Source organism: Prionailurus bengalensis, chromosome D1 (assembly GCF_016509475.1).
Source record: "Prionailurus bengalensis isolate Pbe53 chromosome D1, Fcat_Pben_1.1_paternal_pri, whole genome shotgun sequence".
In the NCBI taxonomy this organism is placed as follows: Eukaryota; Metazoa; Chordata; class Mammalia; order Carnivora; family Felidae; genus Prionailurus; species Prionailurus bengalensis.
Genome location: NC_057346.1, coordinates 88,449,517 through 89,026,232, shown reverse-complemented (window position 1 = coordinate 89,026,232; position 576,716 = coordinate 88,449,517). Strand labels below are relative to the sequence as shown.

Here is a 576,716-nt window from a genome sequence, read left to right as displayed (position 1 = left end):
TCATTATAGACATAAGAAATCTAAGATTCGGATTGAATTCTTGCCACCAGCTCATCCAGCTGTCCTCCAAATTCCAACCAAGTTCTGCATGACTCCACCATCGGGCTTTTGTTTGTCCCTGTCACCCTTCCCAGAAGGGAGCCCACTTCGTCTCCAAATGATCACGGGGACAATTATATGCTGTTCTGGTTCTGGGGGCGCAGGGTGCACCCTAACCCTGTTCTCTGGAGGGTCTGGGTTTTCTTACTGCTTGCTCGCGAATGAGGTGCCAGTAGGGCTGCAAAGGGGGCAAGTGAATGGCATCCAATCCCCCTCCTAACCCACCCGGTGAGAGGAAGGGATCCTGGCGGGTGAGACTCCCAGTGGTCTCTTCATTGTCCTTCTCAATTTTTCCTAGGGGCTCTTGGAAGGCCTCCCCTGCACTTGGTTCAGAAGTTTCTGCTTTTGCCCCAAACCAGTAGGAACCAATCAGAAAACCTGCAGCAGCAGATGTCTGCATTCATCCATCCAGGGAGGCTTACGGGGAAGCAGCCCAACTGTTGTTCTTATCACAAATGTTTAAAAACTTAATAACATGAATGGGCAAGTGTGCAAGCACGGGCTGCTTGACATCTGGACGGTCTTGCATCATCTGAGCTGCCTTTTCCTTTTGTCTGATACATTGCTTTACATGTCTGGTCACCATTCTGTTGACACTGCTCTGTGGATCAGCCAGGCTAACAAAACTGCCAGACAGACACTGAGTGAGGCAGGGCAGGGGTGGGAGATTACCAGGTGATCATTTGAAGGGTGTACGGAAGGCTGCTAACCCATAAGGAAATGTCTAGTGCTCCCTCACATCCTCAGTGTTTTTCTTTTTCCCAACAGCTGTTGGAGCCCACCCTGTGCCGTTTAATTACACGTGCATGTCTCAGTAGGCATTTATCACATATGTCAGGCTTCCCCCGCGAGCTTTAGAAAGCAAAGGCCTGGGTTCAAATTCCAAGTCGATCACTCACTAGCTGTGTCTCCTCAGACATGTTAAATAACTTCTCTGAGCCTCAGTCCACTCATCAGCAAAACAGACGCATGTTAAACTTTCAGAACTGCTAGAGGAGAACGTTTTTTTAAATCGTTTTTTAGTGTTTATTTATTTTTGAAAGAGAGAGACGGGGAGGGGCAGGGAGAAAGGGAGACACAGAATCCAAAGCAGGTTCCAGGCTCTTGGCTGTCAGCACAGAGCCCAACATAGGGCTCGAACTCACCGCGAGATCATGATCTGAGCCGAAGTTGGATGATTAACTGGCTGAGCCACCCAGGAGCCCCCAGAGAAGAACGTGTTAAAAATTTTTATATAAATCAGTTATCACAGCACCTAGCTCAGTAAGCGCTTCTTGAGGGCCTTCTACGTGCCAGGTACTATTTAAGGACCTGGAGATAATTATAGTGGACAAAAAAAACATAGTCCCTTCTCCCATAAGGTTTATAAAATAGTGGTAGAGACAGACGATAAACACATACATTTACAACATGCTGTCAGGAAAAAGTGCCGTGGAGCAAAATAAAGCAGGGTGAGGGGATAGAGGATGGCAGAGGGGAGAGCAAATGCTGTTACTGATAAGGTGGTCAGAGGAGATCTCTCTGCAGAAGTGACCTTGGAAAAGAGGTGTGAATGAGGTGAGGGAATAATAAAACAGACGGATATCTGGGGCAAGAGCATTTCAGACAGAAGGAAGATCAAGGGCAAGGGGTCTGAGGCTGGCTCATGTTTTTTCATTCAGAGAATAGCACAGAGGCCCCTGTGGCTTAGTAGTAGTTGAGGTTAGGGAAGGAGCCAAAGGAAAAAGTAAGGGAGACATAGGTAAGCAGACGAGTAAATACGATGACATTCATTCATGTGTTCATAACATCTTCGTATCTTGAGTGAACTCCGCTAGATACTGTGACAAATACAAAGATAAACCAGAAGGAGAATTTCTCTTTGATGAACCTTGAACCATCAGTCTGGTAAGGATAAAAATATATAAATAATTAGATAAGAAAATAATAGATGTCACAAATGAAATGTGGCTCTCATAGCTACTCCCACTACCAGAAACTTGGAAAGATTAATAAAAGACACATATTTACATAAGGACTCTAAAACAACTGTGCTTACCATGCTCAAAGAGGTAAAAATTGAACTTAAAATATTTCAACAATCAACTGAAGTTAAATAATTATAAATTTGAGGGGCGCCTGGGTGGCTCAGTCGGTTAAGCGTCCGATTTCAGCTCAGGTCATGATCTCACAGCTCGTGAATTCGAGCCCCGCGTCGGGCTCTGTGCTGACAGCTCAGAGCCTGGAGCCTGTTTCAGATTCTGTGTCTCCCTCTCTCTCTCTCTGCCCCTCCCCTGTTCATGCTCTGTCTCTCTCTGTCTCAAAAGTAAATAAACGTTAAAAAAAAAATTAAAAAAAAATTATAAATTTGATACAAGAATCAAATAGACAGTCTAACATTTAAAAAATCCAATAATGAAAGTGAAAATTTCAACAGATGGGTTTAATAACAGATTCAACACAGAAAGAAAGAGAATTAGTGAACCGGCAGACAGGTCAGAAGAAATTACCCAGAATAAAACAGAGAGAAACAAAATGATGGAAAATACAAAGATGAGCAGAATACAGTGAGCAGACTTAACATATTTTTGTCAGGGATACTAGAAAGGGAAGTTAGAAAAAGAACAGCAAAATAATCTCCCAAATACATGGAAGGAAGGAAATAAAAGAGATAAGAGCAAAAATTAATGAAACAAAAACAAAATAGACAGTATTAAAAGGGCAAAATTTGAATCTTGGAAATGACCAATAAAATTGATAAACCTCTGTTGAGACAGATCCAGACAAAAAAGGGGAAGATGCAAAAAATTAATGTCAGTGTTGAAACAAAAGTCATTACAGATGTTGCAGACATTAGCAAGATAATAAGGGAATATTGTAAGCAACTCTGTCGATAAGTTTGAAAATTTAGATGAAATAGACAAATCCTTTGGAAAACATTACTTACTGAAACCAACAAAAAAGAAATTTAAAAATCTGAATAATCCTATAGCTATTAAAGGAATTACCTTTTTAATTAAAAATAAACTCATCAGGGCACCTGGGTGGCTCAGCGGTTGGGCGTCCGACTTTGGCTCTGGTCATGATCTCACGGTTGATGAGTTTGAGCCTCACGTTGGGCTCTGTGCTGACATCTTGGATCCTGGAGCCTCCTTTGGATTCTGTGTCTCCCTCTGTCTCTGCCCCTCCCCGCCTCACGCTCTGTCTGTCTCTCTCTCTCTCTCAAAAATGAATAAACATTTAAAAAATTTAAAAACATACAGAAATAAACCTCTCACAAATAAAATATCTTTGATGGCTTCAGGTAAATTTTAAAGATGTTTAAAGATATAATGCTAATCTTATACAAACTCTTCCAGAAAATAGAAAAAGTGAGAACACTCTCCATTTTATTGTGTGAGGCTAAAGTCATCTTCATATTGAAACCCAACAAGAACAGCATAGCAAAGAAAATTACAGGCCAATTTTACTCACGAACATGTGGAAAAATCCTAAACAGAATATTAACGAGTCAAAGCTAACAATATATAAAAAGGAAAACACAACATGTTCAAATTTGGCTTATTCCAGGATGCTGGTGTAAATGTTGCTTTATCGTGAGAAAATCAATGTAATTTGCCACCTGTTGAGATCAAAGGGGAGAAAATCATCTATTCATCTCAATACATACAGGAAAAAAAGCATTTGCTAAAATTCAATATCCATTGGTTATTCAAAATCTTAAAAACTAGAAAAAAGCAAACACTGAAGTAATCTGGTAAAGAATAGCTACAAAAGACCTATAACAACCAATACATTTAAAATCAAAACTTCAGGGGCGCCTGGGTGGCGCAGTCGGTTAAGCGTCCGACTTCAGCCAGGTCACGATCTCGCGGTCCGTGAGTTCGAGCCCCGCGTCAGGCTCTGGGCTGATGGCTCAGAGCCTGGAGCCTGTTTCCGATTCTGTGTCTCCCTCTCTCTCTGCCCCTCCCCCGTTCATGCTCTGTCTCTCTCTGTCCCAAAAATAAATAAACGTTGAAAAAAAAAGAATTTTAAAATCAAAACTTCGAAAATGTTCCCTTTGAGATTGTGGAGAGTACAAATATGGTTACTCTCACAACATCCATTCTGCAGTATTTTGGAGGTCCCCTACAGGCAAGGAAAGAAAATAAAAGAAAACACATAAGATCAAAAAGGAAGGAATGCAATTATCATTATCTGTGGATTACATTATTAACTACATAGAAAATCCATGGGAATCTGCAGATAGTTTTTAGAATTTAAGCAAGTTTCAGAAGGTTGCTAGATATAAGGTCAACACCAAAATATGAATTAAATTTTTATCTACCAACCACAAATTCTAAACTTCTTTTTTTAACTGTGTTTTTAGTGTTTTATTTATTTTTGAGAGAGAGAGAGAGAGAGAGCAGGTGCGAGCGGGGGAGAGGCAGATTGGCAGACACAGAATCTGAAACAGGCTTCAGGCTCTGAGCCCGACGTGGGGCTCGAACTAGTGAACTGCGAGATCATTGCCTGAGCCGAAGTTGGATGGTTAAAACCAACTGAGCCACCCAGGTGCCCCTATCAACCACAGATTTTATAAAATGGAAAAAACTTTGAAAATAACATTTACACTAGGATTTAAACATATCCAAATTTTAGGGGAAAATCTAACAAAAGGTGTATAAGACCTCTGTGCAAAACATTCTAAAACATTGGGGCACCCAGGTGGCTCAGTCCATTAAGTGTCCAACTTCAGCTCAAGTCATGATCCTGTGGTCTGTGATTTCAAGCCCTGCCTCTGGCTCTGTGCTGATGGCTCAGAGCCTGGACCCTGCTTCGGATTCTGTGTCTCCCCCTCTCTCTGCCCCTCCCCCACTCACACTCTGTCTCTGTCTCTCAAAAATGAATAAATGTTTAAAAAAATTTTTTTAAACATTATAAAACATTATTGAAAGAAACTAAAGAAGACCTGGATTAAAGGAGAGAAATTCTGTTACTGAATTAGAACACTTGATATTTTCAGTGTCGATTCTCCCTTGATTCAGCTGTGAATTCGGGATCTTTTTCAGAACTTCACAAACACTTTCTACAATTTGTATGGAATTGCCAAGGTCTAAGACTAGCCAAGGCCTTCTTGAAGTCGAAACACAGCATCGAAGGCTTTCGTCTGTTAGGTACGGAGTCTTACTATAAAAATGATTAAGACCAGCGCTTTCAGTCAATGATATAGATGAAGGTAGGCATAACTCGTGTTTTCCAATATCTGGGTAGCCTCCCCTTCCAGGCATATGGCGGACAGCACTTCACAGCCCTTTGCTCATGAGTCTCACTCTTACTGAGAGAGTCACTGGCAAATGGGTTGTAAGAGGAAGTGAATGATGAGTGACGTTTCCTGGGGAGCCTGTGAAAACCTCATGGGCACTTTCCAGTCTCTCTTCTTGGGATAGAGAGTGCTCCCGATGACGCAGAGACTTCATTCATGAAGGACAGTTGCCCTGACACATATTCTGTATCACCAGTGATCTGCTAGTAAAGAAAACAATAACTTTAGTATGTTAATCCAATGACATGTTGGGGTTATTCGTTACCCAAAACAAAGCATAGCCCACCCTGTCTTGTCCAACATACAGACAGTCCGATGGAACACAGGAGTGCCCAGAAAGAGAGCCACCGTGCGTGGACCATTGATTTTTCAACCAAAAGTGAAATTGCAGAGCAGTAGGGAAAGAATGGTCTCGATACACACCTGGATATCCATTTGGGGCGAAAAATAGAACTTGTCCCTACCTTATGCCATCCACAGATGTCAATCTAGGTAGATTGCTAACTTTATCTGAAAGGCAACAACTGTATAAAACTACAAATTATTAACATTTAGAAGAAAATATAGGAAAATTTTTCATACCGCAGGAAAAGATTTTCTAGGTAAGAAATAAAGAATGTTAAATATAAAGGAAAAGAGAGTTACATTGTATTCTATTAAATTTCATAGGAAAAAAAGTTTCATTAAGAAAGAAAATGGCAGAAGGGAATACCTAAATTTTAATAATCACTATCCCTGGGAAATTACATTATAGGCTGAATTTATTTCCTTAATTTTGCTTATCTCTTTTTGCAAATATTCTATGATGAATGTGGATCTCTTTTGTAATAAGAAGGAAAAAACAATAAGAAGTTACTCACTGTTGTTTGTCTTTATGATCTAGAAGAGAAAATCCAAAAGTTGAGGATGTAAAATAAGAATTTTCCAGACATTACTCTTACTTGTTTGTTAACTCAAAACTCAAAGGAAACCCAAAGGAAAAGAATCCTAATGGTAACATTTCAGGCAATGTGGTGGGTGGATGGAGGTGAGATATGATGGTCTTTGTGGCCGTCCTCATGGCTCCTTTCTATTTAGCTACTAGAACATCCTCAAGACAGACTGACACGACTTTTTTAAAGCCTTCCTGTTGTAGATTCATAGTCCCTAGTGTTGGAGTGAGGTGCCCTTGGGAGGTCTCCTCCCTGGCTCCCTCTTCCGTTTCTGGTCTTCTTCCACTGATAGGAAATATACTTTGGCCTGAATGTATTTCCTGGAGTTTATCAGACCTGGAGACGCAAGGCCACTGGCCCCGCCCTGGGTGGCTGTTCATCCGGCCAGTGATGGATATTGGAGCCTCCCCCTTCCTTTGGTGGTGCAACTCCAGACCCTTTGTAAAATCTTTATTGGATACAAGTTTGACTCCGAGCAGCCTGAATATAAAGACCTTTTAAGATCTAAAGTGCTTATAAGGATACTCATTTTTATTCTTGCTTTTACAGTTTTATTGGCTCTTATTTATTCATTGAACATTTATTGGGCACAGGTAGTAAACTCCTCATAGACCATAGCTCCTACAGCCCTGAGAATTCACTGCCTAAATGCTGGATTCTGGCAAACCATGGAATGGGAATGTGGAGGATGAGGGTCATCCCCAAGACAAATGAGCCATCAGCAGACAGAAATGGCGAGGCCCTCTGGATAAACGGGGTTTCGGTGGGTTCAGAGATTCTAAAGTCCCCAGCAGTGGTCACAAAGGATCTGGAATAAGGGTGGGCAGCTCGCTGGAAGGGCATTAACAGTAACCACCTTCATCGTCATCATTAGTATTTACTGAACACTTACGACGTTGCACAAAATACACCAGGCAGTTCACATACGTCATCTCATTGACTATCACTGTAACCCTGGGACGTATGCAGTATTGCCCCCTTTTAGAAAATGAGGAAACCGAGACTCCAAGAGGTTAGGTAATTTGCCCAAGGTCCCGTGGTTATTGAGCCGGGGAATCCAAATCTGTCAGGCTGGAAATCCTCGTCCCTTTTTCTCTAACAATAACTGCAGCTCCGGGATAACTGGTTGTTATCCCACAACTTAATAAAGCATTTCAATTTCGTGCCCTTTTGAGAGAACACGCAAACCTGGGTTTCTGAAGGCTGTCTGTATCTGGCATCAGTTTGTTGAGGAGAACTTCCTGTATTTGAGATATTGCCCCTGGTAAGGTGGGGACAAAGTGGTCCCTGGGGCAACACGCCGCCAGGAGTCCCAGGTGAGGTGATGCATACTAAAAGCCACACTCTGAGCCTAGCACGGAGGAGGACGGTCCCTAGAGCAGCCTCCGGTATCATGTGGCTGTTCCTCAGGCACCACACTGCCGACTATCCCTGCCTTCACAGGTAGTGGGAACACCTCCAGACAAACACAGATTCTCGCTGCTTCTGGGATCCTGGTGCCAACAGCCTCCTTTGGGAGCATCTCTCCTCATGTCGTGCGTTCGCGTTCTGAGTGTCCTGCAGATGTGACACTGATGTCACCAAGTCTCTAGGCCCTAAGCTGGCTTGCTACCACGGAGCCTTCATGTCACAACAGGAACATGATGAGATAGTGACTGGTCCTCCAGAAACTCCGGTAAGTTTCTGTATCAGATCCTAAAAATGGGGGACAGCGTCCTGAAGCACAATGTGGAGGCTAAAAGACCAAAGCTTGACTTAGGGAAATTAGGGTGTGACTATTGGCTCTGCTCCTTCCGGCTGTGTGACTTTAAGCTAGTTACTCAACCTTTCTGAACCTCTATAATAAATAGACAGCAGGGGCCCCTGGGTGGCTCAGTCGGTTAAGCGTCTGACTTCAGCTCAGGTCACGATCTCGCGGTCTGTGAGTTCGAGCCCCGCGTTGGGCTCTGTGCTGACCGCTCAGAGCCTGGAGCCTGCTTCCCAGTCTGTGTCTCCCTCTCTCTGCCCCTCCCCCACTCTCGCCTTCTCTCAAAAGTACATAAACATTAAAAAAAATTTTAAATAGATAGCGATAGTTGCCTCACAGATTTGCTGGCATTACTATAGGATAGATACAACGATGCTAAGTGCTTAGCACAGGGCCCAGTCCATAGGAACTGCTGAATAAAAGTTCGCTGAATAAAAGTTCGCTATTATTACCTTATTATTAAACGCAAATAAACAAGTGGACCCTACTATGAGATCTGTTCTACGGGTTAATAAGCAGCTGCTTTAAATGAGTTGTCTCCCCCACTGGATTGGTGTTCCGTTTGAGGTCTTGGAGCAAATCACCCCAACTCCTCCGGTGCAGTATGTCCTGATGTGCACGGTGCAAGGGCTCGGCGGGCGGGAGGCTCGCAGGCTTAATTAACTACTAGATGCGCTAGCTGCACGCTCAAGATGAGACAGTTGGCAAGTCTATTTGAAATGTGTAAAAGGACAAAGTAATTTGGCTGGGAGGTAGCATTAGGAGAACTGACCCGCTCTGGGCCTCAGCTTCCCCGTCTGCATGAGAAGGAGGCTGGGCTTCATGCTGCCCTCGTGCATCTCTGACCTTCATGAGCAAAGCAGTCTGATTCTGGGAGGACCGTCCTAGCCCCTGGTGGGAGCATCTGGCAATGCCTACTCCTGCGGAGCCCGGAAAAGTTGGCGTCCAGTGCGCTTCTCCGGGCAGAGTTTTGCAGGGCTCACGCGGGCCCAGAGCTCGTGCCTGCCGTCCACCGCCCCCTAACCTCCCTAGGACCCAGCAATTCCAACGTCTCCCAGCCCCCGCCTCTTCCCCTCCCCCCGCCGCCCCCACCCCTTGTGCAATCACTGAATGCAAAACTCTCGCCTGAGTTCCCACTCCCAGCAGAGAGGAGGAATCTCTAAACAGAGGCCCTGTCTGTTTCCAGCATAAACTGCCTGAGGTGTTCAGAAGGAAAGTTCCTTCTTTCGTCCCCAGCTTTGGAGAATCATTCTTATATTTTAAAAAAAAAGAGAGAGAGAGAGAGAGAGAGAGAAAACCATTCTTTCGCACTTTCACGGGAGAAAAAAAAAAAACTGGCTACGAAACTCGGCTTTTTTCCCAGAATGAAAACTTGCTTGGGGGTTAAGGAAACATCGCCACCTAGTGGAACGATGCTGAAATAAGTAGACTGAGTCTCCAAACGAGTGAAGTCAGAGTCCCAAAGAGAAAAGAGCTAGAAGAGCTGGGATCCAATTCCTTTCCTTCGACTAATGGAAATGTTGTAGAGAGACGGTTTGTGAATGTCACGGCTAGAACCCAGATCTCCTGACCCTTTATGTAATTCAGCCCTCACCCTCCCTACACCCCCTCCGCCAGGCTTATGCTCACCCCACACTTTAGCTTAAACTGACTCCGTAATTGAGGCCAGCACAGACAGGATCACCTTCACCCTGCATGCTGCCTCTTGCTTTTTATTGATTTCACAGAATTCAGAAGAGGAAGACCAGAGGCACTTTCAACCGGCAATCGGCTTAGAAAGGAGGCAGATTGGACACCAGAGGTAAGAGCATGGACAGATAGATGAGGGAGCTGAGAATTCTTCATATTTCCAACTCAGGAGTCAGTGATGGCAACAGGGCATGACTAGTAAGCTCATCTTCTTCTCTCTCTGAGCCCACAAGAAATATATGACATAATAGTGGAGAGTGCTTCCATGTCTAATTGGAATACTTGCGTGCTGAAGAAGGCCAGCTCCGGTGACCTGAGTATGGAAATCCTGTATTTATGCAAAGGGTGAGAATCTATTGTGTAAATTGAGCTATTTTCTTATAGGCACAGCCGCTTCTGCCTCGTATTTGTATATAACTTTGCAGTTCACTACAGGCTTCAATCTATTTAAAATTACTTAATCTTGGGGCGCCTGGGTGGCTCAGGCAGTTGAGCGTCCAACTTCGGCTCAGGTCATAATCTAGCAGTTCGTGGGTTTCACCTCCACATCAGGCTCTGTGCTGACAGCTCAGAGCCTGGAGCCTGCTACAGATTCTGTCTCTCTCTCTCTCTCTCTCTCTCTCTCTCTCTGCTTCTCCCCTGCTGTGCGCGCGCTCTCTCTCTCTCTTTCTCTCAAAAATAAATAAATATTTTAAAACAATAAAATAAAAAAATAAAATTATTCAATCTTTACAAACACCTTATGGGGGAATAGTCATTACCAATGAGGAAAGAGAGGCTCTGAGAAGTTAAGCAATTTTCCTGAGGTCACACAGCTACCAGTCAGCAGAGACTTGGAAGGAGAAAACGATATTTAACCCAGTGTGGGCCAGGCAAGGTACAAAGTGCTCCCAACACAGCTCTCCGTGGCTTCTCTACTTAGGGAGTAGCAAGACCGCATTCAACCACTCCTTGTTCTTCCAGCCTGACAACTTCAGAAGCACCCAGTCTTTTCGTGGCTACCACATCCCATTGTTATTTGCTCCACTGTAGAACACACTGGAAAGCCGTATGACGTGCCTTTTAATTTAAAACTGACTTCAAGAGAAAAATAAATCAATAAAATTGACTTCGAGAAATCTTGCCAGGTGTCACCATCTCTGAGAAAGTGGGGTGAAGCAGAGCTCCTCGCTATAGCTCAGGCCACCAGCCTGGGTCCAGGGGACTGTCAGGAGGACTTTTTATCCCCCCACCCCCTAGACCATTTCCAGGTAACCCTTGGGTAAATGCCCTGACAAAGAGGATTCTTCATGCCTTCTCATTTTAGAAATACAGGATCTCCTTTGCTGGGTCCTCACCTCTGAACATCAAGACCCAAAGCCCCATCCTCAGACCCGTTCTCTTCTGTATCGAATCTCCCTCGACACTTGGGTTAGTTAACCTAGCCTCGTGCCTTTAAATGATTCCTTGACTTATACCAACAGCACCGTCCTCTCCCTCTGTGTTCCAGATTCATAGATGCAGCCATCGACTCAACATCTGCACCTCATCCACTAAGCCATCAAAACTATCATGCCCACCCCCAAACTCCTGGTTCTCCCTAATCCCCACCCCGCCCTCCCTATGCCTTGCACCTCAGTAAATGGAAGTCCTATGCATCCACTTCCTCAGGCCAAAACCTTTGGAGTCTTTCCAGGATTCCTCTGCTTCTCTTCACAGCCCATGACCCATCGGTCCTCACCGCATGTCCAGAACTTGTGGATTCGCACCACCTCCTTGTGACCCAACCACCTGGACCTGGACTTTGCAGCAGCCTCTTACCTGGGCTTTCTGAAAAGCAATCAACTCAGAGTTGCCATTTTGACATACAAGTCAGAATGTAACACCCCCTGCTCAAAACCTTCCAAGGGATTCTTATCTCGCCCCCATGGTCGCTCCACAATCTCGCTCCTCGCCTGACCTCTCATCCTGTTCTTTTGCTGCTACCTTCTGCCATGTTTCTGTCCCACCCCACTAGAAATGTCAGCGACCTAGAACAGGGGCTTCGTTTTATTCCCTGGCGATAGTCCGGGGCCTCGACGAGCCCTGAAACATGGAAGATACTCAATAAATATGTGTTGACACACAAATGCCTTTTTCCTCCATCTGGTTTGTTTGTTAATGCCATCATTCCAGAGCCTGACCTAACTCCCTCCTCCTGCATTTTCACCCCACTTCTTATACTCTGTGCCGTGACTTCCCATGTCCTCCCACTCCAGCTTAAGGGCTGTATGGGAACGCCCCTCGCCCCCCATCTCCTAGCCTCACTCAAGCTCCTACTTCTCAATGGCTATGTTGTCTTCCCATTGGCAGTTCTACCCGTCACAACGCCCCAAGGTGCCAGACGGCAGAGCTGGCCGGAACAGAGAACACACTAATTCTGACAAAACACCACATATGTCAAGTATCAGCCAAGACCACACAAGGCAGGAGCCGGAGGTTCTAGATAAGCACAAACAGCTGTAGTCTTCTTGATCCTCTCCCCGCCTAGTCTATATAACACCTGCCTCACCTCAGCCACAACAGTGAGGTTTAAACAGGGGACAAGTGGGAGAGAGGGTAAGGGCTAAAGCCAAAAGAGAAGAGGAAAAGGTTGTCTAGAGAAATGAGAGCCATCAGGTGCACGTCTGGGCCAGTGCTGCCCTGTAGAGAAGATGATGACCTCCTGCCCGGGACTGAGAGATGTTGGCACCCCAGAATTCCAAAGATACTTCCTACACCTGCAGTGTGACCAGACATTCAGATTCTATAACCTTTGGGTCGACAAGGATCTTTTTTTTTAAATGCAGCCATTTCCAGGCCTATTGAAACAACCAACTTTTTAAATGTGTATTTATTTTGAGAGAGAGAGACAGTCAGAGTGCGAATGGGGGAGGGACAGAGAAAGAGACACACACAGAATCTGAAGCAGGCTCCAGGCTCCGAGCTGTCAGCACAGAGCCCGACACAGGGCTCCGACCCACGAACCGTGAGATCATGACCTGAGCTGAAGTCGGACGCTTAACCAGCTGAGCCACCCAGGCGCCCCAACCACCAAGATTTGATCAGCTATCCCTTGTTGTGAATTGCTGTCAGCTATCTGAGATCAGTTCTCCTCAAAGTATTGATGAATGCAGATGAGAGGGAATGGGGCGGTGTGAGAACAAGATGTCAAAGACAGGAAAAACGGGGGTCCCTGGACAGCCAGAGGGTCATTAAAAGGGCACAGGACACTTCAGGAGCCAGGTGTGCTGGGAAGACGGGGATGTCCCCCAGAGATGGGGGAGAAAAAGATGGCTGGGCACTACAGGAAAGCAATCGAACCAGCTCATGCCGAAGGATCGTTACAGGCTCCGAAACTTTGCGGACCACTTGTCGTTAAACACAACCATTACTAAAAATTCAAGGATATAAATCATAAGTAAATAGATTATATTTAGAAACAAAGATAAATACTCAAAGCTCTTCAGTTCTTCATTATTTTACCGTGACGGATGCTCTTGAAGTTATATACTATGTACTGTGGCTGTGCAGCTAGAGCCGCTGTTGGGTGTTCAATCTTCCCGACTCTGTGGCTGGCGATGGCGCCTTGCAAGAGTGAAATTAGCCACCGTGGGAGTAGTTATACCACAGAAATCAGCAAACAGCACCGGATCAAGGCCTGATTTGCTGTTTTATTGACTATCCAAACCTGGAGTCGGCAGACTCTTTTCGGTAAAGGGCCAGGGAGTAAATATTTTGGGCTTTGTGGCCAGTCTCTGCCTAACCTACTCACTTCTGCCACTGTAGGACAAAAACAGCCACGGACGATATGTCAAACCATGGGGCATGGCCGTGTTCCCATAAACTTTATTTACAGAGAGAGGTTGGGGGGATCGGATTTGGCCTGCAGGCCATAGTTTACTGGTCCCTGGTCAAGACTTTTAAGAAAGGGATGGAAAAAAATGTTAATAATGCTGATTAAATTTTCAAATGTGTTTATGGAGATCTACGGGTTCCTGCCCCCCTTTTCAAAATGAACTCCAGAGGTTCCACTGGAAACACATACAGTTGGCCCTTGAACTACAACGGGGGTTAGGGGTGCCGACCCCCTGCACAGTCAAAAATCCACATATAACTTTTGACTCCCCCAAAACATCGCTAAAAGCCTACTACTGACCAGAAGCCGTAATAACATAAACAGGCGATGAACACATATTTTGTATATGTATCCTATACTGTTCTTACAATAAAGCAAGCTAAACAAAAGAAAACATTAAGAAAATGATTAAGAAGAGAAGTGTATTTACAGTACTTTACTGTAAAAGTGAATACATTCAATACATTATGAATGGTGCAAAAAAACCTGAGGAAGTCTTCCTCCAATATTTGAAAACTATCATTTCGTTCAGCAAAGAACTTGCTCTTATCATTGACAAATGATTGAACACCCGACATACAGCTTTGTTGTTATATCAACCCACATTCATGTGGGTACTGAGTTTGTTCATCAAGTGAAATAATAGATTGGCTACACTCTGGATATAGGAGCCCAGAGCAAAAATCAGAACCATTCTGTGGGAATCCACTAGCTATAAGGAATTTACAATAAAGATTATTGTATCATTTGTGATCTATAAATTACATTTGCACATTCTTTAGGTCAATAAATATTTACCAGCTTGCCGCTGAACTTCATGTGTACTTTCTTCGTGTTCTTCAAACTATTTCATTAAGGCCTGGGCCAGGTAACACAGAGTTTTACAACCTTTGAAAATAAATCATGTTCCATAAACAATACTTTTTTTTTTTTCACTCAGCCCTGCCCCATCCATATGGCAGCTAGGAGAGGGTCCCCAAAGGGCACAACCTGAATTCTGCATCTGCAAGAGACTTCCTAGTCTAGGAACTTAGGTCCATGGGTTTCTGCCTCCCTTTTGAAACTGAACTCCAGAGTTTCCATTGGAAACACACACAGTTGACCCATGAACAACAATTAGGGGTGCTGACCTCCTGCACAGTCAAAAATTCACATATATAGCTTTGACTCCCCCCAAAACATTACTAAAAGCCTACTATTGACCAGAAGCCATAATAACATAAACAGCTGATGAACACATATTTTCTAGTTTATATGTATTACATACTGTGTTTGTTTGGTTTTTTTTTTTTTTAGTTTATTTATTTATTTGGAGAGGGAGAGAGAGACAGTGGGAGGGACAGAGAGAGAAGGAGAGAGACAATCCCAAGCAGGATCTGCACTGTCAGCATGGAGCCCTATGTGGGTCTCAATCCCACGATCATGACCTGAGCTGAAATCAAGAGCTGGGCGTTTAACCGACTGAGTCACCCAGGCATCCTTTATATGCTGTATTCTTATAATAAAGCAAGCTAGAGACAAGAAAATATTAAGAAGATTATTAAGAAGAGAAGTACATTCACAGTGCTTTACTGTATTTATCGGGAAAAAAATCCGCATATAAGCGGACCCATGCAGTTCAAACTCCTACTTTTCAAAGGTTAGCTGTACTCTTAAGTTCCTACACACTTTGCCTGGGAGGTGAATTCTATTTTCAAGCTTAAATTTGGTACATGTTCTAAAGATGGTTTTTATGTATGGAAACTAAGAATGTTGCAGGGAATTTAGGTCATATGGTTGGTTAAATTCTCAAACTTCACACCTACTGGTCCTGTGACCAAGAAGTTCATTAATGAGGTTTTTAAGCATTGATCAATAAATCCACGAAGATCAATTATTTAGGAGAATAGTGAGACTTAAAACATAATAAAATAATTTCAAAATATGTCACCATTGTTTCTGAGAAACACAATTTCTGGCCAGGATTGAGAATCAGGGTAAGGCCAAGAGTGATGTTATTTTAAGTCTGTTTAGGAGGATGTATGGTTCCAGGACCACAAAGATATTGCTGGGTGTTGTGTAGTCAAAGAGTCAAAACGTGTAGTGCTGGGACTGTGATCCTAAGGGCTGTGTGAGATTCTAGAGCTTCTACAACTCCCTCGTGTTTAGTATTGTTTGAGGACCCTGTTTACATTCCTATAGCCTTTATTAGGATGTGCACGCTCTTTTTTTTTTTTAATTTTTTTTTCAACGTTTTTTATTTATTTTTGGGACAGAGAGAGACAGAGCATGAACGGGGGAGGGGCAGAGAGAGAGGGAGACGCAGAATCGGAAACAGGCTCCAGGCTCCGAGCCATCAGCCCAGAGCCCGACGCGGGGCTCGAACTCCCGGACCGCGAGATCGTGACCTGAGCTGAAGTCGGACGCTTAACCGACTGCGCCACCCAGGCGCCCCAGGATGTGCACGCTCTTAAAAGCAGTGACTGTTTTCTTCTTCTATCCCAGATGACGGACATATTACACAGCCTAATTCAGGAGCTCTATCATTGCACAAGGAAGAGATTCTTCACGACTATTGGGTTATAACTTGGCATCCCCAACCAGTGCCCGGGGAGAGAAACTGCGTGTGTACCCTCTCACCCTTGCACAGAATAAGAAGCGGTTCTCATGTATCAGAAAGAGTGCTGGCCTTTCCACCACAAGGGCTGGGTTTAGCTCCCGACTCTGCTTCATGTGACCTTGAACAAGCCTCGTGCCACAGACGTCCTTGTCCTCATCTCCACCGGCACCCCCTTTAATGCAAGCAGCTGTCAGCACGGTTGTGACATCTGGAGCAGCCTTTCCTTGGCTCTCCCCATGTCCACTCTTGTCTCCTCCAATGTAGTGTCCCCATAACAACCACAAGGAGTTTTTATAGAATAAATCTCATCATTTCATGCCCGTTGATCAAAACTCTTCATTGCCTCCCTTTGTCCTCAGAGAGAGTGTTCAGGTCCCTCAGAGAGAGTGTTCAGGTCCCAGCACACAAACCCTTCACCATCTGCTCTTTGACGTGTCCCCACTGAGCTTTATGCCACATCATTCCGCTCGGTTCTGGTCACACTGGCCTGTTAGTTCCTCACTTCTGCAAACCCCTTCTCACCCCTGAGGCTTAGCTCCTGCTCTTCCCTCCCTCTCTCCCTTCCTGACATCTCATTTCATTTGGCCAACTCTCACTAATCTTACAGACCTACTATGCTGCCTCCAGAAAACAGCCCCCAATTCCCCAGATTAGGGGACACGGCACTTCATACTTCTGTCTCATGACACTTGTCTCGAATGTATTTAATAAACTATTTGTAAAATTATTTGCTTGATGTCTGTCTCCTTTGGCTCGCCTAGACTCTCCGAGAGGCCACAGACGTGTGGGCCTGCCCCTCACAGTATCCTCCTCACCCAGCACATAGTAGGTTCTCAGTAAATGTGGTGAATGACTAGCTGAAGAAGCTTTATTCTCTGAAACTGTTCCCTCACTTAGAATTGGCAATAATGCCCACTTCGCAGGATTGCCATGAGGACTAAATGTTAAAGCTCTATCATGGTGTCCTGTATATGGTAGACATTTAATAAACGTTTGTTAAGTGACTATCAGCACGACAGCTTCCGAAATGGCACCTCTTTAAATGGGCCTCATATGAAGACTAGACTAGTAATTAGCACTTGTGAAGGTTTCTTTATTAGGTGATTAATACAACTGAAACCTTGGGTGTTGAGGCTAAGGTATTATTAAGACAGGTGCTGTTGATTGGCACTTACTGGGCATGGGCAGTGGCCTCGTGCCAAACGAGGACACTCAACACTGTTGTCCTGGGGGATGGGTGCACGGCGAGCTGGGGACATAGAAGGGGGACTATCTACAGTGCCAGGGGAATCGTGGTGTAGCAATAAAGGCTTCCGGGCTGGCGACTTCAAAATTCAGTCCAGAATTCCAAAAACTTATCTTTCAGTCTCTCTTAGGAAGTTCGTAGGTGGTGAATTAGATCCAACAAAGGGAATAAACTCAAGAGACAGAAAAACATGGGATCCAGGACACAACTGATCGAACACAGGAACAGTGAGACCAGAATTCCTGGGATGATGGAGGCAAGGTCAGAAATCCCAGGAAGACAGTGGAGCAGCCAGTAGGAATGACCACCAAGTGGAGGGTTCTGGGAGAGACGTCTACAGGGAAAAAGGTGGAACTGGTAGGCTACCCGATGAGATAATCTTCTTGAGAGGGAAAAAAAAAAGGTTTTACTGAGATTTGGAGAAAGGAGTTGAGAGAAAAATTAGTGACAGGTGCTTAGAAGATCAAGCAAAGGAAAAATGTGATTGTGAATGCTGGGGGAGGTGGAGGGCGGGGGTAGAGGATGAGGACTGGTGAAAGAAATAATATCTCCTCCTAGTACATTAAGTGGCTCAGCTGTGAACATTCTGCGTAGTTATCGCATAAATAGTGACTCTTGACTACTCAACATGGTGATATTACTCCCTGGCAGACGGGCAGGGCCGTGAATACAGATGGGGAAAGTGGGCACAGCGAGAGGAAGGCGCCGTAAGTGATTGATCCAAGTCCTCATTTTGAATGGCAAGAAACTCAATCAATCAATAAGAAAAGTCATTTAAACATGTTGGGAACAATGGAGATAAGGACCAGAAGCAGCCCCCAAAAAAACTGGAGTGCTGAGCTAGGAAGGACTATGCTTGGCCGTTATAACCCTGGGGCACTATTTGAATGTTTAAGCTATAAATGTGTATTTGTTTGATTAAAAAACAAATAAAAATGAATTTTAAAGAAACAAAGGGGAAATGTGGCCAAGTGTTTGAGTGATTTATTTTTGCTTTTCTGTATTTCTCAATTAAAAGTAAGTCGCAGTCGGTTAAGCGTCCGACTTCAGCCGGGTCACGGTCTCGCGGTCCGTGAGTTCGAGCCCCGCGTCGGGCTCTGGGCTGACGGCTCAGAGCCTGGAGCCTGTTTCCGATTCTGCGTCTCCCTCTCTCTCTGCCCCTCCCCCGTTCATGCTCTGTCTCTCTCTGTCCCAAAAATAAATCAACGTTGAAAAAAAAAATTAAAATTAAAAAAAAAAAAAAGTAAGTCCACCTTTATATTTTATACAGGAGGAAAATGAAATCAACTCCTCGAAAAAGAACATCAGATTTGAACACAAAGAGAAACTGGAAAGTGGGTCTTGGAGGGAGCTTGTAGAAGGGGAAAAGGGAGTTCCATGGTGATGGATTAAGTGATGAGGGATAGGTTTGGCCCAGAAGAACAGCTTTCTTTCTCTCATGTCCCTGCCCACCAGTACCCCACCCCTGAATCGCATCCGGGTCCCCCAAATTACAGGCCCCCCCGGCGCTCTCTGCACCACCCCCTCACTGTGTTCCAGCACCGAGTCAATGGGCAATGGGTGTGCATTTCCATGATTTCTGACCTGTTACACTCAACAGGAGTCACGGTGCGCTGTGCCCACCGTGATTCACCTTTACAGCATTCAGCACAGGGCGCAGACAATTCGGCCCTAAGAGCACTTCGCGGAGATTCAGAGGACAAGGCCAGGTGGCAAAACTGCAATGGCGAGCACACAGGCCGAGGGGTCTCCTAGACCTGGTTTGAATCCTAGTTCCACACCTCCGGGCTGCCGGCCGCAGGGCCCTGGGCAAGTCACTTCCCTCCCTGGGTTTACTCATCTGGGAAAGAAGAGAGGAAAAGAGCCTCCTTCACAGGGTTCATGGAGACGGTGCGGAGAGGCTGGTATATTATAAATGTCCAGTAAATGCCACTCGTTTTTATCTGGGCTCATTCGGGGTGCGAATACAGGGAAGTCACCAAAACTGTCTAGTCTTGGCCTCCATCCATTGACACCCTCCACCATGGCAAATATTTTAAACTAGTTTTTATTTTCGACGGATACATGTTTTTAACATTTTCAACATTGTTGAAAACCTGGTCGACGGCACCAAAAGGGTCACGATAACAACAAGGAAACAGCAAGTTCCTGTTCCCTCTGCCATCACCTGCTAAGTTCTGTTTGCAGAGGCAAGCACTTTTGCCTCTCTTGGCTTTTCTTCTGGTATTTGCAACCCCATCTCGAAATAATGTCCCTGTGCTGCCACTATTCGACGTCAATTTTAGACATTATCACCAATGAAGGTTTAGATTTAGCTCTTTTATACCCCACTGTCCCTGCCCCTTCCTCCAAAATGTCACAACTTGGGGTCAAACCAAACTCAGTGACTATGCACATTATTATCCACCAATTAGTCAGGTGGTATACCATGATTGCATTTCCTTTCTTTTTTTTTTTTTAATGTTTATTTACTTATTTTGAGAAAGAGAGAGAGAGAGAGAGAGAGCATTAGCAGGGGAGGGGCAGAGAAAGGGAGAGAGAGACAATCCCAAGCAGGTTCTACACACCACACAGAGCCCAACGTGGAGCTCAATCCTGTGACCCCAGGATCATGACCTGAGCAGAAATCAAGAGTCAGACACGTAACTGATTGAGCCAACCAAGAAGCCTGCATTTCCTTTCTTGAAAGCTTTTTTATTTTTGTTTTTCCAGGAGTTAAGCATTGCCTTGTTTACTCTTCATTTGTCTGACTTTCTTTGTGTCTTCTGTTTTTACACAAATGTTGTGACATATCTGTTATACAGATTTTGAATATTATTTCCAAATGCTTAAGGTGGTCAAATATCCCTTTTGTTTCTTCCTCTGGTGCTGTCCATTCAAGAACCGTTCATCCTTGCCGTGTTCTTGGGAACCCACCCCCACACCCTGGCTGTGCCCTGTATTGTGTGGCATCCCTGGTTCCCAGATCCCACGTCTACTTTCTTGATACACATCCTTGTTTTGGCGAAGTAGATTTTCCAATACCTTCTGAGATCAGGTGCATAGGAGGTAAAATTTTAGACTCCTTCTATGTCTGATAATATTTTAATTCCTCCCTTACATCAGGATTTTGGTTGAACTGGATATAGAATTCCGGTTAAAAATCTTTTTTTTTTTTCTTGGAAATGTTAAGGCATTGCTTCTTTTCTTTTAGCATTCAGTATTGTCCAAGAGAAGTCTGATGCCATTCTGGGTCCATGTCCTTTGTATATGACCCACTTTACCCTCTGAAAAATTTTGGGTCTTCTTGTCCTAAACTTTCACAGGAATGGGTTTCAATGAAGTTTTTTTACTCCGTTTTTTTCTGAATACAAGGTGAATCTTTTCGATCTGGAAACCTCATGGCCTTCTGTTCCAGAAACTTTTCTTAGTTAAACATCCAACTCTTGACCTCAGCTCAGGTCTTAATCTCAGGGTTGTGAGTTCAAGCCCCATGTTGGGTTGAGTATGAAGCCTACTTTAAAAACAGATAGATAGATAGATAGACACATAGACGTGTAGACACATAGACACACAATAGATCCCTCCCTTTCCTCTAGTCTCCAGAAATTTCTTCTGGTTGCACACCACCTCCAAAGTTGATTCTGCATTGTTTTTGAAATCTGAAGTTTTATTCTTTCAACATTATCTTCCAATCTTCTGTCTAATTTTTCACTTTTATTTTGTTGTTCACTCTTTAAATTTCCAGGAGCTCTTTTCTCTCCTCTAATTTATCTGTTTCCATAGCAACTTTTACTTCTTTCAGGGATGCAATATTCTCTTTATGTCTCCAAAGTGTATTAATTATATAAAAGTTTCTGTTTTTTAACTTATTTTCTTTTCCTGCCAAGCTTCTTTTCTCTTTATATTACCAAGGTTTTTTTTTTTCCTCTTTATTTTATTCTCTCTTTCATATTAGAAGCTTCATCAAAAGTGAGCCTGTCTTTCCATAATTAAAACTAAAGTATCATACAACCAATTAGAAGGTCTGCGTTCATGGTGGACCCTGACCAGGAGCATCCCCAGGAGCTGATGTAGTGAGCTGCCTTTTTACTGAGGAAGTCCCCCAAATAAGGGTCTTATTAAGAAAATGGGTGTTTTCTTTTGGACTAGTCAGTTTCTTTGGAAAGGAATATTCCAGTCTTCTTCTTGGGGCAGGATAATCTAAGGGGCTGGTTCAATCCTGGCTGTGGGCATTCTAAAGACAGCTGGTGTCTCACCTGTCAACTTGAACTTCTCCCTTGTTTTAAGATGGGATCCCACCCTGTGCTTGACTGTCTCTAGGTCTTTCCAACTCAGAGAAAGGGGCAGGAAAGGATCTCCTGGCTGCTTGGCATAGGGGAAAAAAAAGACCTTAGCATCCAAATTCTCTATATCTTGAATTTCAAGAAATCTCCCTGTTTATTGCTACCTACTGTAGCACCTGGTATCTCCAAGCCTCAGCCTTTCTATGGTTCTGGCCAGTAATGTGGCTCATTTCTCATTGGTACCAACCCCCTATCCTCCTCCCTTAGTCACTTAGGTTCTTGCTTCCTCCACTCTGTCAAGTCAATTGCCACCTCTTCAAATGTTTTTCATATTCCAAAATTTGGGAAATGTCTGCAGCGAAGTCTCCTCTTGCCCCTTTACCCGTTTTTATCAAGGTAAAATGTACACGACATAAAATTCATTTTAACCATTTTAAATTATACAATTCAGTGGCAATTAGTGCATTCACAATGTTGTGCAACCATCACCTCTATCTAGTTCCAAACATTTTCATCACCCCAAGAGGAAACCCCATACCTATTAAGCAGTCACTCCCTGCCTCTCCTCGGTCCCATCCCCTGGAAACCACCAATCTGCTTTCTATTCCTATGGATTTGCCTATTTGGGGCTTTTCAAATAAACAGAATCGTACAATATGTGACCTTTTGTGACTGGTCTCTTTCACTTCGCGTAACATTTTCAGGATTCATCCATTCTGTAGACGTAGACTTCATGTCTTTTTATGGCTGGATAATATTCCATTGTGTGGATGTACCATATTTTGTGTATCTGTTCATCAGTGGATGGACATATTTCTTCTCTTTTATTCCTTTCCTATCATCAGGGGTTGGATTTGGAAAAGGGAGATGATACATGTGACTGGCAAGTCCGCCATGTTTAGCCCAAACAATGCTCCTAAGTATGGACGCAAGCTCCATCTCTCCAACCACACAGCAGCCTGGCTTTCATTTTCACCTCTGCTTGAGAAATCAGTCCCGTGACCAGTCCTTGTTCGAGTGACTATCCAAAGGATGCAGTCCACTTCATCAGAGTCACAAATAGAAATATATTTGTCTTCCCTGGGCTAGAGTCTCCCAGCCAAGGAAACTTCCAAAACCGTGGATGGGAAGGCAATCCCAAACTGTTTGGAATAGCATGACTGTTTGGTTATTAGATAAGTGTATTTTAACCCCAAGACTATTTAGAATTAAGTATAGAACTGATAAAGTATTTGAAATCATTAGAATATTTGTATTAAAGAGCAATTCCCCCCTAGCTAGTGTTTTAGGAGCACACAATCTCATTCTACAGAATCACATACTCCATACTCTAGTCATTTTGAGACACGAGCAACATCCCAGTTGAAGAATTAGTGTGAAGAGATAAACATATATTCTTAGGTGTCAGTACTCATTTTCAGAATATTAGAGGTAGATACCACATGGTCTATAGACAAAGATTAAAAATGGAAGGGTATGAGGTGCCACTCTATTTGGAATTCCCTAAAGAGATTAATTCCCAAGTCAATATCTAGAATGAAAGAGTTCAGGGTGCTTCCAATGAAATGTCAACCTCAGACCTTTGAATTTCTTAAACATTTAAAACCTGAACCACTCCTGGAGGGGGTGGGGCATATTTCCCAAAAGCCCAGCCAACGAGGTTCATGGGAAAAACACAAGCCCCCAGAAAAAGAGCCTAAGGCAAATTTTTATTGTAATTACCCTTACTTTTGGCACCACCGGGGACAACCCTAGCCTTCCTTTGTCCTGATTTTGGAAAGGAGAAAGTCCTTCCTCAAGAGCTTTCTTGAGATCTCATGCCAGTGGGGATCCAGCCCTTCTCAGGAGCCCTCTTCCCTCCCTTGGGAAGCAGAGGCACAGAGCTGGATGGCAGACTTCCTGAACAAGAGCATTCCAGGAACCTCTGCCTGATCAGGTTTGGGCATTTGCCCCAGATTTACATAAGCAGATGAGTTTACTTCCTACCACATCTGCCCTTTTTCATACCTGAAAAGACACAGACCATAAAGGCCATGTGGTCTTGCATAAGGCCATAAAGGGCCACACTTCATAGGTTCTAGCACTACCCATAGTCCTCAGGGGCTGATAGGCAGCTTCTTTGACATGAGAACCAAATAGCCACTGGCAAAGAAATGGCCCTGCACTGAACAGGGGCTGGTTCGTCTCCTGGACCTGTGTGTGGGCAAGCGGAGCAGCAGGCTCTACAGAGAGATGGAGACACGAGAGCACAAGAGGAGGGCAGAGCAGCACAACAGATCAACAGGGCAGAGAGGCCAGGAAGGGAGACAGCAAAACAAGTTAGTCAACATATTTGTCAGATGGGTAAATTCTTAGGAAAGACAAATGCAAACACTGATGATGTAGTTCCAGTAGGGAATGCAAAAGGGCTCCTGCTGCTGGTCATATTCACCACTCTCAATGTGACCGTCCCTGTAACCTTCATCATCATCAATGCAAATAAAACCGAGTGAGTGACGATACGTACGCTGTGTTTTTGATCATCAGTATGACCATCCCCGTAACTGTCATCACCCGCACCACCATCAGCACACCGAACACTGAAATAAGTGCCAATAAGTGTGCGCCAGGCACTCTGTACAAAGAGGAAGCCAAACCTTGGTCCAGCCCTCTAGGACTGCAGTATCATCGTCATCATTATTAGCTAAAATGTATTGAACGCTTACCACACAATGGGCACTGCGCAAGGATTAAACCTTACGATACCCTATAAGGCATGAATGCCTTCGTATTACAAATGAGAGGACAGATTGAGAGGAGCTAAGTGATGTGTACAAAATCACACAGCTAAGGAGCAGCGGCACCAGGATTCAAACCCAGGCAGTCCTGCTTGACAAGTGATACCTCGCTATCATGTATGTTGCCTCGCACTGCCTTCTCCAGTTGTCTTCAAATTGGGGCACGCACAAGAATATCCACTGAGGGCAGGAAGAAAATATTAGACCTGCTGTACCTATTAGACCTGCTGATAACCTATTTATCAGTTAATTCTTTAGTTTCTATTTTATATGTGGTTTACAATATACTTCACTTACCACCATAATAGAGTATACAGACGATTTCTAAATAAATAATTCATACTATGGATACACGCTTAATTCTTTACTGATAGAAGTATGCAGTCAAAAATGCTTGGAGACATCTAGACAAAGCTAACATGACTAACCCACAGTCACGCAAATGGAAAAGTAAATCAGTTGGACCTGAGCTTACCTCTGGTGAGATACATTCAACGTATATAATTCTGAACCAAGTGAATAATTGTGTTCTGCAGAATAAAGCCTTGATTTCAACAAGCGACTAAAAAATTACAACATATCCTTCTGAATGACTTCTCTTTAATTGTATCTATTCCCATCCCTATTCCTAATACGTCTGTCCTGGTAACAATTAATGTGGATTAGTTTAATCAATTTTTAATTAAAGAGAGAGAGTATCATCCTTTTCTAAATCCTCTCTGAAAATGTTCCACGTGTTTCTCCATTTAAAAAGTAGAGATAGACTTTTCAAGGGAATGTTTCTCTTCTAGAGCCACATAGTACAAAACTTAGGTGTGAAATGACAGGATGTCTAAGATATGCTCCAAAGGAATCTGGAGTCAGCGAGTGGATGGAGATCAGAAGAGGCAGAATTGGCCAAAGGTTGATCAACATGGAGCCTTGGAGGTAGCTATCTAGGGTATGTTGAGTTATTCCACTTCTGCATGCTTTGGTTCCGTAATAAAGATTTAAAAATAGTTAAAATGTAAAAAAGAAAATCACAACCTTATCTTTTTTGTACTGAGCACTGTCAGAACTCACCTCTCAGCTGAGAAAGGAGACGAACGATCAAATATGGATTTCACAGAAATTATCACAAGCCCTTTCCTGTCTTCATAAAATCATGACTTTGTCTGGGAAATGTGCGTCCATTGTTTGCTATTATGTTAGAATCGGCCTCACATAAGAAATAACAGGAATGACAGAAAAAAAGAGAATCTAATTTAAAAACAATCATTGCGGGGCGCCTGGGTGGCGCAGTCGGTTAAGCGTCCGACTTCAGCCAGGTCACGATCTCGAGGTCCGTGAGTTCGAGCCCCGCGTCAGGCTCTGGGCGGATGGCTCGGAGCCTGGAGCCTGTTTCCGATTCTGTGTCTCCCTCTCTCTCTCTGCCCCTCCCCCGTTCATGCTCTGTCTCTCTCTGTCCCAAAAATAAATTAAAAAAACGTTGAAAAAATAATAATAAAATAAAAACAATCATTGCATTAGCTGTGCAGGGAAAAACTCAGAAAAGAAACAGATGTCACAGATCATTGAAATGATGTCCCTTGAAAACACTCTTCAGCTGATATTGCTGGTGTGGGCAGCACCTGTAGGCCTTTGCACACACAGGCAGCTCTCAAGGCTGAGACCATTGATTTAGATCTGATTGGAATCTGGGTGGGCGTCACTCAGAGGGGCACGTTGCAGGTTAAAGGACCCCACACAACATCTCAAGGGAAGCACAGTGAGATGCAAACCAGCGTTCCCACTGGGACAAGAAAAACCAGCAAATGCTAACTGCTCTGCCATTGGAATTAAACCACAGGGCAGTCCACCTGCATTTTCATCAAATAATGCAGAGAAGGCCGGAAATGGCAGTGTTCCCCATGGCCCATAGCTACTGAGAAAGCAGAAAAAACAATTTCCTGGGCAACACCCACCTGTTGGCCACACCACCGCTCCGAGAAACCAGAGCCATCTCTGCCAAGAGGAGTCGGGCAAGAGTCCTTCCAGAGTTCAGCCTCCGAGTTCTCTTCAATCCTTTGTGTTCTGAGTAAGAATTTCCACACTGAGAGCTCAATTCCAATTACACCCGAGATAGTATCAGAATGATAGGTAAAAATAGGCCCCGCTTTCTGGCCAGGCAGCCAAAGCACACAGTGCCACAGGGAGAAAGCAGACTGATTGGGATCTTTTCGCGGTTGTGACGTCTTCTCGGAGGGCAGCTGAGGGCAGCGAGAGCAGTGTCATCCGACTGTGCTACCGAGAAAGCACTGGGGAGAAGCACAGGAGTGCTCATTGCAACACGGGCTTTCCTGGGAAGGGAGAGGGTGGGTCCACCTCTCTGTGACACTTGGGACAGAACCAAAGAGAGGTTTGGATGACCCACGCTGACATGAGAAAACTAAAGTGGATGAGTCCAGCCAGTGGACCTGCACAGTGGCAGAGCCCTGGAATCACAAAAACACAGAGATGGGAAAGATTTAAAAGGTCACTAGTGCCCATCCCACCGGCTGGAGGAGCCAAAGGTGGTTTAGGGTGGGAGAAGGCTCTAGACTCTCCATAACCGCCGTCAGCACACCTCCAGGCTGCCCCCGAAAAAGCACACGTTGAAAGGGAAAACAGGGCTTGTTTCACATGTTCTGCTTCCCCCCTAATGAAGACATCAGCATGTCTAACCCTCTCCCACAGAGGAATTTTGGAACTTTCCTTGCCCCTCCCACTACCACAGTCAGTGCTTGAATCAACCCTACAAGCGGTCACCGTCCTAAGAGACTAGGACCTCACAGCCCCGGAGGAAGCCCACCCAGCTGTCAATGACATCATCTGAAAATTTTTCCTAGCCATTCGGTAATGTAGATCACGAGCCTGAAAATGTTCTCATTCCCTTCAAGCCAGTCATTAAGTTCTTGAATCTGCCCTAAAGACCGTGAGCCTCAATACGACAAAAGCTCTACACAGAACTGTTTTCAACACATTCTTTAAAATAGCAAGCAGTTGGGGCGCCTGGGTGGCGCAGTCGGTTAAGCGTCCGACTTCAGCCAGGTCACGATCTCGCGGTCCGGGAGTTCGAGCCCTGCGTCGGGCTCTGGGCTGATGGCTCGGAGCCTGGAGCCTGTTTCCGATTCTGTGTCTCCCTCTCTCTCTGCCCCTCCCCCGTTCATGCTCTGTCTCTTTCTGTCCCAAAAATAAATAAAAAACGTTGAAAAAAAATTTAAAATAGCAAGCAGTTGAAACTATGGAGGAATAATAATGAATGATATATCCACTCAATGTGACAATGCCCAGCCTTTGCGGGTATGTTCACACAGAGGATGTAGCAATACAAAAAGATGCTTATAATATCTTATAAGATGTTTAAAATGTTAAGAAATCAGGATGCTGAATTACATATTCATTAGGCTAAGTTCGTATTTTTTAAGAAGACCCATTTATAAAAATGACTAGAAACGGTCCCATTTATATGAGGCATCTAGAATAGTCAGGTTCCTAGAGGCAGAAAATAGAATGGTGTTTATCAGGGACTGGGGAAGAGGAAAATAGGGCGTTATTAGTTAATGGGTAGAGAGCTTCATTTTGGCAAGGTGTAGAATTTAGTGATTTCATCACCTACATGTAACACCCAGTGCTTTTCACAAGTGCCCTTGTTAATATCCATCACCCATTCAACAAATCCTATTTTATCTTTTTTTTAAGTTTATTTATTTATTTGGTCGGGGGCGGGGGGGGAGTGTGCACATGTGGGGGAGTGGCGGAGAGAGAGGGAGAGAGGGACAAAGACAGAATCCCAAGCATGCTCAACACTGTCAGAGCACAGCCCTACACGGGGCTCAAACTCGTGAGCCATGAGATCATGACCCGAGCCGAAATCAAGAGTCAGACGCTTAACTGACTGAGCCACCCAGATGCCTCCACAAACCCTATTTTAAAAATAAATTTCAACGTGCAATTGAATAAAAATATTTTTAATGTCTTTCTACAGGTTTTTTTAGGGCAATAATAATCCACTTTCCTCACTTAGGTTAAATACTGCACCTTGCCTGATTATTCTGCCCATTTTACAGAGGAGGAAACTGAGGCCAACAGAGGCTAGGTGACCTGCCAGGATCCGTGTTTTGGCAGGGACAGTGTGGATGATTCTAACCATTGCAACCTCAGGCTATTTGTGCTGGAATGGCCAACACAGATCATCACAACTACACATTTTGCCCTCAGACATAAGCGCTCCAAGACTTCGAGAAAGAGCTCATCCATTAAATGAAATTCTAACCAGCCTCTACCTTCATTAACTTTACGGTTTTCATGAGAAAAAAAAAATGGCTTGAAAAAAAGGTCTTGGATTTAATACCACCAAAGACAATTTCTTAATAGATCCCGTAGCCAGCCAACAAACTTCAGCAAAATTTCCCCACTCTCTGCTTCTCAGGATTAGGACCCTGAGGCTTTGAAACTCTGAATCATTAAGGAGTCAGTTATGTTCAAGAGGTGGGACACCCTGAGGTAGGAAATTTAGCCTCATCTATGTTGGAACAGTTTTTTACAACGAGGGCTATTAGTGATTTAATATACTGATATCACTCATTTAGCTCACAGAATATTGAGCTACCTGGGGCACCTCCCACATTCTGGTTGTTTTTCACTTTAAATAAGGCAGCAGAGTGTCCAGGGAACGTGTATCAAAGGATCTGAATGCTTCAATGATAAAGGTGAATTTCATACTTGGTGATGCTCTAGGCGTCACTTTGCCTTGTCTCCCTTCAGTGACCTTTGCAGGCCGGAAATTAAAAAAAAAAAAAAATCAAGCAGTTCATGTCAAGCGCAAGAAATACTCATAAGCCTTTTCCTAAATTCACTGAAACAAAGGAAATCAATTCTCGTATCCAGCACCTAGTAATTAAGGAACCACTCCTCATTAGTAATAAAGAGAATATGGAGTAAGGAGAGGTCTCAGTCAGGACTCCTGCCGAGCCCAGAGAACCAGCTTGGTTGGGGGAAGAGACCAGTGAGTCAGTCAGCTTTGGCACACACCGAAGGTCATCGATTCAGAGGACATTCTGTGAATCAACACCAAATTGTGTTCGGACTTTCCAGGTTCTGCGAAAGACACAACAATAAGATGAGATACCTCAGGAAAAAGCTACCATAAAGAACTCACAGCAAAAGGCCTCTAAACAGGCACAAGGAAGGGACTTCATCTCAAAGGCCAACTATGATGGATGGAGCCTGCATGGAATGCTGATTTGAGAAGGGTCTGAAGACAATACATTTCATATATTAAAAAAAAAAAAAAAAATGAGAAGGGTCTGAAACTACCATCCCAGTGGCCAGAAGAAGGTGTGGGAAGAAGACAGATGACAGCAAATGTGCCAGACGTTTGTCACCCCTGGCCCAAACCATCACGAAAATCACTTTTGCAGAACTTACGCTGTCTAGGCAACACCCGTCTTAGGTAAAACGGAGAGGGAGGTGAAATTTGTTTTTAGGACACCGAGCTTCCCTCTACCTTTCCCCTTTTCCCAGTCTCCGGCACCAAATAACCTTCTGTCCTCTATTACTTTAGCCTCTCCATTTCTCCAGGGGGCTATCGAAAAACTGTGTCAAGTCTCAAGGGTTGTCGCCCCAAAGCAGCAGCCATGAGATCTCCGGCGGCCCAGTTCAGGTCTCAGAAGGTTGGCTCAGAAGCCACACACTGGTGCACCTGCAGGTGGGAGAAGGGACACCCAGCAGAAGAGGAGGGGATGACAACCAGAGGCCATCTTTCTTCCTTCAAGACAGAAGCTTGGACAAAAGGCAGAAGAACGTAGACGTGGCTGTCCTCCTTTCATGACGGGTAGCACAGAGTCTGGTCCAAAGGCAAGACTCATGCTGTTCGCTGAAAACTAGATCCAACCCTAGCAGAATGAGCTCCTCAGAGGAGAGCACCTTCTCCGTTCTCGCTGCACATGCTCACTTTATTCAGGAAACCTGTCCAAGGGCACCTGTCCTACTCCATTCTCAACCAGAAGAGTTTGGAGCTTACCCTTACAAACCTGGACCTACTTCTCTGCCAATATAACTAGGATATTTCATAAACGATAGATACATGCAAGAATCAATAGCTGCCTCTGGCCCTGCACGACAGCAAGGTCTACCCAGGGATGGACCTTTCTACATAAGTCCCCAGCTGATAAAAATAAAAAGGCCAGTCCCCCCACCCTTACTATGAAGGCAGCTGATGTTATCAAACCTTCCTATAGCTAAGTCAGCCCTCCCCAAGAGATTCTCTGTTACCGCTGAGCTGGTTCCAGTCTATCCAGTCAGGACACAGTACTGCTACTGGGCCAACCAACCCAGCTCTGCCTCTATGAGCCTGTCTACACCTTCATCTCTACACCCACCAGGGAGAGAATGGCACATTCGTGGCACAGGTGGATTGCAAGGTCTTTAGGTATAAATTGTGGCTCAGTCCTTTGGGGCTGAAAAACTCAGCAAGCTCCTTAGCCCTCTGTGTCTCAAACTGTAATAGGAGAATTTCTCCCACCTTGTTGGTATTCGATTACATCTGCTAGAATGAGAGCACCGCAGACAGGGGCCGCCAGGCTGCTCAATACACAAAGTAGCCCAGGCATCATACGGTGCCCCCTAGAGTGATGTGTTGTTAATTGCATGTGGTGGCCCTGCTGCTGGGACCGGGGTTTTGTCTGTCCTAGCCTTTGGTCTGCCCTAAGTGCCTAGGGTAGTGCCTGACTTAAGTAGAAACTCAATAAATACATGCTGGGTGAGTGAATTAGACCTTCGTCAGGACTTCAGTCGATAACTTCCATACTGCCTTTGGATTAAACACTTAAGAAATAGTAACAGTGATTATTGTTATTGATGATGTGGTTAAGTCTAATAGGAAAAACTTTTCCTTGAGCCTGGCTTTTATAAATTCATGGGGCGCTGGATTTGAATGTCGAGTGATACCCTCCTGACGAAAGTAACTTTTCTCACATCCTACCACCCAGGGGCTTTGCCCTTCTCTCTTGCTTGGCCTGGCCTGGCTTCTTTCTGCCCGCAGCCCAACTTTGACCCCATTCTGCCCCCAAGGCCGCTGCAGGACAACAGGACTGCCATCCAGCTACCACGGGGGGCGGCTGTCTCATCTTTGTGTGACAGTCGTGACTTTCTCTTCTCTGCCTCTTCTTGGCTCCTTCACTTGGCACTGGGGCTGCTATTCAGTAGCTCAGTCCTACTCAAAGGCCACAGCTCCTTCTTGGAAATGGCACAGACTTGAAAACAAGGGACCCAAACACCTCTGCCAACAGGGACATTGCATAATGACAGCACCATGTTCCAGGTGAAGAGAACCTGGTTGCAGAGGGGAGACAGGATCTCTTCACCACACTTGGGGAGGCTGTGTGAGTGTTTAAGCCACCTCTCATTCTAAGGGACAGATTTGTTTTTGAAAATCAGACCACCCTGGCTCCAGCCTGAATGTTCTTCTCTTTCCTCATCATCACCGCACCCATAGGGACAATCTCCTTTAGGGGGACAATAGGTGGCTGTCAACTTTATATAATATAAACAATGTCAGGAAGGAACCCACCCAAGAAATATGACCTCCCCAAATGCCTGGGATTCCACTATTAGTGATTCACTCTTTTGGTTCAGTACCACCCACTCTCTGGCTGTCCTGAGAAATACACATTCTCCTGGGAGGTATTATGCATTAAGTTCCTAACACCTGGAGTGAATAACTTCACCAGACATTTTATTTTCTCCTGATAGGAGAGATACATGGGTGCTTGGCCCACAGGGCTCAGGTGGGTCTCAGAGAGCCAGAGAGCAGGGGAGGCTTTGCAGTCAAACTTCCTAAGTGTCACCAGGTTTCTAAGAGCTAGGCTTGACTGTCCCCTCCAATGGTAGCTGGCCCTGGAGCTGTTGATTTCCACGAGTTAATCACCTAAGGATTCAAAGAGACAATATACATAAAGGGCCAACTCCGTATGCCATGTGTCATCAATGACAAATGTGAGTCTGCTCTACTCCTCCCATGAATAGAGAGACATTTGTCTTGGGGGAGAGTGCTGCTTCATACCTGCTCCTCATCTTCTGGGAAAGACAAGCCAAAGAAATCAGGTATCTCCTCTACTCCCTGTTATAGCGTGGGGACTCCTCTGCCCAACAGCCCACTTGGTCCATGGTTTCTTTACCACTGCTGTGGGAGAGAAAGAAAGAGAGGGTCAGCCCATGTTTGAGCAACTGCTGGGGGGAGGGGTGTCCTGGTTTCTTGGCTGTGAGAGTTTGAGGAGCCTCTTGCTTGGGGTTGATTCTGCTCTGCTCCCCAGCTCTGCAAATTCTCTTCTGTGGACCAGGCTGTACTATGGGCCTCGAGAAGTTGACCTCTATGGACTCCATTCCCAGCCTCCTTTACCCTCTGCCTTCTAGTGATGCTCAGCTGGTGGGAGATGTCAGGAGGAGATTGGGAGGCAAGAGAAGAGAGGGATGAGCAATTAATTGCCCTCACTCCCTTACTACTGGGCCAGGACTGTCTCGATAGCTGTGTCCCCTGAGCCATGATCATGGATCCCAAGAGACAGCCCATCTCCCGTGGCTCCAGTGTTCACTGGGTTCATCTGCCGAGGGCTAGGAAAGACTTCTCACTCTTGCTGGTCCCTGGGGACACTGCCATCTCTTACTGACCATCACCCCTTTGCTTCCCATCCACCAGGTTTGTTGAACAGACCAAATGGGATTCTACATTTGGTTTTATCACCAATGCTTGCTGAGGATCTTCTGATTCTCTGCTACGTGCCTAAAATGCATTTTCTCATTTAATCCTCACACCAGAGATGTAGAAATGTCATGTAGCTTGCTCAAGATCACACAGTTGTATTTGAAACGTGCCCAGGAGTGCCATTAAGTATTATTTAAAGTCAATTTTGGGGGGTGCTGAGGTGGCTCATAGGCTAAGCGACCAAATCTTGATTTCGGCCCAGGTCATGATCTTACAGTTCCTGAGTTTGAGCCCCATATGGGGCTCTTGCTAACAGTGCAGAGCCTGCTTGGTATTCTCTCTCTCTCTCTCTCTCTCTCTCTCTCTCTCTCTACCTCTCCTCTGCTTGTACTATATCTCTAAAATAAATAAACAAACAAACATTTTTAAAAAATAAATAAAGTCAACACTCAGACTCTGTCCAGAAGCTCAGGACTTGGGAGTCAAGTATTCCATTTCAGCCTCATTCTGCTCACCACAGTCTAGTTGGATAGATATTTCTGAATTTATCTTCTAAAAGCAGGCTCAGTTCAAAGAGACATTTATGACCTTACTGGATGCAGTTGGGGAAGGCTGCCCTAGAGGCCAAAATAAGTCAGGCCCTTGGCAAAGATGTGATGTGGAGACTCTGCCTAAAGCCCCCTTCTCCTCGTCCTTGGGGTCCCTTGCTTACTCCCTTCCAGCCCCCTGCTCTCCATCTTCAAGCCCCTCTTGCTGATCTATGGAATCCACTGACATCAGTCTACTTTTCTCATGCCTCAGTGCATGCCTCCTGTCCATTTCCCACACCCTGCTCCCTGCTCACTGAGCGTGTTCCAGTGCAATCCAAGATGACAAGTTGCCTTAACTTATTTAAGTATGCATATCTTTAAGGGAGTACACAAAAAGTAATGTCAATGGTGGAAGTTTTAAGTGCCAGTTTAGGCCAGTGAGAGAGATATTTATGGAGAAGGAAATCTTTTTGCTGATTCCTCAAGGATGCCATACAGATATCTAGATTATAGCTCCTTTAATATGTAAGGCAGGCACATCTGTATTTGAGGAGCCCTGGGATCTTTGTCTTCAGAGGCTTTCACAGAGGGAAAGGGAGACTCACAGCAGGATCAATCCACTTAGAACCCAAGTGCTCCCTTTTTTCCATGACTGAAAATAAGTATTCACCAAGTATTTTATGTACTCTCCTAATTTTCTAGCCTGCGTCCCAGCTTAGTTTGCAGCAATAGGGTTAGCTCTGGCCATAGACTGTGGACAGAAGTGACATGTGCCACTCCTGAGCTGAAGCAGCTAATAGCTGATGTGCCCCCTCTACCTTTCCCTTCCCCTGCCTTAATGTCTTGAAAGTCATTTGTTCTAGATGGTGCACCTTTGAGGAAGGTCAACCAGCCTGCAACAGATATTTGGTGAGTAAGAAATCCATGTTTATTGTTTTAGATCACTGAAATTTTAGGGTTGTTTATTACGGCAGCATAACAGAGCCTATCCTGACTAATACATCATGTAAGATGAAATCTGAACAAGTGTTCATGCTGAATAGGACTGTTGGCACTAATTTCCCATTCCCTGTAACTCGAGAGCTAGAAAGGAAAAACCAACATTTCCCAGACACTTTGAAGGTATGGTTCTAGAAATAAATTAGTTTCCCCAAATAATGCCCTTGTGTGAAGCAGCATTATAGTAGAAACATGAATGCTTAGAGCCATTTCGGCCACTGGACTCCTCATTCCAGAGTTTAGTCACGAGCTTCATGGGTGCCAGAGGCACTTGTGGTGAAAGCAGCCAGGGCAGCAGTTTCCTAATCTCTGGATCACAACTACAACGGGATCACTTTGAAATAGTGCTCCCCAGTGGAACTCTCTAGATTTCCACTTCTCCAGCTCTTACAACAGTTCTATAAGCTTGTAATTCCCTGGACTGAATTCCTTTCTTCTTGAAATACACGGAGTGGTGGCTATTTCCTTCACTGAACTCTGGATCTATGTTGCTTTAAAAAGTTTGAAAGCCTTTGAAAATAGATAGCATAGCAACAAAGACGATGTAGAGCACTCCAAAGACTCAAAACTGAGAGATGGCAGATTCTCTGAAACCTCAGAAGTTTGGAGGAAAAAAATGTGGTAGAAAGAATTGCCACACAACCATGAATTCATTTTTAAAATGTAGCATCAATGATTTAATGCAAATCTTTCCCATTACAATTGAAGATGAAAAGGAGGCCCAGTGAATCTAAGTCCCTTCTCCAAGGTGGCACAGGCAGTAAAGGCAGAGCTGTAGTTCAAACTGAGGTCTCCTGAATGTGGATTCTACTAACCATTTTGTAGACTCCATCAAGAAGCCTAACAACAAGCTGCTGGGACTGTCTCATCTGCATATTCCCCCAACTGTCCCAGAGGCACCCCCAATGTTCTACACACCCCACCTACACATACCCCCACCCAATGGCTGGCTTCCTATGAAGGAAGCAAGTGCAAGCCTTTGTAGACAGCTAGTGAGCATGCAGAGAAAGCCAGCCCAACTCTGCAGGATTGGGAGAAAGTTGAGATTAAGCACTGCCCTAGGGTAAGCAAATGGGAATCTGTCAGTGGTGGCCTGGCTTTGCAGGATTGAGAGAAGGCATGCAATTTTAAGAATCCCCCTACCACCAGGAGGGTGCAAGAAGTGTAAAGCAGGTCAGTCCGTAGAAAAGATCTGAGAAAGGCAAAGAATCCCTAGCAGGGTTGAGACAGAAGGTATTTCTCTCCCAAAGCCAGTCGGTAAAGACTGGAGGAGGTGACTGCTTCTTCAAATGTGAAGATGGTATATGTAAGATTTCAAGGAACATGAAAAACCAAGGCAATATAACACTACTAAAGGGACACAATAATTTTCCAGTAACTAACCACAAAGAAATGGAGATCCATGAATTGTTCAATAAATAATCCAAAGTTGTTATTTTAAGAAAGCTCAGTGAGCTACAAGAAAACACAGGACAATTCAATTGAAATCAAGAAAACAATACACAAGTAAAACAAAAACTTTAACAGAGAGATACAAATCATAAAAGAGAACCAAGCAGGAATTCTGAATCTGAAAAATACAATGAATGAAATGAAAAATGCAATGGAAAGCATCACCAGCAGACTTGATCAAGCAAAAGAAAGAATCTGTGCAAAGACAGGTCATTTTCAATTATCCATTTAGAGGAGAACAAATACAAAAGAATGAAAAAAAGTGAAGAAAGCCTATGTGAATTAATGGGATGCCATCAAGCAAAACAACCCATGCATTATTGGAGTCTCAGATGGAAAAGAAAGAAAAAGGTGGTAACCTTATTTAAAGAAATAATGGCTAAGAAATTTCCAAATCTGAGGAGAAATTTAGATATCCAAGTTCATGGTGCTCATAGGTCCCCCAAAAAATCCAACCCAAAAAGATCTTCTCCAGGACACATTTTAATGTAACCATCTAAAATCAAAGAGTCTTTTTAAAGCAGAAAGAGAGGGAAAAAAACTCGTCACAAACAAAGGAACTCCCATAAAATTATCAGTGGACTCCTTTTTATTTACTTATTTAAATCCAAGTTAGTTAACATATAGTGTAGCAATGGTTTCAGGAGTAGAATTTAGTGATTCATCACTTACATATAACACTCAGGGCTCATCCCAACAAGTGCCCTCCTTAATGCCCATCATCCATTTAGCCCATCCCCCCACCCAACTCCCTTCCAGCAACTCTCAGTTTGTTCTCTGTATTTAAGAGTCTCTGTATTTAAAGGGTTTGCCTCCCTCTGTGTTTTTATTTTATTTTTCCTTCCCTTCCCCTATGTCCATCTGTTTTGTTTCTTAAATTCCACATATGAGTGAAATCTGTGGGCTTCTGAGCAGAAATCTTGCAGGTCAGAAGAGAACAGGATGATGTATTTAAAATGCTGAAGGAAAAAAAAAAACTTCCAACCAAAAACACATTACCTGGCAAAGTTGTCCTCCAGAAATGAAGGAGAGATAAAGACTCTCCCAAACAAACAAAGCTGAGGTGGTTCATTGCTGGACCTGCCTTACAAGAAATGCTGCATGTTCTTCAGGCTGACATGAAAGGATGCCAATTAGTAACATGAAAACATAGGAAAGTATAAAGCACATCAGTAAAGGTAAGTGTATAGCCAATTCAGAATACTCTAATACTGTAATCTGGTGATGTGTATATCACTTAACTCTAGTATAAAGGTTAAATGACAAAAACATTAAAAATAACTATTGCTACAATAATTGTGAATGGATAGACAATATAAAAATATGTAAATCGTGATATCAAAAATAAAATGTGAGGGGGAGAGTAAAAGGGTATACTTTTTGTATGCAATCGAAGTTATCAGCCTAAAATAGACCACTATAACTAAAAGACATTTTATGTAAGCCTTCTGATAATCACAAAGCAAAATCTATGAAATACATAAAAGATAAAGAGAAGGGAATCAAAGCACACCACCACTAAAAGCCATCAATTAACAAAGGAAGACACAAAAGAGAAAGAAAGGAAAAAAGGAACCACAAAACAGTCAGAAAAAAGTCAGATGGAATTAGTAAATCCTTGTCTATCAATAATTACTTTCAATCTACATGGATTAAATTCTCAAATGAAAAGGCATAGAGAGGCTGAATATATATATATATATATATATATATATATATATATATATACAAGACCCAACTACATGCTGCCTAGAAAAGATTTACTTTAGTTTTAAAAGCATATATAGGTGCAAAGTGAAAGGTTGAGAAAAAAATATTCTATGAAAAATGGAAACCAAAAGAGAGCAGAGTAGCTATAATTATATTAGACAAACAGATTTTAAGTCAGAAACTGTAACAAGAGACAAAGAAGGTTAGTTTATAATGCTAAAGGGATCAATTCATCAAGAGGATATAACAACTATAAACATATATGCACCCAACATCAGATCACCTGTGTAAGCAAATACTAACAGATTTGAAAAATAGAATAATAGTAGGGGACTTCAATACTTCACTTTCAACAATGGATACATCATCTACGCAGAAAATCAATAAGGAAACGTTGGACTTGAACTATATTTTAGAACCAAATGGACTTATCAGACATACACAAAAATTTTTATCCAAAAGCAGCAGAATATGAATTCTGCTCAGGCACACATGGAACATTCTCCAGGACAGATTATATGTTAGGTCACAAACAGGTCTTAACAAATTTAAGGACATTAAAATCATACAGGTATCTTTCCTGGCCACAATGATATGAAACTAGAAATTAACAATAGGAGGGAAATTAGAAAATTCCCAAATATGTGGAAATTAAACAACACACTCCTTGGGGCGCCTGGGTGGCGCAGTGGGTTAAGCGTCCGACTTCAGCCAGGTCACGATCTCGCGGTCTGTGAGTTCGAGCCCCGCGTCGGGCTCTGGGCTGATGGCTCAGAGCCTGGAGCCTGTTTCCGATTCTGTGTCTCCCTCTCTCTCTGCCCCTCCCCTGTTCATGTTCTGCCTCTCTCTCTGTCCCAAAAATGAATAAACTTTGAAAAAAAAAAATTTAAAAAAAAAAAAAAAAACAAAAAAAAACACACTCCTGAACAAAGAATGGGTCACAAAAGAAACGAAAAGGGAAATCAAAAAAATATCCTGAAGCAAATGGAAATTGAAAGACAGCATACCAAACCTTACAGGATACAGCAAAACCAGTTTTAATAGGGAAATTTATAGCAATAAATGCCTACATTAAGAAAAAAGATTGATCTCAAATAAACAACCTAACTTTATACCTCAAGGAGATAGAAAAAGAGCAAACTAAGTCAACAAAAGGAAGGAAATTAAAAAAAAAAAAAAAGCAGAGGAGAAATCAATGAAATAGACAAGAAATACGCTAGAAAATATCAACAAAACTAAGAACTGGTGTTATAAAAAGATAAACAAAATTGACAAACCTTTAGCTAGACTAAATAATAAAAAAGAGTGAAGACTCTAATAAATGAAATCAGAAACGAAGGAGGAAATGTAACAAGAGATACCATATAAATACAAAGAATCATAAAAGACTACTATGAACAATTATAGGCCAACAAGTTGCATAACTTAAAAGAAGTCCAAGAATTCCTAGAAACATACAACCTACCAAAACTGAATCACAAAGAAATAAAAAATCTAAACAGACCAATAGTGAGTAAGGATATTGACTCAGTAATCAAAAACCTTCCAACAAACAGAAGCCCAGGACTGGATTTAGTGGTGAATTCTACCAAACATTTAAAGAAGAATTAATACCAATCCTTCTCAACCCCTTCTCAAAAGCTGAAGAGGAAGGAACACTTTCAAATTCACTTTTTGAGGTCAGCATCACCCTGATACCAAAGCCAGGCAACAATACTACAAGAATAAAAAATTATAGTCCAATATCCCCAGTGAATATAGATGCAAAAATCCTCAACAAAACACTAACAAACAGAATTCAACAACACATTAAAAGGATCATATATCGTGATCAAGTTGGATTCACCCCTGGGATACAAGGATGATTCAACATCTGCAAATCAATAAATGTAATACACCACATTCACAGAATGAAGAATAAAAATCATATTATCGTCTCAATAGAAGTTGAAAGGCATTTAACAAAATTCAACATTCTTTCATGACAAGAATTCTCAAGAAATTAGGTATAGAAGGAAGGTACTTCAGTATAATAAAGGCCACATATGAAAGCCCAACAGCTAACATCATACTCAACAGTGAAAAGCTGAAAGTTTTTCCTCTAAGATCAGGAACAAGATAAGAATGTCTACTTTTGCCACTTCTATTCAGTGTAGTACTAGAAATCCTAGGCAGAGCAAGTAAGCAAGAATAACAAAACAAAACAAAAGCTATCCAATCAGAAAGGAAGCAGTAAAATTGTCTCTGCTTGCAGATGGCATGATCCTACATATAGAAAACCCTAAAGATTCCACCCAAACACTGTTGGAACTAACAAATAATTTCAGTGAAGTTGCAGGATACAAAATTAATATACAAAAATCAGTTGCATTTCTATACACTGACAACAAAGCATCAGAAAGAGAAATTAGGAAAACAATCCCATTTATAATAGCATCAAAAACAATAAAATACTTAAGAATAAATTTAAGCAAGGAGCTGAAAGATCTGTATGCTGAAAACTGTAAAACACTGACGAAAGAAACTGAGAAATATATAAATATTCATGAATTGGAAGAATTAATTGTTGAAATGTCCATACCACCCAAAGCAATCTACAGATTCAATGTAATCCCTAACAAAATTCCATTGATGTTTTTCATGGAAATAGAATAAACAATTATAAAATTTGTATATATATATATATATATATATATATATAGGAACATTATTTCAGCCATGAGAAAGAAGGAAATTCTGCCATTTGCAACAACATGGATGAACCTAGAAGACATGCTAAGTAAAATTAGCCAGAGAAAAAAACAGTATGATCTCACTTATATATGGAATCTTAACCAAAAAAAAAGGGGGGGGGGCGCACCCGGGTGGCTCAGTTGGTTAAGTGTTTGACTTCGGCTCAGGTCATGATCTCACCGTTCGTGAGTTCAAGCCCCACATCAGGTTCTGTGCTAACAGCTTGGAGCCTGGAGCCTGCTTTGGATTCTGTGTCTCCCTCTCTCTCTCTCTCTCTGCCCCTTCCCCACTCTCACTCTCTCTCTCAAAAAATAAAAATTAAAAAAAAATTTTTTTTAAGTCAAACTTAGAGAAATGGAGCAGAATGATAGTTTTCAGGGGCTGAGATATTAAGGAGGCGGGAAGAAGCTGGGCAAAGGGTATAAGCCTTCAGTTACGAGACGAATAGTCTCTGGGGATCTAATGTACAACACGGTGACCATAGTTAATAATATTGTGTTGTGTATTTAAAATTTGCTAAGAAAAAAATAATAAAATAATGCTAAGAGAGTAGAACTTAAGCGTTCTCTCTCTCTCTACACACACACAGGCACACACACACATAAAGAAAAGAAAAAGAAAAAGAAAAAGAAAAAGAAAAAAAAAAAAAAAAAAAAAGAAAAAGAAAAAGAAAGGCAACTCTGTGAAGTGATGGATGTGTTAGTTAACAGAATTGGGGTAACCACTGCACAAAATAGAAGTTATGTCAAATCATCACGTTTTACGTTCTAAATATATACAATTTTATTTGTCAATTATACCTCCATAATGCTGGGGGAAAATGATAAATTGAGGCCCCCCTCCCTGAGACTTTGACCAATGTTCCTTCTGTCATACAATGCCAGCTTTGATTCTTGGTAGAGAGGGTTCACCTTCCTGAACCACTGGGGATCCACTGAGTATTACAAAGGACTATGTGTGGAACAGGCTGTTTGGAGCAGGGGACTATCTGCCACATGCTCACAGCATTTAAGATTGTGAAAGACATGCTTGAAATGAAATCTAATGATCGGTATTCAGTTTTATGGCATGGTTTATAAAAATATACCGTCCTCATAAAGAGCAGCCATTGCCAACCTAAAGCCTGTTAAGTGCCTACAGATTTTATTTCAGAGCTAACGACTTGAGTTCCTCACATGTCTCCACTAATGATGCCTCGCATGACCTTGAGCCTCTAGCTTAAACATCTTGTGCCTCATTTTCTCTGTCTGTAAAGGGAGATAATGACACTAGCTGCTGGATCATGTTGGCAACATGCTTAGAAATCCCCAGATCAAAGGTGATCTGTCTGGACCAAACAAGATGATGATGGTGCTTGCCATCATTAGTGTTGTTATTATTATTGTCGTTATTTGGGGCGGCCATCTTGCAGCCCAGGAAGTAGACATGACTCCCGTGGCTGATTCAGCACCAAAGCAGAATAAGGAAGCGTTTCAGCACTGCAGAAGCTATTGATATAGAGACCACCCATTTCATCGACATGACACGATGGCACATTCCTAGGCTGCCATGTGGAGTGAGGTATTCTCCTCTCTCAGTGTAGGACCATCCCTAGAGTGCCTCCAAATGGTAAATATTTGTCTTTGGAGGAAGGAGGCCAGGGAAGAAGATCCCATCATTTCTTTGGCTATACGGTTTCTATCATCACACAGCCAACTGAAAAGTCCTGGGATCATAGCCAGGAGGCTTTAGATTTGAGTCTCAGCTCCACCAACTAGAATCTTATGGCCTTGAACATAAGCCATAATTTCTCAAGATCATCATTTCCTGATTGTAAACTAGAATGTTTCACTAAAGTGATTGGCTGGTCTCCTAGTTTTGATTTTTACAGTTACCCCAAAACAAATCACAAGGGATTCTACCCAGGGAAAGTCTTGCCTGGCGTATTTCTCCATAGTTTAATGACAGTATGTTACTGCTCTTCAAAAAGACTGCTGGCCCCTCGCCCACACTTGAGCAGTAATGTTCTAAGTCTGGGACAAGGAAATGTACTGAACTTGTTTTGAAATTTAGCAGCAAACGGGGAACTCAAAATAGAAAGCCAGTTCTATGTACCGGTAAACACTTACGGTTGTTTTCAAAGTACGCTCACGCAGGACCATTAGCTGCCTTTATGGGGCCCGTGTAAGGTGCCCCATCTGGGTGGCTGAATTTGAGAAGAAATCTTCTCTGATACATGCTGTTCTATGGACACATGGCTTATAAGCAGACTACACTTTGTAAAAGGACAAAGGCAATGCTATCCCCAGGTAGGTACAGCCCTGTGCCAGAGGCTGAGTCTTGATGAGTGGTACACGAGCTGGATTTCAGCTCCCATGGAGCACTTTGGCCAACACTGGCATTCCATACATGGCAGCCTTGTATCTGTTGAGTCCCAAGGGTTCCATAGAGGCCCTTTATGAACCTCAGATGACTGAGAGGAAGCATCCTCCCTCCCCCAGATCTGATTTTTATTTGCTTAGATGATATTGGCCACCTATGAATGTTTTTGTTTGAACAAAATGCGATTTTAAAAAACCTCAATAATCACTGTGCACATAGGTAACACAGAAATAAATAAAAGGAGATTTTGCTTGGGAATATGCAAAGGCTTGAATCTAGAAAACATATTTTCTTAGACCATGGTAGTTTAGAGAAGTAAACTTGGTAAGGATTTTCAGTCAATGTGAACTCAAGACTACAAAAATTCCTCTCCCCGCCCCCCCCCCCCACCTGCCCCTTTCTCAAACAGTGTACTTTCTGCCTGGGATCCCTATTCTGCCCAATGTAGCATAAGTAATCTAGTTATTTGCAGGTAAACAAAGTCAAAAAGAGTGCTTTTTAATCACCATTTGGGCTCAATGTACATGTATGTGTATATACAGGTGTTGTGGGTGCGTGTTATGGGGATGTGACCCTGCATCTAGGCTGAGAAAGAAGTTACTGCACTGTCTGCATCTGTCTTGGTCCCATTCTGACCTCTGGCTTCAAATGTAACTCATCTGATCCTTACTTGTGTCTCATGCTGACAAATTATTTGAGAGGCAACCATGTTCTCCTCAGATGCCTGCAAGCATGACCCACCCTTCAACTTCTGCCATGGGGTCCACAACATTCAGGCAAGGAGCTCTTGTAGGCCTCTGAGCTTCATTTCTCATTTCCTCTCTCTTCCCTCCCCTCCTGCTTTCTCCCCTTCCCCTCCCCTCCTCCTTATATTTCCTCTCCTCTTTCCTCTTCTTCTGTACCCCAACTTGATGCCACTGGGACACTCAGATATCTGACCATCAGCACTCTAAGGCTCTGGGAAAATTGGAAGGCTGTCCCTACACTGTCCCCTCACCAGAGACGCCATACCACCATTTCCTCTCTATGGTAGCCTTTCCATGATGAATAGAGAACTGACCTGAAACTTGATGCCTCCCCAGATAACACCCTGGGAAGCCTGAAACAGGTTCTCTTGACTTCAAGGCAGATTTTATCATGCCCCTCCCTGGCCAAGATTCATTTTGTGGGGCGGAGGGATACATGAGATAGGGCCACTCCCACTCCTATCTCACCATCTTACTTCATCTCTACTTTTCTTCTCCCCTAAGGACCAGAGGTCAGCGGTGAGGGAAGGAAATGGCTGATCACATCTACTTCCGGAATCTTCCATCTGAACCCTCAGCAGTTGAACTTAAAACTGCTTGCCATCTCAGTTTGGAAGTCCCACCATGCCACGAATGGTAAAAGAGCCTCAGGATGCAAGCAAGTGGAATATGGAAGGTGTTATAGGGGCATTGATTTGTCACATATCATCCTGCCACAAGCTAGCACTAGTGGACAGAGAGAAGCAGAGGGGAGACTGAAGGGGTAATCCCTGTTAGTGAATGAGAAAACTCGAGGGGAATGAGAACCAAGCAATGGTCCTACAACTAGAAGCAAGATGGAAAGGATAAGTAAAGAAAGATATGCATCAAAAGCTCTTTTTAAAAAATGTGTGTCCCCTACAGCCCAGCAATTCCATTTCTAGGGGGTTAGTTTAAGATAACCAGACAAGTACCCAATGATTATCTACAAAGATGTTCCATGCAGAATTGTTTACAGTGGACAAAAATTGGAAACAATAGGGATCAGATATGTAAATAACTGTGCTCTTGCAATGGAACCTTATGTAACCATCAAAAAAGGATGATCTAAGCCACATTTATTTGAGTAAAAAGATATCAGGATATCTGGCTAAGTGAAAAAGCAGGTGACTAAGCAAAAAATGCAGTGTGATCACATTTTTATTACATGTGTGTGTGTGTGTATGTATATATGTGTATTATATATATATATATATAACTAGTATATATATAATACATATATATAACCTATATATATATAACCAGTATATATATATTAATTATATATGTACTATATATATTATATATATAGTACATAATATATATATATGATTATATATATATATATATATATATATATAGTACACTATATATATATATATGATTATATTGGGGCACCTGGCTGCTTCAGTCGGAAGAATATGCAACACTTGATCTTGGGGTCATGAGTTCAAGTCCCATATTGGGTGCAGAGATTATTAACATAATAAACTTTTTTTTTTAATTATGAAAAAGTTTTTGTTTGTGTTCAGAAGACAAGCTGTAGGGTTCGGAGAAAACAGAGGAAAACCACTCACACACAAGAGAACTACCAATTCTCAAAACGTATTGACAAGACCAGTGTTCCCACTCAAGGGGACAGCTCTCCTGTGGCCCCGTGCTTCTCAAAGGGAAGGGTTCTACACTGCAAACAACAGAGCCCCCTGTGGCCAGTTTCAGCAGAAAGACAGTTTAATAAAGGATGTTGGGACTTGCTCTCTGGGAACAAGGAGTAGATAATAGTTCTTTCTCTTCCTTCCACCAAGTACAACTAAAAACCATAGACATTATGTATAAAAAAAATCATCAGAAAATTCTAAAAGGTGGGGAGAGGAAGGCAGATGGGTGAGGGACTTCGGACCCAAGGAGTGACATGGAGGTGAGTTTTCTGGGTTTTCTCTTTGTCTCATATATCCCAGACTGGGAGCTGAAGAAACGTGTGGCCCAGAAATGCAAATGATCCCAAACATGAAAAAGCCCCAACAAAAGCCTCCTCTCTCTAGCCAGAAAAGGGTATGAAGACAGAAAACTCTCAGACAGTAACCACATCATGGGGAAAAAGTGCCTCTCCTTACCCAAGCCAGCAAAGACAGAGTGAAGAATCTAGACTCCTCCCTTGTGGAATGTCATGAGGCTCCCCAACCATCTTGCCAGTGTGGTGTCAGAGAAAGCCAAGTCAGGAGCTGGAAACTAACCCCCCCCCCCCCACTAAATGGGAACAACACCTATGCCCCCATGATGTCAGTGGAGCCCTCATGGGGAGTCTGGACTTCCACCCCTACCTAGAACTATGGAGGTGCTCTGTTCCCTCCCCTCTGGTGTTAGAGAAGGCTTAGGGAAGAGTCAGGACTTTCATCACCACCCAGAGGCAATGAGGCCACCTCTCTTTACTGTAATGTCCAGTGGAAGACAGGTGTGAGCAGTAACAAGGCACTCCTACCCCTCCCAGTCAGAGTGATGTCAGTGAAGGCCTAACAGAGAACCAAAACTCCCACCTCTGGCCTAGAATGAGGAATCCCTCCCCATAACAGAGGCCAAGTGAGGAGTATGCATTTCTTTTTTCTTTTTTTAATTTAAAAAAAAATTTTTTTTTTTTGGTGGGCGTCTGGTTGGCTCAGTCGGTAAGCGTCCGACTTCAGCTCAGGTCATGATGTTGCTGTTCCTGAGTTCGAGCCCCGCATCGGGCTCTGCGCTGACAGCTCAGAGCCTGGAACCAGCTTCAGATTCTGTGTCTCCCTCTCTCTCTCTGCTTCTCCCCCGCTCACACTCTGTCTCTCTCTCAAAAATAAATAAACATAAATTTTTTTTTAATTTTTAAAATGTTTTTATTGATTTTTTGAGAGAGAGACAGAGCATGAGCAGGGGAGGGTCAGAGAGAGAGGGAGACAGAGAATCCAAAGCAGGCTCCAGGCTCTGAGCTGTCAGCATAGAGCCCGACGTAGGGCTTGAACCTACGAACCGTGAGATCATGACCTGAAGTGAAGTCGGACGCTTAACCAACTGAGCCACCCAGGCACCCCCTTCTTTTTAAATTTTTTTAACGTTTATTTATTTTTGAGAGAGAAAGAGACAGAGCACAAGCAGGGGAGGGCAGAGAGAGAGGGAGGCACAGAATCCGAAGCAGGATCCAGATTCTGAGCTGTCAGCATGGAGCCCAACACAGGGCTTGAACTCACTAACCGCAAGATCATGACCTGAGCCTAAGTCGTATGCTTAACTGACTAAGCCACCCAGGTGTCCCTGAGGAGTCTGTATTTCTAACCTCACCTGGCAGTCACAGGGCAGCACCGACTCCTTCCCCTGCCCAGAGCAATGTCAAAAAAAAGTCAGCTGAAGCAGAAAATGTAAACAAGATTCAGAGTATCAGACATAATAACAAAAATGTCCAGTCTCAATAGAAAATAACTGTTCACACCAAGAACCAAGAAAAATTCAACTTGAATGTAACAGAGACAATCTATAGAGACCAATCTCAAAATGACAGAAACGTTATCATCATCCAATAAGGATTTTCAAGCAGGTATCGCACGAATGCTTCAACGTGCAATTATGGACATGCTTGAAATAATTGAAAAAAAAATAGAAAGCTTCATCAAAGAAATAGAACATTTGGTGAGTAGAAGATATAAAAGACAACCAAATGGAATTTTAGGACTGAAAAATACAATAACTGAAATAAAAAAACTCACGGGGTGGGCTCAACAGTAGAATGGAGGGAGGAAAGAAAAAAATCAATGAACTTGAAAGTAGATTGATAGAAATAACCCAGTGTGACCAATGGAGAGAAAACAGGCTGGAATGGAAAACTCAACAGAGCCTCGGGGGCCTGTGGAACAACATCTAACATTCACATCGTCAGAGTTCCAGAAGGAGAGGCGAAAGAGGGCAGGGCTGGAAAAGCATTCAAAGAAACTAAAGGCTGAAACTTCCCAAATTTGGCAAAAGACATAAGCCTTAGTTTCAAGGAGCTGAGCGGCAAGCCCCAAACAGGATAAGTGGGGAAAAAAAAAAAATCCATTCCAGGACACGTCATGGTCAAACTTCTGAAAACGAAAGGCAAATAAAATAAAAATATCTTTAAAGCAGCTGGAGAGAAACAACACCTTATCTATAAAGGAAAAACAATTAAATCATTGTGTATTTCTCATTAGAAACTGTGGAAGAGGGAAGGAAGTAGTACATTATTCAAATGCTGAGGAAAACAAAACAAAACAAAACAGCACAACACACACACACACACACACACACACACAACAAGCAAATAAATAAAGCAAACCCTGTCAGCTCAGAATCCGGCAGAAATACCCTTCAGAACAACAAATAAGAAATCAAGACATTCTCAGACAAGATTAAATGAGACAGATCGTCAGAGTGGATTTGAAAACATGGTCTCTCATTTCCAACGTAACGATACAGGCGGGTTGAAAGTTAAAAGGATGGGAGAAGATACGTCATGCCAACTTTGATCGAGAGGAAGCAGTTGGCTATATTAATATTTGATAAAGTAAATTTCAGAGCAAAGAAAATGATCAGAGACAGAGAAGGACATTACATAATGATTTTAAACCTTCAGTCCACAAGAATCCTGACCAAACAGTGGAGCTGCAAAATATGGAAAGCAATGTTATCACTAGACCTTGAAAGGGAAACGAGACAAATCCACAATTACAGGTAGAGGCTTCAACATCCCCTCTCAATAACTGATAGAACAACTAGACAGCACTCAACAAGAGCACAGAACCCCTCTCAATAACTGATAGAACAACTAGACAGCACTCAACAAGAGCACAGAACCCCTCTCAATAACTGATAGAACAACTAGACAGCACTCAACAAGAGCACAGAACTCAACGCCACCATCAACCAACAGAATCCAATCGACATTTAGAGAACACTTCGGCCAGCAACAGCAGAATAAATACTCAAGCATCCACGGACCATGTATGAAGATAGACCATATCCTGGGCCATTCAGCAAACCTCCACAAATTTACAGGACTTGGGGGTAGCTCACAAATCTCCTGGGGGGTCGGAGAGTCAGACACGGAAGCTCTGCCACCAAGAACAATTAAGAATCAAGCATTACCACAGGCCTGCTTCCTGCAAAGATGTCCCCGCCACCACCACCTGCCTGGACCACATGCTGCCTCCGCCAGGACCCCAACAATCTCTGGCCCTGAAAATGGGTCCTTTGCAATGCCACCTTCCTGAAGATCAAAGTCCGTTTCGGGGGAGTGGGGGAAGGGAGGCGGTGTCTCATCGAAGGAGCCTAAGTCACGACTCTCTACTCCATGCACAGGGGTGCTGAGAAGGCAGATGCCTAGCTCCTCCATTGGGGAATCAAGAGTCAGAAGGCAGAGACAAACTTAAGAAAATATCCCAGAAAGTCAGGTGCCACCCACATGGGAAATGCCCACTCACTAGCGAATGAAAGCCCCTGCCCCCCTCCCCAGGCCTGCATCAGTCACTGCACTCCACCCTCCACTCCGGGCCCAGGGTCCAGGCTCCTAAGCATTTGCAGTAGGAAGGTCCAGCTCCCCTGCAGAACTCAGGGGCTTTTCCAGCTTCCTCTGCATACCTTTCCCAGACCCGGACTCCCTTCTGACACATGAGAACTCTTAGGTAGAATAAGTCACCAGTTAAAACGAACTCATTGCATATTCCACATTATCTCTCCTTCCAATCTTGCTTGAGTGAATTCTTATCTTCAGGTCGGGTTGTTTTTCATTAGAAATGAATCAATTTCAGGCACAGGACCAGCTATCTGTCAGGAGGAGCAAGTAAGGGCGGAACACGTGCATGCACACGCATACTGGCACATGACAGAGCTGTTGCTGTCGAGCCGAGAAAGACAAGTGACACATTTACATTCTGCCCCAGACAAACGCTACAAGGTCTCCCTGGTCCCAGATTGAAGAAACCACAGGCACACCATGTGGGCAGGGAGAAAAGAGCCACTGGAACAGCTCCTCTTGTCACTCAAATAGTCCAGGTTCTCACCCATCCGTGCAACGTTTTGGACTTCCAGACGAAGGGAGGATGGGTAAGGAGAGAAATGGAAAGTGGTACAGACAGTGGTTAAGAGCTGTGGTGTCAGACTGACCTGGGCTCAAATCCCAGCTCGGCCACTGCTTACCGTGTGGCCTTGAGCAAATTAATCCCTCTGCACTCAGGTTGTTCAACCATAAAAACAAGATAACCAAGGCCTTCCCCTCAAAAATGTGAAGAGAATTAAGTGAGATGCTGTTTGTGGAATGTTTGGCACATAGTATGTGCTCAATAAATCACTGCTGCTCATTTCATTATTAAGGCAAAGTTTAGGGTTTTTTTATCTTTTGTTTTTTTAAGCGTACAGAATACAAAGGACAGAATGCAAGGACAGAATGCTACGGTATTCACACCCTCTTGAAAGCCAGGGGACTGAATTAAAACTTGCTGGGGAAAACCAGAATCTCCCTTCCCTGAAATATAAGCCCCAGGTGCATGGGTGTAGATACGACACGGCACCCAGCCCCAGGCTGGGATGCTGTGCCCACTGTGGCCAGGTTCCACAGGACCAGAGCTGGGCTGGTGGCCCCAGGTGGTCAGAGACTCGCGAGGGTTCTCCAGCCATCTACAACAGGGTTTGGGTCCAGCTCCTGGATCTGAGATCTGGGGACACAGAGGCAGCCTGCGGAGGAGAGTGTGGCCAGAGGACAAGGCAAGAGGCCACAGGAGCCTGACCTCCTGCAAAGGGAGCCTCCGCCTCATTAAAGGAGGGCCTGAGAGCCCAGCTGAGTGAGTATGTAGGGCCAAGTTAAACAAAGACCAATCCGAGGAAACCTACAGGAGGAAAGAGTAAGCACCCTCTCAACATCAGTGAAACTCCACATACCAGGAACAACCCCTTCCTCAAGACGAAGTGACAAGAGAGTCATTCCCCAGGGAACGTTCCCCCATGGAACACCTCTTGTGTCAGCTGCCAACCGGAAGCCAGGTCAGGAGGCACAAAGACCACATCTGCTTCCAGCAAGTTCTGCCAAGTAGCTTCCGGGTCCGACCGCATGGTTCAAATCCCAGGTCCACGGTGACTAGCTGTGTGACCTTAGGCAAGTTGCTGGACTGATCTGTGCCAGTTTCCCATCTACAGAAACAGGAAGAGTGATAATCCCAACTGTACAGGAGTGTTGTGCGGATTAAACTGAGGTAAGGTCTGTTGAGTTCTTGCAACTGTGTCTGGAACACATGGAGTGCTTGGGACACAGTGCTCAATGTGATAATTATTGCTATTATTATTATTATTATTATTAATTTTAGTATCACTGCCACTCTCCTCCCGACGTGGCTGCCAAGCAAACAGCCTAGGAAACCACCCTCTCTAATTGTTCAGGACCTAGGAAATGGAGACGAGATCCCTACAAAGTGAGAGAGTAAACTGAAGACACGGAGAAGACCTCATTTCTCAAGGTCAACAGGATACATTCAGCAAAAGCAAAGCAGCAGGTGCATCTCAGGCCAGACAGACTCTGGTTCAAAGTCAGGCTTCAACACTGACTCTGTGACATTGGGCGTGTTGCTTAACTTCCCTGAGCTTCTGAACCCTCCCCCCAACCCCAAATTAGGGATAAAAATCCCTACCACCTCCCTTGCAGATTTATTCCTGCACGTTAAATAATGTACAAGTGTCCCCAAAAAAGGGTTCGCGTGCTGCCTAGCACCTAGTCGGTCCCAGCAGAAACTGGCTCCTTTTCCTCTGTTCCCAGGATGAAACTCTGCAGCGTCTGGCTTAAGTATCATGGCTCTGAATACATCCTCCAAAGTAATAAGAAAATTCTTCCCCACTCCCCACACCTTCTCTCCTCCTGTCTGAATCCAAAGCAACATCCAGAAAATAGTAATAGCTAATCCACTCCTGCCCTCTTACTGTGGGAGGCCCGAGTTCAAAGTCCATCTCCTTTGATGACTGTGCAACATTGGACACGTTTCTTCCATTCCCTGGGCTTCAGTATCCTCATTTATAATTGAGGGATGACAAGCCACAACAGCTCGTTTGCTGCTTTAGTTCTTTGGGTTCAATTTTGCATTATATATCAAAGGGCCTTAATTTAGGACATGGCAGATAACTGTAGGTGCCCCACATTTTGCACGTATTATGTCATTTAATCCTCACGATAATCCTATTCCCCCATGTTTCGGCCTGAAACTCAGGCTCAGAGAGGTCACGCCAGTAACCCAAAGTCACACAGCTGCCCTTCCAGGCTTAAACGGTGATTGCCAGACTGATGCTTTTGGGGGTCCCACCGAGAAAAGGGCTTGGTTGCCCTTGTGGGGAGCAACTCCAGGGCTCCCCAGTGCGAGCTCGGAGACCTGCCCGCAGCGTCAGAGCAGTCTGTGGCTCTCAGCCCCACCCCCTACACAATGTGGGGCCCCTGTTTCTCCAAACGGCAGTGCTCACGGTTCATTTCCAGAAGCCGGGCGCACGGGGACGGGTTTCACAAGGACGTTGCTGGCAGGCCCTTGGTCTCTGTTACTAGAGATTTAGTTGCGAGTGAAAGAGGTCCATTGTGCGTCCTCTGAATGAATACCCCATTTAGACAAAGAATTCAACTGGTTTTTCACAGAGAAAGAAGACAGCCCTGGTGAAAAGAGAGAACAATGTAAATCATTCACCAGAGTTCTACTTAAACATCAAAGCTGGGTGGCCAGCCAGGTTAAGGGCCACAGCACAGATCAGGCCGAGGCCACACCGGTGTGCAAGACTCTTCCTTGGCTGAGGAGTGGAGTACAGGAGCTCTCAGCCCAGGCCCTTCATGGGCCACCTTGGCCAACTCAACTCCTGGCCCCTCAGGGATAAATTAAGGCAACTGGACTGAGTCAAGAGTCTGCCATTGGGGTTCCGTGGAAATACTTGGGTGCACTAGATTATCTACACTCAGCTGGTTCTCAGCTGTAGCTACACATTGAAATCATCTGCAGAGGTTTTTTTGTTTTATTTATTTTTTAATCTTTATTTATTTTTGAGAGAGAGAGAGAGAGTGAGAGTGAGAGCAGGGGAGGAACAGAAAGAGAGGGAGACACAGAATCCAAAGCAGGCTCCAGGCTCTGAGCTGTCAGCATCGAGCCCGACGCAGGACTCGAACTCATGAACCATGAGATCTGAGTCGAAGTCAGACGCTTAACCGACTGAGCCACCCAGGGACCCCCAAGTCTGCAGACTTTTTAAAGCTACTTCCACTTGGTCGCATTGCCAAGGATTTTTGAGCTCTCTGGTCTGAGGCACGGCCTAGGCATGGGGGAATTTTTCAATACTCCCCATATGATGCTAAGGTCCAGCCAAGATTGAGAACCAGTTAGCCCCAGGGGCAGAAACTGTTTTGGCCACAGCTCTATCCAGAGCTGAGCACAGGGACTGCCATATACTTGGTACCTAAGTAATATATGTGGGATGAATGTGCGTATGCTGCCCTAAGACATTAGAGAGAAGCCACCCAGCCCCAGCCTCAATGACAAGACCTCTGTTGATCACTCTATCATCTCTTGGGATTTGGAACAGGTTTCATTTTGTTCTAAAGGTTGTCATCTTGAAAACCTAACAAAAATACACACACACACACACACACACACACACATACACACACACACACACACCACTGGATCATCAAATCTCTGAGATTCAGCTCCAAAGCACACTGATTTCAAGATCACAAATCCCTTCTTGCCCTTTGAGAGCAATAATGCTTTTTGTTTACGTTATCAGGGCAGCCAAGGCCTGGGAAGGGCCCCACTGAAGGCTGCTGTGCATCCTACCTGCTCAAGCCAAGGACTTGGCTCACATGGGCAGCCCCTCCTGGTCTCTCGTGCCGAACCCTTCCTCAGCCCCACCCCCAGCCATCGATGACCTCACCATTCCATTCTTGTTCTTCTAACACTTCACACTTCTTCCCTGAGTGAACTCAACCACTCCCAAAGTTCTAACTCTCATTTATAAGTTCACAACTTGGGATCCGTATCTCTGGCCCTGCCCTTCCTAGCTGAGCTCCAGACCCGACTGCCTACTGGGTATCTCCGCCTCAACTTCCCTTAGGCACCTCAAATTCAGCCTGTCCCAGAAATGAACTCATTACCTCCCCCACCCAAACCTGCTCTTCCTCCTGCCTTCTCTATCTTGATGAACAGCATCATATCCACCCAGTTGCCCAAACCAGGAAACTCTGGAATCATCTTTGTCCTCTCCCGTGCCTCCCACCCCACCCTGGGTGCTTTTTCTCTGAAACAGCCACTGACTCTGTCCTTCTCCTCGCCTTCCAACTCTCTAACCTCCAGAGCACTTCCCAGAGTAGCTTTCTAAAACCCAGATCCAAAGACGCCAGTTGAAATTAGTTCCGGTTCGTGAGCGAGGCAGACGGATTGGGAGCCCACACAGGGCTCGAGCTACTTCCCCTTCTCCCCGCAGCTGTGTTCCGTCCCCTCCCTCTCACCTTGCACGCTGTCTGACCTGAGACACTGCTTAGTAATAACATATTTGCCACGTAGTGTTCCTCTCGTGTATGCGAGGTCCCGACCCAGGGCCCGAACGTGTGATCTTTCCCCCTCCTTCCCTTGCTCTTAGACTCAAATGCCCTGCCCCTCCCTACATTCTTCAAGGCTCAGAGAGCACTGGCTTTCAAAGCTTTGCCTCACCCCTTACGAGGCAGGCTTGATGAAGGGGCTACCTGAATAGCAAATAGCAAAATAGATTTCTTATATGCCAAGCATTTTTCTAAGCGCCTTACCTATTTTAACAAGTTTAATTCTCACAACAGCTCAGTGACACGGGGGCTATAATTATCCACATTTTACAAAGGAGTAAACCGAGGTATGGAGAGGTGAAGCCCAGACACCCAGACCTGAACTCATTCAGACGATGCTCATAATCACTGCCTCCTAAGAACTTATATCTGGAAGCATGCTCCTGTAAGAACATGCTTACTGCATGTTTTAGCTGAGGATGCTTTCCTTCAAACAAAATCCTACACCCAGCCTGTTGCATAGAAAATAGGAGGCTGATGATGACAAGAGAGGGAGGGAAGCACCTGTACTCCCCCATCTCAGCATCAATATTCAAAAGAATGCCAACAAGCCCCCAGGGCTCCATATGAGTTCAACAAGCCAGGTCCTAAAGACAGCTTTTACTTACCATTCTGTTGTGTATCGGCGAAAGTCGTTACGAGATTGCAGAACCGTCTCCAGACCCACAACATAGTTTCCGTCTTAAAATGTCCAAGTAGCATCCTAATGACTGAACAGTCCCATGCCGTTTCCCGGTGACTGAAACTTATTCCACGAAAAATTCAATCGGTTTTAGAGCTTTGTTTTCTTAAGCAGACTCTTCAAAGTATAATTTAAACCTTCAGTAACTCAGGCCATCCCTTTTGAATGTCAGTTGTTGGGCTGTGTAGGAATATTCTGTGAGGCTTAAAGCTGTTTCCCTGTGCTCAGGTGCCCAGTTGTGTGTTTTGTACTTTTTCTGTGCCTGTCACTATCAGAGGATCAGGTGTTTCAGGATCCTTGTCTCTAACACCTTACCTCCATCCCTTCTAGTCTGTTCTTTCTAACAGCTATGGACTTTCTAAAAATCAAAATTATTATAATTGTGCCCAAAGTAGGCACATATATCTGGAAAGAAACAGGAACAGAGAAGTGTTCCTCTTAGTAAAATGAATCTCCTTTAGTACAATGACTTTGCGACTTTTCTAGTGAGTTCTTAGGATTTCTTTTCCCATCCTCTTCATTCATTCGTATAACATTTACTAAGCACATATTAGATTCCAAAAAAAAGAAAAAAAGAAAGAAAGAAAGAAAGAAAAGAAAAAGGCTGGGTGCTGAGGATAAAAAGATAGATACAGCAAAGTTCCTGCCTTCAAGGACTTGCCAGTTTAAAAGAGAGACAAGTAAACAGAAATAATGGTACTGCCATGGTGTAAGCCCTGTGACAACAGTCTCTAAAAAGCACAACCGAAAAACCACTTAACTCTACCTTGGGGAGTGGCAGCAACCAGGGAAGTCTTCCTGGAGGAGGTGGCGTGTGAGCCAATTCCTGAAGCATCTACTCATAAGAGGTCAATCTGTCCCACCACTACCAAAGACAAAAAAAGATAGATTGGGGAAAGGGCGTGCTGGCCAGATACAGAGACAAGGAAAAATGAGAAAGTCTAGTGAGTCTTGGAACTCTAAATAGTTTTTTTTTTTTTAACGTTTATTTATTTTTGAGACAGAGAGAGACAGAGCACGAATGGGGGAGGGTCAGAGAGAGGGAGACACAGAATCTGAAACAGGCTCCAGGCTCCGAGCTGTCAGCACAGAGCCCAACGCGGGGCTTGAACTCACAGACTGTGAGATCGTGACCTAAGCCGAAGTAGGCCGCTTAACCGACTGAGCCACCCAGGCGCCCCAGAACTCCAAATAGTTTAATCAAGCTGAAGAATGTGCGTGTTTGCAGGAAGGAATGGGAACGGCAAGAGGCTGCATGAAAAAAGAAAGCTCAGCGAGTAGGTTACTCACACACTTTAATGCTCGAAGGAAAGAGAATGCAAACTTTCCAGGGCAGATTAATCATAGCACACCCATATGTATGCCATGAGCCAAGTCAACTTGCTGCAGGGAAAAGGGAAATCCTAACAAAGGAGGCTCAAGTCCCATTGACCAGACACTGCTGTAGTATTTCACACGTACAGTCTCACCGAACGGTCCCAACGACCCTTTGAGGTGGGAAGGACTATCACATTTTTAAATGAGGAAATTGAGCCAAGCAGAGCTTAAGGAACTTCCCAAGGACCCAGTTTGATGACAGGGCGGGGGGCGTTGGCGTTTTGGTTTCCTTGGAGTTGAAGAAGGTGAGGGGATGAGGCCCCCCAAGGATGGAGAAGGAGAGAGAGAACAGAGAAAGAGCAACAGCTTAAGAAAGTGAGGGAGGAGGAGAGAGGGGTGCAAGGGAGGACACGGAGGAGGAGGCGGTCGTGGCCGCCTTTTCCAGTGGGAGAACCTCAGAGCTAAGCTCCAAGGCTGGAGGCCCTCTGGCCTAAGCCAAGAGAGGGCGGACAGAGCCTGGATCCCATGCACGGGCCCCCAGGTCCCTGCCACACAAGTGAGGCCAGAGCAGTGGGCCTGGGATCCACACAAGGACATGCCTTCCACCTCCACAACCCAGGGGATCTAACGACTCAGCAGGGAGAGTTCTAGAGAGCAGCCAGTGTGGATCCTTCATTTTACAGTAAATGAAACAGAGGGGCTACGTGATTTGTCCACAGGCACCCAACGCAGAGCGTGTGATTTTTTCTTTTTTTTCTTTTTGTCTTTGCCTACAATCACCCATCCGGTAAGGGAAGAGGCGGGACTAAAACCCAGGTGTCCCAGAATCCAAAACTTTGTCACTGTCCTTCCTACACGGTCAACTGCTGAGCCAAATTCTAGAGACTTAGAAGACTACGAGGCTCACCTGGAAAAAAGGGTTAGGGCCTCAGCCGCAGGAGCCAGGTGGGTGGGAAGGCACTGCTTGCATAGGGAATCTTGCCAGGCTCCCGAGGAACACGCATTTGCCTGTGGGTTATGGGCATGAAATACAGGAGGCACTCCCATGTTCTTTCTCACTCTTTTCTTGAACAATCTGGTCTGGCATTGACTGAACAAAATGAAGAGAGACTTCTGGGGGGAAAAGTAGAGAAAGCCTGGAAGCCAGAGAACTTTTGTACAGATATTTCACAATATCTGGTCAACGGATGAATAGCTCCCGGGGTGTCCTGAAAACGTTCTGTATGCTGCACTCTACACAATAGTCACTCTGATGATATTCAGAAGCATCTTCTCATATTGCCTTGCTGGCTGTTAAAATTTGACACTGTCCCCTCCTATCACCTCACTCTCTGTCTCCTATTCCTGGGACCCTCTGGACTGTCCCATGAGCCAGCAACTAAAGGTTCCTGTGCCAGCAAGGGGGCCTCCAGACTCTCCAATAAGTTCTTACTGGTCAGAGCCTGTGCAATATTATTCGTTAAATATTTTTTCTAATGTTTATTTCTTTCTTTTTGAAAGAGAGCATAAGCGGGGGAGGCGCAGAGAGAGAAGGAAACACAGAATCAGAAGCAGGCTCCAGACTCCGAGCTGTGCAGCACAGAGCCAGCACAGGGCTCAAACCTGTGAGACATGAGATCATAACCTGAGTGGAAGTCAAGACACTTAATCGACCGAGCCGCCCAGGTGCCCCTATTTGTTAAATATTTTGAATATCACCCTTGCTTACAAAAAACTCTGCAATGCAATTTGACTAAGTTATGGAAAATTAATAGTGTACTATATGGCATTGCCATCATCCCAGCACAGTATCTATCGAGAACCCACTAAGGGTCAAGCCCTGTTCTAAGCACCAGAAAAAAACCATCAGAGACTAACACCTGACATGGGTCTGTGCAGCGTTCATGAAGCTTCACGTCTAGTGGGGAAAGTTCTGAACTCAATTCCGTGCGATCATTAAACAAGATGCTATGTGATCTAGTGGTTCTCAATGGGGGGGCGGCACAGTCCCCCTATGGGGCTTTTGGAAATGGGGGGAAACATTTTCAGTTGTAACAACTGGAGGCCGTTACTGACTTTTAGTGGGAATGCAATGGACACTCCAGCAAAAAAGAATAGTCATTCTACCTAAAACACCAACAGCATTCAGATTTGATAGAAAATTGTAAGCAATCAACATTGAACGACCGTCAGACCAATGGTCAGCACATTGAACCACAGCCTGCCAGAGTTCTCTGTTGTTATTGTTGCCGCTATTGTTGTTGTTTTATGCTGAACGTGGGGCTCAAACCCGTGACCCCAGGATCAAGAGTTGTATGCTCTACTGACTGAGACAGCCAGGTACCCCAGCCTGCCAGAGTTTTATAGGATACTTGCCATTAAATATTTGGGCAGAATCTAAGGGGCAGAAAAAATTCAAGGGGGGAAGTTCTGTTTACAGAATCCTACTCTATGGTCAAAGTATTACATATAACAAATGCCCCTCCATCTAAAGTCAGGCAAAGGGTGCTGAATTCTAAACATAATACATGCTAAATATATATACATATTTACTGAACACTATACTACAATAGCCAAAGACTAGATTACGAACATTGAACTTCACCCCAGTACATGTAGAGTTAAGTCCTTTGCCTGCTCCTGTTTTTTTTTTTTTTTAAGTGCAATGTGCCTCCTAATCCTTGTGGTTTCATTCCTTACCAGCCAGAAAGCATTGTCTGAACCCACACACTTTTCTCTGAAGCCTCCTTTACGGTTCCTCTGTTTCAGAAACAGCAGAAACAGGAGTATTATTTTCACCCTCGGCTTTCTCTTAAAGTAAGTAAAGATCTCTTGCCCCTGACCACAGGGCTGGGAGCTGGCAAAGCAAATTCTAGAGAAGAAAAATAAACAGTCTAGAATGCTAACCCATCGTTCGGCCAAAACTACAAAATATTTTCCCGGCCTCACTCCCGATTCCCACAACGCCACTATGGGAGCTGTGGCTCATATATGGTAGACGAGGAGCAGCCAGGTAGTGAACAGCTGCTGAGCGGATGAACACAGGCAACGGGTCACACACAGTAAGTTCTGGACACCACCTCGAGTCACCGAGAAGTCAATTCCACGCGAGGCCCAGAGCTGGAACCTAAAACTCTGCCCTGTCTTCTATTCGATATTCAATAGATTTTCATTGATGACGTTATAGGAGCCATGCCATTGCTGAGTTCTTACGTGCCCAGCACTCTGTGAAACTTAGCTGTCCCTGGATATTTTATTTACTCTTCATGACAATGCTGAGGAGTAGAGCTCATCGTGATCCCCATTGTCCAGATAAGAAAAGTGAGGTAATGAGAAGCGAGCTACCAAGGGACGGAACAGGTCTCTGGGCTCCAGGGTTTAGCCGCCCAGCTCTCCCGAAGGGAGGGAGGTGAGATCCTGACTTCCCATCGGCTGGAGCCCGCGGGGTTACAACACAGCCCGCTGGACAGTTTTAGACGCCGTCCGGGAAAGAGGGGAGTTGAAGAAGCTGTTCTGAATCCCGGCTCATCACCACCGAAGCACTGTACCAGACATTGTGCCAAAAAGTTCATTAACGACGCCCGTATAACGAGTCCCGGAAGCTCTAAGGCTGCAGAAGCTAGACAGGCCTGAGTGAAAAAGGAGGGCCCAGGATGGATTCCCAGATAAGGTGGCATCCGAGAGTCTTGAGGTTAGATGGAGATTTAGCGAGAGAGGAGCGGCACGTAGGGAAGAACACATCACCACCTCCTGCTAAAAGAAAGGACAGTGAACTGCCTCAGAGGAAGAATGTGACCCTCCTGGCAACTCATTCCTGCCGTGAAGAGCCAGGGGCCAGGGCTAACCTTACTAGGAGTAATCAGTGCAGCCCAGAACCACGGCTCTGGAGGAATTCTTTAGAAGACACTCCCAGGGTGATAGGAGACAGCCCGGGGCTGGCCTCCGTCATGACAGGAGCTCTGCGGGTGCCAAGGACCCAAGGGGCAAGAGTGGGTGTGCACAGGCGCTCCATCAAAAGAGGCTACTCCTATGCCCCTTTGCACTTACGGGATTATACAACAGAAGCATGTACATCTCTCCAGGGGTTCAGCTTTCACGGGATCCTTTAATCGCTCCAAATTGGCACTCAGTCCCGATTTACTCATTCATGTGTATTTTAGAGTTTCTCACACGGCTCCCCTGAGAGTCCCAGGCAAACCCAGGGTTCTGTTCAAGATGAATCATTCAGAATCTCCAAGGGGTTCGCTTGGGTCTCCGCAGGACATGCTGAGAACAGGTGTAGGTTATCTTGGAGTCAGGGTAGCCTGGGAAACTGCAGGGGTCACGGAGGGAAGAGGGCGGAAATACCTGACGAGGGTGCCCAGATCATCAAAGGGCCGGAATTTGGGATGTGCTCATTAATAGTAATTGATGGATATGGCTCCTCGAGGATATTCTTAGGGAAGGAGGAACAGCAATATCCTTGTTTTTTTATAGTGCTAAATAGTTTTCAAAAGCTACGTTTATAGACTCTGTGTTGCCAAGGATATTGGCATGAATTCATATTCATCATGAATCGTCTTTTTTTAAAAAGATTTTTTTGATGTTTATTTGTTTTTGGGGGGGGTGGGGGAGGGGCAGAGGGAGACACAGAATCCGAAGCAGGCTCCAGGCTCCAAGCTGTCAGCACAGAGCCCGACTTGGGGCTCAAACTCACAAACCGCGAGTTCATGACCTGAGCCGAAGTCAGATGCTTAACCGACCGAGCCACCCAGGCACCCCTCATCTGATGCAGGTGACACAAACCCAACTTGAAGTAGTTAAAAAAAAAAAAAAAAAAAGGAAGGGGATTATTGGCTTTTCTAACTGAAAACTCTAAGGGGACTTCAGGTATATCCGGATCATGCAGCTCAGACAATCATCAAGATTTGGTCTCTCCGTGTCAGCTCTGCTTCCCTACATATGGGTCTCACTCTTGAGCAGTTTGCTACCACATGAAGGACCCTCAGCAACTCCAGGCTTACACGTTCATAAGAAAGGGAAATTACTTTCCAAGAGCTCCAAGAAAGATCCTGAGATCAAGTCTCTTCACAGCATGATTTCCAAAAGTAGACGTTTCAAAAAGTCACACAGTGTCACTTCCTCTGGCCATGGTTCCACCCAGACTGGAAGGGAGAGAAAGAGACCCCATGTCTCAATGGGAGAAATGTCAACGTTACCATAAGAAGACCACGTGGGCTGGGATGTGCTGTCCAGCCATCTCTGGAAAGTACGGTCTGTAGGTGGCTAGTGTGCACATTCAGGTTTGAGAAGCCCTGCTCTACACTAATTTTAGGCTCACTTAATTATTTGATATTTTGCTTTCCAAAGCTCCTAATATGTACAACAGCCAAAGAGTCAATACATTATTTCTACTGCACACATAGCAAGCAGGAAAACATAGGATGTTTTCTAAGTGATGTCCGATTTTCCCTCATCTGTTCACCCAGGAAGTAGCCACAGAATGTCTGTCACGGGCAAGGCCGTCCCCGAGGGCAGCAACAGAGTGGTAAATAAGACGACACGGCCCCAGTTTTGTGAAGCCCAATCCAGCAGGGAAAAAGTTTCCATAAAACAACCGCAGTTATAAAGAGCGTAATGACAAAGGAAGCACACATGCTCTGGAAACCCGAAACAAGGAGGGTTCACGTATCTAGGGGTGCAGAGAGGGCCTGAAGGAGGTGTAGCAGTTAGTTGGCCAGCTGTCACTTTCTCTTTAAAATTTGCAACAACAGCCCCTACCCACAAAGACACAACTTCCTCTTTCCCAGCTTTATTTTTCTCTGCAGATCTTTTCTTCATCTGATATAATATATATGTACTGATTTTTCTTTATCGTCAGTCTCCCCCAGCTACGACACAAGCTCCATCGTCTTGTTCACTGTGGGAGCCCCAGTACCTGTACAAATGCCTACCTAACACATAATTAGCACTCAATAAATACTTGCTGGATGAGTGCACAGTGTTCTAGGCAGGGGGACTAGCATGTGCAAAGGGCCGGAGGGGTAAAAAAAAAAAAAAGTGCAGAGCATTCTGGGAACTAATAGGGGAAGTCCAACAGAGCTGGAACATGGAGAGAGAAGAGAAACAGTTTGCTACCGATACCAATTAAGGAATCCACCAGCTGCTTAATGAGGGCCTACACTGTGCTGGGCACTATTCTAACCATAAACAATGTATCTGGTTTGAGTAGACAATAAAAGGGCAGAACCCACTGATTGCCCTCAGTCAGTAACTAGGATTTTTATGAACATGTGGTCAAAACCAGTTTGTAAAGACACTATGGGTAGTCATTGCCATAAGCTTACAAATGTTCACTATGTGTTCCTGTGTCACCTGGCCTATGTCAGCTTTATAGTCTTAATTCTCCCAAGAAGTCTTGGAGCATAGCACTTTCAATGGGTGAAAAGCAGCCACGATGTACCCACCATTCCCTCAACCCTCCTGGCACAAAACTGATAGACATAAGTGTAACTCTACAATTTAGTACACATTATGTGTTCCCACGTTAACTAGTTACTGAAAAATAAAATTTTGAAAGTGTTCAATTCTATCAGGAACCTCGCATACTAACAACTCACCTTTAGACTAGAGGGCTAAATAGAAATATATATATTAAATTCTTAGCAGAAGACATTCAGAGATGATTGGTCTTTGGACAAACTCGAGTTCTATCTGCATACAAGTATTTGCACACGTGGTTGGGTGACGGGCGACCGTGTAAAATCTGGACCCCAGAGCTTCTTGTGATCCCTGTGGATGAGAAAAACAACTAAATCAGCACTGAGGTGCACACATGAGGAGGACTAGAAATTAAGCTTGAGTGGAAATGCCAAGAAGATCTAGCTCCTTGACACCTTAAGAGAAAAGGGATGCCTCTCCACACCCATTCCAATGGTCCTGAAGGTCTCCCAACTCACACTCTTGGAATTCTCCATTCGATGTGAGAAGTAAGGCTTCTGCCTTCTTAAAATCTCTGAAATTCTTTGCAGGACTAGCCTTACTCCCCACAGTGGATTTTGGTCAAAAGAGAAAGAAGCCAATACCTGTCAGTACACAGTGAGGACATTTGAGGGAAAGTCACAGACGGAAGCCAATCTTGATGTGAAATTGCACTGGAGGCCCGTCTTGGCCTCTGTGACCCACTAGGCTGTAACAGGCACCACTGTCACCACCATGACCACCTACATCACCCTCTTGAAAGTTCATACCCAGGAGCTGCTTGCTCTGGGGTAAGGCTGGTGCCCGAAGATAATGACGAGGTCAGGACTCTCCTGGATGCATGCAATCAACCCCAACACAAAGTAGTGTAAGGGGGGAAAAAAGTATTTGTTTTCATTACTCTAAGGTCCATGGACCTCTGGATTCAGGAATGCTGGCTCCTGGGCCTCAAACACTGTATCACTGCCTTCAGATCTCTTGCTCTCTCTCTCTCTCCATCCATCCATCCATCCATCCATCCGGCCAGCCAGCCAGCCAGCCATCAATCCATCCATCTCCATCACTTTCCAACTCTCAGATTTACTTCCATTTGCACATTAGCCTGCTTCCCTCATCCCAAAGATGGCTTCCTCGACACAGTCAGGGAAAATAGCCCCCAGAAGCACCAGGTTCATTGTCCTTACTGTTCCCCATGCGAGAGGAGCAGAGATCCTCCCTTTCTCACCATCCATATCTATCCTTAGTGAGAACTCTGATTGGCCCTGTTTGGGTTTGTGCCACCTCCTGGACTCTTCATGAGGCCCAGCAGGCTGGAGACCTCTCACTGGCCTGAGGAAGGACAGAGCCATGATTAGAGCAGGGGAGGGGTGACTTTTCCAAAGGAAGACTGAGTGGCTGTTATCAAAAGACAAGGAATGTAAAAATAACAGGAATCCTCCACATTCCCCAATGGTTACTTGCCCCTGGGCCAGACGGCAAGAACCTCAGGGCTCAGCCTAAGTCTTCTCTGGGGCCGAGATGTCACTGCAAATGACAATTCCATGAATCCCTCTTCCTACACCTTCTCAATGCCCACACCCTACCCAGCCTTCAAGCCTTAAGGCAAATGCCATCGCCCCTGTGAGGCGTTGTTCGATTGCCCCCACATCAAGGGTGTTCGTCCTACCCACAATCATCAAGCACTTACTATGTACCAAGAACTGTGCTAAGCCCTTTGCTTATATCTCATCTAATCCTCACATCTCCATGAGATAAGCACTATTACTGCCCCGAATTAGTTTCCTAGGGTTACCATAACACAGTACCACAAACTGGGTGACTTCAACAACAGAAATTTATTATCTTACAGTTCTGGAGGCCAGAAGTCCAAAATCAAGATGTTGAACAGATTAGTTCCTTCTGAGGGCTCAGAGGGAGAATCTGTTGTAACTTCTGGTAGCTCCAGGCATTCCTTGGCTTGTCGGTAACATTCTCTTTTGTCTTCGTATCGCCTTCCCTCTGTATGTGCCTGTGTCTGAGTCCAAACTTACCCTTTTTATAACTACACTGGTCATTTTGGATTAGGACCCAGCCCAATGACGTCACCTTAAGTTGATCATCAACAAAGACCTTATTTCCATATAAGGTCACACTGACAGGTACTGACAGGGGCTAGGACTTCAACCCTTGTGGGGGAACACAATTCAAAAAACAAACACTTTTTTTTTTTTTTTTTTTTTTTTTTTTTTACAGGAGAAAACTGAGCCTTAGGGGATTATGTAATTTGCCGGAGTCACACAGCTCATAAGCAGCCTGGATATAAACGCCTGGGATCTTAACAACTTCACTCTGTCTCCATTCTTGTCCTTCTCCAGAAATCCCATCTCTCTGCAGGACACTCAACACTGCTAACCTTGTGACCACTATTCTAAGGATTTGTGTGTAATTTTGCACCACCTTCTAGACTGTAAGCTTCTTAAAAGCAGGGGGTTATCATATTCATTTCTGCTTTCCCAGCCCACCCAGCAAGGGTTCAGTCAATATCTCTCAGATAAATAGAGTCGAACACCAAGGTCAGGGGCCAGAGCAGACCGCTGTTCTTCATAGATTGTTTTATTAATGGACCAGATCAGTCTTATGTTGAGGAGTTAATAAAAATCTTTCCTTGACCCCCTGGCTTACTTCATTCATTCTTTCAACATACATCTAATGGGCCCTTCCTAGGTATAGAGCACAGTGGTAGACACTAAAGAAACAGAAATCAGAGCTCACAAGCCCTTAGAGCCTATAACCTGGTAGACGAGACAGATGAGTCAAGAAATCTTTGTAATACAATGTCTCAGAGTAAAGGGTATTGGTATCAGGAATTCTCAGGTAAGTAATGAAGGCAGGCAAATTAGGACTTGCACAACTTCTGTAGAGAAAAGACCCTATAAAGATAGCCAGGGACCATCTTTAATCTAAGAGAACAACAGCAAACAATCTTCCCCTCTCCTGCTGCAGCAGACAGCTAGACTGAAAGGAGAATGGATGAGAAACTCTACCCTGGAGCATTGTCTAAGCCAGTAAGCCATAGAAAAACCTCACTTCAGTTCCAAATCCCAGAAGGTGTGGGTTCAAAGCCAGACTCCGCTACTCATTATCTGTACCGTTAGGCAAACCTCTTTTAACATCCAAGTTTTCAGTGTCTTTGTCTATAAGATGAGACAAAAATAACAAACTGACCCAGTTGTTACGTGAATTAAGTGAAACTAATGTGCAAAGCACATCCTATAGTGGTCAAGACTCCATAAATGTAATGAGAGTGAGTTCTGGACGTACCCGACCTGGGTTTGAATTCCAGCTCTGTTACAGTGCCCCCTTGGGAAGCTACTAGACCTCACTAATCCTCAGTTCCTGCGTCGGTAAAATAGGAAAATCATCACCTACTTCCTATACAATTCATGAGATGGGCATACAAAGCGCTTAGCATATCTCTGATGTGTAAATTAGGGTAGTTGTCCTATGACTCTGGTCTACAGGGTTTCTCTCCCTATTCCCCTCTGTTCTTTTTTTACCTTCTTGCCCAAGACTCCTAAAAATGCTCTTTTTTTTTTTTGTAACATACCGAACAAAATTTCCCATTTTGTCCACTTTTAGGTGTGCAGTTCAGCGGCATTAAACATATTCCCAATGGCGTATGACCATCACCACCAACCATCTCCAGACATTTTTCATCTTCCCCAAGTGAAATTCTTATTAATTAAGAACTACACACCCCACCTCTCTTACCATCCCTGGCAACCATTCTTCTCTCTGTCTCTATAAATGTGACTATTCGAAGGACCCCACACAAATGGAATCATACAGTATTTGTTGTTTCCTGACTTGATCATTTCACTTAGCATAATGTCTTCAGGGTTCATCTTAGGTCTCATGGTGGTAGCATAGGTCAAAATTTCAGTCTCTGACCACTTCTTTCTAAGCTCGTTTGTCATTTACACCTCCAATTTAGGTTGCTCTCTTCCCAAATGGAAATATGGAGACATGATAATACCCAAGACCGTGACCGCACACCAAAGAAACACAAAATGGTTTTTTTCCTGATTACAAAGGTAATGCAGTCTTCCGTACAGAACGTTCGGTGATAGCTCCAAATTCTTCTGAAGGCCACATGGCCACCCATTGCCCCTTCGGGGAGAGATATGTTTCATGCAGGAAATGGCTTTGTTAAGCTTTGCATCCCATGGGGTGAGGCAGAGCTGAAGCAACAGACAGCCTCTCACCAACATTTACTCCAAGCAACATCACTGCCTAGCCATAAATCTACATTCTACATAAAATCTACCTTCCTTTCTCTAAAAACAGAAGTTGAAAACACCCTTCTGTTCTTTTCACTTGGGTCATAAATCTTTTCTTAATCCTATTCATTAAAAAAAAAAGTATTGTTGTGGGTTTGAGGCGACTCCCTCATGCTAGTAATGTTGACCAGTCCTACACATCCTCCCCAACCCCCAACCCCGCCCAGGCTCTTGCCAGTTGCCCAATCCCTGGCTCAGCTTCAGGAAGCTCACGACAGCCCGGGCAGTGGAGAGGTGCCGACCCTGCCGTGGCCCCAATTGCTACCATCAAAAAGATCTGCACTGGTTTTGGCAATAGAAACAACCCAAACATCTAACATGAGGATTATCAGTTTAATCATAGCATGTGCATAAGACAGAATAGAGTGCAAGTCATTAAAATCATGCTAAAAGACAATAAGACGCGGAAAAGTGTTTAGAATAATCCCATAGTGTGTGTGTGTGTGTGTGTGTGTGTCCCTTAACCACAGAGTTACTTAAGTGTGGAATTACTGGGACCTTTCTTCTTTTTGGATTTGTCTGCATTTTCTACAGAGAGTACTATTATTTTGTATATTGGACTCCTAGGGCCGCCCTAACAAGTTGCCACAAACACGGTGGCTTACAACAACAGAGATCTATTCTCTCCCAGTTCTGGAGACCAGAAGCCTGCAATCAGGCATCAGTGGGGCCGTGCTCCCTCCAAAGGCTCTGCGGGGGGTTCCATCTGGAGGCTCTCCCAGCTTCGGGGGCTGCCAGTGTTCCTTGGCTTGAGACCACAACACCCCTGTCTCCTCCCGTCTCCACATCACCTTCTTCTCTTCTGTGCACCTGTCTCCAGGTGGCCTCTGCCTCTCTCTGATAAAGCGTCAGTGTGATCCTTGCACCTAAGACCCACCTGGACAATCCAGAACAGGTTCCTCCTCTCAAGATCCTTAACTTAGTCACGTCTTATTCCCTCCCAAACATACAATGTAACAGTCACAGATTCTGGGAACTGGAACATGGACATGTCTTTGCAGGGGCTACCTTTCCACCATTGTACTTCATAATCAACAAGAAGAAATCTAACGTTTTCCTTTTAGATACTCAATAGTCTGTGTGTTATCTTAGTCCAGTGCCCAGTGCCTGGCTCATGATGGACACAAAGTAAACATTTGTTGAGGGGATGAAGAAACTGCCCGGAGAAGGTACTTTGTTCGGGATAAGAAACTATAGATGACTTTTCTTCCTTTTTTATTTTTCTTCATTATTTTGTTTTAAGTTTATTTATTTTGAGAGAGTGAGAGCACGAGAAGGGAAGGGGCAGAGAGAGAGGGAGAGAGAGAATCCCAAGCAGGCTCCATGCTGTCAGTGCAGAGCCCAACATGGGACTCGATCCCAGGAGCCTTGAGATCCTGACCTGAGCTGAAACCAAGAGTCAGACACTTAACCTACCGAGCCGCCCAAGTGCCCCATTTCTTGATTATTTTTTTGTAATTACAGTTCTACAGTTTTCAGATGTCATCAAAAGGTATTCCCCTCTCTTTTGCCCTTACTCAGATAGTTGTCCATCTAAAGCTAGGATGTTAAAAGCTTCCCGTAGCCCAGCGTTACAGTTCAGGAAGGGAGGCCAGTTTTCCTGGCTTAGGCTCCATCCCGAGAGGCCGAGTGAGCAAAGGGTGTCCCGCAGCATTTTCTTTTCTGCATTCACCACAAGGCAAAGTGAAGCCAGAGACTGATACTTTTAAGAAGGGTGTCTCGGGGCGCCTGGGTGGCGCAGTCGGTTAAGCGTCCGACTTCAGCCAGGTCACGATCTCGCGGTCCGGGAGTTCGAGCCCCGCGTCGGGCTCTGGGCTGATGGCTCGGAGCCTGGACCCTGTTTCCGATTCTGTGTCTCCCTCTCTCTCTGCCCCTCCCCCGTTCATGCTCTGTCTCTCTCTGTCCCAAAAATAAATAAACGTTGAAAAAAAATTAAAAAAAAAAAAAGAAGGGTGTCTCCTCTCATTTTGCCCGTCTTTCCTCTGGCACGCAGAACATTCACAGGAAGCACACACAGAGGCTGAGCAACCCGAGAATCTTCCACAAGAGAATCCCTTCAGTCCTACGCTCACGGAAGCCCATGTGAGCTGATAACCCTGACCTTCTGCAAGGCCCAGTTCAGGAAATGCAAATAGGAGTGCCCGTGCTCTGCCTGCCACCCACACATACACACACACGTGGAAGGCACTGCTGACAGAGCGCGACCCTCCGTCCACACAGTATCAGGCCCCTTCCCACAGTCCCGCAGGTGGGAATAGCCATCGGTCCAATTTGGCGTGGGACATTAAAGTTGCTTCCCATGTCTCATCTAGCCTCTGTGGGAGAATATATTTTCATTAGCAGCAAACATTTATCGAGCCCCCAAGGTATACAAGGGTTTACAGTCTAGGTCTTGGGCCCAGGGAAGTATAAAAAGGAGATACAAGGTAATACCAGGTAGCCTCGTGCGGAGGGCCAAACGTGTGATGCATCAGCGTGTTGGGGGAGTTTAGAGGTCTCCAAGAATGTAGACTCCTGACTGCAGGGAGACACTGAAGGAAAAACAAGACTTAGAGAAGTGAAGGATAAAAGGGAGAAAAGCCCAAATTTAAAGGAGAGTGGCATCTCATGCTCAGAGATGGACAGCAGGTATATGAGGTCTTCAGGGAACCGAGAACAAACCAATTCACCTAACACTAAAGCCGTTCAGGTGACATTCAGTTCCACTGTCACTTCCTCCAAGAGGCCTTCCCTGACCAGCTAAAGCAGGGGTACGTTTTCCTTCCTAGTCCTCTAGACCGTGAGCTCTAGGATGGGGATCTCATTTGCTTTGTTCACTTCTGTGTTCCCAGCCACTGGAACAGGGCCTGGCACATTGTAGGTGCTCAGGAAACGTTTATTAGGGGCGTTTGGGTGGCTCAGCTGATCAAACGTCCAACTCTTTATTTTGGTTCAAGTCATGATCTCACAGTTCATGAGTTCAAATCCCACGTTTGTTTCTGTGCTGACCATGTGGAACCTGCTTGGGATTCTCTCTCTCTCTCTCTCTCTCTCTCCTCCCCTCCCTGCCCCCCTCTCTCTCAAAAAAACAAAAAACAAAACAAGAAAATAAAACCAAAAAAAAAAAACCCATTTATTAAATGAATGAATGGACCAAGGTTTCCTATAGGAGAACTTGGAGGAGTTCAGTATGAAAAATACGTGGGCTCAGTTGTGACTGCCTTTGAATATCAAATTAAGGATTTTGGCCTATTGAATATTCCAAGTTTCCTATCCAACTCCATTGGATGCAGTAGGTCAAAAACAGAAATTCCAGCAGTGCCTGGGTGGCTCAGTTCGTAAAGCGTCATACTTCCGCTCCATCGTGATCTCACGGTTTATGAGTTCAAGCCCCGCCTTGGTCTCTGTGCTGACAGCTTGGAGCCTGAGGCCTGCTTCAGATTCTGTGTCTCCCTCTCTCTCTGCCACTGCCCCACTCACGCTCTGTCTCTTACTCTCAAAAGTAAAAATAAACATTTAGAAAAAATTTTAATAAAAAACACAGAAATTCCAGGTTCATATGCATTTTTCGATCACTGAACTAAACAAAGTTCAGCAAGTTTCCTTCCTATAATTCTTCCTTTCATCTCTACCATATCACTGAGGGTACACAAGTGTTCCCAAATATGAACCCATAGCACCCTTGCTGTTTTTTTTTTTTTTAACACATCACACTGGATTCAGTGTTTCTTATATTTTTTAAGTAAGCTCTACACCCAGCATGGGGCTCGAACTCATCACCCAGAGATCAAGAGTCTCATGCTCTACCAACTGAGCCAGCCAGGTGCCGGGATTTGGTATTTCCTTGAAGACACTTTGAATGGAGCTTCAGTAGCTTTAAAGATGCATGTGGGAGGCTTATGCATATGCAGTGGAATTTTAGGAGAATTAATTGCGTAGGATGGATGAGAAGAGGGGAGGGACTTGAAGCAGGCAGTTTGGGGATGAGAGCAGGAGTCATTCTCTCAATCACTATTCCACAAATACGCTGTGCCACATACTGGGCTAGACAATGGAGATAAAGCAATAAACAAGCCTGCTCCACATGGACAGGGTGACCATCTGTTCTGATTTGCCCAGGACAGTCCCAGTTTTTGTCCGTTGTCCCCACATAATTATTAAATGGTGCCTTATTTACCTTCACATTTGCCCTTTTTTGGATAATAAAAAAAAATAAATGATCACCCAATTCGTGGGGCTTTTACATTCTGTAGAATAGACCGGGAGGCTACCCTACATGGCACCTTTGTGTAAATTAGACAAAGGGTCCCCTGCTGCGTGGACATAGCCCACAGGTACACAGTGGACAAATAGATATCCCTCTGTGCAAATGAATACAGGCACGCATAGGGGACGATGCAGCCCCTTTGCAGGACACTCGGCTGAGAAAGCAGAGCTCAGGCTGGACCTCCACCTGTTCTCCCTTACTGTATGCATGAGTTTGCCACCTTGATGTGGATCCAGGAAGGATACAAGGACACCAGACAATGCCTGGCCGAGTCCCCGAGGGCAAGAAGCAACCAGCAATTAGGTGATTTCCTGAGGATGATCGGTAAGTAAATCAATATGTAAGTAAATACATGTTAAGTAGATAAGGTACCGTAAGGAAAACTAATGTGAATAAGGCAAGGAGAATCAGAGGGACGCCCTGCTTCATAACTCCCATCAGGCACCGTTGGTGTTGTGGTCTCCGGGCAATGGCACCCCCTGGGGTTGAGCAACATGGCCAACCGGACAGGAGGTGCTATGGTTTAGAAAGGGTCAGGAAAAGCCTCTCTGTGGAGGTGGTAGGTCACCTGACACTGTAAGACGGATACATGTGAAAGAAATATCATGAGGGTGGCAAGGGGTGGGGGGGGAAGGGGGTAGAATCCACATGACATGGTGGCTGGCTTTATTCAGGGGCTCTGAGGAATGAATGTTGAATAGGACTTCAGGCTTCCGTGTCTGAGGAACTAGGTAGGGAAATGACAGTGCTACTCAGTTCTGCCCAATTTACTGAGCCTGCCATGAGGGGGTGGGGCAGGGAACACCCTGGGGAAGGGCACAGTCCCTTCTCTTGGGGAGGTGACCGTCTCCATTAGGATTTCCCAATGTGTGTCTGGTGGGACACTAGCTGGGGGCGGGGGGGGGTGCTAATGGGTGTTACTAGAAAAAGGTGCTCGAAGAAGTTTGGGAAACGCTGGGTTAAGAAAGATTAAACAGGTTTCTTTTCTGAAAGACCTCTCAGAGCTTTAATAGGCTGACATGCCTGTCCTAACTTAGCTGGCTGGGGACATTTTTGTTCACACAGTGTTTCAGGAGACTAACATTTCCCTGGAAAGGGGAACCATGTTCTAGAGAAATGCCAAATGGGCCACTATGTAAAGCAGGGTCAGATAAGAGCTATAGAGGAAGAAGACCTGGAGATAAGGGAACCTCTAAGAGAACAGAAGGCTGCAAAACTGGGGAGGCCCATAGCTGCCATGAGGCAGCCCTGCCTTTGGCTGTCCTCCCCCCCCCCCCAACAGGCCTGGCTTCACCCAAGCTCCCCTGGTAACCTCTGAGTCAGCCCCCCTCAGGGCCAAGTTTAGCCTCTGACTGACTGGCTGAAGTGGTTGCCTGACCTCCCTGGGCCTCCACTTACCCTTCTATAAAATGGGGATAAAATATTGCCCTCCCTCTGCTGGTGCTGGTGGCACGAGGCTCTAGTAATTACTATTTGGCAGGGTGCTGAGGTGCTGACAAACTCTGTCTGACACATTTCTCCTTGGCTCCTCTGGTCGCCACACCTCGCCTTCGCTGGAGACCACTGCAGCCACGCTTCACAAGGCTCAGCAAGCGAACAGGCATCACTCCTCAGGTGTCTGTCTCTCTCTTTTGGTAGCTCCTGTCAAAACCCGCCTACCCTTCTGCTAACCCCTGGGTTTCGCGGAGGTGGGAAGTCTACCTGCGGCCGCCATTCCCGGGACCCTGCTGCACCTGGGAGGCTGCGTGGGGCTGGGGCACCCAGAGGAGGCGGCTTCCGCCTGGAGGCAGCCATGCGGTGTCCCTCTCGCTGAGGAGGAGGGGCCCACCCAACCAGGGCCCTCTCTGGACAGGGTGATGACAACATCAGAGGACCTGAGCCCAGCCCAGCCCAGCGGAACAAGTGAGCTAAGGTGGGTGCTACGTGTCTGGGTGTGCAGGGAGAGGAAAGGGCCCCGGTGGGGGCGGGAAGGCCGGCGTCCGGCGGGCAGGACTCACCTTGCCCCAGTCCTTCCACCAGGGGAGACAGAGGAGCGACTCCTTTTCCAGGGAGGAAAAGTGAGTATCTGCTTTCAGGTGCCAAGGAAACTTCAAGGCTCCTATTCATACCTTCTAACCTCTGAGCCAGCCCCCCGTCACCACTCCTACGGGACAGGCCAAGTCTCCTTACGAAGCGCCACGGTCTTTTATAGCTAGGTTTTCCCTGCGCTCTCCCCCAGAAGACTCACTTTTAGCCGATTTCATCCAGATAGGGAATGCTGGGGAGTTGGCAAAGCAGCGTGTGACACCCTTGAGTCTAGGCTGGAGTCCTTTGGGACAGCCCTGCAGGTGACTAAAGTAATGGCTGGTCCCCAGTAGAAGGATGGGAAAGGAGCAGTGGTCAGGTGTCCCCGTGTGACTATGACACGCCAGTGTGCACCCCTGCAGAATGGGATCATAATGATGTTAAGCTCTTTCAGTTGGCTGCTCCCGGAACTCGTTCCTGTGTACTGGGCATTTTCCTGTTCATTTTGATGCACACCTTGCTTATTTGTACCGACATACCTCCTACTCAGCCCAAAGCATCCCCTCGATAGTGGCTTTGGCTTTCATCCTTGGCTGAATTCAGCTACTGTAAAATTCGTAAGAGAGAGATGAGCCCCCTGCAGGTGTCACTGCACGTGTCCAGGCCCAGGGCATTGAATGCCAGGTTCAAATCCAGATCTCCTCTCTCCTGGAAATTGAGGGATGGGAAGGTCATCCCAGGGGAAACACAAGATTGGGGAATGACGTCAGGGGCCTGTCTAGCTCAGTTTCCAGCCCCCGCCCTCTTTAAAAGCCATCGCTGTCTTTAGCCCTAGCGTGTTACCAAGTGACTTGTCAATGCCAGAGGAGCCGTGCAAGGAATCTTTGGCATGTTGTTAACCTCATTCCAACATGTAATTAGCCTAAAAGGCCTCCTCGCTGCCTCCATTCAGCGTTACATCACAAAGAATCAGATACTTTACTATTTGCAGGACACAGTGAAGACTTTAAAGAGTTAATTATGGTTCACCAGAGCCTGTCCCCAGGAGTCCAAGATCCAGGAATTAAACTGTTTATTTTCAAGTGTCAGGTCTTCCAGACAGCATTCAGGGCAACTTCCTCCACGGAGTCTGAGACTGACATTCCTTTGAAAGTAGACCCACCAGGGGTCTACACAGTGGTGAACTGGAGGCAGTAACTTGATTTGGGCCTTCCTCCCAGTCTTGGCCATGTGTTTTCAGAGATATCATCTGCACAGCGTCGGAAAGAAAAGAGAACCGAGGAGAGCTGGAATTCTACTTACCCTCCTAGTTCCATGGGGCGAATCCAGCTGAAGCCATTTCTAGCCTCTGAGCTGGAGAGACCAGCAGTGTGGCCAGAGTTCAAAGGGAGTTCAACCCTAATCTGGATGTTACAATCTGAGCCAATCTAACCGTGCAGGCTCTGAGGACATTATTATCAGCCAAGTGTAATTAAAGATAAAATAGTTTTATTAATCAGCTTCCTAAGGAGGCTGTGTTTATCTGATGGCTGTGGGTATAATGTGTGCATGGCGTGGGGTGGGGGGGAATCTGTGATGTGTGTGGTTGGTCTATGGGGAGGATGGGATATTAGGGGGCATGGTAGATATGGGGGGGGGGAGAGGGGCTGGGAGTGGTATCTAGGTTTATGTGGGCTCTGTGCATGAGGGAGAGACGGGAGTATATGTGGCAGCACTAATGGCCTGTGTGTGTGTGTGTGTGTGTGTGTGTGTGTGTGTTTGCTCAGGTTTACATAGCTGAACTTGAAATTGTGCCTGTTTCTCTACTTGCATTTGTCAGAACTCTGTCCCTGCAGAATACACTTTTTCCTGTGTGTACTTGGCTGCAGTCTAGAGAGTTCTCAACTGCAGATTCCACCTGCAGGTGCCCTCTTTAGCCACTAATTGTCAGCAATTTTCAGATCTCATCTCCAGGCCTATCTTGGCTTGCCTTTAATGTCCATCACCTTAAACCAGTTTGTCAGTTGCAAGCATTCCCGAAAGAGCAGCACTCCTCCTGAATATTGTTTGGCCTGAGCTGAAGTCAACTCCACCCACCTCTGGGCAGGAGAAATGAACTCCTTAGGGCCCAGACACTAAAGCTGTCCTGCACGAAGTCTCCGTTCTGGTTTAAACTTGGTTAAACAGTGAGTGGCCGGATGGGTGTCAGGTAACACTCCCAGGCCAGGATCCCTCCTCTGTGAGGGTGAGCAATCGCCCAGAGTAGAACAGGCACAGAGCCAGCCCGGCCATCTCCCCCCTTCCCCCCAGTCTACTTGCAACATTAGATACCAGGACCAGGGCCATGTCTGCTGGCCTATTGCACAACTTGCCGCTTGCTGTGGCTGGAATGCTTGACCCCAATTGGTAATTTCCTCCTTCAGAAGGCCTCACGCAAAATCTGCCCTCTGTCTTAAGGCAGAGGTGCCACCTAGACCTCGCCCAAAGTGACAGCTGTAGCCTTAGCCTGGGGTGGATACAACCAGAAAGCTAAAAGGCCCCAGTGACTGTTTCCCTCCCAAAGCGGAGGTGGCATCCATTCTCCCCTGCAGGAAGGTGCTACACGCACAGGGCTCGCATAGAAAGAGGTAACGTGGGCCAGCTGGCAGCTCCATGACCATGTGGCAGATCTGTTGGCCACCCAGTACAGCGAGCTGTGGGGATTCCTGGAGCTTCTTTTGTTCGCAGAAGGTCATATTGGAACCGAGGAAAACAAGTTTGGGTGGGGGAATAAATGTCTTATAAAAGTATCGCTGTATTTCAGATAATTAAGGACTATTGCCAAATACAATGGCCTTCTCCTAACTCCCAAGGTTGATAAACTTTTGATGGATACCACATAAGGGACTGAAAATGAATGGACGGAAGGATGGATGGATGGAGGGAGGGATGGATGGATGGATGGATGGATGAATATCTACCATGTGCCAGATGCATACACTTATATTATTTCAATTAGTCTAGTGAGTAGATAATATTATTCTAATTTTACTGATAGGAGACTAAGGCTTGGATAAGTTTAGTAGTAGTAGCAGTAATGAAAATAATAATAATAATAATGGGGCACCTAGGTGGCTTAGTTGGTTAAGCAACTGACTCTTGACTTTGGTTCAGGTCATACCGTGCACTGGGCTCCGCACTGACAGTGAAGAGTCTGCTTGGCATTCTCTCTCCCTCTCTCTCTCTCTCTCTCTGCCCCTCCCTGCCTCTCTCTCTCTCAAAATAAATAAACTTAAAAAACAGAAAAAATTGTAACAATAGTTTGTAGTAGTACAGCCATCATTTATTAAGTATTTAATACACGCCAGGCACTGAGCTAAGTATTTCTTATATTACATTATCTCATTTAATCCTCACCAAAATTCTAGGAAGTAACATTTATTTACTCAGGCTTTTGGATGAGGAAATTGTGGCTCAAGGAGATAAGTAAATGGCTATCAAGTGACAGCACTGAGAGTGGTAGCCACATCCACCCACTTCTTCTAGTACTGGTTTTTCCTTAGCTACCTTCTCATCTGGCTTTTGCTCCTTGGTTATCTGTTGAATCACCTGACAATGTTCAGCCAAGTCCCATATCTCGCTGGTTCTTTGGAACCAAAGGGACAGCTGTTGACTCAAAATGAAACTAAATCCTGCCCACCAGGCTTCACACACCGACAAGAAGTTAAAACATCATGTCATGAAAAGAGATGCAGGCAAGAACCAAAGAAGACACTTGTCTACTCCCATAGCTCAGCGACCCCAGACGTGCGCCCTGGGGAATGACAAGTTCCCACCGGGAACCTCCCCGGGTTTGCAAGTTCAAGGCGTAGAGGAGTGAGTGTTGGTGTGAGCCTTTGGTGAGGCCGGTCAGCTTTCCAAATTTGAGGCCTCTCCCCTCAGATTTATAAGTACCAGGAACCCCTGGATTTCAGTTAGGATATGATGACAAACTCTGCGATAAAGGGAGAAATCCGGAAAATTCAAAACAGTGATAGACCGAACTTTTGTAAAAAAGCACAATGCCTACATTCTTATGCCATTCTGTGTTTACAACCAAGACTCTTTCTCTACATGAGCTCCTGAACAAAACCAAACTCAGGAAATTTCAGTGTAATGTGGACCTTTGTCCTTTTTAATGGCGAATTAAACTGTGGGAAGTAGTAAGAGATTGCAAGGAAGCAGCTATTTGGAAACAGTATTAGTTGGCAATTGGTGGAAGAAGAAAACCCAGCAATAACCTCCCTAAGAAATAAGAGCGTGGCGCTGGCAAAATACGTGGACAACACACAAGGGAAAAATCAAAGTTTTTGACCAGGTCTCGTTGCTGACCTGCGCAAATTTTCCCCTGAAGAGCAGACAAGATCCAAGGCCTCCTCAAATTCAACTGGCCGGGGACTCTCCCCATCCATAACCAGGATCCAAAACTCCAGGGCCAACCCTCCATGAGCAGTGTCGGGGGATCCCCTACTCATTCTCTCCTACACATTTGCAGGTGTCCTCTTGTTTGAAAGAACCTCTCCTTCTGCTCATCCCAGACATCACAGAGCATAGTGGTCAGGCAATCCTAGGATTGAATCCTGGCTCTGCTACTTGTAGCTGTGTGACCTTGGGCAAATGACTGAAGCTCTTTGAGCCTCAGTTTCCGCTTCTGTAAAATGAGGATAATAACAGCCCCTACTCCTACAGTTGTTGTGCTTGGCACATAATAAGCAACCATTTTTAGCTGTTCATTCCAATTTTCATGGCCCAGCTCAAATGCCACGACCCACGGGAATTTTTTTTTTCGAACTGTTCCAGCCCTTACTGACCACTCTCTCTCTCTCTCTGAAGACCTACAGCCCCTAACTCAAAGTTTGGGTTGGAATTATATACTCCCTCTAAGAGTTTCCTCATGAATTCTCTGTTGGAGACGCAACTGGGTCTTATTTTTTTTTAATATTCCTGACAATACTGGTCGTGTGTGTGTGTGTGTGTGTGTGTGTGTGTGTATTTAATAACTATATATACCACATTCACATTTTAATATTTCTGAAATCAGGATAAGCTTTATAATCTACCTATCTGCACATTTAACATAATGCTTTCTCCCCACGATGATTATCTAAGTCAGTGATGTATATTATAATCAACAGCATCTTAGAAATAAGATTTGGTTGATTGATGAGGATAGGTCGGCATGGATCCAACCACAAAGTTCCCCTAGCAACCCTCCTCACCCTCCATCCTCTATCCTCACACCCTGTCCTGGCGAAAGACATGCCTTTGGATGACAACTGGCACAAGTGAGTTCAATCTGGAGGCGTGGAAGTCAGTCTGGTCACACACATTATCGGACTACATGTGTGATCATTCCCACTGATAGGCAAGGAAACTGAGGTTCAAATAGTTAAGTTTACCCAGGAAATCTGGTGTCAGCCTACCCGTAGGAAGAGTAAATCTTTAATGATGGAATGATTTTATTTTCTACTGAAAGCCTCACCTCCATTAGTGGGGTTCCTGGATTAACCAAGCTAATTAGCCATTGCTGGAGGGACTGGTCCATTTGACACCCAAGATTTCAATGGTGGCATCATAGCGCCATGCTGCCCCCCAACCAACAGCATGGACTGACCCTAGGAGTCAATGTCACCCATTCCTCAAATTGTCACCCCCAACAACTCTTTCAGAAATCAAGCCCTCATGTCTATGTTGTAGGGGACTGATGTTTGGTAGGAATACAACGGAAGAAAATTCTGTCTTCAAGAACCCTCCCTTTGAGAAGAAAGACATTCCTTGGCTGGGCCTCCCAGATCTAGGTCTTAAAAAGCCATTATTGCTTTAGATTCATTCAGGCGGACCCAAAGCATGGCAACTTTGCTTAGTTTGATTACTAGTGTCTTTACAGAAAAAAAGTGAGACGAGAAATACAGTCATGCAGTTGTGATAGCTCTTTCATAAACATTATCATATTTAACCTTATAACGACAAAATCAGGATTCTTGTCTTCATTTTCATTATGCGTCTGCCAATCGTGGACTTTGCCTCTGTTTAACCTCCATTGTGCCTTCAATGCCGGAAATCACACAAAGACCCATTGCCTCTGTGAGGCTCATGGCCAAGGTGGGATTATCAGGGGAGCTACCTCACTGTTGCTGTCTACTGAATTGGGGCTCCTGGTCAGGAGGGCACGAAGAGCTAAAGGGTGAGTTGGATATAGGGGACTGGGGAAAGAGACCCGAAAAGGAAGTAAGGCAAATACACAATCAATCAACGAGAATTTCTTGAGCACTTCCTTGTGCTTAAGTGCATGCTGGGTGTTTTAGGGGCCAATAGGTTTACAACTCTTGTCCTTACTTTCAAGGATCCTGCCAGCAACCTGGGATACCTAAGAAAACTGGTATCTCTTCAACTTAGATTCTGCCTCTTCCAGAGGTAACAAACCATAGCATGATGGTGAAGCTTGTAGACTCTGGAGCATCTGCCTAGGCTCAAATTCTGTTTTGTGTTCTACTGGCTGTGTGGTATTGGGCAAGTTACTTGAACACTCTATGCGTATTTCCTCATTAGAAAATTTTTGATAATAATAATGGTGCCTGTGTTGGAGGAATGATGTAAGAAATACGTGATTTAATACATGTAGCATGCCTAGACAGTTCTTGGCACCTAGAAAAGGCCTGATAAATGGTAGCGATTATGATTATTCATTGCAGAAGGGCAACATTATCCTACTTGATATGGTAATGCTCAAAGGTCAGCAATCTCGATCAACATCTGCATTTCTCTCCAGAGACCATTTGGCGAGAACTTACTCTGCACCAGAAATCATAGTAAGTACTTCCAGATGAGGAAACTGAGGCCCTGCAAAATTCGTGCCTCGTCTAATGTCTTCCAGGTGGCAGGTGTTTATGGTCATACACACTCACTGACAGAACACTTTTCATTCTTAAACGTTTGAGCCAATAGAGCATTAAAAAGTAGAATTTCTCCAAAAGACTCTTTTCTAAATATAGTACTGGGAGAATAGAGACAGGAATCCTGGTCCGAGACTCATCCATTTCACCGTCAGCCTGCAAATCTCTCTTGCTAACGGCATCATCCATGAATTTACCTAAATGTCGTTTCTTAGCTGCCATGCTTTCAGCTTACGCTGCCCGTTGGGGTGGGTGGTGAGAGCGGCAGATAGAGGGAGAGAAGATATGACTACAGAAACACTGGCCCAGGTTAAAGAGGGCAAGCTCGAGGAAGAGCACGGAATCTATTACATCTAGTAGAAAGAATTGGGTAGGAGCCTCCAGCCCTACGTCAAGTGGCTTGTCTTTGAATTTACTTCCATGGTACATGCATGTATTCAGGGCCTTCTCTGTCCCAAGAGCCATACTGAGTACCAGGAAGTCCATGAGGTACCAGAATTTCCACTCTACAGTGAGACACAGACTATGTCTGCAATGGCCATAAGACCCAGGGATCTTGAACCAAGAGAGAGGCCAGGGTCCCCTCAGAAGGCAGTGCTGAGGCCAGAGCAAAAGGAGAGAGGCTCAGGCCGACCTGAGCTCCTCTGTCTACAGCACGGTTTTAACCCTGGGCAGGCCCGAGTTTAACCCAGGCTTGGCCACCTCCCACCTAGGTGACACCCAGCAAGCCTGGGACCTCTGTTTCTTCATCCTGAGAAGAGGGTAGTGATAGCTAATTCCCAGGGTTATTATGAAAAATAACCATGGTAAGACAGGTAAGCATTCTAGCACAATGCCTGACACGTGATAGATATTCTATGCATATGATTCTTTCCTCTCTGACCCCACACAACCACCCCAGGGACACCCAGAGGCAGATCCCAGTAGTTAAGAGGACAGGTTCTGAAGGCAGGCAGCCTGGACTAAAATACTCGTTCTCCCATTTATTAGCTGTGTGACCATGGGCAAGTTACTTAACCTCTCTGTGCCTCAGTTCCCTCATCTGTAAAATGGACATAATAAGTAACCCCCTCATCAAAGAGTTGTGAGAATTTTAACAGAATGAATGTATTAAAAGGTAAGCTGAGGCATATGTAAAATTTTCTTTTTTTAAAAAAATTTTTTTAACGTTTATTTATTTTTGAGACAGAGACAGAGCATGAACAGGGGAGGGGCAGAGAGAGAGGGAGACACAGAATCTGAAACAGGCTCCAGGCTCTGAGAGGTCAGCACAGAGCCCAACACGGGGCTCGAACTCATGGACCGTGAGATCAGGACCTGAGCCGAAGTCGGACGCTTAACCGACGGAGCCACCCAGGCGCCCCAAAATTTTCAAGTGTCTATTTGAGCAAACATCAATTCCAATCAGGCATCACCAGATTGAAAGTAGTCAGCCGAGAAGAGCTAGGGGAAGGCCTTTTATAGAGCAGACGTGGAAGCAAAGTAAGGAAATTATTTGATAGGGTATAGCTTAAGCACTTGCCTCATTTGGGAAAGGCTACTTGGGCTGTTTGCGACTGATGGTTTTTAAAGCTCACTTTTTCAGATCCCAGTGCATTCACAGTTGAGTCTAGCTTAGGTTCCAGTTTGCTGACACGGGCTACCAGCCATTAGAGCCACTGGAGTCTAGTGCCCTCCTTGTTTAATTGCTTTGAGAAATCTAACAGCACATAGATAATAGAGCGCACACTTGCGTAGGGTTCCAGCCACTCCCCAGGTCGTAGTTCATTCAATTCACACAACCCTGTGAGCGATACATTCTTCTTTCCCATTTTCCAGATGAGGGAACTGGGAGGTCCGGATGTTAAAGAAGCTTCCCAGGCTCACCCAGCCAGCAGGTGGCCAAGCAGGGACTCAAACACAAGTAGTCCCCTTCCATAATCTGGTCTTGGTCACTAGGTTGCTCTTATGAGCCTAATTAGTGTTACCTGTTGTTACTGGGTGTTGAGACATCAGAAGGATAGGCTGGAAATTCTAAAATGTTCCATACTGTCTTCTGCCCTCCTCTTCCCCATCCCCAACCCCCGCCTCTTGTCTTCGACCGACATTCACAACACAGTTTTTATAAACTTAGGGTTTGATGTTATCTAAGATCTCCACTCTAATCAAATTTAGGTTCGATGTGATAGTTAGACTTAATTGGAGTCAAATTCCTCTTTTATTTTGGTTTTTATCTTAATCACCCCTTTTATCCACTGGTCCAGAAGCCTGTAATTTCACACATAGGCCCTCGGAGATGCCGTATTGTACACTCAGGACCATGAGACAAGCAGAGTTTGTTGTCACACGTATTCACTGCCAGAGAACTTTTCACTCTGAAACAGTTGAGCTGAGACAGCAGAGGAAAAAGAAATGTAATTCCTCCAAAAGACAACAGCGGAATACTATGCTTTCCGTGCAAAGCTCTCCACTGAGAAGAGTGCGTGTGTGCAGGTCCAAACGTGAGGAGCGTTTCAGAAACCAGCGACAAGGTGGGTCCCAGCAGTGTGGGACCATCTCAGTTCCCCAGACGCCAAGGAGCAAGAGGCAAACCACAGAATGTTAGAGCTTAGAGGATTCTCAAAGAGCATCTAATCCAGTTCTTTGCAAACTCTTTTAAAGTGCAGATTCTTTTGTTCAAGTGAAATCTTACCCTGGAGATTTATATAAAAGCTGAGGTGCCCTTACTGAATCAGGGAGGAGAGGTCTAGAGCCCTGACCCGCTGGGCTCCCATCCCCCCATCCCCAGCAGCACTTCTGGGGGCTCCCTGGAACCCCTGGGGTTTCCAGGAAACTGTCTGAATGATTTTGAAAATCGTTATTCCCATCGAAACTTCTCCTTTTACCATGGGAGGAAATGAAGCCCAGAGAAGCTGCCCGACCTGCCTGAGGTTACACAGCAAGTCGGTGGCCTTATCTTCCTTCAACAGTTTTTCCATGACATCCTGAGCCCTCCAATGAACGGCCTTTTGTTTCTCCACACTGTATGTGTGTGTGTATTTGTGTGTTTGTACCCGTGCCCAGAGTTCCCAAGAAAACCTAACGAACCAGTCTCTGCTTTCACTTCAAAGATTGGAGTCTGCAGTTTGGACACAGTGGCTTGGCTATGCAACAGAGCTAGAAGCACAGTGCAAAAAAGGCATAGCATTATAAATGTCATCCCATAGGCCACCGGGGACACTGTATTTCACAGCCCAAATTAGGTCGAGTTTCCGCTCCGGAGGGGAAGTACTACAAAGTGGGTAGTTCTCACTGCAACACCAGGGAGCTGGCAGGCGAGTCAGGCCCCCAGCCTAGTAGCAGCCGACACCTGACTGGGCCATTAAACCTCTTTCTCCATCTACCCGATTGGGCCACTAAACCTCTGTCTATAAGGGGGGGAGGGGAAAGGGAGAAAGCCACCACATGGCTCACTGCATTTGGAGACGGTAGAAGTTAAATAAGTTCATGTGTCTGATGGTTTTGAGAGAGAAGGTAGAAGGAAGTCCCCACATCGGTCTACAAGCTGGCTAATGCCTTCATCGTGTTGCAAGGCATAAGGTTGGAGCAAATGGTGGAGAGAAGGGGGGTTCTAATTGATGTGCTTTGTCAAGGAAAATAACTCACAAGGGGCTTACTCAGTGCTTCCCCTGCATTGCCTCATGTGACCCCCAGCCGCCCAGTGGGTAGGTATTGTTGTTTGCATTAGAGCCACTTATTATCTAGCTAGTTAAGTTATTCAAGGTGACACAGCTAGAAAACGATGAACCTAGAATTTGAATCCCAAACCATCTAGCTGCAAAGCCTGTGTTCTTAACCACTGCCCCATCCTGCCCTTGCTCTTTGCCACATGGGGGGGGGGGCGGGGAGGGGGCGCGTGGGGGTTAGGGAGAATGACGTGGTATACGTAAGTGCAGCACTCCGCCAGCCCAGAAGGGAGGCGGCAGAGACAGATACCGGGGCTGAGTTTCAGAGTTTCCCCTCCAGCTTGCATGAACGAGAATTCCCAGCAAATGCACTGCACGTTCCCCGCAAAGCTCCCAGCGGCAAGAATTCTCAGCTTGTTTACTGAGTCCCCTGGAAAGGGGGGGAGGGAGGGTGGGGGCGGGTAGTGAGCTGGGCACAAAAACAGGATAAAGGTAAACTTTCTGCATGTGAGAACCATTCCCCCCCTCCAAGGAGCCGTGTCACACTGTATGTCACCGTCATCAAAGGGGCTGTGCGTAAACCTGAAAAACCAAACGGACCTGTCTGTAGGTGTTACTTATATCACAAGGCTACAGGTGCCTTTATTTCCACTGTATGCTGGTGCTGGGAGCGCCTGCCTTCTCTTGCCTTGAAAGCCTCCTCTTTGGACCTAGTCACCGCTGTCCTCACGTAAGCACCTTTTCTTTGCTCTTTTGGAAGAATTATAAGGGGTGTCAGGGCTTAGAGGCTCGGGCCGGGGCCTGGGACCATTCATCTTGTCTCCAGCTCCACATTGCCAGCCCCCCTTGCCAGTTCCATCAGTCACAATGCCTCCTGGGAAACGTTTGACTGGGATTTAAATGCTTGCCCGAGAGAGTCGGTTTTGCCTCCTCAGGCTGTGTAACCACCCCCTTCCTAGGCACCCCCACGCGCTCCGGATCGCTTGACCAAACCAAGGGCAACTGGTAGAGAATATGTACAGGCACTCAATTCTCTACCCTTTCCTAAAGCTGTCTTTAGGAAGGGAAGCTAGATTTCGCACTGAAAAATATTCGGCTTCAAGGAGAGCCTACCATCCCCCTTACTAAACTTCTTTCGCCACTGGCCTGCTCGTGGCTCCCCCTTGATACAGAGAAGAGAGCTCCCTTATTACGGTTTGGGCATTTTTCAGGAATGTGTCTGTACATGATAGCTTAAAAGAAACCCGTTTTGCCCTCTCCTCCCACCTCAGTATATAGACCGCTTCCAGAAAAGCAATGCTTAGGGTTTTTCCACTGTATTCTCAGACCTTTTCAAAGACTCTGCCCTGTGTGTGGGGTTCGTGTGCATTTGCCCCCTGCTGGCAGCCACTGGTAGCACATGCCCCCTTCTCCACCTGAAGCCGGGGGCCCTGCGTTTGGACGAACTTATGAATTTTACAAACTGGAAAGGATGTCCGAGGTCATAAAGTACAACCTCTTCACTTTACAGATGAGGAAACTGAGGCCTAGAAAAATAAAGGGATTTAGGGAGACAGCTTCGTGTTTTAGACTAAAGGCCCAGGGAGAGGGGTTGTTTGCTCCTGAGTGAAAGCTTAATTCTTTGTCCTCATGTTGTCTCTAAGAATGTTTTTCATAACACAAGGTCTTCTAGGCAGGCCCTTTCACAGCTACCTCTCGGTTGCCTTTTTTTCTCAGAAGTCACCATAATAGCAAGCTTTTAGATATATTGGCAACAGATGATTTTTCCCCCCTCTGGAGCAGGAATAAGTGTATTATGCCCAGACCCCTGCATATGTTATCTGATTTTATTCAATTCTCGGGACATAATGAGGATTGCGTGTTAAAATTCCATTGAAAAAAAATTTTTAATGTTTGTTTATTTTTGAGAGAGAGAGCGCACACGCATGAGTGGGGGAGGAGCAGGGAGAGGGGGAGACACAGAATCTGAAGCAGGCTTCAGGCTCCGAGCTGTCAGCACAGAGCCCAAGCGAGGGACTCAAACTCACGAATCCCGAGATCATGACCTGAGCCAAAGTCAGACGCTTAAGCCATTGAGCCACGCAGACAACCCTAAAATCCCATTTTAAAGGTAAGGCGCTTTAAAGATGAGTTCAGAGAAGGGCATGGGTTTTTCTATAGTGCACCTTGTATGAGACAAAAATAAAGAATTTGGACAGGCTGGGTAGTAAGAAATGTGGCCTATGTTCCTCGTCCTTGTGGGTGGCAAAGAGAGAATTAACCCCCAGAGGATTCAATCCAAAGCCGATGAGCTTTGGATTGGAACCCACAGTAAACCGTGGGGCTTACGTTTTGCGGGTCTTTGCCACACCTTCGGGAAAACAACTAAGAACAAACCAGCAAGCAAGCTCCTTAAACAAGCTAGAGGAAAATGAGGAGTCACTTGTCAAGACAAGAGCAAGTCTGTTCTCGCAGTTGCTCTGCTTTCTCCTAAAACAACTAACTATTCAAGCACCCCAATTATTTCACAGCAAGTGTCAAAATAGCCCACTGAGTTTTCCTCCATGTGTTCCTTCTTAGAAAGGTCCAAAGTATCGGAAATTGACCATGCCTTAACCCCAGGGCTCAGGACCTGGTGGACACTTAGGTGTCGCCGAGGCTTTGAAGGAGGAAAAACATCTTCGTCCCAATGAGACTGCCCAGGTGGTAGGATCAGGGAAGGCCCTTCTTGCCCCCCGCCCCCCACCCTTTCCGTGGTTTCCACCTTCGTGGCCTTGTTCTGCCTGGTGATGTTTTGGTGCATAAACAGCCAATGTGTAGATGCTTAATTGGGTGGATTTTTGGTCACATGCCCAGAGTAAAGTTGATGATCTCTGCCAGGGTCAGGAAGGAATTTTCCTCCTCTGGCAAACTGGCCAAGCCTGGGTGGTTTGCTCCTTCCTCTCTCTCTGGAAGGCTGAGCAGAGGTGCCTGTTTGCTCAGGGCATGGGCACCACACCTGTGATTGCTGCCTCTGACTCCTGTGGGGGCAGGAAGCCCACAGGACTGTCCCTCTGACTGTGCGGACCGTCCCTGTGCATATTTGGTGAGTGAGCCGGCTCTCAGAAGGGTTAGAAAGCCAGTAGAGGCATCAAGGATCTGAGCTTCCCTGCTATCACTGTCTCATTCCAAAAGGTACCTGTGGCCAGCCTTTCTCGTGCATGGAAGGGAACCCACCTGATTCCCTCCCCTTGTGCGGATTGTGCTTGAGCCTTTCCTACTTACTAGGCAGCTACAAAGGTAGTCGTGGGGGAAACTGATTCCAAAAGCTGTGGGTGTGTTGATGGGCAGTGAGTGAGGGTACAAAGTGCTTAAGGGATCTGGCTAGCCCAGGCAAAGAATATCTAGAGCCCACTGCTAAAAGCGGACATAGGAGGGAAGGGAGAATAGGAAACTGGGGGAACTTGGCAGAGCTGAAAGTTTAATCTCCATTTGTATTGGTTGGATTTTACTCCAACTTAGCGAGCTTGCTTGACCACGGTATCCAGTATCACCAACATGTATGGGTACCTGTGTGTGCGGGCACATGTCTGGATGTGAAGGTCCGTTCAGATGGGTGCCTGCAGAAAATCATGGGGCCAGGGCACATCTCAGAGCCCCCCTCATCGGTGGGTTCATTTAGCGAATGAAGAATGGAGACACAAGAGGCAGAATCATGGCCCCCAGGCCCGTGTTCTTTCCATGATGACAAACCAGCCAGCACCTCAAAAAACAAAACTGTGTGGCTAGAACAGGAGGCCCAGGACCCTCCTTGGATCTCCCCTCTTGTTCTGTGGCTGACTCCAGGTCTAACCCAGGGCTTCTCAACCATGTTTTCATTGTCGTCCCCACTAAGGAGGCTTTATAGATAATGTTTTCATAGTCATTACCACTGCATTACCACCACCCCCCCATAGATACCGTTTATGTTTATGTGTATCATTTATGTACCGTGGCCCTTCAGAGGACCATGAGACATAATAATGTCTAAGATTTATTTTGACCCCCAAGAACCAATGTTTCCCCTCAGGGGTCAAGGTCACCCCCATTGGGAACACACCGTCAAACTTCAAGCCTGGGCCTACCTATTGCTGGAACTCAATGTACTGGTTGAGAAATGGGGCTTCAAATAGCAGTTCTTTCCCCCCCTACCCTCACCCTGTTCCACCTACGTGAAAGAAATCTTAAGAGCTAAAATGTTCGATTATTGCAAGGACTTTCGAGGGCCTAGGAAGCTAGGCCACTGGGTACCAACTAGTCATTATTCCTGAACTCTCACGCCTTAGCGTATGCTAAGTGGCCAGAGTCTTTTGTGGAAAGAGGGTTAATGATAACCCCTCCTACTGTAAGAGCAAAAAAATAGAAATTTTTTTTTTAATTTGACACTTTTATTAAAAAAAAACATTTTTCCAAGAAGCAAGAAATAATTACAGAAAAAAAAAAAAGAGCCCGTGGTACACCTGAGAGCCCTTTAAGAAAACTTAATGGATATAATTTGTCAGAGAAGGGATTACCAAAAGGAATCAGATCTGATGCTGTGTACAGCAGTAGAGAAATTGCAGGGCAAGTAAGTAGGTTGGTAGTAAATGGAAAAGAAACCCTCAAAGGGGGTAAATATCCTACTGATGTAAAATATTCCTGATTTTTTATGATCAAATTCAATTTACCAAATGACTTTTGAGGTGTAAGTGAAGAAGTGCTCACTCCTGCTGTTGTGGTTTTTAATCTGGAAAATTTCTAATTGATGGGGAAGACCTGGGACAGTTTTCTATTTTCTTCCATATAAAGGACACCTCTCCTTTCTCCAAACCTCCCCGTGAAGGTCATGTCAAAGGTCCGCCATCTTCTTCCTCGGTTTTCTGAGACTTTACCTTCAGCCGTCACTTAGGGGAGCTTTTCTGAGGTGGCGTCCAGAATGCAGAAGGGGCTTTGGGCTCCAGCGGCCCTTAGCTCCCTCATAGCTCCCACCCCCATCCCGTTTCATCCTACCCCCAGCTCAGGATATAAAAGCAGCCAATCCGTGGGAAAATCAGAATCCAAACTCAGGCAGCCTTGACCTCTGTTTGCTATGGCTCCCAGGGGGAGATCCATGAGCATGATAACCCACCAAGCAGATTAACCCTTTCTGGGCATCAGAAAAGAGGCTTCCCAGTGAGGTCTGGTGATTCTCTAATAATGGCCCATAAAGGGTGCCAGAGCGTGAGAATTTGTACTCGGCTATTTCTCTGTTCTCTGTTAATATCCAAATGTTCGTGCACATTTGATGACGATAATGACGGTAGATCTTCAAGAACCCCCAAAGAATCGGCCTTTGATTCTGGAATCACACAATCCCTGCCCTTCTTAGTATTGAGGTCCATTTGATAGGTAAGTGTGTTAGGGGTGTGTCTATAGGCAGATGTGACTGTGAGTGTTTCTAGAAAAGAAAGCAGATGGGCCAAAATTCGGAAACCTTAAGCACTCTCTACAACACAATGTTGACACCCATTGACCTTGAGCAAGATACACAAAGTCCCTGGGCCTTAATTGTCTCAACTGTACAATGATGGGGTAAAAGGAAAGATTGGACTAATTCTGGACTTTTCAACATGTGGCATTCACACCACTTATGATACGAGAGCTAGATCTGATCAGAGGTAGGAAAACTTGTACTTAAAGGGCCAGGTAGTTAGTATTTTAGGATATACAGGCCAAAAGGCAAAATCAATTGTATTAGGTAGGTACTTATATAACCATTTACTATGTAACTATTTACAACTGTAAAATCATTTTTAGCTGTGGACCATTCAAAAATAGGTGGTGGCCTGGAATGGGCCTTTAAGTTGTAGTTTGCTAACCTCTGATTCAGGTGTTGCATGGACCAACAGTTTTTATTTAAATGTCTTTGTTTTTATGCATGTTAAAAGGATACTGACTTTCCATTTATCATGGCGATACCAAGTTTTCCTTTTAAATGAGCTTATTTAAAAGGAAATAAACAAACCTATAAGTAAACAAAAAAGGAGTTGATTTTTTTAACGGATTAAGTAAATTATCGGGATGGTAGGCAAATGACTAAAGTTTGTGAAACACGGGGCTAGACGGTTAATAAGCTCCTGGCCATCTGAAAATTTAAATGCTCTGAAAATTATGCTCAATGTCCCAAGACCTGGCATCCAGTCTTTGTTCTGACGCTTACCTACCAGCTGTGTGATCTTGAGCTGCTGGGTCCCCTTTGCAAAGTGGGAACAGAAGCACCCTATCTCGTCAACATTATTGTGATAATTAGAAAAGAGAAGTCAGGCAAACAGATTTTTCTAACCCACCAAACATGAATTCTTGTTTTTTTTCCCCTAAAATGTGGGAATATGGGAAGCAGCAAACTTGAAAGATAAGACCAGCATGGGCAAGAATGCACACGAGTGAGGGCCCCCAGCCCATTCCCCCTTTCCAGCCTTGACCAGACGCCTTCTCCCAAATCTCCCTCCTCGCCAGTGTGGGCAGGAAGTACAGCCCTGTGATTAGGACCATGACCTCTTAAATGGGCAAACCCAAATTCCACCACCTGCCAAACAGGTGGTTTGGGGTATGTTACCTGAAATCTTAGAGCATCCGTCTGCATCACTCACACAGAACCACTACCAGAATCTGAATCTGTCTCAGAGTGTTTGTCCCGAGGAGACCCTGAATAATGAATATAAAGTAGCAAAATGCTCAGCACAGAGCCCAACAGGTAGTAAGTGTATGTTCCGATTACCACAGGTCCTCACTCCCTTAACCAAAACCCCGAGGCTAGATGTGCTGCAGAGTTCAGAATCCTTTAGGTATTAGGAAGGTTTTCCAGTGTATATACTGCAGAATACAGAATATTCCTTCTAGGAATCATAGGAACCATGTGTGTTGTATGTATCATATGAATATTCATCAAGTAGAATAAGTAAAACTATAACTATAGTTATATGTGTTTATACACGTATAATATGTCACTTACATACATATACATGTATACATATATTTAGTAGAAGTTTTCTATGCCTGTATACAGACGTATGGATATAATATATACATAGCCGTACATAAAACTATTTAACATTAATTTAGAACTGTTTGGCGGGGGGGAGCTTTTCTGCTGGAAAATAAGTTTGCACCAAACACACACATGTACTTTCAATTTCGGAGCTTTTGGATTTCAGGATTGTAGGTAAGGGTTTGCGGGTATGTTAACGTATAGCAATTCTTGCCCAACTTTCAGAAGCAGATCGTTACACAGTATAAGCCAGAGTTCAGGGGTCAGATGTGAGCCGGTAGGAAAAGTAAAGAAAGAAGCAGTATTACATCACAAGAGCCTCTATCTTAAAACCCGAACTTTGCCACTTACTGGCCATGTTACGTGGGCAACTGTTTTTCAACCCCTCTGCCTATGTTTTCTCATATACACACTGGGGATAGATGTACAAACCTCACGGGATGTGGCAAGAACTGAATAACGTCACTGTGGCAAGCACTTAGAGGGGTGCCTGGTTCCTAGGAGGCCACATGTTTGTTATTAAAAACCAAGCGTGGGGCCACCTGGGTGGCTCAGTCAGTTAAGCGTCCGACTTCAGCTCAGGTCATGATCTCACAGTTCTTGGGTTTGAGCCCCGTGTCGGGCTCTGTGCTGACAGCTCGGAGCTTGGAGCCTGCTTCGGATTCAGTCTCCAACTCTCTCTGCCCCTCCCCCATTTGCATTCTGTCTCTCTCTCTCTCTCTCTCTCTCAAAAATAAATAAGCACCAAAAAAAATTTTTTTTTAATTTTAAAAAACAAGGAGCTGGGGGCTCCTGCAGCGTGGCCCTTGTCTGCCTCCTCACAGTCCTCTCCTGCCGTTGCAGGGTGATGTTGGACTCAGTGACACACAGTACCTTCCTGCCCAACACGTCCTTCTGCGACCCCCTGATGTCGTGGACTGATCTGTTCAGCAATGAAGAGTATTATCCTGCCTTTGAGCATCAGACAGGTGCGTACATCCAGAGAAGCCCATCTGAGCTGGGAGAACTGGGGCAGGAGGTGGTGCTGGCCTCCAGGAGGCGGCAAGGCCATGCTGGGGGCCTGAAAATGCCAGCGCTCACCAGTGTGCAGGGCAGAGGACTGGAGGAGGTCTGGGCGGCAGGAAGGACAGCTTCTGCAGAGAGGAAAGCACTGGAATCTTCACCCAAACTCCTCCCAGCTCTGTGGCCTTGGGGGCTCCACTAACTTCTTCAAGCCTCATTTTTGCTAGCAGATGATAATGCCAATTTCTTGGAGTTATTGTATTTAAACAATGTAGTGGAAAGAAACTCTTAGCCCGGAGCCTAGTAGACTGTTATTGCTTGGTCATTATGGTTTTAGCTAATATTTGCTGAGTACTAGCATTGTTTCAGGCCCTGCACCAAGCACCCACCCCATCCTTATAGAAGACCTAAGAGAAACAAACAATTATGATTTCCATTTTATGGATGAAGAAACTGAGGCACAGAGAGGTGAAGTGAGTTGTATGAGGTCTTACGGTTGGTTAAGCTTCACACGAGTTGACTTGAGCACCTGTTCCCTTAACTCTCCTACATGGTCATCTTACAAATGATATTACCATGTGGTTATTGATATTAATATTGCTGGCTTTCTCTGAGCTTCTATTTCTTTATCCCTAAAGATGATGAGAAACTCTCTGAGAATTAAAGGAGCCAAACTGCGTAAAATTTGTAGCTTTGCACAAAGCAAATGTTCAGTAAACACGAATCCCTGCACTGACCCCCAGGCCTCCCTTCCCCGCCCCCCCATCCTCTCTTGGCTGGTCTTCTCCACCTAAAAAGGAAGCATGGGGCCTTATGCAAATCTGCCAAAGGGAAGCCAGCTGAGCTTTGCCCCAGAATCTTTCTGAGGGCCTCTGTCCCCAGGTGCTTGGGTGACTGCACATCACAGCAAACCTGGCAGACGGCTATCGCGGCAGGTGCACACCCTGAGGCTGGTGATGCGAGTCCCAATCAAGCTGTCAGTCCTCGCGGGGCCTTAACCCTGTTCATCCCAGCTTGGCATGGTCCACACTCAGGGGCAGGAAGCAGGTGGGTCCATCAGAGGCCATGCCTCTGAGGATTCTGCAAAATGTCCCCCACTGGAAGGAAGCCCCTGCCTCCAGGCCGGGGGCCAGGGCCACACAGACAGACTTGAGGCACTCACCTCCATAATCCAGTCCTGCACGGGCTCCCAACACCAACCCATGCATACACGCATGCACATGATGTCTCTCACTCTATCTGAAGGGTCCTGAGTCAGCCAGATACATATTGCAATTCTCCTTAAGGCCTGGAAGCACCTCGTTTCCTGAATTTGAAGGAAGAAAGTGAAGGCTTACCTGTCCGCCTCATCTCCCCATATGCCCCATGATGGAAGGACCCAGAGAGAAGGTCCTTCCCTCCACCCATGCATGACCCAGACCTGCCATCCTGGGAGCCCCCTCTCCCTGCCTTCTCTGCCAGGTGGCAGCTGGGTGGCGGCGGGAGGAGATGACCTCAGCTGCCTGCCCTGGGGAAGTGTTGCAGGCATTGGAACAGTTTCTGGGGTCATCAAGAGCTGAGGCTTTGGAGCCAGGCATCCTAACTGTGAAGTCTGGCTTTGATATTTAATAACTGTGCCGTCATAATTTCTCGTGCCTCAGTCTTCTCATCTGTAAGGTGGAGATAGCAATAACGCCTACCTCATAGAATTGTTGGGAGGGTAACTTGTTAATATATGTGAAGTGTTTGGGACACAGCCAGGCACAGGATAAGCACAGACATGCGTTTAAAAATGAAGGACTGGTGGGGCGCCTAGGTGGCTCAGTTGGTTGAGCATCCGACTTCAGCTCAGGTCATGATCTCGCGGTCTGTGAGTTCAAGCCCCACGTCGGGCTCTGTGCTGACAGCTCGGAGCCTGGAGCCTGTTTTGGATTCTGTGTCTCCCTCTCTCTGACCCTCCCCCATTCGTGCTCTGTCTCTCTCTGTTTCAAAAATAAAATAAACATTAAAAAAAATTTTTTTAAATAAAAATGAAGGACTGGGGCGCCTGGGCGGCCCAATCATTTAAGCACCCAACTCTTGATTTCGGCTCAGGTCATGATCCCAGGGTCGTGAGATCAAGCCCCACATTGGGCTCAGCACTCAGCGTGGAGCTTGCTTGGGATTCTCTCTTCCTCTCTCTCTCCCCCTCCCCCACTCAAGCTCTCTCTTCCTAAAAAATAAATAAATGAAAACGAAGGACTACTTTCAGTTTGGGAAGATGAGAAAGTGGTGTTTTCACCACAGGCAGTGGTGATGCACAATAATGTGAATGTACTTAATGCCACTCTATCTACACTTGAAAAGGGTTAAAATGGTAAATTTTAGGTCTATTTTACCACAGTAAAAACAAAACAAAACTGAAGGGTTAACAGAAGTGATCACCAATAAGACTGCCGATGGGGCTGAAATCCAACAGTCGTACATAAAAAGACTGAGGCCCCTGCATTTCCATCAGTGTAACAAGGGGATGGACCAAGTCTTTGCTAGAACCCTTTCCAGAAGCTTCTCTGATTCCTGCACCACAGATGCAGCCTTCTTCTCCCACCACCCGTTGAGAAAATATAAAGTCCCACCAAAGCACGCGGCCAGTGAAGACAAGGTACCCTCCGGGAGTGACCGAGCTCCCAAATACTCCCGGCTTTGGAGTTGCCACCTGCCCGCCCTGGATTCCAGAAGTTGCTGAATGTCTCTGACCTCCCAGAGGTGGTCAGAGAAGCTGGATGTGAAAGGGTGGCAGAGCGCTTCCCCAGGCGCTGCGTGGGCCCTGGAGGCCCTGGCTCTCCCGCCGGTGGGAGGAGTGACCAGCAGGGCCTCTCTCTGTCCTTTCTCACCCAGAGAGGTGACGCGTCCGTCTGAGTGTCTGCAGCCCTCTCTGAGAAGGATGCAGCACGGTCACCTCTGGACACGACCCTGCAAACTTCCTGTACTCCGTGGCCAGTGAGACCTCTCTGCAGCCTCCATCTTGAATTCGCAGTTGTCCGAATGGCAGCTCCCTGTTCGAGTCTGGCTGACGCTCTCACTGACCACCGGCACCGTGACCTTGGCCGGTTTTTTTCCTAACATCTCTGGGATATGCCTTCCCAGCTGGAACGGCCTTTGCCTCTTAGGGTTGGCAGGACGGACAGTCCACATAGAAAGCGTTTCGTCAACCGCCAGGCACTTGGGAGGTGCTCACCGTTGCCAGGAACACCTCACGGTCCTGCTCCTCTCTTCAGTTTCCGCAGTGAACAAAAGCAACAAAGGTCTCCTTCTCATCCGTTCCGATTCAGGGTTTGACAGCTTCGATACTTGGAGACCAAAGGGAAAGAAAAGGAGAAAGGAAGGGTGTGCCCGCCGGACGAACGATGTCTACAAGAGGGCAGAGAGGAATAATCAGCTCAGTCAGGAAAACCAGCTGTTTTCACAACCTTTTCAAATGGCTTTAGCAGACAGCAGCTGAATTTGTGCCCTCCCCGCGCTAACCACAAAGGGTCTGACCTGCTCTTCGAAGCGCGCCTTCTGTGTGGGGAGTGGATGGTCACAGATTGCAACATACCCTAGGGTTTCATTCACTCGCCCGGGCGTTCCCTCCTGCCCCCTTAAACTAAAGGACTGCAAATACTGGACAATTGTATCCAAGCGTGGCAGGCGTGCTGCATATATTTTACAAGCATACGAGACTTCGTGAAAGATTTCCCCGCTCAAGCGCTGACAAGCCACGGAGTATCCTGGCCCCGCGCTGAGCTTTGGCACTCCATCCTGAACCTCCACATGCCCACACGCCACCCTCCCGCCGTTTGGCGGGGTCGCCACACCACCAGGCGGTACCCCCTCTGCTCTGGATTCTGGTTTATACTTTGGCGGCACCAGCGGTTTCTAGATCGGGGCAGTTCTGGGGGTTCCTGACAGGTCCCTTGGGGACCTCAGGTGACAGTTGAGAAAGCCAGGCTCTGGCTCCCCCTCCCATCCCCATGCACCTTAAAGACAGTACAGCACGTTGGTCGCTAAGCCTCAGGTGTAGACGCGGAAGTACACGTACCCGACCTACTGCTGGCTCCGCTGCCTACTCACTATGTGACCTGACAAAGGGATTTCACCTCTCTGTGCCTTACTTTCTTGGTTTACTTTGTAAAATGGGCGATGTGATCTAGGACCTGGTGGCACAGTGTGGACGATACCACGGGCACAAAGAGTCCGGTATGCTAACTGGTACATCCTAGCACTCGTGCGTCAAACTATTGTTACACCGGGGGAAATTTTATTTACTTTTTCTTGATGTTTTTATTTATTTTTGACACAGAGAGAGGAGGAGCTGGGGAGGGGCGGGGAAAGATGGAGACAGAGACTGAGGCAGGCTCTGTGCTGACCGCAGAGGGCCCGACGCGGGGCTCAAACTCGTGAGCCATGAGATCATGACCTGAGCCGAAGTTGGATGCTGAGCTGACTTAGCCACCCAGGCGCCCCTGGGAAATTTTATTTAAAGAAAGAACTTTATCTGAAAAGGTGCAAAACCTTTTGAATATTAATACACGGAAGATCGGGGAGAGAGGCATGTGGGTCCCATGTGGGCTTTTCTAAGCAAGATTCATGTGCTGGGTATAGAAGTCTGAGAGCGCACGCAAAATAGAGTCTAAGAATTCCTAAGTCAAAACCAGATAAATAAACAAAATCCACTGAAAAGTGGGAGATGAGCCCGTGGCAGTGATCACAACCCCACGAGCACCCCCTAGAGACAGACCTCAGCACTCACCACCGCTACCCTATCTGGCACACACCTGAGCCTCCTAGGCAGCTGTGGCCTCAGGACCACTCAGGGCTCGCTGCTCCCTGTCCCTTCCTAGCCCCACATGCCCCAGGCCACAACTCTTTGTTGATAGCCACCAGCCCTTCCAGTGTTTTTCCCATCCAGTTTCTTATGCTGCTCCGGGCTTCCCTCCCATTCCACCATCTCATGGTCTAAATCATTCCACAGCCTTGGAAGGAATGCTAAGAAGGGCTCTTGGATGGAGTTAGACCATCTCTGGGAGGAAACCTGGAAACAATTTATCATTTCAGGCTTCCCCCCTCATAAAGTCCTTCCTTTCGGTGACAAAGCCACAATTGATGGTGCCCCCGTGCTACCCAGTCCACTCACCGGCTCTCTTCAGTGCAGCCCCAGGCAAAAAACTTTCCCAACTCCCTATGCTAATAAATCATGCTAATTATGGTCCAGGCTGTCTAACTCGGGCCTCCTCTGACCCAGACTGTCTGCCTCCCCACGCCGAGCCCTGGGCTTGCTTTGTTCTGCTTCTCCTCACCTAGACTGAAGCTCTGGTAAGGAAGACCTCATTTCCCTGAGAACAAACACAGTCCCAAAATAGTAACAAATTACAGGTGACTTCCATTGAAGGCTTACTGCCGTCCAGATAACTGGGCTAAGTTCTTTACAGGCATTTCTTTTCCTTTTCACAGCAAACCTTCTAAGAGGTAGGCACTATTATTATTCTTGTTTTACAGAAGGAAGCTGGGGGTCCAGAGAGGTTAGGAAGTTAGGACTGCACAGCTAATATGCTGAAGAGTCAGGACTGCAAATCAGGAAGGTCCATGCCGCAGCTCAAACTCAGCTAATCCACACAAATCCCTTCCAGGTCTTTTTCTTCAGGTCCCTTCCACATCAGGTTAGTTGACGGGACAGTTAGAATGGAGGATGGGAACAAGGGTCTGATTGAATCCAGGAGCTGGCAGGTTCGTTTAGCTTCACAAACCTTCTCATCGAAGTTCCCCGATCAGCAGAGGAGAAAGACCAAGTTCTCCTACAAAGGGTCTGGGAACATAACTCAAAGCTCGAAGTTCAAGCTATTTTTACAGTCTGCAGATTTCACATTGTGTTGCATAGCAAAGAAAAGTCAAAATCTCCCCCCACCTAGATTTTTGCCTTAAGTGAGGCTCCAAAATAATGAATAGTGTTGGCTCCAGAATTTCTGTGTAGGAAGGGCTTGGGGGCAGCAATTCATGTGGAAGAGATGGCAAAGGCACTCACCTAGATTTTTTTTTTTTTAAGAGCACTTGGCGTAAGATTGAGAAGACAGCAGGTGTCTGTAACAAAGAATGGAAGTAGTGGATTAATGGACCCACTCTCTGGCATTACCATCGGAGATGCCCAGACATTAATCATGTGGGTCCCCTTACCCTTGGCACCCTCTGTGGGGATTTAGCCCCTGCCCCTCCACCCCAGTGGGGAAGCATGGGTCTCATGTGCATCCTGAACATCAAGCATTTTACAAAACCACACAGTGTCCCCACATTTTGGACAGCATTGGTTGCTTAACTCCTGCTGGCAATTCAAGGACAAATTAGCTTGCTTTATAGTATAACTTCCTTTGTTTTCATAAAGAAAATAAACCCAAGTCTCTGGAAAGGAACAAAGCTGCCGACCTACACACACACAGAGACACACGCAGAGAACCTATTAGAAGTATTTGAGGAAATACAATCAAAGTAGTGCTATGGGTAGCCCCAGTACTAACAAGTATAAATGGATGGTATTTAATGAGCGCTTACTACATAAACGCCTGCCTCTCTTCTAAGTGCCTTCCATGGACATTCGCTGCTGACCATGTGGGCATGTGAGTGTGTCAGCCCAGCTCTACAAGGTTAAGTCTTCCCTCTGAGTTTATATATACCGCAGGTTATAGCATCACTTGTGAGAACTACCCCCCAACCACGACCAGAATTGCTGAAAACTCCCTTAGCTGCTCAGTTCTTCCTCCCAGCGTAGCTGGCCCTTGAACAAATGTCCTGACCCACTTCCAACTTCAAAGTTGCTGGCTGAGTCTGATGTTTAATAGTGGCCTGTGGACATTTAGATTAAGTCTTCCAGGCAGGAGATGTCATTTGCACACATAGGCAGAAGGGCTTATGCTCAGCTTCCCCAAAGAGTTTTGATTACTTTATAAATGCTAGATGCATTGAGAAAAACGCTTTGTATTTCCAGACAACACAACCTATTAAAGATAATATATTCTGTGGGTGCATTACCCTTTCCTTTCTTAAAATTTACTTTTAATTTATTTTTAAATTTTTTTAATGTTTATTTATTTTTGAGAAAGAGAGAGACAGAGAGACAAAGCATGAGCAGAGGAGGGGCAGAGAGAGAGGGAGACACAGAATCCGAAGCAGGCTCCAGGCTCTGAGCCATCAGCACAGACCCCAATGTGGGGCTCAAGCCTAAGAACTGTGAGATCATGACCTGAGCCGAAGTCAGACATTCAACTGACATTACGGTTTTTTTGTTTTCAGTTCACACCATTTAATGTTTATTTATTTTGGAGAGAGAGAGCACAGTTGGGGGAGGGACAGAGAGAGAGGGAGACACAGAATCCGAAGCAGGCTCCAGGCCCTGAGCTGTCAGCACAGAGCCCAACGCGGGGCTGGAACTCGTGAACCTCGAGATCATGACCTGGGGCAAAGTCAGACGCTTAACCGACTGAGCCATCCAGGGGCCCCACCCTTTCTTTTATTTGCCCTGAGTTCATGTCTTTCAGGTGGCAAAAGAGTCTTCTTCATGCCATTCTAAAGATTGTAAATCTGGTCATCATCAGTCTCTCATCCTCTTTCCGATTTTTTAAACCTTTTTAAACTGAATTTTATACATGTATGATATTATACATATATACGTAAATTTCACATTATCTTATATTTTACATATTACACGTTAGACATAAATTTTTTATGTATAGCATACCACACACACACACACACACACGTGTGTGTGTGTGTGTGTGTGTGTGTGTGTATAATTATCATGTGCGTTTATGCCTTCAGTATGCCTTCATCCAAATCTTTTTTAGTCAGTCTTTGAGATGTGTCCGACTGGGTCCTCCTCAACCGAGGACAGTGAGGCATGACATGATGCAAGATGGAAGAGTTGATGTGGACCTAACTCCTTTACTGACTACCCACATGGCCTTAGTAAAGTCACATAGCCTCCCAGAATCTCCTTTTTCTCAACTATAAAGTGGGGACAATAATCCTTGGTCATTCAGCCAGTCAGTTCCACTCACTGAGCACCCACAGCGGGGTAGGCCAGACCGCGTGCACTCCTGGCTCAGGGTGAGCAAAGCAGAGCTGGCCAGCCATGTGGAGTTCAACGTTTGGGGTGGGGTGGGGAGGCGGCGGTGGTTAGGCATGAATCCTTCTGAGAAGGACACCTGAGGGGGCTGTGCAGACGTGGGAAGGCTCCCTGAGATGGGGGAGTGAGCTGTGGTCTTGAGGATGAGCAAGAATTAGTTAGGAGACGGTAGATGGAGACCTTGTTCTGGCCCAGGAGCAATCCTGAGGGAGCCACAGGGGAGAGGGTGAGGAGGGGCCAGAGGAAACAGGCCTTCCTCACCCCTGTCAGCCTCATCGCTGCACCCCTCTAGTGAGGACAGGACCATGGAAACACACGGCAACCAGAAAGCGCCCCATGATGCTGACTCTCTTTGCCCTCTGTGTAGTGAGAACAGCCATTTTCCTCTCAGCTCCGGGGGCTGTGGGAAGGCCTTCCCTGAAGAGAGCCCGCCATGCTTGGCTCTGGCTCTGGCTTTCCTCCAGGGGGAGCCGCACACAAAGCCTGCTCTGTGGGTGAGCTTCAAAGGAGAGAGCTGAGGGGAACAGAGCCTGCCAGCAACACCTCCTCGTGTCAGTGCCCACCCCCACCCAAGCATTTCTCCGAATCCTCCAGGCCCTTTAGCGTCCAGAAACAACATGGCCCTCTTCACGTGCCAAAGAAAATAACAAGGGGGTGGAAGTGGAAAGAGGAGGGAATGGAGACTTGGCGAAACCTTTCCACGGAAAGAAATAAACTGTATCCTCCAACTGTTGCACACCGATAGCCATCTCCGTTGGGGACTCAGCTAGGGACCAAGGGTGGAAGAATTTCAAGGCTCATAAACATCCCTCATCAGAATACCAGGAATGTCAAAGGCCCCCGAGGTTTACTCAAGCCAGAAATCAGTAGATGAAAGCACAGACCAGACAGGGGAATGGCTGCCCTATTTTCCCAGTAGACCCTATTGGCCCCAAGGTGCCCCTCACAGGCTAGTGGGCGGGCCGCAGCCAGCAACCAGCAAGCAAGAAGTGAGGCGGCCTCCTGGTTCTCCTCACCCACCAGGTAGAGGCAACAACATTGATCTCGACCATCTTGACAGACTACCGACCCTTTATCCACATGCATATAAAATTCTGATTACAAACTTAAATGAAAACAAATCTATTGTTTAAGTTGACCACCCCTCAATCCACTCCATGGTAGGGAAAGAGATTTCTGGAAGGGCTCTGAGTTTTAGGGGGAGCCTCAGTTTCCCCCTCTGTGAAGTCGCCTGATCATTCCTATTTGGGAGGATTTGAGGCCCTTGAGAAGCTGACGCACCAGGGGTACTTGAGGAGCTCCTGAAGGAGCAAGACTCCTGACAGGCAGCGAACATCTCTCTTGCCTTGGATTGGAAGCTCTGTAGATTCACTGGGGACAGTGGCAGCAAATGCAGCATTTACCAGGGAGTCAGAATAGCCTCATTGACATTTGCTGTGGAGTCTAACTCTGAGTGACGCTTTCTGTCATCGACACAGCCCGAGCCAGTCACTGTGCCATCCTCTACGTTCTGCCTTTCTCCTCACTTTTTCCACACTCGTCTGCCACCCTTTCCTCCTGGCATTGGGACAGAGCTGTTGAGCACCCAGTCTCTGTTCCAAGCCAAGCATGGCCCCTTCCCAGCCTCCCAGACAAGATGGTGCCCACTTCTCTCTGGGTTTGTATGGGGCTCCTCTGACGGAGTGACGGGGCTCTGGCCTCAGGATAGAAAAGCATCATCAAAACCACAGAAGCAACAATACCATCAACGCCCCCACGTCTCTCTTCCCCAGAGGAGACCGCTAAGGTGATCCAAGCTCTGTCGGACTGCGGGCAATGTCTCACCAGCTCGAACCCTCGGCCCTAGATGACCAGAAACAGCGCACAAACCAACAGCTAGTGTTGGCAACTGTTGTAAGAGCAGAGGGAATCAAATCAGCTTCAGATTGTGTCAGCATTTAATAACCATTGAATTGTTGATAGTTTTCTAGGCGCTACACAGCCTATATACGTTAACTCCAAATTGCATCAGCATTTAATAACACAGTCAGCATTTAATAACCATTGAATTGTTGATAGTTTTCTAGGCGCTACACAGCCTATATACGTTAACTCCAAATTGCATCACAGCCCTGTGAGTTGGGCATATGATACCTATTTTACAGATGAGGAAACTGAGGCTTGAATGTCTATGGACCCTGCCCAAGTCGCAAGCAGCCAAACTAGGGTGGGAACCCGGGCTCGTCAGGCCCCAAAGAGTGTGCTCTTGATAACCTGTTGTCTGAAACCGAACCACTGAAGGGCCTTGTTCTCCCCTTCTCCGCTACGTCTCCTCTTTCTAAGCATCAAGACTGGGTCCAGGCACTCCCAAGCCATGACTGGGTTTCTCACCCGTCATCCTCTCTCCTGCCCTGACGTCCACCTGTAAGATCCAGTCTCTTCTGGGTTTTGCAGTGCAGTAGGTAACCTGGGCCCAGAGCACCCCAAAGCCAGAGGCTCTTTTAACTCACAGCAGAGGGGTGGGGGTGTTAACACAACCGAAGCCTCCTTCGGGGGCCCTCTAGAGGCTTCCCTGGGGGCGGCTGTCCCTCACTTCCCTCTCTTCTGCCGTAGCCTGCGACTCCTACTGGACGTCCGTCCACCCCGAGTACTGGACCAAGCGCCACGTCTGGGAATGGCTCCAGTTCTGCTGTGACCAGTACAAGCTGGATGCCAACTGCATTTCCTTCTGCCACTTCAACATCAGCGGCCCGCAGCTGTGCAGCATGACTCAGGAGGAGTTCACCGAGGCGGCCGGCCTCTGTGGGGAGTACCTCTACTTCATCCTCCAGAACATCCGCTCGCAAGGTCAGTGTCCAGAGGGCCGGGCCTCCAGGGGAGGGGCCCAGGACTGGGACCGAATGACCCCACGATGTGACTCACACGGCAAAATCTCATTCGCTGGAACTCTCTGTTCACTAACATCCCCATCACCAAAACCTCTCAATACCTGCAAGTTCTAGTTTGCTAGGATTAGAGATCGCAGGTCAGAGGGAGCAAGTTAAGGGGAAGCAAGTATGTTCATTAAGATTTGCAACCATAAACCATGGAAGAAGAGGTTTCTGCTTGACTTTTCATTAAGCAGAAGGAGGAGAAAGTTAACTAGACCCTTTCCCTTCCCATTTCCAGAGGAGTCCGACTCATTGACATTTCGTGATCACTTTCCTAACGGTCAAGGAGAAACAGCCAGAAGGTGGCGTCAGTGGCATTCTTTAACATTTCAACAGGCCCCGCAAGAGCGGAATGTTGAACAGGTGTTTTAAAACTGGATAGGTTTCTTTTCGAGAACGTATAATTCTGTATCCCCACGTCACAGATAAAGGAACTATGGTCCCAAGCTATTAAGTGACTTCTCCGATGTCATACAGCAAACAGGGTTAATTCATGGAAAACCAATAGAAAGCAAAGGCTTTGAGTTCAGAAAGACCTGTGTTCCAATCCTGACTCCAACACTTTGGAGCCATAGGTCCTCTGGCAAAGGGCTTGCCCTCTCTGGATTTCGATTGCCTCGTCTGTACCCTGGGATAATAATACACCTTCACAGGTGACAGGTTTCAGTGAAACATTGCCTGGAGCAGCATAAAAAAGTGTAAATGCAATAAATGGCAGCTGGTTGTTTTTTTTTTTTTTTGTCATTATGCATATAACCAAGGGGAAGAAATTTTTAAAAATAAAGGAAACATATTTCAGCTCAATTTTAAGAAAAGACATTAAGGTTAGCACCTTTTTTGGGGGAAGACTGCTTCAGAATATACTCAAGGTAGGAAGCTCCCCATCACTGGAGATAATCAAGCAGTCTAATAGCCCCCTGATCGATGGGGGTGCTGGGGCAGGGATTCCTGTCTGGGCAGAAAACCACAGAAATCCTTCCAACTCTAAGAATTCTTTTCTTTCCCCTTGCTCTCCCCAATCATGAGTGCCTGAGGGCGGGCAAGCTATAGATGTTGGCCCTGGGGCACTGCTCAGCTTCTGTCCTGGGAGCCACGACCCATCAGGGGCAGGGAAGGGACAAAGAGACCTGCTGTCCATTGTTGTCCAGTCCTGGCTTCTTTAGCCAGTGACAGTGCGCTGCCAGGAGCAGTGGTCTGGGCGTAGAGTGGGCCCTCCCTGAAAAGGGGAAAGTCTGAGTAAATCACAGCAGCTCAGAGTAGAGCTCCAGGCTCCAGCACCTTCTGAGGGAACCTCTTTGCATGAGAACCCCTGGGCCACAGAGAGGGAGGTGTCCCATCCTGGAAGAGGATGCAGCTTGGCATTGCCGGCCTTAGCCAAACATCATGTCCATCAAGTTTGTCTCCAGGCCCCCAGCAGCCACTGTGCTGGGGTCTCTTAGCATGGGGTACCTCCCTTCCCTGACACTCGTTACAACCCCAAATCCCTATTCCTGGTGCCATCGCCTCAGGGTCTGTGCAAAACAAGCCCAAAACAATTGTTTTTCAAACAGACCATATTTGGCTCCTTCTTATTCTGAGGAATCCCCGGAGTCACAAAGCCAACTCGAACGGGAGAATTTCAGGCCAGCAACGTTCTTCAAGCAGGAATGTGTGCTGTGTATTGTGAACTGAAGTACACGTATTGTGACCGGACTTCACAGTGGCCCAATTTGCCTGGGACACATCGTTTTCACCTATTATCCCAGAGTAGTTGTTACTAGCACTGTCTTTCATTCTCAAAAGTGCCTGCATTTGGATAATTAATTAATTATATGGTGATCTGGTTATTATCTAGTTTAGGTCTTCTGTTACTGCACAGATTAGGACTCTGGCAGAATAGGACACAGAAGGGCCGCCTGGGTGGTTCGGTCGGTTAAACGTCCAACTTCGGCTCAGGTCATGATCTCCTGGTTCGTAAGTTCAAGCCTCCCGTTGGGCTCTGTGCTGACAGCTCCGAGCCTGGAGCCTGCTTTGGATTCTGTGTCTCCCTCTCTCTTTCTGTCCCTCCCCTGCTCGCGCTCTGTCTCTCTCTCAAAAATAAACACTAAAAAAAATTTTTTTTGAGAAAAAAAAGAATAGGACACAAAACAAGTAAGTTTTGACAGCGGGAGGAGCTACAGGGCAGCGTAGGACCCAGCGTGCTGTCCGGTTCGGAGATATCTCAGTAAGATTTAAGGGCCTGGAAACCCGGGGACGCTGGCTGCTGGAAGAGGAGGTCAGCAAGGAGTGCGGGGGCCACAGTGGAGGTGGAGTGGGTCCCTCATCGGTTAATTCTCTATCCTGTGCTCTGGTGGCCCTGTGGGCAGAGCGGACCGAGGTGTCCCGGCCGAGCAGAACCCATCAGAAAATGGCACTAGGAAGAAACAGTCCCAAATGTGCCCTGTCCTGGCCTCCTGAGTCAGTGGAAGTTGGTGCTCACTGGCCACCAAGCTAGGACAGAGGTGTCCTTTTTCCTGTACTGCTACATGATAACTTGATTGGAAACTCCGAATTCACCCCCAACTCACCCCATGCTTCAGAGGAGCAAACCAAGGCCCCAACATGGCCCCCCAAATCCTTGTTAAAGCCTCTCAGCCGGCCTTGCACTTCTTTGGGCCTCCTGCGTCCATTTTCCCCTGTGACCAGCACGTAGCAGGCATTTAAATCCCCAGAGGATTAGAGGCTACATCAGAGACCACAGACCCTGAGAGCAGAAGGGGGACTCAGTGGTAGTTTTGTCACCTGTGGCCAGCGAGGAACACGAGCCTGGAGACTGAGTGACTGGCAAGGTCCCACTGGGGTCAGTGACAAGGTCCAGCTCAGAGTCCAGGCCCGCTTGGAAAATCCCAGAGGCTGCTGGAATGCATGGCCCTGGGGCCCTCTCCAGGAGGCCTTTAAAAACCAGGAGACTGTCATCTCCCAAGGATGGCTTCAGGGTGGCCCAATTAGCGCCAGGTGGTCTCCAAGTTTCTTTCTGAAATAAAACTACCCCACAGAGAGGACAGCTGTCCCCCCTTCTCCCTGCACCCCCTCTCCTGGCCAGGGAACCCAGGATCACGGTGCGGTTTGTGGACTTCTTTTTCTTTCCTAGGTTACTCCTTCTTTAATGACACAGAAGAGACCAAGGCTGCCATCAAAGACTGTAAGTAACCAAGTTCAAGCTGCCCAAGGCTGTGCTGAGGCTGCTGTTGGGCACGGGGGCTTGATGGGCCTTTTGTGACCACATTGAAAAGTTGATGACCTAGAAACGGTCACAGACCAGGAGAAGACAGCAGGGAGAAATGTGGTGGGCAGAGCACGGGGCTTGGATTTATGGATTCCTTGCCCTCCCCAGCCTCAGTGTCCCTATCTGTAAAATGGAGTGGCCCTCGCCAGGTCGTGGTGAGTTGGAGAAACAGTGCACATGAAGTGGCTGGCAGATGCCAGCGACGTGGATGCTCCAAACACTGGTATCCGTGAGCAATAATCATCATAATTACTAGCCACGGGGGCCTTGTAGCTGCAAATGTCTCTCAAGATCTGAGCTCACTAAGCAGTTTTCAATTACAAGGGGATGGAGGACCTACAAGAGCCCTATTGATTCTGAAAACTAACCCTCACAGTTTCACTTTTGCAGACAGAGGTTTAGGAAAGGGAACTTTGGAGCTTTCTTTTTAATTTTTTAATGTTTTATTTATTTTTAAGACAGAGAGAGACACAGCATGAGTGGGGATGGGGCAGAGAGAGAGGGAGACACAGAATCTGAAGCAGGCTCCAGGCTCCGAGCTGTCAGCACAGAGCCCGACGCGGGGCTCGAACTCACTGTGAGATCATGACCTGAGCCGAAGTTGGACGCTTCACCGACTGAGCCCCCCAGGCGCCCCTGGAGCTTTCATTTTCTTAAAGACGATGATGGTTATTACTTTTAGTTGCCAAGTCCCACACAACGGCCCTGGCTTGGGAACTAAGAGGAGATGTGGGTGCTGGGTCCTGGGCAGGCCCCTTCCCTCCATAGACCGCTCCTTCATCTACAGAGACGGGATAGAGCATATGGGTACTGCTGAGGCCTCTGAGGGGCAGACACAGACAGATGGGTTCTTATGACTTATTGTTTCTGTTCTGAAAGTCCCAAGCAATCAACTGAGGATTCAGGTTATCTGGTTAATGAAGGATTTTTTTTTAATTAATTTTTTAATGTTTATTTATTTGTGAGGAGAAAGAGAGAGAGAGACAGAATTCAAGCAGTGGAGGGGCAGAGAGAGAGGGAGACACAGAATCTGAAGAAGGCTGCAGGCTCTGAGCTGTCAGCACAGAGCCTGATGCAGGACTTGAACCCATGAACTGCGAGATCATAACCTGAGCCGAAGTCGGGCACTTAACCGACTGAGCCACCCAGGCGCCCCATGAAGGGTTTTTTCATTCAGAGTTTTAGTGCAGGAATAGCTGCATCCATGAACCACATTCTGTAGGCTTACAGAGGCCCGAGGTGCCCCATGGACCCCAGTGGACCTCACAAGAGCAGGTCTGCCTTCCATGAGGCATCCCGGCATTCAGGCCTCAGAGCATAGCCTCATCCCTGTCTGGGAACAAAGCTCCCATGGAGCTTCCCAGCTCCACTAGAATCCTTCTGCAGCAGTCTGCAGGGTGCAAACCCAGCTGTCTCCACCCAGCCCAGGCCAGGAGAAGCCCCTGGAAGAAATGAGCCCACTGAGGCCCAGGGGCAGGCACCTGCTGTATTCCTAAGCAGCATTGAGTCTTGACTTGCCTGACCCTTTCTCAGGGGTCAGTGTCTCTACCTATAAATGGGTGTATTTTTGCCAACCTGCCTTCCTCACAGCTAGGAAGAGACAGCGTGTGGTAAGTTCTTTAGAAGAAGTTGTTACATGAGTATACAACTAGCCCCAATTAGAGTCATTGCTATTATAATAATAACGGCAGCTAGCATTTACTGAGTGCTTACAAAGAGCTGGGCCCTGTGCTAGAATCTTTATAGACATTGTTTTAGGTAATCTTCTCAATAACTCTGTAAGACAAGACCTAGTACCACATAGGAACTAAAGCTTAGAGGTTAAAGGTTAGGAAGGTGAGCAGCCCAGGTGTGTCTAAATCTGAAGCCCTTAACCCCTACTCTCCTACCCATTCCTTTCTTTCCCTTTTTTTTTTAATTTTTAAGTTTTTTTAATTTAATCCCCCAGGCACCCCTTTTATTTCCCTTTTCATTCATTCATTCAACAAATATTTATTGAACACCTACTATGAGCCAGGCCCAGGCACTTACTATGTGCCATGGCTGCACTGATGAGGATAACTTTGGTCTTGCCTTCATCAAGCAAGAGAGGGAGAGAGACATTAAACAAATAATCCCCATAATAAATATGTGATGACTAAGTATGACGATATCGCAAAGGAAAAAGACAGGGTGCTGTGTGTGTGATGGAGGAAAGATTGCATTTAAATTAGGGACCAGGGAAGACTTCCTGGAAGAAGAGATATTTTAAATTAAACCTAAAGAGTGAAAGTTAGCCAGGAAAAGAAGGAGGAAAGGGTCCAGGGAATGAGTGGCCAGTGCAAAGGCCCTGGGGCAGGATCAATTTTGGAGCCCTTGAGAAAGAATCAAAAAAAGGCTAGAAACTCTCACACTAGGAGGCTCAATATGGTAACCACTAGCCACAGGTGGCTATTAAATTTAAATAAAATTAAGTAAAGTTAAAATTCAGCTGCTGAGTCACACTGGCCACATTCCAAGTGCTCCATAGCCACAGGTAGCTAGTGGCTACCACATAGGACTGCTCAGCTTCCTGTCACCATGATAAGTTCTCTTGGACAGCACCTTGGTAGATCATTGGCCACATCAGCAGAGGGAGGAGTGGGGGCCGAGGACAAGAGCAGGGCAGAGGCAGGTCATGTACAGCTCTTGAGTCTGGATGTCATTCTGAGCAGGCTGGAAAGCCACTAATGCAGGAAACAGTAAGATCCCATCTGCATTTTAAGAAGATCCCCCAGACTGCGGTGTCTAGGTCAGGAAGGAGGACAGCCAGGAGGCTACTGTCCAGGAGGAGAGTGATGGTGATGGTGGCCCAGACCAGGTGACGGGAGGGACAGAGAGAAGTTTCTGGAGGCAGAGGTGGTGATAAGACAAGGACTCTGAGCTGGCGTCTCTGGCACACGCACCCATGGAGACAAGCGCTCCCAGTGCATGCCCTGCCCAGCCTGCTGCAATCAGGGAGGCACAAGTTCTAGACTGAACTCAGGGTCATGTGGTCTGGTGAGTACAACCGAAAATGAGCACCACAGCTTTGCCGAGTCGCAGCCTCCACGGCTACAGCCAGGAAACCACAGCCTTCCCCCTGGGCCCCTGGCTCTCTCACAGATTTCCCCAACCAGAAACCCTAATGTACAGTTTAGTAGGAACAGATCATATAAGGAGCCTGTTCTAGAAAGTCCAGGACATATGATCATGATGCCCACGGCCCAGGTGATGTTTCACGATCTTAGACACCATCCACCCCAGAAATGAGCTGTGCCAGCCAGAGGCCAAGGCCTTGGCCAACCAAGACAACTGGCATCCCAGAGGCTTCAGGTAACGTTCCCATGAGTCTTCGGTGAAGATTAACATCACTCATTGGCATCCGTGAAACACGTGCCCAGAGCGGTGCCAGGAAGAGTATTGCACATACTTTTAGCCCATTTAATCTTCATTAAAACTCAAACAGGTGGTTTTGTTACTCCCATTCACACCTGAGGAAATCAGAAGAGCAATAACTTGCAAATAAGATGGGATTCCAATTCATTTTCTCAAAGTCTGTTCTTGTATACGCTATGCCATTCACCAAACACACACACACACACACACACACACACACACGCATATGTGCACAAGCGCCTAGACCCTTCTCTTCATTCTGTTGCCCCCTCAGCTGAGACCCAAGGCTCAAGAATCTTCTGGGTCTGGGCCCAGCTCTGCAGTGATCCAGAGAACGAGATGATTTTCAACTTAGTACCTGCTGAAGGGACCCAGGCCCAACAAGCTCTGAAACTGTTGGACTGGCCCAAGTGACATGCCCCAGCCCCTCCCACCCCCCACTGCAGAAACGCCAGAAAACAAAGCCTGAAGGCCTGGGTTCTAGGCTCAGAGCCTCTCCTCCTGACACGGAGACTGGGCTCTATGGCACCGCTCACATCGTGGGGATGTGATGAGCTGCTTTTGGAAACTCTGCCTCCCCTGCCCCATATTGGCTTCTGGACTTCAGTCAATGACTGAGAATATATCCTTTGGCCACATTTTAACAGTCTCCAGCCTCAAGGCAACTGAACCTTTCCAAATCCCAGAGACAGCAGAGAACCGAGGCCACGCCCCAGTCACCCCACACTGGCACAGCCTAGCTGCGGGGACACATTCGAGATAAAGATAGTTCTGAGACAGGGAGAAGTGTCCCCCAGAATACCACTGGCAAAGAAATGCAGTGGGTTCGTGGGGGTGCTGTGGCCTCCGGCTGGCATCAGTGGAGGCTTTGACTTGGAAACCTGCCTCTGCCTGGCCATCTCATTGATGGCCACAGCGCCTCTGCCCCCATGGCCCCCCACTGCCACCCTGCCAAGCCAGACCTCCAGTCTAGGGGACCCATGAGTGGCTTCAAAGCCACCAGTGAGGACTGGGGGCAGATAAAACAGAGTTATGTCTGGCAAGACCCACAAGGAGAGGCTCCCACAGTCCACATAACCCCGTTTCACACTGACCTATCCTGTGTTCACCCCAGCCAGCCAAATACCCCTCATCTGCAACACATGGAAGAAATCATAAAAATTAAAAGGGCGACTTTTCCCCTCCCTCTTCTTGCCGTTTTGGCATTTCAGCGAAAGCTTATTGTCTCTTCACGGGTTAGTAATTCACCTCCGTCTATTTTCACCACTCCAGTTGCTTTCTCTCTTCTTAAAAGATTACATTAACCCAACAACAGGTCTGCCCCGTGGGGGACGCTGTGCATGCAGCATGGCGTCCGAGGGGACAGAAGGGCAGCGGTCTTTCTTGTCGCAGTCGGCCAGCTGTCTGTCCTGCTCACCTGCTTTCACGTCTCTCCACCTGGCAGCTGTCCCCGTTCTCCGCTGACCTCGCCCGGGCATTCACTTGTGGTTTGCGCATACCTGCCCGTGTGCGTGGGCCTGTTTTTCCACATCAGTGCAATTCTAGGCTGTAGCATCTGAAAGGGTGAAGAGGCCCAGGGACCCTGAAGGCTGAAGGCATGCGTGCACCTCATTGTTTGCTCCAGTGGACATGCACTGGGGCTGCTGGAGCTTAGGGCTCTGAGGTCGGCCTGCTCCGGCGCTGGCCAGTCACGGGACCTGCCCCGTGCCCCCCCCACCCCCACCATCCGGGGCGCCGCTTTCCCTGCCCCCGCCCCGTTTCAATATTCCCAGCGTTTATCACCGGCCAAAATGGTCCATATTGGCTTGTTGGTGAGATGTTGCTACCCACTCGGAGGTCTCAGAGGAGAGACTTGGACCTCTTTTGGGCCGTGCCTCCAGCACCTCGTGGCGTGGGCGTGCGGTGGCTCACTACTCGCGAACAAACGAGCCAATGACCTGCAGTGTGCTCCCCGAGCCCCCTGCGCCGCCGTTTATTTCCGTGTCACGTGGGGATAGGAATCAGACGGTCACCACGAGGGTGGGTAAGGTGAGTACCCGGCCACAGCGCACGCTCAACAAGCTTAGCTCATAGTCGGGAAACGTCTGTCAAACACCTACAATGAAAGACAGGCTAGAGTAATAGCTCCGAACGTCAGCTTTGGAACGGAACTGCCCTGGGTTCAAGTCCTGCCTCCACCGCTCGGGATGAAATCCTTCAGCTCTCTGGGCTTCCATTTCTTCCTCCATAAAGTGGACATAGCAACCGTACCACACAAGGTGGTTGCAGGAATTAAATCAGATAGTTTGCGTGAAGCACTTAACAAGCACTTGGCTTTTAGCAAGCGTTCCACGGTAGAGCAGAAAAGAGACAAGATCAACCACTGCTGTGATACTAAGGCATGCACAGTCACTAGGAGACAGAGAGGGGACCTGACGCAGGGGTAAGTTCAGAGAAGACTTCCTGAAGAGGTCTGGAGAGCGAGAGTGGGTTTGGTGGAAGTGGGGAGCAGGGAGCTATGCAAAGGCCCTGAGGCAGGAGAAAGCCGATTTGCATTGGGACTATCTAACTCAAGAGCAGGGAAGAAGTTGGGAAGCAGCAAGACAGAAGGCTAGAGAGCTGGGTGGAGGTCGGTTTGTGAAAGGCCTGACTAACGTGGCAGGCTTCATCCTGGAGACAAGAGGAGGCTGCTGCAGGATGGTAAGCCAGGGAGAGACATGACCCAGTAGCACTGAGACAGATTGACCCGGTCAGCAGTGTGGTACACAGGACACCATTCCTTTCCTTGACAACATACTTACCCTTTCATCCAGTGATTATAGCGTAGTATACCTACTAGACTCACAGTACACATGCTAAGTACAGAATGGCATGTGGTATAGTGGTTGCTCAGTACTACCTACTGAGTATCTATCATACTCCAGGCCCTGGGCTGGGTGTCGGGGGGACAATACATCTGGAGACACAAATCCCTGACTTCTGATGGGAATAGAGCATGAACTAAATAAAAGATGTTCTAAATAAAAGATCTAAATAAAAGATCAGGTTCGATGGTGATAAATATTAAGGCAAAAAAAAAAAAAAGTAAAATAAAATAAGGGATTGTGGATACAGGATGCTGAGTAGGGGTGAGTGTGTATGATTCCACCGAGATGGCGACTTTGAGCAACAATGGAGAGGAGGGCCCGAACCACGGATATCCAAGGAAAGAGCACTCAGGGCAGAGGGAGGGCAAGTGCAAAGACCCTGGGGTAGAATGTGCACGTGAGTTTCAGAAAGAGCCAGGAAGCCGGTGTGGCTGGAGCAAAGTGACCAAGGGGAGAGGCGGGGGGTGGGTGGGTGAGATCTGGTACCACCTGTTTCGTTTTTCCATAAACCATATACTACTTTGAAACGATGCTGTGCGAGGGTCTCAAGCGGTTACTTACAGCGTGAGTTCTAATTGAGCTCTGTATTGAGTTCCTGCCTTGCTTTATGCTATTCATCAGCTCTGGTCTCTCTCTGCTCCTGCTAGTGTCCCTTCCAGTCCGTTCTGCACACCCGAGTCAGAGAAATTTTCTTAAAATGTGGATCTTGGGGCGCCTGGGTGGCTCAGTCGGTTAAGCGTCCGACTTCAGCTCAGGTCACGATCTCGCAGTCTGTGAGTTCGAGCCCCGCGTCGGGCTCTGGGCTGATGGCTCAGAGCCTGGAGCCTGCTTCCGATTCTGTGTCTCCCTCTCTCTCTGCCCCTCCCCCGTTCATGCTCTATCTCTCTCTGTCTCAAAAATAAACGTTAAAAAAAAATTATAAAAAAAACAATTTAAAATGTGGATCTTGTCAAACTCCAAAGTCTTCACTTTACTCTTTGAATAAAACCCCGAGTCCTTACTATGGCCCGTAAGGAAGGCCCTGTGGGCTCTGCCAGCAGCCGGCTTCCCCAGCATCCTTGTCTGCCCCTCCCCTGGGCACAGATGCCTGCCTCACTGGTTCTCTCTGCATGCTTGTCTCTGCACATGCTGCTCCCTCCCTCCGAAACACTCTCGCACCTCCTCACATCTGCACAGATCCCTCCTGCACAGGAGGCCCTCCCTGGCCACCCCACCTAAAGTGGGCACTCCCCCCCCCATTTGTTCTCTATCTGATGTCTTGCTTCCTTCCCAACACCTTAAATAGGTGGATTGTTCGTTTGACTCGTGTGTTGCCTTGCCTGTGGGTCCTTAAATTCCACCTGCACAGGGACCAGGTCTGTCTCGTTCTCTCCTGTTCCCAGCACAGAGCCCAGAACCTGGCACCCAGCGGGTCAGGGTACAAACGCTTCCTGCAGGCAAACACCTCGCACCTACTACGTACCCCCAAAGCACCTTGGCTGCCACAGAGGCGTCCAGTTAAGAGTTGCTCATTTTGGTGTGATTTAAGCTCTGAGTGACTTCTCCTGCTACAAATCATTCTATTTCAGATGCCGATTCCAACTGTTTGAAAACCAGTGGCACCAAAAGTCAAGACTGTCACAGTCATAGTCGAACGAGTAAGTGTAGAGATGCCATTTCTCATTTCTAATTTCCTATAACCACTCATGAGACAAGCACTCTAATACACTTTCAAATTGAAATGTTTGAATGGGACCAGTTGTTTCCCGAAGAAGGTACCAGAAAAGTTGACTTTTATGGCATCAAAATCACATTGCTTTTCACCTAGACATCGTGTTACAAGAATTAAAATGAGGAAGGAAAGAAATTTTCTAACCGTGTTGAATTTCTGAATAAGGGTCTATTTCTCCTGGTCTACTGGGGAGTTTTCTCTCTGTAGTACTCATGGACAATAGTAGAGAAAACACCAGGTGTTGGCAGTTCAGTTAGCCTTTCCCGGCCCTAAAATCTACCCAGTGCAGAACTAACTCTGTATTAAATCGTAATCTTCCAACGTCTGCTCGGAGGTAGGTACTCTTATCCCATTTCACAGATAACTAGAGAGATCACGATTACAGAGCTAGAAGAGGTGAATTCAGGACCCAAACCCAGGTGGTTGGACTCTCCAGACAGTCTTAACCACAATGGAAAAGAAAACACGAGAAATACCAGCTTTTCATGAAAAACAAAATTGTAGGATTGGTCTGCCCAGAGAGGTAGGGTTATGGGATTTGAGTACAACCATAATGCCTGTCGGCCCATTTGACTGTCATTTAATTAATTCCTAAGAATTAGTCCATAGCTCCACGAAGCGAGGACAGTGTGTGAGCCACGGTGTTTCTAGTCAGTATAAATTTGGCGTCCCCGTATGTGTGTTTTCTGATTGCTTTCATAGAAGACAGACATTTCACGGCTCAGTCAGGTTCCAAGTGGAGCACGGGGTCATAACGATGGAAAATAACCCCATAAAAGAAGCAGCTATTCTCATAAATTAATGAGAAGTTGTATACTTCTCTTAGAATTTAAAAAAAAAATTAAGTTTATTTATTTATCTTGAGAGAGAGAGAGGAAAAGAATGAGCGGGGCGGAGGGCCAGAGAGATAGAGAGGGAAATAGAGGCTCCAAGCAGGCCCCGCGCTGTCAGCATAGAGTCCGACGTGGGGCTCAATCCCACAACCCTGGGATCATGACCTGAGCTGAGATCAGGAGTTGGACACTCAACCAACGGAGCCACCACCTACGTGCCCCTTAAAAATTTTTTAAGTAACTTTTTTTTTTCCTTCTCAAAAGGCCTCCAAAGTTCTCATCTATGGGAATTTGTGCGAGACCTGCTTCTATCTCCTGAAGAAAACTGTGGCATTCTGGAATGGGAAGATAGGGAACAAGGTATTTTTCGGGTGGTAAAATCAGAAGCCCTGGCAAAGATGTGGGGACAAAGGAAGAAAAATGACAGAATGACGTATGAAAAGTTGAGCAGAGCCCTGAGGTAAGTTGAGAGCATGAAATGCCATGAGCCTTCGGGCTGAGTTATACAAAATGGCCAGCCACAGAGGATTAAACTGTGTTTGCAGCTCTTTCCTGGATAATCGAAAGGTCGTGAGACAACACTGTGGTTCTTAGTTACAGGTGGGATTATGGTTTGTAAGTGGACACGCCGTCCTTGGCATTCTTGGCAGTGGCCCCGGGGATCATGCTGAGTGCAGGCCATCCCACACATACACACACAAAACGCGCTTTGAACTGAGAGTGGGGAGGCTCAGTCTTCGAGATGTCTGGGAAAGGTTTAAGTGTAAGCTGATAGCAGGGTGTGAAAATACCAGGGTAACCAAAGACCAGCCTGCTCACCTAAGAGGAATGAAGGACAGGGTTTGTATTCTGTTGTTTTCCGGGGGGTGCGAACCTCCCCCACATTCCTCTTCTGCTTGCCTTTCTCAGGTACTACTACAAAACGGGAATTCTGGAGCGAGTCGACCGAAGGCTAGTGTACAAATTTGGCAAAAATGCACACGGGTGGCAGGAAGACAAGCTATGATCTGCTCGGTTTTACGGATCTCTGTCTTCCACAACAATCGGATCACCAGAGACGTTGCAAAGTCTTTTTGTTGTTGTCAACCTGCAAATGTGCTGATAAAATTTCTCCACCTGTCAGCTTACATTTGGATTCAGAGTTGTTGTCATCTGCGTGGGGACAGCGGCAGCAGCTCTTAAGAAATTCCTTTTTTTTTTTCTTACCCAAGGGGGAGGAGGGGGTGATCTTTCGCAGTACCTTGATGAAACATTACTTCCCGAATCAAGAGTTGCAGACACACAGTAGCCCATGCTATTGGTGCTGCTCGGAGGAAAGGATCCAGTTCTGCCACTGGCCCGTTCGAAAGGCTCAGAAGTTTTCACATTTTTAACCGTGGCAGCTCACAAAGGAAAAGCAGTTAGTATAGTGGGAGGGGGTGAGACGTGGGTGAGACAAACATACTGTAGATTTTAAGTCGTTCACGTCAAATGCCATAGAAAAGTTTCTTAATTAGTAAAGGAGCTCATCCATCAAGCTGGGACGTGACTGGATTTAGCATGTGTTAATAGTAAGTTTCTGGACCAGAGCATCTCTTGGGCCGCTCAGCAAAACTCCCATGGCCATCTTTCTAGAGCAACACCCTTAAAATTAGGCACATTATTTACTCCTGCTGAGTTTATTCCCCCTCTTCTCCTCCTGGCGGGGGGCAGCCAAGTTAATCAACAGATACTTGTACCGATTTCCAAATCACCGCTGTTTCTGATTCCAGCTGTCAGTGCCACTAAATTGTAACTCGTCGATTCCGTCAGTGGCCAAGGCGTTAAACCTTTATAGACCGGGCAGTGCCCTGACCACTCTGTAATGGCCGATTAAATGTATAAGCCTCTTTTGTTTTGTCTTCCTGGCATGTACTCAAGCTCTAAAACACATTTCCTTGACAAAAGTAGCGAGAGTGAATTTATACCAGTAAATGTTCACAGGTTTGAGTCTGCACTGACATCTTCTCATTACTCACGGGGCGAGGGGGGGGGGGCGGGGGGAGCTATTAGTGACCTACAATGAGGTGGCCTGCCCCTAGGACTGCTACTCCACCCGAGCAGGGATTTCCATGTGACAAGGCACTGAAACAGGATACAGGCTGAGGACCTCCGTGCGTAGAGTTTAACTTCAAAAGCAACGTGTTTTAAAAAAATGTGAATTACTGTAAAATAATCTATTTTTGGATTCACGTGTTTTCCAGGTGGATATAGTTTGTAAACAATGTGAATAAAATATTTAACGTGTTAAAGTGTCTCTGCGTCGTTAAATTCCACAAGGCAGACTCGGCAAAGCATTAGCGACCTGGGAAACCTTTGACGACACTTGCGTTTCTTAGCGTTTGGGACGTGTAAAGAGCCCCAGAAGATGCAAGAAATGTATGCAGTAACCCTACCCACCACCTCTACATCCTAAGGCAGAGGTTCCCCTAACAAAATGGAATACATAGGTGAGTGGGACCTACGGATATGTTTGTTTGGTATCCATCCACATGCGGGCATGCACACACACACATACACACACACACACACACTTTTTTTTTTTTGCTCGTTTTGAGGTTTGGTTTTGTCTCTCACTCTGAATTAGTTACCTTATCTAAAAATCAGGGGATTGACTGAAAAATCCAGATTCCCAGCTTCTTTTAAAAACTCAGATCCGGCCACACTAGTTTTCTCCATGCTTTGTGGCAATAATTTCCTGGGGCTAAGTAGAAACTGCCCCCTTTGGGCAGAGCATCTGGTCACCACTTCATACCTCCTTCCGGACATTCAGCTATGTTCTCGCCCTATTGTGGCGTTTGTTTCCATACACCCAGAATGCTTGTACGTTTTGAACTTGGGACCTCCGTCTTGGCCATCCGAAGAGGTAAGTGCCATGGCAGTGGACGGATCAAAGCCCACAGTCCCACTGAAAGAAGAGATTGTCCAGAAAATTGGAAATTTGCTGACGGGAGAGAACTGGGAACTTTCCAGCAGAGAGTTTGGCAGAGGCAGAACCAAGAAGTTGAGGCAGGGGGAGATGGCGGGGACTGAGGTGGGGGTCAGAGCTGGGGGGGGAGTGGGGGGGGGAGGAGTAACACGCTACCTAAGAGATGCTGCCCAGCCCTGGAAGGGGGCCTCAAGCAATTCACAGAACAAAAGAATTTATCCCTCTGCCACTCAAGAAGTTTTCCCTTTACAAAATCATTAAACCAGCATCCTCTTCGCATTAGTTTCCTAGAGCTGCCCATGACAAATGGCCACATTTGGTGGCTTACAACAGGAGGGGTGTATTGTCTCCCAGTTCTGGAGGCTGGAAGTCTGAAATCAAGGTGTTGGCTGAGCCATGCCCCCTCCCTAGACTCTAGGAAAGAATGCTTCCTGGCCTCATTCTGCTTCTGGTGGCTCCAGGCCTCCTTGGCTTAGGGCTCTAAGATTCCAACCTCTGCCTCCACCTGCGAGTGGCCTGCCCCTCCTTCTCCCCTTTCGTCTCTTAGAAGAATACTCATCTCTGGATTCAGGAACCATCTGGATAATCCAGGATGATCGTATCTTGAGACCCTTAACTTAATGACATCTGCAAAAACTCCTTTCAAATAAGGTCACCTTCACAGCTTCTGGAGTTGGGACACGGGCTATCCTTCTAGAGGACTTAATTCAACCCACTATACTCTTTAAAATGTGAACTTTACGGGGTGCCTGGGTGGCTCAGTCGGTTGAGCGTCTGACTTCGGCTCAGGTCATGATCTCACAGTTCATGGGTTCGAGCCCCGCATCCGGTTCTGTGCTGACTGCTTGCTCAGAGCCTGGAGCCTGCTTCAGATTCTGTCTCCTTCTCTCTCTGCCCCTCCCTTGCTCACGCTTTGTCTCACTCTATCTCTCAAAAAAAAAAAAATGTAAAAAAAAAAAAATTTTAATGTGAGCTTTACTTGAACGTAGAGCTCCGTGACACAAGTCACTAAAGAACGGAAAATGTGAAAAGCTGCTTAAAATACCACACTGCCAGCAAACGATACTAGAGCAAAAAAACAAAACCAAAACCAAACAAACAAAAAACCGTAAAAATGACAATGCAAAATTCAAAGAGTCAAATGAGGGAAAAGTGGTTGCTTTATTAAAAAAAAAAAAAAAAAAAAAAATCACAGTAGAGCTTTGGATAGAAAACTTTCAGTATATTCGTGACTGTTGAAAATTGTCCAAAATCTAAAAGTATACAGAACTTTTTGAGTTCACCTCTCCTCACCTTCCACGTTGTTAAAAGCTCTGATGAGGACTTTAAAGCCTTCAATTTGTCTCAGCAGCTCACTGAAAGTGGAATTCGGCCATCTGCTTTGTGGTGCCATGAACTAAGAGGCCAAGAAGTGGCCACAGAGCCTGCCCACTTTTCTCTCAGAAACGCACGTGCTAAGGTCTTAAAGCTCATTTCCTTCGTAGATAATTGGAGCGATGCTCATGCTCAGGGAAATACAAGATGAATGTGTTTTTGCATCAAAATTCTGACACTGGATTTCACAAGAACAAGGAGCTCCCTCCCAGAGCTTAAAAGCCCCGACCAAGTACTCCTCTCAGGAGAACAAATCATCGATTTTAAAATACCGGGAGTGGATCTTCAGGCAGCGGTGTGCCAGAGCTGAAGGGAAAATGCCCTTGAAGGTGAGGATGTGAGAACCGAAGAGGACGTGTCCGCACAAAAGCAGGCACACAAACGGTCCCCGCAGCATCATTCAGAGTAGCCGGCAAGTGGAGGCGCCCACATGTCTGTCAACTGACGAACGGGTAAATAAAACACAGCACATCCATACAGTGGCATATTATTTGGCAATAAAAGGAAATGAAGCACAGTACACGCTGCAACATGTAAGAACCTTGAAAACACGATGCTGAGGGAAAGAAGCCAGTCACAAAGACCGTGTGTCGTAGGCCTCCATTTAAATGAAACGTGTGGAACAGGCCCATCTCTTCACAGCAGGTAGACTGGTGATGGCAAGGGTTGGGGCAAGGTTCAGTTCGGGGCAGGGTGAGTGATTGCTAACGGTACAGGGTTTTGCGGGGGGGGGGGGGGCACAAAAATGTCCTAAAATCAATTATGATGACTATACAACTCCATATATATACTACAAGCCACTGAATTGTATACTTTAATTGCCTGAATCTCACGGTATGTAAATTATGTCTCAAAAAAGCTATTATCTTTTAAAAAAAAATTTTTTTTTACGTTTATTTATTTTTAAGAGAGAGAGAGAGACAGAGCATGAATGGGGGAGGGTCAGAGAGAGGGAGACACAGAATCTGAAACAGGTTCCAGGCTCTGAGCTGTCAGCACAGAGCCGACACCGGGCTTGAACTCACGGACCGTGAGATCATGACCTGAGCTGAAGTCGGCCGCTTAACCGACTGAGCCACCCAAGCGCCCCTATTATCTTTTTTTAAAAAGTTCCAATGATCCACTGTGTCAAACACGGCTAAGAGACCACGTGGGAGAAGGAAGGAGGATGGACCATGGGATTTTGTTTTTCATTGTGGTAAAATACGTAAACACAAAATGTAATAAGTTAATCATGGTAAGTGCCCAAGTCAGTGGCATTAAATATATTCACAGCGTTGGGCAACCATCACCAGCATCCATCTCCAGAACTTTTTCCTATTCCCAAACTGAAACTGTATGACCATTAAACACTAACTTCCCCCTTCCCCAGCCCTGGGAACCACCATTCCACTCTAGGTCTAGAGGGTCTGACTCCTCTAGGGACCTCATAAAAGTGGAATGATACCACGTTTGTCCTGTAGCTGGCTTATTTCTCTTGCATCATGCCTTCAAAGGTCATCCATGTTGCAGCATGTGTTGGAATTTCCTTCCTTTTTAAGCCTAATATTCCATTGTCTGGATATACCAACTTATGTTTATTCATTCATCCATCAATGGAAACTTGGGTTCTACCCATCTTTTGGACATTGTGAATAACGCTGCTATGAGCACAGGGTGTACACACAGCTCTTCAAGTCCGTGCTTTCACTTCTTTGGGGCATATACCCAGAAGTGGCATCGCTGAATGGGACCACTGGATTTTAGCAGCATGGAAGCCACTGGTGACCCTGGCAAGGGCAGGCTGATTGGAGTAGGTTCAAGGGAGGACAGAAGACAGAGGGGATAGCAAGGAAAGGCAATTCTTTTAAGATGTTTTTCCATAAAGGAGAACTGCCGACTGAAGGGGGCAATAACAGGAGAGCCCTCCGAGGGCAAGAGACGATTTGACTTAGAGCAGCAGGTTTTCATACTCACAGGGGTGATGGACGAGAGCACAGGGAGAACCCAGAGTAGGAGGGAGGGCATGCGGTCAGTGCACACGAGGGGTCTGGCCTTCAGTAGGAGCAGAGCTCACCTCTGTCAATAGAAAGGAAAGGGGAGCATGTGGATGTCGATGCTGGCAGTTTGGAAGATTCCGGTGGGGGAGAAACTAAGGAAGTTATTCTATCCTTGGTGAAACAAGTTGCTGAGAGGCAGAGGGAAAGGAAGAACCAAGTGGGAGAGTTTAGTGAGGAGGGAAAGACAGATTTCCAGGCAGTGCTGAAGGCCCACCTGAGGTTTGGGGTCAAATTTTAAAAAGTCCAGCCAACAGGGCTGTGTTTTGCTCCAGTCATGGTCATTTCCAGTGCAGGAACTGAGTCACTGAGAGGTGTCCCTTACGAAAGCTGGGTTCTGGAATAATTATGATTTAGAACTACATAAAATTTAAGCAGAGTAAGAAGGGAAGTGAGGACATGAACAGGGTGATGATCATTGAGAACTGATTGAATGTTCTAGTAGTGCTGAGGAACTTAATGGTGGGGGGGGGCGGAGTCTATGGTAAATTAATGTTCAGATACAGTCACACACACGCGCACACACTCCACCTCCAGGGGTGGAGTACAAATTCCTCACTCTTGGACTTTGGGCTTAGCCATGTGACTTGCTTCGGCCAATGAAATATCAGTGGGCATGGCACAAACAAAGGCTTCAAAACCCTTGTGCAATTGGGATTCTACTCTTGCAATCTCAATTTCCAGAGAAAGGAAAAAGAGGTTTCCTTTTCTTGCATTCTTACACTTCTGCCATCACTATGGGCTAGCCATCACCATGCATCCCAGAAGGCTGAGAGACATGTGACACAGAGTCACATCGCCAAGCTGCCCCAGCTGAGCCCAGCCTAGATCAGCCAATCCCTAGCTGACTTGGACACATAGGTGATATCTGACTTAAGTCACTGAATTTTAAAGTGGTTTGTTACAATGCAAAATCTGACCAAGACACAGTCCTAGGGGGCTGAACTGGAAAGCTGTGGTGGTCAAAGTCAAATATTGTGAATAACCACCATACAACCCTAGGGAGATAAGAACATTTATTGACTCCACTTCGAGATGAGGAAACTAGTGCTCAGAGAGGTAAAGCAACTTAGTCAAATATCCACAGGTGGATAACACACCATGTCTCACTAATTTTAGTCACCTTATAAATTTGGCTCAGAAACTCTAAGGATGTCTCTTAATGTCACTTAAAAGGAATACAACTAGATATTACTTCCCAGGAAGGAAAACCTAACTGGGGAAGTTAACCTCATCAGTATTTATCTTTGAAAATTACAGTAAGACGTCTCCAGAGCAAAACTGGAGACACTTCCAGGTGTCAGATTTTTATATACAGGAAACATGTTAAATACACGTGATTTTAACTACTGACTTATTTCTAGATGACAGAATAAACCAAAACGGGAAATTATCTCAAAAACTCCATCTCTGTGTTTATAACCAATATTCAAATCAACTCCTTCTCCACTGACAAATTATATTAATTTGTATGACTTTATCTTATATCATAAAGATACATATACTTATATTTATCTTTTAGGTACTGTAGAAAGACAACTGTAGTGAGGTCACCATATTGAAAGTATTCACCACTGGGTACATATGGATAATCTTACTTTCTATGTTGACAAATGTAATAGTTTCAAAAACACACACCAGAAGAATTTAGGGAGTAGGATTTGGCAGGGGGTGGGGGTGGTTAAAGAAGTTTGAACTAGAAGATTGGAAAGATCTCAGGGAGTTCCTGCGAGCAGAGTGCAAACTGGTTTTCAAGATCAGAGATGAAGGGAATAAGGGTTTTCAAAGAAAACAGGTTTTCACTGAGTACTTTAAAGCACTCTACTTGATTTTCGGTATGACAGGCAAAGACGAGTCAAAGAAAAAAAGAAAGAAAAGATAAGGAAGTGAGCTAATGGACAAGAGATCTCGGCAATTTTCAAATTTGAGGAAATTTGCTATTTTCCCTAGAGAAAAAAAAAGTCCTGGTCCCCAGTGTCTCAGAAGGCTACTGGTTTAAACAAATAACAATAGCATCCTTGTGACATTGGTTTATTTTCAATTTTAAGGGTAAGCATCTGATAACACATGATACTCGGATTAAGAGTCCAAATTCCAGAAAGAGCCTAAAGAAATCAAATACCATTCTTCTATTCTTATGTACAGATTATTTTATTGTAAAAATGTAACAATTACAAATCAGTCTGTCGTAAAATCAATGCTATATTAGCATAAGTGTAATCCCAAGTTTAAAAAAGGCTGAGCAGTTCCAAGCAGGAATAAGCACTAAGCTATGATGTCACTGAAGTTATTGTCAAAAAACATCAATGTATTAAATGTGTTTTTTCTATAGGGAACTGAGAAAAATTAAAATTTCTGAGCAGATTATCTTTTCTTCTTATATAATCACAGACATATTTTTATTTAATAAGGCCATGAGATGATATGTAAACATATTAACTTCAGCAAGATTTTTTTTTTTATCAAATAAAACCATCTTTCTGTTAGAAACTTTCATTCCAGTCATTTTAAGTGAATAATCCAAATGTCAAAGCAAATACATTTTCTTTAATATGACCGGTTAAGCCCTAACCCTCACTTCCTTCTAGGGGAACAGCATTAAAAGCCATTGCTGCATTACTTGCTATAGAAACCTGGATTATCATTTTAAAGGCATGAGCTTGCCTTTGCACACCTAGCACAGGAGAAGGCTCTATCCAGCAAAGAGTAGACACCGTGCTCTGCTTCACAGGTGGAGAGCAACCTGGGGCCGGACCAGGGCGCCGACTCTCACAGATTCGCTTTCTCCCTGGCAGCCAAGTGAGACCCATGCTGCATCAAGGTGTGAATGGCGTTCTGTTTGAAAAGAACAAGACCACCAGGTTAATTAACTCCCTCGGCAGCAACATGGTTTTCGTCTTTGCTTTAATGCGTGCTCACACTAAAATAATAACAATTGGGAATTCGTTTATCTAAACTGCCTTATATCGTCCAGAGCTAAAATGAAGAGTATGGGCTTTGCAAGTGAGTTCTTTACGTGGCAAATGAGGGTCCGGACAGCTTCGGAAATCTAATAGTTGGCCCTGAGAAGAATCACTGTAAAAGGAAACCAAACTACGCCTCGTCTAATCGTAGTTAGATACCCTTCCTCTACCTCCAGGCTGCACTGGGCTCACCTTTGGTTTCTCAGCATTGTATTTGTCCAAAAGAGCCTGGATGCGGGCGCCATAGTCAGAATGGACATCACTGAAGTTCTTGACCTGAAACCAAATGAAAATGATGTAAATATTACCCGAGCCCCTAACAGGCCAGACCCCGGTGTCCGGTTCACAGTGTTTACTCGTTGGGAAGGAAGGAAGGGTAGAACCACACAGGGTCTACCCACACAGGGTAAGATTGGGGCGGGGTCTGGGGAAAACCCTGGCCCATACTGGCTGAGCAACCTTGGATAAGTCATTCCTCTGAGCTTCAGTGTCCACTCCCCATAAAATGAGTGAGATAATTAAGCCTACCTCACAGAACATTATAAGAAAAACACATACGAGGTGAGCTGCGCTAACGACGTGATGAACTGACCTCAGAGTGGCTCAAGTCACAGTGATTCGTGTACAGAAATGGGCCCAGACGCTACCTGAATTTTAAGTGACGTGCACAAAGACACTGGCACCTGCTGGACAACTCCACATACTTCAAGCAGGAATTCCTCACCGGGGGCTGATCCTGAGCAGACAGCAGGAGGTGGGGCACCACATGAAGCCTCCCGGCTTCGGCACATGTGAGACAAGAAGGCCAAGGGTCCGAGCCCAGTTCTGCTACTTCTACACTGTCTCACTCGTTCTCATCAGTAAGAGGAGCTAAAACCTGTGCCCCCTTATCTCACAGAGCAACTGTCCAGCTCTCTGCTGCAGGCGGCAATAATTAAATAGTGCCTCAGGAATTTAAAGGGTTATTTTTCAGACACTCGCTTGTGAGAGACAGTTAAAGACACAGAACTTTGCCTACAGAGAAAGCGCCCAGCCTGCTGGTACCTGTCTCCAGGCCTTTGAACACATCCCAGAGAGCTGCCGGCCAGCTGCTCCTTTGAACAGAAAAGCAGCAACCACGAGACGAGGAAACTGGGGTTGCCTAAATTTACGTGAAGCTTAGCCCTGCGGCTGGCCAGAAAACTGCCAAGTGAAAAGGCTCCGTGTAGCACAGTGAACTGCCATCAGAAATACCACGGCACCTCCGCTCAGAAGTTCAGCCTGAGTTTTGGAAGCAGCTCAGTTTTCCCCAGAGAGCATGGAAGTTTCTAGTTGCTTCTGAAGGAGGGTCAAGTGTCATGACACCCAGACAGGCTTCACGATATAAAGTTGCAATCTGTATCTCTCACCTTCTTTTTTTTTTTAATTTTTTAAGTTTATTTTTTTATTTTGAGAGAGAGAGAGAGGGAGAGAGAACATGTGCACAAGCGGGGGAGGGGCAGAAAGACGGAGGGAGAGAGTTCCAAGCAGGCTCCACACCATCAGTGCAGAGCCCAATGCAGGGCTCGAACTCACAAAATATGAGAGATTGTGATCTGAGCCAAGATCAAGAGTCAGACACTCAACCAACTGCACCACCCAGGCACTCCTATATTTCTTATCTTCTAAAGTCTAAGAAAAATTGTGGCAGGACCCACATTTTTATACAGGACAGTACTCTCTTGAACAGAATTTGGCTGCAGTCAATAAAGAGCATGGGAGAGAATTCACCTGAACTCAACTAAATTATTACACGCTGGACAAGGAGCTAATGGATCAATGGATACACCATACTCACTGGAGATTAAACACAGAGAAAAGGATCAGAGGTTGGCTGGGGATTAGTATTGATTTTTTTTTAAGTCCAATTAGCTCAAGTACAATAAAAATGACACTTCCTTTTAAGGGTTCTTTCACACAGCTGCACTCTCTTCGGCCAGCAGATGTCACCCGTCGGCTTACAAAGCGTGACTCACCGCTTTCTTCTGGATGAAAAGTTGTGCATCTTTCAGATGGCCAGCAATGTTCTCACACAGGCGTTTCCTCTCCTCTTCATTCAGTACCTTCATATAGAAGGTCCGCACCTGCTCGGTGAAAATGCACAGTGCAGAGAATCAAATAACCAGTTTATCATGAACAAAACTCACCCGATGGGCCACTTTTGAAATGAAAAAGTAAGACTTCTTATTGGCATAAGAATGAAAACGATTTTAGAATTTAAGGATAATTTAAAGTTCTAGTTAAAATTGTCATTTGTGCGGAGTTCCTCACTTTTTTTTTGTTTTATTTTAAGCAAAGCAGAAAGAATTCAGTTGATCAGAGCCCACAACTGCTTCTTCATAACGTCCTTCTTCGTCAGTGTTTGTAAATCTCTTATGAACAGAAAACCATACAGTCTACAATTAAGAATCCCACCACACCTTAACACTGCCAAGTCCAAAGTGTGCAAGCTGTCGTCACATAGAAACTCAGCACCATACAACCTTTGTTCAATTCACCCAGAACCACAGAGGAAAAAAACTCTAATTCATTAATATATATCCTTAGTTTTTCAGAAGCCAAGCTTTCTTGGAGAAGACACAGGGTGCCTGGGTGGCTCAGTCAGCTGAGCGCCCAACTCTTGATTTCAGCTCAGGTTGTGATCTCAGGGTCATGGGATTGAGCCCCGCATTGGGTTCCACACTGAGTGTGTAGCCTGCTTGGGATTCTTTCTCTCTCTCTCTCTCTCTCTCTCTCTGCCCCTCCCTGCACTCCCTCTCTCTAAAATAAATAAAATGAAAAAAAAAATTTTTATGAAGATACATGTTGGTAATGATATTTTGTTCATATTATTGAGCTCACCTCTAAAATTAGTATCAATAGATTAAAATGGAAAATTGGAGCTTAGTATTGGTATAGGAGCCCTAATGGACTTTGTTCATTTCTGAAATCAACCATTTCAAGGTAATAGCTATGATTTTATTCTACTATGTCATTCATTCAATCAACCGATACTTATTTATTGAGTACCTATAATGTACCAGGCACTGTTCTATGCACTTTATATTAATGTTTATAAAGTTAAAAAAAATCCCATTATCCAAAATATCAAATTCATAAAATGTCAAAATGTTCATAGCTTTTCTAAATATGTTATCAAATATCAAGCCATAAAAACATTGTTTAAAAATTTGAGCAAAGTTTACGTTTGATACCAAAGTTTAAAAATCTGACTTTTGATAAGAAGACAATCCAATCACAGTACTGCATTATGGGGATTTTCTCAGATATCTCCCTCAATTCACTAATTCTCTCTTTAGCTATATCTAACATATTGCTTAATCATCCACTGAGTCCCCATATCCATTAAATTCTTATTTGAAAAATTGTACTTTTTGATTCTAAAAATATCTATTTGGATCTTTCTTAAATCTATTTGTTTTTGTTTCCTCACATCCTATTCTTATCTTGTAAATCATATTCCTTTCTGTATCTCCTTGAATACTGTATACATGCTTATTTTAAAGCCCTTTTAGATTATTCTATAATGTACAGGATTTTTCCATCTATTGCATGTGCAATTTCTCAGGGCGATGGATTTCCCTATAGGTACTGTAATTTTTCCCTGTGACTCGTGTCCAACAGGAGTTTTCTGCACAACCAACTGTATCCAAGTTATGAAGGTGTCTTGTGATATTTTCACCATCTCTGCAGAAGCCGAGCAGGGTTCACTGACCCACTGTCTCTCACTTCAGGGCTTCTTTATGGTTCTAAGTGGAACAAGAATACAGAGACCTCACCTGAGAGGAGAGGAGCAGAAGAGTGGGACCCCCAGTTTCTCAGGAAATCTAGGGCCCACATGCCACAAGCTGCAGCCTCAGTCTGGTGGATAGTTTGTTCCTGGCGGTTCCTGGCTCTCACCATGTCAAGAGCCCAATTCTAGCTCTCTGCAACGCAAGGAGCCTGAAGCCTAAACTCCTACCCCCTTAAGTCATACATAGGGTCTGGTTACACACCGTAATATATATACCTTCAATGTTCACACACTGTTGTTATTCCTAGAGATTTAATTTTGCTTGTCAGCTCAACTACTTTTTAAAAAAAATTGTAAATCTAGCATGTCTATGTGTGATGAGCAGAAGTAAGGCATCCTGTGTCCCATCAATCACCATCAAACTGAAAGGAATCTGGTCCTGCAATTTCAGTAGTGTGCTGGAGCCCGCTTGCTCATGAGGGCATATTGTCATCTTTTTACAAATTTTGTGACCTGTTCACCATAGCCGTTATTAAAAATTCAATTACATAAACTTACATTATAAACTTTATTTATAAAATAAATTATATTACAAACAAAGATAATAAACTCCTGGGTTCCTGGGTGGCTCAGTCGGTTGAGTGTCCGACTTCGGCTCAGGTCATGAGCCCACGGTTCGTGGGTTCAAGCCCCGCACTGGGCTCTGTGCTGACAGCTCAGAGCTGGGAGCCTGCTTCCAATTCTGTGTCTCCCTCTCTCTCTGCTCCTCCCTTCCTTGCACTCTGTCTCTCTCTCTCTTTCTCTCAAAAATAAACATTAAGAAAATTGTAAAAAAAATAATAAACTCCCAAAATGTATGATTTCCCAATTAATACATGTAACCTATGCTCCTGAGGTTATTTGTGTCTGCTGTATCTCTACAGTGGAAATACTGAACATCATATCCCAATGCCACAGATTCAGTGACACCATGTTGCTAGCTTAAAATCAGCTCCAGGGAATATCTTCATCAAGAAAATTGACAAGCACTATAAGCCAGGGTTTCCCCTGCCCGCCCCGCACACAACTGCTAATATTTATCAACACACCACTGAATAAAAGCCATACAAAAAACTTGTTTGCCTAGGATCTGGCTGGTCTAGCTCCAAGAAGTTTTTTAAAAAGTACATGTACAAACAGAGATGAACAGCACCCCTATCTCATCGTGTGGACAAGACGACTGCAATGTAAATAGTATGTAACCCTTACCATCTAAGCCTGGCTTCAGCATTCACACCACTCAGGTCAAAGGCAGGCTGGGACTTGGAAGTCAAACTGAAGAAGTCTCCAGGGTGCTGTGATCTGCATGTTCTTACACCTGGCTCGCAACCACCATCTACAGTTGCTCACTACAGGTGGCACGGACTCCACACATGGGACGGCTGTTCTAATTTATTAGCCAGATAAGGATTCTGAACAGCTTTATCAGCTCCAACACTTTAACCACAGACCTTTGACCAAATTCCCTTTAAACATTTTTTTTAACATTTTTTTTAATGATTATTCATCTTTGAGAGAGAAAGAGAGACATAGCATGAGCAGGGGAGGGGCAGAGGGAGAGAGAGACACAGAATCCAAAGCCGGCTCCAGGCTATGAGCTGTCAGCACAGAGCCCAACATGGGGCTCAAACTCGTGAACCACGAGATCATAACCTGAGCCAAAATCGGACGCTTAACCAACTGAGCCACCCAGGTGCCCCCAGAAAACTGGTATTTTCACTAGTCTATACAAAGTGAGAGAATGATTTTTTTCTTTAGTAAGCTTATTAATTGAAGCGTAATAGGCCTATAGTAGAGGGCACCAACCATAAGTGTGAGGTTCAATGATTTGTAAGTGAACGCACTATGTAACTACCACCCAGATCATTCACACTCAGAAATCTGCCCACTGTAGTCCCTTTCCCAGTCACTTTCTTTCCCCTCCAACTGCCTCCCGAAAGGCAGTTCTTTTGACTGCTAATATTTTATTTATATATTTTGAATTTTTTAATGTTTATTTTTGAGAGAGAAAGAGAGACAGAGTGCAAGCAGGAGAGGGGCAGAGAGAAAGGGAGACAGAATGTGAAGCAGGCTCCAGGCTCCGAGCTGTTAATACAGAGCTTGACACAGTGTTCGAACCCACGAACCGTGAGATCATGACCTGAGCCAAAGTCAGATGCTCAACTGACTGAGTCACCCGGGTGCCCCGCCTTCTAATATTTTAACTGTGTTTTGCCAAATGTGCTTATCCAAGCTCTTGTTGAACATTTGGTAACATGAACAGTCCTGTACGTTTCTTCAGGTGCTCATATGTACACATTTCTATTGGGTTCCCACACAAGAGCGTACTTTACTAGGTGAAAAGACCCACACGTGTTTAGCTTTAATGGATCCTGATACACAGTTCTCTGAAACAGCTGGACTAATTTACACTCACAGGAGAGTTAGAGTTGTTTCTCCTTCTCTCAACACTTGGAATGGGCAGTCGTTTTAATTCTAGACATCCTGGAGCATATGTAGTGCTATCTCTTTGTGGTTTCATTTTGCATATCCCTGATGACTACTGAGATAAACCACCTTTCGTATGTTTTTCAGTCATTTGGATATCCTCTTTTGTGAAGTACCTATTCAAGTCTTTGCCCATTTTCGATTCATTTGTCTTTTTCTCACTGCTCTGTAGAAGTTCTTTACATATTCTGGACATGAGTCTTTAGTTAGATGAAATGCAAATATATTCTCTCACTCTAGAAGCCACTTACTATCTAAATTAATTTTTGCAGACATTTATTAGCTAGTTTAACACTGGAATAGGCCTCACGCAGGCAAAATTCTTTGAGAGGCAGGGATTATATTATAATATACTAGGTAACACCTGCCTCACCAAGAATAATGCAGTTATCACAAAAGGCTTTTAGAAGGTGTTTAACTTCATCTAAATGTGGTTTATATCCTACTATAAAGTAATTTCTTTATTATATACACATATCTATGTATACACATATGTGCCTTTCAAATAAAGGTATCTCCACAGTGAATAAATTCATGTATTTCAATATCTTTTACTTGGAACCCACATTTACAAACTGAGAAACTAGATATAGGTCCTATTCTAAGTTTATACACTAAGTTTAACACCAGCGACCCAAACAGAGCTCTTAAGGCAACTAGACTCTTTAATTTCATTCTTCTCTTGTGTGAGGTATAAGTTGTACTGGGCCCGTTAATGAGGAGGCTGCTCTATAAAGTCAAAGGGTCTCTTGCAGTGCATCCACAGAGAGAACAGCTCTTAGGCAGCCACAGGGGATTGCAAAGAGGGTGGCTACTTGACCAAGGGCAGTCAACCGTAGGTTGGCCAAAGGCCAATGATGCAACCTGAAGTGAAAAGATCAGTCAAATCAATCAGACTTCCTCTCTCCAGAAACTGATATATAAATATTGAGAGACAGAGAGAGAGAGAGAGAGAGAGAGAGACAGAGACAGAGAGAGAGAAATGGTAAAAAAAAAAAAAAAGTGATACATGGAGAAAGAAGCCATAAAGAAGGTTAGGCCATGGTCAGAGCAATGTTAAAACAGAAGCTATGAGGTGGTGAGGAGAAACTCGGGAGGACATGGTAAGAATAAGAAATCAGTTCTAGAAAACAGAAGACGACAGGTGGAAAGCAGTGGAATAACATGAACAGGGTGCCCTATGGTGGAAACATGCATACTTTTGCTACCGAGGCTCCTAGAGCTATTGTGAATCAAGTTCCAGCCCCTGAAATCTAGGCTGTCCTGCCCATCTTCTTAGATGTGGTTGTACTTACTTGCCTTATTTGCCCATCTCTTACATTCTTATGTGTCACTGCTTCCCCAATGGCCCCCACCTATAACCCCTTCAATAAAATTTGGGGGAGCTGAAATGAGTCTCCATACCTTGTACTGAAAGAGCATAGCAACACAGCTCTCCAACTCCATCTAATAAAGGGACTGATTTATGATTACGGATGTCTTCCATGAATTCAGTTTAAGACATATTAGACACTTTAGGAGGGGGAAATATGCAGACACTAACAAGAAACTGATCTAATGCCTCTCACAGCTGACAAAGGAGTCATTACCTGAGTGACATTGTCTTCATTGGCACTGTTGAAGCGCTGCACATCCGGAGAACACCGGCTGCTATGTTCGATGGCACAGCGCTGTTCTTGGGGGGCACTAAAGCTATTGGGGTAATAATTTGGAGCACCACCTTCAAAAAAAAAAAAACCATACGGATTCACTTAGGGAGATGAAAACTGAAGTAAGTGTGAAAACAGTCAACGTGATAAGATATAATTCAAGTGGCAATTACATATACACATATGTACACACACATGCCTGCGTATATACACATACAATACACGTGCATGCCATGTACCTATTATTTTTAAGGTCTTCTGTTTAGCTACAGGCAGGACTCAGATTCTTAAAGAACAATGCCAGCTTCCAAATGCTCTCACATGGGCGGGCCCACTCTGGGTCTTGCTGAAGAGATCTCAAGGTTGCTTGAACACTTCAAGGGATCTGACCTTTAAAATCCTCTGGTGCTTACCAGTACGAATATATTCATACAGGTTTGATCTGGCCCCCACAGAAGAAGAGACCCAAAGACACATTTCAAATCTGAGAGTTGCATTTGGGCTTGAGCTCAATTCAAACACCAAATCACAGAATTCTTGGGAGCAACTGAAAGTTGCTCTGCTCCTTCAATCTACAGACACATAAATGGAGCCCTGAGCTGTTAACTGCCTGTCGCATGGTCACGTGGTAATTAGTGGCAGAGCTGGTGTCGGGGATCTTTTTTGTGCCTTCCACTGTAGCACACACCATCTTCCCATTTCCCATTCCAGAGCTCTCCTTCACCCTTCCTTTAAGGCTTTTCAGATTCTCGAAGTCTCTTTCCTTTATTGACTATGACTTTATTCAGCTCTAGCTTCACTTTCGCTTCCCTCCACAGATGAATAAAAAAGGGTTTTCAAAAAAATTTGGTATTTCAGGCATGTCAGCACTCATTTATCTAGACTTCTAGAAAAAATAAGGGTAAAATGCAATCAAAACCTATTTTACAACTTCTGGAATAAACGAAAAGGCTTTTCTTTTTCATTTTGGCATATTTACTTTCCTACCTGCTTTGACTGGTATTAGCCGAAGCTTGAGTTACCTGAGCACATGCTGCCTAAATAGGAGTGGCCGAGAAACATAGTAAGTGTTCTGAACAAACCAGTCTGAGCTTGGAACTTTAACCAGCTCACTGCCAGAACAGATTATCCAGAGTGAATAATCAAGATGCACCTGTACATGACACTGATCAAGGTACCAAGTGCACGTAGGAAGAAGGAAGGCACCATACTATTACGGAGCCCAATTACTAGCCCTTGGAAGTCATTCTAGGCGAGCTTCATCTATATCAAAGGTGTTGTGCTCCAACAACCAGCCACTACAGTGGTCTTCTGCATTTAGAATCAGCTTTTTGAAATGTGCCTGTTTGGGTAATTTTAAAATTCTATTTCCAAATGAGTTCCGACCTTTACTCAAAGTAGGAGTTGTCTTCAAGTCTTTGACTACTGGGAACAATTAAGCTCTTTCATCAAAACTCAAGAGCACAACCCAAATGCTTGGCTTTTAAAACTGGGCAAAGGGTGTGTCAAAATGTATCCTTAAGTAGTTTTTTCATACATGTGCCACTATAATAGTAAACAAGAATGAAAAACATGAAACAGGTACTAATTAATGAAGTTCTGAAATCTACATGAACCTCTCTGATACAGGTAGTCTCAATAACAGAAGGACTGAGGAATATGAAAGGAAAAAAAATCACTTTAGAATAAAAATACAGAAGACAGATACAAGGAAGTAACAATTACTTTGGGTAATAACACACCCCGTTAGCCCTATAAACCTCAGAAAGCAGAAGTATTGCAAACACCTAATATAATCAGTTAGTGAGTAAATAAACTTGTTAAATACACAGAAAAGGCTTAGTCATGATGATAACAAACGCAAGGCACAAAATCATATAAACAAAATAATCTTAAGTATATAAAAAATAGTCACAGAAAAAAATACAGCAAGAAATACAGCAAAATGCAACAGTTGTGGTCTCTGAGGGCTGGGGCTGTAAGTGGGTTTTCCTTCTCCCTTCTCTTCTTTCCCTTATGTTTTCTAAATTTTCTTTAGGGCACGTGTATTATTATTATCATAGAAAAGTCATCTTTGAATATAGACATCTATAGCCATAGATATAAATATAACTCATCAGTAAAATTTCTAAAGGGATCAATGTAAGCAGCCTATTACTAAAATAAATGTGTCCTAAACAGAAAACAAAAAGAAAATTAAAATCTATATTAAGCTAGAAAATATTAAAAGGAAAAAAACATTAATTAAACAGTCTCTAATTAGAACAAGTTATCACAAATAGAGGCTGCTGGTACATGGCACCAAAAACAGAAGTCAAAAGAAAAACATCATAAATTTGAAAAATGAGTTCCAAAAAACAAAATGAGGCACTACAGTCTCATCTCACCAGTTGATTTACATGAATTCAACTACATGCCCTTAGTGAAAAGGGAAGAATGCCTTGATTTACTCTGTCTCCCTTATCTCACCTGCCCCATCCCCTCTGAACTCTAGCTACACTTGCTCCTCCTCAGCCCCGGCAAAGTGCAAAGAGGAACAAGAAACAGGAACTCTTGGCTGTTGCACTTCTAAGAGTCTAAGTCCTAGCGATTTAATAAACTATCTACTTTGTGGAGTCCCTAAAACCTAACCCCTAAATTGAATGCTACTCGACAACGGCCAGTGTGTGAAGGATTTTCCTCCCTGCCTTTCACTATCAGATGGACAGCAAGTAAAAATGTGAGATGGGAACTGTCAATAAAACCTATCAGATAAAGTATACGGGTAAACTTTCCTTGCTTCATAGAGGAGAAGGTCCCCTGGGTCTTCTCCACAGAGCAGGACACGGCAAACCGCTGGCCTGGCATGGCGTCCCCTGCCCTCTCCCCGCTCAGCAGGGCCCTCTGCCCTCCCTGGGCGAGCCGAATGTCTTAGGCGTACCCTGATTGTCGACCATGCACATGGGGCCGTCACGCTGGTAGTTGGCCACTCGAGCACGGAAAGGACAGTTCACAGGTATCTGAAGATAGTTGGGTCCCAGGCGGTGGCGGTGGGTGTCAGGATAGGCAAAAAGGCGGCCCTACAGTTATAAATGAAACAGGCATTGGTGCTGTGCAGTAACAAACAAAACAGAAGGGTCTATAAACTTCATTCTCAACTTTGTAGCACAAAACACTCCGTACCGGGTTACCACAAAACGCTGCCTACTATCCCCTGAAGACAGCAAAGTTTCTTCCCTTATGAAATGAGTTCTCCCTAACTGAACAGCTCTTAATCTTCCACGTCACACAGCGAAACAACTCCAGATTTTCACACCTGTTCTAGGTAAGAACTCCTTTGTTTTCTCAAATAACAAGTTAGCGTCCTGTTTTATATTACTTCCTTCTCTCAGAGATGTATCACATCGTAGGCAACTAACTGGAATCTGTGTCCTTTTCACGGTGATCTGGCTTACCACTTTGGGTGACCCTTGAAAATTTATTAACGTGACCTTGCTGAAAGGTAACTGAACCCACTGTCCATTACCATACAACCACTACCAGCCTCGGACACTCCTCAGCTCCCGTTGGAGTAATTTCAAAGTTCTCACTGGCTCTCCGCTTCCCGCCCCTCCTCCGACAGTATCGTCCTACACACTCCCGCCACAAGAATGGGCCTAAGGCCCCACACCGATTACGTTACTTACCTACTTTAAACCTTTCCTCACTGGTCACCAAGTGGCTAAACGAGTATCATGGTTCTTCCCTACATGTGTCCTCACATGCTCCAAGGCATTAGAACTCACAGCCAATGACTTGAGAAGTTGTGGAAAAACCGGACTAGGGACTGATATCTTGACTGCGCCCACTCCATAAAGCCCTTCACTTTCTAAACACACTTTTTTTTTTTTAATTTTTTTTTTCAACGTTTATTTATTTTTGGGACAGAGAGAGACAGAGCATGAACGGGGTAGGGGCAGAGAGAGAGGGAGACACAGAATCGGAAACAGGCTCCAGGCTCTGAGCCATCAGCTCAGAGCCTGACGCGGGGCTCGAACTCACGGACCACAAGATCGTGACCTGGCTGAAGTTGGACGCTTAACCGACTGCGCCACCCAGGCGCCCCTAAACACACTTTTAAAAAACTGTAAAGACAGCACATTGAATATAAAATACATGTTTGCCACAACCACAATGCTGATAGAAATTGTATGATTCATTCATATAATTCAATTCACTCATATAATTGCATGGTTTGCATTTATCATCTTTTCTCAGGACTCTCTTCCCAACAGTTTCAATGAAATGGCTTAGACATTTATTTTTTCTTGTTGCAGATAACATGTGTTTGATCTGTGGTCCTTTCCCCTGGGCCTAGGCCTCCACCCAATGCTTCAGTGCTCTTCTAATTGTATGACTCGGTGTTGTTAACTGTCTCCATGTCTCACTGTGGTCCCAGAGACCCATGGTGACACAGATTGTGAAAAGAATTTTGATGACATTTGCTCCTCACCCTGTTTCCTCAATACCAAGGCTATGCAGTCTTGGCTCTACCCATGCCAAGTTCATGCCTTGACAAATCCCATTAACCTCCTTCACACGGTCCAGCCGCCTTCCAACTCCAGGCGGGGAGGTTGAGGGCCCAGGGTCATGCTGTCTTGGCTTCCTTTCCTTTCCATTTTCAACACAGGCACTTCTGCCTATCCTCTGCACTCTGCTTGGCCCTTCTTCTCTCCTCCCTAACCTTCACTTCTCTCTTGTTCTGTCACCAACTGGAGCGATGCTACTTGATCACAGATCACATTTCTCAAAACGGAAGAAACCTTCTTTTCCTAAAAGGTCTAACTGTACAAACTTCTACTTAAGCACTGAAGTCCCCTCTGACGTATGTTCCATGTACCCAATCCTACGTCTTCTACTTCAGGAAAAAGTGACTGCTTACAGTTTAAATACGGTCCACCATTGTATCTATACTCAGGTCTCTCTCCTGCCCCATTTCATCTCTGTTGAAAACTGAAATCCTATCCATTCTTCAAAAGCTATCTCAAATGACAGCTCATTCTCAAAACTCTGTCATCATCCTCCTAACAGACAAGATTTCTCCTGATTCACGGGGCCTTCTACTTTATATTATAGTTATTTTCAGTCTTTATATCTGTTATAGCAGCCAGGACAGTTTGCCACACACAGAGGTATTCAATTTATAGTAGTTAAATTGAACTGAAAACGAACAAAAACTTATTTTCTATAAAAGTCCCAAATGTTCCCAATGTCAAATCAAACAAGGTTCTATTAAAAAAAATACAGGGCACCTTAGCTTGTCTCCATGGACAGTGACTCCTGAACTGGACTTGGACACTTATATAAGAAGCATCCATCTGTCACTATGGTCTGATCTGGGGCAATGATCTTTAACCCCTGTATCATGGTCAGAGTCCAAAAACACAAGAGATTGATTTACTCACTAATTATTAAACCAATTATTTTCCTACTGATTTCTGGCCCCCCAAAAATATTTTTCCCTATTTCTACTCTTTTTTTTATGTTTATTTACTTTGGACGGGGGGATGGAAGAGGCATAGAGAGAGGGAGAGAGCGAATCCCAAGCAGGTTCTGAGCTGTCAGGGCAGAGCCTGACCTTGGGTTCAATCCCATGAACCTACACATAATGATAGGTGTCGAAATCAAGAGTCGGACGCTTAACCAAACGAGCCACCCAGGCTCCCCTACTCTTTCTACTCTTGAAAGAGCATAATGGAAAGTGATTTAAAAAACAATAGTGAATGAGTAGGAACATTACTGAGACAAATGGTTAAATTAACCCACTGCTTTCAATCAGTGGCAACAGACATTTAGTTCATAAAAACCATCTCCTGTCTCCTTTTACAGATGGAAAAATTCAAGCATCACCATGGAAGAGGAAATGAATCAAGTTATACTGACCAAGGTGTTATAATCAATTAATAATATTCCCTCCCATCAATTACAGACTGAACAAAGAGTGCTTTACTCTATGGATAGCTGAGGTTTTTCTAATGTAACTTCTTTTAAACTAAGAGACTAAATGTCAAAGTCTTAACATACTGAAAGACTTTACTATGAAATTTGCTTTATACTATAATACTATAATCTACGAATGCTTCAGTCAGACCCACAGAAACTGAGGAAACTAAGGACCTAGATGAAAATTTACAAAAGTCAGGCCAAATTACACAGTGTGTGTGTGTGTGTGTGTGTGTGTGTCTGTGTGTGTGTGTGTGGGTGGGTGGGTGGGTGTGCCCACGCACGCATATGTGTGTGCTCCTGCCTCTGAACATCTCAATCCACCAGGTTTACCTGAAGCATTTTGTCAGGGCTGGGCTCGATGCCAGGTGGCATGTTGCTTGGGTCAAATGCCATCTGTTCAACCTCAGCAAAGTAATTCACTGGATTCCGGTTTAAAACCAGTTTACCAACTGGGATAAGAGGGTAGTCGCTGTGAGGCCAAACCTAAAAATAAATGTCATATTCACAATTACCAGACAACCAACTACAGGAAACTAATATAATGAAGCCCACGATAATAAGTGAAAATAGTGATTTTTTTAATCCAATAAAATGAAAAGAACTTCAACTGAGTACATTGGTTGAATCTTTCACAACAGTTAATGGTAAATATTGACATCTTCCCTGGGCACAAGTACATCAGCTTTTCAAGATCTGTTCCCTGCGAACAACGATAGATCAAGCCACCCAGAAGAACTCAATGAACTCAGCAAACAGGAACTAGAAGTGTGATGCACAGATCAGCAAAATCCAAAGAGGCACCACTGCCATTTTGTACATGACTTCTCTATCATTATGAATGCTTGACTGGAATCTGTAAAATTAGATACAAAGAGACTTAAAAAAGAAAACAATTTGGTTGTCAACGGACTCACCTTGGTGACATCAAATGGATTAAATGGAAAGGTTTCTGCCTCACTGAACGTCATGACCTGGATGTAAAAAGTCCAGGAGGGGTAGTTGCCTGTGGCGATGGCATTGAAAAGGTCCCGGAGGCCATAGTCAGGATCTTCCTGGGAAAGTCGTGCTGCGTCTTCAACAGAAAGGTTTTTGATGCCCTGGTCAGTCTGCAGAATCAGAGAAAGAAGCTCACACTGAAATGTACTGGCAAAGTTACGGAACTTTAATCAGTTATGCACTGAGGAGGATGAGCAATGCTACACAAACACTGGACCTTCCTTGTGACAATTCCACTCTTCAACTCTGATCCAAATATGAATTTATCAACAAGAAATTCCACTTGGTTATCCTCATTCTTTTAAATGTGCAGGGATTCTGTAGGTGCATTTCATATTTAAAATTAGTCCTCTCTTTCCCTTTCTGTACCCTGAATTTTTTTAATTTAACTCTTAACATACAGTTGATTTTCAACATCTCACCCATAATCAGAATGCCATGACACTGTCTTCAGAAAAGCCAAAAACTTTTTGGTGTAACATATACATAACATAAAATGTACCACTTTAACCATTTTAAAGTGTCCAATTCAGTAGATTTTTTTGAGTACATATCTCAAAGTTTCCAGGTAATATGGTAATTCTATGTTTGATTTCTTGAGGAACATCAAAATTGTTTTCCAGGTGGCTATTATTTCAATTGTTATACTCCTATTACTTTTCAAATCAGAAAAAAGAGCAAAAAATATTTTTTAAATGAGCAAAAAATTAATAAAAGGACTATCTTTTTTCATGAAGTAATTTTTAACTCCCTGTTTTATAATAGCTCAAATAAATTACTGAGATTATGCTCAGCTAGCATCCCTCCACCTCTACTGTCTTCCTTTTTTTAAAAGAAATCATAGGGGCGCCTGGGTGGCACAGTCGGTTAAGCGTCCGACTTCAGCCAGGTCACGATCTCGCGGTCCGGGAGTTCGAGCCCCGCGTCAGGCTCTGGGCTGATGGCTCAGAGCCTGGAGCCTGTTTCCGATTCTGTGTCTCCCTCTCTCTCTGCCCCTCCCCCGTTCATGCTCTGTCTCTCTCTGTCCCCAAAAAAATAAATAAACGTTGAAAAAAAAAATCATAGAATCATAGTTCATACAGCTGAAAAGAACTTCAGTAGAGCCACTCTGAACCAATTCTGACTATGAGTAGGCAAAATTATATTCTGACTTCCCAAGCAAGCCATTAAAACCCAAATAAGTTAGTCACTGTCACCGGTGTTCCTATTATCATACCAAACTGCTCTTCAACAGATTTCCACCTATATCTTATTCTGAAGATCCCCACAAGCCAAGCTTCGAAAGATCTCCTCAGCAAAGTGAACTCTGAAACTCTTTCTATCACAGAAATCTCAAGTCTCGCTAACCAGTGGCAAGACCTGAACTCTTCTTACTATCAGACCAGAAGTACAATCACCTTCCAGATTTAAAACTGGAGGTCACCGTCTGCAGATCACCCAGAGAGCGAATCCATTAAATTGTGCAATAATATTGCAATACTTTTCTGATTTTAATTGAATTCCCTTGGGCTCAGAAACGACTAACCATAGGTCAGAATAATCCAGACTGATACATCCAAGTAGGTCTCAGGCTATCCCAGGGCCCTCTGCTGAAGAGACCCATAAGCAACCCAATCCTTGCAGGATCATGGACAGTTGCTATGATTATCCCAATTTTAGAGTGACAAAGCTGGAGCACAGAGAACTTTCAATAATAGTAGACCAAGTCACAGTTATCTAGAAGAGGGAAGAGTTGAATTCAGACTGGTCCAACTACAAAGCCACCACCATGCCGGTGCACCAGACACAATCACTTAGTCTGGCTCCCAGTGACACTACACCTCTCCTCTTGGCACTTACAAGCCCGCAGGGCAACTGTTTCTTAAAACTGTTCCTTGCCAAAGATTATAGATCCAAGTTATAAGTATAAAGAGGGGAGAGAGTTTTCCTGTTTGATATACATACGTAAGTTGTTCAGATAAAGATTAAAACAGGACAGAAGGAAAGAACAGGTCTTAGGACAGATACCATTAAGAGGGAGACTGCATTTGTCCTCAGTCCACTTCTGTTTGTGCTTATTTTAGCAGTAGTATTTGGAAACATGTTCTTAGGCAACCAGAGGTTCTTTAAATAACCTTCTAGAGTTCTCTGAGAATACTGCTTATTGCAACAAATGCCAAGATCATAGTAAGAAAGAAGAGCCCTTTAAAACACTTCAATTAATTCAAATGTTCTCAAAGCTTTCCCTGAAGGAAAGTTATTTGACATGATTGTGTGAAAGAAAAATGAAAAAAAAACCAGAATTTTTATTTTCTTACATTCGTAACTGATTTTACTTTTTTCCCTATTCAGAATATACCCTTGATACATGCTACATAAATGGATGGAGGAGTTAAAAATTTAGAAGAAATGTTTCTGGAAAGATAGCATCAGACATTGAGAGTAATGGTGAGATTGGTATTATAGACAGGAAGTCCCCATTTCTGCCACTGTCCCCTCCTGGACCACAAAAGGTATCTATGCTCAGATCGATGACTCTGGGCTAGGAAAGGCAAAGCAACATAATACTTCACTGTTTGCTAAGGCTTGACTCTAAACTCCAACAAAGAAGTCTAGAAAGCTAGGCTAAACATGGTAGAAATCTCCTTTCATATAGCATGAAGGCCTGTATTATCTCCTTACATTTGAGCCCAAAACAAAACCTTAGGTCTTCCCTCTCCAGGGAGAATGGATACGCACCTGCCAGCACCAGAAACATTAACCCAGAGAACCAGCATGAAATGAGTATTTTCCCAAATATTTACACATTTCTCCCAGGACCCCAGAAGGAGAAGAGAGCTTGACCGTTGCCAGCAGCTGTGTGTTCCTACCCTCCGGCCACATGGAAAGAGACCAAAGAGAGCCCACACGGTTCCCCTAACAGGGCAGCGCACACCTGTTCGTTTGGGCATAGCCAACAGAAGAGTCATGGTCCGGATCAACTGAGTCAATACTTCCCAGCCTTCGGAGTGGACATAAGGGAAAGGTGGAAAGGGCCTTGATCTCTGCCCAATCCTCAAGAGAAGTAAGGAGACATGGGTGATGAGAGCTTTGTCCCCTCTTCCCCAAAGGCAACACGTACCTTATAATGGAATTTGCAATAAACTACCTCTCCACTCGCATTAACCAGCTTGAAAGTATGCGATCCATATCCATTCATGTGCCTGTGTCCATCTGGAATCCCTCGATCACTGAACAAGAAAGAAACCTAAGAAACAGAAAAGTAAATAAAGCCTAAATTTTTTCAGTTTCAATCAAAACATCCTAGATTCTTAACACATTCCTAAGTTTCCCAAAAAATCTCTTAATGACATGGGACACACTAACCAAGTACCCACAGGAAAGGTTATCATTAGTATCATTTATACAAAATAACAAGAATTTTAAAGCAGAATGATATGTAAATCATTAGCCTCATGGCTCAAAATTCTATAAAGAAAAGCAAAAGCAAATCTGAAAACTAGCTAACTTGTTATTCAAAATCTATTTTAACAGTAAACGTGTTTGGTACCACTTTTCCCTTCTCTCCCTGATACAAAGAGCTTTACTTCATACTAGAGACTTTAATCCTTAGTATTGGGAAATATCAACTGATAATGTTTCTAGATCATTGAAGGCCTATGAATGAGGGAAGATGAACAAATGCAGATTATAAAACTCTTCAGGATCAAGCAACCTGAGGAAGCCTTCCAAAAAGAAAGTAGTCAGAAACCAAGTGCAGTGAGATAACCAGCACTGGAGAAATGGCACTACGGGGCATAATTAACAGTGACATGATCTGATACAGTGAAAAAGGAGAGCCCCCACCTGATGCAGAGACTCAGGGCGCAGGCTCCAGAAGTCCCAGACCATGTCCGGATCCTTCAGGTGCGTCTGAGGGTTTCTCTTTTGACTGTGGATAAAGGACGGAAACTAAACAGAAAAGGAGACAAAAATCCAAAAATCAAGTTTATCGGAGTGATGGTGTCTTACATTATACATTGCCTATTGTTAGGTAAGCAATATAATTGTTATAATTGTTGGATGATAATTCTGAATAGTATAATCCCAGAATTTCACACTGCCAAACCCTAAAACAAAATTTACCCTCTACATGTTCCCAGGACAAAGTGCCTCTTTTCATTCATGGCCTTAATGGGAATAGTCCCATTACATGGAAAACTGGACTATTCCCATTAAGTCAGTGAATCTTGAAATGCCAAACTGAGGACCAACAGTAATTGTTACTTGATCTCATAAAAAGATACTAAATACAGAAAAATGTGCTTTAAAAGGCAATCCAACCAACCCAAATTCTCTTCTTTCTGCTTTTCCCAAGGCCTCGCCTCAAAGGAGAGTCAAAACAGATTGTCTGAAACCAATTTAAATCAACAAACATTTGTAGAGTGCAAGATACTTTATCACCTACCAGTATGGCATCCCTGATGAAAAAAATGGGAGTGTTATTTCCAACAAGATCCCAATTACCATCCTCTGTGTAAAATTTCACTGCAAACCCACGAGGGTCCCGAACTGTGTCAGCTGAGCCCGACTCTCCAGCTAGAAGGTTCAAATGGGAAAAATGAGGCATAAGCCTAAGGTCATAAAAAAACATTAGGACCTATGCTTTCCAACCCACTTCCTAGAAGGAAATCAGTCACTTAAGTGCCTGAGCCATTATTTCTACCACCTGCCAGCCAATTCAGTCCCCAAATTAAACAAAATAATTGAGATTAAGAAGAGAGAGTTTTTGGGGCGCCTGGGTGGCTCAGTCGGTTGAGCGTCCGACTTCGGATCAGTTTGTGAGTTCGGGCCCGGTGTCAGGCTCTGTGCAGACAGCTCAGAGCCCAGAGCCTGCTTCAGATTCTGTGTTTCCCTCTCTCTCTGCCCCTCCCCTGCTCATGCTCTGTCTCTCTCTGTCTCAAAAATAAATAAAAAACATTTAAAAAAAAAAAAGGAGTTTTACATAACTGTAAAAGCTGAAAAGATTACCCACTTAACATAACATAGTTCAAACAGGTAATTAAATTTTAAATTAAAATAAAGGAAGAAAATAATTGTAAAGATTAAGGTAGTAAACAAAGAGAATAAGTGAGCTGTCAAAATTATGAGGTTAATATTAAGAAACTGAGTTAAAATATAGATTCTTATTCTTAGCGTCATTTATTTTTTGCATCCACAGTATTTTAAAAATGCACAAACACAGACTGAAACAGAAACGGAATTATTCATGCAGGTGGTGTATTAAGATGTTGTTGATAGATCTAATTCTTACTCGTGCTACTGAAAAAAATCACTTAACCACTGGAAATAGAAATAGCCCCACCCTGCAAAGCAGATCCTACAGATGAGATTACAGACAATGTCTGTAAAGTGCCCAATGATGAATGGCACGGAGTTACTTCCCAATAAAGGGTGGCTGTTGTGGTTACTGAATAAGCTTCCTACTCCACATTTCCATCTGAGGCAACCACTTGTGGGAAGGTTCTTTCCAAATGTCACAGAATTGCAGTGGTGGCCTCTGCATAAGTGTGATTTCCTAAGACCTCGACAAACAGAATTAAAAGTAACTTCCTGCATGGCTCGAAACAATTTTCCCCCTGTAAAAACCTGGTATAATTTGGAGAAGTGTTTTTTTTTTTTTTTCTACCTTCTAATATGCTTTTCTTGAAATGAAGTTATAAATGCCCAAAATAAGGTACAGGGTTGAGTTACGCAGTGCCAGTCACCCAAACAGATGGACTTACCGACAGTAGAGAATCGAACCGCAATGGGAGTCCTCTTTCCAATATGCTCAAACACCTTTGCTTTGCAGTATTTGGTAATGTCATGAGTGACCTCGAAGTAGCCAAAAGCTCCTAATGAGAAAGACACAGAAACCCTCATCGTGAGACCATCACAGACCACTGGGCCCCCAATAGGCAGCTAGGTGACAAGGGAAGCCGATGGTTCGGCACTGGCCTTCTGGGAGCTTCTGAGATGATGGGAGAAGGGGAGATAGATGGCCAAACACAAAATGAATGGGGACAAAATGCAAAGTCCCGTTACCACTCAGCGGTAACCCAAGAGCTACACAGCTGGAGCCAAGAAGAAAAAGAGACGAGTGGGGGTGGAAGTAGCAAGTCAAGGCTGACCCAAGGACACAGGGCCTGAGGAGGCCTTGAAGTACAGGTAGGACCTAGGAGATGAAGAGAAGAACAGGGAGAAGAGGAGAAAACACAGGGAAAGAAAGAATAGGATAAACACAAATAAGACACCACAGGCCAAACAACAAACTGAACAGCATACCAAAGTCGTGATGGAAAAGCCACACAGAAAAAGCTGGAGAGGGATGGAAGAAAAAAATAAAAAAACTAGAAAGTTCTAACCGGGAGTCCAAGCAAGCAGCTAGGAGAAAAATTTTTTCTTCCTTCCCATCAAGCTTGCTTGTCCAATTGAGTTTTTGGCTTTATTCTAAACAGCACCCTATCTTTTGTTTCTGTAATAAAAGCAAGATAAAAGTTTTCACAACTTTTGGACAAAAAGGAAAAATCACCAGAAATCTACCACCCTAACACAACTATCCTCAATTTTGCACCATTCTTCCCAGTATGTAGCCAATTAGGGCTCCATCTAAATCTAGCTACAATTCCAGAATGCCCATGTCTCTATTTTCATATTTTTATTTCTTCACTAAAGTGCATAATGGAAGAAAAGGAAGATTACTTTCGTTTTTAGTAAAATGAAGCATTTTACATATAACGTTCAATCCAGAGAAATAACCATCATTTTATTACGAGCTCCTCTCCTGATGGACATTTTTTTCCCTTTCTCCCAAGAATGGAGATTTGCTGCTTCTACTAAAGAAGCCCAAACCCTGTGAAAGGTAAATTTTTAACCCAGGTGTTATGAAACAATCCTTTCGCAACAAATAAACATAGCTCTCACCTGCGCCTTTAGCATGCACGACTCTCTCAGGAATTCTTTCCCGGTCAAAGTGAGCCATTTCATCAGTGAAAACCACATCCTGAACAAGAAGAGGTCCCCGGGGCCCTGCTGTGATAACATTAAGTTTGTCTCCGATTGGATTACCGGCCCCGGTGGTCAGGACGTCAGGTTTCTAAAGTGAACAAACACAAAAGAACACAAAAGTGTGCAGAGACTCAGTACAATCAAACCATTATTTACACTGCCAGAGGGCACACCGCTTTCCAATTTTTATACCTTCTGCTCCAGCTCTTTTTAAATTTCCTGTCTGAACTGCTGAAATACTACAAGATATGCCATTGCCTGAAATGTATAGGCCAGTCTTGGAAACCCTTGAAAAATCTCAACCCCAATCTGCTAAGAAATCCGCTCTGAAGAGTGGAAAGAAGGCTCACTAGCCTGCCACCTCGCTCGGCCCCTGCTCTAGATACAGCCACCGGTGGGCTGGAAACCCCCAGACGGGGACCCCCCCCAAAGAGATCATATGTGCTCAACACTGAATGTCCAAGTGATAGTGAGAAGATGGTCTCCGGAGAAGCCATGCTGGCTAATGCTTGCGGATGCTCTAAGACTGCTACAGATGTGAAACTGGGTCATCCTGTATGGTGCACTCATTTCTCTCAAGCAGCATACACCAGCTATCTCTTTTCAATTCCAAAACAAACAAACAAAAAAAAACCCCCAAAAATTCAATGGCTTTTATTGTCACTGAAAATAAACTGTTGATGGTCAAGATGGATTATAGTATTAACTTGCTAAAGATGTCAAAGGTCCCTGAAATGGGACAGGTTATTTCACTGTAATAAAGAATTCATTTTAGGGGCGCCTGGGTCGTTCAGTCGGTTGGGCGTCCAACTTCAGCTCAGGTCATAATCTCACGGTTCGTGGGTTCGAGCTCCGCGTCAGGCTCTGTGCTGACAGCTCGGAGCCTGGAACCTGCTTCAGATTCTGTCTCTGCCCCTAAGCCACTCACATTCTGTCTCTGTCTCTCTCAAAAAGAAACATTAAAAAAAAAAACATTTTTTTTTAAGAATTCATTTTAATCCACCCAATTCTTCAATATCAGTTACACTGGAAGCCCCTCAGCTGTCCCTTCTCTGGGACGGGACCAGCAGTATGTTTTAATTAGTGATCCTACACAGCTCTTAGCATCATCTTGCTTTATGGTCACACACTCTGCTCTTGACCAGAGACAAATGTCTCTCCAGTGTCTTCCCCTGGCCTCTGGGAAACCAGGGGAGATGTGTGGGTGAAGCAGAGCTAAGCCACCTCCATTCTAGGGGAACAACTCAAAAAGGTCCAGTGATGGAAGTCCACAATACCAGCTTCCTGTGCCCAGAAAAGCTCTATGCACAGAATTTTCGCAAACCTGAAATGGAGTGGATAACTTTTGCTCTCGAGACACACCCGCTCTGAGTAGTAAAATAAACTCAATACCTGTCTCTTCTCTACAAGGGGATATGAGGAGGAGAGGGGTCACTTAAAAAACTATAAAAATACCATGAGCTCTTTGGGAAAATGCACTGAATAAGAGAGATCTTGGAATCTGCAGAATTAATAAACAAGACTCATACACACACTAGGATACCCCCCCTGCCCACCGGAGTTCTATTCACATGGAAATAGGAAGAGGCCAACATGGAACCGTGGAGGAACTGTGAGCACTAGGTCCAACTTCCAGCTCTGTGTATGTACTAGCATATTACTTACTATTTCTGAGTCTCAACTTTTCACCTGTAAAATGGACAAGAAACAACTACCTCCCAGAGTTAATGCATGGATTAAAAATGCTAAGTTCATGCCAAATGAGGGCCCCACACAAGGCACACACATGCTAACGTTTTACTGGCTGTGTGAACGTGCTCTGATAACAAAAGCAAAGCATTTTAGGTATCTTTTTCTAACAACCATGGCACACGTGCAGCCATCCATTCAGATTCTCTTACCCTATCCCTTCCTCATCCAGCTGCAAACTCTCCCAAACATAAGAAAGTATAAGGGTCTAATCAGCAGATACCACCCAATCGTGCCACCCTCTCTTTTGAAGATACACATGTACTAACACATGGGATACTATATACTTTTTATTATTATTACTAATTTAAAGTAGAAACTGAGGGGCACCTGGGTGGCTCAGTCGGTTAAGCATCTGACTCTTGATCTGTGTTCAGGTCATGATCTCATCATTCATGGTACCGAGCCCCACTCTGCACTGACAGCACAGAGCCTGCTTGGGATTCTCTCTCTCCCTCTCTCTCTCTGTCCCTCCCCCCCATTCACGCATGCTCTCTCTCTCTCTCTCTCTCTCTCTCTCAAAATAAATAAGTAAACTTAAAAAAAAATAAAGTAGAAAATGAATCAGAAAAAGAAAGGAAGAAATTGCACAAGTTCACCTTTAGTTGAAACCTAAAACCTTGATTTTCAACTATGGCTGTCACTGGAATCACCTGCAAAGTTGTTGTTTTTGTTTTTGTCTTAGAGAGAGTGAGTGCGAGCAGAGAAGAGGGGCAGAGGGAGAGAATCTTAAGCCTTAAGCAGGCTCCATGCTTAGCACAGAGCCCGATGCAGAGCTCCATCCCACAACCCTGGGATCATGGGATCATGACCTGAGCTAAAACCAAGAGTCAGACACTCAACCGACTAAGTCACCCAGGCGCTCCACCTGGGGAGCTTTTTAATGCATACTGACAGTTGGGTCATCCACCTAGAAATTTCTGATATAATTAGCCCGGATGAGGCCTGGGCATCAGGATTGCTTTGAGCTCCCCAGGTGATTCCTAAGTGAAGCCAGGATTAAGAACCACTGACTTAAAGCTTTGGGGTGAACTACAATTAAAATAATAAGAATCTGAGCAAATAATTTGTCCACACCTTCCTGTGCTCTTTTCAACATATAAACATGGCACTAAAGGAAATCTAAAACTATAAATAAATAGAGGGGACATCGCATAAAGGAGGAAAGCATGACAGGAGATACAAAGAAGCTCAGGAAAAGGAAAGGTAAACAGGTCAGTGTCACGTACATCCCTCCATCACTCATGGAAGGGATAAAACCACATCACATGTCCCCTCCTGTGGACCAGGTCAGAGTGATAGGCTCAAGAATAAAAACTATGCCCAGAGGAGGTACATGCATAGTAAGGTGGATGAATGAATGGCTGAGTGAAGAACTGAAGAATGAGACGGTCTCCCCTGATGGCCCAGACTCATGGAAACTTGGAAGCAGGAATGGCGGAATTTTCCCGCGTTTTGGCCCTCCTCCCACCCTGTGCAAGAATGTCCACCACAACACCGATCAAGCTAAGAAATGAAACCTGGGTTTCAAAGTTACAAGTGTAGCACTCAGCCCCTCTTCCTTGCTCTAATAGATCAAAGGCCCTAATTTTTAACAGCTTTCTTCACACACACTAAACAGAAACAACATCACAAGCCTAGAGCTCTAAGCTCTAAGCTTGCTCTGCTAATGGGATGAAGGGTGGCCATTTCCAGTCCAAAGTTAATCAAGAAAGGCAGAGAATCAATGCAGTTGACAGAACTGTACAGAACTCCTAATTTCCCTTTATAACCACCATTTCTGGAGCACCTGCCATATGCAAGGCTTTATCCCAGCTACCTTTGCATAAGTCACCTCACTTAAGCCTCCAATAATCCAGTGAGAGACATGTTATTATTCCCATGTAATGAGTGATGCTGTATGTATGATCAGAGACTTTGACTGATTTTACACAGATTTCAATGTTGGAGCCCAGGTTTACTTGTTACATATAAGAAACAGGATGGGCAAAGAGATTTCTTCCAACTTGCTGATTATTATTATCATGTTGTTGTTGTTGTTGTTGTTGTTGTTGTTGTTTTTAAACTCAGATCACTTTAGAACTAGAAATTTTAATGACAGAAAAGCTTTTAATTGCTGGATAATTCTAAGAGCTCTCTCTCTCTCAGGAAAAGCAGCTTTTGTACCTGTTCAGGTGTTTACATCCTTCTGGCTGCCGATTATTCCTGATATTCATACACGCTTCTCCTGAACCACTCTTCCTGCTCTCACCCTTACACCATCCCTTGAGCTGGGCCAAGGGCATCTTCTTGTACCCCGCTGAACAAAATCCTTATAACTGCCGGTCTGCTTCACTGTTTTTCCTCTCTAGAGAGTATACTTGTTTTACATCTATATCCTTGATACCCGACACGATGCTGTTATCAACAAGTACACAAAAAAATGCTTGTGGATTCAACGTGTGACTAAATTAAACTATGGGCCAATCCAAAATGGCCAAGAAAGATTATCCCTAAGTAGGAGGAGGAAGCAACAATAGTTTACCTCTCTCCCTGCGTCTCCCCTCCCTGAAATAAACAAGAAATATTTGAATTCATAACTTCAAATTGTGATCAAACACCTTCAGACAAATGTTATGAAAACTGCTGCAGAAACTGGTAAAGAAGTACTTTGGCTTGGCTAAAAACTGACACCATGATTAAAAGTAGGGACTCAAAGTAAAATTCCATTTTGGCTTTGCTCTTTGTATCTTTTGGCTGCAGTTAAGCTATGAATGAAGAAATTTTCCTGGGAGGAGTAAGGTTGGCTTGCTCTGATAAAATATTTTATTGATGTAGTTTCCGCTTATTAGTGCCCTCGGCTCACAGAAGGCCCAAGAACTCACTAAATATCATTCTCCTGTTTTTTAATAGATAAAGACTGGTAATACAGTCACTCCCTAACTTTCAGCCCCAAAGGAGTCATAATGACACAGCTTCTCATTCTCAGAGTCCAACACAGAATATGCCTGATATTTTCTAGAAAATTATTGCTTAAAACACTACATTTATTCAACAAAGGTTCATCAAGTACCTACAATGTGCAGACCCATGTGCAGAAGACCGAAGACTGTCTTGGCCCTCAAATTTCTCTGGGGAAGTGGGAGAGATTGCAGAGTGCTCCAAGCCTCCTGGTCCATTCCATGGAAGGGGAGAGACTTCCCTGAGTGGGCAGTTTGGGAAAAGAATCCAGGCCTGCACAGGGACCCCACTCCTTTCCCCTTTAGAAACCAATGGCCACAGGCAGCACACATCCTTCAGCACACATCCTGCTCTCCCAGGGGGAGGCCTGGTAATCTTCATTGCCTACATGCAAGGAGTAAATTCAACACAGGGGTTAAAATCTCAGCAAGCTCTCTTGGCCAAAATTCCCAAGCCACAATCTCCAATTCACACTTGGAACTTACTCATCCCACTGACTCCTTGTTTTGGCTTGGGTATGGAATGTACATGTGACATTAGACATTCTCATTCTCATTAGACATTCTCATTAGACATTCTCAAACCGCAGAACAACAGTAATAACAGCTTACTAAGCAGGCATTGTTCTAAACTCGACCTGGGTTATCACAAGCTCTCTTAATTAAGGACTATTACAATTCCCATCATACAATAAAGGAAACTGAGGCACAGAGAAGTTATGCAACTCCCTCCAAGTCACCCACCTAGAAAAGGTCAGAATCAGAATTTAAACCCAAGCAAACTGGCTCAAGAACCCAAACTTTTAACCATACCACTATAACATTTCTTTAAACAACACAGCTCACATGTCCTGTAGACATTCTATGTGCTGGGTAATCAACATACATTAATTTACACATATATATTACATAAATGAATCCTCAACAAGCCTTCAAGGTGGGGAGAATTATTATCCCATTTTTAAAATGGGGAAACCATGGGGGAGGGAGGTGAAGTAACCTGCCCACAAGCAGTCAGACCATAATCTGACTCCTATCTGACTGTAAAGCCTGACCCTTCACTGCTTCATTAAACCACCATAAACTGTGTTTACAACCACCAGAAGATAAAGAGGAGCTTAAAAGACATACCAATTAATGCAACGTGTTAACCTTATTCTGAACAAAGCATTCTAAAAGAGACAGACAGACATGTCAAGGGTCCCCAAAGACCACCCACCTCTAGGTGACTCCCTAGGAGGGGTCGCAGCTAGTCATACTCGGGCTATAATTTTTATAGCATTTTAATACAAAGCAAAACCCTAGCAAGGAGAAAAGGCACAATGGAGTGAAGTCCGGAGGAAACTAGCGCAAGCTTCCAGAGTCCTCTCCCAGGGGAGTCACATGGGACACGCTTAATCCCCCAGCGAGTTGTAGCAACACATGTGAAATGCTGTCTAGTGGGAAAGCTCATGAGAGACTCAGTGCCCAGGGATTTACATAAGGAGCTGATCGTGGAGGTGCCCCCTGGCTCCCAGAAGGAAAGCAGGTGTTCGGTACATAAACCACATTGTTTGCACCCTTTGGCATGGTCAGCCACTCTTATCAGTTCAGGTGGGGGGAGCCGTTCTGAAATCCAACTTCCAGACTGCAGCCCAGGGCCACCCTTGCAGGTAGGCCTTTCTAGAGACCGTCTTCTCTGGTATATAGGTAAACTCTCTTCTGCACAATCAAGGTAAGTGAACACACTGACTGGCTGAGGACAGTAAGCGATTACTACTCACTTTTCTAGATGTGACAATGGTATTCTTAAAGAGTCCTTATCTTTTGGAGACACAGGCACTTGGGAGACTCATTACACAATCCTCTCTACTTCAGTCTGGTTTGAAATCTTCCGCAATATAAAGTTTCAGAGTTTTCTTAAATCAAGAATCAAAGAGAAGTGTCTGATAAAAGAAATAAGGAAGAAGTTGAAGGAAGAGAAAGGGAGGGCTGCATCAGTCACCCTAACACATGGGTGCTCATTCTGACCACACTCCGGATTGAATCCGTCTGCCACCCTAAACCGTTTGGTCAAGACAAAGAGCAGAGCTCAGCCCTGTACACAAAACACACACGAGGCAACCAGCCAGATGGTTAATGCTGGCTCCTGCCCAGAGAGGGCTTATCGTCACCAGAAAATGTGGAAAACCCTAACTACCATGTAGGCTATTTAATCCTAAATTTCTGACTCAGCCTGATAGGCTTTTTTTTTTTTATTAACCTTAAAACATTCCAAACATCAGAAGGTCCCCCCTTAATGCCACATCACACCAGGGTGATTCACAAGCATAAAATACGTGAATTGATAGCACTAGGAAATGTTTCTGATAGCCTTCATGACTGAAAGCTATGCTTTCTGGGCTAGGCGTGGGGACTTCATCACTGGGATACACTTTGTTTTGCAAGCTGACTTCATCACGGTCAAGCCACCATGGTATAAAGTCAATGCCAGTTGGTCATTCTGAGTTCAAGAAGCAAGACCGATTTTCATTTTATTTTACTATTGTCTAAGTTATCCTATATCCTCCACCTAGGCTGTTGCCACTCAAAAAAAAATTTAAATAACGTATCATGGAAAAAGCGAAATCCAAAAAGGGTAAGAAAAAAAATCAAGCTGTTTTTTTTAAGTATAATTAACATACATCTACAACATATTGATTCCATAATTCTATACATTACTCAATGCTCACCTTGGTAAGTGTGGCTCTGTCACCCTACAATGTTATTACAATATCCCAACTGTGTTCTTAACAAAGAACACAAAGGGATCCTGTTGGTACTAAACAAAGTATCTGAAAGCTTCTGAACAGGCCATTTCAGCAGTGCGTTGCTACCACATCTGCAACCTTTATGGCCTCAGACTAACAATGCCCTGAGCAAGGAACAGTAAGATCTATCAGGCACAACAAGAATTGCCTGTCCACGAGTTGAACTGAATGGGGGAAGGGAGGAGGAGCAAACGACAAAAGAAAATAAAAAGTGATTCCAAGGATCCCAGGAAAGAGAACTAGTGGGTAGTTTTAATTCAAGAAGAAATGAAACAAAGTTGCCTTTTACAAGGGAGATAAATGTCAAACTTAAAGGTCACATGGCTGGATCTCTGCTTGCACACACACTGAACACACCTCCTCCTCCGCCCCAACGAGACATGTCTGTTTTCCAAGCAAGGCTGTTTGCTGTTTCATATTAGTATGTGTAATAGCAAAAGGGTCATGATAGTTGCTAATGGTTTTTTTCTCTTCTTGGTGAGTTGTTAACGTCTCCACTAAGAAATGGTCAAAATATTGCTATTGATTTTCAATCATTAGCAAACATTTAGAATAATCCTATCGATAATAAAACCTTTAAAATACACAAAATAATAGCTATTGCAAAAGGTTTTTCTCTGCCTCGGTAACTGTCTAAAATAAGTACGGGAGCACTAAGAAGTGGCCCAGTCCTTTAATCTTTCAAAACAGTAGGGAATAAGAGGAAATGGTAACAAAAGGCTCAAAAAATGAAGGATAATTGATCCACAAATGTAAATGATTCCTTGACTCTTTTTATTAGAAACCATAGCAGTCACAATACTCGGGAGGAAAATAAAGAACAAAACCAAGAATAAAATAAACAAAACTAAAGATCTGCTTGTTTTACTTTTTGCCATCAGCCACTCTTTTCTTACCTGGAGAAAAATATAGAGTGGTCTACATGCTGGCTGAACAAATGAAAGCTTAGAAATTTTGATTCCACTTCTCATGTCTCTTTCACTGCCACACAATGACCCCGCCATCTCACTCCTATGTAATTCCCAAAAGAAAAAAAAAGCACAAGTGCACAAGGAGTTGTAAATCACCCCTTCTCCATCCCAAATGCTGGCAGTGTAATACCGATGTAGGTATTATCAAATTACCCTGAAAGATACATAAATCCTCATGGGCTCTGTCTTACGACTCAGTGATAGGAATGGATGGACTAAGACCCAATCTCTCTCCCAGGTAATAAACGAACTATTTAAAAAACATGAAGCTTGGGGGCGCCTGGGTGGCTCAGTAGGTTGAGCATCTGACTTCGACCCAGGTCATGATCTCGCAGTCTGTGAGTTCAAGACCTGCGTCAGGCTCTGTGCTGACGGCTCAGAGCCTGGAGCCTGCTTCGGATTCTGTGTCTCCCTCTCTTTCTGCCCCTCCCCTGCTCATGCTCTGTCTCTCTCTCTCTGTCAAAAATAAATAAACATTAAAAAAAAAATTTTTTTTTTAAGGTAAAGCTTGAACTGTTCAAATTCTCCAATTTTAAAGGGATCAGAAGCTACTAATTAAGCCTAAGTATCCAAAAGGAAGAATACTCTAATTGATGAGCAAGAATGTTCCTATTTAAGCTCATCCAACGTGACTGGGAATACCTGGAAAACCAATTCCTTCCCTTCAATGAATTTTGAGAGAAGGAGAAATAAAGATTTTTTTAATGTTTATTTCTGAGAGAGAGAGAGAGAGAGAGAAAATATGAGTGGGGGAGGGGCAGAAGGAGAGGAAGACACAAGAGTAGGCTCCAGCACAGAGCCTGACACAGGTTCGAACCCACGAACTGCAAGACCATGACCTGAGCCGAAGTCGGACGCTTAACCAACTGAGCCACCCAGGCGCCCTGAAATAAAGATTTTTTAAGAAAATCCAAGTCATACCTATAACATTTGATTCAGTGATCACTTATTAAGGTTTACAAAGCTTCTAATTCACTTTTTAGCAACAAAATCTGACTACAAGGAGAGATTCCCAATAAACTGTTTTCACATTGGTTGACACTTTGGTTCCAAAGGAGGATACGCCCAGCTTGGCATTCTGCAACTGGTTCTTGAGGGAGGAGATAACAGGGTGCCTTCCTATAGTAGTTCCAAAACTTCAAGTTCTCACAGTCTAGTAAAAAACTAAAAAAACAAGGAACAGAATGGAGGATGTTGATACAGAGCTGCCCACTTAAAGAGAGGCATTTGCCAAGTACGGAGAGAGAAAAAAATACACACACACACACACACACACACACACACACACACTATCCATTACTATCATAATTTTCTAACAGAAAGAATATTTTAATGCCAGAAGGTAAAAATGACATAATCTCTAAAAAAAGATTATATCTGCTTGCCCATCACCCCATCATTAAGAAATGGCCAGATTTTCACATGGAATGTATGGTTCAGAAAAATAGTAGTGTTGGCTACCCGGACAGAAGTAGACTGCATTTCCCAGGTGCCCTCACTGTTAGCTGTGGTCATGTAACAGGTATGGCACCACAGCCAATGGAATGTGAGTAGAAGTGACCTACACCACTTCCAGCCTGGTCCCTAAACTTGCCACATACCCTCTTCCGTGTCCTTAACCTTCCATGGTTGGACTGTGATGCCCAGGGCAACCTTTAAAGCCAAGTATTGTCAAAGGGGAAGACTCCTTCTGCCTGGAACATTCAATAACTGTGGCAGTAGAGTACTCACCCCATCTCTTCAACCTCAAACCACTTTAGCTCATCAGGTAAGAGAGAAAGAAATCTCTAATGTGTTTATACCATTAGAGATTTGGAGATTATTGCAGTACTTAGCTTGCGTATGATTTAAAATATGAGCTATGAATCAACAATTAAAAACTAATTTTTAGGGGCGCCTGGGTGGCGCAGTCAGTTAAGCCTCCGACTTCAGCCAGGTCACGATCTCGCGGTCCGTCAGTTCGAGCCCCGCGTCAGGCTCTGGGCTGATGGCTCGGAGCCTGGAGCCTGTTTCCGATTCTGTGTCTCCCTCTCTCTCTGCCCCTCCCCCGTTCATGCTCTGTCTCTCTCTGTCCCCAAAATAAATTAAAAAACGTTGAAAAAAAAAATAAAAAAAAAACAAACAAACTAATTTTTAAAGGACAAAAGATTTGAACAGGTATGTCAAAAGAACACATACCAATGGTCACTAAGCACATGAAAAGACAGCTATCTTTCGTCATCAGAACAATGCAAATTACCACCACAGAGACATCATTTCCTACCCCCCAACAATGGCTGAAATTAAAAAGCTGGTAACGCCGATGTTGGCAGGATGTAGAGCAACTGGAACTCTCACACACTGCTGACGGAAGTGTAAAATGGTACAAACACTTCGGAAAAAAAGGCTTAGCAGTTTCTCATAAGCTATTCACTTACCCCATCACCCAGCAGTTCTACTGCGAGGTATTTCCTAAGAGAAATGAAAGCATATGTGCACAAAAATACTTGTATGAGACTTCTCAAGGTAGCTTTACTTATAACACCCCAACACTGGAAATAGCTCACATGTCCAGCAACAGGATAAACAAATGGTGATGTGTATTCATCTAGTGGAATACTACTCAGTAATAAAAACAGCAAACTACTGATACATGCAACAACATGAATGACTCTTAAAACATTTTTTTTTCTTTTTTTAAATCTTAAAACATTTTTGCTGTACGAAAGAAGTGTTAACACAAAAAAGTACATAAGCCAATGGTTAAAAAGAAAAAAGTCAAAACAGTGGTTGCGTGGGGCAAGATTGCAGGGGATGCAATAAATCACTAGGAAGCAGCATGAAGGAACTTTCCAGGGTGACAATAACCTTCTATATGTCTTGATGAGGGAAAAGGATTCACAGGTGTATGTTTATCGAAATACATTGGAATGGTACACTTAATATTTGTACACTTCACTATAGGTATTACCTTAAACACACAATCAAACACAGAACTCTGTTCATTTGCAGGCTTTGTGTTTAGGGGTAAAGTCTACTGATGTCTAAAATCTAATCTGAAATGTATCCCCAAAAAGGGGAAGGTTAATGGATGAACAAAGAGATGGACAGATAGAATAACACAATAAAAGATATGTAGCAAAATGTGGTGAATACGTAAGTATACACTGCACAATTCTTTCAACTGCTCTGTTTGAAATTTTCCACAAAAAGCACTGGAAAATTGTAAACGCTCCCTATGCAAAATTCCTTTTGGAGGATCAGGAGAGGGGATCACCTCAAAGAAATACGTAGTTTTCACTCAGAGCAGCTAAGAGTGAAGGGCAACAAGACATCGAAGTGACTGCCAATCAGGACCACCTACACAGCGCATGGACATACCACAGGCAGAGGAGACAGCACTATTTCGACTATGAGTCCCCCGATCATAGATGTGCTTTTGTGAGCCAGATGTTTCACACATAGGCAACCATGTAGAGAAAATCACCAGTAGGGTCTTAATGACTTAACAGTTACTGATTCTCCAAATGAAGAGGTAAGCTAGTCTCAGAACAAAGGGGGGGTGGGGGGGGGGTCCTTTAAAAATGAATAAATTGTGCCTTATGAAAAACTCACTATATAGTCCATATTTTTCTCAATTCACAGAGTATCATGAAAACTTCAGCGTGAACCAGGATTTAGTGACCACTGGATATGGAGAGAATCCTGGCCCCACCAGCTACGTTCTAATCTTGACTCTGCCACTAGCTGCCTGTCCTTAATTAGACTCTAAGTCGCTCTGGTTCACTTTAGGAGCTCATAAAAAACTGAACTACCCTCCTGGCATATAATAAAGGACAAAATGAGAAGAGAGATGTTCCAGGCCCTTAGAGGAGAATGACAGACAGCCTTCTCAAGAGCAGGGAACAATAAAGCAACCCATGGACATTTAGCATTAATACCCCAGTTCATGAATACTAACCTATTTTTGAGAAAGAGCATTAAGATGAGAAAAAAGCATGGCTCTCGTCCTCTGCCATTAACCAACTGCCATGCGAACTAGGCAAGTCCCTCAGACTCTGTGGGCCAATATGACAAGACTCGGATCAGATGCACTCTCAACTGATCCAACCTGCTCAAAGATGCTCTTTAAGACTGCACCTGTGGATACTGGCCAGGAATGCCTCACCCACCACCACTGAGCTGAAAGCCTTCTCATCGTTACAGCGCTCGTTCAGATGTCACGTGCTTTGGGAAATTTTCCAGCCAAGTCGGTCATTCCCTTTACACTTTACAGATAACCTACATTAGAGCCCCCTGTATGTTAATCATTCGTTTATCTGTGTTGTCTCCCTGACTAGACTTTGAGCTTCTCCATGCTACAGTTCTTGCCTCACTGGCATTTGTACACCTTGTCTCGGCTCAGTGATTACGCAGGCTCTTAAAGAATACGTCTGAATAAACGCCATTAATCGCTACTGTCGCTTCTAGCTCAAAGTTAGGCATGGTGTTTTTTAAATGCAAATGGAATAATGGATGTTAGGAGTGTTTAGTCCTTCAATGCAGTGCGTACCGAGTATCTGGTATCGTGAGCAGTGTTGGGGACATCGAGATGATAAAACACGATCCCTGCCCCCACGTCAAATATGGAAGCTTGTAGTTATTGCCAGATCAAGGTCAAGGCTGGAGCCCCGTTCCCACTCCCCCCCCCGCCCCCACTTCTTTTCTTGCTGCGGCTCTCTGCCTCTTTCCCCACGAGCCTTCATTCCTCCCTCAAGCTGCGACCTCTGTCCCAGCTGGCAGAATTGCAAAAATCGGAGCCAATCACTCACGCCCTGCGGCCGACGACAAATCCTGCAGGCGTTTCCCGAGCCCCAGAAACCTCTCCCCTTCTCCCCACGAATGGAACAGTCCTTCGAAACAGGAAAGCAGCGCCCAAGCAGCGCCCACCCCGGCCCGTGATCAGTGGTACTGCCCCTCTCCACACCGCAGCGCAGGAGAAGCCGGGCCGTTACTTGCCCACGCCCAGCTCTCTGCGCAAACCTTCAAGCCGGCTAGAGGGACGCAGGGTATACCTGCGAGGCCCGCTGCTCCTTCCAGAGCTTCATCTGGTCGCTGGCTGGATCCCGGCTGTCCGCCATGGTGTCCGATTGGCTTCGCAGAACGTTGCTGGCAGCCTCGGCGACGCGTCTCCACCCTCCGCTGGAGAACCGGTCTACCGCCGCGCGACTGAAGTAGGCGACCGCAGGCTCCGCCACTCAGCTCCGCCCCTCGCCCCGTCCCCCGAGGGAGGGCCGCCTCCTGATTGGCCGCTCGAGCGCCAGGCAGGATGGGATTGGAAGCCAAATATGGGCGGGAGAAGAGGGGCCAGGCGCTGGGCCTCCGGGAGGGAGACGCAACCCGGGGGCTGGGAAAGGCCCGAGAGGTGTGTGAAAAGCGGGGGAGCCCCGCCCTTCCGCCCCCCAAACGGCGGGATTTGTGAACCCGGGGCTGGGTCCCGTTTAGGGGGCCCTCAATCTTGCCCCCCCTGTTATCAGCATCCTTCAGTCTGCCACGCGAAGCGACGGTTGGTGGCCTGCCTGTTTTGCTGAGGAAACGCTTAGGCGCTGCGGGGTGGGGCTTTGAGGCGTAAACACGATCTCAGCTCATTTTAATAAGTCAGAAATCCTGGGATGAATTCCAGTAATCTTCTCAAATGTCACGTTAGTTTTCCTGGATCACAGACTATTTCCACGGAAAAAATGAAACATTGGCAAGTTCTTAAGGGTCTTCATGGTCTAAAATCCTTAGGAAGGAAGTTCAGACTTTTAGGTTCCCTTTCGGCTTAGAAGTTCCCGGTTTTGGACTATCTGCTGTGTGCCAGATGCTGCTAGATGTTTGCCAGACTATATCGTTTAATTTTTCAATCTCGTGATGAAAGTTTTATTATCCCCCGCTTGAAATATGACGAATCTGAGGCTTAAGAGAGGTGGAGGAACTTACCTAATGGAGCTTAAAAGCCAGCAAAATGTCAGAACCTAGATCCTTGGGGGCCTGGGTCCTGAACCACTATGCTATCCTGCCTTTCTAAGAATAAGAATTTTCGGGGCGCCTGGGTGGCGCAGTCGGTTAAGCGTCCGACTTCAACCAGGTCATGATCTCGCGGTCTGTGAGTTCGAGCCCTGCGTCAGGCTCTGGGCTGATGGCTCGGAGCCTGGAGCCTGTTTCCGATTCTGTGTCTCCCTCTCTCTCTCTGCCCCTCCCCCGTTCATGCTCTGTCTCTCTCTGTCCCAAAAATAAATAAACGTTGAAAAAAAATTAAAAAAAAAAAAAGAATTTTGAAAAACTCTAAGAATTTTAGAATTCTATGTCTTTAAAGAGCCATATTGGAAAATTAAATCTTGAGTTATTGACTAATTTGTCATTGTTATCAAATGGATTGAATGGTTTTCCCCCTAAAGGTGCTACGATTTCTCTTTAAATATTACCTTGATGCATACGATCTTCAAATTCAGGGTGCTCAACTTTTACATTTGATATTTTCCAATAAAGCTACATATAATGGGTAGATATAGGATAGTGGAACTTGCAGGTGTTCTTGATTTTACAAAAGTGTGATATCAAGAATCTCAGTCCTACAAGTTTAACTTTTGCAGTTCATTGAGAGAGCAGCTCCCAAAACTGATCTTCAGTGCCCTGTTATTTTTCCTTCATTACACCTAACACAACTGCAAAGATGCTATTGGCTGTGTGATTTGTGTGGTGTCTTTTGCTACCCACTTCATCCCTACTGCCACCAGAGTATAAACTCCATGAGGGCAGGGGCCACATCTTGCTCCGTGTTGTATTCTGCACACCTAGAATTTATTGAGTGCTTACTCCATGCCAAGGAGTCTTCTAAGATTTTTGTGTGCACCTGCTTACTTCACCCTCCCAACAACCCTATGAGTTAGGTGCTAATATTATCCTCATTTTACAGTTTAGGAGACTGAGGCATGGAGAGGTTAAAGAAGTAACTTGTCCAAGATTACACAACTATTAAAGGATAGAGCCAGGATTCTAGCCCCGTTCATCTCCTGGGCTCATGGCTTGTTGAATAAATAAATGTTGAAAAGATCAAACGAATCATTGTCTGTGTTGACTGAGATAAATTTCAACCAAGTAAATGAAAAGAGGCCTGGAGTCATGTGTTAACCCTTGATCTCTACATGAACATTGTCCTGTTTATTTTTTTTCTCTGTGTTTCGTTTAGTGTTGGTTTGGATTCCTAACGAATTTCCAGTGAACGAGAAATGGAGAGACAAGACACTTTCAGATCATGTCAAATCTTGTACATGAAAATAAGGTATGTGCTTACAAGTAATGGCCATGAATTTATATTAGCTACACTGGTAGCATTACATTCATTGGCTTTACAACTATAACCTAATTATAGTTTAAGTGAAAACACTCCTAAAAAACAGCCCTAGTTTAAAAATACATTAAACTGAATCTATCTGACTCCTAGGTAATCCCAAATGATTGGTTCAGTAAACAAATTTGGCCCCAGATTTTTATATTTTATTAATACAAACACGTGAATATTTTCATTGGTATTGAATACAATTGTTATTTAGAAAATACTGTTCTCTGATTATTCAGAACCCAGTGAAATAAAATATACTGGCACAAAACATAATGTTATTGTTCCTGATATCACCAAATCTAAAACCAAACTTACAAAGTAGGCCATACAGTAAATGTTGAAGACAAAAGTCTGGGCACTCAACTAGGAACCTTTATTGACAAATTTTCTTTCATCGGTATTTGAAATAGAGGAGGAACTGTGTCTTGTTGGATGACGGTATGTAATATAGCGCAGCATGAAAAGTAATGGAAACCGAGATAATTATTTCTATTCTAATTCCACCCACCCTCTGAGGGACTGAGAATGTTCCACATATTTTGATTTCATTCTTTTCGCAATAGCCTTGTGGAGTAACCTGGGGATAGAGAGAGGGGTAGAAAAAAGGAAGAGTGTAAAAGAGAAGAGATGTGTCACAACCCAGAACGCCCTGTGAGGGAAGGACAGTGAACACTGCCACAGAATGGTATGTGTATGTTTTCAACCCACTGTGGACTAGTCCTGAGCAGACAGGAGAGGGAAAGCCAATTTGCAGAAAGTGACAATGGTTCTATATGGGTTTATATGTGTAAAACAGGCTTGCTTTTCCATGCATTACTTCTGCTCTGATAAGAACAATTATTTGGGGCCCCTGGGTGGCTCAGTCGGTTAAGTGTCCAACTTCAGCTCAGGTCATGATCTCACAGTTCATGCGTTTGAGCCCCACATCAGGCTCTGTGCTGACAGCTCAGAGCCTGGAGCCTGCTTCAGATTCTCTCTCTCTCTCTCTCTCTCTCTCTCTCTCTCTCTCTCTGTCCCTCCCCTGCTCACACTCTGTCTCTCTCTCTCAAAAATAAACATTTAAATAAATAAATAAATAAATAAATAAATAAAACAATTACTTAAGAGGAAGTAGCCCAGACCTCCTTTGAGGTCTGTTAATGGCCATAGTTGGAACATCCTGAGAGAAAAAAGCCATGTGCTTTTTCTCTTCCAGGCTACATGTTCCATGTTATTTATCTGGGTGTTTGAAAAAAGGAAACAGAAATAAGAATTTGGATTTTGTTATTACCCTAACTTTTTTTTTCTGATTTTAAAAGTAATGTATGCCTCCTAACGAGGGCTTGGAAATACAAAATAGTATATAAAATAAACAATTATCCACAGGTAGTAATAAATAGATATCTTTCCCACCAATATGTTCTCTTGTGTATGCAATGTGTGTGTGTGCATGTTTGTGTGTGTGAGAGAGAGAGAGATTAATAACGGATCATACAGAACGTGTAATTTGTTGTGTGCTGCTTTTTTTCCCAACTATTAAATCTGTTTAGTAAAGATAATTTTGCTCATACAAACAACAACAGTTGACAACAGTCTGAGCGCTGGACACACCATCAGAGACGGGGAGGCACTGCAGGCACTCTGGAGCCCTTCCCCCACGCCCAGAGAAGAGCCTGGGTGCTTTTCCACCACCTTGCCCCTGAGGGAGATGAAAGCTGAAGGATTACTGCCACCCCCTGCCCCCAAAAGACCATGACACGAAGGACTTCTCCTTACGTGGTCCGCTAATACTGGGGGAGGGTCTCCCTGCCCTCCCTGCCCTCTCCTCACTGGCCTGGACACAGGAAGTGAAGTTGTTCGGGAAGGGGGTGAAGAGGCTGATGGGGAAGGACCAGAGTCGGGACATCCTACCCACCCAACAGACCACAGTGGAAATTTGCAGGACCACAAAAGTAGTGCTGCCTTTGCCCACAAGCTTATTTTTTTTTTTTAACTTTCAAAACATTTGATTTGGCCCAAATTTCATGTGATACAAAAGCATTACATGCTTAAACCTGTCACCCAGATAGAAGGCTCTTTCCATTCTTCAGGCCAACTTTCCTCACAGGCAAATAAATAAGAAACAAAGTATATTCTGTAGATCGTATATAGAAAATTTTCCTTTACAAGAACAAAAATATTTAGACATGTTATATTTAGTGTAGCTTCGCATTCCAGTTTATGGTGATAACTTCAGTTAATTGTTTGGAGGTACATGACATATGCAGAAGAACTCAATAGACAGCAGATAGGTTAACTCTTGATTAAGGACAAAATATCTGACAGGTTTCTTTTCTTGTATTTTTTTTTTTAAAGATACTACATTTGTAAATTCAAGTTTGGTTGGCCCTTTTTAATCTTTTTGCTCAACATTTTGAACGCTTCCATTTTTTTTCATTTTGTAGAGCCTTTGAACTTTGTCTCTCTCGTTTTCTACTCTCAAATTCTTGTTTCTTAGCAGCACACTTAGCTTGTACTCATTCATGTTTTTCTTCTGCTTTTCCATTTGATGCTTTCTTTTTTTTTTTTTTTTTTTTTTAGAATAGTAATGAGGTTTACTCTTTTGCTATGCTGTTCTGGCTGAGCTGGTCACCTCTGCAATGTTCTTCAGACACAGCCTGGTCAGTGCTAGATAGTTCTGGCAATGGCTGATCAACTTGCTCTTCTGACAAAAGCTGATTAGCTTTTCTAAATTGCTTCCTGAGCTTTTCCTCTTCATCTCACTAGAGATGTTTCAGATTATCAAGGCATCCATCTGTGAATTGGGATTCCTATGAGGTTTGAACCTTCTTTTCCTACCGTAGCACTTTCTTGTAATTTTGCGGAATCTCCAGTTTTCTTGAAATGCAAAGCCTGTCCATCAGGAATGCTCCCTGCAAAAGAAAGCAGATGGTTAGGTCACCACATCCTTTGTTTAAATTTCTTATTCCTGATGGAAAACTCTTTTGCCACACATCCCCAAACTCCCTGTCCACCACCTTGTTGCCACCTCTCTGGCACCGTGGCACATCAACCATGTCCAAAGTCCTGCTTCTTTTACTTAATATTATGGAATGAAATTGTTCCTGAGTCTTTAAATATTCTTCCAAAGTGTGTTTTTTTTTTTTTCCCTCATGCCTGCACAATGTGCAATCAAAGGACCGATCCCTTATTTACACATTCCCTTACTGGAAACATTTAATTTTTTCCTACTATAAATAACAGTATAGTGAACATCCTTCCTCTATTTGTATTTGTACTTACTTCCTTAGGACCTACTTCTAGAAGTAATTTTTGGTTCAAATCATATGCATATTTGAAGTCCCTTGTGACATACTGTCAGTTTTTTCTGCAAAACTTGAAATAGTTGACATTCACCAGCACTGAGCGTAAGGACTGGAAATAAAATTTTAAAGATGGATAAGTTGTTAGATTCTAGGTACCTATACATTGCATATTTTATTAGATTGTTCAGAAAGGACAACACCTCTCGCATTATATTCAGCCATTTCCACCTACCCCATGAGATTCATTCCATCTGGTGAGTGGCTACAATGTCCTATGCACTCTGTGTGCTTGACTTTGGGAACATAGTAGTGAAGAGATGGGGATAGGCAAAAACAAGCAAAAAGCCAGGAAATAACATGATGTGAAGAGTGCTCTGAGGAAGAAAATACAGCTGCTGCAGTATCAGAGAAGGTCACCTAACCTGAACTTGAGAGGTCGTGAGAGGCTTCCTCAAGAAATAAAGGCCAAATGAACCTTGAAGGATGAACAGGTGTTAGGTATAGTGCCAAGAATAAGCATTATCTTAGCCCCACTGCGACCACAGAAAGCCGAAGAGATTTCTTCCATTCTTTCTCGAAAGTCTGACATCATCACTGATGGTATTGTGATACCTTGAATAGTATAGGGAGAGCAAGCAAACATTTGCGGCTGGAGTTCAGCCTTTTCGAAGTTTGCCCAAGCACGCTGGCCTCTGTATCTGACTCAGACTGGCTTTGACTTCTGCTGCTCACCCACTTTTCCTCCTCATCTGGGATCCTGCATGGCCTGTGCAAATCTGTCATGTTAACTACTGGGATTGCTATGCCTGGCTTGAGTTGTTTTCCAGGGCTGCTGTCTTTGAGATATTTTGACTGCCTCCTTTGTATGTGCTGTTAAGTGTTGTATTTGTGCTTGACTCCGGGCTTAAGTCTGTATGCAGAAACCAGACATGGGTTCTTAAAGTCCGACAATTCAAAAAAAATGACAAATCCTCATAGATAAATCAATGCATTCAGTATAGCTTGAGACCACACACTTATGTATCTATGGAGAAGTGAATAGTTATAAATTATACATGCTGAGTGGAACTACTGGTTGTAGCTGGGGCTGTAGACCAAGAGGAGGGTCTCTCTCTTATCTTCTTTCCCAAAACCCAGATCATAGACCAGCAGGGCTTCAAGGGGCAAAACAACATGATGCACAGTTAAAGGTCTCAACTCTAGCACCAGAGCAGTGGGATTTAAATCCCACTATGGCTTCTTACAAACTGTGTGACCTCCACCAAGTCTTTGAAGCTTCTAGATATTAATAAGATATTAGTCAATTAGCTATCAATACCTTCTGTAGTATGTATAGTCTAAGCAGCCATAATGAAAAGGACCTCCCCAAATACCATGGCTTCAACAATGTAAAAGTTTATTGCTCTCACACAAAACATCTCAGACCTAGATGGCACGACTGGTTAGGCAACTAAGCCGTGCTCAAAAATGAGACCTTCATCTCTGAGTCTAAGGCAGTTGTCCCCCCTCACTTGGTCATGACTGCATGCCAACCATGAGAAGGGAAGCAAAGGAGCAAATGGAGCACACATCTGTCCCTTTTGAGGGCACAACCTAGAAATGGCACACTTGATTTCTGCTCACATTCCCTTGGTCGGAATTTGGTCACATGACCATGCCTAGCTGTACAAGAAGATTATTATATTATAGCCACCCCTATATAGTGAAGAGACTGCCTCTGACCACTGCAGGTGTAACTCTGGGTTCACATTGTGATGAATATTTAGAACACTGCCCTAAACCAAACCTTGTTCCACATAGCCATCACCTCAAACTTATTTTATTTATTTATTTAGTAAGCATGTATATCATCCCTACTATGTCCCAGTCTCCACTGTAAATATGTTTCCCAATGTTAACCTATCTAATCCTTACAACAACCCCATAAAGGATGAACTCTTATTATCTTCACTCTACATATGACACTGAGATATAGAAAGACTAAGTAACTCCTAGGATGCCTGGGTGGCTCAGTCATTAAGCATCCGACTTCAACTCAGGTCATGATCTCACAGTTGTTGAGTTCAAGTCCCACACTGGGTAAGCACGAGCCCCATTCAGGTGAGCTCGAGCCCTGCTTCTGGTGAGCTTCAGCCCTGCTCCATGTAAAGACATGAGCCCCAGGTGAGCCCTGCTCTCTCTCACGCTCTCATTCTCACTCTCTCTGCCCCTTGTGTGGGATTCTCCCTCTCCCTCTCTCTCTCTCTCTCTCTCAAAAAAAATAAGAATAAGAATAAGAAAGAAAGAAAAGAAAGCCTAAGTAACCTCCTAAAGTCACGTAGCTAATTAGTGCTGGGGCCAGGATTCAAACCAGGCTCTGGAGGTCACATCTCAATTTCAACATTGTTCTGCCTGCCACAAAGCAGGCAGGAATACAGAAGGATCTGAGGTGAGTGTCCCACATTCTTAGAATACAACTGAAGTGAGGAGGCGTTAAGATGGCATGGGAGTAGGGAGAGCCTATGCTTGCCTCGTCCCTTGAACACAGCTAGATAAATATAAAATCATTTTGAACACCCAAGAAATTGATCTGAGGATTGAGAGTAAAACTGAATACCTGGGGTGAATAAAAAAACACCACATCGTGGAAGGTAGGAACTGCAGAGAGTTGATTTGGTGGAGGGAAGAGTTGCGGATGTTGTGATGGGGAGGAAGCCCTGATCACACAGAGGAGAGAGACAGAGAGACAGAGAGACAGAGAGGGAGAGAGAGAGAAAGTACAATGGGGCAATTGCACAAGAAAAACTCTTCCCCAAAACCATTGACTGGGAAAAAAGAGAGGGGCTGAATACCACAGGTTTTTATAAACAGTGGAGTGCAGAGTCTGACATTTCAGAGGTCCACACCATCGCCGGGGTTGCACTTGGTGGGGCTCCAGTGGGAAGGAAGGTAGAGACCCAACAGCAGGCAGCGTGGTCTAAGGATACCCTGGGTTGCCAGGGGAGAGGCATTTCCCCTGCTTGGAAGGCATTTGGGAGAGGGGGCATGAGCACTCCAGGGGCAAAAGACCCGGTGGGCACCAGTGGGCTGCTCTGTTCACTAATATAGGAATGGGGATGCTGGCTGAGGGCAGCGAGACTTTCTGCCAGCTTCCTGCTGCCCTTTACCATAAACTCTGAATTGCTGCACAGTTGCACAATTTCTGGGACAAAGTGGCAAACAGCTACAGTGCAGCGAGACCCTCCCTCAGGATCTCTAAAATTTGGAGTTTTTAAGCTGAGCCACGTACCTGAGATAAGACACAGGATTGCTGTGCCCCTGGCAGGCGGACACCTCAGACCCAGGCAGGGTGAAGGAGGGGATCTGGTGGAAGCCAAGGACACAGAGAGGTGATTGTTTGCTCATCTGTGAAGGCTTCCTGAAGATCGGTGGGTGGGAGCTCCCTGCTCCAGGGATGAGAGAGCAGGGCCACCCCATTTTCACCCGGCCCATCAGCACTGACCAACTTCGGGGAGCAAAACAGAGCCACCAAGTGGCTTGTACCAAACCGCTTACACCAAGCCTCACCCCTCTGCGTCCTGCAGTTGCCTCTCCAGCAGGCAAGTCTGCCTGATAATCAGCACCACAGGCCTCTGCCCCAGAAGACCAGCATACTGCTGGCATGCATCAAATCTACCGATTATAGAGTGTTGCAAACTTCAGCTCTAGGGGAAATAGGATCTAACTTCCTTTTTATTTTCATTTCATCATTATTTTATTTTATTTTTGCTTTTAGTTATTTTTTTTTTTATTTTTTAGATCTAGCTTCTTTTAACAAGTAGACAAAACACACTAAGGATCTAGATTTCTTGCCTTTAAATTTTTTTTCATTTATTTTTTTTATTTTTGGATCTAGCTTCTTTTTTTTAATTTTTAAAATTTTTTTTTATTTTTGAGAGAGAGAGAGAGAGAGAGCATGAGCAGGGGAGGGGCAGAGAGAGAGACACACACAGAATCTGAAGCAGGCTCCAGGCTCTGAGCTGTTAGCACAGAGCCCGACACGGGCCTCAAGCTCACTGACCGCAAGATCATGACCTGAGCCAATCAGACACTTAACCAACTGAGCCACCCAGGCGTCCCTGAATCTAGTTTCTTTTAATTAGCAGACCAAAACACACCTATGATTTAACTTCCCTTTTTTTTTCTTTTCTTTCCCTGGGCAAAATGACAATACATAGGAATTCACCCCAAAAGAAAGAACAGGAAGAAGTAATGGCCAGTGATTTAATCAATACAGATATAAGTAAGGTGTCTGAACTATAATTTAAAATAACAATTGCAAGGATACTAACTGGGCTTTAAAAAAGCATAGAAGACACTAGAGAATTTCTTACTGCACAAATAAAAACTAAAATCTAGTTAGGCCAAAATTAAAATGCTATAACTGAGATGCAAACCCATGGATGTCATGACAGTGAGGATGGGTGAAGCAGAGGAATGAATCAGTGATATAGAAGATAAAATTATGGAAAATAATGAAGCTGAAAAGGAGAGGGAAAGAAAGGTATTGGATCATGAAGGTAGACTTAGAGAAGTCAGTGACTCCTCAAAGCAAAATAACATTCATATCATAGGACTCCCAGAAGATGAAGAGAGAGAAAAAGGAGCAAAAGGCTTATTTGACCAAATTATAGCAAAAACTTCCCTAATCTGGAGAAGGAGACATTGAAACCCAAGAAGCACAGAGAACTCCCATTAAATTCAACAAAAGCTGGCCATCACCAAGACGTATCACAGTCAAATTCACAAAATACAAGGGCAAGGAAAGAATCCTGAAATCAGTAAGGGGGAAAAGGTCCTTAATCCGCAAGGGAAGACAGGTCAGGTTCTCAGCAGATCTGTCCACAGAAACTTGGCAGGCCAAAAGGGAGTGGCAGGATATATTCAACGTGCTGAATGGGAAAAATATGCAATCAAGATGCTTTATCCAGCAAGGCTGTCATTCAGAATAGAAGAAGAGATAAAGAGTATCCTAGACAAACAAAAACTAAAGGAGTTTGTGACCACTAAACCAGTCCTGCAAGAAATATTTAAGGGTACTCTTTGGGTGGGGAATAAAAAGACCAAAAGCAACAAAGACCAGAAAGGAACAGAGAACATCACCAGAAACACCCAACTTTGCAGGCAATACAATGGCACTAAATTCATATCTATCAGTAGTCACTCTGAATATAAATGGACTAAATGCTCCAATCAAAAGACATAGGGTATCAGAATGGATGATTAAAAAAAAAAAAAAAAGAACCACCTTGGGGACCTGGGTGGCTCAGTTGGTTAAACATCTGACTCTTGATTTTGGCTCAGGTCTTGATTTCAGGGTTGTGAGATCAAGCCCCATGTCAAGCTCTGTGTTGAGTATAGAGCCTGCTTACAATCCTCTCTCCCTGTCTCTCTGCTCTTCTCCCCCACTTATTCTTTCTCTCTCTCTCTCTCTAAAAAAATAAAAACAAAACAAAACAAAACAAAAAACCCATCTATATGCTGCCTACAAGAGACTCATTTTAGACCTAAAGACACCTGCATACTGAAAGTGAGGGGATGAAGAACCATCTATTATGCTAATGGACATCAAAAGAAAGCCAGAGTAGCCATACTTATATCAATCAAACTAGATTTTAAAACAAAGACTGTGATAAGAGATGAATAAAGGCATTATATCATAATTAATGCCTCATAATCAAGAACATCTAACAATTGTAAACATGCCCCCAACTTGAAGCACACAAATATATAAATTAATCACAAACATAAAAAAACTCAATGATAATAATACAGTAATGGGGGGATCCTAAGTGGCTCAGTTGGTTAAACATCTGACTCTTGATTTTGGCTCAGGTCATGATCTCACAGTCATGAGATTGAGCCCCACTTCATGCTTCATGGTGAGCATGGAGCCTGCTTAAGATTCTCCCTCTCCCTCTCCCTCCACCCCTCCCCCACTCACACTCATGCTCGTGCTCTCTCTCTCTCTCTCTCAAAAAAAAAAAATTACAATAATAGTAGGGGACTTTAACATCTCACTTATATCAATGCAAAGATCATCTAAGCAGGAAATCAACAAGGGAACAATGGCTTTGAATGACACACTAGATCAGATGGACTTAACAGATATATTCAGAATATTTTATCCTAAAGCAGCAGAATACACATTCTTTTCAAGTGCACATGGAACATTCTCCAGAAAAGATCACAAAATGGGTCACAAATCAGCCCTCAATAAGCATAATAAGATTGAGATCATACCATGCATACTTTCAGACAATAACACTCTGAAACTTGAAGTCAATTACAAGAAACAATATTGGAAAGACTTCAAACACATGGAGGCTAAAGAACATCCTACTAAAGAATGAACGGTCTAACCAGGAAATAAAAGAAGAAATAAAAATTACATGGAAGCAAATGAAAATGAAAACATGACAGTCCAAAATCTTTGGGATGCAGCAAAGTCTGTCCTAAGAAGGATGTATATTGCAATACCTCAAGAAGCAAGAAAAGTTTCAAATATACAGCCTAACCATACACCGAAAAGAGACAGAAAAGGAACAGCAACTAAAGCCTGAATTCATCAGAAGAAGGGAAATAATAAAGATTAGAGCAGAAATAAATGATATAGAAACAAACAAAAAAAAACCCAGTAGAACATATCAATGAAACTAAGAGCTGGTTCTTTGAAATAATTAATGAAATTGATAAGTGCCTCGCCAGGCTTATCAAAAAGAAAAGAGAAAGTACCCAGATAGATAAAATCATGAATGAAAGAGGAGAGATCACAACCAACACTAAAGAAATACAAACAATTGTAAGAGAATATTATGAAAAATTATATGCCAACAAACTGGGAAATCTGGAAGAAATGGACAAATTCCTGGAAACATACAAACTACCAAAGCTGAAACAGAAAGAAATAGAAAATTTGAACAGACCCATAACCGGAAAAGAAATGGAATCATTAATTAAAAAGCTCCCAAAAAACAAGTCCAGGGCCAGATGGCTTTCCAGGGGAATTCTACCAAATATTTAAAGCATAGCTAACACCTATTCTTCTCAAATTGTTTCGAAAAATAGAAATGGAAAGAAAACTTCCAAACTCCTTCTACAAGGCCAGCATTACCTTGATTCTAAAACCAAATAAGTAACCTACTAAAAAGAATTAAGGCCAATATCCCTGATGAACATAGATGTAAAAATTCTCCACAAGATACTAGCAAATTGAATCCAACAGTACATTAAAAGAATTATTCACCACAATCAAATGGGATTTATTCCCGGGCTTCAGGGGTGGTTCAATATTCACCAATCAATCAACATGATACATCACACTAATAAAAGAATTATATGACCCTCTTAATAGATGCAGAAAAAGCATTTGACAAAATAGAGCATCCATTCTTCATAAAAACCCTCACCAAAGAAAGAATAGATGGACCATACTTCAAAATCATAAAGGCCATATACAAAAGACCCACAACTAATATCACCCTCAATGGGGAAAAACTGAGAGCTTTTCCTCTATGGTCAGGAACAGGACAGGGATGTCCACTCTCACCATTACTATTTAACATAGTCTTGCTGTCTTAGCCTCAGCAATCAGACAACAAAAGGAAATAAAAAGGCATCCAAATTGGCAAAGAAGTCAAACTTACACTATTTTCAGACAACGTGATACTCCATGTAGAAAACCCGAAAGACTCCACCTAAAGATTGTTACAACCAATACATGAATTCAGCAAAGACACAGGATATAAAATCAACATACAGAAATCTGTTGCATTTCTACACACCAATAACGAGGCAGCAGCAAAAGAAATCAAGGAATTCATCCCATTTACAATTGTACCCCAAACCATAAGATACCTAGGAATACACCTAATCAAAGAGGTACAAGATCTGTATTCTGAAAACTGTGGAACACTTATGAAAGACATTGAAGAGAATACAAAGAAATACATTCCATGTTCATGAACTAGAAGAACAGATATTGTTACAATGTCTATACTACCCAAAGCAATCTGCACATTTAATGCAATCCCTACCAAAATACCACCAGCATTTTTCGGAGCTAGAAAAAAACAATCCTAAAATTTGTATGGAACCACAAAAGACCTTGAATAGCCAAAACAATCCTGAAAAAGAAAAGCAAAGCTGGAGGCATCAGGATTCTGGACTTCAAGCTGTATTACAAAGTTCTAGTCATCAAGACAGGATGGTACTGGCACCAAAAAAAAAAAAAAAAAAAAAAAAGACACATAGATCAGTGGACTAGAATAGAAAATCCAGAAATGGGCCCACAACTATATGGTCAACTAATCTTTGACAAAGGAGGAAAGAATATGCAATGGAAAAAAGACAGTCTCTTGAACAAATGGTGTTGGGAGAACTAGACAGCGACACGTAGAAGAAGGAAAATGGGCCGCTTTTTTACACCATACCCAAAAATAAATTCAAAATGGATGAAATACCTAAATGTGAGACAAGAAAACATCAAAATCCTAAAGGAGAACACAGGCCTTGGCTGCAACAACTACTTACCAGACACATCACTGGAGGCAAGGTAAACAAAAGCAAAAATGAATTTTTGGGACTTCATCAAGATAAAAAGCTTCTGCACAGTGAAGGAAATAAGCAACGAAACTAAAAAGCGGCCTATGCAATAGGAGAATATATTTGCAAATGACATATCTGATAAAGGGTTAGTATCCAAAATCTATAAAGAACTTGTCAAACTCAACACCCAAAAAATAAATAATCTAGTTAAGAAACGGGCAGAAAACATTAAGACATTTTTCCAAAGAAGACATCCAGATGACTAGCAGACACATGAAAAGACGCTCAATGTCACTCATCATCAAGGAAATACAAATCAAAACCATGAAGAGATACCACCTCATGCCCATCAGAATGGCTAAAATTGACAACACAAGAAACAACAGATGTCGGTGAGGATGTGGAGAACAGGGAACCCTCTCGCACTGTTGGTGGGAATATAAACCAGTGCAGCAACTTTGGAAAACAGTATGGAGTTTTCCTCAAAACTCCTCAAAAAGTTACAAATAGAACTACCCTATAATCCAGCAATTGCACTATGAGGTAATGACCCAAAGCATAAAAAAAAATACAGATTTGAAGGAGTACATGCACCCCAATATTTATAACAGCATTAGCAACAATAGCCAAACAATGGAAAGAGCCTAAATGTCCATTGACTGATGAATGAATAAATAAGATGTGCTATGTATACACACACACACACACACACGCGCGCGCGCGCGCGCGCACACGCGCGTTAACAAACAAATACAATGGAATATTACTCAGCCATCAAAAAGAATGAAATCTTGCCATATGCAACAACATGGATGGAGCTAGAGTGTATTGTGCTAAGTGAAATAAGTCATTCAGAGAAAGACAAATACCATATACCATATGATTTCACTCATATATGGAATTTGAGAAAAAAAACACTTGAACGTATGAGAGGGGGGAAAAGAGAGGGAAATAAACCATAAGAATCTCTTAATGATAGAGAACAAACTGAAGGCTGATGGAGGGACATGGCAGGAGGATGGGCTAGACGGGTAATGGGTATTAAGGAGGGCACTTGTTGTGATGAGCACTGGGTGTTATAAGTGATGACCCACTAACTTCCACTCCTGAAACCAATATTGCACTGTATGTTAACAAACTAGAATTTAAATAAAAATTTGAAGAAGAAAAAAGAACACAACTGAAGCATTGTACCACCCCCTGCCCACCTGTGGGCCTGGCTTTCTGATGTAAACCAATTGTGAACCCCATACAATTGAGAAAGGCCACAAGAAAATAACATTTCAAGTATCTTTGAAAAGAAGAGTGGGAAGTGGTTGTGATATAAGAGCATTACAAGGCCTAGGGAACCCTCTGGGATTGAGGAGTAGCCAAAGGAGGTGAAAAGAGAACCAAAGAAGATGGGGCTTGTAGAGGCAGTGAGGATGAAAGGAGAGGAGAAAGATCCTTAGACATCTCTCCACCTTGACAGTAAGGAGCAGCCAGACCTCCAAACTTTGAAGTTAGTTCAGTGAATATACCTGAGAAAATATGTTCATTAAAAGACTCACTTTCCACCAGGCAAGAGATTCCATTGACGTGTATTATCATTTACATGAAACTCCTGATCTAGGATATGTGGAAATAAGCAGATTCAATTCTGAGACACTGTGACGTGAAGCTAAATTCTTCATATGGTGTCAAGTGTCAAAAAGCAATTGCTTCGTGCAATCTGAAAGCAAAAGTCTATTTCCTTTCTTAAAATATAAAACTTTAAAATATAGTATGCAATATATGCATTATATGTTATTGTCTAGCTTACTTTCCACCAGCTGTTGTTCAAATTTTGCCCCATTTAGGGGCGCCTGGGTGGCGCAGTCGGTTAAGCGTCCGACTTCAGCCAGGTCACGATCTCGCGGTCCGTGAGTTCGAGCCCCACGTCGGGCTCTGGGCTGATGGCTCAGAGCCTGGAGCCTGTTTCCGATTCTGTGTCTCCCTCTCTCTCTGCCCCTCCCCTATTCATGCTCTGTCTCTCTCTGTCCCAAAAATAAATAAACGTTGAAAAAAAAAATTTTTGCCCCATTTATCCTTCCTAGTCTTCCATCTTTGTCCCCTGCCTTATCTTTCTCTCATTCTACTTAGCACTAGCTTAATTCTCTGGAAACTTGCGCTGGGATTACATCTTTCCTAGTTCTGTCCCACCCAATATTCTAAATACCAGTGAATAGCTGACACTAATACTTTCCTCCTCCCTGGCCTCTGACATTTCAACTACTTGATGGGTGAATTATAGATGATTCACTAATAAAATGTTCAAAGTGTACAGTTCTTTCACTGAATGCCCTTTTGATATCTGCCTCCTCAAAGTACAGAAGGCACATTGCTCAGCTTCTGGGCCTGAAGTTTACTACGTTCCCTTCTCAGGAAGGCCTTCTTCATCACCTCTCTTAGGTTACAGCCTCCTGCAGGGTTCGCCATCATACCTTCCCTGCTTTATATTTTCCCCATGGTACTTCTTACCTTCTAACATACTATAGAACTGACTTAAGTTATTTAACATATAGTTTTCTCCACACTAGAATAGAAGCTTCATGAGGAAGGCGGGTTTTGTTTTGTTTTTGTTTATCAGCACTTGGAATTTTTCTGGCACTCAGTAGGTGTTTGATCAACATTGATTAAATGAGTCAACAAATACATGAATTAAGGAGTGAACTAATAGTACCAGGATAAACCATATGACAAACCAGCAGAGTAGGTAACAGTTTGCCTTAAGGAATTTGATAAGAGCCCTTGTTCAAATACATTGTACCCTCTTGTTTCATTTTTAAAGATATTTTCCTTTAGGACATGAAAGCTTTCTCATATTTAGGAGTCCTTAGAAAAGAAATGTATTCCAACCATCATGAGCCTTCTGATACGATGTGCCAAGAAGAACACATCACTTCTGTGGCATTCCTACCAAAAATGCATAACCTGAGTCTAATCATGAGGAAACATCAGACAAACTCAAATTGAAGGACGTTCTATAAAATCATTGGTCTGCACTTTTTAAAATATAAAGAAAAAGAAAGATAAAGACTAACTATCTCAATTTAAAGAAGACTCATGGATGCCAATTAAGTATAAAGTGTGTTCCTGGATTGGATCTGGAATGAGGGGAAAGGCTTAAAGAATATTATTGGGATAATTTATAAAATTTAATATAGGCTATACATTTAATATGAATAATAACGCTGTATCAATGTTAAATTTCCTGGTACAAGTTGATCTGTTAAATTCCTGAAATTTTAATATTATATCAAAGTAAACATTTACCAGAAAAAAAAAGGAAACACATTCCTAGGAGGGGTTTTATATAAATATTTCCTCAGGTAATACCTTAATTATAAGTTATATAGTAATTGACAGAGACCCAGAATGGGGCCCAGTTTAGGCCTTATGTGGGGGTGAAGGAGTAGCAAGACCAAAGAGAAAAGGAGGATAAGGAGGTAGTGGAAGCCATTGAATTCAAATTTTACCTACGCCACAGTTTTGCCTTGGACCAGTGACTTTTTTGTGTGAACAATTTAAGATACAAAGACCTAAGTTCAAAAGTAAGAAGATATAAACACAAACAGTCAGGCTACCTCGAGAAATGGCCATATGATTTTCTTACTTCCTATATACCTTATGAGATATGACGTATTAGTACTTATAAAACCCCGAGATCATCCAGCAAAACAGACTGTAAGGTTACCTTATATTATTATCCTGAGGTAAGGAATTACTTGCCAGTGAACATTTGTTTTTGACTTTTTTATTGCTGTATAATTAGTTGATACTAGTTTAGTAAATATCAGCTGTTATCTTCAAAACGGGCCCTGATTTTATGGCTGCTTTGGTGGTGTTTGGAACATGACTGATATTGCTGCATGATCACACTGTCAGGTTTAGAGATTGTTCTGTTTATTGTTCCATTGACAGGAACCCTGACAACACAAGTCCTGATGTCTGAAGTTAATTAAGTGTGGATGTCTCACCCTACTATAACAATATACATTCCTTAAACAGTCTAATCTCTGATATCCAAGGATCCATAGTAAAAATCAATCATAAAGTAAATCTTGAGCAAAGGAAAGTATCATGATCTTGGAAAGGGGTTGAGGCAGCTGAAGCTTACAACAAACAGAAGGTGCCAAAACTATCAGTCACCAAGACTCCCCCTCATGCCACAACCAACCCCACAGGGAGCATCACAGTTGAAAGAAAGATCTAGCAGTGGCTAACCACAGGCTGCACGGACAGGGAATTCAATATCGACCATGGACAGAAACATCGCATTGGGCTGGGGACAGAGGAGGTATGTAGTTTGCACCAGGGAAAGTATATACCCTTCTTACATCATATTGTCCCATGTTATTATTACTCTTTGTCCCTTCCAAACATACCAACACAAAAGTCCCATGTCCTAAAAATGGGGAAAAAAATTATTTGTAACTGTCAGAAATATTACATAACATGAAACACAGCAGTCTATGAAATCAGCCACATAAATTATGAAACCAAAGCAAAAGTTCCAGTTGTTCTGTGCCAGTGTTTAAAAGAAAGGGGTAAGAAAGGCATATTTGTGAAGAAAGAAACTAAAAAGCAGAAAATATTGTGTGCTCAGACATGTGAAGAGCCCTATCTACACCATGTTAGATTATCCAAACGCTCCATTCCCAACCATTGTAGCCACCCTTTACATGTGTTTATGACTATAGGGAATGAAAAGCAGATCAAAACATTGTCCCTACAGCCCATATTTGTAGCAAACGTTCCTTCCCTTCAAAACGTTAGAAATTTGTGGATGTAGGGCCAGGAAGGCTGAATCATAATTAAATGTGGATATGCTATTATTTAATACTGTTGTGAATCTAAAAGAAATGATGACCAAGCGGTCAAAGCTAGTGCCTCCCTGAGAGCCCAAGCCACAGTTAGACTGAGGGCAGATGTAGCTGTGGGAACCTGGCTGGAAAGGAAGGCTTAGAAGGAACTAAAGTGATAAGGGTGAGTTGATGGAGATTAAATAGTCTGTCCTCATCAGAGAAAAAATAAAGGAAGGAAGGACGGAGGGTGGGGAAGGGAGAGGAGAGAGAAAGGAAGGAGGGAAGGAGGAAGAAAGAGAAAGAAAGAAAGAAAGAAAGAAAGAAAGAAAGAAAGAAAGAAAGAAAGAAAGAAAGAAAAAATAAACAGCAATCAAGACTCAACTTGGGTGGCTCAGTCAGTTGAGTGTCCAACTCTTGGTTTCAGCTCAGGTCATGATCTCACAGTTCATGAGTTCAAGCCCCACATTGAACTCCACACTGATGGCGCACAGCCTGCTTGGGATTCTCTCTCTCTCTCTCTCTCTCTCTCTCTCTCTCTGTCCTCTCCTGCTCACACTCACATGTGCCCCCACCTTTCTCTCTCAAAATAAATAGATAAACTTAAAAAAAAAAAAAGACAACCTGGAAATGCTAAGGAAAGTACCATTTGCCCAGAATAAAAAGATGGAATTTGTTCCAGTGAAATCCAGAGAATGGTGGCTAATGAAGGGATCAAAATGGAGAGGTGGAAGAATCAAAGCCTGGCTACAAGAGACCTTTCCACTTAGAAAACTTGCCTAGGAGACAGCAAAGAGGAACATTGGTTCTCAGCAGCTGCACTTTGAGTGTCCGGGGCATGCTTGACCTCAAAGAATCTAACTGAAAACTATTTACTGACCAATGAACCATAGGTTCTGTTTAACCAGCATACAGGTCTATGGACTTGTTCTTTCCCCTCCAAGTGCTAGTTTCCAATCCTTGATTTGGAGCAGTTAACAACTCCTGACTTTTTCCCCTTGGCAAAACTGGTCAGTGAATTTCTTCTCTAAAGTGTGTTCTGTTGCCTAGTGAGTTAAGAAATGCTTGACTTTTTTTTTTTTTAAGCACTGGGGATCTCCCCCACCCCGCCCCGCCAGAGGGACATGAACAAGAAAGATAAGGGATGATGTGTAAATTAGCTAAAGGTAACTCTAGTCCCCCCAAGCCTTATGCAACCAGGTGAAGTTTGGAAAGAACCAGCTCATGTTTCCTAGTCCCGGGTATGGGGGCAGGGCCACCGAACAAATGCAGAGAGAAGAGAATGGCTAGGTAAGTGTAGTCTTTGTGAATGCAGTTCTTGTGAACTCGCCACCACTGCTCGTCCTTCACTTCTACCCCCAGTGCCTGTGGTTTTCCTCTTTACAACCACAGTGGAAAACTGGAAACCCCTCCCTTCCTGCTGGGGTGTCAACACAGCTTTTCTCTTGCAGCTCAGATCACTGCTGCCAATGGCACCACCATATAATGGCACCGCTTCCAAGTGGACCCTATCGCATTCACTATGGCCACTGCCACCCCCTCTTGTTTGATTGCCATGCCCTCCAACAATCTTTTGCTGCTCAGCCAAGTACCTCCCCTGACCCCTGCTAATGTGCCCACCACATAGGGAGATCAACATCCCAGTTTTGTCTAGGACCAAGGTGTTTCCAGGGACGTAGGACTTTCAGTGCTAAAACAAGAAAGTCCCAGGCAAACCAGAATAGATCGGCATCCTGCCACCATAGTGTCCACAACTGCCACTGCCACTGACTTGTGTCTTAGCATACGAGATGGAAACAGCGGAATCAGGAGCAGTCCTAAGAAAAACTACTGGGGTAGCTTTTTCCTCTGCCTTCAGGACCCTGCTGGGTCCCCTGGAAAAACTCACACACCTCCATTTCCCTGGATGGAACTGTGTGGCCCTAGAAGATGTACTTCCTCTCTGCAGTCCATCCTCTGTGACAGTTCTCTGTCCATCCTGCTCTTCCCAATGCCATTATCTTTGGGGAAGACCTACACTCACAACCAGAGTGACAGGGCCTGTACTTATAATGATATGTGTGCAGCAAGATACCACGTAGAATTCTCTTTTTTTTTTTTTTTCACTTTAAAATCTGCTAATATGTTATATTAAAGGTTAAAGGGTAGGGATACTTCCAGGTAAATGTACTTTCAGGTATTTTAAAAAAGAAAACAAACTGAAATCTTTCGAGGAGAAATTTCTTAATGTCACCAAAAACTAAAAAAAAAAAAAAAATCAAAATGGAAATTAATTTGCTGGCTTTTATAAAAGCCACATACGTTTATTTCAAGTGCTTTAGAAAACAGAGAAAATCATATAAACTTAACCAAAAATATCATCCCAAATCCCACCACTCCAAGATAACCACTGTTAATATTTTGATCAATTAGATAAAATTAATATTGTATATGTCCTTCTAGTTTTATCTATGCATATCTATGTGCTTAGATATACAAGGCTTTAAATAAAAATGAAATCATATAATATATACATTATGTATGAATATGTGTATATACATACAATACTTCTTTTCATTTATTAATATGTCATAAACATCTTTCCATGTCAATATATAATAATCTACATGATAATTTTTTAAGTTTATTTATTTATTTGGAGAGAGAGGAAGAGAGAGAGAGCGAGCACAAGCAAGGAGGGGCAGAGAGAGAATCCCAAGCGGGCTCCGCACTGAGCCCGACGCCAGGCTTGATCCCACGATAAGGGAGTTAGTTCATGACCTGTTCCGAAGTCAAGAGTTGGACGCTTCACCAACTGAGCCACCCAGGTGCCACTACATGACCATTTTTAATGGCTACATGGTACACCATTAATGCTTACTGTAGGTGCTCTTTAGCTTGAGTAGGGCCAACAGAAATTTCCCAAGGAGAAACTGTTAAGAAAGCATTTTTCTTAGGGGCTATCTCTGTTTCACTGTCAGGCTGGCACCTCTTAAAAATCTGCCATAACTGAAATTCCCAAAAAAGTTTACAGAGTAGTCCCTAAAATAAAATATCTAAAATTGTACATTTATCAAATATTAGCAAAAAAAACCAAAAAACAAAAATGGAAATAGAAAACCCAGAGGCACTCTAGTCTAATAGACAATGAATCGTGTTCTGAAACAGAAAACTGTTCCAGAAAACAAAAACAAAGAGGAGAAAATAACTGTCAATTAATGTCAGTGCAGTCCCCAGAGGTAAAAAAACAAATTTACAAGAACTAAATAAAGAAGCGAGCCATCATGAATGAAGCAGAGGTAAAAATCATAGGAGAAAATGGAAGGACAGCCCTAAAGGTAAAAAAAAAAAAAAAAAAAAAAAAAAAAAGAAGGCAAATATGAAAAGGACTCTCCAGAACTTGAAGACTACAGTAGACGATAAAGAGTACTAAGGAGGAGAAACAAAGGTATAAGAAACCAATGCAAAGTACCAATCAATACTTACATGTTTTCTTAAACCAGAACAAATTTTTAATTATGACACAAACTTTTAATTGTGATACTTAAGATGTTGAATGTTATATATTTCATATGTACATGATGAATATACATTTTGTAAACAATAGTAATAAAACACCTGTGGACCCACCACTCAGCCTAAAAAAACAAGCATGACTAATATGAGTAAAGTCTTTTGTATATCCCTCCCTGACACTGTCCTCCCTCCCTCTTGCTTGCCTTTATAGTTCAGCCAAACACATATGTTCTATAAATACTTGGGAGGCGGGGTCTGCATGTTTTTAAACTTTATGTGAGTGCTGTCACACTGCATGCATCCTTTTGTAAACATGAAGCCTGCTGAAGCAGAGCCCCTCTGTAGGAGATAGGATGTGTGCGTGTGTCTCATAAAGAAATGCAGCAGGCAAAAGGAAAGTCTCCTTGCTGGAAGGCTAAGATGTGTCCTATCAAGAACTTAAGTTGAGGGCACTATTTGGGTGCCAGAGTTTCTGGACATGTCTAGTAGACTGGTAGCAAGGTCCAGCACAAATCTCTTTGCAGGGGTCCTGAGAAACCTGTTACAGAACAATCCATCCCACAAGAAGAAAATCCCGGCATGAGCTACAGGATCCAGGAACAAAACCTGAATGATTTGGAATATAGCCCGGGAGCTGTGATACAGACTTTGGGTGCCAAGTTTAATTCCAGTGGTACCGCAAAATACGAGATTCTTCTTCTTCTGTGTTCTGTAACGCGCGAGAGCCCGAGCAACGCTGCTTTAGCATAGCACCAACAGACTGTGACATAAAGGGGAGAAAGCCATTCTTCCTCACTCTGCTAAGGTCAACCTTGGCCTCAGGAGGGCCCAAGACGCACAGCAGGAGGACACAGTGAAGCCAGTGGCACCACCAGAAACACAGAGAGCTTCCCTAGCACCCAGCGAAGTGAAGTAGCGGCATGCCTGGCTGTCAGCTCAAATATCATCTCAATGTATGGGGCCACTCTACTGGAATACTCAGACTCTTTTTTTAATATAGTTTATTGTCAAGTTAGCTAACAGGCAGTGTACACAGTGTGCTTTTAATACTCAAAATATTTGAAAGAGAAGTTGGTAGAGGTTTGGACTTCCTGTGTCCGAGAAGCTAGTGAACTTAGGGTATCAATGCTAATGTGCCTTCACTCTCATCCTCAGGCGGGTGAGGTCTGAGGAAATTTCAAGTTACAACATCTACGTATCAGAAGGTAACCCAGGGTGGAAGTACAGACTGCATGGGGAATGCAGGGATAATTCCATTTGTCTGGAACTTAGGGTCTGTGGAAGTTACTGGAGGATGAACCTGGAAAACTAGGCTTCTCTCAAGTTCTATGGGACCTGGCAGGCCAGGCTAGGGGATGTGGACTTCTAAGACTAATTCAGTCCTGCTGAAAATGTATTAACACATAGTGGCACGCCCAGCACTGCGTTTTAGGAAAATTAATTTGCCAGCAAGATAAAAAGAGATAATAAAATGGAAAGAGTGAAAATCAGAAAAGCAGAAGACCGCTAGAAGAGTCCAGATACATTGAAGTAACAGCAGTGGCTGTGGGGCAGATTCTAGAGCACCTGTGAAGTAGAATTGATGAGGACTGGGCTCTATATCCGATACGTCATTAAATGATGTTTGCGAATCACAATATACTATGCAACTTTAATATACCTTAAGCTTTCTGAAGTTTAACGCCATTGAAAGTGAAGCCACAATGACACCAAGAAAAAATGCCACTATGGAATTTTCCGTGTTGTCATAACTATAATACAAAAACTCTGAAAGATAAACACATGCTTTACATATAGCCTATATTTTCCCCTTCTTATTCATTTAAAAGAAAAAATGTCCTAGAAGGAGAGACAGGAAATTTCATTTTCCAGACCTTCAGATTGCTAGCCTGGTCAGGTGAAGAGAAGTCTGAAAATTATGTGTGCTTTATTCTAAAGAATCTGAGAAGCAAGACTTCAAGTGTCATTTCTCCATCCAGATTGTGCGTGTTGGGGATTTGAGTGAGATTTCAGGTGGGTCCCTAATCACATGCCAACCAGACATCTGCGGTCAGAACTGCTGTCCCACAGTGCCACAGGAAAGGAGACTGTTTTATGTGCTGGCCGTGAGACCTGTGACCCTGCAAGTAGGCTTGTGAAGAGCATGCTTAGCATTTTCCTGACACAGAGCCATGGGCTCTGTTTTGAGATGGTGGTGTCCCCAGTTTAGAGAAAACAGATTTAGACACTGATTGGTTTATTCTACGTGATTGATTCCAACAGAGACGAAGAAAGTGGCCTCTCCAGTAACTACCCCATTCCAGCTCATTTCTTGTTGGAATACAACCACCAAATAGTAACCAAATGGCTGATGCCTGCTCGCCGATCCAGCACCCCTCTAACCTGTGTCTCAGGATTGTTCTGTGTGAGTATAAACCGCATGTGGCAAGGTGGAGGAGGGGAGAACTTTCTCTTTTGCCTTCTTGGAACTTTAAGAGTAATAAATTTATCCTTTAGCCAAGAGGGGTGGTTTTTTTTTGGTATGCTTACTTTTGTTTCTAGAAGAACAATACGTGCCACATGTGATTTGTATAAGAGAGGATGCAGCAAAATAAAAATGTACAAAAAGTGAGTCTTTCCCCCTCATGACCCAAACTCTCTCTCTCCCTGTCGACCTCTCCATCGTTCTCTCTCTCATCCTATGGTACTTACTGAGCTGAAAATTGCTTATATCACTCAAAAATACCTTAGAGCTGTGCTTTCAGGTTAACATGTACAACTACACCTGTTCTTTTTGATCCCCACATAACGGTCTATAGGATGTGCATACCACAACGTATTTAACCATTCCCCTAGTGACAGACATTAGGTAGTCTCCAGTGTTCATTTTTATAAACAATACTATCATAAATATGTCCTCGACTGTACAATTTTGTGTGCTTTGAAAAGTCTTCCTGTAGGATACATTCTTAGAAGTTGAACTACAAAACTCCTGTCCCTTATGCATAACCCTCCCACACTGGCCAAATAGCCGTCATACCAGCCTTCAGAGCCAGGCACCCACTGTCTCTCTCCTTCACTCACATCCACTTCCAGCTTTCATCTACACGCTGCCACTAGCTGGTCTCACTGGAGGCAGCTGGTTTCACAGGCCACTCATTTTATGCCCAGGGGATCTGGCCATGCAAAAAGAAGCAAGAATTGGTGTCATAAATACAAAACAAGCTTTCAAAATGTCATCTGAAAAATGACAGGCTACTGAGAAATGATGGATAAGAAAGTGGATATTCTGAGGTCATGAAGTAGACAAAACGTCTTCTCAGAGTCCCCATCAGTTCTCAGTTTTGACTCCTCATCTCCTTGCTTTGAATGCTCACGGATGGGTAGGAAGAATTTCTAAATATTTTGGTAGATTCTCTTTTCTCACTAATAGCTCCTTCATTAGGCAACTTGTGCCAGGAGAAGCAGATGGGCTGGTGCAGAGTGTTGGAGACACACGTCTCTAGGTTCTTTGTCACAGTGCATACCTTTTAACCCTCGCAACCATCCTGGGAGGAGTAGGTGCTGTGACAGGGGCTCAGCAATGGTGAGGTGACTTACAAAGCTAGTAAGTAAGGCCCTTGGCTCTGAGCCAGGTCATCCTGACACCAAAGCCCACATTCCTGTCACTATCTGAGAAACTTGTCATAGTCTTACTCCAGACCATTTCCAGATAGGTGGTTTGTCAGTCTCCGTTTACAGGCACACCTCCTCCCTAGAATAAGGAAGGAATCCAAAGAGACAAAAGTGTTGTTTCTTCTGAGTTGGACTCACAGTCTATTGTTTGCATTGGTTTCTTGAATTTATTTGCGGTATTTGTGTCTTCCAACCTTAAGTAAAATTTCAATAAGCAATAGAAAATCTTCCATTGAAATTGGCCCATGGGAAAGCAGAGAGTGAGTAAGATATAGCTTTGTCTCTGAAAGTCCTTTATTCCTAACAGCATGTGATAGAACAGGAAGGCAGAACCTAAGTTTAACTGAGGACTGAGAGATTGGCAAAGTGCCATCCAATTTTTAGGAAAAAGAATTTCTCAGGCTGGATCATAGAGTTGAAAACTGACTAATCTTTGGTTACTTGACCTTGGAGTTAAGCAAATGGAAATAGATTGAAAACATATTTTTTTAAGGGATGTGTATTTCCAGGGGTGCCTGAGTGGTTCAGTTGGTTAAGCATCTGACTCTTGAATTTGGCTCAGGCCATGATCTTGCATTCATGAGTTTGAGTCCCACATCGGTCTCTGTGCTGATAGCACAATAAATAAATAAACACTTAAAGAAGAGATGTGTATTTCCAGAGAAATTCACGCCTAGCAAACAATAAGAGCCTGTGATTACTTAACCATTAAGGCAATCCACAGACTCTTAAACCCATGAGATATGAAATTATCTTGTCATTGATAAAGCCCCCCTGAGAGCTTTCTCTCCAAAGCCCCATTTATTTTTTATTTATTATTTTCAATTTATTATTATTTTTCATTCCAATATAATTAATGTATGGTGTTATATTAGTTTTAGGTGTAAAATACAGTGATTCAACAATTCTGTACCTTAGTGCTCATCACGGTATATGTACACTTAATCCCCTTTATTTCATCTGTCCCCTGACCCACCTCCCTCTAGAAACCACCAGTTTCTTCTCTATATTTGAGTATTTTTTTTGTCTTTTTTTGTTGTTCATTTGTTTTGTTTCTTAAATTTCACATATGAGTGAAATCACATGGTATTTTCTTTCTCTGACTGACTTATTTCACTTAGCATTTACCCTCTAGACCCATCCATGTTGTTGCAAGTGACAAGATTTTATTCATTCTTTTTTATGGCTGAGTAATATCCCAATATAAGTAATATTTCACATCTTCTGTATCTATTCATCTATCAATGGACACTTGGGTTCCTTACATATTCAGCTATTGTAAATAATGCTGCAATAAACATAGTGGCGCATATACCTTTTCAAATTAGTGTTTTTGTATTCTATGAGGAAATACCCAGTAGTGGAATGACTGGATCATGTGGTAATTCTATTTTTAATTTTTTGAGGAACCTCCATACTGTTTTCTACAGTGGCTGCATTCCCACCAACATTGCACAAGGGTTCTTTTTTCTCCACATCTTCACCAACACTTATTGTTTCTTGTGTTTTTTATTTTAGCCATTCTGATAGGTATGAGCTGATATTTCATTGTGGTTTTTGTTTGCATTTCTCTGCTGACAAGTGATGTTGAACATCTTTTCATGTGTCTGTTAGCCATCCGTATGTCTTCTTTGGAGATATGTATGTTCATGGTTTCTGCCCATTTTTAAAATTGGTTTATTTGGCTTTTTTGTATTGAGTTGTATAAGTTCTTTATATATTTTAGACAGTATCCCCTATGGGATATATCATTTGCAAACATTTTCTCCCAATCAGTAGGCTGTCTTTCTATTTTGTTGCTTGTTTCCTTTGCTGTGCAGAAGCTTTGGTTTGCTGTAGTCCCAGGAATTTATTTTTGCTTTTGTTTCCCTTGCCCCAGGAGATGTATCTAGGAAAATGTTGCTATAGCCAATGTCAAAGAAATTACCTCCTGTGCTCTCTTCCAGCATTTCTATGGTTTCAGAACTCACCTTTAGATCTTTAATCTATTTCGAGTTTATTTTTCTTTATGGTGTAAGAAAGTGGTCCAGTTTGATTGATTGATTGATTTGCATATAAGCTGTCCAGTCTTCCCAACACCGTTCGTTGAAGAGACTGTCTTTTCCCATTGCATATTCTTGCCTCCTTTGTTAAAGATTAATGATCATATAATCATGGGTTTATTTCTGGGCTCTCTATTCTGTTCCATTGATCTACGTGTCTGTTTTTGTGCTAGTACCATTCTGTTTTGACTACTGCAGCTTTGTAGTATATCTTGAAATCTGTAAAAGAAAGAGAGGAAGAGAAGGGAAGGGAAGGGAAGGGAAGGGAAGGGAAGGGAAAGGAAGGGAAAGGAAGGGAAAGGAAGGGAAAGGAAGGGAGAGAATTTGGATGTCTCTTATTTCTTTTTCTTGTCTGATTGCTGTATTTAGGGCTTCCAGTGCCATGCTGAACAAAAATGATGAGAGAGGACATCCTTGTCTTGTTCCTGATCCTAGGGGGAAAGCTTTAAGTTTTTCACCATTGAGGATAATGTTAGTAGTGGGTTTTTCATATATGTCCTTATTATGTTGATAATAAACCTAAACCTATGTTGAGGATTTTTATCATGAATGGATGCTGTACTTTGTCAAATGCTTTTTTTGCATTTATTGAAATAATCATTCGTTTTTATCCTTTCTCTTGTTGATGTGATGTATCACATTGATTGATTTGCAAATACTGAGCCACGGTTACATCCCAGAAATAAATCCCACTTGATCATGGCAAATGATTTTTCTTAATGTATTGTTGGATTTGGTTTGCTAATATTTTGTTGGGGATTTTTGCATATATGTTCATTGGAGATTTGGCCCTCCAATGAACATATATTCAAAGATATAGTTCTCTTTTTTTGTAGTGTCTTACCTGGTTTGGTATCAGAGTAATGCTGACTTCATAGATCGAATTTGTAAGCTTTCCTTCTTCTTCCATTCTTTGGAATAGTGTGAGAAGAATAGGTATTAACTATTCTTTAAATATTTGGTAGAATTCACCTGTGAAGCCATCTGGTCTTGGACTTCTGTTTGTTGGGAGTTTTTTGATTACTGATTCAATTTCATTGCTGGTAATCAGTATATTCAATCTTTCTATTTTTTCCTGATTCAGTTTTGGGAGATTATAGGTTTGTAGGAATTTATCCATTTTTCTTCCACATTGTCCAATATGTTGGTGTATAATTTTTCATAATATTCTCTTCTAATCCTTTGTATTTCTGAGTTGTCAGTGGTTATTTCTCCTCTTTCATCTCTGACTTTGTTTGAATCCCCTCTCTTGTTCTTTTTGATGAATCTGACTAAAGGTTTTTCAATTTTATTGATCTTTTCAAAAAACCAGCTCCTGGTTTCATTGATCTGTTCTATTGTGGGTTTTTTTTTTTTTTAGTTTCTATTTCATTTATTTATTCTCTAATATTTATTATTTTATTCCTTCTACTGGTTTGGGGTTTTGTTTGTTCTTCTTTTTCTAGCTCCTTTAGGTGTAAGGTTTGGTTGTTTATTTGAGATTTTTCTTGTCTCTTGAGGTAGAGGCCTGTATGTACTAACTTCCCTCTTACAACAGCTTTTGCTGCATCCCAAAGATTTTGGGTGGTTGTGTTTTCATTTTTGTTTGTCTCCATGTATTTTTCTATTTCCTCTTTGATTTATCAGTTGATTTATTCATTGTTTAGTAGAATGTTATTGAACCTCCATATATTCATGTTCTTCCCAGATTTTTTCTTGTGCTTGATTTTTAGCTTCAAAGCATTGTGGTCAGAAAAGATGCCTGATATGACTTTGATCTTTTTTAATTTGTTGAAATTAGTTTTGTTTCCTAACATGGATATACAGGCAGTCCTTACTTTGCACAGTGTAGTGTTAACCAAACTCGTGCACATCGGAACTGTGTCTTCACTTTGCATCGTTCTGTGATCATTGAAGACACAGCTAGATATGCACAAATTTCCTAACATGGTACTGTGCAAAGCAAGGATGACCTGTATCCTAGGCTGGACAAAGTCAAAAAAAGAATTAATAAGTATTGGAAGCTAGTACGAGAATTCACTGATAGTGTAACACAGACCAATAAAGATATTAAAATATGATGGGAAAACTAAGAGAAATGAAGGCTAGATTAAAGGGCTCTATTACACATTTCTTAAGCTCTAGAAGAATACAATGGAACAGAGATAATGGAAAAGGGTCAGAACTGAAGAAAAATGTTAACTTTCAAATTTTTTAAACAGTGCATATTAAGTGGTGAGAGAGGAAGAGGTATGGGGACGATTGCAAGAAACAACAAATAAAGCCTGTGAGAGAGACTCCAGGAACCTCATCAGAGAACCTAATGTGTGTTGCCTCCAGTTAAAGGACACAAAGCACAGATCCATAACTCATGTGTGGGAAAGCAGCCTGCAGCAACAGAGTAGAGGTTGTGTGTGGGAAGTAACATACTCACCTCCAACCACGGAACAGACTGCATGAATGCTAGGAAATGGACAGGAATCTGGAACAGCTATATCAATGGAGTAACATTCAAAGGGATCTGGAAGGGAAGCCCCTGAAGAACATATAAAAGTGCCCATGGGAGAGAGATCTGCATTTAAATGTCTGCCAGGTCCAGAATGCCCAAGGAGATCTTTAAAAAATACTGGCCAAGAAACAACTTTCTGATTCCCATGACCTTTCGTCTTCATCTTGCTTCAACACAGATGGGGTTAGTAGAACAACTAGGGGATAGAGGAGGAAGAAAGAGAGAAGAAATTCGTATCTCTCTTTCCCAGATGGTATATTCTTCTCTGCAATAGGCCCTAGGCGGGAGAAGAAAGAAAACTTAAATACCACACTGAGACTGCATTTGCAACTAAAAGTGACCATGACATTTTTATTATCTGTAACTATTGACTATGCAAGTTTTCATCCAGGAGTAGGGAAGGACTACCCCTAGATTTAAAAAAATAAAAATAAAGTTGCTTTTACTATTAGACCCTGGTTCATACACTGTTGACAGTAATTTCAAATACTGCTCCAAGTTGGAGCCACAGATCTAAAATAAACCTGCTGGTCCTAGCACCCAAAAGCCCTCCCTGTAGCAAGGAGCCCGCTCAACATACAAGAGACGTCTCTCTTTTCTTCTTGATGTCCCAGCTTCCAAAAAAAAGAGGAGAACATCCTTTCCTCTCATGATCCAAGGCTCTATTTCTACTCCAGGATGATCAATGGTAGGAAAAAAATATTTCCTTAAGGGGGAAAATAATTTCCTCCTCCTCATAAGGGGTATAAGCTAACTCATGACTCAGACAAGAAATGATAATCATCCATAGTGAATTTCCCAAAGTCGGTTATTCCAAGAACAGCCAGGCCTTTACCGTGGTCTTTGCTCCAACGCGAGGCAAAAAGACAATCATGTTTATCCTCATATGGTCTTGTCTCAGATCTTCATCAGCTTTAATATTCTATCAGTTTAGGTAAGAAAGTAAAAACGTCTTCTAAGAACAAGTCATCTTCAGGCGTAGAACATTAATATTCAAGATGTAGGGGCGGGGCACCCAGGTGGCTCAGTTGGTTAAGCTTCTGACTCTTGATTTCCACTCAGGTTAGGATCTCATGGTTTGTGAACTTGAGCATTTGGGATTCTCCCTCTCTGTACCTCCCCTACTCATGCTTTCCCTGTCTCAAAATAAATAAACTTTAAAAAAAATTTTTTAAAAAAGATTTAGGGGAGAAAAACATGTCGATAGAGGCACGGGTTTCAAGATGGACTCAAATTAGATTCCTAAATATAACATTTGATATCTTCATCTACAGGATTGCCATTTAGGTCATTGTGTAAATAAAGGGGTTCATTCAGAAGTCTTTCCAAAACATCTACCCCAAAATAAATGGAAATTTTCACTTTCAAAAACAGATACTGGTAGCATCTTTTAAATGACATTTCACTGGGGTACCTGGGTGGCTCAATCAGTTAAGCGTCCAACTTCGGCTCAGGTCATGATCTCATGGTTCTCAGTTTCAAGACCCACACATTGGGCTCTGTGCTGACAGCTCAGAGCCTGGAGCCTGCTTCAGATTCTGTGTCTCCCTCTCTCTCTGCCCCTAACCCACTCGCATTCTGTCTCTGTCTCTCTCAAAAATAAATAAACATTAAAAACAATAAAAAAATTTATAATTTAATGCTTAATAAAGGAAATAATAGCTGTCTTGAGTCACTGGAAGTTACCTAATGAGATGTCAGTGTGGTTCATCTGAATGTTAATGGAAGTCAAGTGCCATAATGTTGAGCTTCATTTTTGAGGACAGGATCAGAAAAATAAAGAAGGAAAACATTTATATCTAATTATGACTTGCTTTGTTGGGAAATGCATACTGGAACTCTCAATCTCAAAATTGCCAAACAATCATTTAAGATACAATTTTGGTTATGATAAGACATGTTAAAGCTTCCTTGGAAAATTACAGCAATGATTCCCAACTTCCCATTAGCTAGGAACTTAAAGAATTAAGTGACAAATATGTGGCCAGTCTCAAAGATACTTGTCATAAATGTTCTGAGCCCTAAAAAAGAAAAGTAACTGTGGACAAAATAATATTATTGAATTCTGAGGGTAGAAGTTCTCATATTTTAAGAACCGAACTTTAGGAAAAACAATCTCCTCTGCTGCTTACTGGCTGGGTTGGACAAAGGGAAGAGATGGCTTTTGTAACTCTCCCCACCCTTCCTGGGATGCATCCAGCCCATTGAGCAGCCTTGTTATGGAACATCCAGTTGAACTGGATCTCTGGGGGTGGAGCTGAGGTTGTACTTTGTTAATGTGAGAACAATGTGCACCAATAACACAATCCCTGCCTTTCCTTAGTTTTCCCTGGGGCTTGATCTTATATCTGGACCCATAAAAAATTGCCACTGGCACATGAGAAGAGTGCTAATGGTAGATACCAGGGGGGAGGGGGAAGGAGGAATGTCAGGATGGTTGGAGAAGTCAGTTACTGTTAAGTAGGGCAACATCAATACAGTAGACTTCTGTTCCATCGAGAAAAGACCTTTGTTTAACATATGGAGATTTCAGCGTAAGTCACCCTCTTTGAGTATGTCATAAAGTGATCTAATCTGTACATAGTGGGCTGGAGTATTGGAATCCTCACGCCTTACACCAATGAAACCTGTAATTGCAGAATTTTGTTTTCTTTGTGGTTTGTCCAAATGTACACTGATCGTTAACCTTTAGATAGCTTAAATGCTGTAAGTAGAGCTAGTTCTGAATTGAAAATCAAATTCTGCTTGTTAGCCAGTCCGCAGTTGTTCAGCATTCAAAAGGCTTTTACTGGGCATCTACATATGCAGACAATGCAGTTTCAGCAGTTAGTAAACAGTCAGGATCCCCGCCCAACAGACCTTAATATCTAATCTTTCTCCAGTTAACAATATCACTGTTTCAGAAATTAGGAAGTCAACTGTTTCCAGAGGGAAATTGAGCTGGAAGGAACCATCCAACACCCTCAAATTATCAATTTTAAAATAGGGGTTCGGCACCTGGGTGGCTCAGTCTGTTGAGCGTCTGACTGGCTCAGATCACGATCTCACAGTTGGTGAATTCGAGACCCGCACCAGGCTCTCTGCTGTTAGCAGAGTCCACTTTGGATCCTCTGTCCTCCTCTCTCTCTACCCTTCCTTCATTCTCACTCTCTCTCTCTGTCTCTGTCAAAAATAAATATTTTTTAAAAAATCAAATAGGGGTTCAACTGTATTATTCTCCCTCCCACACATATGTTTTATGGTTTTGATATCACACTTAAATCTTTTTATCTTGTGTATCCCTTAACTAAGTATTGTAATTATAGTTATTTTTACTACTTTTGTCTTTTAATCTTTATACTGGTTTTACAAGTGATTAATCCACTATCTTTCCAGTGATATTTATCTTTCCATATGTGTTTTGTTACTATTTATCACCCTTTCTTTTCAGCATAAAGAAGGCCCTTTAATATTTCTTGTAAGGTTAGTCTAGTGGTGATGAATTTCTTTAGCTTTTGCTTATCTGGACAATTCTTTCTCTCTACTTCACTTCTGAATGATTACTTTGCTGAGTACAGTGTTCTTGGCTAGAAGTATTTTTCTTTCACCATTTTGAATATATCATGCCACTTCCTTCTGGTCTGCAAAGTTTCTGTTGAAAAAAATCTGTTGATAGTCTTATGAAGGTTCACGTGTATGTAACAAGTTGTTTTTCTTTTGCTGCTTTTAGTATTATCTGCTTGTCCTTGATTTTGGTGTTTTAATTATAATGTGTCTTGGTGTGAGTTTCTCTGGGTTTCTCTATTTGCAGCTCTCTGGGCTTCCTGGATCTAGATGTCTGTTTCCTTTCCCAAGTTAGGGAAGCTTTTAGTCATTATTTATTCAAATAAGGTTTCTGCCATTTCCTGTCACTCTTCTTCCCTATGATATGAATGTTAGCCTGTTTGATATGTCCCATAGGTCTCTTAAGCTATCACAACTTTTCTTATCCTTTTTTTCCTTTTTGCTTCTCTGATGAGTTCTACTGCCATGTCTTTGAGTTGACTGATCCTTTCTTCTACTTCATCTAGTCTTCTATTGAACCCCTTTAGTGTATTTTTCAGTTCAGTTTTTGTATACTTCAGCTCTGTGACTTCTATTTGCTACTTTCTTATATTTCCCATCTCTTTGTTGTAGTTCTGATTGTGTTCATCCATCCAATCTTTTCCTCAGTTTGGTGAGCATCTTGATGACCATAACTTTGAACTCTTTGTCATTTACCTCCATTTTATTAAAGTTCTTTTCTGAAGTTTTCTCTTGTTCTTTCATTTGGAATACATTCCTGTTTCTTTATTTTGCTTGACTTTCTGTGGTTGATTTCTATACAGTAGATGAAACAACTACCTGTCCTAGTCTTGAAGGAGTAGCCTCATGTAGAAGAGGAACCCTGTGGTTCAACTCTGCCCCAGCTCGTTGTTGTCTTTCAAAACTTTGTGCTTGTCCAAGCAGCCTGTAATCCTTTTCATAGATCCTGTAGTTGAGAATGTGCTAAGACTTGTCAGTGTCCCAAAGGACCTCAGTGCCAAGACCAGACTGACTGGAAGTCAAACCCTCAGACATCAACTTTTAAAATGTTCAGATATATACATTCCTGTGGAACTGCAAGCAAAGCCCTGCTGGGCCACCAGAACCAAGTAATCAAGAGGTGTCCCCTAAGTGGCAGCCAGAATATTCAGAGCACCATACATGTGTAAAAGTTTCCATTTGGGAGATGCTGGTGATCTAGAGCATGGAAAGAGAGAGCACAAAGATGACGCTCCCCAGTCTCCATCCCCGTAGAGTTTCAGCAGGCTTTCAGATGTGTGTGTGTGTGTGTGTGTGTGTGTGTGTGTAAAACTAGATGCCTGCCCTAAGTTTGACAATTTAATATAAGCAGGTGAACCTAATTCACTTTAAGTCTGGGTGCAGTCAGCTCCCTCTGAGCTTTGCCCTGGGGTGGGTGAGATCAGGAATAAGACAAGGATGCCTACTCTCACCACTTTTATCCAGCATAGTATTGGAAGTCCTGGCCACAGCAATTAGGAAGAAAGAAAGAAAGAAAGAAAGAAAGAAAGAAAGAAAGAGGCATCCATATTGGAAAGGCATCCATACTGGAAAGTAGGAAGTAAAACTGTCACTATTAGCAGGTGACATGATATCATACATAGCAAACCCTAAAAACTGTTAGAAAAAAAAAATGAATTTTTTCAGAGCCTGGAGCCTGTTTCAGGTTCTATTACTCCCCCTCTCTCTCTGTCCCTCCCCTGCTTGCACTGTGTCTCTCTCGCTTTCAAAAATAAATAAACATTAAATTTTTTTTAATTGGAAGTCTACACAAATAAATGGAAAAACATTCCATGCTCATGGATTGGAAGAATTAATGTTGTTAACATGTCCACACTACCCAAAGCTATATACAGATTCAGTGCAATCTCTATCAAAATTCCAATGAAATTTTTCACAAAAATAGAACAAACAATCCTAAAATTTGTATGGAACCAAAAAAGAACCTGAATAGCCAAAGAACTCTGGAGAAAGAACAAAGATGGAAGCATTGCATCCCCTGATTTCAAACTTTATTACAAAATATAGTAATTAAAACAGTATAACACTGGCATAAAAACAGATACACAGATCAATGAAACAGACATGATTAATGGAGCAAAATAGAAAGCTCAAAAATAAACCCATACTGGGGCGCCTGGGTGGCGCAGTCGGTTAAGCGTCCGACTTCAGCCAGGTCACGATCTCGCGGTCCGTGAGTTCGAGCCCCGCGTCAGGCTCTGGGCTGATGGCTCAGAGCCTGGAGCCTGTTTCCGATTCTGTGTCTCCCTCTCTCTCTGCCCCTCCCCCGTTCATGCTCTGTCTCTCTGTCCCAAAAATAAATAAACGTTGAAAAAAAAAATTAAAAAAATAAATAAATAAACCCATACTTAGGGCACCTGGGTGGCTCACTTAGTTGAGCATTCTCTCGACTTTGGCTCAGAGTCATGGGATTGAGCCCATGTCAGGCTCTGTGTTGAACATGGAGTCTGCTTAAATTCTCTCTCTCTCTTTCTCTCTCAATCTCCTTCTGCCCCTTTCCCCTGCTCTCTCTAAATAAAAGAAGGAAAGGAAAGGAAAGGAAAGGAAAGGAAAGGAAAGGAAAGGAAAGGAAAGGAAAAGAAAGGAAACCCATACATATATAGCCAATTTACGACAAAAGAGCCAAGACTATATCATGGGGAAAGGACAATCTCTTCAATAAATGATGGTGGGAAAAGTAGACAACCACACGCAAAGGAATGAAACAGGACCACTATCTTATAGCATTCACAAAAATTAATTCAAAGTATATCAAAGACTTAAACATAAGACCTGAAACCATAAAAGTTTTAGAAAAAAAGATAGGCAGTAAGCTTCTCGGCATAGGACTTGGTGATGATTTTTTAATCTGACACCAAAAGGAAAAGCAACAGAAGCAAAAACAAACAAGTGGGACTACTAAACTAAAAAGCACAGTGAAGGAAGATATCAATGAAAGGAAAAGGCAACTTACTGAATGGGAAAAAAATATTGTAAATTATATATCTGATAAGGGATTAACATCCATATATATAAAGAACTCCTACAGCTAAATAGTAACCCCCCCTAAAATCTATTAAAAATTGGCAGATCTGAACAGACATTTTTTCAGAAAAGACATACAGATAGTCAACTGGTACATGAAAAGATGCTCTACATCATTAATCCTCAAGGAAATGCAAATCAAAACCACAATGAGATACCACCTCATACCTATTAGAATGGCCATTATTGAAGAGACTAGAAATATCAAGTGTTGGCTAGGATGTGGAGTAAAGGAACCCTTATGTTCTCTTGGTGGAAATGTAAATTGGTAGAGCCACTACGGAAAATAGTGTGGAGGTTCCTCAAAAAGTTAAAATAGAACTATCATATGATCTAACAATTCCACTTCTGGGTTATTTATCCAAAGAAAATGAAAACACTAACTCAAAAAGATATAGGCACCCTCATGTTTATTGCAGCATTACTTACAATAGCCAAGATATAGAAACAACCTAAGTGTCCCCTGATGGATGAATGGATAAAGCAAGCATGGTGTATATATAGGGGTGCCTGGCCAGCTCAGTCAGAAAAGCATACAACTCTTAATCTTGGGGTTGTAAACTCAAGCCCAATAATGGGTGTAGAGATTACTAAAAAAATTAATTAACAAAAAATAAATTGTGGTATACACACACACACACACACACACACACACAATGGAATAATATTCAGCCATAAAAAAGAATGAAATCTTGCCATCTGCAAGAGATGGATGGACCTTAGCGTCTACAAATCCAATAACCTTCAGGTAATGCTGATGCTGCTGATCTGAGAACCATACCCTCTCTGTTTCTAGACCATACACCAGGCATCCTGTCCAAAGGATCCCACTGCACAATCTTTGTCCCTGAGCCCAGCTTCCTGATTATAGCCCACATTACTGGTGTGCATACCACCAACATGAGGTCCACTCCAAGGAGTGGTTATTTGAGAGTGAGTTAGAGCTTAGACATGCAGGGATGTCCATGATTGCATATGAAAACTCTCATCATGTGAGATGATGAAGGAGGGGGCAAAGGAAGAAAAGGAGGTATACTAAGAGTGGGTGGGGAGTTGGTGGGCAGTGTCTGGCTCTCCCCACACTGCCAAATTCCAATAGGGAACCAGAAGAAGCCCAAGAATTGTTTCAACCTGACCTTCTAGGTTGTTATGAAGGCAACTTTGTCAAGGTAGGAGTACGGTACAAATTTTATTTAACAGTTTAATATATAATAGTTTAATAGTTTGTTAAATATTTAGCCAAATAGTATATGAGTCTCCCCTCTTATTGCCTGCCCTGGCTTGGGCCCTGCAAAAATTAGGGGCAGGTCCCTACAAAGAAGACATGCCTCAAGCCAGACCCAGAGTCCTGTGGGAGCTGGAACTAGCCAGAACAAAATTTCACCAGGAATGTGCAGAAATGCTGGCAAAGGTGTGCAGTGGGAGGCTTAAGCTATCATCTGGGCTACATTCAAATTTCTGGAAATATCAAAATATGATAAGGCAAACTATGATAAGATTGTACTTGATAAAAAGATGGCCTCATCCCCAGAAAACTTATAATCACATTAGAGAGGATGTAATCAAAGACAGGTAATACAATGACAACAATTTGTCTGATATATGTTGAAATTGAAATATGTATCAAAAACACACACACTATTGAACTATTGAGGAACTACTGAACACTCAAGCAAATTAAATGAAATTTAAAGTGTTGAAGGTATTGCATTAGTTTTCTAACTAATCGAGAAATCGCAAAAACTAGACAGAATTACCAAATATTATTTCAGTGGTTCTGTACTTGAACTCTCAGTGTGAAGGGCACAACAAGATTCCAAAACCATAGCCACACCTCTGTGTACAAAGAAAACCACAGTGCCAAGTATTCTTTTCTTCATAAGGCCGTTGAAAGTCTTGACAAATCAAATTTGGAACATACTTGCTTTTAATACCCATAAGATTTCCTTTCTTATCGGCTAAATTCAGTGGCTGTTAGAGATCAAGTTTGGTCAAGTTGATTAGGAACAGGATCAAATATAAAGAGTTTTGGCCCAGAAGTCAGAGCCCACTGAACTTTAGTCTCAATTCTGGACTCTAACGAGCTATGCAAGCCAGGGAAGCTGTTAAACTTCTCTGTGATTCTTTAAATGAACGTGATTACGAGGGCTTCAGCACAAACATTCTATGGTATCTACGAATGTATTATTGTTTTCCTCATAAAGTACTGCAGCTGATGGCATGATTTTCTGTCACCAAAAGAACTAACACATATCAACAGAGTAAAAGAGGAAACACAAGTTGAATCTCATTTTTACTCATAAGAATATTGAGGCTCAAGTTCAGAAGGAATCTATACCAGTTAAGGCTCACATAAACAGAAAGGTGGAATTTATTGATTTGAAATTAGAAAGCCCATAAATAGGCAAGGTTTTCAGGTGTTCATTCTTCTAGGTTCAAGTTCAATGAAAAGTCACTCACTCTGTAGTCTAGACTCTTATTTTAATTTCCCAACAGTCCTACAAGGTAGGTATTATTGTTCCCCTTTATTAAATACATGTCCTTATTTCATAGGTTGGTGTTGAATTTAAAATAAAACCATGCATAAAAAAAGCACTCAACACCATTCCTGGCACAAAGAACAATAAATGTCAGCCATTATATGTACTTATATATTTTATTACACATAATACGTTACATGTATTTTATTATCTGTACTAGTGAGCTTTAAATTGTGCTCCAAGGAAATAGAAGTTTCCATGGGTTCCACAAACAATGAAGTATCTGCCATCAGTAGTGAGAGTTACTAAATGAGGAGTCAATTTGTTCAATTTTTAAGTGTATTTTATGTATTTGTATGTCCATGTAAGAATTTCCTTGAAAAAATGGGTCTGATGGCTAAAAATACATTTAAAAACCACTGATATGTTCCAATCCATTAATTTACTAATTGTAAAACTGAAGCACAAAGAGCTGAAATTCTTAAATTCTCTGCTTCGAACATATTAATAAATCTGTTGCAAGTAACAGAAAATCCAAATTAACTGGCTTAAATAATAAAGGCAAATAATCAGTTACATAGCTAACAGGAAGGCCTTATAAGTAGGGCCTATTTCTGGGTTGAATGGATTCAACAGCTCAGTGACATCCTCACTGCCTGTCTGTCCTATCTGCCTCGCCATCTGTTTTATCTTGTACTGGACTTTCCTATGTTGCAAATGGCTGCAACTGTTCAGGCTTGAAGATTATCCGAGGCTATTCAGAAAGAGAGAGTGCTGCGATGTCAGCATTCCATGTGAGAATTATGACATTCACCTTGATTGGACCACCTTGGGTCATGTGTCTACCTCTGAACTAGTTACTGTGTCCTGAGGGACTGACTATGCCATTCAGGGTACAACCTTGAAGTTGAGTGGGATGTTGTTCACCTTCCTCCAAAGCACACAGGCTGTCTGTGGATTGGATAAATGCTCAAACAAAAACCTGGGTACCGTTAGGAAAGGAGGAAGACACGCCCTGAAATGTGTGACTTTGGGCAAGTGACTTCCCTTCTTTATAAAATAACATGCTGGACTGGATCAGTGATCTCAAATGTTAATATTCATAAAAATTGCCCAGGTTACTCATTAAAAACTGCCAATTCAAAGACTCCATGCTAGGCAGTTTACATTTTTTAATAAGCACTGTACAGTCTCTGATGTAGGTGGTCTGCAGGCCACACACAGAGAATCACTGGACAAGATCAAGGCTACTCAAAGTGAGGGCCAAGGACACATGCCAGTTTATGAACTGTTACTACTCTCTAATGAGGTAAGGAGCTCATTCCAGAATACAAATCAAATGTGACACTAAGAACACCAACTGAGCTAAAATGTTTTTGAGTACCTATTATGGGCCAGGAACAGTTCTTGACACTCGTGGTACATCAATGGCGTGAGTAAAAACAAAAGACTCTACGCTTGCAAAGTCTGTTCTAGAAAAACTAAATCAACCCAGTTTCCTATCATTCTAGGTATAGAGAATAAAAGAAACACTGAGTTAGACAGGAAATACAGTGGAATGGTATGTAGTTCAGTTTAGTTAGAGAACAGCTTTTTTTCTAATGTCAGACTTTCTTGATGGAAACAGCAATACACTGATAATCGGATCACAGTGGAGTTTCAGTCTCCGAATTCTAATGATTATCAGAGGGCAGTATCTCTGCAGACACTAATAACCAGGGAACAAAGGAGGTGGGTCTCAGTGAGACATAGAGGGATCCAATCGATGGAGGACCACAAGGCACTAAATGCTGCAAAATCTCGCCCTTCAGGCAGCAGTGTGGAGGAAGTGAGGGCGGGAATGTTCTACATGGCCCTAGGGACATTTTACCCTTGTTATGCCATTGTTGCCAACCAGACACTACTTCCTTAATGTGAAGCTCTGGGATTAGGTGACTGATTCACAGGGAATCTAAATTCAGAAATGGCCCCGTGCCACTGATGAAGGCAGGGCAACACGGCAAACTGGTACTAATCCTTGTTTGCGTTAGCCTTCTTGTTGAAGCACATCCTTTGTGACAAATTGCATATCCTTCCCCTTGTACACTCCTCTGGGGTATGTTAAATCGCAAAACATTATTTGGGGATAATATTTCAAAATTCTGTTGAAATGAGATCAAGGAGCTTAGAGTTAGAAAATTAGATTTATCAGTTCCAGTACCCTTGTATTTTAGAGGTAGATGATTAGAGAAGCAGTGTTGGGTAAAGTAAATAGATTTGAGTTTCAATCCCACTTCTGTCCATTCACTTAGACCTTATTTTATAAATGTGGGTAATATCTGTACCTACTTCTTAAGGTTGTTGTGAGAATTATAGGAGCAATTCATCTAAAGCACTCAGCAGGGTGCCTACCCACTTAATAAAACGAATTAAACATAAGTCAAAAACAAAAACAAAAACAAACAAACCCAAGCTTAATCGGCAATCTAAGATTGTAAAAGATGTAGCAGAGGAACTGGTAGTAATAAAGATCTAGGTTAGTACAGGAGACATTCTTTGATTCTATTCTTTATAACCATTCTCCAGGTTTTTCTCTGAGAAACCACCTACATCCTGTCCCTCCCACAATCCATGTGCTTCAGGATGAGTTTATGCCACCCCCAGCTTCAGGACCAGGCACGTAACTAACGCCTGATGGATCAGGTCATTATGTGACACTGCATTGTAATGGCTTTAGGTATGGGAACATGACCCAGTCACAGCCCTTGAGATACAATGACAATTTTGCTGGAAAAGCTGAGAGAAAGAAACCTAACCTTATTCTGTTGAACTTGAAGAAGGTGCCCCGTGGGTTTTGGCAGTTGTCTTGCCCCAGGTGGAGGTGGGGAGGGTGCAGGGAAACCAACACAGAGAAAAACAGAGCACAGTGATGGAGAGAAAGAATCCTGATGACATAAGTTGATGCCTAAATTCACCTCGCCAAAGTTTTGGTTAAATGGGACATCGAGTTCCCCCCTTTTTGGCTTCTGTTATTTTCGCAATCAAAAGAGCCTAAACTGGTATACCCACAGATGCATCATGTAAGGTATTTGTATTAGAAAATAGACCTGACAGCTCCCCAGCTCATTTTCTGAAACTAGTTTATAAGTAATGGGGGGGGGGGGGGGGGGGGGAGAAGCACATGATCATTTCAATGGATACAAAAAGGGACTTAATAAAATTCAGTATCCATTGATTAAAAAAAAAAAAAACCTCAACAAAACGGGAATTGAAGGAACCTTCCTTAATCTTAATCTGATACATGGTATCTGGAAAAAGAAAACAGCAAATAATCAACTGAGTGAATCATTGAAATCTTCCCCTTGGTGATTGGAAAAGAAGACAAAGACAGTTTGATTCACAACCTCTACTTGACATTCTTGGGATTACTAAAGGCCCCAGGTAGTGCAATAAAGCAAGAAAAGAAATAAAAGACACAGCAGTTGGAAAGCAGAAAGAAAATACAAAGAATCTACTTTATATTATTAGATCACTGAGACATTTTAGCAAGGTTGCTGGGATACAAAGTCAATAAAGAAAAATAAACAGCATTTCTACACCAAAAACTAAAAAATAGAAAATAAAATTTGAAAAACGGATACTATAACCAATAGCATCACAAATATTAAATACCTAGAAATAATTTTTTTTAAGTTTTTATTTATTTATTTTGAGAGAGAGAGCACGAGACAGGGAGAGGGCAGAGGAAGAAGAGACAGAATCCCAAGCAGGCTCCACACTGCCAGCACAGAGCCCAACGAGGGGCTCAGACTCACGAAATGTGAGGTCATGACCTGAGCCAAGATCAACAGTCAGAACCTTAACTGACTGAGCCACCCAGGCTCTCCAGAAATAAAATGTCTTAAAAAGGTATAAGATTTTTATGGAGAAAATTATATAATTATATTGAAGTATATTAAAGAAGACCTGATTAAATATGAAGATATACTATATTCATTGACTAAAACACTCAATAGAATTTGGGGGGTTTGTTTTAGAATTTAACAAGCTGGTTTTAAAATGTAAATATAAGGTAATGCAAAGGGCCAAAAATATCCAAGACAATCTTGAATAAGAAGCAAGAGGATCTGCTCCAACAGATACCAACATATGTTGATATCAAAGCTACAGTAATTAAAACAGTATGAAATTGACATAGTAATAGACAAAGAAACCAACAGATAAGAAAAGCATATCCTAAAAAAGGACCTACTTATATGGACTTTGGTTTAGACATAAGTGGCACAGGGCATGGGGAAAGGACCGTATTTTTTTTAATGATGCTGAAATCCTTGACTATATATGTGGGCCGGGGGGGGGGGGGGGGGGGGGAGGAATGAAATTGCACCTGAAAGGTTAGTAACCTCATTGGTAAGCAGGCATGTGAAATTTAAAAATCACTGGGAGATACCACAGCACACCAGGATGGGGGTCATGTGAACATCTGAAATACCAAGTGCTGGTGAGGGTGTGAAGCAACAGGTATTTTCACATACAGCCAATGGGAGTGCAAATCTGTTCAGTCGCTCTGGAAAACAGATTGACATGATTTGTTAAAGGGGGGAAAATGCACTCTATGACCCAGCAATTCAATTCTACTCCAGGTGCAGAGCCTACAAGAATGTGTGCCTATGTGTACAAACATCCACAAAGAAGAATATACATGGTTTGTCATGACTACAAGCTGGAAACAACCCAAATATCCAGCAACAGTAGAACGGATTTTTACTTAAGTGTGATATGATCACATAATGGAATACTGTATACCAATGACGATGGACAAGCATTAGTTAAATATAACATGAGTAGATGTTCAAAACAGTCCAGGGGTGCCCAGATGCCTTGGTCAGTTAAATGTCTCTTGATTTTGGCTCAGGTCCTGATCTCACTACATGGGATCAAGCCCACGTCTGGCTCCACACTGAGCATGGAGCCTGCTTACGATTCTCTCTCTCTCTCTCTCTCTCTGCCCCCCCTTCAGCTCCTCCCCCTGTTCACACATGCCCTCTCTCCATCTTTCTCTCTCTCCCTCTCTCTCTCTCAAAAAAGAAAAAGTAAAAAAACTGAACTGTTTTTAGACAACAGAAACATTACATTTTAAAGTTTAAAATAGACAAAACTTAAAATGTAAAATTACATTTTAAAGTTTAAAATAGACAAAACTTAAAATGTACTGTTTAGTATGCTTACAGAGGTGGTAAAATGATAAAGAAAAGCAAGGGTGTGATTACAACAAAAGGAGACTGATGGAGAAAGGGAGGTCTGGGGATGGTAAATAGTCTATCAGTGCTCTCTAGTAGAATTTTCTGTGATGATGGAAATTCTGTATATCTGAACTGGCCAACACTGAGCTGTCAACACAGAGCCCGACGTGGGGCTCGAACTCACAGACTGTGAGATCGTGACCTGAGCTGAAGTCGGACGTTCAACCTACTGAGCCACCCAAGTGCCTCTCATTTCTTTAATTAAAATCAAAATTTAAACAGCCACAAGCAGCCAAGAGCTACTGTATTGGACCATGTGGTATCTATTTTGGATCAATTAAGGTTCAATGGGAAACAGTCGTCTTACTCAAAATAGGGTAATTTGAGGAATATTCATTTAGAAGACAATAATTACAAAGGTGCAGGAGTAGGGGAAACACAAGTGATGGTTTTGCAACCTGGGGCTAGTGGCAGCCAAGTTGTTACCACTCCTAGGCCTGCAGGAACAAGGAGAAGCTGTGGTTCCTGGAATCAGGACAGAAAATTAAGTAGATTCTACCATGTCATGAGGAGTGGAAAGACACAGTCAGCCCGAGATGGCCTCACATTAGGAGCCAAGGGAACAGATGCCCTACCCCCACTCTCTTTCCTTCCTCAGATCTCCCACAGAGGCTCCCCATCAGCCAGACCCAAGAGAGAGTCAGAGAGAAGAGTTGTTAGTCAGCCTCCAGGGTCAACAGCAGGTAGACAATGGATGCAAGGAGAAAAGAGAAGATATCCAACACGTGGATCTTGACCTGAGTGCTTGGTTCATTATTATTTATTATATCATTCCTATACATGTTATTCTTTTCTTTCCATATGAGACTGTGGTTTACAAAGAGAGAGAGAGAGAGAGAGAGAGAGAGAGAGGAGAAGGAAGGGAGGGAGGGGTTAAAGAAATGAGGGAAAGCAAGATAAAGGAAGATGAGTTAGAAAGAAAACAGACCCAAAAAAGAGGTTAGTGAGGGAGGGAGCCAAAACATAAGAGACTCTTAAAAACTGAGAACACACTGAGGGTTGATGGGGGGTGAGACAGAGGGGAGGGTGGGTGATGGGTATTGAGGAGGGCACCTGTTGGAATGAGCACTGGGTGTTGTATGGAAACCAATTTGACAATAAATTTCATATTTAAAAAAATAAAAATAAAAAAAGAATAAATGTTTGGTAGAAATCACCAGAGAAATCACCAAAAAAAAGTATAAAATTTTTAAAACTAGAGTTGATTTCATTAAAGAGATGTGTCAAATATAGGAATTAAGAAAAAAGAAAAAAAGAAAGAAAGAAAACAGACCCAACCAGTGAGTTCTTGCATCGTATAGTGCTAAGAACGTGATGGATTTATCAAACCTGAAAAATAGTAACCAAAAGTCTGAATAAATGAACATTATCAAATATGTTTGTCAAGTCAGTAAAACAATAGAATTTTTAATGCTATATATTGCATTCTGTTACCTGTGATGAATCTTAGATAGTAGCCTCTACTTTTTAATCTTAATGTATTTCTTTTTAAGGAAACCAGAAATTAAATAAGGACATATAACATGCTCAGGAGTGCTATGAAGAAACACCACAGTCATGTGGACCTTTGTTTTTGTTTGCCTTCCTGTGTGTTGGAACTGCACTTCAACATTCTAGATAAAACCAGAGCCATGAACTTGAACTGCGGTTTGCTTTTAAAGATGTGTGTATCAGTTAGGAATGCTTTGGCTGACAGTGAAAGGCAACTGACTAACAGCGGTTTCACAGAGACTATTTTTCATACATTAAGAAAAGATCTGGATGGGCAACTGCCGGTGTTGGCTCAACGCCTCAGTTTCTGGGCTGGCATCTTCCAGACGCTTCTGACCTTTTCCTTCCAGTCACCAGTGATTAAAACAGCTCCAGGTATGAAGTTGAAGGCACCTGGCATGGGGGAGGAGGAGACTCGACAGGTATACGCATCAGAATATATCATGCGGGGTATTACCCATTTAATATATCATGAACATATTTCAAGATAAAAGATGTATTTCCATAACTTCATTTTAAATGGTTACATGCTATTCTGCTATGTGGATATTCTATTTATTTTAGCAATCTGCTGTTGTTAGATATTTACTTTGTTTCTATCTTTTTAGAATCACTGACAATACTGCCATGGATTTTGGCATTATTGTTGCTGAGTATCTGAGCTCATTCCGGTTTCCTTACCACACATTCCAAGAAGTGAAACCATGAAACATTTGAAATGCTTCACCTGTGGTCAGATTTAGAGACAATGGCCACAAACAGAAGTTTTCTCCCAAACCCTTAACAAACCACCTACCTCTTGTCTTGTTGGCTAGAACCGTGCCACATGGCTACCCCTAGCAGCAAGGAGGCCGGGGACAGGGGCATTTAGCTTTTGCAGCTTGTAGGGAAGTTGGCAGGAGCTAAGGGGGTCAAAAACAGCGTTGCTCATTGCCCAGCCAGCTCAGCTATGAATGCCTAAAATATTTCACCCGCAATGTCCAAAATAAGTACCATGAGAATAACAAATTCCTTGGCTTTAGGAATAATTTCTAGAAGGCCTCTATTTATATGTACATGTTGCCCAGAGGGGTGACCTACCATCAACACATCTGTGCCCTTTGTCGTGTTAGCATTGATTTATTTCTGAAGATTTGCTAGCAGTTGCTGAGTATAAAGCCAAGTGTTAATAAGATAACTAGGCTTTAAGATAGTAGACATATATCAGGAAATCTCCAGGACATTTAGAGTGGAACTTTAGTATCAATAATCAGGCAAAGGCACTACATTTAGCAAGAGGAGCAGGTAGGGCAGAAGGCGCTGAGAGGATGGATTTCACCCACTGCACTTAGCCTAACATCACCATCAGAGCCAACTTGTGCAGGCAAGGCAGAGTCTCTCCAGTATGTGCTCCCCTCCAACCCGCCTAGAATCAATGAGACATGAAAAATGGACATCATGGGGATGGCAGACAGACCCAGATTTCTCCCCTCATAGTAGGGTGCTGGCTAGGAGTGCAGACTCCAGGGCTGGACTCCCAGCGTCCAAACCCTGGGCTCCACCCACTCTGTAATCTATTCACAGGGTTGTAATGAGGACTGAACAGTTAACGAATATGTAATGTAATGATTAAACAGTTACTGAATTGATAGCATGCATAGTGTGTAATAAGTGTTATATAAGAGCTGGCTTCAAAAATTAAAGCCTTGCTCCTCTGATCTTATTGACATTAGGCTTTAATATGTGTATGTTCTGTTAAAGTCTTCATTTTCTTATTATTAGAGCAACATAGGTTTACTACAAAGAACTCAGAAGAGACAGAAAAACAAAAGAAACTACAGTATCCCTCCTCCAGATGCAAATACTAAGACGCAGCTACTACTAGTTATGCTTGATCCATCTGTATATTTTAATTTCAAAAATTAGGTCTACTTTGCGTAGTGCTCTGTATTATGTCCTTTTAAAAAATGTTAGCAACAGGGGCACCTGGGTGGCTCAGTCGGTTAAGCATCCGACTTCAGCTCAGGTCATGATCTCACAGTTTGTGGGTTCCAGCCCCGCATCAGGCTCTGTGGGGACAGCCTGGAGCCTGCTTCGGTTTCTGTATCTCCCTCTCTCTCTGTTCCTCCCTGCTTGCTCTCTCTCTCTCTTTCAAAAATAAATAAAAACATTTAAACAATTTTTTAAAGATAAAAATTTGTAGCAATATATTAGGAGCATCTTTTCATATCTAGAAATATATTTCTACAGTATCTTTTTAGTTGTCACAAAGTATTCTGTTAGGTGGTTTTCCATACCCATTATCAATTCTCTGGGGTTGGGCATTGATGATGTTTGATTTGGTTTAGTTCTTTTGATCTGTTAACCTAAAAATAGACACTGTTACTTTACCAGCAAAAGATGGGCTTATTTGGGCATAAAAGAGAATTACAATCTGGGACAAACAAACTGTAGTAAAACTGAAGGCAAGTCATGGGAACAAAGGAGAGTTCCCCCCCCCCCTCCTTTTTAAGGAGGAAAGGGGTAATTTGGAAAGGCTGTTAGGAACTACAAGTCTGTTAGAGTAAACTGGGAGTTTGACTGTGGTGGCTTCTCATTGGCTGAGCTGTTACCGGGGGGATAAGGAAAGCATGTCTTCGGGTGCCTGGGTAACTCAGTCAGTTGAGCTTCGGACTTTAGCTCAGGTCACCATCTCACGGTTTCTGGGTTCCAGCCCCGCGTTGGACCCTGTGCTGACAGCTCAGAGCCTGGAAACTGCTTCAGATTCTGTGTCTTCCTCTCTCTCTGCCTCTCCCCTGCTCGTGTTCTGTTGTGCTCTCTCTCTCTCTCTCTCTCTCTCTCAAAAATAAAATAAACATTAGAAAGAAAGAAAGAAAGAAAGAAAGAAAGAAAGAAAGAAAGAAAGAAAGAAAGAAAGAGAGAGAGAGAGAAAGAGAGAAAGAGAGAGAGAAAGAAAGAAAGAAAAGTGTGTCTTCCTCCAGCTGGAGCCGTAGAGTAGCATCCACGCGCAAGGCTAAATCCAAGTAAGGTCAAGCCCATCTCTTCCTGGTGGGTCTGCAGTTGACTACTGAGTTGGGGGCGGGGGGTGAGAACCCCCCCTTCCGAAACCTCCCGACTCCATTTTAGAGAGATTTCCTTTAGTAATTTCCAGAGTTATTTTATTTGTTTTTTGTATTCTAAATGGAAGTGTGATCAACATCCTTGGGGTGAAATTCTTGGGCACATCCATGATAATTTCCTTAGGATAAATCCTCAGAGGTGAAATTACTAGGTCAACAATTATGCTTATTTTTAAGGCTTTGATGAGTATGCTTCACTTGATCTCCAGAAAATATGCATTAAAGTATGCATTCATTTCTTTACCCTTCTAGAAAGCACTAAGTATTATCATTTGCTTTGTTTGCAGTTTTCCTGTAATACTTTCTGGCATCCCCAAATGTGACAGTGTCTTGGAGGTAGCACCCCCAACACAAACATGTGCTTTCTATAATTTGTCTTCAACCCTCGGCCCCTGAGCTTTTTTCTTGCCTTTGTCTCAAGGACCTCCTGTGGTGGACTGGATTTTTGCCGTGATGTCATTTACAGCTGGAGAGTCTTTATGTTCAGATTCTGATTTGGTTGTTTCTGATCATCATCTAGGTCTGAGAACCACTACTTTTTTCAAGTCAATGTTTGTCCTAATATAAATAAATACATTGGCTACATTCTTAGGTTACAGCAAGACACATGGTGTGATTGTTATCACTGTGCTTTGAAACTAAAATTGAAATCTTTCAGCATTCTTCAGCGTTCTATACATACTCAATTATTCTACTCATCCTCTACATTCCTGGCCTATGTGCTCGGGATATAAAGGTGAAAATAATAATCATCCCAGCCCTGGAGAAGCTTGGGCTGAAGGAGAGGTAAACACATAAATCACAGTGCAATGTGAGATATGCCATTGAGACATTTTTATCACCTGTCGTGATAACACAAATTGCTATGAGGGGACAACTGGACATTAAGTAACCTTCGGCTCATTCATTTATTTTCATAATACTTAATAGAGCCAGGCCCTATACTTTTATTTTCAAAATGTTTGTTTTAGCATAACAAAGCAATATATACCACCTCAGAAAGATCAGGAAATGCAGGCAAGCAAAAACACAAACAAAAACCTTCTAAAACTGCCATCCCATCTACTTTCTCTCCCTTGAGCCACTATTAACACTTCAACATTTTAAGTTGTTTTCTATTTTTTTTAACAAAAGTGGGATCAAAACATCATGTTTTATAATCTACTTTTTTTTTTAATTTTTTTTTCAACGTTTATTTATTTTTGGGACAGAGACAGAGCATGAACGGGGGAGGGGCAGAGAGAGAGGGAGACACAGACTCGGAAACAGGCTCCAGACTCTGAGCCATCAGCCCAGAGCCCGACGCAGGGCTCGAACCCACGGACCGCGAGATCGTGACCTGGCTGAAGTCGGACGCTTAACCGACTGCGCCACCCAGGCGCCCCCTACTTCTTTCATTTAATATGTCACGAACATATTTCAAGATAAAAGATATATTTCCACAACTTCATTTTAAATGGTTACATGCCAGGGCGCCTGGGTGGCTCAGTCTGTTAAGCGTCTGACTTCGGCTCAGGTCATGATCTCACAGTCTGTGAGTTCAAGCCCCGCATCGGGCTCTGTGCTGACAGCTCGGAGCCTGGAGCCTGCTTCCAATTCTGTGTCTCCCTCTCTCTCTGACCCTCCCCCATTCATGCTCTGTCTCTCTCTGTCTCAAAAATAAATAAACGTCAGAAAAAAAAATTAAAAAAAATAAATGGTTACATGTCATTCTGCTATGTGGATATTGTATTTACTTTAGCAATCTGCTATTGTTAGATATTTACATTGTTTCTATCTTTTTAGAAGAAAGAATCTGCTGTGGATTTTGTCGTTGTTGCTGAGTATCTGAGCTCATTCTGGTTTCCAAGAAGTGAAACCATGTAACATTTGAAACGCTTCACCTGTGACCAGATTTAGAGACAATGGCCACAATATACATCTCCCAGCTTTGTTGTTTTTTGTGGTCTTGGGTTTCAGTCCCAGTTACTGTAGATTAAACTTGATCAAAGTTTACATGTACTATGAGCCAAAGTTCAATGACTTCTACTTCTGTGGCTGTCTGAAGGGTATCACTTTGCTACAAAACACAAGATGATTAGTTCTGAAATGTAATGTCTTCTTGAAGCCCAGTTAGCAGGCTGCCTGAGATCATTTGTAGACCACCTCTCCAGGCTGACTGTCAGCATGTTAATTTTGCTCAAATAAAGAGCACGTTTGCTCTCTGGGGGGTTTATTCTTATTTAAGAAAATGAGAAGCAGGACCAGGAGGTGGGAGATTCCTTCAATGATATACAATGAACCAGGGCCTCTGAGGCAGGTACAACGTGGGCATAATGGTACCATGATGCCAACACAGCATGCCTAGCTCTTCTGGTTTCGGTGTGCCCCAGCTTATCAAATATTAGGGAAAACCCAGGAGTCACATTACAGAGCACTAAAAGTCATCGTTCCCAAGACTATACCCTGAGTTCCACCAGGCCCTCTTAGGTCACCAGTTTCCAGACTAAGTCTGGCAAGGGTCCTATCCCACTCTTTTACACTTTGAAACATGAATTCCAACTGTATCACAGATGAATTCCAACTATATGACATCCTGGAAAAGGCGAAACTATGAAGACAGTAAGAAGATTGGTGGCTGCCAGCGGGAGGGGGAGGGAGAGATGAATTGGCGGAACACAGAATTCCTAGGGCCGTGATACTGTTCTGTGGGATACTACAGTAGTGGACAATTGTGTAATGACACGGACAGCACCACGTGTACAACACCAACAGAGAACCCGAACCAAAATGATGGACCCTGGGTGATGACAATGTGTCAGTGTAAGTTCATGAGTTGTAGCAAATGTACCCTTGCAGTGAGGAATGTTGACAACGGGCAGGACACGTATATTTGGGGACAAGGAGTCTAGGGGAAATCTCCGTACCTCTCTCTCATTTTGGGTGTGAACCTAAAGCTGCTCTAAAAAACAAAGTCAAAACAAAACAAAACAAAAAACCAGATGACAGCAAAGCAAGAGTTACCTCATCAGCATTATTGCATCAGTTACTCCCGAAGAATTTCAGAAAACAGGTTGGAATTTCAGACTCATGGATGAGTGGGTGAGGCAAGTGGCATTATTCTTGTCATTAAGATGCCAGAATGGACGTGAAGGCAGCCACAATCTGAGTCATCACTTTATATAATTGTCACATTAACAATAAGCCAGAATAAAGAATATTGATTCTATTTTTTCCGCTCCCTGGAAAATATAATTTTTGTAGTGAGGTTGTAAGGTAATTAATTGGAAGACCTACTTCATTAAGTTACTTTGCAACTGAGGACTAAGTGTTTGGGGTAAATTTTCTTGTTTGCTGTCATAAGTGATGTATCTCATTACAATACTGGTTTCTTTCTAGCTGATCTCCCCGATCTTGAATCTTCTTCATTTTGAAGAGAGAGTGTTGTAAATTGTCGTGTTTAGTGAGTATTTACAACTCCTGGGCTGTATAATCTTCACAAGCAAACGGGGTATAGTCCTACAAGGAGATAGGGCTTTCTGTTTTTGAGCAATGATTGTTACATAATTCAATGTTAATCAACTGAGTTTAATGCAACATATATTTATTGAGTGCCTATTCTGGGTTGAAACTGTGCTAGGCTCTGGAGGGAAAAAGATGTAAAGCAAGAGATACAAAACAGGGTTCTTCCAAAAACAGGCAACGCTGTTGGAAAGAAAAGACCTATACTCATGAAACAATCCAATCACGTGTTGGGCATATGTGACAAATGTCATTCATTCATCTATTCAACAAAAATACTGAATACCATGGTCCCGTGCTAGGAAGGAACCGGAGATATACAGTTAAATGAAATAAAATCTACACCTTCAAGGTACTTACAGTAAAATGGAAAAAATCAGACAAGTAAACAAGAGTCTCATCTCTCTGTGATGAGGGAGGAGCACAACAGAAATGGGTTTGAGGGGCGGGGTAGAGTCTGGGAGGGTTATGGAAAGCTTCACAGAGGAGATGACTGCAGGAGGCCCATGCTAAAAGGAACCAGGGTTTTCTGGAGAAATGACAGATCCAGGTCCAAAGCAGGGAAAGGTGAGCCTGAGGTGAGGTCATAACGTTTGCTCATTAGATGTCTCTAACAAAGCACCTTGTTTTAAGAACGGTCATGTATGAAACAGACAAGAGTACTGAATGGTAAGGAAGTTACAAATTAAAATGGGCTAGATTACCAGGGAACGTTTCACCAAGAAGCTGGGAGTAGGAACTCTGTTGAACCTTGGAAGACACCTAGGGTTTGAGAAGGCAGAATGTAAACTGGTATAACATTTTGTCGGGGGGGGGGGGCGGGGAGGGGAGGAAACTTGGTGATGCATCTTTTATTTTTTTTTTTATTTTTTATTTTTAAAAATTTTTTTTTAACATTTATTTATTTTTGAGAGAGAGAGAGACAGAGCATGAACGGGGGAGGGGCAGAGAGAGAGGGAGACGCAGAATCGGAAGTAGGCTCCAGGCTCTGAGCCATCAGCCCAGAGCCCGATGCGGGGCTCGAACTCACCGACCGCGAGATCGTGACCTGAGCCGAAGTCGGACGCTTAACCGACTGAGCCACCCAGGCGCCCCATGATGCATCTTTTAAAAAAAAAAAGTGAGGAGCATACCTAGTGACCCATAATCCCACCTCTAGGAATCTATCATATAGAAATAATTGAAAGGGGAGAAAGATTCATGTACAAGAAAGTTTATCACAGCATGGTTTGTACAGCAAAGGAAGAAAGGAAAGAAAGAAAGAAAGAAAGAAAGAAAGAAAGAAAGAAAGAAAAAAGAAGGAAAGAGTAGAGAGAGAGGAAGGAGGGAGGGAGGGAAGCAGGAAGGAAAGAAAAAGGAAAAAAGAAGAGAAGCCCTTCAATAAAGAACTAGCTGAAGAAATTACAGTGTTTCATGCGATGGAATACTATTCAGTCTCTGAAAAGACTGTAGTAAAATATATTACTAACTACCTTGGAAAGACATCCATGTTATCTTTTCCCATGACATCTGGCAGAACCTATATATAACATAAACTCTTCCCTGTGAAAAGAAAAGAAGTGTGTGTGTGTGCGTGTGCGTGTGCGTGTGCGTGTGCGTGTGTGTGTGTGTGTGTAGAAAGAGATGTGTGTCTGTCAAGCTCAAGGGGAAATTCTGGAGAGCCCGATTGTTAAGGGGCATGAGCCTGAAGTACTTCCTACTCTATATACTTTGTTAATGCATGGGTTTACGGTTGTTACTTATTTTCATTTTATTTTTCCAAATACAAATTTTAAATATAGAAAAACAGGTATATACTAGAAATAAAGTTGCTATTTTAGGTTCCAAATATAAACATAAAACCTTTTCTAACTTGGAGGGAGGGTGATGATTTAAAAACCAAAAATCATACACAGAAAAAAATAATTATTGGAGAATTACTCTGTTTAACATCTCATAAACAGCCCCTTGATAAAAGTGTGGGGTGTATTGGCTTCATTCAGAAATTAAGAAAACAGGGGTGCCTGGCCCAGGCTCATTCAGTTGATCCACTAACTCTAGATTTCAGTTCAGGCCATGATCCTGCTGTTCGTGGGACTGAGCCCCACTTGGGGCTCCACACTGAAGACAAGGAACCTGCTTGGGATTCTCTCTCTCTCTCTCTCTCTCTCTCTCTCTCTCTCTCTCTCCCTCCCCCACCAACCTCCTCGTGTTTTCTCTCTCTGTCTCTCTCTTTCCCGCAAAATAAATAAACTTAAAGAAATTAAGAAAACATTAATAGTGGTTGTTTATACTGATAACACGGTTATTTTTGCATGGGAATAGAAAGTACCACCTAGTACCCGAAACTCCATAATCTTTTTTTTTTTTAAATTTTTTTTTCAACGTTTTATTTATTTTGGGGACAGAGAGAGACAGAGCATGAACGGGGGAGGGGCAGAGAGAGAGGGAGACACAGAATCGGAAACAGGCTCCAGGCTCTGAGCCATCAGCCCAGAGCCCGACGCGGGGCTCGAACTCACGGACCGCGAGATCGTGACCTGGCTGAAGTCGGACGCTCAACCGACTGCGCCACCCAGGCGCCCCCCGAAACTCCATAATCTAAAGCAGCAGCCACATTTGCAAGTGTCTTCTTTCTTTCTTTTTTTTTTTTTTTTACCATTTTATTTATTTTTTAAATTCACATCCAAGTTAGTTAGCATATAGTGCAACAATGATTTCAGGAGTGTATTTCTTAATGCCCCTTACCCATTTAGCCCATCCCCCTCCCACAACCCCTCCAGTAACCCTCTGTCTGTTCTCCATATTTAAGAGTCTCTTATGTTTTGTCCCCCTCCCTGTTTTTATATTATTTTTGCTTCCCTTTCTTTATGTTCATCTGTTTTGCATTTTAAAGTCCTCATATGAGTGAAGCAATATGATACTTGTTTTTCTCTGACTAATTTAACTTAGCATAATACCCTCTAGTTCCCTTCACATAGTTGCAATGCAAGTGTCTTCTTGGCATCAAAGGCAGTATTTTGCACCCCTGGGGTATGTTCTCTTAACATGGAACTAGCAGGACTCAAATTAAGAATGGCCATGTTAGGGGCGCCTGGGTGGCTCAGTTGGTTAAGCGGCCGACTTCGGTTCAGGTCATGATCTCATGGTCCGTGAGTTCAAGCCCCGCGTCGGGCTCTGTGCTGACAGCTCAGAGCCTGGAGCCTGTTTCAGATTCTGTGTCTCCCTCTCGCTGACCCTCCCCTTTTCATGCTCTGTCTCTCTCTGTCTCAAAAATAAATAAAAACGTTAAAAAAAAAAAAAAAAGAATGGTCGTATTAGACCTGCTTCAAACCACTGAGTCAGCCAGGCAGACAGACTTAGATGGACATTACCCACTGTTATGATATCTGAGCTTTGCTTTAAAAAAATACTGGAGATGGGGAAATAGATGACAGCGTAAACAAGGCTGGCCACAAACTGACGATTATTAAAGCTGGGTGATGGGTACATGAGGGTTTATTATCAAATTCTGTCTATTTTTCTGTTTGTAATTCTCGGTAATAAAAAGTTTATAACTAAGATCAATCAAATAGAAGTCAACAAATCTTGGCTATTTTTAACAAGTTTATTTATTTATTTTGGAGATAGAGCAGGGGAGGGTCAGAGAGACAGACAGAGAATCCCAAGCAGGTTCTGCGCTGGTCTGGTCTCATGAACCAGGAGATCATGACCTGAGTGGAAATCAAGAGTTGGAAGCTTAACCAACTGAGCTACCCAGGTGCCCCTGGAGTCCTTTTATAAAAGACTAAAATAGGGTTCAGTTCTAAACCTTTGCTGCTAAATTAAGAGATATTCCAACCATAGCCTTGTCTTCAAATTAATTCAGCATTGAAAAGACTGAAGAGACTTCTGTCTGAACTATGAAGATCATTCCATCTATTCCTATCCCTGTGCTGGGAACTGTGCACAGTCACTCCTGTATATTAACATCCTTGCTCAAGGGACGACAGAGGCATCTTCAAATTATGCAATGGATACAATAAATCTTCAAATTGTGCAATGGATTCAATAAATCTTCAAATTATGCAATGGATTCATAAGTATGAATAGCAATTTTGTCCCAGATCAATGTACTTGGGAAATTTAAAACTTTTTAAAAGATCCAGCTGACAAGTAAATAATTTAACTTTTTAACGTACAAATTTTTAGCAGAATGAACAAGACCGCCACCTGCTGGGAACACCTGAACTGCCTGATGTGCAAATTGAGGAGCAAGTTTTCTGGACTTCCAATCACCTGAGACCTACAGGTTAAAAATGAAGATTCATAGGCTCCAGACCTATTGGATTAGAATCTCTGCAGGTACAGCTCAAGAATAAGCATTTTCAGGGGCACCTAGGGGGCGAAGTTGGCTAAGTGTCCAACTTCAGCTCAGATCATGATCTCACCATTTGTGGGTTCAAGCCCCAGTCGGGCTCTATGCTGACAGCCTGGAGGCCGGAGTCTGCTTCAAATTCTCTGTCTCCCTCTCTCTCTGCCCCTCCCCCACTTGTGCACACGTGCTCTCTCTCTCGCTGTCTCTCAAAAATAAATAAATAAACATTAAAAAATGTTTTTAAAAAGAACAAGCATTTTTTATACCAGTCCTTAGGCACTCTGAGGTCTAAGAGACAAATGCCTTAGCATTCTGGGAATGCTTGTTGAATATACTTTTATCTAGATCACACTCTACATTTACTGAATCAGGATCTTTAAGCAAGGGTGGTGGTTGGGGCGCCTACGTGGCTTAGTCGGTTGAGCATCCAACTTGGCTCAGGTCATGATCTCACAGTTGGTGAGTTCAAGACCCACATTGGGCTCACAGCTGTCATGAGGGCAGAACTCACTTTGCGTCCTCTGTCCCCCTCTCCCTCTGCCTCTGCCTTGCTTGTACTCTCTCTCTCTCTCTCTCAAATAAATGAAACGTTTTTCAAAAGGGGGTCTGGGACTTTGGATTTGTAACAAGTATGCCAGATGCATTTTAAAAGATGAATGCTTAGTAAATATGGCAGAGTCGAATGCCGTATTTCACTCCAGATATTCTCTATACCAGGACAGAAGAACACAACAGCAGTGAATTGAGAACTGGCAAATAGAACATCCAGATGTGGGGTTTGGGCACTGCTATCTCTACAAGTTTATTCTTTGGATTTCTGTCCTGTTGCTTTAATTCATCTCTGTATCATTGAGTTCCAGACCATCCCCTGCCGTTCTTGCCCTTAACCCCCAGGTGCTGATGGCTTCATCTCTAATATCAGCTAACAAATGTGCCTAACAGCAGAATTCCCTCTTGGAGAGATCTGATTCCACATCACTCTCCTTCCCCTCCCCCACCCCCCCCACCACCTCACTTTCTCTGTGGACCTTTTGATGTGTGCCAGTGCCCACATCCACCCTACCTCCTTTTCTCCTGGGGACCGATGCTCTAGGTTTGGATCCACCTTTGGAATCACATTTGTGTCTAACAGATCACTAAACTCCAGGTTTATGCAGGGGTCACATGGGGGACCTTGCCCTGTTCTGGGATTTATCTGGATTTCTTCCATGGGTCCTACCTTACCTCCACTGCCGGAGCAGACTCATAAAACATGATTGTTGTCTTTTCTGCTTCAGGTTAAATGAGAAGTCCCAATTGCTTCACAGCAGCCCAGGGGTGGGGGGAGTTCTGTGCCTAGTTAAGCCTGGTATATACTGGATTAAAGAAAATATAAAAGAGCCTTAAATAAAATACTGTCCATCATGAATATACTAGAGGGAGAAACAGGATGCAGAATTTCCCAAACTTAACTACTGATCCTTTTTTTCACGGACCAACCCATGAGACCATTCTACAGAATGTGCTTTGGAGAAGTGTTATTTATTTTTCTCTTGGTTACCCTGGGGGCTCTTTGTTTCAAATGATCTGTGTGTCTCTTTAGTCATGAGGTCCAGAAAAAAGAGCCGGTGGGGGGGGGGGGGGAACTGCGTCGGGAATGGGCTAACATGGATTGCATGGGATGGAAGCATTACCTTGCATCTTCCACACCACTGGTTCCTTTTTCAACAACTGAGGGTTCTGCTTGATTTTCCGCCACAAAACTTCTCTGCTAATCACGGCACGCTTGTGTAACTACGGGTACCTTTTTTCAGCTCTCCTTGTATTCCACAGTCTTTTCTTCCTCATGTTTATACCATATGTGCTCCAGGTGCAACAATCTGTGTGGTGGATTGAAGAGCTGGCAATGGCTTTTGGTCAGTGGTTTTTGAGCAGCTCTGCAAAGCATATTTTGCAGAATAGTTAGTCTCATATGTCTGTCTTTACATATTGGGCATGGTTTTTTTGTTTGTTTGTTTTTGCTTTTGTTTTTGTTTTTATGGCAGGAATCTTGTCTAATGCACCTTCATGGTGCCGAGCACAGTCTAGACCCAGTAGGTGTTTAAGAAATATTATTGAATTGGGGTGCCTGGGTGGCTCAGTAGGTTAAGCATCTGACTTTGGCTCAGGTCATGATCTCACTGTCTGTGAGTTCAAGCCCCACATCGGGCTCTGTGCTGACAGTTCAGAGCCTGGAGCCTGCTTCGGATTCTGTATCTTCCTCTCTCTCTGCCCTTCCCCCGCTCATGCTCTGTCTCTCTCCCTCTCTCAAAAATAAAAAATAAAACATTTTTAAAAATTAAAAAAAATATTATTGAATTTACCCAAAATGATCCACAAACTGAATTAAAACTTAGCCACTCTCTAAAGTCAAGGACATGATCTATCTGTCTCCTATGAGAGTTCTGTCTGTCCTTGAATAGTTTTAACCACTTCCCTTTCAAGATAAATTCTAGGGTATTTTGTTCCTTAATATCCAGATTGATTTTGATTTTGTTAGAAAATGTATAACCGAATACGAGATGTCAGCCAAAGTAAAGTTTCTAAATTTTATTTCAAGCTTCTCATATGATTTTTCCATGGGCAATCCCAGATTTTTAATTGCTCACTCCACTGGGAATTCTCCCAATGTTTGCCATGGTTTCATCATGTGCTTTTTAACCTGTCCAGATACATGACAGTTGGTTTTTTTTTTTTCCAAAAATGATGTTTGGGCCAGGCCTGGGTTGGGACAATACTTTCTTTTGCTCTAATATAATTTGCATTCCTAACATTAAGCACATTACCACCGGATTGCCTTAATTAAATGCACACACGTATGTAGAAGAAGCCATGCCCTTTCTTTCTTGATCCAAAGTTTTTCACCCCGCTTGCAACCTCCCAGAAGATTAACTGAAATCAATCAGTTGGTTAATTTCTAACACAGCTCATGTATCTTGTTCTCTATCTCTATTGCTCTTCCTCATTTTCTTTCTCCCCCCATCACACAAAACACAAAGAGACACATTCTTCAAGTCTTCAAGTTGGCAATAGAAGACTCTAATGAGCATATGAAAGACAAGAGGTCTACAATCTTAACCATCTTTCATTAACCTTCTAGTCCCTTTAATGGGTTTTCCCATAGGAATTTTCTTCCTTTTTTTTAATGAAGAAAATTACAAAACACTTACTTTAGTATGTGTCTCTAAAAGATAAGAATATTTAATAAGCAAAACCATGCTACCATTACCACACCAAAAAAGTAACAATCATTTCATAATAGCAAAGATCTGGGCGGTGTTCCTGATTTCTAATTGTTTCATAATGTCAAATGTTTATTGATTTAAAAAAAAATCAAATTCCAAATACATTCCACACATTATGGCTAATTAGTCAATATGGCTTAAGTCCTTTTTAGTGTATAGGTTTCCTATCCATCTCTTTCTCTCCTTGTAATTTATTAATGAAACTCAGTTGTTTTTCCAGTATTATTTTCCAGGGCTGCATTTTGTGGAACAAATCCTTGCGGTGTAGTTTAATATACACAATATTCTGAAATTTGGCTGTAGCCTGTTTGATTATATTTACACTCCTATGCCATCAAGTCACTTAAATATAAGATAAATGCCATTGGCTCTTTCCCAGATAACTTTTCCATTCAGTAAATTCCCTGTTGTAAATTTCCAGTTCAGAAATTTTCTCTGCTGGGGAGCCTGGGTGGCTCAGTTGGGTTAAGCCTCTGACTTTGGCTCCGGTCATGATCTCATGGTTGGTGGGTCCCAGCCCAGCCACAGGCTCTGTACTGAGCCTAGAGCCTGCTTCGGATTCTGTGTCTCCCTCTCTCCCTGCCCCTTACCCGCCCGCTCTCTGTCTCTCACTCTCTCAAAATAAACATTAAAAAATTAAACATTTAGGGGCGCCTGGGTGGCGCAGTCGGTTAAGCGTCCGACTTCAGCCAGGTCACGATCTCGCGGTCCGGGAGTTCGAGCCCCGCGTCGGGCTCTGGGCTGATGGCTCAGAGCCTGGAGCCTGTTTCCGATTCTGTGTCTCCCTCTCTCTCTGCCCCTCCCCCGTTCATGCTCTGTCTCTCTCTGTCCCCAAAATAAATAAAATTGAAAAAAAAATTAAAAAAAAAATTAAACATTTAAAAAAGAAATTTTCTCTGCTTATTAAGTATGCGCACAAAAAGAAAAAGAAAAAAACCCAAACTTGTGGGGAATTTCTCCTAAAAGTCCATTAGAGGGCGACATTTGCTTTAAAATTATGTTTCCCTCACTAAGTTTTAAATTGCATCATATTTGTTTTCGATTTTTTGGCAAGTTGAACCTCAATACCTGCTTTTCACTTCTTATGTCACTTCTATCAGATGTAGTCACATCTTGTGTCCTCTGTTAACTTGATCTCTGTGAACTTGGGTCCCGTATCACTTTCATCCTGGACTCGGTTTCCACTTCCGACCATGAGGCGGCGATATTGCATAAATAAAGACCGCAGAGAGGCCAAATTAAACCAAACTGCTAAAGAAAAAGGAGTTTCACAGGGGAAGGGCCATTAATCTCAGAAGGAAAGAGACAAACCAGATATTTCTAATTCGTATCCACCTCACGGCCTCAGGTTGGAACTGTGTAAGATAGAGCACAAAGGGGCCATTCAGGAGCACGGGAAACTGACTTGGGGGGCAACGCGTGCACAATCTCCTCCTTGACTTTGCGGTTCCACGGGAGGGGGCATATGCACTTTCGAGCACGTGTGTGCGAACAGTTGCAGGACAGCAGCCGGACGGAGTGGACTGAGCGTGGCGCTCCTGGAAAAGAATCGCGCTCCCACTGACCGCTTCTGGACACAGGCCCTGAAACAGGTTTACAACGGCGCCGCTTTGGAGGACAGCACTCATTTCACCCCTGGGGGGGGGGGGGACCAAGTCCCAAGGGGGCAGGGGGCTTGCCCACTGGCACACCATTAGGAGGTGGTGCATGCAGCCAGCTGTTCGGAGCGCAGGCCAATACTCGGTAAACGTCTCACCTTCACACACCCGCTGGGACATTCGCACTTCAGACAGAAAGGATCCACCTGACAGCGAGCAGTACTGTACAGCTGTAACAGGGAAGTCACGGGCCCTTTTGAGAATCTGACGCAAATTAGGACCCTCTCCCCGAGTAATTCTCAGAAAACTACGTAAGTTCAAGTGGTGGGGAGAGAGGGGATCACAGGCCTCCTGGAGCCAGTCTATTCATCAGATCTGCTCCGTTTGCAACCTGGATGGCAACGTAAAGAAAACCAGACGGATTCGGGAGAAGCAAGAAGGGGGGGGGGGTCCCTCCTCCCTCTAAACACAAGGGGAGTTTCATTCATCTAGGAAAACGGGAGGGGCTTGCCAGAAAGTCCCAGAGGGAGGTGGGGTGCCTGGTTTGTGCCCCCTCCCCCACTCCTCCCACCTCCAGACCCACGCTTGATAAGTCAGCCTTGGTGGTAGGCTGCAGAGGGCTTGAAAAGGAGCTGCGAACGCCCAAAGCCTGGACGGCGGGCGGGGGGCTGCTCACAGGGGGTTTTCCTTTAAATTTTTCTTTAAATCGTCAGCTCCCGAGCCTAACGCTTCGACCCCTCCTTTCCCGGTCTCTGCTCCCACCTCCCAGCGCGCTCCGCCGCTCGCCGACTCTCCCTTCCCCCTCCTCCACCTTCATCCCGGCGGCTTCACCCGACCCTCGGCCTCCAGCCCCGCCTCCGCCGCCGCGGGGTTTCACCCGCAGCCCAGTGAAATCTGCATAGTGACCGCCCCTCGAGGAGATCATTGGTGCAGCTCATGCCCGTCGCGGACGATGATTGGTGAGGCGCCCCGGGTTATTTGCATGCCGGCGGCGGCCGGGTACCCAGCTGTGCGGGCCGCCAGCGCCGCGCAGAAGTTTGCCGAGCGCTTTCTCGCCGGCTGGTCCTGGACTCGCGCGGCGCCGCGAGCCGCCTCCTCCTTCTGCCGCCGCCCTGTTCGCTCGGGATTCCTTCTCTGCGGAGGACAGACGCTCTGCCGGCGGGAAGCTGAGGTGGGCCAGGGGGAGTGCCGAGGAGGAGCGGCGGGGACCGTTCCAGTGACAGCTTCGCTTCGGGACGCCAAGCGCGTGGGGCCCCGGCCGCCGAGAATCTCTCCCACCTTCCCCCCGGCCTCCGGGCGGACGATGTGGACGCCGAGAGGAAGGAGGGCGTCCCGGAGAGCCTAGAGTCTGTTTCTGCCCACTTGGGAAAGGAAGCATGGAGTTGTGAGCGCCCCTTGCTCGGCGAGGCCGCGACCGGCAGGCTCCCCATGGCCGGGACGTATAGCTCCACTCTGAAGACGTTGGAGGACTTGACCTTGGACTCCGGGTATGGGGCCGGGGACTCGTGCCGTTCACTCAGCCTCTCGTCCTCCAAGTCCAACTCGCAGGCGCTCAACTCTTCGGCGCAGCAGCACCGCGGGGCGGCCTGGTGGTGCTACTCCGGCTCCATGAACAGCCGCCACAACAGCTGGGACACGGTGAACACGGTGCTGCCCGAGGACCCCGAAGTGGCGGACCTCTTCTCGCGCTGCCCGCGCCTCCCCGAGCTGGAGGAGTTTCCCTGGACGGAGGGAGACGTGGCCCGGGTGCTTCGCAAAGGCGCCGGCGGCCGGCGGCTGCCCCTGTTCTCCGCCGAGGCGGTGCGGCGCCTGGCTGGGCTGCTCCGCAGGGCGCTCATCCGAGTGGCCCGCGAGGCGCAGCGCCTGAGCGTGCTGCACGCCAAGTGCACCCGCTTCGAGGTGCAGAGCGCCGTGCGCCTGGTGCACAGCTGGGCGCTGGCCGAGAGCTGCGCGCTGGCTGCCGTCAAGGCGCTGTCACTGTATAGTATGAGCGCCGGGGACGGGCTGCGCCGGGGCAAGTCCGCGCGCTGTGGCCTCACCTTCTCCGTGGGCCGCTTCTTCCGCTGGATGGTGGACACCCGCATCTCCGTGCGCATCCACGAGTACGCGGCCATCTCGCTCACGGCCTGCATGGAGAACCTGGTAGAGGAGATTCGGGCCAGGGTGCTGGCCAGCCAGAGTCCCGACGGTGGAGGGGCTGGGGGCGGGGAGGTGTCGGCCGAGGCCCTGGAGATGGTCATCAACAACGACGCCGAGCTCTGGGGCGTCCTGCAGCCCTATGAACATCTCATCTGTGGCAAGAACGCCAATGGTAAGTGTGCGGGTCTCGGCCATGGACAGATGGGAGAGAAATCCCGCCCTGGGCTACCCAAGGGCGAAGCTGGTTGAGTGTGCCAGGATCTGGGAGAAAGCGTTTGTTCTGAGGGTGGAGTCCATTAAATGCCTCTTGCCAAAGATAGTTCTTCTGATGCCTGTCTTTTGGAGGACAAAGTTGAGGTTGAAGAACATTGTGTTCTTCGTATTGTTGTCACTATCTGGATGTTGTTCGCTGATTGAGACGCTTGACCAAGCCATTCCTTAACTTCATTTGACGCGAAGGTTACTGCCCTGCCTCTCTTTGCCTTGCTTAACTGGGTCGCTAGTGGTCTTTCCCCAACAGCAGGGCAGATGGACTGTGGTTCTGACCCTATAGCCCAATAGCAGCAGCCAGAGGATCCAAACTCTAAGACCTGAGTTTGGGATAAGTGAGAGGGGAGGAAGGGAGCAGGAGGCCCAGGATCGGGTGCAGCTGCCTTGGGCTTTGCTGGGTTGAAGGGTGCACTTCAGGCCTTCTCCTGGAAGGTGGAGAAGTAGTGGTGGGTTCTTACCTGTATGTGCCCAAGACAATGGAAATTGACTGCTGAATCCCCTTTCTGGAAAGAGAACCACATACTTGGCTCCTAGGGCCTGAATTTCTAAGCTGTCACCAACCGAGTGAGCAATTGATTAAAACCCTGTGTTGTACTAAATGCGCAGCCTTATGGGCTTTCCTGAAAGAGATGATGATCCAACAAACTTGCTTATGGGGAAGAGGTGTAGGGGGTGGGCAGCTGCGTGATGAGGAAGGAACCACTCAGTAGTTGCATTTCTCTGAAGGAGGACAAGGCTTCAGTGCAAAGGGTGGAAGGGAAGCACTTGACCTTCTCCCTGGTAAGGTTAGGGTGTGACATACATTTAACAGCAAACTGCCTACCAGACTCCAGTTTCAGAAGTCAGCAAACCATAAATTATTTAGAATGGTACCATGGCTAGACATCCATGCAGTCGGATCAGAAGGCCATTTTGGGGACAGCTTTCAGTGGCAAACAAGTAGTCAGCAGAAGAGGCCAGGTGGTACTGAAAAGGGAGAAAGGGAGTCAACTTTAAATGTGGTTGAACATCGTAATAGCTAAAATTTAAAGTGAGCACACTTAACAGTATTCTCAGTCACTGTTCTTAGCACTTTAGAGGTTAAGAAACCCTAGCAACCCTATTAGGTAGGTACTTCATAGTATTATCCTCATCATACAGATGGGCAAACCAAGGTGCCCAGCAGTTAAGCAGTTTGCGCAAGATTACACAGATATTAAGTGACAAAGCTGGAATTTGAGCCTAGGCAGGCTCCAGAGTTCAAGCTTTTAGCCATCAGGGAGGAGGTAACAGCTTTGTTTTTAATTAGTCCAGTTACCAAGGAGGGCAGCTGACATTTGAGGCCTCATTTGGAGGCCTAGAAGATAGTTTGTATGTAGCAGCATGGCTTTGCTTAGACCTTCCTTGGTTTTTGGTTTTAATTCTGGCACCACCAAAGGAGATGCCTGGAAGAGAAGAGCATTTGCCTTTTAATTTTCCTCCTCTTAGGTCAGAGTTCAGGTCAGCCCAGAATCTCCGTTGATGATGTCACAGCTGATAATTGTGCTTTGCCCTCTGGGTTTGTGGCAGCAAATGTGTGCTCCAGGAGAGGAAGTGGAGGGCAGGGGGATTTCCACCCACCGTCCTAGCCCAGGGGAAGAATCCTGTACTTTGGGCTGAGGGGGAGGCCCAGACTGAGCTCAAAGAAGTAAAGCCCCCTAGGGGAAAAGACTGAGGCCCTGTGCCTATAAACCAGACTAGAACAAAAATGGAACAGTAGGTGCCAAACAAAACCCAAAATGCCCTTCACACACAGCTGGTGCCCAGCAGGTTGAGGAACTTCTCAGTTTTTCCAACTGCAAATTGGAGCTAGAAAGAACAGCTGCCTCTCCAGGGTCCCCTGAAGATGCAGAGTAGCCAGAAGTTGCTAGAACACAGGTGTCTTCCACTAAAGGGCTTATCCCAAAGGGCCATTTCTTATCTAGGGTCATCACTCCTTGGGATTTTCTTTGCAGGATGGGTTTTTGACTCCCTAATTGACCCTCTTCTCCCATGCCGAGCAATCCTTCTTAAGCCACGGTGGTCAAGATGGCAGGACTGCACTTGACAGCAAAGCTCCCTGGATGTTCAGAGCAAGCATCTCCCTCTGTGCATTCCCTGGTCTCCAGGGAAGTCTCTTGCAGGCAAGGCGACCATTCGCTTCCACTTAGTAACATGGATGCTCATTTTCTGTAGGTGAGAACCTGGCCTCAGTAAACAATAACTAGGCTGATTTATGAAGTCTTTTTAGACAAAGTGGGATGTATGTTTGGTATAGGAGCAATGAATTACTTATGCCTGAAAGCTGACTTCAGAGGGAAGCAGAAATTGCTTCAGAAAGGAATGGGCGATCCAAACCTTTGTTAACACTGAAGCCCAAGGCCAGCAAGGTTACCGTTTACACAGCTGAAGACCAAGTGAGAAATGGCTACACCCGGGAGGAGGGTGCCGGTTCGTATTCTTGTCCTGCTGGTCTTCCCTTCCAATTATATCTTTATTGTTGTTGTGCCTGCTAATTATACAGCATGGGCACATGTATTTGACTCAGCTATATAGAGCTGTTAAACTTTTAATGTCTTCCAACCAGGAATTTAAGGGCCCTAATCCATCTATTCCTGGCCATTACTCAGAGTGCTGGGCAAATATGGTTTTGCTCAGCCCAAGATGGATGATAAAAGTTCTGTAGTGTTTATACGACATGATCTCAGCTTCACAGAGCAGCAGTAGTTCAATATCACTTGCTCGTTTGGTATCGATGTCCGTGTTCCCAGGGTAGTGTCATTAAGTGATGATATCTTCATGGCTTCCTTACAGGACGTAGAGAAACCACTTTAATAGAGTGGTATTTATAAACACGGACCTGGCAGAAAATAGAAGCTTCTTGCATTCACTGCCTTCCTCCTCCCTGCCCTCTCTTTCATATCCCTGTGTGTAAGTTTGATGCTGAGACTCGCTTCTGGGTTTCTTCTTGGCCCTTTGTCTTAGGAAGCTTTCATGAGGGTCCAGAGCATTTGAGAAAATCCTCTCCAATTCCGAGGCTCTGTGTTAAATGGTAGGATTTTGCTTAGAACATTCTGACTCCAAAGCTGTAACCAGGAAGTGCAGGAGGATAGTTGCTCTGTCACAGTGGTAAACAGTGCAAACTTTGGAGTCCCAGTGAGGGTTTGGAGCTCACCTCTGCTATTTATATGAGTGACCTGAGGCGTATTTCTTAACTGTTGTCATCTGTAAAATGGATGGGGGTTGGGGGGGCGGGGAAGTAATAAGAGCACCTAACTCATAAGGTTGGTATGAGGATTAGGTGAGATCATAGATTTAAAGATCTTAGCACATAGTACATGCTCAGTAAATGGTAGCAGTTCATTCGGCAAATACTGAGAACTGACCCTGTGCCCACTACTGTTAAAAGTGTTGTGGATTAAGTGCAGAGGGGGGCGAGGAGGGTCCTCCTCCCATGAAGCTTATAAATGAGTGACAAATACAGATTGCAGTAAATTTTATTTAAAAAAAAAAAAAGACAAGATAATGGTATAGTGTGGACAGAGCTAATTTAAGTGACAGTCAAGGATGGCCTGTCTGGCGTTTCATTAGTATAGGCAATGTAGCAATACCACTGCAGTCTAAGAGTCTGTAGGCAAAACAGAGTGAGGACTTTTCTGAATTATTCAGTTATCTATCGGCTGAGGCAAGTCCCAACGATCTCATTTCCAGCCAAGGAATAAAAGGGCTGCATCTACGGTGGGGATGTGCCGTTCTCCTAGTTGTAGGACTCATTTAGCAAGGAGATTATAAGATTTCACTGAGATAATCAACCAAAGGGGCAGGGGTTAATTGAGCCGCTAGTTGCTATTTAATCAGTTTCCACACCTGGGTAGTCTGAGGGAGTGTCCCTTCTCCTTGACTATTTTACTGAAGCCCAGGGAGCTGGTAAAACTGAAACAAAGCAAGCTTTGGAAATGAAAACTTATTTTTTTCCCTTGAGTGCCTGAGAAATGCAACCCAGCCTTAAGTGGTTAGAGGAACAAGGTGGAGTTGTTCTGCTTTTTCCAGAAAGTTTTACCTGACTCCTCCACCCCCGATTGGAAGTGCCACTTCTTCTTCATGGTTCCGCGGCACCCAGAGCTTATTCTTGGGTTGTTTCCTGCTTCCCTCGTGAGTTCGTTGTCTCCCCTCTGCCTTACACAGCGCCTGGCAGGTAGCAGGTGCTCCCTAAGTATTTGTCATACAAATAATTGATTCCGCCACACAGAATTGTTTAATTCCGGAAATTTAACATGCAATCCTTTGACACTATGGAAGAACCTTCCCCCTTTTCTACCATGGCAGAGAATTTCGAGTCCTTGATGAATAGAGGCAGTGTTTTGGGGGTACCCAAGCCTTAGGGGCATCATTCAACTTTTGATACCCTAATTTCTGGCAGGGTTCCCAAGGCCAGCAGTGACGGGTAAAGGTAAATGGAGGGGTTTTATGTGTATTTCAAATGTAAATAGGAGATTCCTTCAGAGTGTAATACCCAGAGTGGGGGTGTCACAGCAAAAGTCTAATGGGCAACAGATAAATCCACAGGAGGATTGGGTTGAGAGACAGAGGCAGCCAGTTCCCCTAAGAATAGCAACCCCACCCCTCCCTTGCCCACAGAGCTGCCCCTGAGGGCAGTCTCGGTTGATGACTCTTGCTCAGAAGTTTCACACACCCCTGCCTCCAATCTGAGAAGGAACTGAGACAATGGACTGCCAAGACCCTCCTGGGACACATGAAGGACACCTAAGTTCCAAAACAAGCCAGAGACACCTTGCTGATAATCTTCAGGTTGGTCCTTATCCCACCTCACTGTCACTGTCTGTCCTTTGCCAGATAGGACAGTGGGTGGATGCTCTGGCCTCTGTTTCCACACTTCGACACCTGTATGTAATAATAGGCCTGGCCTTTCCGCAGCACCTTAAACATTTTTCATCTGTGATCTTACCAGCTCCCCATAAAAATCCATTGAACATGATGCCCTTTCACAGAATTCACAGCTAGGTCACAGCCATGCCAGGACCAAGCCCCATATTGCTGAAGCCTCAGGTCTGTGCTTTTCCTGTGGAGAATTACAGAAATAAAGGTAGTAAGGAACAGGTCAGTATTTGGCCCTCTTCTAATGGCAGTGAGGGTCAAACTCACAGCCACAGCAGTATTTATTATAGATTTCGTCTGTTAACAGCCTGCTGTGTCCAGGTACTTTAAATATGTTAGGCCAGTGAATCTTCATAACCAGTGTTGAAGACCAGGCATCAAGGTCCGGGCATGGATCTTCCAACAAAGGATGCGGAGTGATTCTGTTTAAATGCAGCTTGCCAGCTGTCCCAAAATGTGCTCTTCAGGTGCCATCGATCTTCAGCCATCACTGCTGCTCCTGGACCGGGGCCGGGGGGTAGCGAGGAGGCAGGGAGCCCTCCTGCCCAGGGAGGGCCTTACAAGTGTCAGCTGCTTAGTGATCAATAAACCCAATTGAATGGAAAGGCTGTAGTCTCTACAAAACTTTGACGGACGGTGAGTCAGTTCAGGGAAGGAGGAAACAGAAACACAGTAGGAAAGCACCCTAAGGGACCCTGTGTTTAGGCCACTGGTCTCTGAGAGCTCAACTCACTTACTGGCTCTGGAGTTGGCAGAAAAGCCTTTTGATTTCCTCAGAAATTTCCTCCTCAGAGTCTACTACGGTGGAATCTTCACAGGGTGAAGTCTCAATGTGGGGAGCCCAAGGAGAGAAGCAGTCTGCATAGCAAGCCCTGAAATGCTTTGGCTTTGAGTTGGGTCCCAAATTGCTTTGCCTCGAGTAAGCTGCTCCAGCTCTCCATTTATCTACTGTAAGTGAGGGGCCAGTACACCCGGTGCGTAGTCAGTGCTCCGGGGATGGCAGGGCCGCTGGGTTTAGCGTTAAGGGCATAGCACGGGGTCGGACTGTCTGGGTATCACTCCTGGTGCCCTCGCTTGTGAGCTGTGTGACCCTGGGCAGGTTAACTTCTGTGCCTTCGCTTCTTTCTCTGTAATAGGATTTCTCAGACCTTGTCACTGTTGACATTTCGGACTGGCTGGTTTTTCTTGTGGGGCAGTCCTGCGCAATCCCCCACTCCCTCTGCTGCCAGCCGTGACAACCAGTTTTGTCTCCAGACATTGCCAGATGTCCCCTGGGGGACAGAATTAACCACTGACGAGAAACACTGCTCTATAACAGGACTTAAAAGAGTACCCAACTCCTAGGATGGTTGTGAGGATTTAATAAAAGCGTCTGGAAGGAACTTCGTACTCTGGCACATGAGATATTAATTCTAATTATTGCTGTATTTTTGCAGACTTGTGCTGGTCATGTTTGCTTTTGCCATAGTGGGAGACTCTATCTAGTGCAGGAGAAGATCATGACCCAGATCCCAGGGTGACAAGTATTAGTCACAAGGCTTTCCTTGGTGACTAATAGGTAGGAGGAAGTCCTGGAACCTCGTAAAAACACCCTTGCACCCGCTCATTTATGGCTCTATCGTCCCCAAGACGAAGCGGGCTGGCAGTGGGCAGTGAGATCAGACTCGCCTCCCTGGGCTGCTGCCCGCCCCTGCCCAGATGACAGCGGCATTGCACGCTCAGAGCTCCGGGCCCCAGGGAGCATTCCCACTGTGGATATCGGACCCCGCTTGTTGCAGCTGCCGAGTCCCGAGCCACAGGACAGCAGGTGTTTTGTGTTTTGCTGGCCTGTCATGTAAACATACTTTGTGGTCTTCTTGCTTGTTTTAAAAAAGGCCTAAATGGTTTTGCAGCTTTGGCGGCATGTCTGGAGCTGCATGCCGAATTGGGAGGAGAAGCTTAAGGAACGCAGCCCAAGTAAAGCCTAAGAAATGCCACGCCGGCTTCATTAACCGACTGCTCACCGAGCGCCAGCTCCGTACGAGGCAATGGAGACAGATTGGAGGAGGACAAGGATTGATCTTGCCTGTCAAGGAGTGTACTTATTTACTTAATGTTTTTGAGAGAGAGACAGAGACAGAGCACGAGTGGCGAGGGGCAGAGGGAGGGGGACACAGAATCTGAAGCAGGTTTCAGGCTCCGAGCTGTCAGTACAGAGCCCGACGAGGGGCTCAAACTCAGCAATCGTGAGATCGTGACCTGAGCCGAGCCGCAGTCGGAAACCTAACCAGCTGAGCCACCCAGACGCCCTTCGCCTGTCAAGGAGTTTAAAGTCTAGTCGGGAAAGCAAAGCACACACACGGATCCTTACAAGGAAGTCTGGGATCCCTGTGTTCCATTAACAAGGGTGGTGCTGACGGCCTCCGCTTCCTGCGTGCCACTGCCCGACGTGGGTGCTTTCCATGAGCTGCTTGCCTTCCTGCCCCCAAGCCCTCCTGTGAGGTAGATGGGATGTCCACCCTGTAGAAGGGGACCTGGAAGCTTTTGGTGACTAGGGAGTTCAAAGGGGAAAGATGAGGCCTGGCTGGCTGGGTGGGAGGGAGGGAGGGAGGCTGGGCTGCTTTGCGGAGGATGTGGCATGCAGGCCAGTGGGACTTGGGCATGTGGGGCTGCGACAGGGAGCGGAAGGGGGTGCAGAGAGTGCAGGGGCTTCCAGACGGAGGGATCGATGTGCTCAAAGACCTGGAAGCCAAAGTGTGTGTGTTGGAGAACAGCAGGCAACACTGTTTGGCTGGAAGATTCAGATGCATAACAAGGAGAGTGGGGCAGATAACACAGTGGAAAAGGACAACTTTCCCACATCTTTTATCCAGATGTTAAGAAGCCTGCCAGAGTGCAGAAAGAGAGCTTTTCCAATACTCAATTTTATAATTCAGAAATCGAGTGTGTCTGCTCCCCAGGGCTGCATCTTAACCACAGCCCCAGACCTCCCGTCACCCCTCTTGTTGATTGAAAGCTTGGCCTCAAACAGGCCCCCGTCCGTTGTCCTAGCGGTGCAAGTAATGAAACAGAACTGGAGGGGAGCAGACTTGGGTTGAGGGGACATGAAGAAGAAGGCTTCGATCAGCCTTCTGCTCCCATTCGACTTGGCTCCAGACTCAGCATTTCTTCTAGGCCCCCGAACGGAGCGTCTCAGGCCAAAGCAATCCCAGTCCCAAATGAAGGTCAGGGCTGACAAACTCGTTAAATGAGGCCTTTCGATTGACTCTTGCCAAGGCAGGATTCTCCAACCTGGAGGTAGAGAGGGACATAAAACAGGATAAGATATTAGGATCCCAGAACTTTCTTTGGTTATGAGTCCAACCGGATATGTTCAATTTCCAGTTTAGAGTTTGTCATTTGGGAAAGTAGGTCAATTCTCAGAGAGGTTTCGTCGCTTCCCAATTCTCGGTGAAGGTGTTTCCAGAGCATTGATAATAAAGATTTCTGTCTCGTTAAATGTTTGATAATGTGGAACCACTGTATAGCTCAGTGCCATCTGGATTGAACTCCCTAGGGTCCAGCTGAATTCTGCTGACAATAATAAAATGTGATAGATCATCAATGGCCTAGCTAATAACTCTGCTGTTAGTCCTTTTCCTGACCCCAGTGAAGGAATTTTCTTGTCACTTGAAAAAGCTCTCGTGAGTGAAATATATGTATTTGGGGTCCGTTGTTCTCCAGAAGTTGAGGCAGGGGTTGGTTCAGGCCCATGATGGAAAAATTAAATAGGGAAACTGAACTTGGATGTACCAGAGAGACCAGATTAGGGTGGGGAGAGACTACAAAGAGGGTGAAACAGGCCTTTCAGTGAATGAAAATCATCCCTAAAACTGAGGCCAAGTTTTGGTTAAAAATTAAATATTTTTTTAGTCTTCTCTTTTAAAATATGAAAATCAGTATTTTCTGTGAGGAAAGCAGTTAATAAACAAGCTGAAGCTCATGCATCGAGCAAGTGTATGTGTGCAGGCAGCTAGGACAGTCTGGTTCAGAGAGCAGAGGGTTTGGGATCCAGAAAATTCCGTGTTGGAGCATGGCCCCTCCATGACCTGGAGTGAATCACTCTGTCTTCTTGGCTCTCTGTCGCTTTATCTGTGGTGTGAAGAGGTTGGGCTGGATTCTCCAAGGGCCCTTCTGTCTCTGATAATGTTCCTAGACCCCACAAAGACACTGTGGAATCACTTTCCTAAGGTCGAGCCCTGTGATTCGTGTCCTTGGGAAAGAAACAGCCCTGGATGGAGCTGGACGTGGGCTCTGAAGACCTGGCTGGGTCGTAGGACTACACACACCAGCCTTTTCCATATTGGGATTAGCTGCAATTACCGTATTAGAGTTTTTATTCCCCCCCTCTTTTATCAGAAGGATGAGTTCTGTCTCCTCCAGGCCGACCTAACACTTCACCGTTCAACAGCTGTGTCCGGGCCTTCGCAGCCGGCACTGTGGTGAGACCGGCCCCGAGGTGTCTTCATGCAGCCGGTGTTGGAAGCCCGCCTCCCCAGACTTGGGTATTTATAGCAGGGGAGCAGCTAGAAAAAAAAAAAATTAAATATGCTACACCCTTCTTTATACTATGTGGGACAGAGACAGGCATTGTGAGGAATTTAGAAGGCAGGGCTGTATAATCCAGCAAGATATTTTTAAATGCTGTTTGTTGCAGTTGGCAGGCCCGGTTTTTCAAAGAGGAGGGAAAGTAAGAGTAAGTGGGATGACAGGCTTCCAGGGACTCTGAGCACTGAGACGTGGAGTTCAGCCTTCCAAGGTGTGCGGGTTCTGAACCCCGGTCTGTAGCCCGCGGTCACAAAGTTTGCGCCGGGCTTGGGAAGGTCACCAGGAGAGGCTCTGTGAATGGGGTGGCTCAACCCTCCTCTTCCCCACCAGCCCATCCACCATGCGGATCCCCAAGTTGGAAATGAAGTGTTCTGTAAAAGGCAGAACATACAGCCAAAAAAGTTGCTTCTGTGAAAACCAGGGGCCGAGTGCAGCGTCTCTAACCCATCTCAGCAGCTGGGTAAGTCAAGTTGTACACGAGGACACGCTTTGGAAGCAAGTTGCTTGCAGCTGTTCTTCTGGATCTAATCTGCCCAGGGACAAGCCAGGCAGGCCAGTATTAGGCTGGGACCCAATTCAGTAGCCGTATGACAGGGCTCCGCGGTGGAGCTGCCTCTGAAAAGGTATCGCAGTTGAGCCCCACCTGTCTAGTGTGCTTGTAAAGTATCCAAGGAGAGGCCTGTGTGTCTTCTACCGTGTTGCTCTTTGAGGAGACAGATGGTGGTCACAGTGGCAGGGTCTGGGGGTTTGGAGCACAGGACAGGCTAAGGGTTAAGATCGGGGTATATCCACTTTTTCATCCAACAAATAGTTATTGAAGACTTACTGTGTACACTGGGCACGATTCCAGGTCTGGTGATAGAGAGCGTGAATATAAGAGGCTTGGGGGAGGAGAGGGTGCAGGCCTGGTGGATGAGGAGAAGAGAAGAGTGAGGCATTCTGGGAAAATCAGGGCAAGTGCCTGGTGGGTTCCAGGAAACCAGTGTGGCTGGGAGGGGGTGAGGGTAGGGGAGTAGATGCAGTTGGAGAGCAAGTAGAGGGGTGGTTAGTCAGGTAAGGCCTTGTAGGCCATTGTGTGGCACCTCGACTTTTCATCCGGAGTCTGCTTGGAGCCACTGGAGGGACTTATGCGCAGAAATGGCACGATCCGATTTGTATTTTAACGCGATCACCCCCTTGGCCATGTTGGAAAGGGACTGACGCGTCAAGTATGGAATGGAAGCGGTATGGCTACTTGGGAGGCTCTTGCAGTAATCCAGGCGAGAGAGGGTGGTGGCTTGGACTGGGTGTCAGCAGAGAAGGTTATGGGTGTATTTTGAAGTTAGAGCCAATGGGATGTTATATCAACCGCTTAGATGTGTGAGGTATGAGCGAGGAATCGGTATGACACCAAGGTTTATGGTCCAAGCACTTTAAAGAAGGGAGTGGCCATTGCTTAGAATGGGAACAGCTGTGTGTGGAAGAAGCCAGAATGAGCCAAAGATCTGAGTGTGAGTTTGGTTGCTTGTCTCGCATTTTTATATAGAGATATCAAGTAGGAGGTTGGCCTCCAGATCGCCTTGAATGCCCTTAATCATATGATGGATTGAAACATTGCCCTTCTTCGTCTGACCTGCAGTAGACACAGTCCAGCAAGGTCAGATAGGGCCTCAGGCAGTAGAGATTTATTTTTGGTCTTATAATTCCTTGGTTGATAGCCTTAAGAGCCCCCTGAAATTTGCTTTCTAGCTTCTTCACAGGCAGCCAGCAGCCTTTAATGAAGACCATCAAGTCTTTGGTTTCCTGTCATTAACATGAGATCTGTTTAATTAGGTCCAGTTGTTCTGTGGATTGCTCTGTGTGTATGTATCCCTCAGTCCTTGGAAAGTGAGACTCCATTTCAGGCAGCTTTGGATTCATGGAGGTCAAATCTGGGTCAGAAATTTAGCCGGAGAGAGAAGCTTTTTGGGTGCTCTGAAAAGGCAAGGGGTCCCCGGCGCAGTTTCAGAAAGGCATCGGGAGTGGCCGAGTGCCTGTTAGATAGCGTGACCCCCCCCCGGCTCCTCAGGAGGGACATGCCAACACGGGGTGGCTGAGAGGTGGAACACCAAAGAGTCACCACTGCCTGACTACCAGCTAGTTAGTTACCTGGTCTCTGAGCCTCAGTTTTCTTCTCCTGTCTAATGGGTATTTACCATCATTCCTGTCTCATAAGGTTGTTTCAGTGGCTCTTTGACCCGGGATTCACATTAGAATCAACTGTGGAGCTTTAAATACTCACACACCTGTGTATGTGTGTATCTTAAGGCCCCGCCTTCAGGAATTCTGATATGAGTGGCCTGGAGTGGGGCCCAGACCATGTGGGTAGAGTTCCCGGGAAGTCTGGTGCTCAGTGAGCACTCAGACATTAGCTATTACCAGTGGTAAAAGAATCATTGTTCTGGAGTGCTCATTTCTGCCCCACCCAGGATGGTGATTTCCCTTCACTTCACAGCTATGCTGCTTTGGCTCACTCATCTGGAAGGATCACCAGAGAACACCCATGAGAAGCTTAAATTGTTAGGGTTGCATGAAAAGGGCAGAGTCAGATCTAGAATGGTAATGGCACACTGTAATAAAGTTATTTATCGCATTGGTAAATGAGGTGGGTACTATTTTATTCCACCTTTAAGAGGAGGAAACTGAGGTGCAGAGAGGTTAAGGCGCTTGCTCAAGGTCATGCAGCTAATAAGAGGTGGAGACTATAATCGAACCCAGGCAGCCTTCTTTCAGGCCCCTCGTCCAGTCACACCGTGGTCCCTTCCTAGCCAGAGAAGCTAGGACACTGAATTCTCAACTCTGACCCCCAACACACACCTACCGTACGCGGAGCCTTTCCAAAGTAGCAGGCCCTAGGCCATGTGCTCCACGTGTGTTCCACCATGTAATTCTTAGAATCACCCAATGAGGTATGTGTCTTCTTATCCCCATTTTACAGTTGAAGAAAGCGAGGCTCAGAGAAGTCCAAGTGGCATAGCGGGTAAACGACACAGCAGGATGCAAACCTAGGTCTGTGGGGCTCCAGAGTCCCCACTCGCCCTGCTCCTTCTCTCCTCAGGAGTGGCCTGGGTGGGGATGAGGCACAAAGAAATGAATGGGTTGGTCGAAGAGGGCCAGAGGGATTGGAGCCAGGCCAGGGAAACCCTCGCTGCTCCTGGACAACTGAGTCACGTCGGTGCCTTGAAACAGTAACCTCGCTTCGAGGGGTGGCTGACCCGACAGGCCCGAGGGCTGAGGTGTAGGTGTTTGTTTCTCTGCGTGTTGAAAGAACTATCCTGCCAAGCTCCGTGCTTCTCTTGTGTTGCTGTGAATGAAATCACCTCCAAGAGATTGTGTGTGTTGCTTGCTTAAAATAGTTCAAGAGGAAGAATGTTTGGAAGCTTTTAGCTCCCTGAGTCGATTTCCTCTTGATTTATGACACCTTAGAGAGTGCTGGGCCTCTTCTTGTTTATTCTTCTGGCTTTTCCTTTCTACCATATTTTAGCCCTTATGTCATTGTAAATCCAAGGAGTTTGTCGCCAGAAAAAAGTGACAACCTTTCCTAAGTAATTTAATGGGGGTGAGGGACGACACATTCAATTTTTTTTTTTTTCTTTTAAAAGGGTGAAAAACAAATGAGGCGAGGCCATTTGTTTGGAATCAGCCATTTCTGTCTTCCAGCTGCAGAAGTTTCCAGATCATAGTGATGGTGTTTGCTCTGGGGCGAGAAGAATTTATTTTACTTTATTCATTCGCACTAAGGCCCGCTGTGGAAGTGTGAGTGTTCTTACCGCCTTCATCGTGTCATGCCCGGGAGGCCTGGGCTGTGTGTATCGTTTGATACACAGCCACCAGCCATGTGAGGCTATTTAAGTGGAAATTTAGTAAAAATTCAATGAGGTTAAAGAGTCATTTCCTCAGTCACACAAGGCACATTGCTAGTGGCCACTCGTCACATGAGGCTGGTGGCCACCATATCGGATAGTGCAGATATAGGCCTCTCCATCATCACAGACAATTCTGTGGGACATGTGGCCATCAGAGCAGGTCATCAGACGGTCACTTGGGGCCGGCTCTCTGGGTTTTCACTGGCCTTAACCATTTTCTAGCCTCTCTAAAGCCCTCTGTTTGCAGAAACAAGAAGATTCATGGATGTGGACATTAAGGCCCTTGATGCTTGTGGCTCTAACCTCTGGACCCTTGACACTAGGTCAGGTTTTATGATTTCTGAGCTGCGTGGCCTGGGCCAAGTCACTTAGCCTCTCTGAAGTGGTTTCCACGTCAGTGAAATGGTGGTTTAAAAGACACCTTGTAGGGATTTTGTAAGAATCGAACAAAATGAAGAAAATAGGTATAAAACGCTTTGCAGAATGCTTGACAGGTAGTAAGAACATACATGTGCTACGAGGTTTCCTGTGCATGTCCTCATCGGAGTCGCACCGCATCCTTCAGAGGTAGATATGGTTGCCATTTTCTAGGTGGCAGAAGAGGAAAGAGGCTTCGTGGGTACCATTGCTGCCATCTCTACCGCTGCTCCTACCAGTGCGTAGCAGTACTTGAACTTGAGTTCCGCCGTTCTCCAAGGCTCTTCTTCCTTCCTGGGCTGGTTGATAGACCCCGCGTCATAAGTCAGAGGCTGTTTGTTTGAGTTAAAAGCCCTTCTGAGCTCACTTTCTTTCAGGCACTGCTTGTTCCTTTAACCATTGGAGGTGAGCGCTTTCCAGAAGCATTTTCCCTCAAGCTGGTCCCCTGGTATCCACCTGGAGAGCTGCCGCCAGCCAAGCTACGGCTGCCAGAACCTGTGATTCCTTAGAACTGGGAGCTTACCCAAGAGGTTAAGATTTTTAGTGTTTCACATGGCCTGTGGCCCTTCTGTGTCCTTTGCCGAGAGGACTGAGCCTAAGAGAACCCTCAGTGGGATCCTGGAGGAAGATGGCTTTGAAGGGAGTATCCTTCGAGAAGAATAGGACCAAGAGAGGCATCTGAGGGGATGCCCAACACTAACTCCATGACCCACTCGCCCAGATCATACAGCTCATTGTTTAACCTTTCTGAGCCTCAGTTTTACCACCTGTAAAATGGAGACAATCCTAGAACCTACCTGTCATGGTGGTTATGAGGATCAAACGAGACGATGCAAAACCAAGCACTCAGCCTCGTGCCTGGCACCCAGCAGCCACCAGGCGTGTGCCGCTTGCTGTCCTCCTCACCGTCACTGCCTCTGGGCAACGGCATTTGTTGTGTTCTCAGTTTCGTGCGGTGCTCGCCATGTTCTACTTCTGGTCAGAAGAAGTGACGCAGAGGATGTTGCTCTTGAAGTGAATGGCTGGGTTACGTTTGTGTATCATGAGCCTCCACAGGGTCTTTTTTCCTCCTCCTCTCCTTTCTGAAGGGTAGTGGGGGTAAAAAGCATGACTCTGTGCGGTTGCCATTTCTGCTCCTCACGCAGTGACCGCCAGCCTGCTTCCCTCCTGTTGGTTTGGGCTGTGTGACCAGCGCCGCCCCGTCAGTGTAACCAGAGCTGGGTTTGTTCTATGCAATTAATTTGTGGTGTGAGATGCCCATACAGTTACGCAGTTGACGCTCGTTTGCCCACATCCAGAATGTGCTAAATCTGCCACGCGTAATGAAATCCAAATAACTTGGGACCATATGTAGGGAATCGAACAATTTTCATCACAAGCGTAACGAGAGATGGATTTAAAGGAGGGGAATCCAAATGCCACGGAGGACGGTGATATCCCTACTTTCCTTCTGCAGATGGTTCTCCTGAGGGAAGCACCATTTTCGAACAGAAGCTTCTGAGAGCAGAAGGGAAGGACAGGGGCATGCATTATCGTGATGTCATCTGTGTCACCTGGACCCCCCGTGGGCCCTCCCAGGCTGACCAGACCCGCGGCTTCAGTGTGGCTTCCCTGGTATTGACACATCTCCTGGTTAATAGATAACTCAGACTCTTCTCGGCAAATAGTTGCTCTGCTAGTTATGTGCGGCAAGGTCTCCTGCATTATCAGTGGGGCCCCTCCAATTGCAAAAGATCCCAGTGGTGCGTGTGTGTGTGTCTGTGTGTGTACCTGTAGCGTGAGCCCACACATCTCCTCTGCCCTCCTGAAAATGTAGGCAGGTCTTAAATCAGTCATTTCCAGGCCTGGCTGGTTGCTGAAAGACCTTGAGGCACTTTCAAAATTCATATTCTGGGCCCCACCTTGGACGTATTAAGTAAAAACTTAGAAAAGTAGGGCCAGAACATTTTTTAAATGCCCCCCCCGCCCCCCCAGTGATTCAGATTTGTGAATCCATCATCACTTGGACACAGGTTTTTGACTTATAGGCACCTTTCAGAATATGCATCAGGTGAAGGCCCCTTTGAGAGATAAGGTGGCATATGAGGCTGGTCTTCGAGGGTCTCATCTGAGCAGTGGGGTGAAGACGGGTTAGGGTGGCTGTGCAGGAGGCGGTGGGGAAGGGCATTGCCAACATTTATCGGTTGCTCTGTTGTTTAATCCTCTCAACCGTAGGTGGTGGTGGTAGGAACACAGGCTGATGTTTACTGAGTGTCTACTAGGAGACAGGGCAAGATTCTAAGTGGTTTGCAGGAGAAATACCATGACTGCCTATGAGGTATAGGTACTATTATTCATCCTCACTTTCCAGATGAGGAAACTGAGGCTGAGAGATAATTACAATGAGTTGGCCAAGGTGACGCACACAGCAAGTGGCAGAGGTGGGATTTGAGGTTAGCGCAATCAGACTTCAAAGCCCATGGCTTCCATTGCTGGAAGCTGGCTGGAATTTTCATCGCAATCCTTGGGCTGTTGGGAGTGGGTCATAAAAGAATCCTGTACACTAAATAGAATGTCAGTTTTTCCAGAACGATCTGTTGTGCTATCTTTCCTCACCGCACTGCCCTCTGGCCCTCCAGCCCTGGCTTTCAGAGAACCTGGTTATTTCCCTCTGCAGACCCAGTACCCGGCTGAGACCAGGAGCTTTGCTAATCTTCTTTGAGCCTGTCTGTATTTCAGCCTGCCTTTTCTCTTCCTCCTCCTCCCCTGCCCAGCCCCTGCATGCAGCTCTCCTCCTGAGACTGAGGCCTAGAGTCAGGACCTTTCCCAGTCAATCAATCAATCAATCAATCAGGTTCTGCCACCATGCAGTGTGCAGACTCCCTTCGTCACTTGTACTCCAGTGCTTGTCCCGAGACTGAGGGTGTAGATGTGCAGCTGGAGGGCCTGTATTTAAGTCCTGGAGCCACCACCTCTTTGACGAATTGCTTCAAATCTCTGTGCCTCGGTTTGTCTGGAAGACGGAGAGAATACTGCCTGCCGCTTACGGTATTTGCAGAGAGTAAATGAATCCTGCTCTATAAAATGCTTAAGACAGTGCCCAGCATGTAAATGTCTTGTGTGTTAGCCATCACAATGATGCTGATGATAACAACAGTGACTGTTTGAGGTCGGGGTGGGGGTCCTTGGTGACCCTTCTCACAGTAAGATGAGGGAGCCCTCTCCTATGAGAGCACATCTCGAGTATGATAGCGGGAAGATCAAAGGCTTTAGAGACAAGTCTGGGTTTAATCCCGGCTAAGCTGATTTCTTTTTTTATGTGATGCTGGGAAAGCCCCAGAGCCTGTTGGGTTTGTTTTGTTTTTTAATCTACGATTTGAGGACCACAGCGGCACCCGCCTCGTGGTGTTGGAAAGGTGAATGCGAACACGGAAGCAAAGCACGAGCTTAGCTGGCAGCGAACAAATTGGGGAGAAAAATCCGAGTTGCATGAACCATAAGCGAAAGTGAAAATCAGTCTCAAAAGATTACATATGGCAGGATACAATTTTTGTACAGTTAAAAACGAAGTTTTTTGGTTGAAAAGGACTGACGGCGTGCATCGCGGGCACAATCAACACTGTACAAAGGAGGGAGTGGGTGGCAAACATGGGTGGTGGTTATGTCACCTGCAGGGAGGGAGGACCCTGCGGTTTAGATGTGGAGGGTTGTCGAGGCTCTAGTTTTGTTTTGGAGGTGAGTTCACATTATTTACAACTAAGTCATACTGGTCATGAACCAGGGATTACGATACACCCAATTTGGGCATCTGAAGTGAAAAAAATCAGTGGGTTCTCAGTAGGTGGTAACTGTCATTATCCCATGAACCAGCTGGACCACGCCATAGGCTGCCATTTAATACCCCCTGAGATTGCCTGTCATCTGTGCAAAATACCCCCGGAGCCACACTTCTCCACCTCCAGCCACAGTGGCTTCCACACGGGGAACACGAACAGGAGGGATATTTCAGTCGCCTTGTTTCTTAGGTTTCTTGCAGGTCTTGGGCATAGGCTCCTGTGTGTGTCTAAAATAGTGGAACAAAGACAGGGCTGTTTTTGTCCTAGCTGGGCCAGATATAAAGGCTTTCATTAGAATCACTTTAGGAGCATTCATGTTAGCCGGGAGATTTTCTTTCCAAGGGAAGGAAATGTTTGGGTTGGATCTGATGGTGTTTGCTTTGGTATGATCTTAGACCTCTCTGCTTTCATTGCCACCATCAAGCATCATGACCTTGGCCTATGGCTTTTCTTTACCTGTGGTTCCTTCCCTTAACAGAAAGGGGAAGCATGGAGGGCATTTGAGACACCATAGTCCTGTGCTACTGGGTCTGTGGCGTCTGGGTATAGATGACCCTCCCACCCCTCTCTGAACTTGACAAAGTGGAGGAGGTAAGAGGATAGGTTTTGGAATTAGAAGAACCAAGTTTCAATTTTGGGATCTTCACTGTGTGATTTGAGGCGCAGGCATTATTTGGTTTTCCTTATTTTAAGGCCCTTATCTCATTCAGCCCTGACGGAATTTTACTTAGAAATTCACCTGTGTAGGGGCGCCTGGGTGGCGCAGTCGGTTAAGCGTCCGACTTCAGCCAGGTCACGATCTCGCGGTCCGTGAGTTCGAGCCCTGCGTCAGGCTCTGGGCTGATGGCTCAGAGCCTGGAGCCTGTTTCCGATTCTGTGTCTCCCTCTCTCTCTGCCCCTCCCCCTTTCATGCTTTGTCTCTCTCTGTTCCAAAAATAAATAAACATTGAAAAAAAAAATTAAAAAAAAAAAAAGAAATTCACCTGTGTAATCTACCGTGGTGAAGATCAAAATCTAAAATACTCCCATCCCAGGAAGTGCCCTTGTGGTCCTTCCCTGTCTGGACCGACCCCCCACCCCAAGTAGCCATTATTCTGACTTTTGTCACCATCTGTTTGGCCTGTTCTTGAACTTCTAGGGGAGGGAATATCATCAAACCTTTCTGACCCTTGTTTTTTTTTGTTTGTTTGTTTAGGTTTTTTTAAGTGAAATTGTAGTTCTTGTGTTGTAGTGTTAAGAGAACCAAATGAGACAACACATGTAAAATCTTAGTAAAATATTTGTAAAACAGTTAACACTGAATCAGGTAAAGTGATTTATTGTTTATTAGTGACATGGTTGACTTCCAAGTCTTTGCCTATTTCTCACCTGGAGACGCAGGCTTTTCCCCACCAGTGCTGGCTGCAATTCCTGTTTCCTGTGCCCTTCTGTGCTCTTCCGTGCCCTGTGACCCCCTGAACGCACTTTTGAGGTTCTTCATGCTGTGGCTTACAGGGTTTCTTACCAAAACCAATTCTTCTTAATAAGGCAGAGGAAATGGGCAGGAAAGCAGAGTTCAGCTGCTTTTGCCTCTTTTTTTATTTTAATTTTTTCCAAGAGGGTCTGTCTGTTCTATTAGCAAAATCAACAGAGGTGCTGCTGATGGACCTCCCGGGTGGAGGTTCCTTGGACGCTGGCTTGGCTGAAATGCCAGGTGGTGGGTCATTGTGAGGTTTCAGAAGCAGTAGGAGGAGACATCTCTTCCAGTTTTTCAGAAACAAAAAGCAAAATAATCTTCTGTGTTTGCCTAAAATTCTGCGATTGTAATTTAATTCCTTAGGTCAAGGTGGGGGAGACACTAATACCCTGAGTTTCCTGGGGGGGGGGGGGACACTGTGTTTTCACAATGTCTGATTCCATCTGACCTCAACCTGAGTGGTTTTTTATCGTGTCTTTTCCTGAGGGTAGGTCTTCATGAAGGAGAAGGTAGAACCGAGTGGTTGGTGGGTGGGAGTGAAGGGCAGAGGGCAGAGAGAGGTTATGAAGGCCATTCCATGGATTTGTGGTGGGGTCCAGGGCTGAGTCTACCCACAAGACACTGAACACATATTTACAGAACAGCAAATCTTGTGTGAAAACACGGGTGAAAGTTCCAGGCCCTGCTCTCAGGGAGAGGCTTCCAGTCAGGGAGCAAGAATTGAACACGCGTTTGTAACACAGTCTATTACATGCTGTGCGTGGAAGACCATGGTCCCCAAACCACATTTGGGGGTGCGGGGTTATCACAGCCCTGGAGGGTTTGGGTGAGGTTTGGGTGAGGTCTGAAAGATCAATCGAAGTTAACCCTCAGACGTCTAAAACGTGCGACTCACATCAATGTGTCCTTGGGACCCTCAGGAAATAGGTTTCCAAGGATAACTTCCGTCCACCCCATCAATGAGGTTTTGGTTTTACTGAACTGCTTGACACTTTTGCTGGTGGCAGGGCTGTTGACGTTTCCCCCCCACACCCCACTCCCACCCCCAGCAACCTTGTAGCCCCTCTGTTCTGTGCAGTAGAATGTTGAATACACAGGCCCTCTGATTCTGCAAAAGATTTTCATTTCCCTGTGAGGTGGGTGAGAGAGGCTGGGAGGGGGAGATCCATTTATAAACTGAAGACTTTATTAGTCAGAGTCTATGAGCAAGAGACTGACTCTGCCACAGAACCAGAAGAGGGATGTGTTTGTCATGGGAGAAGATACCCACTTGGCATCCCTCACGTGGCCAGGCATTGCATCTGGGGCCGGTATGCCAAATTTCTGCAGTTGCCATGGGACCCAGACTTAGACAGGAAATCATGGTAGGATGGGAAGGAGTCCAAAATACACACGGCTGGTATACAGGCCGCAGTTAGAAAAGAGAGTGAGAGAACAATCTATCTATTTTCCTGCAGGAGTGCTGCAGAATCCAATGGGCTTGTTTTTCCAAGACTCCTTACGTTTTATGGACCCGATTTTCAAGCTTTTAAGTTTTTCCATATTAAGCGATACTTGGGTTATTTGAAGTGACCTATTTGTATGCTTGTGGGGAGCGCTTCTTAGGCTCATTATGTGTTTTTGTTTTGTTTTTTAAAGCTCCCAGATGAAAAAAAGAACCAGTGTCCCTTTAGTTCGGGGGGACGTTTTTTCCTCCAGAACCTAGAAGGAATATCTTTCTGGTTTGACCACAGCCGTCTGTTTCCTGAGAGCAGCCCATTTGAAACCCCGCACTCCCTCATTTTATAGGATGTGCTAGTGGAAAATAGGGGGGTCCGCTGTTAAGGCAGCACTCCTCACGGCTGGGTTTCTTGGAAATCTCTGCTGCCAACTCCAGCAACTGAAATTTCTCATTCATAAAGAAGCACCTTTTCATCCTGCCCATGAAGTTGTTAAAAGAAATAGAAAAATCAGGAAGGGGATCTTACTTGCACTTTTGCAGATGGAGCTCTGGAAAAGTTCACAACAGGCCAGACTGTTCATAGCTTGGGAATAGTTCCAGGCCTCCAGAGGAACATTTAACAGGTCGCTACTGATAGAGCTTTGCGTGAACTGCCCCGATCTCTTTCTTGGGGAGTGCGTTAACCTGTTGAGGAAGTGACAGTTACAGCACGGGGCCGGGGGCGGGGGGGTGGTGCACCCCTGTGCACACCCACTGACAACTGTCTGCCTCTCTGCTGGGTCAGGTAATATCTATCAGCTGAATTCATTTCACTGAGTTTATTGCCTTTACCCCACACTATAATGGTATAACCATGGCCGGTTTAGGAGCGAGAAGTGATGGTGATAATCACTCATATGGGTACAGTGCCTTACGGTTTTTGCAAAGCGCTTTCTTTCACGTTCTTCCTCATTTGATCCCCACTATCGCCAACATTTATTGAGTCTTTGCTGCGGACCAGGTACACTGCTAAACACTTTACAAACTTTACCTTATTTAATCCTTGAAACAACTCTACGTTGTTTCTATTTTATAGATATGGAGACCGGCTCAGAGAGAGTAAGCCTGTGACCCAAGATCACACAGCTAGTTGAGGGTGGACTAGGGATTTGAACCCAAATTTACCCAATTCAAAGCCCATGTTGCTAACTGCCATGTGGTACTGCCTCTATTCTCCCTGTATTCGAGGCAGATGGCTTCATTCTCTTACTAGAAGAAGCTGAGGGTATGTTTGAGTTCCCAGGATCGAGGTGTGGTCCAAATGGGACCAGAAGTCAGGTCTCCTGAGGGACCCGTACTTTGTCATTACCTAAGACCTGTTAGCCTGAGCAGTGTTACCTAAGTGAGGTCACCAGCCTTTCTCAGCCAGCAGCCATTTGCTTTTCCCGAAATGGCCAACCGTGTGCACATCTTCAGGTCGGCCAGATGGGAAGGATTCTGGGAACCCAGGGCAGCGTTCTCACATTCCAAGTTATTTGGGGCTGAGAAGCCATAACATTGTTACTCACAAGTCCACTTGAGCTTACAGTTTCTGTGTTGGGACTTTTTGCAGGTTGCAGACACATTTCAATGCGATTAAAGAGGAAAGACCTACACTAGCTTATTTAAAAGTCCTGAAGTAGGGCTGGCTTCAGGAGTGCTTTGATTCAGGGGTTCAGTAGTATCTTTGAGACCCTGTTCCCTCTGGCTTTTCCCTCTTGATTCTACTCCTGGGTTGGCTCCATCACCCATCTGCTTGTTTCTTGTGATTATGAATGGCCTGCCGCAGCCGTGGCTTTAAAGCTTTTTAGCAAAGGGAACGAGTCAGCTTCTCTGGCAGCTCAAACAAAAACCCTGGATTTGAGTCTCTTTGGCCCCTGATTGGCCTGACTTAGGTCTGGGGTCCACCACTGAGCCGGTTGCCGTAGTCCAGTGGCCACATGCGGCTCCCAAGCTGGGACGGAAGGCTGGGAGCCCTCGTGGTCTGAGAAGCTAAGTGGGCTCTGGGTAGACAGACGAGAGGAGCGAATGCCGTAGAGACCCGGTGCTGTGGCACCTGGGAGACAGGAGGTAGGCTGGGAGATGAGTTGGATGGAAAAACCATTTTTATGGAGAAACACATCTGCCACATTAGGCTGGGCGAGGGTAACTTTTTTATTTGAAGAGCATTTCAACAGACCATTAATGAGAACGGGAAGCTCACAAGTATCTTTTTGTTGCAGCTATTAGAGCAATTATTATTTATTATATTCACGGACTTCAGTGTATATCTGTTCTGATGTATCCTTTCTGGAAGAAAAGCACTTTGGAGTGCCTCTTAAATAGTCAGATTATAGGTTTGAGGGAAAGAGCCATTAGGTCCCGAAGAGCTGGCGACTGGGCTTGTTTCTGTCCTAATGGTGTCTTAAATTATGCCAGATGCATTGAAGTGCCACTTCTCATTTCTTCCACTCGGTCTCCAACTCCATGCCACCTTGAAGCGCTTCAAGTTTTAGTGAGACCGGGCTAAGCGGCACATTGTCAGCTATCACAGACAAGTTCATCTCGCAGATCCCTGTTTTCACTCAGCTGCAGATGGAAGGTGTGATAATATCAGAGGCCACAGGTTTTCAGAATCCGGGATGGCTTGGTGGCTGATTTGCTTTCCATTTCCGAACTAAACCGGAGAAGAAGGGCTGTTATTAAATGTCCTTTTTGAAGTAACTATACAGCTAACAAGATCCGGATAGCGTGAATGTGTAGCCAACAAGGTTCCGTGAATGCCTGCCCTGGGTGGGCATCTTGTTGGCATCATGGAGGACACAAAAGGAGTAGTTTCTGTACTGGAAGAATGAAGGAGCTTGTCGCTGATCTTCTGTGCAGGCCCAGAGCAAAGGACTTTGTATACCTTGTTTCCCGGAATCCTCTCGACCAGGAGGAAGGCAGATACTGTGTTGCAGATACTATTTACAGCAGAACCAGTGGTGGCTCGGAGAGGTTAAGCACCCTGCCTCAAGTCACACAGCCAAGTGAGCAGCAAAGCCAGGCTCACACTGGGCTCCCTCGCCGGTTGCACAGCCTGAGTGCCTCACCCCGGGGCCGTGGACGGAGCCTGTCACTGCAGGATTTCTCACAGTCCAAAAAATGAGCTCTCCCCTGATAACAGATTTCATCACTCGTGAAACTGCAGGCCCGGGAAGAAAGAAGATTGCCTGACTGCTGAGGCCAATGCCTTTCCAGAAGGAGGATACTGGGTAGGCCTCCCGCCAGCGTGTCTGACCCACGTGATGCCTCCATCTGTCTGACTTCTGACTCTGAGCTGCCGGTCCAGCCTGTCTGCAACCTGGACAGCAGGACCAATCGGAGTGCAAAGCAAATCTTGATGCGGGAATCGGGTGCGACCAGAGTTGTCCAACGCTGCCGAGGGCACCCGTCACCTTGGTATTTTCACACACTGTGTGGATGACACGTTGGAGGGTGCGGGCAGCATGGAGGTTGGTGGTGTGAAGCAGACTGTGAGGAGCTGGGGATAGGAAGCCAGACGGCAGACAGAGCACATCCTACCCTCACACACGCCGCCAGGGGCTTGTTTAAACCAGATCCGGCCAAGGTCGTAGAAGCAGAAAACAGAATCCAGAACCCTTTCTTCTGTGCAGGATCACTGGGTTTTTAAAAGGCTCCCCCCACCCCCCCCCCGCCCGTAGTTTCTCTTGGGAGAAATGTGAGAGGGGGTGGTGGAGAATAGAAGTGAGGGGATTTTTGCCCCAGATCCTTAAGAGCAGGGATGTATTGCCCCACGAATGGCGTGATGCTATAGAGTTGGGAGTCTTACCCCAAAGAATGAGGGTGGAATCCTGCGCTGGGGGTGGCTTTTTCTTTTTTTTTCTTTTTTTTTTTTTTTAAATTTTTTTTTTCAACGTTTATTTATTTTTGGGACAGAGAGAGACAGAGCATGAACGGGGGAGGGGCAGAGAGAGGGAGACACAGAATCGGAAACAGGCTCCAGGCTCTGAGCCATCAGCCCAGAGCCTGACGCGGGGCTCGAACTCCGGGACCGCGAGATCGTGACCTGGCTGAAGTCGGACGCTTAACCGACTGCGCCACCCAGGCGCCCCTGGGGGTGGCTTTTTCAACAAGGTACTGACGCCCATGACTTGGGGTTGTTTTCCCTCAGCAGCTGATGGAGACCAGAAGGGCACGGGGGACAAGGAGAGATTCCCGAATGTGCCTGAGGCCTGGGAGCGCTAGTAGGCGGGGCGGCCGGGCCCACACACAGCTGAGATGGGGGGACGGAGTGGGGACGAGAGGGTCTTTCTGAATGGCTTCCGCCTCATCCTCCCAGAAACTTCCTCTTTTCCGATACTTTACGTAAAAGCTAGCATTGTAATGCCCCTCTCTGTACCAAATAATTATCTTTGCTCTGAAGTCTTCTTTATCTGAGATTAATTATAGCTATGCCAGTTTTCTCCTGACACATGTTTACATATTTTATATTTTTCTATACCTTCAATTGTAACTGGTTTATATTATATACTAAGTGAGTTTCTGGTAAACAGCATGTAGTTGCATTTTGGTTTTTCTTTATTCTCACCATCTCCGTCTTAACTGGTGTGTTTAGACTCTTTTTACGTTTTAATGTCATTACTGGTATATTTGGATCTAGGTGCTACCATTTTTTGTTTGTTCCCTCTGTTTTTCTTCCTGTCTCCTTTTTCCTGCCTCTAAAGGCACAAATAATCTCAACTATTTGAACAGTTTTTAGTATTGTGTTTTATCTATTGTTTGTTGTTTTTTTTTTTTTACCATGTCTTTGTGTATTTTTTTTTTTAATGGTTGCTCTAAGGTTTAAGGAAGATGTATATTTACGTTCTCACATCAACCTAGAAATCGTATCTTCACACTTCAAGGGCAATGTGGAATGCTCACCACCAGGCAGGTCCCTTTACCCTCCATGTAAAATCTAGCTTTAGAGGAAATCATTCTAACCCATCAATCAGGTAGTGTAGAGAGAGGAGGAGTGACTGGAAAGAATGAAATTTGGTTTTCTCTCATTTCTTCATGCATTCAGTAACATTGATCTAGCATCTAACCAGGCAGCAGAATCCTCTCCCTTCTCGGTTGGATAATCCAAAGACTAGCCTCAGTAGTAAGAGTAGTAGTATTAATAATAGCTAACTTTGGGCACTTACTATGTGTTATGCACTGTCCCAAGTCTTTTACAGGCAATATGTTATGATTCCGATGACCCTATACTGTAGGTACTGTAATGATCTGCATCCTATAAGTGAGGAAACTAGAGCACGGAGAGTTTGACTTGCCCAGGTCACCTAGCCAGTAAACAGCAGACTTCTGACCCATTGATTTTATCAAAGGCTATCAAGACTCTCAGAGGGTCTTGATAGAGGAAGAACATACTGGAAGGTATGCGGACTCCTAGTCTGTCCCGGGGATCTTACCCTCTCCACCGTGTTGGGACCTCCCATTGCTAGAGCCTGCTGATGGTCCACTAAGAGGTTCCTTTGTGACCCGACTGGGTCTCTTCCCCTCCTGTAAACACTGATGGGAGACCTTCTCTGTGCCAGGACTTACGCACATAATATCAAAGCTCTGAAAACGGACCTTGAATCGGAGGTCAGAACATCTAAATGTAGCCTAAGCAGTGCACTTCTCAGGTGTGGAATCCGAGGTGGGAGGCCAGCAGCCTGTCCCTGGGCAGGTCCGTCGAGGCCACGTCTGGACTGGGCATAGGTCTCCTGATGCCTGCTTTTTGGTCTCTGTGCTTCTGTGTATTTTCCTGGCAGAAAGGTGTGGGAAGCCGAGGACTAGCAGAGCTGGAAATTCTGATGTGTAACTGATGGGGACAGCCAGCAGTCCCCACAGGGGAGCCCTTCCTCACATGCCAAGCCTCAGAAGACTTTGGCAGCCGGGCTGAGCTATTTAATAACCTGGAGGCTGATCCAGTGGTCTGGCAATGTCACTCGCCAAGGCCGAGGTTTATTTGGAGCCTTCGGTTTTGCATTTCCTGAAGAGGCAGGAATGAACCCCAGAAAGAACTACCGGGGGGCTGGGGGGTAACTCCATCGCACTGACACCTGCTTTCTGATAGCAAGACCTTGTCTGGGAACGACAAGTGGAGGCCACCTCACAGACCCAACGTATTCAATTGACAAGAACTGCCTGGAGCACCGTGTTGAATCCAGGCTCAGCAGGAAGGATTTGGGGGTCTGTTGGTGATGCCCGTCATGGGCCCAGGAATGACCTGGAAGCATGTATGTCAGGTGTTTGTCACCTTTAGTGTGCGGAGATTAAACAAGTCTCGGACTTTAATTGTAGCACTACACCTGCCCTCCTAGGCCTGTCGTGACAGTGACATGGGAATACACATAAAGTGCTCACTAGACGGCCATCGTTCTGGTTAGTGTCCGTGAGGGCTTTTAAGAAGAGTGAGAATTTGATTTCTTCATTCACATGTGGAGAGCGCCTTCTATATGTGCGGTGCTGTCTGGCATCAGGGAAAGATTGCACGAGGTATGCTAGGTCACTCTTCTCATGGAGATTGTTCCGGATGGGAGAAATTAGGTAATAACTAGTAAATACATAGGGTTAAGTCCGGGGGAAAATCAAGCTAACACAACAGTTAAAAAAATTAAATCACAGCGGGAGTGAAGCTAGAGTGAGGTGGTGACATCTGGACAGAGGTCTGAGTGTGAGGAAGAGCCAGAAATGCCCAAACCTTGGGAAACCTCCCAGAAAGAGGGGAGGGAAGGTGCAAAGGGCCTTGAGGAGGAACACCAGGCTGATGGCACGGTAAGGTCTCTGAAGGCGAGGTCAGGTGATAGCACACCTTCCTTACGAAACCCTTGTCGTGAAATATTTTTAAACATTGAAAAGAGTAGAGAGTTATGTAATGGCTGCCTGGATATCCATTGCCCAGATTCAACAGTTAGCACCATTTTGACACTGTCTTTATGGCTCTACTTGGCTGAAATAAATCAAATCCCAGACCTCATGGCATTTTATCCGTAAAAACGTCAGTACATCCTTTGAAGAAACAAGGATTTGTTGAGCTGTTACGTAGCTTCTTACATTTTTGTTACAGTGCCACTGTCACAATAATAATTCCTTGATATAACCTAGAACCTAGTCCATATTCACATTTACCCGTTTGCCTCAGAAACAGCTTATATAAGTTGGTTAGTTTGAATCAGATTCCAAACAAGGTCCACACATTGTAAACTGTTGTTAACCCGAATGTGTTTCCGTGATGGGTAGAATTCTGAGAAAGGTATTTGACATCAGGCCTGCATATTGGGATGGGCTTGCATGCCTTTCTGGCCTGATGCGTATTTTAAATCATTAGGAGCCCCAGAGGACTGTGGACTACTGTCCGTATTGTTGGATTCTCCTCCAAACCGACATCAGAACACCCCCACCCCATCCTTCGTTCTTGTTGCCCGAACTGTGGCTCTGTGTTCAGGAATCAGAGGCAAGGGGCAGAAGGGTCTGGGCTTTCCCCTCTGGCCCCGAGGTGGGTCCCGACTGACCTGACAGTTGTGGTTCTTGTCCCCCTGAGCAGCGATTGATTTAGGAATGGACCTGTGACCTAATTCAGGCCATTGAGGGAAGTCTGCAGGGTGGGGCTTTTGGAAGGGTCTTCCTCTCAAAGGGATGACCCAAGCGTGGGATTCTCTTCTTTTCAGACTTTTGGGTGTCTTTGGGGTGTCTGGAACTGTGGCATCAGCCATCCAATAACTATGCAGGGAAAATGGGATACAGCCAACCATCCCGATGCAGACGGAGGGGGAAAAAAGGCGATAACTAGGATCTTTTGATGAGCCACAGAGGCAACCAACCGTGAAACTCCCCTACCTGAGATAACTTAAGAGCTAATAATGCCCCTTGCCGTTTAAGCCACTTTTTGTTGCTTTTTGTCATTTCATACCCAGAAGCATCCCAATGAGACATTCAGTTCACAGGTGTCTTTCTGGAAAAAGAAATATCATCCCTGATAGGTTTTAATTTTCTTTGGGTCATAAAAGGGGAACCGACCTTCAAACTCTCCTTATCCTTCTGCTTAAACCTCTGTTTGTGTTTTTTCAAATCAGTTGGTTAATGTTTCTCCTTTTCCTTTGAGCTCTTGGCACACCACTGACTGTGATGTGTGCAGAAACATTTACGAAGGTCTGACTCCTGTGGAGTGGGAAATCTGCAGATGTCCCTTCTCCCCTCACAAAGACATAACCCGAGGTGAAACATCTTTGAATCGTGCAAACTAAAACTTCATGGAAGATCTTAGTGCACATGGCTGAAAGAAAGATAAAAACTGTGTTGGGAGAGATTGTAAGCTTGCTAACAGAAGCGAGCTGCTGTCCTCAGGAGAGGGAAGGCAGCAAGCAGGACTTGCCTGGGGAGAAACAAATTTAGTCCAGTACGTTTGTGCCGGGAGAATTTGGCAACCCCCTGATGTGGACACACAGTGACGGTTAGGTGAGGGAATGGAAAAAGCACTCCACGAAATCCACCCAAAATGGCCCCTTGTGCTTTGGAGAACAGATTCTGCATGTCCGTTCAGGTGACCTGTTGTCACAAGTCTCTATGCCTGTAGGGGGCTGAAATGGCCATGGCCTGTCAACTTGGAGATCATCCAGGAAAAATATCATCACCCAGACCGCTTCTGCCACTGCATACACTTCTAGGACCCTGTCTTTGCGTGTGGCTTGCCCAGGAAATACAAAACATCTCAGTGTTTGCCCAAGTTTAGCATCCTTGAGAAAGTCTGCTCCTTCCTCCTACAGAAACGTCAGTGCCTTCAAAGCTAGATTAGTTCCTGTTTGGATCCACCCTGCACATGCATGGGGGAGATAGCCATTAAATCACATTCAGCTCTGTTAGTACAGATCTCCGGGAATGAGCCGTGTGTTAAGAATAAAAATAAAATTAGGAAACGTGTTAAGGGATTAGTATGTTCTAGGGTCTAGGCTCTAAATGCTTCATAGCTGTTAACTCATTATGCACCTGTTCTCTAAGAAGAGAACATCTCGTTTTCCATATGACAAAACTGGAGCTTGGAAAGGTGAGATAACATACCATGAAGTGACGAGTGATGGCGAGGGGATTCACACTCCGGTCTGAACTACTAATTCTGCTAATTCTGAACTACTTCCCAATGCTGACAGCACAGCAGCTGCTTGGCGTGTGGTGGCCGTTCCCTTCTTGCCCACAGCCCATCCTTGGCTTGGAGCTGTCCTGAACCTGCGTTTCCCCTCCCCTGCCTCTTAAACACTGGCCAGCCTAGGTAAGCATCACTTTGTCCTGATGGGGCCCATGCCTCTGTGACAAGGTTGGAAGAAAGCCCAGATGAGCCTTGCTGATGACTCTCTGACCTTCTCCACTTGACCGCGGATTGACCACTTGAAGTCAGGGGGATTGTGGGGAAAAAAGGATTGAACCACGGCTTCCCATCTACCACATCCAGGCAGTAGAGCTTCATTGCACTGCCTTCCCCCTCATCTCTTGGGGTTTGGGGTAGTCTTTGCTCCAGCACTGTTCCTGTTACTCTGTAGGGATGGCAAAATGTGGTCCCCAGCTGCAGGAGCCTTTGCTGTCACTCTTGCTGAGGCAGTGCTGGTTCCTGTCTTCAGGAACAGGAGCCCGGGAAGGAGGCGCCTTTGGCAATGTAGCTAACTCCAACTAATAACTGGGGCAGTCCTTTGAAAGGCATGCCAGCTTCCTTCCTTAGCCCTAAGATGATACCGCTTGGTATTTCTTCATCAAAACCTCTTGTTTCTCTAAACACCGGGTTTTGGGGCTTACGTGGGCTGGGGGTTAAGCTGCCCAAGGAAAACCTGAGAGCAACATGTTGGATCCTTATCACATTATGGGTCACCTCCCAAGTCCGCATTTGGGAGTTCTGACTCCCCGGCTGGCACTAAGTGAAAAATAATCCCCTGGGCTTTTGGACTCTGTACTTACTTGGTGATTCACAATCTAGTAAAACTACCTTCTTTTAGATTGCCCAGAAATCGAAGTTGGAATTTTGATGATTTCTCCATTGTGTAGTTAGTAGCTGGGACTCAAGAGTCCTGTCCTGGCTCTGCCGTCAGATGGCCGAGTGACCTTTGGCCAGTCACTGGAACCCCCAGAGCCCATGCTTCCTTCTTGGGGAGGGGTGAGGCCTGACTTCTCCGGATGGTCTCTGGGTTGCCTTTCAAATCAGCGACTCACAGCCTTACCAACAGTTCCCCTTACTACCCCTCGTCGTTTGTTCTCTCAGGCAACACCTGCTCGTTGAGTTGTCTGTGGGCCAAGTCTGTCTTTGGAAGTAAGAATACAACACTGGGAGAGGGGACATGTGCCAGCGCCTCTGCCCCCAGGAAGACTATAGTCTCCAGGGTAGACAGGCCTGTCAACAACATGCTAATGACAGTGATAGTGATCTGAACCAAGGGCAGTGGAATCAGAGGGCAAGGATTGCCTAAACGAGGTGACCTGCTTAACCCACCCAAGACAAGCTGTATCTTTATTATCTGTGAAATACCACGGGTTCTTCCATGCATTTCTGGCTGAAGTTACCGTGTCAATTCTGTAGTTGCCTTGTAGTGGCAGAGAATCAAACAGCCCTTGATGTCTCTCCAGCCCTGAGCCCCTCCTGCGTGGTCATTCTAGAGTTCATACTGTTGGGGCCTGAGTGTTCTGCCCAGATCTTTAAGATCTTTCCCATGTGCCTTTTTGGGCTTCCCCCTAGGAGGTCATTGGTGTGTAGAGTGGGGAGGTGAGTCATAGACTGCTCACATCTTCTGTCTCACTACTACCTTAGGCACACGTAGATCCTTAGCACGCCCTTAATGTAGTCCATTAGGATAGACTTTAATTATTCTTGGAAGCTCTTTATATGCAGTTTTTATTGTTGCAGTTTTATCACACTTAAGTATAGTATATTTAAAATGTGCATACGTGTGTCTAAGTATATACCACATTTGCATATATGTGTATGTATTCTGAAGCCCACAGATTAGCAGCAGCACCAGTGGAAACAGTAACTTGGCATTGCCACTCAGCCTGGTACATTTGTAGTTGATGAAATATTTGTGGCAAACACATGTTTACCCTTGGTCACTGACTTAAGCCTGTCGGTTTTAGGAACGCAAACGAGCAGAATGTAGGAGACGATCCAAAGAGCACCTTTGCCTCCCAAAGGATCAGGAGGTCCAGACTGTTGGCTGGACTGGGGCTGAATTTAAAATAAAATTATTTCTAGAAAGTGAGTACTTACCTACTCTGTGGAGTTCTTGTCTCTCCAGAGCCTTGAAAAAGGATAAAAAGGAACAGTTTGCAACTTTTCAATACCCATGTGACAAGTGCCGCTGTGATGGCCACAGTCTGGGACTGACCACAGAACACAGGCTCATGTTGGATGCCCTCGGCCCAGAGCTCTCTACCTTGTGCCCCAGGGAGCATCCTTAGGAGGCTGGAACCAGAGTTTCCATCCTGCTAGGTGGGTAGAGCAGAGTGATGCTAGCGTTTCTCGCCCTGTTCTAACAAACCTGACCACCTGGTCGCAAAGTTGACTCTGGTCGCGTCAGGTGTTAGGACACCGCAAAGCAATTTTTTCCTTACCCTACAACTTTAACTGGAAGCATTTAATTAGCAGCTTGACACTGGTTGGTTAAAAGCTGTTATGTAAGCTGACCTGGACAAATTATCCTGTGCCACCTCAGGTCCTTTGTTTGTAAAGGGACTGACTAGTGCATGTGTTTGGGGATTTTGTCCATGTGTGGGAAGCACTGACATCCTGCCGTGGAAGAGAGTCTAACACATGAAGGGTGGCTGCTTCTGATGGCTACTATGAAAAGGGAACTTGGATTGGAGACCTGTGTGCTTAAGATTTAGACTCATGGTGGAGAAAAAAAGCCTCAGGGCTGTGGCCGGCCAGAAGTCGCCCTTTCCTCCCTGCTGCATCTGCTGAGGCTTGTGGGCAAGCTGGGATTTGGGTAAGGGGAGGAGAGACAGAGGGGAAGGGAGCTGGCTGGGGGGAGAGAGGAGAACGGGAACCCAGATCTCATCCCTGGAGTCCGTCTAATTGTTCCCATTCCTCCTCGTGCATATTTGGAGCTGTATTCCCCAAAGCTTTTTGGCTGCCCCCAAAACAGCTTTCCATTGTTTCAGAGTTTCCCAGAGATGGGTTTTTGAGCCCCAGAGAGCCAAATCCCAGACCCCTCCTGAGCCCAGGGTCAGGAGGGCCCTGGACACAGGTAATTTCAGATAGACTCCCTTGTCTCCGTCAGCAGAAATCAGTTAGCCCGAACTGGCTGTGTTTAGTCAGTGAAATCCAGGAACCTCCAGCCACTGGTTTTAATCAGGATACTCGTGCTGTGGTAATTGGGGCTCCTCAACCAACGGTCTGGTCCCACTTAGGTTTCCAAGTGCCAGGCCAGCTTGTTTCCACAGAGCGTCTGCCCCTCACGTGGTCTCCTGCAAACATAGACTGGCCAGAAGACAGACTCACTAAAGCACAGGCCTCCTTTTAATGTGGAATTCTGAACTCTTCTGGCATAGATTTTTCCAGTCGTCTTTTTTTTTTTTTTTAAAGGAGGGTAAGATAATACGTGACGGCCTTTCTGGAGAAGTCATTTGGAGAGATGAGCTGGAACGTGGCAAAGTGAATATGGTCGGGACCAAGGCAGGGCTGACGATGCCTCGTAAGCTCCGTGTCTCCCTCAGCTTCTCGGAGCCAACCTCCAGCAGCAGGGCCAGCCTCATGGGTGTATATCCTGTGGGGTCTCCCAGGCCCCCACTCGGAAGGGCCCCATGCTTCATTTAATGACTTATTGTCACCGTCTTGAAAATCTTTATGTTCCAACGAGGGCCTCCGTATTTGCATTTTGCCCTGAGCCCCACAAGTCACGTGGCCAGTCCTGCCAAGAGGGTTCAGGCACCCGGGGTAGGTACCTGGGGGTAAGGGCTGGGCTCTGCCACTCACCAACCAGGAGACCTGGGGTCAAGGGGACACTGATGTCTCAGCCTCAGTGTCTTCCTTTCAAATGAGAACCTGTCTCCTATGGCTGCTGTGGAGAGAAGAGGTTATGGCCTGCAGCACTCAGCATAGTGTGAGGCACATAGTAGGCCCTTGAAAACACACACACCTGGCTGGCTTTGCTCGTCATTTCCTTGTGTAACAAATACTGTTGAACACATAGACCACGGACTGAATTGCATCCCCCTAGATTCGTATGTCGAAGCCATAATCCACTGTGTGGCTATATCTGGAGAGAAGTTCTTGGGGAGCTAATTAAAGATAAATGAGGTCATAAAGGTAGGGGCCTAATCGGTGTGGGTTGGTGGCATTATAAGAGGGAGAGTGAGAGGTGCGGGGGTGGAGAGAGAGATCTGCCTGTGAGGACACAGTCACATGGTTAGCTGCATGCTGTCACCACAAACCAAACCTTGCTGGACCTCGATCTTGGGCTTTCTATCCTGCAGAGCTGAGAGGAAATACGTTTCTGCTGTTTACACCACCCAGTCTGTGGTATTTTGCTCTAACAGCCCCGGCTGACTGATACAATGTACCGTGTGCCGGATCAGACTAGCGGTACAGACGCTTCATCGAGGAAAACCTCCCTGGTCCCGGCCCTCGTCAAAGTGGAAGTTGAAGTTCAGACCCACTCACCCCTCCCTGAACAGGTCACGGAAGTCTCTGCTCACTTTATCCAGGAAGAGCAGGAGCTTCAGAGCAAAGCTTCCTCCAGCCTTCCACGTGGCCCTCCAGGGTGCCCTTGCTGGGTCTGAGGTGCTGGATATCAAAGAATGAAAGCCACGTTCACGGGAACATCCGGGGTAGTATTTTCCACCATCCTGTCACTGGCATTAGTCTCTTCCTGTTGCTGCTGTACAATTTGGGAGCTGTTTCTGAGCCTGTTTATTTATTGAGCCCACCACTGCCCATGCCCCTCACCCCAGCGCTGTGTGTCAGCCAGGTCACGCCCTCGTGACCTGCCCCCAGCCTGGGGAAGAACTTGGCCTTAACTTCCGCCAGAGCAGGGGGAAGTCTCTCTCCAAGGGCAGCTGAGGGTTGGGTGGGAGTCGAGGCGGGGGGGCTGGGGGTTGAGGTTTTTACGTAGCAAATCCACGACCCTTGCTGCTCATCGTAGTGGTGGTAATAGTAATAATGATAACCAGCCGCGCTTGGTGAATGTGAAGTGCCAGGCACTGTTCTGAGTGCTGTTGCGCGTATTGACTCATTTTGCCCCAGAGTTGCGAAGCTGTACTATTAACCCTATTTCACAGATGAAGAGACTGAGGCAGGCGAGTCCTCACAGCGGCATCTCTCCCACTCACGTGGCATGGCTGATGGCATCGTCTGTGCGCGTGTGCACGTGTGTGTGGTACCAACTCCTGCCATCTCTCTGAGCGTTTGAGGCGACCTCTCCAGACGTCCACCCATCGGATGCCCTTGGTGGCAATGGGTAGCTTGAGGAAGGAAGGGCCTTGACGTAACTGGGGAGCACTGGCTCCACTGGGGCAGGACGTGGGGCTTCTCTGGTGAGTCTGGCGGTGAGGCGGGCTGCCGCTCAGGTGCTGGCAGGCCTTCTGAGCCAGGTGGCCTTGCAAGGAGCTACCAGACACTTGAAAGAATGTGGTTAGACCACATCCTACCCAGGAGACAGCTGGGGTGCTCAGGAGCCAGCCAGTGGTGCCATCTGTCTGTGAGCCAGCCCTCGCGAGTGCCTCTTTGGGGTGTCTGGTCATCTTCCTACTCCTCTTCCCACTGCCACGCACTCTCCAGCTGCTGACCTCATTCCACAGAATGCTCCAGAACCCTTGAGCAAAAAAAGTGCACATGGGCTCCTGTGTAAATTGTCCCCACTGACAATGAGTTCTTATTAATCCTCTCAGTCCCTGGGCCATTTTGAAATCCAGAATACAGGTTTGATTTTAGTGCATTTCACTTGCTAAGACAGATTTTTTTTTTTCTTTAAGAACATGGTTTTTAGAGGGGTGCCTGGGTGGCTCAGTCAGTTAAGTGTCTGGGTTTTCGCTCCGGTCGTGACCTCACAGTTTGTGACTTAGAGCCGTGCTTCGGACTCTGTGCTGACAGTGCAGAGCCTGCTTGGGACACTCTCTCTCTCTCTCTCTCTCTCTCCCTCTCTCTCTCTCCCTCTCTCTCCCTCTCTCTCCCTCTCTCTCCCTCTCTCCCCCTCTCTACCCCTCTCTACCCCTCTCTCCCCCTGTCTCCCCTTCTCCTTCTCTCCCTGCCTCTCCTCCACTTGTGCTCTCTCTCTCCAAATAAATAAATAAACAAACACACATGTTTTTTAGAATCGCTTAGACTCGGTTGAGGCCCAGCTCCGCCTCTTGCTGTCTCCATAACCTGTCACAAGCTACTCGCCTGGTCTGAGGCTGTAAACGGAGAATAAGAGAAGCTATCACAGAGAGTTGTGGAGAGGACTGACTGTGATAACGCATGAAACGCCTTTACATAATCCATGGCACAGTGTAAATGCTCAATAAACATTAGTTGCTGCTGCTGTCCAGCAGTCTGAGATAAAGAACATCCTTGGGGAGGCTAATTTTTCTTGGGTCAGTTGAGAGAGGAAAGAAGAAACGGGACCGCTGAGGACTGCAAACCAATTTGATACAGGGAACACTTTCGAGTGACCTGTTTCATCAGGAATAATAAAGCACTGAACGCCTTACTGGGCACACGAGCCAGAGACTGGGTTCCAACGTACCCAATATCTGTCCAATATCTGTGCACACCTCATCTCTTGTTATCCTGAAGGCAACCCCCTACAGGTGGTTGCCACCCCCAGTTCACAACTGAGAATGCTTGCCTGAGTCTGCAGATTTGAGGCAGAAGCTTCTGACCTCCAAGCCCAGTGTTTCTCACCCTTTAGAGAGCTTCTGAGAGTGAGCGAAGAATGTGGGTTTTCCTGGGATTCTGGTGTTGGACCAGAGAACTGTCTTGGGTACATCTGGATGTGCTCAGCGTGTTCGAAGATACCTTTCCAGGCGGAACCACCTGATGTTCCAGAGGATTATTTTGAGTCACTTTCTCTGAATAAACCGACAATTAGAAGTCCTGCCCCAGGGGCGTCTGGCTGACTCAGCCGGTAGAGCACGCAACTCTTGATCTCAGGTTGTTGAGTTCGAGCCCCACGTCAGGTATAAAGGTTACTTTAAAAAAAAAAAAAAACAAATAAATAAATAAAAATTTAAAAAAAAAAAAAAAAAAGGGGGGCGCCTGGGTGGCGCAGTCGGTTAAGCGTCCGACTTCAGCCAGGTCACGATCTCGCGGTCCGTGAGTTCGAGCCCCGCATCGGGCTCTGGGCTGATGGCTCAGAGCCTGGAGCCTGTTTCCGATTCTGTGTCTCCCTCTCTCTCTGCCCCTCCCCCGTTCATGCTCTGTCTCTCTCTGTCCCAAAAATAAATAAATGTTGAAAAAAAAAATTTTTTTTTTAAATAAAAAAAAAAAAAAAAAAGTTGGGGCGCCTGAGTGGCTCAGTCAGTTAAGCGGCTGACTTCGGCTCAGGTCACGATCTCGTGGTCTGTGAGTTCGAGCCCCGTGTAGGGCTCTGTGCTGACAGCTCAGAGCCTGGACCCTGTTTCGGATTCTGTGTCTCCCTCTCTCTGACCCTCCCCCGTTCATGCTCTGTCTCTCTCTGTCTCCAAAATAAATAAACGTTAAAAAAAAAAAAAATTAAAAAAAAAAAAAAGTTGTCATCCTGCCCCAGCAGAGAGTAATAGCCTATTGCTCCCTCTTTTACTATAGGCTTCCTCTCGAAAGGAATGGTATAATTACCCTAGGGCAGGATGCTAGTAACCAGGGCTGTGTTTAAATAATTGCCTCACATTGAAAATGTATACCTGATTTTTAAAAATATATTTTTTAATTTTACACTTAGCCCTGGAGAGCAACCTCAGCTATCCCTGAAAGAAATGTTCTCTCTCTCTCTCTCAATTAAAATATCTGTGGCAGCTCCAGAATTTTTTCGTAGGTGAGGCTCTGCCTTAATCTGGTTTCAGGGAGTGGTGGAGGGAGGGTTTCAAGCGTCCTGTATATTTTGCAAGCTTAAGGTCGTCTTTTACAGCAAATTGGTTTGGGTTGGTTTGGAGCTAAGAGTAACCAGCCTTAGCTTGTCCAAGCCACCCTGGGACTTGGATGATGGAACATCACCTTCAGTATTTTTAGACCTCTCGGCGGCAGATAAATTTAGAAACCCTGCAGTGTGCCTTTCTGGGCCTGTAACAGGCAAGTGCCGTGTTCCTGTCCGGCTTCACTTCACAGCTTGCAGTTCTCAGAGGGCCGAGGCAGCCCTTCCGGGGCGTGTGCGAGACCTTCCCGGACCCACTGGCGTGAGGTCCAGGGTCCTGGGACGAGCTGGGAGGCAGAGAGCTCAGAAGCAGTGTCTTCTCACAGGCCAAAAAGGTCAGGAACAGAGGGCAGTGGTGGGGTGGGCTGTGCGTGGAGCCCCTCAGGAGCAGAGAAATGCGATTTCCTTCAAGACTGGGCCATCCTAAGTCGGACTGGTATCCTCCCTCAGAACCTGGGCAGAGGAGAGGGACCGCCGCAGAGGAACTGCCTCCCTTCAAAAATGTCCCGCCTGTGTGCGCATCTGTTCTAAAAGCTGGTCTTGAGTGTTACATGTGGAACTGTGTGGGGGCCAGAGGCAAGGGGACAGCAAGGTTCTTCCAGGGGCTGTGCACTAAACAGCATAACCATGGTGGGGCCCACCCCTGGAGGAGAACTGTGTGTCCCCTGAACCGTGGACACCTGACCCCACTGGGTCAAGGAAGTCTCCTGAAGGCAGGCTCTGAGGGGGAGACTTGACCAGGGGTACTTGAGGGGAGGGGTCGTACAAGGAAAGGGAGCAGTCTGTGCAAGGGCCCTGAGGCAGAAATCAGCAAGGACTGAAAGACTAGAATGGCCCGGCTGGGGAGGTAAGCACCACTGGGGCAGGGGTCGTCATGGTCTCAGAACTCTGCTTGGAAATGAAGGATTGCTCTAGCTGGAGGGAGGGTGGGTAGGTACTTGAGTGGAGGTAGTGAATAGGAGGACTGTGTGGGGGCTCTGGGGTCCTCCAAGGGAAAGGGGGCATGCTTGGATCAAGGTGGCATCGGAGATCGAGGCAAGTAGGTGGTTTGAAGGATGCCACAGTGACAGATTTGGAAGTTGATTAGCTATTGGTGGTGTTGAGAGGGACTCATCAATCAGGACTCGGGTATCTGGCATTCACAGCAGGGTAGATATGGAAGCTTTCACTGAGGGGGTGGGGAAGGCATATGGGGAGAGGACCAGGTTTGGGACATGCTGAGGTTGGGGTACCTGTGAGATACCTGAATAAAACTGTAAGTAACGAGTTGGATAATGAATCTGAAGAGGACTTGAAAATCATCTGCATTTAGGTGGGCAGGATCTAGAGGTCCTGGAGTCCTTCCTGGCTCTCAGCCCCTTCTATGCCTCATCTCATTTCACTGACAAGCATACCACACACACAGTGCTCATCCCCCTTTCGGAAACGAGATTGGAGGCCCGGGGGTGGAGGAAGGTGCCTCTCAAACCACACAGGGTAATTAGTCTCAGGGTCAGGCCTAAGTGATCTGGAGCTCACATTAGGCCACCATCAGTGGTGGGGGGGGGGGGGTCCAGGTTTTGTGAGATCTCAAGTTTATGCAGTCAAGGAAAGGAATCCAGGGCACTTCAGTGGCTCAGTTGGTTAAGCATCCAGCTCTTGATTTCATCTCAGGTCATGATCACAGGGTGGTGAGATTGAGCCCTGCATCAGGCCCTGTGCTGAGTGTGGAGTCTGCTTGAGATTCTCTCTCTCTCTCTCTCTCTCTCTCTGCCCCTCCCGTGCATGTGCACACTCTCTCTCTCTTTCTCTCTCTAAAAACAATAAATAGAAATAAAAGAAATAAGAAAAAAGAAAAAGAATCCAAAACAAGGAAATGAAAAAAGAAAAAGAATCCAAAATTACAAATGCAACATGAACATAAAAGCAAATATTCGTTTAGAATAAGTAAATTGCTACCACACATTTGTGAAAGCTGATGCATGTCACAAAATCCAGAACAATCATTTTATTAACTGCCTGCCACACCTTCACAGACCTTGTTCCCCCCGTTTTTTGGCCTTGATCACCTCTTCCTATGACAATGCTTTTAAACTACTTTTTATAAGGAATAATTCAGTCTTCTTCCCTTTAGAATAGTTCATCAGAAGTTTGTCTTTTTATCACTGACAGTTTAGAAAACTTTATTTTGGTTTTATAACCCATTGTTGGTGATGTCAAATATTTATAGGATCGTTGTTAAATTTGGGGAAACGGCAATCACATTTATTTACAAGCGGTGAGATTCAGAAGAATTTTCTACGGATGAGCTTCTGGCCCCGTGCATTCTGAGCCTCGTTTCTTCTTCGCTCCTGTCCCCTTCTAGTGCTGAGCACGGTAGTACCCGTTCATACCTTAATGACCTGCACCCTCGTGTCAGGACACAACTCATGACAGGGGTGTGTCTGGATGTCCGTGGTGCACTGGGAACGTTAGTGATGATACATTAACTGTATATGAAAGTGACTGCTAACCACTAAGCCTACTGGACTGTCTCCCCAACTCCACTTCCCCTCATCCAACTCCCAGAAGTGCCCACGCAATGCACGGGGACACTGGACGGATGGTCGGGTGGAGTGAGGAGAGACAGCAGCCTTCACTGATGTGATTTATTCTTACTTTGGCCAAATTTTGTAAAAACACACGTCCAACTGAACACATGGCTAGACCCCACCACGGGTTCCGGAGGGGACCTGTGCATGTAGAGGCTGCCTGAAATGTACGCTTCCTTGGTTTCACAGTAAATCTGCCTCAGCCGAAGCCTCAACCCATCAGGCTGTAGGGACACAAGTCAGAATGGCTGCACGTTCACGTCCTGTAAGTGCCCAAACTTTGTCACTGTGACAAAAACTTCTTAACCGTGTAGACCTGAGTATTTTAAAAGCGTTTCACACCAGTTTCCTGTTTCCTTTAACAGGCTGAGCCGGGCAGACATGAATGTGTTCTTGTGACTCAGTTTTTGTGTGAGTCTTCTGCAGCTCTGTGCCTGCTCTAAGGCAGTGACTCACCCAGGGACCCCAAGATGTGACCGGGTGTTGACCCCAATACTAAACGGCCCCACACTTAGTCTTAAGTTTCTGCGTCTGCTTTATCTTTTTCTACGTTTTCAAGCCCTTCTAAAGCTGGTAGCCGTCATTTCTTCTTCAAACAAGCTGTGTCCTGAGACACAAAACCAGCCAGCTTTCTTTGAGTCAGTCAGCTCTTCCGAGTACCTGTGATGTATCGGGCGATGATGGGCTGGGAAATGTACATTCGCTAATCACGATTAATAATAACGTGCATCACTGAGTGCTTGTGCTGTATCGGGTGTCCTAAGCCCATCACGTGCATCCACTCATGTAGTCCTCCTAGTACGGATCCTCCCCCCCACCACGAGGCGGGATTATTATCTCCACCCTGCTGGTGACGAGGCCGAGGCACGGAGAAGTGAAGTGACTTGTCCAAGATCATGGTGCAAGAGGTGCAGGACTAGGATTCCATCCTGAGCAGCCGGGCTCCAGAGCCACACTCTTAACCACTGTGCCTCATGATTTCTCAGTGTGAATGCTCTCCTCTCACTACACCCTCGAAGGAAGCGTTTTATACTGTATTTTAAGAATAGGAAGTCAAAGCTCAGAGAAATTCAGTAACTTGCTCAAGGACTCAGATTCTAAAATCTTTTTTATTCCAGCATGTTGTAACTCAGAGGATTGTGTACTATGGGGCCGGACTTACAACCACTGATAATGTAAGAATCAGACCCAGAGAGCATTATCTGTATCCCCAAGGAAATCACGCTCCCGGATGGACATGAAAGGAAAGAACTGTGGTGCGAGTCTGGAGAGCTGTCCTGGAGGAGCCATGAATGGCATCCACGGCATTTCTGTTGCCTGTTCAAGGTCTTTTCCTTCATCTCCTGATCTTTGGCTGAGTTCTGGATGGTGGAGATTGCTGAAGAGCTCGGTTTTGAGTACGTGAGGTGCTGAGTTATCCAAGAGCTTTAGGAGGTAGTAGAAATGCAGCATATACATACAAGGGGATCTGGGGAGACCTAGGGAAAAACACGATTCAGTTGAAAGAACACAATTGGTCATTTCTCAGTTCTGATTTCACAAGTATTTTAGACAAGTGACCTGCTTGTTCCGGACTTCTCCATCTGTGACCCAGTGACAGTTACCCTTTTAGAGCCCCTCAGGTATTGGTTGCTGTTGACTAGTCTCACAGTACCAAGAGGGAGCCTGGATGGTTTGGGACATTGTTTCAAGGGTTCTTAGGATACTGAGCTCTGAGTGAGTGAGTGAGTGATTCATTCAGGGAGGCACACAAGAAAGTCAGTCTCATACTCAGTGGCCTGTCACTGAGTCAGTCTTGCTTGAAGATTTATCTCCCTCCTTTCCTCCTTTCCTTCCTTCCTTCCTTCCTTCCTTCCTTCCTTCCTTCCTTCCTCATTATCTTCTTAACCATCATTTCTTGCTTTGGCTGGAAAACCAAGTAGACAAGCAAGCTTTGATTCAGTCACTAGGCACTTTTGAATACCTGCTATGTGTTGAGGTCATCAGAACTCTCATGTAGCAGAATTTTCTAAATATTATAACGTAGTATTTGTTTATAAAAAGGAAAAAAACAACTAAAGAAAATGGTTCGCCTTCCAGTCTTTTCCTAAGGCAGAAATACTTTTACTGACTGGCAAAAAGCAAGAACCTAAGCGAATATCTTTTTGAAAGCAACTTCCCAGATGTGTAGTGGGATTCGTTTGCTTTGAATTTTATCTTTTATCTCCCTTGCTGGGTCTCTACGGCGCTGTTTAATGAGGAAATTGGTTTACAGTCATAGTGCTGAGACCTTGTAAGTACTTAATCATCACATGAAAGTTATTTTAGTCGCCAAACTGTAGCTAGAGAGTGGACTCATACATTTTAGAATTATTTTCCCTCGCAGAAATTAATTGAATCCACATTGTACAAATCCAGCTGTATCATTTTATTCAATTGAGGCTTTGCTGACTCTTCATATTTTTAGAAGTAAATGTAATGATGTGGATTGCTATCAGGTAACGTTATTCTGTCAGTATTAGCTTTCTTGAGAACAACCGTGTTACATAGAAGAAGGTCAGATGTGTGCTGAAATACTGATACAGGAAGCCACATGTCTGCAACTTGCAGGTGGTTTCGCAAAAAAAAAAAAAAAAGTGGCAGAATGGTAACAATTGGGGAATTGAGGTGAAGGGCATATGGGTATTCATTGTATTATCCCAGCCATTTCTCTGTAAGTTTGGACATTTTCAAAATGAAAAGTTGGAGAGGAAGTGTAATGTGACGCCTTCTATCCTCTAACTTAATTGAGGGCAGAAATCATCATGAATGAAATATATTGAGATATCAGGTCTTTCTCGCCTCCTGTTCCCTTATTCCACTCATTTCCAACCCAGCCTTGGAGCCACCAGTAGAATATTTATATGATGTGTAAGATTGTTTTCCTCCAAGAAGGCGAAATCTCAGCAGCTCCCCGGCTGACTCAGTTTTTCAGTTTGCCAGGAAAGAGGTGCATGAGGTGTGACTGCCCCCCCTGGTGATGCCTTCAGGAGTATCAGCTGTTTCAAACTGCAAGGTTTGATCCTTTGAAGCGGGAAAGACATGCTGTGTGCTACAGAGAACAGGTGCATGAGGGAGCAGGCTCGTCCCTTAAAGGCTTCTCCGCACGCATTAGGAAAACACTGCCAAGAGTTAACGTGGAAGCCCAGGCATGCTCTCTTGGGTGTGTGTTGCTGAGTTGAGCGTGGAGACCCAGCTTCACGTTTTGATTTTCAGCCAGGGGCTGCAAGGGCCTCTTCTAGATCAAGTGAACCTATGTGGGGTCTTCATTTAGAGCCTGCATTTTCTTTAGCGTGAGGGGTGTGCTCTGATGTGGAAGCCAGTTGTCTGCACTTAGGTGCTATTCCAGACACTTCTCTAAAGAGTCTTAACCTTACACAGGTGGTAGGCTCTGATGTCAGTGCATATAACAGAAATTGCATATGGCCAGAATTTCTCCTGACAGTCCCTTAAGTGGCCCATAAAGTACACTGAGAGAGGCACCTGGGAACGGAGTCGACAGAGGGAGAACAGGTTCGTATTCCTGCCCTAGCCCCACATTCACTCCAGGGCCTATGCCCTTTGAGAGAAATGGCACCCCACATGCCAGTCCGCAGGGCCACTTGGCTGGTCAAGAGCACTCTGTAGCTAGACTGCCTGGGTTCAAATCCTGGCCTCACCACTTTGCAGCTGTGTGTCCCTGGACAGTTACTTGACCTCTGTTTTCTAATCGGTGAAATGGGAGTCATACCTGCCTACTTTATAGGTTATGAGGAAGATTAAGTTGGTTCTCTTATAGGAAGTGCTTCTGACAGAGCTGGCACATAGAGTCTCATGTAAGTGTTTGCTGCTAGAAGCTTTTTTCCATCAAGTGTTTATATTTGCATTCATGTCAGCTAAATGCATTTAAAGTGCAACCACTGTAAAGGGTAAAGAGTGCGTTTGAGTTGACAGTTTAAAAAGAAAACGTTTGATCTCTTCTTCCCCTAGACAGGAAGCTGCTACACTGTCCCACTCAAGAGTTCCTTGCGAATGATAAAGATCGCCTTAGATGTGGGGAGGCTGTTTCTGATCTTCTTATCACGGTGTGGAGTGACCTGTGCTTGACTGGTTAATAAAAATGGAAGATAGAACTGGAAAGGAAAGCTTTGTAAGCCGTCAGATTGGGGTTGATGATTGGCTGACCTGCGGTTGGGTGCTGCTCGGAGAGAGTGCTCAGAGTAGGAAGTTACTTTACACCTCTTCCTGTGGCTCTTCCTCTTGACCAGTGACATGAGCTGACCACTGCCACCTTCCATAAACCCCATAAACCCCAGAGGACTGTGGTGAGTGGGAGATGCTCATTGTGTGCTCTCTGTCCTTGGTTCCCACTGAGAAAGTGTCTGATGGCCTCATGTTGTAAAGGCCTGAAGGACAGGAATGTTGGGGACGAAACTCATCAGGAATAAATCTGCTGGAGCCAGGATACTGAGTTAGAGGTGTCTTATCAGGTGCTGATCTTAACCCTGTCCTCCCAGAGAAGCGTCAACCAAGCTTCAGATATGGTTTCATTTACTAGCTGGAGGCTTGACTGCTCCAGACCCCTGGAATTTGGGTGGCCTTCTGGGTAATAAACCAAACTTCAGGAATGTCCCAGCTTCCCTTCTGACTCGGGCTTTGGATATAAGGGTTCAAGAGGTCCTGTTTCTGAGGGTTTGGAGGCTCCTTAGCATTAGCTGACCACAGGGAATATCTTATTTTGCTTCCTGCATGAGATATTTTCAAGGCCACAAATACTGAATCATCTAAGGCCCACGGCCCCACTGACCAACACAAGCTGATTACAGAAGTGGTGGGCCCAGACCAACACTTGATCTCAGGCCTCGGTAACCTTTCTGACTTGACTTGAGCCCTCTGTGGCCAGAGGGCCAGTCGGCCTCTCCTATAGGAGGTTTTCATGCAAGAATTCCTGCTGTCAAGTCCCCTTCCCCCCACCCCCCGCCCCTTCTCTGTAGGGTATCTCTTGATGGATTTGAATCTGTCTGGTCGTGACTTTCAGATAGGAAGAGAAGAGTTTAATTTTAGCAGAGAAGCCAGGGAGAGATGAAAATCCTGTCTATATATCATCTGAGAACAGTTAAATTAATCACAGCACTTGGGTATGGTGAAATGTATGCATCCATTAAAGAGTACATTTTTGAGGGAAATGTGGTGGCCCAGGGAAGCGCTTAGCAAATATCCAGTGGTGGGGAGCAAGAGGGCGGGACAGGAAACTCTACCTGCCACGGTCCAGTTCTGTAAAAACGTCTGTCATATGTGTGCGGAAATGTACCAGAGTGTTATTAGTGATTATCTCCGTGAGTTGGAAACACACATGATCTTAATTCCTTTATTCCTTCTAATATTTGCCTAATTTTATACCCTGAACAATATGACGTTGAGATGTTTTCTAGTGCTGTGTATCGTGCAGTGAGGAGAAACTGAGGAGTTCTGGATACACCGGGTGCATTCTTCCCTGGATTGCAGATGGAGGGGTGCTGAGAAAATGAATGCGTTTCCACAGAGTTGCAAAACTCACCAGTATTTCCCTCTTGTCTCCCTTTCAGCTTTGAGGCTAGGCCCGCGTGCTTTGCGGATGGATGTGACTGCACCAGTTTGCTTACTCATTGTTTACGCTCCCTTTTTGATGGACAGGAAGAGTCCACATTCACTGATTTAGATTTCTTAAAAATCTCCGTGTAGTCAAGATAATCATTGGAAGACCCACTTCTAGTCCGCAGGCCCTTATGTGCAGCCCCATCATCTGAAAACACAGTTTTTGTCTTCACCAATTTGCTGGCATGACAAGGGTAAGGGGGTGTCCTTTGAGCCGCAACCACCACAGAAAGGTGGTGCGTTTAAGAGCATGTGAGAAACTCCCTCTTCTCTGATGTCCTCTGTGACCCAAGTGACCCAGGTGAGCCAGGACCCCGGAAGAGGCCTTGAAGGCTTGTGAATCTCTTCTCTGTAGTAGCCTTAGAAGCTGGGAAACTAACCAGCTACAGAAATGCCCTGTGATTGGACAGAAAGGCTTGAGACCATAGAGATCTAGATAGGGCTGCTTCATCCTCTCTCCTTCCCTGATGCCTCCTTATTAACGGCAAAGACTGAAGACAGTCACATCTACCCGCTGGGATAGAATGGATCCTCCCCTCCCCTGCGCATAATCAATGTGCTGGATGGATGGATAAGTAAAGTTAACCCAACTGGAAAAGAGTTTATGATTCACATTCTTTTCATGAGAAACAAACAAGAAAGAGCAAAGGAAAGGAAAGAAAAAGGTAGACACATTTGTAGTCCTTACGGGGATTGTTGCAACTTAAAACCTCTTTTTGTTGGTTATGTTTATGGAGTACCAAGAGTTTGAGCTCATCCCCCACCTCCAATTTTCTTCTTTTAAAAGAGAGGATGAAAAAGCTATGAGAAGGATGTATGCGCTCTGATTATGCCCAATTACATTTGGCAAGCCCAAGACAAAAATTAATGGGACCAGATTATTCTTCTGCATGAGATGTAGTATCGCCCAGCCTAACGATTTTAGCTCTTGCCATGCCGGAGATCGTCAAACAAATTAATAGCATGCTAATGGGTGCCTTTCAGGCTTCTCGTTTATATTAATGAGTTCCACTCCATCCGATAACCAGTGATTTATAGCATTGGAACTTGGAGCCTGGCTGTAAAGATTGTCTTTTGTCACTCTTCCTGGGGTGGGGCAGCCAGCCTAACAAGCTAAATGGTAGGGTTTTGTAATTGAATTCTAAAACGTGAAACGCCTGATACGAGAACATTTCATTCTGATCATGGCTTTGGAAATTGAAAGGCCTTCCCTACGTCTCCCACTACCCAAAGCTGAATGCAGTCTGATTTGGGTTTCCGCAACTTGTGAGACGGGAGTGTGACATGATTCTTAATGCAGGGGTATTCATGCTGAGCTAGCAAGGCAGTTAGAGTCAGTGGGCTGTATAACAGCTCCTCTAAAAGAAAACAATATATTTTTTCAGAGCCATAAAAGAAACCCCTTTCTTACCTTGAAGGCACTCGCACCCCCACTTTCACCCCCCCGCACATGAACAGGAGGCCGAGAACCCTGTGTGCCAGGCACTTTGCCACCTATTTTATTCTTACCTCACTTAGTCTCCCCAGTGGTGCTATGAAGTAGGTAGTAATAGTATTCCCACCTTTCAGGGGTGAGACTAGCACCAAGAGGTGAAGGAGCTGACTCCAGTTCTTAGAACCAGTGAGCCGAGGAGTCAGGATGCCAACCTCAGCGACCCTCTGCCGCCTCCCACGTCTCCCACTTCTCTCTGACTTCCAGGGTAAGAACAGTGCAGAATGGGGGCCCCAGACAAGCAAACTCTAAATGCCTTTGGCACAAGGTCCCAGAGTATCATTGGTGTCAGTTTTTGAACCTGGGGAAAGAAAAGCCAGTTGCAAACGAAAAGGCCCAGCTCCTGGTAGGCTTTGGGCAGGGTTCGTAGGCTGGTCTAAATTGTCCCATTGGAGGGGGACTGGCAGGTCCCCCCCACCCCCCGACAGAGCAAGATCTATAGAACTGCGGCCTCCTTGGGCTGTGCAAACAACTGCCTTCATTGTTTTCCATGAGGACCAAGCTGTCACGACTTCCCAAACACACAGCCCTTCCAAACGAGGGAACCTGATACCCTTGGAGATCCTGGCTTAAACATCACATGGACGTCCTGCTTAAATGATTATTTTTTTACATCAATTTGGATTCCTTGTCTTTGGTCCATGACCACCGTGGATAGCCACGTCCTAGAAGCGATCCGAAGACAGCTTATTTTTCATAAGCAATAGTCTGGAAATTTAATTGATAGGCCATGCCTGCCTCCCAGTCCAAGCCCCTGCCCAGTCCATCCTCTTTACCTGCTTTGACTTTGAGTCTTTCGGTTCTTCCTATTTTACAATCACCAGCCATTCCAGAAAAACATCTGCTAAAAAGCTCCATCGCCCGTAGTGGGAATTAAGTACATATTTTAACTTCAGACAATTTTACTTAATGTTTTCTACATTGCAAGAAGCAGAGGATTAATGCAGACGTCCCTGAAAATCTCCTATGAAACCTTAAGCTGCATCTTCAATCACTCAAACTGTTCAAGGGCCGAAATTTGAAAGAGGGTGAGAAGCACCAAGAATGAAATTAGAACAGCGATCTTTATTAATTTAAACATTTATGCAGGGCCCAGTAGTACATAGGAAGCACTAATCTCTTTTTGGTGTATCTGAGCTGAGCACTGCTTTCTATGGGAAGTGCGGGCGGTAAAATGGCTTTTAAAAGGAATAGGTTTAAAAGAAGAGAAATGAGATCCTCTTACTGCGCCCCAACCCAAGTTTCTTTTTGTAGTCTTCTGTATTTTAAAGGTAGAGATTAAGACCTGAGTCTTATGCCGGGGGTATGCCCTAAGTGATCGAGTCTGGTCGGTGAAATTTACAATGAGGTGGGGACGTGTGATATGTCATGTATGTATCGAGTGGTTGGTAGCCGGGAGTCCTGGGTTCTGGTTCTGGTTCTGGTTCCTACACACCTCATGTGATCCTGGGCAAGTCACTTAGCCTCTCTGAGTCTGAGTGAGATGACAAAAATTGGACAGGCTGTCTGTTTACACTCAGCTTGAACATATGGTTATGTTTTGATTTTAAGATATGCTACTTAAAGCGCATTAGAAAAAGTTAACCAGAATTTGGCTGACATTCTTCAAGTTAACCACTTAAACAGTACGTGGTTGAAAAGACTGGAGAGAGAACCGGCATAAGGCACAAAGGCTTCATAGAGGCAACGGTCCTTTAAGGAAAAGCAAACCCATTCCTGAATTCACACAGAGCATGTGCTGTGCGCCGGCTTGAGGCTAACAAAGGGGGGATATAAAATGGATATGTACATGAAGTTCCAAGACTAAACTATCTTCCTTAGGGAAATCCTTTTATAAAAGGGGTTTCCTTTCATGGTAAGCCATATATAGATGGCTAAATTGTACATATGACTAAAAGCCTAACATTAAGCTAATGTTAGGCTTTTAGTCATATATACGTCAGGCTTTTATTCATATACACAAACTCATGAATGGTGGTAGATTTTTCTGTGTCTTTGAGCATGTCAGAGTTGTCCAGAAGTCCAGGCTTTTTTTTTTTTTAACTAAACTTTTCTTTGCCATATTGTTGTAATTGGAAACTCCCGTGGGCTGGAGGACATTACTGACCTGCAGCCTTCTCGGGGAGGGGCTGTTTATTTCTCCCACACTCTGTGTACACAGGGCCTGGATACAGGTCAGGACTCTCCCTTGGCTTCTTACTGTCATTTCCAGAGCTTCCCCCCACCCCCATTTTCCCCTTAAAAAGAAAACAAACAAGCAAACTCCAGTTCCTTTGAAGCCTGTGACATTTCAGGTTATGCCACCTGCTACGACTTATTTCAGTAATCTGCACGTCTTCCTTGAAGATGCTGGCCCCTGCCTCACGGCCCTTGCTGCCACTGCCACCCTGCATCTCATTCTGGGTGACGCCGGCACCCACAGGGAACACGGGTCTCTTGGTTCCTAGGCTTCCTTACTCCCAATGGTCTTGTCCTTCACTGACTTCAGCCACCTGCCTTTGGACTCCTGTCCTAGGTCCTGTCATGACCAGTAACTGGAACACCTCTGCAGCATCTCTTAAGCCTCTCCCTCTCTTACTGCCACCTCCTACCTTTCTGGCTTAATTCTTGTGTCCTGACACTCCAGTGGGACCTCCAATCCATTGACCCCACTGTCCATGAACACCCTTCATTCTTCTCCTCGCACCCTCCCCACGTTAGATGTCACTAATAATCCCTGCCTTGTCTTTCACTCTATCTCACACTTTCTGGAAAATCTTAACCTCGGTTAAACCCACCTCTGCCCTCTGCCTGCTGGCACCCAAGTGGCTGAACGTGGCTGGAAAAGAACACGAACACAATCAACCTGATTGGGTTCACTTGAAATTTATGGCCACATACCTCAACTGCGCCTTCTGCTTTGCTTGGCGGTCCATTCACTATTTTATTTTCCCACACCTCCCCTCCTTTCTGAAACCTCAAATACTCACTTTCCCCTTCTCTGTTCAGTTGCTGACTTTGCTTTATATATCACTGAGAAAGTAGAAACAATCAGAAGGGAACCTCCTTATAGTTCCTTTGCCACATCGGATGGTCTCCTTGCCATCTGTATCCACATACTCATAACCCCCCCAGTGGATCACCTGTTTGTGCACCTGTCTGTGGTCAACCGTCTGCTTCTTTAGGAGCATCCCCCCCGCTCTAGCCTATGAAAGAGCTCTGCTCCTGTAGTTCTCCCATCTCTGTTGTGTCGTTCTCATCAGCAAACAGATACGCTAGCTGTTTTTCACTTGGCCCCATGCTCTCTGTCCCCTTCCATTTCTGTGCTCCAATGTACAGCAAACCCTCCTGAGAATGTTGTCTGTAGTCAGTGTCATCATTCCCTCACTTCTTCTTCTCTGTTGGTGCCACCAACAAGCAGGGTTCCATCCGCCACCACCGCATTGCAGTTGTGCTTGCCGAGGTATCAACAGCTCCTGTGTTGTCGGGTTCTGGCCCCATTCCATGTGCCGCATCTTACTGGATCTCTCGGAAACACCATTTTCCACTGGGCTTTCAACTTGACACAATTTCAGATGTCGAGAAAGTTGCACGAACAGAAGAATCCCCACCTATCTTTCACTCAGATCTCCAGCGTTAAGTAACATTGTACCGGGTCTGCTCTGTCCATCCCCTCACCTGTTTCTTCCATGGTGCACGTACAGCGTTGGACACAGTGAATCGCTCGTTCCCTCTTGGGCCGAGTTCTCTATTCATGTCTAGAGCACCCATACTCTTGTTCACAGTCCCTTCGGTGAGTTCTTCCTGCTCCTTCCCCTGAGGGCTGCTGGGGCCAGTTCATCTATGCCAGTTCCTTGAGTAATCTCATTTGGTTCTGAGACTCACATTGTACCTCCAGCTTCCCTCTGTCTCCATCAGATGTCACTTTCCCAGATGCACTTCTCACCCAGGGATCCCTGTATCAGCACGTGGCACATTTTAGTCACTGCCAAAAACCTAGCAGTTTTCCACAATTCTCCTTTCTACTATTCCACATATGATCTATTCGCCCACCGGCTGGCTCTGCCTTCAAAGAATCCTGTTTCCACTGCTGTTGCTATCATCTAGAATCTAATTCTCTCCCCTCCCCACTAGATCAGCATCCTCCTAACCTGTTTCCCTGAAAACCAGAGTTTTCCATGCCACTCCTCTGACCAAGGGCCTCTTATCACGCTTAAAATAAAACCCAAGCTCCTTCCGTGGCCTACAAGCCCTTTGCGATCTGGCCCCTGAATTCCTGGGTGACTCCTATTACCCTCTGGGCTCAGGACTTTGCACCTTCTATTACCTCCACCCCATCACTCTTCACCCAGGTGGCCCAGTGACAGTCTCCCTCAGGGTCTCTGCTTCTTCACCACTTCCTCCACCTCCCTATTGGGGAGCTCCACTCCCTTTTCCCTCTCCATTCCCTTTTCTTGCTTAGTTTTTCTTCATATGGACAACTGCTATCTGCTCTGCATATTTGCTTATGGTCCACGAACCCCCTCTCCCCCACTGGAATGTAAGACCCTTAAGGCAGGACTTTTGTCTGTTTGCTCTCGAATGCCCTAGCACTTGACAGTATAGGAACTATATGCACCACATATTCCAGTGGTGCAAAGGCAAAATGACTGGCTGGTTTCTGAGAAGACTGGAAACCAGTGGCCTTGGCCTGGCCACCATCTTTACCATGACTAAAATGATCCTCAAGTCAACTGGCTGGTTTCAGGTTAACACTAACATTGTACCAATTTGCAAAGTAGGAAAGATCATCTTTGTGCCACCAGGCATGTAACGTCTTGCAGATCTTTTCAAAGTTTCCAGGTGAGTCTTTGCTAAATCGTTCCCAGCCCTGTTGTAGCACACGGCAGCTTTTCCTTCATTACTGGGGAGGGAGGGGTCGTTATTGGATGAACGAAAGGAATGCAGCCCTGGTGCTGATCCAGGGGACTTTAGACCAGGGTTTCAGGTGGAATGAAATACACGTTTGATTTAAGGTCTATTTAGATTTGCCTGTCACCTGCCCCAGTTCATTAGATCTGCAAAATGTATAGGCTGGGTTTGGGACTCAGCAAATCAGTATATATGGCCTGTGTTTTAGATGTATAAACCCGCTGAGCTCAGGTTCCTAGCACATTCACTTAAATGGTACCTTTGTTTTATTTGTGTGAGCCACTCGAAGAATTTAAGAACCCAAGACCATTTTCCCCAACTGAAAGCCCGTCTGTGATAAATAACGTTAAAAACAATTTAAGAAGTAAATCTAATCAAGATCAGTTGGAGGAACAGTTTTCAGTCCTATGTCCCACCCTCCCCTCCCCGACCCCAGAGAGCACAGAGCCACGGCTGTCCTCGCCTGTGATCTTCCAAAGAAGAACTGTCAGTTTTACAGCCCATGTGTTCAGCTGACAAAGGGGTCTCCAGTTCCGCCCCCTCCAGGCTGGGAATGTGTTTACAGACCCCTCACGCCCCCCTCCCCCCGCACAGGAGGCTGACTGGGAAGCAGAAGTCAGTCCAGTTGGGATGAAGACATCAAAGCAGATCCTGATCCAATTAGAAAAAGATAGTGTTGTCCTCTGAATTCCCAAAGTTTAGCAGGTTGTTCCCAACACTTTAGCCAGTTCCCTTGGGGATGGCTGTGGCACTGACTTCGATCTGAAACTCATTGATATGCACACATAAGCACAGGCTCTAGTCCCTCATGTGTGCAGGGAGCCTGAGAAACCTGGGAACCACTTGCTCCCTCTCTACCCAGCAAGGGTTTGCACAGTGGCTGTAAAATTCTATTTTTTCCTCAGTTGGTCTTAAATGAGCGTTAGTCTCTGGTGTCTTAGAAAGAAGAATATGGACGCTTTATAGGGGAAAAAAATTTATAACTGTTTCCATTTATAGCACTTCAGAGAATGAACATGGGAAATAGTTTAAGCTGGTAATTTTAGCTATTAGTCCTGGCTGTGGGATTCCCGGAGACACTTATCCGTCTGTGTTCAAGTCGCAATTATTCTGTCCTCTCTGGCACACACTTTTCTTTTGTTCCACTTTTTCCCCCCCCTCTGAAGCTTTTCTGAAGGCCACCTGTCTTTGATGATGTATAGATGATTTTCATATCTGCCATATGTGGCTAATGAGCTGCTAAAAATATCTGCTTTCTTCAACTACTATCATCTATTACAGAGAAGAACCACACTTTTAAAGTCTAGAAAGTATTTTCCTGGGGTTACTCGGATTGGCATGGACTGCTGAATAGGGAGGAATTAGATAGAACCTTGACAAGAGAAAGTTGTGCCTTCTCTGCTCCCTGGCCACGGTGTAACCCTTCACTCCAGCTGCCATCTTGAAAATGCAGATTATGGATCTCATATGGGATTGAGCCCCAATCCATTCCCATCTTGCAAAGATACCTGTCCTTGTCCAGTTGTTTCTATGCTTTGTTTCATGATTTCAAAATCATTTCATGATTTTTTTTCATCCTTAAATACCAATAGGTTACATTTTACTCAATATTTCTCTTTAAGTCAATTTTTAAAAACCCAGCCCTGTTCTGAGTAATACTGTCCACACCCTTGAGTTTGATTGGCTTTTAAATTTTTTTTCTAACACATTATACATGTCATTATTAATTTTTTAAATGTTAATCGAGGTATTGCTAAATTTCCTGGCACTGCACTAAGAATAAGATTTCTTTTGCATAAGTGCTGTTTTTCTTCAATAATGACTTAGAAATAACTTTGAGAGACTCAGAAGGTCTATATTAGAGTATACATAGATGTCAACCCTATTCTTATGTATGTATGTATTTATTTAGAAAAAGAGAGACCATGTAAGTGGGGGGAGGGGCACAGAGAGAGGGAGAGAATCCAAAGCAGGCTCTGTGCTGCCAGCGCAGACCCCAATGTCTGCTTGAACTCACAAAATCACAAGATCATGACCGTTGCTGAAACCAAGAGTCAGACGTTTAACCAACTGAGCCACCCAGGTGCCCTCCATTCCGATTTTAGATATGCAAAAACTCAAGACAAGGAAATACGCATAAGCACATTATGGTACTTTACAAAAGTGAGGAATTTGCGGGGCCTTTTCTGAATATAAAAATAGAGCATTTAAGGGCGCCTGGGTGGCTCAGTCGGTTAAGTGTCCGACTTCAGCTGAGGTCATGATCTCACGGTTCATGGGTTCGAGCCCTGCGTCAGGCCCTGTGCTGACAGCTCAGAGCCTGGAGCCTGCTTCAGATTCATTCTCTCTCTCTCTCTCTCTCCCTCTCTCTCTACCCCTCCCCTGCTCACACATTGTCTCTCTCTCTCCCTCAACAATAAATAAACGTTAAAAAAACAAAGAGGATTTAAAAGTGTTATTTGAGAGAGAAACAAAATGAAGGTTAGAATAGAATCACGAGGGTCCTCACACCATTTAAGATTTTAATAAAAAAAAAAAAAAAGGAAAAAAAAGGCTAAGAAAATGCTTCATTAAATCTGTCATGTGCCCTGGCTACTTATAATGTACACTTACGTGAGCGTGTTTGGATCTCTCCTGCTGTCTCTGTCTTTCAAATAAACAGAACGTAACGGCCAGCCCTCTGGCTCAGATATTTCGGATGGCCCTTAGGGTAGCCTTTTGCCAGCTACCCTAAGCAGAGTTTTACCTCACTCAGGAAATTCCTATTAATGTATAATCCCTTATGTTATCCTTAGAACCCTGTTAAACTTGACATTCTTTTTTCCAAAGGGGATGACTCTACTGATTTTTGTCTGATAATATTCAATTATTGTAAAACCTTCAACACAGAGCACATGTGTTCCATGATCCTACCTCCAGAGATACACCTAAACTTTAGCAGCGTCGATCCATTTTCTTTCATTTTGTAAGTATATTTTTTGAACTGTGGTGAAAACAAATAAAATTTACCTCCTTAACCATTTGTAGGTTCAGTAGTATTTAATATATCCACAGTGTTATAAAACTGATCTCCAGAACTTTTTCATCTTGCACATCCTCCCTCTCCCCAGCCCCTGGTAATCAATCTACTTTCTGTTTTTATGAGTTACACTATTTTAGATACCTCACGTTCAGGGAATCATGCAGTATTTGCCTCTTTGTGACTGGTTTATTTCACTTAACATAATGTAGAGGCTCACCCATGTTGTAGCATCCGTCAGGATGGCCCTCCTTTTTAAGGCTGACTAATATTCCATTACGGGTATATACCATATTTTATTTAGCCCTTCATCTGTCGATGGATGTTTGGGTAACTCCAACCTCTTGGCTACCGTGAAAAATGTTGCTATGAACACAGATACGCAGACAATCTCTTCGAGACCCTGCTTTCAGTTCTTTTGGATATCTACCCAGAAGTGAGATGGCTGGTCACACGGTAATTCTATTTTTAATATTGTGAGGAGCCTCCATACCGTTTTCCGTAGTAGTTGTACCATTTTACAGTCCTACCAACAGCACACGAAGGCTTCAGTTTCTTCACATCCTTGCTAACAATTGTTATTTTCTGATTTCAGGAGAGTAGCCATCCTGACGGGTATGAGGCGGTGTCTTATTGTACATCCTTCCTTTCTTTGTATCTGTGTAGCACACATCTTTAGAACATAAGTCACATCATATTATGTGTGCTTTCTTTGTAGAAAATGGCTTTTCTCTATTGCTATATTTTTGTGAAGAGCTATTCACTTACGTAAACATTTTAACTCTTAATGCCAAGGGAGTAACACAAGCTAAAGCAGAAGACTAGGTTAGTTTTGTTTTGTTTTGCTTTGTTTTGTTTTAGATCAACTGGGTCTAGAAATTTTTATTTATTTATTTTTTATTTTAGACAGAGAGAGCATGCACACGTGTGTATGAGGGAGGGACAGAGAGAGAGGGAAAGAGAGAATCCTAAGCAGACTCCACACTCAGTGAGGAACCTGATGTGGGGCTCAATCTCATGACCCTCGGATCATGACCTGAACCGAAATCAAGAATTGGATACTCAACCAACTGAGCCATGCAGGCTCCCCTTTTAGACCAGATTTTTTTTCAATGTTTATTTATTTATTTTGAGAGAGAGAGAGAGAAAGAGAGAGAGAGAGCACGCGCAAGTGAGCATGAGAGTAGAGGAGGGGCAAGGACAGACAGGGAGAGAGAGAATCCTAAGCAGACTCCTAAGCTGTCAGTGCAGAGCCTGATGTGGGGCTCAATCTCACAGACCATGAGATCATGCCCTGAGCCAAAATCAAGAGTGTTTTGGACACTTAACCAACTGAACCACCTGGGCGCCCTTTTAGGCCAGGTTTGTTTGTTTGTTTGTTTAATTTTTTTTTAATGTTTGTTTATTTTTGAGACAGAGACCGAGTGTAGTGGGGGAGGAGCAGAGAGAGAGGGAGACGCAGAATCCGAAGCAACCTCCAGGCTCTGAGCTGTCAGCACAGAGCCTGACATGGGGCTCGAACTCACCAACCGTGAGATCATGACCTGAGCCGAAGTCGGACGTTTATCCGACTGAGCCACCCAGGCACCCCTAGACCAGGTATTTTTAACCATTGTTATAACGAATCCATTTAGAATCATTTTTTAATTCCTTTTTTGTATATGAACATTTTTATAATAAAAGTTTTGTAATACCCCAGTGTTTTCATTAATTCATATTTTTTTCTGACCTTAGGAGAACAAAAAAGGTGTGAGCTAACATTCATCTACTTGTTTGCTGACTCACTGTATGCTTGGAGAAGTGTTCTCTTGTGAGCAAACATGGAAATGGGTGTTCTGAGAAAGTCTGGGATGGAGGCTCTGAGGCTCGTAAAATCCAAAGAAGTAAGAGGCCATTTGGGGGCAAGTATCAAAATTCCATTGTAGGAATCAGTACAACTGCTTCCCTGTGATTTAGGAGTCCCACTCAAATGTCTTCAGGGACTAGGCCATTCATCTTTGTTCATTTTGTTAATGAAGATGTTGGAGGTAAGACAATTGGGAATAGTGAGGACTGTAGTCAGCTGCAGGCCCTGACTAACAGCTATTCAAATTTAAACTTTAAAAAAAAAAAAAAAAGGCAAAGCTATGTGGGCCAACTAATACACATCTGGCCTGAATTGGGCCCATGGGTACAATCTGACATCTGCTATGGAGCTGGTTCTTTATGGGATATTCTTTGCCTTGCGGGTTGATTCTCCATCTCTGAGGTTTTACTCACCTGCCCCTAGGCCTCCCTTGTTCGGGCCCAAGGGCCTTGTGCTCCTGGCTCATGCCCAGGGCCTACTCTGGCTGGCCTGCCAGGAGGGACTGTCGCATCAGTTGACTTTAAGAAGTCATTTGAATGGGAGGGGAAACTTGAAATCAGGGTAGCTTCAAGTTATGGCCTGAGCACGGTTGGTTGGAAGGATCTCGAGAATGCCATGAGCTTCTTGGTGGTCTTGGAGTCAGGCCTGGCTGGACTCCACTCCACTGCCTATAAGCCATGAAGCTCTGGAAGGCAAATCGCTTTGCCTTTCTAGGCTTCGTGTTCTGCCTCTGAGAATGGGACAGTGACAGTGAGGAAGGCATTGTCGTGAGATTGAATGAGACAACGTAGGTCAAATGCCTGGCGCAGAGCCCAGCCCACAGTCAGCCTGCGTTAGCATTAACCACGGCTGCTGGAACTTCGAGACCTTGTGGGTGCGCCGTGGTGAACCCCTAAAATTAATTGCAAAGCATTGTGTTGACGTGCACTTGAGTTTTCCTGGAGAGAAGAAGATTCCATTCATTACCTTTCATGAGAGTCTAAGCATCGACCAAGATAGAATGGTGAAGCTATTTTGGGAAGCTGGGGAGGTCATTGCCGAAGTGACAGACAGCTCTTCTTAGGCCTAGAAGTACAAAGTCATGTTTGGCTAGCTCTTTCCATCCTCATCAGAACTGGACTGATCACAGATTGATGCCACCGACCCACTTTCTTCATGGGCAGAGCCGGTCTTACAGACAGTGCCGACGTCAGAATGAGAAAAGCAGATTTTCCTTCAGCCAACGTGACCTCGGTGACAATGTCCCTGTTGCTGGGTTTCCATTTGAAGGCAGGGGTAGGGGTGGGGGCATGTGATGAATAACCCCAGAGGGACTGTGAAGGTCACTGCTGATGTTACGACCAGATGCAGGAGCGCCTAGAGGAAAGCTGTGCTTTGTGGAAGGGCGATAAAGTAAAGCATTTCCTGATATACTCTGCCACAACCTTCCTCGTGCACCTGGGGAGTGATGGCTGCAGCGACACAGAAGCCTGCTTCTAGAGCGGTGACCTTGGAAACGTGGCTGAGGGTCGTCCTTCATTGTCATCCCCTCCTGGACCCATGAGTCCCTAACTGTGCCTTCCCGCCTTCCCCTCCCCCTCCACCCCGCCCCCCCCAACGCCCCACCCCTGGGCCAAAAACAGGACTAAGAAGACTAATGAGGCAGTGGAAAAAGAGCACATCTAGTGCTCGGCCCTGCTTGATTGTTTCAGACCTCCGTGAGAGTGCTCAGAAAACGTGAAAGGCATACCTGGCTTCTAGGGGACCCAGCTACTGGAAATCTCTGATTATTCTTGCACTTGGGATAGCTCCAAGGAATGTCCTCATCCTGGTTTGTTTGTGTATACACAAAAGAGGTCTTTTTAGATGATGGGATAGAAATCGGTGGAGAAAAAGATGGGTTAAAGGACAGAGAGAGGAACAGACCAATGGACAGGTCTTCGATAATACAAGTATAGCAAAATATAAGCGATGACTCTAGTCTGTGTGGTGGCTATACAGGAGTTGGCCACAAGATGTTTCCAACTGAGCTGTATGTTTGAAGATCTTTCAATAATCGGATGTTTTGGGAAATGAAATATTTGGGTGTAAAACTTTTGAAAACGGGCAAAAGAGAATTCATGAATTTGTGACTTCACTGCTCTTCCTTGCTGCCTCCCCAACACTCACCCCACAATCATTTCTCCATTGCGTTCAAGCTCTGTGTTCTTCATGGTCCAGTCACTGTGTTTGGGCACGTTTGGGCATGTTCTAGGTGATGTGCATGTGGCAGCAAATGGTCCTTTGACTGCCAAACATACATCCTTCCCTCTTTTGCAGGAGGACAGACAAGCAATAGTGAAATGTTCCAGAACCAAAAAGAAAAGCCACATAAACACAGGGCTGCATATAAAGAGCTCAGGAAAAGCCTCTCCAGGGAGGAGACATTGGAGTTGGGATCTGAGTGAACAGAAGGCACACTGGCTGTGCAGGATGAAGGGAGGAGCATTACAGGTGGTGCAGAGGCCTAGGGATGAGAACGAGCTTGGTGTATCTGAGGAAAGAAAAGAAGGCTAGCGTGAGAGAGTGCACATGAGATCAGGGATATGTGGGTTCACAAGAAGGGCCCGGAATGTTCTTCTGATTGCATGGGCAGCCATGGGTGGGGGCTGGGGTGGGGAGGGCATTCCATTGGGTAGATCTCTGGTACTATTCACATTGCATATGAATGAGACCCCCAAAGTTGAGGAATGCAGGTAGAGGCCATAGCGTGGGCGGAGAACCTGGTGTGTTGTGTAAGGACTGTCATTGGAAGGATTTTGAAGAAGTGGCTCTATTTGGCAACTAGAATAAGTACATCATTCCTAATTGCAGAATTTATCCACCTCCAACCCAAGAGGAGATCAGTTCTGTGGGCACATATATTTTTTAAATTATATATGGTAAAATTGGTTTGGGGGGATACATCCAGCTCTGCGAGTTTTAATGCCTGTGTACATTTATATAACCATCACCACAGTCAAGATACAGAACAGTTCCATCACCCCCAAAAGCTCCCTTTGGCTTTATGGTCACTCCCTCCCCCTACCCAACCCCCAATGTCATCTACATCAGGATGGTTCTGTCTTTTGAGAGTATCATGTGTGGAATCCTATGTAGGTAACATTTTGAGACAGGCTGTTTTCACGCAGCTGAACACCCGTGAATATGTATTTCAGCTTCCTGGGGACATGTTGAGAATAATAGTTAAATGGCTTTTGTTTGGCTGGGCATGAGGGAAGAGGAAGAAGCAGCATGAAAATGGTGAGGGATGGTGAGGACCCAAAACAGGAGTGGGTGTGTGGGTGAGCACTGGGAAAGGAACACTGGAGGAAATAGAGGTATGCAGAGGGAGGCCATATAAAGTGTTCTTCCATAAGCAGTCAGTGTAAATTTCCCTTGATTTTCCCCCAAGAAACCTTCAGTACTGTTGCATTGTGGAGTTGAGTTCATTTGGAGGATTTGCCGAAAGTCAGACTTCTGTTTCCTGGTGCACATGGGCCGAGGACAGAGGCCCATCCAGAAGACATGGGGTTCTCATCCATCCCAGATGCAAGCTGCAGGGGGACAACTTTGGGCTTAATTAAACAGAAAACAATGGAACGAAAGGATTAGGAGAGCGGCTGCCCCACTGTGTTCTGGGTCCATGTTCCAGAAAAGCAGTGAGAGACCAGGTGGCCAAAAGCTATGGTCTTGGGCTGGACAGGGGCTGGTGAGCTCTGCCCAGCTCTTAAACAGACAGGAATCCCTGACTAAACCTAGCAGTTTGTGCATGTGTGTGACGGGGTGAGTGTAACAGGACCAGAGGGTGGGGTGGTGGGCCCCAGGCTTCCCCGGTTCTGCTCCCTCAAGCACTGGCCCGCCTTTGCCCTCCCTGAGATCACATGTACAGAATGGCTTTGTAAACTACAAACCTGTGGTCTTTTAATAGTAACTGTCCATTTCTGCACCTTCCTGCTTAAAAGAGCTGCAAGATAATTAAAAAAGAGGGGGTGGTGGGGAGGCCAACCTGTTTTCCCATTGGCAAGGACGCGTTGCCATGTTCCTCTGGTTACCGCCAGAGCGGAGCACACGCCAGGTCCTGCTGCATAATGACGAGTCCCCGGAGACCCCCGATAGTGATCGATAGCCCCCGCCTAGCTCTGGGGCCCGCATAATGAGCTGTGCAGCCGGCCAGAGTCACCAGGCAGCCTCGGGGAAGCCTCCCCTCCCCCACCGTCCACTTGTACAACAAATGCCCCACTCCCCACCCGCCACCTCAGTTGGGTTTCCCTTTGATTGGCAGAGGCCTGTTATTTCCGCCTGGGTTGCCTGACAGACCCTCCGCCTGGTCTAATTATGCCGGCCTCTTCGGGCCCCCGCGACCCCAGGAAGGCTTTATCAGATTGTCCAACTGACCGTGACCAGATCTCCAGCACCTGCCTCCCTTGCTGATTGAGGCTGGAAGGTGTTTATACACAGCAGAGCTGGGGGCTGATTGACTGGCCAGGGTCCTGGGCTGGGGACTGCCCGTCTGAGTGTCAGAGATGAAAAATGGAGTCGCCTCACCACCCAGCCTCATTAGGGGACCTCATCCAGGTCCCGACAGGATCACGTGGGGGGTGTGCAAGCACAGCGCCTGCTGCCATTGTTCAGGGCCCTCAGGGACCGTTTCCGGCTGCAGTAGGGCACTTGGGTCCATCTCTTACCGTTTTTATACCCTTTGCTCTACGTTTCCTGTTAACTGTAGTCCACTCCCTGCTTCCCGTTCATTCTCTAATTCCCCCTAAGTGTGGCCTCACACCTTCTAGTGTCAGAAGAAGCCAATCAGAATTACTGTTTGGGGTTGATTTTATTTTGGCTGTCATGAGTGTCCTGTTTCTGAACGGAATCTCTGGTACTGCCCACATCGTTCAGGCGCCCAAGGGTGTTTCTGGCGATACAGAGTTTCTGGAGGGCAGCTCAAGCATTGGGGACACTCCCTCTGGTAACTGTGGCAAATGGCTCATTTTAATGGGAACATTAAGTCATCAAGGTCCTTCAGGACTCCATCTAGATCATTTGCTAATTAGTCACTAGTGACCCGAGAAGGTAAGGGTTTTCCAAAAGCCAAGCCATTTCTGCCCTCCAGCATGATATGGTTTGGGCTGAGACAACCCCCCCCCCCCTCCCCTGTATAAGGATCATGGATAGAATCATGCTTCTCAAACTGTGGGCCCTGGACCAGCCTCAGCGTCACCTAGGAGGCTGACAGAAATGCAGAGTCTCCAGCCCCACCCCAGACCTGCTGAATCCAAGTGTGCATTTTGACAGGCTCTCCAGGGTCACATGTGTGTGGAGTTTGAGAAGCTCTGTATCAGGACATCATAAACCCAGATAGGGAAGCCCTCCTTGAGATTTGTCAAGAAGTAAGAGAACCCAGCCACTTAACTCCCATAACACTGGTGAAGAGTCCATTCTGCCTTCTTTCTGGCTTCAGAGGAGGCCTTGTTAGGAGACCAGGAAACCAGGTTGAAGTGTCTTTACTGACAGCAAAGAACCAGATGTGGGTCTTGACCCCTGGGACTAAGTTTTCTGGCAGCACCTTCTCCTCATTCTCGGAGAAATGTTTTGGTGTTGAAAGACCACCTACAAAAAATAGTGTCCTCTGGAGCCACCTTGTGAGGATACCCTCTAAGCTGGCTTAGAGGGTATTTAATGACCGTTTTCCATCTTGATCTATGCCCTTAAATTACTACTATTTGCCTGTGGTGGATTTGAAATTTAAAAAAAAATTTTTTTTAATGTTTATTTATTTTTTTGAGAGACAGAGTTAGAGTGTGAGTGGGGGAGGGACAGAGGGAGAGGAAGGCACAGGATCCTGAAGCAGGCTCCAGGCTCTAAGCTGTCAGCACAGAGCCCAACATGGGGCTCGAACTCACGAACCGTGAGATCACGATGTGAGCCAAAGTCGGACGTTTAACTGACTGAGCCACGCAGGTGCCCCTGGTAGATTTGAAACTTTGAAGCTTGGGTTTATGGGATGTTGGGTTTTTTTTCCCCCTGCAATATACATTTTTACACTTGCTAAATGGACACATACTGCCTCTCCAATCAAATGAAAAGTTTTTAAAATTTTTTTATAACTAATATGTTCAATGTAGACAGACTTAAAAATTAATGTGCTTCTATTTGATGATCCAGAAATAAAGTCACTTATAATCTCACCATTTGGAGAGTGCCTTTAAGAAGTTAATGCACATGTAGAGGTTTTGGGTTTTTTTTTTTATTTTTTTTTTTAACAGAAATGTGATTCTCACTTTCATACTCTTTTATCATTTGTTCATTCAATACTTTACAAACATCATTCCAAGTCAGTAGCATAGGTCTTCTACATTTTCATTTTTAATGTCTTGCAAAGTATTTCATTGTATGGGATGTTCTGTATAATGGATTTACATAATTCATCACCTGTGCCTGGGCATTTTGGTTTACAGTTTCTTTCTCTGATTTACCAAGACTGGCATGGATTTCATCTGTAGCAAAATATTTGCAATGGTCTAAGTGATTACTTTAGGATAACTTTTTGAACGCCTATAAAAAGTGTAACATTGGGATGAGAGAAGAGACTGGGAGTTCCAAGAGCTAGAAGGTGGACTTTGAGACTTGACTCCCTCCTGGGAGGTAGCCTGTATCCATTAATAATGATTTCAGGAGAGTAAGCTGTCAATATGCTAGAGCTAGGCGGTGCACCTTCATTGTGGAAAATGGCTCTTAGGAATCATCTAGGTTTTCTGAAGAAAACCCATTGTTTGCGTCTGGAACCCACGTGGCCACAAAGCATGGTTGGCACAGCATTGGTGATGGTCACAGGATTGTCTCGACAGGGGAGGTACAGAGGCTCTTGTAAGTGGTTGGGAAGAATGACACTGGATGCACATATTGGGGCCACACCTTGGACTTTGGTAGAAGCCAGAACAGATCCACGGCTTGGGTGTGAGTGGCTGTGCTAAAAGGGGAACTTGAGGTGGTTTCAAGCCAGTGCAGAGCTGGGAGCCAGGCTCCCAGAGGGAGTGACCTCCACACCGAAGGGCAGACACAGATTTGAGAGCCAGCCTGGGTGGAACCAGCATCAGCTGTTTCCGTAAGAAGGGCTTAGAGAATGCTTGCTGGATACTTGGTATTTGCTAAAGGGATGTCTGAACCTGTGTGCGGGAGGAGGTACACACTCCAGGTCCAGAAAGGACTTTGCTGGATGTCAGGCGTTGCCGAGACTGTGGCTTTGGGCGGAGGTTCTCGTTCCTGGAGTGCCATTAGCTGTTGGTCATATTATGTCCCAGGCTCCCCCTTATAAAGCAGCTGTGCCCCCTCCAAATGCTACCTCCTCCTGGCTTGGAACAGCCTCTCTTTTTTTGCTTTATCCATATCACAATTAGGGCATTTCCCGTTTTCTTCATTATACTCTCTTTAATGATGTGCATGTCTTAGGAAGAGCAGTGTGGTGTCGAGGAAAGCACCCAGGGATTTTGAGTTCTCCAGCTCTTCACGTAGCATTCTGCCTCCTCCCATCACAGGCTCACCCTTGGGTGAGTTACTTAACTTCTATAAAACAGGTTGGTTGTAAGGATTAGAAGTGATGACATAAAGTAACCCCTTTAGTATCTGGCTGAATAGTAGGTGCTTAAATTGTCCATTATTCTCGAGGGCTTAATATAGTCTAGTCCGTAAGGGTTGATGGACCATTATCTGTAGGCAGATCCCACTAGACATGCCTGTTAAGTTAGTAACGGACTCTGAGGTCAAAAGGCTTAGGACAGCTATTGCGCCTCCCAGACCTGGGCTGGGAAAACAATCACTGCCAACAGATTATAGAGCTGTGCCTTTCTAAAATGACAATGAGAAGGGGAGAGGGGCACCGGGCAGCTGTTGGAGCTAGGAAGGTGCTGAGTGGCTGAAAGCCTCTGCAGAGGGCATTTTGCATGGGCACAGTGAGAACTGGGTGACGCTCTCCTCTCTGACCTGTACGCTGGAGGCAGACCAGCCCCACAGGCAGGAGACACAGCCCAGGAACTTAGCCTGACTCACCTGACTCCAGACCCACCTTCCTTTGCCATGATGTCTAGGATAGCAGTCAAGCCTGCACGACGTCCCAGAGCCCCATCCTGGCTCCATCCTTTCTGCTTGCGTGACCTGGGGCAAGTTTCTAACCGATTTTGTGACTCAGTGTCCTAATCTGTACAATGGGGATAATAGTACCTACCGCATAGGATCCTCGTGAGGATCAAATGGGTTTATTTATAAACAACGCTTAGACTAGTGACTGGGTGTAGAAGGCATTTGCTCTATGAATGTTTGCTAGTGCCTTCTGGGGTTTGCCTCTCCATGCCTCAGGCCTTTCATCTTAACATCTTATTTCTTCTTGACAGCAGAATCCCCATCTGCTCCATTTAGCCCCCACAGTACATAGTACAAAGTAAGGATTCCTAAATGTTTGTTGGGTTGGGTGGGTTGGGGAAGCTCAGGCTCTGACACGAGGTAGACCTGGGTTCAGATCCTGACTTTGCTTCTGTCTCCGGACCTTTGACTGTTCTGGCCTTATTGCCTCATCTGTAAAATGGGATAAAATAGCCGACTCTTAGAGGGTCGGAGTGAAGGTTGAATTACAGAACACATGCAAAGCACATGGCAGGAGCGCACTCGCAGGAAATGACGGTGCTAATGCTGATGAGTAAAATGGCCTCAGTATGCTTGTTCTACCACCTTGAGTAGGTGGTTTGTGCATTTTTTTCAGGTTTCATTTTGAAGTAAGAGGACGATATCTGGTTTCTGTTTAGTTTTCCCCGGTGACTGTCAGAACACTAGGAAGAGAACAGGATCTCTACACACAGGCATCCTCTCCCACCCCCCTCAGCCATACGCGTAAGAGCTGCATTTCCATGTGTGTCTTTCACAAGTCATCAAACATTAGACCACCCTAGAGTTTCGCCGTGGTCTTTGGAGTCCTCCGCACGTCCAGAGTGGCCAGGATCATTGGGCATCTCCCCAACCTGTCTCTGGTGGTAGCCTAACTTGGACCACGTCTCCGAAGTGTTTCCAAGTTGGCGTTGAGTCTCCCACTTGGAAATGCCAACACACAGCTTTGTGTGTGCCATGATTTCATGTTCACGAACGGACCCATGCAGTGTCCACTCCCACCACCAAAGTGTTGGACATCCAGGAGACCTGGCAGGCTGTAAAGTATGTTACTGACAAGCTCAGACCCTACAAGGTGCTGTGGGGAGCCAGTGGCAGGCCATGATTCTGTGATTCTGTCCATTGTGTGCCCACAGGAGCTGGTGACACTCAGCCATTCCCTCAGTCTGGAAGCCAGCACTTTGGACTGCGTTGGTTTCCCCCTCTGTGAATTTAGGATGGTGATTATGAAGTAGAGGACTTGAGTATCAACTAATCCCCAAAATGATTCTCAGAATGCTGGTCATGTAAAAATGCACCACAGAAAAAAGGTTCCATGGCCAAATACGTTTGGCAATGTATTACGCTGTCTTTCCTTCTTGGCATTTTATGATACGCATTTGCATATTCAAGGTTCTTGATAAGTCCCGCAGAAAGAAACAAACGTAACACTGTTGAACCCAGTAGTGCCCAAATGTGATTCACCATGAACCCTTTTTGGTTTTTTTTTTTCATGTAACATCTATTAGCATTGCTAGGGGCTAGGTAAAAACACTGGAGAAATCTAATTATCTTAAAAGAATTTATAATAAGTGATATGTGAATATTAAGAAAGGAGAATCTGTAATTTTTCAATAGACAGTTAGAAAATGGTAGGATTGGAGCGCCTGGATGGCTCAGTCAGTTGAGCATCAGACTTTGGCTCAGGTCATGATCTTGCAGTTTGTGAGTTTGAGTCCCGCGTCCAGCTCTGTGCTGACAGCTCGGAGCCTGGAGCCTGCTTCAGATTCTGTGTCTCCCTCTCTCTCTGCCCCTCCCCCACTCACACTGTTTCTGTTTCTCTCTCTCAAAAAAATAAAATAAATATTAAAAATTTTTTAAATAAAAGAAAATGGCAGGATTTTAATTCCAAGTATTTTTAAGTATTTGGCAAAAAAAAAAAAAAAGTACTGGGTAACTTTTTTGTAGCCACTTTTAGATTTGATCATAAAATACTCAATGTCTTACCAACCCACTGTCACATGACCCGCCAGAAGATGCCTCTGTCGGGGGTAAGACTTGAACTTGAGTAGTAAAGGTAAAATTTTAAATTTTGGAGATGCCCTTTATGAGACCTGGGATTAACTGGGGTTGTGCTTTCAAGCAGTTCCCTTTTAAGCCCTTAAACACATTCTCAGCCAATCGAGCGTCTCCTGAGCCAGCCCTGATCTAGTTGTTACAGCTAGATCAAGTAGTATTAGATTCAAGCAGTATGAAAGATCGAAGGTGATAGATTCATCCTGAAACATAGTTTTTATATACTTTGTGTCTTTGGGGATAGCACTAATCCACAAAACTGCCTAGCAGCAGAATTTGCTTTGACAAGAATCGTTTGAGAATGTGAGTGTCCTCACAACGCTGCACCGTGGGAATCGGGATGCATTACCAGACCCCCACGAGCCTCACTGCTCACTTCCTTAGACTGTTCTCATAAGGAATGGGAACGTGGAGTGGCAGATCCCCCTTCTCCTGGATTTGAGAGTTCGCTAGGTCACTCCTGAAACCTCTGTGCCAACCAAGCCAGAAACAATGGGTCCTCTGCAAGCTTTTGTTTATTATTACAGCCCTCGGACTGTACATCCCACTCACCCCTTTGCTCCTGTGGCTGGTCAAGCTAATTTGATTTGACATCCTGGCATTTGAGATTTGTCAAGTGTTGTAACCCTAAGCGGTACTAATGTTGAAAACCATACTTGAAATTTATATAATCCAGATGTGTATGCCAATAAGGCAGATGAAATGGCAGGCTTGGGCTGTGGAGTGTGTGTGTGTGTGTGTGTGTGTGTGTGTGTGTGTGTGTGTGTGTGTGTAGGAATCCTGTTGCCCTATATTCTTTCCACATGGAATATATAGCCAAGAAGGATTTTATGTATTAATATTTTCCCTTAAGAATAGTAACTGGAATATGAAATATAGCTGTAAGTAAGTACCAGCGTTGGTTTTATTTGCAGCCAAGAATAACTGATTAAGTTTTGGGGAGCAGGAAGGTCTATTTTAAATGCTTTTTAAAACTTTTAAATTGGTCAGGACCCTTCAGCAGTGTGGTCTGGGGAATTGTCAGTCACACCAAGTCAGGATTTTTCACGTGGCTCTCTTTGACGTCGAATTTTTTTCCCTCCTATGTGGACATGTCATTCTTCCCACGCGAGAACTTTCGCTGTGATCCAGAAGTCCCCCCTCTGAGGCCGAGGCCTCGACCCCTGAGTTGTTACTCCACAGCCCTCCCGCACTGGCACGGCCCAAATGCCACTTGTGTTTTCTGTAAGCTCAACACGCAGCTGGATTAAATACGAAAACGTCTCTGCTCAAGTATTTGATAGCGACCCTCCTTTGAGGACTGGAGCGTCTCTTCTCTCCCCCCGGCCAGCGGTGTCCCCCTGTGATACCTCTGGCGGGACAGTGCGTCACCTTCTCCGGCCGTTGCTTCGCTCACCTGTGAAGAAGACCACAGCTGACCCGATAGGAGTAGCGCATGTGGCTCCCCCAACAGGGAATTCCGGGGTTGCAGGTTTTGGTGTTCTTGACATGAAAGGGTGGCGGCACGTATTATTATTCCTTAGCATATGCTGCGCATAATTAACAACCATCCTTAACTAGACCCGTCAGCCCAGGGAAAACTGGCCATACCAGCTTAGTGACAGCCGATGAGAAATGATATGAAAAGGAGGCACAGAGCTGGGACCCACAGATGTGGGGGTGACTTCTGGACTTCGGAGCTGCAGTTGGTACCTGTGTCCTCCACAGACAGCTATTTCTAGACCGGAAGTCAAAGATCATGTTGCTGTTTTAGCCCCTTCTTAGGGCAGAACCGAAGGAAAACGGCCGATATTCAGGGGAAGCTGTGGCAAGCCATGGTCCCCACGGTTTCTCCTTAACTAAACGGCTCTGGAGAAAGTCAAGTGTGTGCTGTTTCCACAGCAGGCAGGATGGAACTTTTTTTTGGGGGTGGGGGGTGTCGGGCGGGTGTCCACCAGCTTTCCATTTGCCATAGGTTACAGCCCTGACTCCAAGAGGGCGAGGCGGACCACGCCTGCAAGTCTGACGCTCCTTAGCAGAGCCTTAGCCTGTGGGTTCCGGCCCTGTTCCGACTCAGGTCTTGAGTAAGGAATGCTGTCATGGATCCAAGCTAAATAGATTCCAAATGATGGAATCTGATTTTCCGGTTGGGTTTTGAGGTGAGGGCATCAGCGTGTGGCGTATTCGGCCCCCACGGTTTGTTTAGTTCGCTGACGCTCAAGGCTCAGGCAGTGGAATGAGGGATCTCGAGCCGGCCTGGCCCGCATGTTGCTCAGGTGACTCATCACCGCCCGGAGATGTCCGTCCCCTCTGTGAGGCTCAGCAGCCCCAGGACTGGGGCCCCAGGCAGGAGTCAGACGGTCAAGGCCGCTGGTCCAGTTCTCCCTGCTGACGTCATCCCCCCACATTGTCTGGAATGACTCGCAGCCTCTGACTGAGGACGAGAGCAGGCTGGAAGTGGGAGAGCAGGAGATGTTTCCAGGGCCATAATGCACCCGGGATTTTCAAGGTGCGTTTGCCCAGTATCGTGCCAGGGCGAGCCAATGCGGCCTGACCCATGTATCTAGTAGGATTCCATTTCAGTGGGGTTCTGCAACTCCGCTGGTCTGACCTTTTACCTTCCAAATGAAACACAGTGAGACCTGCTAGACCAAAAAAAAAAAAAAAAAAAAAAAAGCCAGAAAATAAAACAAACAAAAACCTGTCTTTTATTTTTAATGTTATCCAGCTGACATGTGCTAGGTTTTGTTGATATAAAGAAGCCATTCCAATCCACTACCTAATGCAGGGATGCATAAGACCATACTAGAAGGGCTGCAACCAGAACTGAGCCAACCACATGTGTCATGACATTAATAAAGAACAAAATGAGAGCCCAGCCTACAGGCACTGTGGTCGTGGGGCAGGGACTGCAGCCTGGCAGCTAAGAGCCCCAATGTGGGAGTGCCTGAGCCTGGGTTCAAATCCTGGCTCTGCGGCTTATTAGCTGTGACGACCTCTCCCACCTTCTATTCTTTTGCTGTAGGATGGGGTGGTGTTACCACATCTTAAAGTTGGTCTGACAGTTGAGTTTGTCTAAGACAAAGTAAGTGCTGAATACATGGTACCTGTTAGCACAATGATTGTTATCCCTTCTCCCATAGCAACAACCTGTTTTGGGGGGTGATGCCCTCCATGCAGCTAGCTGCCGGTGTCTGATTTCCTTCCTCTTAGCTACATCGTTGCTCCGACGCTGCTGCATAAGGGGATGTACGGTCTTAGGAACTCTGAAGCCAGACTTCATTGGTTCTTCTCCCATGGGCCCATTGTGACGATGGGTTCCTTTTGCATCCACCTCCTCTGAGGTTTGCTAATTTTGCTCCGCCGGGAAGTCCATCTAGGAGGCCACCATTCAGATGGATGGAGGAGTCTTTCAGAGAAAGCATGAGCGTTCTGGGATACTGTTATCTGGGGTCAAGCGCTGGCCTATGTGAGGGAGTGAGGCCAGCAGAGCCAGCCAGCTAGCTCTGCCCCTGTTCTTCCAAAACAGCAAGGTTCCACAACAGAGGCCCCGAGCCTTCCAAAAGTAGGCTCAAACCTAGACTGTCTGAGTTTCCTCCAGAGTGCAACAAGAGTTTATTCCAAAACAAAACAGCAACAAAAGTGGATGCCTGGTATTTCCTTGGCTCACTTCTGTAAAGCATCCTGACCAAAGGAGAAGAGAGGTCTGAGCTCCATGACAGATAGAGTCAGCCTGAAATTATTCTCTCCTCTCTCTTCCTGGCTCCCAGGAAGAATAAAAACTGTGAACATAATAATAGCTAAAATTCATGGAGTGTTTTCTTGAGTGCATACCTAGGACTATTTAAGCACTTGACACGTATTAAAGTATTCAATCCTAATAGTCCTGCCAGAGAAGTTCTATTATCGTTGCCCCCTTTTACAGATAAGGGGACTAGGGCACAGAGCAGTTAAGTACCTTGCTGAAGCTCCCACAGCCGGTAATGGGTTGTAGAACCCAGACAGCCTGGAATTAGAAGCTGCACACTTTACCATGGCTCTGTACTGCCTCTCATGATAGTGATAAATTATAAAATGGTTTTAATCCTAAAAATACACCACAGAGGCACCTCGGTGGCTCAGTCAGGTAAGCATCCAACTTCGGCTTAGGTCCTGATCTCACCATCTGTGAGTTCGAGCCCCGGGTTGGGCTCTGTGTTGACAGCTCGGAGCCGGGAACCTGCTTTAGGTTCTATGTCTTCCTCTCTCTCTGTCCTTCCCCCGCTTGCACTCTGTCTCCCTCTCTCTGTCTCTCTCAAAAATAAATAAACATTAGGGGCGCCTGGGTGGCTCAGTTGGTTGAGCGTCTGACTTCGGCTCAGGTCATGATCTCACGGTTCGTGGGTTTGAGCCCCGCGTCGGGCCCTGTGCTGACAGCTCAGAGCCTGGAGCCCGCTTCTGATTCCGTGTCTTCCTCTCTCTGTCTCTGCCCTTCCCCTGCTCACACTCTGTCAATCTCTCTCTCAAAAAATTAATAAACATTAAAAAAATTAAAAAATAAATAAACATTAAAAAAATAAAAATAAAAATAAACCACAGGCACATGTGATAAAATGGCATAGAACTATACCTACGCATTATTCCAATGTCCATTTCCTAGTTTTGCTGTCATACTATATAGTTATATAAGATGTAACCACCTACAGGAATTGGGTGAAGGATACATAGGACCTTTCTGTACAGTTTTTGCTGCTTCCTTTGAATCTATAAGTATTTCAAAATTAAAGGTTCCAACAAACAAACAAACCACTGCCAACATTGTATTGAATTCTGATTGTATGCCAAGCACTGTGCTAAGCACTTTACAGTCACTATTTTATTTCATCCTCCCAGCAACCCAAGGAGGTGCGGGTGCCCTACCACCTTCAGTTCCAGGGACACCTGGGTGGCTCAGTTGGTTGAGCATCTGACTCTTGATTTTGGCTCAGGTTGTGATCCCAGGGTCATAGGGTCAGGATCTACACTGAGTGTGGAGCCTGCTTAAGATTCATTCTCTCTCTCTCTCTCTCTCTCTCTCTCTCTCCCCCTTGGCCCCTTTCCCCCACTCACACTCTCTCTCTCTGTAAAATAAAAAATTCAAAAAAAAAAAAAAGCCAAACACCTTCAGTTACAGATGAGGGAACATTCATATAAAGTCAACGGGAAGTCGTGAGGCCACTGGGTCTTCCTGACTCCAGAGCATGAATTCAGAATGCATCTTTGGAGGTAGGAAGATTTAGAAGGCATGTAATATGGGAACTGATTCTGTGCCAGGTTCCACTCAAGCTCCCCAGGTGACAGGCTCCTTGAAGCAGCCCCTGGCCCCTGTTCAGTCCACGGCAGACCCAAGAAGGAACTGAACCAGTCAACTGCCATCATTTCTTTGCCTTCCCCACTGCTCCTCTTGGTAGCTCCCTTCCTTGAAGGACATGCTTGCCGCACAAGCTTGGTGGCCCTTGGAGGAGTGTCCTCGGAGCCGTACTGCAAGTGTTTCTCACATCCCAGTGAAAGAGTGGAGTTTGGGGTCAGACCTGCGTTCAAATCCTAGCTTGACTTCTCATCATATTTTTTATCGTAAGGAGGTTGCTTAAACTGCTAGAGTTGGTTTTTAAAAGTTTTGTTTTATCTGTACAAGGGGAATAGTAACAGTGCCTCCTGGTTTTATTACAAACATCAAGTGGGATAAAGCACCTGGTGCATGGATGTTCCATAAGTGCTGATTTCCCCGTGCTGGCTCAGCAAACACTGAGGCCTGCTGGGTACCACACACAGTATTGCATTAGCCGGTCGAATCCTCTGCTGAGCTTTGGCACAGAGGATGCCAGGGTTTCAAGGACGAGCACAACATGGTTCTCCATCAAGGAGCATATAATGGGTCATGGTGCAAAAGGCAAGTTATAAGTATTTATGGGGTGTAAACTGGGAGCAGGGGTACCCACTGAGCCTAGGGCTCCTTCCTCTGGATCCAAAGTCTGAATGTTGGCCCCAAGCCAGGCACCTTGCTGGGATTCAAGGACACTGTTGAGATTTGGAAGAGAGAACATTATCAATCACCATGCTGGATGGCATCAGTGATTATCATCTTCATTTCCATCAAAGGTGTCTTGTGACAGGATACCATCAAGTTCAATTTAGTCTGAATAGGGACATGGCAAGGACTTATTTTCTATTTCTGCCCCAGGCTGAACCTGTCTTGAATAATACAGTGTTCATCTACTTCCAAACACCAAGCCTTTTTTTTCCCCCCTTGTACTGCTCTATTCAGGGTCATGTGGCTGCTTGTTTCCTTGTCTCCTCTCCAAAAACCCACCCACCCACACCTCTGGCTGCCATAATGAGTGTTTTCAGGAAAGAGAGTCAACTCTGTATACTACAAGGTGGTATCACCTGCCTAAAGTTTAGAGACAGGCTTCAGGGCCAAGGCTTCACACAGTGACCTGTGGGTATCTTTGGACCTGTTACTTCTTTAAAACAAAATTCTTATGCTATCATTTAAAATTCAGGGATTTCCTGATCTGGCAACAGTTGGCTAAAGCTGAGTAGCATCTGCCCCCTTTAGATGCAGCAGATGTTCTCCAATTTGCTATAGGCCTCCACCCCCCACTCCAAACTTCATTCATTCATCTTGCATGCCTGACGCCATAAGCATTTTGTTGTCAATTCCTGACATAGATGAAGAAAGAACACTGTCTTCAAAGGTGTAGCCGATTAGATGCATCAGGAGCTAATTGGTTGGGCCCCAGACTCTGTTCCTTACTGTGCGTGGGTGCAGCAGGTGCAGTGAGAACTGCTCAACGTCCATCTTTCTCTGAGGTCAGCGTTACACCTGGTCTTCTTGGTCAGGAAGCTGGGATTCTAGAGGAGAGTTCTCCGCTCTGCACCAACACCCCAGTTGTGGCAGAATTCCTTAAAAAGTGAGCGGGAAGATGACAAATGCTGAGTCAGGGAGTTGTGGACGCAATAGGTACATCTGTGGCGGGTAGCTGGCTTGGAGTCCATTTGGGTGATGTGGAGTATTAGCTGGGGTGCCAGACAAGGAGTCAGAAGACGTACATTTCAGTCTGGCTTTACCACTCACTAACCAAGCATTGGACTTAATGGAGTCTCTGTTTTCTCATCTGTAAGATGGGGATAATGTCTAGTGTGCCACCAGTAAGGTGGATAAGAGGATCAGGTTACATGATCCTCTGAAAACATGCTATGAAGTGTAAAGTTGTATTGAAGAACCAGGTCGTAGGACAGCAGTAGTGTGCTGCGGGAGAACACGCAACTTCTGATGTCTGGCAGCGTGAAGGTCAGGGGTCGGCAAGCTGAGGCCATGGGATGCATCCTGCCCCCTAAGAATGTTTTTTACGTTCGAAACGGTTGAGAAGCCATAAAAGGCAAATAACGTTTAATGGTGCATACAATTTCTGTGGAGTTCAGATTTCAGTGTCTGTAAAGTTTCATTAGGACACAGCCACGCCCATTTGTTTATGTATTGCCTATGGCTGCTTTCACGACATAATGACAAAGTTGGGTAGTTGTGACAGAGACCAGATGGCCCCCAAAGCATAAAATATTTACTATCTGAAACTTTGACCTTAAAAACTTAACCAACCTCTAGGGAAGAACATGGAAGGATAGGGACTCAGTCCCCCGCTTCTTTTTTCTTCGTTTCTTCTATCATCCAGACTTAGGTGCTGTTGCAAATAGGTGGCCCAAGGAGTATTGTACAAAACCATACAAGCACATCCTCTGTGGCCCACAGCAAATCTGCCCTTCCTGACAAAGCCAAGAATTTCTCTCAGTTTAACTGCCGCTGGAGCAACGCTCCGTCCCGCGGGCTCTAGCTAGGGGCACTTCCTGATGAAAACCACAGCATTTTTCATAAAACCAATCCCCCTTTTAGGAAAAACCGCAAGAGAAGAAGCTGTTCCTGTCACCGTGGGCACTTCTCCAGCATATTAACCACCGAACGGGCCTGGTGGGCAGTTTCCTCCCCTCAGCCACAGATTGACAGGAGGCACAGAGGGCAGCCACCACTCCGATAAGCCTGCAAGTGTGTCGCGGCCGAGCTGTGTCCTCCAAAAGACGTGTTGAAATTCTAGCCCCCGGTACCTCAGGATGTGATGTTATTGGGAAACAGGGTGGCTGCTGATGTAATTAGTCAAGTGGGCCAAGGTCCTAATAGAGTAGGGTGGGCCTCTAGTCCAACAGGAGCAGCATCCCTCTCAGCAGAAGGAAGTTTGAACACGGAGCACCATGTGACAGCGGAGGCCGAGATTGGAGGGCCTCATCTCTAGGCCAAGGAGTGCCAAGGATTGGCAGCCACTACTGGAGAGAAGAGAGGATTCTACCCGGAGAAAGGGTGGCCCTGCTCACACCGTGATCTCGGGCCTGCAGTCTCCGGAAGTGTAAGATAATACACTTCTGTTCTTTGAAGCCGCCCCGTCTGTGGCATCTTTTTACAGCGGCCCTAGGAAACCATCGGGGCAGCTTGCCTGCCCGGGGGCAGCCTTCCGGTGCCCTTCAAGGCGCTTGGTGGTAACCCTGTTCCGCGGATGAGGCGCGGGAGGCTTCAGGGAGCCGCCCGAGGTTTGGGCCGGTGGCGGAGCAGGACTCCAGCCCAGGCCTTCCGGTTCCGGGCTGCCGCGGTGGGTTGTCCGGGGAACGGCGTTCCGCAGCTGGCGCGCGGCGTCCTCCCGGGCAGGGCGTGATGGTGCCTCCGCCTCTTGTTTCTCGTTCCAGAAGCAGCGCAGAGTATCTCTCTGCTGTGGTCGTGTGAACTTGTTTGCTTGAGCTCTCACGTGTGCAAGAGGAAAATTCAGTCAGTAACTTTTTTTAAAAAATGGGGTTGGGGGGCATGTTTTACAGACAGCCGTGTATCATTTACAATTGTGAGGTCATGGGAGAGGAGTAAACTCAATTTTCTTAGCCATCTTACAGCGCCTCTGAAGAGTGTGCCTAAGAGATCCTTGGGGAGATACCCCAAATAAAAACCCCAGCACGGAAGGTGATTTAACCAGCGGAGTCTCCAGTGGCCTCCTGGAAAGCATAAGAACATCGATACTTCCTTCTTAGGTAGCATCCGGTTGCCCAAGCTCCTGGGTAACAAACAAGTGACATCAGCACCAACAGCTTGTGAGATGCTGTGCTTCTCTGCACTGAGGCGATTCCTATAACGCTCCCAGCTCACAGACTTGTGAAGAAACTTGGGTTGCAAGTGAAATTGTTACCAATGGAAGTCTGGCACCTTAAGATTGTTTTGTTCTTTATTATGAATATTTTCGAACATACAGACAAGTGGAAAGAGTTGTGTGAAGAACTCCGACATACCCATTCCCCAGACTCAGCAGTTACTGTGATTCTGCCCCATTCACCTGTGTTTGACCTTGTGTTTGTTTTAGTATTTGAAAGCGTCATCCCATCCCGTGCATCATTTGATCCCTTCCTGCTATAATACGCATCTCTAAAAAAAAAAAAAAAAAAAAAAGAAAAATGTTGCTTTTCTTACAACCACAAAATCGTTCCTGTGCCTCTGCACATTCACAGTGGTTCTTTTGGTGTGAGTGCTACCCAGTTTGTGTTCAGAGCTCACAGCTCAGGTTTTTTAACTGCATGGATGGAAATGTAGGCTGTGGGAGACAGAGTAAGGCCACTGGGATGGGCAAGAGGCTGGGATTGGGATCCAGGAAAGAGAATTTAAGGCAGTCCTCTGGGACTGTCAGCAAGACTGAGCTCAAATGGGGTGTTCTTGGACAGGGATGTGGTGACCCAGGTTCCTTCGTGGAATTCTGCCAGCATTGGCTGGCGGTCCTGAGGGCCCGAGAGTTGGATGGCCAGCCTCGGCTTTGGAGGACTCAGCATTCGTGACATATGGCTGGCGGCGCCCCGATGTGCTCTTCTGCTTGCTGCCAGTAAAGAGAATTGTTTCTTTCTCTGAGCAGTGTTCATTTACATGGGGAGAACTCCCCTCTCCTACCCCCCCCATACACATACACACACACACACATACACACACAGGGAGGGGGGGAAGGTTTTTTGGAGTCTGTTTTTAGTGGGCTCACTCAAAAGGAGCTTTATGTTTATTTTTTGAGTGGCTCTCTGGCCTGTTGTGTCCGTTTATCATGCCTCACCACCAGCCCTCCCCCGTCTCTCTACTCCGCAAACCTCAACTTCATCAAACTGTTCCTAACGACTACCACATGTCCACAGAGGGCGCAGGGGGCAGGGGAGGTGGGAGCTGGGAAATGAAGGAATCCTCCGGGGAGCACAGTAGCATATTAAAATTCAATGGCTTAGTCATCAGAGTCTTCAGCCCAAGCACTGAAGAAAAATAAATGAATATTCTGTAACAGTCTTGCGGATCTCGGAGGAAGGGGGTGGCAGGGGGAGGGAGGGACGCAGAGGTTGTGGTTTTTAGATAGAGGAGTTCATGCTGTAGAGAACAATTAGGGCCTTTGCTCAGAAATAACAAGACACACTACTGTTTTCCTGCTTGATAGGAGGAGCACACGGTGCCAGCTAGAAGGGAACACTCCAGTAGGCTAGGTCAAGCTCCCAGATGAGGAAATGGGGCTCAGGCAGGGATGTGACGTCCTTCAGAGTTGTATGATGAATTCAGGGTAGAGGTGGGACTCCATCCCAGGCCTCAGCACCTCCTGATCAGTGCTCGCTCCTCCTTGCTCAAAAAGGGGCATTTTCCTTTTGCTGCTAGGTCTGCTTGGAGACCTTGGAGACTTTGTAGACTGTAGAAATGCTGGTGCAGCCTTTCCCCAGACCCCTCCTCTTTCTGCTAGAGAGGAGAGCGGAAAGTGAATGTGTGGGTCGTTTACACTGCTCAGGTTTTAAGGACTGTAAAAGACCTGCCTCTGAAACTGGTTGTATCGGCTTCTGTTCCTTCCTTTATCCCTACGTCTCCATTCAGAAGGATATGCCTGATTGCCCTTTCCTTTGTCCTTAGATAAAGCAACTGAGTCATAAGAAAGTAAGTGCTTTCACTTTGGTGGAGTGCTGAGTTATCTGTGGAAGAAGCTGGCTCTGCAATGTGTATCTCCTCATTTGTGACCTTTTGCGCTGGATTACAGTCCCCCACTTCTGGTGACGAAGGACGTTGAAAGATGGAAGGATTATGAAATCTCAGGCTAGAAGAACATTTACAGGAAAGCAAAGCCAAGCACCTTATTCTAGGGATGAAGGAACCAGGGCAAGAGTCCTGGGACACACTTCCAGCAGTTCCGTGTCCCAAAGGGCCAGTCCATGACATCCACCACCGGTCCTATTCAGGGAGAGCGTGGTAGCTGGCTGTTCGCTTTGAGGCTCTGTTTGGTTTCTTTGATCAGCATCAGGTGGAAAACCAAAAGAGGCAGAAAAAGTGACCAACCCAACTAACCGTTGGCAGTGAAATGTCAAACAAGATGATTTTCTGAACGAGTTTGAAAGATCTCCCCTAGAGTAGCTGGGCAAAATCCCATAGATTAGGGTCATTGAGTATGATTTCCAAGGGCACCAGTCCACTAGCTTCACCAGCATAATGCAGAGATGTATCCAGACCTCGGATCTTGCCTCTTCCTGTCCACAGTCCTGGGGAAAGAGCCCTGGTCCACGTGTGCTCCTGACGTGCTACCATTTAATCATGGAGGTGGCATAAATGGAAGTTCTTGTTTCACAGAGGAAGAAATCAAGACTGAGACAGCTAAAAAAAAAAAAAAAAAAAAAATGTACCGTGGGAGAGTCCAGGTTAGAATCCTAGCCTGTGGCTCCGTGCCCACTGTGCTCCCCATCCAGTGCTCCTCTCCAAGCTGCTGCTAAAAGATCAGGAGGGCTTGGAGACCTTTCTGATGGGGCTGATACTCCCTTTTGGTCCTGCTGGAGAAGACTGGTAAGGCCTAGGTGCTTCCCTCAGAGAAGATGGTGGAAACTTTCTCTGTCAGACCATTGATCTTATAGAGCAAAGCCAGTCAAAAGGCAGATTCCGTAAAGATGTCAGTGAGGAAAGGAGAGCTACCTGGGAGCACAGCACCCCCACGACCCCCTTGTTAGCAGGGGCTTTCATATTCTCCCTTCCAAGTCCCCAGATCACAACGTCCCCAGCAGTTGTCAGCAGGAGGGCAGGGGTGGAGCAGGGTGGTGGTATTGTGTGTGTCCCACCTGCCTCTAGTTTCTGAGCATGCTCTTGCATTTTGGACTTGGAGGAAAGAGCTCCTGGGGGGCAGGTCTGGGCTCCTGGTCTTTGTTTCCCCATTGGGCCTGGCTGTGAGCTCTGTCCAGAGCAGAGCTCATTATCTCCTGGTGCAGGACGGGAGTATGTCAGACCCATACAGGTGCATTCTGCATCTGCCTGCTGTTGTAGCCTCTCTCAGAACTGGTCAGCCATCTGTACGAGAGGCTCGAGAAAGAGCTCCTTTGGTTACCTGGGCCCATCACGGGTGACAGTAAAAGTAAAGCAAGAGCAGACCTGCCGTTTATAAGCGTGGGGGTAGAGGTGAGGACTCTGTCCCCAGAGATGTGCTAATTAAAAGCTGCGAACCTGCAAAAGAACTTAGGGTTGAAGCCCCACCTCCCCCCCACATCCACCCTGCTCCATCCTGATGATTGCTTTTGTTGCCAAAGAAGCCTTTTACTCCCCCCACCGAGCCTTTATTAAGGAATTTCTAGCCAGAGCCCAAAGCTCGGGAAAGTGAAGGATGCGCCTGGCTCCCGTGCAGACACTTGTGCACATGGCCCCCTGCACATGAGCCCAAGCACACTCTGGCTTCCTTCTGAGTCCCCTCGTTCATCACAAGCAGCGTTTTTCAAGAGATGAACCCGTAGCCTGTCACAGCTTCCACAGGCCCAGAGTGCCTAATGAAAACCAGAGCCGCCCTCGAAGCACTCCTGATGCTGAACCAGTGCCCAGAGCTGTTTCTCCCCCAGCCCTGGGCTGCAAGTGAGCTCCGTTCAAAACAAAGCTGGGACGCATTATCTCCTTGGCCGTTTTGTCCCCGTGGCTGCCTTGTTCGTCCTCTGCAGGCCCTCTGAGGTGCCGTATTGGGCCCTGTTTCCCCTGTCCAATACTCAGGGCCCTTGAGAAGCTAAAGAGATGGAGTGTAGGCAACACCAGGTGGAGGGCAGTGCTGGGTAGCAGTCCCCGCCCCGGCTGCGGCGGGTTCACAGGTGAAAACCACCCGTGAAAGCCGGCAGGAAGGAGCATGGCGTTGGTCTGGCAAGCCCTTGCGGAGGCCCTTGAGAAAACAGTATCGCATTATTGTCACCATTAATAATGGCCCTTTATTTGAGCCTTGCTAGGACAATGCTCCAAACAAAGCTGAGAGGAAGAAACAGTCCCTGCCGTGGGGCCTTGTAATTTATCAAGGCTAATGGAGGAAGAAAAATCACTGGAGAGGGGTTGCGGGGGTGTGCCGGGGATAGATTTTATAGTTGCCGGAGGTATAATCGGAAGATGCCCACCGCCTCCCTGGGCCTCCTGTTTGCTTTGTTTGTTGCAAGCACCGTATCTCCAACCCTACCTTTGTCTTGTCTCTTCCACCGGGTCTGGGCCCCTTCGAAGGCTCTGAACAGAGCGAGAATAAAGTCAGGCTGACCGAGGTCTAGGTCTTGGCTGTGACACAGCAGTGTGACGTTGGGCAGCTTCCCTTATTTCTGAGCCTCGGGTCCCTCATCTGCAGGAAGCCCTCGGCTCAGTGCTCGAGGGAGGACAAGCCCCTTCCTTGCGCGGCTCAAGGAGTAACAGCCGCCAAAAACAGGTGGCGAGAGCACTGACGGAAAAGGACTTGCCACAAGTGTTTCCACGCTACTCAGAAGCTACAGATGCTGCACTTGGCCCTGACCGGTGCCGCCGTGTACTGTGAACCTACTGTGTGCCCAGCGCAGAGCCTGCCGCGTTTCTGGACCGTTTACTTCTCCACGAAAGCGAGGTCACAAGGACGGCTGTCCTCATGCCTTTTCCGATGCAGATGGGAGTCTGCGTCATCTTCTCGTCTTCTCGTTGGGTGCCGGGCTCACCGTCCCAGGGGTGTGGTGGTATTCGGGGCTGGAAGGGTCCGTGAAAAGCAGAGCCCGCCCTGCCAAGTCGGAAGTTGCGCTGGCCTCCAGGAAGGCAGGCAGCCAGTAGCTGCAGCTGTGTTATAAGAAGCCTGACTTAATTTGGGGGGTGGTACAGACAGCACTGTGTGGTGTTTGTTAAAAGCCAGAAGAATGCAGCTTATTCACCAGTCTGTGAAAATGGCTCTGTCTCGGGTGGGGGAAGCCAGAGGAGAATGTGTGATAGCATTTTAAAAGAGTGAAAATGCTGATAATTATAAATTTATCCTACTGCCCATTATGCATGAGGTCTAAGTGGATTAACTCATTACGGCTCCATCAGCCTCAGGTTTCCTGAGGCCTCCTTTCTTGCAGGGTTTATAATTTTATTCTGACCTTTCTGTTAATCTGTAAAATGGGAATCTAATCATTCTCAATAACCATTGTCCTTCAAAGCCCCCTTATCACCACCTTGGTTTCTTGGAAATAAAAATCCGGCAGCAAAAAAAAAAAAAAAAAAAGTACATTTTTCCCACAATGCAATTGGTATAAACCCAAACAGGTTGGCGGACGGGGGGAGGATTTTTTTGTAAGTTAAATCTTCTTTCAAATGCACGAGAAAAACAGGCTGCTTACTGGAATCCTGCGGAAATCGTTTTGTAAAGCAAAGAAGTACCTGCATCTTTACCTCTCGGATCAGTCTGGGTTTTTCACATCCACAGCTATTGCACTGTACATTCTGGCAGCGTTTCCCGTCTTCACATTAACTTCTAGCTTTCCTCCAGAAGATCTTTCGGGTTATTGAACCTGTGTGAGAGAGACTGAGACAGAAGATGTATGAAGTATCACTGAAATGTAAGGGTGCTCCGAGGGGCGCCTGGGTGGCTCAGTCGGCTGAGTGTCCGGCTCCCGCCCAGGTCATGATCTAGTGGTTGGGGGGTTCGAGCCCCATGTCGGGCTCTCCGTGGACAGCTCGCAGCCTGAAGCCTGCCTGCCTCAGATTGTGTCTCCCTCTCTCTCTCTGCCCTTCCCCCACCCGTGCTCTGTCTCTCTCTCTTTTTCTCTCTCTCAAAAATAAACATTAAAAAAAAAATAAAACAAAAAAAGCAATGAAAGGATGGTCTGAGTCCACACAGGATAGGAAAGGCATTTGGGACAAATGTGGCTTGTGGAGTAGGAAAGAAGGAAAGCTAGAGTCGAAATTGAGAGCCTCAGTGTCCCCTCAGCTCTGCCTTCACCTTTTGTGTGGCCTCGGACAGGACACTTGGTCTGCATGGGTGTCAGTTTTAATGTCTGTAAAATGTGGGGTTAGAGTGGTTAGGAAAACCCGAGAAATAAGTAGCTGTCACGGAATTCTTCCAGGGAGGACGTGCGGGGCCAAGGGTCCATTTGGAAAAACTGTTAGTCCCCTGTTACCAGTGCAGAGGTGGCCCTAGAGAGGCATAGGAGGGTTTCTGGACAGCGTTCTGGGGGAGGCACTTGGTCTGGGGATTCTCCTGCCTCCTCACGACGGCCCCGGAACTGCGGTGTGTGTCTCCGTGTCCTCGTGGGAGGCCCCTTGTTGAATTGTGCCGTGATCAGTAGTTGGGACGTTGCGGATGTATTATTCAGGAGGCGGCACACCGCCCTGCCAGTGCAGGTACTTTCTCGGCTGGGATCAGATGGGTTATTGGATTCGGAAAAGCCTCATTTGGCCTTCGGCTTGTTTCTCCCTGTTCCACTTGACCACGGTCCTCATCAGCTCCCAGGGCCTCGGGGGATTCCACAGGGACGCCTCGAAGTGCCGGATGGTGATTGTGATTCCATCCACTCTGCACCTGGGCAGGAGTACCATCGAAAGCAATCTCTCCAAAGCATTACATTTAGCAGAGATCTTTGTTGTTGTTGTTGTTGTTGTTGTTCATTTTGGGGAAGCTCTCTGGGGATTCGTTGACTAACGGTTTCCTAGGGGTGCTGAACTTTCGAGGGTGCGGTGCACATGACCCTGTGACCGACCCCACCAGTTCTGAAAAGGCATTGATTGGTGACACTCGAATGTTTAGGAATGTAACCAATCAGCATTTTGTAAGGCTCAAGGCCAGAGCCCATCTGCTGAAAGGGATGGAAGGAGACAGAGATACCCCACGGATGCCTAAATGTCAGAAGGCTGAATTTGCACATGCCCAGATGAAAGAAATGTATTTGCTTCTTTCTGGGAAGGACTGGAGCAGAGCTGGGGAGGATTTGACATCCTGCCCTCCCCCCCAAACAGAAATCCGTTCATCTTTTGGAAGTTTCTGTGGTAGTTTTTGCCCATTTCCCAAACTACTTCTAGGAATTTAGGCGTTGCCAGCTGCACATCCTCTCTTATCTCACCCACCTGGTTCCTGCCGTGAAATCACCACACCGAATTCAAACCATGACTGTACAATCTGACCTTCCCGTTCTCGTTTAGGCTCCAAGGTGGTGCCAGACACAGGGGACCTCACTAGAGAGGACGGCTGGGATAGAGAGACCCGTGAGGCTGTTAGACCCAAATGCTAACCAGCCTGACGCCAATAACAGAAGACGATAGCAGGCACACTGAGGGCTTGGACTTTGCTGAGCCTGTGTTAAACTGTTCACGCACAGGATAACGTGCACAGCAGTGATGCACGTGTTTACACAACGAGGCATATAAACGTAAAGTCACGTCCCCCCACACATACACATCACAGCCTTCTTAATAAGAACAGACATTTCTGTAGAGCTTTCTCTGCGCTAGGCTCAGTTGTAAGCAATGTGCAAACTCTAGCTCACAACAAGCCTAACAAGGCTATTGTTACTACTATTTTACACATGATACCGAAGCACGGAGGGGCTAAGTAACTTGCCAAAGCAACAGAAGGTTGACCTCAGTCTTCTGCTGGGTCATTAACTCCACCTCTATAAACCCTACCTCTGTAAACCCTTGACAGGTGTATGTTTCTCATCTATGAAACAGGCATGATGGTTCCTCCCTCTGCCTCTCCCTCACTATGAGGATTAAATGCAAAAAAATTAAGGATGATAAAGCGGGGGAAAAAAAATTGTGTTATTCCTTATTCAATGAGTTGTAGGGAAGGCCTGTGAGGGCTATGTAATCGATATCTGCTGAAAAGAGGGATGGAGGCTTACAAGCCAACATGGCAATCCACAGGGATGCCACGGGACTTCATCTTTAACCTTGAGATTTTTATAGGACAAAACATGTTGGGGCTTTGAGGGGAGCTCTGTGACCATGGAGTTTTGGGTGTCATAAGAGCAGTCAGCCTAGGGGCGCCTGGGTGGCGCAGTCGGTTAAGCATCTGACTTCAGCCAGGTCACGATCTCGCGGTCCAGGAGTTCAAGCCCTGCTTCGGGCTCTGGGCTGATGGCTCAGAGCCTGGAGCCTGTTTCCGATTCTGTGTCTCCCTCTCTCTCTGCCCCTCCCCCGTTCATGCTCTGTCTCTCTCTGTCGCAAAAATAAATAAACGTTGAAAAAAAAAATTAAAAAAAAAAAAAAAAAGCAGTCAGCCTGCAGGCCTTGAAAGGTAGCTGAGGGCGCCGCCTCTGTTCAGGTCCTGCCCCTCAGAGGAAGTCTGGGCTGACTGGGGAAAGTGAGGCAGCGTGGCCCACGATTGGTCTGATGTGCTTTGGGGGGATTTGGTGGCTTCAGGTGATCGGTAACCCTCCGGTAGAGAATGTCCCCTCTGGGGTCATGCCTCAGGGCCCAATTTGGCTAGGAGGTGGCTGTTGCTGAGTTGGCCGCCTGGGTTTTGTGGCTGGCTGTCCTGGTGTTAAAAGATGTGAGCGTGGCTGAGCTTTTCCTTTTCTGAAAAGAACACGAGTGACTGTCGGAGAGCTTTGCTGGAGACGGTTTGGGGGCCTTTTCATAAACAGTGATTGGGAAGTTTGATTTTATTGTGCTGTCTGGTATGGTAGCTGCTTGCCTCCTGTGACTAATTAAGTTTACATTTTAATTAATGCGAAATAAAATTCAGATTTTATTTCCTCAGGCACATGAGCCGCACACATCAAGCGCCCACAGCCAAAATGTGATTAGTGCACAGATACAGAACATTTTCATCATTATAGAAAGTTCTAGTTGTGGGCTCTTCTAGTCCCAAACTCTTCGTCATCTCTTGGAGTCCCAGAGGGCTCCTGGACACTTAGTTGCTCCGAGTTGCTTTTTACGAAGTATCCGTTCTAACTGCTCTGGTCATTTCTCTTCTCTGATGCCTAAGAACCAGGTCTTCTGAAGGCACCCAGCGCTCTCGGGTTCATTTTCCTTTGAGTTTCTCCCTCCCATGGAAGGACCCAAGGGTGTCCGTCCACTCTGGAGCAGTTGTCCTCCACACGTGTTCCAAATGAACTCTGCTTATTCAAGTCAGGATTCAAAGGTCAGCCTTAATTTAAGACCCTTCTTCATAAAAAAACCATCTTCCAGGACCAGCTGCTCTCCACGCTAACTCTCGGGGCTCATTTCATGCCTGAGGAATAACAGCTTTCTTGTGTATTTAGAATTTTATTCTGTTAAGGTTGATTTATCTATTTTGAGAGAGAGAGCTCGTACATGTGCGCAAGTGAGTCAGGGAGGGGCAAAGAGAGAGGTGAGAGAGAATCCCAAGCAGGCTCCATGCTGTCAGCGCAGAGCCCAACATGGGGCTCAGACTCATGAAAGTGAGATCATGACTTGAACCGAAACCTGAGTCGGACGCTTAACCAGTTGAGACACCCAAACACCCAGAGTATTTGGAATTTTAAAATTTCTTAAATGAGTTGGTATTTAAGCAGCTACGCTACTGAGAAGGCACTTGACTACTTTGAGTGGTCTTGTATCCGAGTGAGCTGTGCTGTGGTAGAGATTCAGAGCAACCCCAGAAACCTGGGGCTGCAGACAGGGCAAATTCTGTCTCATTCTTGCAGCTGCACAGCTATGGCATCCCACAAAACAGAGAATTCGCCAGCCAGATGCTTCAAGATGTAATTTTCCTTTTGGATAGCCCGTGGCTCCTAGTACCCTCCCCACTGGAGTAAGTGCATGCACGTGTGTGTGTGCGTGTGTGTGTGTGTGTGTGTGTGTGTGTGTGTGTGTGTGTGCGTGTTGTGGTAAGACATTGAGAAAATAGACTTCGTGAAACATTTTTCACTTGGGAAGGAAAAAAAAAAAAGAATTACTGGCGATTTTGCCTCGAGTGTTTGGAACCTGACACCAGCTTAGTTTTCCAACATTGCGCCTCCAAATGTCACCCGTTACAGGTTGCCGACACCAACACCGTGTCTCATTACCGTCTTGATTCTCCCCCCACTCAGCCTCCTTTTCCCAAACAAACCCCTTACATCTCGAAGGTCAGAACCCCGGACAGCTTTTTACACAGCCACCATATGGTGTTTGCTTTAGCATAGATCCACAAATGATGTGTTATTATAGTGGAGGTGCAGAAAATTATATGACAAAACCGGGTTTGTTTCTCTGCTAGAAACCCAAGGCTAAAATACTGCAGTATTCCTTCAAGCCTGACTCAGAAGGCGAAAGGGAGCCTTTCCCAGAATTCGGGGGCATTCACCAGGGACCAGAGGGAAAAAAATAACATTGCACTGGTCACTGGTGGCTGGGCTAGTGGTTTATTTTCTGTCTGTGTTTTATTAATTCACGTTTTCCATTTGTTCCTCGTGTAATTTATTCCTGGTTCTAGATGTCCCCCTGCCCTCCCCCCCCAGGAGATTATAAACGGGCTGTAGTATGGGTGTATGATTATAAACTGACTGTAGCGTGGGCATCACAGCTGAGACGCGTCAGTTGGGTTTCACAAAGAAACGGGAATGGGAGTGAGTGTTGGGTGAGTGCCAGGGTGTTTGGCAAGGACTTAATGCCCACCCAGTGGATTATACCATTTTGGCTGAGTGGCAATGTCCTAAGGATTGGATTGGTCCTAAAGGAAATGATCAGGAGTTGGGTTTCACTTACTGAGGCATTGGAATGTCCTTGAGGCCAGTATATGGGATCACAATGTATCCCCCCCCCCTAATTTTGGCTCCTGGAACAAGATTGGTGGACAAAGTAAAGAATTTATCTAATTTCTGCCTCATTTTCCTCATTTTTAGAAGGGTGACTTGGAACCACGCAGGAGTTTAGAAGGATCTTGAATCCTGACCACCTGTCCCTTTAGTCTGAGGAGAGCATACCCCAGGCTCTCTGGAACCCTCTACCATGTACATTTGTCCCTCTTATTTCTCAGCATGGAGCAGGGGAAGGTGAGAAAGTGATGTATCAGTTGAATGGTGGAGCCAGAGTGGGGCTCAGTCAAGACCATCTCTCCTGGCCCTAAGGTCAGAGGTCAAGTTTGAGTAGAGGGCATGTGACGGAAATAGTTCGAGAGCTTGGAGTGAAGTGTTCGGTTCAACTTGAGCAAATCTCTGAACTTCAATTTTTTAATCTGTAAAAGGGGTTAATTTTACTTGCCTGAAAATTGAATATGGTACATATGGAAGTACTTTGCACAAAATACGATTTTATATCTGTGTTGTCCAGGATGATAGCCACTAACCACATGTGGTTGTTTAAATTTAAACTAATTAAAACTAAATGAAAGTAAAAATTTCGTTCCTGATATCCATTGCTTTCCTTTAAGCTCTCAGTAGCCACACATGGCTGGTGGCCACCATATTCACCAGTGCCACTGTATACCAGTGTAAGGGAGTGGTTGGTAATAGAAGCTTCTCTTCGTTTTGAGGTCAGAAGGAATGGGGGCTTGGGAGCTTATAGTCACAGGGGGAAGTTGAGCTTGGGGAATGGGGATTTGATCTAGGCTGTCAGTCACCAGCCATAGGACTTGGGAGGTGACCTCGATTTTCGGAGCCTCAGCTTCCTCATCTGTAGCCTGGAAAACATACCCGTTGCTTATAGGGTAATTGTAAGGGTTTAATGAGATTGTGTCTGCCAAGCAGTCAGCTCAGTACCTGGCATTTCGTGAGTGCTCATGTGATTTCTTGTTATTTAAGACATGATTTGTTAAGCTGTGGCTGTTATCACTCCACTACGACACCACATGGGAAAATACACATCTACACGGGCCGTGCCCTTATGACCTACCTAAGGAAGGACAGGTGAACTTCACCAAGGGGGTTGGGCGGGGGTGTTGAAGGAGGGAGTGTGGTCATCTTAATGCCCAAGGGGGTGATGACCAGACAAGGCAGTTTTGTTCCAAGTGCCCTGAATACCAAGAAGTAGCCCTTCTTTGGGAGATTAAAGAAAGCCGTTAACTCCGTCCAGTGGGTGGGAGAAGGAGGAGGGGCACGGTTCCCAAGCAGGAAGGAGTTGAGATAGGCATGGGCTTTCTGCTTCCTCTGTGGCCCCCACTGGAGTCAGTGTGGCTATTTCAGTAAGCCAGGCTGGCTTCTGTGCAGCGGGGCCTGGGCCGGGGCGGTGGCTGTGTCACGGGCGGTGCTCCCAGTCCTTCTGAAGGAAAGGAGTGAAGAATCCCAGGCCTCTGATGTGCTGTGGTGCAAGTGAGGAGATGAGAGACGGTGGCAGTGATGCTTCCGGCTCAGAGGGGGCCGGCGCGTTTGGTTTAGCAGCAGGCAAGCCTGCTGTCATCCGGGAAAAATGCTGAGGAGATAACTGGGGCCAGTCTTCCCCAGCGCAGGGACGGGCATTAGCTGGAAAGTGGGGGAGGGAGCTCAGGGCCAGCACTAATAGGAGGCTCTTCCGCCGATGGGCAGCCGTGGAAGCCCCACTTCTCCTGTGGGAGGGATGGAGTCAGCCCTGAGCTGGTAAAGCTGGAGTCGGCTCCATGGGCTGGGTGATAACCACCCGGAACCAGGCAGGAGAGGACCAGGTGTCCAGGTCTGGTCACCTTATGGCTTCCTGGAGACCCCCCCAGCCTCCTCTGGCCCCGCTGGTAGTTTCACTGGCCCTGGCACTGGATGAGGGAGGACTCCTGTGGTTGCAAGTTATAAGAAGCATATTTGAGAATAAGGTAGAAATAGAAAAGGAGAAGGATTTTTGGAAGCAGGCAGAGCCCAAAGGCAGGTGAGCTGAGCCTTGGGATGTGCTGAGAGCCGGGTCCGGGAGGATGCACCCCTCTCTTTTTCTCCCTCCTTCTTCTTTCTGCCTTCCTCTTTTCCATGGGCTTCTTTTGTAAACATAGTTGGGGATGGGATGGGGTACATCTTAGGAACCTTTCTAGATCCCTCTTCCAATTCTCTGGGAAGGGGTCAGTGGTCCAGTGGAGGCTGGGTCATGCTGTCACATGGCACCCTCCCTCTGTGACTAAGTCAGGCTAGTTAAGCGGTGGTCATTATGAGCTGCCCAGACACCCCAAAAGGTACCTGCTCCTAAAGGGAAGTCAGTCCCAGCAAGAGTAGAGACGTGGCTACTTCGAGGAACAGACCAAAGGAAGTGGGTTAATGTGAAGTTTCAGGAAGGGGCCTGGGCACCTGGCCCCCTGCCTGGCCCTCCTCATCCCTCTCCCAGGTGTGGAGTCATGGGGTTCTGGCCTGGGAGATGTGCCGTATCAGGTGGCCTTCCTGTCAGTTCACTTCCTTGAGTCTCCAAGCCAGGCTCCTCTCCCTCTGCTAGGCCCCTGTGGCCTGGACTCGGAACCACCACGTGAGGCTGACCGGTGTTGTTGCTTCTCTCATGAGAGCCTCCCCTTCCCCAGCTGGGTGGCGAGCCTCTTGGGGGGAGGGTGCCCGGGGGATGAGGGGACTCAGATCCCCCAATGTCCTGTATACCGCGCCCCGTGAGCACTTAGAATGGGCCGGCCGGGCCGGGGAAAGCTGCTCCTCCCCTGGCAGCTGAGTTCCCGTGAACGGAGGCAGAACTACGAGCATCAGGAGTCATTTCCACCTGTCTGTATCGCCCAAACTACTGCCGTTTTACTCTGCAGTAGACCACCTCTCATTTTACTACAGACGTCCTTGAATGAATTGTTCTTCCACGGTGTCGTGCAGGACAACTGTGTCCTCAAGTCTATGGGAGGTTCCCGTGGCGTTTGCCTTACATCCGTGCGGTGCTTCATTTGGAAGAACGTGTTAACTTACTTGCATTGTACTTGGCCCCAGGAAAAAAAAAGTCAAGGAGTCTTACAAAAATATGTAGAAGGCAAGATACACTGAGTAAAGAATTCTTCTGTTACTTTTTCCGTAAGACCATGTGTCTCTTATGGCCCAGAGCACCTGACACCTGCTGGCCGTGGGAGCGGATGCCTGGTCAACAGGGACTGAGGGGAAGGTGGCAGACAGGGTCCTCTCCGAAGAGCCAGTCAACCTGCCGTCCCCTTGGTGCTTGGGGGAGGGTGTGGGGTGTCTGTGAATGTTTCTGGCCGTACTTCTCCACGCGTCTCCCTTCCACAAAGAACCCTGCTTCTTACCCTTCGGCTCTCGCACAGGCAGAACAGAAATAGTGTCGGGCTGTCTGAGCAGGCACCTCGCCCTTCACCGAGGCATGATTCACTGGGGAGCGATGCGCTTCCACGCCCACTGGCAGCCTCGCCCCCTCTATTTTGGTTTGGTTGTCATAGGAGAAAGGAGGAGCCGCTCTCCTTGCATCTGAGAGGCCCCTCCCCACTGCCCTCTTCCACAGCCCGTCCCTGCTCCTCCTAAGCCAGGGCAGACTGTTCATCTCTTAGCCCACCACCTCTGCTTGCCCATTCTGCGAGCACCTGCCCTCCTTCCCTTCCTCTTTGGTATAACGTCAGGGATTCTGAAGGAGGGGTAAACGTAGAGGTTAAGAACATGTACTTTGACGGTCGGACCAGTGTGAATCCTGCTCTGCCCCTAACGAGTTGTGTGACCTTACAAGTTACTCAGCCTCTCTGGGCCTCAGCTTCCTCATCTGTAGAATGGGGATGATGGTGTCCACGTCTCCACGTTATCCCAAGGATTAAATGAGCAGAGGGCGATCTGTGCGGTGCCGTACATGTGGCAAGATCACAGTGGTGGTGGCCGCAGAATTGTTAGGGAGGTACCCGGTCTTCATGCTGCAGAAGGAAGCTTGGGGTCGGTATTGTCTCTCTCTGTGGGGGAATCTCCATCAAGGCTCCTGGGGTTGGGGAGGAATCGATGTGCAGACCGGAAGGATGAAGTATTCTGCCATGACTCTACTTTCTACATCCATGCGTCCTCTCCCAGGACCAAGTCCCCTCCCCACGTGGGCAGAAAGCTGACTCTAAGCGTCATTTGGGAAATTGTTTCCGTTGGCCAAAACCCTGTCACTTGATTGTGAAGCCCTCCCCTTCGCCGCAGGAAACCCATGCTTCCTTGGACCAGGAAGGAAGGGATTCTGGATTCACATTTGTCGTGACTTTATTCAGCAAGTGTTGACCGTGTACCACAGGCCTGGCGCCCCCGTGGGTGCTGGGGAACAAATCCCCTGCCCCTACGGAGCTCACAGTCCGGGAGCTAGAAGACTCGCAAGGCCTTTGAGGAGACCTGGAGAGACCTCTCTGGCGCCGACACCTTCAGTGTCCCCGTGTTGCCAGTAGATGAGACTTCGGCTCCGTGCCTCCACTTCCCTTACCAGCACTCCCTGCTCGACTCTCGTGAACGCCTGCCCCCCACACCCCCTCTTCTTTCTGTTCCAGGGGCAGCTTGCACACTTCTGCCTTTGCTCCTCCCTGGAACCTTACTCCTGCCTCTCTCTGCCTGAGCCCCCCTGCTCTTCTAGGGCCAGCTCCCTGAGTCCCCCGTGAAGTCATCCCGGCCACTGGGCACCGTCAGGGGCCATGATGCCAGGGCCACGTATACACCTTGACACAGGCGAGGCCTCATCTCACCAGCCACACGACCCGCTTTAGTGAGCACAGGGCTGGTACTCGGCCGTCTTAGCTCTGCTGCTGGTGTGCAGTGACGGGGCTTAACACGTATGTTCCCAACATATGGACAAAGCTCCGAGTTAGGAGTTCAGGTGGGCTCGGGCTCAAAAGGCCTTCCCCACCACAGCTGCAGTCCAGGGGCCAGACTGAGACCCATCCCAGGTGGCACAGAACGTGCAGGCCCGGGGTGCTGCTGGGCTTCCAGCATCGGTTCCACAGTGGCCCGGACTCCAGTGCACGGCCGGCCAACGGGAACAGGCGCGCAGGTCATAACCGCCTCTGCAGTGAATCCATGTCGCAAGCGTTTTATGTTCCTGTGATGTGTCATAGTTTTTACAGTTTTAAGGAGCTATCATATCGGGGCACCTTGATGGCTCAGTCGGCTAAGCATCTGACTCTTGATTTGTGGCTCAGGCCATGATCTCATGGTCCATGGGTTCAAGCCCCGCATCAGTCTCTCTGCTGACAGCTCAGAGCCTGGAGCCTGCTTTGAGTTCTGTTTCTCCCTCTCTCTCTGCCCCTCCCCTGCTTTGTCTGTCTCTCTCCCTCTCCCTCTCTTTCTCTCTCTCTCAAAAATAAATAAACATTAAAAAAAAATTAAAAAAAAATTCCTACTTAGAGTAACAGCCGGCTTGGCTTCTAGCAACATGGGATGGAAACGAAGCCATAATTGAAGTGAGGAAGTTTCTTTTTTTTTTTTTTTTTTATGGGAGGGCATCCAAGTCAGAGTGTTGGGGAGGGGGGAGCAAGAAATCTGGGGTCCTGGCCAGGCCCCTCTGTTCTTCCACCGCCATTTGTGTGGGAGGGCTGCTGGTGGTCACACACTGCCAGGAACTGACAGCAAAGACCAATACGTAAATGACAGACACTTGTCACCCTAGGATAAGGGAGGCCTCGCTCCTCTGCTGGGGTCTCTGTGTTTCTGTGGTTGATGCATCGAAGGCTGGGACTCTTCCTGGATTTACAGAATGTTCCGGAACAGCTAGCGGCTCCACAGTGGGCTCATAAGCTAAGCCCAGACCTCAGTTCCCCAGACGGAGCTCTAGTCTCTCCGTGTGCTCATTCGTGTAAGCAAGCACTCAGCATACACATGCCTTTTGCCCAACAGAAAGCACCGAGATGCTCAAATTTGTCTGTTTTTCCTCCTCTATGCCTCTAAACCTATTTCTTCATGAACAAAATAGTGCTAATAATAGCTTTTCTGGTGGAGTTGTCGGGAAGGTTAAATGAAAGAATGCATGTGAAGTGCTTAGCAGGGTATCCAGGCTGCAGTAAATGTACAATGTCAGCTGTTGCTGGGACCGGCTTGCTAAGACTTCTTGGACTGTTTTTCAGCCCCAAATGGGCCTTGACTCCTGAGCCGACAGGGCTCTGGCTTTCCTCTTCAGAGTTGTTGAGGGGACCAGAGGTGGCAGTGGTATGAGGAACCCACTCGGCAGCTTGTAACAGTGGCCACCCTGGCTCCACCAGCCGGCAGGCCAAGGCCAATTCACACAGGAGGCGTTGGCCCAGCTTCTCAAGAAACTGAACTTCTGGCAAAAAGTGATTTGTTGAGCACTCCAACGCTCAATACAAAGAAACGCCTTTGCGTGATATAGGTAGGAAATTTATAAAGAACAAAACTTAAATAAGTGAGGTTTTCTGTTGTAACGGGGTGCAAGGCAAATTGGAATGGCTAGGTATGTAAATGGTGGGAAAGGCATAGGGGGAGAAGATTCATCTTATGAAGAATGAACAAAAATCCCTGTTGTCACAGGTTGGACAAGAGCCTGCCCAACCTTGGCCACTCTTGTTTAAGAGAGTTTTCTTAAACTCTTGTTCGACTCTTGTTTCTTGTTTAAGAAAACCCACCGTGATTGCTTTTTGTTTGGCTGAAGAGTCTCCATTTGAACAGAATCCTCTTCTAGGAAGGGAGAGAAGGGCCAAGAACCGAGCAGTGACTCCTGGCTGGTGCTCCACATCCTGCCCGTGAGTCCTACAAGGGGCTGGGCCAGGCACAGAGCCTGCTCTGGGGACTGGGCCCTGCGTGAGACTTACACCTCTGGGATTCCAGTCTGTCTAGTGGGGAGTCCGCCCCACCAAGGCTCGATCCTGAGGGTATGTTTACGACAGAGGCAACCTTAGGCGGCAGGTGTTCTCCCCCTCAGGGTGTTGGGGTGGGGGGAGCAAGAAGCCTGGGGTCCCAGCGAGCCCCTCTGTGCTTCCATGCCATTTGTGTGGGAGGGCTGCTGCTGGTCACACATTGCCAGGAACCGACGGCAAAGACCAATCTATAAATGATAGACACTTGTCGCCCCAGGACGAAGGAGGCCTTGCTCCTCTGCCGGGGTCCATGTGTTTCTGTGGTTACAGCAGCGAAGGGTGGGATTCTTCTCTGGTTTACATTATGGTCCAGAACGGCACAGGGGGGCCAGATACTTAGGAGGAGAAGGAGGCGGGGGCAGCCTTAGAGGGGAGCGGGTAGGTCCTGGGCTTCTCAGCCATACCTGGCTGCTGGATCTTTTTGCCATCTTCGTACAAATAAGGCCAAGTATAATTTAACTTTCAGAGAGAAATCTGCTCTCAGGAGCCTCTCTATCCCTTAGGAAGAAGTGTTCCATGAGGAGCCTGATTTCTGAGAATGGTTTAATATAGGGCAAAGAAAATCAACTCTGAAACCAGATGGCTTGTGTTTGAATCCTGGCTTGGCCTGTTCGCCGTGGAAGCTGGGCCAAGTTAGGTCACCTCTCTGGGTTTCAGTTTTCTTATCTGTCACTTAAAGAGCAGTTTATGAGTACCAGATTTTGTTCTAAGTACTTCATACTTTAATTCCTGTATTCCTCAAAACTGCCGGGTGAGGTGGGTTCTATTATTATCTGCCTGTCACCATACTGGAGGCACCCAATTCATCGGTAATTACACCTGTTAACAATTTATAATAGTGCCTGGGTTATCGTGTGCTCTCAATAGATATCATTTATTTTAATTTTCTGTTGGTTGCTTCCGTTCTGCCCTTTAATAGCCAGGGTTGGACTTGGGATATTCTTTGACTCAAGAATCTTCACGGGGGATTTGGCTGATGAAAGATGTTAAGGGTCAGGCTTCAGAGAGAGAGAGGGTAGCTCTCTTCAGCGAAATCTTCAAGCTCTAAAATGGAGAGATTGGGGCGCCTGGGTGGCTCAGTCGGTTAAGCAGCCAACTTCGGCTCAGGTCATGATCTCGCGGTCCCTGAGTTCAAGCCCCACGTCAGGCTCTGTGCTGACGGCTCAGAGCCTGGAGCCTGTTTCCGATTCTGTGTCTCCCTCTCTCTGACCCTCCCCCGTTCGTGCTCTGTCTCTCTCTGTCTCAAAAATAAATAAACGTTAAAAAAAAAATTTTTTTTTAAATAAAATGGAGAGATAGATGCCCATCGAGGTGGCCGGAAGTGCCTGGGATGGCCAGTAGCAGGCTTGGGTCTCATCCCTTGGCATCAGAGGAAGAGCACAAACAGAGCAGGGCAACCACGGACAGCCTGCGTCTCAGACACAGCCTGGCCCAGCCAGGGCTTCCGGTGTGTCGGCCCCTCGGGAAAGCCTGCCAGCCAGGTGTGCGGCTCACAGCCCGGGCAGTGGTTAACGGAGAGTCAGGTCTCAGGTCTGCCCTGCCACGCATTTCCAGCGCCTGGTTTGCAGTCCACTCCCCTGGACAGACCCCCCCCCCCCCAGATGGGTTTGCTTCCGGCAGTGATTTCCTAAGTGGGGATAAGAAACAAAAAAACAAGAAAGAATCAGCAGCTCCGCTCCCTCGAGGATGGTTTGGTGGGGAGTGGCTCCGGGAGGCAAATGGTTCCCTTCTGGAGAGGAACCTTGGGCCAGGTGTGAGTGGCTTCTGACCTTGAGCAGTCCCAGCCTAATCACGTGTGTACCAGAGATGAGACACACGTCCGTCACAAGGGCTGTTTGCTGTCCTGGTAATAGTAACAATAGCTAACGTTGATTGAGGACTTGGGCCCCAGACCCTGCCACGCGCCCTACGTGGATTGCCAGCAGTCTTACAGGTAGGTCCTAGTGTCCTGGTTTTACAGGTGAGGAAAGTTGAGGCCTAAAGCATTTAAACAGCATGCTTTCACCCAAGTTCACCCAGCCAGGGGGGTGAGGTGGGTACGGGGCCGGGTGGGAGTGACTGTTCGGAGCCACCCAGCCAGACTGACTCTAAACCCTACCCCCACCCACTCTGGGGAGAGCAGACGACCCTAAATGAGATGATCTCCATGAAAGGCTTAAGCGGGCACAGAGTAAGTGCTCCGTCAGTTATAATGAAGGCCCCTGGATAGCCCCGCTTCCTGTGCGCTTTATTATCCTGCATTTTGTGCCGGGGGCCCAGCCGTGGATTATTCTAGTCACATGCTGAAAATGTGCAGGGTTTTCAGTCTCTTTGTGTTGCCAGTGAAACTGCTGTTTATCTACTTTACCCACAGCCAGCCCAGGCCTGCTTCCCTTTTCACTCTGAGCTTTCAAAGGTCAGGGGAGTCCTGATAGATTCACCTCTTATCTCCTAAGTGTTTTAGAGTTGTTTATTCATTTAACAACTGGAAGTGATTTAAAGAGACAAAGAGAAAGCACCCCTTTTTGTCAACAGTGACATCTCCTTAGGTCAGCATCCTGGCTCCCCATGTGGGCCTGGGGTGCTGGTACCCGAGCTGGCGCTAAGAGAAAGGCTAATCTCGTTGTTCCCTGCGTGTCCGGGGCTAGTGCAGGGCCTGGCATGGTGCCGGTACAGAAACAGAGGTGGTTTGACAATGACACGAGTGGGGCCATTTTGCGGTGTTAGACTCAGGAGCCAAAGCTTCCGATTCCATCCTTTCTGCAGACACATCCACTCACGTCCTAGAGTAACAGAAGGCTCTTGGCCACAGTCAGGAGGGGTTTTCCAGGACCAGTGGAATGCCTTCTGCTGAGTCACCTAGCCGATACCTGGGGCTGGGGCATGTCACTGAAGAGCATCCTGCTCTGGATGTCTCGGGGCTCCATTCTGGTCTGACTGGATGCTCGCCCTTAGGGCCATCTGCGGATGGGCTTCGGGTTTTCACCTTGCGAACACCAAATCTGTGCCGAGTGCGTTCCATAAATGGTCGTGTTGAGTCCTCACAGAAGCCTCATCTGAGAACCAATGTTGTTCCCGTTTTCACAGACAATAACAATCTTTAAAATGGGGCTAAAACTAGGATCTATCTTATTTTTGAGGATTAAATGAGATACCGAATGAAATACCGAATGGGAAGAATGCTGGAATACAGTAAATGCCAGTAGATGTGGGTGATTTCTTTGTTGGGGGGGCGGAGAGGGTTATGGGTGAGGAAAGTGGGGCTAGGAAGGGTGAAGCGATGTGCCCCGGGTCAGGAGGCTAGTACCTGCGGAAGCGGGATTTGAAAGGGGCCGCTTCTCTGCTGCCCGTGCGGGCGTGGAGACGGCAGCCTCTCCTGCAGCTCCGGGCTCTTCCCTGTCCTGTGTGTGATGGCTCCTCCAGGGCGGGAAACCCCACCAGCAGGCGCTGCTCCTCCTCAGGGTCCCCGACAGGCTGCCTGCCAGCTGGGTGGGCAGGGGGAGATGAGGAGAGGTGCAAGGAGAGGGCAGGGGAGCAGGGAGAGGTGTCTTAGTCTGGGAGAAGCCTCGGTTTTGCTGCGGTCAGGTCCTCGGTGAGGCCCCGTAAGTAACCCGCAGGCCTCCACTTAGTGGCAGTGACCTGGGTGGCCTGCGTGAGCCCTCTCTGAGCTGCAGTTCCCCCTTCTGGAAAGTGGAGACGGCATTGTGCCCGCCCTGTAGGGACTTTGGTGGGGATTAACTGAGGCGATGCACACGGAACCGCTTAGCTCGGTGCAGACGTGGTGCTCTGTGATCAGCCAGATCTGTCACGCGGCCTTAGGACAGAGAGGACCCCGCCGGTCATTTTTCCCACAGGTCCACGACTCCTAGTCCCCCAAGATGCTGGCACCTGTCCTTCCCCCGGAATTAATGCAGTTGCAGCTGTAAGAACGCTCTCTTACCATAGTCCACCCCACCCCACCCCCCCGCCCCGCCTGCTCCCTCCAGAAAGGAAGGCCACGTGGTCCAGCAAGAGCTACCACTCCCTGGGTGCCCCATGGCATGGCGCATAGCAGCATGACGCAGGTGTGGGCTGTGTTACTGTCACATCACCCGGCCCCGTGTCAGATACTGTGCACTAAGCACCTGACAGACCCGGAGGGTGTGGCGAAGTCTGACTCATGGCTGACAGCAGAGGTACTTCACAGATCTGTGCCTGAGTGAATCTTGGTTTCATTTATAAAAGGCAAAGCCCACTCTTTCCGTACAGAGTCATGACGCAGCCTCAGAAGTGGGGGTTTCCAGGAGCACAGTTAAAGAGCGAACCTTCAGAGAGACCTCAGATGCGGGACCCAGGCAGTATTTATTCTCTGCTTTTTGACTCTCTTGTTTGATCAAGCAGATGAGGGGCTGGGAGGCAAGATCACCCTATGGAGCCTTCACAAGACCCCTCAGAAGGGGTTAGCTTCTCACAGCAGCGTTTGGGGGGCTGTGGCCTGTTTCTGACTGAAACTCAGTCTGGATCCTAAAAGCTTGTCATCTTTCCCAGATGAGGAAGGGGGAGAGTGTTTACATATTAGAATAAAATGTAGCCAAAGTCACATTCTGTCTCAAGAAGAATATAAGATTGACAGGATCTCTTAAAATTAATAATAAATGGATGTAGATGTAAATCAAGCCTGCTGGGACCTTTTCCGGACTCCCACCAGGACTCCCTGAGAGATGCCTGTGTGGTTCATGATGTCCTTACACTATCTTCCACTCCAGTGGCGTCTGGGTGGCTCAGTCAGTTGAGGGTCTGACTCTTGATTTTGGCTCAAGTCACGAACTCAGTTCATGAGTTCGAGCCCTGCGTTGGGTTCTGCGCTGACAGTGAGGAGCCTTGAGATTCTCTCTCTTCCTCTCTCTCTCTGCCCCTCCCTACCCTTTCAAAAATAAACTTATTTAAAAAAACCACAATAAATACTGTGTTTCCACTCTGTCATTTCTTCAGTTCTTCTGTGGCACGTGGGCAGCAGGGATGTCATCTGGCTAGAAACTCAAAGGATGATGTAGGCACCTTTGGGCTGTCCTCAGGTGAAGGCTGCCTCCTGTGCCTACCCCCCTACCCTACCCCACCCCAGAAACACACGTGCGAATGTTTGGTTACATTCTCCATTTCCCCTTTTTTGGGCTGTAGAAAAGAGGTATTAATTCATTTAATCTTCGCAACACCCATGAAGGAGGTTACTGTTATTTCCACTGTACAGATGAGGAAACTGAGGCAACGAGCAGTTAAGTAATTTGCCCAAAGTCACACAGTAACTGGTGGAGCTGAGACTAGAACTCAAACCATCTGGCTCTCAAATTCTTCTCCTAACCACCACACCATAATGCCACCCTTCTAGAAAAAAGGCAATTGGCTGGAAAGACTTCCCTCCCTTCCCCCGCCCCACCCCCCTTGCCGCCCATACCCTATGAACTTGGTCTTTCGGAAGATTTCAGCCCAGGCATTCAAGGTGCTTTGATGGACTGGGCACAGGAAATGAGTGATCTAAACATCTATTGCTGCATTTTTAATTTATTGTTAGAAAATCCCTGTCTCCGATTGCCCAGTGCTGAGGGTGGCAGGGGGACCTTCTCTTCAGGGGGCTGGTCAGCAGGGGAGGAAGTGAAGCCCTGTGCTTGGGATCCCATGTGCTTTGTCCAGGTGGATCAGCAGAGAGCCCCTGGAAACCTGGCCTTTGAGCTCTTCCTGTCGTCAGCGGCTTGGCCTCCCCACTGGCAAATGGAGTGGGTTCATCAAATGGAAGTGTCAGAAACTGGGAAGGAGGGTGTTCTTTGAAAGCTGCCCGGGCTCTAAGCTTTAGGGGGGCGGGGCGGGGGCGGGGCCTGCATACACACAACCTTTTCTTCTCATCGGTTCTCAGAAGCCCAGAAAAAAAAAAAAAAGGACTGTAATGAATAGCAGTTGAGGTTATGATGATTTTCCTAGGAATTATCAGACCTTCCGTGTCCATTAAACCATCTTTTGTGGTGAGGAGACTGTGTAACTGAAATAAGAAACTCCACCTGACTATTAAGTGATAATTCAGCCCCCGGGCTCTTGGCTCTTTATCCATTATTTAAGAAAAAAAAAAGGAAAGGTAAAAAAGCTGACACAACTTGCTTCTCTGGGAAAATGGTCAATTCAGACTAAAACATCTTCCTGCCCTTTGTCTGCTGGTGGGTCTCTGGTGGATTTTTGCCAAGAGGCGGGGAGATGGTGGGGGAGGGGGCCTAGGGCAGAGGGAGAGTGGACAACCGCGGTTAGCCCCCCCAAAGGTCGGTTCTTTCCATAGGCTCTCATCAGAGAGGCTTACCTTGTACTACAGTACAGGCCTGAGTTACAGGAAAAGACCTGTCTTGCAATTTGTTTGGGTAGTTATTCTTTGCTGGCAAAGAGCCCAGGGTGGGGGTGGGTGGGCTAGGGAAGATGTAGAAGCCTGAGTGTGAATTCTTGGTTGGCTCAGCCTCTGGGTAAACTGCTTTATGTGCTTCTGAAAAGCTCTGTAGGTGGGAACCAAATCCAGGAGCTAAATAAAGGGTCAGGCACTGAATCCCACCCCCCACCCCCAACTCTTTATCAGAGGTGCTCATCTCAGGGATATTTACTGAGCACCAGGGATACAGTGAAGAAGAGGCCAGACAGGGCCCTGGCCCTCATGGGGCTTCCAGTCAGCAGAGAAAACAGATGCCAGTGATCACGATAGGATGGGATGAGTAAGGAGACCAGACACAATGAAGGAGACTAGCCCACTGCCTCTGTCATTGATAAAGTAGAGCACAGACCTCTCCTCACAGGCGGTTGCAAGGCTTAATGGGATTGCATATGTTAAGTACTTGGCATATGGTAGATACTGGATTAATATTTATGCAAATATATGGATGAATATGAATATGGTCATATGGCAAATTGCTATTGGCCCAACAAATATTTGTTGAGCATCTACTATATTGTTCTAGATGTTAAGACTATAGCAATGAATAAAAAACACTCAAAAACCCTGCTCCATGGGGATTATATAGTATTCATGAAGAAAACAGTTCAGTAGAATACACAAGCTATTTGACGGTGAGCAGTATCATGGAGAAGAATAATGCAGGGAACGTGAATAGGGAGAGTTGGGGGTGGGCAGACACAAGTCAGGGAAGACCTCACTGAGAAAGTTACATCTCTCAAAAGCACTAAAAGAGGTGAGGAAGGGAGCCAGCCATGCAGATACCCGGGGAAAGGCATGTTTCAGGAAAAGGAACGGCAAGTTCCAAGGCCCCGTGACTGCGTCACACCTGCCATGTTAGAACAGCAAGGGGGCCAGTGTGGTGTGGCGAAAGAGGTTGGGGTATGGGAGATGACATAGGGCTCCAAAGCCAATGTGAAGACCTACTCAGAGCACACTGCCTGGGTGGAAGAAGGAGCATAGGAGGGCATAGGAGGGCTTTGAATAGACGAGTGGCATTATCAAACTTGGCTTCTTGGTCTTAACAGGATCCTTCTCTTTGTTCCATTGGGAATGGAGTAGAAAGAGAAAAGCAGGGAGATCAGCTAGGCCATTGCAGAAAGCCCGGTGAGCAATGATGGTCTCTTGGACCAGGTCATATCAGGGAAGATGGGAAGATGGAAACTGATCTCCTCAGGAAGACAGCACATTTTTGGGTAGAAGTGGCCCATTCTGCCCACCCTGACCTTCCTTCTCAGATGCCAGAGGAAACTGATGGTAACCAGGGTGCCCTGGCTCCCTGCTAGTCCCCTTTGAGGAAACCAGAGTGTCTTAAAAAGTTCAAGCTAAGGGTGTCTGGGTGGCTCAGTTAAACATCTGACTCTTGATTTCTGCTCTGGTCATGATCTCACAGTTCTGTTCATGAGATCCACCCCCGTGTCGGGCTCCGTGCTGACAGCACAGAGCCTACTTCGGACTCTCTCTCTTTGCCCATTCCCTGCTCGTGCTCACTCGCTCTCTCCCTCCCTCCCTCTCCTTCCCTCCTTCCCTCCTTCTCCTTCCCTCCCTCCCTCCTCTCTCTCTCTCTCTCTCTCTCTCTCTCTCTCCCTCCCTCCCTCCCTCTCCTTCCCTCCTTCTCCTTCCCTCCCTCCCCTTCCCTCCCTCCCCCCTTTCTCTCTCCCTCCCTCCCTCATGTGCACGTGCCCTTTCTCTCTCTCGAAATAAATAAATAAGCAAACATTTAAAAAACATTGTCAAGACCAGACTTTTTCTCTTCAAATAAGATGAGAGCTTCAGAAAATCAGGTGCACTGGACCTGGCCTATCCTTGGAAGGGAGTGTTTCCAGGATTTCATTCCTTTGGCTGGGACTTTGTTTTCTTTGGGGCTTCTTGGTGCCATCACTGTTGTTTATACTTGTGGCCCTTTCCCCACAGGTAGTTGTGATTTAGGAAGAATTGCCTTTAGGAGGGCCACCTAGCTTCTTGACTGTGTAGCCTGGGGCTCTTGCGTGGAGCCCACATTTCAGCCAGCCTGAATTGGGCAAGTTCAGATTTAGACAAATAATAATTCAGAAAGTGAGGATACCTTTACGAAGAGCATATTGTGGCAATCATAAGAACCACTAATAATCTGGCAAAGGAATTTACAGAGAAAGCAGGAAAACAATTCACAATCAGAACATCCAGAAATATCATGAGGCTATAGTCACGGTAATGGTTATAAAAAACTACCAAGATTGTTTATTTTGTATCCACTGGCACATTTAGTTTTCATATCAACCCCGTAGAGGTGGTGCTGTGGGCTCTATTTTACACGTGGGAACATACACACACACACACACACACACACACACACACACACGATGATTCGAAGGTAGGTGATCTGTCCCCAAAGCCCCTGCTCTTGGCTGTGACTCTAAACAGCTTGCTTTCCTTGTACAATTTAAAAGATATTAAGTCTTTATGTTTACATTCAACTTTTTCATAAACTTGAGGATCACAGATCCTAGCTGCCAGAACATTTCCATGGAACCTAGAGCTGAATCCCTGAGGGTTCCCAGATGGCTCTGGCTGGCCCAAGACACTGAGGCTGTCTAGAATGATTAGGGCAGAGGAAGGTGCTAATCCATCAAGGAGAGGCGCTTTGCAGCTGATGTTGAATTCGTTTATCTCCCCCTCCTCGCTCTTTGTCTGTTTATCCTCCCTCCTCCCTCATGGGCCCTGCAGACAAGCCTGATGTATGGGCATCTCAAACACTTCTGCTTCCCCTGGAGATCAAGGCCGGGCCTTGGGCCCTGAGGCCTCCCCGAGTAAATCAGTAAATTGGGGGGAGGGGTGCAGGGAAGGGATCAAAAGAGAAGGGGGTCCTCTCCGCTTCTAACTACCTGTAATCTGCCGCATATCCTGAAGATGGGGGAGGGGGGAATCCCTTCCTCCCCTCCTTCCCCCGCAGCCAACCTGATCTTACAAGAAGCTGCCATCTCTGGGAAATCTGGAAGGACGAGGTCCTTCTCCATTTCTACAAATAAGATCTCTGAAAGCTTCTGGTGAACCAGTCCAAATCAGGAAGATTTTTTTTTTTCTTGAAAAGCACATGAAACTGTATCCTGTGTTTTCCCGCCCTTCACACAAGGCCAGAAGCGGAAGACAAGTGTGATTTCTCTAAACGCCCATCAGAGCAAAGGAAGATGAGAATGTCTATATTTTCTTAGCTATTTCAAAATGCATTTTTAGATTTCCAGTGAAGAGATGTTTCCAAATGACCTCTCCTTTCAAGGAAAGAGCGCCCTCTATTTCAATTCTTCATTTTCCTTACCTTCTTTCCTCCAGCCTCTCTTTTTTTTTTTTTTTTTTTTTTTTTTTTGCCATTTTTACTCTCCCCCTCCCAATAAGAATCACCAGAGATTCAGCCCTCGCCCCGCAGCACCTCCTTTCCCTCCTGGAGGAGACTGACCTGCCCCTGGGCAGGAGAGAAAACAGGTGCTGTTCTTGCTGGGACCATGCAGCTCTCTGTTCCGGGGCTTTGCTACCTGGAAGGTTTGTATCAGGGAGGAACACATTCCATCCTGCCCTCCTGGCTTTAGCTGTTACCTAGGGCAGAAAGATTGTTCAGTTAGCTCACGGCTGACCTCCTGCAGCTAATTAGTGCCTTTAGCTGGACTGAGCAGCCCGGATCAGGAAAAGCTTTGCAAAACGGCAATTAGTGATGGGTTGCTTGTTGCTGCTTCCCAGGGCTTGTGGCTCATAACCAAATGGTGGGTTCCCCACTCAGACAGGGTCCTATCCAGGACTCTGATAGGCAAATCCTCTTAGGAAGGTGGGATCACAGGCACCAGTTCCTTTCGACCTTCCCCTCTGCCGTCCCCTTCCTGTGGGGCTGGTTGAACAAAGGCGAATTCATTATTAAGTACGAGGGATGTGGCAGCTTACCTCAGGGTCCAGGATCTTTCTCACTTCTGATGATGATAACAGAAAGAGTCCATTTATGGGTTTGTTGAACTCTTGCAGTGTCAGGCATTGAACTTAGGGCTTATATGCATTTGCTCTCGTAATTCTCACCATAACTGCTAGAGAGAAGACACCATTTTACAGATGAAGAAGCTGAGGCCTAGAAGTCAGATAAGTTTACCCAGGTCACAGTGGAGCAGCTAATGACATTCATTAGCCGGGCACATGAGCAGCTATCATGTGCCCGGCATTGTTCAGGCAACCCCTGCCAGAAGGAGTTTGCATCTTGGAGGGGAGCATCAGACACTAAACAAACGAACACAGCAGTCTCTGTATCAGTGCTTCAGGAGAATTGAAAGGGCGCCCTTCCCTGCCCGAGCCAGGATTCCCAGAGGTCCCTAAGGCTGGCGGGAGCAGGCACATTACCCTGTAGCCTAGGTGCCTCATTAGGCAGAGTTAGTCACCTGAATGTCCCCAGTCCTCAGCACTGCCAGCGAGCCATATGTTTTCCTGAGGAAACCATTTCATGCAAGGCACCTTGGCCTTGTTTTATGAGAAGCAGCGCCAGAGCTGACATGGCAGGTATTCCTGTGATGCTGGCACCCCGATGCACAGCAGAAAATTGCATCTCCCCTCTGCGGGGTGGATCCAGCCCTGGCGCCTCCCTGGCTCAGCCTCGGCCTCACCCTGGGCGTAAGTAGTTGTCTTGTTATCAGTGAAAGTAACTCAGGAATTTCCCTTGATGGGAAGCCCTGGGTAATTCACTGTGGTTCTGGTGTTCTGGGTAGAGCCTCTGCTCTAGGCAGGCCTGGGAGTTCTCATCAGCTGTTACCAGTTCCTGCTTGAGGGGGGGAGCCCCCATCCTTTCCCCCGCTACCTCACTGAGTCAGTGCTCAGCGGGCCCTGCAGCAGAGTCCACAAATAGCTCTGCAGCATGATTTCACTCCGGAAGCTCCTCTGCCTGACTCAAGACCTGCTTTGGGCACCTCCTCCCAGGAGCCGCTCCCCACCCCACCCCCTCTGCCCCCACACCAGCTGGGGAGGAGCCAAGAAAAGGGGAAATCCCTTTACTGAGCCAGTAGAAAGCTGAGGGAACCTGGGGGGCCAGCTGCGGACACAGTGCAAATTTGGGGGGGGGGGGGCAACTGAAGCAGACAACTGCAGATCTTAAAAAAAATGTATGTCTATATGTATAATATATATGTATACGTATATACATGCGTATATGTATAAATGAAACATAATGAGCTGAAAAATGTCCACAAAATACAGGATTTAGTGTTAGGATCATAATGACATTATTTTTCACCTATTTGTGAAAAAAAATATTGATATGTTAATATATAGAAAAAACTATTTGAAGAAAAAGTATACACCATATTAATAAGTTATCTCTAGAAGGTAAAAGTCAACGAAACGTCCTTTTTCTTCATTGTGTCTTTCTAATTTTTAAATAATAAACATATTTACCTTTACAATCAGAAAAAAAATATTTGGGTAAAAAAAAAACTAATAAACCAAACCAAAGTGTCCTAAAAGGACATCAGCCTCCTTAAATGCCTAACAGCCCAAGGGCAACTGCTAACTGAATGCATGAAGTCACTGGGATGGACTGAATGATCGCCCAGCAAACATCAGCTGCCTCCCTAGTCTGGAAGGACCAAGCCAGTTCCACAGGGCACCTCCCTCACGGCCCCCAGCACAGGGAAAAGGGAAAAACACCTGTTTACTCCACCATTCCATCTTTTGGGCTGAACACAGTGCCTGGCCCCAAGTGAGGGCTCAATAAAAATGTTTTATGAATGGATATACAAATCAATAGATATTATGCAATCAAGTATTGCGAGTGCTTTATGAGATAAGTGTCTGCAGATTTTAGACAGATTTTAGAGATTACAGGACAGGTCACGTTACTGAGAATGAAGGAAGTACACATGATGTTGTTTCTGGCACATTCCTTTTTTTTTTTTTTTAAGAATTTCCTTATTTAATAACATTTCATAAACTTTTTACTTTAGAATAGTTTTAGCTAGGGGCGCCTGGGTGGCTCAGTCAAGCATCCAACTTCAGCTGAGATCATGATCTCACAGTTTGTGGGTTCAGGCCCCAGGCTCTATGCTGACAGCTCAAAGCCTGGAGCCTGCTTTGGCTCCCTCTCTCTCTGCCAATCCCCCACTCACGCTCTGTCTCTGTCTCTCAAAAAATAAATAAACGTTAACAAACTTTTTTAGAATAGTTTTAGCTTTACAGAAAAGTTACAAGAATATTACAGCAAGTTCCCAAATGCCCTAATTTCTCTTATTATCGTCTTAGATTTGCCGCATTGTACATTTGTCACAATGAATAAAGGTATATGGATACATTGTTGTTGACTAAAGTCCGTACTCCAATAGAATTTCCTTAGTTTTTACCTCATGTTCTTTTTCTGTTACAGAATCCCATATTGTATTTAAAGTTATCATGTCTTCTCAAGATTCCTCTTAGTTTCCTAGACTCTCCTTGTTCTTCGTGAGCTTAACAGTTTACAGAAGTACTAGTTGTGTCTTTTGTGGAGTATCCTTCAATTTGGGTTTGTCTCCGGTGTTTCTCCTGATTCGGTTGGCATTGTAGGTCTGGGGGGCAGAAGGTCACAGAGGTAAAGTACCCAGCTTATCACATGCTGTCAACATGACGTTAACCCCGCCCACCTGTCTGAGACAATGTTCATCAGGTTTCTCTACTGGAAAGCTGTTCCTCTTCCGCCAGGCCTCCCCATACTGTCCTCCCCAGAAGGAAGTCACCACCCCCAGCCCACACTTAAAGGGAATGAATTCATGCCTCTCTTCCTTGAGGGGGACGCATCTCATACATTAGTTGGAACTATTTTGTACGAAAGATTTATCTATTTTCCCAGTCATTCATCATTATTAATCATGGATACATGGATATTTGTTTTATACTTTGGATTAAAATCAAATACTATGTTATTTTTTGATTGCTCAAAGTGTTCAAGCTTGGGCCTTTGGGAGCTCTTTCAGTTGGCTCCCGCATCACTTTGACACGCCCTATCATGCTCTTTTTGTGACCACTCTCTTACTTTCTGGTGCTATCACATGCTCCAAGCTCGTCCTTTGTACTGTTGCTCCATTCCCAGAACCTGCTGTTTCTCCCGTGGGACAACGGGTCCTTTTATCAGAGACTGGCCTCAGAATCCTGGAGCTGGGCGTGGCATCTGCTCATTGCTCCTGGGCCGAGCGGGGCATTCCTTTCAAGAGAAGATTTTCAGAAACTGGGAAAAGAGCAGCCACATCTATACTAAAGTTCTGGGATGAAATAAGAAGGAAGGGGCTGGCAGAGGCAGTCTGAGCCTCTTGCTGAATCAGCAACTTTACATGGACACCGCTCAGAGTCCTGTGGCCTCTGCTTTGGGGGGTGGTTCTGTAAACAGGCAAATATATGGCCACAGATGCGTTAGGGAGGGGCTGCTCATTCAGGGTTCCTCAGGGGGCTGGCTTCCCCATTACTAACTTATTGGGGCTTTCTCTGCTCACCCCGGAGCAGATTTTAGCCCATTCTGTGTTCCAGGCACTGCCCTAGGCTCTCACTGGACCCTCACAGCACCCTGCAAGGTACTTTCGATATTGTTGGCCCCGTTTTACTGCTAGAAAGGCTAAGGATATGCCCAGCATCCCTGGGTAAGGGACTAACCTGGCATTCAAACCTCAGCATGGCCCTCAAATTCTCTTTATTGGGCTGTGCTGCCCTTCAGTGTGCTCTGTGAACTCACTCGTTTTCAGTGCAGGAGTGGACTGTGTTGTCTCAAGTTCATGGGCCCACCCTCTCTGCTTTCTCTGATCAGAATGGTCATCCCAGAAAAGTGTAAAGAGTGTGTGTGTGTGTGCGTGCACGTGCGCGCGCGTGCACGCACACATATACACATGCCTGTCTGTCCATCCTACAGGCTCTCCAGAGGCTGCTGTGCAAATGTCCACCACCCCCCCCACCCCCCCGGTAGGAAGGTATATCCCACCACAGCCCTGGTGCTGGGAACTACATGATGATTAGTTTCAGAAGAAAGTCAGCACTTTTAGGAGACCAAAGAGCGAAGGCTGATGCAGCCCACAACAGGGGACCATGGCTGTGTACACATTTAAAGGCTTGTTTCAAAGATATTCAATGGCATAAGAAAATGCTTTACCATGTAATAAGTGAAATGATACAACACCGTAAGTTTAAAAACTATGTCAATACTTCTTTAAGTAATGACATGATGGGTGATTCTTATTTTTTACCTTCTACTGAACTGTATTTTCTGTACTTCAATGCAGTAAACAGGCATTAATTGTTATTATAATAAAAGTAACTTGGGGTGCCTGGGTGGCGCAGTCGGTTAAGCGTCCGACTTCAGCCAGGTCACGATCTCGCGGTCCGTGAGTTCGAGTCCCGCATCGGGCTCTGGGCTGATGGCTCAGAGCCTGGAGCCTGTTTCCGATTCTGTGTCTCCCTCTCTCTCTGCCCCTCCCCCATTCATGCTCTGTCTCTCTCTGTCCCAAAAATAAATAAACGTTAAAAAAAAAAAAAGTTAAAAAGTAACTTAATGTAAAGCTAGTGAGGGAGCTTCATTCTTAGGACCATCCTCATCTAGGACTGATTTTCTTGTTAAATATGTTTGTCTTATTTTTTTATGTGCTTCATCCACGTCTTCTGTGGGGACACTCCCTCTAAGGAAGCCCATCCTAGCATTGAATCATTGCCAAAGAATAAGTGGCAAGACTTTTAAAAAAAAGTCACGTAATGAGATAGAGCTTCATACCCCCTAGGATGGTTCTAACCAAAAAGACAGACAGTCACAAGTGTTGGTGAGGATGGAGAGAAACTGGAACCTTCACAGACCACTGGTGGGAACACAAAATGATCCCACAGTCACTGTGGAAGACAGTTTGACAGTTCCTTGAAGAGTTAAACATAGGATTGCCATAAGGCCCAGCAATTTCACTCCTAGAGAGACTCTTAAGAGAAACGAAAATATATGTCCTCACAAAAACTTGTATGTGAATGTTCACAGCAGCATTATCCATAATTACCCCAAAGCAGAAACAAACCCAATGTCCATCAGCAAATGAATAGGTACACGAGAAGTGGTTTATCCAGACAACCGAAGATCGTGGGGCCACAGAAAGGAGTCAAGTACTGTGCGTGCTATAATGTGGATGAACCTTAAAAGCATTAAGCCATGTAAAAGAAGCCAGACACTAAAGACTGCTGCTTGTGTGACTCCAAGATAGGTGAGTCCACAGAGACAGGAAGTAGGGTTGGGGTGGTGGTGGAGATGGAGATGGACAGTGAGGTGTGGCCATGAATGGGTGCAGGGTGTCTTTTGGGGTGATGAAAATGCTCTGGAATTAAATCATGGTATGTTTTCACAACTCTGTGAATGTACTAAAAACCACTGAATTGTACCCTTCTAAGGGATGAATTTTACGATGGGGGGGGGGGGGTGCGGTTGTATCTCAATTTAACAAAAACAATGGATTTTGACTTGTAAAGGCCGGCCCGGATTTCCTGGAATGGAAGGGAAGCATGTGAGCTCTTACTTCAGAGCTGTGTGATGGCGGGCAAGTTGCTTAACATCTTACAGCGTCATGTTCTTAATGGTAAACTGGGAACACCGTTAAATCTCCAGTTCCGTGGGACATTTCGTTCTGACCCCGTGCTCCTTCTCCAACTCCTCCTCCAGACTACAACTCTTAACCGCTCCCCAAGGAGGCCGGCTGTCATCCCTGTAAGGGGAGCTGCCTTTTTACTTTTCCATCCCAGCAGGAGAGCCCCTCTATTGAAACCACCTCTTCCTGGAGAGACTGAGGTCCTGGGGGGATGGGGCAGGGAGAGGGCTCATCCTGCCAAGCTGTTTCCAATGTTTATTTGAAGAACTGAGAGTCAAATAGGCAGTGGCTTTTTCTAAAACTTGTAGTTAATGGAAATGTCACGAAGGTTCTAAGTTCAAAGCAGCCGTGGAGCCCTTGTGTTTATTTTTCAGATAAACACTTTCTTTCCCTTTCTCCCTTCTTCCCTCCTTTTGTCTCTCTCTCCCTCCCTCTGTTTCTTTTTAAGGTAAAAGAGTGGGAGAGCTGGGGGCGAAGAGGGTGGGCTCAAGTCTGCAAAGCTGCTGTTTACCAGCAGTGGACTAGAGCATAACAGTTGGTGGCAGGGCCTTGCAGACCGTTTCAGTGCCCTTCCCCCCGCCCAGCTTTTGGATGAGGATCATGGCTGGGGAGGGCTGAGGTTGGCGGTCATGCTAACACACCCTCTCTCCTTCCTTTCTGCTGTAATGTCTGTGGCAGAGCGGTCAGCACCCAACAGGCCCTTGCCCTCTGACGTCTGCCCTCCCGGACATGCTATTGGAGGAGACTGACGTCACAGATACGGTTTTTTTCTTTCGCCTTTAACGTCATCTGAAGCCAAAGCCGTTATTTTGGTTTGCTTTAATAGTGCAAGTGTCCAATCCAGGTTCCCTGAACATGGGTTTTTCAACTTACTAAGCATCTTCCATGTTCTTGGAACTACAGGGATGGCAGAGAGAGGGAAGGAGGAAGGCGAAAAATAATAGCCTTCTGCCCTTCGTAACCACTCCCGTGTCCAGCCAGAGGACTCGGCAGAGGAGCAGAGTTCAGCAGAGTCCAGCGGCAGTCACAGTGAGCCGACGAGGGCGGCGGCATGGACAAGGACAGCCTCCGTCCGCTGTGTGCCCACTCTGTGCCTGGCATCGCCCTGAGCCCACATTCGTGTAGTCTCCGCTCATCCTCCCTCTTGCTTTCTGAGAGTGAGCGTTAGCCCCATTTCAGACAGGGAAACAGGCTCAGAGGAGGTGTTGCTGGTCTGAGGCCATATGGCAAGTCAGCGGCAAGACTTGAGGCAGGGCCTGCCTGATTCGTAAGCTGGGCTCATAACCACTGCACTGTGGTCAGGGGAGGCTCTGGGCAGATGGTGGCCAGTTGCCGGGGAGAGAGAAGATGGACACAGATGGGGGAAGCCGCCAATGTTGAGGCTGCAGTCATGAGCATTTTAGACTCTGAACCAGTCTGGATAGACACACACACACACACACACACACACACACACAACACACCCCAGAGTTGTGCAGGAATCCTGGGCTCCCAGATTTGGGAAGAATGGCACCACAGCACATGAGGAACTTGGGGTAGAGGGAAGGGCCCCACCACGGGAAGGGGGTTCACTGGTGTGGACACAGGACTGGGGCTATAGAAGCTGCTACAAGATGGAATCGGATTAAGAAAGAACTTTCTAGCTGTTGGAGCTGCACATGAGCTCTCTTAGGAGGAAGCGAGTCTGTGGCCCCTCAGACAGTGCCCTTAGACAGCCACTTGGCATATTGGCTGGGCGTGTCGAACATCAGAGCCATGATCAGCTGGAGCTGTAGGTCCTGGGCCGCAGTGGGGCACAGGGGGTGAGTATAGATAGCGTGGCGGCCACACGTTGAGCCTGCACCGTGGGGAAACACGAATGGGCTTGGAGGCCATGTGGTTTCTGTAGTCCCTTTCAGCCTTGGCTCTATAAATATGTATGTGATGTGCTCTGGTTTGTTTGGGGGGGCGGGGCGAGGGTAGGAGAAATGTCATTTGTGTGTGTTTTTCGTAAAGCCCTGGGACAGAGTATCTCCTGAAACTTCGTCAAGGAGTTCAAAAGACTTTGATTCTTTCTCACCTTGGCCATCTGGCAGGTGGCTTGGGGGGGGGGGGGGTGGATGGTGAGATCTCCAGGGTGACAGATTGCTTCATTCAGCCTCAGTGTAGTTTGGGGACATGCCGACTGGTTAATGATTGGAGAATGGGCCCGATGCCGGGGAACAGGATAACCTTTCTCTGCCCTCCCCTCACCCAGACCCACTGCCCACTGGTTGTGACCCCTGCCCCGGGCAGAGGCTGCGAAGTGAAGATGATGGCACTCAGATGGGGGCAGGAGAAACTCCCCGGGAGAGAGAGAAGGCTCATCTGCTCGGGCATGAGCGAGAACGTGGGGGCTGTGTGGGCGGAGGCCTCTGCTCCGATCATGGTGGTGGGGGGCAGTGTAAACAGAGCTGGGGCGCTGCACGTGAGGAAGTGAGGAAAGGCTGAGTTAGCAGAGGGGCGGGAGTGGCGGTGGGCACCCCCCTCCTTTCATTGCTGCTCAAATCCAAGAAAGAGCCGGCCCAGCTGTCTCGAGAGGACTTCCCCGTGCTGCCTCTTCTCTGGCCAGTAGCCAGCACATCTTGGGTCGGGGAGGGCCCTGGGGAAGGGGTTTTGCCCAAAAAGACTGATTCACTATTTCCACCGGGTCCGCGGGCCGTCTTGGTGGGCAGATCACACGCCAGCCTTGTAAACTCGCTCCGCGCTTGTCCCTGTGACGTTTATAGCCCCATGGGGAGCTGGCTTTTTAATGAGCCTAATTTGAGACTATAAGTAGGAGTTTGTAAAACAAACAGTGAGGGACTCCGGCCAGAGCCCAAAGTTGCAGTTGAAGCGCACAGGGTCACATACAGCACGGCAGACAGGCGGAGCTGCTGTCCCCAAGGCAGCGGGACAGGAGCTCCCCAGGGAGAGGCCTCCCTCCCGGGGAAGCATGTGGCAAGCTGTCTTTCCCCTGCACCTGCGGCGTAGCAAGAGCCCTTCCCAGGTGGGTTCTGCACGGAAAGCACTGAGAGTCCTGGGTCCCCCAGTGGGAGAAGAGGACCCCTTTGAGAGTGGGCCTGTGTGCAAGTCCAGGACTAGGTGTCAGCGGGCCAGAGGCCCCAGCGCCCCTCCCTGGAAGACAGCCCCGTAGCCAGGCCTCCGAGGCCTCAGGGAGTGAGAGTCTCTCACCCAAAGACACGTGTGAGGAAATCCCCCATCTTCCTGGAGCTTTAATTCCCTTTTGGTAAGACCTGGTTTTCAAGTTTAAGGACGAGGTGGAGGGTGCTGATGTCTGTTAGGAGGGTCTGTTAATAAGGTCACCTCTCTAACAGGTGCCAGGTGGGAAGGGAAGTTCCTCAGCTCTCAGGTGGAGCCCTGAGGGCTCTTCTCTGTGCTAGAGTGCCGGGGTTTAAAGTGACTCAGGGGACACTCTGCCCACTCTGAAGTCATATTCAAGGGGTCCCTCCTGACTTGCCCCAAATTATGGACCTCTAGAATGGCGTGTGCTGTGGCTGTTGAAAACAATGATGAGAAACATGATCGGGGCACCTGGGTGGCTCAGTCAGTTAAGCGTCCAGTTTCGGCTCAGGTCATGATCTCATAGTTCATGAGTTCGAGCCCCGCGTCGGGCTCTGTGCTGACAGTTGGGAGCCTGGATCCTGCTTCAGATTCCGTGTCTCCCTCTCTCTCTCTGCCCTTCCCCCACTCGCACTCAGTCTCTCTCTCTCTCTCTCTCTCTCTCTCTCTCTCTCTCTCTCTCTCAAAAATAAACATTTAGAAACATGATTTAGGGCCATGGAGAATGTCCATGAAATATTAAGTGAAAAAGGAAGTCATTAAAGTGTATGGTAGGGTTCCTTTTGAAAAATTAAAAGTATGTACACTCAGAGGCATTAGGTGCATATTCAAAAGCCTGAAGGATATAAGACCATAATGTTGATGGTGATTATCTCCATGTGGTAAAGTTACAGCGATGTTTATTTTCCTCTTTTTGCTTCCTTGGGTTTCTAAAATTAAAATAAACTGTGAGTGCCATTTCACAGATACTCACCTGGTGGCAGCCGAATGGTCTGCCAAGAAGGTCCCCCATGAAGGGAGCTTTCCAGCCCCTAGGTCTGAGCTAAATGAGGGCTGGAGTTGCCAGCCTAAGCCCTTAGGGAACTCGGCCTTGTGGACCACAACCACTCTGCTCTCGGTGGAGTCTGATGAGCATCTCCACAGCCAGCCGGAATGGACAGCCGGCTTTAAGAAGTCATGGGATGGGGCCTCCACTGAGGCATGGGGGCCCTGGAGAATGGGGGAGATGGCTTCATTGTCGGATTTTCCACATGATTGCATTTGAACAAATGGCTCTATGGCTTAAAAATATTTTTGGAAACATACTTTACAGAAATCCTCTTGTGTTAGAGAAATCACTACGTCTGCAAGTCACAGGAAACCTGACGGTTATAGTCTGGATTGTGTCCCCCACCCCCAAACTCATATGTCCTAATCTCCAGAACCCCAGCACGTGACCGTATTTGGAGATAGAGCCTTTAAGCAGGTAATTAAGGTAAAATGAAGTGATAGGAGTGGGCCCTAATCCGGTGTGAGTGATGTCCTTATAAGAAGAGATCAGGACACAGACACACAGAGCAAGGTCGTCTGTAAGACACGGCGAGAGGCCTCAGGAGAAAACAGCCCTGCCAGCGCCTGAACTTGGACCTGCAGCCTCCAGGATCGTGAGACTATAACCTTCTGTCGTGCAAGCCCCCCAGTCTGTGGTACTTTGGGAGGACAGCCCTAGAAAAACCAAGAGGGGGATATTTTTCTCTTGTAGAACATTCCAAGACTGGCAGTTCCTGGTGGTGGTCAGCTGTCTGAGACCCAGGCCCTTTCTGCTCCCTGCTCCCATCCTTAACATGTTGGCTCTCACCCTGCCCTTGTCCCTTCACTCAGGTCCACCCCCTCCACCGCAGGACCATGGGGACTGGACGGTGCTCCAGCGTTTGCCGCAGGCGGCCTGCCTCCTGGTTGCACAATGGCTGCTGCTGCACCTTCCTCAGATATCGTGTTACACCGGAGCCAGTAAGAAAAGCAAAAGTTCTGCCAGCTGGCTGGGTGACCTGTATCCTCTTAGATCAGGGAAAGCAACATCTTCGAGAACCCCTGAAGTCTTGACCGTATGTCTCGTTGTCCAAAACCGTGTCGCACAGGTATAGGGAGGCCAAGGAAAGTGTCCCCCAGGGCTCATAGTACATAACTATTCCAGACAGAATAGTTCAGGGGTTCTGATAGAAGGAAGGAATGGCATTGGATAGGTCACTGAGAGCATCAGCACAATTTCAAGCATCCAGTGACTGTTTTCATACATCTTAGTGGGGAAAGATCATGGGGTCCTTCAAGATCAGGTCCTTCAAGATCAAGTCCCTCAAGAGTGACACAGTGAAATTTGGGGTGTCCTCAGCTCAGAAATGAGCATTCTGCAGGGACCTCCTGTCTATAAATGAGCTTTCCTCCGGCTACCTCCTCTCCACCCTCTTCAACCCACTCTGGTGACGTGCGATGTTATTCAGCCATATTGACGAGGGACTGTTTGCTTCTCATAAAGTCTTTACAATCCCTTCGGGGTTCTTGGAGTGAGTGGGGGCTTTCTGAAACATCCTGTTATTTCCCCTCCCTCGCCATAGCTCATGACAGCACATAGCAAAAGCCCTCTCTCCAGATTCTGTCCAAATTCCTATTACTGACTCCAGCCCCCTCCTCTTGCATGTATTATGCTGCATTTTAAGTATTTGTCTACATGTCTTTCCTTTCCTCTAGGGCAGGATCCTGGGTCTATGCACCTCTGTATTCCTAGTGCCAAGCTGAGGGTAATTAATTGGCCTATAAGGGACATTTGCATAAGCGAATGAGTCACGGGAGTAGCACAATGCTAAAATTTCTGTAGCCCCTCAGATGCTCCAAATTTGAAGCCATCACTTAATCTTGACACAGAGCGTCCTAGGGCCTTAGGGAATGTGTTCTCTGTCACCAGGACGTAACTGCTTGCAAGCAGCCGCTTCTCCATGTGTGGGGGGTGGGTATGTGTGTGTGCATCCCGTATGAGTTATGAAGGGGACACCACTGCCTCTGGGCTCTGGTGTCCCCTGCACACTTAGCATTGGGGTGTCTTTGTCCTGGCCCGGATTTCAAGGCCTGTGTTATAAAAATACTCCCGTTCTTTGTGAGTTACTTTTTTGAGCCGGGTATATTGAAAGTTGCCAACTACTTAAAAGTGACCTAGTGGAGTACGTGGGTGGCTCAGTCAGTTGAGCATCTGACTTTGGCTCAGATCGTGATCTCATGGTTGGTAGGTCTGAGCCCCATGTCGGGCTCTGTGGCTGACAGCTCAGAGCCTGGAGCCTGCTTCGGATTCTGTGTCTCCCTCACTCTCTGCCCCTCCCCACTCACTCTCTTTCTCTCTCTCTGTCAAAAAAATAAAATAAACATTAAAAAAAAAAAGTGATGTAGGAACATCACCAATTTTAAAGGTAGTCAAATACAGTTTTCACTTATTTGGGCTTAAAAATGATACCTTGCTGAAGTTTAGTTCTAAAAATAGGATCTGCTACTTCTGTCTTTGATATTCAAGTGTTTCATGCAAAAGTTTAAAGAAATGCCCAGCTTTATGGAGGTAAGAGAGCCCAGGCAGCAGGCTGGGTGGATTTTGGATTGTGAAGTCCCAGGGAAGTGGGCCAGCAGTGTGGATCCTAGTCTAATGCTACCTCCCATCTGTTCACACGCTGCTGCCTGATTCTGTGTCGAATGTGCATGGGACCCTGTCACTCAAGGGCTTAAGCCCCTTCCGAATGTGCATGGGACCCTGTCACTCAAGGGCTTAAGCCCCTTCCGTGGGTCCGTATTGCCCTGAGGACAGAGCCTGGTCTGTTAGAGCCTCGTGACTGGTGCCCTCCACCCTGGCCCCTCCCTGAGGCCTGTCACATTCTGCCCATCGCTGCACTACCCCTCTCAGTCCCTCCAAGGTGCTCTGGATTAGTACCAGGGTCAGCAGGCATGGCCCCGGGGCCAAATTTCACTGACACGTGTTTTTCTATGACCCACAAGCGAAGAATGAATTTTACATTTTACATGGCTGAAAACGTTCATTAAAAGACGACTATTTCGTGACACGTGAAGGTGAAATGCGAATCCATGTTGATACTTTCATACATGGAACACGGCTACGAGCATTTGTTTACATGTTGCATGTGCACATTACACGGGCCAAGTTGAGTAGTTGTGACAGAGACCTGCAAAGCCAAAAATACTTACTCTCTGACTCTTTACAGGAAAAGTTTGCTAACCCTTGGATTAGTACTGGCTCCAAGGGTGGGTGGAGAGAGGGCAATGGTCTGTTAGCCACCACCCAGGCTGCTCCAAATAAACACCATCTAGTACAAATAAAGTGTTTACTGTACAAACACAACTTCATGACAAGTTCCCATAGGGCCTCTCCCTAAACTATCATCGTTCCTGAACCTTTCTAAATCGACTTTTCCTCTCCCTTGGAAGACCCATCTAACCCCTTCGTGAGACTGGTATTTACTCATCATCAGCTGAGATGTCCCTTCCTCCAGGAAGCCTTCCTGGACCACTAGGCCTGGATAGTCTGGCTTAGACACCCCTCCTCTGGGCTCTTTGTGCTGTCTCTAGCCCTTTTCACACAATCTTGACTTGGCTGTTGTACCATCTACCCTCCTTCCCTAGACTACAAACATCAAGAGGGTGGGGAACTTGTCTGTTCACTTTTCTATCCCCAGAGCATAGCTACTTCCGCACATGATTAGGTCATCTATAAATAGCTGTTGCATAAATGAGTGAGTGAATGAATGCAGAATAAATAACCCCTCTCTGGTGAGTAAAGCATGATTCTTTATCAGTGTAGACCACAGTGGTCTTTAGGAAAATAATGGGATAGATTGGCTTTGGGTTCATCCCTTCCTCCTAATGGTGGTAAGTACTTTTATACGGTACCTGATGGCTTCATTCCAAAGCCATTGGCTCTGGGAATCAGTGAAGCCATTTATAAGAATATTCCCATTTACTACATGCTTACTATATGTCAGGAATTTTGCTAAGTGCTCACTTAACCTCTTTTAATACTCAATCCTGAGAGCTAGGAGCTTTTTATACAGATGAGCAGATTGAGGCTCAGAGATGTTAGGCAACTACTCCAAGGTCACACAGCTAATAAGATTCAGAGCTGAGTTTTAAACCCTCTTCTCTCTGACTCATGCTATTAAATCATCTAGAGAGTCCAATAGTCAAAACCCTTTGGAATGGGACCCAAAGCCAACTGAAGCAGGTTAGATTTGTTAGAAGAACTCGAGCGTAGTAAATTTCTGACTAATGTACTCATGATCTGTTAATAAATGCCTTGGCCATCTGCCCGGGACCTTGTGATATTTGCCTCATTTTTAACCCCCAAGGGGTGACTTGTGCACGTTTTGGGTGCTTGGCTCACTTATCCCTCTCCTCCCCTCTGGGCTGACGCTTGGAGACTTCTCTGCTCCCCTCTTCTTCCTACTGGCAGCACTGGTCTCTAACAGGAGATGTGGCTCAACAACCACTCCTGCCCAGGGTTTGCCTCTTCTCCCACCCCTGTGCCCACCGGTCCCCCCAGGCCAGCACCAGCAGCCCGAGACTTCTTTTCTGGGTTAGTGATTCTGGTCGTGTGGTGTAAAGATTTCCCTGGCTGTCCCCGTCCTCAGGTACCAGCGTATTGCAGCCTGCACCTGTCACAGCGGCTGCTGGAGGTCTAGGCCACCATGTGGCTGCATCGTGATCACACAGGCTCAGTGAGGTAGGTACACAGCTGGGCTGAGTGTCTGGCAGGATCCTCCAGGAAGTGCCACTGGTGATGCAGCCCCTGAGTCACCTGGAGTCACCACCAGGTGACGGTGCTGGTTCTCAGAGGGGCAAATTCTTGGAATGAGGCACGCAGACAAAATCTTACCACCGCATTAGCAATGTAGAACTGTTTCTGCCTGGATTTCTTCCAAAAAGAATGTCCTTTCCTCTTACCTGTGTGTGTGTGTGTGTGTGTGTGTGTGTGTGTGTGTGTGTGTGTGTGGTAATATTTCTATAAAACAGCCAGGTTTTCCTTTTATTTACCTTTTTTATTTTTTGCCTCCATGAGCTCACAATGGTTTCATAATGGTTTTGTTTTTATTAAAAATATAGGTAGTAATTATTTAATCAGTAGGAAAAAAAGTATGAAGAATAATGGAGAAAAAAGTCATCTAAAAGTCTCCCATGCAGAAATAACTATCTTTTATGTTAGATGGCCCCCATTCCAGGCTCTTTATAGGTAACTCAGTTATAGTAGTTTCCTTTTTAACATTCACTTGTTTTCTTATATAAAAATTTAATTTCCGATAACTAATGTCCTGCCACATTTGAAGTTAGAGATACTCCTTTGCTCAGAAGAAACATTGGTCACCCTCCTCATTCTCGAAGGCTATCCTTCCCTCCCTACCCCCATTTCCCTAATAACGATAACATTTTACTAAGCCAATAAATCATAATCATTGTAAAAAAAAGTTTCAGAAAGCATGGTAATTCAAACATAGAGAGAACCACTCTTACCTCGGTGGCTGTGTGCATTGACTGGGGGAAAGGCTGATATTTTAGGGTGATGACCGTGTGTGTGTATGCACCCATGCGTGCTGAATGTGTTGCCTTTATACAAAAGTGGCTCTGTGCTGGCCTTGGCTCACAGGAATTACGGTGCTCGCCCACTGTGGGCCAAGGACGGCATTCGACAAAGGACCATGGTCATGTGGTGGCTTCTTTTTTTTAAGAGGCGGCGGTTCCAAGACTCGTGCTTTCTGGTCACTCAAGCTCTTGGTGTGTTACATCAATACTTTGCAGAGAGGCCACCCAGAATCTCTTAAAAAGTATTCTAAACACCACGGAGATGTTTTTCCACGGGAAAAAGCTCAGTAGGTCACTGTGAGTTTTCTGCTCCGTGCTGCCCAGTGTTGTGACTATTGCTGGTTTTTCCAGAGTTCACCTTTAGGTTTAATTTCCTGAAATTGATCTGCTTGGTTACTCTGGCTTTATTTCACTCTCTTGCAAAGAGGGGAAATGTCAATGAACAGACTGCATTTTATTAGGTTTTTTACTCTAAAAAAATTAAGCAGCAATCCACGATCTCTACTAGTTTGTTCTTTTATGGGCTCCCAACATGTGTCCCCTGGGTCTGTGACAGAACCGATAGGCACCCTAATGACACAAGTGGCCAGAATGCCAGTGAGCCAGCGTCCCTCGTGGAGACTCTGGGCTCCCCCCTACTACTTTGCTGGGCTGTTGTTTTCTGGTGGCCCCACTCTCCCCCCGTAAATCCTCACCCTGCTGGGGGCTCCCCTGAGAATTGGGTGAGTCAGTCCTGAGGTCACAGGTGCTGTTGCCAGCTGGAGGGGAAGAGGGTGGCCCCAAGGCCGGCTCCCCAAGCGGGTCTGCTGCCAGCCAGCCCAGGACTGTCACAGCTTCCAAAGGGAGGTGAGTTCCAGCCCAGAATTCATGGTGAGGTTTGCTTTTTACCATCTTTTTAAAAGAGAACTGGGGATGCTGGCAAGGAGCACGCTGCACTTCAGCAGCCTTTGATCTTGCCCTTGGTTCTCTGGCCCCTAGCTCCCCGGGCAGTCGTAAATGTGTCTTATGATTTTACTGTTTAACAGTGAGCTCCTAGTCCCCTGGGCCTGACTTAACTGGAAGACCATCTTTAGCCAGTCGTGTTCTGATAACTTAGCCAGCGTAAGGTGTTAACCAGAGCGCAATTATGTTTGCTTTTAATTTCCTGACCCTGAAGAAGAAAGGAAAGTGCACTGCTAATGGGACTGGGGAGTGGAGAAGGAAATGTTCTGTCCCTGGCCTTGAACGGGGGAGAGCCGCATGTGAGAGGTGGTTGTACGTGGTGCTCTGGATTCCAGGGTCGGACAGGCTGGGTCAGAATCCCACCTCTGTCATCTTCTAGCTTAGTGACCTTAGCCAAGTGACCCAGCCAACAGTGTGCCTCACTGGTAAGTGGAGCAAGTGATAGTATTAGCTACTAGCTACTAGAAATAAGACCGCTGCGAGGGTCTTCGTGTGGGTTCGAATGGTTCATCCCATTCCTGGCATAGAGTACCTGCCACTCACTACGGGGTAGCCCATCTCCATTCGTTATTAAGCCATGGTTAAACCCCATTTCCCAAACTCAGACCACGCTCCTGCCTCCCGGGCTCTCATCTTCTCTCAGTTGAACTTTTGGGCCTCACAGTATCGTGGTCTCACCTTCAGATGGGTCCTGGCCAAGAGTTCGATGAGCTATCAGTTATTCTTGATGAATCCTTTTTGCATGGGTGATTGCCAGTTCACCAGGTTTTTTCTTCTTACTTCCCTCGTCTTCCCCTTGCCTCAACACCCACCCCCAACCTTAGAATGTCAGGAGAAACACCACTCGGTGAAGTTTCTCTAGAATGGACTATCCTTACGCTCCATTTGGGTCTCTCTAAAAACTATCCATGCTTTAACTTTTCAGCACTTTGTTTCAGTATGACTAATATCCAACACTGGGCATTAAACGTGCTATATATAAAATTCCAGATCAGAGAATGGAAACACTTTTTAAAGAGCAAAAAAGTGTCGGATTATGTGGGCTGTTTGGAAACCATTCAGCGGGGCAATATAATTTTTATTTTCAGAAGCTTATGGATTGAACCCCACCCAAAGCTTCCAGCTCCTAAGAAAACCAGTAGAATCCACCCTGCCAAGTTTCCTCACAAGGGCAATAAAAGAGTAATCCTCTGCATCCCGGTTTTCATTTTAAAGAAACAGGAGACAGGCGGTGGCCTCTGCTGTCTTCACAAATGAGCTTCCCTGAGCCGGTTGCTAGTGAGCCCGGTGGGCAGTGTCACGGGCGGGGGTGGGAGAGGGTGCTGCACACACAGCCTTGCACAGACACCTGAGCCCACTGCAGTCACGCTGCCCTGAAAACATTTACAGGTCTAGGGAGAGCACTGGTAATAGCTTGTTGAGTTGCGGGGACAGTTATATTACAGTCTTGATGGTGTTTTGATGACCGGTCAGAAAAGCTGACCCATAAATCTATCCAGTTTTCACACACAAAAAAGGACTTCTTTACCCTTAAAGTTGAGTGTGTGTGCTGCGGAGGGAGACTGGAGCTGTGGGGGAAATTAAACCATAGGAAATAATAATAACAGGGTCTGTTCGTTCCCACTGTTGACAGTTCAGAAGTTAAAGAGTGGAATGAAAGCGGGGAAGAAGGTTTGGAAGGCTACACTTCAGTGCTAGAGCACACAGAGAGGCCAGACTGTAGGGTCCCGGGGCTGGAGAAGACTCTAGAAGCCATTGACTCTCCCTGAGAACAGAACGAAATCCCCATTGATTTGGCCTTTGGACTAAGCCCTGCTTCTGAAAAACCTGAGCACTGAAAGTCTGGTTTGTCAACCCAGTGTGCAATCCATCTGCTTCTGGCGTGGCGCTTGCTTGGGGGAGCTGGCAAGCTGCAAACTGAAACCCAGGTTGATTCCTGGTTGGCAACCCCTGGCAAGAAGGCGGGGTTCCCAGGCCTCTGCTCGGTGGCTTTCCCATGTAACTCAAGGGCGCCCTCTCTGGGCGCTGGTGGAGAATCAGCTGGGAAGAAAACGTGTTGCTTTTCCAAACCCAGGGCTGGCACAGAGCCAGGTGACCAAACTCACAAAACAAAACAGCTCAGAGAAACAGGGAGCAGATAACGCGTAGGCTTCTCAGCTCTGCTGATTTCCTGGGAGGTGCTGGGTATTTCCCCCGTTCACTGGCAGAATTGTTTTCATCCTTAAATTTCAGAGAAAGTTCTTCTAACCTGTGGAAAGGTACTTAAATGCCCTTGTTGCAGGGCAGTGGGGAGTCACGGAAGAGGACTGACCAGAGTAAGGGCCGGCAAGGATGGGACAGGACTGGTGGGGGGAGACAGGAGGCTGCTGTAGCATCTGGTGAGGGGAGACAGTGGCCCGAACTGGGGTCCCGGCAGTGGCGGATGTTTGAGATGCTGAAGTGGTAAAAGCAGCAAGGCTTGTGGTTGATCGGATGTGTGCGGGAGGAGGAGGGAGACTTGATAAGGATGACTCATGGGCCGTCCTTGTGCAATTGGGTGGATGTGGCCCCGTGCTCGGGAGGGGACGGTGGAGGAGGGAGCCGCAGCTTTAGGGGATGAGATAATGAGTTCCGAGATTCAGGAGTTGGGCAACCACATTGAGAAAAATTGAGTGAGGGAAGATTATGGTTCTGTGTGTAGACTGAGAAATGTGGAGGCTTCACCTACAGTCAAAGTACACTCGAGTGGAACACTGTTTCAACAGAAATGCTGATTTTTATAGAAGGTACAGGATAACTCCATCAGACTTACTGCCTCCTGCTGCTCCCGACTCAGTAGGTCGTGTCGCAGTAATGATCTGAGTTGATGCCTGTGGGTTTTCTTTGTGACTTTTACAGAGTTCAGCAGGATTGATCAGGGATGTCCTTGTGAACTGATCACAAGAGAAGCATTCCAACATGCTTTCTGTTCAATCATGACTGAAATAATCTTTCCTAAAGATTTTATTCAATGGAAAAAAGAGAGAGATGCTCTTTCTGTGTGTTGGGGTGGGGGGAGGTGTGCGCACACGTTTCTGTGGGGGGGGGTGTGTGCATGCGTGTGTGTGTGTGTGTGTGTGTGTGTGTGTGTGTGTGTTTAAAATCCCTTTTTCCAGAATGACCTTGCCCTGGGCCCCTATCATAAGGCTGGGAATTTGTGTGGGGCTAAGAAGGCACTGACGTGTTAAGAGAACGTAAAGATTTTCCATCTCCACGGAGAGCTGCTGAGGAGCAGGCTTATAAGAATTTCAGATTGACATAAAAAAGGCTTTTGTGAGGGCAGATGCAGAAGACAAGTGGTGGAGCTGCATTCTGGAAAGATCCGAGGGAATAAGAGGACAGCCTCCATCTGTAGACTTCCATGGGCGGCCTCCAGGGATCCTTGGCAAGAGGTGCCTAGAGACCCATTAAAAGGAAAGTGCTGTTTCTGGATCTTAGTTTCTCTTTCCTCCTGTCAGACCCCGGGGCCCAAACAGAATGGAACCCCTCTTCTCACAAATCTCCTAGGGTTGTTTAAAGGACAGGGCGGCCACAGGTAGGCCGCCATTTCATTTCAGTAGCTTGAGAGTCAAGAGATCGAAATTCTAGCCCCAGTTCTGTTTCTGACCCTCAGTATCCTTGGGCACATCTTCTGGGGGCCTCTGTTTTCTCATCTGTAAGATGGGTGCAGAGAGTACATCATGAAGTTTTGGGGATCCAGTGTGATCATGCGGTGGGGTTATCACAGCGCCTGGCACATAGTAAGCCCTCAATGGAAGTCAGACGTGGCTGTTCACTGGCAATGGCCGCCCCACCTCCCTTGCCGGAAGAATACATTACTCCATGTTAAACGTCTCTTAAAAGCAAAAGGTACTACGCAAAAGCTCTGATGCCATCAATTATTATGATTAATAATAGGTTCATAATTACTTTTGCCACAATATTAAGTGAAAGCCCCTCTGCTGGGTGATGACTAGGAAGATAGGAACCGTTATTAATGGAGCTGCCAGCTCGTGTTACTGGATCCATTGACATAATATTTCTCCCTGGGAATCCTTTGACAAATCGGCTGAATTTCCTATTCCCTTGCCCTAAGCACTGTAAATTTGATCCACATGTCCCCAGTGTTGTTTCTGTAGATTAATAATGAAGAAGGGAGGGGAACACAGCCTGCACAGGACCCATAGATGTGTGGAAACTCTCCCAAATGTTTGGGCTGTCTGTGGGTTAGAGCTTATAGAGTGTGTGTGTGTGTGTGTGTGTGTGTGTGTGTGTGTGTGTGTGTGTTGGAAGGGGTGCAGATTCCCTTTCATTTTACTTGTTTTAATGCTCAGAGCCAGCTCTCCCTAATGTGTTTGGGCACTCAGCTGTCAGGGAGAGTTTCTGCTTTGGGGAACAGGGTTGGGGCATAGGGGGAGCCCAGTCGTGCCCTCCCCATCCTCCCACTGGGAAGCATGCTTTGAGGAAGTGCTCTGAGGCCCTGCCTTGCTGCGTCAGCACTAGATTTGATGGGAGGGGCCGCTGCCATCCCGGAGGGCTGAAGGGGGGTTGAGGGGGGCAGTGAGGCAGCACAGAGGAGGGCAGGGAGGCTGGGTCAGGCGAAGGGCAGGCAAGCAGGGCAGGGCTGATTGTCAGCTGAACCTGCACAGCGGTCAGAGAACTCTGCCCGGGTCCGGGCAGAGGAGGAGTGTCATGTGTGTTTGCCCCACGGGAGAGGAACACACAAGACGCAGCAGGGGGCTTCCTGGGTGAACCAGGCGGTGGTGATACAGCGGTATCAGCACATGCACAGTCCACCGACCCGGGGCAGCCACGGGAGAGCCTTGGTGGTGCGCTCGTCGGACGTGAGCTTACGAGAGGGATTAGGTGTACACATTTGAGAGCCCGTCAGATCCAGATTCAAATCCTAGCTCCGCCTCGGAGTTGAACAAGTTATTCAAACTCTCTGAACATCAGTCACCCACTAAAATGGGGACAGCAGTGCCTACCTTACAGAAAGAATAAATTAAAAAAAAAATTTTTTAATGTTTATCTTTGAGAGAGAGACTGAGTGTAAGCTGGGGAGGGGCAGAGAGAGAGAAAGACACAGAATCTGAAGCAAGGTCCAGGCTGTCGGCACAGAGCCCGACGCGGGGCTCAAACTCACGGGACTGCAGGATCATGACCTGAGCCGAAGTCGGACGCTTAACCGACTGAGCCACCCAGGGGCCCCTAGAAAGAATAAATTAGAAGGTGAAAATTAAGCCTACATTCCCAGCATGTAGCAAAAATGAGAGCGACAGCCCCCAACAGAGCATTTCCTCTGAGCCACACGCTGGTGCAACATTGACATCCAATAGCTCATCAGTCCTCACAGCCACACAGTGAGGGAGGTGCTCTCCTTATCTGCGCTTAACATGCAAGGACTCTGAGGCACAGAGAAGTGCAGTAAGTGGCCTGAGATCACACCGCTGGTTAAGTGACAGAGCCAGATTCGGGAGCCCAAACGTCCCAGCTCCAAGGCCCCGTCTTCACCGCGCTGCTCACCGTCTATAGCAGTCACCATCCTCATTACATTTCCGTGTGCAGGACAGGGAATTCTAACCCAGATCTGGCCACATCCCAGGGGCTCTCCAGCTGTCTCAAGGCATTTTAAGAGATATTCCCCAAAGTGACTGATTACGGTCCTGTGGGTATTTTTCTTTAAAAAAAAGAAAAAAGAAAAAAAAAGTGCAGGGGGCTATTGGACAAAGATGCATTGATCACAGGAACAGCAGTTACCAAAGGCTGGGAATCTCTGTGGCCACATGCTCTTGAGAACCAACATGTAATTTTGAGCCAGTCTGATCGTGCTTTTCTCGTGCTTTCTAAGAAGCCACACAGTGAGTTGGAGAAATGTACAGACTGTTACCCCCTGGGATTGATTTTGACGGCTCTTCTCCTCTGGTGCTGAAGTGCTAATGAAAAACACTAATTGAACTTGGCCAGTGGCTGGGATGTTTCCCCTCCTTGGAGTGGAGAAGACAGCATCTCCTACACTGTGGTTTGTCCTCGTCCCCTTCTTGGCAGGAAGAAGGAAAGGGGGCAGTATGAGGACGTGAGAGGACTCGGCGGGGGGGGGTGGGCGGTGGTGGTGATCCCACCCTTTGGGTGGGCATGGTGGACATTTACGTCCCCTGAGGTCCATGAAGGCAAAGCCAGGTCTCTTCGTCACCCCATCATCCTGAATGGAGCACAATGCCTGGGCCGAGGGAGGCGTTGTAAATATCCAGTGAATGGAGAAGTGCAGGAGTGAATGAATTCCTGTATGGCCCATGAGCTTGTAGAGGCCAGTGCCAAGAAACCACCTCTACAAAGGGGGCCCCTCCTCGTTCTGGCTTTTGTAGAAGTCCGATATCCTCAAGTGCAGCTTTGAGATTTGCCCACTGACCCCACACCCCACCCCCAACCCCAGGAAGGACCTTTGCTTACTTCCTGAACTTACCTGTCTGCCTATTTCCCCACAGGCGTCCTCTCTCTCCCTGCGTACTTCAGTCCTTACAATGGTGGGTCCCTGGGCCACGATGAGCGAGCCGATGCATACGCCCAGCTGGAGCTCCGGACCCTGGAGCAGTCCCTCCTGGCCACCTGCGTGGGAAGCATCTCCGAGCTGAGTAAGTGGGGCGTCCCAGTCTAGCTGGCTCTGAGGGAGAGGTCGGGGAAGAGCTCACCTTTTGGATTCTGGCCTCCTCCTCTTCTTCCTCCTCCTTCAAACTTCCTGCCTTTTCTCTGCAAGCTGGACCCTTCCAGGCCAGAGAGTGCAAACTCATGGCCCACAACCATGTATGGTTTGATTGGCCTGTGGGCTTGATCATAGACAAATCTGGACTTCTGGTTTCTCTTGAAACATCAGATGACCATTCCTGCATGGCAGCGATCAGGGGGAGCCTGCTTTTCCTACGCTGTCATCTACCTTGGTGTTTTACAGCCTGGCCCCAAATGCTCTGCATCTATAACTGTTATTCTTCCCTAAAAGAAAGCACCCCCCCCCCCCCCCACCGAAGTCTCAGTATAGAAAATGGAAGATAGAAGCAGAGCTCCTCTGGCTGAAGGGAGGTTGTGTTGGCGTGTGGCCTCAGCCCTGCAGTGACCCTGGGCTGCTTCTCCTAGGATCTCAGGGCTCTGCAGGACACGGGGGAATGCCTTGGTCTAGGTCATTACCGTTTGGCAGCTGCTTGAAAAGAGTGTGTTGGGTGAGAAATCTCATTCATCTCCTGATCTCTCTCTCTCTCTGTGTCTCTCTCTGTCTCTCTCTGTCTCTCTCTCTCTCTTTCGTCCCAATTATTTAAGAAATCAAACTGCCCACTCCTCCTTAGTTCTCCCTTCCTGTGCCATGGGACCTCCCAGTGGTGGGCGGTCCCACATCCAGGGACAGAAGTGCATGGTGTGGAAACAGATGGAGTTTCACTCTGCTCTCCCCCTTCCCATTTCTGATTTCCTTGAGCTTTCTGAATGGTGAATGACAACATTTTTGCTTCTTCAGGACACAGCTTCCTCCCTTCCTCCCTCCATCCTTCCTCTCCCTTCCCAGAGCGGGAAAGAAAGTGCCTGGTTCAAGGTCACAGAGTAGATTCATAACAGGGCTGGGAGAGAAAGCAGGACTTCCAGCTGTCTGTCTCCTGGGGGCACCGCAGCAGTCAGGGCCGGTACATAGCTGCCCCGGGACCCTGGAGGAAGTGGGCTCAGGTATGTCTGCCTTAAGTGGCCACCCTTCGAATTGCTTCGGGCTGTGGGCTTCCTAGATGTGGCTAGCGGCACAGCCACCAGCATCTCAGCTGAGATCAGGTTTGGAGTCTGATCCTTTCCTTTTACCATGGCAGCTTCTGTGGGCGTTACCGTCCACAGCCGGGCAAAGGGAAGCCCATTCAGAAACTTTCCTCAAGGGAGGGGCTTGCCATCACCTGCCCTTAACATTCAGCCCCTATTGGTTCTTCCTTTTATAAACAGCCCAAGTTTCAGTTTGCCCTTTTGCCACCTCCACTCCTGTCAACTCAGCCCAAACTAGAGCCATGTCAGATACCACCCATCTGCTCAGTATCCCTCCATCCCCCTACCCCATTGCTTCCCAGCTCACTCAGTGAAATCCAAAATCCTCACCATAGCCCAAGATCTAATATATGATCTGGCTTCATTGCCTACTACTCTACTCCTGTTAACTGTGCTCCAGCCACCCTGGCCTCCTGGCCAGGATTCTCCCAGCCCAGGGCCTTTGCACTAGCTGTCCCCTCTGCCTGTGACCATTTCCCCCCAGAAACCCAAATATGTTTGTCCTTCATTTTCTCCAAGTCTCTGCCCAAATCATACCTTACTAGACAGGCCTTCCCTGAGCACCCCCTTCTCATCCCTCCATCTTCCCTCTTAGAACTTCAGTTCTTTCAAAGCACTTGTAACTATTTACTTGTAAATAGTTCATCATCTCTTTCCTCTGCCTAGAATGTCGGCTTCATGAGAATAGACTTTCTCTGTTTTGGTCCCCACTGTACTGTGTCCCCGTGATTAGAATAGTGCCTCATCGTGTGTGTGTGTGCGTGTGTGTGTGTGTGTGTGTGCATGCTTGTGTGCACATGTGCGTGTGTGCAGAGGAATGAGTTCTGAATTGTCCAGTGTTTGCCTCCTAAAACTCACCTAGGATCTGTCCACATCCTGGCCCAGCCACTCCTCAGGGCAGAGGGAAGAAGCATCCCCATAGCATCTTTCCCCAGACGACTGAACAGGCTGTGTCATGTGCCATACTGCCGCCCCACCTCCCTCACCCTGAAACCAGGGATTTTGTGAACCCACTCTGCAGGAGGGAGGAGACAAAGGTGGAGGCAGATAATGCAGATTTTATGAAACTGAAGAACTTAATGAGGCTAGTGATACTTGGCACTGAACTCCTTGGACCTAAGAGTTTACCCCGGGTTTAACATGCATTAACTCCCTGCACTTGAGCCAGGACCAGCCTGCCAGGTGGGTTTAGAAGTTTCTTTCTTATGTCAGGTCCAGCTGCATAGAGAACTCAGGCGCTTGTCTCTCTGTCCCTCTCTCCCCATCAACATGTATATGGGAGGGAACACGAGATACCTTCTTTTTAAAGGTAGCCAGACGGCGTAGGCCTCATTTTGAAGACAGAGCTGCATTCCAGACTCTTACTGCTGTTTTCATTTGATGGCTCATAATGAGGGTTGGACAGACCAGAAACCTGTAGCACCTCTAACCAAGGCTCTCATGATTAGCAAGCAGTGAGGGCCTGCTTTTCCGTGCCTTGTGGGCGTTTCTGGGCTTCAGACTGAGGTTTCATTGAGCTTAGGATCAGCTGATTCTCCAGCGCAAAAGCATTTCTGAAGCAGCTCTGAGTGCCCACCTGCACTAAATCAAGAGTGTCATCCAGTCTGGGCCATGACTTCTCGAATCAGCCGTGGTGACAGGCCAGGGAATCTGTGTCCCCACTCTAATTGCCGACCGAAGCTGCTATAAAATACAATGAAAATGAGTGTCTAAAAAATGAAATCAAAGACATGTAAAATGCAAGCCAATTTGTAAAAAATTATTAGACATATAATCACTCTGTCAAATTACTGTGAGATTTATTTTAAAAAATTTTTTATGTTTGTTTATTTTTGACAGAGAGAGAGAGAGCAGGGGAGGGTCAGACAGAAAGGGACACACAGAATCCAAAGCAGGCTCCAGGCTCTGAGCTGTCAGCACAGAGTCCAATGCAGGGCTCGAACTCACTAACTGCGAGAGCATGACCTGAGCTAACATCAGACACTTAACAGACTGAGCCACCCAGGCGCCCCAACTCTGAGAATCTTTTAAAGCTCACTCTCAATTTCTGGAATTAACTTGTTGTGATCCAGTAAAAAAAAAAAAAAAGTAACACACAGTTTGCAGACCTGTCCCAGTATGCAGACCACCCTGTGGAGCAGTGACCAAGAGCATGCGTTTGGGATGCGGGGTCCCCAGGTTAAGTCCCGGCTGGTTCACTTACCACCATTTAATGTCCGCGAGCCTGTTTCCTCATTTGTAAACTGGAAATACCTCCCTTATGGGGTGGTTGTGCAGATTAAATGAGATTTAATCTATGTTTTCCCCACTCTCAAGCCTAAAAAATATCAGGGAGCAGGGAGGAAAACCACCCTGGGGAGAGTAACCCAAAGCGAGCCGTTTGCTTTGGCTGTGAATGAGGGCTGCAGAGCCGTGTGAGTTTTTAGATGCCTGATCTGAGTTGTCTGCAGGCATCTGCTTCTTGGTCTGTGAGAGACCAAAGGCACGCAGCTGGGCCTGTGACCGAGAGTCTGGGGACCTCCGTCCCCAGCTGCCACACTGCTGCCTTTGTCCCCCGAACCTCTGGAAGGCCTCTCTCAGTACCTGGCTTCCCTTTAGGGAACACTTAAGAGTTGCTTCCACTTCTTACTTTCTTACTCGATTTTCTTGCCTGCATCCTGGCTGGGAATGTGCTGCCGAAAGGGTTCTACACCGGTAACAATAAAATAATCATAAACATGATGAATGATAATGGCTTCTACCTCGTCGAGCCTTTGAAGCATTTCCACAAGGTCTCGCTCGCTCTCTTTCTCTCTCTCTGATGCAATCAGGGATTCTTTGGCTTCTCCCCCCTGGTCCTGTGACCCTGCCAAAAGTTATGGCATTTCGACCTGGAGAAATGGAAGCCAGGTTGCAACTTCTTGAAGCCAAGTTAGCTGTGCAACTCGCTGCTGGGAGGCAGGATTGTCGGTGCCAGTTTCTGCCGCCCAGGAGTCCGAGAGCAGGGCTGGGAGCTGGCATCGCAGGGCTCAGACTCCTCCTCTCCTGGGAAATGTGGGGTAAGGCTTAATGGCGTGGAAAAAAGTCCTGGAAGCAAGGCCATGGGAGGTGGCCTGGAGAAGAAAGGAACAAGAGTAGTAATAATGGCATTACAGTTCATCTTTACCAAGGACTCTGTGCCAAGCATGACGTTAAGTGCTTCACATTTATTATTTATTTGAATCCTCTGAATGTTTAGGTGAGATACGATTATTCCATTTTACAGATGAGGAGATGGAGGGTCTGGTGAGAAACTTACGTAAGGCACAGGGTTGCAAGTACCAGAGCCCTGAGTGGAAGCCCGGAGTGCCTGACTCTGGGATCTGCGCTCTCACCTGTTAACCTGCTGATTCTCTCACCTCACCAGACATTAGATTCACCGAGGGAGCTTTTACAAGATAGGATGCGTAGGTCCCCCCCCAGACCGATGAAAGCAGAGTGTTGAGGATGGGAGCCGGGCGTCCACAAGTCCCCGCTCTCGGCCGCTCCGGGGGGCACCAGCGAGGAGCAGAGTCACGTGCAGAGAGAGGAAGGAGGGAGGAGGTGGGGGTGGGGGCACAGGGCTGTCTTTCCTAGTGGAGATCTCCAGTTCCAGGGGTGTCATTTTCCCTTGCCGAGGCTGTCCCAGGAGAACTTGGCCGCTAATGGACCTAAGTGCAGCCCCCCACCCCACCCCCACACACACCCAGAAGCTGCATTTTGAAATGAAATGGAATGAATGCGCAAGGCTAGTTTTTTTATTCTGTAAATGTTTGCTGAGCACCTCTTATGTGGTAGACCCTGTGCAGGGTGCTAGGATGCAGTGGGGCAGAGAACCAGACTCGAAGAAGCTATAGAATGAAGACCAATTGAATAAATGAACTGGTCCTGCCAAACATGGAATGACACTTCTCTTCGCCAGGTTAAAACCTGCTTGTTTTTCTCGCCTTAGGGCCGGCCTCGTCCAGAGGCACTGCCACAGGTGGGGGGGGAAGCTGGCCCACAGGGGAGTCGTGTCCCACCACCCCCCCTTGAGTTCTCAGGCCAGAGGAGAATGGAAGGGTGACACTTTTCCCGGAACAGAGGGGCCGGCAGGTGCCTGGGGCTGTTTGGCCCATCCTTTCTCAGCATTGTGGCCTCACACAATGATGGGACATTTCCTGTCCCAGGCCAGCGGGGATATTGAAAAGACTTGACTTGGGCAGAAACACAGCGCAGGATATGGGGACCCAAGGACCCCACAGACTCCAGTGGGTCAGGTCTGGGTCACAGTTCAGCTCATGGTCTTTGGAGTCAGAGACCTGCATTCAAGTGTAGATTCTACCATCTACTAGCCACAGGACCTTGGCTGGTTAAGTTCTGTACATGGTGGCCTCCCGGTGACCAGGGGACTGGAGGGGGTCAGTAAGTGTTTGTTTACCAGGTAAGCCTCCATTTCTTCACCTGTATAAGGGAGATAATACTTGGCCCCAGCATCATAAGGGTCGAACGAAAGCTCTTTAGTAGGAAACCGAACACTCGGCATGTAGTGAGCACTCAATGGTGGTGATGATGGCAGTGTTACCTGACATGTTGGGGATGGAGGCGCCTTCCCTGCTGAAGGACCTGGGCGTTGCACAGGACGACAACCCGGGGACGTCACCTCCCTGCTGGTGTCACACCCTGGTGCTGGGTGTCTGAGGCTGGGACTCCCTGGCTCAAAGAGAGCCATGGGGTGTTAGAGGGAGTGGGGATGTCGAAAAAGAAACCGCATTAGCATAAGACGGTCCTGCCAGGGCTTTTTAGTTCAGCTGTTAAGGCAAAACCCGCAGCGAAAGGAAAACTTACTTGCTCTTGTGCGTGTCTGGGTGACAGTTTCCACCTCCCCCGCCTCTTGGCTCCGGGGTAAACAGTAATTAGGCGCCCAGGCAAGGGGAGCGGTTTCTCATTAGCTGCAAGCAGCCTTGGAGGAATGTGGGCAGCGAACTCAGACGTTTTCTTCTCTGTCTCTCCCTTCTGCCCTCCCCGCCAGGTGACCTGGTCTCCCGTGCCATGCATCACATGCAGGGGCGCCACCCGCTGTGTCCTGGCTCCAGCCCCGCCCGCCAGGCCCGTCAGCCACCCCAGCCCGTCACCTGGTCCCCCGACGCCCTCCACACGCTCTACTACTTCCTGCGGTGTCCACAGATGGAGTCCATGGAGAACCCCAACCTGGACCCCCCGAGGATGGCTCTGAACAATGAGCGGTAGGGGTCTCTCTTGGGCTGCACACCAGGTTGGGGGGGGGGGCGCACTACCCGGTGTGCTGGCTGACTGACTGGTGCCAGCCTGCGTGCCTCTGAGGAAGCGGCTGATGATTCACACGAATCAAGGCCTGGCCCTGGCGTGCGATGGGGCTTTTCACCCAGGGTTGAGACACCCAGGGCTCTTTGAGGCTCATGATGGGTTTTGGCTTCCGTCTCTGATTTTCCAGCTCTGTCGCTCAGTTCCTGGGCTCTCTGAAATTCCTTTGCCTCTTTCATGAAAACGGGTATCACACCTGCCTGAGAACGGAGTGAGCCAGGGCTCCGAGAAAAAGCATGCAGGACAGTGTGTGGGTGGTACCTGGCCCTCTGTCACCTGTTTTCATCATGATGAGTGCCACCATTCGGCACTGCACAAGGGGACCCAATGAAGGGCACAGGCAGGGGACAAGCACAGGGTCATGTCTGCCTGCAGACAGAGTGCCTTTTCTAATTGGTCTTGACTGCTTTTAAATTTTTTTCTCACTAGAGAGGATCCCTTTTTATAATTTGCCCAGAACATCATAAATGCTGGCATGCGCCTCACCTGGAGGCCAACACGGCCTCCCTGCTGGCCCTGTCCATGGGCTCGAGAGTTGTGTGCCTGAAGGTCCCGGGAGTGAGAAAGACTGGCTTTGGTTTAGGAAGACCCACCAGCACGCATTCCACCGCCCAGCAGACCCTGGGGCGCGAGAGAGCCCAAGGGGCTCTATACCGCAGGGTGGAGGAAGGTGACCCGCGGCCTTGACGACAGAAGGCTGCTGCTCTCCCCGGCCCCCACCCCAGCTGGCTGTTGCCTTTGAGTGGCACCAGGTCTTGTCAACTTTGTGGTTCTCACACCTACTCCGCAGCCAGGCCCACCCCTCCAGTGCCCCCACAGTCACGGAAAACAAAGGTGCAACGCACCCTACTTCATTCAAAACAGCCACCGTGAAACACGGGAAATCCTGCAGACGCGTGGCAAACCCGGCGAGCTGGGAATGCAGGGGCCCAGGAGTCAGGTGGTTTGCGTTCATGGACCCTGAGAACTTTGTGCAAGGTTTCAGACCCCTTGGGCCTCTGCTGTAAACAGAGGGGTGGTGATGACGCCGTTGTAAGGACTGAATGGTGATAGTCGACACTATCTTACTGAGGATTTACTGAGGATTTACTGTGTGCTAGGCCCTGTGCTGAGCACTTTACATGCGAACACTCACTGGTGTACACACGGGAAGTGGGTGTGCGTCACAGCCCCATTTTACAGATGAGTAAGTGGAGGCAGAGAGAGATTTGATAACTTGCCAGGGCCACATAAGCTCCGCTCACAACACTGCACAGACAGTACTGTCTTTCATTACAAGAGACCTACGGCAGTAATGACCCCGTACACACACAAAGTAGATTCCCAGTAAATGCTACCACTGCTGCTGTTAGACTGGTGTCATTGCTGGATCATTGTTATCTTCAAGGTGGACAGAGAATGCAGGGCCGAGGTAGGGCGCTCTGCTGACACCCAGCAAGAAGGCAGCAGGTGGAGGCCCCAGGCTTCCTGACGAAGCACCCAGCTGGAAGGTGGAACCATAGGCCCTAAGCCCCAGCTGTTTCTGCTTTGTGGAGAAATTGTTGTGGTTTCCAGAGTTGGCCGGGAAGGAGAAAGGGCAAGGAAAAAACTGTTGCAGCGGGGGAAGCTTGCTTATTGTTTGGTGAGGTCCTGAGGGCGCTGGACTGGGCCTGGTCACCCAAGCAAAGGTGGCTGGGAGAAGATGAGCCTTCTTTGGGCCCACTGGCCTGGCCTGGGCTGTTTGGCCCTCTGGCTGTGACCGTGGCTGTTGGCTGTGGGGCAGGCCAGGGAGGTGCCCCTCTGCAGGCGTTGAGCCCAGAACCCCTTGGATGTCTTTGTGGCTGCCCTCTGGCTTTTCCCCTGGGACGGTTCCCAGCCCCCAGTGCTCTAAAACGACACCAGAGTTTCTCTGTGACCTGGGTCGTTGTCTGTGTGTAATTGTGATAGCAGAGCTTCAGTGGTTACGTGCACACGTGTGTGTTTAAGTAGCTTGTTATTTAAAAACCACACTGTCTGTGGCACAAAGAAATTGGTAGCTAAGGCATTTTTCCATGAATCATTTCAAATGACTATTAGATACATGAGAAATTGGAGCCACAATTAGGAAAAAAGTATCCAAACGTTTGAGATTTGGGCACCAAAAGGAGGACACCCTAAAAATACCCAGGCTGGCGGACAGCCTGACAGCTGTCTGGTGGCCCGGCTCTGGGCTGCTGAAGTGGATCCCACTGCACTTGGACCCACGCCGACGGGGCAGGCCCCGGCTGGCCCTTCCTGGGCCCACTGAGCCCACGCTCGGCTGCAGGCTGGGCCACACGTCTCCTTGAGGCACTGCCGCTCTGATATCCTCACCAGAGCTCTGGGAGACTTCCTCCCCTTGCCCACGAGGAGCTGGAGTTTTTGCAGGGTCCTGGCTTTGTGAGTCTGGGGATGGCTGGGATGCCTGTCTGTGTCTTTCCCCCCGCTGTATCCCCCACATCATTGACTCTTGAAGTTCCTCCCTGTGTCCCATGTCGGGAGTGGGGGCGTCCGCCCAGCCAGAATCAGACAGGGTCTCTGATTGCCAGCGTGATGGGGGGGGTGGGGTAGTCCCAGAGCTCAGTTTGGTGGCACGGGTTTGGCCACATGGCGACACTGATGGTGCCACTCAAGTCTGTGCTCAGATTTCTGCTCTGAGGAAATTACCCTTCTTCCTTCCCACAGGGGGGCTGTGTGACCCCATCCATGCCGATGAAGGGTGGGACGTGTGTTCACCCCTCCTGTGTGAAGGTCATCATGGCTTTCCCTGCTAGGCCACGTGCTGCCTCTGCACTGCTCAGCGGGCTTTCGTGTCTCCCCAGAAGGGGCCCTGTTCCCGGGAGCTCCCTGCTCCTGCTCCGGATTTGGGAGGAGTGGAGGTGGGAGGAGGGAGGTGGGAGGAGGGAGTGGCAGAAACAATAGGAGCTCAGGGTGGGCGAGCGGGGCGCTTTGCAAGGGACGGGCAGGCACTCTCGGGCAGGCTTGCGCGGAACGGGGAGCCGGCGGCACCGGGGAAAGCCCCCAGGCTTTGTGCCCAGGCCTGGGCTCAGGTCCAGCCTCCCACACGGGCCCCTCCACACTTCCGGCTCCTCACCTGTAAAATGGGGAAGATGAAGCGAGGTAGCGCACATAAAGCGGCCAGCTCTTCCTTCTAGAGGGCATTTCTACCCACTTGTGTTTCTTTCCTGCCCCACAGATCAGCAAGGTAGGTGCTAGCTTTATCTCCATTTAAAAAAAAATTTTTTTAAGTTTATTTATTTATTTTGAGAGAGAGAGAGCACAAGTTGGGGACGAACAGAGAGAGAGACAGAATCCCAAGCAGGCTCCACACTGCCAGCACAGAACCCAACACAGGGCTCAAACTCACTAACACATCATGACCCTAGGGGAAATCGAATCGGCCACTTAACTGACTGAGCCACCACGTGCCCCAGGATTCCCTCCATTTTACAGATGAGGACATGAGGCCAGAGGGGCACCCGCTGGTAAGTGGCCGGGCAGGGACTTGAACCAGGTCCCTCTGACCCGAAAGCCCTTGCCCTTCATGGTGCCAAGCTACAGCCATCCCACCGGGCTACTCAGACCTGGTCCTAAAGCTCTCAAGACAATCCCGAGTGGGTCTTGGCCTTGGGGGCCACCTCCACTGGGGCCATTCCAGCCCCACCTGCCTCTCCATTCCCAGGACACTTCCCCCGCCACCTTGGGAGAGCCTCGCAGACAGAGCCTCCCTGCACCCTCCCAGAGTGCCTTTCTTGCCGCCAGCTTTGCATCATAGACACCAGCGAGGCACGGCACGAGGCAGGGTCTCAAACACAGGATTAGTCACAGCTGCTGCCCTGCAGGGCATGCCATCACCCGAGACCGGGCTTGAAAAGTGAAAGAACTTGCTGTCAGAGATCCAGGGTTGCCCATGGAGATGGGGGAGCCTCCTTCCCCCGAGGTCTGAAGGAGAATGGACAGCCATCTGGCTAAGTGTGGTCCCTGCTAGTCATGCCTGGGGGCAGAGGGATGAGCTGGCTGAAATGGCCTCCTGGGTGGAAGGTACCTCCTTGGTCCTCACGCCTCGGGGGACGAAGCGTCTGGGAAGTGGGGAGACAGGTCGCATGGACACACAGGAGCAGCAAGAGATCTGCCAGCTCGCCCGCAAATGTCGGGGAAAAAGCATCATCAAGCAGAGCACACGAGGGAGACAGATACGGTCCGAGGTGCAGAGGGGGCTGAGGTACACAGGAGGAGAACTAATTTTCTGCTTCAGAACCTTGGGGGCTGGAGGGCCCAGGCTCAGCAGGTAGCAATCCCAAGTGCATCTGATCTGGCGGCAGCAGCAGCAGCAGCAGCAGCAAAGCCAGGCCTTTGAGGGATATCTGGGAATACTAGAAATGACGCAAGCCACGTGTGCACAAGGCAGTGTGTTTGCTTAAGCCCCTTCCCTCTCCCCAGCCCCGCACGGTGCCCCTTTGTGGAGGGAGTGTCCTGGTGTTCAGGACACTAAGCCAGGAGGAGCGTGGGAGCCTAGCCAGCCTGATTTGAGATGGAGCCTGGGAACGTCTGGTGTCGTGATTTCCTCGGCTATCAGAGCCCTATCTGAGGAGGGGACTGCTATTCAACACCATGCCTTTCAGATTGGCCTTGCCACTCACTGATTTCAGAGCCTTTGGGCAGTCAGTCCCTCCAAAGCTTGGGTTCTACAGACCACTGACATGGCATTACAGTCACTTGCACGGTGTGAGGTCTAAGTGAGTTAACGTTCCTAACACTTCTGGAACAGTACCTGGGGCACAGTAAATGCCAGATGTTAGCTGCTATGATTATTAGCATGACCATTTGTCCCTGGCAGAGGGAACAGCACACAGAGACCTCGCGGTGGGAGAGAACACGGTACCTAGGAGAGACAGAAAGGGGCGGCGTGGCAGAGCCGGAGAACAGGAGTCGTGGTACAGGATGAATCGCGGACCGGGCTTGTGGCCTGGAGGGCCCTGGCCCTGTCATCCAGCTCAGTGCTTTCTGCGATTGGCTGGTTTTCCTTCCCCACTTGATGCCTGGACCTTGATGCCTTACCCTGCCATTCTTCTCTGTTTGCCTTGGTGCTGAGAGGAGAGGCATTCCTACCGAGATCCACCCCGACGCCCCAGCCTGGAGCAGCCTGGCATGTGGTTCTGCACCACCAGACAGGCTCAGGAGGGACGAGGGACCAGTTTGGTAGTCATCTGAGAACACAGTCTGCATAGCGTTAGTTCTGCTGAGACTACAGGGCCTGCTCGCAGGTCGAAACCCTTGTCCAGGTGAGATCCTGGCAGCAGATAGTGTGTGTCTGGCCCAGCTCTTGGCCGCTCTGTTCCGTGTCATGCTAGTCAAGAAGTTTCCAGCAGGTATGTGCACAGAATTTGGAAGCGATGGAGCCAGCAAAGGTGTCGGCCGTCACGGGTCCCACCCACTCCCCTGGAAGTCGCTCACCTATGGTTTTAGGTGCTGGGGAAGAAGAGGAAGACTCCAGGAACCTCTTGGGTCATCCCGGAGGTGTTCTCTCCGCCATCTTCCAGCAGTATGAAGCGTCAGCTCCTGTTTCTAGGCCTCAGTTTCCTCATTGGTGAAATGGTGAAGGTGAGGTGGCAATAAATGAGATAATACAGTGAAGCGCGTAGCTCAGCCCCTGGTGCACGGCAAGTGTTTATTAAATGGTGGCTGCCCACCCTCCTCCCCGTCATTATAATGGTCATAAACGTGTTTAGATGACATGTTTGATACCCGCAGTAGGCTGTCTCCATTGCCCTAGAATGACATTTCTTAAAGTGTGACTTTCAAGTGCCATCACTGTTAGTAATAAATACTATTACTTACCTAACCACTACGACTACCACTGACGTGTAACTATGACCATTACCACCACTTACAGACACTACTGTGGCTAATCATAGCCAGCATTTATAGGACACATATTCAGAGACAGATAGCATCTTAAGTGCTTTAGTTACTAACTCACATTTCTTCCTGGATTTCTGTTGCTCAGTAGGGAAGGGGTATTAAGAGAATTATGAAGAATGGCTTATATGCCTGAGTCTCCAGCCTAATGAGGGAGGCAGAAACAAGACAGGAGACGACAAATGAGCGAAACCCACCAGACAGCGTAAGAGACAGCTCGGCTGCGTGATGATGCGTGGGGTCGGCCCTCGGGCCGCGCAGCCTGCCTGGGTTCAGTCCCAGCCCTGCCACTTACAAAGTGGGCATGGCATTCAGCCTCTGGGCCTCGGTCCCTTCTTGGCAGGGGTGTTGGTGGGGAGGGAGTTAATGGACCGAAAGCGCTGAGAGCAGCACATGGGACGCTCTGTCATCAGCACCACCACCACCATGTGCAGGGGGATCTCAGGAAGCCTGACGGACTTGGGGGAGGGCGTCAGAACAGCCAAGGCTTTTAACCGGGCCTTCAAGGGCAGCCACAGGAGACCGGGACAGGCTGGGGAGCCTGGGCAGCAAAAGTCACAGAGGGACTTCTGTTGTTTCAAAGTACGTGTTTCATGACAAAACTGAATCTACATTTTAGAAACACAAGAATTCGGGGGAGAGAATTTGGTTTTGTTCTCTCAAGTTCTCACTGACCACATATCTAGGCAAATATGTCTAGGTGGGGCTGGAGCCGCTCTCTGGTGGAGAAGTACAACCTCAGAGGTGCCTGAGGGTCAGGGTCGGGGTCAGCTCCTGCCCCTCTGGCTCTGGGATTGAGCACGTCCAGCCCCTCCCCTCTCTGAGCCTCAGTTTCCCCCTGTGTGAAGTGAGCCACCTCTGCTGGCCCCTCTGCCTCCAGATTCTGCCTCCTCAAGGGGCACTCCCCAAGTTGTGGGGAGACACTCCCCATACGAGTGAGGTACAAAGAGAGGAGAGGCGCCTCTTTGTTCTTCTCCAGATGCAGAAGGGGGGAGGTCTCCCCTCAGCCGAGCGCTTCACATAAATAGGAGGCGCCACGGATAGGCTGTGTGCTCAGTCTGAAGAAGTGGGCTCGTTAATCTTTTGCTCAGCTTGCGAAAGTGTTTTCTTATCAAATAATAGAGATGATGGCAGTGAGGGCTTTCTGCTACTGACTTAGGGTTCCCTTAAATACCATTTCAAGGAGATTTGCAGCGTTAAGCTCTTTTCTCTCTTTTCCTCTCCCCGTTTTTGTGCATTAAATCTCCCATCTGCTACCCAAAGTGGAAGGAAAAGAAATCAGAATGGCTATTGGGTGAATTAGTGCTCGTTTGCCTGTGTTCCCCAGACCGGCGCATCCAGTAACCTCTCAAGTGGCAGAGCAAAGACCCCACTGTTTATGGTCCTGCCGTGTGCAGGGGTCGTTCCTCCCACGCCTGGTCCTTCCCCATCACTTCACCCACTTTTTCTTTTCTTCAGAGCACCTTCCTCTACCCGATGTTACCCGGCTCTTCCGTACATGTCTACTTAATGGTCTGCCCCCTCTCCTCACCCTCTAGAATGTACCATAGATCGGCTTTGTTCCCACTGTGCCCAACACCAAGAACTGTCCCTGGCACTCAGTAGGCAGTTGAATACTTTGTTCAGTTATCGAAATAGGACAAAGAGCCTAAAGGTTGGACACTGGCATCAAACTACCACATGGGGTCTCTGCCCTGCCAGTCCCTAGCTGGGTGACTTTGGGCAAGATACTTAATTTCTCGGGCCTCAACTTCTCAGCTGGAAAATGACTTGATCTGCTTCCAGAGGTTTTTGTGGCAATCATGGGAGGTGATACATTTAAAGGAAGTAGTGAACAGTAAGCTCTTCGGATGTGGGAGCTGCGATTATCAGTATAATTACTGTTTTCCTCAACCTTCTGGAAGGCCTAAAGTAACGAAATTGTGTTTCATGCATAAATAACCCAGAAACAATGGTGAACTTAAACATCGCATCTACTCAGCATGTGTGTGTGTTCTCCCTCCCATGTACCCCCCACCTCGGCCTCTGTCTTTGCTTACTTTAACACAGGCCTGACAGGAGCCAGGGAGCCAGGCGAGCGACAGAGAAGAAGTAGACCAGATGTCACAAAGGCCTCAGTGAGGACTGTTTGGAGGAGTGATGTGTACACGCTTTAGGTTTATCACAACCCACCACCCAAGGATTTAAAAAACTGGATTTCATCCTCCCATTGGTTCAAAGACCAAGCAGACTGAGGGTCACACACTCCACAGTCAGCGGGGTACCCGGGCCCCTTGCGTGCTCGTTTGCCCATAGCACCTACACAAGATGGGCTGCTGTTGCTAAGTATGGAAGCTGGGGAGTGATTCGATGTGATTTATTTCACGTGGGCTGGAAGAATCTAGTCAAAGCTTTATAGTTTATAAGGCACTTTGCATACACAGTTCTCTGATTAGCTCTCACAGTAGCTCCTGGAGGAAGCCATTACTGTTCCCACTTACAGATGAGCAGACTGAGGCCTGAAAGGGATAAAAGGGGCCGCCCAGGTCACATCTAGGAAGTGGCAGATCAGAGCTCAGGCAGGGAGGTCTGATTACGATAGCGCAGCGTTCACATCGTCAGGGGTGCTGGGTCTCCCCCCGCCTCCCAGGAGAGAGGAGGCAAGACCCCAGGAGCCAGGTCTCTTGGTCAGCACCCCCTCCACCCAGCGTGATTTAGGCAGCTCGCCCTCAACTACTCGGGGCCTCTTCCCCAGCAGACGTGAGTTCACGGGCTCGGGGTGGCCAGCCTGAGGGTGGGCATCTGTCCAGCCCCTGACAAGGAATGAGCCAGGGACGGGGGGCAGACAAAGGAAGTGGCAGTGCCACATAACAGGGGATGGAGACAGGACAGGATCCTGGCCCAGCCGTTGACAAGCGCCCGCGGGGGCTGCCTGTTGCGTCTGACTTCCTGCCCCATTGTTGGGGCCACCCGGGCTCACAGAAAAGAAGATTGGGAACTGCCAGGCCTAGGGGCTTCATTCATTGGGAGTGTTTTTGTAACGCGGCAGCCACAATCCCCTTTGTCTGCAGTACCGCCAGGATCCCGGAGAGCCTCGGTGCTGGGAAGTCCCAGCTTGAAAGGGAATGGACTCTGCTTTCTTAACAGTGGCTTCCAAGGCTGGGCTGTTGACATTCCAGAAACTGAGGATGAGGACAGGGTAGCAGCTGAGATGCGGTCAGGTCGGGCTGATTTCTGGCCCTACTTTCATGCCCCACCTCGGACGGGACAGCCGTCTGGGACTTGCCCCTGCTTTGCTACTTTAATATTGAACATCAATGGGGAAGAGACTCTCGAGAGGTCTAGAGAATGCACCTGAGGCTTTGGGGCCCGGCCCAGCCCTCCATTCATTCCTTGCGGACCTCAAGGCTGATGGAGGTGAGGTTGTGGGTGTAGACGCTGGGAGTTCGGGTGGGGCCTGGGTGAGCCACTGAGGCGAGCCTTCTCTCCAGCCTGCCTGCCTCCCGGGTTTGGGCCAGCCAGCAGGCTCACAGCATTTTGTGTGTGGCAGTTTGGTCTCGTCAAAGACCCTAGAATCTTGTGTTTGTTTGTTTTTCCTTTTGAAGCCGGAAAGATTGCCTGTGGCTAGCTATGTGGCCTTGGACGTATGTCCAAACCTCTCAAAGCCTCAGTTTCCACATTTGTAAAACGCACACCAATAATTATGCCTCCCCTGCAGGGTGGCTGTATTAGAAAGAGGGTAATGCTTGCAGAGTGACCTTATGCTTGCTCAGCACATAGTAGGTCCTCAACAGATGGTAGCAATATGGCTTTACTGTCCAGAAGCCAGTGCCAGAGTCTTTCCTGAAGCTGCAGTGGGGATGTGGGTGCAGAAAGCAAGGTCAGTCCTAGGAGCCTGCACCGGCTGGGTGTCCTGCCATCTATGGCTTGGGTCAAAGCCACCAGCTGCCAGTCAGGAATTCCCCCCTTAATCTCTGTCAGGCCTCAGGAGCCCCATGCCCCTACCTTCTCCTAGAAGTTTCTAGAAACTCTTTACCTGACAGTGTGAATGGGTCATCTTTTTGCCTTAGACCGTGGAGGAAGGGGAGGCAAGTTTTGTGTGATTATTCTCTGCTGAACCCAAGCAGGAATGCTATCCAGAGACCCTAAACCCGCCCTCCCCGCCCCAGGGGTCTGTGAGATAAATCAGCAGGACAGCGGGGCCACAGCCTCTTCCCAAGCCTGCCTTGCTTGGCAGAGGCTGATGGGTGGTGGCAAGTGCCCTCACTGTGTTTGTGATCACGTCGGAAGCCCTCGCCCGTCTGGCTTCCATATGGTGAAAGAGTTTGTGGTCTCTTGTCGGCACAGACGCCGGGCACGGCTGAGGCAGGCAGGGCTCTTGCACATGGCAGCAGTGAGCTCCCTAGGTGAGGTGCAGGGGAGGTGTGGCCCGTAGGCCAAGGGAGCCGCACCCCGGTGAAGTGGAGAGAGGCCCGCTTTCACGCCGCCCCCTGCCAGGGGTGTGGGAAGGGTGCTACTCTGGCCTCCTGGACCAGCTGCCTGCCCATGAGGCCACCATGTGGGGAGGTTGGGCCTGAGAAATGCGCCAGGTGCCTTTGACCTCACAGCACTCGGGAGCCCTCCCTGGGGCGTGAGAGAGGGCGGAGATGTGGTGGCCCGTGTGCTGGCTCCCCTGGAATCCGCACCGTCTCGCCCACACGGATGCCACCCTGGAGTGAGGCCCACTTACCAAAGACAGATGGCTGGGTCCCCTCCACCGAGGCGCAGCGCCACACTGACATCTGCAGAACTACATGTGCCGTCTCCCTCCCTGGGAAGGCTCCGCGACAACATCCTAGCTGGGCCCCGCCTCCGCCCCGAAACTGCTTGAGCCCCAGTCAACTGAGCCCCGCCCCAGGAAACTGCTCCTGGGTAGAAAATCCTCCTGTGAAATGGTTGTCTTTTTATCTGGGAAGTATTTTCTTTTTCTGAAGGGAACCCGTTGCCAATACCCAAGCCGACTCGAGCCTCCAGGAATGAAAGACGAAGTGGGTCCCCATTTCACGAGCTCGTTTGCCTGCAGAGAGTTGGGCCAGATGCCCTCGACCTCGTAGCACTCGGAGCCCCCTGGGAAGAACTCTGGAGCCCTGCAGAGAGTTCTGGAGTGAGAGCAGACCCCTGAAAACACATTAGCGGCCAGAGGGCTTTGCCTCCCGGAGTGAGGAACATGCCACACGTTTACCAATTCAAAGAGTTCTGACGTGGGCCCCTGTGCTGAGGGATGGGACATGCCCGTGAGCGGAAGTCTCTGTCTTCGAGAAACTATAGTCTGGGGAGAAAGCAGGCACAAGTGAGACCCTGACAAGTAGGGTACGTGCCGTGCAGGTGCGGAGGGCCTGCTTCAGGGTGGGCAGAGGCCTCCCACTGCCTGGGCGGACGGCGGGAGCCAGGGGCTGTGCTCTACCGAGGCACCCTGACACGACGGTGACTGGATGTCTCCGTTCGCCTGAGCTGGTTCCGGCTTGCATCTGCTGTCCCGGCGTCCTTGGCAACGACACTCCTTTTTCCCCTCAAAAGTGGTCCAATCTGGGTGACAAAAGACGGGGCTAGTGTGCCTCAAACTCCTCATCCCTAAGATGAGGGGGATGAGGAAGAGTGCAGAAAGTGGAAGACCAGGGCCAACTCTCTACGCTGAGTGACAGCGGAAGGTACCGTGTAGGAGCTCGGGGGCTGGGGGACGCTGCCAGGGACTGCATCCCAGCTCTGCCTCTTACCCAGGTGCGTGGTTGGGGGCAAGCTACTTCACCTCTCCAGCCCTCAGTCTCGCCGTGTGTAAAATGGGATAATAGTACCTGCTTTGTGACACAGAGAGGAGGATCGAAGGAGTCAAGAGATGTGAAGGGCTTGGAATGGTGCCAGGAGCTTAGCGTGCTCTGTAGATGCTAGCTCTTCGTGTTTCTCTGTTTTTTCCTGGAGCCTCTTTTTCTGTTTTCAGGAGCCAAACCAAGATGCCCCAGTATTCACACGACTGGCCTCCCGCCCCAGTGCCCACTTGGTGGCTCCCATGGAGCCTGATGGGCAGTCGCCGGGAAGAGGCAGAGAAATTGCTCACAGCTACTCCTGACTTGGTGTGTTCTAAATTTATATCCATATGCGTATCTGGGCAAGTACAGGGCTTTTTAGCACCTCTAATCCGTAACACGTGAGTTTTAATAAGAGAAGTGTATTTCCCCCTCAGAAAGCCCTGAGCTCTGCCTCTGACAGCGGTCCCTTGACCCCACGGGGAGACTCTGCCGTGGGTCAGCCGCTCCAGGTCCTGAGGCGGAGGGGCCGGTGGAGAAGATAGGCCTGGGGGTCGGAGGAGAGATGCTTTCCCAACTCTGACTCCAAGCTAGGCCAAACCATTCCGGTTTACCGAGCAATTCTAGAAAACTAATTAGTCCAAGATGTGAACCGGACTAGAATTGCTTCCTTTGTGCTGCAAGTAGCATCTGACTCTGGTGGGACAGCAGTGGGTTTTTCCTTCCTGGACGGTTTGGCCTGGTGTTTGAGGCCACAGCGGCTCTCAGAAATCTTAGGCAACCTGTGGTGAAGGCCTCAGAGCCGGCATGGGAGAGCCGGCCTTCTCCCAGAGAAGAGCTGCATTCGATTGGACAAAGCTTGGCCTCTTAGCCGGTTCCTGATGGTGCCACTCTGCAGCCCCAGCCCGGACAGCACGGCGGGGAGGGACGTGGGAGCAGTGCGTGCAGCGGGGAGATCACCCTGTGCAACCCCACGGCTTGGCGGGGGCCCCAGCTGAAGGTGGGGCGAAGTCAGGGGAAGAATGTAGGGCTGAGGGTGGGAGACGTTCTGGCGGGCCCCTGTGAGGTTCCTCGCCCGTACTGAGGGTGCACACAGGCAGGGTGGGCTGGGCGTACTGGGGAATGGGGAAATCTCATTAGAGAGGGAGCCTGAGGCGGCGTGGACCTCCCCAAGCCCTCCCGGCCCCCGGAGCCGGGCCCGCACCCGAGCCCTCCGTGCTCCCTGCCAAGAGTGGAAGTTAAGAAACCACAGCCCGGTTTTCCCAGGGCTGAGCTCAGGCCAGGTCTTGAGTCCCTGCCCGGCCGGTGGGCACGTCTGTGGGGCTGCCTGCGTGCTCACATCCGCTTCCTCACAGGTGGGCACAGGGGGGACATACCTGCCAGCTGGGGACAGAGGCACAAGGCTTTCTCGTGCCCAGGGCTTGGGTCGCACAGCCCCCAGTTACGGGCCTGTGCCCCTCTGCCAACCTGCCTCTCTCTCTGAGGCCGCTGCCCACCTCCGGGAAGAACAGAGCCCGCTTTGAGCTGGAAATTAGAGTCGTTTCCTGTTCCATGTTGTTAAGACACTGCTTACAGGGCTGTAATCCCAATAAATCATATGCTTGCTGAGTGGGGCAGGGTTTTGTTTTTTTTTTTCCAGGCTGCAGGGACCTCTTAAAACCAAGCCTTAAGAAGTTTATTCTCTTTGTTTTTTTTTTTTTTTTAAGGGGGAAAAATGGCTTTTGCAGGCCCAGCCCCGTCAAAGGGCCTTATGAGATCCTTGGCTTGATATACTCAGGCTCAGGTATATGATTCATTTAAAGAGATATGAGGAGAAACTGAGTCATGACACGTGGATCCGGTCTCCCCGTTGCTGCTGGATGAGACACTTGGCCTCGTGGGGTTTCTATTTCCTCCCCTAGCAACTAAGAGGACTTGGTCAGGCAGTTCCCAGCCTCTCCACGTAGAAGCCCCGTTTATACTGGTACGTTTCCTGAACATTCCCAGGTGACGGTAGTGGCTGTTTTATGCACAGAAAGACACACACTGCCAGTCAATGACCGTTTTAGGTGGCTTGGTTTGTCACAGCAGCAACCCCACCTGATGTGTGTGTGTTCATGCGGGTGATGGTTTTAAGGTTAGGTCACCAACAACACTTGGGGTGGCCAGGGGGGTGCAGGTCCCTGGTGGTAATTCCATGCCCGCCTCCCACCTCACACGTTCGTGAGTCTGTGTCCCTTGCTGTCACCCCGTCCCCTGTGTGAGATCCTTGACTGCCAAGGCCCAGAACCTGCACTGCCAGAAACAGCTTCCGGATCCCACTCAACATGGTGGTTGCATTTGTTTTGTCTGTTTTATGAGCTGGGACGGAGTGGGTGATGGGCAGTTTGCTGGCAGGCTTTTGCAAGCTTTGCGTGTTTATACTTGCTGGAGGGCCGGGGGAGGGGAGAGTTGGCTGGACTTGAAGAAGGCCACGGCTGAGGCATTTAGTAGGACCAGATTCCTATAGGCTTTTTTGCTAGTATGTGTTTTCTCTATCAGCAGATACTAACGTAGTACTAATAGTTAACCTCTACTGAGAACTTGGCGTGTGCCAAATGCTGTGCTAAGCACTTCGCATACATGCTTCTTGTGAGGCGGTCCTATTGTCTATACCCATTTTGCTGATGGCACAGCTGAGGCTGAGGGTGGGGTAACTTGGGCAGGATCATGACTGAATTCATTGGGAGGGACACCGGATCCCAACCCAGGAGGTCTTCTCTGGAACCCAGGGTCTTGATCACTGCAGATAGATACAGCTATTGTCATGTGGAGTCTAGGAGACCGCAAAAGAGATTCTCACAATGGAGAAAACATCTAGAAGCTACTGACATCCCTTCTTTAATAGGAACACAGGCCCAAAGAGTGTACTGATCTGCCCCGGGTTCTAGAGTCAACGCACCTGCTTCCAGGACAGGGAGGTTTTCTCCCAGCGAGGACACTGCGGGGCAGGGGGTAGGAGCCTCAGTTTGCTGGGCCAGGCAGGTGCATTCAAAGCATACACGATTGTGGAAATGGCCAGACCGTGTGCCACCAGAGGCAGAATCCCAGCCCCATGCTCAGCCCAAGAACAGACTTGTCTTAAAGTAGTGATGCTCGAAGTGTGGTCTGGGAACCCCTGGGGTCCTGAGACTTTTCAGGAGTCTACAGAGTCAAAATTATTTTCATAATAAGAAGGGGTTATTTGCCTTTTCACTCTCATTTCCCCACAAATGTCCAGGGGAGCTTTCTAGAGGCTGTGTGACGTGTGATAACAGTATCACTGATGGCTGATGGGGGATGTGAACTTGCATGTTCAGATGTTTCAACATTTTCTGTTTTGATTTCTGATACAGTAAATAGTGGTAGGATAACGCACATAAACAAAAGCTCTTTGGAGGCCTCAATAATTTGTAAGAGTACAAAGGGCGTCCTGTGACCAGAACACTCCAGAACGACTATTGAGAGGTACTGGACCCAGCAAGGGGGAAACCTGGCGACAGAGTGGCCAAGCTCAGCGTAGAAGAACAGCAAGAGGAGGGAAACAGCCTTTTTCTTTGGGAGGGATAAAAGCTGGAGACCCTGAGGACAATGCAGATGTCAGTCATTCCTAGCCTTGCTCCTCTGGAGCCCTTTCACCCTGCAGTTAGGATGTAGCCGCCGCCAGTACAGATGGGAGTTTTTATAGGGATTTTCCAGAATGTCCAGAAATACAGGCCAGCTTCTCAGCATGTTCAGTGGGCTACATGAAATTACCAGAAAGGAAATAGGAGCCTGGAACCCACAGGTTAAGGGAAGGATGTTACTGAGTAAGTCCGTGAATTGCTTGTCATTTTATCTTCTCTTGGACCACAGGGTCAATGGGTAGGCCAAGGAAAAGAGCCTGAAGAGGTCAGTTTGGGGGCTGGTACCGCCTTGTTTGTGGACAGGTGGATGCCAGCCACTACCCCAGAGGCAGAGGGACACTCTTAACCCTGGAGGATTTCTGTATGTTGAGAATATCAGCCAGTGTTCAATTCAGGAACCAGAAACCACTCTAGGTATTTTAAGCAGGAAGGGATCTAACGCAAGGAATTAGATGCCAACAGAATCATTAGAAGGGCTCAAGGATCGGGCTCAAGGACAAAACCGAACCCATCCAACCAAGGGGACTTCTCCCTCTGAGACATTCCCTGGAAATGCAACTCAGGACTGAAGCTGCAGTCAAGAAATCTTTGTCGTCACTTTCAGTAACGCTACCACTGCCTTTGAAGCACTCAAGAAGGTGGAAAATGGACACTGGAATGTTGTATGAGAAAAGAAAAAATAGACCTCATGCTTCATGACCTGGCTTGCTACCAGAAACAGGCAAAGGGGGCACAAGTATGGCCTCTGTCTCACATCCACTTACCAGATCTCATGGAACTACATATTAATGGCAAAACCTAATTTGCATCTAGAACCCCAGCTGCAAAGGAGTCTGGGAAGTGTAGTTTTCAGCTTTTTATGTCTCCAACAAAGACAGCAAAATGGAGGCTGAATGAGCCAATCCCCAATACCTGCCCACCAAAGTTATTGATACTGTTTTTTTCATGTGCTGAGTTCTAAGAGGCACAGAGCATATGAATCATAACACCATCTGATTAGACTTGGTGATTCCCCAAGTTCCCTCTTGGATTTCCCCTAGTGCAGCTGGGAGATGCCACTTGGAGCTTCAGTGACCGTACTTGGCACTTGGTCTTGGCTGTTGGCCACAACAGGGAAGAATGGCTGGCAAATCCATGAACTATCTTTTCATTTATACTTCAGTCCCGATGCTGGTGGTTTAGATAAAGCCTTCCCCTTGGATCCAAAGGACTGTTATATATAGAATCATGTCTCTGAGTTTGCCTTCTAGCGCTGCAATGCAAGAATTGGAAAATCCAAGAATATTTACAGAGAATTCAAATGGGCATATATAATCAAGAAAATTGTTATAAACAGAGGAGTAGTGCACAAATGGCTTGTTGTTTCTTCCCACATTCTACAGGCTTCTTCCATAGAGTCTTGGCTTTCCCACTCTAGCAAGTCGACACTGTGCCCTTGAAAATTACATGCCATTCTTTTCTGGGCAGAAATAGGAGTTGGTCCAGAATTAAAAACTTAAGACGCATCGTAGTAAGTTCCTGAAGCTCGGCCATACTTTTAGTCATTCAGCCAGCGTTTATTGAGGACCTATTACCTTCAGGTCCCATGCTGGGGATATTTGGGAGTACACAGACATGAGCAAGCCATCGTTTTTGTCCTGAGGCAGAATAGTCTACTCAGGAAGATGAGACACATCCAATGATGGAAGAGCAAGTTCTAAGGGATCTTGGATCTTGGAGTGGGAGGGCTTCTGGAAAGAGGTGGTACTGGAACTGAGCCTTGAAGGGTAAACAGGATTTAGACGGGCCGAGGCGAGAGCAGATTCATTCTCTTGAGGAGGTAGGAAGGGCAGGTGCCTGCTGGTCTGCTGTGTCCTGGTGAATGTTGTGAGCCAGGACTGGAAATGGGTTGGGGTGAGGGCACCCTTGAAGCCAGGGACAGCCAGGCTTCCCCAGCTCGTGACTCGTCCTCACCACTGCAGTTACTACACTTGGACCCTGATACATTTTCTGAAATGACAGAGCCCAGAATGTCAAAATAGCTTCCCAGGTAACCACCTGCAGGGTTACATCTGGTTTCATTTTGTTTAAAAAATAAATAAAAGCATCGTTTGTCCTCAATGAGAGAAGTTCTTAAAATTTTGACAATATCCTAAGCATTCGGAAACCTGAGACCAGAGATCTGAGGGTCTCAACGTTGATTCCCTGCAGTCGACTGACTTAGTGACTGAAAAAGGAGAATGGAAGTCTTTTTCCCGGTCCCAGTACCTCTCTGCATGTCTAGGAGTAAGATGGTGGTGACAGCAGAGGCCTAACGCTCCAGGAGCCCAGGACGTCCGAGGGCGTGGGGTGCGGAGGCATCAGGAGGGCGGGGAGCACACACAGGAACAAGAGGTGGACTCAGGCTGTCATTAGAGAGAACAGCCACAAGGGGCAGCGCGCCAGGGCTGCCTCACCCTTGTGACCAGGCAGGGAATGTTGTGGGCAGAGCAGGCTGGTTGTCCATCGAGTCATAAAGCTGAAAACTGGCTGTCAGGGCCGCCCGCGGCAGTGAGATCCACTGGACTGTGAAGTGGTCTCCCGAGGAGGTCTTCGCCATGGGAGACTTGCCAGAACTCACGGAGGACAGGAGGGTAGGACAGGAGGAAAGCCACTCTCGGATGAAATGTAGATCCAGCACGATGGGGGTGGGAGGGCCTGGGGCAGGGAGAGGGCAGGACCCTGCGTGGGGGTGCAGCTGTATTGCCCAATGCCCCCCCCCCCCCCCCCCGGGCACCAGTCACATGCCTTGTGCATGGCGCCCCCTGGTGACACAGGGAATACCTTGAGAATGGTGCCCCCTGGAGTTTGCAACTCAGAGGCCTCAGGAGCAGAAGTCTCTCCCTGCTTCCACCTAGCGCCCCACGTCGCTGTGGCTGTGGGTTCTTCGTGTTGGGCCCCGAGACTCTTCCTCCCCGTAGGACTTGGAGCGGTGGCAGCTCTGGCCTGTCATAGGAAGTGACGTGGGGCCCACCTCAGCCCAGGTGCAGGTTGAGGAAGGAATGACATCAACTATGCATGTGTAGTGTGATCCACATCATCTGACACAGCTTCACGACAGCCCTGAGAAGCAGGTGTTACCCCATCTCACAGATACAGGGAGCAGGCCCGGGCTGTGTTTGTGGTGATGGAACACAGCTGCTAACGGCAAAGCTGGGTTGGGGGCCCGCCCGGGTCTGTTGGACTCTGTCCCCTGCACGCACCCACCACCCGGGAGGCAGTCTCTCCCTTCTGCAGACAGAGACCCGGAGACCCCATCTGAATTCTTTGGGGAGGGGGGATGGGAGCTCCCAACTTGACGCACCGGCAAACGCCTTGTTTCATTGGTCACCTCAGGCCCTCAGTTCCACACGTGGCCTATGACGGGAATTTCTCCCGACCCAGGACAGTGTCTGTGGAATGGGGCACACTGGGGTCTCAGCGAGGAGAGGGAGCCAGCCCCCTCCACACCTCTCAGCCTGAAGGTTACGGGTGACCGGCCTCTACAGCCGTTCCCTGAGCGTGCGTGGGAGGGGGCCCCCCACCGGCCTGACCCTCTCTCTCTGCTGCCTCACAGGCCCTTCATGCTGCTGCCGCCACTGATGGAGTGGATGCGCGTGGCCATCACCTACGCGGAGCATCGCCGCAGCCTCACCGTGGACAGCGGCGACATCCGGCAGGCCGCCCGGCTGCTGCTGCCCGGCCTGGACTGTGAGCCCCGGCAGCTCAAGTACGGACCTGGGGAGGAGCGAGGCTGAAGGGCTTGGGCTCCGCGCCGGGCTTCCCTCGCCCCTCCCGCTCCTGGAGGTTGGGAGGACCCCCCCATCCCCCTGCCGTGGTGCCCCTGCGTGACCACGCCTGTCAGAACTAATCACTCCCGACCTTGGCTGCTTTCTGGGTTCATCTTCTAAAGCCGCTGGTCAGGTGCACAGAGCAGACACGCGTTTGGGTTTGGACAGGAGAGCTCTCACAGTCTGGCTCTTTGGGATATTTGGGCACGAGCAGCAGAGGCGGGTCCCTCTTCTTCTCTGTTCCTGTATTTGCCACTGTTTTCCTGAACTCTTCCCGGTGTAGGCGCTGGGCTGAGCCCTTCCTTTTCACATGTGTTATGTTGGGCCTCAGGACGACTTTAGAGAAGGGGGTGCTGTAAAGCCCATATTACAAATGGAGAAACTCAGCTAGCAAAGCAGCCTTGCCTAAATTTGAACCCAGGTCTATATGGCCCAAGCCGTGGCTCTTAATTTCCTTCCCAGCATGGCCATCTTGTATTGGACTCGTCTCCTAAAGTTGTCTGAAGAATGGTTTCTGTGGCTACTGTTCTATGAGAGCCTTGCATCTTTTTTTTTTTTTTTTTTTTTTTTTTTGACCCTCTGCCCCAACCCCAGTTATAGCCTCCTCTGTCTCCACGGCAAATTCCCAAAGTCATTCTGGGACGTGAACTTTCCACACTTAGGTCCAACCAGGGCTCCAGGCGGAAGCCACCTATGGGAAGCCTGTCCCACGCCCTCTTGTAGATGTGGTTTTTAATCCGTGACCCTCCCTGGTAGGATGGCTTGATGGCAGTGGGCTTCTGGGCCTTTCTCCACCATCTGTTTGGTAATTCTGGGCCTCCTCGGGAGGCCTTCAGGAGAGAGGGCGTAGAGCCAGGAACTGGAACTTGGCCACAGTGGCCATCCCGTAGGCCGGGTGCAGCCTTCTCCCCGCAGGAAGTTCACTGCCAAGTCCACACCCCGACTGGAGCTGCTTCCTCCTCAGGCTGAACCCCTGGTGGGTTATTTCTGATGGGACCTGGTTCCCTGATGGTGGACAGCTCTTCTGTGTCGTGTGTGTAGAAGAACGGAAGTATGGACGCTTGGCAGCATGGCGCACGCCAAGGCCATTCTTTGCCGATCCAATAGCGATTCCCGTCCTTCCCATCCGCCCTGTCATGCCCCCACTCAGCCTGGCATAGCTGTGCCACATCTCCTTGAGGGGCGATGTCCTAGCCAAAAGTGTCACACGCGGTCACACTCACACACCTGTGGGTCTTTTCTGCACAGACCCGAGTGCTGTTTCAGCTCCTTCCGGAGGCTGGATGCCCGAGCGGCTACCGAAAAATTCAACCAGGACCTGGGTTTCCGCATGCTCAACTGCGGAAGGACAGACCTCATCAACCAGGCGATCGAGGCCCTGGGCCCGGACGGGGTGAACACTATGGACGACCAGGTGCGTGCAGAGAGCTCCGCTAGCCAGGCGTAGGGCACAGAGTCGGGGCCTCGTCATTGCCGGGTGGTGGCCCAGTCCTTCTGTCCCAAACCTGAGAGCCGCTCAGCTCTGTGCTGCTGACAAACGGGCGGCCTCCCAAATCGCGCCCTGCCTGTTCCTGGTGAGACGTCAGCTCGAGGACCTTCCTAGCACCCCTTGGAAAACCCTTGTAACGGAGGTTCTGCCTCCACTGTCTGGAGGGCTGGAGGCTGTCCCAGATGGCGCAGGGCTGGGACAAAGTCCAGAGGAGTCAGCTGGATTTCCAGCTTTGGGCGTCAGTCACGAGGGCGTGCTTTAGGGCACCTCGTGCGCCTCCCGCGTGCCAGGCCCGCGGAACCCGCCGCCTTGGTGGCAGTAGCAGGCAAACACGTGCTAGGAAATAGAGACGTCCAATACAGAGCAGATTCGTGAAAAGTGCTAAGGAGTAAAATCGAGCTGGAAAAGGAAGCGTTGGAAGTGACTTATAATTTTAGATAGACTTTAACTTGAAGGTTTTTTTTTGTTTGTTTGCTTTATTGTTTTTGCTCTGAAGAGCTCACATTTATAGAGCTCACTGCTATGTTCCAGGCACTGTTCAAAGCACCTTGCACAGATGAACTCATTCAATCTTGACAGCAGCCCTGTGATGTCTGTACTATCATTATCCCCGTTTTACAGATGAGGAAACTGAGGTACAGAGAAGTTGGTTTACCCAAGGTCACACAGCTAGCAAGGAGCAGAACTGGGCTTACAAGCCATCTGAATCCAGGCCCTTCGCCACAAGGCACTGTCCGATTTGTTTATCTGACGCGGCCTTGTGAGTCCTTGCCATGGAGGTGACGGCACTGCAATTTGGAAGGCCACACGGAAGCGTGCGGAAGGCGCGGTGACAGCGGAGGGCTTGGGTGGAATGCTCTCCCACGAGATGACAGCACAGGACAGGGCGGGCTGATGTGCCAGGTCAACCCCAAGGCCGGGTGGCCCTGGACTGGTGACGGGTCAGGTGGAGTGGCAGGAGAGGGGGTCCCCTGGAGGGGTCCAAGCCCAGCCAGAGCCAGGAGGACCTTGCCTTGGGAGGAGCAGGGGGATGAAGCACAGAGCAATGGGACAGGCATTCCCAGGCCAGGAGATGACCCGGAGAGCAAGAGCACGGAGGTGGGGCAGTCAGGACACCTGCTGGGTTAGGGTCGGGGAGGTGCCGAGGCAGGGCAGCGGGGAGGCGACAGGCTGGGCGTCAGATCTCCCTGGGGCGCCTCTGTCAGCACAGGTCCCAGGGCCTTGCAGGAGCTTTTGTCCTGGGGCATCCTCTTCCTCCTCGGGGCGCAGGGCCGTCCACCCTGTCAAAGCCCTGGCGTCTAGGACAGGCTGCCTCGCCCCCAGCAAAGGGGGCCGGCGGTGCCTGCCCCGTAGGGTTAGGGGACACGTCCGCGTCAGGCACGTAGTTAAGGCTCAGTAATGTTCGTTCTGGGTCCTGTTGTCCTCGTGAGGACGACAGCGGTTATCTGTGAGCGCTGGTCACCAGCCGTCTTCCTGTACCTGCCTCGGGGATGGGGCTGACAGTTGCTTCTCACAAGACCCCCCGACTTAAATGCTGAACCGTGCACAGATGTGTGGGAAACAAGAAGTCGAGCATGTGCAGCAGGGGCTGAAACAAAGCCCGAGCCTCACTCTGCAGCACTTGGCTCCTCTCTAAATGCTCGATCCTGTTGTTCCCTCAACCTTGGTATTTATAGAATGATCTGTGGGTAAACAGCCCTCTCGCCCATGACTAATGTCAGGCCATTTCTTTATCTCTGGGCACTAGGCAAGGATTTATGAGGTAAGGAGATCTTGTCTACACACAAATAACCTAATAAATAACATCGCAGGGCTCCAGACAAACGCTTGCCAGGATCCAGCTGTGGAATAACACTTTCCACTGCTGTCTTTGCTATTACTGGCCACGGAGAAAGATTCCCAGCCAGGAGGCGGCCCCACTAACCGTCCGCCCAAACGCAGGGAGGGACTGGGCCTCAGCTTTCGGAAAAGCGCTGACTTGCTCAGTAGCACGAAATGGCCAAGGCAGAGCCCTCCCCGCCCTCCGTGCGCCGCCCCGGAGCGTGAGCTTCGCAGCTCAGGCGGGTCTGGTTCCAGGGCCAGCCCTTCCTCCCGCACCCTGTGTGACCTTGCCTTGGGTCTCTCTGTGCCTCGTCTGTACAGTGGGGATGAGAATAGAGCCTCCCTAACAGGGATATTACGGTGACTAAATGAGACGCTGCATGTGAATCACTTCGCACGGCGATGAGGCGCGCAGGGCCTGGGGTGGGTTAGGCTATGGCAGCGTGACAGTAGCAGGGATGGGGTCATTCGTTGTGTTCTTTTAATTAGGTAGCTCTTAAGGTAAGCCTGCTCTGTACTGAGCACTTTACACGTAGTAACTCGTATTGTTCACAAATCTCTGAGGTAGATACTGTCGTTATCCTCCTTTTAAAGATGAAGAAACTGAGGCACAGAGGGAGACTAGTAACCTGGACTAAGTTTACAGCTCGCCGTGGCAGAGGTGACCTTTGTGCCCGAGTCCGGCCGCGGGGCCCGGGCTCCTCACCCCTGTGTCCCACGGTGCCTGTGGAACTGTCCCCTGCTCACCCTTCACGTGTGGCGTGTCCAGTGGGCCCGGAAAGGGCAGAGGTTGGGCCGCGACACAGGACTGCTCAGGATGAGCAGCCGAGTCAAGCAGGAGACGGGACGGTGGTTTCTGGGACCGAGGCCTGTGGAGTACGTGTCACTGTGTCTGTTTCCAGATGGTTTAGCGTCTGCCTCTGGTTCACACAGGGTCTGACGCCGCTGATGTATGCCTGCGCTGCTGGGGATGAAGCGATGGTCCAGATGTTGATTGACGCGGGAGCGAACTTGGACATCCAGGTGAGCAGGCCCCAAAGAGCCACAGCCGGGCCGCTGGCCCAGCAAGGGGGAGCACCCAAGGTGTCCAGCAGCCACGCTGGGTGCAGTGTTTTGGACAACCGGCTAAATGGTTCTTGGAGGAATGGGTACGGAGATGACAGCAGAGAGGGCATTGCCTCAAACTTGGGCTTTGTGTCTGAGAGCAGGGGGGTGAGTGGAGAGAACGGCCATGGTTCTGTTACCGTAACACCGGTCCCTCTTAACCAGCCTCGTCCCCTCCCGCCCCTACCACATCCACCGTCCCCAGATGCATTTAGCTCTGCTTCCCTCTGCGGCCTGGTGCCCTTCCTGCGGTGGATCTGCCCAGGGCCAGCGGCGCTAAGTAAACATCCTTTTTTTTTTAAACATTTATTCATTTTTGAGAGAGTGTGAGTGAGGGAGGAGCACACAGAGAGGGAGACACAGAATCCGAAGCAGCCTCCAGGCTCCCAGCTGTCAGCACAGAGCCAGACGCGGGGCTCGAACTCACGGGCCGCGAGATCATGACCTGAGCCGAAATTGGACGCTTAACCGACCGAGCCACCCAGGCGCCCTTAAACATCCTTTTGAGCCTTGTCTACATGGCGCTCCAGGCAGACGTTGCCGGTTGAACCCGGAAAGCACCCGACTTGGCTCCTAGTCCCCATCCCTGCGGGATACCCCCTTAGCTCAGGCGCATGTGTGTCTTGCCCGGGAATGTCACTCGCCCACAAAAACCGCTCATCCGTGGCATTTTCCAGGTTCCAAGCAACTCTCCCAGGCACCCCTCCATCCACCCTGACAGCCGGCACTGGACATCGCTGACGTTTGCTGTGCTGCACGGACACATCTCTGTAGTCCAGGTGAGCCTCTGCCAGGTGCGCCGGGCCCCAGACGCAGCCCCTGCCTGGCCCAAGCGAGCGGCCGCCTGGAATCAGAGAGAGCAGAGGTACTGCTTAGAGTCAGCCACCGGGTCAGCAGGGCGGGCCCCACCCCGCCCCCCACTTTGCCTCACGCAGAGGGCTTTCGTACAAGGATATGTGTGGCCTCAGCAAGTAAGGCCCAGGCCTGAGCAGTAGCAGGCCTGGCCGGCATCTCCGGGTCTGTTAGGGAGTCCCGGGGCGTGCTGGAAGCTGCAGATGTGCTCTGTCTTCCCTCTTCCAGCCATCTCCCCCACCCCCACCTCGAGCTCGTTCTCCTCCCTCGTGAATGGTCCCCCAGAGCCGGCTCGGTATCATGGCGTCCTTCTGGCTCTGCCCATCCCCATTAACAGGCCCAGTCTTTCAGTCTCCCAGTTCCTGAGGGCACTCAGAGGGGCACAGCTCAGGGGTCAAGCCAGGCTACGCCACACGGTGCCCAACTCGGCCCAAGGTAGCTGTGGCCGGTGTGAGGATGGGGTTCGGGCCCAGAAGTAGAGCAGAGCAGCGTCCCACCCCGGGTAGGACACCAGCCGCACTGCCGCTCGACTCCCAGACTCCTTTGCTCCTCAGGCCACTGGGGTATACAGGGTTGCACGCCCCTTCCTGGGAGTTCGCGTTACACCTTGCTGTCTGTCTGTCTGTCTGTCCGTTTGTCTGCTAGATTGCAAGTCCTCTGAGGGCCGAGGTCATGTCCAGGCTATTCATCATTGTCAGCACAGCCCTGGGCTGTGGCAGTGACTCAGTGAGTGGTCTTCACCAGGCCCGCTGCCCTATCCTGCCTGCTTTTTGGTTACCGCCGTCCTAACGACCCGAGCAGGCTTCCAGCCTAGCCCAGACCGGCCTGCAGGGCCGTGCCCTGGACTTGCCTGGATTGGTGCCCAGTTTCGCCCCATCGGGCAGGCCTCCACCTCCCCCGCCTTGGCACACCGGCTCAGGCGGCAGCCACAGCTGGGTTCTGACTGACAAGAGCCTCCAGCTGACGGCCGTTCCCCGCCTCCCAGCCGCCCATGGCCACAGGTACCCACCTGGGGTTCCCGCCCCGTGTGATGTGGGAGCACGAAACAGGCTCCCCCAGGGGCAGCAGAAGAGTTAGAGAGGTTTCCGGATGGGAGTTGTGCGTGTAAGCCACCCGGAAAGGCGATGCAGTGGAGGCGTGGAGGGCAGCCTCGACCCCTCGTACCTGGTCTCCAGGTGTGAGACAGCTGCCGTGCAGGCTGGCCTGCCGGGTGCAGGCTCCGAGGAGGGTTTGGTGTCCAGAAACCCGGGAAGGATGGAAGTGCTCCCACCGGAGCAGCCGGTCAGGTCAGGGAAGGTGAGACGCAGCCGGCGGTGGCCTGTTGGGGCAGTGCAGACACCGCCCCTGCCCCGAGGCAAAGCCGGCCCGGCTCAGCTGGAACTGCCGGGTATCCGCCAGCCCCGGGCCATCTTGCCCTTGCCGGCACGGAGAGAGGCACCCTGGATGACGAGCTTTCCCCTCAGTCCTGCGCCTCTCAGCCCCAGGTTGCTTGCCAGACCTCTCAGCGAGAACCTTCTGGTTATTGGATCCCCGTGGTGGGTTGAGTGCCATTTCGTATCAACGGCCTTTTGCCGTTTTCCAGATGAGGAAGGCCGAGGCCCAGAGGGGTTGAGGTTTGTGCCCCAGGTCCCTGACTGGTTGGTGGCCGGCACTGGCACTCGGCTCATTCTGGGCCTAATACCTGTGCCTTTCCCACTACTTCTGCTGCCTCCCAGAACCTCAGTTCCCCCACCTCAGTTTCCCCTGCTGGATTGGGATGATACTTTCCACTCTGTTCATTTGCATAATTTTTTAGAAAGGTCACCACAATTAAGTCATAGGAAAGCATTTTTTTTAATTTTAATTTTTTTTAACATTTATTTTTGAGAGAGAGCGAGCACGAGCCAGGGAGGGGCAAGGAGGGAGGGAGACACAGAATCTGAAGCAGGCTCCAGGCTCTGAGCCCACCGTGAGACTCGAACTTGTGAACCACGAGATCGTGACCTGAGCCAAAGTTAGACCCTTAACTGACTGAACCACCCAGGCGTCCCTCCCCAGGAAAGCATTTAAAAGCGAGAAACAGTTCAGATGTCCCCACAGCTTAGGGGCTTGGTCCAAAGTCACAAGAACAGAGGTGAAGATTCTAGAAACATGGAGCCCTGAGGCTAACTCCAAGTTCTAAAGTTCCAGTTCCTCGGCTGCCCAGGGGGAGTAGGGTCTCGGTCACATGCCTAGAAGGAACTCGTCGAGGCCCTTCTCACAGATACTCCCTGCTACACTGACGTGTCCTGTCCTGTGCCCTGCAGTTGCTACTGGATGCCGGTGCCCACGTGGAGGGCTCAGCAGTGACTGGCGGTGAGGACAGCTACACGGAGACACCGCTACAGCTAGCCTCTGCAGCTGGTAAGTATAAAGCTGGCTCAGCCCGTAGCTGGACTTGCGGCCCCGTGCCCAGATCCCTGGGGCGAGCCTTGAAACCCCTCTGTCTGAGGCCTCCCCCTGGCCCCATTCATCAGTGTTTCTCTAGGGCTCGGCACCCAGGCGGGGGCCAGCAGACAGGCACGGTGCTGTGGGCAGGGGTAGCATCCTTCGTCGGCCTTGTCTTCCAGGGAACTACGAGCTGGTCAGCTTGTTGCTGAGCCGAGGCGCTGATCCCCTACTCAGCATGCTGGAAGCCAATGGCATGGCCTCCTCCCTCCATGAAGATATGAACTGCTTCAGCCACTCAGCCGCCCATGGCCACAGGTACCCACCTGGGGTTCCCACCCCGTGCGATGTGGGAGCACGAAACAGGCTCCCCCAGGAGCAGCAAAAGAGCTAGAGATCTTTCCGGATGGGAGTTGTGCATGTAAGCTACCCAGAAAGACGAGCAGGTCCTCGATCAGCAGAGAGGCCTCAGATGTTGGACGCCCAGAGACACTGGGTGGCAGAGAGGTCCCCTTGCTGGGAGAGGCCCCCCAGCTCGTTCCCGGCAGACCGGGACTGCAGCCTGGGTCTCCCAACACCCAGGGCAGGCTCTCCCATTTCCTATAGACTCCAGTACTGACCCATCTCGGGGCCACGTCCTTTCCTGTGCTCAGTGGTTCTTCTCCGGGCCCACGGTGGCCTCCTGGACCCCCGGGGCCTTCGCACAGCATATGGCTCAGCCTCGAAGAAGCTCCTGGCGGCCGTGTGGGAAATCACACCCCGCTGCCAGAGCAGATGGCGGATCTTGCTTTGTGGGGGCCAGGCCTGCCCAGGGCTGTGGCGGGGAGGCAGCGGGCTGAGCCCAGAACCATCCGGCAGCTCTGGGGGGCAAAGTCAGACAGAGAGGAGGTTATTAGCAGGCAGGGGAGGGGCCAGAAGGGAGGGGCAGCCGGGCCAACTACTTCCTGTTCTCCAACGCCCTTCTCAAAACCTCTTCACCCTGCGTGGAGACCGTCTGTCCACTCACCTGCTACCCACTCTCTCTCTCTGGAACACGGATCGGGGACAGGCATGGCTGGCTCACCTTTACATACCCGTGCACGGCACAAAGTGGGTGCTCTGTAAACTTGGTGAGCAAAGCTACCGCCGGATGACCCCGAGTCTCTCAGAGGGGTCTCTGCATGGCACAACATGACCTCCAGCACAGAATGGGGTGGGGACTGGGCTGGGCTGCCGCCGGAAGGAGGCTCAGCCCCCAGGTGACCTTTGGACCTGCCCATGCTGCAGCCATCCCAGGCCACAGGATGTGACAGAATGAGCCTGGGACATGGAACCAGAAGTCTGGGTTTGAGTCTGTACTCCTGCCCAGGGTGACCTTGAGCAAGTTGTATTCATCACACATGAATGGCAGCGTCCGTGGGATCTCACGGGGTTAAGTGCAACAGTACATGGGAACACGTTACGTCAAGTCTAATGTTCTACACACTGAATTCTGTATAACAGGCGTCTTGACTTTAGGTCATTCTTCCTAATGGAAGGAAGGAAAAACAAATGAATATGAGCATTTCCTATGTTTCAGACACTTCCCATGAGTAAAATTGGCTGCTATCTCAGAGGACCACTATGTATCAGGCTCTACGTGTGATGCCGTCACCTTGGCCTGACATTAATTCTGGAGGAGGGTGAGGCTGGCACCCTGTTCTGTAGATGACAGAGCGGTCAGGGCACAGAGACATAGAACAACCTGTCTGAGATCACACAGGCAAAATGGCGGGGCCTGCTTGGCCCCAAAGCCCATGACTTAGTAGTACCAGGATGGTAGGGGAGGCCCCGGTGTCCTCCCTGCCTCCCTCGGGCGGCTTGCAGATGGAGGGCGCTGGAGGCCTGGCCCAGCCCGCCTGGGAGGGGGAGATCGTGCGCACTTTGTGCCCACAGGTGCCCCGTAGCTCCCATATGGGCCCCGGGGCTCTGGAAGGCACCTCAGGTGGTTCCGTCCATGGTGAGGACCTCAGGCGTCACCCTCCTTTGTCCCTTGGCCTGCAGGAACGTCCTGAGGAAGCTCCTGACCCAGCCTCAGCAGGCCAAAGCGGACGTGCTGTCCCTGGAGGAGATCCTGGCCGAAGGTGTGGAGGAGAGTGACGCGTCCAGCCAGGGCAGCGGCAGTGAGGGGCCCGTGCGGCTGAGCCGGACCCGCACGAAGGCCCTGCAGGAGGCCATGTACTACAGTGCTGAGCACGGCTACGTGGACATCACCATGGAGCTGAGGGCGCTGGGTGAGAACTCGCAGGCATGCACGTACACACACGCGTGCACACACGCGCACGCGCGCTCTCCTGCTCTGCGGCAGACAGGAAGGGGGCGGTGCCCACAGGGGCAGATGGGCCACAAGGCAGCAGGGCACCAGGCGGCACCGGTCTACGCAGGCCTGATGGCTGATGGCCAGGAGAGGAGCTGCCCGGAGCCTCAGTCCTCAGCAGAGGTGCGTCTTGAGGGCATCGCCCCGCCTCAGGCCCTTCATCCTCCCTGGTCAGAGCTTCCCCGCCCCAGGGCCTGGTCACGGCCTGGGATGTGCGGCCCCGGGGTTGAGTCAACTTTTCTGGTCACCTGGATGTTCTCCTGTCACTCGGCCAAACTCTCCACTCCTCGGGTCTGCAAGTCTGTGGGACTGTCCTTCCACCAGGGAGGCCGCTCAGACACACAGACAGACCTGGGTGAGGTCCCAGCCATTCCACAGGCGCTGATGGTCCTCATCTAAGAGTGTGATGTCACGTGAGGCACAGGGCCTGGCTCTGGCTCGCCACGAGCGCTCGGTGCACGGCAGCGGTGTCCCTGCTCTCACAGGGGCCACGACACACAGACCCCTAGCACTGGGCCAGGGGAGCAGGAGGCCATGCTACCTTCTTGCGGCCGGTCAGGCTCAGTGTTCTTCACTGTAAAATGGGTGTATCATTCCCATCTACAGTCAGCAAACTGAGGATGTTAATGCCACCTAAGTCATGTGTCCCTAGGGAATGCCATCCATCCTTTTTTGTTTAAATCCATATGAGGCTGGGGGGTAAGAAGCTATGTCTCTAATTACCAGGAAAATTACTAGTTTTTGTCATGACCTTCACAAAGTAGTTTTAAGTTACTTTATGGCCTCACTGACACACTCCAGGGAGCTGGTACACAGTAATTATGTGCCACTGAATGCCAGTGACCTGAGTGCTGGTAAAAGCCCTCTGAGGTAGGTCAGGATTCATTTCAGCCTTCTAGATAGGCGTGGGCCTGTGTGTCCTGCCTATTTTCTAGGCATCCAAGTCCACCTGGCCATCCCTCATAATTAATAGGTCTTCCCAGTAAGTAGTTCCAGGGCCCCAGAGACGGTGGGACTGGCGTGGCCTCAGGCTGAGCCCTGTGGGTTCCTGGCACTCGGCCGGCTCTCCCTCATCTGATAAGAACCTGAAATCCCCCTGACCTCAGCAAGCCTGTCAGGCCAAAAGGAAGCTCTTTACAGCTGGCTTCGGAGAGAGCCACTCAGCATGAGGGGACAGGGCGGGATGCTAGGGGACCGGAGGGGGCACAGTGCGGGAGAGCCTGCCGAGAAAGCGGGGGGGCGGGGGGGGGAGGGTCTGTCCAGGGCCCGCTCTGCTGAGGCCTGCCCTTCCCCTGCCTGCACCCAGGCGTCCCCTGGAAGCTGCACGTCTGGATCGAGTCCCTGAGGACCTCCTTCTCCCAGTCACGGTACTCGGTGGTGCAGAGCCTCCTGCGGGACTTCAGCTCCATCAAGGAGGAGGAATACAACGAGGAGCTGGTGACCGAGGGCTTACAGCTCATGTTCGACATCCTCAAGACCAGCAAAGTGAGTGACATTGGGCAGGTCCCCACCCTGAGCTTGCCGGGTTCCAGGGCCCGGCCCAGACGGCAGACACGCAGACCGACACACGACAGACAGACACCGGCACCCTCCCGCACCCCCAACACCCAGACTCCCACTGCCTGGCTGCCGAGGCCACAGGCCGTGGATTTGTCGGGGCTGGAGCCTGGCCAGGAAAGCAATTTGGGGATTCAGTGATGGAGGAACAGGCATCTCTTGCCAAGCCAGATCCAGGAGGAATAAAAGACAGCGGCTGCTCTAATCTAGGCCTGGACTTTTGAAATTAGCCTGACATGTCTGTAGCTATAAACAGACGGCCATGGCGGGCGGGCGAGCTCACAGGCCCTCTCTCTGCCCCTGCCCCGCAGAACGACTCCGTCACCCAGCAGCTGGCTGCCATCTTCACGCACTGCTATGGCAGCAGCCCGGTCCCCAGCATTCCAGAGATCCGGAAGACCCTGCCCGCCAGGCTAGGTGAGGCCTGCCCCCGCCCACCCGACCTTTCCAGATCCCCCTCCTTGTCTGTCTGCCTTTATCTTTTCCTGTTTGTCTCTTGTTCCCCATTCCTAGCGCCAAGGCCCTGGGCCTCGGTTTCTCTGTTCTTCCCCTTTGTATCCCCCAACCTCTCAGAATGCTTAGCCAGCACCCGGTAGTGGGGGGGCCCTAGTCATTTCTCTTCTCTCCTTTTGGGCACAGATCCTCACTTTCTGAACAACAAGGAGATGTCAGATGTGACCTTCCTAGTGGAAGGAAAGCTGTTTTATGCGCATAAAGTCCTGCTGGTGACGGCTTCTAACAGGTAGGCTGCATCGGGAAGAGGGGTGGGAGTGGCTTCGTTAGACACCAGGTGACAGAGGAGCCTGTCCTGTGGAGATGGGTCACGCGACCATGGAGTCCCGCTGCCCCACAGGGGGCACAAGACAATGTGGACAGAGGGACAGAGGGGATGGGACAAGAGCTCTCCAGGAGGAGCCCTGAGGTTGTATTCCTGTTCGAGTTCCTGCTTTCGCTAGAAAATATAAATGTTTGGGAATGAAGAGTCACTTTTCCCGCCACAGGCGTCACAGTCACCCCTGGGGGGCAGTGGGGACGCACTGGGGCCCAGCCCGGCTGTCAGTCCAGGGTGATGTAAGACGCCATTTGCCGAGAATCATTTTGGGAGCGCTGCAGTAATTTTAAAAATGTCCCGTCTCCCAGTGACCGGCCAGGTGATGGATGGCGCCATTGCTGCCGAATGATGGAGTAAAAGTCATGCTCAAGACCCGCCTTGTTTCTCCCCTTTCGCTCCAGGTTCAAGACGCTGATGACCAATAAATCAGAACAGGATGGCAATGGCAGCAAAACCATTGAGATCAGCGACATGAAGTACCACATTTTTCAGGTGTGTGGTTCTCTGTGCCTTGTGCTTCTCAGGGGTGGGGTGGGGGGAGCTCCCCCCACCCCCAGGGCCCCTTGGCTTTGTCCGTCTGGGCTGGGAGGCAGCTGGGATTGGCCGCCATCTTCCACTCCATCCCCGGTGCCTTCTGCGTTCGCTACATCAGCGGTCAGGTGGGAGTGTCTTGGCCTTTCCCAGGCAGAGGTAGCCATTCCTGTGTGGGCTTGTGGCTTCAGAGCCTCACTCATGAGTCCTGAGCTCTGACCACCAAACGACTACATGGGCAGACTGACAGACACGTAAGGCCTGGCACACGTGCATGAGCCCTTGTGCCTCAGGGCGAGCTCCCCGCAGCACAGCACAGACCTCCCTGTGGCGTCAGCCCCCTGCCTCCTGCAGGCGGGACGCGGGGGTTGTGCTCACTCTGGGAAGCATGGTGTGGGCTGCTCCTCCCCTCCCAGTCCTCAGACCCCCAACCAGGAAGGCCAGGCAGAAAAAGCCGGGTGAGCCTGTCCTGGTTGCGGAGAACCCAGGTCGGGTCTTTCAGTCCCTAACTTTGGAGAACATCAGATGTGATGGAAACTCCACGGGCTGGCTGCCAGTCGGGGCCAGAGAGTCTGGAGGGAGGAGCCCCGGCAGAGAGCTCCTTTTGGGAAGTGGCAACTACAGGTCTCCAGGCTGGGGGGGGGGGGGGGGGGGGGGGAGGAGGGGCTCCGGGCTGCCCGGATGACCCCCAGGGGCTGAGACCGAGGCCAGGGACAGCTGGTATGTGGGTCCGGGGCCTGGCCTTGCACAGGAGAGCTCTGTGACCTAGTGGGAGAGGTCAGAGTCTCACAAAAGCACAGGGAGCCACCATCTAAAACGGCCTCGTTCCTCCTCCTGCTGTCTTCACCCACTTACTTGGCATTTCGTCATCTGTGGGCACTGTGGGGATGGCACTAAACAGGACCCGGCCCCCTCCACCAGGAGACAGGACTACAAGAGAGCCATCAGAGAGTGATCTGTATGCACGGGGAGCACTGGGAGCACAGAAAAGGGGCATCTAACCCAAATCTGCAGAGGCCGTCAGGGACTGGGGCAGCTAGCCAGCCATCGGGAGCCCCAGGCAGGGGGAACTGTGCACACAGAAGCAGAGACCACAGTGTGTTCAAGAAATGTCCTCTGATCCAGTCTGGTTAGTGGTTCAGAAGAACATCCAGAAACGAGTCTGAAGCTGCCACAGGGTGCCATCACATGAAGGGGTTGACCGTTAACCTATAGCACCATCGCTCTCACTTAGCCAGGCGTGGCTCCAAGTGCTTTGACTGTGTTCATCAGTTAAGCTTCATAGCACAGCACCGTCCTAGGAGGTGTAGGTGTATTATCACCTCTTGATAGATGAAGAGTCAGAGACAGAGCCAGGATTCAAACCTTAGGTTATGTGTGTGGAATGGTCAAGTTCGCATTTACAAAGCTCACTCGGAGGGTGAGGAAGGGACCAGAGGGGTCATGACTAGTCCAGGGGACCAGTTAGGAGGCTGTTGAGAAATCCAGCTGTGTGATGATGGTGAGCGGCTGGTGGCCGTGCAGTGAGGGGAGGTGGACAGGACCTGGTGACCAACAAGGTGGAGGCGAGGCCCAGGGTCTGGCACAGGCAGCAGAGTTGGGAGGGGAGGGTCTCTCCTTCCCTCTTTTCCATCCCTTGCTCCAAACTCACGTGGAGAAAGGGCAGCTCTAGACACTGCTTTGGCTAAGAAGCCCAAAGTCCGGGCATGAGGTTGGGGTCAGGACCAGACATGGGAGGGCAATGCAGGAGAGGCAGCAGGGCCGGGGCCAGAGTAGGGGGAGGGCACATGTGTGCCCACTGCCATGTGGCTGCCCAGCCCGGAGGGGTTCTCGCTCCCTGGGAGGACATCCGTGTCAGAGCAGCCTTAGCAGCCCTTGACGACCTCTCGGGGCTGTTGGGAGGGTAAATAGGGACATCAGGTCTAACATCCGTGGCACACGCAGGCCTGGGAAATGTGGGCTCTCTGGCTATAGAATTCTGCCACGTGGGGGAGTGCCATCTCAGATGGAGCATCCAGATGCTGACCTCTGCTTTCCGGGCTTTGATCCGGGACCGGGGTTTCCTAACAAAGTTGGAAGTTTCAGGGCAGCCCCACAGTATCTCCCTGGCTTTCACAGCACTGGGAGGGAATGAGGGCAGGCGGGGGAAGGGGTTCATTAGGTTTGTTTTTTAGAGGAGGAAACAGGCCCAAGGAGATCTGAGCTATGCCATCCAAGAGAAAGATAATGCAAGACACATATGTAATTTAACATTTCCTAGTAGCCACATAAAAAAGCAGGAGATGGAGTGAAATTAATAATATATTAAACTCATGGTAGCCAAAATATTACATGTGATCAATATAAAAATTAGCAACTGTATTTTCATACCAAGAATGTAAAACATAAGCATTTGAAATGCAGTGTGTTTTTGACATCTCAATTCAGACCAGTCTTATTCCAAATACTTAAAAGCTAGATGTGGTCAGCGGCTATAGTGTTAGGGCCAGCCTAGATCTTGCCAAGGTCACTGCCGACGACCCCACCCGGGCCTTTGAGGACCGGCTGGTCTTACCTGGCTTCTGATCCCAGTCTTGTCCCGGCAGTATCTGCAGCCTCCTGGAGTCAGGTTCCTGGGGTCCTGTCCGGGACGGAAGGAGACCCTGCCACCCCCTCTGCAGCTGACGCTGCCTGGGGCCTTTCCCAGAGCAGCCTGTCTGGACCCTCGGGCTGCTGGGCTGCGTACAATCAACCCATCTCTGCCTGCTGGCCACCCGCAGCAAGGTTCCCAGGGAGCGGTTCAGCTCTGGCTTCCACAGACTAATATCCATTTAAGGGACTTCAGGGAGATCCACAGGCCACAGGTGGCTGGGCCTTGTCGAACCAGCTCCCGAGCCGTGGGGCCTGGGAAGGAGAGCTGCAGGATTCCGGCCCATCTCACGGCCCACACCCCCAGGCCCCTTCTTGCTGAGGGGCTGTCCTGAGGCCACCCCTTAGCAAACAAGCCTAGGAGATCCTACCCCCCATCCCCCCGCCTGCTCCACTCCCAGCGCTGGATCATCCAAGGCAGTCCTGCCGGCATCCCAAACAGCCACTCCGTGCCCAGCACAGGGGACGGCACCTGAGGCGCACACCTCCTGGAGGGACAGACACCTCCATCTGTGCTCCAGCAGGGGCTGCTGGACCGAGGGAGCCTCCCCCGCCCCCCGCTCTGTGGGGAGGGACAGTCTCCGGGGACTGACCTCAGGCCTGGACAGACTGGCCATCTCCCCACTCTTCTCCCCCAGGGTTGGGCTGCTTCCTAGACCCTCTGGTGCCTCTTCCAGCCTGGGGGCCGGCTCCTAACAGAGCCCGACTGTGCCGGCCGGAGCTGTGTTTACTTACACACTTGCCAGCTCCTTGCTGGGGCTGTTTCTGCAGCCAACCGGGGAGAATCATTTTTCTTTTTCCAACTGGGAACCTCCCAGGCTCCAGCGTGATGGCAGAGTTTGTGACAGACCACAGTGAAATTAAATGTAGTTCCCCAGTCCTAGGCCACCTCATTTGATATCCCAGGCCCTCTGTTCCCACAAGCCCCAGGTCTGGGCCAGGCAACGAGGTGACCTCTGGACCAGACCCGGCCCCAGCTCTGAGCTTGCTGTCCAAGGGAACAAATCCAGGGGGCAGACAGGGTCTGGCTCTCACCTCCACGCTGGAGTTCTAGCACAGCCGGGAAAGTTGGAAGCAGCTTCTGAGGGTAGGCCCCTATTTAGAATTTAGGTAAGAAGAGAAATGAGCATTGTGCTGCTTAGAGTCTGGTGTGGGAGTCAGAAGACCTGAGTGACTTGAGCCATGCTGCCTTCCCTCCTGGGGACTCAGTTTCCCCATCTGTGAACAGCACCTTCCCTTCTGGGCTCACGGGGCTGTCATGAGGTTGAGGGTGAAACCATCCCGTAGAGGGAAGCTTGTCGTATATCCAGGAAATCAAGAGGGAGAGTCTCGGGGCTGACCTGTAGAGACTGCACAAAATATCCGCTTCAGTGAGTGGGGATGTGCACGCATCCACATGGAGAGGGTGGAGGGCGCAGCCAGGCCCAGGGCGGAGAGCGGCACTCTGGTGAAGCCCGAGGACGTGGGTGCCGCGGGGCCATTTGGTGTTCATGCGGGGCCTCTTCCCGCTGCAGATGATGATGCAGTATTTGTACTACGGAGGAACAGAAGCCATGGACATCCCGGCCTCCGACATCCTGGAGGTGAGGTCCCGGTGCTGGGAAGGGCGTGGGAGCCGGTGCACCCAATGCCCGGCTGCTGGCTCTCAACCCCGCGCTCAGAGACATGGCATTGGAGAGCCAAGGAGGGGAGGTGGCCTCTTCGAGGACCTTCTGATTCCCTGCTGGTCCTTTCTCTTCTTGTGACAGGGAACTGGGTGCCCACCGCCTCCTGGGCCATGCCTGGGGCGGGGGTGGGGGCTGGAAAGGCTCCCCTGTAGGGATAATGGGCCCAGGAGGATCAAAGGCAGGCAGCAGGGCCTCCCACTCACCTCCTCGCACTTAGAAAACAGAGCCCCTGCCGGCCAGGCACCTGGGTAGAAGGTGGTATAGACAAAGCATGCAGCTTATGATTGAAGATCTTCTGTGAGGTCAGGAATCCCAACCAGTGTCTGTCACCCATCCTGTGCCTTCCAAGATGTCCCAGCAAATACCGAGGTGCTCTAGAACAGAAATAAATCCGTCCTCAGACTTGACCTGCTGAGGCAGGCAGGGCCTGAGGATTAGAACATAGGGCCCACTGCACGAAGCAGCTTTCTGTTCCTTGATGCCTGGGCACAGGCCTGGCTGCCCCCATCCAAGGCCGCCTTTTGCCTCCCTCCACGCCCCCCCACAGCTGCTGTCAGCCGCCAGCTTGTTCCAGCTGGATGCCCTACAGAGGCACTGCGAGATCCTGTGCTCCCAGACCCTCAGCGTGGAGAGCGCCGTGAACACGTACAAGTACGCCAAGGTGAGGACCCGCTGGGGCCTGGCTAAGAAACAGAGGCAGCTGGGCAGTACTTGCAGGGCAGTGTGAGGACTGGAGGGGGGCGGGAATGCTTTCTGGAGTCTGGGGTCATCGCTGTTCAGCAGCATGTAGCTCGGGGAAGAGCTTTCCAGCCAAGCGGATCCCAGTTCACATTCTAGCTGTGCCCCACCAGGCTGGGGGTGCCTGGGGCAAAAGGCTGAGCTTCTCTGAGCCCCATCACTTCCCCAGGTTCTGACCTGATTCTTACCCAACCTGTTCTCCTGAATCTTCCCCTTCCTTAGCAACAGCATGGCCCTCTGCTCAGGTGCCTAGACTCAAAACATGAGAATTTTATATACTTTATATATATGTAAATCTTTTTTAGTTTCCCTCATTTAGGTCAGCTCTTGTGAACACATCGACAGTCTGTCCGCTGGGCCTCTCCCGCCCCCTCTCTGGACCATGGCACTGGCCCAGCCTCTCCCTTTTTGGCTTTCACCCCGTAGTCCACAGGCTTTTTGAAAAGCATTAGGACCATGTCACTCCTCTACTTAACGCCTCTCCTCCCCCAAAGCTTCCTCCGCTTGCAGACTAAATATCATGCTTCACCAAGCCCCTAGCACCCCACCCACCTCTCCCTTCACCCAGTGCCCTGGCTCATTCTCCGCTCCCGCCTCCCCCGGGTCTCTTGTGATAACCATCCCCACCTCCAGGAAAGCACCTTCCGGAGCACCTCACAAAGCCCACTGATTCCCCCCCCCCCCCCCCCGTCTCCATAAGGCCCCTACCACATGGCCATCACCTGCCCGTGCTTCCTCACAGCACTGACCTCCATCTGCCGTTAACTTTGCTTGGTCCTCTGGTTTCTGTCTCCCCGAAGGAGAACATCAGCTCTAAGAGCACACTGCAGAGACCTGGACCTCAGAACCTGGTGCCCACTGCCTGGCTCGGAGCAGACACTTGATATTTCTAGAGTTAGAATAGTTACTGAGCACCTACCGGCTCAGTTGCCAGGCCTCGTGCCGTCTCCCTGACCCTGCCATTAGTAAGGGAGCTTCTGCCCCAGCAAGGATGACCACCATTCAATGATGGCAGCAGTGGGAAGTAGGCAAAGAAAACGCTGGGGCCAAAAACAAGTGATGTTTCTGGTGGCACAGCTGGGATTTGAGCCCAGATTAGTCCAACCTGGAGGTGATGCTTATGGACGGAGTCCAGGTCAGGGGGGGCCAAGGCCTGTGCTGGGCCTTGGCCCATGGGTAATATTTGGGGGAGGGTGGAGGGTGGTTTCGGGTGGGGCTGTGCCGGGGTCATGCTAAGGTTGTGGGTCTCACCGCGCCCCCCCCCTGCTCCCCACAGATCCACAATGCCCCTGAACTGGCCCTGTTCTGTGAAGGCTTCTTCCTCAAGCACATGAAGGCCCTGCTTGAGCAGGACTCCTTCCGGCAGCTCATCTACGGCCGCAACAGCAAAGTGCAGGGCCTGGACCCGCTGCAGGACCTGCAGAGTACCCTGGCCGAGCGCGTGCACTCCGTCTACATCACCTCCCGAGTGTGAGGGGGCTGGGCGCACAGCAGGTCGGCACACCCAGCCCCCTCTGGGCCAGGGCTCTGTCTCTAGGCATCCCAGCGGGTGTGAAAGGCTGGGAGCAAGTGCTTCCGGGCCATCTGAACGAGTATGTAGCCAGGGTCTGTGGATGGGTCGTTGCCCCATGGAGGGGGCCGGGGCGCTGGCTGAGGCCCTCCTGGAGCCAGGCTCATGGGACTCAGTTTCCCCCTCTTTCCCCAGACCTCCCCTCTGGTGGTGATCTGTCCTTGCACAGGTAGTTGTGCTCTGAGCCCTCCTGTCACTGGGCAGCCCCACCTTCAACCCTCTGCCCCCGATCGTGTCTGCTTGACTAGTTATGGGCAGACAAGGTCAAAAGGTGGCCCTTCCCCCACCTGCAACCCCCATACCGTTTGCACCTTGAGGGCTGCCGTGTACTCACCCTCTTGTGCTCCCCTCCTGGAGATCTATGGCTGATCCTGATTCTTCCCGCTTGAAATAGGGCCTGGAAGGCACGGTCAGAAGCTAACTACCCGCAGTCCCCACGCCTCCATAAGCTCGGACGGTCCCAGCTGGGGCTCCTGGAGGTACAGGCATCCTGATGAATGTAGAGAATGTATACTCTGGGCCTCAGGCCACTTCATGCAGAAGCTGGTATTTTTTTCTCAACATCACATCAGAAAGGCTGTCCAAATCCCTGAACTTATTCCTCAAGGCTGTGCCTTCAAAGGCTTGATGTGAGCCTCCAGGGGGCCTGAAGATCCCCGCACAGAGGGTCACTCAGTCCTATTCTCTTTGGTGTCTAGGCCGACAGAGGCCCTCCTTTGGGGACCACAAACCTGCTCGGTTAGTGGTAGAGCAGTTCCCCAACTGATGCCTTCAGAGCTTTCAGTCTAAGCACAGGGTGGCATAGAGGAGTCCGGGGGCCTCAGCCCATGCTGCTGCTGTTTTTAGAGGCCCATTCTGAAACCCCAAGCCTAGATTTAGGCTGCCTCTGTGGGCTCAGGAAGCAGACCCCTAAATGCACCCCTGGCTGAGTCCTCCGACTTGGGCTGGAGAGGGGCACCTCTCACTGGGAACTGCGGTCCTGGGGGTAGAAAGGGTGGGGCAGTGGTGGGAGGGAAGGGGCGGGAGAAGGCCTGCTGCTTCTCACCTACCTGCTCCGGGCCTGCTGTAGGCCCCGGGCTTCCCTAGGTGGAGGGGCAGCATCGGGCTGGACACTTGTCATATTTATGGACCAGACACTGGGGGAGCATTCCGGACAGCTTGCTCCGGGTGTAGCCTTCTTCAGGCTGTCTGGCTGCACCTTAGAAACTATTTATTCACCAAAAGCCCTGGGCACTTAAGGAGGTGTTACTTTGGTTACCTTGAAAAGCCCCTGGGGGCTTGCAATCTTGGAAAATATTTTCGACTAGCTGCTTGAGCTGGATGTACAAAGGAATAGGCGTTATTTTATTGCTGTAATATTGTATGATACTGTAACTATACATTAATGTTGTCACTTATTGTAAATGTACCATGGTTTTATTAACAATAAACACTTGTTAACAATGACCTTGGTCTCATCATTCCTGATAGAGGGTTGCTCAGAGCTGGAGAAGAGCCCATTTAGGACCAGGAAGAGAACCCAGAGCTAATTCTCTGGTTACTCAGGCTTCCTGCCAAAAGCCGGGTTGAGGCTACCCCCTACTCACCTCACCCAGGACCTGAGCCTCCATCCGTCCCCCAACACCGGGCTCTGGTGTTCCTCTTCCATCAAATGAAGTAGCTGATAAGAGAAAATCATTCCCGTGTGTTGAGTACATGTGCCATTGATCAGGACGGAAAAGGTGTTTGTGTGGAGGGACTGGAGCCCACAGACAGGAATACGATGGCTGCAGGGGCTTTTCTGGTCTCCCCTGAGCCGACACCACCCCCACGGCCCTCACGTGGGAGCTGTTGTTGGGGTTAACAGTTGTTTGCAAACTTTGGACAGTCTAAGCCTGTGTGGCCCAGCAAGGTGGAGGCAGGGTGTTTGCCACCTGGTAATAGAGGGAGAACAGTAAGCTGGCGACTGGGGTCCAGAGGTCTTCTGGGACCAGTTGTTGTAGTTTGTTTTAGGTACAAAGTCCAGGCAGAAATAAAGGTTAAAAATGGTACCTGAGGCAGGAAAAAAAATTTCTAAGGTCACTAGAAACATGGACCCAAGTGCTATGGTTCAGTAACTGATAGGCCAGAACTCAGGAGTTGGGGGACAACATGAAGACCTCATGGGGTCAGTTGGGGTTGGCCTGCGAAAGGCCTGATGACCAGCTTTGCGGCTTGGGGCCCTGGCACCGGTGGTGAGAGGACTGCGTGGGCCCACAGCGCTCTCTGGGGGCCACAGGGAGGAGGTGCACCCCTTGGCGCCATCATTCTGGGCAGAGGCCCTTGGGAGGGAGGACGGGGGTTGTCCCTGCCCAGCACTTGCCATCTGCAGTAACTACCCTTCAGGTGTCTGTGTCCACCTTCCCCACAAGTCTCTCCCCTCCTTCCCCCCTGTAGGATGCACCTCCGTCAAGTACCCAGGGAGCTCAGCCATTTTCTCTTTCGGGGGCAGGTCAAAGAGAAGGCCACGTTAGGGAGGGATGGGTCCCCTTTGAGCGAGCCTACGTGTAGCAGAGCACACTAAGGAAGCGCTTCAATCACAGAAATCGGGGCTAGAAGTGACCTTACCCCTGGTGGCTGGGCCGCCTCCTCGGGGCCACCGCTCCAGAGCACGGGGGCCTCTCTCCTCCAGCTGTCCGCTTCAGCTAACAGCAGCCAAAGGCAGGCTGGAGGAGAGGAAGGTGAACTTCTTCACGGGAGTCCCTGGGAAACAAGGGGCCGAGAGCGTCAGTTCTGTACAGTGGGACTGCATTCTCCAGCCGCCCCGCAGGCAAGAAGAGGCTGGCACTCGGCATCTGGAGCCTGGGCCTCGTCCCCACAGGAAACTCCTCCAGGCGTGAGGGTCCCCCGCATTCCTGCTCCTGCTCTTCCCTTTCCTTTGCTCTCTGCTCGTTGCCCAATGACAGCCAGACACCAAGAGCATGGAAACTTTTTCCTCAGCTGAACCACCTACAGCCCCGTAGGAGACCCTCAGGCCTTCCCTTTCCTGCCACCCCACCCACAGGACATTTCTCCTTTAACCAACCTGTTTACAGAAAGGGGCATCTGCTTCTTCCAAGGCTGATGTCTGACCCTCCCATTCAGGCCAGAGGGATTGCAGCCCCGCCCCTCCTCCAGGCCTGCAAACTGGTTGCTGGTGTTAAAGGCCCTCAGATAATGAGTCTACATTTTTCCAAGATGACGATCACTTATTTTCTCCCCTCCCCCATCGCAACAATGCCTTTGTGTCCACCTCCCGGTCACTCTGGAGTCCTTGGGGACTGCCGGGGCCAGATGAGCAGTGGAAGCACTAGACCAGCATTAACCCCCTCCCAGCTCAGGAGGATGGAGACCATTTAGGAATCTTCTTTGTTCAGGCTTCTTCAGCCCCGTTCCCATCCTGGTGACAGCATTCCTAGCCAGCCTATCTGAATTCATTTCACCAATGAGATTTCCTGAGACAGCCTAGCTTTACAGATGTCACTGTCTGGGGGCCAGATGGTGAGGTCTGGGGGAGGTGTGCTTTTTCAAGTTTGGAGGGGAACCCAAGATCACAAAGTGCAGGGACCTAAGAACATACCCTTTGCAAATAAAAGGGCCAAGGCACAATGTTCACTTCCTCTTTGTGTGCAAAGGGGAAGGCTGTCTCCGAGAAGAATGACCTTGTTGGAAGCCACAGAAACGGACAGGTCTGACCACAAAGTGCATCATCTCCTGCCCCCCAAGTGGGGCTCTTCAGCTTAGGTTGTTTTAGAACAAAGCCAGTCTTACTAAGTCTTACTAAGCTTGCGTGTCACTGAGCAGCTCCCCTGGTTATGCAGATGCAGGCCACACAACCCAGAGACTTCTAGAGCACTTGCCATATACCAGGCCCCACTGTCTGCTCTTCACACTCAGCTCCACTCGCTCCTCCCAACGGTGCATGAGGTGGGAATGGTCATTACCACTTGCGTCTCACAGATGTGGGCCCGAACAGCAGGTGGAGGGAAAGTGGCGTGCCCAAGGTCACAGTGGGGCTCAGGGCAGAACAGTGTTGCAGCCCGGAGGTCTGACCTCAGAGCACCTCTCCCTGCATCCTGGAGCAGAGCATAAGCCAGGCTTCGGGGTGGGAGGTGCCATGCAAGGGCTCGGCCGATCTGGGCCCCCATACGCATGGGAAGACATGGCTTAAGACAATAGTTTTAAGAAACCATCCAGCTCTGACCACTTGGGATTCCGACTTTGATTTTAAGTCACTCTCTGAGAAACTTAACAGAAACCCATGGGGGAGGGGAAAGAAAAAAAAAAAAGAGGTTAGAGTGGGAGAGAGCCAAAGCATAAGAGACTCTTAAAAACTGAGAACTGAGGGTGGATGGGGGGTGGGAGGGAGGGGAGGGGAGGTGATGGGTATCGAAGAGGGCACCTTTTGGGATGAGCACTGGGTGTTGTATGGAAACCAATTTGACAGTAAATTTCATATAAAAAAAAGTCACTCTCCTAAGAAAATCCTTTGGAAGATAGGCTCGGCACTCACCTGAAAAACAAGCAGATCAAAAATTCTCGTTGCCCTTCTCATTGAACTCTCCTGCTGGCCTAACAGGGGGTCTGTGGACAGGAACCTGTGGATCCAGGAGACGAAAGACCCCTAAACCTATGTAGGCAAGGTGCAGGGGTCACCAGTCCAGGCCGAATTTGCTCTCCTTGCTGTGGGTGTGAGTCCTGGGAGGTGTACATTTAATCCTCTGGTCCAGAAGTTCCCCTTCCAGGAAGCTGGATTACACACCTTTAGCTGAGGAAAGGGTCTTTGGACTCATGGAAGACCAGTCCTTTTAAGTTCTATGAAAATCTGAGGAGGATCAGTAACCAAAGCTCAAGGCTGACGCAGCCAGGGAGCCGCAGGGCACAGGGAGACAGCAGATCAGAACAAGAGCACGACTGAGCCGACTTCCACCTTGAGCATTTCTCACCCTCAGCGACAGGGATAAGGAACAATCCTACAGAAACCAGCAGAGGCCCTCAGGGTCAAGGTTTCAATACACAGTACTGGGTTTAGAACCAGAAAGTAGATACCATGAAACAGCATACCAAAGTATGCGTGAAGTCACCACACAATTCCTGTACCCAACAGAAGGGACCCGATGACCTGACAGAAGCTTGGAGGAAACGCACAGCTAGCTAGCTTCCCGGAACCACAGCATGTCCCTCAGAGGGACCACAGTGAGCACAGTGGGTGCCGGCCACTCTCCCAAAAGCTTTTGGGTCATCGGTAAGCCCTGGCCCCTGCTCGCCCTCGGCCTCAGTACCAACTCCTTCCGGAGATTACCAGGCAGCCAAGCCCCACCAGGAGAAACAAGGCAAGGCACCACTCCCACCCACACGGGGTCAATGAGCACCCACAGGCGGTTGGTCTTTCTAGCTTATTATTTATTAAAAATAGATTCTCTATCCCTCCCTCACCCCTGCTAGCAAAATGGTCTTGCACATTTTTTCCCAAATAGATGAAATAACAGATCTGGGGACTCAATGTCATAGTCTTTTCCTAAATGAAGAGCTCAAGCTCTCCAGGGACACAGGGCAGCAGGCCTTCAGAGCCAGGAGAGGAATGCTTCACGGCAGAGCAAAGCCCAGCGCACAGAACAGTGACCTGCCGCGGCCACGTGGTTGGACCAGAGTTCCTGCTGCTCTAGGCCACGACGGAGGCCCAGGGCTCCATCAGGGGCCTCCTGAGCATCACCAGAAGGTTGTGCATTTAATGTCTGAGAAGGGACAAGAGTCAGCGTGGCTCCAACAGGTGGGAAGGGGCCAAAACAGCTGGGCCCAGAGCAAAGTGTGAACTTATGGGGGAAAAAAGACCTGGACAGGGGGAGGGGAGGCAGGCCCTCAGCAGCACCAGAGGTTTGTCCAACCGTCCAGTTCTAAGCGGACCAGCACAGAAGGGACGTCGCCTTAAGCCAAGCTTGGCCCACGGACTGAACTCCTGGGCAGCTTCTGGGTCTGATGGGGACTTCATTGCTTTTAACATCCAGGCCGCCACCCGGTCCAGCCAGAGACAGCTCAGCACGTCAGACTCCTCTCCTTATGCGTCAGCCACGAATGCCCACCTTCCTATTTCTTCCGCTTCAGTTTCATATCTTTTTTATTCTTCATGTCTCTGTTTTTCTTCAACTTTTTGTTCTGTTTGGGTTCTTGTTTGGCTTCCAGCTTCCTTTTCTTGTCACTAGAGAGACAAAAAAAAAAAAAACAAACCCACAAATAGAGAAAATGAAATATGCACAGATCTGTAACATCTTTCAGACTGCTTTGCTTCAGGCTTGCTTTGCTTTGTCTGAAAACGGGTTTTCACCATCTGAAACATTAATGAGACAGAAATGTTCTCTGCAAGCCTACCTGCACGCCAGACACTGTGCTGGGGGGAACATGCCGACCAGTTCCTGCCCTGACCGGGCTCTTCCTTGGAGGAATAAATCTCTCTTAACACCTGAAATCTGAATTCCCTTTGGACTGCTGTTCATTCTCCCCTCCCACCACTCAAAAGCAGACATATTATCCCACGGACCCTGTGGATAGTCTCTAATACAAAGCAGGACTCTCCCAAGAACACCCTGTAATACTTTCCAGCGTGGTAGTATTTTATTTTTCCTAAATGAGAGAGAAACCGAAAGGAGTAGGAACTCAGGTTGCACGTTTCAGCTGGCCAGGGGCGGCCTCGCTGACAGCTTGGTACTGGAGTCATTCAGCAAAGGACTACCGCCTTCCTTCCCTTTTACAGGTTAAAGATTCTCTCCAGTGGCATTTCGTCCTGGGAACAAACACCTCCCTATGACGAGAAAGCAAACAGTTCCATCCACAGACCGCTACCATCACCTGAACGAAATGACCTCTCAAAAAAGAAAAGCAAGGCCTCAAAGAATACGATGACGGGTATCAGTGTTTTTATCTCCAAGAGTAGAACTGACTCAGAGAACTTCAAGCAGATCTGCCACAGAGGCCAGTGAAAGCAGGAGGCTCCTCACCAGCAGTGACACAGCCAAACGGCAGGAAAAGCCAAGCTCCGAGGGACGTGGAACCAGCGGGGTCCACACCAAGCACACGCCCCAGCCTTTTGTTCCAGTCAAAGCCACCATGCTCAAGGCCAGAGCCATCACAGGCCCTGTGCGTCATCTGCTATCCTGGCCAAACAGTGAGTTCTCGTGCCACATCTGAGAGCATCCGGATATTGAGGTTGGCAGCACTGCTGGAACCTTCAAAATGCCACAGTAACTTTATGGAGACTGCAGGAGACAGTATCTGATTTCTGGGATCTCTAGTTCCTAGAGTCACAAGACTTCTTTCCAAATCTATCCCTCAAGGGAACCTATCCTATGGCAACGCCAAGAACTCACCTCCCCACTAACTCCAAACCAGCTGTGGAAGTTCATCTCCAGAGGCCGAGGGCAGGGGAAACCTCATTCTCCTCCCCAGGAACTCCAATATAGGTTCAGGCCCGAGAAGCCATGATCTACAAATGCCCCCCTCTGCAGAGAAGCAGCTGGAGGGGGAGGTTTTCAAGCAGGGCCTCCTGGGATCCCTAACTCTTTCAGGTGGGCCCCAAGGGGGAAACTGTTTTCACAACAATACAAACACAGTCTGCCCCTCACTTTCACTCTCACAGCTGTCCAATCTTCCAGAAGCTACGAGGTGTGCGATGGCACCAGAATGAACGCAGAAGCAGGGGAGTCAGCTGCTATTAACCCAGACAGCGTTTGCAAAATGTAAATGTAAAACAACGCCACTCTTAAGATTTTTGTGGGCAAAGGCTATTTTTCTAAACAACAAAACCATAACGAGTCCATGATTGTTAATTCTGGATGAATTTTTTAACATCTCAGTTTACTTCTAACATGGAAAATATTGATAGATATAACCCTCATAAACAAAAGTCCCTTGGGGGCCCTCAATTTTTATGATGCAAAGGAACTCTAAGACCCAAGACTTGGGGAATCACCAGCTTCAAGCAAGGGGAATATAGCAGGTAAAACTCCAGCTTCAGCAGTGGACACACCTGGTCCTGACCCCGGCTCAGCCTCTTACTGGCTGGATGCTTCTTGGGAAGTTACTTAACACCCTGGAGCCTCGGTCACTTCATTTTTAGATCAGTGCTGGTCATAAAGCAGCCACCACCGTTGTGAGGGTGCACAGGACACCACACTGATGCCCACAAGAGCCCCATGGCCCTGCCTCATCTGTAGGAAATACGATACCAAAGGAGCTACCCTCAAGGAAAGAGTAGTGATTTTGTCCCTCAAAGCTTTTGCTTCGACCTCCTATTTCCTAATGAAAGTCACTAGAGGAGCTGAGAGACCAGAAAGCCTCTCCTGCCAGAAGTCTGTTGGCCCCTCACCTCTTCAGGCTGACAATGGAGGCATTCTCCCCAGCTTTGTTCAAAACTTCATTCCATTCTTCATCATCTCCACGGATTATGTATCTAAAAAAAAAAAAAAAAAAGGAAATCTCAAAGCCTGCTCAAAAGAAGATAGTGACAACATTCTCAGCAGACATGGCCCATCACAAAGGCCCGGCCAGCCGCACCAGCGTGAACGGCAGAGGGAAGGGGCACTTGCACACTAGGGAGCTTCATGGGAACAAGGAGGGCCACAGGGCCTGCCAGGAGTCATACTCTCACTAACTGTCCAGCAGGGGGAGCCTCCTATGGCCCCACAAGCATCTTGCTCACTCCCACCTCAAGAGGCATGGTGCCCACAGGCCCTGGAATCGTGCCTCCCTGCCCCACCTCACCCCACCTCTCTCAAGCCAGTAGCCCCAGCAAGTCAGGGTTTTGATACTGTGAATTGAGGGCAGAGCTCAAAACCCTGCCCAGGGACCTCCAGGGTCCTCCATCTCATGTGTCCAACAACCACCATTTCTAAAGGACTCAGGGGGCTACAGGTCAACGAAGCTCAGAGGCCACTAATTCTAGAAACTTCATTTACATCAACCCACAGAGCGGATGACACCATTACAGCTGAAGCTCAGGGGGACTAGGAGTCCTAGTTCACAGAGGGTTCCAGAACAAGGGGTTTTGGTTTATTTGTAGGCAGTAGAATCCTTTCTTGAATCAAGTTTACATGTAAAAGCCAAACAGAGAAAAGCAGCCACTGAAAATGGATGTTCATTGGGGAGCCTGGGTGGCTCAGTCGGTTGAGCGTCCAACTTCGGCTCAGGTCATGATCTCACGGTCCGTGAGTTCAAGCCCCGTGTCGGGCTCTGGGCTGATGGCTCAGAGCCTGGAGCCTGCTTCCGATTCTGTGTCTCCCTCTCTCTCTGCCCCTCCCCTGTTCATGCTCTGTCTCTCTCTGTCTCATAAATAAATAAATGTTAAAAAAAAAATTTTTTTTTTAAATAAAAAAAAAAAAAAAGAAAATGGATGTTCATCAGTTAGCACCCCTCCCTGGGGACCTGAGGGAAAATCCTCAAAATATGCAGAGTGAGTTAGAGAGGTTTTAGCTGTTTGGCTTCTAAAATGGTGCCATGTGACAGCTGCCAGGGCACCCGGATGTGGTTCAGAGGGGAGCTGCAGACAGGTCCCCAGGGTCCTCAAGGCCAAGGCGGAGCCTCCACTCCCCATGAGTGGTGCGGGGGCCTTACTGAGAGAGGTCCATGTTCTTCAGCTTCCCCACTTCTTTCTTGTGTTTCTCCTGGAATTCCTTTGCTGCTTCATCCTGCGGTCAAAGCCCCAGAGACAGAGCAGGTCAGAGCCGAGCAGAGGACAAATGACAGAAAAAGAGGGCACGGTATCACTATGAGAGCAGACAGCTCCTTCTCCTCGGTTCACCCCCTTCCCCGCCATCAGAGGCAGCTCTTACTAAAAGAATATCAAATGTGTGTTTGCAAAAGCCTGAAAGGACAAACAAGCTGTCAGTAGCAGTGCTGGACCGCCTACACGCACGCACTCGGGGGGCATCGCACGTCGGGGAGCAAGAGCGCGAGCACACGCAGGCCAGGGGGACTCCGCTGCGTCAGGGCGGAGGACTCTCCCCCCAGGGCGACGGTGCACCTCCGACATTCCCACGCTTTAAGCGGGTCCTACCAGGTCATCACTGAGGGTCTTCATCGTGGGCTCCATAACCACATCCTTCACTGCCGCCATCTGCTCCTCAATGGCCCTCTCCTGCACTTCATTAAATAGCTGCAAGACAACGGCCGAGAGATGAAGCGGAGCGGCAGCTGGGACCCTGTCACTCACTACCGAGTCACTTAGCACACACTTCACATGGGCAAGAGTGCACCCTTTCATGGTAAGAGTAGAAAAACACAGACTAGAAGATAGCAAATTCCTAACAGTGGTGCCGCCCCTGGGAGAAAGCACGGGAACATTCCATATAGAGCTGAAGGCCCCTATTTCTTCATGTGAGAGCGAGAGTGAGTGAGTGAGTGAGTGAGAAGATCTGCAACAAATACGGCCAAACATTAACATCTATTTGTTTTAGGGCAGGGAGTGAGTTTGTTGAATTATCGGAAACAGATCAAAACCCTGCCTTCAGATGACGTTACCTTCACCACTTTGCGGATGATCCGGTTGAAAAGTCCCATCAACTGGCCTGAGGGCAGCTCAATCTCCTTTTCCAGCTGATCCACAGACTTGTGCTGGAGGCCAATGCCTAAGAGAAGAGCCTGGAGGATGGAAAATCTGCTGGAGTGGCCACTAGGACAGACCCTTACCCATTAAAAGGGCACGGAGAACCAGTCACTTTCTTTTGACCAAAGCTATCTGCCACAAAATATCGACTGGTATGGTCTGTTCTGGCATCTTCTCTTTCACCCTGTTACTGAAACCACCAAGAAATGCTTCCTCCTCCTGAAATCCCCAAACTGATTATCCTGACAAACAGCTGCTTCACAGCTGCATTTTAAATTGCACAGTGCCCTTGAACCTCTGCTAAGGTAGAGTTAGAATCAAGGCAATGTGGTGGGGTGGGAAGAATGTGGGTTCAAACCGCAGCTCTTCCTCTGACTGTATGGCCAGACACGTGAGTCAACTTCAGAGCCCAAGTGTCCCCCCACCTGTAAAACGGGGAGAATACTACCCACCGATCAGAACCGTAAGGAATTAAATGCACAAAATTACATCAGAGCATCAGAGCAACTGAATGGGCACACAAGCAGCAGATAACCTACTGACTGGGCCGCAGACAGGGACAGGTCCCCCAGCTGGTTTAGGAAATACATCCGGGAGACGGCCGGGATCAGGTCCATGATGAGATGATAGTCCACCATGTTCCGTGAGTACATCTCCAGCCTCTTCAGGTCATAGGGGAGGAAGAGGGCTTCCAGTTCGGCCCGGCACAGTGCTGTCCAAGCAACAGAGCCAGACACGTTAGAGCAGCCGGACGTCCTTGCAAGGCCTGATGGGGTTCCCAAGTAACACACAGTGGTCCCCCTGGTGGCGCCCTAACAGCTGCTCCTCCACAGGGCCTCCTCTGGGCCAGCCCTGACCTTTCTCTTGCCAAGGGCAGGCGGCCTCAGGCCACGCAGGGAGGGGGGACAGTTGGCATGTCACCCTTGCTCAGAGTTCCACGCCAGCCCATCAGACCAAGGAAAGGCTCCAGCGTCCCAGGGACAGAGGAGCGCAACACTCCTTCCCCACTTTGCCACTTCTCCTCAGGACCCAGCTTCACAGAAAGTGTGTATGCTCTGCCCAGTTTGAGGAAAACAGATTTTTCCATTAAAATATAATTGACAAAAAAAAAGAAAAAAGAAAAGATACACACACATACCCAGCAGCAGAAAAAACCTACAGCTATTAATACTAATGATCCATTACACTTTTTAATATTTTAAATATTCCAACGGAATTTACATGTCCAAAGCACTTCCCATGTGTCAGCCACAGGAGGAGGAGCACATATTATTACAAATTTCATGAATGAGGACACTGAGCCTGAGAATTAAGCTGGTTACTCTAGCTCACAGAATTTAAATCAAGTTCCACAATTAACTAGCTATATGAACTTATTTAACACCCAAAGTCTTGTTACAAAGATGGAAAGTATTGTGGGCGCAGGTGCCCCTAAGGCAGAGCGGGGTCAGCTGGGGCAAAGGCAGGAAGGGGGGGTCAGTGGGAGATGCAGGCTGGGGGCCCATCCCTCAATTCTTAAGCCAGCCTTCCTGGACCACCACGTCCACCTCCTGCCTCCACAAAACCAAGCCACTACCAGCCCTCTGCGCCAGTCCGCGCGGCTCACCTGGCTGTGCTGGCTTCCCGATGTTCCTGTTCTGAATGATGTTCAGAGCCAGGGGAGGCGAGAAGGTGCCGAACTGGTAGGACAGCAGGGCTAGGAACCGCCTTCGGAAGTCTGTGGAGGACAACCGCACAGAGTCAGAGGTCTGGGGGCCGCCTGCCTGTCACCTGTCTCCCTTCTACTCTAATTTACCTTTCCAAAAGGCCGGGAGCCAGGCTCCCTGGTCAGCCTCATCCTCATCAGTCAGTGTCTTCAGCATGATGCACGAGTGTTCTCCAGTCAGGTCATTCTGGAAACACAAATGCCTACTTGGTACCAAGAACACCCTTTTCTGAAGAAGCTGTCATTGTTGAAGGGCAGGAAGACACAGCGCTTCCAGAGGCGTCTCCTTCCTCTCAGCTAGGAGAGCCCCCCACGCACTGCCTGCACGTCCACACAGCCTCATTTCCCGCATAACAGCTTTCAGAGGCCCCTCAGTTCTGTGACTTCCTAGCAGGTGCCGCAGGAGCGGAGCAGAGCGGTTCAAGGTCTGCTCCAGACCCATGGAAGTGAGCCACTCGCACGCCATCAGGTCAGATTCTGAACTCTGAGTCATTACAGCTTAAACTCCACATGATCCAATCAACAGGTTTTGGGTAACTTACAACAAAACTCCCTGCCCCAAACCTAGAGTTCCCATACTGGCAACCAGCTTGCAAATGCAAGTTTCTCTAGGTGCTAAAATAGTGAACATAGGTCTTTACGTTTTTATTACATAACAACCACAAACCCCACACGATAGAAACATCTACTGGATTTTGACCAAAGAGCACTCACATAGCAAAATACCCACACCATGTCACAAATGAGTGGCACACCGCACAAGAGCACAGGGATAAACCGTGGTCTATGCTGAACTCAACGGTCTGCACAAACCTCACAGCCGACCAGCAAATTTAAGCCCAGCCTCAGCCCCACTCACTGACAAGGACCCAGCCCATCTGGGAGCTGCTCTGCCCACAGAAGCAGCCGAACACCCAGTGGTCTTCACCAGGCCCACTTTAAACTCTCAAATGGGCACCGCCCGTGGAAACTGGGGGCTTTGTGCACTCCAAAACAATCAAACCTCCAACGCCCCTTCTCTCAGCCTCCCGTCTGGGAAAACAGAACTTCGTCCTCCCAGCACCAACCCAACCAACTGACCCACACCTTCTGTGCCCAAACTTTCTGCCTTCCCTGTTGCTGTGAAGGATGAGGTGGCCACCTCACCCCCTGCACCCAGGGTCCTACTCCCCCTGCCTCGAGGTCTGCAATCAGCCCCTGTCACCTATACTACGATTTGTGTGATCTCTACAGAATCATACCCTGCAGCAAACAACCATGTTCTAGAATCTCCCACCAGATAAACTCCCCTGAATGCCAGTCTCCCTGCAGCTACCTTGTTTCTCTGCCCCTTTTACTTCCCATATGAATCATCTATTTCCTCACTTCCCATTCTCTCCAGTTAGGATGAGCCCTGAGCTCTCCAGGAGCTGCCTTCCTTCTAATCACCATTGTCCATTGACCATTTATTTGTCCTCAGCTTACTTGCTCTCCGAAAGCGACTGAGTCCCTTTCTTGAAACACTGGTTAATCCTGGCTTCTGACACGCTCCCCAACTTTCTCCTCCACCTCAAGGCCATTCTGCCGTCTCCTGACTCATTCCTCCAAAGGCTGGATAGTCCAGGACGCACCCTCAGTCGACTTTCAGTCCCAGCTTTCGATAACTTTTAAAATGTACTCATTCACTGAAAAATATTTACTGAACACGATACCACATGTAGTAGATGATATTAAGTGCCGGGGTCACGGCTGTGAAGAAAACAAAGTCCTTGACCCCGGGGAGTATATTCTCTTGAGAATACGCTCCCAAGTGTCCATCTCCAGCCCCAACCTCTACCTGGAGTGCCAGACTCCTGCAGGCCACCGCTTGTCTCTGTTCCCATCGGGCATGTGACAAGCATCTCCCACTGTGCCAGGGCATTCCCGCTGTCACCTCCAGACCTGTCCCTCCCCCAGCGGCTCTTCTCGGCAAATAACACCTCTATCTCCCAGTTCTTACTGACTCTCAAGCCAAAAACCTAAGAATTATCCTCGATTCTTTTGGTTCGCTCATCTTGCAATCCAATCCTTCAGTTCTAGTCAGTGTCACCCCCAAACATGCCCGGCCTCGGCCACTTCTCTCCATCTTCACTGCTTCCTCCTCAGCCCACACCCCATCTCTCATCCACCCACATCCTCGCCTCCACTCTTGGGCCACCACCATCCACTGTCTACACAGCAGCCACAGCTCCCGAACACCTTCCTCCAACTGGAGGGAAGAAAACAGAGTCCCCAGCCAATGACCCACGCCAACCTTCTTTTGTTGCTTTCAAATCACCGATTCACTTCCACCTCAGGCCCTGCACTTGTTGCTTAGAAACATATTTCTCAGGGTGCCTGGGCGGCTCAGTCAATTAAGCATCCGGGTCTTGATTTCAGCTCAGGTCATAATCTCACAGTTTGTAAGATCAAGTCCCGCATCCGGCTCTGCGCTGACAGCAAGGAGCCTGCTTGGGATTCTCTCCCTGCTCTCTCTGCCCCTCCCCCACTCACTTGCAGGCTCTCTAAGTTTAAAAACAAAACAAAACAAACAAAAAAAGAAACACCTTTTTCTCTAGGACCGTCCATGTGGCTAGTGCATTATGCTCAGGGTCCAGTTGGAAAGCCCACCCCTCAGAAGCCTGACCACTCAGTACGCTACACTTCCAATTTTTTCTTTACAGCACATAGCGTAACCTAAAAAACTTCTCATTTCTTCACTTTCTTGTTGCCTAATTCTACCCATTAGAAAATAAGTTTTGTGGCTTACCTTACTCATTGCAGGTGCTAGATTCTTTTTTTTTAATGAACTCCCAGTAACTCTCTCCCTTCCATAATGATCCTCCATGGCTTGGTCATCCACGTAATCACATCCCTCCTTCACATACCTGAGGCTGCGCATCTGCAAGCCTCTCCTAAAGACACTGCTACACTTTTCACAAATTCTAGGAGGCCCCCAGGCTGCAGGATTCCAGAATTTGACGAACGAGTCCACACGCACTTCTGCCATTTTACAATCAAGCACAAAGCCAGGTACACACCGAGTGTGCACCACACAGCGGGGGAGCGAACGAAGTGTGTGATCGCATGGCCTTGAAGTGGCGATGGCTGTTTTGGTGTCCATCCGAATAAACCTCTTGGAGGCAGGGCACACGTGCTCAGAGCATAGCAAGAGGCACCTGGGCTCCATATAAGGACAGACCTGTCACCAACTGTAACTGCAAACCCACACCCCTCCTCCACCTCACTCACCGGGGTCTGTCTCAGATACACAGGAACAAACCCAGCTCGCTTCCAGAACCTGCCAAGACACAAAAAGAGCAGGTCACTGTGCGCACCTTCTGAGACTGGCCAGCAGATGAAGACGGGAAGGGCTGGGCAGGGGTGGGGGAGTGGTCAACGGAACCGACAAACACACCAGCTGGAAGGGCAAACACAGTCCACAGAATGCTCATTTTCAGGACACCAAGGCCACGGGGTGATGTGAAAAAGAAAGAGCAGGCAGACCCTTACTTGAGGAGCCTGGGGGTCAAGCCATAGGACACACCCAGGTAATCCAAGCGCTCAGCAGGCCTCTCATTCAGTTTGAGGAGTAAGGGAGGCAAGTCCTTCCGGGGAGTGATGACCTCTTCCAACAAGCTGACAGCCTATAGGATGTCAGGAAGAGAACACAGTCCACCCAGTAAAGGGAGAGGAAGCTTAGTAACATTCCCAAGCACCCCTACCATACCAGGCTCTGACCTAAACACAGTAAAAACTGGGACAGATTTCTCTGTTCCCTGGATTTTAAAATAGAGGCACACCACTCAGTCCAGTGATCATTTCCAAGTATACCAAACACCTGGACATGCATGAAACCACACCGCTCCAAACCCAGAATTCAGGAAAATAGCCACGTGATTTAAAGAGAGACTGGGGCGCCTGGGTGGCGCAGTCGGTTAAGCGTCCGACTTCAGCCAGGTCACGATCTCGCGGTCCGGGAGTTCGAGCCCCGCGTCAGGCTCTGGGCTGATGGCTCGGAGCCTGGAGCCTGTTTCCGATTCTGTGTCTCCCTCTCTCTCTGCCCCTCCCCCCCGTTCATGCTCTGTCTCTCTCTGTCCCAAAAATAAATAAACGTTGAAAAAAAAAAAAAAAAATTAAAGAGAGACAGAGGTGGGGTTCCGAAGATCCAGTTCTGTCATCAGATGGGTCTGGGACTTGGGAAGTAACAAACCGCTGAGCCGGACCTTAAATATAAGGCCTTTCCCCACCTCCTGAATGGGCTACTGTGAAAATCAAGTGAACGTGTGTGAAAAGCCATCACAGTTCCTGGCGTTTATCACCTTACCAAGAAAGACACAACTTCCCTTAGACCCGGCTCAGTGCTGGGCGGCTGTAAGCTGGAGCACACAGCAGCATTACCTAGGAGCTGAGACACAAACCGCTGGGCCCCACTCCTGACCCTCTGAGTCAGCATGACTGGGGGCAGGGCTTAAAAACCGGCATTTTTAAAATAGGTTTCCAGGTGATGCTGATAATGCTGATCTGAGGTTCTCAGCACCAGTGGCAGCTGGAGAAGCAAGAGCTTCTCCAAAACAGGAGGAAATCTGCTGGTGCTCAGACAGCCCAGACCACTGGACAGTTCTAGATGCTCCTGAGAACTATCCTCCAGGAACAAGGAGTTCGGCCAAAAGATGCTTACCTCGCTGCTGACGGTACGAATTTCTTGTGACGTCTCAAGGACCTTTTCCTCGAGACAAGGGAATCTGCCCTCAAAGTACATCTGCAGCAGCTGCAGAGCTCGGCTGCCGTAGCCCATCTGTGAGCAAACATGGAGGGAGACAGACAAGGAAGAGAATGTTCTCAATCTGTCTAAATCACCTCTACGTCCCTGAACTCCTTCCAGAAAGCCTTCACTCTGAGTCACAGTACACTTGGCAAAGAGAATTAATGAAATCCCTCAAAGAGGTCCGAAGAGAGACCCTTAAGAGTGAGCATGCTATGACCCTGACTCTCACACCATCTAGCCTGAGCCTGAGGATGGCTGGCTGGGCTTTCTGATCCACAGACTAGCAAGCCCCAAACTGATGTCTCCACAACGGACTCCCCAGTGGGGATTTCTTTTTTTTTTTTTAATTTTTTTTTTTATTGTTTATTTTTTGAGAGAGTGAGAGACAGAGTGTGAGCCGGGGAGGGACAGAGAGAGAGGGAGACACAGAATATGAAGCAGGCTCCAGGCTCTAAGCTGTCAGCACAGAGCCCAACATGGGGCTTGAACCCACAAACCATGAGATCATGACCTGAGCCGAAGTCAGACTCTTAACCGACTGAGCCACCCAGGCACCCCGGCAGTGGGGATTTCTAAGAGGAGGTAACAGTGAAAAGTAGGTCAGGTTCACAAGAGCTCTGTCCTCACAAAAGAAAAGCAAGCATATACAATCATCCTGCCCACTCGCCACCCCCAGCCCCAGGAAAACTGTTCATGGCAGAGGAGTTCCTGGAACTGCTTATTCCTTGACCAGCCTTCCATTCATACCACCAAATCCACCTGCCCTCACAAGCTGCCAGCAACACGGCTGCAGCTAATAAAGCATCGAGTTTTGAGAAGCATTGAGGACACATTACCCCTTGATAATCCGGGTGAACAGCAATGCGAACAACCCTTCCACCTGAAAGGCCACCGAAGTCTGGGTCTTGGAACTGTGTGGGAGACACAGGGCAGTACGTGAGCAACAAAAAAGTCCTCCAACACCGCCAACTTCACTCACTCAGCCATACCAGGGAAAGTGCAGCACCTGTTCGGACACGGTCCATGGAATCAGGTCCCCCGAAGCCTTCTTGCCTCGAGACAGGCTGTTCAAGATGGACTGGCGAGAAATCTCCCCCTCCAGGCACACCTATGGAGGAAGCAGGACGGTGTAGACAGAAAGGCCAGCCCAGGTACAGAGCCCACTCACAGATCATCAGCATTCTGCTAGTTCCCTGACGAGGCCAGCTGTTTCCACTCCAGTTCCGGCTTCACCCTGTAACTGACTTCCATTTTCAGTGGAACAGTCATTACTCTGCCCCAGGAGCATCCGGACACTGTCATAACAAGGTAGAACACAGACAAACTCTGGCCCAAAGCACAGAAACTACACTAGAAGAGGGTCTCCACACAATGTGCACATGTGCAAACATCAATTAAGACACGGGACGCTCATGCAGCTCTATATGAAATAGTGCAAATTCACGACTCTAGTGTCTAAAAGGAGAATGGTTATACACGGTATGGTACGTGCATAAATAATGCAGCCTTTAAAACCTTTAAAAACTACAGAAATTATGAAAAAAAAATAAAAACTACAGAGATTATGAATATTTGACACACTGCAAAAAAAACAAAAAACAAAACAAAAAAAACCCAGACTACCAAACACTATGATCCCATGTTTCCATCTGTATTTTCTAATTTTAGAAGTACACATGTTGCTTTTGTAATAAGAGCAAAACAAACAAATCCTGTTTTAGGAGGAGCCGTAAATCAAAATACGAGCGGCCAGTTCCAACTTTCATCTATTCACCCATCAGTGGGGCTCTGGGTTTCTGTCGGCAGTGGTTCCCTTCCACACATCCTAACTGTCTGCCCCGGATGACCCAGCTACTTGGCTCCGCACCAGGAACCAACACTCCCCCTCCCAGGCCACAGTTACTGAGCCATTAATCCTTGATTCCTAAGTGGTTCTTCAAATGAATGCCAGCATACCTGGATGACAGCAAGCACTTCGGGAAGGGCATTCTGGGTGGGGGGCACCGGGGGGAGGAGGCAGAACAGAAGGTGGGCAGGCGCATCAGAAAGCATCTGGAGATCGTTGGGGGAGTTCTGTGGGGCACAAATACGGGTCCATGAGAACCACTCCTCTTGTCCTTTACTCAAGAGGCCACTCCGGAGTCACTGACTGGAGCACCACCTTCCCCAAAGCCAAGTGGCGAGCTGAAACTTGGGGAAGCTCTTTTCCAGCATCTTGGCCGCCAGCCTGAGACCCTCCGAAATGGCCTATGTGGGACTTAGACTCAAATGTTTGCTGTCATCTCTCCACGAGCACTGAGGCTGCAGAGGGCAGAGGACTGCCTAGTTAGCACTGTGGAGTTCACAGCGGGGGAGTGAACTTGTCACTTCCCAGAGAAGAGGCTATCTCAAGAAAACCTATCACCACTTCTAGCACCAACTCATCAGCCTCCCGTTAAGGGGTGTTCACAAAAATGCTACCTAGATACTCAAGAAATGTCCTTCCCAATGTGCCCTTTAGTTTTGAAGACTCTCAAATATTCTAAATTTGCATCCAGTGCTCCTTAAGAATAGCCCGGGGCGGGGAGTCCTGGGGGGCTCAGTTGGTTAAGTGTCCAACTTCGCCTCAGGTCACGATCTCACGGTTTGTGAGTCTGAGTCCCACGGCAGGCTCCGCTGTTAGCACAGAGCCCGTTTTGGATCCTCTATCTCCCTCTCTCTCTGCCCCTCCCCAACTTGCGTGCATGCATGCTCTCTCTCTCTCTCTCTCAAAAATAAACGTTTGAAAATAGCCCAGAGGTAAAAGGCTGGGCTGGGTCAGTCAGCACCACCAGGTAACAGCTGCTACATCATCTGAGTCTATCTGATTAGCAGACAAGGGAAAGATAGAAGAACCCGTTTTAAAACAGGCAAAGCTTTCCACCCTCCCCACCCACCAAGTATGGAGTTACGTGCAGGAATCCCACACTCCGTGTGCAAAGCTAGGAGCCCACGACAGGCCTGAACAACCATGGGAAATGCAATCCCTCCGGCAAAGTCAGTGGACCTTGACAACATCAGGACATTTAAGTCCCAATAGAATAGTCACCTGAGCCACTGGGGAATACAAGACATGGAAAGCCGGTAAAGGGGGACTGTCAGAGCTGCAGTTCACCCACTTCAGCCAGCTGCAGTTACCTTGTAGTGAGAAGCCACATAGAGGGCCATAAGCCTTTGGAGGAAAACTTCGGAGGCCTTGTGGTAGCAAAAGAGAGTATCTCTGTTAACGTAGTAGCTGGGTCTGGAGTTAAGGCCAAAATAGGAGAGCCCAAAATAGGACACACTGCTTCCAAAGGGAAACTTGGATATGCAGATGTCCCTCAGATTAGAAGGAAGAGCCCTGTGTCCTGCACAGAACACATTAGGGAAGGAAAAGAAAGGAAATGGAGAATGTCTAACTTTCCCCCTCTCCTTCGAGCAGCAGCCTATGAAACAAAGGGCCAAAACCGAATTCTTCCATCACCCCCCTCCCTTCACTGGCCACAGAACCCGGGAGGATACAGCTCGCAGGCCTCAGGCAGAGGGCAGCCTGAGACTATCCGGGGGATGTTGAGGCAATCCAGGCACAACAAGTCGTTCAGCCACTGCTCCACCGCGTCCCCGGGGGCGTATCGGATGGACTCCTGCAGGGAAACCTCATGCAGCGTTCGCGCTGCTCCCCACAAAACACACACACACACACACACACACACACACACACAATGAGAAACAATTATTAAATGTGTTTGTCTAAAAGAGCAAAGCAAATGTTCTACTTTCTCTTTGTTACCTGATGCCCACATAAATACAGCTTAAAGATTTTAACTGAGTGGTTTTAAACTATTCTGGGGGATGTTCAATTTGCCATGACACTGATCCCACAGGGATCTAAGTCAATGTGACCGTGCCCTAAGGCAGTAACAAACAAGGGCCCAACCCAGAAGGCCTGGGTCAGTCTCCCATCTGGTCACTGGCTTGCTATTCCTTGGGGAAAGCAATTCCCCTTCCTGGGGACCCAGCCTTCGTGCCTGACAGTATGACAGTTTGGTACTGCCTGTGGTGGCATGAGGAGATGATCCACCAAGAGAATCTGTGGGGACCTGCCATGGACGGGCCCATTCAGAGCTCTGGGGGTACCTGATGCCAGTCTGGCTGTCGCTGTGGCCTTGTTTTCAGCAGTGGTGCTGATCTGGCTCTGGGCGCTCTGTTGACGGAGCTGCTGAATCAGCTTGAGGGACAGGGACCGGCCAGTGCCCTCGTAGCTAGGAGCAAAAGCAAAGGCCATCAGGCATGAATGAGGTTCCAAATCTACTCTCCAGGAGAGGACAGAGGACCACCTCCCTCATCCTGCTGAAATACCAAGCTCCTGCTCACTGCTGACAGCCCCATTGCCCTCTAGACTTCCAGCAGGGCATCCATACACCCAAGGAGGCAAGGTGGCCAGCTCGGTGGCTCAGCTGGGGGCTGGCAGTGTGGCTCAAGTGTGGCACATCTACTCAGTACCTCTGGGCAAAGAACTCACACTCACTTTTAGCCTCATCCTCAAAAGGGGATTATTCTACACACCTCACAGGATCATGCGGTGAACTGAAAGGACTGGAAAGATGATGTGTAAAGCATTCAGCATAATGAACTGAACTACATTAAATGGTCCGTGAGTGAGAGCCACTGAAGCAACATGCTTGAAGGCAGGCAGAGAGTGCTTCCAGTTTGGAAAATCAAGACTGAATAAACCAATAAACCACCACTTAGTAATTCCTTTCATCACTACTTTCACCGAAAAGGTGACATAAAACAACTTAACAAGAATTTTGGAAAAAAAGAAATCATCAGATCACTGAGCCAGCTCTTCTCATCTGGATTTCCTCCTTTAGTCACAGCCTCAGGGACCACAGGGGGCAGACTGCTCAATGGGTTTGTTTTTTTAAAGTAGGCTTCATGCCCAGTGCAGAGCCCAATGTGGGGCTTGAACTCATGACCCTGAGATCAAGACCTGAGCTGAGATCAAGAATCACATGCTTAACCAACTTTGCCACCCAGGCACCCGGGTCTTTTCAATCCAGTATTGCAACACTTCGTAGTACTCACTGTGGTCATATTTCAAAACTGTATAAATACTTCCTCTCGTTCAAATACTATTTTTAAAGAAGAATTAAAAACTTGGAATTTTGGGGGCACCTGGGTGGCTCAGTCGGTTAGGCGTCTGTCTGACTTTGGCTCAGGTCATGATCTCACGGTTTGTGGTTCGAGCCCTGCATCAGGCTCTGTGCTAACAGCTCAGAGCCTGAAGCCTGCTTCAGATTCTGTGTCTCCCTCTCTCTCTCTGGCCCTCCTCTGCTCATGCTCTGTCTCACTCTCTCTCTCTCAAAAATAAATAAACATTAAAAAAGAAATTTTGAAAAAAACTTGGAATTTTTGAGTGTTTTATTCTGCCCCACCTCACAGAACAAAGCTTCCTCGAAGGAATTTCATTTACTTACTTAAAAAAGAAGAAAAACAAATAAGCACAAGCAACAAAACAGACTTTTATGCTTCAAAAGGCATTATCAAGAAAGTGAGGAAAATAACAGAATGGAATAAAATTTTTGTAAATCAAGCATCTGATAATGTATTCATACCTGGAATACATAAGGAACACTTACAATTCAATAATAAAAAGACAAACAAGCCAAATAGAAAAATGAGCAGAGGATCTGAATAGCTATTTCTCCAAAGAAGACACACAAATGGCAAAGAAGCACATGATAAGATGCCCCACATCACCGCCATCAGGAAAGTGCACATGGAGACCATAACGAGACTCAACTTCATGCTCACGAGGATGGCTATAATCAAAAAGCCGTTAACACACATGCTGGCAAGGATATGGAAAACTTGGAACCCTCGTACGCTGCGGGTGGGAATTTAAAATGGCGCAGCTGCTTTGGAAAACACAGTCTGCCAGTTCCTTGAGCAGTTAAACATAAAGTTACTATCTGACCCAGTAATTTCACTCCTAGGTATATACCCAAGAGCACTGAAAACACGTCTATGCAGATAACCTATCTACACACCCATGTTCACGGAAGCATTATTCCTAACAGCCAAAAGACAGAAATAACCCAAATGTCCATCAACACATAAATGGAAAAACAAAATGTGTATAAACATATAATGGAGTATTACTGGGCCATAAAAAGGAAGGAAATACCAATAAAAGATACACTGATGAACCTTGAAAACATTATGGTAAGTGAAAGAAGCCAGTCACAAAAGACCCTGTACTGTATGGCTCCATTTACATGAACTGTCTAGAATAGATAAATTTATACAGAGAAGGTAGATGAGTAGTTCCCTAAGGCAGGGGATTAGGGACAGACTGGAGGGTGACAGGTAAAGGGTATGGTTTTTCTTTTGGGGGTGATGAAAATGTAAAAGTGATTATGGTGCTGGTTGCACAACTCTATACAGATCTAAAACCTAAAAATCACCAAATTATACACTTGATGTGGGTAAAACTGTATGGTATACGAACTGTGTCTCAATAACGCCGTTAGCAAAAAAAGTAAAATCCATTTTATTTAAATATTTTCAGTGTAAGGAAGACACAATAATACATCTGTAATACAGAATTCTCTCTTTAAGAAGATGTGATTTCCACACAGAAATCTTTCCAATACTGAAGATACATATTTATTGACCTGGAAAGAGTTCACAAAATATTGTTACATTAAAAAAGAAAATTAAAAGCAATATGTAAAGTATATTTACATTCTTGTTCAAAACAAAAAAGTAAAACGAACACATAGAAAATATACAACAAAAGCTACCTCTAAGGGCGCCTGGGCGGCTCAGTCAGCAGTGGGTTAAGGGTCTGACTCTTGATTTCCGGCTCAGATCATCATCTCACACTGGGCTGGGTGTGGAGCCTGCTGAAGATTCTCTTCCCCTCTCCCTCTGCCGCCTCCCGCCCCCCAGCCTAACAAGCAAGAACCGATAAGGGGAGCAAGGACTCCCACTCCAGGTGCTTACCCGTTGATGGTGGATGCCATGAACACAAGGTAGGGGCCCAGGAGGCTTTTCACCAGGGGCAGGGGGATGGCGGCGGCTTCATCGATCACAACGAGCTCAGCCTGGCCCAGTTTCACAGCATCTGCAGGATGTATATACTGCAGGGAGGAAGATTTCTATTATTACCTGGCCACCCAGTGCCATAGCTGCGGTCCCCATGACGCCTCATAAAGGCCACTCTGTCCTCTCTCGCTCCGTTCCCAGTTCTTTCTCCCATTCCTCCTTTCCACTTTTCCGTGGCAGGGCAAACCAGAATGAGCTTGGAGCCAGACATCTGGGTTCAGAAGTTCAACCACCAACTGTGTGCCCCTGAACAGGTCACTAACCCTCACGGCCTCAGACTCCTCTCCTGGAAAGTGAAGGAAATACCTATCTGACGGCTGCTTGAGAGAAAAATCGGATAAATCTGGAAAAATGCCCTGGCTGGTGCCTGGCCTAGTACTCATAGGTGGTGCTGCCCTCTCCTTTCTCTCTTCTGTCTCATGCTCCCCCCCAGCCTGGCTCTGACTTTGCCCCAGAGGCGGCAAATGGGATGACATCACCATTCTCAAGCACCTGCTACACACTGGGTACCGCGCTTCTTGCGTGGATACTGTCATTAGGAAAACCAACTCTCCCCGCGCTGGTGAGGATGCTTCTAAGACGCCACCCCTTCCTAATACACACACTCACACACCCTTATTTATATTATTAGCATGGCCACCTGATGCCACAAAAAATTTGGCACCCTTATGCATACAAACCACCCCTTCAGTTTCTTCAGGGCTTCCTGCTATTTTTAAAGTTTGCTCAAGGCCATGAAGAGGGATTTTACAGGACAGGAAACCTGAACAGCCAATTAACATAAACAAAGACACTCAACCTCACTAGTAGTCAGTGCAATGCCAAAGACAACAAGGAGATCCCATTTCACATACAGGTAGGTAAAAATTAAATAGCAATAAAACACCCAGTGCTGATGAGAACTTGAAGAAACTTAAAAAAAAAAAAAATGCTGTTGGGAAGGCAAACAGGTACACTTTTTAGAAGGAGAATCTGGCAAAATCCAAGAGAGCTGGAAATCTATTCATACCCTAAAAACCGAGAGCTCCCCTCATCCACCCCTAGAACATCAATAAATGGTAATATAAACATAGAGTGCTTAAACTCAACCCAAGCCACAAGCTTCAATCTTGGACAAATCTTGAAAACAAATGCTGAGTAAGAAAGGCAGGCTGAAAAAGGACAAGTACAGTATGTTACCATTTATGGAGGCATAATTACATAGTAAAACACAAAACATGTGAATCAGAAGGAAATCCCAATCCAGAGTAGAGCTACCTATAGGGAGGGGCAGAAGAAGGGAATGTGATGCGGAGGGGTAGAAGAGGGGCTTCAACTGTGTCTGTGATGCTTTCAGTCTTTAAAACAAAACTAAAAAGGACTTTTAAAATACGAAAGAAACACAGCAAACAACAAAATGTCAACATTTCTAAGGCTTAAGTGCCGGGTATCTGAGTGTTCCACTGATCTCTGCACTTTTCTGAAGTATTTCATTACAAGATCATCTAACTGCTTTGCTGGAAGCTGAATGATAGGTCAGGGAGACAGCAACTCCACTTAGTTAGAACAGCGGAACACACACCCTCGGCTGGGCCCCATGTCTTGGGACTCTTAAGGGGAAAAACTAAACAAGCACCTCATAAAAGCAGCAGAAAGCAGCCCCCTGAAGAGGCGCAGCTGACTTTAATCTAATGTTTGTCTTTTTCTCAATTTCCAGCAAGGAAGAGGAGGCTTCCAAGGGACACAAATGGAGCCTCATGAAGTCAGGTCACCTCTTCTGGGCTTAAACTCCAGTCTGGAGACAAAGGGACTCTGGCAATACAAGCAGGTCTCTAATTACAAATCCAAGGAGCAGCAGGGCTGAGCCTGGGCATTTCAGAGAAAAGTGTTCCTTCCTTGGTTTGTGTACTTTTGAGTTTTAACAGGTCGCCGCACTCTCCCTGCGGCCTCCTGCCCTCCACCTCACCCCACCCCGCCATCTGTACCCCCCCCCACCTCAGCCAAGGGCGTCAGGCAAAAGTGGAAGAAACTAAAGAATGAAGAGATTCTAGAAAGAGACCTAGTAAGAAAAAATTAAGCTCCTTAGATCAAAAGTATAAACACTTACCATTATTTACAATCTGGACCTTTGATAAAAGAAATACCTCCCTGACAGGCATACATACATATGCTTTAACGAGCATAAAGGTCAAAGACATAAACTGCCAAGTGTGCCTGGCCCATTTCCCACCCCGACCCAAGTCCGAAAATAATCGATGAGCCTCCTCCGCTAGGAGCCCAGTGGCTCCCATCCTTTCTGCAAGCCTGTCACACTGATGCTTCTCTACAACTGAACAAAATTGCAGCCTTTGGACAAGTGCAAGCCATTCAGGCCTCCAGAGCACTGGAGATTTATAGAGCTTTCAGGGAAACACTGTTTAAAAAGGAAAATAGGCCACTGGCTAAACCACAAAGATTCAGAGTACATCTTGCAAAGTTCTTTTTTTCTTTTAAATGGAGAGATTATTGTTCTAGTTACAGATGCACCATTTCAAAACCTGCTGTAACCCAGCAAAATGAGAACTGATGTCAGAACAGTGACTGTATTTCTTCTAGCTGATTAGCATACTCACAAATACACTTACTCAATTTTCAAGGTATAAAACTACAACTTTCCATTCTGGCTACATACATTATTTGTTAGTTTGCTTGAATGTCTTCGTTGAGAAGAGGCTGAAAATCTGGACCGGGTTTATCATAAAACAACAACACTGTATACAAGACATGCAATTACACAGGACATAAAATGATGTGAAATTACTGTATTTAAATACAGCAGGACACTGGCCCCACTTAGCAGGGTTTTAGAATGAGCCTCACCTGAATGGTCTGTCTGTGTTCTCGGAATACATTCACTCTGATCACTGCTTTGTTAAATTCAGGATTGAGAGACTGAATAATCTCATAATCCAGATGCTCCTGATGGAAAGAGAGTCAAACCAATGACAAACTTTAGAAACAAGCTTTAGAAGTGAAAATTAAAGTAAGCAGGCATCCCAAAGATTTTACCTAGATTAAACCCAGCTCTGAATCAATGGGAGTTCTTTTCTAATTCCCTACCTGATACTGCAGAGCGTCAAATCCTTTAAATACAAATTCAAAAAGAGTGTGGAGGTTATCAGGGCTTGGGGAGGTAACAAAGATATTGGAGTACCTATTGAACAAAAGAAGAGAACTTTTATAAGTCATTAGGAAATCCAAGAGACTTTTAGGGAACATTAAGAGGAAAGAAGAGATTTTTGTTCGCCCTATCACACAGGCGATAACCAGAGATAATGGCAGGAAAAAAGAACACTTTTTAGGGAGGAAAAGTAAAGCAACTCCAGTTTTGAGGATATTTTTCCTCCCAAACTAACGAAAACACATTAACAACTTGAAGGTAGTATGTCCTGGCAATTAGCTACGACATCTGTGAAGGCACACTGCCCAAAGGTGCCTGGACACAACGCCCTCAGTGTGCAGAGCCAGCATGCTGCTTCCCAAGCCTGTGTCCTGGGACAAGAGGGTGGCTTCACAGTCATCACTGGCTGTGTTGAGAGGGTTCCAAACTGTGAGGCCAGATAGCTCAATCAGTGCTCAGGCCAAGGCCACAGTGAACCTGCAGGGGACCCCTGTTCAGTGTAAAGGATGCTAACGGCTAAGGTGTTGATTGGTACCACTGGAGCAGCAGGGACAAGAGACAAGTCAGGGCTTCGGCTCAGCCCCAGCACTACCAGCACTGACTTGCTGGGGGACCTTGAGTGAGTCACTGAAACTCCCTGAGCCTAGGTTGACCCATCTGTGAAATGCTTACGGAGCTGTTAGGAGCACCAAGGAAGATAATGCATATGAGGACATGGTAAATTCTAGATCCATTATTTCTGACTGCGAAGTTGGAAGTACACACTCTTCTGGCAACTGCATAAATCTTCCACCCAGGACAAAAAACACTCAAATGTAGATCCTCAAAAGCAAACAAGATTTTCTACTGATCAAAATCATTCAAATGCCAAACCTGTACTTTTCGCAGTTGGCAAACATGGTCATACACATTCCCATCTCCTGAAGAGTTTTAACGTTTCTTACCCCCATTTCTTTGCTTTTCTATGTCTGTCCAACTTTCTGTGTGTATCTGTTCAACTTTAAATATTGATCGCGAAGGTCCTGGTGTATGTGTCCACGTGTACCTGCACACGTATATGTGCCCCATGGGGCTGGGGCTGGGGCTGGGGCTGGGCGTGCTTGGGGGAAACGGTATTGCTGTTTTCCAGACCAGAACCCATGACCTACGGAAATCACACAGCAGCCTGCACAGACCCAGGAACAGTTTCCTAGTCCCCTGACCCCTATCCTGCACATTTCTCCCTGAGAGCTCAGAATTCCCAAAGAGGGGGAATCAGACCTCCTTACCCAAAAGCCACTGCCCCAGCAATAGCCAATCCCAGGGCTGCAGACTTCCCCCTTCCTCGGGCAGCCGTGAGCGCAACAGTACTCCTCAGGGTCTTTTCAGAGATCCCCTCAATGAACTTCAAGACAGCTTTGGCCTGTGAAAAGAGAACCCTATCAGGTGAGCTTTGAGAAAGACCAAGTTTCAGCCATCTACTACTACCACTGTGGAGAAGCTGAGGCTAAATCAAAGTGGGGGCAGTTCCTGCAGGAGGCAAGGCTCAGCACTCGGGCTTCTCACTGCCTGGTCATCTCCTCTCAGGCCCAAGGCTTTAAATGCCCCTCAGATGCTGGTAACACCCCATTCATGTCTCTGGTCCAGACCTCTTCCCCACCCATCAAACTCCTGTATACACGCAACTGCCCCTGTGTGTCTACCCTTGTACATCAGACAGGCTTCTCTGACTGACCTGAGGGGAACGCAGTGTCCCCCTCCAGCCTCCTCCATCTACAGTCTTCCCCTTGTCAGTTAACTGTCCAACTGATTAAGCCAAAAGCCTTCTCCATTTTCTCCCCACACTTGACTCACCAGCAAAGCCCATCAGCGCTACCTTCAAAATATGTATAAATCCTACCATTCCTCACCAGTGCCATCCTCTACCGGGCTGGTTGAAGCCACTATCCCGAATCCCCCTCTTACTACAGTAGGCTCCTAGTTAGTCTTTCGGCTTCCCTTTTGTTCCCCTACAGCCTAGACTCAACAGAGCAGCCAGAGGGATCTTTTTTAAAATTCAGCCTAAGAATCCCTCCGGCAGCCGGGCTGAGACACTGTGCATGTGAAACCCTCCACGGCACCCACCTCTCAGAGAGTAAGGCCAAGCCCTCAGGGTCACGTGGCTGTGCCGTGTGACCTCTGTCATCTCCTCCTACTCTCATCTGCTCACTCCGCTTCACCCCCGGCGGCCTCCTTGCTGGTCCTCGAGTACCCCAGGCAGACTCCTACCTCGGGCCTATGCAGACGGTGGCCCCTCTGCCAGAAGCACTCTCCCCAGTGGCCCCATGGCTCATTTCCCCAACTCCTTCCAGGCTTTGCTTGAGGATCACCTTCTAAACAAAGCCTCCCAGAGCCGCAGCCTCTATCTATCTCCTGCACCCCCGACCCCTCTTTGATGCCCTGTGTCCACACTGCACACAGCACCTTCTACTACACTTCAGGATGGGCGGGTTTCCTTGACTCACGGTCAGTCTCATGCCACCAGAACGTAAGCCCCACGAAGCAGGTGTGCCCCTCCTTTTTACTGTTGAGCCCAGTGCCTAGGGTCGTGTCAGGCACCTAAGAGAGCAGGCACTGAGTGAGAGGAGAAACCACAACACTACTTAGGGGCCAAACTCTACTACCCGACTGGCATCTGCCCTGGGAACAGGCCACCAAGACTGGGAAGAAGACCAGATGGTCCAGCCTGGCCTGTCAGGTCCTGAAGTTGCCTTATACACCCAGGCAGCAACACTAAGAAGACACTGAAGAGACATAAGCCCAGGCAAATGGAAGGGAAGGAAGGGGAAGAGCTCCAGGAAGCCAGAGTCTCTCCAGAGGAAACAGTCAGGGGATCCAGGCCCAGCTCATCTTAACGTGGCCTTTGTTGAACACCATATTTTTGCCCTTTTGTTGTTTAGAGAAGTTTTAAACTCCGACAAAACATAACCAGAAAAAATCCACTATTAAAAAAGAAGAGTAAGAATAGAAGAGTAAGAAATCTGAACTGAAAACGCATTCTAAAATAATTTGCTAAAATGAAAAACCAATACACAAACTAATTTACAAAACAAAAAGACCCAGATGACCAGTAATTATATGATAAAGTGCCTGCTTCTCTCATAATTAAAGCAATACAAACAAAAACAGGGATCCTGTGTTCCCACAGCACATTGGTAGGCTTGGAAGTTTAACTGTAGCCAACGCTGGCAAGGCATACGGAAAAGGGCATTTTCACACCCTGTTGCTGGTTCCACAAACTGGCACGACACCTATTTTAATGCACACACAATCTAATCCAGCAACTCTTCTGGGAAAAAAACTTATCCCAGAGATAATGCGTATCTGTAAGAAGATCCTAACAGCACAGTTTATAACAGCAAAAAAACTGCAACCAACCAACCCAATGCCTAATAGGGGATCACTTACACTGTACAGTGTAACCCCTCCACGTATTTTTAAAGTATCCATTTGTATGCGTAGACAAAGGTCCAGAAGTATCCAAAATAAACTGTTAACGGCAGTTGTCTCTACAGAGCGGGACTGCCAAGTAGAAACACCATTTTCCATTTTTAACGAACACTCTTTCACACTCAGTGTTTTTTTTTCTACGTATTTTCTTATAACACTCCTGCTGCTTTTACAGCTTCTCCCTCTTCTGCCCTTTCTCCATCCTCTTGCATTTCCTCTGACAAAGAATATCCCAGACTGGATTCAAAGCCACCTAAAGCCCGCAGCCTCTGCATAGAGAGCTATGTGGCTGATAATTCTATTTCTAGAATGAACAAGGGAATCAGCCTGTTGGGATTCTGCCCCAAGTGGGACGTGTCACTGCAGCTGTTTTCCATCATGAGGGAAGAGTCCAGTGCCAAGAGGCTCACGATCAGAATCCTGAACACACCTGACAAAGTGAAGGCTTCTGGGCACTGCCCGGTCAGCTCTGCTCACCCCAGGAACCAGGAGAGAATCCGAGTTTACCAGCCCTGGCCACCTCCGTGAGCACAGAAATGCACTCTGGAAGCTCCCACCCAGTCTGTTATCTGTACCTACAGATCAGGTCCATCCCACCCTGGAGGGCCTTATCAGGCCTCACTCTGGAACTAGAGTAAGTACAAGGGGCCTCAGGCTCTCCTCTCACTTCTATGCAAGGCGTAGGCCAAAACCTTCATGTCATCAAAACTGAACTGAAATGGAGTAATACAGATGCATCACCCTCTCTTGGAAAAAGCACTGGGGGCTCCTCTTTAAATTACATCCATCTTCCCCCCAGACCCTCTACTCAGGGAATTAATGACCTGGGGTGAAGGGGGATATAATCTCTGGACTTTCCATGAATGCAGATGACAGAGACTAGCCCTGGTGTTGCTGCAGGGGTTCAAGCAAGAGAAAAGGTCCCTTCCCCAAGGAGGATCCAAATCCTCACTTGTCCTAACTTGGCTTCCGCTGCTTTCTGCATGTTCTATTTTACCTCTGCCCTGTCTATACTGGAACAGGGAAGTTCGGAACACCACACTCACCTGGTCTAGGGTCTTGCAGCAATCCACCAACACGCCCACGGGCTGGGTGTCCTGCAAGCTCTCCTTCAACTCCTTCAGCTCCAGATCAGAAGGACCAAGACTCTCATCCTACCAGAGAGGAGAGAACAAGGTCTGCCACTGCCACGAGAGGGTCCACACAAAAAACACGGCCTCACCCAGATTCCTGGACCCCTGGCTGACTCACCGGGGTCTGGGGAGGTAGGGCCTCAATGCTGGCAGCGTGGGAGGAGATGGGCAGGATGCTGAGCTGGTCATCGATGACAAGACACTTCTTACAAGAGGCCAGAGAGAGAATAAATCTGAGGAAGAAAACCGTAATGAGGCGTTGGGGGGAGGGGCTGATACACGATAAAGGTGTGGCTTTTCTTGAGGAAAATGATTTGATGCCCACACGTCTCTAAGAAAGCTAGAAAGAGCCAAAACCCAGCTGGAGAGCAGGGTAAGAGGACTCTGAGCCTCGTCTACCAGGCACCTGAACACATTCTATACGGCAAACAAGAAAACCCAGAACTCTCTCTCTCGAGACGGGTTACAAGCATTCCTACTGTGCACAACTGAGTCATAGGGCCCTTCCCACACTCTGAGGCTCACCCTTTGAGGACTGAGCTGTCTCAGGCCATCCTTAAATGGGGAATTCCTACCCCACTCCACAAATGATCACCAGTCACAAATTTACCTTCTGCCACAAAGGAAGAAAAAACAAAGAAAAGGGAGAAGAAAGCTGCCTCAAGAAATGTAACACAGACATTCCCATGTGCAGGAAAACATGTGTTTGGCTAGAGAAGTCTCCCACAGGTGCAAGAAGAGAACCTCACACGCTACTTTCACAGGCTTCCATTCTATCCAGCAGCACACGGCCGCCCCCCCAGCTTACTCCATCTACTAAATGAAAACACCAGAGAGGATTCAAACTGGAAAGGCCCCAAGCTTCACCGAGGTCAGGATTTCTAAACCTCAGCACCAGCAATATTTCAGACCAGATGATTCTTGGTTGTGGGATTGTTCTGTACATTTTAGGCTATTTAGCAGCACCCCTGGCCTCTACTCACTAGATGCCAGTAGCGTCCCCCCAACTCCCTCCCCCCAAGTCATGACAAGCAAAAGGTTTCCAGGCATCGCCAAATGTCCCCAGGGAGCAAGACTGCTGTAGATGAGGACCACTGATCCAGGCCACAGCTTCTTCATGTGTTTCACAGCCTGCTAACTGATGCTCCCTAAAAAAAGGCTCTATGGTCAAATAAATCTGGGAAACAATCAGTTAAATAGATCCCTGCTGTTGCAACACTTTTTGGAGACTACAACAGGCTAACGTGAATCTTCACATAGGAAAAACTGTATCAGCGTTTCCCAGACGTATCTAGCAGAAACCCTTTTGACATAAAGTCCCTCGTAAAATACTGGTGTTCTGTGAAACACATTTTGGGAAACAGTGATCCAGACAAATCACCCCTTTGACAGATGAGTAAGCTAAAAGCCAGAGAGGAGAGTGACTTGGTTCAGGCCCCAGCTCCCCACTCACTTTCGCTGCTTCCAGTTGGCTTCACCACCACCACTGCTGTCAGGAATCTCACCATTTTGGACCCCTGTGCTACCTTCCCTCAGACAAAAGCACCGCTTTCATCTGGGTCCAAGACAAAAATATTCTCTGCACCGCGGCTCCCCACAATTAAGGACCCGAGAAATGTGCTTCAGACCTACCTCTCGTTAAACCGTCCCACCACATCCTGATGGGCCTCCGTCCTGTATCTTGAATGCACGTCCTGAAAGAGACAACATCTGTGAACACAGACATCCCAACAGCGCTGCGGCTCGCGGTCCAAATGTGAAGCAGCTTTATCAAGCAAGCCTGGGATAAGGAGGCGCCAGAGCGACTGCTGGAAACCCACTCCTCCAGAACCTGCTGTGCTGAACAGCCCAGCTGCTATTTGCTGGAACTGGGATGGATCGTCAAATGCTAAAGGTAATGTTTTTTATTACAACAAACATCCCCTCACCTCGGCTTTGACTTTTTCCACATTTTATCCAGCATCATAAAATGTGTTCGTTCATTCATTCAATAAAACACACATACCAACCGTGAACCAGACATGCCGGGTATACACCGGTATTCAATAAAGCAGGACCTCTGTTCTCATGGAGCCTACAGTCTAACGGTCGGAGGGAAACGAGTAAAAAAAAAAAAAAAAAAAATCTGGCAAATGCTCCAAATGAAAAACAATGTGCAGTGACAGCAAATGGCAGGAGTGTGGCTACTTACGTGGTGTACCTCTGAGGTGAGAAGCAGGCAGCAGGGAAAAGGGGGAAGGAGGACAAACAAACTGATGTGGGCAAAAAGTCATTCATTCATTCACAAGTATTTAGCGAGTGCTTACTAAACACCAGGCACTCTTCCAGAATCAGGGAATGCACCAGTGAGGAAAACTAAGTCCCTAACCTCATGAAGTTTACAGACCAGCACAGGGAGGCAGGCAACAAACAAATAAATATGTAACTTTAGGTAGCTGGCAGATGCTGTGAAGGAAAATCAAGCAGGTCAAGGAGTGACAGACAGTCTGTCCCACAGAGGAGGGGGTATGTGGGCAGGGACATGAATGCAGTGAGAAGCGGGCTGTGCAGATATCCCAATGGCAACAGCAAGTGCACAGGCCATGAGGTGAGAGCATACTGAGCATGTCTGAGGGCCCCTGAGGAAGCCAGAGGGGCTATAGGAGAAGCGGTGATGGGAAGCAGCTACTAAGATCTGTGGAAAAGTCCATGTCCCCGCATAAACGCAGCTTGTGAAACCCTGAGGCCAATTCTAACACCATTCCTGAGCAGGGCCACAGGCCTGTGACTAAAACCTGTCACAAGGAACATGCAAATGGCAATACTGATGGGGTCGCAGACTAGCTGTGAATCCACAGAGACATATTCCCACTCCTAACCATGTCCTCAGCTTTGGGTGGAAACTACCCTTCTCACAGTCAAATCTCTTGCCAAACTGGGAGTGGAAGTGGCAAATGTTCCTTCGTTATCCATTAGCATGAGGACTGGTGGGCAAGTCTGTGCATGGTCCCTTTTTGGTAATCCAAAATGGGGGCACTGGCGTGGCTCTTTGCAGAATACCATTCCAGAAACGTAACTACCTAATAACTGCCACATACATGAATCTCACAGGTATAGAATTTACAAATACTTGCAAGGAAATATGAAATTCAGAGATGCCTGGGCACACTCAAGGTCACTGACTTTCTCTGCAGTGACGTTCTCATTACTTACAGTCAAAGAACTCCCAACCCAGACCTTGTGCTGACTGCTCACTAAAGCCGTTCAACAGGAATTTTTTTTTGTCTACTTCCTTATTTTGAGAGAAGAGGAAAGAGTACACACAAGCAGGGGAGGAGCAGAGAGAGGAGAGAGAATCTCAAGCAGGCTCCATGCTCAGTGCAGAGTCTGACATGGGGCTCGATCCCACAGTGAGATCATAACCTGAGCCCAAATCAAGAGTCGGCTGCTTGACCCACTGAGCCACCCAGGTGCCCCCTCCATAGGAACTCCTAAAAGAAAGTGGCAAACAGCAAAAACACACTTGATGTGAACCGCCACAACTCAGTTAAAAACCATATACCCACCATGGTCATTGTGTACAACTGCTTGAGCGAATTCATGGTCCGTAGGAGGATGACCACCAGCCCACCACCTTCCACTGTTTCCACAGTTCTGGCCAGTAAGTTTGGAGTTAAAGCTTCAAAATCCTGAAAGAAAGAGACCTCAAAAAGGGCTAGTCACACAAAGAGCACCCCCGGGGAAGTTTAACTAAATAAAAGGAGGGCTTCTGAACACGAACCCAAGACCACAGCCCTCACTCAACTCACCAGGAGGGGCCCACACACCTCCCTTTACTTAGGGGCACAGAAGAGAGCCCAGCACTGGGCAAGAGGTGTACCCGGTTTTGTATGACAAAAGTGTGTCTAATAACCTCACACAAGATCCTATCTGGGAAGAAATCCTCTCCAGTGATTTGCACTTGTATTTCACAAATACCTCACGTTCGTTTTCGGATGTGTTTACATAAAACCTATCTGACAAAACTCAAACTGCCCCACATGGGGGAGCCGCTGCCTCAAGGAGCCATCTTCACTGCACCTGGTAACAGTGGTGGCCTAAGAGCACTCACTACCAATCCGTGGCCAGGTGAGAAGCAGCGAAATGCTCCTTTCTAGTCTACAAGGTGGGATGCAAGCCAGCAGTATGGGACAAACAAGTGGAATGTAAGAAAAATAAACCAAAAACTTCCAATTCGTGATTTTTTTCCCCTCATTCCTTTTTTTTTTTTCTTTCCAAGATTTTATTAAAATCCAGTTAGTATAAGGTTGGTTTCAGGAGCAGAATTTAGAGATTCTTCACTTACATGTAACACCCAGTGCTCATCCCAACGAGTGCCCTCTGAATGCCAAAACTATGCAATGCTTCAGGAAGCCGTGTGTCACCCTTGCACAGGGAGCGTGCTACTCCTCTCTGTGTCATTCCAGCTCTAGCATATGTGCTGCCAAGGCGAGCACTTTCCCCTCATTTCTTAACTTACCTTTCATAAGGTACAACTTAGGACATACGTAATCCTGGTACTACACGCAAATGATAAACACGCACCAAAATTGGGGACGGGGGCTTAAATGTGTTCTCCTTTCGGGGTGGAAGGGTTGGGGGGGGTCACAGGTGTCCAAGAATCAAAGGATAAAACAGAGACCGCCAGAGCTGGAAACAAAAAAATGTGAAGTTTGTTCTGGCAAGACAAGAATACCAGAGAAGAAATGTACCAGGTAGTTCTCTGTGGAGGAAAAGTGAGGGGGTTTTAAGGACTACGCCCAGCCAGTTAAAACAGGTCCCACTGCTCCCTGCTCACCAAAGTCTTCGGCTACTTCCAGTTAGGATCTGGGAATCTGGGGTCCCTCTAAGTTCACAATACTTTCTTTCTCATCCTCAGCCGGTTAGAACCAGCCATGATGGAGCACCTGTGTCAGTTTTGGTATCTCTAGGTTAAGCGTCGCTTTAAGTGGAAAAGTTTATTTTTATATGGGGTGAGTTACCCAATTTGCTTTGGAAAGTGGCCAACTATTCCACTGATACTGCCTGGGGGAGGCTGTATGGGTCAATCTTTCTCCTTACTGTCCGCCTGTTCTTGAGGGGAGCCCTCCGCTCTCTGACGCCAGTCCCAAGCTGGAGCAAGCCACCTACCTGGAGAACGCACATGCCAAAGGTGTTGCCCAGGATCTTGTGGGTTTCATTGTAGTAGCAGTAGCGGATGTTTGTGGCCGCCACGAAGAGTTCAAAGGGGTCATCTTGCTTTATGTTCAACGTCCCATTCTTTATTTTCTTCTGTAGCTGTCGCATTCTTTTCTTCCGATGACTGCAATCACCCACCCACCCCAGGAGAGCCAGTTAACCAGAGAGGCTAAAGGGGTGGGAGCAGGGGACAGGCTCACTGATCACCCATCAAGACCTTCAGAGCCAGAAGGAACTCAGCTATCGCAGGGCCAACCCCCTCCGTTTAAAAGTGAAGGAAAGGGGCGCCTGGGTGGCGCAGTCGGTTAAGAGTCCGACTTCAGCCAGGTCACGATCTCGCGGTCCGGGAGTTCGAGCCCCGCGTCAGGCTCTGGGCTGATGGCTCAGAGCCTGGAGCCTGTTTCCAATTCTGTGTCTCCCTCTCTCTCTGCCCCTCCCCCGTTCATGCTCTGTCTCTCTCTGTCCCAAAAATAAATAAACATTGGAAAAAAAAAAATTTTTATAAAAAAAAAAATAAAAAAATAAAAAAATAAAAGTGAAGGAAAGAGTAGAGAGGTTAAGAGGATGGGCCCGGAGCCAGGGGTGAGCCTGTGGGGGAATCCTACTGTGCTGCCCTGGCACCTTCCACAGATTCTCATCTTCAAAAGAAGGGTAACGAGAGTACCTAAACCTCCTATTTGGCTAGACCAGAGCTTGAAACCAACCTTGGCGGCCTCGTTACCTTAGTCTCAAGCCACAGCTTCTACTACACAGTACCGTTCCCCAGAAGACCTGGGAAAGGCAAGGTGGCTTTGAAATTTATCGTCAGGAATGAAAGAAGGACATCAGCTCTATTATTTTCACTATTTGGAAGAGTCCTCAGAGGTCGCAGCTCCCTAACAATCCCTGAAAAACGATGTCAGATAATCATTTCCTGGCATTTAATTAAGGAGCAGCAACTAAAAATGGTATGGGACACTCAAAAGGCCCAACTTACCTGCTAAACCCCAGCTCTTTCTTATAACACCACAGCACTGAAGGCCGAGCCTTCACAGTTGCTTTGGACAACATGTGATGGAGTATGACCACCTGCCAAAGGAAAAAGTCACAGAATCTCATGGCCAAGAGAGACCTCAGAGACTGCCAGACCTCATTTTGACAGATCTGGAAAGTAAACAGAGGGCCAGGAGAGGGCAGTGCCCAGGCAGGGACTAGAAGCCCGGTCACACACTCTTAACCTTGCGCTCAGTCCACCCCTAGGTTCTCACAAGGCATTGTGTGTAGAGAAAAGCAGTCAAAGGGACCTTAATGTTATTATGTGCTGAAACCTCAGAGGAGCAGTAACAAGCTAACTGTGGGACAAGACACAAAGTCAGCCAGGAAGTGTTTACGAGGTCTCACCTGGTCCTTTCCTCGGTCTCCGACTACAACAAACAAAGACCTTTGCCTTTCAGCAACTCCATTCTCAATGAGAATCCGGATTCGGTTATCTACTTTCTTCCGATGCATGGTGAAAGACTATCACTGAAAGAGAGAGAAAGGAAACACAACTGGACATGAACGCCAGATTCTGGGTGAGGAACATTAGCTGGCAGCCTCTTGGGGGACCAGGAGCTATGCTAGGCACGGTGGGAAGTATCATTTTACTTAACCCTCAAACTGCTCCCTAGGGAACATGTCAGTCTCATTTTTAAAATTAGGGAACTGAGGCTTGGGAGGCAAAGAAAATGTTTCCTCAGCATGGAAGTCAGAAGGGACGCTGTATTTCATACTTCTATCAAGGAGTTTTTTAAAAAACTTGAAACAATGGTCCACAAAATAGAATGATTAAAATATATGATGGTATATTTGTGAGATAATAAGGCAGTTTTCAAAAAAGCTCCTTCAAAATCGCTTTCAGAAATTATCTAAGGATATGGATAAAGATGCTTATGAGAAGACTGACATCACAGAACAAAGCATGATACCATCTTTTAAACACATGTACATAACATGAAGGGGAAAAAAAAAAACCTGAAAGAAAACACAAAAATGTAATTTTTGTGGATGGTGAGACTGCAGGTGGTTCTTATTTTCTTTTGTTTTTTTAGAGTTTTGGTTTTTTTATTCATATGCATTACTAATAAAGTCAGAGAAAGGAAATCAATGAATGTTACTGTGATGAAATGTGTCAACTGTCTCCTCAAAGGAGAGAAACCCGTACTGAAGCCTGTACGGACAGACCTTAAAGTTGGATTACGTACAATACGATAATGCATTATTACCACAATAAATACACCAAAGAAACATCAGGAATATCAATTATATTTCTACAACATTGAAGGAAGAATGACAGCCTACCTAGAAACTACAGAGCCTGCTGCATTCTAAATATAAAGTTCATTAATTGAACCTTAAGTGTGCCTTAACTGTCCTTCTACCCTACAATCCAAACATGGATTTTAGCAGTCATTTCTTAATATAAAACATTATGTTACAATCAATGGCTCCTTTTTTATAAGGAAAGGAGCAAGTATAAAGAATTCAAGTATTTTAAGGAAGGAATATGACAGGATTCACACTCAAATCTGCCCGACTCCAAAGCCTAAGCTCTTTCCAGCTCCCCACTCTGCCAAACTTGTCAGTTGAGGCCACATAGAGATCACACACAAATCAATCGATAACTAATTAGTAGGGACTGCTTTTTGCTCTAGTTACTGTGGGAGCCCCAGAAACAATACCAGACAAGACTTGACTTCAAGGAGCTTTCATTCTCCTTGCAGAGAATATTCAAGAGAAAGAGATAAGGGACAATTTGTCTAAAGACAGATAAAACTAGACGCAAAAATAATAGTACAGCCAATAGTCTGATGAAGGTCTGAGATTACCGTGGGCTGGAATTGCCATGGAAGGCTTAACGTAGGAAGAGGGCCTTGAAAGGAAAAGAAAGAGAACTATTCCTCATTCACTCGTCTATTTGTCTAACAAGTAAACACAGCATCTATGTGCCAGTCACCATTCTAGATGCATTAGCAAATGAAACAAGTCCTGAATGTGATTCCTGAAAAAAACAGTATAAACGAACGAGCTTAGACAAACAAATGAAAGCATGGGAGGATCTGGAATCAGACTGCCTCGGTTTAATGCCTAGCGCCAAAACCAGGAACCGCAGGCAAGCTCCGCGGAAAGCAAAAGTGTTGTCACCACCCCCCCACACACACACACACCCAGACCCCCAGCTAGAGTTCCCCAGAAGGTGGAGATGGAGCCACGCAACCCCGGAGAGCGCTCGAGAAGCACGCGGAGAGTGGCCGCCAATCGGGGAAGAGGAGCCTGTCATCTAGAACGAGCGCCCGTGTGGGCCGGCAGTCGACGCGGGCCGAGCATTGGCAAGGATACAGAGCCTTCATCCTCGAGCCGGCCACCTCTGGTCCCAAGCAGGACACAGACACCGACCTTGGTACCCATCCCCAGCCATCCCGTCTTGGGTACCTGCACCCCGAACCCAGCGGATCCCAGCCAGCAGCCAAGCGGAAGCACGTGGGGAAACCCAATTACTCCAGAAGCCCAGAGGGAGCGGCGGGCTGCCCCTAGCGATGCCTGACCGCGCGCTCTCAGCGCTGGCCTCACTCCGCGACGCGCGTCCTGCTCAGGCACTGAAAGGCTCCATGTGCGCGAGCGCACTAACGGCGCGGTGCGGCGTGCGTGCGGGGACTTTCGGCAACCATGTCTCCGTGTGATGACGTCAGATGCCCGGGAGGCGGAGCTGCAGCCTACGTGGCCAGCGCGGTTTTGGAATTTAGTCTCTGCTCCGAGTGGCACGGGTGCGATTTGCCTCTCGTATCAGAATCAAGATGCCCTGGCTCCGAGGGACAAAATAAGCGCTTGCCGCTGTGCTGGGGCGAGCCCGGGTTACCAGACAGGCCCAGGGCAGCACACGGTAAGGGGGTCCAAGGCTCTTAGTGTTTATCCTAGTTATACGAGACGACGGACTCCAGGGATCTGTGCGTAATTTTACCCTTTTATTTAAATAACTTCCCATTTTAACGTGACAAAATGAGGAAACTCGATCAGCAGACCTGTTTTATTCACTTGATCTTCCACACCTGAAGAAAGGGCCCTGTAGACCTGTCGGAAACTCTATTTCTACCCACCGGTGCGGGTACTTTGTAAATTCCCTTTAGGCCTAAACTGGACATCAAATGATGGCGCTCTTCTGAAAATCAGCTCTGGGGCTCTGCTCTTGTTAAATACTTCTTCCTCCCGCCCAGCTCCCAGGCGAACTCGCCCAAGCATATTACAAGCACCACCTTTATATTCTTATACTACAAGAACCACCTGTATATTCTTATACATTGTCTTTGGGCCAGATTGTTGACTTCAAGTAAACAAATTCCAACTGCTTGCTTGACATTTCTTGAATACCTCAGATTCAAAATGTCTGAAGCTGAACTCCTTCCTCAAACCAAGACACTTCCAATTCCAGTGTAATCATCACTACTACCCATTTTTAGTCCAACACCCATCATTTTCATATTCGCTCAACAAATGTCAATATGCCAGACACCAGGGATAAAATGACCAAAATGTTTTTCACTTATAAAGTTTGCGTAATTCTGGGTAAGCTTTAAGTGCTATTAAGAAAAAACTGTCCAATGAGTAAAGTAACTAAGGATATGTTTTAGTGGTGGGCATGGAAGGCCTCTGAGCTGATGACACTGGAGCAAACACCTGAATTTAGAAAGAATGAACGTTAAGAATATTTGAGCGAAAAGCCTTTGCATGCTTGAAGATCGACTAGTGAGCAAGAACAAAACGGTAGGCAATTAGGCCAAATAATGAACGCACATAGACCAAAATTTAGGATTTAATTCTAGGTATGATGGGAAAACCAGTGGAGTTTGGGGAACCAGGAAGTGACAAAACCTGACTTGTCCACAAAAATCACTGCAGGATGATGAGTAGAAAGAGAGCCATTATAAGCTACTGTGGTTACTTGCTCTAAGCTGGTAGTAGTGGTGGTCAGAAGTGTTAGATGATTCAGTATATATTTTCAAGGTAGAACTATGTGGATTTGGTTAAGGACTAGATCCAGGGTACAAAACAAAGTATACCCAAAGTATTTGCCCTGAGCAAATGGATGAATGCAGGTTAATGAAGAGATTGATTTGGAACACTCAAGACTGGAGTAATTGGGGACCTAGGAATATTTAGGAGGAACTAAAATACTGATTGTATTCAAAGTCCTGGGATTAGATGGGATCACCTAGGGAAGAATGTAGTTAGAGATCAGTCTCACAACTGAAGCCTGGATTACCCAGGAAAGGATACTGAGCACTAAGTGAGACAGGAAATATGTAGGATCCATTCACTACTGCCCTCCACTTTATGTTGTAATCATTTCTCTCACGGGCTATTCCCAATAGACATCTCTCGCCCCATACAGATTGTTCTCAAAACTGCATTGTGTATTCTTTAAATGGCAATTTTGTTAGGTGACCCACTATCCTTTACCCCACTCCTGGCCCCATACACACACAGCTTAGAAACCTTAGTTTCCAACTGTTCTTAAGAGAGAAAACATGGAACGTAACTGTAAAGCCACCTGTAGTACTCTTTACCTGTTTTTCAGCCTCTAACTCTACTAAAACACATACTCCTACTTGACCAGATAGCTTTCTCAGTCCTGGAAGAGTGTGCCTTTCTTTGGATATGCTCTCTTCTCCACTTCTCTAATTACTCCTCATCCTTCAAGTCTTAGTTCAATTATCCCTTTCAACGAAGTCTTTCCCAGTCATTTTGACTAGGTCATAATTTATCGCAGTCATGGCCTTTATAGCTGTCATCAACTCTGTTGCTCCATCACGGCATTTGCTACATTTTTGTGTCACGACATCATTATCTTTGAACAGACTGCTCAGTGAAAGCAGGAACCACAGTGATTTTGTCACCACTGAATGCTTAGTGCTTGCCATTATGCTTGGCAAAGGGACACCCAAACTTGCCAAATAAAGCCTTGGTTCACTGGCTTAATACGGTGTCTCCCTAATATAAAGACAGTACTTAAAGCAGTACGTACAAGAATACACCAATAACTGCCTTTACTATTTACTAGATGAGGTGGTCTTTTCACGGCCTACATTCAATGAGCTCCTGACTGAAAGAAGGTGGTGGTAGTCTAGACTCTTGAGAAGACAAGGCTACCAGAGAGATTTTCTGTTAAGGTTTTTCCTCTCCTCTCACAAGTAGCACTTCAGAGCTTTGCTGGATACTATACACAACTAATGCAGACTTCACTCAAGGACAGTAAGAAATCAGATTTTAATATTTAATCTATGTAATTTAAGACATTCACTATTCTTTTCCAGTATTTTATAGAAGTCAGAATGGGAAAAGCCTTAACAACTTACTTTCATTTTCCTGATGGTTTGCCCTCCCCACTGACTGTACAGAAGGGATAAGCTTAAGGGCAATACTGATTCTTTGAATATAATTTATAGCCAAAGTGCTTAATAAGAACTCAAGTGGGATGAGGATCCAGGAACTTAAAAGATGAAATGAAGAAGGGTTTGAACTCAGTGCTTACCTGTATCTCAATCCCCTAATTAGATATATTACTGAAAATATAATGAACAGTACAAATTTCCTAAGACACTCAGGAGGCTGAATACTCAACTGCTTCTACATTTTATGAATTGTCAACAGAGCACTTCAGTTATTGGGCCTTCTGCAAATAAACACATTCTCATGCCTCCTATAAGTGGAAAAGTCTCCCACATAACAGTTGCATATATAGGAGACAAAAGAACTGTAGAAGCTAACTGATAAAAAATGTTTCAAAGGATATTTGTTTTAATATCAAGATACAGTGATTGCAAAACTCTTCCATATTCAGTAGGGATATTAAGATCTAGAAATAGAACTGCTCTAACCAAGGTCATCAATGACATTCTACCTTAAAGCTCTAAAATAGAAGTCTCGTTATCCACATGAGATGATTGATATTGTGCATTTACAAAAGTACTTTATATGTGGAGTCTTACTATACCAAGAAGCTACAGTGACACACGTGACAGTCATTTCCTTGCAACTCTGCTAAAATATGCATTTGACCAAACAAAAGGTCTTCTGCAGGTAGGACAAGTATTCACATATTATACAGAACACTTAGTACCAAGACTCAGATCTTAACGGGACTTTTTAAAAAGTTCTCTGCCTCATAACAAGGCACCTCCTTTAAAAAATATAGTCTGAATTGAGACATAAAAGCTTTACATTTAGACTGTGATAGAATGCCAAAAAAAAAATTATACTATTTCAAAAAGAACGACTCTTTTAAAAACATACACAGAAATAATGAAACTACTAACACCTTTACACATTCACAACATCCACACTAATGCATAGAAGTTTGAAACCTAGAAAGCATTTCTCCCCCATCCCATCTCTGAACTGATTCATAGAGATCACTGTATGAAGAATCACTTATTTACTTCAATTTTAAATGTCATGAAATTATTTTCTACACAGATAGCAAATTTAGTTTTGTATATAGAAGGATTGTAAGCATACACATCTAGGGGTTACCCAGTAAACCATGAATATTTTATCTATTCCCCGTGAAATACAGCTAACATATGGTTGTGGTACATCCCAGGCAGATGTCATTTAAAGCACACAACGGGAGGTGCTAGCCAAAGAAATACTCATTTGTAAAAGTAAACATATAACCCTTGCAATATGATGTACCACAACCACACATGAGAAAAGTCAGGAACTTATTTTATTTTAAAATAAACATTGGAGATACCCCCCCATTCCCCACCACCCTACAAAAAACTTTTGAATGTGGAATGTTCAACAGCCTATCCATTTTAGGTTACAAAACCAGCAAAAACTCCAGTTGTCTAACAATGAATGTTTGAGAATCGTTCTTGTGTTTTGTTTTTGTTTTTCTTCAGTGGCTGAGCACCTACTGGAAAAATTCCTTAGCTAAAGGCTAATAAAACAAAATTCAATTTCTGCACAGAAAATACCATTAACTTAGTATTAGTAGCCTTTGCTGAAAAGATGGGATTAATTCTCCATGAAGTCAAAGTGGGATATGACAAGCAGCATTAAGTTCATAGGCACACAAAACTAGTGCTCAAACTGCTAGCACAAATTCCAACAGTACATAAATTACTAAACTGTCATCTCCATCAAACTTGTGACTCTCCCTATGCATCTAAGTGAAGGAATCGCCACTTTGAATATAAATGCCTCCATGAGAAAAAGATAGAATTCAATTAGGGTTAGACAAAAGATAAATGCAAGTACTACAGAAATAGCTGCTGGAGATAACCATAAAATTTGAAACACTAACAATGCATGGGGTGAACCACATAAGCTGCTAGCTGTTGAACACCAGTGTTTCAAGATACAACTTTTATAAACATGTTTTATTTGTTTTGCTTATACCATCAGAACTGAAACTACTGTCTGTCATCTCCCTAAAATAGGGAAATCAATCTAAAACACATACTGGTGCTTTTCAAAAGATAGCAATTTAAAAGGGTGGTAGCAGCAGGCATTTCATATCTTTTTCTTTTAAAAACCTTCAGGCTGCAGGAAAAACATGTGACCAAGAGTGTTATGATTATCCATTAGATATTTTCATCAGTACCTGTACCAATTTAGGTGACAATACAGCAAGATCCGAGGATTAGTGACAGACAATGTATGTTATAAGGAATGATATATAGTACCAATCCTTATAAAAGTCATTGTCGAAGAAAATGTTAAGTGTTCAAAAAGGTATCTAAATACTTCACATTTAGTACAGAAGCGGCCATCCAGATTACATCCCATATTTGTTGCATATTTTTCAAAAAGTGCCAATCAAAGCCTAATTTTGCATTTTGGCTTTGTCTTATACAGTATCAGCTGTTAAAAAGCAATTTACATGTGTTTGTAACCAGTCGTTTGGCCAAGGATGAAGAGTGCTGTGTCAAAGCTGGTAGCCAGCCTTATATTAAGGGCCCATGCATAATTTGGTATGCATCTTAACGTTCAGTGCTCCAATTTAACTGGAAAAGCTGTGAAATGCAGTTGTTCTGCCAAACCACACTCCACTCCTTCCTTCTTCAAGGGAAATATTTTAGTTTTGTCAATTACCATTGAATAACTCTAGGGCTGACTTGTAGATTTGATCCAATGTCAAAAGTCAATCTTGCTCTTTCCAAGCCACTTCAAATAACTATGGAGATATCACCCCGTAAAGTGTATTATGTTTTACTCCTAAGCAAGGGTGAGGAATCTGAGTATCATGTGCAAGGCTCAAGATGACGCTTAGGACAGAACATGCAGAATAAAAATAGTTTCCTTCCATATCCAGGTAATATAAAGCTGACAATTGTAGTCCTGTCTTTATGGGATGAAAACAGTCCCTTTACAATAAGTTTCCTGAAAGGGAGAACAAATAGATAATAACTCTTCTGGTAACATATTATGGTACACTGGCCAGTGTGTTTTTGGCGTTTAAACATAATCCTGTGAATCAGATTAATTCACTTGCTGAGTGTTCATTTGCGGCATCCCTCTGTTGGGTCTTGGGGGCCCTCCACGACCTAGAAGACAAAAATGGCATTTGGTTTTTCTTTCAAATATTATTTGTTTTGCCTTCAAGCAGATTTTTCATCTGAAGTCAAGAAGCATGTGGGCAGCTTGTCACCACATTATTAGGTTTAAGAGGTCAATTCTTCAGTGTTCACCTGTCCTGGAAGTTGTCATGCGCAAATTTGCTCATGTTCTCTAGCTAAAAGAAGAGTAGAGCTAATGGAGTATTCCACCAGTACTCATTCATTCATTCATTCAACAAGTATTTATTGAGTGCCTACTGTGTGCCAGGCACTGTCATCAGGCGTTGGAAATAGATACAGCAGTGAAGACAGACAAGGTACCTGCTCTCATGGAGCTTACATTCTAGTGTACACTCTAGCTTACATTTCAGTAGTAAGTAACATCATACTATCAAAATTAATAAAAGCACCAGAATGAAAAACAGACCTTGTTACCTAAACTGTTAAAAAGAAACTACATAACATTCAAAATTGTATAATGACTTGTAACAGATAAAATAACTTTTTACATGCTGTTAAAACAGATTTTTAGCTACCAGTCAACTCAACTTTCATAGAATATGCTACAAGGTGAGAAAGAACATAACCCACATTCACATGCAAATATCCTTTGATACTTCAAGTCAATAATTCCCAAGTGATCCATTAATTTAAAAATGCACCTTTTTGCTGGCCAGTTTCTACTAGCATTGAAATCAAAGTACTTTGTAATTCCTCCTTAATATACATTTTATACATGTGATGGCCAAAACCTAGAGGAAACCTATTCAGTTTAACTTCCCTTAAATCAGAGAACCATTTAGAACTTCAGATCATATGAAATGCTACCTCTAATTGTTACACAGGTTGACTTTCTGCCCAAATGAGGAAGCAGTGTTCCTATGGTAATAGACAAAATCAGAAACTCTTTAAACCTACAATTTTTAAATATAGTTCAGTAAGTTAGTTAGGATTTTGTATGTTTTACTTAAAAGTCAAATAATTTGACATTTATATCGCTATTAGTGATCCAAAGGCATTGAAATTTCAATTAGTTCTATCATTTCTAAATGGTTCTCTAAATGTAACTATGGCTTATCTGGCCATTAAAGTGTTTCTGACTCTAAAATATAATATGCATGTTCAAAAATGAAAGAGGAATAATAAATTTATATAAATGTTCAATCTCATTCCAAAAATGTCTTACAAAAATGTTTCAGTAAGTACTTCCTAAAAACATTTAGCAGGTTTTAGGACCTGAAAAATAATTTGCAGTTGGAAAAACACTTTTTCTAAGGAGGAGAAATGTTCTAGTTTTCAAGACAATTTATATAGTAACAGGGAAAGTCATTCAAAAAATTAAATTTGGGTTCAAGGTAAGTTTTAGAAACAGAGCATTTCATTTAATCCCTAGCAACAAGTCTGGTAATGATAAATGTATTCCTAACATGTAACCTACATGCAGACTATGGAACAGCTCTTCCAAGGCCAGAACAGAAGCTCCACTTAGGAGCTAGGATCACCACCACAAAATATTACCTCGTGGGGCTCCCCGTGGTCCACTCTGCCCAGAGCCTCGCTTGAAATTCTGCTGATATCCATCCTAAAAGACAAGCTAGTTAGTACTGAAGAAAACGTAATTTTTTTTAATGCTTTCTCATCTATCTATTCTTAGTGTCTCACACAGAACACAAAATTTGTCCTTATTCTTTTTAGACATTTCAATATATAATAGCCAGAAGTTATTCTGTAATTTACTTCTGTTACTCTCAAGAACACTCAATGAAATATCTCTGCTCTTAAAAATCATTTTTTTTCCTCCGACACAAATTTATTTTTATTTAAGTGTAATTAACACACAGTATTACATTAGTTTTAGGTGTACAATATAATGATTCAACAATTATATACATTTCTCAGTGCTCAAGGTAAGTGTACTCTTAATCTCTTTTATCTGTTTCACCCATCCCCCCTATCTACATCCCCTCTAGCAACTACCAAATTTGTTCTCTATTTATAGAGAGTCTCTCTCGTCTTTTGTCTTTTTGTTTCTTAAATTCCACATGAGTGAAATCATATGGCATTTGTCTTTCTCTGACTTTTTTCATTTAGCATTATACCCTCTAGGTCCATCCATGTTGTTGCAAATAGCAAGATTTCATTCTTTTTTGTAGCTGAGTGATATTCCATTGTGTATATATACATCTTCTTTACCCATCTATTGATGGGACACTTGGGTTGCTTCCACATCTTGATTATTAGAAATAATGCTGCAATAAACAGAGGGGTGCGTGTATCTTTTCGAGTTAGGGTTTTCATTTTCTTGGGCTAAATACCCAGTGGAATTATTAGATCATATGGTAATATGGTTTTTAATTTTTTAAGAAGCCTCCATACTGTTTTTCATAGTGGCTGCACCAATCTGCATTCCCACCAATAGGGCATGAAATCATTCTCTTTTTAACAGACTCTAAAAAATGAGTACCTATACTAGAGTGCTAGGGAAAGCAAAAGTCACCATTCTCCATAATAAAGTATCTTGTAAAAATGTGCAAAATTAGCCTCAGATTACTTAGTTACCCAAGTCCAAACAACCCCATCAGTCTGTTTCATTGGCTTATTTAGGTCAGGTTTATATTTTAAAGCAACTTCTACCTACCCGTTGATAGCCAGAGTAGTCCCGGGGAGCACTGAACTGAGACTGTGTGTAACCACTGTTTGGAGTGTTAGAGAATGAAGGGCGGTAACCATCATATCCTCCTAAAATTTAGGACAAGAAAATAATTTTCTTATCTAAATGAGAAATTTTTACTTTCTTACTACTGACCAAGGGAAGAACTGAAAAATTATAAGCCATGCCAGTAATTCAAATTAATTTCTAATTCCCCATCCTGATCCAATCTGTTCCTAAATTTCTGAGTATTAATTTCCTTAGAAGAGGACATTTTCACCCATCCATGCACACATACACACCCCACATACAAAAAAAATCCCCATAAACTCTGATAATGGAAAGCAATTATCCCCTCAGAGACATGGAAAACATGGATTTGACACATACAAAAAAAACCCATTACCAATTTTGTCAATTTAAATAACCTATAATATACTAAAAATGTTTAAAATGTTTAAGCTGTATATGGGAGATTAACACAAAGATACATACATATCTTTCCCAAAAACCTCATGACATATTTCTATTTTACAAATCAAAAAGGAACAAGAACTTGCTACTTTTTTTTTTCTTTACCTCTGAATCCATTGGCAGGGCCCCTGTATCCATTCATTAAGCCTCTAGCACCACGGGAGCCACCACGAGACACACCACGACTATTGTAATAGGGCTGACTGCTACGTGGAAATCCAGTGTTCTGCTGGGGAGGCTGCTGGTGGTTACCAGTCACTTGATGGGGCTGGTCCTGGGAACCATGGTAAGTGCCAACCACTATGATAAAAAGAAAAAATTTATACACACACACAGAGCTCATTACAATTTGTTCTTTCACGTTTTCTGGGTTAAGAAGTGTCTTATACCTTCTCCTCAAATCATCTTTAAATAAATTTTAATATTTCCAATAAGGAAACCTACACATAAGTCCCTATTTTTCTCCTGCCCATATATTAAGCAATTCTCCAACAACAGTTCCAAACTTTTGGAAGCACACAATGTTTGAGAGCACAAAACTCTATCCCTCCCAAATGGAATGAAAACCTGTATTATTAAACATCTTCTGAGAGGCATCTGCCTATTAGCACAAGAGACCCACAATAATTCAAAAGATCTTACATACTAAAACAGTACAATTACCACTGTGTATCATTTAATTATTTTTCCACTATAAAACTCCTTAGTGGTAGAAGCTTTCTTATTCTTTTAAATTTCCCTTGACACGTTAATGAAACCTACAAAACTATGCTCTCCCATAGCTAAACAACCGTATGGTAGAATACTCAGTCAATTATGAAGGTAAATTAGCAGAAGTCTTCAACTTACACCTCCTTTAATGCCTGATTCCATTTCAAGTACTTTTAACGTACAACCAATTAAGAAGACAGTTAAATAGTACTCACACTGGCACTCAACTTGATGAGGTAAAGAAAAGATTCTAGAAGGTTCACACTACCTTGCACACCCCCCTTCTTCCACAATGGGAAGTCTAGAATCTAGAAATCTTTAAAAATTAAGCCCAGAGGTACCTTTCGGGTATTAACCAATGTTCGCAATGCACAGGGGAGAAAAGACAAGATACTAACACTACCTTTGGGAGGTGAGGAAGGTATAGACTAGAGGAAGGCCCACGCCCCAATAACAAAAAACAGCCAGCCCAAATCCCCCATGTTTAGATAGAGAGAAAAGGTGGTGTACCTCTTGAAAAACTTGACCAGATATATTTTGTGGCCTCAGGAAACCCCAAATACATTTATCGGTTCTTAAAATACTATTTTGCAACGAAAAAGCTAAAGTGTGCCTAGTGGATGGGATGGTATGGCTCCTTTTTGAACTGTGCAATTAATGGACTAATTACACTATTCACTGTGGTCTTTCTACACAGACTGCCTTTCCCTACATTCCTTAAATTTAAAATTACAGGTAAATATCATGATTACAGGTGACATTTTCTATCTAAAGAGAGTCATTCATATGCATGTAGAGAGTGGCAAAAGAAGTGAATTTTCACCTCACTTTTTATCAATAAGAATTTTATTAGTCTTGGCCAAATTTCACTGCAAGGAAACTCATAGCAATAAATAAAACTCATACAATTAAAGTGTGGTCTTTATTTTAAAATACCAGAATTACTTAAAAAACAACAAAACCCCCAGAATTTCTATTGAAGTGTTTGTACAGCATAAACTCTTAAGTCCATAAATAGCCAGATTCTTGCCGTATCCTTTTTTCATGATGTTCCTAACTAGATACTACAATTTGCTGTAGAGCAGGTGTACTGGGGGCCCATTGTGCTGACATGCTTATGAGTACATGGCAATAATTAAAGGAGCCTGAGCACAAAGCCCAGCTTTATCATTCAGAAGCCGAACATAGATAGCCTAATGGATAAATATCCATCAGATTACAGCTGATTCAAACTTCCTACTAATTAGTGAGTGCTAAATACTACAGGGATATGTAAGAATTTAGTACTGAAAAAATCCATAATGTTCATCAAAGTCTATCAAGAAATTAGATGATTAGAATATTTCATAGTTATTTCAATCAGTCTGATAAAATTAAACTATTAACTCCTATGATTTTAGCAAGGTTTGCTAGTTTGTTGTGGGATATTCCAATTAAACAACCGAGGATCTAAATAACCAAAGACCTAAGCAGGTATTTCTAATGCCTTACAAAGTTAAGAAATCTAAGATATCTCTATCTACATTGTTATGACAGGTATGGTAACTAGCCAACTTACGTATGACCCTACTTGCCAAAAAGGATTTTATTTCAACCTAGTTCTACCAAATGCAGCCACCAAGAGATTTCTGCATGTTTTACTGATTATAATTAGCACACTGACAACTCCTTACTGCTTAACTTTGTATAACTGACTTAACTACCTACCAGGTATCATGCTAGCCGGCTTTAATTAATTAGCAATTAAAAGTAAAGTAGATCATAATCTAACAAGTTCCACTAAAATCACAGAATGAAACAGAGATATTATGAAAGCTTACTGACCAAAGGAAAATGGGTATGAGGCCTCCCAAAAAGTGCACATAATTCACATACAATAAATATGGACTTGATTTAATTCAGGATCTGCAACAAAAATTCCATAAAGTCTACTACTAGAACAAAAACTTGTGGACACTGCCACTTTAAAGTGTAAACCCTCCTGGGGTGCCTGGGTGGCGCAGTCGGTTAAGCGTCCGACTTCAGCCAGGTCACGATCTCGCGGTCCGGGAGTTCGAGCCCCGTGTCAGGCTCTGGGCTGATGGCTCAGAGCCTGGAGCCTGTTTCCGATTCTGTGTCTCCCTCTCTCTCTGCCCCTCCCCCGTTCATGCTGTCTCTCTCTGTCCCAAAAATAAATTTAAAAAAAAAAAAAAGTTGAAAAAAAAAAAAATTTAAAGTGTAAACCCTCCTAACACTGTCAGTAATGGTGTTGGAAAGCAAGCAGCCAAGGAAGGGACACTGGTTTTCCTACCTGTTTGAAGCTGTTCTTGCTGCAGGTCTGTTTGTTCTACTTGGTGAGGCTGACTAGAAAAGCTCTGGTTGTAACTGGCCTGGTACTGATTTTGCTGTTTCAAAGTTTCTGGTTCATTAACAGGAGGAACTGGGGCATTCATATTGAACACCTGTAAGTAAATAAAGTAAATGATTACTTCTTCCCCTTATTGCTAACAATTTCCCTACTTTTAAGATGACAGACCTCAATATTGGTTTTACTGAAAAATGTAAATACATTACAGAAGTCTCAAACACACACGTATATTCCCCCCATATACATATTTATTTATATTTATACATATACACACACACACACACACACACACACACCATATAGCACTTCAAGGAGAGCATAACTGGGTTTCAAAATTTAAAAATACAAAAATCAGCAGTCTTGAAAATGTTACTATAAATAAGAAATCTTTTAAGAGATGCAAACCACTGATACAATGTCACTTACAGAAATTAATTCTATGAATATTTTATTCATTTAAATTTTCTTCTTATTGACATTTTAACCAAAAGTTAATATTTTAAGTATTTAATCCTATAAACTTTCCCATGAGCACTGATTTAACTGTATCCCATCAATTACAATATTCTCATCCTTTCCTAGAAATTCTGCAATTTAGGGATGCTTACTGAAAAACCAGGATGAAGTATAACAGGTGAAATTTATTATGAGAAACTTCAGTAAAATAAAAGATTAAGCAAGTATGGGAAAATGTAGACAGTTGTTAAATCTCGGTAATGACTTACATACACAGATACAGTAGTCTACTTTTCTTCATGTTTACTTTTGTTAACCAAATCTAAAGGATGAAACTACAAAACAGTAAGATATGAGAGCACATAACTCCTAAGACTCAAATTTATCTCTGGGAGCAGGAAAAATCAGAGTTTATCAATTAAATATACTCTATAGTTGGGTAGATGCACACTCAAGCACAAAGTTAAATGAAGACTTTTCTGTTGAGACTTTGGCATGATGATAGTACACACTAGCCATTTAATGTTAGTTTAATTTACTTACCGTTTGCATGGATTGGAATGGAGCTGCGTTTACATTGATTCCACTGCTATGTAACGGTTTGCTTGTCCCAGCCTGGAACACCTGAGGCTGAGAAGCAGCCGGAAGGGATGACGATGCTGTAGTCTGGTCTGTATTTAAAGAGATTGTTGCCTAAACACAAAGTAAACAGATGCACTTTAGTGATAAACTAAAATTTAGCCAAGTCTACTATCCAAGTCTTAGTATGTTAAGAAATTCAACTGGGGCGCCTGGGTGGCTCAGTCAGTTAATTAAGCATCCAACTCTTGATTTCAGCTCAAGTAATGATCTCACAGTTCCTGAGTCGAGGGGGTCTGCACTGACAGCATGGAGCATGCCTGGGATTCTCACTCCCTCTCTCTCTTCCCCTCCCCCATTCATGTTCTCTTTCTCTCTCTCTCAGAATAAATTAACTTAAAAAAAAAAATTCAACTATTTCATAACAGCAAAATACTTGTATTGCATCACAGCAAAATAACGTATCGCATGCATTAGGTCCAAAAAGAGTCACAACATTAATAATTTACCTCTGCCCAATTCATAATAAGTGCCTATCAAGTTTATGTTACCTAGTAACAGAAACTTGCCTGAATCTGGTCAATTGGTTCCTTTTGTGGTCGTTGCTCTGTAGCATGAGAAGGCTGGTACAAGGGTTGAGATGCTGTATACCCCTCACTTGTGGATGAAACCAAAGGAACCTACACAGAAATAAAGCAATCAAAGCTGCTTTCTGTTATAAACCAACTCTAATACTGACAGGGCTAAGAAGTAGACAGATATACCTGTTAAATAGACTATAAAATCTAACAACTGCAAAAAATACATATGATATTAAAGATGAACATTAAATAAACCCAATCCAGTTATGAAGTCCCCCACAAATGCTTCTGAATGGCAACATTTACACTAAATTTTAGAATTATGAAATTTAAAATGTGTCTTCTCAAATTTTACTGTTTGAAATAAAAAAGCATATTCCTTACTATCATAAACATAAGATTTAACCAAAAAAATTATTTTTAAGTTATTAATACCAAAGTAAACATAAACATGGAAATAAAAGTAGACAGCTACCCTCACCAGACTTGTACAATGATAAAATTCATACCTGACTTTCATTACGCTAATTAAAGAAAGAGACCCAAGAACAGATTAAAAACAAATATGCAACAATATTTCTATCATTCCTACCTGTGTAGCTTCTGGTTGTACAGGAACTTGATTAGGCTGAGCAAGTCTAGATTCAGAATGAACTGCAAAATTGACCAAAAGCAACACTGTTATCCAAAATCAAATTTCTTCAGAAAAAATTTCTATAGCCAAATCCTAAAAAACACTTTTTGGTGATCATGAAAAGAATTAGGCAGGATCTTAGCTTTCAAGTGAGCATTTTGGTTCCCTGGTAGTCATTATTAGTATACTCTCACAATTGCTTTTATTTCTAGAAGGCATAACCCTAATCTGTTTTCTAACTCTTGGTAGAGATGTTACAGAGATAGGAGTACCCTTTACTTTAGAGAAATCCTAACTACCCTACCAAACTAACTGTGTCATTAAACATGCTTTTATTCAGCAACTCGTTTTATGAAACTGAAGATATTAAATATTTTATACAGTTCCAACTTTTGTGCCCTTAATGCCATGTTCTGGGAAAAAAAACCAAGACTCAAAATTACTAATGGTCCTTGAGAAAGACAGTCCACTTAACCCAAAGAACACACCAACAACTCTATTTGGTGCTACTACTTCTAAAAATGGTGTAAGACTATTAAGAGTTTGAAACTTCAACTGTCTTTTGACTCATCTTCTCCTTTCCTCTTAAGCATCCTCTTCTTTCCCACTTAGACCGTTGCATCTCATTTTTATTTAAGTAATAAAATGTTCAGAAATTCTCCCAAAAAGCTGCAAGCATCCTTCAGAGAAGGACACCCCTATTATTTTTATGCTAAAATGAATTTTGAAACTTAAAAAGCAAAGCAAAATTTCATTTATCTAAATTACAGGAAATGGTTCCCACAGGGCTGGAAGGGAGGATAACTAGTGACTGGAGGTACACACAAATAGGCTTCTGGAGTACAGGTAATGTTCCGGTTCTAGGTGCTGGTGTGTTCAGTTTGTGAAAACTCTTCAAACTCTACATTTGCACGTACTTAAGTCTATATGACAATAAAAAGTTTAAAAAAACGGAACCACAGTTATTCATATTATAGGAATAAAGAACATTTCTTATCAAATTAAAAGACACAAAATCCAAAAGTTAAGCAAACGTTAAAAGGGAAAAATTCATTTTCACATTTTTTACAAAACCTGAAAGCACTGGCCCTATATTTCTCACACAAAAATGTACAATTACTAACCTGGAGGGCAAACCAGCTGGGGCATATCCATGTTTTGTGTTGGATTCATAGGCTGTGCAGATACAATGGCAGGATCAAGTGTCTGGTTTTCAAAATCCAGCATTGAATCCTGCAAGTTAGGATATAATGGAATTAAATAATGTAAACACTTAAACCTTCAGTTAGTTAGTGTCTGACTGAACTGCACCTACCTGTATGAAATTATAGGGCCCCTGCATTTGCGCCATAAGATCCTGGACTCGCTGTCTTCTCACAAGGGGATCTGCCTGAGCCACTGGAGTCAGAGAGTGGGGCTCTGGTACTGAAGGAGATGCAGCTTGAGGTTGCTGCTGGAGTGAATTTACCACCTAAAGTGGAAGAAGTGGGGGGAGATGCAGACTGGTAGAATGAAAGAGCTCCATTCATGACCATCACAACAGGTCCCTGAACTATGTATGGAACTACATTATAAACAAGATAGTCAGCTTTAATATAGCTACTCCAACTGACAATTATCACAAATTTAACATTCAGTGCTATTACTTCTACAGTGTTCTCTACTCCACATGATTGCCACGTACCTTTTCAGATTTACTTTATAAACCGCTTTCAAAGGAAGGAATACCCATGCTTACTTCCAAAAAAACATATTGTGCTTAAACTGCTCTGCCTTCTATAGTAAGTAAATTTATATTTATCAAATACATATCCACCTCAGTACCTGATAAACAGCACTCAAGAAAAGTTACTATTTATCATCAAATTTTGAGTTCCCACCATTTCATTCTCTCTGCCAGTACCATAGAATCAAGCCCTATCACCTTATCTAAATTGCTACAAAAGCCAAAACTCACTATATCTACCTTTTACCTAGCTCTAATAATTTCTGATTATTATTGTTACTAATTCCCTGCTCTTCTAGGAAATCTAATTTTTATTACATCAGTCAAAATTTACATTCTGTCTGGCTTTTAAACCTGGGCAACTCATACCTGGTAAGCCTCAGTAAGTCATAACCTTATTTTCTTTTATAAGCAATAGTGAGATAATCATCATTACCTAAACTGATCACAAAGACCAACTGATCTGTCATCTACATCAGGCTGGTCAAAAAATTCCTTAGAATCCCATATGGATAGCCTTTAAAAAGACCCTACCTGCCAAGTACTTAAAAACAAACCATACTGGCATGGTGCTAAGTGTGATAATATACTTTTCTCCCTCAATAAAATGCAAAAAAGTACTTAACTACAAAGCACTGTTACTTCCCAGTCTTTTCCTACTATGCCAACCCGTACTTTCCATTCCTAATGTTCAACAAAACAAATATGCTAATTCATTTCTACCTGCATATCCATGCTAATATATACCTATTATCTGACTTCCCTGAAAATACACACCAAATCTACTTTTAGTCAAGGCCCAGTAGGTTCGCACACCACCATTACATAGATCTTTTACATCTTATTTTCTTCTAAACCTCCTCTAGTATTTCTGAACTGCCTTGCATAATTCAGCAAATACAGACTGTCCTGGTAGGGTTTCATGGAACAGTGTTTTCATCTAAACTAGGTAACTTTCTGGGGTCAGGGGCAGGTTATCAGTAGTATGTTTTGGCACATCAATAAGAGCTAAAAGTACTACTACAATTGCACCTTTGGAGAATGATAGAAGACATATTATTTTTTCTGCACTTTAGAGATATGAATACATAAAAGAAGTCACCTAAAAGAGGATGGAAAGGATGGTTGGGACTAATTTGGTAAGGCATTTGATTTTATCTTATAGGCAACATGGCACCATCAAAGAGTTTCAAGTGAAAGTAACTTAATCAAAACTAACTTTTCTAATAATTGACCTGTAAAAGTGAATAGGATGGCCTGGGGCAGTTAGAAAAGAAAAATATGAAGAGAGCCTCTGAACTAGACATGAGGACCTGAAAAAAGGTAATGTCAATTAAGGGACAGAATTAGGAAACACCAGAAGTCTAGCGCATTAGGGAGAAAGAGGAGTCTAAGAGGAAACTCCAATATATCCCTTGGAAGGTGGGCCTTTTCTGGAGGTTATCTATGTGGGAGCCCAGATTTTTAAACAGCAGCCTGGTATCGACAATAGAAAATCATGTACTTTAATAACCTTAGATAACTTTTTTTTCCCACTTCCACAGATAACTTTATATAAATTTTCTGTAGCTAGATCAGCAGAGATTCTATTAAACATACACAGGGATAAACAAATTACTTTTTAAAACATAATGATCCTGTTATGTGTACTAAGTTTAATATGACAGTAAATGTACTAATAATGCAAAAAACTAAATCTGTTCTTAGGAGAGATAAAAATGACTAATTAAAACAAAAGACATCAACTTTGCAACTGAGAGAACTCTTACCTCAACTGTTTCAACTGTCCACTCATCTACCTGCTCCTTTTCACCACTGCTGAACTGTGTTTCTGCCATAAATTGTCTATTTACATACTGCAAAGCAAAATAAATGTTTGAGAATTGTTTGAAAGGCAGAAAAGGAAAGCTAGCATTAAATAAAAATCATACCTCTGTTGATTCAACTTCGCTTTGTTCCGTGTATTCTTCTGCTGGCTCAGGTTCTAAGTAGTTAAAAATTGACATAAATGAGTGTTAAGAAAGTATTTTTTTTTATTAGCAATTCATTTCAACTCCAAATAAGTTAACAGTTTACCATCAAACAGCCGGAATTTATTTACAAAGTTACAATAGTTAGCATTAAGTTTCTGTATTTTATCATTCTTACAATATTTAGAGTTTTCTTTACCATTTATTACAGAATAAATTAGGCTCAAGAGTAGTTATTCTGGACTAGGTATAATGCCAATAAAGACCTAAGTTAAAACCTCTCTATTCTTAGAGTACTATCATACAGCAACATACAGATTAAAAATCTTACTATTTTAACCTACTTGGTAAAGTGGTTGGGGGGATGGAGAGGAGGCTTACTATGTCCATCTGCAACCATAAATTCCACCAATGTGCAATCTTCCCTTCTAGTTTCAACCTAATAGCTAAGACTTGTGTAAAGTGCTTACTATGTGAGAGGCACCATATATATACTTTCACGTACTGCTTTCTCACCAGAGATAAACAGAGAAATTCAGTCACTTGCCCAAAGTTACATAGCTAATGAGCGTCAAAGCCAAGATTACAATCCAGGCAGTCTGATTCTTTTCAACCATTTCAAAATTCATACTCTGACAATGTTTCCAATGGTACTGAGAATTTTATTCATCAACTTAAGTTATAAAAGTATTCCTGGTAAGTGCTTACCTACATATTAGTGTTGTACTAAAGTTAATTTGAAAAGATCCCTTGCCACTGAGAAATTTATGGTTCAGGATTAGAGTTATAATCTCCCCATCATTTAACATACACACACACACCCTTCATACTATTCACTTCATATACTGGCATGGTAAACAACAATAAATCTAGGTATGTCAGCCAAAATGTACTTAAAAAGTCCTAAAACATTTCCCCTCATCTGTACTCCAGGCCAGCAATATTGCAACAAAAAAAGTTATCAGTTTGTAATAGTGATCAAGACCAGTAAGTAAATGATTGATCTTCAAGACCTCTGGGAATTATTCTTAATATGCATTGTTTTAATGTTTTGTTGTGCTTAAAGCTCCTTTAGGGGCGCCTGGGTGGCGCAGTCGGTTAGGCGTCCGACTTCAGCCAGGTCACGATCTCGCGGTCCGTGAGTTCGAGCCCCGCGTCAGGCTCTGGGCTGATGGCTCAGAGCCTGGAGCCTGTTTCCGATTCTGTGTCTCCCTCTCTCTCTGCCCCTCCCCCGTTCATGCTCTGTGTCTCTCTGTCCCAAAAATAAATAAACATTGAAAAAAAAAAAACTCTCAGTGTGCATACATAACTAAATAAATGCAGAGCTTGAACTTGTGGCAAAGCAGAGTAAAACCAAGATTCCTACACTACAGCTCATATCCACCTAAGTACTCACCAGCTTCAGCTACCTGATCTTCAGCTGCAGGTGCTGAGGCTGCCTCTTCTTCCTCACATAGCCCATTCTGGTGGTTGTGAGTGCTGTCAAAGTAGTTTGACTGGAAAACACGCTCAACAATTTCCTTTAGAGCTTTATCTAAAAACAGAACATGAATTATAATGTTAGACTATCGGGCATGCCTGACCTGAGTAAGATTCAATATGCTACAAAATGCTGTGGTAAGAAAAAAACCTTATCAACTGTTACTGAAACATACATATAAAAAACACTGAAGTCCACTAAGGACAGAAATTATGGAATGATAGAGAACAAGAAGAATCTATTAGTACTAAACTTTATATATTTCATGTAACTGCAAGAAAAAAAAAAGCTGACAGTTATCATTTATTCATTATTTATTTAGCACCTACCTATATGTTAGGCAATGTGCTAGGCAATGGGGCTACAAAATATGTAAGATACAGTATATGCCCTCCCTAAGTTTCCCTAAGTTTACAGTCCAATAGAGAAAAGTTATCAGATATAAAAGCAGTGAAATCACATCTGTGAAACGTACTACAAAGAGGTACAATGGATTGAACCTAATCAGAGAGAGGCACAGGAAGCTTTCCTGGTGTGTGAATGCTGCAAGAACAGAGATCTAGAAGATGAGTAGTAGAAAGAAGTGTTTCAAGGCAGAAGCAACACCATTTACAAAGCCCTGTATAAAGGATAAGGATATAGAAAAGGGGTACCAAATACAAGAAAATGAAAGCATGCACTGTAGCTGAGGAGGGATAGGGAGGAAGAAAAAGTATACAGACTAGTCTGGAGAAACTGATTAAGAGCCAGAACATGCAAGGTCTTTAAATTAAAGACAAATGTATATAAAATTTAATTTAAAAGACAGCCATTAAAAAATTTTAAAGAGGGATGGGGAGGGTGGATTCAGTTAAGAGAATGCACTAAGGGAGAAACGTAGGAGAGACAGATTCAGAAGATATTTGAAAGGCAAAAAACTGTCACAATTTGGTACACACTAAGCTATGAGAGGGCAGAGCAGCAGGTGAAGGAGTGTGTCAAGAATTCATCTCAGGTTGCCTGGGTGGCTCAGTCAGTTAAGCGTCAGACTCTTGATTTTGGCTCAGGTCAGGAGATTGAGCCTGGCCCTTGGACTCCTCGCTGAGCATGAATAGCCTGCTTAAGATTCTCTCTCCCCCTCTCACTCAAAAACTACAACAAAGAAGAATCTCAATTTCCTGGCCTTGAAAACATAGAATATACCTATGTACATAGAATGTATCTATTCCCTAATCAGTCACTATACAGAAAAATAAAACTTCCCAGGACTATATTAAAATATCATAAAATTACCTCTATTAACAATAAAACTACCAACAACTTTTTCTATGCCACACATTTCATGTTTTCCTTCCCCACTTCAGAGGCTCACAACTCAAAACTATTCATTTTAAAAAACTTATGCAGGGGCGCCTGGGTGGCTCAGTTGGTTAAGCATCCGACTTCGGCTCAGGTCATGATCTCATGGTCCGTGAGTTCGAGCCCCGTGTCGGGCTCTGGGCTGACAGCTCAGAGCCTGGAGCCTGTTTCAGATTCTGTGTCTCCCTCTCTCTCTGACCCTCCCCCGTTCATGCTCTGTCTCTGTCTCAAAAATAAAATAAAAACATTAAAAAATTTTAAAAAAATAAAAAATAAAAAAAATATAAAAATAAAAAATAAAAAACTTATGCATGAGGGACCGCCTGGGTGGCTCAGTTGGTTAAGCAACCGACTCCTGATTTAGGCTCAGGTCATGATCTCATGGTTTGTGAGTTCGAGCCCCAGCGTCAAGCTCTGAGCTCACAGCACAGAGCCTGCTTGAGAGTCTCTCCCTCTCTCTCTCTGCCTCTCTCTCAAAATAAATATATAAGCATTAAAAAAAATCTGAAAACTGAATGCACATAAAAATACTAACTTGAATACATTAGTAACTTTTCATTAGTTATAAAGATGTTACATTCCTAAGGTAAGTAAACAAGACTAGGCAAAAAACACCATAACAAGATATAAACTTATACTTTAACCCTTGTTACTCATCAATAACGTTCATGAAAAATTGATCAGGCTTGAACTAAAACTACTTTTTTAAGCTAACAAGTTTATACACGTATGTAAATTTCTTCCTAATAAAACTTCCGTACATATTTGTGGCAAAACTAAAATTAAGAAGACACAAAGATTTCTTTACAAAGAAATACACTAAACAACACAACAAAGAAAATTTTTTTAGTTTATTTTTAATTTTTTTTTTTAATGTTTATTTTTGAGAGACAGAACACACGCATACATGTGTGGGAGGGGCAGAGAGAGAGCAAGACAGAGGATCCCAAGGGAGCTCTGCTCGGACAGCAGAGAGCCCAACATGGGGTTCAAACCCACGAACTATGAGATCATGACCTAAGCCAAAATCAGACACCCAACTGACTGAGCCACCCCAGAGCCCTGAAAAATTCTTAAAAAAAAAAAAAAAAGTTTATTTATTTATTTTGGGGGAGAAAGAAGCACAGTGGGGGAAGTGGCAGAGAGCGAGCGAGAAAGAGAATCCCAAGCAGGCTCTGCACAGCACAGAGCCCTACACAGGACTCAATCTCACAAACTGTGAGACCATGACCTGAGCCAAAATCAAGAGTCAGACATTTAAACGACTGAGCCACCCAGGTGCCTCAAGAAAATTATTTCTTAAATGAAAAGATATAAAAGAGTTGTTTCTTCGTATTTGATTTACCCATTTCCTTAAAGCAAATACAATCCAAATTACATCATACAGTTTTGCCAATTAAAGCTTTTAATCCGATTTAATTTTTCACCAAACAGCTAAAAATAAGGTATAAGCACTTTTACCTTAAGATGTTCAAAAATCTACTTCCCTAAACCACCTTTATAAATAGCAAAGATAAGAACCTATTATTTACTAAGAGAATAAACCTAAAATTCCTAATTTACTAATGAAGTGAAGCTTAAATGTCCTTTGTTTTCTTTAAAGTCAATAAACATTGCATATTTGAGGTTAAGGTTTTTAAAAAGCACAAAAGAATTCATGTCCTCAAATTACCAGAAGTCTATGAAAAACTAAGAAAAGATGAAGGCAATGACCATGAGTAAAATGTATGAGGTATAGTAAGTATTTTTTCACAAAATTTCAGCCATAAGGAAAAACCAGTCCCTATCTAATACCAAGAACTCTGGAAAGCCTATTCAGTATTAATCTGTCCACCTCAAGCAGAGAGTAAGTTACAAACAAAATCGTGATAAGTCAGGGGATTCCCATCTCTACAGATTTATTGATTCAAGATGGGTTTTTTTTTACTTACACACACACACACACACACACACACACACACACACACACAGCAGAAAGGAAAAAAAGGAAATAAACCAAAAAGTGAACAGTAGATGAATGTTACTTACACAATTCTAAAAATTTCTCCAATTAACATTACTTTCAAAAAGAAAACTAACTTTTAAAGATTCTTAGTTACAAAATTATATTCTTAGTTACAACAATTATAATACTCACAGGTTGTTCCACATACAGATTTTTCCTTTCCTTCTAGCAAGTCCCATAGGTGAATGGAGGCATGTTCATACTGCTCATTCAACCTTATAATAATAATTAAAAAGCTAATTAATTACCTTTTAGTTGTCAAGCCAACATTTAGAAGTTTCTACTACCAAATACCACTATACCTCAAGCTCATGTCCCGTTCAGGGTCTGCTAATTTGTAGAATTCATCCAACAATGACAATTCCTCTTCAGACAATATTGGCACTCCATTCAATCCTTGCTTCAGATCAGTTCGCACCTCATCATCCCCCAATTTGTCCAAAACATACTGGAGCTCAAGTACAGTTTTTAAACGTTTTTGTTCTGCTTCTTCTCTCATAAGCTGCTCCCGACGTGCAGTCTTCTTTATTGTTTTCTGAATCTGCATAAAAATATTAAGCATAGACATTAAAATGAATTTCACAAAACTCCCAATTTAGTTCAACCAATTTCATTTCCAATGTAAGACATATTTTACTCGATGAGTTATGTGATCCTGATACACAAAATGCTGATTCCTAACGTACACATAGAGTTTAATATCTAATAACATCATCTGTTTTAAACAGATGTTAGAAATTCAGAACATATCTTTCTTTCCCTATAAGGTATTATCGTAACACTAAATGTTGCCAATAAAACAATATATTTGGGATTTGCTTCAAAATAATCTAGCTGACAGGGAACAAGGGAGTATATCAAACAGGACTGTCCATGAGATAAAAACTGTAGAAGCTGGGTATGGGTACAGAGGTATTCATTATATTCCTTTCTTTAGTTTTGAAATTTTTCATAATAAAAAGTATAAGAATTAAAATTTCTAATTAAGAACCCGAGCCAATTAAAAAAGAAACCCGAGTACAGCAAAATAAAAAAAAATCTTACCTATATCCATCTCCTCTATGGAAAACTGGTCCAAAATTTTCATTTTAAGTACCTACTATCAACTTAAAAAGAGATGCTAAAACCCACCACTGTTTCCTCACAACCCACTGCTAGTATTATATTATCCCAACATTTTGAAAATAGTGACTAAAACTAACTTGTTTTTATGAATAAGGGGATGCTGGCAGAGAAAAAGAAGGTGGCAGAAGACAAATAAATGCTTAGTACACATGTATTTTTCCCACTACTCTTTTCCTAGTACTCGTCTTTTACTTTCCTGTGAAGGTTGAAGGGAGAACATCAACCAGACTCAAGTACGTCTCTCTCTTCTCATGTCCAGTGTCAGACTGGGCTCAAAGAATGGTCAGAATTTTAAAGAAAGGTCAATCTTTTCAAGAGCCATGAAAGTGTCTTCCTTCCCACCTTCTTCCCCTTTCTCAAGCCTCACTGGGATAAATTGAGACAGAGAAAACCAAAATAAAGACATACAAAATGTATAATAAAGGGGCGCTTGGGTGGCTCAGTGGGTTAGGCGTCCGATTTCGGCTCAGGTCACGATCTCAGAGTTTGTGGGTACAAGCCCTGCGTCGGGCTCTGTGCTGACAGCTCAGAGCCTGGAGCCTGCTTCAGATTCTGTGTCTCCCTCTCTCTCTGCCCCTCTCCCACTCCCGCTCTCTCTCTAAAATAAATAAACATTTAAAAAAATTAAAAAGAAAAGTATAATAAAGGGAGTAATGGGGGAAGAGAGACATAGGAGAACAATAAAGTCTAAAATAAGACAAATCTATGATGGCAGCAGAGAGGGCAGCAGATTAAATGATATTCAGCAGTTAAGTGGCAAGTGAACAGTACATATGAACAGAGATATGAAATCCAAGCTAGGGCACTCTAGAAAGCTTTCAAGGAGAAAGGAACATAATCTTACTGGGGGTGAGGGGTACAATTTTAGGACAGAGAAGCAGCCCCTAGCCAAAGGCAGGAAATACAGGAATAGAGGCAGGAATATGAAATAAGTCAATAAAACCAAAGAAGTAAGATAAAGAATGCCACTCTGAATAAAATGAGCAGTTCAAGTAAGGAAAATATGAAATCTAGAAAAGGTAGGCTGGGGCTTGATTAAAGAATTCTTGAATACAAAACAAAAAAGGTGTTTAACAATTGCGGGAAAGCGCGATAAAGGATCAGAGTTCAATAAAAAGACTGCCAATGAAGTTAAAGACCCAACGAAAAGTTCCTGAAAATACCAGTGTTAACATAAAAGCAAAGAGGATTACAAGTATTTTCACTTACACAGTGTTAGTAGTTTTAGAAATAGACTGATTCTATTATTAAATTGTATAGCAATCCTACTTCTATGACCCATAAATTTTTTTTAAATCAGAAAATTAATTGGCCAGGATTCATCTGACCTAAGTGGATCAATTCCCAACTTGGGTGTAAATTAAGTTTCATTTATTCCATTTTGAGGGATACCATCAATATTTTCCAACTTTAATCAAATTTAATAATAAGTGCATGAAATATATTAATTATGCATCAAATATTGCTCACAACCCTGAGATGAGGGAGGTACCATTATTATCACCATTTTACAGATTAGAACACTGAAGCAGTGTGACGGCCCCACTCCTCTCCCCCCTTCTCTTTTGATACTACTGGTTCTGTTTGTCTGGAAAACCCTGAGTGATCTAGGGATAGACAAGTTAAGTAACTCAAAGTCCTACAACTATTAAGTGGCAGAATCAGGGTTCAAACCAGACAGTATGGTTCCAGAATTAGAACTTTTCATCTCTGTACTGCAATGTCTCTCATCACATAATAAATTGTTTTGTTTATTCATTTTACCAAATCAGAGGCAGTTTTGTATTTCAGTGCTTTTAGCCTTTCTCCAAATAAGCTAATACTAATTCAGAAGATTAATTTTCTGATCTCAACTTTCAAATTATTTGACTTTGCCTGTATTTCATTTTTGTCCTGTTCCCAGAGGTTTCTATCACATCCAAAGATGTATGGGAAAAACACAAAACCACTTTACTTTGTTGGATCACGAGTTGATACAAGAGCAATGTATCCCACTCTGCCACATTCCTTAAAATCCCTAATGGAGACAGTGATTACCAAAAAAAAAAGACCTATTTTCTGATAGTTAACAGAATTATAAGATGGTCATTAGGTATAAAGGAATATACAGCAAATAAATGCCTGCTATATTTATATATACACGTATATACAAGCTAATTTTTTAGAGATCTTCAGGGTATCTCCTATATATATATTTGTCATATCTGAGACTCAGTCCTTTTAAAAGGCATCTTTCAGAGCCCAGATGTCCATCAACTGATGAACAGATAAAGATGTAAAGATGAACGGATCAGTGATGAAAAGGAATAAAATCTTGCCATTTGCAATTAACGTAGATGGAACTGGAGGGTATAATGCTAAGTGATATAAGTCAGTCTGGGACTCCTGGGTGGCTCAGTCAGTTAAGTGTCGGACTTCAGCTCAGGTCATGATCTCATGGTTTGTGAGTTCCAGCCCCGCATTGGGCTCTATGCTGACAGCTCAGAGCCTGGGCCTGCAGCCTGCTTTGGATTCTGTGTCTCCCTCTCTCTGCTCCTCACCCACTCACACTCTCTCTCTCAAAAATAAACAAACATTAAAAAAAAATTTTTAATGTTTAAAAAAAAAAGTCAGTCAGAGAAAGACAGATGTTTTCATTCATACGTGGAATTTGAGAAACTAATAGACCATAGGGGAAGAGAAGGAAAAATAAGTTACAGAGAGGCAAACCATAAGAGGCTCTTAAATACAGAGAAGAAACTGAGGGTTGATGGGGGTGGGGAGTTGGCCACTGAGGAGGGCACTTGATGGGATGAGCACTAGTTGTACATATGAATCATGGGAATCTACTCTTGAAGCCAAGACTACACTGTATATACACTGAATGTTAGCTAACTTGACAATAAATTATTTTTAAAAATTTTTAAAAGGCATCTTTCAGGTGTTACTTTAAACTTTACAGAACTGGAAAGCATCTTAGATATAATTGGATCCAATCCTCTCATCTTACAAAGAGCTTATCAATCGTAAAGAAATAAAATTTTTTGCCTTCCTTATTTTTAATATTTCATAAACATATATACATAGTCTTCTACTTACATCTTGACTTAATGCCATGAAACTCCTCTGTAATTCTTTTGCAAACTCCAAGTTATTTGTGACTTCCTGGTACTTAGATACGGCATCCTAAAATAACAAAGACAGAGCCCAACTTTACTGGAAACATAAAGAACCACAAAATTAATTTTCTTATTAAAAATAGTGAGCAGAAAATCTTCAATAAAATGTAGCATCTTTACCAGCTGATCTTGATTAAGCCTTTCCCCTTTGTTCATTCGTTCCTGGTAATCATCAAGCTTGCCCTATGTAAAAAGAAAAAAAGAATTATGCCCCACATTTTAAAGTATATACCAGCCTAACCATGCTGAAATTAACAAACCCATATAATCCTCTAAGTTTGTCTCAAATCTTGCCCTAAAGATAATTTTTAGTTAACTTCAGCTTAAGTTTGTACATAACTTAGTTTAATAAATAGTGCGCTAAAATATGAATGCAGACACTCCAGCCCCTGAATAATAACCAAATTCCACAGTATAAGCCAATGACATGATACAACACTGCTTATTTAGGTTTCTCAAAAGAGATATGCATCAGATGGCCTGCACAAATGGTTCCTACCAACATGGGTGAAGGCCACAATTTGGTTATGATCCTACCTACACAGAAGCGTATCAGACATTTTATAATGTTAAATTCTTGTCCCTTCCTCACCCCCTGCCTCACCTCACTTCCTCACTTCGTGTGACTAAGTGATATAAAAAGAGTGTATTTTCCCTGAAAAAAACCCATGTGCATACTGTCTTTGATAGGCCTCATCCATTTCTCTTGAACAACATGATACTCCAAGCTATCACATCACCTATGGATAGTGCATTACTCAACAGCTTTGCTTTCTTTTCTCACAAATGGAATTAAATATGACAGTGGGACAGAAAATTAACCTCTGGTTTAAGTCATCTTTTTCCCCCCAACTAAAATGAAAATGTTGGCAGTTTCCCAGGCTACTATTAGATAAGACCCCAAAGAAAAGTATTACTCAGGTAATACAATAGTCAAAAATTCTTGACAATTCCTGATAGTAGTCAAGTTATTGTTTTAAAAGTCAGAGGAGCAGGAATAAGTAGAAACCTAAATTAAAGGGGACAAATTTTTAAATTAATATAATCACAATAAATTATAAACATATATTGTTCCTCACCCTTAGTAATAATAAAATTAGCCACGAAACACAAAATCTGATAAAATGCATTCAGGGTCAAGAAACAAGTTTAAAAACAATACTAAAAAGTTGTTTTAGGTCAAATCATCCATTTTCTTTGCACCAGAACCATTAGTCAACTTGCATAACCATTCCACCCTAAATTAAAAGCCTAACAATTCCTTAGTTATCCTAGAGGCAAATAAAACCAAAATAAACATTAAAACATTAAAGGCTGATCCAAGTACCCAATTTTATGCTTAGGTAGACTATTTCACACAATAACCTCCGGCTGAAGAGGTATAAAATTCAAGTCTACCAGTTGAAAAATGCAAGTTTTTTCTACACTGATCTGACAGGCCTAATTCCAGGTAAAAAAGATAAGCTCAACTGTCTCAGAACACTCTCTGAGGATGAATAAAAACAACTCATTCATTTTTTAAAAGGGTAGGCTATTTTAAAGAAAAAAACAAACAAGATTTGCCTTTAATGATGACTTAGGGTATAATAGCACTTTATTATAGTCAGGATTCCTCTATTTAGAAATATACAGATAACAGAAGATATGCAAATGGAAAGAGGGCCTGAAATGTAGTGCTAGTACAGTAAAAATTCTGAATTCACTGCTAGGCAAAAGAAAAACTGCTATTAGCTCATACCTAGCATTTATTATCTTCTTTTTTCATACATTCTTCAAAGAAACTGTTGCTAAATCTAAAATTAATACAGAGCTGGGGCGCCTGGGTGGCGCAGTCGGTTAAGCGTCCGACTTCAGCCAGGTCACGATCTCGCGGTCCGGGAGTTCGAGCCCCGCGTCAGGCTCTGGGCTGATGGCTCGGAGGCTGGAGCCTGTTTCCGATTCTGTGTCTCCCTCTCTCTCTGCCCCTCCCCCGTTCAAGCTCTCTCTCTCTCTGTCCCCAAAATAAATAAACGTTGAAAAAAAAATTTTTTTTTTAAAATAAAATTAATACAGAGTTGAGTGCAGTATATATCCCTTACAGGGTAGAGTTTTACATACCTAGTTTAGCTCTATCATTTAATGTCTTACAAATTTAAAACCATACATGCCAATCAAAATGGATGTCAAATCGAATTCCTAAATCATGATGGTTTATATGTAAAAATATATATGAAAAGCTTTTTTAATGTTAAGAATGTACCTGAGTGGTAGAACTATAGGTGGAACTTTTTTCCTTTTGCTTTGTTTTGTACACTTAGATATTCTGCAATGAACATATAGTTTGTATAATAAAAAAATTATAATTTCATGCTATAAAAAAGTTATTAAGATTGGCAGATTTTAGGATACTGCCAAGACTTTAACCTATAATAATCTTTGAATATGAATCTATATACTATCCTATAGTTGGGCAAGCTACCCTAAAGGAGAAAAGCTCCAAGGGCACCTGCATGGCTCAGCTGGTTAAGCGTCCAGCTCTTGGTTTTGGCTCAGGTCATGATCTCATGGTTCATGAGTTTGAGCCACACACTGGACTCCAAGCTGACAGTGAGGAGCCTGCTTGGAATTCTCTCCCTCTCTCTACCCCTCCTCCACGTTCTCTCTCTCAAAATAAATAACCTTTAGAGAAAAGCAAAGCTCCAATTTTCTACACAATATCAAATTTAGTATTTATCCAACCCAAACTCTACGGCAGATCGCATTTTCCAAAAATGGCCACATCTGTAGGTCTACATACTGCTCACTGCACCATTAAGAACTAGTCCAATTCCCCTGCCATTGTACTAAGTGGGGTTCAACCAACAGAGTACAGTGGAAGTGATCCTGTACAACTTCCAAGGCTGTGTCATAAAAGCAATGTATCTCTATCCTATTTGCTAGTCACTAAAAACATTTGGAGTCCCAAGCTATCATTTAAGAAGTCCAATAACCCTTCTCACGGTTTGTGGGTTCAAGCCCCGCATCAGGCTCTGTGCTGACAGCTCAGAGCCTGCAGCCTGCTTCCGATTCTGTGTCTCCCTCTCTCTCTGCCCCTCCCCTGCGCATGCTCTGCCTCTCTCTCTCTCAAAAAATAAACACTTAAAAAAATAAAAATAAATAAAAGATGTCCAACAACCCTGAGGTTGCCATCCTACGAGGAGGCCAAGCCACAAAGAGGTCTTATTTAAGAATTCTGGTCAGCAATCCTAGTGTTAGAATCATAGCCCAAGTACCAGACATGAAGCAAACAAGCATTATTAGTCTTCCCAGCTGAGGCCCCAGGAATCATTAGCGCAGAGACACCAACCCCACTGTGTGTCCTATCTGAATCCCTAACAGGCAGAATGTGTGCATAATAAAATGAAGTTTTGGAGTGATTTATCACACAGGAGTAACTGGAACAAGGGTAAAAGAGAAATCAAAAGAAAGGGAAAGCAGCTGCTATGCAAAACTCGGTTTCACAGTACACATCTTCATGAAATACCGTCACCAAAAAATAGGCAAAAGGACTCTGTGCAGCCAAAACAAAGATCTATTTCATTAGAACTCGTACATCTGTTTCTTTTGATTTTTATATTGCTATAACAGGTTTCAAATTTATCAATTCATAACAATTTAAGAGCCATAATTTAAAAAAATTTAATGTTATTTTTGAGAGAGAGCGTGTGCAAGCGGGGGAGGGACAGAGGGAGACAAAGAATCTGAAGCAGGCTCCAGGCTCTGAGCTGTCAGCACAGAGCCCAATGCAGGGCTCATACCTACAGACTACAAGATCATGACCTGAGCCAAAGTTGGACATTTAACCGAATGAGCCACCCAGGCACCCCAAGAGCCCTAATTTTGAAAGGAAGGACTGCCACTAACACCACAAGAAATGACAGTTCACTGTGACAGAAGAAATATGTTCAAAAATCATGACATAACTTAAAAATCTCAAGCGTCTTTAACAGAAGATTTTCAAAAGCAGACCACACTTCCTTATATCTGGTAAGATGAATTAATACAGCTATAGTGTCCAATAAAAAAAAAGTTAATCAAATGAATGGAAACTACAGGTCTTTCATGAACATTTTTCTAACCATAATAAAACAAAAGTTTCATTACAGCTTTACATTTGTTCCTCTATATAGCCATTAACACTTGCTATATTACTGTTATAAATATTCCGTCCCCTTGTCCTTACCCGACCTTTAAAAAAGCAAGATGCTGAGTCTGATCAAAGTGCCTAATAAACAGCTCTCATTTGAGGAAACTCAAAACTTACTAATAAGACTGCAAAGACAATGAAAAAAGTGTTCTACATTAAAAGGCACTAGGTGTTTTTTTTTCCTTTGTCCATGTAATACAGGATCTCCTGGTTGCTTGGGTGTATAAAGACTTTCATCACCATGAAATTTGAACCAAAGGCACCTCTGTTCACTATTACACGTAATTAACTCTACATAGCAGAGACCCTGTATTAGTCTGCAAGTCAGTGATTTCCAAAGTGTGGTCCCCAAACCAGCAATACATCAGCAACAGCTAGGAACTTAATAGAAATGTGAATTCTCAGGGTACCTGGCTGGTTCAGTTGGTGGAGCATGCGACTTCGATCTTGGGGTTGTTGAGTTACAGCCCACGCTGGGTGTAGAAATTACTTTTACAAAATTAATTTTTTTTTTTTTGAGAGAGAGAATGAGAGGCAGAGAGAGAGAATCCCAAGCAGGTTCTGCACTGCCATTGCAGAGACCGATGTGGGATTCGAACTCACAAACCATGAGATCATGACCTGATCTGAAATCAAAGGTCGGATGTTTAACCAACAGAGTCACCCAGGCACTCCACCACCAAAATTAAATCTTTAAAAAAGAAAAATGACATGTAAATTCTCAGGCACCACCCCAGACCTATTAAATCAGAAACTCTGGGGGCTGGGACCCAGCAATCTGTGTTTTAACAAGCCCTCTGGTTGATTCTAATGTGTGCTTAAGTTTGAGAAACACTAACCTAGATCAAATACATTGCAATTGAGTCTTAGAAATAAGAAATTATTCTGAATCAACACAACCAATACAAACTGTGACCATAAAACACATTATATGGCAACCTCAATTTGGTTAAAGGTTTAACATTAAACTCCGAAAACCTGTTGAATAGTGGTTTTCTAAACCAGCTTATAAATCTATTTAACCTAGTCACTAGTTACATAAGAAAAAATCCATTTATGATCCAAACATTGAAGGGGTACCATCTTCCATTCATAAATACTACTTTTATTAAGTTCTGCATTGTGAGCCAAGCTCCAGAAGTTTAGAGCACTTAAACTCACTGGTGAGTGCCAAATTTTGCACTAGAAACAGAAAGCCTCATAGAAAAATCAACTGGTTTAATTTTCTACCTTTGAAAAATGAGGTTGGTTTGCAATCTCAGCTCACTCCTAAGTAGCTTTCAGAGATCTCAAAAAGAAAAAAAAAAGGATGTATCTGCACTAGTCTCATGAGTAGACTACTCAAAGACAAACTTCATTCCTATGGTCACATCCCATCTAAATGGCTTAAATTAAGTCCAAGTAGAAAAACTGTGCATTTGAGGTTAAAATTTGCAGTATGAACTAAATCAATATATAAATAAGAAACTGCCTTTCACAATGACTGATCCAACATGAACTCCGATGAACGCAAAGGGGCAAGGATAGGAGCAAAGGGCTCCACACAAACACAGCTTTTTTTGTTTCTTCCCTAAGCTAGAACATGGCTGCCTAACACCTAGTTAATAAATTGGCTGATACACATATCATCCACATAAAATGAACATTAAGTATTTTTTTCTAGAAAATGGAGTTGTTTTCCTAGCATAAAAGGAAATCTTTATCAAAGAGCCTATCACGAAACTGGTAACAAAAACCTGCTCTCTTACATTCTATCTGGAAATAATTATTTAGAAATTCTATTTAGGGCTCCTTTTCAAACTATTGAGCATCCTAAGAGTATTAAAGGTTCACTTATAGCACCACATATGATTAAGATAAAAATCAGGCCATTTCCCAGATTATCTGGTCTCTAAAGGGGAACCATAGTATGGAGATGTGACTATGCCCAGTAAATGTCAAAAGATTATATGTATATGTGGTCCTGACAAATGATTACCCAAGAAGTACAGCCCAGTCCTATCCCCTATCTCCTGTTTCTTTGTTGCTTTTAATAGCTGACAGTATTCACTACGTGACATTCAAATTTAAAATATCAGGTAGCTAACCCTATCAGCAAGGACTATTATCAATCATATTTCACCTAATTAGAAACTGAAAGGGCAGTTAGTAACTTGCCTAAGGTCATAAGTCCCAGAAAAATCATTTGTGCCTCATTACACCCCTCTTTTTTGTCACTCTGGATTCTAGACATTGCTACGTTTCATTTTTGCCCTGCTGCTGTTTTCCTCCCTTCCTTTCACCAGAGTAAAAATTAGGTGACTTAATCGCAGTACACCTAGATCTTTCACTCTTCCCAAAGATTTTTTCACCACCACCAAAGTTACTTAACTGAAATGGTTTTTAAAAATTCAATACAGTGCTGTGAGGATGCCAGATGATGAATATCCAGAACAGCTATCCTCCTGAGCTTTCTTTCCTTCCTTCCTGTTAGATCTGAAATTTCATAAATGAATAAAGAAAACATTTTTTTTAATTACACAATTAAAAAGAAATAGCAAAGGAGAGACTCCAAAAAACCAAATTCCTTAACTAGACAATTATAAACAGTCACAACAAGAAAGATTAGGAGGGGACATCTGAAAAAAACTAGCTTAGCTACCCAAGAAACTGTACCTTCTGTTCTGAATTAAGAAGATCTCCACACTGAGACAGAAAATTTAAAAATAAAGCCTAAAATAACAAAAGTAGTAAGAGCACCCATCTAGAAGCTATTTTGTGTCTCCAGGCCAAATAAATCACTTCTCAGTACTGAAAACCTATAGAAAGACAAATGTAAAAACAAAAGATAAAGATTTTTCTTGTCAACTTTCCATAATCTTCAGTGGACTTTCTAGACATTATTTCAAGTCCCCAGTCCCTACATTCCCTGTTCTTCACCTAGAAACATCAGTTCTGACTTTGCCCATATAATGGTAGGCAGCTGACTGCCTCCTGCTTACCCTCCACCAGTTCAAATGACAATTAGTTGCTAATAAACTTCACAGGAAAGACCGTATGAAACAAAAGTTTTCTCAATTATAAAAAGGAGGGTAGAGAGAACATATAGTACAATCCATAGATGATCCCTAACAGTGCTCTTCTAATGCTGGAAGACTTCTCATGTAGCAGAAGTCTGAGCTGTTCCAGAAAACAAATATTAAATATTGTGTAGGACAGAGGAAGAGTGGGTTGAGAGGTGACTAGCATCAAGATCTTAAAGAGTTGTTCAAAAATGAAATCGACTTTCACAGAGAAATGAGCATTCTACCAGGCCCTAGAAGACTGATTAATGCAGAAACTGAATGAACACTTGTCAAGAATGCAGGATTTCTTAACACTAAGAACAGTAAGAGGATGCTAAATTAGGTGTTTTCTTTTTTGTTTTTTATTTTTAATATTTTTTAAGTTTATTTTTTTTTTTTATTTTGAGAGACACCAAGACAGCAGGAGTGGGGAAGGGACAGAGAGGGAGAGAGAGAATCCCAAGCAGGCTCAAAGCCTGATGTGGGGCTTGAACTCACAAAACCACGAGATCATGACCTGAGCCAAAACCGAGGGTCAGACACTTAACCGACTGAGCCACCCAGGTGCTCCTAACTTAGAGGTTTTCTAAGACAATTTGTAAGATAATCTTTCAAGCAAATAAGTAACCAGGAGTTTAACTTGACAGGACTTTTGTCCAACTAAAAAGGGGAAAAAAAGGTAACAGATAATCCTTATTCCTTGTCCATGGTTGTTAATTATGCAGTTAAGCCTGAATGAATGGAAGCAGCTAACCCTAGTAGGAAAACAAAAAAGGATAATTTTGAAGAGTTCCGGCATCACCCACTTTGAATTCTTAAGTCTAAATCTTGTGCATCTGAAAAACAAATGATTATCAACAATCTTAACAAGTATCTTTTGAATTATTAGTTGCTTTAACCAAACTACTCAGTAGAATGAGTATAGTATATTCGTTACATGAATGATTTAGAAACTCTATTCAGAGTTCAATGTAAAAAGATGAGAACTGTAATTCACTTAAAATGGAGACCAAAAGGTTTTTTCCCAATGATTAAAGTATATTTCAGTTATTTCTATGGCTAGATAACAATATTAAGGGGAATACAATGAAAATTTCTAATCATTTACAATGGTTCAAATACAAAGAATCATCTATTCTCCTTCCTAAGACTATTTACAAATTGTGCTTATAGCACCAAGATTTTAGAAGTGCTCAACTTGCAGGGGGTGCCTGGGTGGCTCAGTCAGTTAAGCGTCCAACTTCCGCTTAGGTCATGATCTCAAGGGTCATGGTTTCAAGACCCGCGTCAGGCTCCGTGCTGAGCTTGGAGTCTGGAGTCTGGAGCCTGATTCAGATTCTGTGTCTGCCTCTCTCTCTCTGCCACTCCACTTCTTGGGCTTTGTGTGTGTCTCTCTCTCTCTCAAAAATAAATATTTTTTTAAAAAAATTATAAAAGTGCTCTACTGGCCTAAAGAACTCTACTCGCTTAAAAAATAGATCAAAAGAAAATTCTTCAGGAAAAATTCCATCTCAGTAAAAACACTGAAGTAAACAGCTCTGTACAAAAAGCATTTTCTCCCTCATGGGTTAATCCGTCTTAACAGGATTTTACTGATGAAGCTACAAATATTTCTATATAATGATTCAGTCAAACTAACAAATATTTAGCATTTACCATGTGTAAGGCCCAATATGCTGTCATTCATACTCCCCAAGGAGCTTAACTACCTATTTAGAAAAACACGTAAGGTAAGAGCATAAGACAATACAAAATGTCAAGGAAGTGTAGAGACAATAGGTAGTACAGGAAGTTAAAGGAAACAGCATCCTTTAGCTGAGCACAGCCAAAAAGCACACCTTCCCTTTTCCTCAGGAAATATGAATTCTGAACTCTGCCCAATAAAGTCTCTGTCATGTATGTTTTTACACTCATACTCTATCCAACAAAAGCACTGGTACAGCTAGGGGGAGAAATAAAGAAATGAGCAGAAGCCAAGCAATTTACAATTCCAACTTTGGCTGATACTGTCTCTTCTGCTACTCCTCTTACTCTTCTCTACTGCTTACATACAATTCACTGCCACCAGAGAAAGGGACCAATTACTAAAAAAATATCCAAAGCCTGTAATATAAGAATACGGAAAGGTTGACACACCTCCTACTGCTTTACTGGTAACACTTTTCCCAAATTATCTGGTCTACGACATACCAAGCCTGCATTAAGACGGACCAGTGTGCATCAGGGCTTACTTAAGCACAAAGAGAAAGATCAGAATTTAAACTTTAAAAGTTCATTTCATTACAACAATACAGATGTCCCAATGACACCTGATACAATGGGGCTTTACTTGTACTGTTCTTCTCAAGACCCATTACCTGGACAGCCTAAAAACACAATTTAACAAGATACTAATAAAGGTCGAACAATGAAGAAATAAAAAGCTTTTTCTTTTTGCTTTCAGCATTTTAAAACAGAGGAACTCTAAAATTAAAGATTTAAGTTAAAGCCTTCACCTGGTTCTACAGTATTGGCTTAAACATGAAAAATACTTATGTTGCAGAACATTACAAATTCTAATTTTTCCCATAAAACCAGAGACCTTAGAATTCACTCTTTCCAAACTGGTTGACTTTACATGGGCATCTGAATGAACTCTTCCATAAAATGAATTAGAATAAATTCTAAGATGACTTTAAGGCCTTAAAAGATCTTAGATTCTATTAACAGTATAACAATAAGATCGATGTCAGGTTGTTATAATTTTAACCTTTGAAAGAATTTAATTTTTTTAAAAGATGAAACAGTACTAATCTTCCTCTCCTCCTAAATGTAAACTAAGGTACTAATTACATAAAATTATAACAAACTGTATGTTTAATCTCTAAGTCACACAAAATGTATTCTAATACAAATATTTGCCACATGGGAATTTTCTAGAGCAAAATAACATGGTCAGGTTAAACCAATTCATTCTCATTATAATACTTGGGATTCTACTCTCATGCAAGAAAAACATAATTATTACACGAGGAAATTCATATCTTTTCCTTTTTAAATTCAAATTTTAAATACTTCTCTTTCTCTCTCTCTCCCTAACACACACACACACACACACACACACACACACACCCACACCCACACCCACACCCAGGCAGGCAGGCAGAGAGAAACAAATGAAGCATTATAAATGTTTGGGTTTTTTTTTTTTCCTGTGACAAGGTGAATGCAAAACAAAGTAATCTTGCCCTCTGCATTGCAGAGAAATAGTTCATGCAACCAATGGGAGAAGAGGATACATCAGCAATTTCAACTGTCAAGAAAAACTTCAGATGTTAGCCCCAAGGAAAGATTTTACTTATAAAATAGTTGAGAATGTTATTATTTCAAAATACTTAGCAAAGAAATTCTGTAGAAAAGCTGCATTGAAAATTCTAAGTAGAGGCACACTGCAATGCTCTAAAAAGAAATGTTACCCTAACAATGATAGCATCTTTTTTCAGTAAATTAACTAAAAAGATCTAAAGAGCAAAAAAGACTTGAGAGAGTAGATGAAAAACAGTACACTTTGGCTATCTGTCTTGGTCACATATTGGTTACAAAGCTGTCAGACTGCTCTGCAAGAGAACAGTGGTTAATCTTTCACCTACCAAAATCTTTAGTGTCTAAACCTATTATACTTACAAAAAGCATAAAAATTTTAAATGTCATCTATTTAAACATCCTTTATTCTACATCAAAACTGATTACATCTCACCATATAAATAAGCTCTCTCTTCAGTGAAAATTAAAACTTGGTTTCAAAATAACATCTTGCCTAGCCTATAGCCCCGTTTTATACCAACAAACTGATGAAGAGAACTTGGCAATTTCTATTACTTATAAAAATTAAAAGATTTGTAAATGGAGTTTTGCACTTGATTCTTTTGATTATAACTGCATTTCTTCTGTTTGCTAAGCATATACATAGTATAGTCTTTATAAACCCAAATTTCAAAAACTACCAGGCCATTTAGTTGCATTACATAATAGTATCATATTTAATTAATGTTAAGCATGCATTCTTACTGAACAGATGCTTAGCTTTCTTCTAATGGCTTGACTTATCAGAAAATTAACAAATACTTTGTTTTTTTAAATGAAGTACAATAAAATTACTGCAATTCTCCAAGTCTTAAACTAAATGATAATACATTTCTAGTAGTAACTTTGGTCAGGACACTGGATTTTAGAATCCATTAAAAAAGAGATTTTGGGGCACCTGGGTGGCTCAGTTGGTTAAGTGTCCGACTTCAGCTCAGGTCATGAGTTCACGGTCGTGAGTTCGAGCCCCACATCAGGCTCTGTGCTGAAGGCTTTGGAACCTGGAGCCTGCTTCGGATTCCTGTCTCCCTCTCTGCTCCTCCCCAGCTCCCGCTCCGTCTTTCTGTCTCTCTGTCTCTCTCTCTCAAAAATAAATCAAGATTAAAAAAAAAAAAAGATTTTGTCCTGAAGACCGTTACGAATAGGTCAAGTCTAAAATATAGCTCAAACAGAAGTTGCTAAATGGACTGAAATAAAAAGAAACCCAGTTATTTATAAATACCATCTTCCTTTACTGCATAAAGGTTTATAAAGATTCAAAACTGACTTGTAAAGTAAATCCTATTTTAGGTTTATTAGAAATGCTCACTACTGAAAAATTAATCATGTTTTGAAAAAAAATCACATTTTCATACAGTAAATCTAGATATAGAAAAAATGCAATATAAACTAGAAACCAGATGTGCTTTGAGAAAAATCCAAAATCCTTAAGTCTCTCAAAAAGTAAAACTTAATTTCAATAGTCACAACATACTGCCAACTTAGCTATTTAACAAGTAGGTAGCTCAGTCTGTGAGTTACCAAAAAGCTTACCTGTAATTTGACCTTTCTACTACCTAGCACTCAAAATAATAAGACCCCCAAAAAAAAAAAAAAAAGACGAAATACTTCTGTTACTTTGTGAGGTTTTTTCCCTCCACCATTACAAGAGAATTTTTCAGTACTTACTAGCCTAAGTCTGTAATTACTTTCTCTTCTATGGGGGTGGGGGTGGCAGGTGTTAGGCAATGTATACAATATAAACACATACACAGGTGACCTATCATTGTTCAGGTCCTCATGGGGCTTAAAAACTAATTTTTTTCCATACTCATTTGGAGCACTAGAATCAGTCATGTCATAACTAAATTGGTTGCTAATCAGTACCTGACTTTACATTAAGGGCTTTGAAAAATTACTTTTCAGTCCTTAAAATATGAATATCTACATTTATATGTCTATAGTTAACATTTACTACATCATTACTATTTTTGATTCCTATCCTAGAAGAATTTTGAAAATTAAACCACTCAGGCATCAACCAGACTGATGGGATTTATTGTAGCAAGAGGTTTTAAAAAGATTCCTAAATCTTGATTCAGATGGCAGACTCAGAAGATACTGGCCTTGGGCATGCTTATTCTAATACGTATTTAAATGCAACTACTTTACAAGTAAAATACTTTTGTTGCTTTGCTGATATTGATTCATCTATTACTTTTATCATTTATAATAAACTACACTTGTTTATCAAAATAGAGTATCACCAAAAGGTAGGAGACATCCACAATTAGTGCATTTCTCGATTTCAAATAAAAGCTAAGAAATTCAAGTAATATCCCCAGTAGAAAAAATGAGACAGATTAGTATCTAATCTAAAAATGTCTTTTAAAACTCCCAAAAACTATAAAATCAATTAAACAAGCAATTAAAGTAATTAAGGCCTAAATGTCACCATTTTCTTCAAGTTATTTGGCCCAAATTTTAAATAGCTACTATCTCAAACAACATCTTAAGTAACACTGTTAGGTGGGTGACTAAATAAACATTCTTAAATGACTTCTTCAAAATTCAAGATGTTTTATAATAAATGTCTTACTAGAAGCAGACAAACGAAAGTTATCCAAGCAAAGTTATTTTTCTTAAGGTAAAAGGCAAAAAGTTTGCATAATAGTCACATATGTAATTATCCAATTTTTCATACTACTGATTTGCTTCTCCCTTTCCACCTCCAGTCTTACTGAAGGTGGAATTATCCACTCTGCCGAGACCCTTTCTCTACATACGTACACACCCACACAGGCACGCGCACACACACACACACACACACACACACGTGCCGCTCCAAACAGAGTTGGTACACTGTCCTGCACTGAAAGCATAAAACAAAAGGCCTACTTGAAGATAAACCTCACGGTGTGACCTAGAATGGCAAACTATTGAATCCAAAAAATTGTGGGTGTGGCTCGACTGTTTTTCGGAGGGGGGCGAGGAAGGCCAGCCGGGGCGGCTGCCTGGTCGCTGCCCTCCCCCTCTGCTTTCGCTTTGTGCTCACAATGCAGCTCCTGTAAAGCGCTTCCCTCTCCTCGCAGCCGCCGCCATGTTAGACGCTCTCTCCATGTGCCCGGAGACCTGGCGATCCCCTCGGTCTAACACGGACCCACGCCCCCCAACGAATCTCGATCGTGGCCGTCTCCCTCCCATCCCTCTCTAAAGTCCCGGAGGGGCAAAGAGCCGCCGCAGAAAATCTTCTCGGGATCGAGTTGAGCTTGAGGCTCAGGGGGGCACCTAGACAATCGAAACAAAGAAGGAAACGTGGGGGCGCCCATCAGATGGGGGCGGGGGGGGGGTAGCAAATCGAAGACACACTCAAAAGGGGCCTGACACAGAAGCAATTCTGGGTGAAATCACACTTCTCTCCCAAGAGAGGTGAGGGCACACCGAACAGGCCTCAAGTACACGGTAACCGAGCGGACCAACCCCACGACTGTAGGACGTAGGCCGCCCCAACTCCACCAGGCGGTGGGTTGAGCCCTGAGCCCCCTCACCGGGACCCCTTCATTTCTCCCCGCTGGCCCTCGTCAAAGAAATCGGGCCTCGGTGACGGAGGGAAGGGTATCACACGGCGAAGTCTGGCGACAGGGCAGGCCCCCGCCCTTACACATCCCACTCCCAAAGGCCAAGAAGCCTGGCCCACTGCCGGAGGAGAGTAATAAAGCGGCCGGGGCGGGAGGGGGGGGAGAGCGCCCCGTCCGGGTCAGGTGACAAGCACCTCCCCTAGGAGCCCGTTTTCAGGGCTCGAAGCTCCGTTTACAGAGCAGGCCGGGCGTGGGGGGTGGGGATGGGTGGAGGGGATGCGACAGGGACGGGAAGAGGGCAGGCCACAGCAGTCAGGATTGGAGCATCAAACCCTCCCTTCCCCGCCAACTCCTGGCACCTTTTTCTTCTCCAGGTTCCGAAGTTTCTTGTCGATCACCCCGAGGATCTGCTTCATGGCCTCGGTCTGGACAGCGCCGGTGCCGGTTACGGGGTGCTGGGAAGCCGGCGCAGCTGCCCCGGCCCCCGCCGCCGCCTCACTCCCGGAGGAACCCGACGGGGGTGGCGGTCCGGACGACTTGCTGCCGCTTCCGCTGTGGCTGGTGGCCGAGGGCATCTTTAGACCGTGAGAGGAGACAAGAAAAAGCGGGAGGAAGGACAAGAGCGGCGAGTCAGGCGGCGGACGGGGCGAGACGCGGGACAAAACGCGCAGCGGGCGGGAGCCTGCGCGAGCGGGTGGGGGTGGGGATGGGGCCGGCGCGCGCCGCGAGGGCAGGAAGACACCGCGGACGCGCGCGCGACCCGCCAGCAGGGCGCCCCGCCGGGCCTCGCACCGCCCCCCCCCGGCCCGCCCCTCCCCCGCGCAGGCCGCCGGCTCGGCCTACCAGCCCCGGGGTACCGAGGCTCGCGCCGGGGGCGGGGCCTCGCAGAGCCGGCCGCCAACGGCCAGTGCAACGGTCCCCGCCGGGGTGGGCCAGCGCTCGTCGCCTGGCGAGGAAAGGAGGGAGGAGAGAGGTCGAGGCTGAGGCGGAGAAGGGTGGAGAAGGGCACTGGAAATGACCGGGGGAGGGGGGGCGGAGGGGGAAGGGGAGACTTGAGGAGCAAGCCCCTCGAGAAGGTCCAGCCGATCCGGAGGTAAAGGACACTCGGGGCAGCGGCCCTCTTCACCGTCAGCGCCTCGGTCCGGGTGGCGCTCACCGTGCGCGCGCAGAGGACGCTGGAAATCCCGAGTGGGCGGCTGAGGGGGCAAGGGTGGCTGTGCGTTCCGGGCAGTGTCGTGCACTCCGTGGGCGCAGGCCGCTTCGCCCTATCCCCGCTGCACCGAGAGCCGCTGCTAGTGAGGCGGAGAGCCGAGAGCGGGAGGGACTTAGCCAGCCGGCCCTCTGGGGCGGAGGGGGCGGGAGAAGCTGCGGGCGGGGGCCTTCGCGGCCGCTCGGGCTGCCCGACGCGAACGCCTGTGGGAAAGGGCCCACCGGGTCTCCTACTGCGCCGCTCTAGCCCCTGCCCTTGCGGGGGGACGGTCGATCCGCGCAGGTCGGGACGGCTCCGGGAGGGGTGCCCCAGCGGAGTCCTGAGTTTTGAGCAAAATCAAACCTAGGGTCCTTCAGGCGAAGTCGCTTGACGTCCAAACGGGGACAATAGGTGTCAAGCAGCTGGATCGGAGCTGGCCCCTGCCCTGTAAAGAGCCTTGGGGCCAAGGGGGGGGGGGGGGGGGGGGGCGGGGGGCAAAGGTTTCTGCAAGTTAGGGGTACGTGGGGTGGGTGGTGCAGTCCCAGCTTCTAGAATTCCTTCTGTATGCAGAGCAAGCAAATTCCCACACCCCAAAAGGTCTTTGGAAAAAAGCTCGCCTCTAACCCCCACAAAACAATCACCCGGTAACATAGGAGTTCCCTATAGAACGCGTTGGAAATGAGCAAGATGGGTGGCTTATAAAAAGTCTTAAAACTCGGGACTCATGTTAAAAATTATCTTAAGATGACACTTAACCAATAAACCCGAGTATCACAAATCAGACTTTTTGTTTTGGATTCCTAATACTCGCAAGAGAATGTTAAATACAAAACAAAACAAAATTTTTTTTGCTCAAAGGGAATTATTCCAGTCCTGTAATTAAATAGGGGTGTGGTGGGGTTGGGTGTGGACAATGAACAGAAAATAAGCCAAGTGCTGGAAGAAAATGTATGGAACATGATCAGAAATTTCAGCCGCATAATGTATGACAACAGTAAATGACCAATTTATAATTTCAATTCTCTGAAAACGGATTTTGAGAAGTACTATATACCAAACCCACTATTCCCTGGGGAATAAAATGAGTAATACTGGCTGGCAACAGTGTATCCTGAGGGAGCCTAGGGAAACAACAGCAGCCTCCAGCCTTAAAATATTCCAGTTAGCTGCAAAGTATGTTACCTATTCATTCAAATATTTATTGAGCACCTTACTATGTGTTAAGAACTCTTCAGTGCTAGAGACTGTGAACAAAACAAAGATCTTTGTGGAACTTCATTTCACGTGAGGAAAAGAAAATGTCAGATATTGAAATGATACAGAAGAAAAAGTAGGAAAAGTCTTACCGTTCACTTGAGACCAAACTGAAGGAAGTGAGGAAGGAGGCCCAATAGTTATCTTGGAGCAAGAATTTTCCAGGTAGAGGCAACACCCCAGTTTGAGGATCTGAGATGGGAGTGTGCTCAGTGGGTTCAAGAACAGCAAGCAGGCCACAGTGACTGAAGCAGAGAGTAGTAGATAAGGTCAAAGATCTAAGAGAGATCCAGTGTTATGAAGCCTGCCAGACCATCATAAGGACTTTTGCCTTTGCTGAGTGAAATGGGAAGTCGCTGCACACATAGTTTTAAGCAGGGGAGTGATGTAATCAACCTGTGTTTAAAAGAAATCCTCTTGCTGCTATGTAAAGAATTTACCGTGAGTGTGGATTAGAGGTAAGAGGGAGAGTGGGGCAAGAGCAGAATCTGGGGGCCCAATTAGGAGGCTTTTGAAATATGGCCCACAGGTAGGTGGTGGTGGCCAAGGTCAGGGTGTTACAATGACGGTGGTGATGTGTGGCTGGTTGCTTTGTGTATTGTGATAATAGAACCAACAGAGTTTGCTAACAAAATCGTAAGGTGTGACAAGTCAATATTGACCTAAGGTTATTCAAGATTGAAGCACCTGCACTGTGTTTAGCACTGCTACACCTAGAGGCTAGAAAGGAAGATTAGAATCCTATATCCCCTGCAACTCAGTGTACTCAGCCTGACCTCTATCACTATCACAATCTCAGGCCCCACCCTAGACCTACTGTATTAATCTGCATTTTAACGAGCTCCTCAGCTGATGTGTGCATACAAATTGAAGTTTGAAGAAAAAAAAGCACTGCTTTTATTCCTTGGACCAATGTCTTTAAGATCAGACATGAAATAGTCTGCTAGACAAATTCTCTCCAGACCTACAGTCAGGAACCCCAGGGGTGGGGCCCAGCAATCTGTTTTTAACACCTCCTCCTGGTGATTCTAAAGTACAGAAACCGATGATACCGAGACCTCTAATGAATGATTCAGGTTTGAGCTGAAGAGGGCTCCAGAGAAGGTGTGAGGAGAGGCCACTGCTGCCTTTCATTGGCACATCAGTAACAGTTATGGAAGCAGTTATGGTCAGCTAAGTTAGGCTTTTCAAGGAAAAAGGAAAGGTTATCAAGAGAGAGCAGGAAAGATAACACAGATGACAAAGATTCTCACTTGGGGGGCCATCTCACAGCCCACAGTATATCAAGATGGGCTAGGTTATGCTGCAGTAACAATCCTAAAAAGTCTATGACTTAAAGCAGGGGTCTGGTCTGCAAACTATAGTCCCAAGGCCAAGTGGCCTTTTGTTTTTGTAAAGCTTTTTTGAGCTGCAGCCACATCCATTCACGTATATATTTCCTATGGCTGCTTTCATGCCACGCAGAGCAGAGCTGAGTAGTTGTGATACAGTCAGTATGGTGTGCAAAACCTAAAATACTCATACTTTACAGAAGAAGCTTGCCAATTTTCTGCTTAAGACATGATATACATCCATCAAGGTTCAGCAGAGGGCTATGCTCACAGTCATTCAGGAGATTCAGGCTGATAAAACCATATTTCGTGTGTTGCTGATTATTATAAGGAAAAGAACTAGGGAGTATCTCTAGCTGTCAAATACCCCAGCCAGCCATGCCACATGTATGCTCAAACCTCATTGGCCAGAAAGAGTCACATGATCCCATTCATCCAAAGGGCTCCGTTCTATCAAATGCCTAGCAGGAAGCCAGGTGAACTAGAAATATTTGCGAATATGCATAGCTGTCCACACTGTCATTTCCTATGTACAGTCATCCCAACCCCATTTCCTTGGTGTTTGAATGTGTTCACAGTTGCTTACTTAGGTCAGCAAGTCCAGGAAGACCAATAAATTTTAAGGCAAATCAATATCGTTTGTCTAACTTCCTCCCCAGTCCAATGCCATGGGCCCAGCAAACCAAATTTGTCTGATTCCTACTTGACAAAAAAGGTACTGCAGCTATGGTTATGTGGATTTTTAATCCTTTACTGTCTTTTTCTTATTTAACCTTTTTTTCTAACCCAGAGCCATGCAGTAGCTTGGGGTAATTGGATCACTGAAGAAACAAGAAAATTAAAGCATTTTCCCAGCAAACCAGTGGGAGAGCATATGTGTATACAGGCATACCTTGGAGATACTGTGGGTTCGGTTCCAGACCACTACGATAAAGCAAACGTTGCAATTAAGCGAGTCAAATGAATTTTTAGTTTCCCAGTGCATATGAAAGTTATGTTCACCCTATACCGTAGTCTATTAAATGTTCAGTAATAGGTCTAAAAAAATACTGTATGTACCTTAATTTTAAAATACTGCTAAAAATTGCTAACCATCATCTGAGCTTTCAGTAAGTCATAATCACTGATCACAGAACACCATAAGAAATATAATGAAAAGTTTGAAATACTGTAAGAATTACCAAAATGTGACACAGACATGAAATGAGAAGATGCTGTTTGCTTTAACACAAGGTTGCCACAAACCTCCAATTTGTAAAAAAACACAGTATCTGCAAAGTGCAACACAATGAGGTGTGCCTATAAATGGACAACGCTTTCTCCCAAGACCTTGGTTTTAAAGCTGTATCAAATATTAACATATTTTATTTTTAAAAAAAAATTTTTTTTCAACGTTTATGTATTTTTGGGACAGAGAGAGACAGAGCATGAACGGGGGAGGGGCAGAGAGAGAGGGAGACACAGAATCAGAAACAGGCTCCAGGCTCTGAGCCACCAGCCCAGAGCCTGACGCGGGGCTCGAACTCACGGACCACGAGATCGTGACCTGGCTGAAGTCGGACGCTTAACCGACTGCGCCACCCAGGCGCCCCAACATATTTTAATAACACAAATCTCCCAAGTTGACATTCACTTAATTCATTGGACCACAGCCGTCTGAATTCTTCACAGACAAGTGAAGTGAATAATTGAACTGCTTATCCTGATCATTTTGTCAAAATAGTCCAGCTGCTTCAACTTCAATCACCCAATAAACTAATGCCATGTTTATTTACAATCAAAAGAGGGGTACGTCCGTCTGAATTATATTAACTCTGTCAGGATGACAGAAACCTGGCCTGGGTGTGAACTATACTGCTCACACAGTAAGGCTTTTAAAGTCTCTTAAAATTTTCAGTTATTTTACCACAAGTGAGCAGTAGATACTGCTATCATAATTTTTCCAGTACTGCCCTTTTAATGCTAATTCAGTCAATGTGGTAACTATTTGTCTGTGCCCTTGAGTCCCCACTAGACTCTGATCCTTATGAGAGAAGGCAGTTACTTTGTTTTCTTTCTCACCTCTGCATTCTCAGAAGTAACAATACGCCTGGCACAAATGTTTTGTCAATATTGCCTACTGTATTAACATACAGTATGGTATTGATATTATTATTGTTGGTCCGTACTGCCTCTTTGCCCTCTTACATGGTGGTCATCAGCTGAGATAACTTTCTTTTCCACTTACATTTTCATGTGTCCACCTTAACTTTCTTCATGTTACTTTTAGCGATATGCTTCATATTTTGTAGTGATATAAGATTTTTTTTTCAGATTTCTTAAAACGCTGTCGTTTCTAACTGAACACTCTTAGAAGTTACACACTATTTCTAATGTAAACGCAAAACTACTTTGACCACAGGCATTCAAATGTTCCATAGAGTTACTTATATGAATTGTACATTCTCTTCACTTAGGGTTCCCATTTCAATGGTTCTCAACCTGTGTAAATTTTGCTCCCCCAAGGACATTTGGCAAATGTCTGGGGGTATTTTTAAGTTATCACAACTTGGAGGATAGGTGCTACTGACACATAGTGTGGGTAGAGGCCAAGGATACTTGTAAACCTCCCGCAAAGCACCGGACGGCACAGAATTATCCAGACCAAAATAATGGTGATGCTGGAATTGGTCAACCCTATTTTATGGGGCCAAAAATGTAGTCATTTGTTCCAGTACTTCGCACTCAGTTGCTAAACTAAAGACATGGAAAATGTTACTAAAAGATATAGGTCCTGTGTTACTTTTTTTTTTCTTGTATACATTTCCAGTGAGCGTAGACTCTCCAAAGGGAAGAGGTATGGAAGGCCTGTCCCAACATAAAGCTCATGCTTTAGCCAGTGTTTCTCAAAGTGGGCAAGGCCCACCACCTTCAAAATCACCTGTGGCACCGGGGCACCTGCGTGGCTCAGTTGGTTGAGCATTGGACTCTTGATTTCAGCTCAGGTCATGATCTCACAGCTCCAGGCTCCGAGCTGTCAGCACAGAGCCCCACGTGGGGACTCAAACCCACGAACCACAAGATCATGACCTGAGCTGAAGCCAGATGCTTAACTGACTGAGCCACCCAGGCGCCCCTGGAAACATGCATTTTAAAAATCACAAACTCCCCTTTACACATCTGAGTTTGTCAATCTCTGCTCCATAGCAGTGGCACAATTATTTTTACAAAAATAAGTACCACAAATGTTCGAACAAAAATTCCTCTTTTCGTGGTACCCTCTTTCTTCCCAGGCAATGCCATGAGGGATTCTTAAGTAGGGCATGTTGTCAGTCGCCGGATAGGTGGGAAAGGACAGAAACCCAAGTTGCTGATTTGGGAAAGAGCAGTTGGATTCCAAGATGGAAGAGAAAATGCAGAGAAATATGCTAAGGAAAGAATCCAGGCAGAGTGGCGAAGGTTAGGGGAAGGGAAAGGAAGGGAAAGGAGGGTGACTCAGCAGATCTGTGGCGCCTTACTAATGTGCATTAGGCTTGAAAAGCTGATGGCTGAGAGAGAGAAGCAGAAACCGGAGCAGGGGTGCTAAAAGGCCAGCAGCCTTCGCAATCACCTTGAGGGGGGGCTAGTTAAGGCCCCGGGGTCCCTGTCCCAGTGCAGGCGTGTGCAGGTTCCCATGGCCAATAATCTACATTTCTGACAATTCCTCTGGTAATGTGGGTGTTGCTGGGCTGGGAACCACATTTTGAGAAGCACAGGATTAGAGGAATTTAAAAACAAAAAAATTTTTTTTTCTTAAATCATTGGAGCAAGGAAAAAAACCAAGGGGAAGACAAAATTTTTAAAAGCCATCGAAGGTGACGGTACATACTCTAATACCATGTTTCATGTACCTACTTTTTGTTTGGTATTTTCCTCTCCAAAAGACCAGAAGAGAAGAAGTAGAAGGGGACTTTGATCAGGCTAGTCATATTCAATTAAGACGTTGCTTCCAAAGGACAATGAGGGAAGGAAACAGCAAACTTTCCCCTGGGTTCTTCTGGTCTGAACCAAATGCCTGTGCCAGCCCTTTCCTACTGCACATGATACTCTTTGGCGTTCTTTGGAGTTAGAGCCGGTGACAATCCTCACGAATGCTATGCTGACATCCACCTGAAGAAGGCAGGGGCCAGTTCATTAGGATGATGCTGCCGGGTTCAATGAGAAAAAGAAGAGGCAATAATACAGGAGAAGTACATTAATGCAACCTTTTTACAGGGAAAAAAATACAAATCATAATTAAATATACAGTTGACCCTTGAGCAGTCTGGGAGTTAGGGGTATGGACACTCTCCCCTGCAGAGTAGAAAATCCGTGTATAACTTTTGACTCTCCCAAGCTTAGTGACTAATGACCTACTGTTGACAGGAAGCCTTACCAATAGCAGAAACACTTGGTTAGCACATATGTTGAATGGTATTTGTATTATATTCTGTATTCTTACAATAAAGCAAGTTACAAAAAAGAAAATGTTAAGGAAATCATAAGGAAGAGAAAATACATTCACATTACTGTACTATATTCATTGAAAAATCTGCTTATAAGTGGACCTCCCCCCCTTTAAACCCATGTTGTTCAAGGGTCACCTGTATTTTTGAAACCTTTGTATTTTTGAAATTGCACAAGCAGTACAAGCTTATAGCAAACAGTTCAGATAAGAAGTAAATTGTAAATTTTACTTCTTAACGTAAAAAAAATAAATTTAACAGCTCAAAATATTGTATAACAGCTTTATTGAGATATAATTTATGTACCATAAAATTCATCCTTTTAAAGTATGCAATTCAATGTTTTTTAAAATATGTTGACAGTCATGCAGCCATTACCATTATCTAATCTTAGTACTTTATCACCCCCAAAAGTAATGTGTATCCATTATCGGTCCCTCCCTGGGACAAATCAATCTCCATTATTCCTTCCCCTGGCCTCTGGCTACCACTAACCTAATTTCTGTCTGTACGAATTTGCCTATTCTGGACATTTTATGTAGATGGCCCTATACGTGGCCTTTGTGTCTGGCTTATTTCACTTAGCACAATCTTTTCAAGATTCACTCATGTTGTAACATGTATTTCATTCCTTTTCATGGCCAAATAGTATTCCACTGTTACGAATTCTATTCATCAGCTGATGGACATTTGGGCTGTTTCCACTTTTTGGTTATTCTGAATAATGCTGCTATAAACATGAATGTACAAGCTTCTGTGTGAACATGTGTTTTCAGTTCTATAGATATGGCCGGAGTAGAATGTCTGCATCCTGTGGTAACTCTAGGCTTGTGTTTTTGAGCAACGGCCAAACCATTTTGCATAGCAGCCTCACCATTTGTTTTACACTCCTACCAGCTGTCTGTGAGGCCTCTAATTTCTCCACATCCTCGCCAACACTTACTATCCTTTCCTTTTTATTAAAGCTATCCTGGTGAACGTATCTCTGTGAGAAGTGGTGTTCATCAAACCCACAAGGTTTAAACAAGAATTAACTTCTTTAATCGAGGATTTAAACAAAGATCAGCATCTTTAAACAAGGATTAGCTTCTTCTTTGCTGCGGGTGGCTTAGATGTGATTTTGCCAGAAAGGAGGGAAATACAATTATATTTCAAGGTGTCTTTAACTTTATGGTTAGAATTGTCAACAGCCCTGGTGTATACATTCCTGGTCAATGCTATGAAGTACCTAGCTAGTGAGTCCTTGAGAAGGTACCAGAACAATAATACTGGCAGTGGATGGACACTCAAATCTAATGACTAGGACTTGACTTAAAGTTAGGCAAAAATAGACACTCACTTACCTCAAAAGCTTGATTTTGCCTTTAGGAAGACTTGTGAGCCCCTTCTCACTTCTCCAACAGTCTGTTCACTCAACAAACACTTCCTTAGCACCCGAGTGTGCTGGCATTGTACACATTGGTGCCCAATGCTGCATGAGACATTGTCCCATGGCCTCAAGGAAATCAGTGTTGACGAGGGCAGACAGATATGTAAAGAAATAAAATTCAGTATAGTATATACCTCAGTGAGGTAACACTCCAGTCATCAAAGTGGGTTGAAGCTTAAAAACTGAAATCGGGGCACTTGGGTGGCTTAGTTGGTTGAATGTCCGACTTTGGCTCAGGTCATGATCTCATGGCTCATTAGTTTGAGCCCCGAGTGTGGCTCTGTGCTGGCAGCTTGGAGCCTGGAGCCTGCTTTGGATTCCGTGTCTCCCTCTCTCTCAGCCACTCCCCCACTCTCTCTCTCAAACACACACACACACACACACACACTCTCTCTCTCTCTCTCTCTCTCTCTCTCTCAAAAATAAATAAACATTAAAAAATTTTTTTAAAAAACTGAAATGAGCATGTAATGGCGACAACGTACAGCAAAGTGAACCCTCCAACACTGTTGCTGGGGGTATAAATTGACCCAACCGCTTTAGAGCAGTATTGGCAGTATCCTGAATACACACATACCCTATAACCCAGAAATTCTACTTTTAGATGTATACCTAATAGAAATGTATATGTGAGGTGAATGAAAGACATGGATAAGAACGTTCATAGCGACCTGTTCTTAGTAGCTAAAAATGGAAAAAAATTCAGATGTCTATCGGTGGTAGAAAAAGAAACGCAAATTGCACAAAAGAATACCACACAGCAGTGAACAAACCCGCTGCTACCAGAAACACCATGGATGAGTCTCATACACAGAACGTCGAAGCGAAGAAGCTGGACAAGAGGCACGGAAATCTTCAAATGGGCAAACTAATTTATGGAAGAAGAAATCAGAACAGTGGTTACATTCGAGGTTAGATAATGACGGGGGGCGAAACGAGAGGGCTTTCGGGACCCTGGCAGTATTCCTTTCCTTTATCCGAGTGACGGTTAACACTGGTGTATGCACTTTGTAAAAATCACAGAGCTGCCGCACACTTAAAAGGTTTGCACATTTCTGGACACATGTTGTACTTCAACAAAAATGTCTCCTTAACATATTTCGGTTGCTTACGGACACAAGGGTGGGCCAAATCAGACACCTGTACAAAAAAAGAGAGGTGGCTCACAAGTCAGAGTGGTTAACTCTTCATAGGAGGGAACCAGGAAAAGTTCTCTGAAAATGTTGCCAGAGCTGGATCTTGAAAGATAAATTTTACAAGCAGACAAAAGCAAATAAAGGAAGGAGGCACTGCAGGCAGAGGGAGCGGTATGCGCAAAAGCACATGGAGGCATAGAATCGCCTGGTGTGTTTTAGGAATCATAAGCAGTTTTACAGTGTTGGAGTATTGAGTGGGGAGGGGTGGCAGGGAGAGAGATGTGGATGATAAGACCGAACAGGTAAGCAACGACCGGGTCATGAAAATCCCTTTCATCCCAGCTAAACAGCTTGAGCTTGAGCTGTAGATCTTAGCCTTTCTGTGGAAATACATTCCCTTGAAACTCCAATGAAAACTGTGAGCTATTTCATTGGGAAAATGCACATGTACAATTTTGCATATGATTCACAATTCTTCTGATGCCCATCCATTGACTCCTGCTGCTTGCATCTCAGATTAAGTATCCTATCCTTGCAAAAGATACATGGAGGATTAACTAAAGAGCTTTCAACAGAACAGAGACAGGATCAGATTTATATTTTAGAAAGATCAATGAGTGCAATATGGAGGTTATATTGGAAGTCGAGCCAAGGTGACCTGTAGGAACTGATTAAAATGGTAAAAGAACAAATAAGAGCTTGAACTAAGTGTCAGCGCTGAATTCTAAGGACGTTCATAGGTAGAATCATCAAGGATTGGTGGCTGATTAGATGTGATTCAGGGAGAGGGTAGCTCCTGGGATTCTCCTGTGTTTCTACCTTGAATTAGTAGTCAGACCCCCTACTCAAGACAGGAATTAGAGAGTGTCAGGGACATTTGGGTTAAAAATGATCTTTCTCAGAAAGAGGTAGACTACACCCTAACTCATTAGGCTTCAGGTGCATTCTGATTAGTGTTGGGGCCCAGGCTGCTGGCCTCTGGTAATATCCTTTGCATTGGGGCCTTCAGGCCTGAGCACAAGCAAATCAATCTCCGTGCATAAATTCGCAAAGGCATTAAGGCTTTGCCTTGGGAAATGTAAGCAGATTCTGATACCCACCATCAATCCTGTCCGTGTATCTGAACTAAAAGAGCTGAATAAGGGAAGAGCTTTAATATTTGGGTCCCAGGCCTACCATGGCATTGAGCTATCATAGCTGGCTATGACATTTGTAAAGATTCTTTCCCCCTACTTCCAGAACTGAAACACTGGTGGGCTTAGACCTTAAAAACACTTTCTTTCACTGGGTAAGGATTACTCTGGGTTATTTGGCGGACGTTTGTACCTGGTCACTACAGATCATGCAGCAATGGATAAGGACTACCCAAGGACAGAGGACTAGTACAATCTGGCATTTTACTAAGAGTCGAGCAGATTTTCCAGCTCTATTTATTAAGACCATCTGAACCTTTGGAATCTGAAGTTATCACACCTGGCAGACAAGTTGAAGGCTCTAACTCATCTGATTTGAACATTAAGAGGAATGTGACCTCATTTTGAACTCCAGGGGAGTGAAACAGGATATATTGGTTTAAACAGATTTGCATTTTGTAAAAGATCACTCTGGCTGCTTTAGAGAAAATAGAATGGAGGGAGGCAAATATGGATGCAGGAATACAAGAGGCCCACTGTAATCAGTGAGGTAGGAGGTGATGGTGGCTTGAACCAGAGACGGCAGGGGATATGGGGAGCAAATGGAATGGATTTAATATATATCCCATGTAGGTTAAAAGAGAGTAAATAGGACATGGTAACTGATGGAAAATGAGGGGTAGTGAAGGGGTAGTGAGGGAGAGAGAGGAGTTACCGATGACTCCCAGCTTTCTGATTTGTGCATCTGGGTAGATGGTGGTAGAACCATCTCTGCAGAAGGAACAGATGGGAAGCTAAGAGCTAGAAAGTCAATTTCATGCATGTTACATTTGTAGATTTGATGGGACATCCAAATGATTTGCTAAGCAGATATTTGAGTCAGGTCTGGAGTTCAGAAGAGAGGTCTTGGTTAAACATTTAATGTGGGATTCATTTGCATACAGATAGTAATTAAAGACATGAGGTGAGAATAAGTGAGATCTATTGAGATAGTAAAGTAAAGAGAAGAGGGTCCAGAACAATATCAACACGTAAAGGTTATGTCAATGGGGAAAGGCAGTATAGGAAACTGAAAAGTGCAAGAAGAAAATCAAGAGTGTGTCATCAGAGAAATCAAAGAGACTGTTTCAAATAGTCCACTGTGTTAAATGATTCTGAACAGTCAAGAAGGAGCCTGGAAGTTTTGTGATTTTAGCTGAGATGGGTTATACTAAAGTATATAGTATACAAACCAATCAGAATGGCTGATATGGGAGTTGGGTGAGGAGGGCACTTGCTGTGCCTGGCATTAACCCCTCAGCTACTAGGTGAGGGGGATCTAAGCAGGAGGGTCTGAGACAGGGAGAGAGAGGATGTATTGGGGTGGGGTTTGGGTGGCAGCTCTTTATAAAACTGGTACAAAAGTATTCCAATAATTTAACATGAAGTTCAAGGGTACATTTGTGACATGGCTGAATGTTTTCTATGGTCTTAACAGCAAGAGATGATCTGGAACCTGGTGAAAGATCTTTCAGGGTAATGGTGGGAGCCAAAGCCAGGTTCAAGTAGGTTGGGGAGGAGAGAGGGATTGGAGGGTAGAGAGAATGAATGTAGCAGCTTTTCGAAGAGTTTGTTCAGCTTTGGATCAGAGTGATGGCTGGAGGTCGAGGTGGGGAAAATTAATTTTAGCATGTTGGTAGAGATTTGAGCACGCGTGAACAATAAACACAAATAAGATGGAGAGACCACAATTAGAAGGAGGGATAAGTCCTTAGTACGAATAGACTGGAAAGAAATAATTTTATAGATATGGGAAATGGAAGAATTCTTACACAATGGATTCCCTTTTTTTATTCTCCCTGCAAAGTAGGAAGTGAGGGTTATTTTCTGAGAACGAGGGGATATGTAAGGGACTAGAAGTTTAATAAATGTAGGTAGATGAGTGGGTTGGGGCCCGGAAATTTGCATTAGAAGTTTCCAGGTGATGTGGATGATGCTGGCTCAGGGACCACACTTTCAGAGAAAAGTACAGAGAAAGTGTATGGCTGCACCTTCATCTCCCAGTTGGACCACAGCAGAATTCCCTCACTGTGTCCCAACTCCGTCCATGCCTTCCCCGCAGTATAATCTCTACACGGTATTCAGAGTGATGTTTTCCAAGGAAAGTCAGACCATTTCATTCAAAGGCTTAAAACTCTTCAGTGGCTTCTTTGGAACAAACTCTCAGGTCCTCATTTGGGTCTATAAGACCTTCATGAAACATCCTGTGGGTATATTTCCCACCTCATCTTGTACTACTCTCTGAATTCCAATTCTGCCATTACCGTGCTCTTCCTCTGACAGGCAAAGCACATGCCCACCTGAGGATCTGTGCACCTGCTTTTCTCTGGAGTCTCCTCCCATGCCTTGGTTCTCTCACCTCATTCAGGTCTCTGCTCAAAACTCACCTCCTCACGATGCCTTCTCAGACCATGGCATCTAAAATAGTGCTGCCCTCTTCCCCACCCCATTGCTCCCATCATTTCCTATCCCCTTTATTGGCACTTATTCTTCCTGGAAGCACTTACCATGATCCTGACATATATTAAATATCTATGTTTCTCAAAAACAGACACAAAGATCAATGGAATGGGACAGAGAACCCAGAAATGGACACACAACTATATGGCCAACTCATCTTCAACAAAGCAGGAAAGAACATCCAGTGGAAAAAAGACAGTCTCTTCAACAAATGATGTTGGGAAAACTGGACAGCAACATGCACAAGACTGAAACTAGACCACTTTCTTACACAATACACAAAATTAAATTCAAAATAGATGAAAGACCTAAATGTGAGACAGGAAACCATCAAAATCCTAGAGGAGAACACAGGCAGCAATCTCTTTGATCTTGGCCACAACAACTTCCTAATAGACATGTCTCCAGAGACAAGGGAAACAAAAGCAAAAAGGAACTATTGGGACCTCATCAAGATAAAAAGCTTCTGCACAGGGAAGGAAACAAGCAACAAAACTAAAAGGCAACTGACAGAATGGGAGAGGATATTTGCAAATATATAGGATAAAGGGTTAGTATCCAAGATATATAAAGAATTTATCAAACAACACCCCCAAAAATAAATAATCCAGTTAAGAAACGGGCAGAAGACATGAACAGGCATTTCTCCAAAGAAGACATGTAAATGTTAAAAAATACATGGAAAATGCTCGATATTGCTCATCATCAGGAAAATACAGATCAAAACTACAATGAGATATCACTTCACACCTGTCAGAATGGCTAAAATTAACAACTCAAGAAACAACAGATGTTGTAGAGGATGTGGAGAAAGGGGAACCGTCTATACTGTTGGTGGGAATGCAAACTGGTACAGCCACTCTGGAGAACAGTATGGAGTTTCCTCCAAAAGTTAAAAATAGAACTACACTGGGGTGCCTAGGTGGCTCAGTCGGATAAGCGTCCAGCTTCAGCTCAGGTCATGATCTCATGGCTCATGGGTTTGAGCCCTGCATCAGACTCTGTGCTGACATCTCAGAGCCTGGAGCCTGCTTCGAATTCTGTGTCTCCCTCTCTCTACCCCTCCCCCACTCACGTTCTATCTCTCTCTCTTTCAAAAATGAATAAATGTTAAAAAATATTTTTTAAAAAATAGAACTACCCTACGACCCAGCAGTTGCAATACTAGGTATTTATCCAAAGAATACAAAAATACTGATTATAAGGGGCATATTATATGTGTAGCCCAATGTTTATAGCAGCGCTATCAACAATAGCCAAAGTGTGGAAAGAGCCCAAATGTCCATCGACTGATGAGTAGATAAAGAAGATGTGGTTTATATACACCATAAAATATTACTCAACCATCAAAAAGAGTGAAATCTTTCCATTTACAATGATGTGGATAGAGCAAGAGTGTATTATGCTAAGTGAAATAAGTTAAAGAAAGACAAATACTACATGATTTCACTCACGTGTGGAATTTAAGAAACAAAACAGATGAACATAGGGGAAGGGAAGGAAAAATAAAATAAGATAAAAAAAAAGAGAGGAAGGCAAGCCATAAGAGATTCTTAACTGTAGAAAACAAACCGAGGGTTGCAAGAGAGGGAGTAGGGGCGGGGATGGGCTAGATATATGATGAACATTAAGGAGGGCACTTGTGATGAGCACTGGGTTATATGTAAGTGATGAGTCACTAAATTCTACTCCTGAAACCAATACCACACTATATGTTAGCTAACTTGAATTTTAATAAAATCTTGGAAGGAAAAAAAAGGAAAATAAAGAAATGAATATCTGTGTGTCTGATTTTTTCATCCCCATGTATCCTCCAATAGGGAATAAACTCCACTAGGCCAAGGCCATGATCGGACTTGTTCACTTTGCAGTGTTAGTGCCTATAAAAAGTACTGGACATGAAGTTGATGCTTATTCAATATCTGATTTATTGATGGTTGATGTCAACCATGATTGGATTTTTGCCAGAGTAGAGACAGAGGTCAGAAAGACAAAGTAAATGAAGATATATACAAAAGACTGAAATGATAGGCCATCCAATCAAAGCTGGGAAAGGAACAAAGGAGGTGACCACATGAGGGGAGTTAAAAGGGGAAGGGTTGGAATTAGATATCCCAAAGAGGTTCGAAAATGATCCTGATGGGAATAGCGGTCAAACAAACTATATTGCAAGAATTTGTGGTCAGGAATGGGATGCCTGTATTCGTGATTTTTAGAGGGAAGGTAGTTTCAAGGGGAACAGATTCTGTGTGTACTCTGGGAGTCAGTGTTAGAGGACAAAGGAGAAAGTCATTGGAGATAAAGTAGTCAAGAAATGGAGAGGCTCAGGTGTTCACCAGCACAATGGACTTCAAAGTGACCCAGGATGAGCCTGGTACAGAAGACTTGAATGATGAGAAGAGGGAAGGGTGATATAACTACAGGGCATGAGCTTCAATGGAGTAGGTGTTTTTCTAAAAAGGTGGGAAAGAAGTAATTGTGTAGAAATACTGATGAAGAGGAAGGGGGACAAGGACCTGCCCTGCTGTAAATAGATACAACCACCTATCCACCACCACAGAGGGCCTGTCTAGAAGACACTGGGCTTCAATTAATGCGAGGAGGTATGGAGAAAATGCCTGGAATATGTGGAGAATGAAGGGCAATTTGCTGATCCCAGAGCACTTGCTCCAGAAGGTACATTGGAGGGCAGTGGGGGGGAAGGGGTACTGATTCAGGAACAAGGAAATATGGAGCATAATGGGGATGATGTTCTAATGCAGTCATGCTCAGACTTTAATGTGCATGAGAATCACGGGGGAGGGCTTGTTGTAACACAGACTGCTAGGACCCACTCCCAGAGTGTATGATTGAGTGGGTCTGGGTGGGGCCTGAGAATTTGTATTACAAGTTGTGTTACAAGTGATGTGGATGCTCTGATCCAAGGTCCACACTTTCAGAGACCACAGATGTGATGGGAAGCCAGTGACTAATGTGGCAAGGACAACCGGGATGGGAGTGCTGAGTGGATTAGTCCACCATCCACCATCCCCTGGAGGATGTCCGATTCTGGGTTAATGGACAGAGGGGTTGGCTCCCTTCACTCTAGGTGGCATCAGCTTGACACCAGTGGCCTCAGTATATTCAGCTTGGGTGGGTGGTGGTGGGGGGGGGGGGTGTTGAGGGTCTTGTCTTAATTCAAGTAATGTCAGCTTAGTCCCAGAGAATATACCACGGAGTCCAGAAATCTTTATTATGAAGTATCCCTTTCAGGAGCCTAGCACAAAGCAGTGCTACCTTGTGAACTGAAGGATTTTTATACTAAGTTCAGGAAAATTGGAGGCTGGCCTAAAACTGCCGCACTGTGGAATTGTTGGGGCTTAGATTGTGAAGTCTTGGCCGAGATATAATCAGCTGTCTGGCTCCACTAAGGAGTGGTGATAGTGCTTGAAACGTCCAAGGACTGCCAGGCATAGACAACTGGATCAGAACAACAGTGACATAGAGCTGCCAACAGCTGTTAGATCTCAGGCTTCACAAGCTGGTTTACATAAATGAAGTCACAATATCCCAATACCAATACCCCTAATGTACCAATATTCTTAATCTTTAAAAAAAAATTTTTTTAATGTTTTACTTATTTTTGAGAGAGAGAGACAGGGTGAGCAGGGGGAGGGCAGAGAAAGAGGGAGACACAGAACCTGAAGCAGGCTCCAGGCTCTGAGCTGTCTCAACACAGAGCCTGACTCGGGGCTCAAACTCACAAATGGCAAGATCATGACCTGAGCCAAAGTCGGATGCTCAACTGACCAAGCCACTCAGGCACCCCGCAATCCCCCTGATTTTGATGCTCCAAGACCTTACCTGATTGACTAGCAGGGATTCAAATTGTTTCCAAGGTTTTCCTGAAAATATTTGGGGAAGTTAGAGAACTGAAATTTGGAGTAAACTTATTGATACTTCACTTGAATTCTGGGAATATTTTTGAATCTTAACTCCAGAATCTCAAAGCTCCAAGCCCTAACGTAGTTGATTTGAAGATGTTAGGGTATCTCTCAGACTCCTCTCCCTCCTAACATTTATCAAGTTCCCGGGGAAAATCACACATGTCCGTGAATCACTCCTGGCCATCATTTGCTTCTAGCCTGTTAATAGAGGGAGAAGTCACATGTGTCCTTTCAGGCAGAAACACTAGCATATGAGTCAGGATAAAGCTGGAAGTTCCGTCTGAACAGAATGAAGGAAGTACACTAGAGAAAGGAGTGGCACTTTGAGTCAGAGCCCAATCAATTCTCTGGGGATTGCAGGTGGAATTCTCATTCCGGCACCATGTCCTAGAGGGGTTATAAAGAATTCTATAGGCTCTTCAGAAGGGGCTAATGACCCAAAGTTGCCCTAACTTAACATATTAGTCCTCACGAAAAGAGCAAAATTAATCCGACTTCTGTTACTTCTCAAGATGAGACTGGATTTATATTGGGCCCTTCCCTTCAATTGGCCATAGGAGCAAAGTAGAGCCACCCATAAATACCTGTGTGCAGTCTGGCTCAGGTGAGGGCAGGGCGAGCCCTTACAGAGCCACGGACCTATCAGAACATGAAATATCTGTCTGGTAAGTCCTTAGAAGGTCTAAAAGTGTTGTGCCATGTACCCTCTGGGCATGCTAAAGTTAATTGGAAATTAGGGCAAGTAAGCACAGCTTGGCAACAAAATTTGAACACGCTCCCAGAGGTTCTCCACTGTGGGGTTTAGGGATTGGAAATCCATTCATTCGAATAAATATTTATGACTGCACATCAGAATCACCAGGGGCACTCCCCCCCACCAAATATACACGTTCTTATAAATTTGCTTTGCACAGTCCTTCAGAGGCTATTTCTTTCTGTCTACACACTATGCCTGAAATTTAGGTAACATAAAAAAAGATGAATGGTAGTACCTGTGTAGGACTACATATCAAACTGGATTGTTTTTCTTAAGTCCCAGGTACCTGCTCTCATCAAACATCTTCAATAACTTTTCTGCAGAAACCGTTAATGAAGCAATCCCTAATTTTATTTATTTTACTTTTAAGTTTATTAATTTTGGGAGAGAGAGAGCGCGTGCAAGAGCGTGCACAAGTGAGCGGGGGAGGGGCAGAGAGAGGGAGAGAGGGGGAGAGAGAGAGAGAGAGAGAGGGAGAGCCCCAAGCAGGCTCTGCACTGTCAGCACAGAGCCCGATGGAGAGCTCAGACCCACAGACCACAAGATCATGATCTGAGCTGAAACCAAAAGTAGGATGCCCAACTGACTGAGCCACCCAGGTGCCCCACAATTCCTAATTTTAGAGAAAAATTTAAAGAAATAAACCCTAAGTAAAACTGAATGCTTTCTTAGACTTAAAAATCTAGTATGAAGCGTTGCTAATCTAATTCTGATTGAAAGGCCTCAACAGAAACAATTCTGGCTACCTTTCACTATATGCCAAGCACTTCATCTGTATCCTTATTTGACCTGCACAATTAATACAGTGAGGCAGGTGTTATTTTACCAATACAAGAGAATGGAGACTCAGAGAATTTAAGTGACTTGGCTAATATCTAGAGCTACAATTTAGTAACAGGCTTAGTCTGTGGTTGGGCCTAAAATTTAGAGGGTAAAAAAACAGTTCTTTAAAAAGACCATACATTTTAAAGTACCTTCCTCGTTTAGGAAACATTCTCTGCCCTTAGTTCCCTACCTCTGCCTTTGGTGGCAAGCTCCCCTGTTTGCTGGGACATTGCCCTTTGGCAACCTACCAAGATGTGTCTATGTTAGAACCTTCATTCCCATTCCACTTCCGTTTTAAGGATGAATGTCATGCCCTTTGCCATGGTGCTAAATTTGAACCCAACTTAATGCTCGTCTTTAATGACCAGGCAAAATGGTTTTTTCCTTCTCCTTTCCTCTTTTCCCCTCCCCTCTTCCTTTTTAAAATTAAGCTTCTGCTCTTTTTCTAGAAAATAAATCTCATCTGACACTAAAACTTTACTTAGAGCCAAAAGCCTTCTGGGACTTGGGGTATTAGCACAGCTTGGCTTCTGAAGCTGAAAGTCAGACTGACCTGCTTGAGCCTGAAGTCTTCTGCATGTGCTCCTGGATGCCGCCTGCTTGCTTGGCTGAAACCCATGCTGTGTGCAGAGAAGTTTCTGCTCAATGTTGTCACCCGGAGACTGGGTCTCACTGCCTGCTGAGACCGTGGCAGGCCAGGATAGAGTCTGACGGTCTTTATGGCAAGGTATTCTACATCAAGATCACCTTGAATCCCGTGTGCCACAGCAAATCCGCATCACCAACTCCATCATTCTCTTGGAGCTTGCCTTTAAGGAAGTTGAGCCAGGGCCTTCTCATAGACTCAGGACCTTCATTTTCTTTTGCATGATGCAGAAGTGAGCCCACTGCTTCCCGCTCTTTCTATCCTCATGGGCAGTTGTATCACAATGATTTTTTTGTATTTCCTATCACAGGGATCAAAGGGTCACCCAAGACCACTCTGGCAGATTTTAGTAATTTCCAGTTCAGAGTAAAAGGATTGAGGACTTGTTTTTTTTTCCAGAAGATTACAACTCCAGGAAGGTATGTTGAGATGAGGCAAGCCCAACAGTGCTGGTGAATATTCAACAACTGGCTTTCTGGGAAAAAAGTGTGTGTGTGCATGCACGTGTGTATGTGTGTGACATGTATGTGTTTGTGTGTATTTTATAATTTATCACTATAAAAGATGAATAGACACAACATACAATAAAATATATTTTTTAATCTTAAATTCTATATAGCAATTGATTGTTACAAATGCTTTTGTTGGGACACCTGGTCAGTTCAGCCTCTGACTCTTGATTTGACTTCAGGTCATGATCTCATGGTTCATGGGTTTGAGCCTCATGTGAGGTCTGGGCTGACAGCACGGGGCCTGCTTGGGAGTCTCTCTCTCCCTCTTTCCCCTGCTCTCTCTGCCCCTCCCCCACTCACACCCCTCCTCAAAATAAATAAATAAACTTTTAAAAAAAGAATTAAAAAATGCTTTTGTTTTTGAGCATCACTTCCACTGCATTCTATTGGTTAAAGCAAGCAGAAGGGTCAGCCCAGATTCACCGTGAGAGAGGACTACAGAGGGTGTGGCTACTAGAAAAAGTGGTTCATCGGAGCCACCTTGGGAGACCAGTTACCATGCCTTCTAGAACTAACATGCCGTGACTTATTTCCATCCCAGCCTCTCCACTCATCAGCGCTTCCATATGTTGGCAGATGGGGAATCTCACATTCATTATTTAATGTATGAGTTTCACATATCTCACTTAGTGGTTGCATTAGAGTGAAATATACGTGTTCATTCATGTATATTTACTTGTACTGAGAGGTGAGTCGAAAAGATACTCTTAAAATTTAACTTCATTTATTTGTCATTTTGTGTTTATGTTGATCTATTTTATTATCTTGTGGGGTACCAGAAGAACTCAAAAAATATATATAGGAACTAAGAAAAATCTTATACTAAAATATATAAGCGTATGTGCACAGTGGTGTTTATAGGTGTGTGTGTGTGTGTGCATGTGTGCATGTTGTGTGTAAAGTCATTCCATCCAAGGAAGCTGTCATTTGTTTTGGCTTCTGGAGTTCTCTTTGGAGCTGACTCCTCAGTTTTGGGAAACTCAGCACAATGTGCTCCTTATTTATTATTATATGAGGCAAACATTTACTCAGTGGTCTCCAAGAAAGCTATACAGTTCACTTTAAATCTGCACACTGATGCCACAGACTGAGACTTCGTATTCTGTCTGGTAATGCAAATTGAGCTTGTCTTTAGCCAGCCTGTGACTTTGAAGAAGAAGGAGAAATGGCTTTCTAAAATTTTAGTAATTTCAGGGGCACCTGGGTGGCTCAGTCGGTTAAGCGTCTGGCTCTTGGTTTCCGCTCAGGTCATGATCTCATGGTTTGTGAGTTCAAGCCCCGTACTGGGCTCTGCACTGTCAGTGCAGAGCCTGCTTGAGATTCTCTTTCTCCCTCTCTCTCTGCCCCTCCCCTACTCATGTTCTCTCTCTCCCTCTCTCTCAAAAATAAATAAATGAACTTAAAAAAATAGACTATAATATTTGCCTCATCTGTGTGGTGGGGTCTGCCTTTACTTCAGAAGAATTTAAGGATAATGACTATGTCCTTGCTTGGAGTAAATGCTTCCAGGTTGAGCAAGTGGTAGACTCTAGAACCTTCCTGACCGAGCTCTCCCAAGTAATTGCTGAGGAAATGGTGAGGGTGAATCAGTGCTTCCCAGAAGGGCCCTGGCAGTCTGAGTTTCCAGGGTTTGACATGCAGCATGGGCCACAGGAATCATGGAGAATGGGCATCTGTGAGGGAGAACTTCAGGAGAAGGAGGGATTTCCTTAAGACCAAGTCCTTCTGTTGTTGTTGTTGATGGTGATGATGATGATGATGATGATGTTGATGATGTTGTCCAAGGTTTATTGAAGATGTTACAGCCTGGCAGGAAGATTCAAACTTCTCCACATGGTGTTTTGAAATTCATCCTGATCGTAGGCTGAGTGACTTCCAGGTTGGATGCAGTACCAAAACCAAGGGTTTCAACATTTCCTTGGTGTCAGGATCTACCTCAAGATCTGCTGATCCAGGGCTGAGACCTCAGATATATAATTAGCCCTCCTTTCTCTCTCCTCCTCCTGTGGCTTGATGGAGATACCTCTCCCCGGGCCTCTCTGCATCTGCTTCATCAGACATGTGACATAGCCCTGCTGCCTTGTTGTGGAGCTTCTGGCTGGGAATAATGGCGGTCTCCTCTCACAGGGCCGTGTCGGTACGGAAGTTGTCCAGGTGTGTGTAGTACGTCTCAGTGATGACCCAAGTCGCCTTCTTCACAGTTCTGGTGAGAACATGGCCTGTGTTGGCGGGTGGGGTAAAAGGGCCAAGGCCTTAATATTTGACCTTTGTAAGATGTGTCTGTGTTATACTGCAAACTAGTGAAGTGAAATATTTCAGATCTATTTTAGACTTAATATTTTCTGTCATTAAAATTTGTGCATTTTAATTAAGCCCAAGCAGAATTCCATTTGCAGTGGCATATTGAATATCTTTGTAATTAACAATAGCAACCCAGGTAGATAGGTTTCCTTCATGTTAAAAAAAAAAAAAGACTTTTTTTTAAAATAATTGAAGATTTACAGGAAGTTGGAAAAATAGTAGAGGGGTCTTTTGTACCCTTCACTCAGTTTACCCCTTGACAGTATCTTACATAACAATATATGTATTTCATAAATTCTTTAGTATATGTTATAATCAGATAAAAATAATCTTTTTTAAAGTTCTTGAAGATGCTTTTTAACCTTTTGTTCTGAATTCATTCCCTCTCCTGAGCTACACTCCATTGAATTCTAACTCCCTATGCATATCCCCAGGGTGATATTCAAAATATGAAAAGATATATAAAAACTGACGTTGCTTTGAGAGTGACTAATCAGAACAGCAGCCTGGTTGCAACAACTAGAACAGAGTTCTGGATACTCCTGAATTAATCTTTTAGTTTCCAGATCATGGGAATGTCTGAGAGAAGGTATTGGGGGAGGTGGCTATTGATCAGTGACATAAAAATATTTCAGTATTTGGACCATCAGCTCAATATCAGCCCATGTTTCCCTGTAGTACACTTGTCACATTGCTTGGTATCCATAGGATTGCTTTTACTTGTCCCCTGTCCCCCCATCCCAATATATTGTCAGATCTTTGAAAGCAAAGACTTTGTGCTTAATTCGTAGAACTGTAGAGCCCAGCATTGTACCTGGCTCAACATCTGAAAAATGAGCAATCCATAAATGAAACTTAGGTTCTGGTCCTAGGCCTGTCCTTAAGCTAGCTGTGTGACCTTAGGCAGAACACTCTGGTCTCAGAATCTTCTCCTGTAAAACAAAATTATTAAACCTTCTTGTTCCCTTTAAATCTTTACAGGGAGTTTGTAAGAATTTCAAGATATGCAAAAATAAGGAAAGACTGATGGTAAAATAAAAAATTCCATTTTGGCAATTATCTGAGTGCCTGTCGTATGCAAAATACACAATTTTTTAAAGTCTGGAGGGGAAAGAAAAATGGGTAAACAGTATTCATCCTGAGGAAATCACTGTCTAGTGAAAACCACCTTCCATAACACCATAATAACAGACAAAATGATTTAAGCACTAGAATAGGCACACAAATAAGGCATTTAGTTCAGAAATACAGAGAAAAGAGCAATACATTCTAATTGCCATATTGATATAGCTTCATGACATCTGAAACCAGTCTCTTTCCCAAATTCCAAGATGTGATTAATGTTGATATATAATATTGGATGAATAAATAATATTTTAAAGCCACTGTTAGGTCTAGCATGTAGTGAATTATTTTAAGCGTTAGTATGCTGTCATTCTTTTCAGCTGCTATTAGCAGTCTGATAATATTTATATGTGTACCAGGCCGTCAAGTAACTGGCCACACTCAGATTTTTCAACTCCAAAGCTCCTGTTCTTAACTACCATTTAAAAATAAGGCACACAACACCACTTTCAATCACAAATGGAAACAACTTTCCCTGATACTAATAACAGAAAAGTCATATTAGTAAATGGGGTGTGCTGGCACAAATCTCCCAGGACAGATTTTTAGCCACTAGAAAGGATTTTATCAGATATAACACGTTGACATCGTGAGTTTAGTTTGAAAATAACTTTCTCAGGGTATGTCGGAAGACTTTTTCCCTGTCCCTTGGTGTCAGTTGTAGATTTACTTCCTCTCAGCTCCAATTCAACCTTTTGGCCTGTTCTGTGAAAATGGGTCTGGGCCGTTAACATTGTCCTTCGCCAGCTGACCCTGGAGCTTTGTCAGTAGAGGGTGCTGGAGAGATATTACAGGGGGAAAGGGTTTTCTTTCTTGGTTCCTGCAGCAAACTTGAGTTCCTGTGTCTTCCTTCAACACTGGGCTCTGGCGGCACATGTCATTTCCCCAGTGGCCAGTTGCATGGCAGTCTTCTCTGGTGTCCTGCCCCTGAAGTGCACCAGGGCCCAGCAGCCAGCCTCCCCTGGTCCCTCCTCAGGCAGTTGTATAAGGGTGTGAACTCCAGGGAGCAGATTTATGGTAAGTTTCACAGGTGCAGCACCACAGAGACTCCTTTGCCATCCAGTAAGCCATGGCCATGCCCTCTCCAGTATGAGCTCAACCTTAGCGGCCATGGGGGCTCTTCTTCTGTACCCTAACTCAACCTTAGGGGTAATCGCGATTGGATATAATATAGGTAATAGAACTGCTATTAGAGATCTGCTATTTCTGTATTCTTTAGAGTTCTCTTCTTACTAATCATTCATCACTCCAAAGTCATGTTATAGCTGATAATTCTTTATACTGAACTTTCGTTGTTGTAATGACTGTATGATTTCTGTCTCCTGATTATACCCTGACTGATATACCTTCGTACGTATCATAACTTATATCTTGCTATCTTACCTCTCAGCCAACTCAAAACAGAGAAACAAATCCACTCTGTGTTAACGCCCTTTTTGGCATTTGAATTATTCCGAGGCTTTACTTCTCCCATATCAGTCCCCCTCCCACCAAATCCTTCTTGAGACCCTATACTCTAGTCTCACAAATTATGATGCTGATCTATAGACAGACTGCATTCTTTTATACCCTTGCAAACCTAAGTTCTTCTGTATAGAATCTCTCCTTCCTGTAAGGTCCTTGAAGAATTCCTACTTATCCTTCAAGACTCAGCCCCAATATTGTCGTTTTGAAGCCTCTTTGTCAGAGTTATTCTCATATCTCCATTTTAGCACTTAACACATAGCATTTTATTTTCTCCAATATTTATTTTCCTCATTAGACTATAAACTCCTTGAAGACAGGGATTCCCTCCTGTTTATCTTTATTCTTCTAGCTCCTGGGACAGTGCCTAGCACATAGCAAGACATCAGAACATGTTTGTGAAATGAATCAGTTTGTTTACAAAAGACGCAAGAGATAACACAACTTCAAAACCATTATCATGACATGGAGATCTGGGCACCAGTCTCTGCCAATTCTCTGCTGTAGAATCTGCCCATTTTAGAATTGGGGGTATTCCCAGTCTACCCCCTTGGAGCTCGACTCATGCTACATCTCAGATTCACCTTTGTCTTTAAGACAATTGTTTAAGTCACTATCTTGCTCAAACCTCACTCCTTTAGCGAGTTTTTCAGGACCCTTCAAGCTTCTTTTCAGTCTCCCTTCCCATCTCCTGTCCCACCCCGCCCCTCCCCCATCTTCTTTCTGGACCACAACTCAGCACACACACAGATAGTGCCAAAGGGACAGAAGCAGGGGGGATTTCAGTCCTTTCCCCCCCAAGCGGAGCTTGTTGGCACATTCCTAATCAGAAAGAAATGATCCTGGTAATGACCATATAATTAATGCGGAAGTATGCGTGCTGCGCAGCAATGTTTGTTTTTCTGCTCCCGTCTCCTGGCGAGGAGGAAATGTTGGCTACAGCTTATCTATGCCCAAGAGACCTTGAACCAGCCTCTTTGGCTTTTCCCACCAGTAACTAACATTATTAGCTGTAGCCTTTACCCTTCAATGTGGCCCTGAAAGAGTTCAAGCCCTGGCCTTGATGTTGCCACCTGTGTGGGCATGGGCAGGTGTCTTAACTCTTCTAACCCTCGTTTTCTCCATCTAGAAAATAGGTATGATAGTAAAAATAGTAGCTACTGAAAGAAAATTAGATGGTACATATAAATTACTCAGCACAATACCCGTATGGAACAAGCACCTAGCTGAGAGTTGGCTGCCATTTTTCACCAAGTCCCACATGATCTGGAAATAAGAAAAGAATAAGAGCTGTTTCCATCAAGATGGGATGTCCATACATGCCTGCCAGAAAAAAAAAAAGGCTCTCTTCGAGGACTATGGCAAAGGTGGATTTTGAACAACTGGGTGACCTGTCCAGGGATCCTAGGGATACTCAGAATCCAAGTGGGTCAGGTGTGCCGTCCTTATTACTACTCTTCAGAGGAAGAGGGTCTCTTGTGATACTCCCACTGAAGGGAAAGCAAACAGTTCCCCCCCAGATGTCCCAATACTTCCTTGCATTCTAGTTGCCTTCAATGCACTAGGTGCCCATTGGAAAGACCATGGTGACTAAGAGGCCTCGGGTGGCTTAAGCAAGTCACAGCCCATCTAAAATGGAGCCAGGGTCAATCCCACCCAAGCCACATGGCTGGTGATGGGGGTGGGGAGCTGGCTATTACCAGGAGAGGAAATGTCCACTGCAAACACTTTGTCCCGCCCTTCACCTCCTACCAGAATTTCCCACCCACCATCACCAATAAAATGGTTTCACAGATATTTCTAGCTCATCCGTATTCCAGCAGGCTCTTCTCCCTTGCTGGTATTCCGGCCTCATTCTCCACTGCTTTTCTTATAATGACAGGACAATGAAACATGGAGAGTCACTGACCCTACGAGTTGAAGTTTTCAATGACTCTGGAATGACGGGGTCCTTCAGTGAATTTGAAATATAGCTGGAGTTGTTGAGTCACTATGTGCCCTGAAACTCAGCTTTGACAGTCTCACTGTAATAGCAAAGTCAACTTTAGAATCTAAAATCAACTTCAGACTTTACACAAGCGAAGTCTAAAGGATGTGGCCTTAATCCTGTTTCACACTAGCCCAACACCTGAAAACAAAAAGCAGTTTGAAGTTTTACCAAGAATGTGTATGCCATTATGTGAATTGAGCTGGTCTTCTGCCAATCTTTTCAAAGCCACAGATTTCTCCAGAACAAGGGACTTTTGTTTTTGGCTACCCTGATACACTTTTCTCATGCTCTCTCTTTGAGTTCCAATGTTTGTTTCTTAAAAACTTTCCTGGGGCACTTGGATGGCTCAGTTGGTTAAGTGTCCAACTTCAGCTCAGGTCATGATCTCACAGTTCTTGAGTTTGAGCCCCGCGTCGGGCTCTGTGCTGACAGCTCAGAGCCTAGAGCCTGCTTCAGATTCTGTGTCTCCCTCTCTCTCTGCTCCTCCCCCATTCATGCTCTGTCTCTCTTTTTCAAAAATAAATAAACATTAAAAAAAAACCAAACTTTCCTCTTCAAGCGCCTGGGTGGTTTAGTCATGAAGCATCTGAATATAACTCAGGTCATGATCTCACAGTTTGTGAGTTCGAGACCCACTTTGAGTGAGCTTCTACCCCACTTCGGGTAAAAAACATGAGCCCTGGGTGAGCCCCACTTCTCTCTCTCTCTCTCTCTCTCTCTCTCTCTCTCTGTCCCTCGCTCACTTGCTCCCTCTCTCTCTCTCTTTCTCTCTCTCTCAAAAACAAAAACAAACACAAAAACTTTCCCCTCCAAAGAAGTGGAAAGGTATAACAATTAGGAATTTGCAAAGAAATAAAATTATACTTCCATATTAATTTCTAAAACTGCTTTTACAATGAAAACAAATGAACATAAGCAATACTGATGAGCATCAGTTTTAAGAATTTTCATTTGGTCTTTTTTTTTTTAATGTTTATTTATTTTTGAGAGAGAGAGAGAGAGAGAAAGAAACAGTGTGAGTGGAAGAGGGGCAGATAGAGGGAGACACAGAATCCAAAGCAGGCTCCAGGCTCCGAGCTTTCAGCACAGAGCCTGACGCAGGGCTCAAACTCACCAACCATGAGATGGTGACCTGAGCTGAAGTCGGACGCTTAACCGACTGAGTCACCCAGGGGCCCCTCATTTGGTCTCTTAAAGGTGAGTGCTCATTTCTGCTGCGTTCTCTCAATTAGCCGCACCCATGGCGGAAGCCCTGCTGTTGACACGTGATGGCTATAACTGAGACATAGCTGCTCACTGGTGACAGCATGCTTCAATTGCAGGCAAAGCATCCAAAAGGAAGTAAACAGAATCTCAAATGCTGATTGAGCAAAACCTAAACAAATGATGATATTATTTACTCCTGAAGTTTCGGTATCTTGAACAATGAATACTTTAGAAAAATACAGCATCTTATGATTTAACATTTTGTTACTTCACCGGATGACAACTTTGTAGTCCAATCCAGTCAGTGTGATTTCAGTGTTGTGACCATCAAACGGAGAGACCTTATCTAATCATACACTTTATGTATTTTATACATATTACATATTACACATTATATATCATACATATTATATATACATACATCCTCTTTTGCCATTTTTTCTCCAAGTCTATAATAGCTAAGAGTTAAAATTTTAATTTTGGCATATATTTCCTACTGAAGTTGACAAATGAAGGAATGTATAAAGCTTCTTTTATTCTGTAAAATTTAATCTTTTTAAAACCACATTTATTGGGGCATCTGGATGGCTCAATCGGTTGAGCATCGGACTCTGGCTCAGGTCATGATCTCGCAGTCTGTGGGTTCGAGCCCCACGTTGGGCTCTGTGCTGACAGCTGGGAGCCTGAAGCCTGCTTCAGATTCTGTGTCTCCCTCTCTCTCTCTCTGCCCCTTCCCTGCTTGTGTTCTATCTCTCTCTCTCTCTCAAAAATAAATAAACATTAACAAATTTTTAATAAAAATAAAAACAAAAACACATTTATTGAAGTATAAATGGCACACGATAAACTGCACATATTTAGAGCATCCGAATTTTCTACGTTTTGGCATATGTGTATACTCATGAGACCATCACCATTAATCAAGATAGTGAATGTATCCATTACTCCCCAAAGTTTCCTCAGGCCCCTTTTGTAATCCCCTCTGTGCACCCCCATCCGAGGCAACCACTGATCTGCCTTCTGTCATCACAAAGTTTAATCAAATGGGATCCTACAAAATGTACGCTTTCGTATCTGGTTCCCTTCGCTCAGCATAATTATTTTGAGATTCACCCATAAAGTAGTTTGCTGCGTTTCATTGCTGAGTAGTGAGGAATAGAGAGTTTTCTTCTCTGCTCTTCAATTCATAAAATAGAAGTTTGTTAATTCTGCTAAGTCTTTCGTTGCCTATGTCTGAATGCATTAAATGCCTGTCTGAAATGCACTAAATACGAGGCCTTCTAACTCTGTTACAACGCCCGGGATACCAGGTTTACCTGTGACTTTAATTAAGTTGTGTTGTTATTGTAAATTGCACGCATTAGGAGAAAGTTTGACATTGATTTGAATTGTAGAATCATCAAATTCCGTGACAAGGGTGAGCTTTGGAGATTATGTCACCTACCTCTTCATTTTACGGACGAGGAACTGGATGCCCAGAGTGATACGTGGTCTGTCCGAGGTCACACAGAGCAGGCTTCTTTCAGCAGCGTGACGGCGGCGGCTGGTGGAGGCTTGAGGCGGAGGGTGTGGTTCGTTCTTTCCTGTGCTGTCGGCTTCCTTTCATCATTCCCGGCTGCAGGCTGCTGACCCTCTGCCTCATCCTCTGGCCTCCAGCCAGTGGTTCCCCCCCGCCCCCCCCCCCCAAACTCCACTAACCTCTGGGATGGAGTGAGTGGCCTTGCTCCAGGATGGCAGACTGATTGCAGTCCCTCAGTGCTAGAGAGCCCCTCAGGAAACCTAAACTTCAAGACTGCCTCTGCCTGATCAAGCTGAGCTGCCAAATTTAATGGGTGTGTGTGATCTCCTTGTTGCTTTAGAGCAGCCACCAAGGTGTTTCCCTCCCAGAGCCCCAGGCAACAGGGCAAAAGACTCCGGCTGAAGCCTAGAGAGAGAAAACTAGGCTTGATTTGCCTCCTCTTCTTTATCCTTCCTCCTATGATACTTCTGGGGCCAAGAAAGGGCAGGCTTTCCTCCTATATGGAACTCTACAAGCCTGGGCCGTGATGAATAAAGATGGAAATAAAGGAAGCCATGCAATGCTCCCTTAATAGTCTGACTTGCAAAGCTGGAGTGGTGCAGAAAAATCCTATATTCAAGTGCCAGAGCCAGACACCCGCTTTGTATTCCTCTGTAAGTTTTTTTTTTTAATGTTTATTTATTTTGAGAGAGACAGAGAGAGAGAGAGCAAGCACGTGAGCAGTGGAGGGGCAGAGAGAGAGAATCCCAAGTAGGCTCCACTCTTAGCACGGAACCTGTCACGGGGCTTGATCTCGTGATCGGAGCCAAAATCAAGAGTCAAACGCTTAACCAACTGGGCCACCCAGGCACCTCTCCTATGTAACAGGTTTTGTTTTTTTTTTTTAATTATTTTTTAATGTTTATTTTTGGGGGAGAGAGAGAGAGGAGCAGAGAGAGAGGGAGACAGGATCCGAAGTGGGCTCTGTGCTGACATCAGACAGCCCAAAGCAGGGCTCGGACTCACAAACCACAAGATCACGACCTGAGCCCAAGTCCGACGGTACTGACTGAGCCACTCAGAAGCCCCTGTAACAATTTTAATCTCCCTAGCCAGAAGGATGCTTCAGGGAGACTAGGGGGGAAGATCACGTGTTCTGACGAGCTAAATATAAAAGCACATTGACGATTTTCAAACTGCCAGTATTAGCTCCATTCCACTTGCTACCAAAGTGTCCTAATTAATACCCACCTACTCAGACTTACAATAAAATTACAGCTGCCCACGAACCAGAGACCCTCTCCTTTCCACAATACATCCTCTCTCTGCTACAGTGCTGATAACGAACTTAGCAAACATTCATGAAAATTTACTGAATGGTACACAGATTATCTCATTTAATTCTTATAACAACCTTATGCTGCAAGTACTGTCATTCACTTATTTTACTGACGGGGAAACTGAGGTTTGGAAAGGTCACCTGCTCACCGTCGCATATTTAGCAAGTGATAGACCCAGGAGCCTGAAGCTTGGTTTTCAGTTACTGACTGCTTTCTAGTTTTTACTTGCTGGTCTCCACTGCTTCCCACCTGATCACCATGTCACAATGGTTACATTCCTAGACTGAACTAACCGACTTAACCCAACTAGAGGAGGGGCAGTTTTTCCAAGACCTTTACTACCAATTAAAATGATTTGAAATGTACAGTATAATCTGAGTGGATCTGTTTAAGGCAAAACTACACGTGGCTAATTTAACAGATTTTATTGCTTCTAGAAATCTTGGCACTAGTTAGAGATTAATTATCTTAAGTGAAGCTACCAGCTTAAAAACAATCAACGCTGCAATTAGTTATAGATGAATAAATCATTGTTCCGACCTTTATTTTCCCCGTTGCTCTAATTTTCTCACCTACCTTTTATCCTTTAATGTTTGATGATTTCTTTAAGCTTCTGCAAATCCTCTTGTGAATGAGGTGGGAGAGTTAGTAAATCTAATAAGTGAATTGGTGAACCACTGTATTTAAAAGGTTAAATAATAGTGAAATGTTGTTTCCCACTTTGTAGTCCTGTATACATTCTTTACCACGGACCCTTGAGCTTTTCAGAAGTCAATTCTGCATCTATCTTCGTGTCACCAGGATCTGTCCCGACGCATCCATTCAATAAATGTTTTTGGAACTTTAGAAAAAGCGACAGTACAAAGAGCTTGTTCTCCAAGAGCTGACCATGCAACAGGTAGCGTCAGGTGTATTGGAAGGGCTCAGTAAATGTGGAATAAGTCTCACCTCATCTTAACGGAAGAGGCTTGGATGAAAAATTGAGATTATTTCTAGGTTTTAGAAAGACCCGGAGAGGCAAGATATCTTATTGATGGTGGTTCATTGGCAAGAGGCCAGAACCAAGCATTCCAATCCGAGTATTTGGACCCCAAAGTCTTTGCTCTTTCTTCTACGCTAATGGAAACCCACACAAAGCGGGGCGCCTGGGTGGCGCAGTCGGTTAAGCGTCCGACTTCAGCCAGGTCACGATCTTGCGGTCCGTGAGTTCGAGCCCCGCGTCAGGCTCTGGGCTGATGGCTCAGAGCCTGGAGCCTGTTTCCGATTCTGTGTCTCCTTCTCTCTCTGCCCCTCTCCCGTTCATGCTCTGTCTCTCTCTGTCCCAAAAATAAATAAACGTTGAAAAAAAAAATTAAAAAAAAAAAAAAAAGAAACCCACACAAAGCAAGTGGGCATAGGCTTTGCCCATTTGCCTCGTATTTCTATGGGCAGCCACTGAGGGTTCAAGAGAGGACACAGGTGAAGCACACCTTTCCAGTCAGAGGCCTGTGTGCCCCTGGGCATGTGATGCTACCTGCACCAAGACAATTGTCATGTAACCATCCATCCCAAACTTGGCAATTTTATTTATTTATTTTTTTAATTTTAAAAATTTTTATTATTTGAGAAAGAGAGAGCAAGCAGGGGAGGGGCGGAGAGACAGAGGGAGACACAGAATCGGAAGCAGGCTCCAGGCTCTGAGCTGCCAGCACAGAGCCCGACGCGGGGCTCAAACCCGTAAACCACAAGATCATGACCTGAGCCGAAGTCGGAGGCTTAACCGACTGAGCCACCCAGGCGCCCCAAAGCTGGCAATTTTAAACACTGATTTATTATTTCTCACGATTCTGTGGGTTGACTGGGCGTTTCTCTGCCCCGTGTGGTGTTGGCTGGGCTTATTCCCACAGCGCCATTCAGCAGGCAGCCAGGCTGAGCTGAGAGGTCTGGGACCATGGTGCTTGGTGACCTTCAGCTAAGGGGCCTCAATTTTCCTCTGTGGGCCTCCTTCTGTGTGGCATCTCATCTCACAGGGCCTTCCCATGTGACCTTCTCCAGTGGTATAGCCTGGACTTCTTAAGGCATGACAATGACAGTGAGGCTGCTGGCGTTTTAAAGGCCTGGGCTTAGAAGTCCCAGAATGTCACTTCTGTCACAGTGTTAGAGAACACCATCTCAGATTCAGGAGGAAAAGAAATAGACTCCATCTCTTGATGGAGGAGCAGCATGCTTGCACAGAAAAGAGAATTGTCGGTGAGGTGACCACTTTGCGGGGAACTTACCGCAGAGCCCTCCCCAGGGCCATTATTACACCTAGTCTCCTTCTGAGAAGCCCACATACTAGGAATCTCACAAATCCCGAGCTGACGGGGCCATCCCTGCTGCCATGCGGAAAAAGCCTGCTTGAGAACAAAGTCAGCCCAGAGGAGAGCAGAGCAAGAGGCGGAAAATAAAAAAAAAAGAATGATGAAACCCAGTTTTCCACTCAGGTGGAACAGACAGGCCGTAGAGCTGGTGGTTAAGAGCTCAAGATTCGAAGTCATACCACCCTGAGTTCTAACCCAGCTCTGCCACTTATTAGCCGTGTAACTTTGAGGAAGTCAGTGTCTCCAAGCCTTGGATCCATCAGCTGTAAAATGTAGATAATAATAGTACCTGCCTTCATAGGAGTGTTGTGGGAATTAACTGTGATAACATTTGTGATGAGCTTAGTAAAGTGCTGGGCTCAGTTTAAGCCCTCAGCACATGACTGCTATAGAAAACTGAAATGCACTTAGAACCTCTCCCTCAACAGACTCTCCTGGCTTTGTCCTTGAAGGTCCCAAGTGAGGTCCCCATCCAAGTGAGACTGCACTGGAAACCCTGTAACATACAGCAAAAGATCTTCGATGGCAGAAGCCTTCTAATTAAAACATTCTTATTTCCTCTTATTTTTGAAAAAATGTTTATTTTTTTGAGAGAAAGAGTGAGCGGGGGACGGGGGGGGGGATGCAGGGGGGCAGGCAGAGAGACAAGGAGACAGAGAATCCCAAGCAGGCTCCGTGCTGTCAGCACAGAGCCTGAAGTGGGACTCGAACTCACAAACTGTGAGATCGTGACCTGGGCCCAAATCAAGAGTTGGATGCCTAGCCAACTAAGCCAGCCACACACCCCTCTTATTTCATATTTAAACCGTTGAAGCCAAAAACAATGAATGCCAGCCTTTAATTTGGGGCAAGAACCATTGGTAAGTTTTATACACTTCTTAAGCAAGTCCTAAGCCAGACAACTTTGATAGGTGAAGAACCACACGGCTATGACCACACCAAGAAAGTGGCACCATTAGAACCTGTCACATTTTGTTTATTCCCATAAAGCTGAATTCAAATCATACACAGTTGTTTCTCAGAGGTCAGGCGGATCTGGGTTTCAGTTCACCTTGAAAAGCTAAAGATCACTTGTCTGACATGGAATACTTTTGTCTGTTATGCAGGAAGTGCTCACCTCATGTATATATCTTGGTCCATTCATGAAGTGATTGCTCATGTCCTCTGTTCTTTGCTGGAGGCGTAGGCTAATTTTGTGTCTGGTGGACTGGTCTGTGAATTTCGGTGGTTATGCATGCATTCTTTTCTCTCTCTGTATTGTACTAAAACACACATAAATAGGGGGCCTGTGGGGCTCAGTCAGTTAAGCATCTGACTTCGGCTCAGGTCGTGATCTCACGGTTTGTGGGTTCGAGCCCCGCATCGGGCTTTGTGCTGACAGCTCAGAGCCTGGAGCCTGCTTCGGATTCTGTCTTCCCCTCTCTCTGACCTGCCCCGCCCCCATCCTCTGTCTGTCTGTCTCTCTCTCTGTCTCTCTCTCTCAAAAATAAATAAAACATTAAAAACACACACACAACATAAATTTACCATTTAGTGACATTCATAATGTTGTGCAGCCCTCACACCCAGCCCCAAGAATACCTTTCCTTTTAATTCTTTTTTTCTTGAACTAACTCCCTCAGTCATCTCAGTTTGTAGACCTGGCCGGAGCCAGAACTGAAGGAGATTGTTTGAAGCCATGTATCCTGATCAGACTGGTTTAACAAGGCTGAGGAATCTGTTGTGACCATGAGGAGAGGGCATGGCCCCTGCTGCCTGCAAACCCCACATAGGGGCCTGTGGGCATGTGTTGTGTGCAAGGGAACACCCCCCAACCCAACACACACACACACACACACACACACACACAAAACAGGATCAACTATCTTTCGTTAATTGGGTAGTTAGTATCACCTCTCCTGACACCACTCTGGAATAAGATAAAGGTCTACATTTGCTTTTATTTTATTTTATTTTTAACGTTTATTGATTTTTGAGACGGAGAGAGACAGAGCATGAACAGGGGAGGGTCAGAGAGAGGGAGACACAGAGTCTGAAACAGGCTCCAGGCTCTGAGCTGTCAGCACAGAGCCCGACTCGGGGCTCGAACTCACGGACCATGAGATCATGACCTGAGCCGAAGTCGGCCGCTCAACCGACTGAGCCACCCAGGCGCCCCTACATTTGCTTTTAAATGACTGGCACTCTTTGTAGAAGCATGATTGAATTATTACTTTTGTTTTTACAGGAAAGGGCCCATGCTCATTAAGTGTTTCATGTGCCAGGTACCTTGCTGCTAATTGGTTTCTTAACATCCCTGTGGAGAAGGCCCTTCATTAGCTCCATCTTACAAATGAAAAAATGAAGATTCAGAAAGTTCAGGGGTGCCTGGGTGGCTCCATTGTTTAAGCGTCCAACTCTTGATTTCTGTTCAGGTCATGATCCCCTGGTCGTGAGATCGAGCCCAAAGTTGGGCTCTGAGCTAGGCATGGAGCCTGCTTAAGATTCTCTCTCTCTCTCTCTCTCTCTCTCTCCCCCTTCACCCCTCCCTTGCTTGTGCTCATTCTCTCTCTCTCAAAAAAAAAAAAAAAAAAAAAAGAGAAAAGAAAAGAAGAAAAGTTCAACATTTCCAAGAGCAGACATCTAGTAAGCTGTAGAACCAGGATTCAGATTCTCATCTCTGACCCTAGAGCCCATGCTTGTAACTAACAGTGAATACAACCGTTTATGTTCCACAAGGCAAACCAAACCTACCCGGGACACGCAGCCTGAGTCTCAAGAGCAAGAAACATCATCAAAGAAAAGCTGCCTGAGCAAGCGAAACCAATCCTACAAAACTGCAAGGTAGCACATCTTACAGAAGCAAAAACAACTCTATCCCTCACCAGCCCCATTCTTCACACAGAGCTGACCTACCAACTCGTGTAAAAACCTGCTGTGGATCTCAGCCTTCATCTCCAGGATTCGTTTACGCCATTTCTGTCTTTGCCTGGCTAGATCCTCAGGCTCTCCTTTTCGACTTCCTAGTACGCTTTCGCTCCTTTTGGTTGCCTTTCTTAGCTCCTGACTCTAGCTGTCTACACTTCTGGCTATATGCATTTTGACAAGCCGCTTGAGCCCCCACCAGAATTTTCTCTTGGAAATGATCTTCACATTGACCTTGTAGGAAATGCAGGTGAGAGAGCCCCAGACTTGGCTCCCACCGCCCCCTCAACCTCTGCCATACTGGAGACCTCTGAGGAGGACACCATTTGCATTTGCGTAAACCTTTATTTACAGTACACTTGAAAAATGTCCTCCAATGTTTATAGAAGAAGACAGAGCAGGTACTACGTTCTCTATTTATTTTTAATGTACAAACATTTCAAGCATACACAGAATGATATAGAGAGATCCATGAACCAGTGCCCAGATTTGACACATTTACATGTATTTTTCCTTAAAGAAATACAATGTTACAGATACCATTGAATACTTTCATCCCATTTCCTTCTGTCCTTCCTCAGAGAACCTACTGTATTTAAACATTGCATTTTAAAACCCATTCTAGGGGCGCCTGGGTGGCGCAGTCGGTTAAGCGTCCGACTTCAGCCAGGTCACGATCTCGCGGCCCGTGAGTTCGAGCCCCACATCGGGCTCTGTGCTGACGGCTCAGAGCCTAGAGCCTGCTTCAGATTCTGTGTCTCCCTCTCTCTCTGCCCCTCCCCCGTTCATGCTCTGTCTCTCTCTGTCCCAAAAATAAATAAAAACGTTGAAAAAAAAATTAAAAAAAAATAAAACCCATTCTATGTTTGAACCATCCCACACAGGTCCTAAAGCTATATCTAATGATCTATTTATCTATCTGAATCCACAATGGATATTGTTGTTTCATTCTTAAAATTTTCATATAATATCATACTATATGTATCCATTTGCAACTTTTGCAAAGTTACATTTTTAAGATTTCTCTCCATTGAAATGTATCTAAGTTTATTCACTTTACTTACTAGATAGCGTCTCTCTCTCTACTTGCGTATGTGGACACATGCATTACTCATCTAGTCTCCTGCTGTTAGAAACGTAGTAACTTTGTTTTGCACCATTTCAAAAGATATGGCAATGGCCGGTGTGCATCTGTTCTTGTTAGCCATGGGCCAGACTTTTTCTAGAGCAAATTCCTGAAAGTGGAATTGCTGGGTCATAGGGTAAAACCTACAATTTTAGATGACACTGCCAGTTGCTCTCCCAAGTGTCCCAATTTACACTCCCATTATCTGAGTTTGAGAATTCCCATTTCCCTTCATCTTTGACGACTCTTGGCATTATCACATGTATCAGGTTTTCATCAATCTGTCCGCTAAAAAAATAATTTCTCATTGTTTTATCACTGGCAGATTTTCTTTTTTTTTTTAATTTTTTAATATTACTTATTTTTGAGAGAGACAGAGACAGAATGCGAGTGGCTTACGGGCAGAGAAAGAGGGAGACACAGAATCGGAAGCAGGCTCCAGGCTCTGAGCTGTCGGCACAGAGCCGGACGCGGGGCTCGAATTCACGAGCTGTGAGATCGTGACCTGAGCTGAAGTCGGGCACTCAACCAACTGAGCCATCCAGGAGGCCCAGATTTTCTAAATTAAGGGTTCATTTTCCTTCTTATAAAGTTCACTGAGGTTTTCTATTTCTTCTTGACTCAGTTTTTGTAATTTAAACTTTTCAATAAAACTGCCCATCTACATTTCAAATACCTTGGCATAAAGTTGATATGGTATTTTATTATTGTTTTTCAAATATTCTGTAATATATACTCTTTTCATTCCTGATATTGTTCATTTATGTCTTCTCTCTCTTTTATTTTATTTTATTTTATTTATTTTTTTACAAAAATTTTTTTTCAATGTTTATTTATTTTTGGGACAGAGAGAGACAGAGCATGAACGGGGAAGGGTCAGAGAGAGAGGGAGACACAGAATCGGAAACAGGCTCCAGGCTTCGAGCCATCAGCCCAGAGCCCGACGCGGGGCTCGAACTCCCGGACCGCGAGATCGTGACCTGGCTGAAGTCGGACGCTTAACCGACTGCGCCACCCAGGCGCCCCTCTCTCTTTTATTTTAATAGATCTCACTAGAGGGTTGTTTATTAGATAAATATTCCTCCCCCCCCCAAATGTTTTGGTGGTGTTACCGTGTTATTCTTTCTTGTCTCCTTATTTTCTATTTCATTAATTTCTGTGCCAATTTTTAGTCTTCTTTTTTCTCTCTTTTTTGAGCATTCTCTCTGTGGTTCTTTCAGTAACTGCTTTAGTTGAATGATAAATTAATTTCCAATCTTTCTTTTTTAAGCTTATATATTCACCTTCAAAATCTGCGTTAGCGGTTTGATCTATATTTCTTTGGGTGTGATTTTGTCTTAAATATTTAAGAAAATATTTAATAAAATTTAATAATACCATATTTTTTAATTTAGTGATGTTTTTATTTTATTTTTATTTTTAAATATATTTTTAAGTTTATTTACTTATCTTGAGAGAGAGAGAGCACACAAGCAGGGTAAGGGCAGAAAGAGAGGGGGACAGAGGAACCGAAGTGGGCTCCTTGCTGACAGCAGAGAGCCCCACATGGGGCTTGAACTCACGAACCGTGAGATCATGACCTGAACTGAAATTCAGAGTCAGATGCTTCACTGACTGAGCTACCCAGGTGCCCCAGGACCTTAAGATGTTTTAACTGTAGCCACCTATCTATTTTCTAAGTATGTATTTTTAGTATTATCGTTCTATCTTTTCTGGTAAACTATCACCTCTCCTTTATTGTTATTTCTCTCAGTTTATAGACAAGACAATGGAGGTTCCGTGACTTGTCTAGGCTCACACATTTAAAAAGTGGCAACATCCGTCCAGAACCCACCTTCACTTGGGAATGAAACATCTGTAGACTCGAATTTGTGGGGATATCCTGGTATGGCTCATTTTTCTATGACCAGCTTTAAGACACAAAGAGTGTTACTGGGTATGTCCAAATATCTCTCAACAGTGAAATGGATGACATGGGTGTTTTGCCCTTCATTTTGGCCCCAGATTGAAATTCAGCTCTTTAAGCACCTTGTGTTTTTCAGTGTATTTACAGAATCTCCTTATTACTATGCAGGACTGACAAATGCCAGGGGATGTGCTGAGAGTAGATTAATGATATAATATAGAGGAGGCCACTCCCTCCTTCCTCATGTAAGATGGCTATCATACAAAGAGAGCCATCCTTGAGATTTCTTCTTTGAAATTTCCGTCTATATGTCCTGCCATCCATCCTTTGATATGTGACAGTTTTATGGCTAAGGCTGGAATTGTAATTGCACAAATTTCCAGCCTACTGCTTCGGTCCTCCAATCATGTTTCTTACTAATAAGGCTGAGATCCCAAGTGAAACGGTTTGTGGATAGCTTACAACCTATTGCTATTGTAAGAAAACTAACAAAGCCCATTGAAGGTGAAGAGTGTCACAGTGTCATCTCTGTTCATGAAAGACAGCCCAATTTTCAGTTGGGGAACAAAGAGTATATTTGAGGGCGAAAGGCTGGCGAAATAGCTTGGCTGAGTAAATGCTCCTGCAGGAACGATTATTGCCTCATCACTCAAAGGTGAAAGAACAGGAAAATAAAATGGCACAGATTGCATCCACCAGGTAACAGATGAGGGAAAGAAGAAGAATAGAGTTCCAAAGCTTGCGAGTATGCACGTGATCTTCTGCAGACCCTGAAAGAAGACGCCTGTGCTCATAATTTGGGATTGTGCGATCAGATTGAGAACTCACGCCTCATTTGAAAAATAAATCACCGTAAGATTCGGTGCAGTGTAAATGGATTTAGAAAGAAGCATTTGAGAAACACAGCCCTGGCTGGCGCTGGAAAGTGGGACCAAGGATGAAGTTGGTCTTAGATGTCTGCCTGTGTCAGGCCCCGTCCTAAGCACTTTACATACATTATTTTGAATGTTCTCTTTCACATAGCTAGTAAGTGGAACACTCGGGGATTTGAACCCAGGTCTGCTTGACTATCAATTCATATTTGCCTTTGAATGAGATGATGTGTGTAATTTGGCAGTTTAAAGGTTAAAAGTGTGACCACAAAGGTGTACACTCTGGATTGATTCTTTTCTCACCGCCCTGAGCCAACGGAGAGGAAATCTGCACAGAGATTTTCCTCTGTTTAAACTCCCCGCTCCCCCCCCCCCCCACTAAGCAGTCATCACCACTTAAAAATAGGACTTGATACTCCTGAAACCAATACTAGACTATACATTAACTAACTTTGAGTTTAAATAAATAAATTAAAAATAAATAAATAAAAACAGGACTCGAGCCCCCTCCCACCAAGTCTCAGTCTTGAATCCCTTGTCCTAACCTGTTGCAAGGGCTGCACGCTGATCTGGACTTCAATTCTCCCTCCCCAAGCGATCCCGCCACCTCTGTTCTGTTCCTATCCCCATTGCTTTTCTCTAGTTTCTTAGCTACCATTGCTCCCCTTGGCAGCCTGAGTGCTGGCTGAGGACATGCTTCCCATCTCCTCCCTTAGTGCCCCTAGTTGTTAGCTGTTAGTGCCCCTTAGGCCACTCTGGCTTGACTCCATTCCTGCGACAACCTGCCTCCCACCTCCTCCGAAGGCAATTCAGTGCACTCTCCTACCCACCTCCCTTACATTTCCGACATTCATGAAACGCACTGAGCAGCTTCTATGCGCCAGGCACTAATCCAAGCAGTGGGCGTGCAAATATGCCCAAAAAGGTCATGGTGTTGTGATAGAGACAAGCAAGCAAGCAAGCAGGGTTTTGAATGCATGCAATAAATGTTCCCATACAGGTGTGCACGGGGTAGCCGTGAGATGGTCTCCTCTGAGGCTGAAGTGAGGATTGAAGGAGGCTTCACGGATAAGGTGAAGACTTACCTGACTCTATAAGAATGAGTAGGAGTTCCCATCATTTCCCACCAGCTGGGTTGCTATGGTTATAGCTACAGTAGGCGACTGAATGTTAAGGAGTAAGGGTAGAAGGAGAGGTGACAAGGAAAGGGAGGGTACTTAAAGACTTTTCATACCATCCACTCAATCCTTTAAGATGGAGGAAAAATGATATTCCTGACTGGAGTTTCATTCTTCTGCTAGTTGGGAGAAATTCCCTCTCTTCTTTCTATTCTGTGAAAACATAATGGTGGTGGTGGTGGTGGTATTATGTGAGTAATCACCTTTCCCATAATACTACCTACCATTTTTTTTTAAAGGTACTTACTGTATGTTAGAGACTTTACTCCCTGTCTGTTTCCTCTTACTGGATACGAAGGTCTCAGTTCCCAGATTGCGCTGCTTGCGGCCCCACCTGCTGGTAGGATCCGGAAGTTCAGAAGTCCTATGGACTTGTCCCAGGGCTCCATCTGCCTTTCTTTTAGGTGTCCAGGAGCCCTGACATATGTCCTGTGGCAAGAAGTTCAGACGGGTTTGGTCCTATTTCAATGGATTGACTGCATGAAGGGTACTGAGTGCATCGGAAGCTGGTCATGGTGGCCAAAGCATGGGAGTTCGGCTCCTGTTCTCTGCTCTTGAGCCCCAGTCACTGGAGTGCAATCTCCCGCAGGAAGAGAGAAGGGATTCTTTGAGGATGGGCGGCGCAGCCCCAGGACAACACTCCCTAAGGAGACTCAGAGCCAGATCATCCTCGATTCTCATTGTGTTCCCCCATGGAGCTGCATCCACAAGAAGCCAGGCTACTCAGGGATAGTGAGGATGGGACTCAGCTTCTCAAGAACCTCGTGAGACGGTAGCAGCAGAACCGACACACTGTCCAATCCTTGCTTGAGATGCTGCAGAGGCCGGGCCTCAGCTCACCAACCCTGGTCCCCCCTGGCAGTTTTTCAAGGGAATGGGAGGCGTCTGGGTTACGTTCAGTTGAGACACCCTTGTTTTTCCCAATACAGCTGCACCTCCAGGGTTATCGTTCTTAAAATATACCAGCCTTGAGGGACAGGCAGAACCCATCATAGCACACACACTTAACAGACCTAGAATCCCCATCTATTACTCTCCTTTAGAGGTTTATTGCCAAGGCAGGTCATAAGTCCCACATCTCTTGACTCAGTTGGACCCATTGCCTTTCTGGATCCTTTTCTGAGTTGCCTGCATTCACCTTCATATACCACCTCCAGCTTGAGCTCTCAGAGGGAAGGTTTGGGGATATGGAAAGGAATCAGTCTGTTCTCTCCCAGAAGATCCCTGGGCTCACTCTTCAAACTGGTCCCTAACACTCCCCAGAATCTTGCATACAAGGAGGGGGCCTTCACTCAGTTACACAGGAGGCCCATTCAGAGTTTCCTTAGGTAGGGAAGGCTCTAAAGACTTCTTTTAAGGTAACCAGTGCCAAACTGCCGGCAATTTCTTTTGCTAAATAAGAAAGAAAAGATCTGCTTTTCATCTTTACAATAACCCTATAAGGCAGGCATTATTGGGATCCTCATTTTATAGGAAAGAACGCTAAGACCCAGCCACATGAAGTAACTTGCCCAGGTTTTCGGTGGTCAGTAACACAGCAGAGATTCAGAGCCAGCTCTGTTGGACTTGAAAGCCCCCCATGCATGCTGCCCCCGCCTCCTGGCCAGGGAGGGGGTCCTCATCCTCAGTGCATAATATTCACTGAAGAATGAAGGATACTTTGCAGTGAATGCTGAAATCAGGAATGGGTTGCATATGGACCCACTGACACATGTTACTTCTGCTTGGTTTTGTCCTCTGTATCTGTGTGGCCCAAAGTCTGTAAACCAACCCTAACCTCCAGGACCTCAGAATGTGACCATAGTCGAGGGTAGAGACATGAAAGAGGTGATTAAGGTAAAATCAGGCCCTATGGGTGAGTCCTAATTCAATATGGCTGATGTCCTTATACGAAAAGGAAGTTGGGACACGGACATTCACAGAAGGAAAGACCATGTGAAGACAAAGGAAGATGGAGACCATCTATAAGCCAAGGGGAGAGGCCCAGAAGAAACCAACCCTGTGCACACCTTGATCTTGGACCTTTGGCTGCCAGAACTGTGAGAAAATAAATGTCTATTATTTAAGCCACCCAGTCCGTGGTACTTTATTATGGCAGTTCTAGGAAACTGATAGAGTATTTACAGTCTTGTGACCGATAGCATTTCCCAAGACCGATAGCAAGGTAGGTTCCCATAAAGAATAAGCAATGTTTATATAATATTTCCTTAACAAAATTGCTTCCCCCAAGAGTATTTGCCTGGATGCAAGGAAGAGAGACTGGAAAGTGGGAGGCGTCATTAATATGGAGAAAGAGACATCCTACAAGTTTTCTTTTCCATCGTGGTCTTAGGCGTAGTTACTATTTACAGCATTCGGGCAGTTATCTCTATTGAACTCTGAATGTGAGATGTCTCATACACTTAATCTCCACAACTATCCTCTGAGGTGATTGCTCATCCTGCTGATGGGAAAACTAAAGCATAATGAGGATAAAGTAATTTGTGGAATCATACAGAGTAGGTGGCAGGAAAGACCCATGCTTTTAATGACTATGAATTTGACTTCTAGGATTTCACTGTCCCCCTTCTCCATGGCTTCTCGGACTTTCCCAGTTACGTATCACAAACTGTGGGATATAGTGAAAGGCTGGGTCTTGCCAAAGTGTGGTCCTCGGACCAGCAGCAGGCATTACCTGGGAGTCTGTGAGAACTGCAGAACCTCAGCCCTACCCCAGATGTGCCAAATCAAGATCTGCGTTTTAGCAAGATCCTCAGACAGTACCAGCTAGATAATTGGTAGGGCCCAATGCAAAACGAAAATGCGAAGCCCTCAGTTTAAAAATCAGTAAGCATTTCAAGATGGTGGCAGGAGAGCATTAAACCGAATGTGGGTGGGACTACCCAGGTCTCACACCCATGGAGCCAACCCTGCCCACGGGTGAGACACGGGGACCATAAAGCGTGAGAAGCATAAACCTAGAAGATTCAGTGTTGCAGCCCTTCACTAGAGGGATGCTTTTAGTTGTATTTGATCTTTTTTTGCATTTTATCTTTAAAAAACTCCAAAATTTTGCATTATACTCCTTAATATACCCGTTGGCCTTACCATAAAATAACATTTCCCCCCAAAGAAACCTGGAAGGAAAACATAGCATCAACAACTTCTGGCACCCTGGCCATCTAGGAAGCAAGCACAAGCATCCCGGTGCAAAAATCCTGAGGTGAGCCTATCCTAGGTGCAGACGGAAGAGCCCTCGATTAAATATTTCCAACAGAGTCACACCATATACATTTCATGTGCCTTTCTTGCCAGACGCTGAGCATTCGTTAGTATTGCTCTGGACCAGTTATTTAAGCTCTGGGCCCGTCAGTCTTCTCGTCTATAACATGGGGAGAAGAATAGTACTACTTCAGGGGTTGTTGTGAGGATTCAACGAGATAATAAATAAAAATAAGACACAGAGAACGTTTCCTGGCTTACGTTAAACGTTCAATAAATGTTGACGTGTCGTTACATCGCGGAGATTAGGTTCTTGTTTCACTTTGAAGAAAGCAGAAAATGAGGCAGACAGGGTGTCACAAGGGGAACTGGCTCAGCCTCTAGACAGAGCTCCGTGGGATGGCACTTATTCTAATGAGTTCATCTTGACCTGGGACCTGGTCTTCATTCTACTGATGCAGAAACCTAACTTTGTCAGCACCCAGAGAGTGCAGCTGTAATTGGGGGGTGAACTTACAATACCCGACGCCGGTGGTGTGTGTGTGGGTGTGTGTGCATGAGCTCAGAGAAAAACAGGGAAAGGGGGTGGGGGAGGAGAAGAGAGACAGGGAGAGGGATTGAGAGAGACAGCGCAAGTAGAAATTTTGAGTCTGGTGAGGATGACCCTTACATTTTTCAGCGAGAGAAACTCTTACTACAGAGGGCTTGAAGGTTGCTGGGAAGAACAACGTCAGCAGTGACAAGACAGTCTCAAGGGACTGTCTTGGTCTTAGCTGTGACACCAACTCCCTTTGTTGGGTGGCGTCTTCTGAAACAACCACAGCTGGGTCGCACTGGGTAGCACTGTGTAGTCTTTAAGCCTCAAGGGGGCGCTCTAAACTTCAGCTCCAAGAACGAGGCAAGGGCCATCTAGCCAGGTCTTGCCTTTTGGGTATAAACAAACACAGGAGATTTTTGGAGAGAACACGGAAGGTAGGTGGGTGGGCTGTGCTTAGGAGAGAGTGAGTGAGGCTGGGCACGTGGAGCTCCAGAGGTGCATTTGGGGCCATTGCTAGAGAAATGTTTTTCTCTCTCAGCTTCTACAATTGAATAGAATGATTAGTGTGTGTGTGTCCATATTTCCGCTTACAGAAGTTAAACATGCATGTTGTAAAATTTTTTAATATGAGGGAAGGTATGGCTTTGAAAGTGAAATGCATTCGTACCCCCAACCCGGCCCCCCAAAGCGTTGCGTTTCATATGTTTGCTATGACTGTATCCACTAACTAGCTAGCAAATAACTATACATATACAGGAACACATGTGTAGTTATGTCTACGTAAATAGGAATGCCGACAATTAAGTTCACAATGATAACCTGTAAAGCTGCCTGAAAAGCTTGTGTTTCATGGCCCACTGCGTTCCTTTCCCACGAGCAAGTAGCACAGAAAGGCAAATTATCAGAAATTTATGAGCTGAGCATAGAAAGAAAACAAGGGAAGTGAGTTAATCTTCTGAAATGTCTTTCAGCTAAAAGACACGTCCCCTCCCCATCAATGCATCGGGGAACTAGTATCTCACAGACCACATTTGGAAAATGGTGATCTCTGCTTATGTCATTTTGAAGTCTCCTTAAGGCAGAAATTATTACTGGGTTATATTGTTCCTTTTAGAATTCCCTGCATTGGGGTAAAAATTAACAACTTTCTTTAACCTACCTATGGGTTCTTTGAAAAGATATTTAATGACCTATTTAAGATGATTAAAACCATCCTATTAATTTTTTGCTCATGTTTCAAAGGAGACTGGGCAAAGTAACAGTTATTTAAGATAAAATAAACCAGCAGACCAAAAACTATTAATGCTAATAAATCTAAAAGTAAAGTCTGCCATTAGGAATGGCTTAAATATATGAAGTATTTCTTTTAAAATAATCACTATTCCTATACCCTTCACATAGGTCTAGAAGTGCACGTTATGATTACTTTTAGGCATATAACACACAAACGGTAACAAATGGTGCCTTTGGCCCCAAGCCATTCTTCGTCTCATCCACTAGAGGGTACCTGAGGGTTGTTCAACAAAAGCACTCAGGAAACCAGATTAAAAATGTGAACCAGAAACCACAGACCAAAAGTGCTGTATATATATTTTAATACTTCTGGCACATGACTAACCAAATTCAGTGTGCTAAAAGATAGCCACATATTTTTTCCCTTATAGAATTTTGACACTTCTGTTTTGTACACCAGTATTCAGTTTTGAAAACATTTTGAATCTTGCCTAACGAGGATAGTATTGGGTATTTTACAATATAATAAACACATCTGCTTTGCTTTTTTTTTTTTAATTTTTTTTTCAACGTTTATTTATTTTTGGGACAGAGAGACACAGAGCATGAACGGGGGAGGGGCAGAGAGAGAGGGAGACACAGAATCGGAAACAGGCTCCAGGCTCTGAGCCATCAGCCCAGAGCCTGACGCGGGGCTCGAACCCACGGACCGCGAGATCGTGACCTGGCTGAAGTCGGACGCTTAACCGACTGCGCCACCCAGGCGCCCCTACACATCTGCTTTTCTAATGAAACTTGTGGTATTGAAGATTACTAGAAAAGCCTGGCAATTTTATTATCATAATCCCAGAATTATTTCTCTATTTTGTGTAATTAGTCTGTTACTTAATTGGATTCCCTCTGAATGGTCCCATGAAAGATGCAGGGTTATTTTTCCTTTATTATGTTCATCTTCTACTCCTCACTCCCTCCCACGCCATGTTCTAGTAAGAGCAAGTTACTGTATTGGACAGTAAAACTGAAAATTAGAAGTAGTCCAAATGACCAGTGGCAGGGAATAGGAAAGCCAACAGTGGAGTGTTATGGCCATGCATGTTTATATGAATCTATTAATTATAGTATATATAAATTATAACACTAATGGAATAGTATCAGGATCGCATTTGCAAAATATGCTGACCATTCGCTAAGGGTCAGTCCCTGTGTTATGTGAATGATGAACAGGAAATAAATTCCAGCTCTTGAGGAGTATATAATTTTGTGTGTGTGTGTGTGTGTGTGTGTGAGAGAGAGAGAGAGAGAGAGAGAGAGAGAGAAGAGATCCATGATTGAATACGTAGAGGGTTGGGATTGTGAGCATGAACTTTGGAATCAGAAACTCAGGTTCTCCCACTCATTTGTTACATGACCTTGAGCAAATGACTTTACCTGTCTCCGAGCCTTGATTTTCTTATCTGTTAAATGGGGATAATCATCTACCTTAATTTTATTGTGAAAATTAAGTGGAAGCATGACCATAAAATATCTGACACCTAGTATGGATCATGGAGTTTAGATCATGGAGTTCGGTTGTGGCTTTCTGCGTGTAGCAGGGAATCATTGTGCGATATCATGTGTGATAGACTGTCTCATGATGGCCACCCCCAGAATGAGATGGAAGCATTGTTCCAGGGCCAGACAATTGGTCTGGGCAGACAAGCTTCAGTCACATCCTGACAGTCCTATTTTCTGGATAGCCCAGTGGTTTGGGCTGCCTGATACGAAGAAAGTCACTGAGAAGGGATCTTGCCTCCTTTGGAGTAGCGTGTGTTTCTGTTTTTACTTTAACTGCTTCAAGGTCCAGTGGTCAAAGTGGGCCTCTTTGGGTGAAGACTTCTATAGTCCTGAGAGCCAGTGTAGATGGCTGCTCCCACATGAGCTAGCAGACGGAGCTCTTTCACTGAGAAATGGGCTTGGGGCCAGGCTAGGATGGCAGAAGTGTTTCTCAAGCAACATTCTGAATGATTCTGAAATCCAAGGAATCTGAAGGACCGGGAGTCAAATGGAGTCAAAAGAGTCAACTGGGCTGAGGTCAGAAAAACAGACAATGAAATCCAAATGGGTTACCAAGCCAAGATGGGCAGAGCTGTGCTGAAATCCAGGGTATAGAGCAGGGATTGGAAACTGGCGGGGGAGGGAGGGGAATGGGTGCAGAGAACAGTGAGAACCTACTATTTACCAGCTACCATTCCCGATACTAGAGCTTATATTCCAATAAGCTAATTTCCCGTGCTGGTAAGTACTGTGAAGACAGATGGCCTGGGACAGTGTAATAAGAGTTTCTGGGAAGGCTGTTTTAGCTAAGGTGGTGTTCTAGGAAGCAGGAACACCAAGGGCAAATGCCCTGAGGCAGGAATGATAGAAGAAGGCCATTGTAGCTGGAGTGTCACGAATGAAGTGACAGGTGGAAAGAAATGAGTTTAAAGAGGTAGTCAGGGGCAACTCTTGTAAGGATCTTGTAAGCCACGATAAAGGGTTTGGATTTTAACCATGCAGTGGGTAGCTGTTGGAAGTTTTAAACAGGGCAGGGCAGTTGGCAGGATCTGATTTGCATTTTAGAAAGACCCTTCCGGCTGCTGTGTGAAGGTTAAATTATAGCAAGACAAGAGTCTTATACAGGAAAAGTCTTGGAAGAAGGAAGAAGTAGGGACTGCGGTGTCAAATCGGACAGAAATTCCCGTGAGCTGGGTCAGTGGACAATCTGTGTGGCACAGATCCATTTCCTCTCCAACCCTGAGGTTGTCCTTGTGCTCAAACCAGGCCAGGAGGTGGGCCTCACCTCTTGACTTCCTTTCCAGGAGCATCTTGGTCCTGGGGGGGGGTTATTTATTCAGATTTCTAAATATGTACAAGTCAATCTAAAATTTTGAGGGACGTAGCTTGAGGCTGAGATCGTGCTTCTGCTATACATCTCACTCTGTTTCAGTACAAACGAGGAGAAACGACTGAGAGTCTTTTAAAACGTGGAGGATGGGGTAGAGAAGGAGCTTGATTTAAGTAACATTTCAATCAGATAAATTGAGTTAGTTATTTAAAGATGTAACTTGAAAGTATATTTAAAAACAAGAATTCGAAGAGCTACATACTTATTGCATGTGTACCATGGGCTAGAGGCTTTGTAAGTGAAACAAAACACAACAGCAGTTATTGTTGTAAGAGCTTTGTGTTCCTGCTGTGCAAAGGGATTCCGGTTCTGAGACTGAACCAGGTCTTTGGATGCAGTATGGTTACAAAAGTACTTCTTTACTCACAACCCTGAAAGCTAAGCATTAAGGTTCCTACCTTTTGCAGATGAAGAGACCAACGTTTAGAAAGGTGGGTTACGTGGTCCAACTGAGTAATAAAGCGAGAATGTGACTCTGGGGCTACCTAGCTCCCAAACTCCAAATTCATGCTGGAGCCACTCCACGTGAGTTGTACAAGTAAGGTGCGGTGATTACGGGTGTGAACCATGGTGTCAGGGGGGCTTGGATTTGAATTCTGCTCCATCATTTACTAGCTGTATCTTCTTGGCTGGTTACTTAATATCTAAGAGCCTGTGTTTCCTCATCTGTAAAACAGGGGTAACAATAGCCCCTCCTTCAAAGGTTGCTCTGAAGATGATGTGAGATGTATGGCACAGACCTGGAAAATGGAAGGGGACCCAATAAATATTAGTGCATATATACATATATACACATATGTATACGTATATACATATATACATATATGCACTATCCTATGAGGGGTACTTTGACATCTGTCTGAACCAGTTTCACTTCCAGCATCAGAAACATATATCCTGCCTCGGAAACGTCTCACATAATAGATTGTGTCTGCTCAACTTGCTGTGCACAGTGCTTCGAACACCAGGCATCTAGGAAGTACTCTGGATGATGATATTACCCAACTGCATGAGTGGGTTTGATAGCTTTTCCAAAGGGCTGGTATTTCGGTTGTGCAACTGTAACTGCTTCATGGCAGTAGAAAAGATTTATTTTTGGGGACCCCAATCAACCCTTAGCCCCATTCCTCAAACTCCAGCTATATCACAAGATGTCAAAGCCGTGCGGTATTAATGTTTGGTCAAAGGTGCTAGTGGCATTTTGCAGACGTAATGAAGAACGCACGTTGTCCAAGATCGCTTCGTGATGCCTTCTGCCCTGAGCCTTGTTTGCCCTTTAAGGCCCAGCTGGCGGGGAAATTCAGTTGCTAGCTCGCCTGGAAGTCAACGCGAAGACAAAAGAACTGGTTTATTCAACTTTGCAGGAGCCGGGGACCTCAGGCTGGGCTAAAAGATGCCACCCAGTGAGGGAAAGGATCTAGTAATCATCTCTGTCCAGAGCCAAGTCTCACAGAGGAAAAGATCTCCCATAATTAAAAAAAAACCAGAGTGATTTTCCAATGTGGATGGTGGCCAAGAAGAAGAAGTGGGGATGGGGAACAGAGAAAAAGGAGGGGTTTTCTATCAGAGGGCTACTGTTGTCCTTGAGGTAAGCAGTTAAATCACATAAAACTGGTTTGCAGGACCAGATTTCTTACCTGAAGGTGAAGAATTGTGCACTTGCTTCAACCCGGTCTGTTCTAACCAGCTCGTTTTCACTTGCGCTAGAGAAACTGAGTCAGCCTGACATATTTTCCATAGAGCAAGAGCCATATCTTCAGGGAAGTTTCTGTGTCTGGCAGTTCAAAGTGGGCCAGTTTTCCTCTGAATCTTGGTGACACGGGGAGCTGGACGGCCCTGGTTCAAATAGTGGTCAAATAGCGGTCCAGCGTGTACTTGCACCGGTACCTTGGGCAAATTACCTGCCCTCAATTTCCTCTTCTGTAAAATGGCATTAATGAAAGAAACGACTTTGCCAATGCACCTGTGATGGACAAAAAAAAGAGAGTATTTTAACCCCCAATTGATGATAGACACTTCTGCCTTTTAAGGAAGGTAGGCATACTTCATACCAGTGAGGAAATAGAATTTTCCTGTGGGCCTCTTCCCAGAGAGGGAAAAGAGAGAGAGAAGAGAGACAGAGACAGAGAGAGAGAAAGAGTACAGCATGCAGCTGGGTTGAAAGCCTGTTTAAAGGAGCATGTTAACTGCAGTAGAGTTGGAGCCGAACATGGCTCTAGTGGCTGGAGAGGGCTGAATGGCCTCACCCAGTAGTTGTCAGGGCTTCTAGTGGCCAGTGAAAGAGAAAGAAGAGAGAGGTGGCCCAAGCAATGCTGCAGAAGGCAGATCTTAAAAGTCTGGAGAGCCCAGCTGCTATTCAGTTTACATGTTTATATATATCAAAGGACTCAGAATAATTCTTGGCACCAGTGAGCATTTAATAAATGGCAGCTAGTAGCCGTGTGGCACAGTGACAGCACACAGCATCATTGCTTTCAAAGAGTCCCTCTCCCCGGAGGAAAAGCATCATCTCTCTTTTTCATGGCGCGCGCGCGCGCGCGTGTGTGTGTGTGTGTGTGTGTGTCTTGGGGGAGCAGGATAGACAGAAAAGAGGAAAGTAATGGGTTCAAATTCTGGTTCCACAGGGCTTGTTTCTTTCTTTAATTTTCCGTTTTTAAATTGGGACAAAAAATAGCACCTCATCTCATACGATTCATGTGAAGTTTAAACAAGATAATCTAGATAATTCATATGCCAGGCACTTAGCCTTCAGAAAATGTTAGCTCTTGCTAGGATTCTATAATAATAGTCTTACAAAGATGGTATACTATCCTAGAACATGTGCTTTGTTGTTTTTCTTTTAAAATTTATAAGTGGGGTGCCTGGGTGGCTCAGTCAGTTAAGCGTCCGACTCGATTTCTGCTCAGGTCATGATCTCATGGTTTGTGGATTCAAGCCCCACTGTCAGCAACAGAGCCTGCTTGGGATTCTCTCTCTTCCTCTCCCTCTCTCTGCCCTTCCCTCACGTGCTCTCTCTCTCTCTCTCTCAAAAATAAATAAACTTAAAAAAATAAAATACACATGCATATTCAATACAAAAAAAAACCTTGAAAAACATGTAAAGAACACAGAAAAACAATGGGCACTCCAGCATAAAGATCACCGGGGTTAACATTTTGGTTTATGTCTTTTCAGTTTTTTTCCTCTCAAGTGTATGGACATCTTTGTTCTGTCTTTTCAAAATGGGATACTGTTCTTTAGTCTGCTTTTTTTTTTTTTAAACCTAGCAATAGACTGTGAACTTTTCCCCGTGGATGAGTTGCTTCTTAAAATAGATGTTCCAGTGGAAGCAGCCATACCCAGGGCCAGCAGACTCATTACTATTCTTTTTCTTTTTCTTTTCTTTTCTTTTCTTTTCTTTTCTTTTCTTTTCTTTTCTTTTCTTTTTTACAGACTGGGGGGCTGGGGGTAAGTCTTATGGCCATCCAAATCTGGGAAACACTGCACACACATTTCCTTATTGGAAAATTAACAGTGCCTATTAGCATGTTAAAGGCTCTAGGAAACCCTTCCATGAGAGAACCTGCCTGACTTGGATTAGATCAGTGTTTCCAAAACTGATTGAGCCTCTATTCTCATAACTCATAACTCCCGCTGATATCTCGGGAATCATTTGGGGGAACACTCCTGCAGGTGAAGATTCCTTAAAAGTAGAGAGCAGATCTTGTTTGTCTTGTCTCCACACGGCCTTACAGATGGATTTTTTTTTTTTTTTTTAAGAAATTATGGAAAATGGGATTGGCCTGATGAATCCACTTTCTAACCAACACGCGTGTGAACCAGGGGCCAGGGTTAGAGACCGGGGCTGTGCTCTGAAGTGTCTCTCCGTGTAAAGCTAATTGGCCCCTTTGGGGATGAACCTGTGAACTTGGCCTCGTTAGCACCAGCACGGAACAGCGGAGTTAGTTTACCTGGCGCCATGAAATGGTATTCTTCCCCAGATTCTCATGCTGTCCTCCAGGTGGCGATGTGGGTTTGTCATCCTGAGAGCCTGACGCCTGGGCCAAGCAAAGCTTAAAATTGAGAGGGGTGCAGGTGTGGATGAGGAAGGAAGCTGGGAGGGAGTGATTATGGAAAACCAGAAGATACACTGTCACGCGTGCGGCTGGCATGACGCTGAGGCACAGCCTCATACTCTGGGAATAGGACTAAGGTTTTAAAGAATACTGATGAACCAGTGAGCCAATAAATATCACTAGTGTTTACTGAGCACCAACTGGGAGGGGTAATATGCCAGATAATTTCCCTCTTTTGATTTCTTCTGATCGTCCTCCCAACACACCTATGGGGTAGGTCCTTCAGCTGGCAATAGAAGACCTGGAAGTCCAACCCGGGTCCTGTATCTGAGGGCTCCGCTAGACCGAAACAAGATGTTGACCAAAGATGAATAAATGTGAAATGTTTGTCTATCTATCCTTCTATCCGGCTATCTATCTATCTATTTATCGATCTGCCTTTCATTTCATTTGTACAGGGTGGGCTTAATAACACTGTGTGGTTGGAAAGAATATTCTGATAAGTCCTTCTGAGAAGGTTCTGGGAGAGAGGATTTTTCTGGTTTCGTTACATTTCCTATGATCTTTATTCTCTCTTGCAGACTGCTTCTCCATCTGGTGGCTCAGCTGGCCACCGCTTAATTCCACTGTGCCCACGGGGACTGTGCAGAGGGCCACGAGAAATGTCCAAAGGGCACCTAGCCCTGATGTGGAGGGCAACGGAAGACCAAAGGATGTGTAGGAGTTAGCTATGCAACTGTCACAGATGGCTATTCCAGCCAGAACGACACGTGCTGAGGCTTGAGGTCAGCAAGAGCATGGTACATTAGGGGACTGAAAATAGTTCAGTGTGGCTGGCCCTGGGGTAAGGGTGTGTGGTGCCAGGCGTGGGTAAGGGCGGAGAGTGAGGAAAGGCTGAAGAGGTACACGGAGTCAAGATAGTGAAGGGCCTTGTACGTTGGGTTGAGGTGCTTGAACTTGATCCTGAGCACCACCAGGATTCCCTGAAGGGTTTTAAGGCATGTGATGAAATGGACAGGTTTGCATTTTAGAAAGAGCCCCCCAGCAATGGAGAAGGGATGAGGAGGGAGGGGTGTGTGCGTGTGTCTGCACACACTCCAGCACCCATTTCTGGGGCAGGGGGAACCACAGGACAAAGGTTGGGAGGGTGTTGCAATACCTCCTGCAAGAGGTGAGGGGGCACTGGCCCAAGAAAGCCGCAGCACTGTCCGTGGAGACGGCTGTCAGCAAATTTGAGAAGAATTAACAGCCTCCGACTACTGACTGGGAGCTGAGGGTGACATTTTGAGGTTCTCTGGTTATTAGTGACAGCTAATATTTGTCAAAACCGGGTGGCAAAATGCTCCATACAGGGTGCCTGACCCATCTCTCTTCACCTCCTTCTAGCAGTGCCCCCCAATTTCTTTCTCTCCCTTTTTTTTTATCTTTTAAAAATCTCTCCTCATATAATGTGCAATAAAGATCATGGGCGTCTGAAAAACAAGTAAACCAGTGAAGAAATGGGCAGAAGACATGAAAAGACATTTTTCCAAAGAAGACATCCAGATGGCCAACCGACACATGAAAAGATGCTCAACATCGCTCATCATCAGGGAAATACAAATCAAAACCACATTGAGATATGACCTCACATCAGTCAGAGTGGCTAAAATTAACAACTCAGGAAACAACAGATGTTGGTGGGGATGGAGAGAAAGGGGAACCCTCTTGCACTGTTGGTGGAAATGCAAACTGCTGCAGCCACTCTGGAAAACAGCGTGGAGGCTCCTCAAAAAATTAAAAATAGAATTACCCTACAACCCAGCAATTGTACTACTAGGAATTTATCCCAAGATACAGGAGAGCTGATTCAAAGGGGTACATGCACCCCAATGTTTATAGAAGTGCTATCAATAATGGCCAAATTATGGAAAGAGCCCAAATGTCCAACAACTGATGAATGGATAAAGATGTGGTATATATACACACAATGGAATACTACTCAGTGATGAAAAAGAGTGAAATCTTGCCATTTGCAACAACGTGGATGGAACTGGAGGGTATTATGCTAAGTGAACTAGAGAAACCTAACATATGAGCATAGGGGAAGGGAAGGAAAAATGAGACACAAACAGAGAGGGAGGCCAACCATAAGAGACTCAAACTGGGTCTCAGAACAAACAGAGGGTTGATGGGGGTGGGGGTTGGGGGAGTGGGAAAAATGGGTGATGGGCATTGAGGAGGACGCATGTTGGGATGAGCACTGGGTGTTGTATGTAAGTGATGAATCATGGGGATCTACTCCTGACGCCAAGACTACACTGTATGTTAGCTAACTTGACAATAATAAATAAATAAATAAATACTGCCATGGAAAAACAAAAAACAAACAAAAAAAGAGCATGGGTGTCAGAGTCAGGCTGATGTGAGTCACAGCGCTAATGATTATTAAGGTATTTATTTGAACTTCATTGAGCCTCATTTATTCAATTATAAATGGGGATAACTGTACCTACTTCATAGGACTGGGATTATGATTTAGTGCAGGTTTTCCTTTTCGGACCCAAACCCAAATCTCTCTCGGATGGGTGGTAAATGGCCCCACCCTACGACCCATTCACCCAAACCAAAACCCGTGCTTCCTCCTTTCCTTTACTCCCCACCCAGGTGACTCACTGTCACCTCTTGCCTTGACGTCTCTAGTAGCTTTTTAACTGGTCACCTGGTTCCACATCACTTCTTGAAGGACCCTTCCTGTTTTCTCCATCAAGCAGCCAGGTTGATCTTTTTGGTCGATGTTGTTTGTTTGTTTTTTACAGCAACTTTATTGAGATATAAGTCACATGCCATAAAATTCACCCATCTAAAGTGTACAATTCAGTGGGTTTCCGTATATTCAAAACTTTGTGCAACCATCACCGCCATCCAGGTTGAGAGCATTTTAATCATCCTGAAAAGAAACTCTGTCTCCATCAGCAGTCTCTCTCTATTCCCTGACAACCACTAATCTACTTTTTGTCTCTATGGATTTGCCTATTCCGGACCTTTGGTATAAATGGGATCCAACAATATACAATCTTCTGTTTCTGGCCTCTTAGCATATTTTCAAGGTTCATCCGTGTTGTAGCACGCATCAGTGTTTTATTCCTTCTCATGGCAGAATACCATTATACTGAATGGATCTATCACATTTTGCTTATCCATTCATCAGCGGATGGATATTTGAGTTGTTTCTACTCTTTGGCTATCATGCAAAGTGCTCCTGGGAACATTTGTGTACATTTTTGTGTTTACTTGTGTTTCTAATTTTCTTGGGTGTGTACCTAGGGCTGGAATCACTCAGTCACATGGTAACTCTGTTTAACATTTTTTGAGAGGCTGCCAAACTGTTTTCCAAAGCGGTTGCAGCATTTTATAATCCGACCAGCGACATTCGGGGGTGCCAATTTCTCCACATTTTTGTCAACATTTGTCACCGTCTGCTTTTTTGAATGTCGTCAGCCCTGGTGGGTGTAAAACTGGTACCTCACTGTGGTTTTGATTTGCATTTCCCTACGGACCAGTGATGTTGAGCGTCTTTTCACGTATCTATGGGCCATGTGTATATCTTCTTTGGAAAAATGTGTATTCAAATCCTTTGCCCTTCCCTTTTAACTTTTCTTTATTGTGGTAAAATATGCATAACATACATCAAAGTTACTATTTTAACTCTTACAGTTCTGTCAGAATTAAGTACAATTCACGCTGTTGTGCAACCATCACTGTGACCCATCCCTAGAACTTTTTCATTTTCCCCCCCGAACTGAAACTCTACCCCGTTACTTTCTCCTTTCAGTCCCTGGCAACGACTATTCTCCTTTCTCTTTTGTTATTGCCGTTCTTGTTCTTGTTTTTAGTTTTGTTTTTAAAATAGCCATCCTCCGGGGTGTGAAGTGATATGTCACTGTGATTTTGATTTGCATTTCCCTCGTGCTTAGTGATGTAGAGCATCTTTTCATGTGCTTATTGGCCACCTGTATATCTTCTTCAGAGAAATGTCTTTTGCCGGTTTTTTTTTTTTTATTGGATTTTTGGTCGTTTCAATATTGAGTTGTAAGAGGTTTTTTTTTTTTTTTTTTTTTTTAACTCACACGATCTGCAAACATTATCTTCCATTCTGTGAGCTGCATTTTCACTTTCATGATGGTGTGCTCTGAAATCGAAGTTTTTATATCTGAGAACTCCAATTTATCTGTTTACTTTGCTTCCTTATGCTTGGGTGTCATAGCTAAGAAACCATTGCCTAATCCAACGTCAGAAAGATTTACTCTCAGGTTTTCTTCTAAATGTTTTATAATTTTAGCTCTTACATTTAGGTCCATGACCCATTTTGAGTTAATTATTGTATATGGTGTGAGGCAGAGCCAGGGTGATGTTTCAAAAACAAACCAGACTCAGTGACTCCGCTTCTTAAAATTCTCTACTGGCTTCCGGCTGCTCTTAGAACACAATCCTAGTTCCTCGCCCCAAGGTTTTCAGCCTCATCTCAGCGCCCACGCACCCCCTCCCAACCCCCCCAGGCCTAGCTTGCTGGAGCCATGGCTGCCTTCTCACAGTTCCTAATCCGTAAACTCATTCTGACTGGTGTTTTTGCAATGCTGTTCCCTACGCCGGAAACAGAATTTCTAGTGGCTACTGCCCTTCTTTCGATCTCAGTGTAAAAGTGCCTTCTTCAGTTAAGACCTTGGCTGACCACTCTACATGAGGTAAGTTCTTCCCCCGACTCCTTATTCCTATTTTTGTTTCGTTCGCAGTAATTAACAAGGGCTTTGTTCGTTCGCAGTAATTAACAAGGGCTATATTCGCTTTAGTTGCTTACTTGCCATTGCCCCTCCCCATCACTGAAATCCCAGGGGGGCCACCACCACGTCAGTCTTATTCACCTCTGTCCCCAGCACCCAGTACAGTGCCTGACACATAACAGGTGCTCCGTAAATGTTTGCTTTAAGACATAAAGAAAAAGTAGGCGTTAGAAATGTGTCTTCCATTCCCAGCTTCCCTTCCACTTTCGCCAATTCTATTACTTCCCTCTTGTATCAGCTTTTGCCTGGATTTTCTTCTATTTCCTGTTTTCATGGAAGATGACTTTATGGAACAGAGCATCCGTTTTTTTGCTTTTTTTTTCTTCTCTTACTGCTCTTCCTCTTCTTACTGTTTTTAGCATATAAGAACCAGTGCTGAGATACAGCTTTCTAGCTCACAACTTGTTGTTCTTCTTTTCTGAAACTGTCTCAACAGCAACTCAATATTGAGCTCTCCTGGCCTTATGTTTTCATATGAATCAGGCTTTCCCCCTCAGTGAAGATGTGGGATCTGTAAGAACAGGATTTCTTTTCTAGCTCAGAGAGTGGTTTGTTGAATCTGGGCAAGTAAATCTCAGTGAACACTAAGGAGTGGATCAGTGGCACTTTTAAAACCCAATAACACTCATGTATGCTGTGATTAAAATATCAAAAAACTCCAGGGGTGCCTGGGTGGCTCAGTCGGTTAAGCGTCCGACTTTGGCTCAGGTCATGATCTCATGGTTTGTGAGTTTGAGCCCTGCATCGGGCTCTGTGCTAACAGCTCAGAGCGTGGAGCCTGCTTCGGATTCTGTGTCTCCCTCTCTCTCTGCCCCTCCCCTGCTCATGCTCTGTCTCTGTCTCAAAAATAAATTAAAAACATTAAAAAAACTAAAATATAAAAAAACTCCAAATCATGGATGGAGCTAGAGCGTATTCTGCAAGGCGAAATAAATCAATCGGAGAAAGACCAATAGCATATGATTTCACTCCTATGTGGAATTAAAAAAAAAAAAAGCCAGATGAACATAGAAGAAGGGGAAAAGAGAGAGAGAGGAAAGCAAACCATAAGAGACTTAACTATAGAGAACAAACTGAGGGTTGATGGAGGGAGGTGGGTGGGGGATGGGCTCCATGGCTGATGGGCGTTAAGGAGGGCACTTGGGCAGAGCCCTGGGTGTTGATGAAAGTGGTGAATCACTAAATTCTACACCTGAAACCAACTTTGCCATGCATGTTAACTGGAATTCAAACAAAAACCTGAATTTTTTAAAAATGTCCAAATCAGTGGATTCTGAAACTGTTACAATCCTACCACATACAGAATTTAATTAACCAAACACCTTTTGTGTAGAAATTCTATGAGAAGTAATAACATCATATATGTTGTCAAAAATCCTGCAGAATAATTTCTTATAGATGACTCCCCGTTTAAATAGAGGAACTGAGATCCTTTGTTTGGTGACATATCTCTGCACACATTTCTGCTTCATATCAATTCAGCAGGATTATAATCATAAAAAAGGAACATACCTTCGTCTTAATGTTAAGCTCTGCTCCCCCTGCTGATAGAAATTCTTTTGATGAAGGCTGTAGCCAGAAACATGGTTAAAGACCATTTCACCTGAAAGCCTCACATTCTGGATTTTTTTTTTATTTGTTTGCCATCTTGTTTATCATTTACAGATATCCAAACACCTAAGAAGTGAGCCCAAGAGATGATTGAAACTTTTGATCCGGGAAATAACTCACACATTTGTTTTGCTTTGCTCTAATCTTCAGAGGTGTGTATCATGTTGCCAAGTCCCAGGTTTTTAAAAAACAGATTTTCCTTTGGGCTTCCCCCCTCCCACCTTTCATCACGGTAGTATTTTCTCCTATCTCTCATCTTCTAAAAAAAAGTAGGTGTAACAGTCTAATCAGCCTTTACCAACTTTTCTGCAAGAACAAGGCAGAAAATACGAAGATATACATCAAGAATCGTTATTATTGTTTATGTAGTAGTGATATATGACTCCCCTGGGCTTTGTGTTTTACATGGCCACTTTGAAAACACAGGATGCTGTTCAGGCACAAGCGATTTGTTTCTGAGTCCTGTGCTTGGATATTTCTAATAAATATATTCTGCCTCTGATTTTATGATATCAACAAGATACCCATGCAATAAAATATTTTCAGATTCCTGGTATTGTCTATGTTGTCAAACAAAGATAGCGTCCCTAAACTTCAAGAACAATAGGTAGAGAAAACATTGCGAATAAAGTAAATAAATACGTGTAAATCATCATCATGACAATGATAGTTTTTTCCACAGGACACTGTCTGGAAGTGTGTGAATCAGCGCTTTCAGCCATGTTACTTCTGGATAGAGAAATCAGAGGTGATTTGCATTTTCTTTTCCTCTATTTGCCTTTATCTATATTACTTTTTTTCTAACGGCCATTGTAGATTATTTCTGAAATAAAAAGATCCCTTTCAAAGAACAGTATGTAAGAAGAATTGGTAAAACTAAGTATAAAAATAGAGCGAGTAACATTTTTGAATGGAAAATGGCTCAGAAACATGGCTTCTGAGAAGTGAAAATCTGATTTATCATCTATTAATTTTCGAGTTCAGATTGTGCACTTTTCCTTTAGCTTTGATGAAAACACTGGCTACCTTTTGCCTCCCCGCATCCCTGGATCAAGCAGGCCAGGAGAAGCAAACAGCAGACCCTTCTATTTCCCAGTGGGAAAATAGGCTTCTCACTTGATTCCCAACTGGCTCCCACTCCAGTCCTATTCCTACCTGACTCCTGATTCCTGCCTTTTTCTTCTATCTAAAGCCATGTGATTCCCACAGGACACCCTAAAGACTTGGCCTGAACTCAAACCTCCAGTTCTGAAGCCCACAAACCCATTTATTAGCCACGCCCTTCCCCCACCTATTTCCCCCACTCCCTTGGCTCAAGATGGTCAAGGAAGAGAAGATCGAAAGCTTTCTCTTTATTTTTTATTTGTTTGCTTTCTCTTTATTTTAATAACCCCACCATCTCATCTCTAAATGCCTCATCTTTCCATCTTATTTGGGGACAGAACTTAAGGTGAAATGGCAGAGAAGGCTGGACCAAAAGATACAATGGTGTGGTATTTAGAGCAGTGGCTGGAATGTCTCCAAGATCCATCCATTGTGTATGACGAGTCTCTGTCCTGACTAGTCAGTACTCAAGCATTATCAATTGTTAACTATTTTAGTACCATTCTCAGACTGAAGTTATAGTGTTGTAAATGAGTAGTAGTTACAAGAGACCTGAACTTGAGTATGCCTTAGGGCCAGCAATTTACCTTCTCCAAGCCTTGGTCTACACATTGGGAAAACGGGGATGCTGATAATTGCCTTGTCTGCTTCAGAGAGTTACTGTACGATCACAATATCATAGAGGATGCAGAAATTCTCTGTACATTGTGAGAGACTGTGCATGGGCGAGGAATGATGATAAAAATGATCAGTTATAGTGTTAACAATGTTGGTGGTGAAGGTCAAGGTGACGGTGATAATAAAGAAGAAAAAGAAGAAAAACTTAGACACACCAAGGACTATCCCTTTCTGGTTCAGTAGTCTACCAACATTGCTCCCTGGCTCACAATTCGTAGGAACTGTTAGACAGAAGCAGATAAACTGGCGACATCAACCTCCTCTGGTTTATGCCATTGTAGCTCCCAGATTGTTTCCTGGCCTGGTGCTGATATGCGCTTCCCTTTGTCTGTGGGCATTTGTTCCACAATTTCACATCCTGGCTGAGAAACTCTTCTGTCTTCTAATTCCCAACACCAGGGATAGCTCTTGATGTCCATTTAATGATCTGCTTAGGATCTGGAGCCAGAAAAATGGAAATGTGGGATTATCCCGGTGGGTTCCTATACTCCTACACGGCATAGCGCTTGCTGGATTCTCCCCATGCCCTCTTCTGATACATGCCCCACGATCCCACTCTGCAAGGGTCTTGGGTGAGCTGTTGGTTGTGGCCAGGTGGAATTAGTAATTCTGCCTCCTCTCTCTCTCCCCCGTTCTTTCTTGTTCTTGCCCACCACCCTGACCCACCTTTATGAAGACTCTGGGTCTGTGCTGAGTCATATAAGGTGCTCTTGGCCAACCTTGACAAGAACCCCCCACCCCACCCCCTGCCACCCTCGGAGAAAGGCACCAAAGAGCTCTATGGAGTCTGTTCCAGCAAGGGCAGTGTGTGCTCACAGACTAAATGGCTCCTATCATTCATTCGGAGCAATGCCTGGGTGGCAGGGAGGTTTCAGTCCTGTGGCTTTGAGGGAAAAACATACTCTGGAAAGGTTTCTCCTTGCCTTTGTTAATTATGAAATAAAAATACTTCCTGCAGCGGAAACTTTGGGGGAGGGCGTGGCTGTCCCTTCACATTGTAAATTGGCCTCAGGGATCTTCTCTTCCTCTTTTCCCTTTGGGATCAGGTACTTAAAAGTTACACAGCGTAAGGCAATAGGGGGACGATATGAAGATCCCAGCTTTAAACACTACCACAACCCTTTCATATACAGAGAGAGAACAGGGCCTTGGGTGTAGGGTCATTTTGCAGTGGGAGGGGGTCATTTTGCCGTGGCCTTGCAGTCACAAAAGGCCTCAAAGTCCACTTTATACATCACCTCTAAATGAGATTTGGCATAAAGTCACAAAAACGTACTGGCAGAAGTCAACCATTAAAACATCACAATTCCCATTTGCCCCAGTTCTGGCATTTCTTAATATACGAGGAGCCTCTCTGGACCTCAGAGAGATCCTGGATACAACCACGAAGGAAGCAGACTGATTTTCAGGAGCCGCTAGTTCGGGCTTTCACTTACTGGAGGAATTATTCTACCGATTGTTTTGTTTGTCTCGACAGTTCTGTGAAGCTGGTACTGTCATCAGCCCCATTTCACAGATGGGGAAGCTGAGGCCTTGTTCAAGTCCACAGCCAGAAACTATTAGATCTGGGGTACAAATCCAAGCTGGTCTAACGTCCGAGCTATTATCAATGGTAACGCAGCCCATGATTTCATCGCTAACCCCGCACTTTTTCATCCGCCGTGTATGCCTGGGAGCATCTGCCTGGTGCTGCCTGCTTCACCCCGGACCCCTCCCAGGCATGGTCCTGCAGGATCTGTCAGGAGGGGCTTAGGTTTAGGCCTGGGTTAAAATCCTCTCAAGTTCCCTTCTGAGAGAGGGTTAGACAGCAGCAGATGCCTTGATTGCCCCAGGTGACATCATGTTTAAGTTAGTCTCACCTCCCTGAGCTCATTTCTTTGTCCTGGTCACCTCTGCTTCCATCAGAAATAACAGGTTGCTGATAAACTAGCTCTCAGCCCTCTGCTCAGACAGTGGACTCTGAATCTCTGCTCAGAGCAGGCCTCTCAAGTTCAAAAGAGCCCTCGTGCTCTGTATTTTGACAGGTTGAGAAATCCAATCCATTTATTTTGAAAACCCATTAAGCCCAGCCAATATGGGATATTTAGAAAGGCCAGAATTTTGCTTCTGGTCAGAAGGTCAGTGCTGTCATAAAGTAACAGCTAAAGGAAGTGAAACAAAACATATTTTATTGTGGAGCTGTAATTCCCAAACATTCTTTTAAAATGTACTTTCAGTTAAAATAAGACAAAACAAAAACACAGCACATTGAATTGCCGGAAATTGCCACCACTATAAACTCTCTTTGTCAGAGTACATATTCAATTAAAAAAAAACCACTTTAACATTTATTTATTTTTGAGAGACAGAGAGATAGAGTGTGAGTGGGGGAGGAGCAGAGAGAGAGGGAGACACAGAATCTGAAGCAAGCTCCAGGTTCTAAGCTGTCAGCACAGAGCCCAACGTGGGGCTCAAACGCACAGACCATGAGATCATGACTTGAGCTGAAGTTGGACGCTTAACTGAGCCACCCAGAGGCTCCCCGAGTACATATTCAATTTTGCACACCGAGTTCTCAGACCAGTGACAGGCATATAGTAAATGCTTATTAAGTTTTCAATGAATGAGCCCCAAAATGGTTTACTTGGCTATTTAACATTTTTTTCTAGGTATTAGTTTCTCTTGGTCACAATGGCTGTTAAATCACACTCAGGAAAAGAGTATCTGATGTTAGTTCTCTGGGGTTTTGGAAAGTGAGTTTCAGAATAGATAAGTTTGACTCTTCTTGGCATCTTGAATTATATTGTTTATGATACAGATAACAAAGTCTTATGTTCAGATTCTCCAAAGATGACCCATTTGATCCTTTCAAGCTTATGAAAGAGGAATGGGAGATATTATTTCCATGTTACCCCCTTGGAAGGGTGCATAAGCACAGACCGTTACCTGGAAGCAAATAACCTTACTATTAAGTGATCCTGAACACAAACGATGATTGGAAGATGGTGTAAAACATTCTTGTGGTTTCCTGCCGAGTCACCTTATAGTCTACATACTGTTCTCCCCTGCCGCGTATCTGGGGGGCCCTCTTTCTGGATCTCCCCTCCCTTTTCTGTTACTTCACACAATCTGTTCCATCCATCTTCTCTGCCCCATTTCTCCCAGTGCCATCCTGGAGGATCACCAGAAGACTCTCAACTTTCTAAGCCATCGATCCTGCCCTGGCCGCCGTGGGGTATGGCAGGCCCTAATCCTGCATCCAGAAATTTGGTTGGTAGTTAGAGAGAGCAAACCTATAACCTGGGACCAGAGCTGACTCTTAGAGTTGACCCAATAAATAGGGTTTCTCTTCTCTGCCTAAGCTGGTGAACCAACTGAGAAGTTAAGACCGAAGAGAGGCTGGTGGAGGTAATGTACCACCTTACTGAGAAAGTGGATGTTGGAGAAGACGGTTTACAGCAGTAGGAGGCCCGGAGTTGAAGACTCAGCCATGCTAGACCCAGGCAGGCTGCCCTTCATCAGGGAGGAACGCTGTGAGTTAGTAGTTCCCAAAAGAACGGGAAATGAAGGTGCTGGGTTATGGACACCCAGCATCTTCCTCTAAACCCATCAGGTAACTTACTTTTTCCCTCCGGGGTGGGGGGTGGGAGGGAGGGAGTGGGGGGTAGGGAATGAGTGAAGAGTGGGAGAAGCCAGGTATTATTCCCAAAGATGTCTCTTCTCGTGAAGAATCATCAAGAGGGGAAGTATTTCCCCTCAACAAGGCATGTTTTATTGACCCACTCTGTTTTGAAAAAGTTGATGTAGTAGGCAATGCTTAAAAATAAGATTTGGCATAAAAAGCAGAAAGTGGAATGATTTCTCAGCACAGAGCCTGTGTTCCCGCATGGCAACAACAGCTCCGAGCTGGGTCACGTCTGCCCCTTTAGGCAGGTCCGTGTGCTGTATTCAGCTCCCTAAGCACCCCCCAGGCCTTGCTGTGTACATATTGCTCTCTCTGATTTTGCTCATTTGTATGACCAGGTTGGTCCTTCTGGGTATTTTCGTTTGTGGTTCTGTTTTGCCTGTGTAAGTTTAGGGTGGGGCATCCACAGGACTAACAATCCTGTCTCTTACTAAGGTTGCCGGCCGCTGTGATCATTGTCTCATTTTGATAAGTTATTAGCTCAAAGTCTCAACCTTTTTGTCTCACTAAAGACCTCTTCCATACTAGAGGCTTTGCACTGGAGAAGAGAAAGGAGGTGTATTGCAGAATGAAAACCCCCGTGTGGTCCTTTGATGTCCACACCACTGCACTGCACTTGTGGTTTCTGCTTTACTGGGCATGCCTGGTCCAGAGGAGCAACAGAAGGCAAGGTTCTGAAATATGCTTTGCCTCCTGAGGGCAGAAGCCCAGCCCGAACAGGTTCACAGCTGCTTTTCAGCACCAGCGATGGGTGAAGAGGTGCACTGATGACCCTGTTGTTAATAGCCTACCAGAAACTCTTCTGTCTCACCCAGAGGTGCAAAGGAGTTAATTCAGGGAACAGCAGGGCAGAGTTAAGCAAGCCAGACCTCATGCACACATTCTTCCTCCCACCCCACCTACCTGTCTGTAGGATGTACCCATCCTTTCCTTAAACACTTGGCATAAACCAGAGGGAAGGATGGTTGCTATGACCAATGGATGGATGGATGGATGGATGGATGGACCAATGAACTGATGATTTCATCTCAGGGAGTTTTGCAAGCCTCTTCCATGCGTTTGCAGCAGAAGACATTTTGAATTGTTTTTAGACTCCTACTTTTAACACCCGAGGGTCAAATATCAAGGCTGGAAAAGCAGAGATACTCTATCTCCAGTCAGAAGGAAGTATGGTAGAGATTAAAGAGCATAGGTGTTGGAGTCATTTATTTTGCTCCTTATAGACATCTCTGAGCCTCAATTTCTTCATGTATAAAGTGATAATAACAGGGGCGCCTGGGTGGCGCAGTCGGTTAAGCGTCCGACTTCAGCCAGGTCACGATCTTGCGGTCCGTGAGTTCGAGCCCCGCGTCAGGCTCTGGGCTGAAGGCTCAGAGCCTGGAGCCTGTTTCCGATTCTGTGTCTCCCTCTTTCTCTGCCCCTCCCCCATTCATGCTCTGTCTCTCTCTGTCCCAAAAATAAATAAAACGTTGAAAAAAAAAATTAAAAAAAAAAGTGATAATAACAGTACCTTTCTCAAAGATGGTTGCTATTAGAATTAAGTGATTTTTGGAAAACACCAATAACTCAGTGCCTGGCAGATAGGAAGCACTTGGGATATAATAACTCTAATTTGAGAAAATTCTGGTGTTTTTTTTTTTTTAATGTTTATTCACTTTTGAAAAAGAGAGGGAGACAGAGTGCAAGTGGGGGAGGGGCAGAGAGAGAAGGAAACACAGAATCTGAAGCAGGCTTCAGGCTCCGAGCTGTCGACACGGGGCTCGAACTCATAGACCATGAAATCACGACCTGAGCCAAAGTTGGACGCTTAGCCAACTGGGCCACCCAGGTGCCCCGAGAGAATTCTGTTTTATGTTGAGCGCTTACTCCAGGCTTAGCTCTACCTATCACAGGAATTAGGTGGGTACTAACAGAATTTGGGGGTGACAGGTGTCTGCAGAGTATGGTGGTGAGATAAAGTACAAGGACATACTGATGTACCTGTAAGTGAGCACTCTCCCACTCTCCTCTACATTCTGGTGGGCGGTTAGAAGGGGAGAATATGCTCCTCTGGCTGGAACTGTTGAGAAGGGGTTGAGTGTAGGTGGAAGGAAAAAGAAGTTGGGTGGAATCCCAGGTGAGGGAAGCCACTCCCTAAGGGAACAAATCGAGTGTAATTGTGCTGTTTGCTGGCCCCAGGAAGGAAGCACAGGGATAGAACTGGAGTTCTGGTCAATTTCCTTTCAACCCAGATTCAGGGAGTGTCTCTTAAGAAGCAGGAGTTGCCTTCAATTGAGTCTTGTTGCCTGCTGGTTATTTTACCTGGCCTTAGTCACTGACGCAAAACTGAGCCTCAGTTTTTCATCCATGAAACAAGATGCGTTCTGTTAGTCTCATTCGGTTTTGTGACGGTAACGAGATTGCCAACCAGGAAGGCCTTTGTAAATGGGAAACGACTGCACAAACATAAGGGCCGAGTGTTGATGGCCCTTTCACTTGACAGCCACAGTTTAACACACTAAGCAAATCATTCCCTTGCTTGAAACTCCCCAGTGCTTCCCCTTTGCACTGAAAATCCAAGCCTCTCACCAAGGCCCAGTGGACTTTATATAGCCTAGCCCAAGGCATCCACTCTCCTTTGTTCCACCAAAGGCTAAGCCATTCCTACCTCAGTGCCTTTGCACTTTGGGTTATGTCTGCCTGGAACTCATGGGCGGCTCCCTGTTTTCATTCGGGTCTCATCTCACAGCCATCTTCTCAGAGGCCACCCTAGGTCACCCAGTCCAAGGTGCGTCCACCCCACCCTACCCCCAATCTCCAGCCACTCTCTCTCATCTGTTTGGTTGCCCTTGTGTCGTTTATCACTATCTAAATGTACCTTGATCATTTATCATTTACTTGTTTGTTGGCTGTTTGTTGGCTCCTCGAACCCTCTCTCCCTCCCCCGTAAAATTCCTTCCAAAAGGATTTGGTGTGTGTTGTTTACAGCTCCCCCAGTGCCTTCAATAGTGCCTGACTTCAAGAGAGGCTCAAGAGAAATTTATTGGCAAAGTTTAACCACAGTGCCCCAAACACCCACCACTTTTCAGCAAAAGCCAAACAAGTTCCATTCGTGGGAGAAATATTTATAATTCACCACAGACTTCTAAACGAGGAGGATTCTGAAACGTAGTACGTTCGGTTAACTCCTGCCACCTCCGTGATTTAAAAATCACAAATGCTGAGCATATTACCAAGAAGGCAGACAACAAGTTTGGTCTTCCACTGCGCTACAAGTCCAGGTAAAATACATCAAGCTCACAGTTGTGAGGTCTGACCAGGATGGAGCAAGGGACATTCCCGAGGAAACTGGTGGGTGGCAAGTGGGAGTCCTAAGGCAGCAAAGCCAAGGGGGGCCAGGGAGGCCTTTGCTGGAATCGGCAGGCAGTGGCTGGTTGTGGGGCAATTGGTGTCTGTCTGTCCCTGCCCACAGAGCGGTCTGTCCAAGGGAGGTGTTGGCAGCTCTGTGATGCCCCCTGGTGTTCTGCAAACTGCTGCTGCTGCTCAATGAACCAGTCAGCCATTGAGTGCCTCCTACACAAGGCAGCGTTTGCAAATTAAGCATCTGAAGGAAGGAACTCAAGGAGTTGTCTTGACCCAGGCTTTCACATCCTGCCCACTCAGCCCATCTCTTTAACCTTAACTCTCCCCTTGTTCACTTTGTTACAGCTGCACTGACCTTCTTGCCTTTCCTCCAACCCACCAAGCCAGTACCTACCTCAGGGCCTTTGTACTAGCTGTTCCTCTACCTGGAACACTCTCCTATCAGACCTTTGCCTGGCTGGCTACCCGACTTAATTCATTTTTCTGTTCTAATGTGGCCTCTTGAAAGGACTTCTCTAGCCACCCCATCTAAACAGAGCACCTGCCCTCAAGTGCTTTACCTTCACTTATCTTTCTTTAAATAGAGCTGATGGTTTATTGTATCTATTTGTTTATTTGCTTACTGGCTATCTCCAATCCACCAACCACTCCTTACCTCTGCTAGTCTAGTGTAAGTTTCTGGAGAGCAGCCTTGTTTGTTTTGCTTAATGCTGTATCCCCCTTAGAACCATGCTTAACTTAAAATATCAATGAGAGGGGTGCCTGGGTGGCTCAGTTAGTTGGGCGTCCAGCTCTTGGTTTTGGCTCAGGTCACGATCTCATAGTTCGTGGGTTTGAGCCCGAGTCAGGCTGTGTGGTGACAGCACGGAGCCTGCTTGAGATTCTCCCTCTCCCTCTCTCTCTCCCTCTCCACTGCTCATGTACACTCATTCTCTCTCAACATAAATAAACTTAAAAAAATAGCAATGATAATAATCGATTCAATTGAATAAACATGGCTCAGTTGAATTTACTGAATAAACAAGTAGATGGATGAATGAATGAGTGAAAGAAATAAGGTTCGGGTTCAAGATGGACTGGGTTATAGAGAGCACTGAATACCAGAGGCGAGTACAAATGAGCAGGGGGCCCAGCGTGGGGAGGGATAATGACTGTAGGAATCGAAGCAGGGAAGTCTTGAGATAAAGAGGAGCATTTTAAGAGCTTTGTAGGATCCAGGCATATCCATCCTACACTAAACATATATACTTTTGTGATAGAAGAAGCAGACGAGGTTTTGATAATTGTCACTTCTGAAATTATTTGGTTACAAGTACAGTTGTTAAACTAAACAAGGAGGCTATTAGACCGACTTGTTCTAATGCTTTAGCCACTCATGTAAGCAAACCAGAACCTAAGCCTGTAAATGCCTCAACATTACAAAGGTGAAATCCAAGGACAACCAATCAAAGCAGCCAACCAACTAGCCTTTCCCAATAAGGCACCCACTTAAGCTATGGTCAGTCAAATAATTTCCTTGCTTTCCCTCCCACCTGCCCTGTGAAAGTCTTATCCCAAGCTCCTGTTGGAAGACCACTCCCAAGCACTTTGGGGGCTGCCTGCTGTGAATCAATTTTTGCTCAAACAAGCTAAAAATTTGTAATATGCCTCCGTTTCTCTTTCAACACCTTTCTTTTACAATTGGCTGTGATAATAATCACTATGCAAATTCAGAAATGTGTGCTAAGTTATAAAAAACTAACTTAAGAGTTATTTTCAATTGAGATGAAATTGTTACAGATACCAACATTTCACAAATTGACTTGATGAGCACTTATTAAGTGCAATTCTTTTTTTTCATATTTTGTTATTCATTCTAACCTGGGACACTCTTCCCCCTCTTAAAAAGTTTACAGGCCCTGGGCCTCATGCCTAAAGCCACTGATGACTAAAAGGGCCTGGGCAGGGAGAAGAGCTGAGTTTTGGGGAAGATCTTGACTACATGCTGTCAGGAGAGTGGGCAGCCTTGGAAACCTCTCAGGCCCTATCACTCCTCCTCCCCCAGATGGAAGAAGGTGAGGATCTGGCAGCTGGGTATCAGCAGCAGGCGTGAGGAGAGGAGGGGGATCCAGAAAGAGTTCAAAGACAGGGACTCTTCAGATCCAGGAGATAAAGGAGATCTAGGAAAGACACAAGGATGTTTGGTTTCAGGTCCCAGGGGTGTGAGGTTGGGGGGGGGCGGGATTTGATGGGCTGAGTTTGGGAAATAGTAAAGGGAAGGGTTAGGGTGTCATCTTCCTTATCCACAAGGGGATGTATTAGAGTTCTCCAGAGAAATAGAATCAATAGAATACATATATGTCCGTATGTATGTGTGTGTACGTATAAATGTATGTATGTTTGTATATGTGGCCTCCTGTATATAGATAGATAGATAGGTGATAGATACGTATAAAGGAGATTTATTATAAGGAATTGGCTTGTGTGATCATGGAGGCTGACAAATCCCAAGACGTGCATTCAGCAAGCTGGAGACCCGAGAGAGCTTATGGCGTAGTTCCAGCCCAAAGGCTGGAAAAATATCAGTCTCCCAGCTTGAAGGAAATCAGGCACGAGGAGCTCTTAGCTGCTAGTGGCAAAGTCAATCTTTTTGTTCTAGTCAGGCCTTTGACTGATTAGGTGAGGCCCACCCACATTCAGGAGCACAATATGCTTTTACTCAGTCTACCAATTCAAATATTAATCTCATCCAAAACACCCTCACAGACCCAGAATAATTTTTTTTTTTAATTTTTTTTTTTTAACGTTTATTTATTTTTGGGACAGAGAGAGACGACAGAGCATGAATGGGGGAGGGGCAGAGAGAGAGGGAGACACAGAATTGGAAACAGGCTCCAGGCTCTGAGCCATCAGCCCAGAGCCTGACGCGGGGCTCGAACTCACGGACCGCAAGATCGTGACCTGGCTGAAGCCGGACGCTTAACCGACTGTGCCACCCAGGCGCCCCAGACCCAGAATAATTTTTGACCAAATGTCTGGGCATCCTCTGGCCCAATAAAGCTGACACATAAATTAACCATCACAGTGGGGATAAGGTAGTATTACTATCACACAAACTTGTGAGGATAATTACAAGTAAACTACTTACTGCGTTGACTGGCACACACTGAGAGTTAAAACACAAATTTCTAGAAGGTGGCTCCTCTTACTAAGATATGAGAGCATATTTATACCAGTGTAGTGCCTTTTTTTTTTTTTAATGTTTACTTATTTTCGAGAGAGAGACAGAGCACAGTGAGGGGAGGGGCAGAGAGAGAGGAAGACACAGAATCTGAAGCAGGCTCCAGGCTCTGAGCTGTCAGCACAGAGCCCGATGCAGGCTCTGTGTCAAACCCACGAACCGTGAGATCATGACCTGAGCCGAAGATGGACGCTTAACTGACAGAGTCACCCAGGAGCCCCCCAGTGACTTTCATATCGACTTGTTGGATTGTTTAGAGACATTTTGCCAAAGGTGAAAACGTAACATCTTCTTGGGAAGACGGCACTGATTCAGAATGTCTTCGTGTGGGCCACAAGCCCCTGTTCTCACAAGCCTCAAAGAAAGCCCCAAACAGTCATCGCTTTGGAGCCCTCCAGTGTGAACTTTAATTCAGGGGAGTGTCAGGCCTAGGGAAAAATATGGCAAAGGTGTTGTACCCTGTGTTTGCTCACAGTCCTCTCACCACTGATAAGAGGTGGGGTTTATCCCAAGACAGCAGGACTCAAGAACACGTTTTTACCCACTGTACTTCCTCCCTGTGACATCAACTGAGTTTTGTCCATTCTTACCCGTCAAACACGAAGAATAATACCCATCTTTCCCACTACTCAAGGGTATTCGGAGACACAAAGTTATGCATGTGAAAGCATTACATAATCTCTAGTGAACTACCCAGATATAAAACTCCATTCAGTCTATCACTTTAATCGAGAACAACATGGTTAGTTCATATATGCATCCCTGCATCCACAAACATTTATTAAGCACCTACTATAGGTTGAGGACTATGCTAGGCCCCTGGGAAGTATGGAGGGTGGAGAGTAAACCAGATATACAGTCTCTCCTTCGGGACTTTCTCAGGCCTTCTCTGATTCCTGCAGACCCAGATTAGATCCTTCATGAATAGCTTCTTCAGAACATTGCTTTTCATTATAATACTTCAAGTGGTTTGTTGTTCTGTGCACATGTTAATGATCATTTAATTAATCTCTCTCTCTGCCACTTGGATCTTAAGCTCTGTCAGGGAGGAATCTGTCTGGTCTTGCTCACCATTATAGTCCCATGTGCACCCATGGCACATGATTGGAACTCAGAAACAAGTTGTTGAATGGATGGATGGATGAACAAATGAATAAATGCTTTCTAAGTGCCTAGGATGCATGTGAAATAATAGAAAATATATGTATTGGTCTCTGACTCTGGTTCCTGATACCAAGCTCCTAAAACTGTTGTAGTTTCCTAAATGATAAGAGTATCAGAAGCTTCTTTTGTTCTAATATTTGTGTTTTTAAAATATTGAAAAAAAATTTTTTTAAGTTTATTTTGAGAGAGAGATAGTACAAGCAGGGGAGGGGCAGAGAGAGAGGGAGATAGAGAGAATCCCAAGCAGGGCCTATGCCACCAGCATGGAGCCTGATGCAGGGCTCAAATTCATGAACCATGAGATCATGACCTAAGCCAAAACCAAGAGTCAGACGCTTAACCCACTGAGCCACCCAGGCACTCCCTAATATTTGCTTTTTGATCCTAGTTCTTGACACAGAGCCCCAAAGTCCCTAGGAATTTCTGGGGTGATAGGAATGTCTTTTGTTCTAAAAGGTGACTCTTTTTTTTTTTTTAATTTATTTTGAGAGAGAGAGAGCATGAAAGGGGTAGGGGTAGAGAGAGAGGGAGAGAGAGAATCCTGAGCAGGATCCACGCTGTCAGTGCAGAGTGCAATGTGGGGCCTGAACTCACAAACTGTGAGATCGTGACCTGAGCCGAAATAGTCAGATGCTTGACGACTGAGCCACCCAGGTGCCCTGCAATAAGGTGACTCTTGACGTGCTCCTGAACGGGGACTGGTCACCAGAAAGACCAAGCCATGATTAGAAGCTTAGAGCTTTCAGCCCCATCTCTCATTCTCCAGGGAGGGAGAGAGGCTGGAGATTGAGTTAATGATTGATCATGCCAATATGCTGAGGCCTCCATAAAAACCCCAAAAATACAGGGTTCAAAGAGCTTTTAGGAGGGTGAACACATCTATGTGCAGGAAGGGTGGCACCCCAACTCCACAATGACAAAAGCTCTGTGCTTGGGACCCTTCTGGACCTTGTCCTTCACTGGGCTATTCATCTGTATCCTTTATCATATTATTTATTAGATAATAAATGAATAAACATAAATATATATTTCCCTGAGCTCTGTGAGCTGGTCTTGCAAAGTATCAAACCCAAAGAGGGGGTCTGGGAACCCCATTTTATAAGTACCAGGGGCATAGGTACCAGGGGCAACCCAGGCAACTTGATGTCTGAAATGGGGACGGTCCTGCGGGACTGAGCCCTTAACCTGTGGCTTCGGATGCTAACTCCAGGGAGATAGCGTCAAAGTGAATTGGATTATAGGATACCTGGCTGGTGTGAACGAATTGGTTGATGTGGGAATAAACCCACATACCAGGTGTCAGAAGTGTTGTGAGTGTGGTATTAGCGTAGAGTGAAGGACAGTGCCAAACGCTGGACAAAGTAACTTGAGGCTTAAATATGTGTGATAGTAATGATTGTTCAGTATGTCACTGGGCCAAGAGATTTGGATTAAAGTCCTCATTAGGTAGCAATTAAAAGTGAACATTAGCCATCCCCTTTGAACTCCATGTGACAGAGTCGAGACTGAATATTATCTTCTGAAGCAGCTAACTGCCATATGCAGAAAAAGAAGTGGGAGGTTCAAAGACCGGAGCATCCCTTGCCCGGATTCCAGATGCTCACACAACATGGCGTGAGAGATTAGTGCTGGCCTTCCTGTGACTTCTTGATGCCATTATCTAGCTGTTATCTGGCCCAACCTGCTGCCTGGTCTTGGGGAGGCTGAGCCACAGCTCTACTTCTGAGGGGTCCTGTCATCTTTCCACTAAAGCTACCTCTGGTCCTTCTGGTGAAGGAAATGTTCTGCCAGCCACAGGACATTGCGGTGCACTTGGTGAGCTAGAGCCAGCTCCCATTAATCAGTCACCTCCAGCTGTTCTGGTGCCATAGACACGGGGATTCGCCTCCAGAACAAAAGATGTGAAACCTGCTGCGTGGTTCCAGCTAACTGAACTTGAGTCTTCTGGTTTCTTTGAACTCCCCTTCCACTAAAGAGAAAGTGATAAGTGGGAGACAGGTTCCAGCGAGAGTCGCCAGCCTCATGAAAGACTCAAGCTTTCCAGGGGTGTCTGGTGGCTCAGTCGGTTGAGTGACTGACTCTGGCTCGGGTTGTGATCTCATGGTTTGTGAGTTCGAGCCCCGCGTTGGGCTCTGTGCTGACAGCTCAGAGCCTGGAGCCTGCTTCTGATTCTGTGTCTCCCTCTCTCTCTGTCCCTCCCCCACTCATGCTCTCTGTCTCAGAAATAAATAAACATTAAAAAAATTAAAAAAAAAAAAAAAGAAAGACTCAAACTCAAGCTTTCCAGGTGGAGATGTCTCAGAAAGGGTGTGCCAACTCTGTTCAAATATTTGAAGCGTTTCCACATAGATCGGACTTAAATTTCCTACAGTTCTGGAGAGCACAGCAAGAACCAAATGATGTACCCAGAGAGACAAACTTTGACTCAACACAAAAGGAAGAAATGTACCTCAACCAGAACTTTCTGAAAATGAAATGAGACACCTAGTCAGCCAGTGGGTCTTCTGTTTCTGGAGGTGTTTGAAACTGGCCTGGGTATGGTCACATAATCCATTCTAGCCTGTAATGAGGGATGTTTCATAGGCCTGCTGTTTGCGAGAAAGATCTGGATGCTGGGAGTAAGGGAGAGAGATGATCTAATATGACAAAACAATGAGAAGTCATTAATAGCTCAATGTGTGCGTGCTGAACACTTACATGCACCAAGGACTGAACTAACTACTTTGTAGGTGCGGTCATTTAATCCTCATGACAAATCTTGGGCATTGAGTCCTATAATTATCATGCTGTTAGAGATCAGGAGGCGGACACTGAGAGAAGTTAAATAATTTGCCCAAGGTTGCACAGCTAGGAAGTACAGAGCTGGGACTCAAATCCAAACTGCTCAAGGACTACCCATTCTGCTCTAGCACCCTGCTCACCTCTGCCTCCTCGCCGCCACCCCCCCCCCCCAGTAGAGCGTAAAAACTATTAGACCACGAAAAGAAATTTCTCCCAAGAAAGTTCATCAGAATGGGCCTCCACACAGAACAGCAACTAACAACACAAAATGCCCAAATCGGGGGGAAATTATTACATTTGAGTACCAGTCACCTTGGGAGAGAGTCTTCCCGCAAAGTGAGAGCCAATTTTAAAACACCCACATCCTCTGGCCTCACTCCCTCCTCCTCAAAGCTTTTTCTGGCCTTGCCCAGGCAAAAATCCCTCTGCCTTCATTTGCATTGTTCTCTGGAGGAGGAAAGTGACTGAGCTGTGCGGTCACTCCCCTGAGAAGAGAGTCTGAATCACACCTTCAAGTCGACCAGCCGAGACTTCTCAGGAATTTGGCTTAAGAGTTCCAAACGAGTCAAACTTATTAGTCAGCTGTTACCACCGAGAAGGAAAACCCTTGATCCTTTGCAAGAAAATGAGTGTGCCCTACCCACTGACAAGAAATGAGGGTACTGGTCACCAAAAGGAAAATAGGAAACTGGGAAGACCAGAAGAGTGCTGGTTTTTCTTTTAATCGAAATGTGATTGACAGAATACTAGTTAACATTCTATTGGTTAAGATCATATTATATTAGTTAGTATAATATTAGTTAACATTTGAAACTATAATAATGTTGTATTCATTCCAGGCATACGACATAATAACTTGATATTTGTATATGTTGTGAAATGACCACAGTACCCTCACATATAATTACAGATTTTTTTTCTCTTGTTATTATTTTCTATTTATTCATTTTTTAAATTAAGTAAGTTCTATGCCCAGCGCAGGGCTTGAACTCACTTCCCTAAGATCAAGAGTTGCATGTTCTACCAACTGAACCAGCCAGGTGTCCCACACATTTTTCTCTTGTGATGAGAACTTTTAAGATCTACTCTTAGCAGTTTTTAAATATACAATACGGTATCATTAGCTATAGTCGCCAGGCTATACATTTTACAGCTCCAAGACTTGTTTATTTTATAACTGAAAGTTTGTACCTTTTGACCACGTTCACCCTTTTAGCTTGCCCCCCACACGCTGCCTCTGGAAATCACCAATGTGTTTTCTGTATCTATGAGTTTTGTTTGTTTGTTTGAGTTTAGATTACACATATGAGATCATACAGTATTTGTCTTTCTGTCCGACTTATTTAGCACAATGCATTCAAAGTCCACCCATGTTGTCACAAATGGCGATTTCCTTCTTTCTTATGGCCGAATAGTATTCCATTTTATATAGATATGTATATCTATCTAAATGATATCTATATAAATATCACACATATCACATCTTCTGTATCCACCCATGCATCGACGGGCACTTAGGTTGCCTTCATATCTTGGCTATTGTAAATAACGCTGCAATGAACACGGGGGTGCATATATTTTTTCAACTTCCTGTTTTTGTTTCCTTTGGATAAATACCCAGAGTGGAATTGTATTTTTTAATTTTTGAACTCTGATACTGTTTTCCACAGGGGCTGCACCAGTTTACATTTTGGTGTTTTAACATGCTTCCGCCCTGTAGGACCTGGAGGTCTGGGCAGCAAAGTCAGGCCTGGAGCGTGGGCCACCGTTGTCTGTCAAAGCACTTTCACCCCGAGATTCAGGGAGGCCCTGGAACTATGAAGTGTTGCCTCCCAACTGTATCCCAAGAACTATGAAGAATTTGTGTGGGGCTCGGTCATTTTCTAAAGCCGTTCTCTATGCCCTGCGAAGCAGATTATTATAAAGACCCGAGGCTCTTAAAATCCTAGAGCCCTGGTATGATCTAGAGGTTACGCTGTATAAACTTTTTCTAATTCCTTCTTCTCTTGAGCCACCTCATGAAGTGCTTTCTTGTCTGTGGGTCCTTGCTCTAGCCAGCAGGGGTCCCGCTCAATCCTGAATCATCAGTCCCCCACTAGGGTCCTGGGGTGGCCTGAACAGTCATGACTTCTGTTTCGCAGGAGAATGAAAATCATTTTTTATCTCCATGAAGTGCCAAATCAAATAGCATGTGCGTGGCTCTCCTCGGCCTCGTGGGGGCCCCAGGCCGCTGTGGCCCCACGCTGCCAGGGAGGAGAGAGAATGACTTTGCAGCACGAGGGCTATTCGTCATTAGAACAACACGGCCGGCGGCAGCAACTGCTCTGGCCTTATCAGAGCGGGAGGCCTAGCTGGATTCTATTAATTGCCCGATGCTGTTGGGTTTGGCAGATACAGGAAGCAGTTTACATGGCTACACAGTGCCCCGGCTCACAGTCTCTCTGAAATGGTATTATTGTAGCGGGATAATTGTGATTAGGGACAGTTCCCCGAGGAAGACCAGGCCTTTGATGATTGAGTCACTTCCTCCCCACTCGGCAGTGCGATAGTGCAGCTCGCCCCACAGACGCACACCCTTTGCTGGCCAGAGCGGTCCCCCCTCCACAGCAGAGAGCCTCATCAGAGCCAGGATCACCTGAGAAACGGGAGCACCCAGAGACCACCCCTCCCCCATTTCCTTTGTAGGTAATGAGACCGGCAGCCTCCTCATGAATGATCCCAGTTGGAAGTGGGTCCCTGACTTCTGTGATGGCCCGTGCTTTGGAACAAGGGAGAGCAGGCTCTACGTTTACTGGCTGGGTGACCTTGGGAAGTCCCCTTCTCGAGCCTCAGTTTCCCTATTTGTAAAGCGGTGATAATAAGAGACTCTACCCCAAGTGATTGTCAGGAGGGTTACAGGAGATTACTCTAGTGTTTTTAAGCACTCAATAAATAGTAGCCGTTATACTTATTTTTGTGCTGTTGTTGCCGTCAGTGACACACACCCTCCCCCTCCCAAGCAACAGTCTGCCGAGGGCCAGCTCAAGTTGCCCTCACGTGGTGGAAACACGGCCACCTCAGAGGCCAAGGCCGGGGAGGGACGAGGCCGGCTAGACGTGGAGGCCTGGAGTGGGGTAGACCTGAGTGTCAGCTTCCTCAGGGACCGTTTCTGGGCCCAGAGCTCCCTGAGAAACAGAACCCCTCGCTCACCCTGCACTAGGCACGCGGTCTCCGATGCCACACGGTGCGGCTCTGGTCCACTCACTCTGCCAAGGGTTTTTTTTTTTTATCCGCAACAGCCCCTCGTGAGCTGTCCTGAATCACTCTTATCTCAGCCTCCGCCAGGCCTCTGTCTGAAAAACACCCTTTTGTGCTCATGGGTAGGAACGGCGTTCGCCTCAACGGGGGACTCCACCCTCTTACTGGAACCTGTGAGTGGGCCCGGCAACTGCCTTCAGATGTGAATGAGGGTGGGGGAGGTGGAGGGCAGCCGGCCTCAAGGATGGAACAAAAGCTGGGGGGTCGACAGCAGAGATGGGTTTAGAGTCAGGTGTCTTACATTCACACCCGCTGCTTACTCGTTGCGTGCTCTTAGGAAAGTCACTTTTCCTCTCAGAGCCTCAGTTTCTTCGTCTGGTAAAGGGGGATAAAAATATCTCTCAGAGTGCTACGGTCAGGATGAAATTAGGTATATATGCAAAACACTTACTATAGTCCCAAACACTAGAAAATACTTAATATTTTCTATTAAAGCCAAAGGAGGTAAGTTAAATAGGACAAGGAGAGCGCTGAGCACGCCCGCAGGCCCCGGGCTCCAGCAGAGGCAGAGCTCCCACCGCCTAATGTGCTTTAGGAACTGCTGACCAAACCCGGGAGTCCGCAAACACTGGCAATATCCAGCAAGCTCTAAAGGGCAGAGACCATGTTTATTGTGTTTACGACTATATACTCAGTACTAGTGTGTTCATTTCCTGTGGCTCTGCTGTAACAAATGACCACAAACTTAATGGCTTAAAACACTACCAATTTATTATCTTCCCGTTCTGGAGCTCCGAAGCCTGAAATGGGTCTCAAGGGTCTAAAACCAACATGTTAGAGGGCTGCAATCCTTCTGGAGGCTCTGGGAGAGGACCCAGAGGCCCCCCTGAATCCCTTGGCTCCTGGGCCTCTCCTCCACCTTCAAGGCCAGCAGTTTGCCTCTTCAAACTTGACCCGGGCTCTCACTTGTGATCACATTGGGCCCAGCTGGATCATCCAGCATACTCTCCCCAATCTCAAGGTTGGTTGATTAGCAACCTTAATTTCATCTGTAAACTTAATCCCCACCCTGGCTATACCATAATATATCCACGGGTTCTGGGATTTGCCTGTTATGTCATTTAAAAAATGGGAATAATAATAGTAGCTGTTTCATAAGGTCCTTGGGAGACCTATGAACTGAACTTGGGAGACCTACACCAACTGAACACGAGTGTGCATAAGGCACTTAGGGCAGGGTCTGGTGCACTGCCTAGTGCTATGTGAGTGTTAACTCATGTTATAGCAATAGCAAGCAAGGGGTGAGGGATATTCCAGCCGATTCTGGAAAGACTGTCAGAACAACGAATGGTCTCTGGTAGGAGCGTTCATCGAGGGGTGGAGTCTTTGGTTTTCATATTCTCCTAAGATATGAAACAAGGCAGTTTTTACTGATGTCTGTTGGGTAACAGTTTGTCTTCATGCAGATTTCCTCATGATCTGCTAATGGAAACGGACCAAGGGGCACCTCATTTGACCGGATCAACTTGGACTTGCCCTGAGTTGGCCAAATCTTAGCAGTGTTCTTCCTAGGCCCCCGGGCCCTTCTGGGGCATGGGGAGCAGGAAAGCCAGGAGCTCCAGGCCCAGGCTGGTGTTGGAGGGAGCAGATTCCCTGGGGGAAAGATTCCCCTTTCCTTTGGCTACTGGAATCTTTTACCAAACGGATCTAGAGACATTATTCTGGTCTCTGGGAGTCCTAAGTGCCCACTCTTCCTTAAACTCAGGGCTAATGGTGGATCAGTGAGCAAACATCTCCGTTATCATGGAGGGCTAAAACTGGATTTGTTTAAAGCGTTTTCTCTTTGGAGGTACAGTAATTGCTCTCCCATCAGACAGGAATTCCTATTGCTCGAAAGGAGCCAGTGTTATCAAGAGAAAACACATCAGCGCCTGTCCTCTCGGGAAGGGAATTGTGAGTAATCAACACAGTTCCTCTCCAGCTGGCCGCGGGGCCTTTGTTCAGATGGAGGACAGGTCAGGGAAAGTTTGAGCGGGCAGTGCTTTTAAGGGGCGTGTGCAATTCCAATCCTTTCTCTTCATATTTTCCTCTCCAGGGCATAGGTTTTTCCCCCAGGGAAGGGGGGCTAACCTGGGTAAATCGTTCTCAAGCCATCAGACAAATCTGATTACATGGCTCTCCTACTTGAAACCCATCAAGGGCACCGCCATCGCCCTCGGGATCAAGTCCAATTCCTTAATACAGTTTACAAGACCCTTCATCACCTGGTCTTGCCAGCCCACCTCTTCCTCCTGCTTTGTCCGTCATCACCCCCAACCAGCACTCTTCTTTCCGGTTCTTTCAGTGACTGGTGTGTATACTCCACAGGCCAGGAGCACCATCTCTCCACATTATGGTGTGTTGGGTCTAAGACCTTGCCCGTAAACTCAGGAAACCAGATGCACAGACATGAGAGGGAAGTCCTGTAAAAGTCACGAAATGAAAGAGACGGCCCTGATTGTAACAAACTCCCTAAGCCAGCCCCACAGCCTAGCAGTTCATCTCCGTGTTGCTTTCAAACGAGTCCTTGCCCTTATCTGAATGCTTCTTGGGGAAAGGTCGTATTTCTGAGACCTTAGTGTCTCTCATCAGAGGATAATATTGAGGGCCATAATAATGATACTGACATTAGGTGTTTAGTAAGTGACGCCACTAGTAAGTGTCATTTATCGAGCAAGTACTATGTGCCACACTGTGCTAAAGACTTTATGTGCCTTGCCTTATTTAATTCTTTTCTTAAGGTTTTTATTTATTTATTTTGAGAGAGAGAGAGAGAGAGAGAGAGAGAGAGATCAGGAGAGGGGCAGAGAGAGAGGGAGAAGAGAATCCCAAGTAGGTTCTGCACTGCCGGCATGGAGCCCTATGTGGGGCTTGAACTCACAAACCGTGAGATCATGACCTGAGCTGAAATCAAGAGTCAGACGTTTACCCAACTAACTGAGCCACTCGGGCACCCCACTGCCTTATTTAACCATACCTAAGAGGTAGGTATGGTTTCCCTCCTTTTATAGATGAGAATGTTAGGGCTCACCAAGGTGGTCATTTGCCTAGGGTTATGCAGCCAGGATGAGGTAGGAACAGAAACTAAAATCTAGGTTTTTCTGAGCCGAGACCCATCCAGAACTCAAAGGCATACAGCTTCCCATGTATGGATGTGTGGACATATGCACGGAGGGCCCAAGCTTGGGGGGATCCAGGAAAGGCAGGACAGACGTAATCAGGGTAGAGCCTCCTTTGTTTGGCTTTACTTCAAACAAAGATGACAGCAGGGAAACTGGAGCCCCCACTTCCCTTCTCTGAAGACCAAAGCAAGGCCAAAAATAGGAGAGACAGGAAGCATTTGATCCCAATGTGTCATATGAACACAAACATCCTGCCAACTTTGCCATCAGGGAGTGCCCGAGAGCAGCTGCTATCCACAATGCCCAGCCAGACTCCCTCAGCATAACATGGGTCTGGGTCTGCTGGTATATCTCTAGGGTTCTTAGAACACTGCACAGCAGAACACACAGGGTGCTTTATTATGACCAAAAGAATGCACCCCACAGACCTCCAGCCACAGGAGGCCATAGCTGCTTGCTCTGAAATCCATCTCTGTGTTTCCTCCAAGGCCACATTTCTCACCAGCTGCTCCCAGAGAACAGCACAGATGCTGGGGCAGACCTGTCCCTGGGAGACACTGGACTCCTCTGACAGCCGTCTTTGGCTCGAGGACTCCCCGATGGCCTTGCCGAACTTTCTCTAGTCTGAGGTGCTTCCCCGTAAGTGTCCTTCTCTCTCTCCTTGACCCAGAATTGAACGAGCGTCCGAGTCTAAGGGCTCTCCCAGCCCTTCTCAACCCCTCTTGGCATCTGCTTATTGGAGCACCTGAACTAACTCAGAGGTCATCTAGTAATTGCCTCATTTTTATTTTTTTTTTAATTTTAGAGAGAAAGGTGCCTGGGTGGCTCAGTCGGTTGAGCATCCGACTTCGGCTCAGGTCATGATCTCACGGTTCGTGGGTTTGAGCCCTGCGTGGGGCTCTGTGCTGACAGCTCAGAGCCTGGAGCCTGCTTCAGATTCTGTGTCTCCTGTCCTCTGCTCCTCCCTGGCTCACACTCTTTCTCTGCCTCTCAAAAATAAAGAAACATAATAAAAAAAATTTAAAAATATTTTAGAGAGGGGGCACATAGGTGGCTCAGTTGATTAAGCATCCGACTCTTGGTTTCAGCTCGGGTCGTGATCTCAGAGTTTGTGGGTTCGAGCCCCACATTGGGCTCTGTGCTGACAGGGTGGAGGCTGCTTGAGATTCTCTCTCTCTCCCTCTCTCTCTCTCTCTGCCCCTCCCGCATCTCTCTCTCAAAATAAATAAACTTAAACTTTAGAGAGAAAGAGAGTGCGAGTGGGGGATCAGGGCAGAGACAGAGGGAGACAGAGAATCTCAAGCAGGTTCCATGCTTAGCACAGAGCCCAACTTGGGGCTCAATCCCATGACGTTGGGATCATGCCCCATTCGTAGTTGAGAAAACTGAAGCTCAGAGAGGCAACATTCTGAGGCCACACACCAAACCCATGCAGAGCAGGAAATGGGTCTCCTTGCTTACAGGCCATATCTATTTCCCTTACCTCATGTGTTTTTGAGAGGGGAGAGCAGAAATGGTGACATGTGGGTGAGGATTTCTTCAAAAGAAGCCCCCTCACACACTCACTCCTGGCTCCCTCCAGCTCAAAAGCCCCAGAGCGAAAGATAGTGCCTGGCTTGTTCCTCCATTTGCCCCAGACACTCTGGTCTCCAAAGCTTGGGCCCTTGACTCTACCGCCTGCCTGATATAATAAATGAGATAGCTCCATTCAAATGTGTGTGGCGGGGGGCGTTACTGCTTTTGTAATTGGGGCAGGTAGACTGGACAGACGTCTGCCAGCAAGAGTGTGTGCAGAGAGCAGATCAAAAGGCAACCAGGAGGGGCAGGGGTCTTCCCGGCCAGAGAAAAGGGAGCATCAGCATTTGCTCAGGGCCCTCTCCCTGCGGGAGCCTGAGCTGACCCGTCATTTAAGAGGCTTCCTTACTAATTTCTTCCGCACCTGGCCCAGAGCTGGGGCTGCCTCACGGCTTCCATCATGCTAATTGCCACCGTCTCCCCAGTGACACTGAGCTCAGTTCCTGATAAGGTGCGTCCTTAATAGTCTCCCATTTCCCCGCTGACACCGGAAAATAGGCCTGACTCGGCGGTGTATTACTGCACTGAGTGAGGTGCAGCCGTCACGCCCAGCCTCACAGCCTGAACCATTAGTGGGCCTACAATCAATAGTGTTCAGGCAACCCTTGTTTCTCTGAAAGCACTCATTTGGCACGTTTGCTGTTTGTCAGGCAGTTCCTTTCTCTAGCGTCCCACGGTCCATGGCCCTGGCGTCTGAGTCTATCCTCTTTCCACAGAGTGCTGAGCAGAATTCGTGAGTTCCGGACAGCACCAGCTTGTTGTCATTGGAACAAAGGAATGATAAGACTCTACCAGGCTGCAATTAACGACAGCTTGGGTTATAGTTCTTTGGTTGCAAGCCACAGTAACCGACTGTGTGAATGTAATCAGAGTAGGGCCTACTGGGAAGTCACCTCACACCTCGGCACTGAGGCTCAACGAGCACCAGGGAAGCTTCTGAAGATTCAGGTTTAAGGGAGAGAATGTCTGTTGAGTCTGGTTTGAGGCACTAGGTTTTGGCCAAAGAAGGATGGGGCAACTGGATGGTCTGTACCTAAAAAAGGAGAGTGAGGACACCAGAAGAGGAGAGAAAGGATGTGGGGTAGGCAAAAATACTGGAAGTTCACCAGGTGAACAGACATCTGGGGGACATAGGCCCAAAGGAGGTACTAATGGCCTGGGGTATGGTAAAAAGCCCCCTTTGGCCTTCAGATCTTTCTACAAGGACTGTGAAAAGTGCCTGGGGCATTGGACACGTGGTCAATAAGTGATAGCTAGTACCATTAGTGCTTGAATTATTACTTTTGTAGCATCATTTTAAAACACTAGGCAAAGTTAAAGCACCTGCTAGAATGCTAGAAGCATGACCTAGTTATTATCTTGACATACATGAAGAATCCTGCTAAGTGTTGTGACCAGCTCTTTTTAAAGGATTGTAGCTAAGTTTAACAGGCAATGGGAAAAACCAGAGATTCTTGAAGACTTGGGTGTACCATAAAGGAATGACAGCTTCTGGAAAGGTCTGTAGAAGAGTACTATGGACCCTGCTCCTCAACAGATATTGTTCAACAGAACAGAATTTCTTCCATATGGGATCCTTAAACCTCTCCCATCATACAGGCTGTGTTCTGTCACTGCTTATCTACTCGCCTGGATCACCTTCCAGATCGCCAGCTCTTTGAAGAGGGAGAGCAGGGGCTGGGATCTGTTCGTTGCTTGGGATCCAGCACAGGGGATGGCATCCAGTATGCACTCAAGAAAATATTTATGGATTGAATGAATGAATAAATGAATGAGCGATAGGGGGCTGATGACCTTTCAAGGTCACTAGCTGGCTAACAGCAAAGGGTTGGCCACTGTACCACATGTGATCTCCAGGAGCTGCTCTCATCAAATGTTCTTATCTGACAGTCTTGTAATGCTTATTGAATGGAAGGGAGAGAGAGAATGGAAGGGCTAGCAGGGAAATTCAGAATTCAGAGGTGAGGCCTGGAGGAGAGGAAGTAGAAGGCAGAGGGCGGGGCTGTTGACAGGAAATTCCTGTGGGGATCCAGGGGCAGGTCCACTGCCAGGAACTTGTTTAGTTCTGGCCTGGAAACTGCTGACCAGAGGTCCTCTCCTGACTCCAATGCCCATAGGCTGGAGGGAGGGAGCCAACTCTAGGCTATACTTTCTATCCAAAGAGAAAACGTTCAGTAGAATACAGGACATGTGAAAGGCAATTTTTGGCCAGAGGCCATGTGCAGGCCAAGGGAATAAATGCCACAGGAGTTCAGATGCGTAGTAGACCATCGTGACCAGAAGTGGTCAGAGATGGCTTTACAGGCAAGAAGGGAGGTTCAAGTCAGCCTCATAGAATGGGAGAGATTTAAATACATGGAGAAAAAGGAGCACAGATGGGGACAGAGTCTGAATAAAGCATAGAAGTAGAAAAGTACAGCGTGTGGTTCAGAGGAAAGACAGTCTTGGCAAACTCAGGAAAATGACTAATCAGAGAAAGAGTGAGACAGGGAAGCTGGGACCAAGCCAAGGAGAGCTCTTAATATTAAGCTAAATTATTATTTTTTGTCCATGTAATTCTATAAATATGATCTACAAACAAATGAATGAATGTGAAGCGAACAGGAAGAGATAGCCCTTCTACTGTTTGAATACTTATGTCCAATCCAGTTATGGCAAAAGGCTTTACACAGTCAGCCTCCCAGGTGAATGGTGTTCACCTCGACGCCTCAGGGCTCAGAAGATTCAGAACTCTGGCAGAGGAGGTGGCCAGGCTAAGACTAACCACGCTACAGCATCCAGAGCAATGCCTACAGCCAAGTGAAGGTCTCCAAAGATGTCTCTCTCGTCAGCCAATAGAGGCATTCAGCCAAGTCGGTTAACCTGGTAAGTTAAGTAAAATAGGCTGTTTCCCCTGGGTGAAATTTTAGGGAAGTCGAGAGGGCTCTCTGCCTCCAAATCCCTTAACTCTGCCCACCCCATCCCTTAATTCAATGCCTGAAATTCCATAATCAAAGTGTCATCTCTTAGCTACAAGCTGTGATGGCTTCTAAAGCTGTTATCAGTCCATTACACCTTATTGTAAGTGAAGGATCTGAAAGTAGGTTTTGACAAGGAGACTGGAGAGGGAAAGGAAGATGTAACCTGTGTACTTGAGGCGGAAGATCATCAGAGACACAGACAGAAAGTGCTGGAGAGAGAGAGAGAGAGAGAGCAGAGAGGAGGAGCTGGTATCGTGACAAACTTTGCCAAGGGCGATTTTGCCAAGTTCTAGCAACTAATCCTAACACCGGCCAGACTGTCCAGTTATTAACAAAAACGTTTCATACGCTCAGTCTGATTACGGCAACAGCCAGATGATTTAAATGACTGCATTAGGCAGCTAACTGGGTAGTCGCTGGCCTCTCTACCACATAGGGGAGCTTGGCTAATCTTAACATTAGCAGGTTGCAGAACTCATCAACAGCTGCCTGCTCCAGAGGGTGAGTGATGCCGTTCTCAAGATCCAAGGAGGCCCAGGGAGTTCAGGAGGATGGAAGTGTTCATTCTTATTATAAAATCCCCTGAGAATAGCAGGCTGTTTAAAGGATCAGTGTGTGGGCCATTTTTCTTCTGAGGAGCTTTGCCTTACAGTCTCATGCTGCATATTTCCCGGTCATAATAGTTTGGAGAAAAATATTGCTAAATGGCTGCATAAACAATTTTAATTGGCCTGGGCTCCCAAAATGTGCTATTTTTGTTCTGCTGCCAAGCTTGCTTTTTTACTAGCTAATTATGCCCAGCATTTAACTTTCGGCAAAAAAAAAAAAAAAAAAAACCAACAGGAAATAGGGCATTCATTACTCGAGTGACAACTTTTCAACAAGCCTACATTTCAACATCCATTGTGTAATTTCCTCTCTCCAGCTTACAGTTAGTAGTTCCATCAGCCTTTGGAAACAAACAGCTCCCGTCAGTGGGGCTTTGTTCTGTTTAAATGCTTGCCTATCTCCAAGGCAGGCAGAGGGAGGGGCTCCCATGAGCCACCCTGTGCCCTGTCCCTGCAGGGTGGGACTCCCAGCTTGTTTAGGCTCCTCAAAGAAATTCCTTGCCTGGGGTTGCTGTTAGGCTGAGCTTGTGGCCAGATTGGGCTCTCTCATCAGGAACTGGCCTGGGCCTGTCGTTTATGCATTACCCCCAAGGCTCCTGGGGGATTCAGGCCACTCTCAGAGGGACACTCTCTCGTCCCCCGAGGAATCATAAGGACAGACAATCTCAGTTTGTTAGACGATAACTCCTAGAAAGTTCTCTAAAGCCACGTCCTATTGTACGAGCCATTTTAAATTTATTTTATTTAAAAATGTTTATCGCAAAGTGTATCACATGCATAACAAGTACATAATTGATTAGCATACTGCTTAATGAGTTATCATAAAGCATAGAACATGCAACTACAATCCGGGTCAAGAATAGATCATTACCAGCACCCCAGAAACCCCTCTCACGCTCTTCCCCAACCACGACTCCCTCCATCCTTCCCAAAGTTGACCACTACCCTGACTTCTAAGACTACGGTTTTAGGCGCTTAAACTTTACGTAACTGGAGCTATTTCTATGTGTGTACATGTGCGGGACCATGTGATATATTCTTATCTCCGGCCTCGTCTGTTCCTACTTCACTTTATTGCATGTACCTCATCCATCTTCATTACTACAGAGGATTCTCCTGCGTGATGAGATCACAAGTTGTCAATTTGACTATAAACGGACATTTGGGTTGTTTCCAGTCTGGCTATTGTGAAAAGTGCTGCCATGAACACTCCCGTGTGTGTCTTTCAGTGCACAGGCACACACATTTCTGCTGAGCGTCAACTAGGAGTGAACTGCCGGGTCACGCACATAGCTGGTGTGCATATTTGGGTTTTATAACCGCAGCCAAACTTTGTTTTCCAAGTGGTGTTTGCGAGTTGCCACTGCACCACTTCCTCAGCAGCTTGGAATGGTCAGTCTTTTTTATTGTAGCCATGGCAAAATGTGTCGTGGTATCTCAGTATAGTTTTGGTTTGCTCGTTCTTGACTATTCATGCAGTTGAGTGCTTTTCCATGTATCTATTCTCGATTAGATTTAGAATAAGATGGAGGCTGAAGCACTAAATGATCGAAATCTGGAAAAGAAGATATTTTCATGGGAGAAGAGGCTGCCAAAATTTCCACCTCCTGAATCAGCAAGGAATCAAAAAGGAATGATCGAATCCCCAGTAATCTCAAAATGATGTACCTACAATTGCACTGGGAAAGGTGGGGTGGGGGGGGAGCCAAAAACAGCTCATCACCCTGTACACTCTGTTAGTGCCTTGCTTTTCTCTCTAAGCAATACATCGTCATCATCTTGTGTCATTAGCTATCTTACATGGCGATTTTTAATAGTTGCATTCTATTTCACTATTTAAAGGTATAATTTATTTTGTCAGCCTCCTGTGATTTCTGGTTTTCACTATTATCAGCAATAATGCACGAAAAATCCTTGGGACTAAATCTCTGGGCACATCTAAAACTATTTGCTAATGCCAGCACACTTTAAAATTATGGTATTTTAGGGATACCTGGGTGGCTCCATCGGTTGAGTGTCCAACTCTTGATTTCAGCTCAGGTCACTATCTCATGATTCACGAGATCAGCCCCATGTCAGGCTCTGTGCTGACAGCACGGAGCCTGCTTGGGATTTTCTCTCTCTGTGTCCCTCCCCTGCTTGAGCATTCTATCTCTCTCAAAATAAACAAATAAACTAAAAACAAAACAAAACAAAACTGTGGTCTTTTAAAGGCAAACTGGAGATTACATAGGGACATGTAATGAATGAGTTAATATGAGCACTGCCTCCTTCATTTTTTTTTTTTTTTTCTTTTTATGAGTCTGCCCTCAACTTTTAACAAAACTCTGTGGCTTTCCTGAGGGTGAGCTGAATGGAGTGATGGTGACAGCCATGTCAGAGTAAATCTATGCAATCCACCTCCTGCTTTGGCTCCTTATTAAGAAATTAATAATTATTATTTATTATTTATTGAACACTTATCTTATGGCAAGCATTTTATTAGGCAATTTTGTAATAGATGTTACCATTCAACCTTCATAAGTTTCTGATGTGGATGGTTATTATCGTGCCCATTTTTTAGGTGAGGAAACTGAGACTTAGAAAGGCTAAGAGCCATGCCCAAGCTTATTTAGTAAGTGGTAGAGTAGGAATTGGAATCCAGCTGTCTGACTCTATACTCCCAGTTCTCAACCATTATACCACTAATTCCCAACCTGTAAACTTTGGTGTTCTGGTATACTGCAAACCTATCCTAGACACATTGCTAAATTTTACATATAAAATTATTTTGCTGCTGAGTGGCAAACGTTATACGGTGAATTGATTTCAGAGATGGCTCTAATTCTTCCTAGTACATGCCCTTTGCAATTTGCCTTTCCAACACCCCCCGGCTAAGAAGTGAAGATATGTCTCCACCCCTTGGGCATGAGCTGATCTTATGACTTGCCTCAGCCAATACGATGTGGCAGATGTGCTGGTGTGCTTGTTTCAAGTTTAGGCCTCAAGGGACATTGTTTACTTTTGCTCTACCTCTTGCTCCTCTGTCACCATGGGAACAAGTCTGGGCTAGCTTGATGGGGAATGAGACCTGGGAAGCAAAGCCAGGTCGAAGCCCCAGATACGTGAGAGAGCCCAGCCCAGCCAAGATCAGCCAAGCCTCCTAAGCCAACCTACTGTTGAGTGTACATGGATGAATGATCCCTACTAAGCCCAGTGAAACCACCTAGCTGACCCAGAGATTTGTGAGCAGACTGTTGATCGCCACATGTCACTGAAGTGTTGTGGGTATTTGTTTTGTAGCAAGATTGTGGTGATAGATAATACATACTATGGTGTCTATATCTAATGGACAGAATACTAGCTAGTGGTAGGTCACGGTGGTGGACAAACTCAGGTATAACTTGGCCTCAGCACAGCGAACATCAAGCTGTCACCTAAGAAAGGTGTCTATTTACTGAAGCATGTGAAAACAATGAGTATATATGAGAAGATGTTGAAACTTCATATCAACAGCAGCCCTGCACTCCTGGACCACTAGGGATAGTGTGATGCCATCACCCTCTACTGAGTAAAATTTAAAGTTGCATTTTGAGGGGTGCCTGGGTGGCTCAGTGGGTTAAGCATCTGGCTCTTGACCTTGGCTCAGGTCATGATCTCACAGTTCGTGAGTTTGAGCCATGTGTCGGGACTAACAGTGCGGAGCTGGTGTGGGATTCTCTCTCCCCCTCTCTCTATGAAAATAAATAAACTTTAAAAGAAATAAAATTGCATTTTGATCGTAAGTTCCATGTTATATTCTTCGCATATTGGTTACACTGGTTGAATTGGATTTCTATCCCTTGCAACCTAAAGAGTTCAAGTTCCGGGGATGGGAGCATTTGAAAAATTACAATGCCTCCCCTCCCATCTGTGATGCTCATGGTCCTGAGCAGTGTGGCTGAGAAAGCAAGTTGGAATGTCTAAAGCCCATTCAAAGAGCAGGCTGGTTGTTCCCTGTGTCAGATTCCTCATCTTACAGAGAGAGCCTCCTCCCAGAGCTGGCCCAGGTGTAGACCAAAGGAGGCAATGTAACAAACTGCCTTGGCCACCCTCTGTCCCTGCCCCAGGGCTACCGGCCTCCTGTATCTTCAGATTAGTAACTGAAATTCCACGGTCCCCCTCTGTATACACCAGTTGAACCATTTTCCATACTCTTGGCCTTTTTCTTCTTCCTTTATGCACTTCTGTTTCAGTTACACATTGTTGTGTGTGTAACAAGCTATCCCAAACTTAATGGCATAGAACAACCACCATTTTTGTTCTTCTGTTCCTATGTGCCACAGGTCAGGAATTTAGAGAAGGCATGGTGGGATGGTTTGCCATCACTCCTGGATGTTTGAGCCTTCAACTGGGAGGACTTGAATGGCGGGGGCTGGTGTGTTCTAGAAGCTTCTTCCTCCACATATGCTAGTGCCTGGGCTGGGGACTGTTGACACCAACATGTAGCCTGTCCACAGGATGAGGGCTTCTTCATGGCAGTCAGGCTTTTTATGTGGTGGCTCAGTGCTCCCAGAATGAGGTGAAAGCTTCATGGCCTTTTATGGCTTATCTTCTGAACTTACATATACGTTCACGTCTCTCATATTCAATTGGTTAAGACTGTCACAAGTCTGCTCAGATTCAAGGGGAGGGTAGGTAGACTTCATTTCTTGATGGGACAATCGTCAAAAAATTTGCAGCCATGATTCACAATTGCCATACCTTAAACGTATCTATCCATTGTGTCAACTATAAAGATCCCTTATTTTTGTGTAAGAATCTTTTGGTTACAAGGAAAAAAAAATAACTCAGTCTAGGTTAGAAGAAAAAAAAGATATGAGTAATTTACTTTAAGGATGCAATGGTATCTCACAGAACACCCCAAGGATGTCACTGTAGTACTATCGTGTGCTCGGGGTCAGTAGGTGCTAAGGTGTTATGAGGCAAACTCATCCCTACTGATTTATCTCCATTCCCAGGCAGTGATACCCTAGCCATGAAAGAAGGGACCAGAGTCCTCAGGGAATGTCACTAAAGGGAAGGACTGAACACTGTGGCAAGTCTGTCACACACTCCAGAGGGGAGGCCAAAGTATGGGGCTGGGTGTGTCTCCTCAAGTGAGTGTTAGAACACTGAGCATCTGAGGAGGACTCCTTCCATCCTTAAACACATGAGTATTCATTCTAGAGGGTCATCTGAGATCTTTCTCCCCATCAGGCTGACTTGCTATCCCCAGCCTGAAAGATTCAGTCATTCATTCAACAAACGTTTATTGAGTCTCTTGGATGTTCGTGGCACTGTGGCAGGGAACAAGACATTCAGGAACCTAATGAGATGAAGACACCCTCTTACCTGGGACCCAGGAGCCCTGATTCTGCCAGTCACTCTCTAAGTAACTTTGAACATGTACTCTGCCTTCCATGGTTCTCAGTTTCCCTATCAGTAAAATCAGGGCCTTGACCTTGAAGATCACTGAAGTCCCTTCAGAACCCCTAGAAGAAAGATGATGTTGGCACTCCTAAAATTTCAGCCTTCAACCTCAAGTTTATTTTCTGTCTTTTGCCTTTACTGCTGGCTGGCTTACTCTTGCTGTAATTTATTTAACTGAGCCGTGCTGAGCAGTTTGGAACTGAGTTTGCATGAATCACTGTCCATAAAATCAAGTTAAGTGGATTTCATTCCACACAGTGCACCTGTGTATATACTCAGGGAGAAGAAGCTGGATTTTCTTGGCTCTTCCAGACCACTGTTAGAATTGCTTCTTTACAGATACAGCATTCACCCTGTATTTATAGTCCATTGTTATAACAGCCTCCTTCAGAGACCTGGAAGTAAAGTGTTGGGTGCGATTTTTCCTTCAGATCATTTTATGTAGCTGTCCTGTTTCTCTATCTAGCTAGAAAACCTGACATTGATTTCCTTTATTTTATCGGAGTTGGCAAATATCAGATTCAACTACATTCAGTCATTCAACAAATATTTATTGAGTGTTACGTGAAGTTATACTGAGCTAGGTATGGGGGTGAGGGTTGAGGGGAAGTGTCCTGCTACTCAAAGACACTAAAAACTATGTGAAGTGTTAAGTAACATCAATGCAAGAGAATGTTGCCAGGCAGAAAATAGGAAATTTGATGTGTTGGTTGGAAGAAGAAACCGACAAAGCTGAGTGACCTAGGAAGGGTTATGGAGAGTTTGGGGAGGATATTGAGCTTGTGAGAGGGATTCCTGTTTGGACCACTCCCTCTGTTTCCCTCCTTCTGACCCCCTTGCCCCATGACATAACCAGCCTTAGACTCCTTTCAGTTCACCATTTTGTAAAAGGATGTGATGGGCGGCGGGGAAGAGGTTTGAGCAGGGATGAGCATTTGTAGGAAGAAATGCCCAAAGGGTCTGCTCTGGTGCTTGTGAAAATACTTTTTTTGGAGCCAGTGTGAGGGATTATAAAGGGATTTATTTCATTTTGTAACACCGCCAAAAGCACAGGTCGACTGTGACTAAAATGGCGGTATGAGGGACTGCCTATTTGGATCTTTGTTCTTGTTTTCCATCTTGATAGAAAACGTGCCATTTTTACTCTGCCATTGAATAAACATTGCACAATTTTCCTGGCCAATTTAAAAAATGCTATTCCATTTACCCTTTGGGACTCTGAGAGACATATTGAGATGTTGGGAAAGGGCATGGTGGGACCTCCCTTCTGCCCTGACACTATGCTTATGACCATTCTGTCCTTTTGAGAAAGTGGAGTTGCTTTAAAAGGACTTGAAGCTTTCACTGCACCTGTGTTTGTATCCAGGCCACAAGCAAAATTTGCTTTACTTAATGAGTTCTGTTTGTTATGGCGTCTTGGGATAAGACATGCCCGCATTTCCCCAGCAGTTATTTGGGGAGCTTGAATGCCCAGATGGTGCTTTATGCTGGGCAGTCTCTGCCAAGAGACCCTGGACAGCGCCACTTCTGCCCTGGAGGAGTAGTACAATGGGCCACAGAGCAGTGCTGTCCACGCAAAATAGAGTGCCACGAAGATAATTTTTAAATTTCTATAGCCACATAAAAAAAGTTTTAAAAAGCAGGTGAGATTATAAAATTAATCTTATTTATAAAATAAAATTAATTCTTAAAATATAATATATTTATTTTATCCAATATACCTAAAATATGATCATTTTGCCATAGACTTAATATGAAAATTATTGACGAGATATTTACTTTTTTTTTTTTTTAAAGAAATACGTCTTCCAAGCCTGGTATGTATTTTATCCTACAGCACACCGCAATTCAGACTGGCCACATTTCAAGTGTTAATAGCTACATGTGACTAGTGACTACCACACTGGACAGCATAGGTCTAGAATTCTCTACCGATCCTTCTGCAGACCCCTTAAATCCCTGGAGGGTCTTTTCTTTCAATCTTTATAAGCAATGAAGAGCCCAACCCTTTGGTTTTGAGTAGGAATAGCTTGCTACTTAACCCTCCAACTGCACAATTATTTCCATCACTCCCAGAGATAGGCTGGCAAATTCAGGGACCTTCCATGACAGTACCTATCACCCCCCACCCTGCTTATGCTATATTCATACCTTGTTTGTGTTTCATACTCTGGCTCTTTCTGTACTTTATCCTTTTATTTATTTATTCTATTTATTTTTTAAGTAGGCTTCACACCCAGCACAGAGCCTAACATGAGACTTGAACTCATGACTCTGAGGTCAAGAACTGAGCTGAGATCAAGAATTGGGTGCTTAACTGACTGAGGCATCCAGGTGCTCCCTATACTTTAACCTTTTAAAACTTACCTTTACTGGATGCTTTTTCCCCTCAGAGCCCACTTCAGGGCTTAGGGGATAATGGTGATAAGGGCTGCTGGGCAAAATAAACTGTGGTACTCTTTCTTGGGAACTAGCATGCACCAACCCACTTCAAGATTACAGATAACACGTGGCGATGGGGCAGGACAGCAAGAGCAGTGGAACTGGAAAGGATTTAGAGAACTTCTAGTCTGGTGTTTGTTTGCTTCTAAACTGAGGTATAATTTGCATAACATAAAATTAATCATTTTCAGTGTACAATTCAAAGACATTTAGTACATTCACAACATTTGCAACCATCACCTCCATCTAGTACTAGGACATTTTCATCACTCCAGAGGAAGCCCCATGCTCATGAAGCAGTCACTCCCCATTAACCCCTTCCTGTAGCGCCTGGCGACCCCTGCTTTCTGCTTTCTGCTTTCTGGATTTGCCTGTTCTGGATATCCCACGTAAATGGATCGTACAATACACAACCTTTTGTGTCAGGCTGCTTTCACTTAGCATGATGTTTTTGAGGTTCACCATGCTGTTGCCTGTATCACTACTTTGTTCCTGTTTACTGATGAATAATATTCCGCTGCATGTATATACCACATTTTATTTATCTATTCATCTGCTGATGGACATTCAGTTTGTTGCTGCCCTTTGACTATTGTGAATGGTGATGCTATGAACATTGGGATACAAGTTTTTGTTTGAATACTTGTTTTCAATCCTTTTATGCATATACGTAGGGGTACAATTGCTGGGCCACCTGGTAATTCTTTGTTTAGCCTTTTGAGGAATGGTTGATCTGTTTTCCAAAGTGGCTGAGCCATTTGACATTTCTACCAGCAAATCGGGGGGGGGGGGCAGGTTCCAGCCAATTTCCACATTCTTGCTAATCCTTGTTATTTTCCACCATTTGTTTCGTCTTTTTTTTTTTTTTTAAATTATAGCCACCCAGTGGGTATGAAATGGTATCTCGCTGTGGTTTTTTTTTTTTTACGAAAAATATTCTAAATTAATAAACTTAAATGTTGTAAATTTAATTTTTAATGTTTTAAAGCAGTTTCAGGTTCATAGCAAAATTGAGTGGAAAGTCCAGAGTGTTGCCATCTACCCCTGCCTCCACACATGCACAAGCTTCCCCACTACCGAAACCCTCCACCACAGTGGTGCATTCCAAAATTGATGACATCACACTGACACACCATCATCACTCAAAGTCCATAGCTTGCATCAGGGCTCACTCTTCATGTTGTATATCCTCTGGATTTTGACAACTGTGCAATGACACCTGTACCACCATTGTAGCATCATACAGAGTAGCTTTACTGCCCTAAAAATCCTCTGTGCTCTGTCTCACTGTGGTTTTGATTTGCATTTCCCTAGTGTCTAATGATGTCCAGCCTTAGTCTAGTGGTTTTTAAAAACCATTTTTTAATGTTTATTTATTTTTGAAGGAGAGAGGAACAGAGTGTGAGCAGGGGAGGGTCAGAAAAGAGGGAGACACAGAATCCGAAGCAGGCTCTATAGGCTCTGAGCTGTCAGCACAGAGCCCAATGCGGGGCTCAAACCCAGGAGCTGTGAGATCACGACCCGAGCCTAAGTCAGATGCTGAACTGACAGAGCCACCCAGGTGCCCCTCAGTCTAGTGGTTTTTAAGCAGCGCCTTGAGAAGCCTCCTGAGGGATCGCCACGGAAGAGAAGACCCAACAAGTAGCAACAGTATTGAGCAACGTCCACCCCTACCACAATCACTCTGCTTGTGTCTATGGGGCATGTTTGACTTATTCAATATTCCATTTGAGCAGCAGGTTTTGAGGCAAACATAAATTTGACAGTCATCTACCTGGTCTTGTATACATTTTACATATGACACAACTGAAATC

General features: G+C 45.8%; 5 protein-coding genes, 5 long non-coding RNA genes, 1 other non-coding gene and 2 pseudogenes across 17 annotated transcripts; 5 read left to right on the top strand and 8 right to left on the bottom strand.

Annotated features, from left to right (window-relative positions):
* Positions 1-29,504: 29,504 nt before the first annotated feature.
* LOC122483695 lies at positions 29,505-64,779 on the bottom strand. Of its 2 annotated transcripts, XR_006297447.1 has the most exons (5): positions 64,614-64,779; positions 62,907-63,078; positions 61,335-61,451; positions 32,557-32,676; positions 29,505-29,591 (listed from the first exon to the last, which is right to left on the bottom strand). It is a non-coding gene; the product is annotated as an uncharacterized LOC122483695 (long non-coding RNA). The 2 variants fall into 2 exon arrangements; XR_006297448.1 differs by lacking the exon at positions 61,335-61,451.
* An 8,056-nt stretch (positions 64,780-72,835) lies between these two features.
* On the top strand, positions 72,836-117,193 carry ELF5 (E74 like ETS transcription factor 5). Of its 3 annotated transcripts, none has more exons than XM_043580919.1 (7): positions 72,836-73,243; positions 91,716-91,840; positions 102,577-102,810; positions 106,003-106,053; positions 113,948-114,016; positions 115,188-115,383; positions 115,833-117,193. In XM_043580919.1, the coding sequence occupies exons 1-7, from the start codon at positions 73,188-73,190 to the stop codon at positions 115,927-115,929; spliced, it is 828 nt and encodes a 275-aa protein (XP_043436854.1). In that variant the 5' UTR covers positions 72,836-73,187; the 3' UTR covers positions 115,930-117,193. The 3 variants fall into 3 exon arrangements, with proteins under 3 accessions (XP_043436854.1, XP_043436856.1, XP_043436857.1); XM_043580921.1 differs by lacking the exon at positions 72,836-73,243 and adding an exon at positions 84,480-84,599; XM_043580922.1 differs by lacking the exon at positions 72,836-73,243 and adding an exon at positions 86,773-86,933.
* A 6,102-nt stretch (positions 117,194-123,295) lies between these two features.
* CAT (catalase) lies at positions 123,296-159,728 on the bottom strand. Its single transcript, XM_043580918.1, has 13 exons — positions 159,619-159,728; positions 146,054-146,225; positions 144,874-144,984; positions 143,556-143,686; positions 142,955-143,059; positions 142,230-142,355; positions 139,048-139,239; positions 138,464-138,616; positions 135,090-135,228; positions 132,110-132,240; positions 126,238-126,345; positions 124,436-124,519; positions 123,296-124,115 (listed from the first exon to the last, which is right to left on the bottom strand). Exons 1-13 carry the CDS (start codon positions 159,682-159,684, stop codon positions 124,050-124,052), a joined length of 1,584 nt encoding a protein of 527 aa, XP_043436853.1. The 5' UTR covers positions 159,685-159,728; the 3' UTR covers positions 123,296-124,049.
* Positions 159,679-161,885, top strand: LOC122483693. Its single transcript, XR_006297446.1, has 2 exons — positions 159,679-159,777; positions 161,775-161,885. It is a non-coding gene; the product is annotated as an uncharacterized LOC122483693 (long non-coding RNA).
* A 2,313-nt stretch (positions 161,886-164,198) lies between these two features.
* LOC122484309 lies at positions 164,199-164,825 on the bottom strand (annotated as a pseudogene).
* Positions 164,826-205,984: 41,159 nt separating this feature from the next.
* LOC122483691 lies at positions 205,985-211,439 on the top strand. Its single transcript, XR_006297445.1, has 2 exons — positions 205,985-206,512; positions 211,021-211,439. It is a non-coding gene; the product is annotated as an uncharacterized LOC122483691 (long non-coding RNA).
* An 11,496-nt stretch (positions 211,440-222,935) lies between these two features.
* Positions 222,936-398,222, top strand: ABTB2 (ankyrin repeat and BTB domain containing 2). Its single transcript, XM_043580917.1, has 17 exons — positions 222,936-224,244; positions 351,542-351,688; positions 357,850-358,063; positions 377,033-377,185; positions 378,495-378,660; positions 381,490-381,579; positions 382,338-382,439; positions 384,798-384,894; positions 385,101-385,236; positions 386,941-387,170; positions 388,560-388,738; positions 389,122-389,227; positions 389,450-389,552; positions 390,044-390,134; positions 394,316-394,384; positions 395,016-395,129; positions 396,483-398,222. Exons 1-17 carry the CDS (start codon positions 223,362-223,364, stop codon positions 396,678-396,680), a joined length of 3,078 nt encoding a protein of 1,025 aa, XP_043436852.1. The 5' UTR covers positions 222,936-223,361; the 3' UTR covers positions 396,681-398,222.
* Positions 398,223-402,155: 3,933 nt separating this feature from the next.
* On the bottom strand, positions 402,156-437,534 carry NAT10 (N-acetyltransferase 10). The gene is made up of 29 exons (XM_043580914.1): positions 437,334-437,534; positions 435,264-435,386; positions 434,860-434,951; positions 433,836-434,007; positions 432,233-432,355; positions 430,320-430,381; positions 428,806-428,920; positions 428,601-428,708; positions 425,355-425,488; positions 424,026-424,119; positions 423,786-423,884; positions 420,846-420,982; positions 417,972-418,096; positions 417,357-417,507; positions 416,994-417,090; positions 415,794-415,910; positions 414,844-414,945; positions 414,674-414,748; positions 413,751-413,867; positions 412,583-412,716; positions 412,322-412,370; positions 409,163-409,259; positions 408,974-409,084; positions 407,907-408,079; positions 407,283-407,402; positions 406,819-406,917; positions 406,377-406,450; positions 405,133-405,216; positions 402,156-402,969 (listed from the first exon to the last, which is right to left on the bottom strand). The coding sequence occupies exons 2-29, from the start codon at positions 435,369-435,371 to the stop codon at positions 402,858-402,860; spliced, it is 3,081 nt and encodes a 1,026-aa protein (XP_043436849.1). The 5' UTR covers positions 435,372-435,386; positions 437,334-437,534; the 3' UTR covers positions 402,156-402,857.
* On the bottom strand, positions 433,056-433,162 carry LOC122484537. Its single transcript, XR_006297605.1, has one exon. It is a non-coding gene; the product is annotated as a U6 spliceosomal RNA (small nuclear RNA).
* A 3,779-nt stretch (positions 437,535-441,313) lies between the features above and the next one.
* CAPRIN1 (cell cycle associated protein 1) lies at positions 441,314-480,191 on the bottom strand. 2 transcript variants are annotated; one of them, XM_043580915.1, is made up of 19 exons: positions 479,960-480,191; positions 479,163-479,378; positions 464,816-464,878; positions 464,616-464,702; positions 460,715-460,953; positions 460,545-460,627; positions 456,986-457,123; positions 455,551-455,603; positions 455,389-455,475; positions 453,209-453,364; positions 453,018-453,126; positions 451,852-451,913; positions 451,248-451,358; positions 450,643-450,792; positions 449,587-449,737; positions 446,691-446,885; positions 446,100-446,200; positions 444,980-445,043; positions 441,314-443,449 (listed from the first exon to the last, which is right to left on the bottom strand). In XM_043580915.1, the coding sequence occupies exons 2-19, from the start codon at positions 479,376-479,378 to the stop codon at positions 443,385-443,387; spliced, it is 2,130 nt and encodes a 709-aa protein (XP_043436850.1). In that variant the 5' UTR covers positions 479,960-480,191; the 3' UTR covers positions 441,314-443,384. The 2 variants fall into 2 exon arrangements, with proteins under 2 accessions (XP_043436850.1, XP_043436851.1); XM_043580916.1 differs by lacking the exons at positions 441,314-443,449; positions 444,980-445,043; positions 446,100-446,200; positions 446,691-446,885 and adding an exon at positions 449,246-449,273 and having other exon boundaries at positions 449,520-449,737; positions 479,960-480,146.
* Positions 480,192-501,326: 21,135 nt separating this feature from the next.
* Positions 501,327-508,025, bottom strand: LOC122484308 (annotated as a pseudogene).
* Positions 508,026-527,443: 19,418 nt separating this feature from the next.
* LOC122483686 lies at positions 527,444-539,597 on the bottom strand. 3 transcript variants are annotated; one of them, XR_006297441.1, is made up of 4 exons: positions 539,438-539,597; positions 530,688-530,970; positions 529,449-530,366; positions 527,444-528,192 (listed from the first exon to the last, which is right to left on the bottom strand). It is a non-coding gene; the product is annotated as an uncharacterized LOC122483686 (long non-coding RNA). The 3 variants fall into 3 exon arrangements; XR_006297443.1 differs by having other exon boundaries at positions 527,444-528,149; XR_006297442.1 differs by having other exon boundaries at positions 527,444-529,716.
* On the top strand, positions 537,454-540,086 carry LOC122483687. The gene is made up of 2 exons (XR_006297444.1): positions 537,454-537,829; positions 539,591-540,086. It is a non-coding gene; the product is annotated as an uncharacterized LOC122483687 (long non-coding RNA).
* The last annotated feature ends 36,630 nt before the right edge of the window (positions 540,087-576,716 follow it).

Coding starts and splice junctions, on each gene's coding strand:
- NAT10 (XM_043580914.1), bottom strand. CDS start 435,371: ATGCATCGGAAGAAAGTAGATAACCGAATCCGGATTCTCATTGAGAAT. Junction 412,717..413,750: donor TTCGTACCGTCAGCAGCGAG/GTAAGCATCTTT, acceptor GACATCCTATAG/GCTGTCAGCTTGTTGGAAGA. Junction 412,371..412,582: donor TTGACCCCCAGGCTCCTCAA/GTAAGGGTCTGC, acceptor GTGTCTTGGCAG/GTTCTGGAAGCGAGCTGGGT.
- CAPRIN1 (XM_043580915.1), bottom strand. CDS start 479,378: ATGCCCTCGGCCACCAGCCACAGCGGAAGCGGCAGCAAGTCGTCCGGA. Junction 446,886..449,586: donor GCAAGAACAGCTTCAAACAG/GTAGGAAAACCA, acceptor TTTTTATCATAG/TGGTTGGCACTTACCATGGT. Junction 443,450..444,979: donor ACCACGGGGAGCCCCACGAG/GTAATATTTTGT, acceptor TTTGTCTTCTAG/GTCGTGGAGGGCCCCCAAGA.
- ABTB2 (XM_043580917.1), top strand. CDS start 223,362: ATGGCCGGGACGTATAGCTCCACTCTGAAGACGTTGGAGGACTTGACC. Junction 381,580..382,337: donor GAGCGAACTTGGACATCCAG/GTGAGCAGGCCC, acceptor GGCATTTTCCAG/GTTCCAAGCAACTCTCCCAG. Junction 385,237..386,940: donor TCAGCCGCCCATGGCCACAG/GTACCCACCTGG, acceptor CTTGGCCTGCAG/GAACGTCCTGAGGAAGCTCC.
- CAT (XM_043580918.1), bottom strand. CDS start 159,684: ATGGCGGACAGCCGGGATCCAGCCAGCGACCAGATGAAGCTCTGGAAG. Junction 142,356..142,954: donor GCCCTGAGTCTCTGCATCAG/GTGGGGGCTCTC, acceptor TCTGTTTCTTAG/GTTTCTTTCTTGTTCAGTGA. Junction 139,240..142,229: donor ATTGCAAATTCCATTATAAG/GTACGTGTTGCC, acceptor CTGATTCTGCAG/ACTGACCAGGGCATCAAAAA.
- ELF5 (XM_043580919.1), top strand. CDS start 73,188: ATGACAACATCAGAGGACCTGAGCCCAGCCCAGCCCAGCGGAACAAGT. Junction 73,244..91,715: donor AGCGGAACAAGTGAGCTAAG/GTGGGTGCTACG, acceptor CTGCCGTTGCAG/GGTGATGTTGGACTCAGTGA. Junction 114,017..115,187: donor TCACAGTCATAGTCGAACGA/GTAAGTGTAGAG, acceptor CCTTCTCAAAAG/GCCTCCAAAGTTCTCATCTA.